Source organism: Chiloscyllium plagiosum, unplaced genomic scaffold, assembly GCF_037043375.1.
Source record: "Chiloscyllium plagiosum isolate Xiang-an unplaced genomic scaffold, Cpla_swu_hap1 HiC_scaffold_26, whole genome shotgun sequence".
Taxonomy (NCBI): domain Eukaryota; kingdom Metazoa; phylum Chordata; class Chondrichthyes; order Orectolobiformes; family Hemiscylliidae; genus Chiloscyllium; species Chiloscyllium plagiosum.
In genome coordinates, this window is record NW_028270164.1 from 24,496,198 (window position 1) to 25,072,913 (window position 576,716).

General features: G+C 40.4%; 5 protein-coding genes, 1 long non-coding RNA gene and 1 pseudogene across 10 annotated transcripts; 4 read left to right on the top strand and 3 right to left on the bottom strand.

The window, feature by feature from the left end:
* Positions 1–14,743: 14,743 nt before the first annotated feature.
* LOC122562976 (colipase-like) lies at positions 14,744–21,367 on the bottom strand. Its single transcript, XM_043716279.2, has 3 exons — positions 21,217–21,367; positions 20,490–20,612; positions 14,744–17,615 (listed from the first exon to the last, which is right to left on the bottom strand). The coding sequence occupies exons 1-3, from the start codon at positions 21,295–21,297 to the stop codon at positions 17,460–17,462; spliced, it is 360 nt and encodes a 119-aa protein (XP_043572214.1). The 5' UTR covers positions 21,298–21,367; the 3' UTR covers positions 14,744–17,459.
* Positions 21,368–22,635: 1,268 nt separating this feature from the next.
* LOC148145117 (uncharacterized) lies at positions 22,636–47,741 on the top strand. 2 transcript variants are annotated; one of them, XR_015750991.1, is made up of 4 exons: positions 22,636–22,703; positions 42,240–42,479; positions 42,595–42,784; positions 43,650–47,741. It is a non-coding gene; the product is annotated as an uncharacterized LOC148145117 (long non-coding RNA). The 2 variants fall into 2 exon arrangements; XR_015750990.1 differs by lacking the exon at positions 22,636–22,703 and adding an exon at positions 41,016–41,113.
* Positions 47,742–100,471: 52,730 nt separating this feature from the next.
* LOC122563188 (LHFPL tetraspan subfamily member 5 protein-like) lies at positions 100,472–280,134 on the top strand. The gene is made up of 4 exons (XM_043716711.2): positions 100,472–101,157; positions 244,801–245,037; positions 279,256–279,301; positions 279,546–280,134. Exons 1-3 carry the CDS (start codon positions 100,743–100,745, stop codon positions 279,270–279,272), a joined length of 669 nt encoding a protein of 222 aa, XP_043572646.1. The 5' UTR covers positions 100,472–100,742; the 3' UTR covers positions 279,273–279,301; positions 279,546–280,134.
* Positions 197,799–197,942, top strand: LOC148145118 (5.8S ribosomal RNA; annotated as a pseudogene).
* Positions 280,135–282,973: 2,839 nt separating the features above from the next.
* On the bottom strand, positions 282,974–372,402 carry srpk1b (SRSF protein kinase 1b). 2 transcript variants are annotated; one of them, XM_043716709.2, is made up of 16 exons: positions 372,352–372,402; positions 372,164–372,224; positions 328,083–328,201; positions 317,595–317,703; positions 316,758–316,845; positions 313,967–314,054; positions 309,481–309,587; positions 303,887–304,052; positions 302,940–302,965; positions 300,936–301,170; positions 299,274–299,708; positions 297,584–297,684; positions 297,276–297,383; positions 296,808–296,877; positions 292,170–292,262; positions 282,974–287,434 (listed from the first exon to the last, which is right to left on the bottom strand). In XM_043716709.2, exons 1-16 carry the CDS (start codon positions 372,365–372,367, stop codon positions 287,250–287,252), a joined length of 2,007 nt encoding a protein of 668 aa, XP_043572644.2. In that variant the 5' UTR covers positions 372,368–372,402; the 3' UTR covers positions 282,974–287,249. The 2 variants fall into 2 exon arrangements, with proteins under 2 accessions (XP_043572644.2, XP_043572645.2); XM_043716710.2 differs by lacking the exons at positions 372,164–372,224; positions 372,352–372,402 and adding an exon at positions 336,275–336,380.
* An 18,759-nt stretch (positions 372,403–391,161) lies between these two features.
* On the bottom strand, positions 391,162–410,249 carry cfap276 (cilia and flagella associated protein 276). 3 transcript variants are annotated; one of them, XM_087973805.1, is made up of 5 exons: positions 410,158–410,249; positions 403,591–403,707; positions 399,433–399,545; positions 392,903–393,105; positions 391,162–391,389 (listed from the first exon to the last, which is right to left on the bottom strand). In XM_087973805.1, the coding sequence occupies exons 1-5, from the start codon at positions 410,209–410,211 to the stop codon at positions 391,319–391,321; spliced, it is 558 nt and encodes a 185-aa protein (XP_087829931.1). In that variant the 5' UTR covers positions 410,212–410,249; the 3' UTR covers positions 391,162–391,318. The 3 variants fall into 3 exon arrangements, with proteins under 3 accessions (XP_087829931.1, XP_043572216.1, XP_043572215.1); XM_043716281.2 differs by lacking the exon at positions 410,158–410,249 and adding an exon at positions 407,788–407,910; XM_043716280.2 differs by lacking the exon at positions 410,158–410,249 and adding an exon at positions 407,232–407,778.
* An 18,840-nt stretch (positions 410,250–429,089) lies between these two features.
* elapor1 (endosome-lysosome associated apoptosis and autophagy regulator 1) lies at positions 429,090–561,845 on the top strand. Its single transcript, XM_043716712.2, has 22 exons — positions 429,090–429,420; positions 470,950–471,070; positions 479,602–479,788; positions 483,987–484,134; positions 489,743–489,826; positions 497,708–497,813; positions 501,914–502,063; positions 503,427–503,515; positions 507,710–507,893; positions 511,292–511,420; positions 512,267–512,357; positions 513,130–513,235; positions 517,839–517,976; positions 521,269–521,532; positions 530,573–530,746; positions 530,857–531,037; positions 531,978–532,077; positions 539,679–539,780; positions 542,744–542,870; positions 545,642–545,820; positions 547,989–548,154; positions 557,986–561,845. The coding sequence occupies exons 1-22, from the start codon at positions 429,289–429,291 to the stop codon at positions 558,052–558,054; spliced, it is 3,027 nt and encodes a 1,008-aa protein (XP_043572647.1). The 5' UTR covers positions 429,090–429,288; the 3' UTR covers positions 558,055–561,845.
* The last annotated feature ends 14,871 nt before the right edge of the window (positions 561,846–576,716 follow it).

Genomic DNA, 576,716 nt, shown 5'->3' on the forward strand with positions numbered 1-576,716 from the left:
CGATGATTAGAGTTTTAGAGTCATTCAGCACGGCAACAGACCCTTCAGTCGATACATCCTTGCCAACCAGGTTTCCCAAACTAAACTAGACAACCTGCCAGTGTTTTGCCCAAATCCCTCCAAATCTTTCCTATTCATGTGCCTGTGCAAATGTCTCTCAAATGTTGAAGCTGTATCTACCTCTACATTTTCTGTAGGCACCACCTTCCATGGGAAATATTTGCCCCTCAAATCACTTTTAAATCTTTCCCCTCTCATCTTAAAACTATGACATCTAGTTTTGAATTCCCCCCACCCTAGGGAAAAGACCTTTGGTATTCACTTTACCTATGTTCCTCATGATTTTATAAACCTCTATAAGATCACCCCTCAACCTCCTATGTTCCAGGGAGAAAGGTCCCAGCCTATCCAGCCTGCCCTTAAAACTCAAATCCTCCAGTCCTAGTAACATCCTTGCAAATCTTTTCAGCACCTTTTCCAATTTAATAATATCCTTGCTATAGCAGAGCGACCAGAACTGTACGCAAAAGTGGCCTCACCAATGTCCCTGTACAGCAACATGACATCCCAACTCCTACAGTCAAAGGTCTGACCGCTGAAGACAAGGGTGCCAAATACCATCTTCACCAGCCTGTCTACCTGTGATGACACATTCAGGGAACTAAGTACTTGAAACCCAAGAACTCTCTAATTAACAATACTCCTCAGGGCCCTGCCATTAACTATGTATGTCCTGCCCTGTTTGTCTTACCAAAATGCAATACCTCGCATTTATCTAAATTAAACTCTATCTGCCACTCCTCAGACCATTGGCCCAGTTGATTAAAATCCCATTGTATTCTTAGACAACCTTCTTCACTGTCCATGATACCAACAATTTTGGTGCCATCTGCAAACTTACTCACCATGTTTCTACATTCTCATCTAAATCATTTTTCTAAATGACAAATAACAGTGGACCCAGCATCGATCCCTGCAAAACACTGCTAGTCACAGGCCTCCACTCCACAGGCATCTACTACCACTCATTGTCGCCTACCTTCAAGCTAATTTTGTATTTAAGTGACTAGCTGTCCCTGGATCCCATGTGAGCAAACTTAAACTGGAATCAATGGGTAACGGGGGCAAACTTTCCACTGGTTGGAGTCATACCTGGCACATAAGAAGAGGATTGCGGTTGTAGGAGGTCAATCATCTCAGCTGCAGGACATCCCTGCAGCAATTCCCCAGGGTAGTGACCTAGAACCAACCATCTATAGCTGCTTCATCAATGACCATCCTTCCATCAAATGGTCAGAAGTGGGAATATTCACCGATTATTGCACAATACTCAGCATCATTCACGACTCCTCAAATACTCAAACAGTCCATGTTCAAATGCAACAAGATCTGAGCAATATACAGACTTGGGCTGACAAGTGGCAACCACCATTCACACCACAATAATGTCATTGAGAAGCATAATCTTGTTGTGGCATTGAAGGTGTCACCTGTCAGTTGGAAAGCTGTGCCATTTTTCAACAAGGCCACAAAACCACATGTGAATCAGGCATTGGTAGGTCTTCCTGTGGAATCAAGACACCAGGGAGGGAAGTTCCACCTAGTGAGAACTGCCAGTTACCCATAGCCCAGTAGCTTCCTCACTCAACAGCACCATTGAGGAAGCTGTGGGTGCGAGTAGAAGGACACCAGTAGAATTGCCAGGATTTTGCAGAACACAGCCACAGATAAGTGAGGGAGGGTGCATGGGACGGTAGCTGCAGGAAAGAGGGGAAGAGGAGATGGATGCTGAAGATCTGAAGCAAAACCAGAAATTGCTGGAGAAACTCAGCAGCGATGAAAGAAAAAAAGCAGAGCTAACATTCTGAATCTGGTAACTCTTCATCAGAACTAATCCCCATAAATGGTCAATTAATGACTGCTTATCTGCTTGATCCACCATCCACCTGAATACCTGCCTTCAAGGTAGTTACCTATCTAATTGGGAAAAAGAGGCTGCTGAGGTGAGAGTAATGAGGGGGGCTCCATTTTCCTCACTCTAGGGACAGTTGGGAATGCAGATGGATGATGGAGGAATGGCTATTGATAGCCTCCTCCCATCTTTGCTGCTGATCCTGATGACACCCATTTCCCTGTATCCCACACTCTGCAATACTCCCTCATAGAAACCAGTTATCTTTCTGCTGGTTCCGATCATCCTGATTGTTGATTATCTTGTAGCTTGGGCCTTCACCACTTTGATGATGCTCACAATGGCTGCCAGCTTCTGATTGGCCAACAGCACAACAACAGGGCATCCTGACTGCGGGATATGATTGGTCAAGAAGCCCAGTGGTCAGCACCTGAGTGCCCGATTGGCAGGATCTGTTGGGTTTTCTCACAGGTAAGGATGGGGGTGTTCCAACCATAAAGACATCTGCTCTCACATACAGACCAAACAAGGGATAAATCTGCCCACAAGGTTTGATTTGCTCTTTCTCCACAGGTGCTGCCAGATCTGCTGAGTATTTCAGGCATTTTCTGCTCTTTTATCAGATTTTTCCATCTGTAATATCTTGCTTTCATTTTTAGCATATTTTGTAATTTGGCACATGAAACTGAAGGGAATACTCCAAATTGAGAAGGGCTCAGTATGGGCAACGATCCTGGCTAAAAACAGTAATGATCACTCTTTGAAATTTAATTTTGAATAGACCCAAATGCAAGAGGGTAGATTGAACAATTGCTGAACTGGCAAGAAAATTATGAGCAGTGTGTTGAATGGTTTGTCTTATATGAACATATGATTTAAGAACAGGGGAAGACCATCTGGCTCCTCAAGCCTTCTCCACCATTCAGATTGTGACTGATCTAATTGTGGCCTCAACTCTACTTTTCCTGCACAACCTTCTCATCAAGGATTTTTAATGTTACCAGAAGATAATGTAATAGTGGACATATTCCCATGTCAGGGTTTGCCATTGTGTGGAATATCTTATGGAGACTGGTGTTTCTGATAGTGTGAGGACAGCTGTAATGGCAGTCGCATCCCTGATAACGATGACATTTTAATTGTATGGTGTTTAATTTGTCAGTGCTTAATTATGTGTCTAGTATCTGTTCTCTGCATGCAATTGTGTAGGTTTGAATGTGAAGACTGAGAAAGGGAAAGGAAACTGCTTGTGGGCTGACATATAAAGCATTGCATAAACACATTTTCAGTCTTCTTAAAAATTCTTCATGGACCTGAACATCACTGATTGAACCAACATTTATTGCCAATCACTAATATCCCCCAAAAAGATCATGGTGGAACTGCCTTGACATGCTGCAGTACATTTGGTACAAGTATACTCACAACGTTGTTTGGAAGAAAGTTACAAAATCTTGACCAAAACTGAAGGAATAGCAATATATTTCCAAGTCAAGGTGATGATTGGCTTGGAGGAGACCTGGCTCTTCCAGATGTAATGGTCATGGGTTTGGAAGGTGGTATCTAAGAAATGTTGGTGAGTTAATGCTGTGCACCTTGTAGATGGTACACACAGCTGCGACTGAGCATCAGTGGTGGAGGGAGTTAATGTTTGTGAATGAAGTACCAATCAAGTGGGCTGATTTGTCTCAGATGGTGTCAAGCTTCTTCAGTGTTGTTGAAGATGCACATCTTACACAATTTTACGAATGATCGAGTATGGACTATTCTGGCAGTAATTGATGTGCACATTGAAGGGTAGAACCAGTGTTGTCGCTGTACTGGAACAGCTTGGCTAGGGGTGTGGCAAGTCCTGGAGCACACATTGTCAATACTATTGCTAGTATGGTTTCAGATCTCCAGCCTTTGCAATAGCCAACATCTCCATATCACATGAAGTGAATGGAATTGGCTGATGAGTAGGATTTGTGAAGCTGGGGTCCTCTGCAACAGAGTTGGATCCTCAACTTGACACTTTCAGTTAAGATTGTTGCGAATGCTTCAGTATTGATGGCTAGTCTCCCTCATCATTGAGACTGGGGATATTTGTGGAGCCGCCTCCTCCAGTGAGTTGTTTAAATGTCCACCACCATTCACAAATGGATATGGCAGGACTGCAGAAGCTGAGATCTGATCTGTAAGTGTGGAATGACTTTGCTTTGTCTCGTACTTGACACTTCTGCTATTTAACAGGTAACAAGTCCTGTTTCGTAGCTTCACCAGGATGACACCTCATTGCTTGATATGACTTGTGCTGTTCCTGGCATGCCCTCTTGCTGTCTTCAGTGGGCTAGGGTTGATCCCCTGGCTTGGTGGCAATGGTAGAGTATGGGATGTGGCAAGTGATGAGGTTACAGATTGCAACTGATTGTAATTCTGCTGTTGTTGATAGCTTGCTGTCTTGAATTAATAGATCTTTTCAAAATCAACCTGTTAGCATGTTAATCAGTTTACACAACATGATGGAGGGTATTCATTAGGACTGTGCAGTGGTCACTTTTATCAATACAGTTGTGGGCAGAATCATCCACCTCCAACAGATTGATGAGGAAGAGGTTGAGTATGTTTTCCATCTTGTTTGTTCCCTCACAGAATGCTTGCAGCAAATATCATCCACGAGGGCTGTCCTTTTGGAGTCAACCAGTTTGGTCAGTAGTGGTGCTGCCAAGCTATTTTTAGTAATGAACGTTGAAGTCCCACATACAGAATATGTTCCATAGCCTTGCCACCTTCAGTGCTTCCTCCATGTGCTATTCAACATAATGGAGCACCAAATTATGAGGCACATGTGGAGGGTGATGGGATGGGGGGGGGGGGGGGGCGGGTTGTGGTGACGAGGAGGGTGGAGCAGTGGAGGTTTCCTTGTTCATGCTTGAACTGATGCCATGAAACTTGGATTCTGGAGTTGATGTGAAGGACTACGAAGGAAATTCTTTCCAACTGCCTCTTTGCACTGCCACTTGTGCTGTGTTGTCCTGTTGGTGAGACGGGACACATCCAGGAATGGTGATGATGCTGTCTGGAACATCATGTGTAAGGTATGATTCTATGACTATAACGAGGTCAGGCTGCTACTTGACTAGTCTGTGAGACAGCTCCCCCAATTACTAACCTTCAGATGTTGATAAAGAAGACTTTGCAAGATTGAGAGCATTCAGTCTGTCATGTTGTTTCCGGTCAATGCCAAGGGGTCCACCACGTTTCATTCCTTTTTTTGAGATTCTTTAATGGTTGATACATTTGAGTTTCTTGCAATGCCATTTCAGATGGCAGGCAAGTGTCAACCATGTTGCTATGGTTCTTGAGTCACATATAAACCAGACCGAGTAAGTACAGCAGCTTACCTTTATAAAGGACCTCAGTTAACCAGACAGCTGCAGGTAGACCTTGCAGAGGGTCTGATACATAGCCATCCATCATCCCTAATTGGATTATGAACATGGAGGTGAGTTGATAATTGGCTGATTGCAGCAAAATGGTGCTGATACATATGAAATCCACCCTTATGCTTCTTTGGTCACAAAGTGCCTTGGCACATCCTGACATTGTGAAACCTCAATACAAATGCAAGCTTTCCTTCCTTCTTTCCTCTCTCTCTCTTAAAGATTTTAGGAGACCTTATGTCCCATTGGAGTGATGGACTTCTGTCATGCTGCTCTGCACACTGGAAATTGCTTCACTTAAAAATTTATAAGAGTGAGCAGTCATGAAATAAATAAAATCTTTTTATTCATACCTTTGTATATTCAAACATTACATTTAAGCTATTTGTGGCACACGTAATTCAGCATTTTGGAGATGCAGGTCAAATCAATGGCAATACTTCTTCCATTTTTCACATTGACTTGGACATTGACTCTGTATTTTCTCTTTTCTTTTTATTCAAGTTTTAGAAGCTAAGGCGCTTTGTTACTGAAAAGAATGATTTTCTGCAAATATATTTCAAAGTAATATGATGTTGACTGTTCATTCAGAAGAATATCGCAACAGATTGTTTGTTTTGTGTGCAAACTGAAAATCCTAACATCAGTATAAAAAGTTATTACTCTTGATTCAGTGAGAGTGCTCATGCCTCAGAATCAGAAGTGTGTGCATTCATAGGAGAAAGTGAGGACTGCAGATGCTGGAGATCAGAGCTGAAAATGTGTTGCTGGAAAAGCGCTCATGCCCGAAACGTCGATTCTCCTGCTCCTTGGATGCTGCCTGACCTGCTGCGCTTTTCCAGCAACACATTTTCAGCTGTGTGCATTCATACCCTATTTCAGATATTTGAGCACCTAAGCTAGGTGAAATCTTCATTGAGGTACTGAGGGAGTGCTAAACTGTATTACAAACAGGTGAGGATGGGAATTAGTTCTGTTCTTTTTAATTCTTTCTCAGTCAGTCACAACAATACTTTCTTAGCACACAGCTATCACAATTCAGTTGCAATGTAGTAATCAGAGCAAAGTGAGGGAGTCAAATTACTAGTTTTTTCTTGTACATAAGAAAGAGGAATTATATTCCTCACTAGTCCCCATAGAAAGAAGCAAAACACATCAAACACACACATACAAAATAGTTTAAAATAGAGTGATTGTCTTATATGGACAGGATGAGTAAGTTAAGTTTTGTTAAAACATCCTGAGAGTCTAAAGAAGTAAATTAAACACTAGAAAACCTCCAGAAAAGGTACCATCTCCTGGTTCCCCAAGCTGTCCACCATCCACAAAGTGGTGACAAAGGTAGCCATGATGTGGAGGTGACAGCATTGGACGAAGGAGCAGAGTTCTGAAAGCTTATGATTTCCAGTATACATGTTCACTATAACCTGGTGTCATGTGACTTCTGACCTTCACCATCTACGAAGCAGAAGTTAGGAATGTGATGGAACATTTCCCACTTGCTTGGATTATTGCATCTTCAACAGCATTCAAGAAGGTTGACACCACCCCAGAAACACACTTGATTGGTACCACGTTCACATTCATTCCCTCCACCACTAATGCTCAGTAGCAACAGTGTTTACCATCAACAGGTTGTACTGCAGAAACCCACCAACACTGATTAGACAGCACATTCCAAATCCATGACCACTACCAACCAGGTTGTAGACACCTGGCAACACTACCATTTGTAAATACATCTCCAACCCAATCACCATCTTGACTTGGAAAATATTGCTGTTCCTTCTATGGTAGTGGGTCTAAATCCTGGAACACCCTCCCTACTGGCAAGGTGGGTGTACCTACGTCAAATAGTCTGCAACTGTTCAAGAAGGTAGCTCATCACCACCTTCTCTAGGGCAACTAGGAACTGGCAAAAATATTGGTCCAGCCAGCAACGTGCACATTCTATAAATGAAGAAACAATGGATATGTGGAAAGAAACTTCCAGCTTCTTCTTGTTATTAATTCATGTTTCTTGCTCTCTTTCTATGCCTTTTGCTCACAGCAGCTGTTGAAATATGTCTGTTTGTATATTCTTGAGTCTGCCAGATGTGTTTCATTTGTTCCATTTAGATTTCCTGCACAGGACCCAATCTGTGGTCAGGTATCAGTGGAAGTGTTTAGGTCAAATATTATCCTTTACGAAAGTCACTTTACTCTATGAAGATTTCAAATGTTAAAAAACAAATGACAGATGTTGATCATCGATAGTGCATGTTTAACATTATTGCAACAACAGTCAAGTGACATCTGTTAAATCATAGCAGACATAGGGGCAGAAGTAGGCCATTCAGTCCATCAAGTATGCTCTGCCATTCAATGAGATCATCGTTAATCCCTACTTCACATTCCTGACTTTACTATCAACCTTTCATTTCTTTACTCATTGAATCTGTCTCAGCTTTGAACAAACTAAATGAACTAGACTCTACAGTCCACTCCAGGAAAGAATGACACGGATTTACTACATCTGAGAGATAAGATATTAAACTAAGATCTTGTCTATCCTCTCCAGGCACAATTTAAAGAAAATGCTGAAGCATCTTTTATCCAACTGTGAGTAGTTCTTAAAGGCTGTCATGTCTCAGCTGTCAATGTCGGGGAGCATGTGGCTGGTGGCCTTGGAGCATGCCCTGAGATGTTGATGAATGGTGTCCAGCATGGAGATCATTTGGAGCAAGTGTGGGCTGAAGTTGCTAGCACCTGCTCTGCTTCCTATGCCATTTGGTTCATTTGGCAAGATAGACTAGGCTGAATACTAATGAGACAAGTTGACAAGGTGCTTAACAAGCAATAATCCCCTTTTAATTGGCATCTTGTTACTTCCTAGTGAGAAACTCAATACACTACTTGTAAAAACCAGAAGAGATGAAGTGAGGTGCTCCTGACATTGAGAACAAGCATTACTGGACTCTCATCCAATTCTCAACATCTTAATATTAGCCCATGTTGTTTGTACCCTTAAAGATACTGCCCATTACTTTATTTTATGTCATCATTACCCTGATGTTTACCCATGGTAGATAAAATGGTGGTAGGTAAGTGCTGTAATATTTTTGATGTGATTTTGTGGCGGTGTCAGGGATCTGATCTGCTGGGCAGGGAGCCAACAAAATTCTATGTCACTTCCAATGTGACAGCTCATCAGTATCATGACACTTGAACACTTAGACAGCTAGTGACAGGCCTTTCTCAGGATCAAGGACACTGGGGGCATACATCCCACCTACTGAATCACAGGCCAGCAGGCCTTTCAAATGGCAGCACCACTGGGGAAACCATGGTGGCTGTCAGATTGACAACTCTGGGAAGAGTCAAAAAATGCGCTGCTGGAAAAGCACAGACAGTCTGGCAGCATCTGAGGAGCAGGAGAGTCAACATTTCGAGTGTAAACTAAGAGCCTATGCTCGAAATGTAGACACATTCCTGATGAGAAACTTATGCGTGAAATGGCGACTCTCCTGCTCGTTGGACATTGCCTGACCTGCTGTGCTTTTCCAGCACCACACATTTTGACTCTGATCTCCAACATCTGCAGTCCTCACTTTCTCCTAGTTGATTATAACCTTTGGGAGGACCCAGAATTGAGGAGTGACACACAACACAGATAAACAATGGTCAGAGGAGTTTCACAGTTAGCAGGTGCCAGCAGTAAGGGCTGTAGGGAGACCAGCAGCAAGGACTAGGTGTCATCCTCAGCAGGACCTCTCCTTCCTAATTTCTCATGTCTTAATCAGGTACTGAATGCTTTAGACGGGGGACGGGCATTAATTCCGTCCACTCCTCCAGGACGTCATAAGGATGCCACGAAGTTTTATTTTTTTTTCAAAATTATTGATTTTAGTGATAGTGGTTGAGGAAAAGATATTACACAAGTTAGTCATTGGAAACAAAAAAAGATTTGCTGAAGTAAATTATAACCCAGTGATTGTCAGTTTCTGTGTTAGCATAAAAAGGATAATTTTCTGTTTCTTCTACCCTCCACTGTCTTTGCCATCCTGTTCCCCGAAATCTAAAAGGTTTACCATTTCTGAACTGTTTTATTGCTTACAAACTCTCCATGTGGAGCTTCTGCCCCTGCTGGGAGCAGAGCCATGAAGTTTTACCACATGCCATTGGGTGAATACCAATGAAGGAGGGATTAGGTCTTTAAATGGTTATTCAGGCTCACTTTAGAATCTCAACTGGTAGCAGGGTGGCAAATCTAACCATGGGTCTTCCTGCCCTGATTTAATATTGACAGAGGTGGGGAGAGGTCAAACATGCCATTATCCAATTTAGTTTAATGACTTTCCTGTCTCTAAACAAGCTCTGAGAGAGGCCAAAAATGTCACCCTTTACCTACTGAAAAGTAACTTCAAATTCAGAATTGATTTCATTAAGAATCTACAATAATCTCATTAATCCAGTTGCATTCCAGTTTAATAAACAGAGATGATGTGACATTACATCAGGCAGTCTCCTCTGCTAAGACGTTTAATGAGAAGTGAGATTGTGATTATTGCTGCTTGCTCTATGATTGTAACATAAAACAAAAGTAGCAAGTTTTTATCATATTGATTTTCTTAAGAAGCAAACTATTGATCAAATATATTTCAGGAAATTCAGTGCATGAAGAAACATTTTAAATGGAAATACTTGTCCTCAACATGACTACAGTGTTAGTTTTAAAATAGTGGTCATCAGCTGAAGGACTCCAATGTAAAGACTTGAACATAGTTATGGACCAGGCCAGAACCCCTCAAAACACTTCAAGAAGGTAGCCCAGACCCTAAATTTGCTAGTTGTGTCAAGCAGGTGAAGAGTGGATATTCCAGGAGAGAATCAGCTGGTCAAGCGACATAGTTTCAAACGAAACAGAATTTATTTACAAGATTACTGAATGAAACACAAACAACAGAAAACAGAATACAGAATAACTTAACCTCTCCGAAAATCCAACGGATCATCTCAACTTAACGATGCTGTTTCAAAGACTTGCAACAAGCTCCATAAACACTCTCTTTGGCAGAGGTTCTTAGGATAGAAGTCAGAGAAAGTGACCTGCTTCTTTGTGTCCAGCAGTTTTTTTCACACTATTTTAAAAAAGCAAACCAAACCAGAGTAAAATTTGAGCAGGGAGAACTGGCCACTCCCCTTTCATTGTACAAGTGCTCTTTTTAAAACTTAAAAGCTTTCTGCCTGAGGCAGAATCTATTAGCTATTATCGAATTGGTCCTAAAACCCTACACCCCTAGGCTTTTCAGAACCTGTGCTGTTCACGACTTCTCTGCAAAAATAGCCAAGGACTGCATAATCTTGTTAAAGGAGCAGCTTTGTCACAATAATCAAGTGAATAATATAGGTTTTAAGTGTTCAGGTTTTGTTGAAACCCATAAAAAGCCCACATGAAATATATTATGTGAGCTCATTAAAATTATTCTGCTGGGCAGGAAGTGCTAATCGTACAGTTCACAGAACTGTTTAGAGAACAGTAACTTCAGTGTTAATTAAAGGTAATTAAAGTCTTTTCAAAGGGTGTTGCTCTGTCTGCAGACAACAATTCCTGCTTGAAGTAATTGGCTGGAAGATATCCAGACAGAGAATTTAAGCTCTCTACCACCATGATAGAGGCCTTTATCAAGGTTGTGGACAGAGGAAAGTGATCCTCTGTGTCTATCAATGTGCGGAAAGCCCTTCACACAACAGTTCTATTGTCAGTGGGAAGCAATCGACAAAGTTCAAGTCAATTCAAACCTGAAATACCAAAAGGAAGCTCAATAATTTCACCACAGTTATCATAGTAAGAATTGTGCTCTCCTGCATTCAGTTCACTCTTCCAGCTTCACTATGGATAATACTTTGTCTGCAATTCTCTTTATTCTCCTATAGTCATTGCATCATCCTATAGTCCACCTTTATGCCTCATACTTACAGAGTAATCAAATTATAACCTCACATCTGATCTCTATACAATATTCCACTGAAACAAGACTTTTATTGTGCAGTCTGATTCCATACAATGAGTTTGGGTTCAAGATAGACTCGAAAAGTGCTACAAGTGCAAACATTTCTATTAGCCAAATTGAAATAGAAATCTGAGATACTTTAAGGAAAAATAAGCCTTGATTAGTTAGATACTGTACCTGACTATACCTCATGACTAATGTTTTGTTATGAAGACATGCATGATATGCAAGAAGCTAATTTATAATATCATCAGCTGTTTTATATCTAATTTAGAATCTTACAAAGTAATACTTTCAAAACAAAAGGCACTAGTTGAAATAGTTAACCAAATGTTAAGCAATAGTTAAACTGACAATAGGTAAAAATGAGGACTGCAGATGCTAGAAACCAGAGTCTAGATTAGCGTAGCACAGCAGGTCAGGTAGCATCCAAGGACAGGAAAATCGAGGTTTCAGGCAAAAGCCCTTCATCAGGAATAGAGGCAGGGTGCCTGCCAGGGTGGAGAGATAAATGAGAAGGGGGTGGGGGGTGGGGAGAAAGTAGCATAGAGTACAATAGGTGAATGGGGGTGGGGATGAAGCTGATAGGTCAGAGAGGAGGATGGAGTGGATAGATGGGAAGGAAGATAGGCAGATAGGACTGGTCATGGGGATGGTGCTGAGCTGGAAGGTTGGAACTGGTGTAAGGTGGGGGGACGGGAAATGAAGAAACTGGTGAAGCCCACATTGATACCCTGGGGTTGAAGTGTTCCGAGGTGGCAGATGAGGCGTTCTTCCTCCAGGCGTTGGGTGGTGAGGGTGCGGTGGTGGAGGAGGCCCTGGACCTGTATGTCCTCGGCAGAGTGGGACGGGGAGTTGAAATGTTGGGCCACAGGGCGGTGGGGTTGATTGGTGCGAGTGTCCTACCCACAGCTACCTGGATTACATCTCTTCCCACCCTACCTCCTGCAAAAATGCCATCCCATATTCCCAATTCCTCCGCCTCCGCCGTATCTGCTCCCAGGAAGAACAGTTCCACCAGAGAACACACCAGATGGCCTCCTTCTTTAGAGACTACAACTTCACTTCCCACATGGTTGAAGATGCCCTCCAACGCATCTTGTCCACATCCTGCACCTCCGCCCTTGAACCCCACCCCTCCAATGCTAACAAGGACAGAACCCCCCTGGTGCTCACCTTCCATCCTACCAACCTTCGCATAAATCGCATCATCTGCCGACATTTCCATCACCTCCAAACAGACCCCACCACCAGAGATATATTTCCCTCCCCACCCCTATCCGCTTTCCACAAAGACTGTTCCCTCCATGACTACCTGGTCAGGTCCACGCCCCCTAACAAACCACCCTCCCATCCCGTCACCTCCATCCAAGGCCCCAAAGGAGCCTTCCACATCCATCAAGGTTTTATCTGCACATTCACCAATGTTATTTATTGTATCCGTTGCTCCCGATACGGTCTCCTCTACATTGGGGAGACTGGACACCTCCTCGCAGAGCGCTTTAGGAAATATATCTCCGGGACACCCACACCAATCAACCCCACCGCCCTGTGGCCCAACATTTCAACTTCCCCTCCCACTCTGCCGAGGACATGCAGGTCGTGGGCCTCCTCCACCGCCGCACCCTCACCACCCAACGCCTGGAGGAAGGACACCTCAATTCCCGCCTCTGAACACTTCAACCCCAGGGTATCAATGTGGACTTCACCAGTTTCCTCATTTCCCCTCCGCCCACCTTATCCCAGTTCCAACCTTCCGGCTCAGCACCATCCCGTGACCTGTCCTATCTGCCTATCTTCCTTTCCACCTATCCACTCCACCCTCCTTTCTGACCTATCAGCTTCATCCCCAGCCCCATTCGCCCACTGTACTCTTTGCTACCTTCCCCCAGCCTCCTCTCTGACCTATCACCTCCATCCCCACCCCCACTCACCTATTGTACTCTATGCTACTTTCTCCCCACCCTCACACCCCTTTCATGTATCTCTCCACCCTGCATGCTCCCTGCCTCTATTCCTGATGAAATGCTTTTGCCCAAAACCTCAATTTTCCTGTTCCTTGGATGCTGCCTGACCTGCTATGCTTTTCCAGCACCACACTAATCCAGACCTTAAACTGACAATAGTTAAAATGTTGTATTTGTGAAGAACACAAACTGCTTTTTGAGAGACATGGAATCTACACCACTCTCAGAGAGAGGTTATGTGAAGCCAGCTCTTGGATATAAACGGTCAAAGAAAAAGACAGTCACAGAAGAAGAGGAAAGCAGCCTTATTCCCTCATTTATTTTCTTTGAAATCTTTTTCATCAAAGCTAAGCTGTTTATTTGATGGCTCAAAAGTATTCATAGTGCAATGCAAGCGTTCTTAAGACAGAACTCTGAATCTACTCCACTCTGTTGACTTAAAGAAACTTGCTGGCTTATTTCTTACATCAAGTTATACACAATACAGAATCAATGCTCATATAAGTCCATACTCTCATCAAGGGTGGCTCAGTGGCTAGCAATGTTGCCTCACAGCAACAAGGACCTGGGTTCAATTCCAGCCACAGGTGACTGTCTGTGTGGAGTTTGCATGTTCTCCCTGTATCAGTGTGGGTTTCCTCTGGGTGCTCTGGTTTCCTCCCATGGTCCAAAGATGTGCAAGGTAGGTGGATTGGCCATGCTAAATTGCCTATAGTGTTCAGGGATGTGTAGACTAGATGCATTAGTCAGGGGAAATGTAAAGTAATAGGGTAGGGGAATTAGTCTGGGTCGGTTACTCTTTGAAGGGTTGGTGTGGTCTTATTGGGCCAAATGGCCTGTTTCCACATTGTAGGGATTCTATTCTATGAATCACACACTTAAAAATGCAGTGAAGAGAGCAGGAAATCCACCCTTTTATTTTGTCTTAAGAATGTAAGAACGTAAGAACTACGAGTAGGAGTGTACCTGCTTTGCCATTCAATAAGATCATGGTTGATCTTTCGTGGACTCAGTCCACTTACCTATCTACTCACCATAACCCTTCATTCCTTTACAGTTTGAAAATTTAACTTTCTCCTAAAAACATTCAATGAGGTAGCCTTAACTGCTTCACTGGACAGGGAATTCCGCAGATTCACAATCCTTTGGGTGAAGAAATTCCTCCATAACTCAGTTCTAAATCTGCTTCTCCTTTATTTTGAGGCTATCCCCCTAGTTGTAGTTTCACCTACCAGTGGAAACAACCTCACTGCTTCTATCTTATCTATTCCCTTCATAATTTATTTTATAAGATACCCCCACCTTCTTCTAAATTCCAGTGTGTATTGTCTGAGTCTATTCAATCACTCCTCATAAGCCAGCTCTCTCTATTCTGGAATCAACCTGGTGAACTTCCTCTGCACCCCCTCTAGTGCCATACATCCTTTCTCAAGTAAGGAGAGCAAAACATGGCTTTAATAGTTTCATTTTTAATATCGTAGTACCATGGGGTCATTACAGCACAAAAGAAGGTCATCCAGTCCATTGAATTATTACTTTGGAAAAGACTTTTTAACTTACTTATATTTGTATCAAATCAGCACATATCCAAAACAATTTGCTATTGTCATAATGACAGGAATGAATCACTGTTTCATTGAAGAGAAGCAATTGAGATTGGCAACTTAAATTCTCCCAGAAAAGCATGTCAAAAAGACATAAATCCAGCAAATAAATTTGGAAACATTTTAACTGTTAATGAACATGTTTAACCTGGCTCATTTTGTGGAATAATTGTAATATGCTGTGGGTTCTGCACAATGTTGATGTTGGAAAGATCATGCACATTTTAAAATGAAAGCTTTCAACAAAGCAGTGTTTCAAATAGCTGTACAGTCCTGTGGTTAAGGGCAGCAGTGATGCTTGTTCTGTCAGAGCGAATGAACAACTATTTCCCTTGATATCTGCAAAACTTGTTCAACACTTCTTGGTGTTTGCTTCTATATATATGTTTAAAAAAATTATTCCAATGTTATATTTAAGTCAAAGGATGAGTTTTGATAGCGTAAAAATGTACAGTTTGCACTGGCAGGAATAAGCGTAACCAGTGGACAAGGTGTAAGGTGAATGGCAGAAGAGCCAGAGGTTTGAGGATAGGTGGGGAAAGTTGGAGAATGGCAGAAGGCTAAGAACGTTCTATTTGGGTGGCAAGTTCTGATCTGACACATACTGCCCAAAAGAGTGTTGGAAGCAAATTCAATTGTAACATTCAAATAGGAATTAAATACAGGCTGAAACATCAGATCAAAGTGCAACATCACTGCCAAGTGACAGAATAGCAACTGTCTGTCACACAGATGGCTCTGCCTGTATATTTACACTGATACAAAGAATAGGTAGCATTTACATTTAGAAAACAATTCAAAGAACAGATAACCTGTATTAATTTATTTCGAGTTAAAGTTCAAGAATAATGAATTCCCGAAGCACCTGTGGATAGTTTAGTTTTACTGCACGTGCATTATTTTGCACAATTCATGTCTTGATATCTAAAGCAAAATGTTGATTTCTGAACAGTTTGGGGAACCATTACTAGGAATAATCCTGAACATTTCAATAATCTTATTTTTAACTTGTATCTGATGCCATGAAAGTCATTTTTCTGCATTGTGTAGCTGTGAAACTGATGATCTGTTTTCACTTCTGCACTGTAGTGAGAAACTACAGAACCATACACCACAATAGGCATGTCCACAGTATGTTAACATCAGAAGGCAGTTATCATCACACAGCAGGTTTATGTCATATGCATGTGTGCAGATACATACTGACCATAGACACTCTGTCACAGCTGGCTGATTTCACAGGGACCATCTCTACAAGCACAAGCTCTGACCACTAACAGCAGTGCTGTGAACAAATACTTTGTTGAAAATGTAGTTGAAAAGAAACATCTTCCAGGGAAACAGAAGTGGCATCCGACTAAATGGAGAGGTACAAAGTGCTGAAGGCCTTCCTTCTGTGTTAAATGTTTCGATGAGACTTTGTCTATAATAATTTTACATGTAAAAGTGCTGATTTAAATCTTTATTGTGCAGAATGGTTACTTCAATGTAAGAGTGCATGAATACCTTAATATTCAATGTGATATGTGTTTGGTGTTCCTCTCTCTGTGAATGTTGGACTGCTACATTTTTCATTCTCAACTGAAGACCAATGAAAGAAATACATACAGAGGATTGCTGAAAAGTTTCCTAAAGAGCTATTTGATTCCTTGTTCCTTCAGACTCCGAGCCTAATTTGTGTGATTGTATCTTAAATGTAGGGCCTACATATCTTAATGTGCTCTCCTATCAATTATCTGGAGTTAGATGTTATCAAGAAACTAAAGTTGATCCTACAGCAAATCAGCTGTTGCTGTGTCTCTTCATATCCTTGAAATGAAGTTCGACTCCCTGGTTATCACCACTGATCACTGCAAATTACATTTGTAGGAATTGTCCAGAAAACTGTATTACTAACTGACTTATAATACCTAGTGATCAGATTAACTTAAATTTGCATATATGCAATGAAAATTCAATTAATCATTACCTAAAGTAACATTTCATATTTTTGAAATAATTCTCAATGAACTGAAGCAGTGAGAAAGGTCAATTGGGTGTGTTATTCATGTAATAGATATTGGGATGGTTAGATAAATGTTTTATCTTTTATAGTTTTCCGAGCAAGATACCAAATACACCTAAACATAAATTTTAACTGGAATCATTTACTTGAACAAAATCATCATTTTATAATTATTGAAAGTTAAATTTCAAAGGAGTAAATTTGCACTTCTAATATCCTGAACCTTGAGCAATATTGTGCTTTCTTTCATAAACAAGGATTCAACAGTGGATAGATATAAACTGTCACTGTAAAACATGTAAAAGATTGCGGAGAAATAAAATGCCATAATAGAATGAATAATTAGAGGTATTAGCATATTTGAACTGAAATATTGGAAGTTGTATTGGTTCCATAAATGGAATAGGATTTCATTTCACATCTCACTCATTGATCAGATGTCTGCAATCTAACTTGTCTTCATATCAGTGTTTTGATTACAACATTATATATTTAGGTATAGATATTGCAATTTTGTATTGATTGAAGCAAAGTTTATCAATAAGAGCAGATTGATTTATTGCACTCTGTTTGGTTTGAGGACTTTAGCTATACCATTCGGGTCCTTGCAGATTCCAAAGTTAGTGTTTGTTATTGAACCAATGATGGATTTATCGCCGTCACACTTCAGACCATTTTCACAGGGACATTTGTAATAAACATTATACAGGAGCTGAAAAGAAAGATAGCTTTAATGTTTCCTTAATTTCATAAATAGATTGAGCAAATTAGTGTTGCTACGATTGGAGTCTTTTTCGTACAGACATCAGTCAGACATTGTTACATATCAAGATTTTGTAGACATTAAACAAATTGTATTTATCATTACAGTCAGTACAATACTATAATAAGAGTTTTGATTTGTTTAAATACAGCAAACATTGACAGCAAACAAATGTATCTACCATGCCCCTCTCCTCTCTCAGTTACTAATTTGAGGAGCATTAATGACAATTGTAAAGGTGTCTTTGGCACTGGCCATCTGCCAGAATAAAGATACATAAGAAACAGTTGGCATAAAAATAGGCTCAAATACAATAGTTAATGGTATGTAAATGAACTTTGAATCCTTGAAGAATTCCCTCCAAAAACAGGAACTGAGTTATATGCTAAATTTTAGAGTGAACCACCAGTACTATTGTGGGTTGTTACCAATTTTTGTTGTTCATCACTTGGGGAATACTGTTAACTGGCATGTTTTACACTCACATGTATTTTTCCAAATGGCCAAATTAACTGTTTGATCCTTCGCACACGGTTATAAGGTACTGCTAAGTAAAACATCTAGTTGTGGAATGAACCATTAAGGCTGACTACAAATGTGGGAAAACATACCTTGACTGAAGGTGAGGCAGTGGACTTAAACCTATAAACTGAACTTATTTTTGGGAATGAAGAAAAGAAGAAAATGCAATTGTCGTTTATGCTGATTGACTTAAAAGTTGCCGTGTGAAATATATTTTCTTCGAAAGAACAAGAATAGTTTCCATGTGCTTTATAAAAAGGCTCTAAAGTTACTCCAGATGGAGTGGCACGATAGCTCAGTGGTTTGTACTGCTGTCTCCCAACACCAGGGAACAGGGTTCAATTCCACACTCAAGTGACTGTCTGTGTGGAATTTGTACATTCTAGGTGTCTGTGTGGGTTTCCTCCAGGTGCTCCAGTTTCCTCCCACAGTCCAAAGATATGCAGGTTAGGTGGATTGGCCGTGCTAAATTGCCCAAGTGTCCAGGGATGTGTAGGTTAAGTGGATTAGCCTTGGGGAATGCAGAGGTAGAGGGACAGGGTCAGAAATGTGTCTGGGTGGGATGCTCTTTAGAGGGTCGGTGTGGACTCACTGGCCAAATGGGTGGCTTCCAAACTTTTGGGACTCTTACAATTTTATAATAACACTCATGACTTGGTGGTAGCACTAAAACCTCCGAGTCAGAGAGTTGTGGTTCCAGTCTGACCCCAAATCTTTAAGTAGAAAATTGAGGTTGACATTCTACTTCAGGATGCTGCACTGTCAGAGAGGGAAATTTTCAGAGGAAATGTCAAGATGTCCCCTCTCCGTGCTCTCAGGTGGATATAAATAATTATATGGCATTATTAAGAACGCATTCTCCCTATTTATCCCTCTATCACTAAAACAGATTAAATAGTCATAACATAGTCATGGTATCATGCTATGTACAAATTGACAGCTACGCTGCATCCATTAGTTAAATCATTGTAAAGTACTTTGGAACACCAAGAAGTCAGCAAAGCTGCTCTATAAATGCAAACTTTTAAAAATTTGTAAATAAATTGATGAAGCAAGATTAATTCATGCAAAAAAATGGTGCAGAAGATCAGATTAGAAATATTTATTTATACCATGGGTCAAATTTTACCAGAATTCGATGATGTATCAATTTTGGCAAGTTTCATCAAGGGTTTCTCTCCATAAATCCCAGTGCCTTTTCCCACAAAATCGTCCTAAATGCACCTCATTACCAATGCACCAACTCTCACATGCCCCATTCCTTATATTCTCCAATTCACCCCAGTCAGAAGTTCTCAGCACTGCTATACTTAAAGTCCTTTGTGTATCCTGTCAAATGTTCAGTCTGCAGCTGCCTTGCAGAGATTCCTCAGATATGTTGGACAAAGGGAAATTGGATCCCACTTTGCTGACAACATCTTGGATGTCTTAATGGATAAGTGTGCATATGATTGCTGCCCATAGAGGCTGACCAGGGATGTTGTTGCCAGGATTAAAAGATAGAGATCTGGAGTCGCCAGGTTACCACTTTGACTTTTGTGTTGATAATTTCACTGTCTAGCTTCTATCTAGTGGATAGGTATAATGAGGATGTTACTACATGCAAATAGACCTTAATGGCTCTTTGCAAAACATTTGTCTTGCCATTGCACATTTGATTGGAAAATGAGAGTTTTTGCTTTTGACTTGGGATTCTCATTATTGCTAATCTCATAAGTTTCCCAACGCTCTTACCAATGACCAGATTGTTCAATGGCTGAGAAAATTCAATCCACTGTCTTAACATGCTGCACAAAAATTTCTTTGCAGAATGAATAACTTTTGGAGTATAATAATTGTTACGTAGGTGAATGGAGTTCCAAAGTAACAATGAACAGCATGGTGGTCTTTGTACCACAATCACACAGTGAAAGGAATAAGCTATACATATATGGTTCGATACCCCAGGTAATGGTGGGCAAAATCACTCAAACCTTTAGTAGATTAGATTACCTATAGTAAGGAAACAGGCCCTTCAGCCCAACCCCACCAAAGAGTAACCCACCCAGCCCATTCCGCTACCCTTGACTTACGCATCTAATACTATGGTCGATTTAGCATGGCGAATTTACCTGATTTGCACATCTTTGGATTGTGGGATGAAACCAGAGGAAACCCATGCAGACACGGGGAGAACATGCAAACTCCACACAGACAGTCACCCAAGGTGGGAATTGAACTCAGGTCCCTGGTGCTATGAGGTAGCAGTGCTAACCACTGAGCCATTGTACCACCCCAGTACTGGGGTACTTGAGTACTTACATGATTTGAGCATGCATCTCTTTCAGCACCTTTAGAAGCACACCTTGCAAGACTCAGTCCAGTGTCTCTCTGGCAACATCCACTCTTGCACTGAAAGCTTCCAACACAGAGCTCACCATTACTCTTTAGAAAAATAAGACAAATTTTGGGAATGTTAAAGTCCATCAGTGATACTAACTATGGGATTATGAAATGTACTTCCTAAAAATATACCCACCAGGTTCTTTCAGTCATGCATCCACATTCTTTGAAATTATGCCCAAATGAAGACTAGTATTACCTGCTTGGATTGCATGCAAAATAATTTCTGTACCACAAGCAATGATCCAGCTTTCTTCTGAGATATTTTACTAAACAGAAGTATTTTCATCAAGCTTTTCATTAAACACAACTTTTGCTAAAGCACAGAACTGTTTTAATTTTGGTCACACCAATTTATTCAATAAACAGACACAAGAAAAAGTTCTCTGAAAGTCTTTGGTGAATTTTGCTCAGTGTTCTCCAATTCCTGTTCCAACAAATTAGTGGAATACCTGTTGAAACCTCAGAAAAATTACATCACTTTTAGAATTTCCATCAAATTTCTGGCAGATAAAAGCAGTCCAAGGAAATTCACCTCTAAAAGCATGATAATAAGTCAGTTATTTCATGTGTAACCTCTTTCTTGATAACCTCACCACTGATCACTGATATTGCATTGTCTTGTATACATTCCATGTGATCTTACCAAATTCAGAAATAATCCTCTCTCTGGAGCAGCTATTCCCACTGCAATGCAGCACGTCAGGAAGACCAAAGTTACCCTCATGTTGCACAGTAGCGGACAACTATTAGTGCAATGAAGGAATTTCAATTCTTGCTTTTATAGCCATTCAATAAATTATATATGCAAGTTAATCATTAAGCTTTATCCTTTTATTCCCTGCAATTATTGCTTAATACTGTTCATTATGATTATCAGTGTGAGACTTTGACAGATGTCATGATTGTAAGCTGTTAGTTAATGTTGACTGTTCCCCTGCTATGTTTTTCCTACTTTTATTTCAAACAGATGTTCTGTAAAACTTTACTCACTTACTATGTTTAACATTCACACTACATTAGTTGCTGTTATCAGTCCTGAAGCACAGACGCTTATTTGTAATCTAACATGTTTAGACATTGAAAAGCAAACAACTTGACAGACTTGATAAATTACTCATGGTAGTGGATAATGTGGTTGCTCAAAGCACAATTTTGAGCCACTCAGTGGGTTAGACATTAAGTACACTCTGTTGGTGGTTATGTTGGCCCAAGAGGGGACGTGTTTGATTAGGCAAATTATCTATTTTTGTGCTTTTCATTATATAATCTTGGTTAGGCATGGTTACAATTCACAACAGTGTCCATGAGCCCAGAATATGGGAAAACAAATTAGCCAGGGTTCTAACTAACTCATTCTCAAAGCCACGCAATTTAATAGAAAGGCTTATATCAGCAACCTTGCCCTCTCCTTACTGCTTCCACCCTTCACCTTGAAAAAAATGTTTTTCTTTCAATAAATTCCAACAATCATCCCATGAATTTTAATTGCTTTACATTTATAAAATCATCAACAGAGTTGAATTACAATTCATAGCTGTATCTTTATCCTTATGCTTTGTTTCAACAGAATAAATTATTTTCCCTTCCTCGTTGAGATGCTACTTGTTTTATGTGAAAATATTGCACTCCAACTCACAAATTGTGCTCAAAACTATTTCTCAATTTTTAATATTGACAGTATTAGATTTGGCATTTCAGATGCAGTTCAGTTGGTAGCATTCATATTGCTGAAACACAAAGTTTCAAGCCCTACTCCAGGACTTGAGGGGAAAAAAATCCTACCTGACACTGCAGTGTAATACTGAGATGGTATGACACAATTGAAGATGATATCTTCAAGATGCGACATTAAACTGAGGCCCAACTTGCCTTTTTAGATGAATGTAAATGATTGTATGACACGGTTTTGAAGAAAGGCAGGACAGCTATTTCCCAGTATGTATCCCTCAAAAATAATCACTGAGAAAAGGATTATCTGATCATTATTACATCACTACTTTTGAATGTTTACTGAGCACATATAGGGTGCCACATTTCCTATGTTGCACCAGTGACTAAACTTCAAAAGTACATTAGCTGCTGCGAATATCAGTGATCAGTGGTGAGGTTATTAAGAAAGGGGTTACACAGGTAATAACTGACTTATTGTCATGCTTTTAGAGGCGAATTTCCTTGGAATGCTTTTATCTGTCTTAAATTTGATGGGAAGTCTAAAAGTGATGTAACCTTTCTGAGGTTTCAACAGGTATTTCGCTAATTTGATGGAACAGGAATTGGAGAACACTTAGCAAAATTCATCAAAGTGTTTCAGAGAACTTCTTCTTATGTCTGTTTATTGAATAAATCAGTGTGACCAAAATTAAAACAGTTCTGTGCTTTAGCAAAAGATGTGTTTAATGAAAAGCCTGATGAAAATATATTTGACAAATCTGGTGATTATGTAAATTGCTATATAGGTGCAGGTCTAATAGGATTTACAACAGCACAATAAAAAACTCGTATTACTCTCCCTTGTTTTTATAATGTCGCTGGAATCAGCCCTGCATCTTATCACAATGATTTCTGTTTAAAATATTTTCATTGAAGAATATGTTAATTTTGAATGCTTGATCAATAGAAACAGCTGTTAATCACCTTCCTTGACTGACTTTATATAAAATTCATCAAAGCACATAAAAGGTAAAATTAAAGATAATTTCAAATTTGTTTGACGTACATTAATGTTTTTTAATAATAACAGGCAAAATGTTAAAATAAAATCCATTTACTCAATGATATTCTTCCTAAGCCAGAAGTTAAATTATTCTATTCATTGTGTATCGATCCTTCAATTTCACCATATATTGGATAAACAATAATAGAGGTCTGGCTTCAATGTAAAAACTCATTCTATTTTATATGTTTCCAACTGCTACTGCTTTTGTTTTACTGATCCTCATATGTCCAGCCAGTTCAATGATATAGAACAGAGTTGGGAACTGCACACATTTTGTTGTTGATTTTATAGTTTAATGTCTGTACTGACACTCTCAGCTGTATCCCTTGCCACTTACACCTCTGCTGCTCTATTTACACATGATAAGCAGTTTCATTAAACTAGAATAAACACCCAATGGCTCAGTGGTCAGCACTGCTGCCTCACAGCAACAGGGAACCAGGTTCAATTCTTGCCTTGGGGGACTGTTTGTATGTTCTCCCTGTGTCTGTGTGAGTTTCTGCCTGGTGCTCTGATTTCCTCCTAAACTCTATGACTCTATGTGCAGGTTCAGTGGATTGGCCACACTAAATTACTTCCAAATCGACGTTTCGGGCAAAAGCCCTTCATCAGGAATAAAGGCAGTGAGCCTGGAACGTGGAGAGATAAGCTAGAGGAGGGTGGGGGTGGGGAGAAAGTAGCATAGAGTACAATGGGTGAGTGGGGGAGGGGATGAAGGTGATAGGTCAGGGAGGAGAGGGTGGAGTGGATAGGTGGAAAAGGAGATAGGCAGGTAGGACAAGTCCAGACAAGTCATGGGGACAGTGTGGAGCTGGAAGTTTGAAACTAGGATGAGGTGAGGGAAGGGGAAATGAGGAAGCTGTTGAAGTCCACATTGATGCCCTGGGGTTGAAGTGTTCCGAGGCGGAAGATGAGGCGTTCTTCCTCCAGGCGTCTGGTGGTGAGGGAGCGGTGGTGAAGGAGGCCCAGGACCTCCATGTCCTCAGCAGAGTGGGAGGGGGAGTTGAAATGTTGGGCCACAGGGCGGTGTGGTTGATTGGTGCGGGACACCCTCGGAACACTTCAACCCCAGGGCATCAATGTGGACTTCAACAGTTTCCTCATTTCCCCTTCCCCCACCTCACCAGAGTTCTAAACTTCCAGCTCAGCACTGTCCCCATGACTTGTCTGGACTTGTCCTACCTGCCTATCTCCTTTTTCACCTATCCACTCCACCCTCTCCTCCCTGACCTATCACCTTCATCTCCTCCCCCACTCACCCATTGTACTCTATGCTACTTTCTCCCCACCCCCACCCTCCTCTAGCTTATCTCTCCACGCTTCAGGCTCACTGCCTTTATTCCTGATGAAGGGCTTTTGCCCGAAACGTCGATTTCGAAACTCCTTGGATGCTGCCTGAACTGCTGTGCTCTTCCAGCACCACTAATCCAGAATCTGGTTTCCAGCATCTGCAGTCATTGTTTTTACCATACTAAATTACCCATAGTGTTCAGGGATGTGTAGGTTAGGTGTTTGTGGTAAACATAAATGATTTGGAGGAAGGTGTAGGATGCCTCATTAGCAAGCTTGCAGATGATACTAAGATTGGTGGTGATAGTGAAGGGGACTGTCAGAGAATACAGCAGAATACAGTTGGAGAGTTGGGCAGAGAAATGGGAGATGGAGTTCAATCTGAACAAATGTGAAGAGATGCATTTTGGAAGATTCAATTCCAGAATGAACTATACAGTAAATGCAAAAGTCCTGGGGAAGATTGATGTCCAGAGAGATCTGAGTGTTGAGGTCTATTGTACCCTAAAGGTGGCAACTCAGTTCAGTAGAGTGGTCAAGAAGGCATACAGCATGCTTTCCTTCATCGGATGGGGTATTGAGTACAAGCATTGACAGGTCATGTTTCAGTTGTATAAGACTTTGGTTCAGCCACATTTGGAATATTATGTAGAGTTCTGGTCGCCACATTATCAAAAGGATGTGGATACTTTGGACAGGGTGCAGAGGAGATTCACCAGGATGTTGCCTGGTATGGAGAGTGCTAGCTATAAGGAGAGGTTGAGTAGATTAGGATTATTTTCATTGGAAAGAAGGAGGTTGTGGGGTGACCTGATTGAGGCCAGAAAATCATGAGAAGTGTAGATAGGGTGGATAACAAGAAACTTTTTCCAAGAGTGGAGGACTCACTCAATTACGAGTGGTCACGAGTTTAAGGTGAGAGGGGAAAAGTTTAGGGGAGATATACATGGAAATTTCTTCATGCAGAGGGTGGTGGGTGCCTGGAACGCATTGTCAGCAGAGGTGGTATGGGTGGGAACGATAGTGTCATTTGAGATATATCTGGACAGATAGAAGAATGGCAGGGAGCAAAGGGATACAGATCCTTAGAAAATGGGTGGCAGATTTAGATAGAGGATGGAGATTGGTGCAGGCTTGGTGGGCTGGAAGGCCTGTTCCCATGCTGTAATGTTCTTGTTCTTTGTGTGTTGGCCATGGGAAATGCAGGGTTACAGGGATTAGTTCGGAGGAATGGGATGCTGTTCGGAGGGTTGGTGCGGACTTGTTGGGCTGAATGGCCTGTTTCCACACTGGGGATTCTATAAAAATTTGCTCAACTCTTGCAAATAATCATGAAAATGTGCTTCTGTGTTAACTATTAAATGAATAGCTGTTGTTATGTTAGACCTCCCATTAATAGCTTATAAAATCAGGTGAAACATTTCATAGTCTTCCAGTAAGGCAAGTTCAAACTGCTGCTTGCTTATCAAGGTGCTCTCACATAGCGGTAACACGGAGTGTATATGGTGACCTTGGGCATTCTATTGTTGCTCGCAAAGTACAAAGACAAATAAATGGCAGTGAGCTTAGCTTGAATTGGTGTCAGTACAAAATTGACGAGATAGTTGTTAGCTGATCCATCATAAGTGCTAACTAGGCACTTACGATTGACAAGTGAGCTGTTAATTCAGTGTGAAAATTGCTGTTGACTTGTTGAACTGTTGTTTGGTTCTGCTGTCATTTATTTTGAGTTTCCAATTCCTTTAAATATTTCAAGACAGAATGGCAGAAATCAGTGAATGTGGATTTTGAATAGTGTTGAACTTGCTGGAAACTAAGAGGTTGATTTCATCTTGCTGACATTCTCGTTACACTTAAATATGAAGGAGCAGAAGGTGAAGCAGCATGTGAAATTGAATTACCAATATACCAACAAAGATTGTCAAGTGGACCTTGATTTAAGGCAGCATTAGCTCCTGTTAGTAATAATGAGGATCAGATTCTTAAACAGGATTTCTCAATTACCCTCTAAGATCAAGACCCCATAATTTTGTACCAACAACACAAACAAACTATGGATGTGGTCTTGCATACAGAAATCTAAGACCTCAGCAAATACATAGAGTCATCAAGTCATAGAGATGTACAGCACGGAAACAGACCCATTGGTCCAACCCATCCATGCCGACCAGTTATCCCAACCCAATCTAGTCCCACCTGCCAGCACCCGGCCCATATCCCTCCAAACTCTTCCTATTCATATACCCATCCAAATGCCTTTTAACTGTTGCAATTGTACCAGCCTCCACCACTTCCTCTGGCAGCTCATTCTATGCACGTACCACCCTCAGTGTGAAAATGTTGCCCCTTAGGTCCCTTTTATATCTTTCCCCTCTCACCCTAAACCTATGCCCTCTAGTTCTGGACTCCCCCAACCCAGGTGAGATACTGCTCTTTAATTATGTAGTCACTCTGCCAATGAATTCTCTGTAGCTTTGCATGACTGACCATGTCACGATTCCAAGGCAGTATGTGGCAGTAATGTCCTTAAGGGCCGTGGCTTAATATGCCTTGCTGATCGTGGTCCCTTTGGCAGTATATTGTACGTGTGTTCCAAATTGCTAAAAGTTGAGTCATGCAATTGCAATTAAACATTGAGTTAGAGCAGAGCATTAGGAGTAAGAAATTCATGAGGGTGGGTTAAACTTCAGTCATCCACTTTATGATGAAGATGTAGGACAGATGATGTTAATTGCCACCCGAAGATGCTACAGACTCAAGGGAGAGACCACCTGCATCAAAACTGTTTAGGCTTTGTCTTTTTTTGGGAGAAGAGATGAAAAACAACAGAGATAAGTGGAAGTTGGAGCCAATATAATAAAGTAATCAAAGTAGGGTAAGGAAAGTAACATTAGCATAAGGGAAGTTGGTTTGTAATATTCTACTATAAGCATATTCTTTTTATAAACAAGGAGTAATTAAGGGGCTGAAGTGAAGTCATGGCAGCAGAGCTCACAACTGTCTATGTGACAAATCATGCAAGTTTCACTTGTTCTTGGTGGTCATGTGGGCAGGAACTGTGTCCATCTGTAGTTACTGGTAAACCACATTTCAGAGATGGAGTTGCAGACATACTCACTGTGGATCATTTGCGAAGCTGAGTGTACCATGTATAGTGCATTCGCTGAGATGATCACACTGCAGATGAAAATTGAAAAGCCAGAAAGGGCATGGGTAACCACCAGGCAGAGTAGAGCAAGGCAGGTATTGTAGGAGTCTGCTGTGGCCAGCCCCCTTTCTAACAGATATACCAGTTTGAATAATGTTGTGGAAGATGACTGTGCAGGGAAAGCAATGGTAGCCAAATCCATGGCACAATGGAACTGTCTGCTGGACAAGAGGGGAGGAAGAAGAAAGCTAAGGCTATAGTGATAGGAGATTCAACTGTAACAGAAACAGACAAATCAAAGTTCTAAACTGTGGGGAAGGCCAATTTTAATAAGGTCAGATATTGTCTGACCAGAGTGGACTGGGAGCAGATACATTTAGGCAAATCTGTGTCAGAGCAGTATGACAAATTCAAGAAGGAAATGGTGCGAGTACAGAGCCAACATGTTCCAATAAAGATAGAAATCAGACCAAACAAATCCAACAAACCCTAGATATTAAGGGGTATACAAATTTGAATAAAGAGAAAAAGGGGAAGCTTATGGCAGATACTGAGGCCCTAGAGGAATACAGAGTGTGTAATGGGAAATTTAAAATGGAAATTAGGAGAGCGAATAGGACACAATGAGGATATAGGATCACTGAGTGTCACAGCAAAAAGGAAGCTATTCCATACCTTTGCATTTTATTTAAATAGAAACAATCAACTATCCAATCCAATGTCCTCATGATTGCCTTTAACCTGCCTTTACCATACTTTCAGGCAGTACATTCCAGACACAAACCATTGTGTCCTCATTGTGTTAAAATGTAATTTCTCTTCACATTTACCTCCTTTGTTTTAAATCTGTGCCTTCTCCTTGATCCTTTCACAAGCTGGATCAATTTTGGATCTCTTCTTAACCTTCTTCTCTCCAAGGAGAATAGGCCCAACCTCTTAAATCTATCCTTCTAACTGAACTGGCTCCAGTCTCATCCTTGGTTTCATGGTCACCATGACTGAGACTAGCTTTCACTTCCGTAATTACTAATTAATTGATTTTAAAATGTTAAATGTGCTGCACTAGTGTGATTGAATCCATGTCACCAGAACATTATCTGGGCCATTGGATGACCAGCCCAGGCACATTAACGTGAGGTCACTATTTCCCTGCAGATCTATACAATGATCAGAGTTTTGAACAGATCTCGAAGGGTTTGGATATGGCCCCAGCTTCTGAGTAACCTATAAAAATCTCTACCATATCGGGATCTCCATTAGACATTGCAGATTTTACAGGATTAAAAAAGGAGGCAACTGTGTGGGAAATTCCAATATGTACCTGGTAGCTCTTTTACTATTCTTCCAATTAAATATACTCACAGGGCTCACGCATTTACATCAAATTTGTGTGGGCATACTGGATGGGAATGGCGCTGTTAATTTCAATCTCCTTCTAATGTTGCAAATTTGGATAAATGATAAAACAGAGAAAGAATATATTCAAAATCCTAAATGGAGAAACACGAATCTCAAGCAATGGCCTGAAGCTGGCAATCTTTGCTAGCAGTTCACAGAAAACATTTCAGTTTATAATTCAGTTTATGGATTTGGTTCTGGGTAACGAACCAGGCCAGGTGTTAGAATTGGAGGTAGGTGAGCACTTTGGGGACAGTGACCACAATTCGGTGACTTTTACTCCAGTGATGGAGAGGGATAAGTGTGCACTGCAGGGCAAGAGTTATAGCTTGGGGCAGGGAAATTATGATGCGGTGAGGCACGACTTAGGATGGGTGGCTTGGAAAAGTAGGCTTCAAGGCATGGGCACAATTGATATGTGGAGCTTGTTCAAGGAGCAACTATTGGATGTCATTGATAAGTATGTACCTGTCAGGCAGGGAGGAAAGGGTCGTGTGAGGGAGCCGTGGTTTAATAAGAAATTGGAATCCCTTGTTAAATGGAAGAGGGTGGCCTATGTAAAGATGAGGCGTGAAGGTTCAATTGGGGCGATTGAGAGTTATAAGGTAGCCAGGAAGGATCTGAAGAGAGAACTAAGAGCAGCAAGGAGGGGACATGAAAAATCCTTAGTTGGTAGGATTAGGGAAAACCCTAAGACTTTCTATAGGTATGTCAGGAATAAAAGAATGACTAGGGTAGGAATAGGTCCAGTCAAGGATAGTAGTGGGAAGTTGCGTGTGGAGGCTGAAGAGATTGGGGAGACACTGAATGAATACTTTTCGTCAGTATTCACTCAGGAATAGGACATTGTTGCCGATGTGAATATTGAGTCACAATTAATTAGAATGGATGGCTTTGAGGTATGTAGGGAAGAGGTGTTGGAAATTCTGGAAAGGGTGAAAATAGATAAGTCCCTGGGCCTGATAGCATTTATCCTAGGATTCTCTGGGAAGCAAGGGAGGAGATTGCAGAGCCATTGGCCTTGATTTTTATGTCCTCGTTGTCTAGAGGAATAGTGCCAATAGACTGGAGGATAGCAAATGTGGTTCCCTTGTTCAAGAAGGGGAGTAGGGATAACCTTAGTAACTATAGGCTGGTGAGTCTCACTTCTGTTGTGGGCAAAGTCTTAGAGAGAATTGTAAGAGATAGGATTTATGAACATCTGGATCGGAATAATGTGATCAAGGATAGTCAGCATGGTTTTGTGAAGGGCAGGTCGTGCCTCACAAACCTTATTGAATTCTTTGAGAAGGTGACTAAGGAGGTAGACAAGGGTAAAGCGGTAGATGTGGTGTATATGGATTTTAGTAAGGCGTTTGATAAGGTTCCCCATGGTAGGCTACTGCAAAAAATACGGAGGTATGGCATTGAGGGTGAGTTGGAGGTTTGGATTAGGAATTGGCTGGCTGGAAGAAGACAGAGGGTAGTAGTTGATGGTAAAGGTTCATCTTGGAGTGCAGTTACTAGCGGTGTTCCGCAAGGATCTGTTTTGGGACCATTACTGTTTGTCATTTTTATAAATGACCTGGAGGAGGGGCTAGAAAGTTGGGTGAGCAAGTTTGCGGATGATACGAAAGTCGGTGGAGTTGTTGACAGTGAGGAAGGATGTGTCAGCTTACCACGGGATATAGATAAGTTGCAGAGCTGGGCAGAAAGGTGGCAAATGGAGTTCAATGTAGGTAAGTGTGAGGTGATTCACTTTGGTAAGAGTAACAAAAAGATGGGGTACTGGTCGGATACTTGGTAGTGTGGATGAGCAGAGGGATCTTGGTGTCCATGTACACAGATCTCTGAAAGTTGCCACCCAGGTAAATAGTGCAGTAATGAAGGCATGTGGCGTACTGGCTTTTATTGGTAGAGGAATTGAGTTCCGGGGCCCTGAGGTCATGTTGCAATTGGATAAGACTCTGGTGCGGCCGCATCTGGAGTATTGTGTGCAGTTCTGGTCGCTGTACTATAGGAAGGATGTGGAGGCACTGGAACGGGTGCAGAGGGGGTTTACCAGGATGTTGCCTGGTATGGTAGGAAGATCGTATGAGGAAAGGCTGAGGCACCTGGGGCTGTTTTCATTGGAGAAAAGAAGGTTTAGGGGTGACCTGATAGAGGTGTACAAGATGATTAGGGGTTTAGATAGGGTTGACCATGAGAACCTTTTTCCACGTATGGAGTCAGCTATTACGAGGGGGCATAGCTTTAAATTAAGGGGTGGTAGGTATAGGACAGATGTTAGGGGTAGATTCTTTACTCAGCGAGTCGTGAGTTCATGGAATGCCCTGCCAGTAGCAGTGGTGGACTATCCCTCTTTATGGGCATTTAGATGGGCATTGGATAGGAATATGGAGGATAGTGGGCTAGTGTAGGTTAGGTGGGCTTGGATCGGCGCAACATCGAGGGCCAAAGGGCTTATACTGCGCTGTATTTTTCTATGTTCTATGTTCTATGTTCTATCTTTGCTGCCTTAACACTTATAAATAAAACCTGCACCTCAAACAGACTGCAACTGCTCAAAGACCAATTTTGCTCTCCATGTCAACTAATATTAAAGTTAGCATATTACTGTGGTAACATTCTCAGCAGTCAAGGACTTCAAAGGAATTCATGTCCAAGTCTACAGGTCTCAATAGACTTAGAGGTTTAAAGGATGTGGCTAATGAGGTAGTAGATGTGTTAGTGTTCACTTTCCAAAGTGAATTGATTCTCAAAAGCTTCCATCAGACAGGATAGAAGCAAATAAAACCCTTCTCTTCCAGAAGGGAGGGAGTTAATAAAGGGGAAAGTAGAGGCCAATTAGTTTGATGCGAGTCCTGGGGAACGTGTTAGAATTGCTCATTAAGGAGTTTAGAGCTGCACACAGAAAAAGCTCAAAGTAATGAAGAAGAGTCAACATGATCTTGTGAAGGAAAAATCACATTTAACCGTTCCTTTGAATCCTTTGAAGAAGTAACATGTGCTGTGTATAAAAGATATCATGTACAGTGCTTTGACTTTCATAAGGCAATATGACAAGGTGCGAGACAAAAGAATATTGCACAAATTAGGAGGTCATGGTGCAGGGGAGTTTTACTAGTACGGATAGTGTAGCTTTTGGAGTGCTGGTCTTTACTCAGGTGAAGTTCTCCCCTCAGAGGTAGGGTCACTTGACCCGAAACATTAACTCTGATTTCTCTCCACAGATGCTGCCAGACCTGCTAAGCTTTTCCAGCAATCTTTATTTTTATTTCTAATTTACAGCTTCTGCAGTTCTTTCGATTTTTGTATATTCATGTCATTTGTTTTGGGCAAACAATCCCTCCTAGTGAGCTACTAAGCAGGCAGAACATGACTCTAATTAGAAAGGCAAATCTCAAAATTGATGCGTATGGGATCATTACATCCTTTTTCTGCCTCGGTTGTGCTTCAAAGAGGAATTCACATTATTTCTTGTGTGCCGTGACCGTTGTAGCTGGTAAACCTCCTACATTCTAATCTTGGTGAATTAAAGGTCATTCAAAATGCTGCTGTTGGCTAGAATTCGTCTTTCATTTTAAAAGAGTCAATTACATCAAAACGTACCGCAGTATCCATATAATTCTTAGGAATGCTGGTTTTGCTCTGGTGGATCTGCACTGCACTTCCTCCAAGGTCAGTTTATCCTTCCTAATCAAAGTTTGACATCCTCAATTGGATGCAGTAGTCCAAATGAGATCTGAAAACAGAGAGTATTGCTACTAAATATGAAGAATTATCATGAATATTCTATTAAATTGCATGCCTCTACTCAAACACAACTCTTCAATTGCATTACTCATTGTATTCTGCTTAGCTGATTTCTAAAAAAAATTCAGATTACTCCTACACAGCTGGAGAGTAATTTGTTCAGGGAGTACAGTGTGTTGTAAGAAAGTGCTCCCTCCATAGAAAATCCTAAATGAGTAAGTATCAGGAATGCTACTAATTTTGGCTCTCATTTTTCTGTGGAAATAAGGAGGGGAATTTGAGAACAGATGAGTGTATGGATTCAAGTGTCGGTGGTGAAGTCCAAGAAAAATGTAAGCAGCTCTAAAAATGCAGCTAGCTCTAATCCCCAATTTAATTTTAGTTGGTTAGACAGTGTCAATGTCAACCCTTGGGAGAGACTGGTTGCCAATTTTAACATGTTCATTAGTCAATTTCAGTGATATTGATATGGGCTTTGCAGTTTAACATTGACTTCACAGGCATTCAAATGTTTTTGATCTTGCCAATAAAAATAAGGCAAGAACACAATGACAATTCAAGGATTGAAATCAAAGCAGGGAATTATGCCAGTCATCACTGTTACAACAAGAAAGAGAGGAGTGAGTTAGCTACCCTCCTTTTAACCCTCAGCTGTGTGCAACAAAGATTTTTAGCAGACAAATACCTCAAGTTCAATTAAAACCTAGTTCATTAGGTCAAATTATTGAGCCAAACACAAAGTTTCTTTGAGTGATAGAAGAATTTTGTTACCTTGAGAAAAATAAAATACAGATCTAACACACACACACACACACACTCCAGATTATTACTTGAGCCACATGGGAATTGGTATAAGCCTAAAGCTTGGTGTGAGAGAAATGTATTTCAATTCATAGGGCACTAGTGACACAGCTATAAACCTTGAAAATGAGAGAATAGTTAGTATGAAAAGGAATATCAAGAATAGACAGTTTAAAAAGTCCTTAAGGTCCTCAAGGAGTTAGATTAAACCTGGGGCCATGATTGATTAATTGATATGTTGTATCCTCAACTCAGGTGAAATGTGTTAAATGTGACTAAATGTTTTCTTTGAGTTCTCAGTGAATAGGTGTTTCTCCAATTCATTTTTTCAACAGGAGCTATATTTTGAAAAACTATGAGAAAGGAAAAAAATGTTAGAAAGAAAACAAGCCTCTACTTCTGCTCATATAAATCCAGTTACTTCATCTCTGCTCCCAAAGTTTTTTTTCCTTAAATGAAATACAGTTTCTTCATTTTACTCATATTCCCTGGTCTTACTTCATTGTTATTCTCAAGATGAATAATCTACAGGGTACTTTCATCCCAAGATGTGAAAATTCCAGAAACCTGGAGATTACAGAAATCTAACGAACTGTCCTACTGCTGGGATAAACCTGCTCACCTGAACTGAAAACCTCTTATTTCTGCTAGGATGAAATTCTAATCTGATCCTCTTGAATAAAACAGATACTCAACTACCAGTATCTCCTAATCATTTGTTTCCTTCGGTATATCATAAACTCAGCGGTGTAAACACTTCATCAATTGATACTACCAGAATCTATCTCGGTAATTACCAAGTCATATGCTTTCTTGGAAATTACGTATTGAAATTACTTTTACAAATTATTTTCCAACCTCAAAATTCTTTTTAAAGAACTGAAACCAAAACCCATCTGCCTCAATTTTTAAAAATTCAAATTCCCACAAGATATTATGTACTTAGAGACCTTTATCATACTTTAGCATGGAGTGTTCAGAAAAAAGATCTTAAGACCCTAGATTATTGTCAATTCATGTTTCAAATTTGTAAATATGAACAAAAGATGGACCTCGCAACATGTTTCAGTTAGTATGCTCAAAAAAGTTAAGAAACAGGAATATAATGCCACAGAAGATACGGAGGCCTATGCTAATATTTAACACTTATATAACATAATACAACACAGGAACAGGCACTTCAGCCCACCAATTCCTAATGCTTATTTAGAACCACTGCTTATTGCCCATTCACAGTTTATATTCCTCTATTCACCTCCCATTCATTTGTTTATCAAGATACATCTTAAACATTGCTAACATGCTCGCTTCCACTAGCTCCTCTGGCAATGCATTCCAGGCATCCATCACCTTCTGCATGAAAAATTTTCCCCTTACCTCTCCCCTAAATTTTCCCCCTCTCACCTTGAACTTGTGTCCTATTGTAGTTGACCTTTTCATCCTGGGAAAAAGTCTCTGACTATCCAGCCTCTATGTGTCTTTCATAATTTTGTAGACCTCTATCAGGTCTCTCCTCAACCTCCATCTTTGCAGTGAAAACAATCTGAGTTCGTCCAACCTCTCCTCATAACTAAGACCCCCCAGAGCAGTCAACGTCCTGGCAAATCTTCTCTGCACCGTCTCCAAAACATCCATGTCCTTCTGGTAGTGTGGCAACTATTGAATATTGAATATTCCAAATGTGACCTAACTAAAGTATCGTAAGATGTAAGATAACTTGCCAACTTTTATATTCAATGCCCTGGCCAATAAAGGCAAGCATGCCAAAAATTAATATTTTCTTGTATACAGGTGACCTATTTCCACTTCAGGTAAAAGGAATACATAATTCACTCCACTCTGTCATAACAACATGCTTCAACTTCAACATCAAACTAGTACCTTTAATGTACTGCTGTGAGAATTTTTCCATTGATATTCTTGGACAAGTTTGACTGAAATTACAAATTAATGCTATCTTAGGGTTACTTTGGTGCTTTAGGTCCACTTATAATGTTGATGCTTCCAAACCTCATTTCATGTAATAGTGTTAAAGCCGGCTGACAAAAAAATAACTTTCACCCCATTTGACTGGGTTAGATTTGAACACAGGTTATTAAGGTGAAAGGGAAACACCTAATCCAGCTAGTTACTCACCAGCAGTTTAGTTTCAAAGCAATCAGAACCTCAGGGCTGTCGAGAAATCTTTTCTAACATTAGCAAAGAAAAACCCTCAACTCATGGCATGTGTTCTACGACTAAAATTCTTTGAATTCTCCAAGTTTTCCCAACTTTTCTCAATAAATAAAACAAGATGCATGAGACTTCTCCATTCCCATTGAATATAAAGTTCTTCATGGCCTTTGAAGAACATATCAATCTTTTGTTAAAATGAGAATATCTATTACAATCACAGGACTTTCATTCGGGTTCTAGCAAAGTTGAGAGAATGAATGCATGAAATGTTTCCACAACACCACCCCATGTGTTTTTAGGAAAATGAAATAGCACAATGTGAGAGAATGCAATGTAGAATTTTCATACTGCATTGAAAACTTAATCCTTGCCACTTAAGCTGTGAAAAGCATTAGTTTAAGCTATTGATATGCCATGTGCTAGTCAGTCATTAAGCAAACAACTTGAAACTAGAATCATTTTTTTTAAATGAAACATGTAGTCCTTATTGCTTGTTGAATCTTGAAGCTAAAAGCATTTAAAGCAAGAGAAAAATATTTCTCCACGCTGGTGAAGAGGCTTCATTTCTGCTTCCTGTGCAATTTTTTTTTTGAAGAATCAATTAACAGTTCTGAGGGGTACAATTTTTCTCAATTTATGTGAAAGATAGGAAAACAGCTGAATTGGATATTTTGCTGAATCCTGTCATATGAGGTAATTGATGCTTGAAGATTATCAGTATTTAATCCAACTGAAGTCTACTTTTATGTTCGTGACTACCTTAGATGGTAAATGTTAATTCTTCAATTGAACTCAGGGATATGCATGCATTGTGGTTACATTATTAAATGAGTAATCCAGGAATAGGGACAGGAGTTCACTCCACCATAGGAGCTAGAAAATATAAATTCAATCAATGAAATACATCTAGCTAAAATGTTTTCAGTCATGGTGACAATAAACCACGAGATCATTCTGAAACAAACATCTGGTTCTCTAATCTTCCATAGCAAACAAAACCTGCTGTCCTTATTCTATTTGGCCTATGTGTGTTTCTGTATCTACAACAATATCAGTGGCTTCAAACAGCTCCTTGAAATGGACTGACAAGCCAATCAACTGGAATTATGCAGCTTACTCCTATCTTCTCAGGGACAACCAGAGAAAGGGCAATAAAGTATGACTTCAATGGAAATGTTGAATGAGTTTTTTTTAATGGACACTTGCAATTTGTTATTTGCCTGTTTAGGCAGCTCTATCAAAATCAGTTGAAATTAATGCTGGAAACACTTTTTTTTTGTTTTCGTTGTAAACTGTGGCTCAAAAACTGTTGAAGCAGAATTGCAGTTTGTAGCAATTAACAGGTTAGACAAGTAATATGGCACCAGTCCCTAACATCACTTGAAATGGTAAACCAAAATGTAATTTAGTCATGAGTCCCACAGCTCACTTGATTACATTATCGAAAATGTTCACATCATTCCTACATGTATTTGTCGAGATAACATCAGAAAACATTGAGAACTAAACTGTTTGATTTCTATTAACTGCATTCGTGGGAAATTGCTTTATGCAGCAGGTGAATAACAGATGGTAGTCAGCCAGGTATATGACCCTGCTAACCAAACAAATAATAAAGCCAACATCATTGACCATAAAGTTTTACTCTAAAAGATTTCTTACAATGAAATGTTGTAAAATAAAATCATCATTTGGTTGAACCAATACTTGACTGAAATATGACAATACACATCACTGAGGGTGTATTTTCTTTCATAGTTATGGCCCTCAAGAGAAAACAGTCACTGCAGACAAAGCACGCCTCTCTGGTACCGATACCCTGCAATGGACAATTGCAGTTTTATGGAACAAGTTATTTCTCAAATGACTTACTCTATCACCACTACAATAGCATACCTCTGAAAATGGGGAAATATAGCCCCATAATACTTTAGATTGTACAGAAAGGAAAATTCATAGTACCACATTTCAGAATAATTCAGTAGTTGATCCATGGACATTGATCATTTATCATGGAAAGTATGTGATTTCTTCCAGTGAATCATGGGTTTATGGTATCACAATGAGGAGGCATATCTTTGCTGGTCTTCAACTATTTAGAGGTCTGTTTTCTCTAACCTGGGGCATGAATGTAAGACAGATGAAATGCTACATTGCAGAGATTAAGCTCCAGCTCTTGGACACCTCCTCCTAACATCCCCCCCCCCCCCCCCCCCCCACCGGTCCAAAATGTCACAATAGAACATCAGGCCATCTTGTCCACAATTGCCATTAAACTCATGTCATCTGTGATCTTACCCCCACTGTATCCAAGCTCATAGACCCCAAGCATGCACAGTCCTCTTCTATTTCCTTCCCAAAATCCACAAACAGGATCCATTGTTTCTGGCTGCTCCTGCCTCACGGATTCCAGCTCTTCCACCTCAACTCATTTTTTTCTCCATTTTTCCAGTTCCTTCCCACTTACATCCACAATTCTGCTGAAGCTTCATATCAATTTCAGAATTTCCAGCTGCAGCTGTTTCCTTTTTACCCTGTGCATCCCCCTTCCCCATCAGGACAGTCTCAGGACTCTGCTTCTTCCTGGAAGATAAGCCGAAACTATCCCCATCCACCACCACCTTCCTCTAACTGGCTGAGCTCACCCTCACTCCAAACAACGTCTCCTTTAACTTCTCCCATTTTTGTCAGGTCAAAGATGTGGCCACGGGTACCCACATGGGCCCCAGTTCTGTCTGTCTCTTTGAGGGGTATATGGAACATTCCTTCTTCATGCCCCGACTCACAACTTTTTCTCTGGCACAGTGGTGACATAATCAGGGCTGCTTCCCTCTCTCGTCCAGAATTGGAAAAGTTTTTCAATTTCGATTCCAGTTTCCACCCCAATCTCACTTTTACTTGATCCATCTCTGACTCCTTCTTTTCACTCCTCGACATCTGTTTAAATTTCTGGGGATAGGCTGGCCATCATTAGTCAAAATAAATGCACCGACTCCGACAGATATCTCAACTATGCATTCTCATATTCTGCTTCCTGCAAAGACTCTTCTGTATTCTTCCAGTTCCTCCATCTCTGTTGCATCTATTTCAATTATACATGTTGTTCCAGAATGTCTGCTTTATTCCTCAACCAAGGATTCCCCAATACCATGGAGGACAGGGCTCTCAGCCATATCTGACCCATCTCCCAAGCGTAGGCTCTAACCACCCTCTTACCTCCCACAGCAGCAATTGGGTCTCCTTCGTCCTCATGTACTATCCCACCCTGCAGCCACACTCAAAGGATCACTGGCTACCATTTCCATCACCAGACGCATATTGCCTTAACCTCACTTGTCACCCTTTGACAGGAAATGTTCTCTCCGGGACAACTTGGTCGACTTCTTCTCTACTCTCAACAACCCTCACAGCATCATGTGACCTTCCCATGCCATTGCAGAAGGTGTAACACTTGCTCATTTATTTCCTTCTCCCTCACCATCCAAGGCTCCAGACACACCTTTTGAGTGAAGCAGTGATTTACCGATTTTTCACTCAATCTAGTCTATTGTATTCACTCCTCAAAATGTGGTCTCCTCTACATTGGGGAGATGAAGCGCAGACTGGATGACTGCTTTGCAAAATACCTACATTCAATCCGCAAACATGTTCTTGAACTTCTGGTTGCCTGCCATTTCAACACAGTACCATGTTCCCTGCCCAACATCTCTGTCTCAGGCTTTTGCAAGCTCCGACAAAGCTCAGCGCAAGCTGGAAGAACAAGATATCATTTTCCGTTTGGGAATGCTGCAGCCTTCTTCAATCAATATGGAGCATGTCCTTACCCCAACACCTACAGACCGGCTTTGACATCAAATGGACTGCTACAACCAACAACCCATTGTCAACTACTAAGGGTCCCAGTTGGCAGCTATTCATTCTTCTAGGCTGACCTTACCCATTCCTTATTTCTGACCAACAGTATTTTCTCTCTCTGGACTCCTCCCCCCTCCCCTTCTTCAGCAAACATACAAACCTTTTCTTCGTTACCATCAGTTCTGAAGAAGGGTCACCAGACCCAAAATGTTAACGTGCTTTCTTTCTACAGATGCTGTGATTTTTCAGCAATTTCTGTTTTTTAATTTCTATTTTCTCGATTTCATGTCAAAACATGCTCTACTAGATGCAACACTTCAATGAATGCAAAATACAATTTGCTAATTTATTTCCTATTACTTAGCAATTGCTTTAGATTAAAATGTTAACAGTTAATAGAAATCAATTTAACTGTAGAGATGGTGATCATTATTCATGACTTCAGCTGGTGTAGTAACTCAAGTTCTTAATACTTTCTAAATACCAATATGTTTTATGCCAATATGTTTCAGCATTTAAGATAGTTGATGCTTTAAGCAGATACAGGTCAGAAAACTGAATGGATCAAAGCTGGAGATGCCACAGAAGTGGCAAATAAATTGCAATTGTTACAGAAGGAACTTACAAAAAAGGTTTATTGTAATGAGGTTTACTGAGGTGCATAATTATCCTAACACGTAGTAACTGTATATTTTTAGCAGGTCTTTTAGACAATGCTGCCACTGTGCTTGTCAAAATAAGTTTGAGTTGAGATTTTTGGTAGTTATAGTTGTGCTAGAGTCAGATTTTACTGTCAGAACCTAGAATATTCAAACAGATTACATGATCCTGCTCAGCTTAATTTATCCTGTAAACCTTTCCAGCTTCTCTTTTGACTTCAGTTTGCTGAGTCTCCTTGATGCCATATTAAATGTTGCCTTTATGTCTCATCTCATCTGAAGAGTGCAACTCTTTCATCCATGTTTAGACCAGGGTTGTATTGAGATCAGCTGCTGAATGGGCCTGGCAGAACCCAGAAAGAAACAAACTCGTACTCTCTGTTTTGCCTCTGCAGGAGATTGTGAAGTTGTTAAAGGTACACAGCACTATGAACAGTTCAGGTGATTATTCTTTCCGATGATGAATCAATATAATTAACTAGTAAACAAGTAATGGGAATTCAGACTGACTCTTTGTTACACCATCCCAGTTTTTTTGAGGATTATCTTCTGTTCCCTGAGGCAAGAATAATGGTAAATGTGAAGACTTAAGTAGCCAGGCATCCAAAAATTAGAATCTCACTGTCAAGAAACACTCTTACAATTAAGTTCTCCTTTCTTAGATAGTGAGATTGAATTCTTTCCATTGAATGATGGTCACTTCAACTTTGATATGGACCAGAGGAGCCTTGAGAGCCAAGGCCTGCAGAGATAAAGATGTAAGGTAGGTTAACCAGAATGGGGACAGGGTCCAGTTTCACTGGGGCCATACAGAATGGTAACAGTAAATTGTGACGCACAGGTCAAGCCTGCATTTCAGTCATGCTTGTGCAAAGTTGGAATCTTATCATATTGATCCAAATATCAATTATGCAACTATGCATTAAAGTCTGAAGCTGGAACAAACTGCTTGAAAAGTTTGAGGTGGAAATATTGTTTTTGTTTTCAAAAGGGGGTGGAATGTAGCTTTGAACTATAAGTTTTTCTAAATGGCCATTTGCCTTCATCATTATTTCAGTAAATCGACAGTGCTAGTCATCCGCCTACAATTCACAGTTAGTCTGAAAGTGTACATTTTTAAATAATCTAATTCAGAGATGTATTTATGCCAATTCATTAAAATTACACTGTGACCACTATTTGCTACATTGTGGTCTATCAGTTCAACAATACTAAATTTAAGAAGATACTTGGCATCAGTCTTATCTCCTCATTTTGCCAAGCTATGCAGTTCCAAACTTGTGAAACCTCCATGTTATTGGGGCTACAGACTATCTAACATCAGTAAGCTTACTCTGCCTTCACTACTGAGCTAGTTGGAGCATTTGCAGCAGAGCCTCCAGGCAAATGCCTCATGTAAAATTCACTTCGCACACCATTTAATATATTCCAACAAATAATTTTTAAAGAAAACTATATTCACAATACAGTATAATTTCTTGATAGTGTCCTTGTCCCAATGTTCAAGGGGAGCTTATGGTAAATTGGACACTTTTGTGTGCCAAGATGTCTCTGTGTTTGTGTATTTTTGTTTTAAAGATTATTGTTTATCCCTGTGGTTGACAGAAATGATTTAATTGTTCACTAAGCTCAAAAGCCTGGTCTTATCACTTGTTTAAAAATGTTTCTGAGAATTCATGAATTACTATTCATTTGTCTCATTGTTTATCCTCCAGGTGTTTAGCTATTTTTCAACAATAGTGCCTCTGAGGTTGCAAAATATTCCACACTTTTCTACAATATTTTCTCACCAGCTTCTTGGCACTTATTCAAATGCTGCATTGAAAGAAATTTATTTTCATTAAATTTACATATTAAGTGCTTCTTTAAATTGTTTATTTCTTTTAAAGTTGGCCATTGGCCATTTCACTGACTTAACGCTATAAAGTTAATTGGAGAAGAGAAGATAAAGGATCAAACTTTCCCTTGGGAAATGCGTGGAGGCATCATACATAACACAATTTTTCTCAAAGTGAGTGGGAAAGGTCTCAGATCGCAACCTTTTCAGGACTGAAGATGCTGCACATCTTATTGATGTTAAAAACAAGTTGGCCTTATATGCTCAATGTAACTACAACAGACATAACAGAGTAAGTGAATAGATATTTATAAATATGCTCTATCTATAAATTGATTGAACACCCAGGTCAATGATATGTCCTCAGTATATTATATTCTTTCTCTTACTCCCACTATAATCGGCAGCATTGGCGAGATGGGCCCAGAGTGGACTCTTGATGGCAACAGTGGTATCGAGTTTGATTTGGTGCAGAACCTGGCGGCATCGATAGCAACTGCATTGGCGAGATCCAGCCAGGAAGCATGGTCGCAGCAGCATCAGTGGAGGCAAGATGGCACTGAAAAGTGACAACCCTTGTTCTGGCAACATAGTGAGGTGACTCATGGCTGGCTGCTCCCATAGCTGAGGACTTTATAAGAAGAACTGTAAAGTTGAAATTTGTTTCTTTATTTCATCATTTTTCTGCCTTTATATGTTTTGGTTATTTTTCTGTGTTTTAAGATGACCCCAGAGAGTAACAACACTGGTGACACAGACCTATTAAGTTAATTGTTACATGCATTCATGTCTAATTTTAACAATCCCAAAGGACATCTGTCTCTCATAAAGAGAGGCTGATCTCTCCAATTTACCCTGGTATTGTTCGATCTTTCTAAGAAATCTGAACCCGATGTATCATGTTTGAGACAACTTACCAACAACAAATGGAATGCTTGAAGACTGTTGCACATTTATGTGTGCAACTTCCTCAGTCAACCACAGATGTGCAAACTATAACCCGTCCCATTTCCCCTTCTCCACCAGTAAAAATCGTGGGTTTGGAAAACAGTTCAGAGATGGGGCTTCCGAAATTGGGGATCCAATATCACTTCAGCTAAACCAGAAACTACTTCAACCATTGTAAAAATCTAGCCCACTGTGTATAATGTTAACAAAAGGCATGGATTTTAATTAGATACAGCATGTGTCAGGACACAAAACAGAAAGGTTCCTGAAATACTGAAAAGGCAAGTTCATTTAGGTTTTAGTTAAAAAGTAAAACATATGATGACTATTTACATTAACATCCACATATCAACATGTCACTCTGTCTTTCAAGGACCAGTTTTCCCTGAAGGACATGAAAACTAAATGCTAACCAGAGGTCAATCAAAAAAAATCCATAAAATAAATTAAACCTCCCAGATATTGCTCAAATCATGTATGGTCAGTCTAAGGCTTCTTTTACTTTTTCTTACAGCTTCTCTCAAAACAATGTCCATCTATCATCATTCTCAAAAGGAAATAACATCAAAAGCAAGTAGCATCAAAAGAAATATTTCCGGCCATTTTTATCCCAATTTTCAAATTGCATTATTGCATTAATCTTGGATATCTCAAGCAAGCTATAAAGAAAAGATATGAATCACAGACCATGAATTTCTATATAGAGTTTGCTGAAAAAGGAAATACAACAAATAGTAATTTTGTTTACTCTTGATAGGAACTGTGATTATAGTGATTTTAATCTTTGAAAATTAATTTGAACTACCTGCATCAAGTGCAAGAAATATGATCAGCTATATGAAGTTTAATTAAAGTTTAAAACAGGATTATATATGTATATATAACAAATGTACATGTGATACAACAAACACAAATAAATCTAACAAATCATAAGCATTAATCCAGATCATACAGAATGGCTGATGTGTGCAAACAGTAGCTCTTTCGCTTCTAGTCTCCTAATTTCTTTCTTCTCAGTGCCTCACATTGTCACAATATTTGAAGTCACTCAAAAGTGTCAGCATTGGTCGACCCTCAGGAGTTTCTCTCCACCAGCTATTGCACTAAGCTCTTCCAAAGTCTTTTCATTTATACTATTTTTCTGGGATGGTCTTAAATGAATTTTTTATAGGTCTTTCATCCTATAAAGGTTTTTTTTCAAAATTTGCTATAAAACCTGACCACCTGATGAAGAAGCAGCGCTTCAGAAGCAAATGCTTCCAAATAAACCTGTTGGAAAATAAACTGGTGTTGTGTGATTTTTAACTTTGTCCACCCCAGTTCAACACCGGCACCTCGAAATTATAAAATATTCAGTTCTTTGTCTAAACTTTGGATTGAAAAACTAGCCTTCAATGTCATTCCTTCTTCATTAACTTCTTAATCCTTCCTCATACCTCTATCCTTGTTCAATCAGGCCCAAGCCTTACAATATCCTTTTCTTATCTAACCCATGCCATTGTCCCTGATTATTTGCACACTTCCCAGAACATTCTATCTCCAGCCTTCAAATCTAACTTACAGAAGTTTCAACAATGTGCACCTGTCCATTTATTTATGGGCAAAGTTTTACATAAGACTAATAAGTGAAGTATATGTAATGATTCTGTATTAATTCTTTATCAGAATGTTCAATCATAATGTTGTTCACTAAGTTAACATACTATACCTTCACACATTTTTCAGTTTAAATATTTCAGGAAACACCTTAATTAGGAAGTTTAAATGAAAAGCCTATTGCCATTTGTCTATTCTCATTGTTAGGTTCACTCTGCTGTGGACCTTGTCTGTGCTAGATACTGCTGTTGAAGATCTGGGGGGTCTCTCGGTTCCACGATTGGTCAATAAACACACCTGTAAACAACTCTTTGTCAATCACACAAGCAATCATTTATTCTTTGATACAGCCGGGTCAGTAGACTCTGATCAGCCCAGAAGTATGAGTTCTCCTAGACCACCAAAAGAATCCCACAACTTACAGAGTTTGCATAGGGTTTTTATACATTGTTCATAGTCAGACATGGAGCATGATCGCATTGTAACAATCAAGCGAATTCTCTGAAGTCCATGTGCACTTTTGCCTTAGCCCATCATGATTTCTTGTAAACAACCTATTCTTAGAATTGTATTTGTCCTGCATTGTGGTTAGGGTTAAACCATTACTTCTGCATTTAATCGGATCTACATCGGTCTGCGGTTTCTTGTTTCTGAAAATGTGTTGCTGGAAAAGCGCAGCAACACATTTTCAGCTCTGATCTCCAGCATCTGCAGCCCTCACTTTCTCCTCGGTTTCTTGTTTCTGTCTGGTTCAGTGCAATTTAGGAATGCAGAAGCCATTTTGTGCAGCTCCTTCAGCCATTTTGTCCTACCTCCCAGATGCCCATATCCTCACTATCATCACCAAAGAATGATCACTTAGAGAAGCAAAACCTTGACAGATTTCCAGTCAACCCAAATGTTACAGCAATAACCTCTTTTTAGAATAGAAGGTAGATTAGAAGGAGTAGGCTATTCAACCCCTCGAGTCTGCACTGCTTTTCAATATAATCATAGTTATCATTGAGCTCAATAAGTCTAATCCCACCCCCACCCACTTGACCCCTTTAGTCACAAGGGCTGTATCTACTTCCCTTTGAAAATACAATGTTTTGGCTACAACCACTTTCTGTGAGTTCCACTCTCTGAATGAAGAAAGATCATCACTCTCTGGATGAAGAAAGTTCTCCTCATCTCAGTCCTAAAAGGTTTACCTATTATCCTTGAACTATAATCCCTGGTTCTGGGTTCTAGTATAGTTTGTTAGACTTTTAAAAGTTTCTCTTAGATCCCCAGACCACCATTCTTCCAAATTCCACTGAATACAATCCTAACCGACTCAATCTCTCTCTATATATCAATCCTGCCATTCCAGAATTCTTTTATTTCTAACACAAATGCTCATAATAAGATCCAGAGAAAGAGCCTAAATAGTCATGACAATAGCGTATTAATCATATGCCTTTGTCTGAAAGAAAACAGTTGATTTATTCACTGGCAAGTCACATCAAATTGCACAGGACTGGCATAAGTATTAGTAATTGATATATCACCAAAATAGCTGCTCATCCACTTGGGAACAAAGAAATAGCAAATACATAAAGTGTTTCAGTTAAAGCGTAGAGTTGTGAAGTAATGTTTAAAAAGATGCAGAAATAGAAATCAGATTACCAACACTGAATGGGGTTGCTAGATTTGCCATTTTGTTCCTATCCACAATGGATGGATAAGAGTTGATCATTTCAGATAATGAATGAGATACTTGATTAACTGGTAAGATGTCATGACAAACTCTTTTACTGGCAATTGCTGCTGGCTAGATTGGGCACTGCACTTAATGATGACCCTTGGGGATCAGATTGCATCTCACTGCTTTTATCTGACTAAAGAATATCCTGAGAGCTCTTGTGATGTGATTATGGTTTCCCTACTTATGAATTAGGCAGATCAAGGATCAAGTCCTACCTGCTCCAGAAATGTATAATAATATCCCTGAACAGGCTGATTAGGAAAAATACGCTTTTTTTTAAGAAACCATATCTCTGATCAGTTTAATTCAGAGAATCTTTTGAATTAGATCAAAGTACTTCTCTGTATGCACATCCCATAAAATGGAATAGGTTATCTTACAGTGTCAAAGTAGATAATTGTTTAAAAACTGAATGAACTACTGATGCTAGAAATCAGAAACAAAAACAGAAATTGCTGGAAAAGCTCAGCAGGTCTGGCAGTACCTATGGAGAGAAATCAGAGATAATGTCTCAGGTCCATTGACGCTTCCTCAGAACCTTTGTTTTGTTTATTGTTCAAAATGTCTTAACATTTAATAACTTGTCTTGTTTGACACTATAAATTATTACTCTGCACCTGAGTCTTTAAAAGCAACTTCTATTTGGTGAAGTTGGTTATTAAATAAAAGAGAAATTCCTTTGAAAAACAAAACAGAAAGTGCTGAAGAAACTCAGCAGATCATGCAGCATCTGTGGAGAGAGAAATAAAGTTGATGTTTCAAGTCCAATATGTTTTTAAGAAGGATCATACCATGCTCGAAACATTAACTCTGTTTCTCTCTCCACAGATGCTGTCTCCTTTAAAGAAGGAGGCCATCTGTGTGTTCTGTGGTGGAACTGGTCCTCCTGGGATCAGATGCAGACATTTTTCCAGCACTTCCTAATTTTATATCAGATTTCCAGCATCGGCAGTAATTTTTTTTTATTTGAGAAGTTCCCTGGAATTGGTTGAAGGTCCTTTTGTCTAATTGCATCACCCAAGGATTATCAATTTCTTATTATTGGGAGAGTATTACAAGATACTTCAACTATTATCATAGTCAAACTCAACAACAGAGTGAGCAACTGAAAGCTTTTATAACATGGAGACCACAGAAAAGATAAACTTTTATGGGAATTGGTTACTCTTTGTCCATGCAGACAGATACTTTGTCATAGAGGGGTTACTAAGGGAACTGAAACTATGTTATGACTTCTGTAATAAAAATTAACATTGGCTTTTCACTGTTTATGAAAAATAATGTTTCTGTGATTATTTCTGTTACTTATGATTAAGCATTCTTGAAAGAAACTTATTTTTAACTGAATGTGGAATGTTCTTAGCAAGTGTCAAAGTACATAAACACATTTTCAAACATGTATAACATCTGCAAATGTTTTAAATAAATTACTGTAGAGCATTACGAAGTAAAATTACAGAACTGTGCAGCCATTTGGCATCCATTTTAGCTAGAAAGCTTGAACTCCCAGCTTCTGAATACTTGTGATTGTTTCCCTTAGATACTGCCCACTAAGGTAGCAAAATGGTAGCAGTCAGCAAGATTGAAGGCTGATATAAAGACAAGAGAGAGCTAGTCTGCACAAACAATAGAAAATTCAAAGTTATGATATAAATATGTCAATGTCACAATACAACGATAAACTGGAATAGAAGTATTACAGCTCAAATTGAGGCCCTTCAGCCCACCACATCAATTGAAACTGCATTGAAAACTAATCCATTTGTTAAGTCAATCCTGACAGACCTGTCCTATAACTTATTCATCTATTTTTCTTTTCCTAAACCCTCTCCTCAGTCTTTTGCAATTATTATTAAATTGATTATTGATTCATCACTGGCTGCCCACATATCATTTTAACAATCTCAATTAAATTGCTTCTTAGCCTTCTCAATGGACATAATGCCAGTATCTCCAATATTTTCCTACAATGATAGCTCTTATCCCTGGCATCTCTGCAATAGTTCTGAAGTTTGCCTTAACTTATATTTCAAGTAACGATAAACCTATTTATGTCTGTATTCCATTTTACATCTGCATTTTCCATTGAATACAAATTTCTATCCCTTGTCTTTCCTTCCAAAATAAATCACCTCTCACATATTCACACTAAGTCACAGCAAAAGTTCTGTCCACTCCACCAAGCAATTCATCTTCTTGAAGAATTTACAGCTGAGAGTGTCGTGCTGAAAAAGCACAACAGGTCAGGCAGCATCCGAGGAGCAGGAGAATCGACATTACGGGTTTAAGTCCTTCGTCAGGAATCGATGTCCAGCCTATCCCGGAAACGTCGATTCTCCTGTTCCTCGGATGCTGCTTGATCTGCTGTGCTTTTCCAGCACCACACTCTCGACTCTGACCTCCAGCATCTGCAGTCCTCACTTCCTCCCTGAAGAATTTACAGGCCTTCAGTGTTTTCTAAGCTTCTGACATTGTTTTAGTATTAAGTTTTGGCTTGTGCTCCCTCTCCCAAATGTTTAATATCCAGATAACAAAATTTATCCACAGTTGATCCTTGGAGACACCACTTTCAACATTCCATAAATGAGGAAAGTTGGACAGGCCAAATGTGATTATGCATTTGCAATCACATGCTTATATCTTATTATTTAAGCAAACGAGATGTTGCATGAGTTATTTAGTGAATCGTGTAGCAAGTGAGCCGAAGATTTTCTGCACGGGCTCTAGCCCTATAGTTAGTGGCCAGCTGGACACCACTTCTGATGTTTCAAGCTGGGAACTACTCATCAAACAGTGATAGCTGTCTGTAGCAATAGCTTCAACGTAGGCCAGAGGGGCTCTAGGTTCATGGACACTGCCCTGAAACTGCCACTGGATAAGGTCAGTTCTCAGATTCAAAATGTTAACTCTATTCCCCTCTCCACAGATGCTGCCAGACCTGCTGAGTTTCTCCAGCGTTCTCTGCGCAGGTTTCATACTTCCATCATCCACAGTATTTTGCCTTTATTTAGCCATAAGTGACATGGTCAACTTGCAGAGACAGGCACAGGACCATCAGTGATATAAGCCAGATAGCCTCAGTAGGCCTGAACATAAAACATGGGATTTATTCCATATTCTCACTACTGTGGTGGCTCTGGCATGTGAACCCACGACTCAAACCCTGTAGATCATGTGGAGTAGATCAAATTGGTTGAAGACTGGCAGTCATAATGTTGAGGGCCTCAGTTGAAGCCTGCATTAGATTATCTACCTGGCACTTCTTTCTGAAGATGCTTGAAAATACTTTGGCCTTACCTTCACTTAATGTTGGTTGCCGAATTGTGAACCATTATCCATAACTGGATGTGGCAGGACTGTAGTGCTGAGATTTGATCTGTGATTTGTGGGATCACTTAGTTCTGTCTTCCATGATGTTTCTATTGTTTTACAAGCAAATTGTCCTTTATTGTAACTTCATCAGGTTCACACCTCACTTTCAGGTATGCACTGATGCTATGCTACACCATTCATTAAACCAGAGTTAATATCCGAGCTTGATGGTTGTGGTAGAACAGTGGTTATGCTGGACAATGAGGTAGCAGATTGTGGTTCTGCTGCAGCTAATGGCACACAGTACCTCATGGATGCCTGATTTCAAGTTGCTAGATATGTACCGATACTGTCCTGTTGATCACAATGCTGGTGAAGTATGACATGAGAAAGGGTATCCTCAATGTGATTCTTCAGCTCCATGAGAATTGTGTGATGGTCACTCCTACCGATGTTGCCATGGATGGACTAATCTGCAACAGGTAGATTGTTGACAATGAGGTCAAGGAGAATTTTCCCTCTTGTTAATTCTCTCACTGATAGTTATGTCCTTTAGGATTTGGCCGCATCAGTCAGTAATGGTGCTACTGTGCCTATCTTGGTGACAGACATTGAAATTCCTCCAAACAATGTAAATTCTGTGCCTTTGCCATTCTCAGTGCATCCTCCAAATGGGTTCAATACTTTGACAGAGTGGAATAGTAGCTAATCATCAAGGAGATTGGTTAAGAAAAAGAAGGAAGCATATGTAAGTTATAGACAGGATAGATCGAGTGAATCCTTAGAAGAGTATAAAGGAAGTAGGAGTATACTTAAGAGGGAAATCAGGAGGGCAAAAAGGGAACATGAGATAGCTTTGACAAATAGAATTAAGGAGAATCCAAATAATTTTTACAAATACATTAAGGACAAAAGGATAACTAGGGAGAGAATAGGGCCCCTCAAAGATCAGCAAGGCCGCCTTTGTGTGGAGCCGCAGAAAATGGAGGAGACACTAATTGAGTATTTTTCTTCAATATTTACTGTGGAAAAGAATATGGAAGGTATAGAATGTCCATTTTACAGAGGACGATGTGCTGGATATCGTGAAATGCATAAAGGTGGATAAATCCCCAGGACCTGATCAGGTGTACCCTAGAATTCTGTGGGAAGCTAGAGAAGTTATTGCTGGGCCTCTTGCTGAGATATTTGTATCATCGATAGTCATAGGTGAGATGCCGGAAGGCTGGAGGTTGGCTGACGTGGTGCCACTGTTTAAGAAGGGTGGTAAGGACAAGCCAGGGAACTATAGACCAGTGAGCCTGACATTGGTGGTGGGCAAGATGTTGGAGGGAATCCTGAGGGACAGGATGTACATGCATTTGGAAAGGCAAGATCTGATTAGGGATAGTCAACATGGCTTTGTGCGTGGGAAATCATGTCTCACAAACTTGATTGAGTTTTTTGAAGAAGTATCAAAGAGGATTGATGAGGGCAGAGTGGTAGATGTGATCTATATGGACTTCAGTAAGGCATTCGACAAGCTTCCCCATGGGAGACTGATTAGCAAGGTTAGGTCTCATGGAATACAGGGAAAACTCACCATTTGGATACAGAACTGGCTCAAAGGTAGAAGGCAGAGAATGGTGGTGGGTTGTTTTTCAGACTGGAGGCCTGTGACCAGTGGAATGCCACAAGGATTGGTGCTGAGTCCTCTACTTTTTGTTATTTACATAAATGATTTGGATGCGAGCATAAGAGGTACAGTTAGTAAGATTGCAGATGACACCAAATTTGGAGGTGTAGTGGACAGCGAAGAGGGTTACCTCAGATTACAACAAGATCTTGACCAGATGGGCCAATGGGCTGAGAAGTGGTAGATTGAGTTTAATTCAGATAAATGTGAGGTGTTGCATTTTGGGAAAGCAAATCTTAGCAGGACGTATACACTTAAGGTCCGAAGGAGTGCTGCTGAACAAAGAGACCTTGGAGTGCAGGTTCATAGCTCCTTGAAAATGGAGTCGCAGGTAGATAGGATAGTGAAGAAGGCTTTTGGTATGCTTTTCTTTATTGGTCAGAGTATTGAGTACAGGAGTTGGGAGATCATGTTACAGCTGTACAGGACATTGGATAGGCCACTGTTGGAATATTGCACGTCATTCTGGTCTCCTTCCTATCAGAAAGATGTTGTGAAACTTGAAAGGGTTCAGAAAAGATTTATAAGAATGTTGCCAGGGTTGAAGGATTTGAGCTATAGGTAGAGGTGGAACACTCTAGGGCTGTTTTCCCTGGAGCATCGGAGGCTGAGGGGTGACCTTATAGAAGGTTACAAAATTATGAGGGGCATGGATAGGGTAAATAGGCAAAGTCTTTTCCCTGGGGTGGGGGATTCCAGAACTAGAGGGCATAGGTTTAGGGTGAGAGGGGAAAGATATAAAAGAGACCTAAGGGGCAACTTGTTCACGCAGAGGGTGGTATGTGTATGAAATGAGCTGCCAGAGGAAGTCGTGAAAGCTGGTACAATTGCAACATTCAAGAGACATTTGGATGTGTATATGAATGGGAAGGGTTTGGAGGGAATGGGCCGGGTGCTGGCAGGTGGGATTAGATTGGGTTGAGATACCTGGTCGGCATAGATGGGTTGAACCGAAGGGTCTGTTTCTGTGCTGTACATTTCTGTGACTGTATGACTCTATGAGTTGCCTTGTCCATGTTTGACCTGGCACATTGAGATTTTACAGGGTCCAGGGTGAATGCTGAGGACGCTTTCTCAATTGTATAATAATATCATATTGTATAGCACAACATCAGCCCATTTTGGTGTGTCAAATTTGCTGTTTAACAAAACATACCCAGGGAAGGTGATAATGGTCTCTGGAACATTGTCTTTCAGGTATGATTCCATTAGTATGACTCTGTCCATGTATTGCATGACTAATGTGGGGGACAGTTCTCCCAATTTTTGCACAAGTTCCTACCTGCTTGTATAGTGGACATTGCAGGGTAAACAGGCAGTGTTTGCAACTGTGATTTCCCTTGTGTTGTTCAATGCCAGGTGGTCTGTCCAGTTTCTTTCCTTCCTTTAGACTTTGTGGCAGTATAATACCACTGGGTGGCTTGCTGGGAGTATTTCAGAAGGCAGTTAAGAGTCAACTACATTATTATGGATCTGGAATCACATGTAGGGTAGACCAAATAAGGATGATGGATGTCTTTCAATGAAGGACATTAAAAGAGTTTGTTTGGAACTCTCTTCCTGAGGAGAAAGTGAGGACTGCAGATGCTGGAGACCAGAGTTGAAAAATGTGGTGCTGGAAAAACACAGCAGGCCAGGCAGTATCGACATTTCAGGCATAAGCCCTTCTTCAGCAATGAAGAAGGGCTTATGCCCGAAACGTCGATTCTCCTGCTCCTCGGATGCTGCCTGGCCTCCTGTGTTTTTCCAGCACCACATTTTTCAACTCTCTTCCTGAAACAATGTTGGAAGCAAACTCTCTAAATATCTTTTATGGCAGGGCTGAATAGAATCTCAATAAGAAAGGAGGTGAAAGAATTTCAGGGGTAGCTGGGAATGTGGATTTGAGGTTACAATCAGGTCAGCTATCCTTTAATTAAATGGGAGAGCAGCTTCAGGTGACCAAATGATCAACTCCTGATTCTTACTCATTTGGTTACATTTTTACAAAACACACAATAAGCCACGTCTCTTAATTATTTCCTTTCCTATAAGGTTAACTTCCATCATCTGTTGCATTTCCTCTGTCATTATATTTTTAATTGCTCTAACATTTCCTTTGGGAGACTCCTTAAGCTGGAGTTTAATCAGGGAGAAAATGAGAGTCATTGAAAGGCAATAACAATATGATTATCAACATTTTGCAGCATTCTTAGAAGCCGTTTTTAAAAATTGAAATTCACTTACACTGCACCTCTTCTATAGGTGTGTGTGAGATGCAAGGTATGTGATTTATATGTAACTCTTTCAAAATTATTTATTCAAGTTTGAAATTTGAACTTGTGACATGTGTTTCTATGATCTGTTTCTATGAAGGTTTTAATGATTAACTTGTAAATATTTGTGATGATACCGTTTGTTTTAAATATGAAATGGATGTTCTTTAAGGCAATGGGAGTCTGTTTACATTGGGAGAGTTTTAATGCAAAGTACATCAGGATTTAACTGGAAAAACTGGAATTGTATGATTTTCTTTGGCTTAGGGGAAATACCCAGCTCTTGGAAACCTCTTCTGGTCTCAATTTGCAGAAAGCCTGGTTGAAGCTAAAACAGTTTTCCCTGAAGAAAGGAGGTAGTTTAGGGCTGTTACAAAATAGGTGACCTCAGGCTAAAGAGTTAATTTTGTAATTTCCAAATGAGAACAATTTGGTTAGAACCAGAATGGCCAAAATCTAATTTCAGTTGTATGATATTCAGGGAAGAGGTTATCAGCTTTTCAAAACTGGGAATTAAACCATCAGTTAGGTTAAATGCTATAGGTGAGATAAAGGAGAGAATTCTCTTTGGTGTGAGGACTGTAAAGGGATTTTGTTGGGTTTAATGTTGGATTTTACAATCTGTTTTGAAATGTTTAAACTTATGCTTTTTTAAAAAAATTCACTTTTGGGATATGAGTGTTGTTAACTGGGCTAGCATGCATTGCCCAATCCTAGTTACCCTCGTAAAGCTGCCTTCTTGAATGGCTGAAATCAATTTGGTGTAGAGAGACACACAATGCCACTGGGAAGGGAGTTCCAAGATTTTGACCCAGTGACACTGAAGGAATGGTAACATATTTTCAAATCAAGATTATAATGGTTTGGTGAGAAACTTGCAGGTGGCGGTGTTTCCATGTATCTATTGCCCTTGGCTTTATAGATCATAATGATGTAGAAGGAGTCATTCTTGAATGTCTACTGTCTATCTTCGAGGTGGTACACAATGCTGCTACTGCATCAGTGGTGGAGGGGCTGAATGTTTGTAGATGTGGTGCCAATCAAGCAGCTGCTTTATCCTAAATTATGTCAAGCTTCTTGAGTGTTGTTGGATCTTCACTCATTTTGGCATATGGGGAGTATTCCATCACATTCGTGACTTTGTCTTGTAGATGGGCTCTAGGGAGTCAGGAGGATGAGTTACTTGCTGCAGAATTCTTAACCACTGACCTGCTCTTGTTACTTATGTAACAAGTCCAGTTCAGTTTCTGGTTAATAGTAACCCCAAAGTGTTGATAGTAGGTTGTGCAGTTATAGTGATTCTCCTGCTCCTTGGATGCTGCCTGACCTGCTGTGCTTTTCCAGCAACACATTTTTCAGCTCTGATCTCCAGCATCTGCAGTCCTCACTTTCTCCCAGTTATAGTGATACCATTGACTGCCAAAGGGTGATTAGTAAATTCTCTGTTGTTGCAGGAAGTCATTGGCTGGCAGATACGTGGCACAAATGTTACTTTTCATTTGTCAGCATAAACCTGGATATTGTCCATAGAACATAGAAGAAAAAAGCGCAGTACAGGCCCTTTGGCCCTCGATGTTGCGCCGATCCAAGCCCACCTAACCTACACTAGCCCACTATCCTCCATATGCCTATCCAATGCCCGCTTAAATGCCCATAAAGAGGGAGAGTCCACCACTGCTACTGGCAGGGCATTCCATGAACTCACGACTCGCTGAGTAAAGAACCTACCCCTAACATCTGTCCTATACCTACCACCCCTTAATTTAAAGCTATGCCCCCTAGCTTGCTAAATTTGGATGTGGACTATTCCTGTATCAGACTATTCTTGGTTAGTGGGCGGCACGGTGGCACAGTGGTTAGCACTGCTGCCTCGCAGCGCCAGAGACCCGGGTTCAATTCCCGCCTCAGGCGACTGACTGTGAGGAGTTTGCACATTCTCCCTGTGTCTGCGTGGGTTTCCTCCGGGTGCTCCGGTTTCCTCCCACACTCCAAAGATGTGCAAGTCAGGTGAATTGGCCATGCTAAATTGCCCGTAGTGTTAGGTAAAAGGGGTAAATGTAGGGGTATGGGTGGGTTACGCTTCGGCGGGTCGGTGTGGACTTGTTGGGCCGAAGGGCCTGTTTCCACACTGTAAGTAATCTAATCTAAAAAAAAAGTGGCGAATGTTGCCTAACAATGGGCGATCATCAGTGAACATCCTCTGTTCCGATCTTATAATGAAAGGATGGTATTTGATGGCAGTTGAAGATATTTGGCCTTGGACACTACCCCGAGAAATTCCTGCAGTGGTGTCCTGGAGTTAGGATGACTAATCTCCAACAAATACAACCACATTCCTACGTGCTAGGTATGACTCTAACTAGTGGAGAGATTCCATCTGATTCCCATTGACTCCAATTTTGCTGGGGTTCCTTGATCCTGATGAAGGGCTTATGCCCAAAATGTCGATTCTCCTACTCCTCAGATGCTGCCTGACCTACTGTGCTTTTCCAGCACTACACTCTCGACTCTGATCTCCGCATCTGCAATCCTCAATTTCTCTTGGGGCTCCTTGATGCCACACTCTGTCAAGTACTGGTTTGAAGCCAATGTTAATTATTCTCATCTCACTTCATGGATTAAATAGTTTTGTCCATCTTTGAATAAAGGCTGTAATGAGGTCAAGAGCTGAATGACCCTGGCAGAACACAAACTGAGGATAGGTGAGCAAGTTATTGCTGAGCAAATGCTGTTTGGTAGCACTGGTGATAACACTTCCCTTCATTTTACCAATAATCGAGAATAGACTGATGGGACTGTGAGCGGCCAGGTTTTGTTTGTACTGCTTTTTTATATACAGGATATACCTGAACAACCTTCCACATTGTAGATGTCATTGTACTGGCATAGCTTGGCTAGGGACATGGCAAGTTCTGGAACAATTAAGTTTTCAGTACTATTGCAGAATGTACTGCAGTAGTCAGGGTGATAGATTTTGCAGTATCTAGTGATGCCAACAATTGATACTTTTGATATTACATGGTGTGAATCAAATTGACTGAAGGCTGGTATCTGTTAGTCCAGGGACCTTTGGAGCAGGCATTCAAGACAAAGTATCAGAAGCATCCATTCTGTACTTTTTGCTGAAGATTATTGCAAATGCTTCAGCCTTCTCTTTTCAACTAATGTGCTGGGCTCCCCATGATTGTGGATTGGGATATTTGTGGAGCCACCTCCTCCTCCAGTGAATTGTTTAATTGTCTACCACCATTCACAACTAGGTGTGGCAGGACTGCAGAGCTTGTGCAATTACTTAGCTCTGCATATCACTTGCGGCTTGGCTGCCAAATAGTCCTGTTTTGTAGCTTTATCAGGTTGACTGCTCATTTTTAGATGTGTTTTCACATGTTCTTGAACCAGAGGTGAGCCCCTGGCTCGATGATAATGGCAGAGTGGCAGATTTGCTTCGCCATCACGTGGCCGATTATGCTGGAATACAACTCTGCTGGATGACCAGATGACCAGTCTTGAGTTGCTAGATCTGTTCAAAGTCCGATCTTTTTAGCATGGTGGCACAAAACATGATGGAGGGTATCCTCAATGTGAAGATAGTCCCTGTCTCTTCAAGGACTATGGGTGGTCATTCCGAAGTGGTAATGTCATGGACAGGTGCATCTGTGGTAGAAAGATGGTTGAAGATGGTTTTTACCTCTTGTTCACTCAAGTCCTGCCACAGTCTAGCAATAATTTCCTTTAGGATTCAACAAGCTCAACCAGTAGTGATTCTCCTGAGACACTGTTGGTGACTGGCTTTGGAGTCCCCCATCCAGACTACATTCTGTGCCCTTGCCATTCTCAATACGTTCTTCTAGTGACATTCCACATGAGTCATCAGCAGGGTGTTGATGGGGGATTGGGTATACATGGTAACCAGTAGGAGGTATCCTTGCCTATTTTTTGATGTTGTGAGCATAGGGTATAGATTCAGTTATGGGGACTTCTTCCACCTGACTGTATACCACTCTTCTCAAGTGTTCTCGACTGGATAGTGCACTTTCAAAGATGATGATGGTGCTGCCCGGGATATTGTCTGTAAGATATGATTCCATGAGTATGACTATGTCAGGTTGTTGCTTGACTGGTCCATGAGAAAGCTCTCCCAGTTTTGGTACTGATCCCTCGTCATTGGTAAGGAGGTATTTGCATGATTGATGGGGCTGAGCTTGCCATTGTTATTGCCAGTGCCTTAGCCAGCAGTCTGTCCAGCTTCATTCATTATTTTTGACACTTCTTAGCAGTTGATATAACTAAAAGGCTTGCTCAGTCATTTCAGAGTTCAGTTAATAATCAACCACATTGCTGCGGGTCTGGACTCACATGTAGGCCAGACCAGGTAAAGGTGGCTGCTTTCCTTCCCAAAGATTATCAGTGAACCAAATAAGTTTTTGTAACAATAGTTTCACGGTCGTCATAAGAACTTTAATTCTAGATTTCAATTACATTCAAGTTCAATCCTCTGGCATGGTGGGATTCAAATCCTTGTCCCCAGAATATTACATGAATTACCAGTCGAGTAGCAATAACACTCTATCATCACCTCCACATGTAAGTAATTTGCCTTATTCTACATTTTTCTTTGTTCCAATGGCATAAAAACCCATTGTTAAAACTGAATCTGCAGCATAAAATGCTTGTTTTTCAGTGAAAGACCACATCATTTAAACTAAAATAAAACAGAAAATGATTGATCAAGCCAGATTTCAGTCCAGGATCTGATGTTTACAGTGATAACATCAGCTGGGATCATAACAATTGTGAAAGAGGTATCATAGAGTTCAATTTAGTTGATAGATGTCACAGATTAGGCTCCTCTGCAGGCATTCAAGACAAAGTATCAGAAGCATTAAACACCCTCACTACAGTATCTCAATAAGAGTCCTATGTTTATATCAGGCCTTTTTTTACCCAGCATCTGATTTACCTTGGGGAAAAAAATTTGATCAGTAAAATAAGGCACCAGAGAGAAAAGGCCAAAATATGTGATTTTTAAAGTTTCACCTGAGGATTAGTTTGTGCTTTATCAATTTAAGTAGCTAGTTAAGGGCTGGATATGTTTTTAAATCTGTATTCTGCAATCTACAGTTGAATTGTGTCCTCAGCTAATAAGCCTTAACTGACACACTTGTTTACACCTCAGGAACTGTTTTCTTGCAGTCATTCAATTATCTGACTATCTTTGACATTGGAGGAAGAAAGGAAGCAACTGAGAGACGAAAGGGATTACACAGGCGGCCACACCCACAGCAGGTCTTCAAGGTGTATTTCTCTTACCTCAACTCAGGTATCTTTGCTTCAGTAAAGCAGCTAACCATCAAGCTTTATCAACTAGCGCTGCAGTAAACGGGAATCCTGAATTAGGGTTTGTATAATGATGTCTGTGGCTGACAGGGCCATCTGTAACCTTTACTTCTTGCCACTGCATGTCTCCAGTTCTGTACCGGAAAATGTTATTTTATTTCCCCACCAAACTATTTGCAGTGAGGAGAATCCAAAGTGTGACCAGGTTCTCAGACCTCTGTATTCTTCAGTGCTCAACTTTCTGCTCAGGCTTTCATGTGCCATTCAAATTGCTACTGCCCTCTACTGGTAACAGTGCAAGACAGAAAGGTTAACAAAAGTATCTAACTAGCTTTCTTGGGATATTTTCTGTGCAATAAAACTGATCTTTTGCATTGATCAGCATAACTCCAACAACAATGGTCGCATCACACCATCCAAGAGAAAGTAGGCCATTTGAATTCCCCCAACTGCCATGCCCCCCACCCCAAAACACAATTTTAAACATTCACTTCTTTCACCACCATTGCAGTGTGCAACAGAGATAGGAGGAATGCATAGTCTTTCTAGTGCCACCATTTCTTGTGCCACAATATAGTTTTAATTATCTTACCCAGTTTTCTATATGACTATTGCATGTTTTCTCTCTGAGATGTAGAACCAAGTCTCCAGGTACCACACTGGAGCAATAGTTCTTTTCTAGAAATGGGCGAACAGAGCTGAAAAGTTGCTTCTTTTAATCAGGCCTCTCCTCAACTACTCCAATATATATACAAAGCAGAAACTGGAACCTGACAATCATAAATCCAGGCAGTTTAGCTCCAGTAAACAAGATGTTGTGACTATGCAATTACCAAGAAATACCTTGTTGAAAAATGTTTTCCAGTGATCCTTTCATTGTTCTTTTACATCAATCCAGTTACCCAGAATCCTTCATACTCCAGTCCACAAAGACTATTTACAATGAATCCTTCAAAAGAACCCTCTGTCAGATGTATTGCAGCAACTCACCAAGGCTTCACCCAAAAAGCTTCCATCCCCCTGAAACTTACCACCTACAAGGACAGGGCAGTACATGAAAACACTATCAAGTACACAGTCCCCATTCAAACCATACTATCCTTTTGCGGGAACTACATCACCACTCCTTCACTGTCACTGGGTCAAACCCTTTCCTGTCAGCAGTCTGTGTGTACTTACACCAGATGGACTGCAATGGTTCAAGAAGAGAGCTCCCTTCTATGGGGCAATTTGTATTAGGCAACAAATATTTGTCTTGCCAGTGATGTTCACATCTCATCAAGGATTCTTCAAAAAGAGTGTTTCATTCTTCCTTTAAGGCTTGGTGCTGAAAATCAAAGACAGAGATATTGAAATATTTGCCTTCCCCCTGAAATTCTTTTACAGTTTTTAGTATCAGATTGATTTTAATTGCTCCTTCCCAGCATGATGCACTTTGATGGACAAGGAGTACATTTTATAATGCAGCTTACCTTTGTTGTTACAGTTTGGGGTTTTTTAAGATCCATATACATTTATTATTTAATTAAATAAATACTTTAAAACTCACTAATCACTTTGATACTTCTGTTGGAAACATTGAATGGAGCCCATTAATGTGGCAACATAATCACTACAAATAAATTTAGCTTATCTATTGATATAATGGAATAACAAAGATTTTGTCAATCTATACATTCACTCATAGATTTATAGTCATTCGCATCACACAAGTAGACCATTTGGCCCATTGTGTCCATGATTGTCAACAAGCATCTCATTGCATTAACCCTATTTTTGAAATTTTGGCCTATAGCACTGGAGCTATGGCATCACAAGTAAATATCAAAATATGACTTAAAAGTTATAAAAGGCCATATGCAATTTATGTATATTACATCTAATATATGCACATATAATTTTTAAACCTATTATAATGTATGCTACTGTAATTTAAACATTGCTAATGGGAAGCAATGTGACAAATATGACCACATCTACCTGTTGCATTTCTATGCACATATTTTGCTATACACTCTAATATGACTTAGATGTTTTGAATCCGCATTTGTGACATTTGTTCATTGGCAACAGCAGACATTCTCATAATTTGATCCTATATCTTGTAACAGCAGTTAACTTTTTTTTGCCAAATATCTCATTCTATAATGTTACCTATATGGCGCTCATGTGATACAATGGCAGTGTCCCTAAGTGTTGAAGTTCCATCTGCCACAGATGTGTGTAATACAGGTTGATCATTTAATTTAAAAAAAATAATGTTGTTCAGTGTTAATAATGGAATTCTCTGTTGTTCTGGTATTGTGGTATCCATTGTAGATTGTTTGGAGAAATGCAATTTCATTTGGTTTGGGATAGACATGGAATAAGCTATATTGCAGGATAGATCTCACTGAGGAGCAATAAATGCAAAGCACAATGATTTTGAAGACTTAAAAGACTTACTTTTAAGTGAACCTCATTAATGCTATTTGTGAATAGTGTATGTTCAAAATCAGAGTTCAGGTGGAAAGAAAAATGATTGATCTGTGTGTTACTGCAATGCTGCATCTTCCTGAATCCTGTGAGTATGAGCAACAGTAATATGAGCTCATCAAACATAGAATTGTCTTAGGCCTAATATATCCTGTCATGACAGCAGGTCTGCGAAGACAAGAGAAACTTATTCTGAAGAAAGCTGACAACATGTCTCAAAGCCCCCCAAGATTGTCAATAAGTAGTTAAACCATATAAATAGGACAAATATATTTCACTTTACATTATGCTGTAAGACATCCAGACCAAATGAGAACAATAAACTGAAAATAATAGCCAGGACACCAAACAACCAAGACACAGATCAAGAGCATACAGCAGGATGTAAATATTGTGGAGGACACCACATAAAATTAGAATGAAGCATGTCCAGTGTGGGGAAAGTATTAACTGCAAACCAAACTGAATCACCTTGCACACAAGTGTTTAGCTAGAAAGGACCAAAACAAGATGATAAACATGGCTGTAGGAGAGATACCAAATATCAGTTCTTGCAAATCACTCTAACAAATAACAAATCAGCATTGTCAAATCTAAAAATGAACAATGTTTGTTACTGTTAGAATAGTAACTGCAGAAGAAGAGCATCGAGTCCCAGTTAGACTGCAAACCTTCAGGTAACATCTTGAGCTCTACAGACTAATGTGGACTTGGTCAAAATGGTGACTTAAAAATGAAGACCTCAAAATTGATGTTGAAGCTGTACAATGCTTTGAAGATTTCTGATTTCACCATGCCATAAAGAAACTTTGCCACAGACGCCACTGATGCAAAGGATTATATACTGGAAAGTGAAGCTGGGTGTAATCACTCGTGTTCCAACTACATTCTGGACACCATTTGGGAATATAGATGGTTGCACATGCCATTTGTCATTTTCATTGCTTCAGTAGAGTATCAATACAGACAGAATGCAACAGTTGGTGATCTTTCTGAAATGGAAGCTATTCTGGATGGTCTGCTAGTCTACCGATGTGGAGACACAATGGAAGAAGTCATTGCAGGCCGTAGTTAGAATCTGGTGAACTGCTGGAGAGGGATCACGAGATAAACCTGAAGCTGATTAAGAAGATGCAACTGAAGATGTGTGAAGTTACATCATAGCTGACAGCAAAAAGAATTTGCCCAGATCATAGCCAGGAACGACCTGAAGAATAAACTTAGGAGAGCTCAAAGGGGGCATGAAAAAGCCTTTGGGGGTAGGATTAAGGAAAACCCCAAGATGTTCTACACTTGTGAGGAACAAGACGATGGCCAGAGTGAGGGTATGGCTGATCAGGGATAGTGGAGGGAAGTTATTAGATTAGATTAGATTACTTTACAGTGTGGAAACAGGCCCTTCGGCCCAACAAGTCCACACCGACCCGCCGAAGAGCAAACCACCCATATTCCTACATTTACCCCTTACCTAACACTACGGACAATTTAGCATGACCAATTCACCTGACCTGCACATCGTTGGACTGTGGGAGGAAATCGGAGCACCCGGAGGAAACCCACGCAGACACGGGGAGAATGTGCAAACTCCACACAGTCAGTCACCTGAGGTGGGAATTGAACCCGGGTCTCTGGCGCCGTGAGGCAGCAGTGCTAACCACTGTGCCACCGTGCCGCCCAAAGTTATGCCTGGAGTCAGAGGGGATGGGGAGATCCTTAATTAATACTTTGCTTCGTACTCACTACTGAGAGGTCATGATTTGGAGATGCCGGTGTTGGACTGGGGTGTACAAAGTTAAAAATCACACAACACCAGGTTATAGTCCAACAGGTTTAATTAGAAACACACTAGCTTTCGGGGCGACGCTCCTTCATCAAGTGATTGTGGAGGGCTCAATCGTAACACAGAATTTATAGCAAAAATTTGCAGTGTGATATAACTGAAATTATACATTGAAAAATTGATTGTCTGTTAAGCCTTTCATCTGTTAGAATACAGTGATAGTTTCACTTCTTTCATGTGTAAATCACAAAACCTTTTTTTTAAAGTTGCATTCTCGGGTTATCTGTTAACAATGGTGATAGCTAGACAATATGTTGAAGGTGTTAGCCCCCTGTGTTCTCTGTCAATAACCTGATGTTTAGATTGGTTCTAATCTAAAAAGTGAGATAACAGAGTTTTACATAAATTCATGCAGTTTTTGAGCTCAGAGTTCTACAATAATGCATGCAGTTTTTGAGCAAAGTGCAATGTAACTCTGCAAGTACAAATTCACCACACAAAATATATGTGTGCACGTGGGTCTTTGTCTGTGTGTGTGTCTGTCTGTCTGGGGTGGGAGTTGTGAGTGTGAGAAAGTGAGTGTGTGTGTGTGTGTGTGTGTTTAGTGAGTGCAGAGTGTCTTACGTCTGTGAGGGGGTGCATGTGTGGGAGTGTGTGTGTCTATAAGCAAACTGTCCGGCTCTCAGGACAACTCCATACAACCCTGTCATGGTGGACGCTGCAAGACGTGTCAGATTGTGGACATAGACACCACTATTACGCGTGGGAACACCTCCCACCTTGTACATGGCAGGTACTCATGTGACTCAGCCAACGTTGTCTATCTAATACGTTGCAGGCAAGGATGCCCGGAGGCATGGTACATTGGGGAAACCGAGCAAAGGCTACGACAACGGATGAATGGGCACCGCACAACAATCAACAGACAGGAGTGTTCCCTCCCAGTTGGGGAACACTTCAGTGGTCCAGGACATTCAGCCTCGGACCTTCAGGTGACCATCCTCCAAGGTGGACTTCGGGACAGGCAGCAGAGGAAAGTGGCCGAGCAGAGGCTGATAGCTAAGATCGGTACCCATAGGGAGGGTCTCAACCGGGGCCTCGGGTTCATGTCACATTACAGGTGATCACCATTGCACTACACATACACACACAGATATTCCTACACACACACACTCTCACATACACACGGACACAGGTACACACAGACGCGCACATAGACACCCACACACAGCCTTATAGACACACACACTCCCACACATGCACCCCCTCACAGACTTAAGACACTCTGCACTCACTACACACACATACACTTTCTCACAGTCACAACCCTCACCCCAGACAGACACACACACACACACACACACACAAAGACCCACGTGCACACATATATTTTGTGTGGTGAATTTGTACTTGCAGAGTTACATTGTACTTTGCTCAAAAACTGCATGAATTTATGTAAAACTCTGTTATCTCACGTTTTAGATTAGAATCAATCTAAACATCAGGTCATAGACAGAGAACACAGGGGGCTAACACCTTCAACATATTGTCTGGCTATCACCATTGTTAACAGATAACCTGAGAATGCAACTTTAAAAAAAAAGGGTTTTGTGATTTACACATGAAAGAAGTGAAACTATCACTGTATTCTAACAGATGAAAGGCTTAGCAGACAATCAATTTTTCAATGTATAATTTCAGTTACATCACACTGAAAATTTTTGCTATAAATTCTGTGTTACGATTGAGCCCTCCACAATCACCTGATGAAGGAGCGTCGCTCTGAAAGCTAGTGTGCTTCCAATTAAACCTGTTGGACTATAACCTGGTGTTGTGTGATTTTTAACTACTGAGAGGGACCTTGTCGTTTGTGAGGACAGTGTGAAACAGGTTGATATGCTCGAACGGGTTGATGTTAAGGAGGAAGAAATGTTGGAAATTTTGAAAAACATGATGATCAATGAGTCCCCTGGGCCAGATGAGATATACCCAAGGTTGCCAGGCGAAGCAAATGAAGAGATTGGTGCACCTTTGGCGATGATCTTTGCGTTCTCACTGTCCACTGGAGTAGTACCAAATGACTGGAAGGTGGCAAATGTTCAAGAAAGGGAATATGTATAATCCTTAGAATTACAGATCAGTCAGTCTTAAGTGAGTGGTGGGCAAATTCTGAGAACGAGGATTTATAACTATTTGGAAAAGCATAGTTTGATTAGAGATAGTCAGCATGGTTTTGAGAGGGGCAGGTCATGCCTCACAAGCCTTATTGAATTCTTTGAGGATGTGACAGTTGATGAAAGCAGAGCAGTGGATGTGGTGTATATAGATTTTAGCAAGGCGTTTGACAAAGTTCCCCATGGTAGGCTCATTCAGAAAGGAAGAAGATATAGGATACAGGCAAACTTAGCCATCTGGATGCAGAAATGGCTGGCCCATAGAAGACAGAGGGTGGTGGTAGATGGAAAGTATTCAGCTTAGAGCTTGATGACCAGTGGTGTTCCACAGAGATCTGTTCTGGGACCTCTACTCTGTGATTTTTATAAATGACTTGGATGAGGAGTTCATTTCTAAGTTTTCCAAAGACACAGAGGTTGGTGGAGTTGTGAGTAGTGTGGAGGGCTGTTGTATTTTGCAACAGGATAGTGACAGGATGCAGAGCTGGGCTGAGAAGCAGCAGATGGTGTTCAACCTGGAACAGTGTGAAATGATTCATTTTGGAAGGTTGAATTTGAATGCAGATTACAGGGTTAAAGGCAGGATTCTTGGCAGTGTGGAGGAACACAGGGATCTTGGGGTCCACATCCATAGATCCCTCAAAGTTGCCACCCAAGGTGATAGGATAGTTAAGAAGGTGTGTTGGCTTTCATTAGCAGCAGTATGAGTTTAAGAGCTGTGAGGTTATGTTGCCGCTCTATAAATCCCTGGTTTGCCCACACTTGGAATATTGTGTTCTGTTCTGGTCGCCTTATTGTAGGAAGAATGTGGAAGTCTTAGAGATGGTGCAGAGGAGATGGATAAGGATGCTGCCTGGACTGGAGGGCATGTTTTATGAAGAAAGGTTGAGGGAGCTAGGGCTTTTCTCGTTGGAGCAAAGAATGGGAGGTGGCTTGATAGAGGTGTACAACATGATGAGAGAAAGAGATAGAGTGGATAGCCAAAGACCTTTTCCCAAGGAGGAAATGGCATAATTTTAGGGTGATTGGAGGAAGGTTTAGGGGAGATATCAGAAGTAGGTTCTTTACACAGAGAATGGTGGGTGCATGGAATGCACTGCTTGCAGTGGTAGTAGAGTCAGAGACAATAGGAACATTTAAGCGACTATCGGATAGACACATGGATGATAGTAAAATGAAAGGTATGTAGATTAGTTGGTTCTTAGAGTAGGATAAAAGGCCGGCAAAACATTGAGGGCCAAAGGGTCATATTGTGCTGTACTATTCTATGTTCTTTGTTCTATGTGACAAGGTGACAGTTATAGCAGAGATGCAGTGACCAACAGTAAAACACTTGTATATGCATTTGAATTATTTCAGAAAGTTCTTATCTTATTTATCATTAGAGTGTGAACCTCTACACAAGCTCAGTGCTAAGGATGGGCAGTGGGGGGAATCCAAGATGGCAGGGACCCAAGAGGATCATGTTTGCTGGGCTCCACGGCACAACATCAGCAGGACAGAGCTAGAACCTGTGCCATCCATCTTACTGTGAGTAAGAAAAAGAGTAAAAGAGCACCAAACCCTGAAAATGTTACTTACCTTCGTTTTTGCTGCGGGAGAATGCCAAAGAAAGGAGGGAGTTCGGCCGGAGCCGGGGCCGTGGCTCAATCCACTGAGGCGGTGGGCTTGCTTACTCACCAGGCCTTGCTTGAGGAGCTTGCCAAATCTGTGAGATCACCGGGAAGCAGATTGACAAAAATAATTGAGGAAAAGCGGGCCCCAGTCTCTGCTATGCTGCAAAATCTGGGGCAAAGGACTGATACACTCAAGCGCTGGTCCACAGGGATGGAGGCAGAGGTTGATTCACCTAAGAGTCAGACTGAAGCTCTGGAAACACAGGCCCATTGTTTGCTGGATTTGTGGATGACCTTGAGAACAAGGGCAGAAGAAAGAACCTTAGTGTTGTTGGCATGCTGGAGGGAACGGAACATGAGCGGCCAGTGGAATTCTTTGAAAAGTGGTTCCCGGAATTCCTTAGTTTGGAGACTAAAAAGGGGAGGATCAAGATTGAGAGAGCCCACCTGGTCATGGCACGAAGGTCAGGAATGGACCAGCACCCTCGCCCTTTCCTGGTACGGTTTCATCATGACAAAGACAAACAGAGAGTCATGGAAGCTTCCAGAGCCCAAGGGAAAGATCCAAGGGCGTTGGTGTGTGAGAGCTCACGGGTCATGTTTTTCCAAGACTTTTAAACAGCAGCGATTCGGAAATGGAAGTCCTACAATGGCATCAGGGAGACGTTGAGAGAGTTTGGGATCTAGCACTTTCTAAGATATCCAGCAGTGCTTCAGATTAATTATAACAGACCTGTACATTTATTTGACTCACCAGAGAAAGTGAGGAACTTTGTGGACATGCTGACTTAAGCTGGACGATTGAACAGGCACAGATTTGTCCTTCTTTGAAGAGGACTTGGTGGAGTCTCCTTTTGTTGGTAATAAGTTGCATTAAATTATGCTCGGGATGGATAGAGTGTTTACCTTTTAATTTCTAAGTTATACCAAGGGATGGGTGACATATTTACTTTTAACTCACTTGTGTATATTACTACTCTGTTTTTTCATACCGGGTTGCCTGTGTTTGTTGTGCAACCCTCGGTAGTAGGCATTAAGAGGGTGGTGGAGATGATTAGTAAGGTTTTGGGATGTATAGGTGCCCCCTTTGAATGGGGGGGGGGGGTAAATTCCTCTCATCACTGCCTTTACCACTTTCTTGTTTTTTCATTTCTTGGTGTCCATAGTTTTTGCAAGTTTTGTAGGTTTGTTGGTTGTAGTTGTTTTAGTTTACATAGTTTTTGTGTCTTGTGGACTTTCTTGTACTGAAGCTCAGCAATTCATGGTTCAAGTCCTCCCTTTCTGGAGTCTAAATGGTGCTATAGAAGGTTATGGCTAAGGATGTGTTCAAGTGGTGTACCTGGAACATTAAGGGGAATCACTCACCAGTCAAAAGGAAGAAGGTACTTTCCAGTCTTAAAAGGGAGAGGGTGGATGTTGCCTTATTGCAAGAAACACACCTAGATGATGCAGAGTATTTGAAACTGCAACAGAATGGGTTTATTTCTCATCTTTCCATACTGGGAGTCAGGGGTTTGGCCATACTTATTAGAAATAATCTCCAATTTAAGTTGTTAGAGTGCAGTAAAGACACACACAGGAGATTTGTAATCCTTAAAGCTTTGATACATGGGGAAGAATATGCGATCTTAAATGTTTATTGACCCCTGGCCCATCCTGTCAAGTTCTTGATGGATGCACTTTCTAAACTGGTTAACCTTGCATCTCAGCATATCATCATGGGGGGGATTTTAATTGTCTAATAGATCCAAAGGTGGACAGATTGCCCAAAGGCCCACTGATGTCATCTTCACGATCTAAGCAATTAAGGGATTTGTGTGTTGAACTAGGATTGGTAGACATTTGGATGCATCTTCACCCTCCAGGCAAGGATTTTTCAATTTTCTCCAACCCCCACAAATGCCATACCAGGATTGATCTCTTTTGGAATTCTGCTGCACATTTGGGCTTGGTGGTGTCACATGCAATTGGTAATATCACTATTTCTGATAACGTTCCAGTGTGTCTAATACTCAAGAGTAGGGATACTATGGTAGGTTCAAGGCACTGGCAACTTGACCTCTTCATTCTTAAGGATATCAAGTTAACTGAATTCTTTTCTACTGAATTCAGGATTTTTTTAGACACTAATTCAGACTCAGCCAGTAATCAATCCATTCTCTGGAAAACTGCTAAAGCCTATGCTAGGGGTTACTTATTTCCTATTCTGCCAGTAAGAAATGACAGAAGGGTGAGCAGCAACGCTTGCTTGAGACATGTCTGGAAGTAGCTGAAAAGGCATACTTTGATAGGCCCTCATTGGCTAAACTGCAAAGGATCACAGCGCTTCGGTCGACACTGAATTCTATGCTCACACAGAAACAGCTAAGAAGGAGCTTACAGTTGTGAAACAAAGGCTGTTTGAGCATGGGGATTTGGCATATCTTGGTAGGAAAAGGAGTGCTCCCCAAGCCATTACCTTGATCAGGGAAGATACTAGAAATTTAACCCATGATTCTAAAAGGATTAACACACCATTTCAGAAATTTTACTCTGAACTATACCAGTCTGAAAGTTGTGAGGATGGGCACGTTAGGATGGAGTCTTTTTTTTCAGAATTTGGATCTCCCGGGACCCTTCAGCAAGAGTCTGTCCTTAATGCCCCATTATCAGTGCAAGAGGTGCAGGAGGCTGTGAGGCAGCTTCAGAATGAAAAGGTGCCTGGTCCTGATGGACTTCCCAGTACGTTTTATAAGGAATTTATAAGCATACTGTCAGGACTGATGCTTAGGATGTTTAACGATTCACATAGTCGTGGCCTCCTCCCGCCATCTTTGAGAGGGAAACATCTCTCTTATTCTTAAAGGAAGGCATCAGAACACTGTGCTCCCTATAGACCCATCTCACTCCTGAATGTCAATTTCAAAATCCCAACTAAGACTCTTGCACTAACACTAGAGACTGTGCTGCCTTCCAGTATTAAGGAGGATCAGACAGGTTTTATAAAAAGACACAGATCAACGAATAACGTCAGGAGGTTACTTAATATGATCCAAGTATTCTCATTCCTGAAGAAGGGCTCATGCCCGAAACGTCGATTCTCCTGTTCCTTGGATGCTGCCTGACCTGCTGCGCTTTTCCAGCAACACATTTTCAGCTATGATCCAAGTATGTCAACAATGATCAGTACAGGAATTAGTGATCTCTTTAGATGCAGAAAAGGCATTTGACCGGATCAAGTGGCCATATCTTTTTTGGGCGAGGTCTTTATCAGGTGGGTAAAGGTTTTGCATAGTGACCCTCTTGCCGTGGTCCTCAACAATGGTAAGCAGTCGAACAATTTCAATAATCTTAGGGGCAGTACACAGGGCTGTCCCATATCACCGTTGCTTCTCACAGTGGTGATGCTGGTATTGCTGGAGCAGGGCTTTTCAGGAATGAAGGGCTTTTGCCCAAAATGTTGATTTTCCTGCTCCTTGGATGCTGCCTGACCTTCTGTGATTTTCCAGCACCACTCTAATCCAACAGTTTTGGTGCCTCATCTGATACAGCGCATTAATTCGTTTGGTGGTTTTTCGGGTTACAAGATCAAAGTTGCGAAATCAGAGGCCATGCCTATGGGCAATCTCCCAAAAATACCTGGTCCTGAGGACAAATCTCAATTTCCCTTCAGGTGGTCACAGGAGGGCTTTCTCTACTTAGGTATATTCATTACTCCCACCTTTGATTGGCTACTTAAAACCAATTTTGCCCATTTATTTGACAGAATCAAACAAGACCTTTTGAAGATAGGAGATGTTTACGATATCTTGGTTAGGTTGGATAGCCCTCAGTAAAATGAACATTCTGCCCCATCTGCTGTATCCTATATGAATGCTTCATCTGCTTTTTACTAAGCAAACATTTAGAACACTGAATGGCTGGTTCAGTTCTTTTATCTGGTATCGCAAGCAGACCCTTACTAAATTGACTAAATTGCAGTTACCTTACAGACTGAGAGCAGTGGTCTCCCAGATATCAAAAACTATCAGTTAAGCTCTTTGCTATCTTACATGAATGACTGGGCCCAGGGGGACCCTCACTCGCTTTGGTTGGACATCGAAGCATCTCAGGCAAGATGCCCCCTTATTAACCTGCTGGTTCTTAGACAAAATGAGAACAGTTAAAATATATTGCCATAGCCCAATAGTTATTAATACTGTTAAAGCGTGGAGACCAATGCAACAGAGTGAGGGCAATATTGCCAAAACATCATTTTTTACACCCATAGTTGGTATGCCGGTTTCCAGTAGGGGGTGATGGACTTGGGGTTTAAACTATGGGCAGCTATTTGGGTGTGTCTTGCCTGAGTGACTTATTTGAGGGGGATACACTGATGTCTTTTGACCCTTACACAAAAAAGACAACTAGTTGCAGTTACATCCAGGATATTAATGCTGTGATATAAAAAGAGTACTTGTGCATTTTATTATTACTATGCACTAATGGTTTCAATATTAAAGCAGAAACAAATTCTTTAACTCCTTGATTGTTTCATTCAATGCCAAAGAATTCCTTCCTTACTCAATTGTATTTGCTCATGAAGGTTTTAATTAATAGCACTTTGGGGAAGTAAAAACAACAATGCAGTCTGATCATAAGCCACTTCAGCTCCTCTTCTGAAAACTGCTGTCTGTTTGCAAATAATTTCCCTTCCTTTGCAAAGATATCATCTGGACATGACAGACAAGCAAGGGAAAAAGATGCATACTGTCAACATGTTATCAAGAGCAACATGTTGAAGAAATTTTCAGGTGTTAAGACAGTGTAAAATCTTCCAGATTCAATGAGAGGTAACAGATAACAAATTCTGGAAGCCATTAACTCAACAGAGCTATACATCCAGAAATTCCAGTCAGGATCATAAGCACTATTTCCAACCCCTATTTTTAAAAATGCATACATACATTTATATTGCTTCCACTCTGGAAATTTCTGGACATGAGCCTTCTCTTATGAAGCAACACAGAACTGTTCAGGATTCTTAGCAATCAACAGTAGAGAAGATTATCAGTAAAACAATGCCCCATTTTCAAACAGTATGTATGCTATTCCAATTTTTAAATTCCAGCAGCACAGCTAGTCATTTGATAGTTATTGTGAAGTGGTAAGTACACAAGATAAAAATATTCCTTTCTTTTACAAATACAGTTTCACTCTAAGCAGAGAGATGTTTGAACCTACCTTCTTCCATTTACAAACAGTCACAGAGCTGCAAGAGTGTATTTAATGATAAAGTAAATCAACATTTCAAATACGTTTCTGGATAATGTAATGGAGGTAAAACTTCCAACTCACTGTAGGCCAATCAACTAGTTAATAACCAAAACTTTGAAGATAAAAACCATTTTACTATCAGAAAGAATTTTAACAGCCATTGCATGTCATAAGCTTATGGATGCATCTATGAAACATAAAGGCTTCGTATTGTTGTTATGAATTGAATAGCGTTGAATAACAAAAAGGTTATTGATTTATTCCACTTTATCTTGTAGTCCAAGATAATTATGTAATAATTAATTGTAGCAGATATGGGGAAAAATGTGAAAAGCGGGAAATATGTCATCATGTAATTATAGCTAATAGATGATTTGCCTCTGACTAATTGTACTTCCCTGCAAATTTTTATACTAGTAAAATAAGGAATACTAAAGTTAAAGAAAGTATCTGGAAATTCCATAGTGTAAGAAATGCCACTTGACATAACTTCACAGAAGCCTGTATCCTGTCACCAAGTCACCCTTTATTTACGTGTGGATAGTCCTTGACACTGGTTCAGCTCCCTCAGAGCCAGCTGTCAGATTGTCAGATTATCTGACATTCCTCTTCTATCTGTCAGCCAGGACTCCCTGATTGGATCAGATTAACAGTTCCAACCAGGGAACTCATATTCCAAAGTCTACTTGGCTGACCTCGCTATAATCACTACATCATTGAAAATCATGCAAAGAACTGCTTTGAAATCTGAATCTAATTCTCTGCCACCAAAAATATTTATTGGGTCAGATTATGCAAGATATATAATGGTATCTGAAAATACATACTGTTATCAATATATAAATTGACCAGCAAAATTATGGCAAACAAGAAATAACCTTTGTGAATTATCACAAGTCAGTGGACGATTTGTCTTATTCCTCTTTAAGATTTGTAAAACCTTAGGCTTGGCCTCCTCATACACACACCTGAATGGTTTTTCTCCCCATCAGCAAATCACCATGACATTTCTGTTTTTACCTATTATCTGTCACCAGTAATCAGCCATGTAGACAGTTAGCTATTTACATGCAAAGTCCATTAAAGGCAATGCAAACCATCAAACGTGAGGCAGCAGGAGGGAGTCTGGGAAGGGGCTGAGTCAAAATAGAGTTGGATGGGGAAATAAAATATCCCACAGTGACCAATGTTATTTTTTCATCTTATTTGTCCATTAAATCCGTTATTAATGGGTAAGCGAAGGACTACCTGCCCCAGCTACATGTCATAACATGTCTGAATATGAAGATGATACATATTTAAATAGCTAAACCAGGTAATTATCAGCATAAGGAACCTTTTAGCAATACTACAATTGTTAATGACTATCAATCACACTCCCTTGCCCAACACCTTTTTTGAGTGGAGTCTCATTCCTTCGCGTTGTGAATTGCTTTAGGAGATGTTCATGTATATGAACTTTCAGAATTCTTTCCTACTTTTCCTTTTTGTCCCTCTGTCTATCCAAATTTTGTTTTCTTTTATTTTTGTTTCTTTTTCAACACTGTTACGATATTGTGTTTAACAACTCTATTTCTGTTCGGTTGGCATACTGATAATTCCTTCTTTTATCTAGTTTGCAGATGCCCTGCCTCCCTCAATGCAGTGTGATTAGCCAACACTTTCAACAAAAGTAGACCTGGAAACTAAAAATACAAAGAACAAAACTAACCACCAAGACCCCATAGTTCTAAATAAGACTCATTGTGGACTTGAAGGATTGATTGTTTTTCTCTCTCCGTATGCTGCCAGACCTGCTGAGGTTCTCCAGCACTTTAAGTTTTAGTGTAGCCTGACCTTATAGTTGATGTCCCTTGCCAGCAAAATCTGGTCCTCTTTCTTGATGAATTATTAAACACCAAAAATATAACTGACTATTGTTTGGAGGTCATTTAAAAGGATTAAATTGTTTTCTGTTCAGTCATGGGAAATGTCCAAAATCACTGGATACACAAAAACATCATGGTTAACTTTGAATATTGTCATAGAACTTTCTCCTATTGTTGAGCTATCACATTTGATGTTCTTGCACAGAAGTAGAAGGCATTTTCACATTTTATATGACACAGATTATAACAAAGAATTGTAAGAAATAAGCACATTTTTTCAAGTGCATACATTAGAACAATTGATCAGCAAAAAACAGACACTTGCTTAGTAGCTGTTCTGAATAAAAATAATACACATAGAATTGTTCCTCAGAGATATAATACCTGTTCTTACCTTCTGCACAAGTTGTTCTGGAAATATACCAGCAGTCACACCCACACATTTTCATTTATTTAGCTGTCATTTAATAAAAACTCAAATTATTTACATCTTTCAGAGAGTGCTGTAGAATTTGAGTATTAAATGGAAAACATATAGCTAGACTTTACTCCAAAAAAGTGACTTAAGAAATATTCTGTGGTTTATTATAATAATTAATATTAGAAATGTACGGATACAATTTATAAAAGAATTGTAAGATAGAAAATATGTACAGATTTTGAAAGCTGTTTTATTACAAGGATTTAGAATGAGTTTTGTATGTTTGTTTTCAGCAGGTTAATTACATAGTAATAGTAAGTTTAAGGTCAAGGTGACAAGTTCTGTTCTCATAATATTTTGGGGTCATGTATTAACTGAAAATTGGCTGCCTACTGATCCCTGATGCTTAGTATTATTCAATGTTGATTCAAGCTGACACAGTGAGTATGGTCTCTTGTTGAGTTCAATGTAAAATTGCTCCACTGCACCTTTTACATTTTCCACTAATAGCAAACCCAATCAACTACATCAGCTCAACATCCCCACAATAAAGGCTTCTGAAAAGCATAATTCCAGGATTGAGGAGAAGGATCAATCCATCATTTATCCATGTTAATGAGACTTGTGCATTTTAATAGCACGGTCCCAAAGTTTCTGGTCAGAAAATTGGACACGCTATGAGTCTGATTTGGTGATTATGCATCCAGCAATCTAGCCCCAAGAATAGTTCAAAGTTCTGCACCAGAAGAGCCTCAAAAAATAATTTAAGATAAAAAGACAAAAAAAAATTCTCATTATGAAATGCTAATTCTGAGTCCACATTGTGCCAAACAAATGTAATTAAAGTTTTGATAGAAGTGTGATGTTGCTGATGTAATAATGAATGGACTTGCTAGGGAATTATTGGGCAGTCAGATATTGTTTCCAATTTACAATTGGAAATCATAGTCAGAATTTCAATGGCACTGGACAATTTTATAGATGAAACTAATAGTAGGGCTATAGAATTAATAGAATTTAAAGGCTGTATAGAAAATTAAATAAAATGTGCAAATGGCAGAATGGAGACAGTTAATACTGAAAATAGGTAAATGTAAAACATTTTACAGCAAGGAAGAAAAAAAATGGGCCATTTGTGTTTTTTTCAATGATGCTGAGTTAGTATTCAGTGAATTGAAATAAGTCTGGGCTATTGGTAGGCTTGTTTAAACAGCATGATTTTCTACTTCTCCACTCACCAGGTCCACAGTTTTCCCACCATTTATTTTAATTCAATGAGAAATGATGCAATGATGAGTGAAATTTCCTGCCCTATCTTGCTTGAACCTACACCTTTCAGTTGTCCAGCATCACCCCCATAAGATTCCACTCTCAATCTAGCAATCTAGAGGTAGGCGAGAAATTAAGCAGCATTTCCAGCATAATTTCTGACCCCACCAATACCTTCTTTAATTCACTCACATCCTGAGCCTCCCTATGCTCTCAATCATGACAACTTGCATGACAGGAAGCAAGAAAAAAAGGGAATAGGTTAAAAAGAACAAAGAAAAAACAATAATTACAGCTATACAGTACCTTTCACAATTTCAGGGCATCCCAAAGTGCTTACAAAGTAATATTGTCCCTTTTGTAAAATAGGAAACTTGGCAACCAATTTGTGAAAAGAAACATGATAATAATTACTTAAAGTTTAAATATTGTCGAGAAGAGTGAAATAAATTGCCCTTCTCTACAAAATATGTGACGTAATATTTTTATGCAGGCAAACATGGCTTTGGTTTAACTGTGCATCCACAACATAATACCTCTTGAACTGCCACTATGGGATTTGCCTTCAGCAAGGCATTTGTACCTGATGCAGCAAACCTCATGTTAACTCCTGTAATATAAGAACTGGACATATGGTATTGAAAGGTTCAATGGATTTTTTCAATCGCTCCTGAATTATAAATATATCACAATGATACACAATACGGTGTCTGGTCTAACATTAAGCTATTTGGTTACAAAGAGTAACATGCTTTCACCTACATGCCATGCTTCAAATGTCCTAGTTAAGATGAAATTTGAAATCTTTATATCCTCTGGTCAGATGCTAAAATACAGTGATTATATCATGAGCATGTTATTTAAAGGTATACTGCATTTTAACTATGGAGCATAGCACAATGGGCTGAATATTACTTTTTGGATAAGTGTCAGTTTTATCGAGTTTCACAGATGTTTCTCTCCACCGAGGTCTAACAAGTTATTTCACCGTGTCTTACTAAACTTGCCTCATTAACTACATATTCCATCCCCCTAGCAAATCTCCACCTGTTTCTAACCTCAACCTATCACTTGTCATTACCAGAAGGACATATACTTACTGGATAACCACCGAACGACTGGCATTTCAGACACCCATGCTGTTTAAAAGATGGGCACTGGCATTTTGAGGTTGCTCTGCTCTTCAAAGGATAGTTTTTCCAAAGATAGTCTGAGAGAGGGAAATGGTGTTGAAATTCTTCAACAGGGACCTAGAGGTCTTGATAGATGGGTGGTGCGGTGGAGGGATGCCCTTTTCTCAGAACAGGCAGAGGAGATCCTGCCACCAGACCCTGGCAGCCTGGGTCAGTGTCATTTCTATGGTCCAGAAGAATGGCCAGCAATGCCCCAAGAACATCAATGACCCTTTCCACTCTACCAGGGTTAGTATCTTATTCTTCTCTGCTACCTTACACTCACTGTATCCCTTCTATGGCACCCACCTCCCACCAAGACTCTTGCTGCATCACTCTCACGATTACATGCAACATCATTCCTCATCCACTCTTGTTACCACCCAACCCCTAATATCCTGTACCTCTAATACTCTATGATCTCTGCACTGCCCACTTCAGCACTAAAGCTGTGCCACCCACTTACATCTCACACAATCCCTCACTTTCTCTCACTCTAAGAATAAGCAGACCACAATAGAACTCTGTGGGAAGCTAGGGAAGTGATTACCAGGCCCCTTGCTGAGATATTTGTATCATCGACAGCCACAGGTGAGGTGCTCAAAGACTGTAGGTTGGCTAATATGGTGCCATTATTTAAGAAAGGTGGAAGGAAAAGCCAAGGAATTATGAAAAGATGAACCTTACATCAGTGGTGGGTAAGATATTGGAGGGGATTCTGAGGAGTAGGATTTACATGCATTTGGAAAAGCAAGGACTGATTACGGATAGCCAACATGGTTTTGTGCATGCGAAGTCATGTCTCACTAACTTGACTGAGGTTTTCAAAGAGATGACAAAAAGTTTGATGAAGGCAGAGTGGTAGATATCCATAAGGACTTCAGCAAAGTGTTCAATAAGGTTCCACATGGTTGACTGGATAATAAGGTTAAATCACATGGGATCCAGGGGGATTGAGCCAAATTGGATATGAAATTGTTTTGAAAGTAGGAGACAGAGGGTGGTGGTAGACCATTGTTTTTTGAACTGGAAGGCTGTGGCCAGCAGTGTGCCATAAGGATCGGTGCTGTATTCACCACTTTTCATCTTTTATATAAACAGTTTGGATGTGAGTATAAAAGGCATAGTTAGTAAGTTTGCAGATAACACCAAAATAGATGGTGTGGTGGACAGTCAATGAGATTATCACAGTGTACAATGGGACTTTGATCAAATGGGCCAATGGGCCAAGGGTAAGTTTAATTTAGATAAAAATGAAGTGTTTCATTTTGGTAAGGCAAACCAAAATAGAGTTAATTGTGGGGTCTGGGGAGTGTTGCCAAACAAAGAGGTTCAGGTGCATAGTTCCTTGAAAGAGGAACCAAAGGTAGACAGAGTGGTGAAGGCAGCTTTTGGCACACTTGCCTTCACTGGTCAGAACACTGAGTATAGGAGTTGGGAAATTATATTGCAGTTGTACAGGACATCGATGAGGCCATGTTTTGAATACTGCATACAATTCTGGTTTCCCTTCTATAGGAAGGATGTTGTTAAATTTGAAAGGATTTGCAAGGATGTTGCCAGGGTTGGGTAGTTTGAGATGTGAAAGATTAAAAAGGACCTGAGGGCTAACCTTTTCACGCAAAGGGTTTTGCATGTATGGAGCGAGCTGCCAGAGAAAGTGGTGGAGCTAGATACAATTACAACAATTACAATTTATAAGGCATCTAAATGGTATACGAATAGTAAGTGCTTAGAGGAATTATGGGCCAAATGCTGACAAATGGGATTAGATCAAATTGTGATCTTTGGTTATCACGCACGGGTTGGATTGATGGGTCTGTTTCCAAGCTGTACATCTCTACGACTCTATAAACAGGATGTTAAGAGCCAGTATAGGTATTCTGGTATATAACATTAGGATCGTCACCCACTATGGGGAGAGAATCCTGCCCCTCACAGGTAAAGGATAGTACCATTCCCCTCACCAATTGATTAAGTATCATCTTCCTTCCACTGCAATCTCACATTAACTCCACTGTCAGACTCATTCATTGCACACCACTTCTAACCATTTGTTGCAATGTCGTCTCTACCTTGTATCTTGCAGGTACCTGTGGGATGGTTATAGTCACTTTAGAGAAGTAAGCTGCTCAATAGGCAGGTTGGCAGCTGCCATGGATATCTGGGCACCCTCAGGATTTGCTGCATACATACACACATCCTACTTCGTCGCCCTAGCCTTTGGTCCTCATAACTAAAAGTATGTGATAGGGAGATAGAGGATCCTGGTGCCCTTTCCTCACAATGAGACAGGGTGTTGCCAGGAACTATCCAGCAGGAGAAGGATCCACACACATGCCCTTCAGAAGTCTATACTCAGGAAACTCCAGAAGAGACTGGACCCTCCACCTCTACCTTGCCTGACCCCTTCGGTGCAAGTTCAAGTTGAGGAGGGTCTGCATGCTACATACATGAAGACCCTCAGCAGGACAAGATCATCCAGACATTAATGTCCCTTGGGTTACTTGACCAAATCTCCAACGTCAATGTGCTGCACTATCAAACGGGGTCCTTGCACATTGCTTTGGGTGTCAAGATAAGCCTCTCTGGACGACTTCTGTAATTCTGACACATTTCTTGCAATAGCCTGTATCATTCAGTCCCCTACAAGATTCCATCATTGACAGTGCAGAACACCCTCCTTACTGGACTAGAGAATGTACTCGAGATAATGGAGTAGGTCCTGAATCCACAAGCTTCTGACTCAGAGGTATGAATTTTATCAAATGACCTAAAACCGACACACAGAAAGAAATAAGGAAAGTAAATAATAAAATCTAATTTTTTAACTAAAGGGTGAAGTGTAGTTCATGAAATAATTGCCCTCTGTTCTGTTGCTCATTTTGCATTTGCTCACTTGGTTTTGCATTGAATTATGTACAAATTTGACTCATTCATTTGCATCTGTGTGTAAATATCATGCACCCTACTGAGAATAACATTTTAAATTCAAACATCCTGGAACCCAGCTACATTTCAATCTTTTCTTAGAAATGAGAAAGGTCTAAATCAAGACATTATCAGGCAAGTTAAATTTCTGAAAAGTTAAAAATGGTCCATTCTGAAATTAAATGCAGATTTGTCGCCATTAATAATGACTTCCATCTAAGAGGAATGCATTATTTGTGGAATACAAACACTTTATCTCATACAGGTTTTATAATTATGATTCTAGTTTTATTAGAATATATCATTAATATTTACTATAACGCATGTCTTGTCAAGTGCAACGGGAATCTAACAAAAATGAAGGCATCGTTTTTTTGGATTGAACTTAAATATATTCTATCCTCTTCCAGTTGAGACTTGAACACCTTAATGTTTTGATTACAATTTATAAGTAAACAGAATATAGGTCCAATGTAACAAAAATATTTCCAAGTCATTTTTGTTAGTCATTATCGATGCATTTCTCTATATTTGAAAACAACATTAATACTTTTGCAGCTAAATGTGCAGAAGAAAAAGAAACAAAATTCACACTGTACTTGGATAGAAAATGATACATTATTGATAGTCACATTTTTCAATGCTTGCTTAACAAATGAAATACTTTTTAATTATCAAGCTATCTTAAATTGTGAACTATTACTGGCAGAATTTAGATATTCTACTCATAGGGCATAATCAGAACTAAGGATTGTATATCGTTCCCACCAGGATCTAGATACAAAGGTTGGTTAAAAGTAGAGTAAAATAAGATCTATTTATTGAGAAAGAAATGTCATGTGCCATTTCTAAGCACAACAGCATGATGTGAGAATTCTAAGAACAAAACATTCCTGAAAAAGGCAACCAAATTACAGGTGCTAGAGTGGGGCAATGCTTTTGAGTTTACAACCCATCATGGAGAGAAATCAGATTTAATGTTTCAGTCGAGTGACCCTTCCTCAGAACGTCCTGAGGAAGCATCACTTGACCCAAAATGTTAACTCTGATTTGTCTCCGCAGATGCTGCCAGACCTGCTGAGTGTTCTTGGCAATTCCTATTTCTGATTTACAGCATCTGAAGCTCTTTCGATTTTTATAACTTATCATGCCTTGGATAAGGTGGTGGTTTCCACATGTCAAGTCAAGACAAGTGGGCAGCACAGTGGCACAGTGGTTAGCACTGCTGCCTCACAGCGCCAGAGACCCTGTTCAATTCCCGCCTCAGGTGACTGACAGTGTGGAGTTTGCACGTTTTTCTCATGTCTGCGTGGGTTTCCTCCGGATGCTCCGGTTTCCTCCCACAGTCCAAAAATGTACAGGTTAGGTGAATTGGCCATGCGAAATTGCCTATAGTGTTAGGTGCAGGGGTAAATGTAGGGGAATGAGTCTGGATGAGTGCGCTTCGGTGGATCGGTGTGGACTTGTTGGGCCGAAGGGCCTGTTTCCACACTAAGTAATTTAATCTAAAAAAGTCACTATAGTCTTACTAAACTATAGAGTTCTCTCTCATTAGAGAGAGCTGACTGCTGGTGATTCAACTTGAGGGTTACCGTACCTCAGGTGAGGGGAGAGATTGAGAAAGAGAGTACTTCATGGTAACCTCAGCTGGTGCAGTGATTGAACCCACACTGTTGGCTTCACACCACTTCACAAACCAATCATTCAGCCAACTGAGGTCAACCAACCCCTTTTCCACAGATAATTCACTAAAGATAACTAGATGGGTGGACCATAAAAGGAAGCTGGACACAGCCCAAAGAGAGGGTGGAAAGAATGAAGGGAGTGTTCCAATAATGTTTTGCCTTGAACTTCTGCTAGCAAGATATCATTCAATTACAACTTCACAATCCATGGCATCTAACTAAACACTAGGCGTAATATAAATAAATAAAACTAACAAATTGCAGATTGGAGCCCTAACTTCTGCTGCACCATCTAGCCTTAGGAGGGGATATTGCTACATTCAGTCTCAGTAAACAAATGAACAGGTGAAGGTGAAAGACCTTATGGTGTTATTTAAAAAGAGAACAGTCCTCAGAATTGGACAATATTTATTTCCTAATTACCATAATGGAAGGGAATATGTGGTCCTGTCTCTTTGCCATGGGCCCTTACTAGATAGAAATCTGCTGCTGCATTTCTTTGCATCATAATATCAAAAGTATTTAATTGGTTTTAAAGTACTTTGGTATATTTTGAGATTATGAAAGGTATGATGGAAGAACAAGTTCTGTTTATGCAGATTCCTGAAATTACTCCTGGTTTCAGTGGTGTATTGATGGTGAACATTTGACTGTGATTTGCAAGTAGAAGATGGGTTCCCCAACTGCAGAAGGAATATCAACCAAAAGAACTGCTGATACTGTAAATCAGAAACAAAAGCAGAAGTTGCTGGAAAAGCTCAGCAGATCTGGCAGCATCTGTGCAGAGAAATCAGAGTTAATGTTTCAGGTCAGGTGACCTTCCTCAGAACAGTTTTGAGGTAGGGTCACTGGACCCAAAACGTTTAATTTGGTTTCTCTTCATAGATGCCTGTCAGACCTGCAGAGCTTTTCCAGCAACTTTTGTTTTTGTGTGCAGAAGAAATATCAGTGGCAAAATGACAACAAGCAAGCCCTGCCTGCACTTGTAAAGCACTGCAGATAAACTGCTGGGAAATCCCACGCTTATAAGTCCCGGCAGCAACACAGCTCTGAGGCTGTCTAATGGCAAATCCGTAAAGGAGGCCTCACAGGTTCTGAAGAAAGGCAAATCTAGTCAGAAAATCTTAATGGATCTACTGAAAAGGAATGTTAAGAAAACACAACAACATAATGTGAGCATTCTTAGGACAAGACTTTCCATAAAAGTGCAAACCAAATTACAACTGCTAGAGCATATCAATACATTTGAGCTATAAGCCATTGTGCCTTGGAATGGACACATGCCATTCACTAGAGACAAGTTCCATAATATCAAGTGCAAAAAGGTGCCTGGCTACAGCCCACAGAGAACAAAGAAAGAATAGTGAGTGTTACAATAATGGGACTTTGGACTGGGTTAACACCATACCATAAGAAGGTGTGGGTTTAGTACTATTCACACATAAGAAGGAAGGGGGCTGCTACTTTTTTTGAGATTGCCCCTGATGAGCACGGACACCCTCAAATGATTGCACCTCCCTCCCTTCCCAATATTTTAAATACAGCGAAGTGGAAACAGGCCATCACTTCTGCCCACTTGTTCACAGTATTATGGTGCTGACAGTTTAATTGATACTTATAATAAGTTCACATGACCTTTAATTATTAATCTACATAAGATAGTAGGGTGCTGATTTTGGTGCCCACCTAACCCCCAGTTTTTTTTGGGTGTGAGCTTGGTTGGATTGAGAAGGCAGTGGATTGGACTCCTGTCCTATAGAACATGTCTCCACACTGGAAACACACCGAGAGATAGCATGTAATATCCAGTCCCTTGATAATTTTGCTCTCATTACAAGCCCTAAACCTTGGTAGATTATTTTAAAGTTTGTGTACTGTGGTATTGTGAATAAATTGAACATACAAATATAGGTACATATAAACTTAGGAAATAGGTGCAGAAATAAATCATTCAGTCAGGCTCCACCATTCAGTAAAATCATAATTGATGCGTTTGTGTTTCAAATTCTACATTCCCATCCATCCTGTTAACTTTGATTCCTGTGCCTAACAAAAATGAATCTTTCCTTCCCAGAAAAATATTTGATAACACCCACCCTCAATATCTTCTGAAGCAGAATTCCAAAGTTGGGCAATCTCAAAGATGAAACAATTCTTCTCATCTCTGTCCAAAATGGGCAATCCTGAATTTTAAAATAGAGACCCCTAATTCTGGATATCCTTTTCACATTTAACTTTAAGACCATTTAGGATCTTACACGCTTTAAATCATCACCCATTAGAGTTCTAAACTCCAGTGGAAACGAGCCCAGCCAGTTGTCTCATCATGGGACAACTCATTCATTTCAGTTATTGATCTAGTAAATGCCCTTTGAACCTCACCCAGTACATATGCATCCTTCCAAAATGAAATTTGTAAATCTGAATATCTTACTCCCAGAAACATTATTCCTTCTTTAACCTTCTAGCGTGAACCACAGGTATATTTTCACAAATGTTGGAATCCTAAAACAGCTAGTTTTAAACTCATCATATATTTGATATAAATACTGAAATTTGCAAATAATTAAGCAAAATAGGATGCAGCTTTCCTCTAAATTATTATAGCATCTCTTGGTTACTCCAAAAGGTAAGAATCTGCAGTGCAGAAAGCGGTTATTTGATCCATCAAGTTTGCACTGACCCTCTGAACAGCTTCCCACCCAAATCCAGCCTCCCGATCCCTGTAAATTATTTTGAAGTTTGACACTTACCATTGGCTAATCCACCTAACCTGCACATCCCTGGATATTATGGGGCAATTTAGCATGGCCAATCCAACTAACCTGAACATCTTTGGACTGTGAGAGGAAACCGGAGCAAACCCACACAGACACAGGGAGAATGTGCAAACTCCACACACGCATGATTTGGAGATGTCGGTGTTGGACTGGGTTGTACAAAGTTAAAAATCACACAACACCAGGTTATAGTCCAACAGGTTTAATTGGAAGCCAATTAAACCTGTTGGACTATAACCCAGTGTTATGTGATTTTTAACTTTGTACACAGACAGTCACCTGAGGCTGGAATCAAACCCACCTCTCAGGTGCCATGAGGCAACAGTGCTAACCATTTTCAACACTGGCTTCAATTAATACTTCATGGTTTTGTTACCTTATATACCACTGAGGTGGTTACTTAATTTGGATTCAATCACTTTTCAAGTACAAACTTAACTGTCATGCAATTCTTTTGAGTTTAATATTAAAGAAATGCTCAGGTTCTGCTATTTTATACAAACAGCTTGTTTTTAACTATCTTTTAATAGCCTATTTTAAGAGTTAAAAATGCATTCACATTCACCTTAGTAATTAATTGCAAGTGGTTATGATATACAACTTTGCTTTTCATTATTAATAATATATAATTCTGCTTTGAAGACATAGGGATTATGTTACAGTAAATAAGGTCAGTGGTACAGTCATTGAGGTATTGACTGCATGGCACCCTGTGTAGCTTCCTTATGATGGGAAGAAATCAACCATCATTACACATCAGCAGAGACCCTGCCACCTTAAAGGTGCAAGACTCCCATCTTAAACAGCGGTAGTCACCTTGCACATGCAAATAAGAGGTTTGGTGTTATAATGAAGCTGCTATGCAAGATGAGTTTGCACTTGGGCAGCCGGCACCTGCTACTTTCAGGAAACCCATGTCACCAGCTGAACTTGGCATCCACAGGGGAAACTTACAGGACCCAGGTGGGCTTCATTAAGGTATAATGGCAGGGCTCGGGGCAGGAAGGACAGTTGAAAGCAAAGTTCGCTGTGGTCTCCACGTGGGGTGGTTATGGGTAAAAATGGGATATCATTGTCAGTAAAGGTAAAAAGGGACTTGGAGGCCTTGAAGGGGTACCTGGTGAACAGGTGAAGGCCAATGCTGATGGTGCCCACTGCAATTCGTATTCCATGCCATCACTTACTGTTCTGTAAATGCTAGGTGCAACTGGAAAATGACTGGGAGAATGCCCAGTTTGGGCTGAATCAGTGTCAGTTGATGGGAGAAATTACAGAATCCATGTCTGCTGGACACTTGAACATTAAAAGGGCAAAAATATGATGTCAGCACCTGCAAACTGCAGCTGCATTTCATTCCTAAGTATCTCTTCCCTCTCCCCCCCACCCCTCCCCCCCCCCCCCCACCCCCCCACCCCCCCCCCCCCACCCTTTGCAATGCATGTAGATTGAACGTGTTTAGGGTTCAAATCCTAGTCAAAGGCATTTTGCCATTGGTGCTTGCAAATTGCATTTCAACATAGCAGACGTTACTGGCAATGACCTAAACAGAGCTGAGTGCTGGCCAACAGTGTCCATCACTTTTGAAACTTCCAAGAGTGCTATGGGAGATGGAGAACAACGCTTCATCATCTGTCATGGAAACACTACAATGGACCATACCGAATGCAATAAAGTGTTGAATGACTGATATGGGTCTGGGGAAGGAAGGGGATAAAAGTTCAGTGCAAAAGCCCTTTTACACATAATTTGTTGGCCACTCAGCAGACACCAAATTGGTGCACATGCTGGGAGCAGGGCTGTGATGGAACAGATGGCAGGGCCGCTGAAGGTTCAGTTCCACTGCAAGTGGTCTGGGGGACCTTTCAGTAGAGTCTGAACAGGATGCACCACACCATCCTGGCATGTGGTGGTCTGCAGCAATGGAGAAGGCAATAAGGCAATGCAATAGGATGCTGAGGAACTGGGTGAGCGAGAGCAGTCTTCTAATGAGAAGGATTTCAGAGAGGAAGAAGCCCCATGTTTGACAGAGCTTAGCTGTTTTGAGCACTACAACCAAGACAGGACCTGATTGACAGTAGATGAGAGCTGGGTTCAGAACACTGTCATGGACTGTAGACTAGTAGTGTCTCATCACACCAGCATTTGGTTTGAACTGTGGAGGAGAACAGCAGCCTCTATTCATTTACTTTGCGTTCCCTTTTGCTGTCTGCAAATAAACTCATATTTGGATTTGTCCGATTACAAGTCTGAATATAGTGTTCCCCTGTGGGACATATCAGGATGCAGGTCTCCAATGAGTATTTGGGGCAGAGTAATCATGGAATCCCTACAGTGTGAAAACAGGTTATTGGGCCCATCGGGTCCACAGTGACACTCTGAAGACCATTACATCCACATCCAACCCACACCCTGTTCCTGCATCCCTGCATTTCTCATGGCTAACCCACATAGTCTGCACATCCTTGGACACTATAGGCAATTTAGCATGGCCAATCCACAATCCATCTAACCTGCACTGTGGGAGGAAACTGGAGCACCTGGAGGAACCCCATGCAGACACAGAGAATATGTGTAAACACCACACAGACCTAGGGAGGGTGGTTAGACGGGATGTAAACAGCAGGTAAACTGGTGGCTGTTGAGTAAACTGCAATTACGGTGAGAATTGGGGTTGTATGTATCATGGAGTGTCAGCCATGTGCCAAGAGTAGTGTGCATTCCTGGCTGCTGTACTATTCTGTTGTGGTGCAGAGCACAGGCACAGAAGCCAAGGATGTTGGTATTTAAGCAGAAATCTGGCACAAAGTGAGATGTTGTGGGAACTGCACATGATAAAGTGAAGCTAGAGTCAGGCCAAAGGGACACCATCGGAGTAGTTAATGAGGTGAGATTGGTAAGACACGGCAAGAGATCTCACTCAGCTTCACCGCAAAAACCCTTCGAAAAATTCAACAAAACTGACTTAGCCAAAAAAAAAGTCAGCCCCAACTGTCTGAGACAACAATATTAGTTGGAGTTTAGAAGAATGAATGGTGATCTTATTGAGATGTACAAGATGCTCAGGAGTTTTGATGGACCTGATGCTAAAAGGTTGTTTCCCTTGTGGAGGAGATTACAAGAGGAGACAGAGCTTAAACTTAAGTGATCTCGTACATAAGGTGGAGATGACAAAGGTGGCTCCCAAAGTCTGTGTCTCTTTGGAACTCCTTTTCCCAGGTAGTGATGCATTGTTGTACTATTAAAGCAGAGGCAGATAGGTTATTGATTAAAAGGAGTCATGGGGCCAGCAGGAATGTGAAATTAAGGTCACAATCAAATCAGCCATGATAGAGTAGCTTTGAGTGTTGAACATAAACTTCTTACAATTTCTTTTAATTCATTCTTGGACATCACTGGTTGGGACATCAATTGTTGTTCATTTTTAATTGTTCTTGGGAAGGTGGTGATCAGTTGCCACCTTGAACCATTGCAAGGTAGAACAATAATGCCATTGGTTTGGGTTTTCCAGGATTCTGACCCCATGACACTGAAGGAATAGTGATGAATTTCCATTGAGGATGGTCAGTGCCTTGGAGAGGAACCTCGAGGTGGTGGTGTTTCCATGTATCTACTGACCTTGTTCCTCTAAAAGATTGTGGTTGAGGATTTGAAAGATGCTTTCTACAGAGTGTTGATGACCTATTCCAATACATCTTGTAGATGGTACACACTGCTATTGGTATATGTCACTGCAGGAAGGAGTAAATGTTTGTGAATGTGGTGGCAATCAAGCCAGCTGCTTAGTCCTGGATGATGTCTAGTCTCTTGAGTGCTGTGGGAACTGCACTCATTCTGGCAAGTAAGGAATATTCCATCACAGTACCAAATTGTACTTTGCACATGGTGAAATGACTTTAGAGGTAAGTTAGTTGTTGCAAAATTCCGAGCTCTGACCTGCTCTTGTAGCCATTGTATTTGCTACTTAGTGCAGTTCAGCTTCTGAGCAACTGTTGGTAGTTGGGGATTTGGGGATGGTAATGCAATTCAATGTCAAGGGGCAGTGATTAGATTTCTTCTTGTTGGAGATGGTAATTGCCTGACATTTGCTTGGCAAGAATGTTACTTGCTATCTGACAGCTCAAGCCTGGAAATTGATTGTTTCAGTGTTCAAGGGGTTGTTAATGGTGCTGAATATTATACAATCTTCAACAAATATTCCACTCCTGATCTTATGGTAGAAGGAATATCATTGATGAAAGAACTCAAGATGCGAGACCTAGGATACCTCCCTGAGAAAATCTTTCAAAGGTGTCATGGAGCTGAGATGACTGACCTCCAATGTTCACAACTACCTTCCTTTGTGCAAGGTGTAACTCTAACCAGTGAAGAGCTTTCTCCCAAAATCCCATCGGCTCTAGATTTTCTAGGGCTCCGTTATGCTACACTCAGTCAAATGTGACCTTGATTTCATTCTCACCTCCCCTCTGAAGGTCAATATATTTGGACTATTGAGGTCAGAAGCAGAAGCAGAAGCAGAAGCAGAGGCAGAACCCAAACTAAGCATTAGTGAGTTGGTTATTGCTAAGCAAGTGTTGCTTAACAGTACTGTTGCTGATCCCTTCCATCACTTTATTGATGATGAAGAATAGACTGATGAGACAGTAATTGGTGGAGTTGGCAGCAAACCTGTGCTAGTACATACCCTGTTGTAACACACTCTAAATGAAAATAATTTAAGTAGATTTTGATGTGATGGATTCCTGATATGCAGAAGGTAAATGCAATGCTATGCATTCAGCAAGAACAATGGTAAATACACTAACACAACAAGATACACAATTTAAGTCTATCATGAAGAAAAGGGAACTTAGTAATATTGTAAAATATAACTCTCTTAAGATTCATGAGCAATGCTATGAATTGGCAGGCAACACAAATTGAATACCAAGCTACATTGTCAGAATAATTCAATATGAAACAAAATTGATCACATTTTACTCTAGTATTGGTTAGGAATCATTTGGAATGCTAGAAACTGAACTCATGATGGAGTAGTGGACATGTGAACTTAAGATACATATCAGTTTGGATCAAAAACATGTAATTCTCAAAGTTAAATATCACACAACACCAGGTTACAGTCCAATAGGTTTAATTGGAAGCACACTAGTTTTCAGAGCGCTGCTCCTTCATCAACCACCTGATGAAAGAGTGGCGCTCCGAAAGCTAGTGTGCTTCCAATTAAACCTGTTGTACTATAACCTGGTGTTGTGTGATTTTTAACTTTGTACACTCCAGTCCAACATTGGCGTCTCCAAATCGTAATTCTCAAAGTAATTCTCGGGCCTGGACACCTGACGCATGAGTGAAATTGGCCCTTGGCCTTTGTTGTAATAACCTATCATCCATTTGGGCCATTGCCTCACTGTTTCCTTTCTTGTCTTTCTCAGGGGGATCATGTTGCTGCTGGAGGATGACAGATTCATAAATTCTAATGGTCAGAGCATCACGTATATATGGGCAGGCACATAAAAATCAACTAATCTTATCCTATCTTTCAAGTTTCATCCTGTATGGTCCTCAAAACATCAGTATTTAATTTTATTGTGATAATAACAATCTCCAGAGATTTTTAAATGTAATTTGAATTCCAAGTTACTGACTCAAACGATCACAGAAGGTTTCACATTTTTCAACTTTTAATATCACAAGCAAACTAAAATCAACTTTGATTGAACATTAACAGCAAATATAGAAAGTACTGGAAAATCTCTGCAGTTCAGTGGCATCTATGAAGAAAGAAACAGAGTTAATTTATAATATTCTCCCAGCCCCTGCACAGCATGGGTAATGGTGAGTCAGTTGGGAAAATACAGAGAGATCAGAAATATGAAATTCATGACATTGAGAAAACAGTCTGATTTTTTCTCCAAGTTTTGAACAATGTAATGAAAATGCCTGTTCTGAGAGGCCTATTTGTATACATTTGCATCTTATTATTATCTATTTGTTCTTCATGTTTATGCAGTTCACTGTTCTCACATGCAGTGAAGAGAAGCTAGACAGTGACGACTAGCAAAGTCAAATAGTCAACTGCAGCTTATCACTCGCTCCTCTGCGCCCCCATCTTGGCCAGTAGTTCTCTGCTCCAGCAGACATACTACTGAGGTAATAACTGTTCACATACTCCAGCCAGGGGGGGTTGGCTTTAGACATGCGCCAGCCTCAACACATCATCATGGTACACCTCCAACTCATTTAGAATAGAGTTTTCCACTTCAGTGCTGAATTTTGGAGTGCACAGGCACTTTTCCTTGAAAAGCTACAGACAGGTCAGCTTGCAGGAAGGGACCAGCACACTTCCTATGCATCAGAGCAGAGTGTACTCAGTTCTCTTCACTTACTTCCTTAGCACTTACTCTCTTTGCACCTATTTAGATGCTCACAGCATCTCTACCTTGTTTTTTGCACTTTGTTGCTTCACTCTGAACTTGCAGGCTCACAATATTTCTGCCCTGCCTTGCTTTTCTTTGCACAGGCTGAAAGCCAGGAGCCTTGTCACAGTTGTCAGCAGTGAGCAGACAAGGGGTGGACATATTGCTGTTTGGCAACGTCAGTCCTACAGAATATGCCAGCAGCTTGTGTGACAAACAAACTGCATTTGCGTCAGCCAAATGGCCGTGTCTCTTTATGTAAGGGGAGTAGTCCTTAGTCAAGTCGAGAGGAAATGTTATCAGTCGGGGGTGTTTCCATGGTCAGTGAAGAGCAGCATCCAGTCTCAGTCCAGGCTTAGACTTGCTCAGTTTGCTGCTTATGGCAGTCAGTGCCAGGGGTTTTAGTCTTGGGAGTGCAGCATGGACAGCCCTTCAAATCAAGCACAGTATGTCAGGGGATTAGTGTTTATTCAGTTTGGGAGTCGAAAAGATAGCAGTCAGGAGGTCATTAATAGATTGAGCTATCCTTTCAAGCCGGTTTGGTTGGGGGAAGTTGGGGGTGGGAGGACAATAGGAAGTGATGTTGGTGGCAACCAGAGTTCTGGGATTCTGTCTACTGACAGTCCAAATGAGTTATCATGAGTCACCACTGTGGTGGAGGTGTTCGGGTAGTAAATTGCAGGGACTGGGGACAGCATAATAAAGGCTGAGAGGAAAATAATTATGATGGGTGTGTGTAACTCAACATATAAGAGTGAGAGAAAATAAGGCATTTGACAACAGGCATTACTTTGGGAGGAGGCAGGCATTATCAATGATCACCAACATTCTGACTTCAATGGAGTCAGTATATCCCAATGGTTGGCACGGCTAAGCCACAAGTCCAGGACTCAAGTGAAATGGTGGAAGATCAAGTTTTAAAGAGTTAGGTGGGAAGGGAGGCCAGAATCGAGAGGGTTGGCAGAGAGTGCAGGAAAGAAAGGAACATGCAAGTTTGGGTGGCACCCTAGATTATCAGGCTAAGCTTGTGGCTCACACTGCCTGTGTTATCGTCCATCTTCATCCAAATGGCAGATGTTCGACGAAAATGAAAAATGGCTGTCAACACAGCCATGTGCGCAGAATCAGTGCTTATGTCTATCTGAGCATGCAGGCTCTACTTGTGAGTGAAGTGAGGTCCTTTGAGGGACAACTGCATGAATTAGGTACTTATACAGTGCAGGTTAAAGACATCTGTAATCATAGATCCCCATTTATGAAACACAGTGAGAAAGTGATGACTACAAATCCTGGTCACAAGCAACATGATGAAGGGCTTATGTTTGAAATATTGACTCTCCTGCTCCACAGGTGCTGCCTGACTGACTGAGCTTTTCCAGTACCACATTCTTTGACTTGGATCTCCAGCATCTGCAGTCATCACCTTCTCATGGTTGATTATAATCTGACTGCAAAGTCTGTTCCAAGGAAGCCCACTAATCTTCTCCTCCTCCCTCTACACATTCCTGATGAAGGGCTTATGCTCAAAACGTCGACTCTCCTGCTGCTCAGATGCTCCCTGACCAGCTGTGCTTTTCCAGTGCCACACTTTTTGACAAGCAACTGTACCCATTGATCTTTATAGATTGACTATACTCATCTCTGTACATCGGAAATAATCACAAGTGACCTGAAAGAGTTACCTGCAGATCACAAGTCATAATGATAATCCAAGCTTTCATAGCCTGAATAAGGTCACAGCTGATTTCCTCTCGCCTTGAACTGTAAGAATTGTCTGACATTTCTGCCTTTCTTGGGTGACCAGAGGGGCTGAGATTGAGGTTGGAGGCAATATTTCCGGAAGCTTACTACACTTGAAGACTGGAGGTTGGCTAACTTGGTGCCACTGTTTAAGAAGGGTGGGAAGAACAAGCCAGGGAACTATTGACCAGTGAGCCTGACCTCGGTGGTGGGCAACTTGTTGGAGAGAATCCTGAGGGACAGGATGTACATGTGTTTGGAAAGGCAAGGACTGATTAGGGATAGTCAACATGGCTTTGTGCATGGGAAATCATGTCTCACAAACTTGATTGAGTTTTTTGAGGAAGTAACAAAGAGGATTGGTGAGGGCAGAGTGATAGATGTGATCTATATGGACTTCAGTAAGGCATTCAACAAGGTTCCCTATGATTAACAAGGTTAGATTTCATGGAATACATGGAGAACTCACTATTTGGATACAGAACTGGCTCAAAGGTAGAAGACAGAGAGTGGTGGTGGAAGGTTGTTTTTCAGACTAGAGGCCTGTGACCAGTGGAGTGCCACAAGGATTGGTGCTGAGTCCTCTACTTTTTGTCATTTACATAAATGATTTGGATGTGAGCATAAGAGGTACAGTTAGTAAGTTTGCAGCTGACACCAAAATTGGAGGTGTAGTGGACAGCGAAGAGGATTACCTCATATTACAACAGGATCTTGACCAAATGAGCCAATGGGCTGAGAAGTGGCAGATGGAGTTTAATTCAGATAAATGCGAGGTGCTGCATTTTGGGAAAGCAAATCCTAGCAAGACTTAATGGTAAGGTCCTAGGGAGTGTTGCTGAACAAAGAGACCTTGGAGTGCAGGTTCATAGCTCCTTGAAAGTGGAGTCACAGATAGATAGGATAGTGAAGAAGGCATTTGGTATGCTTTCCTTTATTGGTCAGAGTATTGAGTACAGGAGTTGGGAGGTCATGTTGTGGCTATACAGGACATTGGTTAGGCCACTGGTGGAATATTGCATGTCATTCTTGTCTCCTTCCTATCAGAAAGATGTTGTGAAACTTGAAAGGGTTCAGAAAAGATTTACAAGGATGTTGCCAGGGTTGAAGGATTTGAGCTATAGGGAGAGGCTGAACAGGCTGGGGCTGTTTTCCCTGGAGCATCGGAGGCTGAGGGGTGACCTTATAGAGGTTTACAAAATCATGAGGGGCATGAATAGGGTAAATAGACAAAGTCTTTTCCCGGGGGTGAGGGAGTCCAGAACTGGAGGGCATAGGTTTAGGGTGAGAGGGGAAAGATATAAAAGAGACCTCCGGGGCAGCTTTTTCACACAGAGGGTGGTATGTGTATGGAAAGAGCTGCCAGATGAAGTGGTGGAGGCTGGTACAATTGCAACCTTTAAGAGGCATTTGGACGGGTATATGACTAGGAAGGGTTTGGAGGGATATGGGTCTGGTGCTGGTAGGTGGGACTAGATTGGGTTGGGATATCTGGTCGGCATGGACAGGTTGGACGCAGAGTCTGTATCCATGCTGTACATCTCTATGAGTCTGTGACTCTAAACTGTATTTGCGTGGCATTGATTGGGCTGAATGCACAAGAATGAAGTCAATTATGTCAAAGAGCCATTAGAGGCATTCTATGGCCTTCTTTGTCAGAATCCTCTCAGTCCCTGAATGGAGGATAGTGCTAAACTGGCTTGAGTGTATTGGGAATCCTATCTGTTTTCCTAAGGACCTATTCCATTCATGATATTCCCCACACTGGTTAATTGGAAACGTGACGAATGTATCTGGCAACAGCAGGGAATATTATTACTCTGGCCACAATGCAACCTACGTATAGAAAAATTGAGGAGGAACAAATGCATCAGCAAAACCGAGACTAGCAGCAACTTCCAGTGTTGGATATGGTCTCCACGTAAGGAGGTCATAGGAGCAAATGCAGCTATTTCGATTTGTTTTCAGTTGCTCAATAAAAGTTAACATCTCGTTTCATGTTCCACATTGAACAATTACACGAGGTTATGTTACACGGGGTGTTAAGGAAAGAGTAGCATTTCTTTAGACAAGGTTTTAACATAATGAAAAAGATGGGTAAGCTGTACAGGTCGATTCTGCTGTTGCAGTTACAATGACATTCGTTCAAACAGGTTATCATGTAAAGCAGCAAAACAATTACAAATGTGAGCTTCTATTTCCAGTGAAGAGTCACCTGTGCTACCTATATGCCCTCCAGAGGTGTTCTTTTTCATTTCCTTCCCAACACATATACTGTGAAGGGCTATTCTTGACTGGCAGTGATTGGCCTGTTGCACAGTTGGCTCCAAGTATGACTCCAACAGCATAAATTCTGGAAGGGCCCAGTAGTGGCAAGCACTTCCGCATTGGTGAATGTAGCATAAAGCAAGTGCTCTGCCATAGAGGTCTGTTGCAGACATAATGTGGTGAGCAGCAGAGAATTGCATGAGATAACCTTTTTTAGGATTCATGGAGGGAAACCCTCCATAAGATGCCCTGAAATAGACACCTTGCCAGTTTTTGATAAAACCCAGCCAATTATTTTGTGTCAAATGACTCTTCTTTGATCGAAGATCCAGCTAAAATTTTGAGAATTTGAAGCACTTTCAGTTTAATGTTTCAGAATTTTAGCATCTACAAGATTTTGACAAAACATTGTTGTGTCGCTATAGTCTTATCAAACCATGGAGCTGCTCTGTTATTAGATAGAGACAACTAGAGGTGATTTAACCTGAGGGCCACCATACCACAGGGGGTAGGGGGGAGAGAAGGTTGAGAAGATGAGTTCAGCATGGTAACTTCAGCCAATGTGAAGAATTGAACCTATGCTTTTGGCATCACACTGCTTCACAAGCCAACTGCGCTAAACATTATTTATTAGGCTGAAAACACAAATAAGATACCATCCTGAATTATAATTATAGAAGTACTTGAAAACCCCACATGTATTTATGTTTTATTGCATCATGTCTGCAGAATTGTAGTCTTTATAGGAACCAGTCCAAAGTTACTCCTAACCGCTAAAGAGCTTGCTCTTCCCCACTTTGAGTATAATGTTCAATGTGTGGTGAAGAACCTTTCCTTTAGTCTTCCAAGAAATTCTGAAAGAGCCTCTAGCATCATGGTTAACATCAGTGGGTTCCTTATCCCAATCATGCCAGCATAAATCTTCCAAATTCCACAAAGTGTCCTTGGATTTCATCCCTTTAACCTGCATTTTATCAAGTAACCAGAAGAGAAACATTTTTTACCCTGTGATGACTGCAGTAGCCATGGTAAGTGTCCATCACTCTCTGAGGGATAGACTTTTCTTTCTTTCTGCCAAAATTCCCTAAGCCAGTAGCACAGCTGCTTCTGTTTTTGTGTTCGGGTATGAAGTTTGACACTTGGGTTTCAACAGAAATGACCGGGTTTTCTGCCTCCATGGTAACCAGATCACGTCACACCAAAATAAAGTAATATTAGGTAGAATTATCAGGAGGCCACATACAATTTTAATTCTGCCATTTTACCTCAAGTTAAAGAGAAGGACAAAACTTGAGCATTTAGCAAAACCTCACGTTCATAATATGATTTTTAAAAAGTGGATAAGCCTGATTTTAAGGTAAAGCTCATTAGAGCATTGTATTATTCAGAAAGATTTGCAATTAATACCAATACCAATTCATTCTCTCTTTTTCCTCTGAGTTTATTTGCTGTTTTACAGCTTCAATTGTGCGGCAGCAAATTATGCTTTGACAAATACAGGCTGCATTAAAAAGAGCATAGACGGATCTATTTGTTGATGTTATAATATGATCTTAGAAAGTAAGGATTCATGCATGTTACAATATTTTTAACAAAGCAATAGAAATTGTGCATCAGACTGTTACACGATATATATTCTCAAATCCATTGATCACAAGAAAGCAGAATTGGGACATTTAGATCACTGTAGAAACTGTCACATCACTTGTCAAATTCAGAATTTTTCTTCCTCATCATAGTGTTCTAGCTCCCAAGCACATTGAAATATTCGCAAAGTAATTGATTAATGGTAAATCCATAATGAAAGGAGGACCAGCAATCATAAAACGTAATTTAGTGACCTAAGTGACATAGTAATACATTCTGAAAATGTTGCAATGTAATAGTAGTGCCACATCATAGAGTATAGATGAAATATGGATATTCTAAGATATATGGCTAATATTTTACAGGCTGCACTGGAATTCAAATCCACAGCATTTAACAGTGCAGTGTAGCAGAGCAAATTATGTATTTTTTTTCCAAATATCCACATTGTCAAGAAATATTTAGACTTTGAGGTCAAATGAAATACATTTAGTAAACACATCTGCAACAAAACTAAACTAACATGCATTATTCTAAAACATTGTGTTGATTTAAGGATGAGGTTGGATGAGGTTGGATGAAAATTATTTCTATAAATAATAATCATGTATTTTGAATTCCATCTGTCTTTCGTCAGTTTTTAATTTGGAAATTAGGTATTGAATGCTTACTTTTACTAATATCTAAACTGTTTAGTTCCATAAAAATGAAAAAAAAATGTTTACTTTGAAATGGTATGTCTAACTGCAATGCTTTGTTAGATAGAGCAGGCTTTAATCTTGAACAGTATTCTGAATCTACAATTACATAAAATGAACATAAAAATCATAACTATCATTTAAACATCTTTCTCTGCATCTACTCTGATAGATTTACAATCTGGAGCTATCAATCACTGAAGGTAATAATAGCGACATAAAGAAACATGAGATAAATGTTTGGAATTCACCACTGCAAGACCTTGAAAACTTATATTGTGGTGACAACGATTGTGCCTTGAAATGCAATAAGCTTGAGACAGTGGCTGTTGGAGTGGCCTGATAATGTTATTGCATTAATAACTTATACATTTGAAGAACCATCTTTTGCTTGACGTATGTGTCCCTGTACGAGAAATTATGAAAAAATATTTCACTAAAATCTCATTATAAACTATACATCTTCCTTCTTTTGTAACTATTTCAATGTATGTTTATTATTTCTGCAGTTGAATGTTTGACTAAAAAATAGTACATTAAAAATAGCCAAGAACGTAAAAGGAAATTTACATGAAATTGTATTTCATAGTCTTGTCGGAACGCAGATATATAAATTAAGGAAATAACACAGCAATGGAATTAGAAGCAACTGTAGACCATTTGACCCTTCAACTCCGCTATGCCATTTGATAAGATCATGGTTGACCTGATTACGGTCTCAACACCACTTTTCTGTCTACCCCATAACCCTTGATACCTAACAGAAATCTATTCTAATTCTGTCTTGATATGTTCAATGACCTGGACTGCATTCTTTTCTGAGGAAAGAATTTTACAGACTAATGGCCCTCTGAGAGAAAACATTTTCTGCACCTTCATCTGAAAAGGGAGACCCACTTGTTCTTAACTTGTGTTCCCTATTTGTGGTGTCCCTACAAGAGGAAACATCCTATCATGTCCCCTCAGAATCTTAAACCTTTGAACAAGTTAGTCTCTTGTTCTTATAGGCTCAACCTGTTCAACGTTTCTTCATGATAAGCTCTCCATTCTAGAAATGAATTGAATGAGCTATTTCTGAACTGTTTCTAACAAAATTATGCCCACTTTAAAATATGGAGAACAAGCATTGACCAGTGATGTTACGTTTAGCCCTGGGAAAAGCAGTATTTCATTACTGAAACAGAGTTCTACTGGTTCCAGGTGCACTCCGGTAACTCAGCCAAACTAAGTCCCTAAGCTATCAGTGGCCTATTTGTTCATACCAAGCAATGGCCAGCCAAATTACAATGCAATCCACACATGTACATATCAACCAATGATTATTATGAAGCAATTCGTCTGTGAATCTTGTCTCCTGCTCCTAAACATGAAAAGTGATGAGGTTAATTCTAACACATCCGTTGTCTGTTCAGAAAGGATCAGCATTGTAAAGGTTTGGCTTTTGCGACACAGTAGTAGTGTCCCTATTTCTGAACTAAGTAGACCTGGGTTCAAGTCCCACCCAGTCCAGAGGTGTGTAACAACATTTCTGAAAGAAAGTGAGGACTGCAGATATTGGAGACCAGAGTTCCTAGCATTTGTTCACAGGATGACCAATTCCACCTTAGAAAATCCCCAATGGCCACCTTCTTCCAAGATCGCAATTTCCCATCCCACGTGGTTGACGATGCCCTCCAGTGCTTCTCCTCCACTTCCCGTACCACTGGCCTTGAACCTCACCCTCCCAATGCAACAAGGATAGAAACCCCCACTCCTTCCTGGTCCTCATCTTCCATCCCACCAACAACTGGATACATCGCAGCATCCTCTGCCACTTCCACCACCTCCAAACTGACCCCACCACCAGAGATATATTTCCCTCCCCACCCTATCAGTGGTCGAGAGAGACCATTCCCTCTGAATCCCTCGTCAGGTCCACGTCACACACCAGCCCACATTCCACTCCTGGCACCTTCCCCTGCCACTGCAGGAATTGCAGAACCTGTGCCCACACCACTACCCTCATCTCCGTCCAAGGCCCCAAAGCATCCTTCCACATTTGACAGAAATTTACCTGTACCTCTACCAACTAAGCCAATTACACCCAATGTGGTTTCCTCTACATCGGGGAGACAGGATACCTTCTTGGCGGATCATTTCAGAGAACATCTCTGGGACACCTGCACACAACAACCCCACTGCCCTGTGGCTTAACACTTCAACTCCCCCTCCCACTCCGTCAAGGAAATGCAGATCCTGGACTTCCTCGACCGCCAAACCGCTACCACCCAATGCCCAGAGGAAGGACACTTCATATTCCGCCTTGGGCCTCTGCAACCACATAGGATGAATGTGGATTTCAACGCATCACACAATAACATTTCTGAACATAATGATTAGAAAATATCCCATGGTAAAGGTTTTGAGACAGCCTAACGGCTCTAATTCTGTACAATTCCTTAAAGCAATTAGAGATCACATAACCGAGTGCAATCCCCTTTCCTATTTCTTTCATTATAAGATCTGAATGTATTAGGCTCCACTGCCATAATCCTCTGACTTCATGCTGCTGGTGGCAATTGAGCACAAATCTGAAATTCATCAGTGGAAAATGTTTGTGTTGTGCATACCCAAGTTTCCAATCTTTAATTTTGCCTGGTGATGTTCCTTTTCAAAAACAATAAATGAGAGAAATTATCTTTTATAAATTTTGTTCAGTTATGCGTAACATTCCCTTTTATCTCATATTAATATTGCAAAACTGTATGTTTTCCAACGTTTTACAAATGTTACATATATACATGATGCTTTATTCTAAAATATTAAGGCTTTCACCCAAATACTGAAAAATGATATTTATACTAACATGTAGTTAGCTTGGTGGCCCGACATTTGTGCCTTTCAGAAAAAAGGATCCTTTCAAACAGCAATTATATTATTAGGAGTCCCACGAAAGTGAACAAATTGCGTGCCAGAAAATATACTAATTTTTTTTAAAATAGTTTTTGCTCCTTTTCACTTTATTATTCTGGAAATAGTTCCTGCTCTCTTGGAATAACCATCCCATCAATGGGACCCACCATAAACAAGATTTGAAAATGTACTTTTCAAAAACGAAGAATACCTGCGTAGTCTACCAGTTTTACGAACTTCTTGTCCGACCTAACTGCTGCGTTGGGTAAAATATGATTAACCGATACTCTCTGAAATAGAGTTATTGCCTTTTTAATAAACCAGACTTCCCTAAGTCTGCTGTGGGAGCCGCGTTTGTACGTCAATTTCGCGTCACCCTCAAACTCTTGTTCATATGAAGCTGCTGTCCACGGTGCTGAAACTCTCAGCCTGTGGAAACCGCTCCCCACCCTAGAGAACAAATACCGGACCAAGGCGATTTGACCCAGAGCCGGGACAAACCACATTGGAGTCGGCAGAATTTATGTGTGTATTGTTCAGACCCAGCAGTTCGTTTCCTTAGCAACATGACTCAAGAAAAAGCCAGTGAGAAAGCATCTTAGGTGACGATTATCTGCATCAAAAAAGAACAAGAGCAAAACACGAACTGATTAGGACCTGATTTTTTTTCTCTTTTAAAAGCCTTTGAAATCTTTAAGAATGGGGGATAAAATGTTACCGGCCCAAGAAGCTGCTAAGATCTATCACACCAATTATGTGAGGAATTCCAGGGCAATAGGTGTTCTCTGGGCAATTTTCACTATTTGTTTTGCCATTATAACTGTGGTAATTTTTATCCAACCCTACTGGATTGGGGACAGTATCAATACGCCCCAGGCTGGCTATTTCGGATTGTTTCATTACTGTATCGGGAACGGACTGACGAGGGAGTTAATCTGCAAAGGAAGCGCCCTGGATTTCGGCTCCATTCCCTCGGGAGCATTCAAAACTGCCATGTTCTTCGTTGGTATCTCCATGCTTCTGATTATTGGTTGCCTTGTTTGCTTCAGCCTTTTTTTCTTTTGCAACTCTGCCACGGTCTATAAAGTCTGCGCCTGGATGCAACTTGCATCAGGTAAGTTCCAGTATTGCCAGCTACCTCCCAGCCAGACTGTAATTCTGTTACTTCAACATTACTCTCGGGTCCATGTATTAACTTTCCTTCTTGCAATCAGAGCAATAATTCTGCCTTCCCAATTTCCGAAGAAGATCTCGTTTTATTTTGGAGGAAGTGGGGGGATCGTGATGGTGATGTTCCTGTTTTGTCCAAAGTGAACCGTTTCTTTCCGATACCTTACCATTCTTTCGTTGCAAATTTTAATTAATATTTCAACAAACATTCATCTGCAATTGTAAGCATCTGTTTATTGAAAGTTTTTGTTTTATCTTTCAAAGTTGTGAGTTGTACGGTAATACGTTGACTTGGTAGTAATCTATTGACATAACATGGAAAGCCTTAGTTTGAACGTGTCACCTAAACCCTTAGGTCAGGTTACAGCTTTAAACTCAGTGAAACATATTGTTTTGCTCTCCATTAGTTAATCAGCTAATTCTGTTAACTGTGGGATTGACATTACCTGGGAAGTTTGATTTATCTAATATAACATTTGACAATTCTTCAAAACCACATATTTCTTACTCCAAGGATTTTCTATTCAGTAATAGTTAACCAACCCTATTACTGATTTTGCAATTAAATACTTATCCCAATAAAGTTGGTATTTAACAATGAGCATTAAGTGCTTTCTGACGTTTTGATAATTTTTGAAATTTTACACAACCAATGGGCTAATGTAAACTTTTGGAGAATTCACTGCGTTGTTCGAACTTACTGGATTCACATGTCTAAGAATAAATTTTCTCAAAAAAATGTTTTCAAAATATATTGTAAGTGATTGCACTATTGTTTGTCGTACAAACTAAACTTCCTTGACGGCTTTCTGTCACTCAAAGAAGCCCTTCTTTGATTTTTTTGAATTGCCTCCCCAACTCCAAGTAAGTTACAAGAATATTTGTTCATTGGAATAATTCTATTAATCTCTATACTCATTAATAAGAGCATATTAAACATGAGTCAACATGAGTGCATTGAAATAATACCTCCAGCATACCATAGCAGTGTTTAAAATAACATGTGGTGCACCTCAGGGATCAGTACTGGGTCCACTTTTGTTTGTCATCTATATGGATAGTTTGAATGAGAATATAAGAGGCATGGTTAGTAAATTTGCAGATGACTCCAAAATTGGTGGTATAGTGGACATGAAGAAGGTTACCTAAGATTACAAAGAGACCTTGATCAATTGGGCCAATGGGCTGATGGAGTTTAATTTGGATAAATGTGAAGTATTGCATTTTTGTCATTCAAACAAGGACACAACTTATACATTAACGGTAGCACTTTGAGGAGTGTTGTAGAACAGACTCAAGTCGACAATCCTTTGACATTTGCATCACAGGTAGACAGGGTGGTTAAGAAGCATGCTCACCTTCATTGCTCAGACCTTTGAGTATAGGAGTTGGGACTTCATGTTGAGGTTGTACAGGACGTTGGTGTGGCCTCTTCTGAAGTATTGTTTGTAATTCTGTTCGCTCAGTTATAAGAAGGATCTTATTAAACTGGAGAAGATTCAGAAAAGATTTATCAGAATGTTGCCTGGAATGGAAGATTTGAGATATAAAAATAGACTGGAAAAACTGTGAAATTTTTCACTGGAACATGGGAGGTTGAAGGGTGACCTTATTGAGGTTTATAAAATCATGAGGAGCATAGATAAGGTGAATGATGGGTATTCTCCCTAAGTTGGGGGAGTTCAAAACTAGGGGGCATATTTTAAGTGACAGGAGAAAGATTTAAAAAGAACATGCGAGGCAACTTTTTTTTAACACAGAGAGTGGGTCATATGTAGAATGAACTGCCAGAGGAAGTGGTGGACGCAGGTACAGTTACAAAGTTTAAAAGACATTTGGATAAATTCATGAATAGGAAAGATTTGGAGGGATATGGTCTAAGTGCAGGCAGGTGGAACTAGTTTAGTTTGGGATTATGGTCAGCGTGGACTGGTTGGACCAAAGAATCGGTTTCCATGTTGTATGACTATGTGACTCTATGACTCTAAGGTCTAAACACTTCTGTGTTATTTAATAATAGGTTGAGGAGAAAATATTATGTAGAATAGAAATAATTGTCTCATGTGTCATCATGTTGCCCCTTTTGAATTCTTTGAAACAGCACCAGAGAAAGAAAACATACTGTTGCAAGCTCGGAATCATTTAACTCTACAAGTACTTTTCTGCATCTACGCAGTCTCGAAAAACAATCAATTGGACTGCAGTCCTATATAACCTAACATAAAAAATAATTAAAGTTGGAATAATGGGAAGAAAAAAAATGAAGTTATTGTCTTCAACTATCCATGGTCTTACAGAAAATATATTGTACTGTTCCATTCCTCAGCAAATATAATTAATAATAATCAAAAGGTTCACTGTAATGATGAAGAGTTTATGTATAGCAGACCCTCGAGGATAAATCTAAAAACACACTATATCAGAGGATGGACATCAGACACTGTAAACACATAACTTTGCACATGTAACTTACCTGAATCCCTAGTCAAGCAATTAATAAGTCTGTACAACCAGAACACAAGACCTCATTTCTCACAATAATGTGTAGCTTCTATATTGAAAGGCAAAGCTCTGCCCACAAATGAGACTTTATCAATAAGGAAAAGAAAGGTATGCAGATGTATCTGCGGTTTTAGTTTCAACTGCTGCAACTTTCTTAAACAAAACACTGAATTTGTTGAGATAAATTCCATTTTCATGATAATGAATTATTTTTCTTGTCAATGTCGTTCTTCATTATTGTCTCACAATGCTGACTTTTGACACTGCCTCTTTAAAAGATGTGAGAAGTGGCATGCCTGAATTTTGAACATTCTGCCATAATTGAGATGGTAAAGATAATTTTTTTAAAAAAAGACAGAAAAGGTTGTGGAATGACCCTTGGCTATTATTAGCATGTACCTAGCCCTGCACCTGGAAATGCCAACATAGCTACTTGTTCCTTTGCTCCTCAAACCAGGATGCTCAGAGTTGTGTGATTTATTGCACAATAATCAATGTCATGCTAACATCCACATTAAAAAGATTGTTCATAGAACTGAATAGCTTTTCATACTACTGCATCCTTCTAAATGAACACAAAATGTGTGTATCATCTATTAGCCTCCAGTTTGCAAAAATTGAGGAAATTACAGCTATTGTTTACAGGCAACAGCTATCACAGTGGAAAGGAATCTTGAATTCTACAAGACTCAAAGCTTCCATCCGATAGCAGGTCTCACATCTATTTAAGAACCACAGGAGTACTCATGCAGTCAGTAGCACTCTTCACCTAACCCTCATGACCATCAAAAAAGAGAGAAGTGAATTCTATACTTGGTGATATCTGACCACAGAACACTATAACTTAAGTTATAACTTGAGCAGCCATGACAATCTCATTACATAACAGTCAACATTGCTCATATTTTCTGAAGGGGTAGTAATATGAGGAACTAGGCCTCAATCTACATCCATGGGTGCTGTCCACACTGAGTATTCCCACCCTAAAACAATGGAGAAACATTTTATCGTGGCTACTTCAGCATCATCTTTTCTGTCCTCAATGTAATCAAAGGTATACCTTGTAGCTTAGGCTTAAACAGATAGTGTTGGCAAAGGATAATATTGTGGTGAATGCTTAGAGTGGTACCTCCTGAATGTTGTGGAAATTTCCATTTCAGATTGTTGCATATTTTATGGTCTTCTTAAGATATTTGCAATAAAAGAGTTTCACTTTTATGTTGCTCATCAAAACACCAAATTTCTTCCCATTTCCATGCGGCAGAGAGAGCTCAATTGCTTGAGTGATTCTACAGGTGACTTCTGTCCATGCAGCAAGCACCCAGACTTCTACAAGACAGTGACCTTCAGCCTGAAGTAAGATGCAGCTCATGTGGTGCGCAGAACAGATGCTCCAAAAAAACAATATTGAAGCAATGAATGCTGCTTCCACTGTGCCATTGTTCAATCAAATATTCTTAAATAATGAGCTGTTTCTTTTCAAGCACTACTTTTACCAGATTTTGCATTGCTCCACAACATGGATTGCAGGCCAAATCTACTTAGCAAACCTTTCCTGACTCTGTGATAAAGTTCGCTGTACTTCAAATGTAAATTTCAACACAACGCATCGCACAATGTGTCCCCATCCCATGGTTTGTGAAGACCAAATTTGCCTGTGTTCCTTTTATGATTTTTCTGAACAAATACATCTTTAAATCCACTTTACACTATGGTGTAGTCTGCTCTACATGAGACTATGTAGTGAAACACACCATGTGCTAATAATTGCCTATACTCCAATTTCACTCTTCAATTACATATCTGGGTCAACATCAAATAATTATTGATTCTCAAATCAGTGGTGGTTAAATGAATATACTGCATGGTTAAGGAGTTTTATTTTAAATTCTCATTGTCTTCTCAGAAAGACGAATAATTCATTTGGCCTTTCTATGTTGCTGTCAACACAGTTATTGGACACAGGTTTTGTGGCTTAAGCCCATTCTTATTATGATAATTGGATACACTTTATCATAGATTTATAGAGTAAGTCACAATTATATTTTTAGTATGTGCTATGGCCATATAACTGTGTTCACCAACCAGCAAAGACCCTTCATCAAACAATGGGCAGCACAGTGGCACAGTGGTTAGCACTGCTGCCTCACAGCAGCAGAGAGCCGGGGTTCAATTCCTGCCTCGGGCAACTGTCTGTGTGGAGTTTGCACATTCTCCCTGAGTCTGTGTGGGTTTCCTTCAGGTGCTCTGGTTTCCTCCCACAGTCCAAAATTTGCAGGTCAAGTGAATTGGCCACGCTAAATTGCCTGTCGTGTTAGGTGGAGGGGAATAGGTCTGGGGGGGTTGCTCTTTGGAGGGTCGGTGTGGACTTGTTGGGCCGAAGGGCCTGTTTCCACATTGTAAGTAATCTAATCTAATCAATTTTAGACACTATCATATGAGTGAGGCACACACCAGCTGTAAACATATGTAACTCAATCCATAGATAACATAAGAAAGAAAATTGACTATAGTTAATGATAGTAATAGGATAAAAAAATTGATGGGCATCTTGGCTAGTTCAGTGCAATTCCAGAGAAGCATGTTTCTCCACACAATTGTTTGCAAAGTTTCTTTAAGCAGCATCAAGTTTGAACAATACAACACAGGGTAAAGTGCTTCAATACAGCGAAGAAAGAGGTAGCGCATGTTGGTAAAAAGAATAAAAAGACAGCATAGTTGTTGAATGATAGGAACGTAAATGTGGTCAGAGGAAAAAGATTTAGATGTACAGATGCAAAAATCCATAAAACTATCAATGTCAGTTCATCAAGCCATAACAAAAAGAAGACAGAGGACCAGGAATCATCTCTCAAGGGAGAGAACTGAAAGTCAGAGATGTTAGATTACATTTATAAGATCTTGGTAGATCATGCTTGAAGTACGATCACTAGTTTTATATGCATGAAAAGGGATTAGAAGAACTGGAAAAGGTGAAAGAAGGGTTTATTGAATAAAAGCAGAATTGAGATGTTATATTTATACACTCATGGAGTCATACAGCACGAAAACAGGCCCTTCTGCCGAACTCATCCTTGTCGACCTGGTTTTCTAAATTGAACTAGTCCCATTTGCATGCATTTGGCAAATATCCCTCTAAATCTTTCCTGTCCATGTACCTGTCAAAATGTCTTTTAAATGTTGGAACTGTACCCCCCTCTATCACTTCCTTTGTAGCTTGTTCCAAATCCACACCATCCTCTGTGTGAAAAAGTTGTCCCTCAGGTCCCTTTTAAATTTTTCCCATCTCACCTTAAACCTATACCCTCTAGTTTTAAACCTTTTCTGCACCTTTTCCAGGTTAATAACATCCTTCCTATAGAAGGAGACCAGAATTGTACGCATACTCCAACTGTGGTCTTACCAATGTCTTGTACAGCTTTGACATGATGTCCCAACTCCTGTACCCAATGCTCTGGCTGATAAAAGTAAGTGTGCCATGCGCTTTCTTCATCACCCTGTCTACCTAGGTCATCACTTTCAAGGAACTGTGTACTTGCACCCCCAGTCTCTCTGGTCAACAACACTTCGCAGGGCCCGCCCATTATCTGTGTAAATCCTGCCCTGGTTTGTCTTACCAAAATGCCACAATTTGTATTTATCTGCCATTCTTCAGCCCTCTGGCCCAGTTGTTCAAGATCCCTTTATACTCTTAGATGGCCTTCTTTACTATCCACTATATCACCAATTTTTGTGTCACTCTCAAACTTACTAATTACATCTCCTATACTCTCATCCAGCAGTGGAACCCAGGGCACCAATCCTTATAGCACACTACTGGTTATCGGCCTCCAGTCTGAACAACAACCCTTTACCCTCTGTCTCCTATCATCAAGCCAATTTTGTCTCCAATTGACTAGCTCTCCTTGGATCCCACGTGATCTAACCTTACTAGTCTACCTTATGAAACTTTGGCAAAGGTCTTGGTAAAAGTCCATGTAAAGAGCGTCTATCACTCTGCCTTCATCTATCTTCTTGGTCACCTCTTCAAAAAACTCACTCAAGTTAATGAGACATAATTTCCCATGCACAAAGCCATGCTGATGATCCCTAATCAGTTCATGCCTTTCAAAATGCATGTAGATCCTGTGTCTCAGAATCTCCTCCAACACTTATCCATCACTGACATCAGGCTCACCAGTCTGTAGTTTTCTGGCTTCTCCTTGCAGTCTTTCTTAAATAATGGCACAACTTTAGTGACACACCAGTCTTCCAGCGTGTCACCTGTGGCTATCAATGCTACAAATATCTCTACTAAAGGCCCTGCTTCCCTCAATGCTCTAGGATACATTTGATCAGGTCCCAGCAATCTATCTATCTTTATATGTTTTAAGACTTCCAGCACTTTCCTTTCTGTAATGTGCACTCTTTTCAAGACCTCATTATTTATTTTCCTGAGTACCATGTCTTTTTCTACAGTAAATACTGATGAGAAATATTTGTTTAGGATCTCAGCCCTATCCTGTGGCTCCACACATAGATGACCTTGTTGATCTTTAAGGGGCCATATTATTTCCCTAGTTACTGCTTTGCCCTTAAATCTCTTTGGATGCTCCTTTACCTTATCTGCCAAAGCTATCTCATGTCCCCTTATTGTCCTCCTGACTTCCCTCTTAAGTGTGCTCATACACCTCCTATACTCCTCAAGGGATTCACTTGATCCCAGCTGCCTTTACCTGACATATTTCCCCTTTTTCTTGACCAGAGACTCAATATCTCTAGTCATCTAGTTTTCCCTACACCTGCTAGCTTTGCGCTTCTTACTAACAGAAACATGTTGGCCCTGAACTCACATTATCTTGCTTTTGAAAGCCTCCCACTTGCCAGACACCCCTTTACCTGTGAACAACCTTCTTCAATCAATAACCAGGAAAGATTGAACAGGTCGTGACTTTTTTTTAAGAAAAGGGAAGACTAAGGCATTTAAAGGTTAGAGAACTTTAAAATGATGAATGGTTTTGATAAATTAGTATTAAGGTGTTTCTACATGAAAATGACATCAGAACTGGAGTCATAAATAAGCTAATCATTAATAAATAACTTAAAAATTCAGAAGAAACCTATTCATTGCAAGAATAGTTTGGATATGAAACCAGCGTGGTTGAGGCGAATAGCATTGATGCATTTAATGGGCAACTTAACAAGCTTATAAGGAAGAAAGGAACAGAAAGGTACTGTGATGTGATTAAATGGACATGAATAGAAACAAGTTGAACTCAGATTTTTCTGGCATGGGTGTGGCCTTGAAAATTGTTCACAGCTAAAAGGTAAGTACAAGACTATTTTTAAGGAATTTTAATATGAAGAGAAGGAACAAGAATAGCCTTAGTGTATTGTCCCTTACTCCAGTGAACTGTTCCACCTATACAGGCAGCATTATTTTATCTCCTTTATTTTTGACTGAGGACATTTTAAAATCAAGGAAAGAAATGCTGTACCTTTGAAAACGAGTCACTGAACCCATTATGAGTTGTGTTAACACTGTTACTTTGCAAGCACTGGGGATGAGAAATGCAATGACAAGGCACCATAGTGTGCAACTGAGTGAGGTTTGGCCAACAAAGTGCTTATTGGTTTGAACAATTGTGACCAGATGTGGATGCTCTGAATGTTATGACAAGTCCAAGTATATTTTAAAGATTGTGAGGTTATCTGTTTCAATTACCCTTCCAGCTAGTGCATTCAGAACCTCAACACCCTCGAAGTGAAAATTATTTTCCTCAAATTGCCTCTAACATTTTGCATTTCACCTTAAAATTATGACCCACAAATGACTATAAGATGGAGGCAAAATTAGTCAATAGTTCATATTATCATAAGTCAGATGCACTCCCAGTCTCAATAGTGCCAATATTTTCCATTTCTCTGAACAGATCAGGAATATTGAGGATCTGTGATATTATTTAAATGTAGCCTACTTGTCTTAAAGAGGAAATGCTCTTTGGTGACAGTCCAACAGAAGGCCTAGCCAAGCTGTTCCAGAGAGCTGCAGCACTAACATCACCAACCTAAAATGTGGAAAATAGCCCAGTTATGTCCTGTGCACAAAAAGCAGGACAAATCCACACCCAATGAATCACATCTTATCAGTACACTCTCGATCATCAGTAAAGTGATGGAAGGTGTCATCAACATTGCTAACAAGAAGCACTTATTTAGACGTAACCTGCTCACAGATTTGAATTTCACCTTGGTCACTCAGCTCCTGACCTCATTATGACTTTGGTTCAAATATGGACAAAAGAGATGAATTCCTGAGCTGAGAGAGAGTGACTCCCTCTGATATCGAGACTGCATTTGACTGTGCATGGCATAAAGGAGCCATGGTGTAATTGAAATCAACGATAATTGGGAAAAACATTCAACTGGCTGCAGACATTACCAGCACAAAGAAAGATAGTTATGACTGTTGGAGGTCAGTCATCTCAACTTCAGGACATCTCTGACTTCCTCAGAGGAGTGTACAGAAACCATTATCTTCAGCTGTTTCATCAAGGCTTCATCAACCTTCTCTCCATTATAAGGTCAAAAATGGGGATGTTCACTGAAAATACTAATTGCAGCTACACACACTGCCTTAAATCATAAAAGACCTCATATTTCCTGTCCTATTAAAAAGGTAGCTATGTTATCTAGAATAATTGAATCCCTTCATTGATTGCCAGGGATGCCTATTTATTAGTTAAGGAAATATGAGTTCTTTTATGGTTTCCAGGCAAGTTTTATGGACTTGCTGTCTCATTCTCAGTGGGATTGGAATGTAGGGTATATAGTAAAGCAACAGGGGGGTTAGCCAACTTGGTTGTAAACTTAAATCACCTTAGTCCGTTTTTGAAAATGTCAATTTATATTTCCAGCCACTAGATTACAAATCAATACTCGATATAACCATATGTTTGTGACAACATTTTCTTCCACTTCTACATATTGGCACTGTTCTTTATGTTTCTTGTTTATTTTTGGCTGGTAGACACAAAGCAATCTTTTGTCTAAGTTTGTATAGTTATGAAACACAGTTAGTAGTAAGATTATTTCATACAGTGCTGTATTTGCATACCATGTATTACCTTCAACTAGAATTCCTTCATAAAAGCACTCTAAATGCAAATGGTAGCTGTTGAGTTATGCTTTCCAGTAATGACTCCTTGGTTTCAATCTCAGATTGTATGCCAGTTTTAGACTCTGTTGCATCTATTTGATTTCCTAGTGGGTACATCCAGAATTGGCTAGTTAAAACCTGATTTAGTAGTGAAAATAACTTGCGTGCATATTTGAGTTTAATTGACAATTCCAGGAGTATTTCTTCTTTGAAGTAAGAATATGATGATTGTCAAAGATTTTCAGTGTAAGCTTGGCTCAGGGGCACAGCACATATCTCAGCTGGAAGATTGAAGATTTGAGCACCAGTCCAAGATTGGTAGACAAGATTAAGCTTCCTGTCAAGATTAGAGTGGTGCTGGAAAAGCACAGCAGGTCAGGCAGCATCCAAGGTGCAGGAAAATTGATGTTAAAGGCAAAAGCCTTCATCAGGTTCCATTGAAGCTATTAAGTTGTTAAGGGACCTATCAACTCATTGTATTTAAATCTTCTGATCTTCATATGTTTGGGGGAAACATCTGTAGTGAAAGAAATTTCAGTGCTTGCTATTTCACTAAGTGTACTGACATTTGCCCGATGGCTATTATTGTGGCATTTGTGCCGCATGATTTAATAAATAAGACCATAAGACCATAAGACATAGAAGTGGAAGTAAGGCCATTCGGCCCATCGAGTCCCCTCCGCCATTTAATCATGGCTGATAGGCATTTCAACTCCACTTACCTGCATTCTCCCCGTAGCCCTTAATTCCTTGTGACATCAAAAATTTATCAATCTGTGCCTTGAAGACATTTAGCGTCGCGGCCTCCACTGCACTCCGCGGCAATGAATTCCACAGGCCCACCACTGTCTGGCTGAAGAAATGTCTCCGCATTTCTGTGCTGAATTGATCCCCTCTAATTTTAAGGCTGTGCCTACGGGTCCTCGTCTCCCCGCCTAACGGAAACAATTTCTTAGCGTCCACCCTTTCCAAGCCATGTATTATCTTGTAAGCTTCTATTAGATCTCCCCTTAACCTTCTAAACTCCAATGAGTACAATCCCAGGATCCTCAGCCGTTCCTCATATGTTAGACCTACCATTCCAGGGATCCGTGTGAATCTCCACTGGACATGCTCCAGTGCCAGTATGTCCCTTCTGAGGTGTGGGGCCCAAAACTGGACACAGTACTCCAAATGGGGCCTAACCAGAACTTTATAATGTCTCAGTAGCACAACTGTGCTTTTATATTCCAACCCTCTTGAGATAAATAATCTATTAGTACTGCAATATGGGGGGAGAGGTGGGGTGGAGCTATTAGGTCATTGTTTGATTGACAGTTCCAAGTAGTTATAAAGTATTTTCAGTAGGCCTATGAATGCAAATACTTGTTTTTGTGATGAACTAAGTAGTGGGAGGCAGTTAAATGGAGTAAAGGGATTTTTAAAAAATTAACGAGAGTGTTTATTTAAATGGTGAATTCATCAATAAAACAAGAGGTTTATTTGATTTCATTGCAAACGGGGCCCTGGGGTCCAAATTGGAGTATTTTGCATGGTGAGTACACAAGCAACAGTTGCTAAGGTGCATGTGTTTGCATGAATTGACATGTAGAATGCTGAAAGATTTATGGGTTAGCATGAAGGATATGAGGGCCATGGAGATTTGATAGAGCAGTATAGGTTGATTTGCATGAAAAAAATATGAGGAGCCGTGAAGGGGTTTAAGTTGAGATAGACGTTGTGTGGGGCTATGGGGGGTGAGTGGGGGTTTTTAGGTGGCTTAGGCTGGCTGGATGTGGCTTGTGGTGTGTTTGCGGGGGGTGAAGGGTTGAGGACGTTGAGGGCATCTTTTTTGTGTGTGTGTTTTTTCTGTTACATTTTTCATCACTGCAAAATCCCAGATCACCACAACAAGCTTCTCACAGAACCCAGCCTCCAGAACCCAGCACCTGCTGTTGATGCCTCTGAAGGTTTTCACAGAGTAGGGGGCCTTACACCCATTCACTTCCACCATCCTCTCCCCACCTTGGAATGAAAATGAGATATCTGGAGGCTTTTCTCTCCATTTGGGTTTGTGGGACTTGATGTGGAAATCTGTTACCCCACTCCAGACTCCCAGCACACAAGTGAGAATTCTAGCTTAATTCATTAGGTATAAAATGTCTGGGGATTATCCTTAAATGTGAAAGTTTCTGAATATGTCTAATTTTTTTTCACTCAAACAGCATGAAAAATTCAAAAAGAGCCAATAGATTTATGTGCTGTTTTTAATATTAAGTGGAAAAAGAATAATGAATATGTATCTTTAAGCGACTACCAGAGATTACCCTTAATTATTTGTCCTGTAACAGACAACTCTTTAAATAACCAACTATGATTAATTATTTCTTTACCATTTTGTTGCTTATTTAATATTTTCCATAGCTTGGATATTTTTTATTTAAAGAAATGAACAGCTTATTCAGAAAGATTTTTGAAAAAAAATATCAGAACCTAGTCAAAGAAAGTAGGTTCTAGATAAACATCCATAGAGAGCCAGCATTGCCTTTAGATTTCTTTTAGCAAGTAATAGGTAATATTTCCATGCTATTGCTCTGGTAAACATTTAATAGTTTTGTTTTATTGAACAAGAACAATAGCAAGGGAATAGGGGAATGAAGAAATCCTAATTTACAGCGAAATTACAGCGAATGTTAAGCGAAAGTTCACATAACTGAAACCAAGCAGAGATAGGCATTTTATTCCTGATGAAGGGCTTTTGCCCGAAACGTCGATTTTGCCTGTCCTCAGATGCTGCCTGAATTGCTGTGCTCTTCCAGCACCACTGATCCATTATCCTATGCAGAGTCAGGGACAGAAATCACAGCCTTGGAACCACTCCTAACCCAGGCCCCATCCTCATCCAAAGCACAACACTTCATCCCCTGACCAAAGCATTGCAGCCTCAACCATGACCCTAACATGACAGGACCTCTGGAACACTGGGCTATTTTCTCCTGGAATAAGAGAAGGGAAGGGAATGAATAAGGTGAAAGAAGATGGCACAGCCATCATTGCCTGCACCGGGGTGACTCCCTCCCTACCAGCATGGTGCATATACCTGCACCAAATAGACTGCTACTGTTTAAGAAGGCAACTTGCCACCTTCTCTACGGTAACTAGAGATGGACAAAAATGTTAGCCCAGCCAGCAACACACACATCCCATAAATTAATAAAAAAATGGTTATGTGGAAAGAAACTGCCAGCTTCTTGTTATTAATTCATGGTTTTTGTTTTCTCTCTCTTTCTCTGCCTTGCTGCTCAAAGCAGCTGTTGAAATATGTCTATTTGTGCATTCCTGAGTCTGCCAGTAATGTTTAATTTGTTTCATTTAGGTTCCTTGGACATGACTCAATCTCAGGTGATCAGAGGAGGTTTATTTTAGGTCAGTAATTATGTGTCTGAAGAAGGCTTACTAGACCAGAAACGTTAACTCTGCTTTCTCTTCCCAAATGGTGCATACTCATTTGGTGGGACATCAAATGAGTGCTGATGGTCTAATGGTATTACCACCAAATTATTAATCCAGAAATTTAGCTTATGTTCTGGGGATCTGGGTTTGACTGCTGTCAAAGCAGATGGTGAAATTTGAATTCAATATTTTAAAATCTGAAATTAAGAGTCTATTGATAACCATAAAAGTATTGCCAAGAATTGAAAAAACCCATCTGATTCACTAATGTCCTTCAAAATGTGGGAGGCTGAGAGAGGAAAGTGAGTAATGGAAGACTCTGCAGGCATTAGTGAGAGTGATACAGCAAAAGTCTTGGTGGATGGTGACAGCAGTGGCAGAGATAGAAGGGCATGTAAGACTGCAAAGATGTGAGTGTGGCTCTAACCTTGGGAGAATGGAGAGACCTCCTTCTGGCACTGATGACCATTCTTTCAAAAGCTGGGGATGGCAGTGACCTGAGTGGTGACCTCAGACTAGGCTGTCAGGGTACAGTGGCATGACCTCCACAGCTGGTCCTCTGAGAAGAGGCTGCTGCTACCTTGAACCATCCCAATGACCAGGACTTCCAGGTCCCTGTCAGAAAATTGCAGTGCCATCTTCTTTTTCTCTGACGTCCTTCAACTCTGTGACTGAGCAGGGCAGCTGTAGACTGCCAATGCTCAATGCTCAATCAGGGTATTTTAGAGATGGCATGGACACAAGGGAACCTGATGTTTCAACAGATCCATGTTGTGTGGAGAGTTGTTCTAGGAACAGTGGTATGATGGACTAGAAATTGGATATGAGTGATGCCGTAGGGACAGATGTAAGTAATTAATGTGGTGGAAAAAAGTGAGGACTGCAGATGCTGAAGATCAGAGTCGAGAGCTGGAAAAGCACAGCAGGCAAGGCAGCATCCAAGGACCAGAAAAATCGAAATTTCAGAATAAGCCCTTCATCAGGAATTAATGTGGTGGGTTTGATAAGATATGACAATAGAACTTGATCAGTCTTGTGGTGATAAATCCTGCAAAAAACATGAAGCAACTCGGACTTAGCCAAAAGAAATTCAGTCTAACAAGAAGAAATATATTTGTTGCCAAGGTAGGAAAAGGATAAAATGCTTTGTTTTGAACCTAAATGAGACCATGTGATGGGAAAAGCCAAATAACATAAATGGGCCTTGCATCTTCCATGTGAATTATATTAACCTGCAATAATTTGACATTGGTAAATTGTAATTTCCTTGATCAACATTTAAGAGTTAAGAATAAAATATGATAATCAATAAAAACATGACTGCAAGCTTAAAAGAATTCTTTCTATCTTACACTCTTACTCAACACGAACATCCTGTTAACTTTAAATAACAGAGCTATGCAAAGATCCTATTGTTTAAATACAATTAAGGCAGCTAAAAAGTATTGTAAAAGTTTGGATAAAAGCAAATTACTGCAGATGCTGGAAGCTGAAAGCAAAAGAGAAAATGCTGAAAAATCTCAGCAGGTCTGGCAGCATCTGTAAGGAGAGAAAAGAGCTGATGTTTCGAGTCTAACTGACCCTTTGAAAAAGGGTCAATTAGACTCAAAACATCAGCTCTTTTCTCTCCTTACAGGTGCTGCCAGACCTGCTGAGATTTTTCAGCATTTTCTCTTTTGGTCTTGTAAAAGTTATTGCATATAAAGTCATGCTTCACCCATACTATTTATTTTCATTCTCTAATTGAAATGAATGAAGGCAAGGGTTCTTATACTGCACCTGAAGATGGAATATTCAATCTGAACATGTTTAATGCTGGAAATGATAGGGAAGGGATTGCCAAAATGGAAAATGATTTCTACTTCAGCTCTAATGTTCCTTACTACAGTAAATAGAAAATTGTAAACAAAATGAGGATTTCTGTCCTTGATAACATGACTGTACATATTATTTTATCATACTGTTTTAAAAACAAAATTAAGTAATTACAGCGGCATCCTCACTATCTGGGTCTAACAGGCAATTTTCTACTTATTGCAGGTCCCAATGTGTTTCACAGAATTGTTAGAGTGTAGAAGGAGGCCATTCACCCCGCAATTCCTAGTGTCCTGTCCTTTCCCCATATCCCTGCACTCCATTTCAATCCAAATAATCTTCCAATGCTCTGTTGAATGTTTCAGTTGAACCTGCCTCGACCACATTTCCAGACAGAACCTTTCATACCCTACCAATTCACTGTGTGTAAGAGCTTTTCCTTATATCACCCACGCCTTGTTTGGAAATCACTTTAAATCAGTTTCTCCCTATCCACGTTATCCAACCTGTCATAGTTTGAATACCTCTATCACTTCTCTCAGATTTCTTCTCCCTAAGGAGAACAGCCCCAACTTCTTCAATCTCTCCCAATAACTGAAGTTTTTCATTCCTGTGGACACTTACGATAGGGGTGTTTAAGGGACTTTTAGAGAATCTGCAAGTAATATAGGGATATGGACCAAGGCCGGGCAAAAGGGATTAGTTTAATTTGAGTCATGTTCAACACAACATCTTGGCAGAAGTGCTTGTTCCTGTGCTGTACTATATTCTATGTTCTAATAAGTTGCTTCTGTACTCTCTCCAATGCATTCATATTTTCCTATAATGAGACACCTACAACTGTACACAATACTCAACAGAAGTCTAACAAATGTCTTCGACAAGTTCCACATCACCTGCTTACTCTTGGACTCCAAGCCTTATTAATAAAGGGAAGGACATTATACTCTCTCCACCTATTCTACCACATTCAATTATCTATGCACATATACACCCAGGTCCCTCTGTTTTTGCATCCCTTCAGAACTGTTTCAGAGCATAACTTTTTTTTGTCTGGACACTTAATTTAACAACATTTCTACAGCATTTTCTATTTTGTTTTATAAAACTTCTTCAGAAATGTTATCAAATACCTCAAAAGCAGATGAGTCCTGAACCTAGGTCTCCTGGCTCTAAAGTAGAGACACTACCATTGCATCACAAGAGCCCCCATACTTATATGGCATAGCACAGCAGTCAATAAGAAACACAAGGGTACTCATCTACCAATATGGTAAATGCATGCCTTTAGAAAAACACAGTCATCATTGACCTGAGAAAATGTGCGTCTTCAAATATGCCATGCAAGCTAAAAGATCTTTATTTCAGTAAAAGTACTGCAGGACACACACTGATGAAAACCAAATGTGGAATTTTCCCTTCTTTTCTCATTGTGGGGTGAGGCAATTAGACACCTGCAGTTTCTGGGTCCTTATGTCTACCATTCAAGGCCTACACATCAGGAGATTCAGTGGTGTTAAGAAAAATACTTTTTACCCTTTGCATGGAGTTGGGGTTCACAGGGTGAGGGAAGTCAGCAGCAAGTGTATGGTCTCTGAAAGCCCAAACCCAGTCCTCACCTTAAAATCCTCTATTCAAACACCTTTCTCTGCAGCCAATCGTGCCTCAAAATTAGAGCAATTCAAAACAACCCTTCCCCATCTCCTCACACACACACACACACACACACACACACACACACACAATCCAGCAGAATCTCACCACTTTCTAGTCCACCAGGGTGACCAGTGAGGTGGTGAGTAAAGATCCTTAGTGGCTTTATTGATGATTTAAGAGCTCTACAACCTTCTCACCCAGAACTCAGCAGGTGAGGTACACTCTCATACAATTAAAAGCCTTATTGATGGAGGTCATGCCTCCAAGCTCCATAAGCAACATGTTTCGAGGCCTGGAGGTGGGCACACAGGAGCAGACTTGAGAACTAATGCTCCAGGCAGGCGAGTTCTCTCCCTGTCTGCCTGAGTAGGTACAGAAGCAGCTACAGGCGACCCTACAGAGAGATTCCAGCACCCCCAGTTGCACGCCCAGTAAACCCCTTTTGCTTTAAATTTTTAATTAAAGGCTTTTAAAAGGTTGAAAAGATGAAGCCCACATTTTAATGCATCCTCTCTCTTGCTAACCACCTGTTACATCCTGCTATTTTTTTCAAGCCGGAAGGCTACTGATTGGCCCTGCAACTTTGAGAGATTGCACGCTGTCCTTAATTAGATGAATCCACCCTTTGGCCATTAAAGGATCACCCAGGGAAACTCATAGGCGCATGACTGTTTCCACCTTTGGGTCTGGGTTTAAGTCTGGGAAGTTGTGAAAGGTGCTGAACTTTGTGCAATCATAGCTGAAAATGTGTTGCTGGAAAAGTGCAGCAGGTCAGGCAGCATCCAAGGAGCAGGAGAATCGATGTTTCGGGCGTGAGCCCTTCTTCAGGAATCTTCGGGCTCATGCCCGAAACGTCGATTCTCCTGCTCCTTGGATGCTGCCTGACCTGCTGCGCTTTTCCAGCAACACATTTTCAGCTCTGATCTCCAGCATCTGCGGTCCTCACTTTCTCCTTTGTGCAATCATAGGCAAACATCTCCACTTCTGGTCTTATGGTGGAGGGAAGGTCATTGATGAATCAGTTGAAGATGGTTGGGCCTAGGACTCTACCCTGGGGACCTCCTGCAGAGATGTCCTGGAGCTGGGATGACTGACGTCTAACAACCATTACCATCTTCCTATATGTAAGGTTTGACTCTATCCATTGGAGAGTTTGCCTCCTGATAACCCCTGAAAATGATCTTCATGAGATTTTTCTATCTTTCCTGTAACATCTGAAACCCAGAACACTGAGCTAACAGTCCTCCTCTTCATTAGCTCATAATCATGCTTTCTGACAGTCTCTGCTCAGATGCTCTATTGAGAAGGGGCAGGCAGCAATCTTTCAAGCCCATTACCATTTTCAGCTCGAAAGACAAGGGGATTTGATTCAAGGAAATGCCACTACCTGCAAGTTCCCATGTCACTCACTGTCCTGATTTGGGAATATATCACCATTCCCTCAGTGTTGCTGGGTCAAAATTCTGGGATTCCCCTCCTAAAGTTATTGTGGGTCTTTTTTAAATTTTATACACTTGTGGGATTTGGACATCGCTGGCTAACCACCATTTACTGCCTGTTCCTAATTTCCTTGAGAAAGTGGTGTTGACTTGCCATCTTGAACCGCTGAGTCCACCTCCTGTGGATTGACCTACAATGCCATTAGGGAGGGAATTCCAGGATTGTAAACCAGCGACAGTGAAGGAACATTGATATATTTCCAAGTCAGGATGGTGAGTAGCTTGGAGGGGAACTTGCAGGCGGTCATCTTCCTATATGTCTGCTGCCCTTGACCTTCTAGCCTTTGACCTGCTCTTGTAGCCACTGTATTTATGTACTAAGACGAGTTGAGTTTCTGGTCAATGATAACCCCCTGGATGTTGATAGTGGGTGATTCAGTAATGGTCACAGCATTGAATGTCAAGGGATAGTGGTTAGATTGCCTCTTATTGGTGATGATCATAGTCTGGCATTAGTGTGGCGCAAATGTTATTTGTCACTTGTCAACTCAACTCTGGATATTGTCAACACCTTGTTACATTTGGGCATGGACTGATTCAGTATCTGAGTAGTTTTGAATGGTGCTCAAGGTGGTTGGGCCTAGGACACTATCCTGAGAAACTCCTGCAGAGATGTCCTGCAGCTGAGATAACTCACCTCCAACAACCATGGCCATCTTCCTTGATGTCAAGTATGATTCTACCCACTGGAGAGTTGCCCCTGACACCCATTGATTCCAGTTTTGCTAGGACTTCTTGATGCCACACTCAGTAGATTGTAACCTTCATGTCAAGGGCTGTCACTCTCACCTCACCTTTGGAATTCAGCTGTTTTGTCCATGTTAGAACCAACGAGGTAAGGAGGTCTGGAGCTGAGTGGCCCTGGCAGAACCCAAACTGGAAGTCACTGAGTAGATTATTGCTGAGCAGGTGCTGCTTGATAGCACTGTTGATAACACCTTCCATCACTTTACTGATGATCGAGATGGGGCGGTAATTGGCCAGGTTGGATTTATCTTACTTTTTATGTAAAGGACATGCTTGGGCAAATTTCCACATTGTTGGGTAGATGCCAGTGTTGTAACTGTACTGAAAGAGCTTGGCTAGGGGAGCTGCAAATTCTGGAGCACAAACCTTCAGTACTGTTGCTGGAATGATAATGGATCTGTAGGCTTTGCAGAATCCAGTGTCACAGAGTCAGAGAATACTACAACATGGATCCATGCCAATCAAAATGTCCATCCACACTAACCCCATTTCCCAGCATTTGGCCCATACCTTCTAATCCTTTCCTTTCCATGTAATTGTCCAAATGCCTTCTAAGTGTTGTTAATGTACCTGTCTTAAACACTTCCACCGTCAACTCATTCCATATGCATACCATCCTCTATGTAAAATGTTACCTCTCAGGTTCCCTTTTATTCTTTCCCTCTTATCTTAAACTGATACCCTCTAGTCCTCGATTCCCCAACCCTGGGAAAAAGACTGAGTGCAATCATTCTATCAATGCCTTTCATAATCTTACATCTATAAGATCCCCCTCAGTCTCTTCTGCTCTAAAGAAAAAAGTCCAACTGGTCCAACCTCTCCTTATAACTCAGACCATTGAGTCCAGGCAATATCCTTGTGAATTTCTTCTGCACTCTTTCCAGTTTAATAACATCCAGTGTCTTCAATCATTTCTTGATACCACATGGAGTGAATCAAATTGACTGAAGACTGTGCTCAGGACCACAAGAGGAAGCCAAGATGGATCATTCACTTGGCACTTCTGGCTAAAGATTGCTGCTAAAGCTTCAGCCTTACCTTTAGTACTGATGTATTGGGCTCTTCCATCATTGAGGACCGGGATATTTGTGGAGCCTCCTCCTCCAGTGAGTCGGTTAATTGTCCATCACCTTTCACAGCTGGATGTTGCAGGACTGTGGAACTTAGATATGATCAGTTGGTTGTGAGACCACTTAGCACTTTCTATCACTTGCTGTTTACGCTGTTTGGCATGCAAGTGTTCCTGTTTGGTGGTTTCACCAGGTTGATATCTCATCTTCAGTATGACTGGTGTTGTTCCTGGCATGCCTTCCTGCAATCTCTATTGTACAGATTTGATCCCCGGGCTTGAAGATAGTGGTTCAGTAAGGGATATGAGAGGCCAAGCGGTTACAGATTGTGCCAAGTATAGTTCTGCTGCTGTTGATGGACCACAGTGCCTCATGGATGTCTAGTCTTGCATTGCTGGATCTGTTTGAAGTCTGTCCCATTTAGCACAGTGACAGTGCCACACAACACAATGAATGTTATTCTCAATGTGAAGGCAAGACTTTGTCTCCACAAGGACTATGCAGTAGTTGTTCTTACTGATACTGTCATAGACAGATCCATCTGCAGCTGGCAGATTTGTAAAGATGAGGTCAAGTATATTTTTCCCTCTTGTTGATTCCCTTAATACTTGCCGCACACCAAGTCTGGCAGTTATGTCCTTTAGGACCCAAAAACTTGATCAGTACTACTGCTGCTGAGCCACTTTTGATGGTGGACATTGAAATCCCCCACCCAGAGTACATTTTGTGCCCTTGCAATCCTCAGTGTTCCTCTAAGTGTTGTAGGTCTGCCTAAAATACGTGGACTGTAACAGTTCAAGAAGGCAGTTCACCACCAACCTCTCAAGGGCGGCTAGGGATGGATGGGCAGTAAATGCTGGCCGAGCCAGAGACACTCACATTATACAAGTAAATTGTAAAAAAAACGTACATTCTCTACATCAACTCTTTAGAAGACACCAATTGGGGAGAAACTTCAGATAATTAAGTGTGAAGCATTATGACATCGATTCTCAGTGATTAGTACTAACTCTAAAAATTCTGCCATCTGGATGTGGAAGCTTCTAATCATGAGTGCTTACAGTGAAGGTGTATTTCCAGTATAAAAGTACTATTGTACTCTACTCTCTGCCTTTTTCCACCCCATCTTATTCTGCAATCTTTCTGCCTGAGATCTCATATTTTATCTCCTTCTCATCACTGTCTGCCCCAACTCTTTTTTTTATTTAATTTCTTTCTTTTATTCTTCACTTTGTCTGTTTTGTCCTTTCACTTTGCCAACTCTTTTTTTTGTTGATTTTTGACTTCTGTCAGATTCACCTTTCACACCGTTTCTATTTTAATCCATCTCCTTACTCGCTTTCCTTAATCTGACTTCTTCCATTTGATTTTCTTCTATAGTAAATTTCCCCTGGAAAGTGAAGCTACCTTCCTGTGGAATGTCTCAGCAATTTACTTGCACATGCCAATAACCCCATACCCGCTACAAGCATGGGTCAATGAACTGAATGGCATCTTCCCGTTCCTATGTGAAAGAGGCCTCTTATTTATCCTCATCTAATGTGGCAGACTACAAATATGTCTTGCCCACTATTCTGGGACTGGGCTTAAGAGTCTGTAAAGTTTATGAAAAATCAAAGAGTTAAATAAGTCTCCCATTATCTTTCTCAGAACAGAAAAGAGAAGATCCTGACAAATAAAAGAATGCTTGTCCAATTTGAACATTCCACTTAAGAGGCAAGAGAGATAAATATAAGCATCATTCCAAACATTGTGCAAAATAATTATCAATGCTCCAGTACACTAGTAAGTCACGATCATTTAAGCATTTATATCTGTTGTTACTGTCATTGGAATCTTTTTAAAAAACTTAGAGATGCTGCCCTTTTCAAAATAAATCTGATTTCAGCCTATCTGTAGTCAGCAAATACAAATTTAGACATACACGATAAATGGAATAAAGCTATATAATATGTTAGTTATCTGATAATTATTTAAATAAAGATGTCAGGGGCTGATTCTATCTGAAACTCATAATATATTGTTGCAAATTGTTTAGTTTGTGTGTGTGGAGTGTTCAGCAGTGCATATGGTGGAGAGATACTGATATTTATAGTGGCTTGTCTGCAGCATCTTTTACAGTGTTGCAGATGGCATAAAGAACCATGACATCTGATGAAATTGGACATGACAAGACAGGAGTTTTAAAAGTCATCTATATTTCTGACAAGATTACAATACAACGAACAACTTATTACAGATCAAAAAACCAACAGTAAAACTATCATTGTGACAGTATTTCAGCAAAGTGTTTTAAATTCTTTTGATAAGCCATCAAGCTTCTTTTATCAAGCAGGTCATCTGGGGCCATTTAGTCTTCTCTAAAGTATTGCACTATTCCAACTTAGTTCAGTTTTTGTGATTTATTTTGTCCCTCCTATTATAACAAAGAAATTGTTTTTGTAACCCACTATGCAGTTCAGCTTTGTTATTTGTCATTTGAGAGTCAAAACCTATTCTTTTTTCTTACTTATGTGATGGTGTTGCCTTCACCATCTTAGATAGCGTGTAACAGAAAGGTAACATCAGGTGATTTCAGAGATGGAGTAAACCAATAACATACAGGCAATAAATCTCAAGCAAGAATAAAAATGCCACTAGTGAAAGAAATATTTGCATGTCCACAGGATCTTATCAGACCTCCCAGAAACTTGCACCAAAAGCTGCAAGCATACTTGATTTGTTTAAAGGGCAATGTGCATGGGCAAAAAACAGCAGCTGTTTTGTTCATGACTGCACCCTATCAGCAGCAATGAAAAATGAAGAACCGGTTAATCTTCATTTGGATGGAGAAACACACATACAAAGTTTCAATCCAAAAGAAAATTGCTGCTCAGTGATCAGATGCCTTTTTGCTTATGATTTTATTTAAGGTTTCAATATTTTTTGCCTTGTTTTCAAGACTTACAGAAAAGCCATGGTTAAACATTGATGACTGTGACCATTAAATTAATTGAGAGGTTGTGTGAAGCTTGTCACAGGCTAACAATGGCTGATAATTTGAAATGACAGCAGCTACAACAAAATGAATACTTGTGATGGCTGTTCCTCCTGACAGCTAGGCCATAAATATTAAATCATAATAATAGTAGCTTGCATAGCAGTTGAAATTTCAATATATTATATGGGATAAAAGGCCAAATGCATTTGTTTTGTCAGTTTTATCGTAAGATTTGCTCCTATTTCATTTTCAATGTTCAGCTAGAAACAAAGCTGTTACAACTTTTTTCAGTGAGTTACTGCAATATTCCACAAATTCTGTGCTTTCCTATAAAATTTAGTAATGCTTAGGTGACATGGAATTATATGGAATAACCCAAGCTTCATTAGATCATAATCAGTCTTTTTGACAGTGCACAGAAGTTTACAGAATAAATACAAAGCTGCGTCATCATATCATGACAACATTTTTCTTTCTTGAAAGAAAGAAAATCAACAACATCAAAAATTCAAAGGAACAAGGTTAGTTGATGGGAAGCACAAATTCCAATTAAGAATATATTTTAAAATCACTAAGATCTAACTTTATTTTTGTCTGTATCGAGTTCCACCCAGGAACAAAGACATTCATTTGAAAACTAAAACATGTTTGAATGTTGGGAAGCTATAACAGGGTTATTAATTGCACAATAGAGATATGCCACATTATGTAACTAACACATAAACTAAAATTACATTTTCGTCGATCCCATTTTGTGCTAGTTCATGCATCATAAATGAATTTGGCATTCTTATTGTTTGTATAGTGTAACTTTTACATTGTTCTTAGTTATAAATTATTTCTTGCTGTATTATTTCATGCATAGTGGAAGACCCTCTTATGCAATAGTGTTGATGTTATCTCTTGTGATTTAATTTTAGTTCATTTGGGGTTTAATAAATTTAACTAAATACATTATGCAAATATAATTTAAATGCCTTGAATACATTCTACTTGGTTAATTATAAAGTAGTTCTCTTCACATGTTGAACAATCTTTATGTGGTACCAGGAAAAAATGAAAATTCAAATAAATCACACGTAAATTACAGACAAAGATATGTATAATACAAGCTAATCAAAGGTAGTGAAGTACTTTTGGATTACCAACGACAAAGGAAGGGAAAAGGTTGAGACTCTGAAGGGAGATTACAGAGAGTTAGGCAGAAATTTAAAAAGGAGGTCCTCAAGAGTAGTAATATCTGGATTACTCCCAGTGCTACGAGCTAGTGAGGGCAAGAATAGGAGAATAGAGCAGATGAATGCATGGCTGAGGAGCTGGTGTATGGGAGATGGATTCACATTTTTGGATCATTGGAATCTCTTTTGGGGTAGAAGTGACCTGTACAAGAAGGACGGATTGCACCTAAATTGGAAGGGGACTAATATACTGGCAGGGAAATTTGCTAGAACTGCTTGGGAGGATTTAAACTAGTAAGGTGGGGGGGTGGAACCCAGGGAGATAGTGAGGAAAGAGATCGATCTGAGACAGGTACAGCTGAGAACAGAAGTGAGTCAAACAGCCAGGGCGGGCAGGGACAAAGTAGGACTAATAAATTAAACTGCATTTATTTCAATGCAAGCGGCCTAACAGGGAATGCAGATGAACTCAGGGCATGGTTAGGAACATAGGACTGGGATATCATAGCAATTACAGAAACATGGTTCAGGGATGAGCAGGATTGGCAGCTTAATGTTCCAGGATACAAATGCTATAGGAAAGATAGAAAGGGAGGCAAGAGAGGATGGGAAAATGGCATTTTTAATAAGGATAGCATTACAGCTGTGCTAAGGAAGGATATTCCCGGAAATACATCCATGGAAGTTATTTGGGTGGAACTGAGAAATAAGAAAGGGATGATCACCTTATTGGGATTGTATTATAGACCCCCTAATAGTTAGAGGGAAATTGAGAAACAAACTTGTAAGGAGATCTCAGCTATCTGTAAGAATAATAGGGTAGTTATGGTAGGGGATTTTAACTTTCCAAACATCAACTCGGACTGCCACAGTGCTAAAGGTTTAGATGGAGAGGAATTTCTTAAGTGTGTACAAGACAATTTTCTGATTCAGTATGTGGATGTACTGACTAAAGAAGGTGCAAAACCTGACCTACTCTTGGGAAATAAGGCAGGGCAGGTGACTGAGGTGTCAGTGAGGGAGCATTATGGGGCCAGTGACCATAATTCTATTTGTTTTAAATAGTGATGGAAAAGAATAGACCAGATCTAACAGTTGAAGTTCTAAATTGGAGAAATGCCAATTTTGACGGTATTAGGCAAGAACTTTCGAAAGCTGATTGGAGGCAGATGTTCGCAGGTAAAGGGACGGCTGGAAAATGGGAAGCCTTCAGAAATGAGATAACAAGAATCCAGAGAAAGTATATTCCTGTCAGGGTGAAAGGGAAGGCTGGTAGGTATAAGGAATGCTGGATAACTAAAGACATTGAGGGTTTGGTTAAGAAAAAGAAGGAAGCATATGTAAGGTATAGACAGGATAGATCGAGTGAATCCTTAGAAGAGTATAAAGAAAGTAGACGTATACTTAAGAGGGAAATCAGAAGGGCAAAACGGGGACAAGAGATAACTTTGGCAAATAGAATTAAGGAGAATCCAAACGGTTTTTACAAATATATTAAGGACAAAAGGGTAACTCGGGAGAGAATAAGGCCCCTCAAAGATCAGCAAGGCAGCCTTTGTGTGGAGCCACAGAAAATGGAGGAGATACTAAATGAATATTTTGCCTCAGTATATTACTGTGGAAAAGGATATGGAAGATATAGACTGTAGGAAAATAGATGGTGACATCTTGCAAAATGTCCAGATTACAGAGGAGGAAGTGCTGGATGTCTTGAAATGGTTAAAAGTGGATAAATCCCCAAGACCTGATCAGGTGTACCCGAGAACTCTGTGGGAAGCTAGAGAAGTGATTGCTGGGCCTCTTGCTGAGATATTTGTATCATCAATAGTCGCAGGTGAGGTGCCGGAAGACTGGAGGTGGGCAAACGTGGTGCCACTGTTTCAGAAGGGCAGTAAAGACAAGCCAGGAAACTATAGACCGGTGAGCCTGACCTCGATGGTGGGCAAGTTGTTGGAGGGAATCCTGAGGGACAGGATGTACATGTATTGGGAAAGGCAAGGACAGATGCAGGATAGTCAACATGGCTTTGTGTGTGGGAAATCATGTCTCACAAACTTGATTGAGTTTTTTGAAGAAGTAACAAAGAAGATTGATGAGGGCAGAGCAGTAGATGTGATCTATATGGACTTCAGTAAGGCATTCGACAAGGTTCCCCATGGGAGACTGATTAGTAAGGTTATATTTCATGAAATACTGGGAGAACTAGCCATTTGGATACAGAACTGGCTCAAAGGTAGAAGGCAGAGGGTGGTGGTGGAGGGTTGTTTTCAGACTGGAGGCCTGTGACCAGTGGAGTGCCACAAGGATCGGTGCTGATTCCTCTACTTTTTGTCATTTACATAAATGATTTGGATGCGAGCATAAGAGGTACAGTTAGTAAGTTTGCAGATGACACCAAAATTGGAGGTGTAGTGGACAGCGAAGAGGGTTACCTCAGATTACAACAGGATCTAGACCAGAAGGGCCAATGGGCTGAGAAGTGGCAGATGGAGTTTAATTCAGATAAATGCAAGATGCTGCATTTTGGGAAAGCAAATCTTAGCAGGACGTATACATTTATTGGTAAGGTCCTAGGGAGTGTTGCTGAACAAAGAGATCTTGGAGTGCAGATTCATAGCTCCTTGAAAGTGGAGTCCCAGGTAGATTGGATAGTGAAGAAGGTGTTTGGTATGCTTTCCTTTATTGGTCAGAGTATTGAGTACAGGAGTTGGGAGGTCATGTTGCGGCTGTACAGGACATTGGTTAGGCCACTGTTGGAATATTGCAATTCTGGTCTCCTTCCTATTGGAAAGATGTTGTGAAACTTGAAAGGGTTCAGAAAAGATTTACAAGGATGTTGCCAGGGTTGGAGGATCTGAGCTATAGGGAGAGGCTGAACAGGCTGGGGCTGTTTTCCCTGGAGCGTTGGAGGCTGAGGGGTGACATTATAGAGGTTTACAAAATTATGAGGGGCATGGATAGGATAAATAGACAAATTCTTTTGCCTGGGATTGGGGAGTCCAGAACTAGAGGGCATAGGTTTAGGGTGAGAGGGGAAAGATATAAAAGAGACCTAAGGGGCAACTTTTTCACGCAGAGGGTGGTACATGTATGGAATGAGCTGCCAGAGGATGTGGTGGAGGCTTGTACAATTGCAACATTTAAGAGGCATTTGGATGGGTATATGAATAGGAAGGGTTTGGAGGGATATAGGCCGGGCGTGGCAGGTGGGACTAGATTTGGTTGGGATATCTGGTCGGCATGGACGGGTTGGACCGAAGGGTCTGTTTCCATGCTGTACATCTCTATGACTCGATGACTTTGTACTATCTCCCAAATAATTCTTTCTGAAGTACAATCCTATGAGCCTGACTGTTCTCATTGCTTAGACTTCCTTGCCTTAGGTTGATAATCAGCAGACAAAGTAAAACACCAAGTGAATGTACATATTAACAAATTTAAATTGTTCCTATGAAGTGTGTTGTTATAAGAAAAATGATCTCAGTTTAAGTAACAGACTGTCTGAAACCTGAATGAAATGAAGCGAAATTGTAGTTTATTTGTATGAGCTCTATTCCTTTATCCATGGATTTCCTCCATTCTGTGACCTGCCACATTGAGAAATAATTCAACATGATTCAAATACGACCACCTTTTGTGTTACTTTCAACATCAGAGCTATCAGAGTCACCACCAATTCCTCCAGGACAGTGTGGGATTGGCAATAAATATTGGCCAAACTGGCAGAGTTCATATCCCTGAATGAATAAAAAAAACTGACTGTTGTTGCGTGTTCTGCAGTAACCCAGTTTACAGCGTCAATATATAAGTCATTGTGATCATTCCTCCAAGAGGTTTGATCGTAAATTCTCAGCCAAACAATTTTCAAGAAAACTGAAAGGAATAAAATTGCTTTTGAACTGATTTTTTTTAACAATTGTATCATATTTGTCTGCTGATTCACTTTTGTTTCTGTATAACTTTACTTCATTTAAGGTATTAGTTCAGTCAAAATTCTCAACAAGATAAGTCTTCAAGCCTGATTTCAGAACGTCAAGTTTATAATTTGGATTGAAATTTCAGTGTAGAACAGAGTAAATGTTGCATTGTCAGAGACATCAATTCCAGATCAGAAACTAAACTGTCTGCACTCTCGGGTAGACAAGAAAGATCTGAGGCATGATTTGAAAATGTGCCAAGCACGATCTCCTGAGTTTTGCGAGCTCATATTTCTCACCCAAATTAACACAGAGCACAGAAAAGTACAGCACAGAACAGGCCCTTAGACCCACAATGTTGTGCCGAGACTTAATCCTAATATAAAATAGAGTAACTTAAGCTCAACTCACTGCTATCCATGTGCATGTCCAGCAGTCGCTTAAATGTCCCCAATGACTTCGCTTCCACCACCTCAGCTGGCAACACATTCGCACCCCTCTGTGTAAAGAACCTACCTCTGATGTCTCCTTTATACCTTCCTCCTAATATCTTCAAACTATGACTTCTCGTACCAGTCAATACTGCCTGGGGAAAAGTCTCTGGCTATTGACTCTATCTATTCCTCTCATTATTTTGTACACCTCAATCAGGTCTCCTCTCTTCCTCCTTCTCTCCAGAGAGAAAGGTTCAAGCTTATTCAACCTTTCTTCATGAGGCAAACCCCCCCCCCCCCCCCCAAGTCCAGGCAGCATCCTGGTAACTAATTAATTAATAGATTCTCAAAACAATCAACAGACTACCTAGCCATTTATCTCATATACTTTGGAGGACCTTGCTGACCATAAGTTGGCTTTTGTCCATAAGATTTTTAGATCAGAAGCAGGCAATTCAGTCCATCAAGTCTGCTCTGCCATTCAGATGGCTGATCTGATAATCCTGAATTCCACTCTCCTGCCATTTCCCCATAATCCTTGATTCCACTACTGATTAAAATCTACCTTAGCCTTGAATTTACTAAGTGACCCAGTCTTAGCAGCCCTCTGTGGTAAAGAATTCCACAGTGTCATTACCCTCTGAGAGAAGAAATTTGTTCACTTTCAATCTTAAATGTGCAACCCTTTATTCCAACATTCTGCCTTCTGGTCCTAGATTCTACCACAAGAAGAAACAATTTTTTCATATTTACCCTGTCAAGTCACCAATGTATGTTTCAGTAAGGTTGCATTTCATTTTGTATACTTCAACAAGTACAGGCCTAATCTATTCAATCTCTCTTCATAAGATAGTCCCTCCACACCTGGTATCAGCCTCGTAAACCTTCCCTCAACTACCTCTACTGTCAGTATATCTTTCTTTTGATAAGAGGCCCAAAAGTGTTCGCAGTATTCCAGTCTGACTAGTACCTTATATTTTTACAGCAAAACATCCCGAATGTTATACTCTACCCTGTTTGAAATAAAGGCAAACATTCCATTTGGCTGCCCTTTACCCACTGAAGTCGGTTCTTAGCTCTTTGTAGTCATGGATGTGCACTCTCAAATCCCTCTGTTCCATAGCTTTCTACAGTCATTCTCCACATAACTAATATTCTTCTTGCTAAAGTGCATAATCTCAACTTTTTCAATATTATATTCCATCTGCCAAGTTTTCATGCAGTTGTATGAAAATATCTATGTAACTCCACGAACTCTGTATCACCCTCACCACTTGCCTTCCCATCTATTTTTGTGTCATCTGTAAAACTGGCTATAATACATTCACTTTTCTCATCGACATCATTTATGTATAGTACAAATAATTGTGACCTCAGTACTGAACCCTGTGACACACCATTAGTTTCAGATTGCCATCCGAAAATGTTCCATCCCAACTCTCTTTTATTGATTAGCCAATCCTTTGTTCATGCTACTATACTGCCTCCTTTCCTTAGTAAATAAACTAATGTGTAGCAACTTATTAAGTGCTCTCTGAAAATCCCAATATATTACATCCATTACTTTCTGTTTATCTTCCTACTTGTTACCTCCTCAAAGATTTGTAGCAAATTCAATGCACCATTTCCCCTTCATGAAGTCATGCTGACTCTGTTAAATCACATTTTGTATTTTAAAATGCTCTGTTATTACATCCTTGATAATAGACTCTAACACTTTCACAACAACACAGAGTAAACTAACTGGCCCATATTTTCTTGCCTACATTATAATAGCAATTGTACTCTAAGTAGTACTTCATTGGGCATGAAACATTTTGCAATATCCTAAGACTGCAGAAGGAAGTATAAATATGGAAATGCCTCCTTTTCTTCATCTGAGCTATCTTTTCTGTCAATAAGGTACTTACTGTTACTGTAGACCAATAACAATTTGTAGCAACTGGGAAGAACACAATTGTAAAATAAAATGCTAATTTTTAGGCTGAGAGGTGTGTTATTTTATTTGCTTCAAGTACATGGTCAATTTCGAATTTATAAGAGATGTAAATTTGCTGATTGACGCTAATCTGCCCTTCTGCTTAGGAGTTAAAAATATTGAGGAGAAACAAAAAATTATTTTTAGAATACCCACCATAAATATATACCCATAGATACTGCCTGTTGAACATTTCCTACAGTTTCTGTTTTTAGCCAACTAGAAAAAATGTTTAGCACCTAAAATAAAATTTGTCCATATGTGAAGTTGTCCATATGGTTAATCTTACATGAAACTTTGGAACTGGAAGCCTAAGTGGAAATCCCTGAGTGAGTCATTCCTGAGATAATTTTGGTTCATAGTACATTTATAACAAGGCCTGGTCTGCTCTCTCATGTGGATGCAAAATATCTCATGGCTCTGTATTAAAGAAGAACCAGAGTGTTTCTGACCTATATTTATCACTGAATCATCACTGAATCAAAAACAGATCATCTGGTCATTACTACATTACTGTTTGTGTAATCTTACTTTGAGCAATTTAGCTGCTGCATTTATACACTACTGTAACACATTTTGGAAAATCTTGAATTCAATGTGCTGCAATTTTTGTTTATAATACACATTTGTATAAATTCAACAAAGTTCAATTCAAAACATGTAACAATTTGATATTTTGAGAGCTATTTTGTTGTATGTCCCAAACACTATTTAGCATGCAGCAAGCTGGTTACCAAGACATATGTTCAACATAAATACAGAGTGGGCAATAATAAATTATTTAAAAAATAATAAAAGAGCAGAGACAATTTCAGTGCCCTGGAACTATCTGGAGTTAATTATGTGGTTAAACAATGCAGTGTCTGAAAATAGATCCACATTAATGCATTAAAATTACTGAAGCCTGCGTGGAGATAGCTAGGTAGTTATTTTCTTTTCAACATTTTCAATTGCATTTGAAGGCATCCTTCCAATTGTTTATCTGCAAATGTATAGTTTTAAGATCACCTATTTAGACACAGTTACTTTATTCAGGTTTGAGTAAGGGCACTTTGAGACTTGGGGATCAAGTTGTATGAGCAAGGAATCATTTGTTGTGATGACATTTGAACTGAGTAAATCCTGTGAAATGCTTATTTGAAATGCCTACACCTGTGGCAGTATTAATACTTCTTGTTTCAGATAATAGTTCTCCAAGAGTTAATGTTGAACTTGAATGTTGAATATAGTGTTGAAGTCCTCTACATTGGGGAAGCAAAGCATAGACTAGGTGACCATTCGCAGAACACCTACATCCTGTCCACAAAGAAGACCCTGAGCTTCCGGTTGCCTGCCATTTCAACACATTGCTTGTTCCCTGGTCTACATCTCAGGCTTGTCTCAGTGAAACTCAGCACAAGCTGAAAGAACAATACCTCATTTTCCACTTGGGAGCTCTACAGCTTTATGGACACAATATCAAGTTCAACAATTTGAGGATTTGAGGCACCTTCTCCCATTAACTTACCCCAGCCCTCATACGCCAGACCCTGTTATCACATGGTCTACTATTACACACTCATTATTAGCCACAAATAGTCCACATTAGCATCTACTCATTCTCTTAGGCTGACCATCATCCACTCCTTTGTCTGTTCAACTGTTCTTCTCTCTCTCTCTTTGGGCTCTATTTCCAACTATCATTTACTCCTTACTCCATCCCCCACCTTTCCTTCTGCATAAAAAAAACTTTCCAAGCTACCATCAATGCAGGGGAAGGGTCACTGGACCCAAAATGTTAACTCAGATTTCTCTGCACAGATGCTTCCAGACTTTTAGAGATTTTCCAGTAATTTCTGCATTTGTTTCTGATTTCTAGCATCCTCAGTTCTTTCATTATTTTTACCTTAATACTGAAAGTGAATTAGCTCCACCCAAACTAATAATATCCTTGCATGGAGAAAGAGCTAGTCTTGTAGTCTTGTATGAGATCCCAATGGAGACAGATGTGACATACCTAGCTCCTAAATGTTGTTATTATACTTAACCAGTTAATGTGAATTGTACCTGTTGCTAATCATTCAGTAGACAATTGGAAAGTGAGGACTGCAGATGGAGATCAGAGTCAAGATTGTGTAGCTGCGAAAGCGCTGCAGGTCAGGCAGCATCCGAGGAGCAGGAGAATCGACATTTCGGGCATTAGCCCTTCATCAGGAATGAGGCTAGTTGGTCAGGGCTGAGAGATAAAAGAGAAGGGTGGGGTAGGTAGCTGAGAAAGCGATAGGTGGATGAAGGTGAGGGAAAAGGTGATAGATCAGAGGAGGGACTGTTAGACCGGTCCAGAGGGTGGTGCCGAGTAGTGGGACTGGGATAATGTGGGGCAAGGGGAAATGAAGAAACTGTTGAAATCCACATTTATCCCGTGTGGTTGCAGGGTCCCAAGGCAGAATATGAGGCGTTTTTCCTCCAGGCGTCGGGTGGTAATGGTTTGGCAGTGGAGGAGGCCCAGGACCTGCATGTCCTTGACGGAGTGGGAGGGGGAGTTGAAATGTTCAGTCATGGGGAGTGGGGGTTGGTGGGTGCAGGTGTCCCAGAGATGTTCTCTGAAATGATCCACAAGAAGGCATCCTGTCTCCCCAATGTAGAGGAGATGTACATCATCAAGGACATGCAGGTCCTGGGCCTCCTCCACTGCCAAACCATTACCACCCGACACCTGGAGGAAGAACACTTCATATTCTGCCTTGGGACCCTGCATCCACACAGGATAATTGTGGATTTCAACAGCTTCTTCATTTCCCTCCCCCCCACATTATCCCAGTCCCAAACCTCCAACTTGGCACCACCCTCCGGACCTGTCTATCACTCCCCCCCGACCTATCACCTTCTCTCTCACCTTCATCCACCTTTCGCTTTCTCAACTACACACCCTGCCCCCTCCCATTTATCTCTCAGCCCCGGCCCACTAGCTTCATTCCTGATGAAGGGCTAATGCCTGAAACATCAAATCTCCTGCTCCTTGGATGCTGCCCGACCAGCTGTGCTTTCCCAGCAACCCACTTACGATTCAGTAAACTATACCTTGTTATGTAAAGTGAGTATCCTCTCATGATAAAACTCTGTGGTTTATCCTGCATCACTGATAACTAGACAGGTCAATAGAGTCAGCATAGAAAGGAGGATTGTTTAAGAGTTTGAAACTGCAGAAAGGACAATTAGTGAATGTGAACTATCTCATCCACAAGCTTCCAGCAGTTGGTACCCAGAGCCTAAAATGACAATACCCATTTACATTTAGAAACAACATGTAGCTAATCCCTAAAAAAATGTTCTGCAGCGTTACAGCAATAGTTGCTGTGACAGCCTTAGGTGCAGCAGTAAAGGGTAGAAGCATCCTGTAAGTGGCTTAGAAATGTGCCATGAGGATTCTTAGAGTTTTAGATATGCCAATTTCTGTGAATGTGTGGTCCATGGAGCAAGCCCTAGATGATTTTTCCCAGTATCCAACATGAATGACATTTGGAGCAATTAGCAAGTTGAATTTGCCATGAGGTGACAGTGGGGACTGCAGATGCTGGAGAGTCAGAGTTGATAAAGCATGGCACTGGAAAAGGCACAGCAAATCAGGTGTCTGAGGAACAAGAGAACCAACATTTCAGGCCATAAATCTGCCATGAGCTCACTTTGGTTTCCATGCTGAGTTTTCCCAACAGCAAGTTGGAATGGCAAGTTTCAAAACTTGTCGTGCATTGGCCCTAAACAAGGCATTTAACAAGCAATAATGAACCTCAATTGGATACTTGCCACTGCCTAGTGACAATCTCATCTTATCACATAAGAAAAGCATTTGAAATGCGACAAGATGATCTTGATGCTAAGATGGGCCTCGCTGAACATCTCACACAATTCTGCCTCACATCTCGCTATAGACCATTTCACTCAGATCTTGTCAAGTTTCTGCCCCATGTTTCAGATCTCTAACTTTTTATCAGAAGTGACCTGATGAAAGATGATGGACCTGAAACATTGACTGTTTCTTCAGATATTAGGAAACATTAAGTATTTCCAACACTTTCTGCTTGTATTTTTGATTTTCAGAGGCTGCTGTTAATGTTATTTTGTAGAGCCACTAGTGAGTTCCTTTCAGGTTCAGTCATCTCTTCCCCAAAACCTGCAAAACAGCCACAGCTGTTTCCTTTCAATATCTAATGCTTAATGATCAGTGTAAACTACAGGCCTGAAGCAAATTTTCACTTTAGGAAAGTTTCAGAAAATTCCATAATAATCAAACAAAACAACATCTACTAAAAAACAAAGAAAAAGATCAAAAGGCAATTTTCTTATTCAGCACCTAATGAAATTGTATAAAGGAAACAGAGATTACTTTTGCACTTAATCATGAATAGTTCAGAAATAAATGGATTATTTCTTTCAGCCCATTATTTGGAAATAAATACCAGAAGCAGTCAACTAATGGAGAAGATGCTCGTGGAACAAGGTCAACTTCCCACACCCTAGGTTTTCTTTCCCAGTCACTTCTTGCATTTTTCCTCCATTTACAACTCTTGTGTCGAATAAATAACCATTCAGTAGGAATAAACATCTGCCATCTTGAAGACAGAACTGCCATTGGTACACAAGATAATCATGTGTACCTTCCTTTCATCTACCAGATTCTGTTTAATAGTCTTAAGATATTTTATCTTCAGTAGAAGGTGTTTACCATGTCTGAATCATCCTTACAAAGTCAGAGGTTTAAACGAAAGAATTCCATGAAGATTAGGAGAGCTTTTGACAAGTAGGGACTTGGTGTACTGAATTGAATCAAGGGGGTAAAATCCAATCCGAGTAAAGGTGCAAAATTGGTGTCAGTGGATTGGCTGCTTATTTTATGATGCTTGATTTATTTTCTTTGTAGAAAAATATTGCAAACTGAGCTGATCTGCCACAGATTTGGTGCCCTTTCCAAAGGTGAATTTTGCTCCCATTGAGTGCACATGTTAATTTGGAAAGACTGATCTGTTCATCTTTACATATAAGTTCTGATATTCATGAATGCCTTAATTCATCTGTTTTGCTATTTCCTGGTGTGTCTAAGGTTTATAGTATAGTATTATTATTAATACATGGGAACTTGAGTTCTAAAGTGGAGGAAAAATGTATTTTAGTTTATCAGTTTTTAAAAAATCCAACTTGTCTTTTTATAAACAAAACATCAGAAATTCACCTGAATTGTGAATTCAAAACAGAATTTTCCAAACATTAATGCGATTTTCACTACTTGAAGAAATAACTACTCAGGCATTTGCTGATTTGAGTTTTATACACAGGCAGGAGTCTGGAAGAACACAGCAAGCCAAGCATCATCAGGCAGTGGAGAAGTCAATGTTTTGGGTGTAACCCTTCTTTATGACACCCATGGGGGGGAGAGAGAAAGATAGAGAGAGAGAGAGAAAGAGAGAGAAAGAGAAAGTCAGAGTCAGAGTGAAGGGGTCAGAAGCAAGTTCATACAAGAGCATAATAACAGAGATGTTACTATTGGCAGTCTCTAAGCAGTTAGGGTTGAGGAGAAGTCCTGAGATCTTTATGAAACAGTGAAAAGGAAGCTCCAGAAGTAGAAAGCTGTGGCGGTGTCAGACAGCTAGACATTCAGAAGGCAATTGATTAAATGAGTTTAGGGAACTCAGAATAAATAATAGGGAGCCGAGTTAGCAGTTTGTTTCAAGGGTCCCAGGGACAGTCATTAACAATAGAAAACCGTGTCTAGTGAATGCACACCAATTTGCCAAGAGGAGACCGATTACAGTCTGACCGCAGTTTTACCATGGAGATAGGGGTGACTCTTCACTGAGATTTGAGCATCTGTAAGGTTAGTGCTATGGTGAAAGGGATGACTCTTTCTTTCTGATATTTCTATGTAATATTGTTCCAATAGTTTTGTATAGTATGATATAGTTTGTGTCTTTTTTGGGTAACAGACTTTTATATCCTGTCAGAAGTACATTTGCAGTCTCCTTTGAATATGCAAGTAACTAGCATCCATGATAAACAGGAAGAACAACTTTTGGCCTGTCCATAGAATTAAGCCAATTTTCACTCTAGGATCTGATTTGTCCAATGTTATGATCAATTGAAATTATACTACTCATCAAGAATATAGCTCCCCTCTTACTGGATGCTTCTTCTTAAATGCAAAAACTCTCAGACTTCAGGCTTAATTTAAGGTTATTTCATACAAAGCAAACAAAAGCTGTTTTGCTTTTGGATGGAATGGTGGCTCAGTGATTGGCATTGCTGTTTCACAGTGCCAGGGATATGGGTTCAATTCCCGCTTCAGGCAATTGTCTGTGTGGAGTTTGCACATTCTCCCTCTCCCTGTGTCTGTGTCCTCTAGGTGCTCCAGTTTCCTCCCACAATCCAAAGATGTGCTGGCCAGGTGAATTGGCTATGATAAATTGACCATAGTGCTAGATGCATTAGTTAGGGGGTGGGTTACTCTTCGGAGGGTCAGTGTGGACTTGTTGGGCTGAAAGGCCTGTCTCCACACTCTACAGAATCTAACCTAAAAATAATGTAATCATTTCAGAATATTATTTGAAAAAGAAATAAGTAACCTAAAAAACATTTAAATTATTACATTTCTAAATGTAATGAAATAATGGCACTGCAGCAGAGTTTTGGTACATGTATGGGATAATCAAAATTTTGGGGCTAGGTGAATCTACTTAAGATTACTGGAAATAGTTTTAACTTTGGATAATATTAGATTAGCCACCAGTTTACATCTTTCCCAAATATTCCTATGTATTAAAACTGAGATGTTTCATGGGTGGCTGTTCCAATACCATTCACTTTATATTTAACGTGAAAAATCAATTTACTCCATTAGCTCCAAGACATGATGAGCACTTATCCAAATTTCCCAGTTTAAAACAAAAAATGTTTAGCATGATGTCATAAAAGGAAAATTGTCAGGTCCTTTGTACTTTCATGAGTAAAGCATATTACTTATTGACATGGTTATAATATTTATTCCACTCATGCATATTATTATATAATCTATTTTGGCATTTATAATTTAGCCTACAAAGCTGACAGAATACTTTCAGAAGTTTAAGTGGAATATATTAAAAAGGCTATGATTAATACCTGGAAGAATAAGTCTTAACATATTGGATCAATACTGCTTCAGAAAAATGATGTGTTGGTGCCAGTGTTGAATCAAGGTGAACAAAGTCAGACGTCACACAACACCAGGTTATAGAACAACAGGTTTATTGGAAATCACAAGCTCCAAACGTTGTGAATGCAATTCATGCTTACTTTCTTCATATAATGTGCTTTTTAGTGGTAAAAGTTACAGATTACAAATTCTCTTGCAGTCTCCAGGTTTTCTTTCCAACAAGAACTGGATTGACCTCAGTTTACATCTTAGTTACTAGTTGCATTGTTAACGTTTCTCATGTTAAAATCACACAACACCAGGTTATAGTCCAACAGGTTTAATTGGAAGCGCACTAGCTTTCGGAGCAACGCTCCTTCATCAGGCATCTCCGGCATCTCCGAATCATTTCTCATGTTTGTTCAGCTGCTTGATTCAACCTTCTTCTAACAGTGCTAGGAGTACAAAACACAATTGTGTTTATTCATAAAATTATCCCTGTTTCTCTTATTATAACCAAAGAGGTGTTTCATTCAGAAAACATGTTACAGTCAATTCATTTTGACACATTCATTTTTGATTTGTTTACATTGACACTTGAAGACTTGGGTTGTTTTCAAAACCAGTATAAAAGATTATTGCAACAGATCAGGTAGAAGTGAGATCGCTTGGGGTATTGACATATTGAAGAGATTATAGCAGATCTGTCTGATAATCTATTTGATTGAATCTCATTAATCTAGACAAGTGAAAAGCTATTTTGTTCTAAGTGTTCTTTAACCTTTGAATTAATAAAAGTTCAGTGCACTCTTTCCAGCATGTTTAGAGACATTCTTTTAGATAATGAAGTCTAGATTAGAGTGGTGCTGGAAAGGCATACCAGGTCAGGCAGCATCCAAGGTGCAGGAAAATCGACGTTTTGGGCAAAAGCCCTTTATCAGGAATGCAGGCAGGGAGCCTACAGGGTAGAGAGATAAATGGGGGGTGGGGAGCTGGGGAGAAGGTAGCAAAAAGTACAATAGGTGAATAGGGGTGGGGATGGAGGTGATAGGTCAGAAAGGAGGGTGGGGGAAGATAGCAAAGAGTACAACAGGGGATAGAGGTGAGGATGAAGGTGATAGGTCAGAGGTGAGGATGGAGGTGATAGCTGGAAAGGAAGATAGACAGGTAGGACAGGTCATGGGGATGGTGCTGAACTCGAAGGCTGGAGCTGGGGTAAGGTGGGGGGAGGGGAAATGAGGAAACTGGTGAAGTCCACACTGATGCCCTGGGGTTGAAGTGTTCCGAGGTGGAAGATAAGGCATTCTTCCTCCAGGCGTCGGGTGGTGAGGGAGTGGTGGTGGAGGAGGCCCAGGACCTCCATGTCCTCAGCAGAGTGAGAGGGGGAGTTGAAATGTTGGGCCACAGTGCGGTGGCGTTGATTGGTGCGGGTGTCCCGGAGATGTTCCCTAAAGCACTCTGCGAGAAGGCGTCCAGTCTCCTCAATAAAGTGGAGACCGCATCGAGAGCAACAGATACAATAAATGACATTGTTGGATGTGCAAGTGAAACTTTGATGGATGTGGAAGACTCCTTTGTGGCCTTGGATGGAGGTGAGGGAAGAGGTGTTGCAACTCCTGCGGTGGCAGGACAGGAGGGTGCCAGGACAGGAGGGTGGGCTGTTGGGAGGCATGGACCTGACCAGGTAGTCATGGAGAGAACAGTCTTTACGGAAAGCAGAAAGGGGTGGGGAGGGAAATATATCCCTGGTGGAGGGGTCTGTTTGGAAGTGGCAGAAATGTCGGCGGATGATGCGGTTTATGCGAAGGTTGGTAGGGTGGAAGGTGAGCACCAGGGGGGGTTCTGTCCTTGTTATGGATGGAGGGGTGGGGTTTGAGAGCGGAGGTGTGGGATGTGGATGAGATGCATTGGAGGGCATCTTCAACCACGTGGGAAGGGAAATTGCGGTCTCTAAAGAAGGAGGCCATCTGGTGTGTTCTGTGGTGGAACTGGTCCTCCTGGAAGCAGATACGGCAGTGGCGGAGGCATTGGGTATATGGGATGGCATTTTTGCAGAATGTAGGGTGGGAAGAGGTGTAATCCAGGGAGTCAGTGAGTTTGTAAAAAAATGTCAATGTCAAGTCGGTCTTTTGCCTTTTGGATAATGAAGCCTTATCTGGGCAGCCATACAGACATGAGATAATTTTCTATCCTCAGTTGGCTTCAGCTACCTTCAGTTTAATTAATATATTAGATATGGTAGAATATTATCATTAAATTTAAATTCATAAATATATTAAGAAAATTAGGTCATATTATCAAAGACATCAGCTCAGAGTAAAAGTCAGATTCTTAGCTTATATTAACCCCATCAAGATCAAACGAATTTATTTTGATAGACTTCCAAATGTTTCCTGCTGATTGAACTGAAACAATTTACATGTTGGAGAATTACTGGACAGCTTAAATATTCATAAACTAGTTTTGTGATCCTTGTTGAAGGTCACCTGCAACTCAGTTCATTTTAATCCCACCCCTGAATCAGTAGGTTGTGATTTCAAGAAGTACTCCTAGACTTGAGCACAAAAACTGAAGGCTGAAATTCCAGAGTCATACTTGGGTAACACAACTTTTTTGGATGTGCCATCTTTCAGACAAAATGTTAAACCAAGGACCTTCTTGGCCTCTCATATATTCAATGGCACGAACAGTAAGGAATTGTTCTCCAATTTACGAAACTAAATGTATTGTTGAAGCAACATCTCTAATCACATCATCTGGTCATTGTAACAGTGTTGTTTGATCTTATTGTGGGATCTTATTGTGTGCAAATTAGTAGCCACAATTCCTTCATTACAATAGTGAATACACTTTAAAAGTAATTAATTGATGATAAAGTGCTTTAGGATATTTTGCAGTTATTGAAGCTAATTTAAATGGATAGGAACTGAAGAAGAAAATGATAGAAAAGAAAGAACTGGGAAAGATGTTTGTGGCAAAGAGCAAATATTAAAAAATGATGGAATACGTAGCTTTTCATTTATGACATGTTATATGACCTGTCCATAGTGAATAGAATCTATTCAAAACAGAATGACAGCAGTGCTTCAGAATTCCAAACTTTTCACATTGACCTATTATCCTTATGCTTGTATTTCATTCCTCCATATGCAAAGAATATTTTAAAATGTTTAAATGCCTGTAAAGTAATCAAATAACCCAAAGCATTTTACAGGAGCAAGTATAAAGTGAAATATGATACTGAGGAGATTCAGGAATATATTGAGTCAAATAACTAAAAGCTTGGTTATAAAGGTAGGTGTTCAGGGGTGTGTTAGGCTTTTGCCCTCGCATCAATTTTCCTGCTCCTTGGATGCTGCCTGACCTGCTGTGCTTTTCCAGCACCACTCTAATCTAGACTCTGTTAAAGGAGTCATGCAAGGTAGACAGGTACAAAAAGAGTTTTCCAAACTTTTGTATTGAATGAACTGAAAGTGCAGTTACGAATGGTAGAGCCATCAAAATTGGGGTATGCAAAAGACCAGAATTACAGGAGTGCAGATTTCTTGGATGATGTTTAGGCTGAGAGAGGATCACAGCAGTAGGAAGTGGTATATATAGCTCAATCCATTCCCCTGTCAGTACGGTAAGTGTTGTAATTCTGTCCCACAGAACCATTTGGAATGCCTTGAGTAGATTCATTACCATACATTCTTATTGGCATTAATCTAAATTGTGGTTCCAAGGACTAAAAGAACAGACATTTTAAATACATTTCAAAATTCAATTTTTTGATGGTGAGGGGTGGAATGTGAGATGAGAAACTATTAGTTTCATACTGTTGCCTTCTCCATAAAGACAAGGTCAGGTTTGTATGTGGAATGAACCGCAAGAGGAAGTGTTAGATGCAGGTACAGTTACATAGAACATAGAAGAATACAGCGCAGTACAGGCCCTTTGGCCCTCGATGTTGCGCCGATCCAAGCCCACCTAACCTACACTAGCCCACTATCCTCCATATGCCTATCCAATGCCCGCTTAAATGCCCATAAAGAGGGAGAGTCCACCACTGCTACTGGCAGGGCATTCCATGAACTCACAACCCGCTGAGTAAAGAACCTTCCCCTAACATCTGTCCTATACCTACCACCCCTTAATTTAAAGCTATGCCCCCTCGTAATAGCTGACTCCATACGTGGAAAAAGGTTCTCACGGTCAACCCTATCTAAACCCCTAATCATCTTGTACACCTCTATCAAGTCACCCCTAAACTTTCTTTTCTCCAATGAAACAACCCCAAGTGCCTCAGCCTTTCCTCATACGATCTTCCTACCATACCAGGCAACATCCTGGTAAACCTCCTCTGCTCTCGTTCCAGTGCCTCCACATCCTTCCTATAGTATGGCGACCAAAACTGCACACAATACTCCAGAGTGCACACAATACTCCAGTTACAATATTTAAAATATTTTAATATACGAATAGAAAAGGTTTAGAGGAATATGGGTCAAATGCAGGCAAGTAAGACTAGTTTAGTTTGGGACTTTTGGTCGGCACGGACAAGTTGAACTAAAGAGTCTGTTTCTGTGCTGTATGAACTTATGGCTCTAAGTAGGGTCAAATGCACACATAAGATAGACTCAGTTTTAAAAAGGAGAATAAATCTATTACATTGTACATAGCATTTAGTTACGCAATGTCTGAGACAGGGGAGAGGCTCTTGGGAGACATCAGGCTCAGCCAGGGAGAAATTGCATACTCCTGTTAGTTACATGGAATTAAAATAGAACAATTCAGAGAGAAATGTTGCCTATTTGCTACATAATCTTGAGTTGAGGTTACAAACAAACCAATTATGATCTTATTAAATAGTGGACAATATCCAAATAACCTCCTCCTGATCTGAGCTTGAATATAGCTTCTACAAATCTGTATAGAAGTATTTTAAGTTTGGAACAGATTGCTGAAAGGAATAAACTTAAACTGTGCACTGAAACTTATTATGAAGCAATCAGATACAGCAATGATTGTTTCATAATGTGATGACTGATGATATCTGCAACTTTTCAACTCAAGTTGCAGATATGACTCAGGGTCTGAAGAAGTGTCAACACATGCAAATGCCTGTTACTTATGACGGAAGTTTAAACTTTTGATTCCTGGCTTTACCATGCTGATAATACTCCCAACAACAGTGGGAGAAGAACAGACAAAGGAAGCACATGGTGAGGTCATTGCAGGAGAGAGAGAGAGAGAGAGAAGCTGCACAGTTACTGCCTTTGCTGTTTGAATTCATGTATCGCTGAACATCAGAGTGCATCTGGTAAAATTAACAAACAGTGAAATTCACAACTGATCCTGGAGGAAATGTTGGGCAAAGTTCATAGCACAGAAACACATAAGTTAATTGTTGTTTTAAGTGTGGCCAACAGAGAATCTGCAGTAGTGAGGAGAGTGGGTTCTTTCTTGATTATATGTTTTTGGAGATATGTCTCTTGATTAAACCTAAAATATAAGCCATAACTATTAATTTAACCTGGGGGGAGAGTTTGTAGAGGAATAAGACGGCGTTACTTTCTGGGTGTGTAGACTGTGAAGGAGCAAAAATTGCCTTTAATACTGTGATATGTACTTCTTATCAGACATGGGATTTTAAAGAAAGTTTAAAGGTTACTGCAGATTATATCTACCATAAATGCTGTTGGCTGTGAATCTTATCAGATCAAATGGATCGGATTGAGAGACAGTTAGAAGCGATGAGGAATTTACAACAGCAACAGTATGTGATGGATGGCAGTTATAGGAAGTGGGGGGCAAGTCTCAGACACAGTCACATAGATGGTTAACTCCAGGAAAGGTAAGAGAGGTAGGCACCTAGTGCAGGAGTCTTTTGTGGATATACCCATTTCAAACAGGTATGCTGATTTGGGAGATGTAGGGGGTGATGGATTCTCAGGGGAGCGTAGCACGAACAGCCAAGTTTCTGGTATTGAGACTGGTTCTAATGCAATGAGGGGTATGTTGGGTTCCAAGAGATCAATTGTGTTAGGGGATTCTGTAGTCCGAGGTACAGATAGACGTTTCTGTGGCCAGCAGGGAAAAAGCAGAATGGTGTGTTGCTTCCCTGGTGCCAGGATCAAGGATGCCTCAGAGAAGGTGCAGAATGTTCTCACGGGAGAGAGGGACCAGCAAGAGGTCATTGTCCACATTGGAACCAATGACATAGGAAGGGAAAAGGTTGAAATTCTAAAGGGAGATTACAGGGAGTTAGGCAGAAATTTAAAAAAGAGGTCCGCGAGAGTAGTAATATCTGGATTACTCCCAGTGCTATGAGCTAGTGAGGGCAGGAATAGGAGGATAGAGCAGATGAATGCATGGCTGAGGAGTTGGTGTATGGGAGATGGATTCACATTTTTGGATCATTGGAATCTCTTTTGGGGTAGAAGTGACCTGTACAAGAAGGACGGATTTCACCTAAATTAGAAAGGGACTAATATACTGGCAGGGAAATTTGCTAGAGCTGCTCGGGAGGATTTAAACTAGTAAGGTGGGGGGTGGGACCCAGGGAGATAGTGAGGAAAGAGATCTATCTGAAACGGGTACAGCTGAGAACAGAAGCGAGTCAAACAGTCAGGGCAGACAGGGGCAAGGTAGGACTAATAAATTAAACTGCATTTATTTCAATGCAAGGGGCCTAACAGGGAAGGCAGATGAACTCAGGGCATGGTTAGGAACATGAGACTGGGATATCATAGCAATTACAGAAACATGGCTCAGGGATGGGCAGGACTGGCAGCTTAATATTCCAGGATACAAATGCTACAGGAAGGATAGAAAGGGAAGCAAGAAAGGAGGGAGATGGCATTTTTAATAAGGGATAGCATTACAGCTATGCTGAGGGAAGATATTCCTGAAAATCCATTCATGGAAGTTATTTGGGTGGAACTGAGAAATAAGAAAGGGATGATCACCTTATTGGGATTGTATTATAGACCCCTAATAGTCAGAGGGAAATTGAGAAACAAACTTGTAAGGAGATCTCAGCTATCTGTAAAAATAATAGGGTAGATATGGTAGGGGATTTTAACTTTCCAAACATAGAGTAATACTGCCATAGTGTTAAGGGTTTAGATGGAGAGGAATTTGTTAAGTGTATACACGGCAATTTTCTGATTCAGTATATGGATGTACCTACTAGAGAAGGTGCAAAACTTGACCTACACTTGGAAAATAAGGAAGGGCAGGTGACTGAGGTGTCAGTCGGGGAGCACTTTGGGGCCAGCGACCATAACTCTATGAGATTTAGAATAATGATGGAAAAGGATAGACCAGATCTAAAAGTTGAAGTTCTAAATTGGAGAAAGGCCAGGTTTGACGGTATTAGGCAAGGACATTCGAATGCTGATTGGGAGCAGATGTTCGCAGGTAAAGGGATGGCAGGAAAATGGGAAGCCTTCAGAAATGAGATAACGAGAATCCAGAGAAAGTATATTCCTGTTAGGGTGAAAGGAAAGGCTGGTAGGTATAGGGAATGCTGGATGACTAAAGAAACTGAGGATTTGGTTAAGAAAAAGAAGGAAGCATATGTAAGGTATAGACAGGATAGATCGAGTGAATCCTTAGAAGAGTATAAAGGAAGTAGGAGTATACTTAAGAGGGAAATCAGGAGGGCAAAAAGGAGACATGAGATAGCTTTGGCAAATAGAATTAAGGAGAATCCAAAGTGTTTTTACAAATACATTAAGGACAAAAGGGTAACTCGGGAGAGAATAGGGTCCCTCAAAGATCAGCAAGGCGGCCTTTGTGTGGAGCCAAGAAAATGGCAGAGATACTAAATGAATATTTTGCATCAGTATTTACTGTGGAAAAGGATATGGAAGATATAGACTGTAGGGAAATAGATGGTGACATCTTGCAAAATGTCCATATTACAGAGAAGGAAGTGCTGGATGTCTTGAAACGGGTAAAGGTGGATAAATCCCCAGGACCTGATCAGGTGTACCGAGAACTCTGTGGGAAGCTAGAGAAGTGATTGCTGGGCTTCTTGCTGAGATAATTGTATCATTGATAGCCACAGGTGAGGTGCTAGAAGACTGGAGGTTGGCTAACGTGGTGCCACTGTTTAAGAAAGGTGATAAGGACAAGCCAGTGAACTATAGACCAGTGAGCCTGGTGTCAGTGGTGGGCAGGTTGTTGGAGGGAATCCTGAGGGACAGAATGTACATGTATTTGGAAAGGCATAGACTGATTCGGGATAGTCAACATGGCTTTGTGCATGGGAAATCATGTCTCACAAACTTGATTCAGTTTTTTGAGGAAGTAACAAAGAGGTTTGATGAGGGCAGAGCGGCAGATGTGATCTATATGGACTTCAGTAAGGCGTTTGACAAGATTCTCCATGGGAGAATGATTAGCAAAGTTAGATCTCACAGAATACAGGGAGAACTCGCCATTTGGATACAGAACTGGCTCAAATGTAGAAGACAGAGGGTGATGGTGGAGGGTTGTTTTTCATACTGGAGGCCTGTGACCAGTGGAGTGCCACAAGGATCGGTGCTGATTCCTCTACTTTGTGTCATTTACATAAATGATTTGGATGCGAGCATGAGAGGTACAGTTAGTAAATTTGCAGATGACACCAAAATTGGAGGTGTAGTGGACCGAGAAAAAGCTACCTCAGATTACAACAGGATCTTGACCAAATGGGCCAATGGGTTGAGAAGTAGCAGATGGAGTTTAATTCAGATAAGTGCAAGGTGCTGCATTTTGGGAAAGCAACTCTTAGCAAGACTTATACACTTAATGGTAAGGTCCTAGGGAATGTTACTGAACAAAGAGACCTTGGAGTGCAGGTTCATAGTTCCTTGAAAGTTGAGTCACAGGTAGATAGGATAGTGAAGAAGGCATTTGGTATGCTTTCCTTTATTGGTCAGAGTATTGAGTACAGGAGTTGGGAGATCATGTTGTGGTTGTACAGGACATTGGTTAGGCCACTGTTGGAATATTGCATGCAATTCTGATCTCCTTCCTATTGGAAAGATGTTGTGAAACTTGGAAGTGTTCAGAAAAGATTTACAAGGATGTTGCCAGGGTTGAAGGATTTGAGCTATAGGGAGAGGCTGAACTGGCTGAGGCTGTGTTCCCTGGAGCGTCGGAGGCTGAGGGGTGACCTTACAGATATTTACAAAATTATGAGGGACTTGGATAGGATAAATGGACAAAGTATTTTCCCTGGGATTGGGGAGTCCAGAACTAGAGGGCATAGGTTTAGGGTGAGAGGGGAAAGATATAAAGGAGAGGGTGGTATGTGTATGGAATGAGCTGCCAGAGGAAGTGGTGGAGGCTGGTACATTTGCAACAAATTGCAACATTTAAGAGGCATTTGGATGGGTATATGAATAGGAAGGGTTTGGAGGGATATGAGCCGGGTCTTGGCAGGTGGGATTAGATTGGGTTGGGATATCTGGTCAGCATGGATGAGTTGGACTGAAGTGTCTGTTTCCATGCTGTACATCTCTATGACTCTATGACCCTATGAACAGTGAAACATTGAAGTATATTTCTCACACTGGGGTCAGATGGTTAGACCAACAGAAGAGATCGCCCTGTACCTACCCAACTTTTGACACAGAGTTACATCGAGATTTTTGTAACACATGTAAAGCCTGCTGAGGGGTACAATCAAAGTAAATCATGACAGCAAAGTAAAGCAAAGCATGACAGCAATCAAAGGATAGTGATAAACGGCTCCCTTTTGGAATAGCAGGCGGTGACCAGTGGTGTGCCGCAGGGATCAGTGCTGGGACTGCAGCTTTTTACAATGTACATTAATGATATAGATGAAGGTATTAAAAGTAATATTAGCCAATTTGCTGATGACACAAAGCTGGGTGGCAGGGTGAAATGTGAGGAGGATGTTATAAGAATACAGGGTGACTTGGACAGGCTAGGTGAGTGGACAGATGCATGGCAGATGCAGTTTAATGTGGATAAATGTGTGGTTATCCACTTTGGTGGCAAGAACAGGAAGGCAGATTATTACCTATATGGAGTCAAGTTAGGTAAAGACGCAGTACAATGAGATCTAGGTGTTCTTGTACATCAGTCAATGAAAGCAAGCATGCAGGTACAGCAGGCAGTGAAGAAAGCTAACAGCATGCTGGCATTCATAACAAGAGGACTTGAGAATAGAAGCAAAGAGGTCCTTCTCAGCTGTACAGGGCCCTGGTGAGACTGCACCTGGAATATTGTGCATAGTTTTGGTCTCAAAATTTGAGGAAAGCCATTCTGGCTATTGAGGGAGTGCAGTGTCGGTTCACGAGGTCAATTCCCGGAATGGCGGGACTATCTTACGCTGAAAGATTGGAGTGACTGGGCTTGTATAAGCTTGAGTTTAGAAGGCTAAGAGGGGATCTGATTGTGACGTATAAGATTATTAAAGGATTGGACACTCTGGAGGCAGGAAGCATGCTTCCGCTGATGGGTGAGTCCCGAACCAGAGGACACAGTTTAAAAATAAAAGGTAGGCCACTTAGAACAGAGTTGAGGAGAAACGTCTTCACCCAGAGAGTGATGGGTGTATGGAATGCTCTGCCCCAGAAGGCTGTGGAGGCCAAGTCTCTGGGTACGTTCAAGAAAGAGTTGGATAGAGCTCTTAAGGATATTGGAATCCAGAGTTATGGGGATAAGGCAGGAACAGGATAGTGCTTGAGGATGATCAGCCATGATCATAACGAATGGTGGTGCTGGCTCGAAGGGCAGAATGGCCTACTCCTGCACCTATTGTCTATTGTCTATAAAATGCAGCCAACCCTCATCTGCTAACAAGGTTCACACCCGTCCCTCACACACCTTCTGCCATCTCTGCCTCCTATGCCATTGACATCAGGAGAGTTAGCATTGTCAGGGCATATGTATGGAGGGGGAAAGTGCATTATTTGGTGTGAAGGAGGATTAAATTATGGGAGTGGGAGGTGATGGAAATTGTTGGAAGAGGTGAAGGGGAAAACATTTTCAGGGGCCAGCTGTGAAGTGTTGACCACTCCATCTAAAAACAATGCAACTTAGTGAACAGAAGGCAGATGTAAGTGGGTATCTTCAGTTTTAGGCAAAGAAAGTAGTTCCACTCACATTGTACTTGCCACATGGCTTCCAGCTCTGCTCCTTGTTGGACCTCTGCTAGAGACAGCACCAGAAAATGCAAAGGCTCCACATGTGGACAGCAGTGAATGCTCTACCATGCAGCAGATGAGCTCAGCAATGAAGCCTGATTTTAATGTACACATAACTGATTAACTTAAAGTTTGGCCATTGCAATATTGCTACAGAGTACAAGTGAACCTTAGAATTGTAAATGGATTGAAATCAGGACTTTAAACAGCAGAGAGGAAAATTACATTGTCAATACAGTTCCAGAATATTCAATACCCATTGGTTAATAATTTTGAAATAACAAAGGCAGATAAAGAGAATAAAATGTTTTACTGTGCAGTCCTGTTCATTGCACATTTCCTGAAAGTATTAAATATTTGCAGTTAAATCCAAGCATTTTCCCAATAGGTGTTAAGTTTTAAGGGACAATTGTGATAACAGCAGAAGGCATTTGATCATCTTTCTCTGTCAAAAATCAAATGCCCTTTTATTCTTTCTCACTTCTGTTTTTTTCCTCAAAGCAGCACTGCAGTCAAGATGTAAGAATTCATGAAGAATTGACAATCACAATTAAATGGTCACTGGCTATAAACTGAAGCCAGTAATTGCACCAAAGTAATTATTCTGTGTAACCAATTTAATTTGCATTTCTACAATGTTGCAAATCACTTGTTTGAGTGAAAAATTCCACACGATGAAGAATATAAGTAATGGAGGAACTTTCAATTGCCCCCACCCAGCTTTCCACCCGCTTTATAAGCAGGCTAATTGTTACTGACCAAGAGCTTGAACTGGTCCAAGGTTTTTGGCATTAGTCAAGTTGACTGCTAAGTGTTACCTATGTGATTTCAACCACTGCACTGAAGAGATAAAAACCCTGCTGCAGAGTTTTCCCAATATAAAACTCCCGAAGCACTACAGATCATTGTTTTGTTTTTGTTTATTTCAGGCAAATTAATAATAACAATAGATGCAACAAAGTACCTGGAATCACAATGGTACAGACACATTGGGCTGAATCTTATAAATATTTGATTGAGTATGAGTTTTTCGAGGGATTGTTGATGCAAGACCTAACAAGATCTCTCACCTCTTTTGTTTAGAAAAGCCAACTCAAATCATCAACTACCTATCACATCATCTCCCTTCCTCAACCCATAGTATTCCTTGGTCCAACTCTATCCATCTTAATACTCCCAGAATAATTTACTACGCACTGAATATACTTATCCTCCTTGCATCAGCCTTTGATTGCTCGTTGCCAGTGTGTCTTGCAATGTAGGGTTCTGCTTCCTGAGCATTTTGCAGTGAGATGGCAAGAGATTGTGCAGGTTTGGCAAATGTGAGTTGCCAATATCCGTGGACAAGGGCTGTATGTAGTTGGTGTACATGGATTGTGCCCTGGGATGCTGTATGGTGCTGAGCAGCATCGAAGCTCAATGTAGCCAGTGGTTAACTCAGCATCTAGCTTGTTTTAATACATTTAGTAAGATTGAAAGCTGATTATGGAATCAGGTATGTTGTGCATTAATAAGGCACTCAACAAGCTCTAGTCCTCTTTAATTGGCAAAACCAAAATAACTGGCAGCTGCTGGAAATAGAAGCAAAAACGGCATCTGCTTGACAAGAAAAAGATTGGAACGGAAATTCTGTCAGAGAGAGGAGCAGAACCTCTTTAAGGTGGGCAAATCTGGAAGAGGTGTGGCAGTGAGTTAAACATTAAATTTAAAAACCAAAAGAACTGAGGATGCTGGAAATAGAAACAAAAATAGAAATTGCTGGAAAAACTCAGCAAGTCTGGCAGCATCTGACCTGCTGAGTTTTTCCAGCAATTTCTGTTTTTGTCCTTTTAATTGGCAACTTGTCACTGCCTCGCATAATATCTACCTCAACATTTGGCATATGCATCAAAGATACAGCAACTTGTTCCCAACATCAAAATAAGCTTCGTAGGAAATCTAACACAATCCTGCCACAAAACTTCACTACAGCCCATGTTGTTGAGGTTCCTATGGGATTCCACCCATTATTTGTTCACAGTTATCATCAGAAAGAGCTTAGGGTGTATATTCTATCTTTGTTCAACTGAAACATCTGGTGCATTTGTTCATTTCAGCCTTACTTTATAAATATTAATTTCCACTGAAGTTATCCCAGTGCTTCCTCTATTATTGGGTTACGTTTACTGCAATTTGTTCACCTTCAACCAAGAAAGCTTAGTCAGGTTTGCAAGAATTCAGAAAATAAGTCAAGGTAGTCCAGCAATAAAGCAGATCAACACAAAACTCTAGTCCTGATGGTTCCTAGCCCATTCAACAGAAATCCCCAATTTACACTCCATCTGATTTTATTCAGCATTGAATTAATGGAAAACAAAACTGGTGGAAATCTAAACCAGATCATGCTAATTCTATGGGGTGATTCTATTAAAACTAGGACTGAAATCTTTTAACCAGCAAAGAAAACACAAAGATCATTCTACCCAATGCATTGCTCAGGAAAGTTTTAATCACCTCAAGTTTGACTGAGTCTGTTCATGTCAGTGGACAGCTTGATACATTAGAAGTGTTACTTACTACAGGTGAAGAACCAAAGAAGTTGCAGGTGAAACTACATGGTCCAGCTGTAGCTCTCAAGATTAAAAGGCATACCACAAGCAATGCCAAACCTATTAGAAAATGTAAGTGTAATTCATAATCAGTAAACCTCACTCTACATCCTACATATATCTTGATCTCAAAGTTATTTAAGCAGCAGAAGGAGTTCAATTACTAACAATGAACAGCAAACAGGCCATGAGGCAACAAGTTGTTTTAAATCTGTCCAAAGCCAAGAGAATTACTGTTCCAGGAACAAAATGTTTTTGAACAATCAGACAAGGAGCAATCAGTAGGACATTTCATCGGATGTTCAAGACTCCTGGAAGAACCCCAAGAAGAAGAAAATCCATTGAGGTGAGGCATGATGACAAGTAAAACCACTTTCATGTGGCTGAGAACTAGTGGCCAACAGCCAGAATAGGCTCAAGCACATTTGGTAGGAACATTCTCACATTCCGATTACTTAATCTGCGCTATCAACATAGTTTCTCTCGCAACACTTCATCCCTGCCTCCCCTCCACTATTGTATAAATTCTTCCCCCTCCACACTTCACGTCAGCTCTGATGAAGAGCCATCCAGACTTGAAATGTTAGCTTGCTGTATCTCTAAAGATGCTGCCTAATCCACTGTAATTTCCAGTATTTTGTGTTTTCTGGTAAGAACAAAATACTGACTGAAAATGTGTTACCATTCACCAGTATTGTATTGAAGGATGACAACAGAATTACAGAGTTATACAGCCAGAAACAGACCCTTCGGTTCATCTCGTCCATGCCAACCAAATGTTCACTGAGTTAGCCAAGAAAACGTAACCTTTTATAAACGCCGCCTCTCCTGGACCAGCAGTATATCATTCTTAGCTCAATGCAGGGCAGGCTACTTGGTATAGATTAGTGATGTGCTGTGGGGTTACAGAGAAAGAGTCCGCCATTCTGTTTAAGGTGGCATCTATGTTGGCATATACAGTCTGCATAGCCAATCATCTGGGCCTGCAGGAATTAGACTTCCACAATTGGAGTTCCCAACTTTCCATTGAAGATTAACTGACTACCTAGTTTTGCAGGAACAACCTTCTCAGCCAAGAACATCCAAAAGAAAACAGATTCTCTGGGGTAGAGAGTTTAGGCTTAATTGATCTCTCCATCCTCAAGAAAAGGAGTTACAATACAAATCAAGATCAACAGTCCTCCAGCTAAAGCTTCTAAATTTGAAGAGAAGGCAATCTAGTATAATTATGAACCCTCTAGAATGTCTGATTTTGTGAAGTCGTTGACTTTAACAGAGATGAGGTTGTTGTGAATAGAAATATGTACATGGAGGTATAAATGTTAACTATGAGAAAAGATTGTGGGAGATGTTGTATAAAGTAATGGTTCTGAAAGAGTGAGTGTTAAACACTGCATTAAAAACCATTGATCTCCTGATGTCATGAGGGCTTGGAAGGGAAATGGCAGAACATCTTAAGATCTTAAACAGTTCCAATAGTTTTAGTAGCAATGCCCAGATCTTCTGATCAGTTTCAGAGTCTCTATATCTGACCCTGATCAGACAAAGAAATGCATACTTATCTTTGGAGGAGTTTTCCTTGTGAACCTCTGGACAAGAAACTTTAGCTGAAGCAGTATAGTCCAAGCCAGGAATCCATGCAGCCAAGAACAGAAAGGATCAGCTTTGAAATCAACCCATTTTTCAATACTAGCTGCTGCATTCGAGCATTTAAAGTTCCTTAAGGCACTTTGAAAACTACTGAAAGAATATAAGAGTTTAAGGTAAGTGGGAGAATGAGTACAATGCCAGGTGGGTAGGGGAATTTTAGGGTAACAGATGAGTGAGGCAAAGTAAGGGAGTAGGGTGTCAGACTGAGGGAGGAGAGGGTGAGGGACAGGGTGGGATGCCAGGTGGATAAGGGCTTACAGGTGCCAGGTGGGTACAGGGTAGGGAATAGATAGGGCTGGTGTGCCTGGTAGGTAACCTCCCCTGATTAAACCGTAAAGAATTGTGTTTGCAGTAGACTAGCATTGAATTTTGTACTTGTGCAAATTTACATCCCACTTCGCCAATGGATGTCTTTTAAATGTCGCATACAGTATTTCCCACTTTGACAGTTGTTTCACAGTCCAGTCTGAAATTGATTTGCTCTCAATAGTATGTTATAATGCCTGTTCCTTTTTGTGGAAGTGACATTGCTGCTTAAAGCAGTGATCAGTGAGATGTAAACATATGAAGTATTTTTAAAATTAATTTGGCTTACAAATAACCATTGAATTTTGTAGAACAGACAATAATATAATGTAGCGATATAAAGCAAATCACAACATCTTCCATAACAAAGCTTTCAAAATCATAACTGTGGCCATAATTTGGGGAATTAATGAAGCTGCTTTCCACTTAAGTTATATTTCACATTTAACTTTTAATCAAGTCAGCCATCAGGCAATTTAAAGGTTATCTTAAGAATTGTTTCAAATCAAAATGTACCACTCACTGTCATATTGGTTTAGTCTAACAGGAAAGTATCAAGTTTGAACTTTGATTTCCATTTTAATTAAATGATCTTGTCCAGTACAATTTGAAACCTTAACTCCCTTTCTTAAGGATGGAAAAATCAATTAAGTCTCAATTATTGTGCAATGACATCTTCTGGAAATTTCAGTTCTGCACATACCGAATAGAAAAAGGACACAGCTTGGCACAAATGCCTCAGACAGCTCATCAAACTGTCAACACACATATCCAGACTTGGACAAAAGCACTACAGGTCATCAACGTTCACAGTGTATACAATCAACAGTCACTATGTTTATATGAAAGAAGAGAATTTTTTTAAAAATCACAGCTAAGGCACATCACATTACTGATAGTTCCCTTTGTTTCACTTTAATTCTATCCATACAAGAACTGTCACAAAGAATGAAATGAACAAAAAATTAAAAGCACATATGATGTACAGAAGAGGTGTGGGCAGTTCAAATTACTATAGACAAGATTTGTGTCATATTCAATAATACTCCACTCCACATACAGACATACTAAAAGCCAACAGTGCACGAATAATTCCAAAGAACCAATTATAATTCAATACCCTATTCTTTCCACCAGGAATATTTCCAGATCAATTTCTAGCAATAACATAATTTCACCTCAGTATCCTCCTAGCTTCAGACTTGCCTGCCTTTTTATATTGATATATGAGTGGGCGGCACGGTGGCACAGTAGTTAGCACTGCTGCCTCACAGCGCCAGAGACCTGGGTTCAATTCCCGCCTCAGGCGACTGACCATGTGGAGTTTGCACATTCTCCCCATGTCTGCGTGGGTTTCCTCCGGGTGCTCCGGTTTCCTCCCACAGTCCAAAGCTGTGCAGGCCAGGTAAATTGGCCATGTTAAATTGCCCGTAGTGATAGGTAAAGGGGTAAATGTAGGGGAATGGGTGGGTTACGCTTCGGCGGGTCGATGTGGACTTGTTGGGCCGAAGGGCCTGTTTCCACACTGTAAGTAATCTAATCTAATCTAATCTAATCTGCTCTCCCAAGGATTCTCCTATACATATGTGAATTATGCAAGCACATGCAAATTCTGATATATAACTTGTAACAAAGCAAGACAGAGTTACAGAGTCATACAGCATCGAAATAGCCCCTTCAGTCCAACTGACCAGACATCCCAATCTGGCCAAGTCCCATTTGCGAGCATTTGGATCATATCCCTTGAAACCCTTCCTATTTCTATATCATACCCATTCAGATGCTTTTTAAATGTTATAACTGTATCAGCCTCCACCATTTCCTCTGGAAGCTCATTCTATACACTCATCATCCTCTACGTGAGAAAGTTACCCCTCGGGTCCTTTATAAATCTTTCTCCTCTCACCTCAAGCCTATGTCTTGTAGTTTTGGACTCCCTCACCTTGGGAAAAAGACCTCAGCTGTTCACTCTATCCAAGCCCTCATGATTTTATAAACCTCTAGAAGATCACCTCTTAGCTTCCAACACTGCAGGTAAAAAAAGCACCAGCCTATTCAGCTTCTCCCTGTAGCTCAAGCCCTCAAATCCTGGCAACATCCTTGTTTATACCTGTTCAAGTTTAGCAACATCTTTCCAATAGCAGGGAGACGAGAATTGAATGCTATATTCTAGAAGTGACCTCGCCAATGTCCTCTACAGCCACAACATGACCTCCCAACACAGTGATGTGATCAATGAAGGCAAGCATGCCAAATGCCTTCTTCTCCGCCCTGTTTACCTGCAAGTGCCTGCATTCCTATGTCTCTTTGTTCAGCAACACTCAGGAACCTTATGACACAGGATTTTATCATTCCTAAGTTCTAATGGGGAAGTGACAACTGTATGATTGTCTGAAAAATGTCTGTTTATTTGGAATGAATCACTGAGTTACAAATTTTAATGATTTTCCTGTCAATTTGTTCGAGTATTATGGCGCAGAATCAATTAACTTGAAATTATTTAGCACCAATGAACAAATTGTACATGTTGTACAAAAGTCTTGTAAAGGCCCTCCACTTCCCTAATTATTATTTTAAAATTGATATCAAAAACAGAGGATTAAAGCATTGATTAGAACTTAACTTCCCTCTGTCCATCCATCTCCATTCCTGGACTGGATCACCTATGTCAAGACAAGGTTGACAGGAACTGCACATGTAACCATACACAACAAGCAATTGCAATTTAGCATGATGGAGGAATGGGTGCTAGCTATTTCCGAAACTGTTCAGAGAATGTTATAACACACACTAAATGGTACTTGAACCCAGGTCTCCTGTCCTAGAGTTAAGGACACCACAAGAGCCCTTAGAGAGTGGGTGCTATTGTTATGGACTAGGCCAGACCACTCAAAACATTCTTGAGCAGGCAACCCAAAACATAACTTTGCAATTTGTTTTGGTGAGTGTACAGTGAAAATTACCTAGAGTAGGTTATCTAGGTAAACTACCAGGCTTTAAAACAGTCAAAAATGTATTCACAAAATTATACAGTGAAATACAAAGAACCACATAAAGGTGTGGGAAATGCCCCAATTACTTTTGTTTTTGCATCCCAAGGGGCCATTTGACCATGTCCAATAACATGGCCCAGGAAGATGACTTAGGTTTTGGCAAATTCACTTTTAGCTAGGCCTGATGAAGGGCTCCTGCCTGTAACATCGAATTTCCTGCTCCTCGAGTGTAGCCTGACCTGCTGTGCAATTCCAGCAACACTCTAATCTTCACTACCACCAAGCCTGCCTTCCGAAGTCAATTGAACAAGTCCGATAAATGCTGTAAATGTTCCTTCCGTGAGTGACTGAAAATCACCAGGTCATGAATGTAAACAACACAATTGGATAACCCAGCAATGACCTTCTTAGTCAGTCTCTGAAATGTGGCTGGAGCATTTTTTCATACCAATGGCATGACTTTGAACTGATATAGGCAAAAGTGAGAACTGCAGATGCTGGAGATTACAGTCAAGATTAGAGTGGTGCTGGAAACTCACAGCAGGTCAGGCAGCATCCGAGGAACAGGAAAATCGATGTTTCAGGCAGAAGCCCTTCATCAGGAAGGGCTGAATTGATATAGTCCATTTGGCGTTACGAAAGCCGAAATTGCTTTAGCTCTCTTACTGACACAGGTACTTGCCAGTAGCCTCTGAGCAAGTCCAACTTAGAAATGTAAGTTGCTCATCCCACTTTTTCAACACAGTCCTCCAACCGTGGAATTGGATATACATCAGTCTTTGTAACGGTGTTGACTTTGCGATAGTCCACATATAACCGTTGGGTACCATCTGGCTTTGGCACCATGACTATAGGTGAGCTCCAGTCACTGTAACTCACTTTGATTATGCCATCTTGGAGCATGCCGTCCATCTCCTTCTGGACCTGTGACAACTTCAAAGGGTTATGCCTATAAGGATGTTGCTTAATCAGAACAGCATCTCCCATATCTACATTATGCACAATTACATTAGTACTTCCCAGATTATTTCCACATTTCTCTCCATGTGATAGTAGTAACTTTTTTATTTTTTCGATTCGATTTTCTTGTGGAAGGTAACTCAATGATTTGTCCCAATTTTTGACAACTTCCTCATTTTCCAATTTAATTTGAGGAATGTCTAATTCAGAATCTTTTGGACTTGGTTCTTCCTGCTGTGCTGTAATCATGAACACCTTCTCCTCTTGCTTTCCTTCCCTATCAAAATACCTTTCGAGTATATTCCCATGACACACAGTGAGATTTCTTACTTTCTGGAGTCCTTACCAAGTAGTTCACCTCACTCAATTTCCTCTCGATTTGAGAAGGTCCACTAAACCTCGCTTTTAAAGGCTCACCTGTACCTTATCCCAAATGGTAAAATTGCAAATTTGTAATTTCTTTTTCCGCTACCTGTTTCACTGTATGCTGCGATACTTTTAAAAGCTGTCTAGTCATCTTTCCAGCTCTACTTAATCATTCTCTAAAATTTGACATGTAGTCCAAATGAGTGGTCTATGAATTCTGACTTATTAGTTTCTCCTTAAATCAATTTTAATGTTCCTCTACCTTCATGCCCAAATGGACTGAATTTCATTGATTCATTTGGTGCATCTCTGATTGCAAAAAGTGCAAACAGAATTCCCTTATCCCAATCATCTGGATAATCCTGACCATAAGCCCTCAACATGGTCTTTAGTGTTTGGTGCCATCTCTATAGTGCTCCTTGCGATTAGGGATGGTATGCAGTAGATTTGAATTGCTTTATTCCCAAATTATCCATAACCTCCTTGAATAGTTTGGTTGTGAAGTTTGATCCTTCATCTGACTGGATCTGTATCGGTAGTCCGTATCTAGTAAAAAATTTAAGTAATTCTTCTACAACCCTTAGAGCACTGGAAATCTAGTCGACTCATCCATTATTGTTAATAAATACTTATTCCCACTTTTTGTTTGAGGTAGGGGACCTACACAATCAATCAAGACTCTTGAGAAAGGTTTCTCAAATGCAGGAATACGTATTAAAGGTGCAAGTGTTATTATTGCCTGTAGCTTTCCAATTAGCTGACATGTATGAGTGGGGGAGAGGATGAAGGTAATAGGTCAGGGAGGAGAGGGTGGAGTGGATAGGTAGAAAAGGAGTTAGACAGGTCGGACAAGTCCGGACAAGTCAAGGGGACAGTGCTGAGCTGGAAGTTTGAAACTAGGATGAGGTGGGGGAAGGGGAAATGAGGAAGCTGTTGAAGTCCACATTGATGCCCTGGGGTTGAAGTGTTCCGAGGCGGAAGATGAGGCGTTCTTCCTCCAGGCGTCTGGTGGTGAGGGAGCGGCGGTGAAGGAGGCCCAGGACCTCCATGTCCTCGGCAGAGTGGGAGGGGGAGTTGAAATGTTGGGCCACAGGGCGGTTTGGTTGATTGGTGCGGGTGTCTCGGAGATGTTCCCTAAAGCGCTCTGCTAGGAGGCGCCCAGTCTCCCCAGTGTAGAGGAGACCGCATCGGGAGCAACGGATACAATAAATGATATTAGTGGATGTGCCAGTAAAACTTTGATGGATGTGGAAGGCTCCTTTAGGGCCTTGGATAGAGGTGAGGGAGGAGGTGTGGGCACAGGTTTTACAGTTCCTGCGGTGGCAGGGGAAAGTGCCAGGATGGGAGGGTGGGTCGTAGAGGGGTGTGGACCTGACCAGGTAGTCACGGAGGGAACGGTCTTTGCGGAAGGCGGAAAAGGGTGGGGAGGGAAATATATCCCTGGTGGTGTGGTCTTTTTGGAGGTGGCGGAAATGTCGGTGGATGATTTGGTTTATGCGAAGGTTTGTAGGGTGGAAGGTGAGCACCAGGGGCGTTCTGTCCTTGTTACAGTTAGAGGGGTGGGGTCTGAGGGCGGAGGTGCGGGATGTGGACGAGATGCGTTGGAGGGCATCTTTAACCACGTGGGAAGGGAAATTGCCGTCTCTAAAGAAGGAGGCCATCTGGTGTGTTCCATGGTGGAACAACCTCCAATCCCTCTGCTCTAATCCCAACCTCACCATTCAGCTAGCGGATAAAGGGGGCGCAGTGGTAGTCTGGCGCACTGACTTCTACACCGCTGAAGCCAAATGCCAACTCGAGGACACCTCTTCCTACTGCCCCATCGACCATGACCCCACCCCCCATCACCAAACCATCATCTCCCAGACCATACAGAACCTCATCACCTCAGGAGATCTCCCACCCACAGCTTCCAACCTCATAGTCCGGGAACCCCGCACTGCCCGGTTCTACCTCGTTCCCAAAATCCACAAGCCCGACCACCCTGGCCGACCCATTGTCTCAGCATGCTCCTGCCCCACTGAAATCATCTCTACCTACCTCGACACTGTCCTAACCCCCCTAGTCCAGAAACTCCCCGCATACGTTCGGGACACCACCCACGCCCTCCACCTCCTCCAAGACTTCCGTTTCCCCGGCCCCCAACGCCTCATCTTCACCATGGATATCCAATCCCTCTACACCTCCATCCGCCATGACCAGGGTCTCCAAGTCCTCCGTTTTTTCCTCTCCCGACGTCCCCAACAGTACCCTTCCACCGACACTCTCATTCGTTTGGCCGAACTGGTCCTCACCCTTAACAATTTCTCCTTTGAATCCTCCCACTTCCTCCGGACCAAAGGGGTAGCCATGGGCACACGTATGGGCCCCAGCTATGCCTGTCTCTTTGTTGGCTACGTAGGGCAGTTGATGTTCCATAATTACACCGGCACCACTCCCCACCTCTTCCTCTGCTACATTGATGACTGCATTGGCGCCACCTCGTGCTCCCGCGAGGAGGTTGAGCAATTCATCAACTTCACCAACACATTCCACCCTGACCTTAAATTTACCTGGACCATCTCTGACACCTCCCTCCCCTTCCTGGACCACTCCATCTCCATCAGTGACGACCGACTTGACACTGACATTTTTTACAAACCCACCGACTCCCACAGCTACCTGGATTACACCTCTTCCCATCCTATCTCTTGCAAAAATGCCATCCCGTATTCCCAATTCCTCCACCTCCGCCGTATCTGTTCCCAGGAGGACCAGTTCCACCATAGAACACACCAGATGACCTCCTTCTTTAGAGACCGCAATTTCCCTTCCCACGTGGTTAAAGATGCCCTCCAATGCATCTCGTCCACATCCCGCACCTCCGCCCTCAGACCCCACCCCTCTAACCGTAACAAGGACAGAACGGCCCTGGTGCTCACCTTCCACCCTACAAACCTTCGCATAAACCAAATCATCCGCCGACATTTCCGCCACCTCCAAAAAGACCACACCACCAGGGATATATTTCCCTCCCCATCCCTTTCCGCCTTCCGCAAAGACCGTTCCCTCCGTGACTACCTGGTCAGGTCCACGCCCCTCTACGACCCACCCTCCCATCCTGGCACTTTCCCCTGCCACCGCAGGAACTGTAAAAGCTGTGCCTACACCTCCTCACTCACCCCTATCCAAGGCCCTAAAGAAGCCTTCCACATCCATCAAAGTTTTACTTGCACATCCACTAATATCATTTATTGTATCCATTGCTCCCGATGCGGTCTCCTCTACATTGGGGAGACTGGGCGCCTCCTAGCAGAGCGCTTTAGGGAACATCTCCGAGACACCCACACCAATCAACCAAACCGCCCTGTGGCCCAACATTTCAACTCCCCCTCCCACTCTGCCGAGGACATGGAGGTCCTGGGCCTCCTTCACCGCCGCTCCCTCACCACCAGACGCCTGGAGGAAGAACGCCTCATCTTCCGCCTTGGAATACTTCAACCCCAGGGCATCAATGTGGACTTCAACAGCTTCCTCATTTCCCCTTCCCCCACCTCATCCTAGTTTCAAACTTCCAGCTCAGCACTGTCCCCTTGACTTGTCCGGACTTGTCCGACCTGCCTAGCTCCTTTTCCACCTATCCACTCCACCCTCTCCTCCCTGATCTATCACCTTCATCTCCTCCCCCACTCACCCATTGTACTCTATGCTACTCTCTCCCCACACCCACCCTCCCCTAGCCTATCTCTCCACGCTTCAGGTTCTCTGCCTTTATTCCTGATGAAGGGCTTTTGCCCGAAACGTCGATTTTGCTGCTCGTCGGATGCTGCCTGAACTGCTGTGCTCTTCCAGCACCACTGATCCAGAATCTGGTTTCCAGCATCTGCAGTTATTGTTTTTACCTCCAAAATTTAAATACATCCTTGTGTAGTCCAGGCCAGTAAAAATGTTTTTGCATTTTAGCCTGTTTTCCTCAGTGCTAAATGACCTCCAAGTGGTTGCTCATGCCCCACTCACAGCACCTCCTTTCTATACCCTGCTGGCATAACAATGTGATGAATTGCTGCCTATTTCACATCTACTTGAATGTGATGGTCTGCATTTCCTCATGAAGACACCATTTGTTCAGTAATAACACATAGAGGTGCATTCACTCTCCTTCTCTGTAAAGCCTTTTGATACAACTGTTTTAAGTTCTCATCTTTCTGCTGTAATTTGATAAGCTCAGCAGAGCTAAAGGTACTTAGATGCTTACCTACTTGTTCCTGCTCAGTCCCATGTATCTGCTCAAAATTAATCTCGGATAAAGCTATGTCAACTTCCTTATCTGTGCCTTTTGATCTCTTCTGTTTCAATTTGTGCCTCTGTGACACAGTCAGGGAAAATTCCTGGATAAACATCCTTCATTTCTTCAGTTGCCTGTGTCTCCACTGGCTTTTCAACTAGAGTAGACAGCACATCTACTGGTGAATCAGCTATATCATTTACAAATTGTATTCCTGGAGCTGAGAGTTTGTTCATCACTCCTACCACAAATTCCCCACTCTTCTCTGGACTCTCTCACCTCATTCAACATAACTGAGTACTTTTTGTCTCACCATGAATTCATGATAACACTACCTTTTCTGGCAATAGTCCCTCAGGAATACATATCTCCTCATCCTTTACAAGATAATCAGAGGATTAGATAGGGTGGACACTGAGAGTCTTTTTCCTTGGATGATTATGTCAGCTTGTACTCAAAACATTCTTGAGCAGGCAACCCAGGCCATAACTTTGCAATTTGTTTTGATAAGTGTACAGTGAAAATTACCCAGCGAAAGTTAGCTAGGTTGATTGCCATGTTTTAAGACAAAACATTATTCACATAATTACACAATGAAGCACAAAGAACAGAATAAAGAACCCCTACAGAACTCAGTCTATCCAACTAGACTTAAGTGCTGTTCTGAATATACATTGCAGCCCCAATAAGCAATCCCCCTTAAAATACAGTTAAAAAAAGGAACAGATGCTTACAGGTTTAAGTTAAAAGGACAAAAGAGAGATAGTCTGTTCACACAGTCCACTGCTGAACTTCTAACTAGTTCTGGACTGAACTGCTCAGCAAGAGAACTGACCACTCCACTTTCATTATACAGGTCACTTTTAAAACATGACCACTTTGACCTGAAGTCTCATTTGTTTACACATAAATAAAAAGGCCTCTCCATACCCTTTAATCTCTATACTAAATTAGTTACCTGGAGCCAGGAGCTGGTTTATGAGCCCTCTGACAAAAGAACAAGGACATAGCATCCTTGAGAAAAGGAACAGCTTTTAGAAAAAAGGGACCAGCTTTGTGACACTATTGATTGGATAGCAGTCAGGGCCAGCGAGAGACAAATCTTCCCCTGATCATCTCAGCAAGGCTAGTTGTTCTCTTAAATTGTTTGTAATTGCATATCTAAGCAATGGCTAAGAAACAATTGTGGGAGCTCTCAGTTCTGTACAGCTCAGTGCCCTTGAACACACCTTGAGCAAAATCTTCTGCTCCTGAAGAAAGTCCAGTAGAAGGCAGGAAACCATTTAACCATTTGAGTGGAGGTGCACCCTGTCCTTAATATCCACTGGAATTAGGATCTGGGTCAGGAAGGGCCATGGTCAACTTCCTACCCCACTGTCAAATAAGACCCTTGCGCAGTCAATTAACAACACCTAAGGGCCTTGGTCTTCCACTGCTAGAATTAACCAAGATGCAAACAGCTTACCTGGTGCCAAAATGAGTGCTAATGCTAGCTGGGGTGGGATGGGGGCCTTGAAAAAAGGCATTAGCCTACTAAGTAGAACCCCTTGTTTCCCTCTGTTTTAGAGTCCTAGTACCTCTTCCTTCTTCCACAAATAACTGACTATAGTCTTAGATCCTTGAATAACGGTGATGCATTCCTAGCAGCAACCTTGACCATCTAATATGGGTCTGCAAAATGCAGGTGATGCTGGCCTTTGATGGCCTGTTGGGCAGTTCACTGTCAGTCATCATTAACCGGTGTGCACAGTCCTTGTGGTGATGAACGAAGTCCTATCTTCACATTGAGGATACCATCCATCATGTAGTTGGCAGTAAAACTGTGCTAAATGGAGCAGATTTTGGACAGTTCTAGCAACACCACACTTAGCATGGATGAAGCAACCTGAGCCATTGGCGGTTAAAGAACTGAACTCAAAACTAATCTGCAACCTCACAGCCATGTATAATTCCCACTCGGACATTGCCATCAAGTGAGGGAATCAACACTGGTTCAATGAAGAGTGAAGGAGAATATGCCAGGAGCAGCCCTAGACAGACCTAAAAATGAGGAGTCAAACTGATTGAGCCACAACATAGAAATACCTGTATGCCAAACAGTTCACTTGGCAAATGATAAGCAGAACTAAGCAATTCAACAGCCAATGGATCAGATTTCCACTCTCCAATCCTGTCATATTCTGTCATGAATACAAATAGACAACTCAAAACTCTCTGCAAGAATAGGCTCCACAAATTTCCCATCCTCAATGATGGGGGAACCCAGCACATCAGTTCTAAGGATAAAGCTGAAATATTTGTAACAACCTTTAATAAGAAGTGAAAGGTGGCATAATCCATGTCAGTCTCCTTCTCAGGTGCCCAACATCACATCTGCCAGTCTTCAACCAATCAATTCCTTCCATGTGCCAGCAGGAAATAGTTATTGGCTCTAGATACTTCAAACATTATGGATCCTGCCAATATTCTGGCAATAGTACTGAAGAACTTATTGTCCTGACCGAGCCACACACCAAGCCAAGCTGTTTCAATGCAATTACAACAAAAGCATTTATTCAATTTTGTAGAAAATTGTCTGGGCATTTCTTGCACATAAAAAGCAGGATAAATACCAAACCAACCAACTATCCACTCTGTCAGTGATATTTTCATTCATTGGAAGGGAGTTTTGCTTTTGGGGCCATTTATTGCACATCCCTAATTATCTTGAGAAGTTGTTGATGAGCTGCCTTCTGACTATAGTCCATTTGATGTGAGTAGGCAAACAGTGCTGATAGGAAAGCAGCTCAAGGGATTTGACTGAGTGGCACTGAAGGAGCAGAACACAGTTCCAAGTCAGGATTTTGGTGGTTTAGAGAGGAATTTGCCATTAGTCATGACCTCGATCATCAGTAACATGATGGAAGAGGTCATCAACAGTGCTATTAAGCTGCATTTCCTTCACAATAACCTGCTCATGGATTCTCAGTTTGGGTTTCACCAGGGCCACTCAGTTCCTAACATTATTGCAGCTTTGGTTGAAACATAGAGAGAAAAGCTGAAGTTCAGAGGTGAGGTGAGCATGACTGCCCTTGACATTAAGGTCACATTTGACCGAATATGGTATCAAGGAGTGTTAGCCAAGCTGGAAGCAATAGAAACCAAGAAGAAAATGCTCCATTCATAGGAGTCATACCTAGCAAAAAGGAAGATGGTTGTGTCTGTTGGGTGTTTACTAAAGTAAATTATGTCTCTCGCTTTGCCTGCATCAATTTTCTTGGTTACTTCGTTTGTAGGTTTACTGCAAAGTAGCAGCTGTGAGATGGCTAACTCCACCTCTTGTTCAAATTTTTGAGATGCATTCCATTGCCAGGGTAACCTAAGGTCAACAGGGAACCATTGTTCAAGTCCAAAAGGGCTACCTATGGAATAAGATGGTGCTAAATGCAGTGAGTGATAAATTAGGGGTGCTAGGCCTATACCTTCCAAGAGATCAAATTAAATCGACTTTTCAATCAATGGTTCAACATTTTTCAAAGCAGTGTTTTCCTTTTAAGCGGCTCCTTAAAGAGTAAGTTCAAATTCTCAACTCCCAAAATAATGGACATTATATTTTATGAAAAGTAGTCAATGTTTGACCCCCTAGGGATTAATTAAATCCCAATTTCTTTAGGAACATGCTGTGATGAAGCACTATACTTAATGCATACATGATTCCTGAGTAAACCAGATGGCAAGTGCGAAACAAAAGCATGTTATCACATCCTTGATTAGGTGCTGGAATCCAATTCATTAGTGTAATTGCTTAAGGGAGCAGCAGGCATGCAGAGTAACTCACTGCACATCATAAAATATTTATTCACATGTTTGTCAGTGCAGGAGAATTCAGAAGAATAACAAAATAAAATGAAAGAAATAGTTTACAGGAAAAATATTTACCAATATGATGCCTTTTTAATTGTCTACCTGGGCTTTATCATCAAATTGACATTGAATAGTCACCTAATGAACAGGTCTGAATTCGTTGACATTTTTGGATGATTCTGTAGATTAGAAGAGAATTGAATGATGTTATGATACAGCACAAAAGGATGTTGTTTTTCTTTACATACCAATGTTGATTCTGGTAGCTATCCAATATATCAGACCTCGGCCTCCTTCTTTCTTTATGGTCTGATCACCTCAAACCTCTGATCCAACGTCTCTCCTCTTTTCTTACCGTCCAGCAATTTCTCTCCCTTGAATTAAGAATCTGATTCTCCTTTGAAGATTTTCACTAGCTGTTCACTAGTCTTATTTAGACTGTTGTGTCCTTGCATTTATGTGAGACATCACTAATACACAATACCATCATTTCTGAAGAAATGTGGTTCATCATTTCTGAAACATTTACAGTTTCATTTGAAAAATAATCTACACAAATTAAGCTGAAATCTGATATACCTACAGATACCTTGACCTTTAAGTGTCTCGTACATGAAATAATCTGATGAACAGCTAATTGGTGAATTGTTGCACAATTATCTTGACAGACTCTGGTTAACAAGAAGATTGGTTACATGTATTAACTGAGTGTTGAAAGATGAGAACTTTGCAAAACAGATGATTTTGCAGGAAGAAGAAAACAGATTGTATGCTTAACCGAAAGAATATTCATTTTCCCAGAGTCAAATAATAAATGTGTGACTGAACTGTCAGTCCTCCCTAATTACACAAGATATCCACCACAGAAAACAATTCGCCAAATCTGAATTTAAACTTACTACCAATTTTTATATCAGAAACTTCAAGTATTCTGGATTTAAAACTTCTATTTCTAATGGCAATACCTTACATTTCATTCTCTGTTGCTTGCTTGTGGATGTGGTGCCAGTCAAGTGGGGCTGCTTTTCTGGATAACGCTGCTAGCTGGAGCACTGCTGAAATTGAAATGTTACTTCTTGGCTACCAGAGTAAGGATCAGACTATTAGAATGCAATGACAACCCAGTATAAATTCCCCAAGAGCTCTTTTTTTTCATATTCACTGGTTGAGCAGCATTTATTGCCCATCCCTAATTGCCCTCGAGAATGCGGTGGCAAGCTGCCCTTTTGAACTACTGCTGTCAACATGCTGTAAGTAGACCCACAATACCAGGATTCGTACCTAGTGACAGTAAAGGTGCTGTGTAAGGATCCTTGGAAAATTTCTGCTGTGCATCTTGTAAATAATACACACTAAGCATCAATAGTGGAGTGACTGAATGCTTGTGGATGTGGTGCCAGTCAAGTGAGGCTACTTTGTCTTGAATAGTGTCAAGCTTCTTGAGTGTTGTCGGAGCTGCACCCATCCAGGCAGGTTCAATCGGATCAATCATATATTTATGAATCGACTCTGGGAGAATAGACTCTAGGTTAAGCATGCAATCTGCTTCCATCTTTCTGCAAAATGTTCTCTCTTGTAATCAGACAATTCAGTTAATGCACATTACTAATTTTATATCTTCACACTCCTGACTCGTGCCTTAAGGTTGTAAACATCTTTGGAGAGTCAGGAGGTGATTTACTTGCCTAGGCTCTGACCTGCTCTTGTAGCCATTATTTACATACTTTTTTTCAAATCAGTCCTCAATAAAGAAGGAATACTAGTTAACAAACTGGCTAAATATTTCAGCCAGTTCAGGAATCAGGTTTACCCCAAATAAGAAGCAGAAACCAACAGCAGCAGTAACACACTGACTCTAGCACGAGCCAGTAGTCATTATTTATATGGAGATTTCACTTCAATTTCCAGTCAATAGTAACCCCCAGGTTGCTGAAAAGTGAGGGCTTCAGTGATGGTTACACCATTGAATATCAAGGGGTGATATTTGGACTGTCTCTTATTGAAGATGGTAATTGTCTGGTATTTCTGTAGAATGAATGTTACTTGCCACTTTTCAGCCCAAGCCTGGATACTGTCTAGATTTTGTTAGATTTGATAATGGGCTGATTCAATATCTAGGCAGTTGTAAATGATGCTGAAAATTGTGTAATCATTGGCAAACATTGGCAAGCATTTGAAGACGGTTGGGTCTAGGACACTACTCTAAGAAACTCCTGCAGCGATATCCTGGAGCTGAGATGACTGACTTCCACTGAACACAATTATCCCCCTGTATGCCAACTATGACTGTAACCAGTGGAGAGTTTTCCTCCGAATCTTATTGACTCCAGTTTTGCTGAGGCTCTTCGATGTCAGACTCAGTTAAGTGAGGCCTTGATGTCAAGGGCTGTCACTCTCACTTCATTTCTGGAATTCAGCTCTTTTGTCCATGTTTGAACCAAGGCTGTATTGAGGTCAAGAGCTGATTGGCCCTGGTGGAACCCAAATTGAATGTCAGTGAGAAGGATATTGCTGAACAGGTGCTATTTGAAAGCACTGTTGATGACATTTTCTGTTAATTTACTGATGTTCTGAGAGTGGATTGATGGGGTGGCAATTGCCTTACTTTTGTGTACATGACATTGTGGGCAGTTTTCCAGGCAAAGGCCCAAAGGGTTTTTGCTCGAAATATCAACTGTTCTGCTCCTCGGTTGCTGCCTGACCTGCTGTGCTTTTCCAGCGCCACACTCTCGACTCTAATCTCCAGCAGCTGCAGTCCTCACATTCGCCTAGTTTTCCACAATACCTGTGTTGTAGCTGTATCGGGATTGCTTGGTGAGGGATGTGACAAGTTCTGGAAAACACATTTTCAGTATTATAATAATGATCCTGTGTTATTTAAATGTAATAAAAATAAGGTATGTGAGTGAATTCTGTTTACTTGAAGACCTGGTAGGTTTATTTACGAATCAACTAATACATACAGTGCACTCTAGACAAAGACTGTGCATAGAATACTACAGTGTACAGAGCCTATGACCTGCGGTTATGTGATAACATTTAGGCGATTTAGCTCATATGCATGTTGAGCTCTGAAACAGATCGTTCCAAAGATGATAATACAACACTCTGCAAAACAATAGATGTTATTTTTGTGCTTAGTTACAGTTGCCTATGGCTGAATCATATTATTCCATCGAACATACAAAAAGAAAGTTTTATATAACTGTTTTTAATTATGTTTATAGAAATCTGAGTATCTTTTATGCAATTAGATAATTAGAAGTTGATTATGCACTAATGTTAAATTTATTTTCACAATTAAAACAATCTCTTCAGGCCAAATTCTTGTTATATATTTTATATTCCCTCCAGCACCTGAGAGCCGTTTAAAGAAAACTCCAATGTTTAATGAAATTGCATTTTCACATACTAACCCAGCATACCACTTAATATCAAAGAGATTACAATGGCAGACAAATCGTTGTGGGCGGCACGGTGGCACAGTGGTTAGCACTGCTGCCTCACAGCGTCAGAGATCCGGGTTCAATTCCCGCCTCAGGCGACTGACTGTGTGGAGTTTGCACATTCTCCCTGTGTCTGCGTGGGTTTCCTCCGGGTGCTCCAGTTTCCTCCCACAGTCCAAAAATGTGCAGGTCAGGTGAATTGGCCATGCTAAATTGCCCGTAGTGTTAAGTGTAGGGGAATGGGTCTGGGTGGGTTGCGCTTCGGCGGGTCGGTGTGGACTTGTTGAGCCGAAGGGCCTGTTTCCACACTGTAAGTAATCTAAAAAAAATTAATTACGATGCATTATGTACCACAGAGCTCCCACTTGAAAAAGCTAGCAAAAGCTGTCCCATCATTATCTGCTCCAATAATTTGGAAGGGTTATCACTCATCAGTGATTTAAATAGTTCATATCATTGATGTTCAAGCTTCATTCTGTTCATTTATTCAGTTTTCTTTAGAAATAGGCACATCCATCAATCCAAACTTTTGTACATACACACACACCTGTCCACCTACCCATTTAGTTAGCTAAGTTTTAGACTCAGCTATGGCAAATATTATTTTATTATTATTAGTGTGCTTCTGTTCAAAGACCATGCATCAATAGTTCTTGGCCCTGAATATAACCTGGGGCTATCAATAAAATTAAAATGTATTACTAGCTGTATGTACCATTCCCAATACTTGCAAACCAACTGACGAAAGTTGCCATCTTGCATGACAAGAATGACAGCCACTCAACAACAAAGCGATCACATGTGGCAGCGGAATAATTGCTTTTGAGTTCATAAATTCAACAAGTTTTGAACAAGCTGCCTGAGAAGACATAAAAGTTGTGGATGCTTCTAAAAGCCTTAAAGACACATTTAGCCGTGATCCGAACAAGAAGGTGACAGCACTTTTAATCTCCACCTGTTTAAAAAAAAGGACCAGAGGTTTGGCTGTATCAACCTTAAATATATTCAACAACTAAGGATCCATTACCATTTGGGATATAGAATGCCAAAAATTCACAATTCTTCAAGTGAAGAATTATTTGTCTTAGTCCTAATTGTTCAGTTCCTTATGTTGAGATTAAGCCCCAACATTCTAAATGCTCCAGGCATGGAAACAAACTTTCATCATCTTGCTTGTCAAGCCTCTTCAGAATGTTGAGTGTTTCAGTGAGATTTCCTCTTGTTCTTTGAAACAACAGAACACCTCATCTTCTGCCTCGGGACCCTTCAACTCATGGCATCAGTGTGGACTTCACCAGTTTCTTCACTTCCCCTCCCCCCACCTTACCTCAATTCCAACTTTCCAGCTCAGTACCATCCTCATGACCTGTCCCACCTGTCAATCTTCCTTCCCACCTTCCTCTCTAACCTATCACCTTCACCCCCACCTCCATCCACCTAATGCACTCTCAGCTACTTTCTCCCCAGCCCCACCCCCCTACTCCCCCTCGCATTTATCTCTCCAAACACAAGACTCCCAGCTTCATTCCTGATGAAGGGCTTTTGCCCGAAACGCTGATTTTCCTGTTCCTCGGATGCTGCCTGACCTGCTGTGCTTTTGCAGCACCACGCTCATCTTAACTCCACTCACTTCACCTGCCTACATTACAATAATATTGCATCAGTGAATAGTATTAAAATAATAAATGATTAGGTTATGTAATAGAAATTAAGCAACCTCCTACCTTGTAGGCAAAAATAAAAAACATTCAGCACCTACAGAAGATATTTGGTTAAAACATCACTTCTTTCCTCTTCATTGGGAATTCCCATTTGTACTGAATACCTAAATAGGACTCTATTCAGGAAGTACACCACTCTTGCCACACTGTGCTGTGGCAAACTGTCAAAGTGTTGAGAGATACTCAAGATTTTTTTAAAAGTATTACTCGCACAATCACTTCCATGGGATTGACAGTTAATTGTCACTGCTAGGCAGTTTCTATTAATTAAATCATTTAACTAGTTTGCAGTTTCTTGCAGTCTGAATGTTTCAAGTCATATTATTTATGTTAATTTATTGTGGTTTAAAAAGGTGTTACCAGAGAGAACTCACTTGCATGAAATTCCTGACTTAGCAATTGGTTCATGAAAAGCTTTGTGCTTTCTGATCTACAAAGGTGAGGAGAAATTCAGGACACTCACAAAGAAACATATGCCTTGATTTTAACTTCCTCCACTTCACAGAATCTGAGAGGAACAGTTAATTTGGAGAAATTGCAAATTTAAGTTGCTACATTTTAGAAACTTAGAATAGCTAGACTTGATGGTCAGCCACAAATAATGTGTATCATCATTCTTAACAACTCTTCAAAATTCTAAAAATGTTCTCTTCAAATGAAAGCCTATTTGCCAAAAAATATGAAACTAATATAATCTACTGATGTGTCTGAGATTTGCCGATGCTATAGTTTTATTACAGATGTTTGTTCTACAGCATTACTGAAGTGTGTCATGTTTTTAAAAAATGGAAATGGTAAGAATGATCGAGAATGTCTCTTTCTTTTGCTAAGTCACTTCTTCAAATCTTTCTTGTGCACCTTAAACCTGTATACAATGTCAGAAAAGAATATTAATGATGAAGTTCCATCGACACTATTAAATGCAAAAGCTGCAAGGTATGCAACCATTCACTTAAACTATTGTTTTTCATTTTTCAATGTTTAAAGCTCAGGGCAAAATAATTTATTTGAGTAAATAATGCAAAAAATGTTGATCCTATTTCTGGTGCTGTGGTAAATGTCGGCATGGCAATTGTGACAGAAATAACTTGAATGACGAGCAGAAATGGAAATCAAAATAGTTCATTTAAGGGTATTTGGATAATGGAAGCTAATAAAATAAGTACTGGAATTAATGTTGTTGTTCAGTTTCAAAACTCTGGATCATTACTCACCTGAAGATGCTTCTTTTATTCATTGAGTGAATGAATGGGGAGAGTGAAAGGAAAGGAAGACAAGCAATCCGAACTTCGGCTGAGAAATCCTTGTCCAAGTCAAAAGGAGACCTAGCTTTTCTTGAAAAACCAAGCAGGTCTGGCATCATCTGTGGAGAGATCAATAGAACTAAAGTTTCAGACATATGGTGTTTCTTCAGAAGTGAAAACAAAACTAGAGATGTACAGGCTTCAAGCAAGTGTAAGGAAGGGCACATCGGAAAAATCTAAAAGGAAGATCTGTGACAAGGTTAAAGGTGGACTATTAAGTGATGAGATGATGATGCAAGGAAAAAGGGAGTGGTTGTAGTAAAATTAAGGAAACAGTGTGTGGATAAGTTGAGAAATAAGAGAGGAAAGTACAACAGAAGACAAGGAAACAAAATTAGGAAAAGGTTATTTTCTAAAATTGTTGAACACAAAGATAATTCTGGAATACTGCAAAATACCAGGTTGAAAGATGCAGTGCTGTTCCTCTAGCTTTCATTGAGCTTCATAAGAATACTGTAGCAGTCCAAGGATAGACAGAGCAGCATAAGAGCATGGTAGAGAATTAAAATGACAGGGAATCAAAAACATGGGGTCATGCTTGTTGACTGAAAGGAGTTATTCTCCAACATTATATTCAATCAGTGTTTCCCACACATCCCCTCTACATAGTGTTGAACTGTTAACTAGGTCAGAAGTCAGATGACATCAGGTTATAGTCCAACAGGTTTATTTGAAATCTTTTCTTGAAAAACCAAGCAGGTCTGGCATCATCTGTGGAGAGATCAATAGAACAAGCTTTCTGAGCAGCCACAAGAGGTGCAAAACCTGTGCCAATACCTCCCCCCTCATCTCCGTCAAGGCCCTAAAGGGTAATTTCAAATCCAAAAGAGATTTTCCTGCACATCCTCCCACCTCACCTACTATATCCGTTGCTCTCGATGTGGTCTCCTGTACATCAGCAAGACCCAAATGCCAACTCGCAGAGCATTTCTGGGAACATCTCTGGTTGGCATGCACCAACCAATCCCACCGCCCAGTGGCCAACCACTTCAGCACCCTCTCCCACTCCTTCAGTGACATGCAAATCCTGAGCCTCCGCCACTGCCAAATCAAAGCCACCCGCCAACTGGAGGAAGAACACCTCATCTTCTGCCTTGGGATCCTACAAGCACATAGAATCAACATTGACATCACCAGTTTCCAAATCTCCCCTCTCCCCCACTTCATCCCTGATCCAACCCTCCAACTCAGTACCACTGTCTTGACCTGATCTACCTGTCCATCTTCCTTCCCAACTATCTGCTCCACCCTCCCCACCAAACTATCATGATTCCCACCTACCTTGCCCCTAGCCCCATTCCCCACTCCCCTTTTTATCTCTCAGAACCCTTCCCACTCCAGATAAAGGGCTCATACTGAAAACATTGACTCTCCTACTCCTTGGATATTGCCTGACCTACAGAGTTATAGAGTCATACAGCACAGAAACTGCTTCTTCAGTCCAACTCATCATAAATGGAAAGATTAAATATGCTTGTGGTGGCATCATACTCAAGGTGATAGAACTGATGTAGAACAATATCATAGAATCCCTACAGTGTGGAAACAGACCATTTGGCCCAACTAGTCCACACCGACCCTCCGAAGAGTAACCCACCCAGCCCTATTTACCCCTTACTAATGCACCTAACCTACACATCCCGGAACACTGGGAAATTTAGCATGGCCAATTCACCTAACCTGCCCATCTCTTAGACTGTGGGAGGAAACCCATGCAGAAACAGGGAGAATGTGCAAACTCCACACAGCCAGTCACCTGAGGCTGGAATCGAACCCAGAACCCTGGTGCCGTGAGGCAACAATGCTAACCACTAAGCCACCATGCTGCCCTGTTGTTGAATATGTTGAATATTGAGCTTGTTGGGTAGAAAGTGAGGACAAAGGGAACCTAATTCTGGTTCTGGGTGGAAGGGGATGGGGTTAGAGCAGAGGTAAACTAAATGAAAGCAACAGAGTTGACAACCTTGTCAAGTACAGTGTGTGAGAGGAGGCAGAAAGAGAAGATATCTTCATTTGAAGAAACCATTATATCGTAACTATTAGAATTGAAGGTTTGGAGTTTCAGAACAGGCATGATTGGGGCAGAGGAACTGGAAGAATGGATTCCAATCTATACAGAGACTGGAATATGAGGGCATATAACCACAGTAGCTATGAAAGACAGTGGCTACAGTGAATATTGACTGACAGCCTTAGCAAAATGTCAAGGATGGGAGAGTTAGGGATGGACAATGTGAAGGTGAGTGAAGAGAGAAAATAAAAAGCAAAACTAATGGTATTTCCTAATTCAGAATGAGAGCAAAAAAAGGCATCATCAATATACTGAAGAAAGAGATGAGAGAGTGGAGCTGCATCAGACTGGAGCAAAAAAAAGGAGATATTTCTATGACCCAGCAGGTCTCGTAGCATCTGTAGGAAAAGAATCAGAGTTAGTGTTTCGAGTCCAATATGACATCTTCAGAAGAAATGTCAACCTTGTCTTCCCTCTCTATAGATGCTGCCCGGCTTCCTGAGCTTCTCCAGCACTTTCAGTTTTTTTTAATTTCAGCTCCTGGCATCTACAATATTTTGGTTTTATTATAGTTGGATTCAATATGGGACCCCTTAGCAACAATGTTTTTCAGGGAGGTGAATCCCCACCCCCAAGAACCCTGAGGGTAACACTACCCCTGCTCATGACTCCACCCCCATTCCCCCCACCACCACGCCCACTCCAGTTACAGGCTCCACCCCCACTCCCAGCTCCACACCCACACCAGATCCCAGCTCCCAGCCCTGCCGAGTTGTCATCATCCCTCCAGACCTCCCCCTCACTGAGGACGAACGATCAGTCCTCAGCAAAGGACTCACCTTCATCCCCCTTCGCCCACGCATCAATGAATTTAACACACGCTGTAACGTCGAACACTTCTTCCGCTGCCTTACAGTTGTATTACAGTGGTGGAAAGGACGATGGATGAGGACTTGCCATCTGAGGTAGTTTGGGCTGAGGTTAGGAATAGGAAAGGTGAGGTCACCCTGTTAGGAGTCATTTACAGGCCTCCTAATAGTCCTAGAATCATTGAAGAAAGGATAGGGAAGGTGATTCAGGAGATGAGTGACAGTAATAGGGTGGTTGTTATGGGGGACTTTAACTTTCCTGATATTGATTGGGAAAGCTATAGCTCAAGTTCGTTAGATGGGTCAGTGTTTGTTCAATGTGTGCAGGAGAGTTTCCTGACACAATATGTAGACAGGCCAACAAGAGGTGAGGCCATACTGGATTTGGTTCTGGGTAACGAACCAGGCCAGGTGTTAGAATTAGAGGTAGGTGAGCACTTTGGGGATAGTGACCATAATTCGGTGATTTTTACTCTCGTGATGGAGAGGGATAAATGTGTACTACAGGGCAAGAGTTATAGCTGGGGTCAGGGAAATTATGATGCGGTGAGGCATGACTTAGGATGTGTGGCTTGGAAAAGTAGACTCCAAGGCAAGAGTGTAAATGATATGTGGAGCTTGTTCAAGGAGCAACTATTGAGTGTCCTTGATAATTATGTACCTGTCAGGCAGGGAGGAAAGGGTCGTGCGAGGGAGCCGTGGTTTAATAAGGAATTGGAATCCCTTGTTAAATGGAAGAGGGCGGCCTATCTCAAGATGAGACGTGAAGGTTCAATTGGGGCGATTGAGAGTTATAGGGTAGCCAGGAAGGACCTGAAGAGAGAGCTAAGAGCAGCAAGGAAGGGACATGAAAGGTCCTTAGTCGGTAGGATTAGGGAAAACCCTAAGGCTTTCTATAGGTATGTTAGGAATAAAAGAATGACTAGGGTAGGAATAGGTCCAGTCAAGGATAGTAGTGGGAAGTTGCGTGTGGAGGCGGAAGAGATTGGGGAGACACTGAATGAATACTTTTCTTCAGTATTTACTCAGGAACAGGGCATTGTCGTCGATGCGAATACTGAGTCACAAATAAGTAGAATGGATGGCTTTGAGGTATGTAGAGAAGAGGTGTTGGAAATCCTGGAAAAGGTGAAAATAGATAAGTCCCCTGGGCCTGATGGCATTTATCCTAGGATTCTCTGGGAAGCAAGGGAGGAGATTGCAGAGCCATTGGCCTTGATTTTTATGTCCTCTTTGTCTACAGGAGTAGTGCCAGAAGACTGGAGGATAGCAAATGTGGTTCCCTTGTTCAAAAAGGGGAGTAGGGATAACCCTAGTAACTATAGGCCGGTGAGTCTCACTTCTGTTGTGGGCAAAGTCTTAGAGAGAATTGTAAGGGATAGGATTTATGCACATCTGGATAGGAATAATGTGATCAAGGATAGTCAGCATGGTTTTGTGAAGGGCAGGTCGTGCCTCACAAACCTTATTGAATTCTTTGAAAAGGTGACGAAGGAGGTTGATGAGGGGAAAGCGGTAGATGTGGTATATATGGATTTTAGTAAGGCGTTTGATAAGGTTCCCCATGGTAGGCTACTGCAGAAAATACGGAGATATGGCATTGAGGGTGAGTTGGAGGTTTGGATTAGGAATTGGCTGGATGGAAGAAGACAGAGGGTAGTAGTTGATGGCAAAGTTTCTTCATGGAGTGCCGTCACTAGCGGTGTTCCGCAAGGATCTGTTTTGGGACCATTGCTGTTTATCATTTTTATAAATGACCTGGAAGAGGGGTTAGAAGGTTGAGTGAGCAAGTTTGCGGATGATACGAAAGTCGGAGGAGTTGTTGACAGTGAGGAAGGATGTGGCAGGTTACAGCAGGATATAGAGAAGCTGCAGAGCTGGGCAGAAAGGTGGCAAATGGAATTCAATGTAGCTAAGTGTGAGGTGATTCACTTTGGGAAGAATAACAAAAAGATGGGGCACTGGGCTAATGGTCGGATACTTGGTAGTGTGGATGAGCAGAAGGATCTTGGTGTCCATGTACACAGATCTCTGAAAGTTGCCACCCAGGTAAATAGTGCGGTGAGGAAGGCATATGGCGTACTGGCTTTTATTGGTAGAGGAATTGAGTTCCGGAGTCCTGAGGTCATGATGCAGTTGTATAAGACTCTGGTGCGGCCGCATCTGGAATATTGTGTGCAGTTTTGGTCGCCATACTATAGGAAGGACGTGGAGGCACTGGAAAGGGTGCAGAGGAGGTTTACCAGGATGTTGCCTGGTATGGAAGGAAGATCGTATGAGGAAAGACTGAGACACTTGGGGCTGTTTTCATTAGAGAAAAGAAGGTTTAGGGGTGACTTGATTGAGGTGTACAAGATGATTAGGGGGTTAGATAGGGTTGACAGTGTGAACCTTTTCCCGCGTATGGAGTCGGGTATTACAAGGGGGCATAGCTTTAAATTAAGGGGGGGTAGATATAGGACTGAAGTTAGGGGTAGGTTCTTCACTCAGCGAGTCGTAAGTTCATGGAATGCCCTGCCAGTAGCAGTGGTGGACTCTCCCTCTTTATGGGCATTTAAGCGGGCATTGGATAGGTATATGGAGGATAGTGGGTTAGTATAGGTTAGGTGGGCTTGGATCGGCGCAACATCGAGGGCCAAAGGGCCTGTACTGCGCTGTATTCTTCTATGTTCTATGTTCTATGCCTCTGCCTCCGAGCTTACTTTCACAATCAGGACTCCCGCCCACCTTCCGAGGACCCCTTTGCCCACATCCAACACACTGCATCCACCTGGACACCCCACGCTGGCCTATTACCCGCCCTCGACCTCATCATTTCCAACTGCCACCGGGACATTAACCGCCTCAACCTGTCTGCCTCCCTCCCCCACTCCAACCTCTCACCCTCACAACACACAGCCCTCCAATCCCTCTGCTCCAATCCTGACCTCATCATGAAGCCAGCAGATAAAGGGAGCGCAGTGGTAGTCTGGCGCACTGACCTCTACACCGCTGAAGCCAGACACCAACTCGAGGACACCTCTTCCTACCGTCCCCTCAACCGTGACCCCACCCCCCCATCACCAAACCATCATCTCCCAGACCATACAGAACCTCATCACCTCAGGAGATCTCCCATCCACAGCTTCCAACCTCATAGTCCGGGAACCCCGCACTGCCCGGTTCTACCTCCTTCCCAAGATCCACAAGCCTGATCACCCTGGCCATTGTCTCAGCATGCTCCTGCCCCACGAAACTCAATTCTACCAACCTCGAGACTGTCCTGTCCCCCCAGTCCAGGAACTCCCCATATACGTTCGAGACACCACCCACGCCATCCACCTCCTCCAAGACTTCCGTTTCCCCGGCCCCCAATGCCTCATCGTCACCATGGATACCCAGTCCCTCTACACCTCCATCCATCATGACCAGGGTCTCCAAGCCCTCCGATTCTTCCTCTCCCGACGTCCCCAACAGTACCCTTCCACCGACACTCTCATTCGTTTGACCGAACTGGTCCTCACCGTTAACAATTTCTCCTTCAAATCCTCCCACTTCCTCCAGACCAAAGGGGTAACCATGGGCACCCGTATGGGCCCCAGCAATGCCTGTCTCTTTGTTAGCTACATAGAACAGTCCATCTTCAGAAATTACACCGGTAGCACTCCACACCTCTTCCTCCGCTACATTGATGGCTGCATTGGCGCCACCTCGTGCTCCCGCGAGGAGGTTGAGCAATTCATCAACTTCACCAATACATTCCACCCTGACCTTAAATTTACCTGGACCATCTCTGACACCTCCCTCCCCTTCCTGGACCTCTCCATCTCCGTTAATGATGACCAACTTGACACCGACATTTTTTACAAACCCACCGACTCCCACAGCTACCTGGATTACACCTCTTCCCACCCTACCTCCCACAAAAATGCCATCCCCTATTCCCAATTTCTCCGCCTCCACCGTATCTGCTCCCAGGAGGACCAGTTCCACCACAGAACACACCAGATGGCCTCCTTCTTTAGAGACTGCAATTTCCCTTCCCACGTGGTTAATGATGCCGTCCAACACATCTTGTCCACCTCCCGTACCTCCGCCCTCAGACCCCACCCCTCCAACCGTAACAAGGACAGAACCGCCCCCACCCCCCTCCCCCGGTGCTCACCTTCCACCCTACCAACCTTCGCATAAACCAAATCATCCGCCGACATTTCCACCACCTCCAAACAGACCCCACCACCAGGGATATATTTCCCTCCCCACCCCTTTCCGCCTTCCGCAAAGACCGTTCCCTCCGTGATTACCTGGTCAGGTCGTTGCCCCCTTACAACCCACCCTCCCGTCCTGGCACCTCCCCCTGCCACCGCAGGAATTGCAAAACCTGCGCCCACACCTCCTCCCTCACCTCCTTCCAAGGCCCTAAAGGGGCCTTCCACATCCATCAACGTTTTACCTGCACATCCACCAATATCATTTATTGTATCCATTGCTCCCCATGCGGTCTCATCTACATTGGGGAGACTGGACGCCTCCTAGCAGAGCACTTTAGGGAACATCTCTGAGACACCCGCACCAATCAACCACACCGCCCTGTGGCCCAACATTTCAACTCCCCCTCCCACTCAGCCAAGGACATGGAGGTCCTGGGCCTCCTTCACCGCCGCTCCCTCACCACCGATGCCTGGAGGAAGAACGCCTCATCTTCCACCTCAGAACACTTCAACCCCAGGGCATCAATGTGGACTTCACCAGTTTCCTCATTTCCCCTTTCCCCACCTCACCCTAGCTCCAAACTTTCTGCCTATCTTCCTTTCCACCTATCCACTCCACCCTCCTATCTGACCTATCATCTTCATCCCCTCCCCCACTCACTTATTGTACTTTATGCTACTTTCTCCCCACCCCACCCAACTCTCATTTATCTCTCCACCTTTCAGGCACTCTGCTTGTATTCCTGATGAAGGGCTTTTGCCCGAAACGTCGATTTTACTGCACCTCGGATGCTGCCTGAACTGCTGTGCTTTTCCAGCACCACACTAATCTAAACTCTGGTTTCCAGCATCTGCAGTCATTGTTTTTACCTGAAGGGACTAGTTGTTCAATTAGAGAACAGGTCATTCTGCTATAACATGACAGTTGTGTTCCTCTGCAATGTCATGCTATAGAAAATCGGATTATGGAAAACTACTCTAGACAATCGTTAATAGAAAATGGCTATACCCATTCAACAGAGAGCTTGCGTTATCTGAACAACATCCAGAATTCCTCAATCACGTCATAGCCAACTTGCATTGACTAAATGCGCATTATATCAAAACGACCTGAATATGTTTAGCTAGGCAGAGGTGAAAGTTGGACGAATGAGACTTACTAAGTCTCTTAGAATTAGCAGATGCGTTAAAATTTTTGGGTCTCCATGGCAAAAATAAGAGAGTTAGGGCCAAGAAAGTGGAAACCATTAAAGTAATAGCAAGTGTCAGAAGAGTGGGGATTGAACAAAGGAAAAGACTAGTGCATTGGACAATGAGTTCAGTGAGCCAGAAATATACAGAAGTGATGCATTTACCAGGGCAGTCCTGTTTGTAGATCTTGGGAAAAGGTAGAAGCAGATTATACCATGTTGGGGAACCAAGAGTTTGGAGGCAGTGAAAGACAGATCACTGAAGGAGATGAGGTTAGTGACAGTCCCAGAAATGATGGTTTGATTTTCAGTGGTGGGGTCATGGTCTAGTGGAACATAGATGTGTCAGAGAGAAAGTATTATCAAGTGAAGTTCAATTTAACTTTCCTTCTCTAATAAATTTCTTGATTGAAAATAGAACAAAATCAAAACTAATGTAATATCAAATTGAATGCTAGCTCCAAGTTTCTTATACATTTACTAACTTTTAAAAGAACTCTATCAACATGTGACACATTCAAAGGATGTAAGCTTCATGTAAAATTATAGTACTTTCAAATCTGAATATTTTCTCGAATTAGTAACTGTTTTCCCAATTAGTAACTGTTTTACCAGTTAGCTAAGTATGTACTTCAAACCTACTAATGTAATATCAGCAAAATCTATCCAGCGATTCATTTGGAAATGTATGCTGCATAACTTTATTCCCTTCCTTAAGCATTTCAGCTAAGAGTTCTACTGATCACTACAACAAAATAAATGCATCATTAATTGATAAACAGAAGTGCAGATTTACGTGAGTTAAACTTCATGTTGGCCCTATTTTCTGCTCTACTTTCTTTCAATCTCCTACTATAATATTTATCCAATAAACCTCTCCAAACGAATCTGGTTTATATGTGATTCTAGTTCCATAACAACATAGTTGTTTCTTAATCACTCCTTGAAGTCAAACCATTACAAAGCACAACAGGTTGATTTGAAATTCTTTTGCCCTGATTCCTTTTGATAATGGCTGGTTGGTAACACTCAGAAAGAGAGATTTGTTTTCTCTTTTATCTGCAGTGCAGAGATGTTTAATAGCTGTTCTCAAACTGTGACCTCCACAGCACAATAATCCACTCACTAGCATATTGGCCACTAACACAGAGAGACCAGTCAGTTTTAAACACATACCATCAAAGGAAAACCAAAACTGGCTCATGCTAGCCATGCCTCAATCCCCAGAACCAGCTTTAAAAGTTGACATAAGAATATGCGTGTATCTGTGTTGTGTTACTATTTCGTCCAGCATTTAGTATTTAATGCACTCACTCTTTAACCAAATCAAGAACGCCTAATTAAATTGACTCTTTTTAAAAACTGAAATCTTTGGTCTGTGTGAAATCTTTGGTCTGCAAGGGAAGGGTTCTTTTAAAATTAACTGTGTTGCAACCAATCAAAGAGCGGGTAAATAAAGAAAGAGAGCCTGATCATCCCTCCTGTTATAATCCAAACAGACATTATTACTGGACAAGTCAAATTCCAGCCTGAATCTGGCTCTTGAGGGATCATGTTTTGTTTTGTTTCATTTTGGGCTAAATTAAGTGGCTCGTCACTGACACAGAAGCATGCCATGTTGTAGAAGAAAAAGAAGTGAAGATAAAATTGAATAAACCAATTTATTTACTAATAACACAAATTTAAAGAGCTTTAATACACAGTAAATGTATGATCCTAAAATAATCCTTTACAAGTTTGAAGAAAAAGAAACATCCCTTTTACAGTATCCACAAAATAGCCATCGGTAGCACTCACACCAGAAAGCCTTTCTCTATCACCTCAATATGTCTAAAACACTCTGATTTAAAAGGTGAAAGTGGGTACTACAGATGCTGGAGATTAAAGTCAAGATTAGAGTGGTGCTGGAAAAACACAGCAGGTCAGGCAGCATGCGACGAGCAGGAAAATCGACATTTCAGGCAAAAGCCCTTCATCAGGAATGGTGAAGGGCTTTTGCCTGCTCCTCGGATGCTGCCTGACCTGCTGTGCTTTTCCAGCACTACTCTAATCTTGACTCTAATCTCCAGCATCTGCAGTACCCACTTTCGCCTAGTTGATTTTAACCTTAATGTGAATCCTCTTCCAAGGATGCCTACCTTGAAAAAGTTCTCCTCCTCTCTCTACAAGGATCTCAGTGAGTCTTTCTCTCTCTGCACCCCCCAGGTCATCTCCTCTGCCCATTCCTGATGAAGGGCTTTTGCCCAAAATGTTTATTTTCCTGTTCCTCATATGCTGCCTGACCTACTGTGCTTTTCCAGCACCACTTTTATCTTGACTCACTGTGATTTAAACCCTAGTCTGGAACCTCTGACAGTTTTTTTTCTGGAGCTATTGCGCACCTGAGTTTAAACAAACTTAGTTTAAAATCTTCTTGTGGGTTTTATCTCTAAACCTCCTGCATGGAATTATCACTGACTCCTTACTCTTACGGTAATCTAGTTTAGGAACTTCTCCCCTCTTCAGGAGCGCTGCTTTATACATGCAACCCCATGCAAGGACTTCGCAGAACGTCTCAAAACAAAGTAAAATTGAAACAAAAGTCTCTATCTTTAGAATGGGTGTTTCTCTTAAGCTTTGAAGATTCCCAGTCCAGAAACTTCTAACTAAAACCTAATGATATATTCATCAAAATTTAATTTTTATATCAATCATACTGTTAATACAAATAATCTTATTATTATTAAACAAGAAGATATGAAATAAGAATTGTAATAAAACTGCACCGAATTATCTCACGCTGTTCTGCAATCTCTGAAAACAACCTTTATTTTAATGGTTGTTGGAAAATTGGAATTTTACCTCTTAGTTTCTTTAGCCTTTGCATTATTATCTATTCTAGTATATTATCTAAGCATACCATGTAAATGCAAAACATGAGGTTTGCTGCAAATTGCATAGATATAACCCTATACCTGGTGACAAAAGCTTCAACTGCAAAGAAACAGCACAGGTTTGGGGTAGATGGAAGAAGAGCTTATAAATGTTGCTTTGTACTCAATGTCACATATGCAGTAATTTCACACCTTACAATTGATTTGATCGCAGTTAATTATCTATGAGATGGTTTTGAGCATATTGCTCTTCTCCAGATATTGAGCTGAATTTCAGTGCAAGTAAATTAAGGATTTACAGTAAGAGATGAATGCATCATTGCTTGACAGTTTGTCACGTGTGAAGTAATGCAAAAAGACAACCTGTATTAATTGGAAGTGTACTTTTTCCAATGAATACAAGATTAAAACAGTTACATTTTAATAATATCCAGAAGAAGTAGCTTTTCCAGTTTATGATTAAAATTAAAACAATCATTTCATGAAATCCTAGCTAATCTGCAACATCAGTCCTTCATCTCCATGACCTGAAATCAAACTTAGGCTAAGTTGGTCCCAGACAACATTAAAATTAGCACTTTGAATGGTGTGAACAAATGTATATCATAAATCAGCATTTTCATTCATTGACAATGGAGAAGATCTTTTCATCAGCTTAACGGGGCACCTTTATGTGTAACAAAAATTTAAATTCTCCTGTTACTGGATATACAAAAAGGTTGGAAAACAATTTTGGGAATTAACAATAAAATTGTAAAGAACGTCTGTTGAACATTGAGCTAACCACCTGCTTCTCTGAAATTAGCAGATTCATATTGTTTGAGCAGGTAACAACCAGTAATCAAATCTTGCTACATCCATGCCAAATTTCAGAGATGGGGAGGAGTTATTCATCCAAAGGAGGGAACATTTCAGAAATAAATTATATACCTAGTCGCAAACCATGCTGAGAGCAACAATTAATGGTCCATGACTGACTCAGTGCAGAAAGAAATTAAAATAGCAAGGTGGATTTTCAACTTGCTATTTGGGCATAAGATTGGCATTGTAGGCCTTTGAGTACTTGTGTAGACCTTACCTGGACAGTAATGTTTGTGTTTGTTCTAACATTGTTACATCACATGTCAATGATGGCACAATATAGGTTTAATACAATCTCAATAGATACTCTATTAGTTGCCTGTGTTAGCATCCATGGTTAATTGACAACAAGATAGCAGAGTTGACAGGCTACAGATATCATTGCACAGAATTATTAGATCATAGTTGTCCCAACAAGATGAAAGAACAAATGTTGTTATTTCAAATTTATAAGGACAAATTTTAACAGAAAAATTCATCCAAAATTCATGCCATGAGGTTTATAGATGTAATAGAATGCTATGGTTAGACAGGTTCTGTCTAAGACAGCTTCCCTGAGATGTCAAAATGTTTATCCAATGTTTTTTTTAATCTATGAACTTTATATAAGTAAAATCCTTTCTTTTTTCAAACAGAACTTAGATACAATATGATTCATGTCAATATCCAACACACAATGTTTCCAATGAAATGAGGTAGGGTTTCATCACTTAGGATTAATAGGTATATAATGGAATATTAAATTGCATCGATATCTCCAGAACTTTAATTTTTTAAAAATTAATTGATTATTTAATTATTTAATGGAACTCACTTGTGGATTAATCAGTGAGACATACTAAGTATGTGCACAGGATCTAGAGTGCTATAGCGTTTGAATTGAATTTCAGATGCAAAGCATAATATAAGAGAGGAGACCACGCATAGCAAGTTAGTAAGAGTAAATGGCACCAGCAGAGACAAGTAACCCTTGGGACTAGTGCCAGTCCAGATTAACATGAATTTTTAATACCATTTGCAGACTATTCAATGTTCTGTATTTATAGGCTGTATCCATACTTTTCCCATGATTTTAATCATCGTTAGCTTTGTTCATGATGGACAGTTTCTCCTTTCATCCCAGAATTCAAGTCTCTCTCATTATAGTCCAGTACTGTTTCCAGCTGCAACACAAACAAAATGCTTTAGTTTTAGCCATGACCTTCAAATCCTTGATAGCTGTCACCTTGTATTTTTTGACACAATCTATCCATGACCATTAGGTCAGGCGTTTGAAGCTCATTAGTATCCAACTGTTGTTGACATCCTTCAATCAAAAGCATTTTAATTTAAATTGCCTTGCAAAATTGAACTTAACTCGAAATTATGCAAAATAAATTCTCACGTTGTTTTACTTAAATTGCTTGACTTGTGGTATTGAATAATTTCCTTTCAATCAAATAATGACTACAAAATAGTCAAGGGAGATGACAGATCAACACACCTGTGGGAGAACATGTGTCAGAATGTAACCCACTCCACAGCTAAATACATGCATACTAAATCACCAATATAATTGCATAAGCTGTCCCAAACAGTTTGATTGTCTGAAGTTCAGTGATTTGTCTGCCAAACTTCAACCATTATTTTTTGAGATGGGGTTGTTGCATCATTGCATTAAACTGTAGGATTCTGATATGCTGCAATCCTGTAAATTTTGTTTTGTAATTCCAAGCTGATTCTTTGAGACAATACTTATCTGCATTTCAGTATGGCTATCTATATCAATATGTTATTCCAGCAGAAAGGTTTTCAAATAGTTAGATGATTCACACTCAAATGCTATTTTTCCCTCTACTGGCGTCAAACATAACAATATGTTTGTGACTAATTCAAATGTTTAATCATTCTCCAGTGATAATTTACTTCAAAATGATTTGACCAGACAAGAAGCTCAGATTGTTTTTAATTATTCTGACTCTGAAATTATATCATAACCAACTTGAGTTTAATGCTAGGCAGTCAATTCTGAACATGCCTAATGGATCTTCTGACAGGACCATGAGCAATCCTTCTATCTCCGCAAAATGGTTAATAAAATGTTATTTAAACTTATCATTCTTAGTGGTCAAACTGAGCGCTGTTTTTAAGGACCATTGCAATGGCTGCTGAGAATCTGAATACAATGTGCACACTCCATCTGCATTCATTCAAAGTCCAATTTTGCAAAGGAGCCCAAACCAGTCACACTCTGTTTCAGGCATGCACCCTGGATGCCTAGAAGACCCTGACCAGCGCAATCAGGGTGCAATCCTGGCACAAGATGAATGTGCACATGCTGCTCCCGCATTGTGCCTTGTGATGTAAAATTGCCATAGTACAATCCAAAAGGGGTACGATTAATTGCCAGCACAATTTATTTCCAGCTCCATGGAAGCAACAACACTTCAGGAGTGAGAAGGGATTGGGAAAGAGAAGAGAGAGGCCAGGGTAATAGCGGGGGGCCTTGGTTTCTGGAGCTTCCATGCCCTGAAGAGGAGATCCTTAGGGGCAATTACTATCTAACCACATCCCCGATACCGTTCTTGATGAGGTTGACCTCTGATCACCTGTGTAGCCAACTTCAGCACAGAAGTACATTTTCAATTGCCCTGCGAGGGTGCCAGCATATCGAGATGCTCTTTCTTTCCACCTTCCAGCCTCAGTTATGGCCAGTTCTATTAGTGGCAATTCCGAGGCTTTAGATTAAAGCAGCAGGCCACCTCCTTAGTGTTACTGTCATGATCCTGCTGACTTATATTGGGTCCTGACTTTGTTACTCTGTTGTTCTAGTCTGGTCATGTCCAAGAGCGGGATTGATAAAAATTTCACGAGGTTAGTTATGAGCAAACATGACCTCTTAGCCAACCTCATAAATTCTAACTATGTACAAAACAAGACTTCACATGAGGCTTCTAGAGAAATGCAGCTCTTAATAGGCATGTGATCTTAGATTATTTTTCGTGGTGAAATTTTACATGTTCACATTAAACTTGTCCACTACACTTACATTGATACTTACTTCATTTTGGAAAATTCCCAAACAGAATCTTTCCTATGTTTTAGAGAACAAATGATCTGTTCTTTAATTTAGTGAAGAAATATATTGCATATATAGGTTAGTCTTCAGAACTCTAAGGGTACATAGAGGTACATAAAGTCCCTCAGCCATTTCCTCTTAAGACCTTCCCTCCATAACAGGCAACTCCCGGGCTTCATGTTCCCAATGAATTGCCTGAGTTTATACAGCAAAGGAAATCCAACCAGAATGAATTGTCAGGTCAGACTGCTCTTTTGGATTGTGGTACCCAGACGCCAACTGATTTGGTTGATTAGATAACACAGCAGGCTTGACCCTAACCTTTTCAGGAGGAGCGGACACATTTTGATTTTCATTTCCTCAGGGGTCTGAAATGAAACGAAAGCAATTCATCTATATTTGTGATCTGGACTGGTGCCTGTATTGCGCTTCTCTATAATATTCCTTTCCATGCATAATTCATGTGTCTCATTTCTCGTGTATCTGTTTATACATGTGTCGGAACTTTAAGAAAGGGAGAGAGTTTAAATTCACTGAGTTCAACTTTTCTACCTTTTGCCATTGATCAAATCAGTTTGATTACAATACATAGTTATGTTTTTATTACAGGGGGAATAAAAAGTGGTGGGCATGTTCCTTTAGGCAATTAGTTAGAATTAGACAAGTCAGGCACTAACAGTTATGATGATTTTGGGCACATCGGGGACTGTGCAATAAGACTATAAGACATAGGAGCAGAAGTTAGGCCATTCAGCGCATTGAGTCTGCACTGTCATTCAATCATGGCTAATAAGTTTCTCATTCCCATTCTCCCACCTTCTCCCCCTAACCCTTGATCACCATTGACAATCAAGAACTTATCTATCTCAGTCTTAAATACACTCAATGAGCTGACCGCCACAAGGTAAAAACAATGACTGCAGATGCTGGAAACCAGATTCTGGATTAGTGGTGCTGGAAGAGCACAGCAATTCAGGCAGCATCTCGGATTTTGCCTGTCCTCGGATGCTGCCTGAATTGCTGTGCTCTTCCAGCACCACTAATCCAGAGCTGACCACCACCGTCTTCTGTGGCAGTGAATTCCACATAATCACCACTCTCTGGCTGAAGACATTTCTCCTTATCTCTATTCTAAAAGGCCTCTTTACTCTAAGGCTGTGCCCTCAGCTCCTTGTTTCTCTTACCAATGGAAACATCTTCCCAACATCCATTCTTTTCAGGCCATTCAGTATTCTGTAAGTTTCAATTAGGTCATTCCTGATCCTTCTAACCTCCATTGAGTATAGGCCCAGTGTCCTCAAACATTCCTCATATGTTAAGTTTTTCATTCCTAAGACCATTCCAGTGAACTTCCTCTGAACATATTCCAGGCCCAGTATATCCTTCCTGAGATATGGGGTCCCAAACTGCAACATACTCCAAATGTGGTCTTACCAGAGTCTTATAGAGCCTCAGAAGTACATCTCTGTTTTTTTTATATTCAAGTCCTCTCAAAATAAATGCCATCATTGCATTTGCTTTCCTAACCTGCAAGTTTACCTTGAGAGAATTCTGGACTAGAACTCTCAAGTCTCTTTGCACTTCATAAACTTCAGAATTTTCTCCCCATTTAGAAAATAGTCCATGCCTCTATTCTTTCTATCAAAGGGCATGACCTCACACTTGCCCACATTGCACTACATCTTCCACTTCTGTGTCCACTCTCCTAACTTGTCCAAATCCTTCGGCTGCCTCCCTGCCTTCTCAATGCTACCTGTCCCTCTACTTATCTTTATATCATCTGCAAACCTAGCCAGATGCCCTCAGTTCCTTCATCCATATCATTAATGTATAAAGTGAAAAATTGTGGCCCCAATACTCAACCTTGTGGAACACCACTTGTCACCAGCTGCCATCATGAGAAGGACACTTCCATCACCACTGTCAGCTTCCTGCCAGACCGCCAGGCTTCTATCCATGCTAGCACCTTGCCTGTAACACTATGGGCCCTTATCTTACTCTGTCGTCTCCTGTGTGGCATCTTATCAAAGGTCTCTTTGAACTCCAGGTAGATAATATCCATTGGCTCTCCTTGGTCTAACCTGCTCATTACTTCCTCAAAGAATTCTAACAGGTTTATCAGGTATGACCTCTTCTTGATGAAACTTAGCTGACTTTTCCCTATTTTACTATGGTATTCAGAAATCTTGTCCTTCACAATGGATTCCAAGATTTTACCCACAACTGAGGTTAGGTTAATCGGTCCGTAATTTTCCATCTTTTGCCTTACTCCTTTTTTAAACAGGGGTGTCACGTGAGCAACTTTCCAGTCCTCTGGGTCACTCCCTGATTCTAACGATTCCTGAAAGATCATCACTATTACCTTCACTATCTCTTTGGCTATCTCCCTTAGATCTCTGGGGCGTAGTCCATCTGGTCCAGGTGATTTATCCACCTTCAGGCCATTCAGTTTTTCTAGCACCTTTTCCTTAGTGATGGCCACCATACTGAGCTCTACCCCTCACTTTCTTGATTTTTTGGAAAATTACTCATGTCCTCCTGTGAAGACTGATGCGAAGTAATTATTCAGTTCCTCAGTTATTTATTTATTCCTCACTACTATCTCTCCAGTGTTATTTTCCAGTGGCCCAATGTCAAATTTTGCTTCTCTTTTGCCCTTTATATATCTGAAGAAACTCTTTAAGTCTTCCTTTATATTACTGGCTAGCTCATCCTCATATTTAATTTTCTCCCTCCTTATTTCTTTTTTTGTTGCCCTCTGTTGGTCTTTGGAAGTTTCCCAATCCTCTGGTTTCCCACTGGCCTTCACTACATTATATATTTTTACTTTTGCTTTTATGCTATCACTGACTTCCCCAGTGAGTTATGACAAATGACAAGCAACAGAGCTAACTAATAAGCTCCCTTTTAGCTCTTTTGGTTAAGAAACAGAACTGAAAAGAAAGAAAATGTCTCCACCCAAAATTCTGATCACCAGGGAAATGGGTGAGAGCAGGTATGAACTGAGGAATTGAGTTTAACTAAACTGCCCTTTGTATATCTCTCAGTGTGATCCACTCTGAGCTATCCTCATCAGAATTCCTCTGAAGGTGGGGGTCAGATGTGGGTTGCATTTTGTTCTTCTCCAAGACTTCTTGGTGGATAAGATTTCATGGGGTGGGGAGGATTTTGGAGGGAGAAGGAGAAGGTGGGAAAGAGTAGGTGGGAAACCAAAACCCCACCCTGATTGTTCACTCATTAATCCAATAATCACTGCATTCACTACCTCACCTACCTGCCCATGCACATCTCCACTCACCTACCTTCACATCTACTTCTCTAGACACTCAATCTCCCATGTAGCCACCCACCTTCATTCGCTCACTGCGTAATCTGTGGATTAATATTGCTGAGGAGCAGTACAGGATGGCTGTGAATGTCCCAATTAACCGGTTACAACATCCTGATTGCCTATTGGACAAGACTGTGTGCCAGAAGTATGCTTAGAATAGAGTTTTGAATACAACCTCCAGCTCCTTTCAACAGCAGCTGCATACATAGACTCCAAATGAATACAAAAACCATCGTGTCAAGTCAGGAAGAAGCTGGGTCTGTTGACATGCTGCCAAATGCATCCATCTTCTGTGTCCAATCTCTTCCAGCTTAAAAGTTAGATTTAGATTTATTGACACATGTTTATAAAAATGCAGTGAAAGGTCTTTCTTCACATGCAAAACATGAAGTGTTGCCATGCTCCCACGCCATCTTGAAACACTGAACACAATGTAAGATTTTATTGCAATACAGTTCATCATTCCCTCTTCTTCTTGTTTCCCTCTGCTACGCCTCCACTCACTGTTTGACAATGGTTTGGGTCTCTGTAACGGGCTTCAGGGTGAGTCACAGGCTCCGCCTCCACCATTGTTGTCACTTCTGCAACCATTAGAGCCATGGGCCTGGTTTCATTGTTCCTGCTGTCCCTGTAATACTCCTCTGGACACTTACCACCACTCATCAGTTGCTGGGGTCCTGGCTCCAAGTTCCTCCACTGCCAACACTGAAACCTCTGACACCTCAGCACCAGAGCCGGAGCCAGCCACAGATCTGGGGTTGCGTGTGGCCAACCCCCAAACGACTCCCCTGTGGAAAACAAATTATCACCCAGTACTTATACTCTAGTTGGGAATAGATAAGGGGCTTTCCTAGATTATAGTGAATAATCAATGTTCTCATAGGACATGCATTATTGTTTGGATAATTTCATTTATTCATTTGTGGGACATGGGCATTACTAGCAGGCCAGCAGTCATTACCCAGGTAGTGGTGAGCTGTCTTCTTGAACCCCTGCAGTCCATGTGCTATCATTTGACCCACAATGCCCTTAGGGAGGGAATTCCATGATTTTGACCATTGACAGCGAAGGAACAGCGATGTATCTCCATGTCAGGATGGTGAGTGTCTTGGAGGGGAAACTGTAGCTGGTAGTGTCTAAAGTAATTTCTTTTGAAAGACATTGTAACCTCAATTATCTGAACAATATGGGCGGGCACTATTTCATTCAGATAATTGATTATTCAGTTAATTGATTTCCTCTTGGACTCGGCGTTTACTGGTAAGTCTACTCCCCATTCAGGAGACGAGGCAAAAGCATAATGCACGCGAGACCCCATCCATCAGCCCCCAACCTCGCCCACCGGCCCTCAACCCCGTCCACCCCCCAGCCCACCCCCAACCCCATCTGCGTCCACACTGCCTCCTATCCACCCCCAACCCCGTCCGTGCCCCACCCATCCCCTCTGCCTGCCCCAAACCCAGCCAATCAGATTGATCCAGCAGTTTGCTGAAGCAGGACGTTTTTGTGTGTGTGTGTGTATATGCAGGTTGAGACACAGTGAAAAACAACAGGTGTACAAATCTTTATTCAATTTCCACCACCAGGAAGAAAGGAAACACCAGGGTGACAAGCAATGCCCTTCTCATCAAAGGGCAATTTTGCGTAATCAAAAAAGGTGAAGAGGAGGGTAGGGATTAAATCAAAATAGAGTTGGAGGGGGAAATAAACACTCCACTTTCTGCAGTGCCTACCTCTTGAAGCAGAACATATTTGTGAGGGAGGGGCATAAGTCTCACCTCCAGTCAATTAACATTGTCAGAGCATTAAAGAGCCACAGGGCTGTGTGATCAGTGGGGGTGAATTCCTAATTAACTTTTCAGGTAACATGGCATGAAGCTCTGCCATCCAAAAGAAAATCCAGCCATTTCAGCACAGACAATGACAATTTCGCTCACTGATTGGTTTGGTTTGGTTTGTTTTGTCTTTGTCCCTGAAGAATATTTTTTAAACGCCTTGGCTCATGGGTTGAAGCCCATGCCAGAGCATTGAGGATATAGTATAGAGTGGCAATTCACACACTACAGAGAGGAATTGCTGCACTGCCAGAAGTGCCATTATTTAAGAGAAAAGTTAACCTGAGCCTAGTCTGCCCTCTCTTGGAAATGTAATAAGCTAATTTATGGATTGTCCCAATTGATGTTCTGATTCTAAATCATTCTGCACTCACAAGCTGTTGGCAGTGGGGTTTGATCCTGGCACAGTTGTAGCTGGCTGAATTCCCTTTGCTGCAGATAGTGGGATAAATCCCAAAGACTCCTCTCCATGATAATAAGGATCACTTCTGATGGGTTTTTAGTTCATATGTTTTGCTGACAGGAATTGCAAAGAGAGACATAACAACTGGCACTTGATTCTAAGGCTGGCCTCAAATACTCACACCTCCTGCTCTCACTCTGACACTCCTCCAGACTCTGCCGTTGGTCTTAGATCGCTGGGGTCCTGGATCTGGGCTCCTCCACTGCTGATGTTGAAGCCTCTGCAACCTCAGTGCCAGAGCCGAAGCCGGCCATGGATCTAGGATTGCAAGGGGGAAGGGGGTGAGAGGCTGGCCCCAACTGACTAGAGCAATTATCTGCTGGTTTTTATTTTCAGGTTGGAAATATTTGACAGGCTTTCCTGGATTATAGTGACTAATCAATGATCTAATAGGACATGCATTGTTGTTAAGTCATGGGACATGGGCACTACTGGCTGGTCAGCATTCATTACCCAATCATAATTGCCATTGAGAAGACAGTGGTGAGCTGATTTCTTGAACCACTGCAATCCATGAGCTGAAGATGAACCTGCAATGCTATTAGGGAGGGAATTCTATGATTGCTTTTATATTCATTGCCTTATCCTTAGCCAAGTGTCTTTTATTTAAAGGTTTTGGATAATCTTTTTATATTTGGATCACATCTCTTCATAGCACTATCATACATTACAATTATGATGTTACCCCTTTTTGGCTACAAAGCCATTTGTGATATCCTGAGGACATGAAAACCACCATGTAACTCAGTGTTCTTTATTTATATCAATATTTTTAATTTCCAGAATTATTATTTAGCATTGGTTGGTTTATGAGAGTTCATGAGCTGGTCAATGAGAGAAGGGCAGAGTATAGGGCTGCTTATCTAAATACACCTCAATAACCAACTAATTTTCCATAACAACTAACTACAAATTACCTTGTATCTTAATCAGGCTGCTACTTCCTTAGGGGTTTCCAAATCCTGCTGTATTTCATGGTTCATAATAGGCCAATATTGAATTATAAAGGAAAAAAAATCAGCAAGATTTATAATAATGTGAAAATATAATATTCTTGCAGCACATTCTCTAGTTATATGTTGCATTAGATAACAATTGAGCTCTTCACTTGTTAAATCTAGTTCCTGTTGCTTCGGAAAACATTTCTAAATCTGTGTGCTAGATCTAATAAGGTGATGAGAACAAAGCATAAGCAATATCATATATTGTGGTCCCTAAAATACTGAGGGTCATGACCTCAGTATTTTAGATAATCCAATCCATAGATAATCCAATTTCTGGGTAAATTTCATATTAAAAACTACATTTTTAACTCAAGATGCTGTCTTATTTACCTACTTTTACACTGAATAGCTCAAGACAGAAGACCCACAACAGTAGAATAAAGTAGAATAGAATAGAATCCCTACAGTGTGGAAACAGGCCCTTCAGCCCAACAAATCCACCACAACTCTCCAAATAGTAACCCGGCCAGAACCATTCCCCTACTATCCTATATTTATCCCTGACTATTGCACCTAACCTATATATCCCTGAACATTATGGGCAACTTAGCATGGCCAAATTACCTAACCTGCACATCTTTGGATTGTGGGAGGAAACCAGAGCTCCTGGAGGAAACCCGTACAGACATGGTGAGAATGTGCAAACTTCACACAGACAGTCACCCAAGGCTGGAATCAAACTCGGGTCCATGGTGCTGTGAGGCAGCAGTAGATAAGTCAGTAACACAGTGGAATAAAATAATAACACCTCCCTAGAAGCAGAAGCACCAAGGGACACAAATATCCATTGAAATAAGTTCTCTTTGTTATGTTTTCAATATATAATTTATAATTCAGTTCAATTCTTTTTAAGGTGTGCCACATTGGTGTCCAAGTTGAGCAAATTGGACCAAAGATGATATATTTTTTAAAATATGAACACACATCACTACAGCTTTTGTATCATTTACTGTTCTGATATTTGTTAGAACCTGTACTTTGGGTCAGCTGAGGATACCACAAAAGACTTGCCTTTTTAACCTCTCCCCTTGCCTGATGTGTGGTGATGCTCTGACTAAACCATCACTAGTCATCTCTCCCTCTCTCTCTCTCTCTCTCTTTCTCTCTCGGATGAGACAGAAACCCTATTATCTGCTAGGACCATGGTGACTTTACCTATGTAGGTATTATGAGTAATTTATACATGTCACAGTGAGACAATTCAAAGGTACAGCTAAAAGATCCCATATACAATTGCACAAAAACATGATTCATTGACAATTTACTAAATGCTAAAATGCATTGACAAGTACCATTAAAAATGTGAATGTATACTGACCACATTTCATCGTTTATTCATTTTAGCACAATTTAACGCGCTGATGAATTTTATGTTTTCAATGTTTAATAAATGTATGTTCAAGAGAGAAACCTGGGAGGAATGTCTCACCATCACTCTAACTCCCCCAGCTGCCTTGTCTTTAAAGGAGTTCATATAACATCATGATGGATAATAATGACTCTCAAGCATTTGTGAACCTTATCTGAATTCCAATCTACTGTTATAGCCTGTGAGTCCAACTTTTCACTTCTTTTAAAATGGAACAAATCTTTCAAGTGTGAGTTCAATTTATTTTCAGACAAGAACTTGGAAGATCAACATGATATATGGAGAGCTACAAATCCTTGATTCAGGATGCTGTTCGCAAGACAGATTAATAATTGGAGCATAATGCGAATAAGCTAATCAAGTAATAATTAACAGATGAATATAAAACAAGTAACATCTCAAATTCTCATGTTTTTGTTTGTATCATTGCAGTTTAATGGGAGTAGGTGCGAATATACATTTGAGGCTAAAAACAGAACAGCTATGTTTTTTTTTTGAATAACAATATTCATTCGAAAGGTCAAATGGGTTCCTCCTCCTCTTAATTATAGAGTTGTAAAGTCATACTGCACAGAAGCAGACCCTTCAGTCCATATTTTTGTATAAAGGACAATATTTTCATCTGGAGACTATTTGCTCCAGGTTTCCTTCCTGTTCCGACTCATTACTGAATTTCAGTGGGGAGAGTGGAGTGGAAATGTGTGATAGGTGATTATTTTCAACTTTCTTGTGTCTCTGTGTGTTTATGGGTTGTCGGCAGCGTTTAAAAGACTTGTGTGTTTCCACCCGTCGGTTCTCAAGCTCCATGCAGAGGGTTAATAAAGGATCCAGCTCTCACTCGAGGTGCCTGATGTCATCCATTGGTCATTGGTTGGTGACTGTGAGTAAGCTGCATGCGAGAAAGGTCAGGAGGGATGAACTGTTCCTGTCTCCATCCCCCACACAAGTCAGGCGGTCATCGCTTAGGCCTGTGTGGTCCCTGTCATGACTCCACATAGACATCCGTTTGTCACCCCTCTGCCACATGCACATGTCAGTGACGTTGCCGAACAGATTCCTGGTTCGTTTCTGCCTCCTATTTTCTCAGGCAAGCTACTGCAGCCCTCATTACACTTGGTGGGAGGTTTGGTGGCAGAGATTCTGCTTCTGTCAGCCGCGGTGCATGTCAGTACAGTTACAGGCAATTTGAGAGCCTGGCATGAAGCGCCTCATGAGCGCCCTGTCTTTTGTCAAACCATTTTTGTATTTCGATTGTCCTGAGGGGTGAGTCCACAGAGCCACCCACGGGCCGCACCAGGATGGAACTCTGCACTCCTTCACACTACAATGCATGGGTGCATGCCATTGCCAATGCTGGTCCTGGCGGATGGATAGGTGGGCATTGTGGAAGTGGGAGGTGTACATGCGGTCTGGATCATTTACCTCTGGCGAGGAACAGACAAAATCCTCAAACTACCCCTAACAGTGGATCACTTGGCTTGTGCATTGATGAAGAATGCAGCTAGCAATGAGAATTAGTGTGAATTGCAGAATACATTGATCATTGACACTTTGAATGCAGTTTGCAATCCCGGCTTCTTTGCCTGTCTGTGGGTCACTTGGCAATCAGTCACACTCGCTTTGGCTGGCAGGTGTGCAGCTGGGATGTCACAGAAGACCCGTCCTCTTTGTCCCCCTCAATGCTGAGTCTAGAGCCCTCCGGCATCAGAGGGCTTGACCTTACGGCACCCTGCATATTCCAATCGTCAGGCTCGAGCCCCCACCCACACCCCCAAACGAATGTGGCATGGTGTCAGCCTCTGTCATGGCAGTGGGCAAGCACGGCTCTCACTGAGTCCCAGCACGGTGTCACTGGTCCCAGCACGACTCTCACCGGTCCCAGCACAGTATCACCAGTCCTAGCACAATGTCACCAGTCCCAGCACAGTGTCACTGGTCCTAGCACAGTGTCACCGGTCCCAGCACAGTGTCACTGGTCCTAGCACAGTGTCACCGGTCCCAGCACAGTGTCACTGGTCCTAGCACAGTGTCACCGGTCCCAGCACGGTGTCACTGGTCCCAGCACAGTACCACTGGTCCCCGCACAGTGTCACTGATCCCAGCAGAGTGTCACCGGTCACAACACAGTGTCACTGGTCCCAGCACGGTGTCACCTGTCTCAGCACGGTGTTACCGGTCCCAGCACTGTCACCAGTCCCTACATGGCACTCACCGGTCCCAGCACGGCTCTCACCGGTCCCAGCACGGTGTCACGGGTCCCAGCACAGCTCTCACCCATCCCAGCACGTGTCACCAGTCCCAGCACAGTGTCATTGGTCCCAACACGGCTCTCACCAGTTCCAGCACGGTGTCACTGGTCCAAGCACAGTATCACTGGTCCCAACACGGCTCTCACCAGTCCCAGCTCGGTGTCACCGGTCCCAGCACAGCTCTCACCGGTCCCAGCATGTGTCACCAGTCCCAGCACGGTGTCACTGGTCCCAGCATGGCTCTCACCGGTCCCAGCTCGGTGTCACCGGTCCCAGCACAGCTCTCACCGGTCCCAGCATGTATCACCAGTCCCAGCACGGTGTCACTGGTCCCAGCATGGCTCTCACCGGTCCCAGCAGGGTGTCACTGGTCCCACCACAGCTCTCACCGGTTTCAACACGGTGTCACTGGTCCCAGCACAGTGTCACTGGTCCCAACACGGCTCTCACCGGTTCCAGCACAGTGTCACCTGACCCAGTACAATGTCACCGGTCCCAGCACAGTTCTAACCGGTCCCAGCATGGGTCTCACGAGTCCCAGCGCGGCTCTTACTGGTCCCAGCGCAGCTCTTACCAGTCCCAGCATCGCTCACCAGTCCCAACATGATGTCACCCAGTCCCAGCACAGTGTCACCAGTCGCAGTGCGGCTCTCACCGGTCCCAGCACGGTGTCACCGGTCCCAGCATAGCTCTCAATGGTCCCGGCACATGTTACCAGTCCCAGCACGGTGTCACTGGTCCCAGCATGGCTCTCACCCGGTCCCAGCACGGTGTTACGGGTCCCAGCATGTGTCACCAGTCCCAGCACGGTGTCACTGGTCCCAACACAGTGTCACTGGTCCCAACACAGCTCTCACTGGTTCCAGCACGGTGTCACTGGTCCCAGCACAGTGTCACTGGTCCCAACACAGCTCTCACCGGTTCTAGCATGGTGTCACCGGTCCCAGCACAGTGTCACTGGTCCCAACACGGCTCTCACCGGTCCCAGCACAGTGTCACCTGACCCAGTACAGTGTCACCGGTCCCAGCACAGTTCTAACCAGTCCCAGCCCGGCTCTCACCAGTCCCAGCGCAGCTCTTACTGGTCCCAGCACGGCTCTCACCGGTCCCAGCATGTATCACCAGTCCCAGCACGGTGTCACTGGTCCCAGCATGGCTCTCACCGGTCCCAGCAGGGTGTCACTGGTCCCAACACAGCTCTCACCGGTTTCAACACGGTGTCACTGGTCCCAGCACAGTGTCACTGGTCCCAACACGGCTCTCACCGGTTCCAGCACAGTGTCACCTGACCCAGTACAATGTCACCGGTCCCAGCACAGTTCTAACCGGTCCCAGCATGGGTCTCACGAGTCCCAGCGCGGCTCTTACTGGTCCCAGCGCAGCTCTTACCAGTCCCAGCATCGCTCACCAGTCCCAACATGATGTCACCCAGTCCCAGCACAGTGTCACCAGTCCAGTGCGGCTCTCACCGGTCCCAGCACGGTGTCACCGGTCCCAGCATAGCTCTCAATGGTCCCGGCACATGTTACCAGTCCCGGCACATGTTACCAATCCCAGCACGGTGTCACTGGTCCCAGCATGGCTCTCACCCGGTCCCAGCACGGTGTTACGGGTCCCAGTATGTGTCACCAGTCCCAGCACGGTGTCACTGGTCCCAACACAGTGTCACTGGTCCCAACACAGCTCTCACTGGTTCCAGCACGGTGTCACTGGTCCCAGCACAGTGTCACTGGTCCCAACACAGCTCTCACCGGTTCTAGCACGGTGTCACCGGTCCCAGCACAGTGTCACTGGTCCCAACACGGCTCTCACCGGTCCCAGCACAGTGTCACCTGACCCAGTACAGTGTCACCGGTCCCAGCACAGTTCTAACCAGTCCCAGCCCGGCTCTCACCAGTCCCAGCGCAGCTCTTACTGGTCCCAGCATGGCTCTCACCGGTCCCAGCACGGTGTCACTGGTCCCAAGTCAGTGTCACTGGTCCCAACACAGCTCTCATTGGTTTCAGCACGGTGTCACTGGTCCCAACACGGCTCTCACCGGTTCCAGCATGGTGTCCCTTACTCAGTACAGTGTCACCAGTCTCAGCACAGCTCTAACCGGTCCCAGCACGGCTCTCACCAGTCCCAGCGCGGCTCTTACTGGTCCCAGCACGGCTCTCACCGGTCCCAGCGTGGCTCTTACCAGTCCCAGCATGGCTTTTACCAGTCCCAGCGTGGCTCTTACCAGTCCCAGCATCGCTCTCACCAGTCCCAACACCGAGTCACCAGTCCCAGCACAGTGTCACCAGTCACAGCGCGGCTCTCACCAGTCCCAGCACGGTGTCACCGGTCCCAGCACAGTGTCACTGGTCCCAGCACGGCTCTCACCAGTCCCAGCACAGGGTCACCAGTCCCAACACAGCTCTCACCGGTCCCAGCACGGTGTCACGGGTCCCAGCATGTCTCTCACCAGTCCCAGCACAGTGTCACCCTTCCCAGCATAGCTCTCACTGGTCCCAGCACAGTCAAACCCCTCCCAGCACGGCTCTCACTGGTCCCAGCATGGCTCTCACTGGTCCCAGCACGGTGTCACCAGTCCCAGCACGGATCTCACTGGTTCCAGCACGATGTGACTGATCCCAACACGGCTCTCACCAGTCCCAGCATGGTGTCACCCTTCCCAGCACGGTGTCACCAGTCTCAGCACGGTGTCACCGGTCCCAGTATGGCTCTCAATGGTCCCAGCACGGTGTCGCCGGTCCCAGTACAGCTGTCAGTGGTTTGGACAGTGATGTTAACTGCTTTGTCATTGGGGCAGGGTGCTCCTTCACATGTCGAGCCCCCACAGGGTTCTTTCCACATTTAGTATCTTTGCATGGGTGTCTATGCCTCCCTGGAGAAAGCCCCGGCTCTGCTTATTGAATTAGGGCCAAAAAAAACTGATGATGCTGGAATCCATGGTGAATGAGCAGGAGGTTGGAAGAACACAGCAAACAAGGCAGCATCAGGAGGTGGAGAAGTAGATGTTTCGGGTTAATCCTTCTTCAGGACTGGGGGTGGGTGTTGGGGGAGCTGCAGATAAAGGGGATGGCAGGGGCAGGATGGTGAAGGGGGGATAGGTGAAGACAGGTAGAGGGTACAGCCTGGTTGGTCAATGGGAGTCACACTTTCTGTAAACACATCTTCAATGAATCATCTAATCAGTCCCAGCATGTTAGTTTATTGCTGCTACACCTGCACCAGAAGGGCAGAAATCAGTTCAAAATCATACCTGTGAGCCCATGAGCCTATGAGCCACTCTGTAGATGTACAGTATCTCTGTAATCCAGAAATATTGTTAATGGGTCAAGTTTCTGCCCTAATAATTAAATAACATCAATGAGATTTGGGACAGGGTCACAACAAGCGAATATCAAAGTTCCAGAATTTTGACCTTATTGATATATAATAGAACTGCAGACTCCAAACTATTTGCACGAGATAATTTTCCCAAAATGGCCTTCACTATCTCAGATTTGTGCTTTATTTTGTGTTCCCTAATCTCCCTATTTTTTTAAACCCCCCTCCCTTCAGGCTTTTTTTTGTTCCATTCATGTTTTGTCATGTTCGATTTGTAGCAATGAGAATTCAAACATACACATCCAACTGATTTTCAGTGCTGGCAGAAGTTTATACATGAATTGAGAGAAAAAGCACCAGCAAAAAAAAATTTTGTTGACATATGTAGCATGTATATCTTAACATTTTTGTATGTTAATGGTGCTTTACAAGTTTTTGCAGTTGCTGAAGTAATTACTTGGGTAAATGACACTGTCTACTGATAAATGGAAGTGGAGTTTTATTATTCACCAATACAGAGGTAGCTGTACTTTTCAAAATAAACTTGAATGGTTATAATAGAGAAGGAGGATTAAAAGTTGAGCCACATGAAATCCCCACTTAGTTACTCAAAATCTTAAGTAATTCATCGATCAGATCGATTGATGCTTCATTCCAGGTCATGTAAATCCTTGCCAAATTTTCCATTCTGGAAGTATGATTAACGATGAATTTTGGAACCTTATGGATATCTGAGCTACAGTTAAAGACTGTAAACTGTTCTGCAGTACTTACCTGGATAGTTACCCAGAAAAAGCTGGAAGGATTAAAAGCTAGTCCAACATAACTTCACAAGCGACTTCTCCATTGCCCCATCAACTCTGTCTATTGACCAGAATACCCTCTGACATGACCACCTCAAACTGTCCCAGTTAACTTACCTCCCTATCCAATTCACTCACCTACCTAACCTACCCAGCATAATAAGCAACAATACTTGAAAATGAATGCACTGGTTATACTGGACCTCCATTTTCAAGTATGTGGACAAGTCAGACCAATAAACCTCATTCACAAATTATGCTGGTTTCTTATTCAGCTTCAGGTTCATCTGAGAAGTTCCATCTATTAATCATGCCAACTTCTGAATGTGCTTAGCAATGGTTCTTCTTCAATTTTGTCTCCACATCCATAAACAAGTGGCTCACCCAAAATAACTTCTACTCCAGGAAGATCATTATCTCATGCTACCTGTGCTGCTACACATATGGAGCTGAGGCAGTGTCAAACTGCAGTCACAACCTTCTATTTCTCATGCACAGCATTCATAATGTAGCTAGAAAGGGATTACTGTCCTCTAGTTTTATTGGCCAGTAACCATTGAGGACAGTGAAGATTTTTGCTTTCGCAAGTAGTAGGCATGGATGGCGAGATCTCTTCAGAGCCATAATTAGATCATTTTGATCAATGCATATTTTCAGCTTGCCAGATTATTTTACCGCTGCCACGTGACTAATCCATTTTGTAGGAATTGTCACATTCTTGATTACTCTCTTCTTTCTCCAGTTCTTTTATCTTGTCTTTCACCTGGCTTTGGGGGAAGATGGAATCTTCCTTGGCAGATGCTAAATTGGTCTTACCCTCCCATCCAATTTGAGTGAAACATCCTCCAAGAAGACATTTTAAACCTGTGAACACGGTGATGTACTTCTCTAAGATCTGTCCCATGCTTAATAGTTTAGTGTGCTGTATCATGTTGCAAATCTGTTTTGGCACATTGAGGGTTACCAGTCCAAGATTTAGACTTGCTCTGACTGAAATGAATGGTTTCTGTTTGCAGTCTAAGTCTGTAAAAATCTTTGTTTTTGTCATTTCTTTGGGCTCTCAGAGTAACCTGTTCTCTCAGCATGTAAGTGCTATCATTTAATCTTAATCTTACTTTGAGGACTTCAGTTTTTGATTGCCATGTTGAGCCTCTTCACACAGGGCTGTGACATCACAATATTCTATGGCACAACACTGAATTTGAAGTTGATTTAATGTTCTCTTTTTGCAGTCATCTGTCCAACAGCAACAGACCATTTATCACCTATGAAGCTGACTGAACCAACGTCTTGTATGATACAACATAATTTGTCAGAATCATCAATTGACATGCTTCAATTGCTATCTATACCTGCTTGTTGTGTTTCTTTTTAGCCATATATTTGTGTACAAAATTATTCAATTTCTTCAGTGCAAATGCTGCTTAGGCCATGTTGGAATATATTCTTTTCCTTTGTGTGATTACCTCCTCAGGAATTGCATCCTGCACTTTCTGCTGGTAATATCTATCAACACAATGCAAGACCTGGTCTCTTTTGCAATGAATATACTCTTGCTGCTGATTTACAACCTTAGCACTTTGCATATGTCTGTCACTTTGCTTCTCTCTCAGTAAATGTGCTCTCACTGCAGGTTCACTTATACCCGATACAATCCTGATGTCAATTAGATTGTTATCTTGTTTGAAGGATTCTGTGTACTCTATAAATACAGATATGTTTTAATCAATGGATTCTTTTTCACCTTGAACCCTAATATTGAAAATGTTTCTTACATAGACTACACTTACTTAGGGCTCAAAGTGTGCCCTCAAAGCTTCCAAAGTTTCTGAAGTCTATTTTTATGTTTTCCTTGATGATTAAGCATGGAGTACAATTTGAAACAGTATCTACCCAGAGCAAGAAAAGGTTTGCTATTCATGGTTGCATGTTAATTAAATCCATTATACTTCCATACTTCTGCCACTGCAGATGGAAAACAGCCAATCCTGTTTCATATCACCTTTCATTTTGACCAATGCCAAGAGAGGAAATGCCGCATCCATTGTGTCTTAACCAGTGGATCAGCTGTAGCTTGTTTCATTCTTCTTTTCAAGTATCTTTCACTGGCTTTTAGCAGCTCTCAGAAGCTGAGTTCAGATGTAGGAATGTCTTGCCAAAGTTATACAGAGCCTTGGTGACACATAGAGTTGAAATAACTGCACAGAGGCCAGTATCCCATCACCAATTTACCCTTTATTTTCATGTGCACAGTATGCTGGTTGTGATCAGCCAGTTCAGAGTCAGTCCCTGTAGTGAGGAGATTCTGAATCCCCTGTTTATAGCTGTCAGCCAGGGCTCCCTGGTTGAACCAGGTGAACTACCCCAATCAAGGATCTCAGTCAATACAATCCACCTGGTTCCAATCACCACAAGAGAATTGTTATTTTTTATCTCCCTACCTAAGAAGAGTAAATGTCTGCCACAGAGAGAGTTCAGCAGAGGTTCACTGAGCTGATACCAGGGATAGCAGAATGGTCCGATGATGAGAGATTAGTTCAACTGGGCCTTCTTCAATAGAGTTTAGAGGATGAGTTGAGATCTGAGTGATGCATGTAAATTTCCAACAGGGCTGGACATACTAGACAGGACTAGATGCAGGGAAAATATTTCTTCCTGGGTGGGGAGATTAGGACTAGGGAACATAGTCTTAAGATTGAGGGTAAACCATTTACGATTAAGATAAGAAAATATTTCTGCACTCAAAAAGCTATAGAATTCTCTGTCACAGACTGCAGTGAGGCCAACGCACTGAATATATTCAAGAAAGATGCATATCATTTTAGATGTTAAAGGCGTCATGAGGAATGAGGAGAAAGTGGGAATATGGCATTGTCATAGAAGATCAACCAGGATCATATTGAATGGTGGAGCAGGTTTGAAGGGTCAATTTTCCTGCTCCTTCTCCTAGTTTCAATATTTCTATCAGCATTTGTGCACCTTTTGAATATCTATGCTTCAAGACAATTCTTCAACATTGAACCTCAGGCCTATTTCTGACAAAAGTACTGCTAAAAACAGTCTGGCTTCCACTGTGATTTTCTAAACCTGCTTGTAAGATAACTGCCTCCCATCAGTACCTCATTGTGGAGATCATATGTCTATGCCAAGTCAGGAGACACATTAATATGTTATTAAACACAAACTCTCAAGAGCCCCATCGGTTCTGTTCCCTTTCATTTGAAAATAACTGGGAAGCTTAAAAGTATCCTTCTTGGACTTTTGCACAAGCAGTTTCTTTCTTTTTTCTTCCCGACATTTTTTTCTCCATTCTGTGAGCTGTCTCTTTTCTCTGAGAGGATCTCGGAACTTTAATGCAACACATCAACTGGTTTCTATTCAACTTTCTATTCCAATGGCAGCCTAAGGTCATATGTTGTCTGCTGGTTAAAAGGATCTGAACGGTTTAACACTGACTCAGCGCTATTATCAGTAGCCAATGAATGGTGTCATCAGGTGTGATGGGGAAAGTAAAAATCTTGAAGGAGTAAGATATGACCGATGCTCCTAACAGTTTCTGTATAGATGCAGAGATAAAATAAAACTATATCATGTTTACTACAAGAAGCTCTTCTTTTAGACCAGAAGGTGTCTATCCTTATCTGCACTTGACCGTTGCAGAACCTAAAGAACATATATCGTTAAGCTTTGATGGCAGCGTGTACAATATGGTGATTAGTCTCAGTGTTCAACACTATGAGAAAGCTCTTGTGACACAATGGTAACATCCCTGCCTCTGAGCAAGGGGGCTTGGGTTCATGTCCCACCTTCTCCAAAATAGTTAATAACATTTCTGAACAAATACTCAAGATTATGGGTACTTCCCAGAACTGCCGTTTTTGTCAGGAATCTACACTATGACCCTTCTTATAACTTTCCAGTTAACTTTAGATTAAATGAACAGTTTAGAGCATAGTCATTTTTTAAGATTCAGCATCCAGACCATAGGTAGACCTTTTATTTTCATTTTTTTTCTTCCCACACACATATCCATAGAAATAAAGTGGCAACACATTCTTCTCAGAGCTATCTTCTGAGCTGTGCAGTCAACAAAACCTCCAACAGGTGACTCAGCTTAGAACTTGTAAAAGTTGAGTTGAATTGAATTTATTGTCACGTGTACCTAGGCACAGTGAAAAGCTTTGTCTTGCGAGCAATACAGGCAGATCACAGAGTTAAGTAGCATAGATAAGTAAATAATAGGTAAACAGCGGCAAAAACAAAAATACAGGTACGGCTGAATGTTCAGAGTTTGTGAGTCCATTCAGTATTCTAAAAACAGTGGGGTAGAAACTGTTGTGAAACCGGCTGGTTCATGTGCTCATGCTTCTGTACCTTCTCCCTGATGGTAGAGGTTGTAGAAAAATATTGCCAGGGTGGGATGGATCTTTGAGAATGCTGACAGCCTTGGTAGATGGATTCTTTAAATGGGAGGTTGGCCTTTGTGATTGTGAGGGCCGAGTTCACCACTCTCTGTAACCATCTCCAATCTTGAATGGTACAGTTGCCATACCAGGTAGTGATACATCCAGACAGAATGCTCTTGATGGCACACCTATAAAGGTTGGCAAGGGTATTCACCAACATGCCAAATTTCCTCAGCTGCCTGAGGAAGATGAGATGTTGTTGGGCCTTTGTAACCAGTGTGTCCACATGAAGAGTCCAAGAAAGCTTGTTGTGGATGACCACTCCCAGGAGCTTGACAATCTCCACTCATTCTACCTCTGTGCTATAAATGTGTTGGGGGGCATGAGTAACATCCAGCCGAAAGTCAATAATGAGTTCCTTGGTTTTGCTGGCATTGAGAGCTAGGTTGTTCTCAGTGCACCATTTTTCCAAGTCTTCCATGTCCCATCTATAGTCTGTTTCATCACCAACTGAGATTCGACCAACTACGGTGGTGTCATCAGCGAACTTGTAAATGGCGTTAGTCTGATATTTGGTGACACAGTCATGGGTATACAATAAGTACAGTAGGAGGCTGAGTACACACTCCTTGGGGGCTCCAGTGTTGAGTGTTAGTGAGGATGAAATATTGTCCTTAATTTTCATTGATTGTGGCCTGTGGGTCAGGAAACTGAGGATCCAGTTGCAGAGAATGTGGTTTAGTCCGAGATCACCAAGTTTAGTAATCAGTCTCGAGGGGATAATAGTGTTGAAGGCTGAACTGTAGTCAATGAGTAGGATTCTTATGTAGCTGTTCTTGGTGTCAAGATATTCTAGGGAGGAATGAAGGACAAGTGATATGGCATCTGGCGTGGATCTATTGGTCCGATAGGCAAATTGGAGTGGGTCAAGAGTAGTGGGGAGGCTGGAATTGATTAATGCCATAACCAGCATTTCAAAGCACTTCATGACCACCAAAGTTAGGGCCACTGGGTGGTAGTCATTGAGACATGCTGCCTGAGCCTTCTTAGGCACAGGGATGATGTTAGCAGCTCTCCATTTTTGTCAGTGAACAAATCTAGCAACTCAAAACTAGGCAGCCATGAAGCGCCTTAGGCCATTAGCAGCTGCAGAATTGTTTTCAACATAATCTGTGACCTCAGGGCCCAGCATATCCCCCATGGGGATCAATCCTTGATCAATGAAGCATGCAGGAAGACATGCTAGGACCTGCATCAGGCACAACTAAAGCTGAATCCAGAAGGCAGTGAAGCTTGTACAGTGCCAGAGTTCAGGACATCTGCTCAGGCCTGGAGATGAACTTACAGTGGGAGGGGTTGGATCCCATTGACATTATCTATGTAGGCACCAATGGTATAAGTGAGACTATGAAATAGGTTTGGCATAGGCAGAAAGGCATAAAATTAAAAAGCATAACCTCAAATGTAATCATTTCTGGATTAGTACCTGAACCAGATGCAAATTGGCACAGGGTAAAAGATAAAAGAGAGACAAATGCATGGCTCAAAGACTAGTATGGGAGAAGTGGGTTCCAATCCATAGGACACTGGCATCAGTACTAGGGAGAGTGGGGGCTGTACGTTTGGGATGGAATTTACCTGAACCTTGCTTTGGCTATGTTCTGGTGAGTTGTGTAACTATAGCATAGAGGGCTTGAAACTAAATAGAGGGATCATGTAAGGGGCACTTGAGTAAATTAGAGGGATTGGCAAGATAATAGATCAAGGTAAGAATAAAGGTCATGAAAATCAGAATATTGCAGGGCAAGACAGGTCAGTTCAGTGAATCCCAAATTGTTGATAGTGGGGATTCACTAATTCCATTAATTGTCAGTAATGATGGTTAAATTCTCCCTTGTTAGAGATGATCATTGCCCAGCACTTGTGTGAATGTTACTTGACACTCAGCAGCCAAAAATTGTCCAGGTCTTGCTGCTTTTGGACATGGACTAAATAACAGTATCTGAGGAGTCAAGAATAGAATTGAACATTGTGCAGTCATCGGCAAGCATCCCCACTTTGAAACTAATGAGAGAGGGAAGGTCACTGATGAAGCAGCTGCAGATGATCAGGCCTAGGATATTATCCTGAGGAACTCCAGCTGCAACGTTGCAATATGGGGGCAATTGTGTAGAGCCTTGGTGAGACCACACCATGAGTATTGTGCACAGATTTCGTATCCTTACCAATAAAAAGATAAACTTGACATGAAGGACGTGCAACAAAAGATCCCAAAACTAATTCCTGGGATAGAGGGGTTGCCCTATGAGGAAAGATTAAATAAACTGAGTCTTTTTTATCTGGAGTTTAGATGAATGGGAGATGATCTCATTCAAACATCCAACATTCTTACAAGGTTCAACCGGGTAGATACAGAAAGATGTTTTCTCTTGCTGTGGGTCCAGGAAAGTGGACACCATATCAGAATAAGAGGCAGGCTGTAGAGTCACCACTATTGAGTGTGTTTAAGCAGAAGATTGATTTAGATTTCTAAATATTTAAAACAATAAGGGAGGGGAAAACTGCAGGCAAATTGTGATAAAGTAAAGGATCATCCACAATCTCACTTAATGGCATAGTGGGCTTGCAGAGCTGAATGACCTACTCCAATTTTCTATGTTCTTATTTTTATTTTCAATTCAGTGGTAACCATGCTAAATTATGGCCAGCTTCAAATTAATTTTTCACCAGGAATTAGTTTTAAATTGCCTCAAGTCCTTTCACAAGGGTGTCCTTACAAGTGGAATAGAGAAGATTGTTACATTAAGGAAAGGAAAGGAAACAGATCATAGGCTTTTGTTATACAGCAAAATTAAAATTCACCAGAACTGTGAATAAACATGCAGTAAAGTCATGCCCATTTGTCTTCTTCTTCAGAATAGCCTCCTCATTCCATTTGGCTGTCTCTGCAGCTCACAAGCAACCTTTATCAGCATTAGGTCTCATTCGAAGTTCCATTTAGGTTAATGGAATAAAAGATGATGCCCATCTGCTCAAGATGTGTTCAATTTGCTGCAATGTAAATTTCCATTTACAGAGGCTATTTATAAAGGTGGAGGCTGAGAACAATTTCTGATTTGATACTTGAACAATTTATCTGGTCGCTGCAGCTTTCTAAAAAAAGAGAGAATAATTACATTTGTGTACCAGGTCAACGTAAAGTAAGCCAACTTTCATTAATAAGCATGATATCCTGAAATGTCCCTGCTCTGTGAAGGTCATAGGAAAGCTCAATTGTATGTAAGTATCGTAAAAACTGATTCCCTCAGCCTTATGTCACAATGGATAATACTCTTTATGACAGTCACTGTGAAAAGTCAGAATAAAACTGTATTAACCAAAATTGTCGCCAATTCCATATGCTAGAATATAACTCGTGATTTAATTCTCAAACATTGCTTTAAAAAAACCTTTTAATTCACATAAAACAGAGTTTTCTACAAGGTGGATTGCAACACCAGCTGGGGTTATGAGATAAAATTTGAGGGTCACAATGCTTGGAACCATCATGGCAGTCTTCAAGAGGAGACTCCATCATGTGTCCAGCTCCAAGGTCTCATGCTAAACTTTGTTCTACCTCACTATTCACTGGAGGGGAGTGACCAAATTTCCTAAATAGACAGGCAGGAGGCTAGAAGAACACAGCAAGTCAAGCAACATCAGGAGGTAGAGAAGTCAACATTTCAGATGTAACACTTCTTCAGGACTGGGGGTGGATGTAGGGAAAGCTGCAGATAAAGAGGGTGGCGAGGTCAGTGTGGTGAAGTAGGGATAGGTGAAGACAAATACAGGGTACAACCTGGTTGGTTAATGGGAGGAATGAATCCAGTTGGTGACAGGGGGCAGTGGAAGGTAGGGGGAACGGGCTGGGAAAAGAGTCGGGGGATGGAGAGGAACATTGTTTGAAATTGGAGAACTCAGTATTAAGTCCTCTGGGCTGTAGGCTGCCCAGGCGGAAGATGAAGTGTTGTTCCTCTAGTGGTTCATTTTGCCAATGGACCTGGGCAGCCAACAGCCCAGAGGACTCAACAAAGGCTGAGCTATCGAATAAATAGGAATGGAAAATAACCAAACCAACTTTTAATCATTTATTTTTTAATCTACTTTTAACTTCTAACTTTTAATCTACTTTTAAGAGGGACAGAAAATGTAAAAATAGCAAATGCATGTAATACTCAGAATGAATGTATACAAGAAAGGGAGAATCTGAATGGTTCAAGATCATAGTAAATATAATTGTTATATCTGTTATGATCCCAGCTGATGCTATTAACAGGCAAGTCTGATCTTACTACAAAATCTAGCCTATTAGATTATACTTTTCTTATTTTATTTAACATACTGGATATTCACAAACAAAATAAAACAAATCAGGTTGTCTAGATTTCAAAACAACTACAAAAAATATGAAAATACCCAACAAAACAGTTTCAAACTATTCTCAATACAGTGATTCAAATCCAGAGAAATTATCCCTTTGTATCAAATCTGTCCTTGACATTCCTGATTCTCCCCAATTTTTTTTTCCTGTGAACTGTGAATACTTCTTACTTAAATGCTCACAAAACTGAGATCTTAGATTTTATCAGCTTTTAGTATCCTGAGGATTTCTAAACAAACACTCTTGGTCTGGAAGTTGCAACACCTAAACTTAGGTAACTGTACATTCCATTAACTTTTCTACACTGCTTTTTGTGATTAAAAATATGTTTCTGAACCCTGTCAACAATTCCTTCAAACTGCCAAAAAACATTTGAGCACTGAATTTTCTCAGGAAAAAGTTCATTTCATTTTTCTGAATCAAAAACAAGCTGATTTCCCTCGGTGTTCACACCATCTCAATACAAACAATCTTCCAATCACACATTAAGGATTTCCTGCTCTCTAACATATACTGGACATGGTTTACAAGGACTGTCTGATCTAGATTTTTTTAAAAAGCCTTCAGTAAAGTAACCAGCCTCTTATGCCATTATTTTAAACTCTAAATATGTAAGTCAGGTATCTTTCATTACATGTTATTAAGTTGAATGGCAACTCCCTCAATAGTAAGGGAGAAATTAAAACAGGTATCTATGGACTAATCTGGGAAATAAATATAAATAACAAAATTATTGTGCTAGGAGATTTAAATTACTAATTAATCAGCACAGAGAAAAATGAATAGAATTACTAAAATATATGAAGGATTTGTTTGTAAAGGAGAGAGTTATTTCTGGAACTAGTTATGAATGAAATAAATTGAGAAAGCATTCATACAAAAGAAAGTGCTCTGCAATGGAATAAGGCAGAGTTAATAAATGAGAAGGTTGCCAAGCTGAGATGGAAACATCTTTTTTAGAAACAAAGATTACAATTGTAGATTAATATTTCAGAATGCTGTCATTAAATAAGGACTAAAGCTAAAGGAGAACATGTCCACTTTGTTTCTCATGGTTTTGGCAGCTTCTCTGCCAAAACCACAGTAAGCAAATGGGAAGGCACAAAGGTCAATCCCAAATTCTTTTCCACTGGCAGCGAAGGATGGGAGACAAATGAATAAGTTATAAAATACTAGTTGCTGGGTAGAACAAACTAGTGTCACATTAGTAGAATAAATAAATAGCTTCTCTAAGATACAAAGCTGATCAAATAGAAACCAGAGCACAGACACAACAAAACAATAGATGTGATACGAATGAAATAGTTGCCAGTGGATAAGTGAAGCCCAATTAATAAATCACCAGTTAGTTGCTCAACACAGCAGGGATGCAACATAAGTTTTCCTCAGCCAACTTACTCTTAGATTTAACATGAAATTGTTGGAAATCATGCATGACGTCAAAAGTTTTAGCTGACATTGAGGTCTTCGCACTTCATTCAGTAATGTTGCAGATTATCACTTGAGATCTCACTGTGAATCTATAGAATGCACCATTTCAAGGTAGAAAGGAAAGTACAATGCCAGTCAAGTCAGCCATTAAAGCAGAACAGAGTCACATTAATAATAAAGAGGAGTATAGACACCAAATTTCTACAAGCCAGCATTTATGTATTAAAATAAAGTACTACATATTTGAGAATTTGCTGAAAAAAACAAAATGTTTTCCTTTCCCCTGAGATGCCTCTTCCAAATGGTATGCATGCATGAGGATTGAAGCTGGAGTCAGCAGTATGGACTACATTAATCCAAAGGTGCAAAAAATGATTGAAGCACTTGACTGCCAGCACAGAATTGTGTTAATTGCTTAATTTGAAAATCTGTTATCAGTACTGGAGTCTGCCATTAAATACTAATGCATCATGAAACAAACATACATATACAGACACATGCTTCTTTTACACCCAACCAGGGTGTGACCCACACTTAGCACAATTTATTAATATTTACTTATTCTCCTTATGATTTGCATTTATTATCACCTTCATCGTTGTTGGTGTGCATTAGCAAGAGATAGAAAACAGTAAATGCTGAAAATTACATCATCTTACCCATGAGAATGGAAGGCACAAATAAGCTGAATGGACTTTAATTACTTTCTCTTGTGATTCTTTCTCATGCATGCCTTATGACTGAATTTGAAAAGAAGTCACATGAGACATGTTATGAAATATCTTCTGAAAATTCTTATTCACTGGATAAATAAATGGACTGTCATAAATTTAATCAATTAATTCTTCAAAATTTTGTATTTCAAACAAAGCCATTTTAACAAATTCATGCTGGCTGTCCCCAAATATTCCATGCATTACTAAATGTTCTTCAAGTGCATTTTGAATTAGAGGCCATGTCTAACACAAATCAGAGTATAGAATTGGACATGGTGATATTCAATCAGGAAATGTTTTATGTGACAAGAAGCTATCTTCAACATACCAACATTCATGTTTTACTCAGAAAGGACAATCCACTTCAAGGAGGCGGGTTGGCATTTTAGAATTATTTATTGGAGCTGGCACACTCTGAATTAATCTGCTTTGCCAGTTTTATGGGGAGCAGCTGAGCTTCCCAAGCTTCAGGTTATCAGCAGTTCAATGAAGCAGGGACATATTTGAGGAGAAGCCAAGTTCTCTCATCTCATCACTTGTGTGCTTTTCCCAAGTTTTCCAGCTATCAGGCCACTCAACGAACCCTGCAGTTCCACCCAAAATAAAGGGCTAACCCATCAATATGACTAACTTCTAGATATGGACACCTTGACATGGTATAGAAAGGAACCAGTTTCCCAATCAAAACTCTGCTTCCCCAATTTTGAGTCACACTCAGTAAATATTCAGTCCTAAACGTTTGTCTACAACTGATGTTAAATTATTTGAAATACCCTGCAGTCCCTACCTGAACAAAAGTCCCCAGGTCTTAATTTGCAAAACTAAAAGAATTTAAACATTGTGGTCAGCCTCTGTTATCTCTGTGTCAACAGTTTCATGTGATGAGTTTAATAGCTATTGCTTAAACTAAAACTTACTACATCGTAGGTCACATGACTATGTCAAGCCAGAATATATAGAATTTCTCCAAACATCCCCCTTTTCATAAATAGAACATTTTCATATACTATCATTTTTAAATACAAATTACTCATACATGATCAACAAAGGTAATTATTTTACATGAACAAAACCTATTTGTGCTCTCACACCTTTGTCTGTCCCTTCAGACATGCATTCTTTTAAGCATGCAAATCTTCTAATGATAAATGTGTATATTTTTGTTGGCGATATGTCGAATCCATTCAGTCCTGCAGTGATATTACTGCACTGGGAAATATTGTTCCTGTGATAAATGCTATTGCAAGGGTAACAGCAATTGCTGATCCAATTCCTCTATATGGTGGAGATCTGGAACTAATGGTTATTCTGTATTTGATGTAGTTGACAGCATTACATCTTCTTCATTAGCTGCCTGCAGTGAAGGAGCAATAATTTTTGACATATGTATATGTCTTCAGTTGCAATGGTACAGCTGGTTGTTCACCTTCACAATGTACAATCTAGGTAACAACTGCTCTGCATAGCGTCACGTTGCCACAAGGATGACTCTTATTCAGATATTGAATGTTTGTATTCTGACTGCTCTCCAATCCTCAGCTCTGATAACAAATTGAAAGTGAACTTTTGATCTCTGTCTTTTCACTTAAATTCGGTCTCAATCTGCCTCATTGGCATCTTGCTGCAAAGTGTCTTCATTGTTGATATTATGGTACCTCAGCACTGGTGTTGTCGTCATTATTTGGTTGTTTCTAGTGAAAGCTGCTTCGTGTTATGTGCCCTAATAGGACTGCATTACCTAAGCAGTGAACTTGCATAGAGGTTCCAGTCTGTTAACAAATTAGGGAAAAAAAATTAGTGAAGAAGGTCATAAACTCTATCCAGCATTGCCCTGCTGTTGCAGATGTTAGTTGGTACATCGCTAGTCCGGCTTTCATTTTGTCAGGATATGAACAAGGTCCTTTCACTGTTCTTGAATTCCTAGTCTTAATTCTTAAATTACATATTTTTCTTCTTCAGCTTCATAGTCACCTTGTGAGTTCTTTCTAGCAATCACACTAGATTCTAATCTTGGTCTACAAAGCCCTCTTCCAGCATATCTCCAAACCATCTTTGGACTTGACAATGCCAGTCTATTATGAAGGGTAGAGTGATTTATCAGAACCATTGTCTGGCACTTCTCCAACAGCCATCTTTATAAGTTTGTTTTGTCTTTCTTTCTAGCTAAACAAACGCATGCAAAGTGATTCAGCTTCTTACAGTTGGGGCATTGTTTTCCCCGATGCTAGACATGCTTTGTTTTCACTTGTATGAATTCCTGTGCAATATTTATATCGTGTATTCTGACTTTGATCTTTCTGCAATTATTCAGTTATTCCTCTTCCTTTCTATAATGTTGCTCATTAGGCTTCAAATGACTTGCAACATATAGTAAATCCCCATCTATTCTCCCATATATACATTCTAGTTGGTTGTGCACTATGTCAGATCTGGTCCCATACTGCTACTTTAGTTGAGGGTAACCTTCTTTCTCTGCAGACAAGCTGTCATGGCAGAACATCTGAGACCCAAGACATTCCTCTCTCTGATCACATCATCTCTTTGTCCAAATTCACAGGATTCAGCTCAATGCTTTTGTGCCGTCATATACTGATCAATGTTTTCAATTTCCCTCCGAGTTCTGATGTTGTAGGCATGCCACTCATATGTAACGCTTACTATAGGGTTAAAAATATATGTTCAAGGTGTTCACAATTTCTGAAGTTTGGAATTTCTGTTCCATATTAATGTATCAAAACCACAAGAACACAAAGACTTGATTTAATTCATAACACCACTGATCCCATAACTTTCCATTCAGATGCAAGTATTGCCATCAACTAAATCATGCAGAGACAAAGACCTGTGTTTTCCCAATGTAAATCTGGCAGGTTCTGTTTGGTTATTGCTGGGTCAGGAACTGGTGACATGGGTGCAGCACTAAATATGATATAAAAGCAGCTTGAAATTGTCAGATTAATGGTCAGTAATATTGCTCTTAATTGATTATTTCAAGTACATCTGTGCAGATTCAATGTGGCCTCTCATCCATCAATTAATGGATATGTGTACCAGCACAGATATTATATTCTGTATACTCATTTCTGACAGAAGCAAGCTTACTAACACTTTTGATGTTAATTCTAAGGATATAAATAAATACATGTAAAAGACTTAAGTCAGGAATAAGAAATAATAACAGCTAAGAAGAAAGTAACAGGAGGGCCAGAGAAGAAAAAGAAATAGAAAATAAAGGCAAATTATTAAACACCTATTCTTCCAACCTCTTCGCCCGAATGTGACATCATAATGCCTGGAAGAGGACAAAATCCAAGGATAAGGCTGAGTATTGGCTTGAAAAAACCTTATTTTAAATTCAAAATTTGGCTTAAATTTATATATTTTAATATGACAGATTAAAGCTATTGGCAAGTATAACGTCATTTTATTAAAGGGCAGTTTCAATCAATGTATCTGCATCCAAGCCAAAGTTAATTTATCGACTAAAGGTAACAAATGAAAATAAAGCATTTAAGCCAAATACAAAGGAAACTAGTGCCTTGCTGTTCCTATGTGCCTACAAATCAAGTCATCAGATTAATAGTTGGGTCACATGCTCATGCCCCATATTCTGATGGCTAGGTTAGGTCCTAAAGAGGGAAAGGAAACCGGCCACCAAAAAATATAAAATCATGATGGCTAATGCATTCCTTCATACAGGCAAAAGTGAGGACTGCAGATGATGGAAACCAGAGTTTAGATCAGAGTGGTGCTGGAAAACACAGCAGGTCAGGCAGCATCTGAGAAGCAGGAGAATCGACATTTCGGGTAAAAGCCCTTCATCAGGAATCCTTCACAGAAACCACTTCACAAGGAAATTAAGCCCAAAATTGATTCTCCTCAAAAATAAAGCTTTAATCCCTCAAGAATGAAATGATTCTGTTTAAATGTTCAACAGTGCTCAGTGACTATATACAATAATCAGGATTAGTTGACCATAACAGAAGGAATGATGGGGTTGATAAATGAAAGCTAGCATCTGCCAAAAAGTACAGAGCAAATGTGATCAAAATGTCAGTGCAGTCAGCAAAAATGAAAACACATAACCTTTCTGGCAAAGTCTGCAGCAGCTTGGAAGTTTGATGTTCCACATTGAATAAACCAATGGATTATTTTGTGCAATTAGCCTTTAAGTTGATGGATAATGTAACATTGCTTTTGAATTCTTAACCAGCATTAATCTTGATTAGGTTGATATACATGGAGATAATGTATATCTTTTATCAAGAGATTTATGGTTTCATTAGAAAGGAATCAAAAATACTGAAAGAACCATGGGTAGCAACTAGCTGTTCATTAATTCATGACATTTTGTAAAATGCTTATTAATAGCTAAAGACGACTATGTTGTCAAATGTCAAATGAAAGTAAATAAAACACTACCTTTAATCAATTGACTTTGGAGGAAAAATATGTGAATTTGTCAGTAGTTGCTGGAAAAGCTCAGCAGGTCTAGCAGCATCTGTGAAGAGAAATCAAAGTTAATGTTTCAGGTCCAGTGACCCTTCCTCGGACCTTTCCGAGGAAGGGTCACCGGACCCAAAATGTTAACTCTGATTTCTCTTCACAGATGCTGCCAGATCTATTGAGTTTTTCCAGCAATTTCTGTTTTTGTTTCTGATTTACAGGATCCACAGTTCTTTCAGTTTGAAATTGTCAGTAGTTTGGTTTGAAGATTCTTAAGCTTGACCGTAGAGTTTTCTGTATTATCAGATAGCCCAAGTTTAAACAACAAATTTGACTACATTATTTTCAAATTTGGTCAGAACTTTAACTTGGAGCCACTTTATTTACTGAGAGCCCAAATCAGCAGTTCATTAAATGCAGCCTCTCCAGAGTTTCAACAGTGATTGAAACTATTTTACCACAGAAATTGTCATAATGAATTTCAGTTTTGTCCTTATTAGAAGTTGACAGAAGTGCCTAACTAACACCTCATTTGATATCAAGAAATAAAACAATGACATTAATGTTAGCCAAAGATGCTAGAACCATTCATGACTACTTAAAGCGGCTCTGCCTGAGAGAAGGTAGTACAACACAGACCAGCATTTGGATCAGGTTTGCATTTGGTTTTTCTCCATTGCACCCTGGCACTGTACTTACCAAGTGAATGATGTGAACAGCATAATAAAGCTTTCTTTCTTGCCAGATACTATCTGGCGATGACATTTATCAAATCATATACAGTGCCAACCAGTGAAATCTTGCATAAGCAGTACAATTTATTAGTTTTAATCAAGAATTAGTACAGTGGAAGTAAGTTTGTGCGAAAATTTGTAGCTCGGGTGCTCGTTGTTGTGGTTCTGTTCGCCGAGCTGGAAGTTTTTGTTGCAAACGTTTCGTCCCCTGGCTAGGCGACATCATCAGTGCTTGGCAGCCTCCTGCAAAGCGCTTCTTTGATGTTTCCTTCGGTGTTTATAGTGGTCTGTCCCTGCCGCTTCCGGTTGTCAGTTTCAGCTGTCCGCTGTAGTGGTTGGTATATTGGGTCCAGGTCGATGTGTTTGTTGATGGAGTTTGTGGATGAATGCCATGCCTCTAGGAATTCCCTGGCTGTTCTCTGTCTGGCTTGCCCTATGAAAGTAACCACCCCAACACACACAAACAAAGCTGCATCAGGACACTATTCAAAAGGGCCACAACACACTGCAGTACACCAGAACTGCAAAAAGAAGAAGAGGAACACCTATACAAGGTATTCGCCAAAAACGGATACCCCCGCAACTTCATCAACAGATGCCTAAGAGAAAGACCACGGAACGAGGACATACCACAACCAAAAGGACTAGCCACACTACCATACATCAGGAGCATCTCGGAACTGACAGCCAGACTACTGCGACCCCTAGGACTCATAACGGCACACAAACCAACAGCCACGCTCAGACAACAACTCACCAGAACGAAGGACCCAATACCCAACATGAGCAAGACGAATGTAGTGTACAAAATACCATGCAAGGACTGCACTAAACACTATATAGGACAAACAGGAAGACAGCTAACAATCCGCATACATGAACATCAACTAGCCACGAAACGACACGACCAGCTATCCTTAGTAGCCACACACGCAGACAACAAGCAACATGAATTCAACTGGGACAACACTACTATCATAGGGCAAGCCAGACAGAGAACAGCCAGGGAATTCCTAGAGGCATGGCATTCATCCACAAACTCCATCAACAAACACATTGACGTGGACCCAATATACCAACCACTACAGCGGACAGCTGAAACTGACAACCGGAAGCGGCAGGGACAGACCACTATAAACACCGGAGGAAACATCAAAGAAGCGCTTCGCAGGAGGCTCCCAAGCACTGATGATGTCACCTAGCCAGGGGACGAAACGTTTGCAACAAAAACTTCCAGCTCGGCGAACAGAACCACAACAGTGGAAGTAAGTTGTATCTTCAGAAATTATTCTGTAGAACCTTTGTCTCATTTATTATTAAAATGGAAATAACACAACTGTTGAAAAGTATGTGAAGGCTATTAATCATCTCTGCTTATTTGTATTTCTGACTATCTTCTGAGAAAGCATTAGGGGGTATGCTAATGATGGTTACAAAATCTGATGAAATTTGCACAAAATTATAATGCTTGATGAAAGTTTCATGAATAAGCAAAGATGCTGATGTCAAGTTTATAGTTGACAAATTGTTTAGACAAATGCAAATGTAAAAAATAGGGTCCAATAACACTTTCTATACAATTGCTCAATTCAGGTGCAATAATGGAGCAAGTTCATCTATTACCAAATGGACCAAATGCTTCAATTTACCAAATACAGTTAATGAAAGCATCAACTGTGTACTTTTTCAAAACATATTTGCTTCTTTCATGCTTAAGAAGGAGTGATTGGCTTTCACTCAAACAATTTTTTTCACAACTGCTTGTTGACCCACCCATGTTGAAAAATGTGGTGCTGGAAAAACACAGCAGGCCAGGCAGCATCCAAGGAGCAGGTGTTGACCCACCCATCCCCATTTTCCTACTTTGCTGTCCCAACACAGTGGCTTAATGCAGTGAACAGAGCACTGCATTCCCCATCAGTCCAATTATTAAATGGATACTATCCACAAAACTTTCAAGTTCCAGTATTGGATAAAGATTAGTGGGTGAAAAGTCACAGACTCTATGTCCACACATTTCCCTGTAAGTATTGTCCTGTGAGCACCAGTCCACATCAGGAGAATAAAATAACTTTAGATACTTTTACAGTTATACTAGCATGCCCACCTGACTGATATCTTAATGATGTTAACACTTTTTAAATTTGTTAATGGGATATGGGCATCACTAATTGAGTCAGTATTTATCCTCCTTCAGAGCTACCTTGCTGCAGGTATGAGATCACATGCAGGCAAAGCCAGGAATAGCAGATCTCCTTCCCAAAAGGACATTAGTGAATGTGATGGATTTTAACAATAATTGACAGTGGTTACCTTGTCACCATTAGACTAGTTTAATCTGGATTGTTATTGAATTCAAATTTTAACTACCAGTCATAGTGGGTTTTGAACACCTAACTCAAACATTAGCCTGGGATTCTGGATTACCAGCCCCATTACCCATTATGCCACCACCTGTCCACAAATGAGATAGGTGCATGTTAAAGTTTCAACTGTGACAGTGCTCATTGTCCCTTTTAAAATTCAACCAATATTGATTGTAACCCATCCCATGTTTGAATTTTCCAACCAAACTGCTGGAAATTTGTACGTCAGTTTTAGTTTATCCAATAGAATGTGTGCCATCCACCATCCTCAACAGAGGATTGGCATTTCTGTTCAATTGCACTGTTTTATTTTCTGTACAATGCTTTCAATATTAGCACTAGAGGTAAAAGAGATTGTGGAATTTTAAATACAAATTGCATTCTGTACAAGTTTAATTTAATTGAAAAACATTGGGCTGGATTGTTGTAGGGAAACATTGCATAATGGATTAGTACTTCAGAACTCCGAACTAATATTTTGAGAATGTGGATTTGGGTCCCACCATAGCATATGGTGAGATTTGAACTTAATTTAAAAACATGGAGTTAAAAGCAGGCCTAATGATGATCATATAACAACTATCATAAAACCCATCTGATTCAGTAATGTCCTTAAGTAAGGGAAATCTGCCATCCTATATGTGACTCCAGACCCACAGCAATATTGTTGACTCTTAACTGTCCATGGAAATTGCTGATCAAGTCATTCAGTTCAAGGGCAGTTAGAGATGGCCAACAAATGCTGACCAAGCTGGCATGCCTGTATCCCATGTACCAATTTCAAAAACAAATTGCAGGGTCCCATTGACATATTTGAAGTGGGATGCTTGTAAAATATAATGAATGGCATTCCCACCACCTTCTTGCGCACTCCCAACTTGTCTGTCATTTTATGGTAGGCAAATTAGAAAACCCATGCTACATGAGCCTAAGAAGACCTTTAAGTGGCAAACGAGTTACCACTAACAGCATCTCTTCACCTTTGCCGCTATCTTACAAGTGGCAGGGGAAGGTCCAGACCAAGTGATAGCTTGCCAACTTTCACTGTGCAGACAGGTATCAAATAAGAGGCAATATGCTCACTGGACTTTAATAATATCCCTTTTCCTAAACTTTCCATCACTAGCTTCACAATCCCAGTCTTTCATTCTCCTTAATAGCCTCACTAGGTCTGGCCAGTCAGAACTACCAATACCCTGGATTTATCTATCAGTCTGAGCTCCACCACCTTTCACCTTTGGAGATTGCCTATCGTCCCAGCATTGACTTACACTCAAACTTGATACTGCTGAGACTAGAGCTGCCAGTCAATCAGACTGGTCAGTAGGTCTCTAAAGTGGGATTCTTCCTCACATGGAGTCAGAAGTCTCGACTTTAAAAACAACGAGTGTTCCTTTCTGAATAAATTGACAGCTCGGAAATGGATTTCGGATAGTCAGGTTCATTTATCAGTTGGTGGGTCAGGGAATGTGGCACCTTGTAAAATCCAGCCTATGATATTGGAATCAAACCCCAACACTCGGATGAACTCATCACCATTGGAAGTTTCTGATGATTGCACCCTTTTGAGGAACTCCAAAAATTAAACTGGACCATTTGATTGATTGATTGATTGATTGACTCATTGTTGTCATACATACCGAGATACAGTGCTGGAAATGTGTTGCTGGAAAAGCGCAGCAGGTCAGGCAGCATCCAGGGAACAGGAGAATCGACGTTTCGGGCATAAGAAGGGCTTATGCCCGAAACGTCGATTCTCCTGTTCCCTGGATGCTGCCTGACCTGCTGCGCTTTTCCAGCAACACATTTCCAGCTCTGATCTCCAGCATCTGCAGACCTCACTTTCTCCCCATACCGATATACAGTGAAAAGTGTTGTTTTGAGTGCTATATAGGGAGATTGTACCATACAATCTGAGTCAGGGTAGCAAAACAGAGTGCAGAATACAGTGTTCCAGCCACTGAGAAGGTGCAGAGAGAGAGAGAGAGAGATCAAAATAAACATTTAAGGGGTTCATTCAAAGTCCGTTAACAGCGGGGAAAGAAGCTGTCCTTGAATCTTTGGACATTTATTCAAATTTTTATATCTTCTGCCTGACAGAAAAGGGTGGAAGAGAGTATAACCAGGGTGGGAAGGGTCTTTTATTATGTTGGTTGCTTTCTTGATGTAGCAGGTAGTACAGATGGAATCAATGGATGAAAGATTGATTTGTGTGATGAATTGGGCTGTGTTTACAACTGTCTGTAGGTTCTTGTATTTTGGGAAGAGTAGAAGGACAACAATAGATACGTTTTAATAGGCTCTGAAAATAACTTTTGTTTTAATATAAGAATCAAATAAATGACTATTATACTCTGATCTAACTAAAAATAATTTTGTGTATGTTTGAAGGTGATTTTGAATCATTCAGAATCACATTACTTATATGCGGTAGATTGATGCCAGGATTTAATTTATTTTGTCAAACTCAATTTCAGTTACGTGAATCAAATTTACCAAGTTAACACACTCAAAGCAAATTATTTTTAAACATGCAACTGTTTTACAAATGGTACTCAATCACATTGATTAATGGCTGATTTTGTATTCAGTGAAATGCAAATAAACTTGAGTGAAACAGAGTGGCACGGTGGCTCAGTGGTTAGCACTGCTGCCTCATAGCACTCGGGACCCGGGTTCAATTCCCGCCTCAGCAACTGTCTGTGTGGAGTTTGCACATTCTCCCTGTGTCTGTGTGGGTTTCCTCTGGGTGTTCTGATTTCCTCCCACAGTCCAAAGATGTGCAGGTTAGGTGAATTGGCCATGCTAAATTGCCTGTAGTGTTAGGTGTAGGGAAATGAGTCTGGGTGGGCTGCTCTTCAGAGGATCGGTGTGAGCCGAAGGGCCTGTTTCCACACTGTAGGGAATCTAATCTAATTAGGGAAAGAAATTTCAAAACAGGTTTAAGTTAGAGCACAACCATTGCTAGAATCGCCAGTTGCATTCAAGGTGGGAAGGTTACACTTAGAACTTCAGCCCAAAAGTCGAAGTGCAAGAATACCATTATTAACCCATTAGGGAGGAGAAAGTGAGGTCTGCAGATGCTGGAGATCAGAGCTGAAAATGTGTTGCTGGAAAAGCGCAGCAGGTCAGGCAGCATCCAGGGAACAGGAGAATCGACGTTTCGGGCATAAGCCCTTCTTCAGGAGAGGGCTTATGCCCGAAACGTCGATTCTCCTGTTCCCTGGATGCTGCCTGACCTGCTGCGCTTTTCCAGCAACACATTTTCAGCAACACATGCAGCTAAGACTGCATAGCCTACCAATATCGAGCTAACTTTTTCTTTGACAGTCACTATTTGGTTATGGCTATCCAATAAAATATGCACTTTATCCTTCACCAAATTGAGGACTTTTATGACTTTAAAATAATTGCTAATGGGAATTTGATAAAGAACATTTGAACAAACTAAGGTATTGACATTTCACCTCCAAATCTCTCTGAACTAAATGTCTACAGTGACAGATCCTTATTCCACACTCCCCTGTCCTAAGATCTTTAACATGTTGGGGGCTCACAATTAATCTTGCAGCAGCAGCTATGTCTCATAAGTTTACAAATGACTTCTTAATTCTTCAGGTCCTATGTATGACAATAGACAGCAAGATTCTGTCATTGCCTTCAATCTATCACAATCTATTTGTCTCCAGCCCAAATGGCCTCCCACTCTATGCAATCTTCCTTAAATGTACCTCACTCGCCAGCCTATCCTTACTTCCCATCTGGTAGCATCTACAAAACTGCAACTTTTAAGGGTCTATGTCCTGGAGATAAAAGTCAAGAGTGTGGTGCAGGAAAAGCACAGCAGGTCAGGCAGCATCTGAGGAGCAGAAGAATCAACGTTTCGGGCAAAAGCCCTTCATCAGCACCACACTCTCGACCCTGATCTCCAGCATCTGCAGTCCCTACTTTCTCCTGGAGATGAAATAACAGTCCCAACCATCTCTCTGTCATAATAGTCCCATGGGTGCTTCTGACCAGTTCATTGGAGCACTTTTTCATTGGTAATGTTGTCTCTCCATATGATGCCCAAACAATTATGTAGAAAGCATTGGTGAAAGACATTCAGTTTATGTGACTCCTTTGCTGTTCTTTTCTATGTCTCAAAGAAAAGATTGTGGTTGTACTATCATGTTTTCTGGAGTCACAGCTTTGTGGCTGCATTAATAATATTGGATGTCCAGTCCATGTCAAACAGCTGGAAGACTGATACTGCTTCCATGGATATGGATCACTACATCACCCTCCCTTGAGATGTTACTTCCTAGGTAGGGGAAGTAATGGATATCATTGAAGTTCAGTTGCTCGGTAGTTATTGAGGGGGTGGGGAGTGCACATTGCTGCCTCGGTCTTCTCACAACAGATATGCAGACAAACCTTGATAATAACACTGTCAAGACTACTGGTCAGATCATGGAGCATGCACAAGTCTTTGACCAGTAAGACATTGAAGTGAGGTGAAAGTGACAACCCTTGACATTGAGGCCACCTTCGGTCGAGGGTGGCATCAAGGAGTCCCAGCAAAACCATGAGCATCCAAGGGAAAATTCGCCACAGTTTGGAATCATACATAGCAGATAGGAAAATGGCTGTGGTTGATTTTGTCGGATACTGAAGCAATCCATGTTCAAATACAACAGGCTCTGGACAATATCCAGAATTAAATTGACAACTGGCAAGTAACATTCATACCACACACATGCCAGGCAATGACCATCTCCATTAAGAGACAATCTAACCACCACCAACCGCTTGATATTCATTGTGTTACCATCAGTGAATCGCCCCACTATTAATAACCCAGGAGTTACCATTGACCAGAAACTCAACTGGACTCTTCACATAAAATATAGTGGCTACAAGAGCAGGCCAGAGATTAAGAATTTTGTCGTGAGTGACTCATCTCTTGACTCCCATTCCACTGTCTACTATTCTCAAATCACAACTGAGGAATGTGATGAAGTAACGCCCTCCTCCTCCCCCACACCCCCCCCCCCCCCCCCCCACACCCCACTTATCTGGATGTGTGCAGCTACAACAACACTCAATAAGTTTGATACTATCCAGGAAAACGCAGGGGTGCACAAACATCCACTCTCTCCACCACTGATGCTCAGTAGTAGCTGTGTATACTATCCAGAAAGTGCACTGCAAAAATTCACTAAAGATCCTTAGACAGCACATCACAAGGACACAATCACTTCCATCCAGAAGGATAAGGCCTGCAGGTACATGGTAGCACCACCACCTGCAAAGCCACACAACATCCTGACTTGGAAACATATCGCCATTCCTTCACTGTTGTTAGGCCATATCCTAGAATTTCCTCCCTAAGGTTATTGTGGGTCAACCTAAAATAAGAAAGCAGCTCATCATCAGCTTTACAAGGGCAACTACAGATGGATAATAAATGCTGGCCAGCCAACAATGTCCACACTCCATGAATGAATGTAAAAAAAATGCAAAATCCAGGTCAATCAACCAGTGTTACCACTGGATATCAAAGTCTGTGCCCAAAAATGTTGCCTTCATGATGAAATCAATAAGCAACAGGAAAAGAAACAGGGACAATTTTGCACTGTTTTGTATCTCTGGCTGCAGTATTAAAAACTACCATAAAATGAATTCAGCACAATTTATAAACTGGGACAGATTGCATATACAGGGTTTAAGCTTCAAGCTGAAGGATATTATTGCTCATCTTTCACTTCTCAGGGGTCCTCTGTCAAATTTATATTGTAGCCTTCAAACCAGTATGATATCTATCCCACATTTTATTATAACACATTTCTTAAAGTTCTTAGAGTAACATGGAGAGAGTAAATTGATCTAAAGCAAGAATGCAAACACAATATTATATTTAAATAAACTTTTATTATGATTCCACAGATTATTTTTCATTCATGATTCAGTTTTGTTTCCTACTGTCCAATATTGCCAATTCTAATTTAGATCACATTTTATACATGCATTCTTGCCTAAATGTAGGTAGTGCAAAAATGCTGCTCATTTTTGATGTCCCATAATTTCCAGTTAAAAATTAAAATAAAGATTAAAGTTTATGTAAACCATAATTGTGGTGCAACATTAAATGTTACCATATCAACAAACGTTACCATACCAAATGACAGAACAGGCTTGAGGTGCTGATTTGCCTTTTCCTGCTCCTACTTCTTTTGTCATTACTGGATGTGGTGAAGTGTATTGCTAGTATCAACGCTGGCACACACTGATTCAGAAGCTATAGAAAGATTTATAGAACGTCACGAGATAATGAGAGAAATTGATGGCTAAAGCAACAGTTAGCATAAATTAATCCTTTTGAAATATTTGTTTATATATTAATGTATGAGAAAGGCATATCCTGGACCAAGGTTGATTGAGGAACAAAATGAAACCAAGAAAATAGAAGATTGCACCCAACTTTTCAATATTTGTTAGGTATTTGGTGTAAACTATAAAGCTGCAGATAATCTGAGGTAACAAAAAGATATGATGGCCATTGGTTTGGTCTCACTGATACCACTGAAAATATGATCTTTGATTAATTTGTTTTTAACAGTTTATGTGTTAGATTCTAAATTACCTGAAAATCATAAAATAGCAAATTTTGTTAATAAGAATTTAATTTGATTTGGCAACTAAATGTATTCCACACTAGTGGAGCCCAATTAAATTGGGAATAGACATGGGTAAAGAAACATCTAGTTGCAAATAGTATGCCTTTCCATGGGGCTATATATTTGTTCTTTCACTTTCCCAGTCATTCTTCTGCTTCGACATTTTTTGCAATAGCACATGCAAGAAGTAACTCACAATACAAACACTGATGTCAACTCATATACTACCAATCTATGCTGATGTATACTGAAGTCTAATTCTAGAATCTTGTGTCAAAAGTTTATAAAACAAAAAATTACATTTCGATAAGTTAACAAAATATGTTGGAAATATCATTGGCAACTAATGTACATTTTTGAAAAAATAATGTTACTTAGAAACGTTACTTATAAATACATTTTTAAAGAAAGTTTCTAAGAAAATGTTGAATTATGAAGTTTGAATTAGAGTGCTTTATGATTTACTGGCAGAAAGTGAGAAGTATGGAATCAAAATTAACACATAAACTGTTAAAAAAAATCAAGGATCATACAGCCATCACATATTTTTGTTCCCTCAGATTATCTGCAGCTTTATGGTTTACACCAATTATCACTCAAATATTGAAAGTAATTGTGCCTTCAAATTTTTGTGAACATTAGCGTCTCATTTTTGTATGCTTTAAATTCCAGAATTCCATTAGTACTGCACATATCTTACAAGATCAAGAAATAAAATCATTCTTATTCTATTTCAAAAGTAAGAAAACAAAAATAATCTGAATGAATCATTCTCTGACTAGTGAAAAATATTGCCTGATCAAATATATTATTTAATTGATAAAGGCAGAATTGTACTTGCGCATTTCAACTAAAAATAGCTGGTTATCTATAGCTTTCAGATATCTTGAATATCTGAATATATACCATCATTATTTTTCACACATTCACATAAGCAATGAATCGTGTCTGAACCATAATATCACCAAATTTCACAGACATGGCACCTTTGATTTACAAGGAGAAAGTGAGAACTGTAGATACTGAAGATTGTAGGAGGTGGAAATGACGGAGGATGATGTGTTGTATCCAGAGGTTGGTGGGATGCAAGTTGAGGACCAGGGGAGTTCTGTCCTTGTTGAGATTGGAGGGGGCAGTTCAAGGGCAGAGGTGCAGGAAGTGGAGGAGATGCGCTGGAGGGCATTGTTGACCAAGTGGGAGGGGAAATCTCTGAAATATACACACTAATGAACCCTACAGCCTTGTGGCCAAACAATTCAACTCCCCCTCCCACTCTGCCAAGACATGCAAGTCCTGGGCCTCCTCCACCCCAAATCCAAGCCACCCGACGCCTGGAGGAACAATACCTCATCTTCCGTCTTAAGACCCTCCAATCTCACAGGATCAATGTCGATTCCACCAGTTTCCTGATCTCCCTTCCCCCTATCTTATCCCAGATCCAACCCTCCTACTAGGCACTGCCCTCTTGACTTGTCCTACCTGTCCATCTTCCTTCTCACCTGTCTGCTTCACGCTCCACTCCAACCTATCAGCATCACCCTCCACCTCCATCTACCTATCACATTTCCAGCTACCTTCCTCTCAGCCCTACCCCTCTCCCATTTATCACTCAGCTCCCTTGGCACCCCACCCCCACACCAACATTCTTAATGAAGAGCTTATGCTCGAAACGCCGACTCTCCCACTCCTTGGATGCTGCCTGACCGGCTCTGCTTTTCCAGCACCACACTTTTTGATCTCTGAATTACAAGTCTGTCACAGCTAACAGTTTGAGTAGCACAATTTTTGTCCTGCAATTTTTGCTTATCAGAGGTAAGGTAAACATAGAAACATAGAAGATAGGAGCAGGAGGAGGCCATTCAGTCCTTTGACCCTGATCCACCATTCACCACAATCATGGCTGATCAACCAACTAAACCCTGCTTTCTCCCCAAAACCTCTCATCCCATTCACCCCAAGTGCAATATCTAGCTGTCTCTTGAATATATTCAATGCTTTGGCATCAACTAATTCCTGTGGAAATGAATTCGACAAGCTCACCCCTCTTTGGATGAGATATTGTCTCCTCATCCCTGTCCTAAATGGTCCACCCCAAATCCTCAGACTGTGACCCGTGGTTCTGGACACACCCACCACTGGGAACATCCTCCCTGCATTTATCCTGTCCAGTCCTGTTGAATTTTATACGACTCTGAGATCCCCCCTCATTCATCTGAACTCCAGCAAAAACAATCCTAACTTAGTCAATCTTTCATCATACACCAGTCCCACCATCCCTGGAATCAGCCTGGTAAACCTCCATTGCCCCCTCGAGAGAGTAAGAGCATCTTTCCTCAGAAAAGGAGACCAAAGCTACATACAATATTCTAGGTATGGCCTCACCAAGGCCCTGTATAACTGAAACCACACATCCCTGCTCCTGTACTCAAGACCTCTCCCAATGAAAGCCAACATACCATTTGCCTTTTTTACTGCCTGCTGCACCTGCATGCTTACCTTCAGCAACTGGTGCGCAAGGACACCCAGGTCCCACTGCACTCTCCTCTCTCCCAATTTACAGCCATTCAGGTAGTAAGCTACCTTCTTGGTTTTGGTTCAGAGGTGAATAAACTCACATTTATTCAAATTATACGGCATCTGCCATTGATTTGACCACTCACCCAACTTGTCCTGATCATGCTGAAGTATCTTTGCATCCTCATCACAGTTCACCCTCCCACCCAACTTGATATCATCTGCAAACTTCGAGATGTTACATTTTGTTCCCTCATCTAAATCATTAATATATATTGTGAATTTTCGGGGTCCCAACAGCAATCTCTGTGGTACTCCACGAGTTAGTACTTGCCAATTCAAAAAGGACACATTAATTCCTACTCTTTATTTCCTTCCTGCCAACCAGTTTTCTATCCACCTCAATAAATGTCCCTCAATCCCATGCAATTTAATCTTGCACAAAAACCTCTTATGTGGGATTTTGTCAAATGCTTTCTGAAGTCCAAATACATCAATTTGACTGGCTCCCCCTTGTCAATTCTACTAGTTACATCTTCATAGAATCCAACAGATTTGTCAAGGATGATTTTCCCTTCATAAATCCATGATGACTCTATCTAATCCTGCCCATAACTTCAATGAGAATTATTATTAATAATAATTCAGCACAATTCTTTTTATTTTTTCCTCACTGTAGTGATTAGGACAGGGTCAACCAGGTAGACCTCACAGAGTATGAGCTCCCTGATTGGGGCTGTTGACCTGGTGCAATCAGGGAGTCCTGGCTGTCAGATATAAACAGGATACATCAGGGGTTCTGTTCACTCTAGTGCTGGTTCTGAGCTAATTGGGTCAGTGTCATGTGTACTATGCAGCTATAAATAAAGGGTGACTTGGTAATGGAATACCAGTCTCCACGGAGTTATTTCACTCACCATATTTGATATGTATGAAATACGAGCTGAATGAGGCCTTGTATCTCCTCAAGTCAGTTCTGCCCATTCAATAAAACCCTATCTCCATAAACATTGATCCCCTCCAAAAAACAAATTAAATATATGCCTTATAAATATTATATTGATATAGTTATACTTAAAACAAATATCTCACCGACCTTAGGATATAAAAAATGGTGTTAGTGTTTATAAAACTAAAAGGCCATAATAATTCACTGAATTCCAGATTTTTATCATGAAAAATCAATTAAACCTTTTTGAAAGAAAGTTAATATTCTGATTCATCTGTAAATCCAAAATAACATTAGTTTTAAAAGCTTTGGTGCTAAGGACGAACCTGAAATTGCAATGATGCCAGGGAAGTTAAGACATTGCAACATTTCTGAGGAGAAAGATATGAAAAATGACTTTCTTACCTCCCTCCACCCCCAAGAGCCATAACTTTCGCTCTCAACTAATCTAACATTGTGGTCATAAATGAGGGATCTGATAAGACAATGATATATTGTGAGTCTATCGAGGAACGTGATTTGTAACATTAAGTTTAAGGATCCTCAGCATTTCATAACAAAATGTAATTTTGCGTTGCCCACAGTCATTCGGGTTAATTAACCAGACATCCTTGAATGTCCTCAGTTTCTCATGCAGAATAATTATATTCTCCGTATCGAGCCAGTTTCAGAATAATATCAACATTTCTCAGCCCATGAAGGGTGTTAAATGCTCACCAATGTAACCATTCACAGTGCCACATATTACCTGAATTTTGTGTTCTGGTTCTTTAGCATTAATCAAAGCTAGCTGAAATCCTACCTTGCCTATAAATGTGTTTTAAACGGTAGCTGCAAAATTAATTTTTTTATAATTTGTATGAGACATATAACTAAAAACACGTCGATTTAGAATCTTATACTTAATCAGTCAAAACAGGATTCTAATACCTAAGGAAATTGGTAATAAATATTTTGAAGTGAGTGATGTATGATGGGTCAATTTGCAAGTATTAATGTAGTTTAATATTGAATACCATTCGGGAGACGCACACAGGCAAAACATAAAATGCTTAACTTTAGTGAGTGACTGCCAAATGAAATATTCTATTTTAAAATTGAACCTCCTCACTCTCACTATCTTTTAGAAGACTTTTATTTAATCTGATGTCAGAGTTTTTGAACAATTAAAAGTATCTGCATTAACTAAGACATAACCATCATCAAATTATCATCTTACTACAGAGGAGGTCATTCATATTTGTGTCAGCTCTAATTTCTCCATGTAACTGAAGTTCCTGTCTCTAACCCCTTTTTTTTACCCCAGGACCTCTGTGTTTTTCGTGTGTAATACTCAGAATTGGATACAATATTCAGCTGAAATCATAACAACTATTTGTAAAGTCTTTGTGTAATTTCATTGTTTTAATATTCTATTCTTATACAGCCTAGGATTGCAATTGCATTAGCAGCTTGTCCTTTCACCAACAAATATTTGTCTGTGTTAAAACTTAAGTATTTCTATTACTGCCCCTCTTTTAAAATTGTACCATTAAGTTCATATTTGCTTTCCACTATTCTCTTTTCAAAGTGTTAAATTTCATCACCACATATCTATTTATTTTTATTATATTTTATTTGTTATCTGTAAGCTCATGCTGACTAGAATACACTTATATTATTTATTTGAATAAAGAGCAAATTTAAAACCAATAGGAATACTTTAAAAGGTCATACTCATGTCATGAAACACATACTGCCTATTGTATTTTGTCTTTGTAGTATCTGCACAGTGTTATTGAGTTAGTAGAAGGAAAGACTCGATAACACTGAGAAATGTTCGGAGTTGGGGAGCAACATTGCCAGTGAAACCAAAAAAAAAGCATGTTAATAAATGTTAATTTTAGCAATACTATATTATTATAATATTAATTCTATATTTGATATCATTTACAATCTCAACTGTGACATTTAAAAGACCAATCCAAACCAGAAATTTAGAGGAGCTAAAGATTTCACTGAATTGAATGAGCAATGAATTAAAAATGGACATGGGCTTTGCCAAAGTTCAATGATGCATCCTTTGCATTGCTAGCTGCATTGATGAGTAGATTTTAGATATTCTGCCTCTTAGTGCAAGAAGATAACAATTGCTCCAATGAAGGAGCTATGAGTGGAGGTGGCTGAGGATGTCAATAACATTTTGCCATTCTCCCGTATTCAATACAAGAACAGCTTTAAAGACTTAACCAGGTCAGAAAAGGCAAGAATATTTGCACCTTCATCTACATCATGTACATAAACCCCTGCTCTCACGCTTGTTAACAAAGCCTGTTCTATATATCCAGTTATCGTAAATACATCTATAGTTCTGTGTACTGTTTTGATCTCCTTAGCCAATGAAAAATATACCTCCCTCAGAGGGAATGCAACAAATGGTTGCTAGACTTAGGATTGGAATTGAGGGGATGATTCTACACGGAGCAATTGAGTAAATTAAGAACATATTGTCTGAAACTTTGAAGAATGAGAGGTCATTTTACTTGAAACATAAAATAATTTAGACGTTTGAAAGGGTAAATTCTGAGAGGATGCTTTCCCTGGCTAAGCAGTGTAGAACTAACAGTTACAGTCTTAGAATAATTTCAGCCATCTTGTTTCTCCTTAAATAAAACTTTTAATAAGACTGCTGAGACTATGCTGGGATAGTTAGAAGGGAAAACATCATTACATTGAATTTAAAATGTATAATTCTGTGATCACATAAGCAAATCTAATCTCATGTGAGGATTTGTGGTGAATCATTGCTTAAATGCCCTGTAATTCGCAGGTCAAGCTAACTATAAGCCTGCCTTTTAAAAGACTTCAGAGGATGCGACTTTGTGGTCATTTATAACAAAAGCAACTTTCATTTATATAAGACCTTTAACATTGCAAAATGTGCCAATGTAAGAGTCTACATACTTCTTAAACAAAGAATCCTTATACTCACTTCTTTTTGTAGTGATTTTTTGTCCAGACTAAATTCCAAGAAGGCACGGATTCACTGAACTTTTCAAAGAGACTCATTTCAGACCATTTCAATATGAATGGACTTTTCTCCATTTCTTCATGAACTATAAGCCTTGGTCAGTGAGGTGTACAATTGGAGATAGAGACCATCTTACTATAAATAGCTTATGCATTATTGGAGCACAGTAGCTACTACAGATTAGTGAAATTATTCATAAATTACAGTAATTTTAGGAGTCCGGTCCTTTTTGAAACGATGAAGAAAATGAAAAGACATCAATGAATTTAAAGAACCCAGATGGAAGAAGCATTGAAGCTGAATTATTTGGAAAAGACAAGGTTCAAAAATATTTTTGCCCTCATTAGTGGTGTTGTGACCCATAATTGAAACTTGATTGGCAGTTGATGGATTTTTAATGAGCAAGTTTAAAATTACCATCCATTTTAAGGCAGAGGGTGTATTGAATGTCAATAATGTCAACCTTTTAAAATTGGGCAATAAAGTGACATTAGAAAGTATGGAGAAAATTGATATGCTATAGCAGTTATTAGTAATGCTGTGTTAAGGAAACACTATGGAAAATATGAGTTCTGAAAATTGAAGAGACAGCATTCTCCAGTGAGAATTACAAAACAGAAACTGAAGCAGAAAGAATTGATCACATGGAACAAAGATTAAGTAGCTCTGTATATGCTAGCTGAATGTCAAATCATATACCCTTGAAAGCTATCAGCTCAGGAATAAAGGGAATTAATAAGTTGGAGTTAAGGAAGTGGGAGACAGAATTAACAAACTAAAAAAAAGCAAGCGAGTTGTGATACAGTAGTGGTCTAGACAAGAGAATAAATGGCAAAAGTTTGTTCATCATCTAAGTCCTTTCTCTAACCATGAAGAAAATGAAGAGACAAAAATTTGAGTATGGAGTAATAGGTAAATACTTAGAGGGATTAGAGATGTTAACTTTAACCAATGCCAAAACGTTAAAGATCAATATACAAATTTAGTTATGGCAAAATATATTTTCTATGTTTCTCAACACAATGTCCTGTCAATAGTATAACAGTATAGGCAGAATAGATTATTGCAAATGTTAGAATATCTATTTGTTTTAAATATTGTATCCTGTTTTAATTTTAAAGTGTTTAGAAAATTTGTATCACCAATTATTGAACAATACGACAGCAGAAAAAGCAATATTTTGACTTATGGCACAGGATACCAGCATGTAAAATGTTAACATGATCATAGTAAATTCTTCTTCCATTATTTATTGAGGCACTAATACTAATTTGAAGAGATATTGTGCCACCTTTTGCAGTGTCCCTCCCTCTGAGGGGTACCTCCAGGTTGAACTCCCACTTGAGTACTTCTGACGAAGGAGACACTGACAAACAAGTTGCATATCAACATGTAAATCCTTCCAACATATGCCAAAGGCATGCTATTGCATAGAAAGCTCAAGAAGAGAAGTCCAAGCTTCTGGTTTAAATTATCACAGGGAAACAAAAGTTGGACAAGTGAATTGAACATTCATATAAAAGCATCGAGTCATAGAATTATACAACACAGAAACAGACTCTTTGATCCAACTCATCCATGCTGACCAGATAACCTGAACTGATCTAGTCCCATTTGCCAGATTTGACATATATCCTTCTAAACCCTTCCTATTCATGTACTGATCTAGAAGCCTTTTAAATGCCATAATTGTATCCATCTCCACCACTTTCTCTGGCAGCTCGTTCCATGCATACACCACCCTCTGCCTGAAAACGTTCCCCCTCTAGTTTTGGACTCCCCTACTCTGGGAAAAAGACTTTGGCTATTCACCCTATCCATGCTCCTCATGATTTTATGAATCTCAACCAGCAATACTCCCGGGAAAATAGCCACAGCCTATTCAGCCTCTCCTTATAGCTTAAACCCTCCAATCCCAGCAACATTCTTGCAAGTATTTTCTGAATTCTTTCAGGTTTAACAACATCTTTCCTATAGCAAGGAGAACAGAAGTGAATGCAGTATTCTAACAGTGGCCTCACTAATGTTCTTTACAGCCACAACAGGATATCCTTATTCCTATACTCAAAGCACTGACCAATGAAGGCAAGCCTGCCTTCTTCACCACACTATCTACCTGCGACTCCATGTTCAAGCACCTGCACCCCATGTCTCTTTGTTCACAACACTCCCGAAAGCCCTACCATTCAGTGTATATTGTAATTTCCTATAATTGCAAGGCTGAGATTAGAATCTTATGTCATTTGTGATTGTAGCTCCTGAACGCTATCAGGTTGATTTAGGCAAAGGTCGACAATATATCTTGTCTGATCTGATTTCCCAATTACATCAGTACAAAGTAAAACCAGGCATTTTTTTGTCTCTTTCCTAACAGTGCCAGGTTAAAATCAACTTAATGCTATTTTCAGCTCATCAATGAGTAAATAACTTTCTTATTATTCATACACGGGATTAGGGTGTGTCACTAACAAGGCCAGAATTTATTGCCCATTCCTAATTGCCCAGAGGGCAGTTAAGAGCCAGCTACATTGCTGTGGGTCTGGATTCATATGTAGACCAGACCAGGTAAGGTCAGCAGATTTCTTCACTAAGGAACATTAGTGAAACAGATGGATTTCTCGCCAACAATTAATTTATAGTCATCATTAGACTCTCAATTCCAATTTTAATTGAATCTAAGTTCCACCACTTGCTGCGACAGGATTCAAACCTGCGTCCCTCGGACATTACCTGGGTTTCTGAATTAACAGTCCAGCAATAATACCACTAGGCTTTTGCCTTACTTTTTAAACTAGTGCTTTTTTTTTACAACAAAATAGAAATAGAAACAAAATTAATTGCAGAAGATCTAATCAAGATTCTGGACAACATTCGACCACAGCACAAGTTTCCTCTACTAAGCAGCTATTTAAAGCTAAAGTGAATAGAATACAAGACTTAATATCACCTTTCATATCACCACAGCAATGGTGATTATTAGGATGCAAACTTTGCCTTATAGCCAGACCTAGCAATTCCAGCAATACTGTAGCTGCAAGTCTTGGCGACAACTGTAATCATTGTGTGAGATCAGCCTCCACTGAATTTTCATTTGAGAGAATTATTCCAAAGTGAAATTGGCCTCAGTTATAGAAATGCCTTGTTGAAATAAATTGGCTTGCACCAACTTAGTTAGAGAGCAAATTCAGTGAAGGTAGTTGCTCTTAATGTTTTGCAGCTTGCAATAAAAAAGGGTAAGTCATTGTGGGTTTGGATGAAAAATATAGTAATTGTTTACTGTGGTTTATAAGTGGCACATAAACACTAATGCTCACCTTTTCAGATGGTGATTTCGAAGCTCTGCTTAGAGAAGAACATTGAGTCAGTGTCAAGGTTCAGACACTTTGAACTGTTGTGTCACATTAGATTGAGTCTGTGTACTCTGTTGGCCCAAACCCATGTTCTGTAGTTTGTTTTACCCCACTCTCGCTCTGTGCTCAGCTCAAATCTCCATTGACTAAATTGAAAAAGATTAATTTGGGAAGTTAAGTATTTGTCAAAAATTAAATAAACTCCAATGAGGAGAAACTTCTTCACCCAGAGAGTGGTGGGTGTGTGGAATGCTCTGCCCCAGAAGACAGTGGAGGCCCAGTCTCTGGATTTGTTTAAGAAAGAGTTGGATAGAGCTCTCAAGGATAGTGGGATCAAGGGTTATGGAGATAAGAGCTGAAAATGTGTTGCTGGAACAGCGCAGCAGGTCAGGCAGCATCCAGGGAACAGGAGAATCGACGTTTTGGGCATAAGCCCTTCTTCATCTCCAGCATCTGCAGACCTCACTTTCTCCTCGAAGGTTATGGAGATAAGGCAGGAACAGGATACTAATTGAGAATGATCAGCCATGATCATAATGATTGGTGGTGCAGGCTCGAAGGGCAGAATGGCCTACTCCTGCATCCATTGTCTATTGAATAGCATGATAAAAATGCTCAAATAAATGATCCACTCATTTTATGTGTTACTGAAATGGAAATATTAGATAAGTGGGAATCAACTTTTTTTTATTCTTGTATCAAATAAATCACATATTACAGACTGTTATTTTCATTGAATTCCATGGATCACAATTTATAATTCTAATTATTGTCACTGAAAGAGTTAAACAGGAACACCTTGATGTTTTTGAAACAATGCCAGCAGCAAGCTCAGTGAAGTTTATCAAATGAAGAATATATTTCAAAGGGTCAATTAATAAGAACCTCTCAGTTTCATCAAACAACTCACACGACCATGAAGCATTCAAAATTAATCAGGTCTGGGAAAGCTTCTCTCATTACTACCTTATTGTTTCATAAAGGTGTCATATCATTAATTGGGAAATAGGATCAAACTATAGTACATAGATTTCTCTGGTGCTTAGAGCTAAGCAACTGTTGTCTGAAAAGGTTAATGAATGCTTTTTTACTCTTGTGGAGGGTTGATAATCATTCCTTATTACATGCTATTTGCCCTCATGTCTCTGAATATTTGAATGCCTTTTATTTCGCGAACATTGATTTCCTTCCCATCAATGGCAGATAAAAAAAGTAGGCTGGGAAAAGGAATGGCTTGTTTGACAAGCAGAACATTGGATCACTGATAAGTATGGAAAGGCTGAACATTATTCCAAATGACTGATGTAAAATAGTTACACCACTTGGACTTACAGTAATAAATAAATAAGTTGATCTGATTCCAATATTAATATGATGTGGACAACACTTGATAAATACTTTGATTTGTGGTATGGTTTAAGTCCCAATCTACAAATATGCTCTCTGCTACAATTTGCCTAAATACTTTCAATATTGATCGAAAATAAGGAACCATGGAGAGAGGAAGAACAAATAATCAAAATGTGGAATGTTTTACAGCTCTTTCATAGAATCCCTACAGTGTGGAAACCAGCCATCCAGCCCACACCGACTCGCTAAAGAACACCCACCCTATCCCTGCATTTCCCATAGCTGATACTTCCCTAGACACAGTGGGCAATTTAGCATGGCCAATCCACCCAGCCTGCACATCTTTGGACAGAAAACAGAGCTCCCAGAGGAAACACGCACAGATGTGGGGAGAATGTGCAAACTTCACACAGTAACCTGGGCCGGAATTGAACCCAGGTCCCTAAAGCTGTGAGGTAGTAATGCTAATGACTGAGCCACTGTGCCACCAGGTTAGGAGGCCTATGATGGTGTGTTCAGATCATGTTTGCTGTCCCAGTGAACTTGTCTATTCATTCTCTTGGGAATATAGCGCCTGTAACTTGCTTTCTGACCCGTGGTAACACTATTTCCCCCTTTTTTCAAATAAATCCATTTAATTTAAATTTCGAGGATTGCTGAAAAACATGCATTATGTTGAAGTTTTTTGTCTTGCATTGTTGTTGGTCTGGAGTCACTTATAGACCAGTCCTGGTAAGGACGACAGATTTCTTCACTAAGGGACATTAGTGAGCCAGATGGGTCTATCCCCAACAACAAGTTTATAGTCATCATTAGACTCTCAATTCCAATTTTTATTGAATCTCAATTCCACCACCTGCTGCGGCAGGATTCAAACTTGGGTCATAGAGTCATAGAGATGTAGAGCACAAAAACAGACCCTTCAGTCCAACTCGTCCATGCCGACCAGATATCCCAACCCAATCTAGTCCCACCTGCCAGCACCCAGCCCATATCCCTCCAAACCCTGAGAAAGGTGCCAAGAATCAGAAAGACCAGCACTCAGTGAGATGTAAAGATGTGGTGGGGGGGGGGGGGGTTGATGGAAGGCTAAATCACAGGTCAGGCACCTATAAGATTTCAGCTTATTGGAGTGGTAGAGAAGTTAGTAATTGGGGTTGGAGGTCACCAACCTCCCTACTGTTGTATTCAGCGGAAGGAAGTCTGAATGTTTGTTTGCAAACTTGGAAGGAGACAACCTTCCCCATTTGCCTAAAGAAGTGTTACTTATTCTTATAAATTTATAGCTTAGGGCTAATTGTCTATAGAAGGTTGAGGTAAAGTAATTATTTAAACTAGCTGGCCTTTTCAAATGTTGGCTTACACTCCTATGCATATTACATTTTAAGAGAGCTATTAAATTAATTTTCTGTGGTTGTACTATGACAGGGCTGCTTGGTAATATCAGACAAAGGTGAAAACAGGAATATTCAATTACTTGTGCAGCTGGATGAGAAGAACATGCAAGATCATTTCACAGTTCAGTGCTTTCAAAGCACAAGCATAAGGAATTTTAAATGTGGGATTGCAGTTACGTTATTAAGATCCAATTTTGACCGAGTCCAGCCAACATAAACAGCCCTGGATGGGCAGTTAAAAACTGCGGCAATGATTCAACCTCTCCAATCTTGTTGTTTTCTTGTGGGATGTAAATTTAACTTCCCATTCAGAGGCAGTAGATGATTAAGGTTTGAATACGTTAGTCTTAGGGTTTTAACCAAATTGTTTGATAAAGGGTTAACAGCTCATAATCTATGATCCCAACTCAAGCTACTTGTTTTTGGCTGCTGTTAGAACATGGTATTTTCCAACATCACCATCTCTGGTACCTTCGGGTAGTTGCTGTATCTATATGTTGGATGAGGGCTGTCTGAGATAGTTCACTGCAACCAATCCTGTTTTGTCTTCATTATGTCTTGGGTATATTTATTAGCTAATGGAAGAGGATACACCATTATCGAGGAGCTATGAAAGTGGCACTTTTCTCGGAGAGCAAGGAGGATTATTGCTTGATAGTAACAGTGAGGCCCCTTTCGGTCATGGCTGACCGTTGGTTGCACCCTCGTTGTTCCAGCTTTCTGCTTCCCTGTTGCTTGCAAATGAAGAGATTGATACTGGAGTGACAGTACTGGTCACAGAGGCCACATCTGTATGTGGTCGTTGATGTACTAGAACTGCTGCACTTCTTCCTGAATGCCCGCTTCCTATGCCCTGTTTTGAGATGTCCCAGGGCTCCATAATGATATCAAGCATCTTTATGTTCCTCATGCAGACATCCTTGCAGAGCAGCTGGGGACACCCAATGGTCTGTTCCTAAACGAACTCTCCATAGCGGATATCCTTTGGAATGCGGCCATCCTCCATGTGGTGGACGTGGCCCAGCCAGCGCAGTCTCTGCTGCCTGAGCACAGTGTATGTATTGGGAAGGCCAGCATGAGATAGGACTACTGTGTTGGACGCTCTGTCTTGCCAGGATATGCCAGGATACGGCAGATACTCCTTAAGTGGAAGGTGTTCAGTCTTCTCTCCTGTATAGCATATGTAGTCCATGTTTCACTGCCATACAGCAGTGTGCTTATTCACAGACTGACATTTTTATCTTCACTGTCAGCTTGGGATTTGTCCATACTCGAGTTGTGAGGTGAGCAAGAGTTGAGGCTGCTTTCTCGATCCTCTTGTCGATCTCTGTGTCCAGGGAGAGGTTGTCAGTGATGGTAGAACCAAGGTATATAAACTGATGGACAATATTGAGTTCGTAGTCATCGATGGTGATGATGGCAGTGTCTCTGTGTCATGTCCCAGGACGCTCGTCTTCTTCAGACTGATAGTCAGTCCGAAATCCTTGCAGGCATGGGAGAGGTGATCTGTCAGTGACTGGAGTTCCTGCTGAGTGTATGTTGCAGCTGCAGCGTCATCGGCAAACAGCATGTCCCTGATGAGTGCCGCATGTACTTTTGTCTTGGCTCTGAGGCGGACCACGTTGAAGACCCTACCATCTGTTCTAGTGCGCAGGTAAATCCCCTCTGTTGCAATGCCACAGGCATGTTTCAGGAGCACAACAAAACAAAATCCCAAAGCATGTGGGAGCGAGGATGCAGCCTTGTTTGACGCCGCTGCAGATGTCAAAGGGCTAGGAAGAGCTGCTGTTGAACTGCATTGTCCCCTGCATGTTACTGTGGAAGGGTTCTATCATGCTCAGCAGTTTCGCTGGGTAGCCAATCTTCAGAAGAACCTTGAAATATCAGGAAGATATCAAAAAAAACAAATGCACGCCTCCTTTCGCCATCCCGTCACAGCCTCTGGAGCCTGATCAAGCTGACAACATGCCTTTCTGGAGAAAGTTTCAAACAGTAGGAGGTGGTCGGTAGACCTGTATAGATTATTTCCAGCTTCCACATGCATGACTTAGATTAGATTAGATTAGATTACTTACAGTGTGGAAACAGGCCCTTCGGCCCAACAAGTCCACTCCGACCCGCCGAAGCGCAACCCACCCATACCCCTACAATTACCCATTTAACCTAACACTACGGGCAATTTAGCATGGCCAATTCACTTGACCCGCACATCTTTGGACTGTGGGAGGAAACCGGAGTACCCGGAGGAAACCCACGCAGACACGGGGAGAATGTGCAAACTCCACACAGTCAGTCACCTGAGTCGGGAATTGAACCCGGGTCTCTGGCGCTGTGAGGTAGCAGTGCTAACCACTGTGCCACCGTGCCGCCCACAATGGACTTGGGTTGGTGAAGTCCAATCTATGATTTAAACTGATCTCCTAACTTGTTATCAGCCAACTCAGCAAACGTTTTAAATTGAATTTGGGATTTTGGGGGTTTATGATGCCAAGTACTGTCTAACACTGGGTGGTTGTTTTACCCCCTCATATTATATTATACTATAATGCAGCAAGACTTCAATGTGACAAGTTTCGCTCAGGTCAAAAATTGAGATATATAGGTTAATGCTTATTCTTGACAGTTACTGCACCAAAGCACTGATATAGTGTTTATCATAGCCAGAGAATTGTATAGCAATAAATACAACTTAGCCATAATTATTTGGATCTTAGGGAGCTAATCCAGACGTATCTGCTCACTCCTAAAGCAGAACTCCAATCTCCACCCAGACATCAGTTGAAAGGGTTAGGAAACCAATGTAGCATGAATATTACCCTTCTTAGAATCATTACCTTCTGCAAACAGGTGAATGGAGCAGTGGCTCAGTGATTAGCTCTGCTACCTAACATTGCCGTGGACCCAGGTTCAATTCCACCCTGTCTGTGAGGAATTTGTAATTTTTTTTCCTGGAGCTGTGTGTATTCCCTCCAGGTGCTCCAGTTAATTCCCAAAATCCAAAGATGTGCCGGTTAGGTGGATTGGCCATGCTAAATTGCCCATAATGTCCAAGAATGTGTAGGTTAGGTGGATTAGCAATGGGAAATACAGGGACTGGGTGGGTCAGGATGTGATGCTCTTCAGGGGGCTGAATGGCCTGCTTCCAAACTGTAGGGATTCTACGAGGAGTAAATTACAAATTCTTGCTCTGCAACATTCTTTTTTTCCCAAAATGTACCATATAATTTTAAGGACAATCAGCTCCCTGAATGTGGCCTGGGATGCTGCTTTCCATTGAGTTCACCGTTGTACTTGGCAGGCAGGGCTGGGTTTACAAAATGTCATGGTGCTGTCATAAACCCAATTTTGCATTGCATTTTACATCTCAACCACTGAATAATGCGGTTTCTCCTGACTGGATTTCTTAATGACCAGAAAATATGGCTTCTAGTGTGCATGACCTCCAGTTTGAACTTCCTCAAAAGTGCAAATATTATCTACACTACTCAAATGTCTTCAGAATTTTAAAGACACCTATCAGGTCTTTTCTAAAGAAAATCACCCAAACTTATACATCCTTACCAGATTGTTATAACTTCCCAGTTTTGGTATTTTCCTTATAAATGTTTTTACATTTTCTCTGGCACTTCCATTTTATTTAATATTGACATCAGAAATATTCACAGTCCTCCAAATGTGGCTTAACTAAGGCTCCATAGAAATTTAGTGTAATTTTGCTCCCTTTCAATTTTATCTCCCTAAAAGTGAATACTATTGCTCTGCTAGCAGCTTTGTGAACATGTTATTAGTTTTAATGATTATCTCACTGAATGTATATGTAGGTTCTTTGGCAGACATGAAATCTGGTATAAGCAGCAGTATCAGCAATGGGATTTTGGGGAGATTTCTATAATCTTTCAGAACTTTGTTTCTGGATATAATGAGTAATATTACTAAGCTAGCATATTAAATAAACTAGTATACTGCTTAAAATTTAATAGAAATATTGAATTCTGTTTTTGGAAATATTACATTTTCTGTCCCTCACTCTTTTAATGTTTCTGTCCTTTATGATTTCCATATCACTTTCATAGATTCAAGAAAGTGAAAATTGCAAGAATGTTCCAATCATGTTATTAAAGGGTTAATTGTTTCAATGCTAACAGTAAATGGCTTCACAAGATGCCTTTCAGAAAAATCAAACATACTGAAATATATTGACGTCGGTGTTACAAATGACTTGGATTTCTGTAAAATGTCAACTATGTTAAATATTATGCTATCACTGTGTAAATTAGCATATTTTCCTATTGCATATTGCAAAAAAAAATGTGTAACGAAGGTTATTTTCCCTTTAGCTACTGGCCTGATAATGGGATGCATGATTTACCCCGATGGCTGGGATTCAGATGCTGTCAAACAAATGTGTGGGGACAAAACTGACAAGTACACTTTGGGAGCATGTTCTGTTCGCTGGGCTTACATCTTGGCAATAATTGGGATCCTGGATGCTCTCATTTTGTCCTTCTTGGCCTTTGTGCTTGGCAACAGGCAGGACAGCCTTCTTCCTGAGGACTTCAAAGTAGAAAACAAAGGTAAGTGATTCTGTGCATTTTGTACTCACAAATCCAATTGAAACTCAGCAAAATCCAACGTTCTCACAAAAGATTGTCTCTTCAAACAAATTAAGTTGCCAATAATTGTTTGAGGATTCTGTCATGAGACAAGTCATTAGCAACAGAAATATTCTGGATTATTTTAAATAAGATTCTCAAGTCTGATAGACTTTAATTTGTATTTGCATTTCTGTAGTTCAGTTCTGACATCAGTTGAGGTCAGGTTCCCTAGTGCAAATGCAATATTTATATTTCCCCTCCTCTGCTAAACAATAATTTCCAATGACTTACCGAAGATTTTGTCACAAATCACTGGCCATCCTAGATATCTAAATATCTGTATCTTAGAATGACCAACACACTTTTCACATTCCTTGTTCCTTGAAACAGCTCCCATTGATGTCCAAGAAATGGTTGGATACTTGTCGGCCCTTTTAGTCTGTGCATCTGGAATTGTTCAATTTGATCCATTTTACAAACCAAGAAGATTCATGAAGGAAAAAAGGGCCCTGGCTGAAAAATAAATGATAAGGACCAGGCCTGTCATTGGGCTGAATGTAATTGTTAGGGAAGTCAGTGAAATACCCCAATACATGTCTCACAGCCTGTATTCAGTAATGTAGCCTGTGAGGGAACTACTAAATATATGATTAGATTAGGCAGGAAAGCCAACGTATATAAGTTTCAATCCATATTAAATATACTTTTATAACTCAGTCAACTTGATTTGCTTGGACACTAAATCAAAACTTGGCTGTCATTCCACTCCTTTGACATTCAGAAAATGATTCCATGTCTAATGGCATCTAGATTAAATTTGGAACTCTGACATATAATATCCACTGTCATTGTACTGCTTATTAGAGCTATGCACTGGGGAAAAGTGAAGGGAGCTTTAACCAAGAACAGTACATTTGATTGAAGGATGGGAATTCAGTCAGTCATACTGCTTTCAAATTATACTATGATTGCAAGTTCTTTTTTTTTTCAAAAAATGCTTTAAAAGTTTGAGAATAAATGGTTGTCTTTTAATGTGTCAGTACTGTCATCATGTGGGCCAAAGACAGCAGAACCAAATGAAAGCTCTGACAATGCTTCTTGTAGCTGCTATTAATCTTTACATGTAATGAGGTAAAAGAATTGTAAAGTAAAAGCTACTGGTTATTAAAATCCTTATCTTACACATGCCTTAATACTGAACTACTTTATAATAGAGTTCTACTTCGGTTAACCAAAAATTGTGACAATGTCTGACCAAGAGGAAGTCAATGTGCACTTCCATTTGCACTTGAATGTTTCTTCAAATTGTTTTCCCAATCTGATGTCCAAAATTAATGATATCGCTACAGGTTAAGATCAAATCTGAAAGATATGTAACTGCTTATCCCTACAAAATTAGCATCCTAGAAGGTTATGTCATGCGAGATAACAATGCAATTGCAGCCAAATCGAATAATCTGTTGACCATCTCTCCTGTTAATGTTGTTGGTATACACTATCATTCAAAATGTTTTCAGCAGCTAGAAAAGTTTTATTGTGTACAGTCATGATATTGCATACAGTTCTAGTCACCACACTACCAGAATAACGTAAATGCTTTGGAGAGAGTACAGAAAAGGTTTATCAGGATGTTGCCTGGTATAGGGGATTTTAGCCATGAAGAAATGTTGGATAGACTGGGTTTGTTTTCACTGGAATGCAGGAGGTTGAGGGGCAACCTGATAGAAGTTTATAATATGGTGAATAGCATGGATAGAGTGGAAAGTATGGGGCTTTTTCCCAGGGTGAGGGGTCAATTACTAGGAAACAGGTTCAAGGTGCACGTGGTCAGGTAGGGGGGTTTAAAAGAGATGTGCAAAGCAGGTTTCTCACACAAAGGGCAGTGAGTGCCTGGTGAGTGCAATGCCAGAGGACATGGTGGAAGCAGACACAATAGCAGCTTTCAAGAAGCACCTGGATGAGTACATGAATAGGAAGGAAATAAATGGATATGGATCCTGTAAGTGAAGACAGTTTTAGAATGGTTGGGCAAAACATGTCGGCCCAGTCTTGGAGGGCCAAAGGGTCTGTTCTATTGCTGTATTGTTCTTTGTTCTTTGTTTTGTATTGTTGTTGAGACACAAACTGCTACATCAAAGCATGAGTATGATGCTCACTTTCCCTTCAAGACTCACAACCATCGGCTAACATATGTTGAGCTCAATTTTAACTACAGGACAGGAAACAATAAGGTAAGCAAATGCCGGTCCAGGAATGACAGCAAGCAGGTTGCTGGTATTAATAATCAGGAATCAATCAGAAGTTTGTGTCAATTGACCAGTATGATTGGCTCAGGAAAGAGCAAGAAAGGGAGGAGGAAATAATAAATCTCCTGCAATTTAATATTGCAGTTGGCCAGGTCAAACAGGTAATAAGTCGGTAAATCATACACTACATTCCCCAGACACTGACTGAAAGCTAGGAAAGTGGAGTTAAAATCAAGACCAATGGTAACCTTGCACATTCAGCAACATAAAAATCAGAAAGACCTCAAACTGAGAAAAAGTAAGTTATGTAAGCTTATGAAACTGCCTCCATTTTAAATATTGTTTCAAAGTATGAATAAATATATTACAATGGAGGTAAGAATATTTTGAAAATTTTGAAAATTTTATTTATTCTATCAATGCCAATAGTTGTCTGCTAAGCTCTAAAGAACTTTCCAAACTCCACATTAATTTGACCTTTCCAGTTGATTTTGCTACAAAGGGCAACTGTGATAGACAGACTAGAGGTTAACAAGTAACTCTCAAAGGACTGAGATTGCAATCTTGCTTTTATTGTTGTGGTTACATTTGATAGGTCAGAAATGGACTGTCAAATTATAAAATTTTCAGGGTGAGAACTTACTAATTGAAATATCTGTCCATTATTCATTCTATTGACAAACAACAGCTGGATTATCTCACACAGATGAAAGAGGAGACTGGTAAAGACTATATGACTTAAAAAATACTCCAACAGATTTATAATGGCTTATCATTTATTTAGTCAAGGGTGTGGTGATCCACTATATATTGGTAAAATGTTATTTTGCTTCTGTATAGTCTCAGCCAAGCAGAGCCAAACAACAACCATCCATTCCCTATCGACAAGGTATGAAAATCTCATTTTGCCTCCTGGCAGCTTGCATAGAGCACAGTCATCTGGAACTTAATGGAGGAAGTTAACGGAATGCTATGTGGCACAGGGAAAATGAATAAGGAGAAGGAAGAATTAAAATACTAATAATAGTAGGAAGTAGCAACGTGTACTTAAAAGTTAATTTTTGAAGCTTTATAGTGATCCTTTATTGTTCATGGATGAAAGCCTCAAGATGAAACTAACATGAACTGAATATTCAAAAGGGGATAGCTGTAATGTGGGAATGGTCAGGAATGCAAATAAGATGAAAATGGAAGAACAAATTGAAATGTATGCTTAGAATATTCAATGATTAGAGATAACAAGTAATTAGACATTGTACTGAGCTCTCAGTGAGTTGCCACAGAAGGTAGATTCTTATTATTCAGAAGATGCACGTTTTAACAATATACACATATAAATTTCATCATTTTGTTTAGCTGCTGACAGTTTTTTACACAGAACCTATTTCATGTGATGATACAAGCAATGTTGGAGAAATGCACTGACTGTCTCTAGTCCCATTACTGACGACATGTATCTTAACAACTCAGTTACCAATATGGATAATTATGCACTTTCTAAGTTCAGAATGAAATGATTCATTAACCAAGTTTCTTTAATACAGATCTATTAATTTATTATAAAACAAGAGTTACTCAGCAAAGATGCAAAGCTGGTTAACACAGTTAAAACTATGAACATAAATACATACACATGACCCACATACATGACACGTACACACACAACACACGTGCACATATGACAAAATGGCAAGTAATTAAGATAAAACAAAGAACTGCAGATGCTGGACATCTGAAAGAAATCCAGAAATTGCTGGAGAAATTCAGCTGAACTGGCAGCATCTGTGGTGAGAAAGCAGAGTTAATGTTTCGGGTCTTGAGAACTAGTAGTGGCTAGGAAAAGGTGTTATAAATGCTGAAGGTGGGGTGAGATGTAAAGGAGTCAGTGATATGGGGAGATGGAGTCCAGAGGGAATGAGAGACAGATAAAAGGATTGCATAATGATGAATCAGGGAGAAAGAAAAACTGCTAATGGGGTTCAAAAGTAGGTGAAAGTGGGTTGGCTGTGCTAAATAGCAGCCCCTGTGATGGTAGGACCTGGAATGTGGGAGTAGGTAAGAGCATGAAGAAGATGTTCAGGACCTAACATTATTGAACTCGATATTGAGGTCTGAAAGGGGCAGGCTCCCCAAGTGGAAAATGAGATGCTGTTCTTCCAGCTTGTATTGAGCTACACCCAGGACAGCTTGCCTGAGGCAGCAATGCTGGCCAAGGAATACGGTGGTGTGTTGAAATAGCAGGCAATTAGAAGCTATGGATAATATTTGCAGACAGCACATAGTTGTTCCGCAAAGTAGTCGGCCATTCTGTGATTCATTTCCCTAATGTAGAGGAGACCCTACTAAGAACAGTGAATACAGTAGAATGGGTTGAATGAATATAGGTAAATCACTACTTCACCTGGAAGGTATGTCTGGAACCTTGGATAGTGAGGAGGGAGGAACTAAATGGGCATGTGCTACAGCTGTGATTGTCTGGGAAGGTACTGTGGGAGTGTGAGGAGACTTTGGGAGTGAAGGATGCGTATATAAGGGTGTCCAGGAGGGAACGGTCCCTGAAGAATGCTAACAAGGAAAGGGAAGGAAATATGTGTCTGATGGTGGTATTCTGCTGCAGATGGTAGAAATAGCAACTTACGATCCTTTGGATGTGGATGCTGGTGGGGTGGAAAGTGAAGACTGGGGGTACCCCACAATGTTGTGGGAAGAAAGAGCAGAAATGGATTGAACATGGCTGTCAGCCACGGTGTTGGGATATCCTTGGTTAAGGGATAAGGTCGACATTTCTGAGGCCCCAGTTGCAGAAGTTAGCATCATCAGAACAGATAGTGATGGAGACAGAGTAGCTGGGAGAATGGAATGGAGTCTTTACAGGGAGCAGGGTATGAGGATATAGTCCAGGTAACTGTGAGAGTCAGTGAGTTTGATAGATCTCAAAGAGAAAATGATAAGAGTATGAAACGTTTAGGATGGCTTTCAGATGCCCCACATGGGAGTCAGGCAGTTCTGTCTGGGACCTTTGCAGATGCAGTTCAGTCAGGAATTGACAAGAACTCTTTCAGATGTTTTATTGGATATCCAGATCAGGATTTCAGTTCTCATATTGAACTAAAAAAAAAGCTTGCTCAGAAAGGTAGAGACTGAGCTGGCTAGCTTCTTTCTCTCAGTAGCTTGTGACCCAACTGAAATCCAAATATATAATCTCCAAATAACTTGATTCCTGACAGCCGCAAACTCTTTGTCAGGTGATTCCACTAAATGAGTCCAAGAAATTAGTTTTAAGAATTATGACTTTCAAAAAGTGCCTTTCTATAAAGAAAAGTTGCATTTTCATGACATGTTCAAAAAAAAAACAAGTTCAAGCATCTAAATGCACAACTGTGCACAAGTTGAGACAGTGTAGAAGTTTGATATAGTTCTTATGGCTAAAGCGTTCAAAAGGTATGGAGAGAAAACAGGAACAAGGTACAGAGTTGGATGATTAGCCATGATCATACTCAATGGCGGAACAGGCTCAAGGGGCTGTTGGCCTACTCCTGTTCCCATTTACGATGTTTCTATGAGGCATTTTTGTCAAATTTGCTGTGTTTATTTTTCTTATATTAAAGGATATAAACAACCAATCTTAAAATTAGGCCATATATACTAGAGTTTCAGTGTTTCTAAACTAATGTAAGAATTTCTAGAATTACACTTTACACTTTGTAAAAGAACACCGCAAGAAATAGATGCACCTTTGCTTTCTGTATTGCATTTGTAGAACAATAAATATGACAGTAGGTATCCATCTGATTTATATGAGAGCAAGGCAGCATTTCTTCCTTAGAATGTGATAAATTTTATTTCAAGTACCATTATAATATCTAATTTTTGCAATTTTTAGTTGTTGAATAAATATTAAAATGGATCTGGATGTTTTTCACAGATGTGGACTGGAAACCATATTAATGTAAAGTCATTGCATTTAACTATTTATAGATACATGACTCAGCAGGACTCCATTTATGATGCAGGGAGGTAGTGGTGTCACTAAGTTCTTAATCCATTACACCAGGTTACTGTTCTGGAATATGCAGCAGGTGGTGAAATTTGAATTCAAAAATAAAGAAATATGGAAGATAAAGCTAGTCAAATGGTAACCAATAATTAGTCATACTGACAAATATTTTTTCATATATTAATTATAGCTATATCAAATGTTATTCTAAGGCCTAGTTGGTTCTATTGGAGCACTGATGCACAGTATTATAAAAACACAAGTTTGATCCTTTAGCTCCTATTCCTATTAAATTTATGGAAGAAAACACTAACAAATGCATCTCATAGCTGGCTAGGAAAATTAGAAGTCTATTCATTACCATGTCTGCTTGCCATCTGCACTTGTTGTGAATGCTCAGCATTGAAGGAAGCCATTTGTTTACCCTTATATGGAAATCATGTCCATTCAAGGTTAGTGCCTGTTGGCATACTGCAAGCAGGAAAATGCTGATCATGCAAGAGTCATTAATTTCAAAATGTTGGCTGCAGGGCTGTTTCTGCAAAATGAAAACCTGGTTTTGAATGAAAAGTTTTAAAAATTGTTTTCTTTCATCTCATTTATTGAAGAACTACAAATCCAATGGAAAATCCTTATGCTGACTACAATTTTGCACGTAATATACTACCAGTAAAACTTTAATAAAACATCATTAATGATATATGAACACACCAACTCACAATACTGTAAGAGTTGCTGCCACCATTCTCTTTAATTGCATGGATCTACAAGCCCTACTTAGTCTAACTTGGTAAAAGAAAAATACTTTGCTCTAACTGGAAGAACCTCTTCTCATTGATATTTTATCATGATATACTCAAACAAATTACAGGTTTCATTGATATAATAGAAATTGTTATAGACCCATTGAGAAGGACCCAATGTTATATCTCACTCTTTCAAGATCTTTGCCCAGAAGGCCTCACATCATCACATTGTGGAGTTTATGACACCATTCAGTACTAACTCTTTCAGATCCATAAACAAAAATTAAGATATCCAAAACTGGAAGGGGAGTAAGGAATTGGCTAAGGGAGAATAAGCTGCAGGTATTGGAGACAAGTGTTGTGGAGCTATGAAAACACACTGAGTGAATTGTCTCAGGAAAAAATCCTCAGAACTTTTAAAAAAAATTACAAATTACCCAAATCTAAATCCTGTTGTACTGCAGTTATATGGTAAAAACTAGTCTTCTTGGTTGTCACATTGGGATCATCTAATGTGTATCTTGGAACACCCCACACAAAAATTGAAAATTTGAAAATTCTATCCAGGTGAACAACTTACTTTCTTTGATCATGTGACATGGAAAAACCTGAACGTGTGAAGAAAGTAATTGCTTTTAAAAGATGAAAGGAACAAGATGAGTGCATAATTGAAGTGTTAATAGTGAATTGATAACTACTTAGAGATTTAAAACAAAGCATTAAAACAATTTCCTGGGCTAAATAGGTGACCAAATGTTGGTTGGATTTTCCACTTTAAACATTCTTACCTACTATTTTACACCTATTCACTTCAAAAGATGGAAATCTTTCAAGTGCAAATCAATTTCCCGCCTTTTTTGCATTGAAAACATGAGGATCCAGTGAAATGACTGAATCAGATTCTGGTTTCAGAAATATGTTATGGTGTGCCATTCAAACAGTGCATTAGTTGTAGAGGATTATTCGGTAGTATATTTTTATAATTACTATTATTATCAGTTGTATTGGACTATTCTTCAAATTTTGTTATGATTCCTGAGACCAATAACTTCTAAAGAAAGAAATCTGCAGAAAAGTGCTGGGCAAGATCTTACTTCTTAAAGCTTTAACTGAAACAAAACCAACTAAAATCCACACAATTTGAACATTAATAAGTAAAGAATAATTCAAATAAAATTTAAAATAGAAACATAAGTTTCAATTAAATCATCATTACGTGGATATGCCTCATACTGTTGCAAGCACATACATTACATGTTGCACAAGCATGAGCCCATGTGCAATCTTAACGATCTTTTCAGCTTAGCCTCCACTACATAAAATTTCTAAATTCCCATTCGGTTATGCCTGCCCTTCAGTCACATTTACCAACAGCAGTTCCTGGATACGATTATCTGAATGGCGCCTATAATGAACACTAGTCACTCAGCAACTGATTAGGAAAGCAATTGGAATGTTGCTGTTTATTGCAAGGGGAAGGGAATATAAAAATAAGGAAGTTTTACAGTAACTGGACAAGGCCTTGGTGAGATTATATCTGAGGTACTGTCATTTTGGTCTCCTTGTTTGAAAGAAAGATATAATTGGGCAAGAAATAGTTCAGTAAAGGTTCGTTTGATTCACTCCTGGGTGAAGGGTTGACCTTATGAAGCAAAGATGAATAGGTTGCGTCTTTATAGAATTTTTAAAAAATTCATTCACGGGATAAGCATGTCATTGGCTGAGCCAGCATTTACTGCCCATCCCTAATTGCCCAAAGGGCAGTTGACAGTTAACTACATTGCTGAGGATCTGGAGTCACGTGTAAGCCAGACTATGTAAAGATGGAAGATTTCCTTCCCTAAACGACATCAATGAACAAGTTGGGATTATTTTTCCTGCTAATCAAAAATGGATTGTTGTCATTAGACTCTTAATTCCAGGTTTTTATTGAATTCAAATTCTACCGTCTGCCGCAATGAGATTTAAAACTGGGTCCTCAGACCATTAACTGGGTCTTTGGATTAATAGTCTAGCAATAATACCATTAAGCCATCACCTCACTGTTTAGTGGAGAATACAAAAATGAAGACGATCGTATTGAAACATAGAAGATCCAGCGAGGACTGGATGAGCTAGTAGATGGGATGATATTTCCTCTTGAGGGAGACTAGGATTGGGCAACACAGTTTAAGAGTAAGATATAACTCTTTTAAGATGGATAATGAGCAGAAGCTTTCTTTCTCTCTGTGTCATCTAGATGTGAAATTCTCTTCTACAGCAAATTTATTCAAGTTAGATTGATTCTTGATTGATAAGGGAGTCATAGCCAACAGGATGGCAGAGAGCAAAGTAGAGTTCAGATCACAACCAGAGCAGCTATGGTTCAACTGACCAGTAGAGTAGGCTCAAAGGGCCAAATGGCTTATTCCTGCTCCTATGTTTTAAAATAAATCAAAGGCTAACCATATTGTACTCCATATAATATATATATATATACATAATCCTTTCACTTTCTTGCTCTTTTCTGAAGGTAAAGGGAACTAACTTGAAATGAAGACCAAGACCCTACAATATTTTCATCCAGTTTTCAGGAAAGATTCCTACAATTTGAAAAAGATTCCCTTATATAGTGTATTTCATGACCCAGGACATTCCAAGGTGCTTGAAAGCCCACTAAGAATGTGAAGTGTAATCACTATTGTAAAGTAGAAAGTACCGCAGTCAATTTGATAATGGGAGATTTGATGGCATTGACCATTTAGAGGGAAACAAAATGCTTCTACGTGAGCTGTAAAGGTCTCCCACTGGAATAAATTACACAAAACCTGTGACAGAGATTTATGAAAAGTCACACTGTCTCAGTTCAATTGCATTATTTTAACTCTCCAATCTGTTTGTCTTTATTTTTCAGCTGTAAACTGTCTTTCTTCACATCACTCCCAGGACTCAAAACAATCAGTCAAAGGTCAATACTCAAGAGCCAGAATTAAAAGCTGAATTAACAAGTCCTATTTAAGTGGATTGTAAATCCCAAACACAATAGTTTGTTTTTAATCTGATGTGAAAGTTCGATTTTGGATGCAAATATTGTCACTTCAATTTCACACTTGATGATTTGACAAATGATGAAAGTGCAGTTGTGTAAATTAGGTAGTTATGTTGTTCTAGAAAGGTGTGTATATCACCAAATGGTATCTGTCATGATTGAAGTCAGCTAGGTGAACCTTGTAGAATATGAGTTCCCTGATTGGAGCTGTTAATCTGGTCCAATCAGGGAGCCCTGGCTAACAGATAAGAACATGAGTGTCAGATATCCTTCTCACTCTGGCTCTGAGGGAGCTGGATCAGTGTCAAGGATTCTCTGTGTGTGAATAAAGAGTGACAGGATATTAGTCTCTGTGGGGTTATTTCAATGGTGACAAGAGAAAAGCACACCCCTGAAGAAATTCACCCATTCTGAAATTCTGGCTTTGAGTTAGGGTAAGTATTTCTGACATCATGCCATTATTTGGGAAGTTTAACTTGTTCGATCCTGCCATCGAAGACTGGGCTCAGTTTGAGGAAATAATTTTTTTTCTGAGCACATGATATTTGGGTGGATGAAAAGCAGTGAGTAAATCAGCTCCATATTTGTGGAGCTGCAATTTCTTTTCAGTTCTTAAGAGTGTAAATTTCCCTGAGGCACCAGATACTAAAACCTTTCAAAGGTTAAAGGATTTGGTTAAGGAATATTAGAACCCAAAGTCTCCTCTAATTCTGAGTTGCTATCAGTTTTTCTTGGCAAGTTGAGATCCAAGGGATTCTGTCTTGGGACCTTTGACAGAGGCATGTGACTATGGTTTAACACTTAATGAAATTCTGAAACTGTTTGGTAAGTGGGATTAATGATGTAACCATGCAAAAGGGCCTACTCGCTGAAACTCCACTGGACTTCATGCAGGCACTACAATTGGCTTTATCATTGGAAAATGCAGCAAGTGGAGCATACGAGTTGCAGGGTATTCTCATGGAAGCAGACACCCTCATCAATTTGAATGAGCTTAGGGAACACCACTTGAGTGAAAGTAATTGCATAGCCTCACTCAAGCCATTTCCTAAACAGGGACCCTAGGTAAGCCCACAGGAAAACCCCAAAACAAAACCAAGGCTCGGCCAAACAGTTAAAATTTTCTTCAGAATCTGGGCCGGCATCCTCCGGTCACATTTGTCTAGATGACATGCTAATAACAGAAAAGACCAATAAGGAACACTTAGAGAACTTGGACATAGTTCTAAGACATTTCTCCAAGGCAGGCTGTACACCTTAGAAGGGAAGACTGTGTGTTCCAGGCAGCCCCAGTGACCTACTTGAGCTAGAGTTGACCAGACTGGGTTACACCGATTAGAAGGTAAGGGAAGGGTGATAAGAAGGTGCCCTAGCTTCCACACCTGAGGTCTGAAGCTTAGGTCTTCCCTTAAGCTGGTGAATTATTATGGAGAGTTCATACTTAACCTGACCTCCATCCTGTTACCTTTGCATCAACTTGTAAAGGGTCAGCTTAGGAAATGGTCATGTAGCCATGCCATAGCTTACCATAGCCTTCAGGGAAATGAAGAAACAGCTATCATCCTCTAAGGTATTGGCATACTCTGATCCCCAGCAAGATCTGATATTGACATGCAATACCTCCCCTGTATGGTATCAGGGTAGTATTAGCTCATATGTGGCCCAATGGAGAGGCATAGCAACCTAATAGTGTATGCATCCAGGACTTTGGCTAATACAGAGCATAAATAGACCCAGATAGAGAAGGAAGGTTTGGCAGCCATGTTTGGAATCATGAAGTTCACAATATATTTATGGATGTAAATTTGTAATAACTGATAGCAAACCACTGCTAGGTCTACTCTTCCAATTCTGGCCTCTTGTGCATCTCCAGTTGTCTTCACTCCACCATTGGAGCACAATAGCTTGTGACATTTTAGTAAGTTGAATGTATATACAATACAGAATTATGGTAATGCCCTTTTCAATGGACTATCTTCAGAAGAACTTGAAATGCTACCATGACCAATATTGCACAAAAACCTCAGTTACTCCAAAGATAAGAGACACCTCGTCAGAGGATGTCCAAACACACAATTTTTTTAAAAATGTATTTCTTAATTGCTTGAGGCAGACTGAAAGATTGCATACGTTCAGTGGAGAGAAGAACAAAGTGATTACATTAAGGGAATCTTGCAATAAAAAACAATGACAATGATTTTCTGCTTAACCCTTTGGCAACATTGCATTCACCTAAATATTAACTGTTTGTAGGACTCTGGTCACCAGGAACATGAACCTTATTTGTAAAAATGACTTGTTATGGAGTGTGTCATGGAAAAACATAATACTTGTTGATTTGCCCAAATTAGGGAGTGGGAGAGGCTAACAAACAACTTCTGGGTGTCTTCTATCTCCAATGATACATTTATGAGAAGTTACATGGAAGCATAGAAAATAATGTCACAGAGCTAGTCCTTTTTTTTCCCCTTGAAAGCTGTTCCTTGGCTTAAGGATATTCTTCCTTGATTTTTTTTTCAAAGGGGTAAGAAACTAGATGGGGCTCTGATCAGTCTGGTTTGGTACAGAGATGAAAATGATTTTGAGAGGCCTTTTGTTTATATGTAAACAGATGAGACTTCAGGCCAAAGTGGTCATGTTTTAGAAGTGACCTGTATAAAGAAAGGCGAATGGTCAGCTCTCTAGCTGAGCTGAGCAGTTTTAGTACAGTTTTGAACTGGTGAGGAGTTCAACAGGGAGCTGTGTGAAAACTCTCTCTCTCTCTTTCTGCCTTTAAACTTCAACCTGTAAGCATGTGTTCTATTTATACTGGTTTTTAAAAGGAGTTTGCTTATTAGGACTTTTGTGTACATTCAGAACAGCATAATTAAGTCTAGTTGGATAGGTGGGGTTCTGTAGGGTTCTTTATTCTGTGCTTTGTGTTTCTCTGTGTAATTTTGTGAATAATTTTTGTCAGTTTTAAAATCTAGTAGTCAAGCTAGCTAACATAATCTGGGTAATTTTCACTGTATACTTACTGAAACAAATTGCAAAGTTATGGTCTGAGCTGCCTGCTTAAGAAGGTTTTGAGTGGTCTGGCTTAGTCCATAACAAATTGGGCCTCTTCGTGGGTGGGATTTTAAACAGCAAGTGGTAGGTGCTGATGTCTTTATTTCAGGTGTTGGAATGGTTGGGCAGACAAAGCTTGAGATAGTAATGGTTCTTTCAGTTGCCAACAGTTTTCTGGAAGTGGATGCAGTGACTTTGGAAGTTTTGCAAAAAATGAATAAGACCAAGTTGCAAGAATTAGCAGAGAAGCTGGAATTGGAACTGCCGTCTTCTGTGGGGAAAGGAGAGATAGTTACAGCAGTAACTCAGCATTTAAACTTGCTGGATAAACATCAGAATCTATAGAGGTGGCAAGAATTCAATTGCAAATGAAGCAGCTTGAGTTAGAGATGAGAGATAAGGAAAGGGCAGCAGAAATTAAACAGGATTTGAAGTAGAAGAGAGAGAAAAAGAGAGAACTTTTGAACTTCAAAAACTGGCACTCAAAAAAGAAAGTCAGCTTAAAAGGCTGGTAATAAAGGCTGAGAGTAGACTTAGTGAGGATGAGGTTGTCAGAAGCCCAGTGAGAAACTATTCAAATATGTTCAAGCATTGCCTAAATTTGATGAAGAGGATGTGGAAGCCTTCTTCATCCCATTTGAAAAGGTGGCTAAACAAATGCAATGGCCAGTGGCAATGTACGTTTTGTTGATCCAAAGAAAATTTGTAGGTGGGGTAGTGAGGTATTCACATCCCTATCAGAGGACGTATCCAGGGAGTATGAGGATGAAGTGCCATTTTAAGTGCATATGATCTTGTACCAGAAACCAAGAGACAATGTTTCAGGAATCTAAGGAGGGATCCTGGTCAAACCTATTTTGAGTAACCTATACAGAGTAATTTCGATAGATGGATAAGAGCTTTAATAATCGAACAAACCTATGACGCCCTTAGAGAGGTAATTATTTTGGAAAAATTCAAAAATTCACTGCCTGAAGTAGGGCAAACTTGTGTGGAAGAGCAGAGAGTTAACACAGCAAGATTGGCAGCTGAAGTGGCTGATGATTATGAGCTGGTCCGCAAAACTCGGTTGGGCTTCCAGAATCAATTTCAGTCCATGAGGGTTAGAAATTGGGGTAAAGATAAATCTTCACGTGGAAAGGGAAAGGTAGATCTCAGTGAAGATCTTAAGGTTAATTTACCACAGGGTAAAAAAAGAAACCCTTGAAGGGGAAAGGGAGGTGAAAAAGCTCTTTTCATTGTATTAAAATGGGCAACACAAAATCACAGTGTTGGTAGGCTAGGAGAAAGCCAAATGTAGGAAAACCAGACAAGCCTGGAAGTTTTGTTGGACTGTAACAAAAAGTATAAGGGAAGTTAGACAATTGACTCAGAGTGTACAAGATGATCAGATGTTGATTAATGAGGATTAAACATACAAGGCTAAAGCTTATTCACATAGGCCACGAGTAGTCAATAAGGAGGTTACAACATTAATGGACACAGGATCCTCTCAGTCTGTAATGCTGAAGGAGAAGGAGGTATGTACTCCTGAGGGTCTATTGCCAGAGAAGTTACTAGTAACAAGAATTCGTGGTGAGACAAAAAGTGCTCAACTATGTAAAGTGAGGCTAGAGAGTCCAGAGAAAAGTGGAGAATTTGTGGTAAGAGTACTGGACAAACTCTCAGCTTCAGAAATACAATTTGTCCTTGCAAATGATATAGCTGATTCACCGGTAGCCGTGCTGCTCACTCTAGTTGAAAAGCCAGTGGAGACGCAAACAACTGAAGACATGGAGAATGTTTATCCATTGTGTGATCACAAGATCACAGAGGCACAAGCTGAAGCAGTAGAGATCAAAAGGCACAGATAAGGAAGCTGACATAGTGTGATCCAAAATTTGCTTTGATCAGATAAGTGGAACAAAGAAGGAGCAAATAGATAAACATGCAAGTATCTTTAGCTCTGCTAAGCTGATTGAATTACAGTGAAAGATGAGGAATTAAAACAGTTACATCAAAAGAGAAAGAAAGTGAATGCATTCCTGTGTGTTATTAGTTAATAAATGATATCTTAATGAGGATATGGAGACCATCACACATTCAAGCAGATGTGAAATGGGCAGAGATTATTCAAATTGCTTTGCTAGAACGGTATAGAAAGAAGGTGCTGAGAGTGGTGAATGAGCTACCATTTGGAGGTCATTTAGGGTGAGGAAAACACAGGCTAAAATACAAAGATATTTTTACTGGCCTGGACTACACAGAGATGTAGTTGAATTTTGCCCGACTTGTCATACATGTCAGCGAATCAGAAGACCACAAGCAGTAATAAAACCTGCACCTTTCATACCTATTCCAGCATTTGAGGAACCTTTCACAAGAGCCTTGATTGATTGCGTAGGTGCCTACCTCAAACAAAAAGTGGGAATAAGCATTTATTAACAATAATGGACGTGTCGACTAGATTTCCAGAGGCAATCCCATTACGCAACATCACATCTAAAAAGGTTGTAAAAGAATTACTTAATTTTTTTTAACTAGATATGGACTGTCAATAGAGATTCAGTCTGATCGAGGATCAAACGTCAAGGAGGTTATGGATAACTTGGGAATAAAGCAATTCAAATCTACCGCAGGGCGGCATGGTGGCTCAGTGGTTAGCACTGCTGCCTCACACCACCAGGGTCCTAGGTTTGATGCCAGCCTCGGACGACGGTCTGTGTGGAGTTTGCACATTCTCCCAGTGCCTGCGTAGGTTTCCTCCGGGTGCTCCAGATTCCTCCCACAGTCCAAAGATGTGCAAGCCAGGTGAATTGGCCATGCTAAATTGCCCATAGTGTTAGGTGCATTAGTCAGAGGGGAAATGAGTCTGGGTGGGTTACTCTTCAGAGGGTCAGTGTGGACTGGTTGGGCTGAAGGGCCTGTTTCCACACTGTAGGGAATCTAATTTAAAAATACTGTGTACCATCCGGAATTGCAAGGAGTGCTAGAGAGATGGCATCCAACACAAAAGACCATGTTGAGGGCTTATTGTCAGGATTACCCAGATGATTGGGATAAGGGAATTCTGTTTGTACTTTTTGCTATCAGAGGTGCACCAAATAAATCGACCAAATTCAGTCCATTTGAATTAATTTTTGGGCATGAAGTAAGAGGACCACTAAAATTAATTAAGGAGAAATTAATAAGTCATAATTAAGAGACCACCCATTTGGACTATGTGTCAAATTTTAGAGAACAAATAAATAGAGCTGAAGAGTTGGCTTGACAGCATTTAAAAGTATCACAGGATACAATGAAATAGGGCAGATAAGAAATCACAAATTCACAATTGGTGTTGGTGTTACTTCCAGTGACAGGTGAACCTTTAAAAGCAAGGTTTAGTGGGCCATATCAAATTGAGAAGAAATTGAGTAAGGTGAACAACTTGATAAGGACTCCAGACAGAAAGAAATCTCACAGAGTGTGTCATGGGAATATGCTCAAAAGGTATTTTGAAACAGAAGGAAAGCAAGAGGAGAAGGTGTTCATGGTTGCAGCACAGCAGGAAGAACCAAGTTCAGAGGATTCTGAATTGGACATTCTTCAAATCAACTATGAGGAAGTTGTCAAAAATTGGAATAAATTATTGAATTACCTTCCACAAGAAAATCGGAATGACCTGAAAAAGTTATTACTATCACTTGGGGAGATATGCGGAAATAAACTGGGAAGTACTAACCTAATTGTGCATTATATTTCTTTTTTTCTGTCCCTTTTTTTTCTTTAACGCCCACTTTACTGCATTACTGTGGTAGTGCTTATTTTTTTCCCCAGCACCCATGGTGTGTGTGTGCAGGTGTGAGACACAGTGAGAGACACAAGGTGCACGAATCTTTATTCAAATTCCCATCACCAGGAAGAGAGGAAACAGCCGAGTGGCCTGTGACAAGCAGTGCCCTTCACAAAGGGCAGTGCTGTATGATCAAATAGTGAAGGGGAGGGCAGGGATTTAAATCAAAATAGAGTTGGATGGGGAACTAATGCACTCCACCCCCTGCAGGGCCCACCTCTCCCTGAACAACTCCAGGGTGTCGGTGGACAACGCGTGCTCCTTTTCCAGAGACACCCGAGCTCTAACGTAAGCACGGAAGAGGGGCAGACAGTCGGCCCTAACGACCCCCTCCACAGCCTGGACCTATTTATGGCCAGTTGGGCCAGACCCAGGAGCAGACCCACGAGGAGGTCTTCGGACCTGCCCTCCCTCCTCCGTACTGGGTGCCCAAAGATCAGGAGCGTGGGACTGAAGTGCAACCAAAAGCACAGGAGGTTTTTGTGGAAATCAAAAGGGAGTGCAAACGCCCACACCCAATATATACATGATCCATGGACTCCACAGCGCCACAGGACAAGCAGTTGGGCTGGGAGTCCGTGAACCACCGCAATCTGCGGTTGCAGGGGACCGTTGCGTGCAGCACCCTCCACCCCAGATCCCCGAGAGAAAGAGGGAGGACTCCCGTGTAGAGAGCCCTCCACTGGGGATCTTCACCATCCGGTGGCAAATGGGCACGCCAAGGCGTTTCCGGACGGTGGATGAGGGAGAAGAGGTGGACGGTGTGCTGCAGGTGTGCTTTTTACGTCCTTAAAAGGGACAAAACTAAAATTCCAGAGGCGGCTCAGGTTGCGTGGCACAGGCTCCCGCGGGAAGTAAGGGACCTTGGGGCCAATGTGAAATGCCGTCCAAACAGGGTTGAGCGCGGACGGGATTTCACCGCACACCTGAGCGTCCTCCAATTGGTGCACTACGTCGGGTCCGAGCACCGCCATTTTAAGGCATCGGATGGTAGTGGCCACATATCGGATGTCAACCGCTGCCCTGCTCGCTATGTCCTGCGGCAGCGTCCAGCCCAGGCCCCCACACCGAGCACGTCCCCGACCCTGGTCACCCTCGCCGCCACGGCCATCCCCTCCGACAGCCACTCGAACCCGCAAGTGCAGAGGTGCGGATTCCTGAGCAACAGCTCCCTGACGACAGCTGCCACTCCTGCTGGAGGGTAGGCGCGACGCGATTCGACCATGTTCCAGACAGTGATCAGGTCCTGGTAAAAGACAGGCAGCATCTTGAGGGTGACCTCCAAAGCGTCACGGTAGACGAACAGGAGCTGTGTGTCGTAGTTGAGGTTACGCACCTGGCGGAAAAAATACGTCGCCAGGGCGCACCACCTAGCAGGAGGCTCGACGTTAAGATATTGCTGCAAGCTCTGAAGGCAGAACGTCGCGATCTGGGTACGGACTTAATTGTGCATTATATAGATATAGGAGATGCTGTCCCAATTAAGCAACATCCTTAGAGGCAAAACCCTCTAAAGTTAGCACAGGTTCAGGAGAGAGAGCTCATATTCTAAGTTGGCAGAATCGAAGTGAGTTAGTGACTGGAGCTCACCCATAGTCATGGTGCTAAAGCCAAATGCCATGCTGTCCCAATTAAGCAACATCCTTACAGGCAAAACCCTCTCAAGTTAGCACAGGTTCAGGAGAGAGAGCTCATATTCCAAGATGGCAGAATCGAAGTGAGTTAGTGACTGGAGCTTACCCATAGTCATGGTGCCAAAGCCAGATGGTACCTAATGGTTGTGTGTAGACTATTGCAAAGTCAATGTCATTACAAAGACTGATATATATCCAATTCCACAGTTGGAAGACTGTGTTGAAAAAATAGGACAAGCAACTTACATTTCTAAGTTGGACTTGCTCAGAAGCTACTGGCAAGTTCCTCTGTCAGAGAGAGCAAAGGCAATTTCAGCTTGCGTAACGCCAAATGGGCTATATCAGTTCAAAATCATGCCATTTGGATGAAAAACACTCCAGCCACTTTTCAGAGACTGACTAATAAGGTCATTGCTGGAATACCCAACTGTGTGGTGTACATTGATGACCTGGTGATTTTTAGTCACTCATGGAAGGAACATTTACAGCATTTATTGGACTTGTTCAATCGACTTCAGAAGGCAGGCTTAGTGGTAAACCTCGCTAAAAGTGAATTTGCCAAAGCCCAAGTCACCTTCCTGGTCCATGTTATTGGACATGGATAAATAACCCCATGAAATGCAAAAACAAAAGTAATTGCGGAATTACCCACAGCATTGACAAAAATAAGCAGCAAAATAAGAGTGGATTTTACCGAAAGTTTGTGCCAAACTCTAAAGGTGTGGCTGCTCCCACTCACCAAATTTTTAAAAAAGGGCAATAAGTTTCAGTGGACAGCGGACTGTCAAAAGGCATTTGACAGCCTTAAAACTGTGTGAACCACTGCCCTAGTATTAGCCACCCGGATTACACAAAGCCTTTCAAGGTGGCTAGCGATGGCAGTGATGTAGGTGTCAGTGTGGTGCTCCTGCAGGAGGATGATGAGGGAATAGAAAGACCCATCCGGTATTTTTCCAGAAAGTTGAACGTTCATCAACAGAAATATTCAGCGGTGGAGAAAGAGACTCAAGCTTGGTGTCAGCATTGCAACATTTCAGTGTTTATATTACCAGCATCTGAGACAATCGTATACACTGATCAGAACCCATCGACATTTGTGGAAATATTTAAGGATGAAAATGCCAGACTGTTGAGATGGAGCCTGTTGTTGCAGCCGTTCAATTTGACAATTGTGCACGTGGCAGGTTGTGAAAACGTGATTGCTGATGCATTATCGAGACTCGAATGAGACAGGAAAGCTTTCAGTGGTGGGTGTACCACAGCCTGAAATTGCATGCGCATAGTTAGTATAGTGTACGTGTGTGTTGAGAATACTAACCGGGTTTTGAAGGGTTAAAAATGAAGCTACCTTTTGGTATTGATGGTTCTTTTTTTAAAAGGGGGTGGAAGGTATCACAAAGCTAGTCGCTTTTTTTTCTAAAAGCTGTTCCTTGGCTGAAGGATACTTGGCACTTGATTTTTTTTTCAGAGGGGCAATAAACCGGGCTGGGGTCGGATCAATCTGGCTCCGAGCTGAGCAGTTTTAGTTCAGTCGTGCAGTGGTTGGAAGTTCAACAGGGAGCTGTGTGGAAACTCTCTCTTTTTCTGCCCTTCAACTTCAACCTGTAAGCATGTGTTCCATTTATACTGGTTTTTAAAAGGGAGTTTGCTTATTGGGACTGTTGTGTACATTCAGAAAAGCATAATTAAGACTAGTTGGATGGGTTGAGTTCTCTATTGGTTCTTTATTCTGTTCTTTGTGTTTCATTGTGGAATTTTGTGAATCATTTTTTTGTCAGTTTTAAAATCGAGTAGTCAACCTAGCTAATTTAATCTGGGAATTTTCACTGTACACTTACCGAAACAAATTGCAAAGTTATGGTCTGAGCTGCCTGCTTAAGAATGTTTTGAGTGGTCAGGCTTACTCCATAAGACTAGGAGCAGGAATACACTCTTGAGACCTTTGATCCTACTCCACCATTCATTATAATCATGGCTGCTTATTCAATTTAAATGCCTGTTCCTGCTTTATCCCCCAACATCCTTTGATTCCTTTAGCCCAAATGTGAATTCTAACGCCTCTTTGAAATCATACAATGTTTCGGCCTTGACTGCTTTCTATAGCAACAAATTTCAAAAACACACCACTGTTCTGGTGAAAAAATTTCTCCTCACCTCAATCCTATGATCAGTAGAGTTATGGACAGTGTAGAGGATTGTCAAAGGGTACTGTGAGATATAGATCAGTTGCAGATATGGGCAGAGAAACGGCACATGGAGTTTAATCCGGATAAGTGCGAGGTGCTGCACTTTGAGATGGTAGGGTAGAATAGAGTAGATTTGTAATTTTTACCATATACAACTGACACAGTAACAAACGAGACAGCATTCCTCCAGGACCAAGGTGCTACATGGACAGCAGAAACTACACGATCATAGGAAGGGCGGCATAAAGTGTATAAGTAGTGCAAAACACGCAAATTTAGTGCAGTAAATGAATAATAATAGACATTGCATGACTTAGAATTGCTTCTAAAACAGAATTTCAGATGGAAGAGAGTCTGATCATACAGTGTGAAGAAGCCTGATGGCTTGGGTGACGAAACTATTGCACAGTCTGGCTATGATAGACTGAATGCTCTGGTATCGTCTGTCAGAGGGCAGGAGGGAGAAGAGATTGAGTGAGGGGTGTTTATCAGCGTGTGGTGTAAACGTCTGTAATGGAGGGTAGAGAGACTACGATGCTCTTCTCGGCTGTCCTCACTATCCATTGTAGGGTCTCACATTGTGAGGCGGTGTAATTCCCGGACCAGGCAGTGATGCAGCAGTTCAAGGTACACTCAATGAACCGTCTGTAGAACGTGATGAGGATGGAGGGCTGGGTACATGGGCTTTCCTCAGCATGCACAGAAATAGAGATGCTGCTGGGTTTTCTTGGCAATGGAACTGGTAATGAGGGCCCAGGTAAGATTCTCAGCCAGGTGAATGCCAAAAAAGTTTGGTGCTCTTCACGATCTCCACGGGGGAGCAGTCGATATCCAGTGGAGAGTGGTCGCTTAGTGCTCTCCTGAGGTCAATAACCCTCTTTCATTTTGTCCACTTTCAGAGACAGGGTCTGCACCAGTCCATTAGCCGCTGCACCTCCTCTCTGTATGCTGACTTGTCCTTCTTGCTGATGAGACCCACGACAGTCATATCATCAGCAAACGTGATGATATAATTCCACTTATGCTTCGCTGCACAGTCATGTGTCAGCAGGGTGAACAGCAGTGGACTGAGCACATAGCCCTGGGGGGCTCCCGTGCTCAGTATGATGGCATTGCAGATGTTTTCTCAATCCAGACAGATTGACGTCTCAGGAAGTCCAGGATCCAGAATCCAGTTACAAAGGGAGATATGTAGGCCCAGCAGACTCAGCTTTCCAATCAGGTGCTGAGGAATGATAGTGTTGAATGCAGAACTGAAGTTGATGAACGGTAATCTGATGTAGGTGTTTTACTTCTCCAGGTGGGTCAGGGCCAGATGGAGGGTGGTGGAAATGGCATCATCCATTGAGCAGTTTGGACGATACGGGAGCTGCAGGGTGTCCAGTGAGGGGGGCAGCAGGGCCTTAATATGATGATGGGTGTTAGCGCAATGAGGCAGTATTCATTGAGACAACATACTGAAGACTTCTTCGGCACAGTGACAATGGTAGCGACCTTGAAGCACATTGGAACTATGTCACAGCTCAGGGAAATGTTGAAGATGTTAGTGAGAACATCTACCAATACTTCAGAGTATCCTCTGAGCACTCTGCTAAGCATGTTATCTAGTCCAGCAGCCTTATGTAAGTTGACTCTACGTAGGGATTTCCTCATGTCTGCTGTAGTAATACCCAGTCATTGCGGGTGGGTGCTGTCAAAGTGGCGGTCGTGTGTGTGTGTGTGTGTGTGTGTGTGTGCGCGCACACTTTACCTCTTTGATGACTCGGGTCAGGTTGGCCCTCGCTGTTGTTGGGGCTGCCTTGTCATCTGCTCTGAAGGTGGTATCATGGGGCCTCAGCAGTGCACACATCCTTGTGGTCATCGACTGCATCTATTTGGGGCAAGAGGTGATGTGGTCTTGGACACAGTGACATTGTCAATACATAGCAAATCACCGACGCTGTGTACTCCTCTCAGTTGATCGAATCGCCATCAGTTGCAGCCTCTCCGAACACACACACACACACCTCAAAACAGTCTTGAAGAGCAGAAATGGCTCCTGCTGATCAGGTTTTCACCTGTTTCCAAACCAGTTTGACATGTTTAACGAGCAGTCTGTATACTGAGATTAGCGTAACTGAAATGTGGTCTGCAGAGCAGAGGTGGGGCCAGGACTCTGCCCTGTACGTGTCGGGGATGTGTGTATAAACAAGATCCAGTGTGTTCTCCTGCCTCATCGGAAATTCCACATGCTGATGGAATTTAGGGAGCACAGACTTGAGATTTACACAGTTGAAATCTCCAGCAACAATAAACGGTGCATCAGGGTAAGTATTCTGCAGCCTCCCAATAGCCCCATCCTGCACGCTTATCCCGCTTCCGCCTCCTCACACACTATTTCCGAAGACTAAATGCCCAACTACTGGCATCAGATAAGGCTGAGGACTGGAGGCCTGGTCTCTGCAGCAAGCCAAGAACTCCTCCATGCTTACTGCACTTTTGCCTCCACGCACATCGCTTGGGACGTCTCAACACCCAGCCACCAGCATCAGGCGAGGTTGAGGACTGGAGGCCTGGTCTCTATAGCTAGCCGAGATCACCTAACTCCTTCAGCAGCTCTCGATCCAGGTACATTTTCAGCTGGTTCCTGTACTGTAGCAGTGTCTGCAAACACCGGGTTTTCTGTTCCTCCGGGAATTAAGTAGCTCTTGGTCCAACAGGCCGCTGTGAGCTGCTGCCGTGCTGCCATTTTGAAAAATGAATGTATACAGAACCTGAACAGCATTGATGGACAGAGTGATCTTGGGGTTCAAGTCCATAGCTCCCTGACAGTGGTCATGCAAGTAGTTAAGGTGGTAAAGAAGGTTTATGGCATGCCTGCCTTTACTGACAACCACTTAATAAAGAAGCAGTGCTTTGAAAGCTAGTGATTCCAAATAAACCTGTTGAACTAAAGCCTGGTGTTGTGTGCGATTTTTAACTTTGTCCACCCCAGTCCAACACTAGCACCTCCAAATCTAATACTGGCAGCATGCATTTAAGGTGAGAAAGGGCAAGTGTAAATAAAAATCTTGCCCCCTCACATCTGTTTTGAAGTGTGGCGGCAGATACTAGAAGTCCCTTAAACTCCCCTATTGTAAGTACATGAATATGCAAGGAATGGAGGGATATGGACCAAGAGCAGACAGAAGGGATTAGTTTAATTTGGTGTCACATTCAGCATAACATTGTGGGCTCAAGGGCCCGTTAGTGTGCACTGTTCTATATTCAGAAGTAGTTTATCCCCATATCCTTAGACTGTGACAACTGGTTCTGGGCTTTCCTATTAGCAGGAATATCTTTCTTGCATCCACCCTGCCTAGTCCTGTTAGAATTTGAAAGTTTCTAGGAGACTCTTCCCCCTTATGCTTCTGAATTCCAGTTTGCATAATCCTAATCAATTCAACCTCTCCTCACACATCAGTCCTGGTGTCCCGGAAATCGGACTGGTAAGACTTACATAAAACAGTGAAAGGAAAAAAGTCAGTACTTTTCTCCAAACACAACTTAAAATGAGACAGAAATCTAATATTGAAAATGCAAAATCTTGTTTGAGGAAGATTAAGGAATGTCACTAATCTATAGTCATAATGTTATATATTTTGTAAAGAAAGTTATTGTCTCTAAAGTTAAAAAAAACTTGCAAAATTGCTCTCAAAAGTCAGATGGCTATCCTTATGGAGTCAGCTCAGATTAGGACCAGATTACATTTTCCTCAAAAATTCACAAGAGACCTTTTGAAATTTAATAAACCATTCCTCAGAGTAAACAGACAATGGTTTACTGGAGATGTGAATAGTGCTTCCTATCTTAACAAAATCCGAGTGAGACCCATCCAAGTTAATGACTGAGAAAGTTTAAAAAGTGAATTACTATGCCTAAACATTTGTGCCCCAGATCTAAACTAAACAAACACCTAATTTGAAAGCATGTAAGAGCCATTTTAAGTGTTGAGTTGTAGAAACAAGTCTGACTGTGATCAATCATTTAAGTGCATAGACCCTGGCAAAAACATCCTAAACCTGTCACTGAATGTCAACAGGGAGATAAAGAATGGTATCCAGGCCTGTTGCTCTGCAGCTGCTAAAAGCCCCAGCTACAGTGCCATACAAGATAAACAAAGGAGACTTCAGTCACTCAAGACCTTTTCTGCTCGGTCCACCTGAGGGTGCAATCTTCAACTCTTCAAGTATGGAAGCAGAATCGGACTTTAGGTTTTCAACATCTCCATTTTGGAAACAGAATCTTTAAGCAAGCTCGGCCCACAACAATAATAGAGGCTCAACTCAGTTTTTTACCATCATATACAACTCTAAATCTTTGTATCTACATTTTAGCTGATGATGTTTTTACTTCTTAATTAACTTTTAACAGTTCAGTAATATACCAATATTTTCTCATTTTAAACCATAAATCTCTGTTGCTGGTTATATTTAAATTTAAATACCAGAAAATTAAACAACTTTCCAAATTCATAGTTCATAGTTCTGAGGACACCCCTGGGCCCTGGTCATGACAAATAGATTTACAGCAGAAAATATTGGAAATAGTTATTTTGGGATACTTCTGGCAGAAATTAAATAACATTAAATCTATAAAAGTGTACTGTATTCAGGCCAGGAATGCAAACACAGAAAATTAGATTTGCTGTTAAACTTAAGCTTCTAGTTTAGACTCATCAGTTGATGAATAGACAATACATGATGGAAGATAGCTTTCATTAAGATTAAAAATGTTTGCTCCTAAAAGAAATACTTTAGAAATTATTACCATAACCATTCACACAATCCCAGAACTGCTGATGGCTCGAGCCTTTTATTACGATACTGGGTAAACCCCTCTACTAATTTAAACCAGTAACACAAAAGATTCACCCCGTGCTGTAATCGAGAGGCAAAGAACCTTCCCAAAAGTCACTATTTAAAGTAAAAATTAACAATTTTATTCTTTAAGTCTAACAGAGAATATTAACTAACAACTATTTATAACTCCTTTCTCTTAAAACTATCTTTACCTCCCCCTCTACAATACTAGCCCAATAAGAAAAATCCCGATTAAGATTTTTAAAAAATCTTATTTCAAAACAAGGCAGCTTTCAGTTCTTTTCTTCTTCTAAGGGATTCTGCTTCCCAGGTCTTTGATAAAGGTACCTTTCAGAGAGCAGATCTTTCTATAAGCAATCTTGTTGTCTCTGGCTGTTCTTTGCCGCTCTGGCTAACTGTTCAAAATGTTTAATATTTATATCCCAAAACATCAGATCATTTCATTGGTTTGACGTCATCCAAAATAGTAAGATTCAAATTCAATTGGACTTTTGGATCTGGGGGAGAATTTAAACTGATTGGTTAAATTTTGAATTTGTTTTTGTGTCCTGGAAACACAGCACCAAATACATGTTTCAACCCAAATGTTACATTTTTGAATGCTCAGCATACTTTGTGCTAGCCAGAAATTTCAGCTCCCTTAAAAGTACAGTACACCCACAACTTCATAATATTTTGCATTACCTTTGGATCAACCTCAATGGTTTATTAAAGGTAGTCAAATACATGAGTCATTATCAACACCAACGTATGTCCCAAGGTAATAATACAACTGTCAAGGAATATATTGTCATCACCATTATTTCATGTATTACCAAAAGTGAAAGCTCTGTCAGGGTTTGAGGCTACAGTTGGTTCCATTCCAATCTATTCTCAACTAATATTAGATGGAGTGAGCTGGTCCTGACACCAACAGCCCTGGATGTCTCTAGATTTCAAAGTTTCAAAACAGAAAAAGATAGAAATAACTGGTGCGTCTGGCAGCATTTACAGAGAGACAAACAATAGCTAACATGTCAAGTCATGATCTGTCACCAGAACAACATAGCATAATGTGGCTTCAAAGGTTTTTGAGTACTGTATTGGAGACTTCAATGTTGGAAGTGGAAACAAGGAGAAGTGTCCTGCATCAACAGAAAGGCCTCCAGAGTGGTAATGGGAGCAGGTTCCTGAGGAGGTCAATGTCAGAAATCCAAGTCCTGAAGACCTGGGTGCAATGCTGCAAGAAGTCCCCATGGCCTACAAGTAGCCAAGGCCAATGAATGCATTGTCAACTGTATCAAGCCCACTAGCAGAGTGAGGCACTGCTCAATTCACCACTAACCACTCTGTCAGTCATAACTTATACTTCACATCCATGTTTCACCTCATATTACAAACTGTAGGCAGCCTCACAGTCACATCTCACAGCTTTCTCGCTATAACTAGTCAAGCATGACAGACAACATCCAAACAGCGCACTGCACATTCACAAGCAAAGTTCCTTCTCACTTGTAAAACAAGTTGGGACACAACCAAAGGCAACAGGAGCAAACTGGAGTGAAACAAGCACATTTGCTTATCCTAACTCTATGGTGGAGACGGAGCTCCCCATTATTGAAATATCTATTAATGAGCCATGGTCAGTGCTCGGGTTGAAACCACTGAAGATCTCATATTCTCTAATCTTGCATTCTGCTCAGACTTAGAAGCTGCAGGTGAGTTTACACCATTTAAAATTTCCTCTCCGCCACACACCATAAACATACCATTGAATTTCTCCTTAGAGGGGCCAGGCAGTAGAGAAGCAATAAGGTGGTGATGATGAAGCTGCACATTCATTTGATTTCGTACTCCCCCTCCATCTCGGACCCAGTACGATCTGAGAGGATAGCAGAGGTGAGAACTGCACTTAGTGCAACTCTGCATATGGACAGTCTGCAACTTGGTTGGAGGTGGGGACATGGGTGGTTGAGAACAGTACAGATGCCAGGTCATCAGAAGGGAGGTCAAGTTCTGCTGGGTGGAAAACTACAAAAGATGTGCTTCAAGCATTGGGGAACATTTGCTTAATGTTAAGAAGTGTTCCAGCACTAATTTAAGAGTGCTTTGCATAGAGTTTGGAACCCACCCTTCTCAGCATGAATTAGTGACCAAGCGCATCCACACTTTTAGACATAACCATGATGCAGTGTCTAATGGCTGATGTTGCAACTCAATCTTAATACAAGCCTGGTCCTACTGAGGTTACAGCAGGGGGCAGATTTCAATGATAATGGACAGAATTTTTCCATTTTCCATTAGTGTTTTACTGACTGAGAAAGTCATGGCATCTCGTGAGCTTTAGTTCATAGTGACTTCTCTGATGCAAATTTCTGAAAATCACCTCAGTAATTATGCTGAACTCTGGGGCAGACTTCTCCAGGAAATCGAATGCTCCATCTGGGACCCAACATTTTATATATGTAACCGAGCTGCACAATTTCAGATGCTGCAAGCCAGAAAAAGTCCCTGACGTTATGGTGCTCCAGCCTCTACATTCAGAGGAACACTTCCTCCCTGCTTTCCAAACAGCAATGCAGATGTCTTGTGAGATGGGTGGGGGAAGAGTGCCATCCTTCCTCCTGTGGACCGCCAGAGGCGGCCATACCATCAGGTTATACTAGTCTGGACCAATCCTAAGTCCACATTAAGCAAGATGTCCGGCAGTGTAAGAAAAAAGTCAACAATCTTTTGGGTTCAGTGCTCTCCACCAAGACAAGCTGCCAGTCTCTCCCCTTGCACCAATGTGGGCGGCACGGTGGCACAGTGGTTAGCACTGCAGCCTCACAGCGCCATGAGACCCGGGTTCAATTCCCGACTCAGGCGACTGACTGTGTGGAGTTTGCACATTCTCCCCGTGTCTGCGTGGGTTTCCTCCGGGTGCTCCGGTTTCCTCCCACAGTCACAAAGATGTGCAGGGTCAGGTGAATTCGCCATGCTAAATTGCCCGTAGTGTTAGGTAAGGGGTAAATGTAGGGGTATGGGTGGGTTTCGCTTCGGCGGGTCGGTGTGGACTTGTTGGGCCGAAGGGCCTGTTTCCACACTGTAAGTAATCTAATCTAATCTAATCTAATCTAAAACATAACACAAGCCACCGTACAGTATTCAGCAACCTGTAACTAAGTACTGAAGAGCTAGTGAAGTAAGAAAGCATTGCAAGACACTGAGCTGTCTGACTGAAATCAGCAAACGTACACAAAAGAAAGCAATAATGCAGACAGGGACGAGCAGTCTACAACTATGTGCAAAGTGAATGAGTGTTATGAAAACAAGTCAAGAACTGTCAGAGAACTCCTGCGCAGGTGCATAAGTTGCATCTGTGCCTCTGCATGCAAACTAATCAGGCAAAATTATGCAATGCCTGGGCGTCTTAGCTTCAACAATCGAAGAGCTGAGAGAGTTGGTCTGAGAACAACAGTCTTGAGCTCCTTATCTAAGGAAAATATACTAGCATTGGAGACAGTCCAAAGACGGTTCCTCAGTTGAATCAGGGTATGAAGGGGCAATTTTAAGACGACAGGTTAAATAGTCTATGCCTAATGCATTAGAATTAAGAATGAGAGGTGGCCTTATTGTAATATACAAGATTTGTAAAGGACTTAACAAGATGGATGCTGAAAGGTAGTTGCCTCTTGTGGGAGAGTCTATGACAAGCAGGCATAATCTTAGATTGAGGAGTTACCCTTTTAAGGCAAAGATAAGGAGTAATTTCTTTTCTCAATGAATGACTGGAGTTCTTTACCACAGAGATGCTGAGGTTGAATCGTTAAGTAATTCGAAGCTGAAAAGGATAGACTTTTAATCAAGTGGGGGCCACAGGGTGGCATGGTAGCACAGTGGTTAGCATTGTTTCCTCTCAGCACCAGGCACCCAGGTCCAATTCCAACTTTGGCTAACCGTCTGTGTGGAGTTTACACATTTGCCCAATGCCAGAGAGTTACCACCAGGCACTCTAAATTCCTCCCATGGTCTAAAGATGTGCAGGTTACGTGGACTGAGCATAGTAAATGTGAGGTTATGGGGATGGCGGGAGGATCGGTGCAGATAATGGGCTGAATGGCCTCTTCTGCACTGTAGGAATTCTATGATTAATCAATAATGAAATCAAGAATTACAGGGAAAAGGCAGGGCTGCTGAATGCGTTCTTGGTTCAGAGAGTAGAAAATTGAATTATTGGGCTCAAATCAATCTTGAATGCCGTTTTAAGCATCAATCTACTATTGTTCACTATGGACACCGGTTGGACTTGACAGCACACACAGCATGCAGGGGAAAAAACAAATCTCAATTTCACACCCGACTGGGTGTTTAATTCTACTATTCAGGCAGCCCTGGCAGCTAAGTTGCAGTGCTTTAACTCCATCTACTGAGTGCAGAAGGTTTCACATCTTTAGAAAATATGAACTTTGTGAACAAGAATGTTAAATAGACTAACATCATACATAAAGCACCAAGTTAACAGGCGGATATAGCAAATAGGTATGAAGGCAAATAAAATATTGATCTTCAGTGTGAGGGATATTAACTATAAAAGTAAAGACTTGTTATAATTGCATAAAGTATTGGCGAGACCTCACTTAAATGATATATGATTGGTCTCAAGGAAGGATAACTTGTATTGGTTTGCTAAGTTGATTAATGGGATGATGGGGTTGGCCTGAGATGGTAAAGAGATGGTCATTGGAGTTACACAAATGCCAGATAATGTTACTTGCCACTTTTCAGCCTGTGGAAATGCAAGAATATTTTCCCACAAAGGTGAAGAATTGAACTAAAAATTCTCAGAGAACCCTGAATAATAGGGAATCTGCAGGGATCAGGTAAGCAAAAAGGGAAACTAGATCCTGACAGCTTAGAACACCAGAAGCTCTATGGACTATTGAAAGTGCAGAGGGTTAAGTTAAAACAAAATAAATTAGATAAGCAAAGAGCAGGAACAAAAAAAAGAGGTAAAATAAAGGAAATATCAAAGCATTTTATGAATATTAGTACAAGATAGACAAGGAAAGAGTGGGGCTCATCAGGCAAATATCAAATTGTGGATGGAGATTGTAGGGTATATGACACTCATTTTCAAATTGTCTTTAGATGCAAGAGAGGTGCCAGAGGACTGTAAGACTGCTGCGATGCCAGTAGGAGTGTGGTAGGGTTAAACCAAGGAATCATAAGCTGGTGAGTTGGAAAACACCTGCAGGACAGAATTAATCTCCGTTTTAAGAAGGAAGGGTTAATCAAGCATAGTCAACATAGCTTTGTCAGGGAAAATCATGTCTGAAATGTTTGAGTTTCTAAGGTGGTGACACAATGTGGATGAGTATTGTGCTGTGGATGCAGTATATACAGATGTTTGGTAAGGATTTTCACAAGGTCTTGCATAGGAAGCTTTTAAGGTGGTAAGAATCGATGGGATCCAGGGCAATTTGACAAATTGGATCTAATTGGTTTTGTGACAAGAGACTGAGGGTAATGGTTGAAGGTTTGATAAAATGTTCTCAGGTGACAAAACTTGGTAGTATAAGTAGGGAAGAAAGCCTTAGATCAATGGTTCCCAACGTTTTCAGTAACACGACACACTTTTATGAGGCAAACAATTCCAGAGCACATCCACTTTTATCAGCTGAATTGACCACTCATAAATGTCACATTTACTATGGTTACAGTTTCACTGGACAGGGTTGCAATGTCATGCATGCAATAAGCTAAAGGAGGATCAAATGGATGAATGCTTCACATTTCATAGAGACATTTCCAAAATCTGCTCAGCCAAACTATTTCTAATTGTTCACAACTCTAAAATCTGTTCCACATGTATTCAACCATTACACAATTGGAATTAAAAGGATTAGATCAAAACAAAGTAGATTGCAATTTACCGAGTGGGAAACCTGGATCTGCTGACGTGTGCAGCTTTATTGATCTGGGGAGGTATTGTTGAGAGGGCCACCATAAAGGTTGCTCCATTAATGAATACTCCCATCAGTTGTTAGCTTGTTTGCTTCATTTTGACTTTTAAAAAAAGTACTGTTGCTTTGTCATTAGTTTAAAGTATCACAAGATCTTTGTGTCTTTTTGCATTTAGAATGTTGCTTCATTTTAGAATCACAAGACCAATATCTCACTCTTAATTTCATCATTAAATTTCTTAAATTATAGCATAATTTTGGTTTATATTATTTCAGAGCATAGAATCCCTAGTGTGGGAGCAGGTCATTTGGCCCATCAAGTCTGCACTGACCCTCTAAAGAGCATCTTCCGACCTCATCCCTGTATCCCTACATTTCTCACGGCTAATCCACCTAACCAGCCCATCTTTGGACTGTGGCAGGAAACCAGAACACATAAAAAACGCACACAGACATGGGGAGAATATATAAACTCCACACCATCACCCCAGGCTGGAATCAAACCCTGGCGCTTTGAGGCACTGAGCCACTGTGCCACCCAATCAAACAACTTCCTTACCTTTGCACAAAATGTCATGGCATATCTGAACAGTTTACACAGTACACTGGTACATTGGTTCAAAATCACTGTCTTAGGTTACAGAACAATATAATGGGCTGAACAATGGCAAATGCAAATGAATTGAATTGAATGGAAAAGCCTTAACTTTCCTATTCATAACATTTTCCAAAGTCAAAGGAATGACTGAAATTCAGACCTTACGAACACAGGTATAGTTCACATTCTTTCAGCCAGCACGTACAGGTAAATTTAAGAGGAATGTGCTTTAAATAAAAACAGAAAATACTTGCAACAGTTGTGAAATGCCATGTTAGTGCTGGGATGGGGAATTACCATTACTGTCAGACCAACAATCAGATCTGGATATGTGGCGGGGTTGGTGGGGGGGGGGGGGGGTGGGGAATCTAAAACATTAGCACTTTCTTTGCTTTCCTCTGTCAATATGATTCATGTGGCGGGGTTGGTGGGGGGGGGGGGGGGGGGGAATCTAAAACATTAGCACTTTCTTTGCTTTCCTCTGTCAAATGATTCATGTGGCGGGGTTGGGGGGGGGAATCTAAAACATTAGCACTTTCTTTGCTTTCCTCTGTCAATATGATTCGAGTCATAGGTTATCCTTCAGCCTCCAACGCTCCACGGAAAACAGCCCCAGCCTATTCAGCCTCTCCCTATAGCTCAAATTCTCCATCCCTGGCAACATCCTGGTAAATCTTTTCTGAACCCTTTCAAGTTTCACAACATTCTTCCGATGGGAAGACAAGAATTGCATGCAATATTCCAGAAGTGGCCTAACCAACAACCTGTACAGTCACAACGTAACCTCCCAACTCCTATATTCAATGCTTTGAGCAATAAAGGAAAACATACCAAATGCCTCCTTCACTATCCTGTCTACCTGCGGCTCCACTTTCAAGGTACTATGAACCTGCACTCCAAGGTCTCTTTGTTCAGCAGCACTTCATAAGTACCGCTAAGTTATAGGTCCTGCTAAGATTTGCTTTTCCAAAATGCAGCACCTCACATTTATCTAAATTAAACTCCATCTGCCACCTCCAAGTCCACTGGCATATCTGATCAAAATTCCATTATAATCTGAGGTAACCTTCTCCACTAACCACTACACTTCCAATTTTGGTGTCATCTGCAAATTTATTAACGATACCTCCTATGTTCATATCCAAACCATTTATGTAAATGACGAAAAGTAGTGGAGCCAGCACTGAACCTTGTGGCACTCCACTGGTCACAGGCCTCCAGTCTGACAAACAACCCTCCACCAACACAGTCTTCTACCTTCAAGCCAGTTCTGTATCCAAATAGCTAGTTCTCCCTGTATTCCATGAGTATTTCCAGTATTTTGTTTTCAACTTTATTATAAAGTAGCATAGCAGTAAATGTGGCTAACTTCATTCCTTTGCCTGTGAAAGCTTTTAGAAGCTATTCCATTTTAGTCTTGACTCCCAGCTTAAAGTCCTGCAATTTCTCCTTTTCAAGTATACATACAATTCACATTTTGAAAGTGCTTATTAAATCAATTTCACTGCCTATACAAGCAGTGTACTTAAATCACAACGCTCTGGATTTTAATAAACTCCCTGCATCCTCATGCCTTTCGTAGTAAACCTTAAATCTTTCTCTTCTGCTTAACATAACTTTTGCATTCATCTTCAGTTATTGGCTTCCCAAAACTCCAACAGCGCCAACTAAGTAAGGTTGCAATTCGATGGCCAGATTTTCCCTTGTATTTTAGTACTGTACCAAGAATTACTCTGCATTATACAGAAAGTGTGTTCAACATACAATGACAACACCAAACTTCCATTACATTTTGCATAACACATCTCCATATTGGATTAATGTTGCACATGCACAATGACCTTGATTCCCCGAAAGACCAAGCGTGCCAGTAGAATGCAATTGTGCAAGAGTGATCCTCTTTGTAATAAAGTAGTTATTATATTAAAAGTCTTAATTATATTCATGCTCCAACAAAATTTAAGCTGCAATAGGGTAAAAGAGGGATTTTTAAAAAAAGACTAAAGTGAAGTTATATTATATTTTGCATGCTAATTTTAGAATTACTATTAGACATGTCAGCTCTCAAAGCCAATTACTCAGTTATATGGTAATCAATTCTAAGCACCTTATTGCACTTATTTCCTGTATTTCAGATGCAGACAATGCCTAAAGACAACAACAACATTCATTTCAATTACAGTAAGTCATTTGTAAAACCATCCACAATTTAGTCATAGAATTTGGCATTTGTTGTGGATTAGAAGTTTGAACAGGATCAAATATTTTAGAAATGAAGTTTCAATGCTAAGCTATATTCTGATTTAAAAACGTTATGCATTTTTCATTTCAGTTCAGTAGTAGACATTTTAGTGGTAAAGATATTGCATTAGCTTTAAATGGGTCATTAAAATATATTTCACACCTTGTATTCTTCTATTTTCAGAGTTGTTCAGCATGTTCACAACACTGGATCAAAGAATCTTCATATTCTCCTCAGTAGGTGAATTATGTTGCAGATTCCCAAAAGGCTAAGCTAATACAACACAGTTTGTACATCTGTGGAACTGCATCCAAGTTGTAATTTGAAAGTATGAAATGTGATTTATTTTGATTCATCCTATTGATGACCAGGCTACATGGTATCAAGGTCAGAGGATTAATGTGTTAAAAGGTTTTAATTCCTGCCACTGAGTTGATACAAATAAACCTCATTAGGAAGAGTACTAGCATTGTTATCTTGGGTCCAAGCTCAGTGAAATATTATCATTCTGTACTGTACATATACTGTATTGAATGTATATCCCTTACACTTCAACAAAAAGTTCTTATTCATCTATAGTGTCTTAATTCTTGTGATGAACTAGTTAAAATCTGAATGTTTCTATGTATATGCCATGTTTTAATTAGATGTAAAGACTTGATGCTGCTTTGAATTGTCACAAATGAAAAATCTCACCAACACCATTTTTGAACAAAGATTTATAGGCTGCTTTCATAGGAAAGAGAGATTTCTTTGCTAATCTATTCAGTGGGTGGCCCACACTTATTTTAATTAGAATAAACTACATTTCTCCTCTGCTCAGCACTTCTCAAAAGCATATCTTAATGACAGCTGCTGCTGAGCTCAAATACGGTGATTTGTTGAAGCAACAAGTCAAATAACCTAATGCCAATTTGCATTGTAAATCTGAAAGCTAACATTCATATGGGTGGCAGACATCAACTCTTCAAAGCAAGCTCTAGCATTTGGAAACATTTCAAAATATCCTAACTAGATTTTAGGCTTGAAAAAGTTGCGAGTAAGATCAGTATTATTGCAGAGTTCTTTGCCACACAGCACAACAGAAATTGTTGGGTATGGAAATGGGTAGCCGCAACTTCACAGAAATGCTCCTAATCCAAAATTAGTGTTTTATACACACATGAACATTCCTTTCTAGCTTGCAATTAAATATCTTGTTCTACTTGCCCAAATAAAAGAACACTATTCCTCATTCACGTCAAATTATTTTACTGTACTAGTCATATTTATAATTGAATGACAATCCACCAGCAAAAGAAATTGAGTCAATTTGTAATTTATTGTACTGAACAATTTTATTGCTTGGTAATTCCTTAGAGTGGTAAAACTAATCCTTTCATGGTTTGACATTTTGATCAGCTCAGATGACCATTCCTCTAAATATGCCAGTTATCCTAGAGTTTTAAGCATACAGGTGTGTTTGCACTTCAGTGATTAAAACATTACCACAAAATAATAGGTGCATCAACCAAGCTATTTTACCCTCATAGATATTTATTTCTCGAAAGACAATTGTTTCTTTATTGAAAAGGCTCTCCTACCAGCAGTTGAGGGGGAATGCCATAGACCTTAAACAAAATGTGGATTAGTAACTGCATTTTTCTAGTATATATTCTGTCTTATGCAGTCAGTGACCTACAATAAGCACAGTAGTATTCCTAAATGCTTTGGAATTTAAAACAGATCTTATTCTCTTTTACATTGGTCCCTAGCAACTCAACAATAACAATTAGAGAAAACCAAAACTTGTATGTAACTCTATTGACCATTTAAGATAACCTCTTTTGATCAGCTGCCTTGTATTTTGGGCGCACAATCTAAATAACGTTATATAAAATAGAACTGGGAAAACATGAATATTTTAGTATTTATGTTTTTAATTAAGTCATTTGTTTTTGTAAAAAAGAATTTACAAAAAGCAGTGGTTTGGATAACAAATCAAAAATAAAAACAACTTTCAGGAGCCCAGAAAATACAGAAGACTAGTTCAAACAGTGAAGTCCATCTTGAAATCCTTACACCAAAATGGAAAATATTAAAGTCTCAGTAGTAACACAAATGCTGAATCAAGCCTTCGCTATTAAAATATAGCACAAGATTCAGTTAAAGAAATTGTCCTGTAACTTCTTAAAAGTTGCAAAGTTTTAGAAATAAAGTGTACAAGCCTTGCAACAACTTGAAATTATGTTGATAATGTAATTGGTATTCATTAGAACAGTGTTGCATTATTCCACAAACTGACAAATCTTATTTAAAACAGCAGAAATTTAATGGGCAGACTCTTCTCTGGACATGGCAAGGAGAAATAATTGGGGAACTTAGCCTTGGAGACACACTCCCTTCTTGTCCTCTTACCAATTAAGCTAGAGTCAGAAGAGGGGACTTCTGACACATCACTAATTAAAGCCCTTTAGTCTATTAGCAGCCAAGTAAAGTTGTCAACCTCTAATTCCCTAACTGATAACTAGGGCAATCTGCCGGTCTGGTTTAGGGAGGATTCCAAGTGTCAGGGCACAAGCACAAATGCATGGCAAGCTCTTATCTCCAGCCTTGCCACAAGAAAAACAGCTTGTTGCATGTCAAACTAGAGTAAACGTTGTAAGCTATCAGCCTCCAACTGGATAGCAGCTTTCGGCAATACAGGATACTGGTGGTTAAGGCCGACAAGAGTGAAAAATGTAACTTACCAGTTAACAAGCTGATTGGCACCCAATTGATAGAGATTTGTCCATTTTGGAGGTAACTGATTAGTCAATAACAACTGCATTTACTCCCAAAAAGGGGAAGTCAGAGACAATATCAATTAAGGCTCAGTCATCACACCAACAGCAGCATGAAGTTTCTCTCTAAAATGGTATACATTTCTACATAAATGGAAGTAATTAATCCTGAACCATATCCTGTGCAATATAAAATAAAGCCACATTGTACATAATGTTAGCTTCTGATTTCAGAGATGAATATTTATTTTACGTGGGGGGTTAAAGAAAATAATTTGTACACAAAAAATTAATCACACTGAATATTTGCGAAGAATTACAGTATCAAATGTTGACTTGAGCATCTTTCATCATTCTTACAAACAAAGTACTGAAGGAACAGCATAACAGCACCAGCCAGATGAACAAAAGGTGTGTTCCGTTTGCTTCCTCCTGGGCCACTTCCATGATAACGTGAAATTCAACTCCACGGCGATGCACAGAGTGAAAGGATCATCCTGGGTAGAAACAGCTTATTAAATAAACTTAAATCTGTTTACATAGTGCTCCTAACTCCCAGTTCAAACTCCCAATGCAGATTTAAAAACCCCTCAGTCTACCAGTAGTACATCACGCAAAGCACAAGTCAGGAGAGAGAGTTTTCACTTAAATAAGAGAAACATAGAATGAAAGCAGCAAAAACACAGTATTGATGCTGGGGCTGTTGCTTTGTAGGAATTGGTCCTGGAGGAAAGAAAATATATGCTGCAGATATAGAGCAATTCTCCTCCCCACCCCTGTCCAAAATTGCCATAAGGAGACAAATTCCTGACCTTGCATGCACAAATATAAAGCTGAGTCTTGGGAAAGTGAATTTAATGATTTTATTAATTGCTTGTTTGCTAAAGTTTTAATGAACTGAGGAATATTAGAATTATGGCAACTTTGATATTTAGAGAAAACATTATGCAAAATATGCGAATATGGAATAGTGAATACTACATTTCAGGGCTACATAAAACATCATTCAATCAATTTTAACTAAACACCTAAGATGCTTCAATGGCTTCTAAAAACAACAGAAAATGCTGGAAATACTCGTCAGGTCTGGCAGAATCTGTGTAAAGTTTTTACTAGGGTTTAGACACCACCCAAATGTTCTGTAATGCTGTAACACCAACACCCAACCACAGACTTAGTGTTGAAGAGAATACCTTCCTTGTTGGAAAAGGGCACATGGAAATAGTCAAACCTAAACGAGTATCAAAACACATCCAAATCGCTGAATACTTCAATAAAGAATTGTGTGTGTCACCTTTGTGATTATAGTCCAGAGGTTACAAAGGCAAATTGTTGCAGCAGTACTGATTGAAGTTGCAGGTTAGAATAATGTGGAAATTCTAACCTAGCTGACTTTGGCAGAAAACCCAGAAAATTGGATGCCTTAGAGTTGGGAGATTTCAGACAGTTATTACTCAAGTTTAGAGCTTAAAACTAGCTCTAGCTACTAAACTGAAACCTGACTCACCACAGAAAAAAAGCAACCCTGGCAGAATCTGATAGCAGTAACAGCACCCTCCCATATCTCCACTTAAGCCTTTGATCAAATTCAAGCTCGCATCCACTTACCTGACACCCTGCCCACCAGTCTAACCATACACTTGCCATCTTTCAGTAGCTTTCAAACGTGGGGGCAGGACCTTTACATTTCAGAATACAACACAGTGAAACAAAGGCATCTTGGTTCCATACTAATCCAGTCCACTCCTGTTGTGAATTTCTCTCTGCTGCTTCAGAAGAGAAGGCTCCCAAGGCCAGGAAACTCCAATGAATAATTCATTTAAAGGCGTGTCTATTTTTCAATGTCCCATAGGAATCAAAAATAAGGTTTCAAATCACAGTTGGAAAATCTAGGCCTATGTATTAACTACTAGTTCACTTTGTCCTCATAAGGGCATGGAGAAGAGAAAGAGTGAACTGACATTGCACTAGCATGCAATTTAATTGCTATTAGTTTTTTTGCAGGCAAATGTGTGTATTTTGTATGGCAAGATTTTATTAGTAACCACAAAATGTACGACACATTTATCTTTGGATAGAAGTCGGTTGTGGAAGCAAAGATGAACAAAAACACCAAGAAAACTTCCTATTTACTTTTTGAACAGTGACAAGTCCAGCAGAATGATTAAAATCAAGGCTATGATCCTTTTCAACAACTGATACAAGAGACAGAACTTCCAACAAAGCAGCACTTCCCCAAAATTGCACTAAACCACCAATTGAGAATTGTGCTTAAGAAAAATTGTAGACTCTGAACAAACATCAGACTCAGGCAAGAATATTCCTGTCAGGTGGAGTTCTGTACAATGGTCTTGGTGACAAAAATTAGATTTATGTCCATTAGGATCTCTCAAATCTATACACTCAGACATGGACTCAAACATGAAGATTATCTCTTCCTTCTGTTCTTGCCAGCACTTCCAGGGAAGATTACAAAATTACAGTTTATTGATGTTTATCATCTAACAGGAACAAAGGTCTTACATTCAGTTTTAAAACTTTGAGTGCAAGACCAAATAAATCTTCAATTCAAATCCTGAATGCCCAAATCAACAAAGATGTGTAACAGGAATGAAACAGCCATGAGCTATTAAAGCTATTGAAACCATTAGTGCAGTATTACTGTTGAATTAAATGCAAGTGTAAATAGCCATGTTAAAATGCATGCTTTTGGCACTGTAATCAAAGTCACGAGTTACTGAACAAGAAGCACGTAAAGCAAATCCATTTATTTCTACACTTTAATATCTTCTTGCACCCATGGTTTAGGCAAACCAATGTTGCTGCATATGAAAAATAATGCAAAATCACAGCTTTATTCCAATTTTTACTCCTTGTGAGTTCACATTATTTTGCAATTTTAACATATGGAATTCTGCAGCTAAAGTATGCTTTGTTACATTTCAACTCCACAACCAACTCCACTGTTCTTTATCTACAAGATAAAGACTCAAAAAGTAAAAATTTTTCCAAGTTTTGGAATTCCATACATGACAATGGTAATTTGAAATAAAAAAGACTTGTTTGATCCAGGCTGCATTGAGCATTGTATACGCTACCAGTAGACATGCTTGTGACTGTCAATTCATCTCCAACTCTAAGATGATTGGAAAATTGGGCAGGGGTGGAATTGTAACAGCACAGTCCTCCTGTCTTAAAGGTGTAGAATATTACTTAAACTACTTGGAACCATTGCCATTGGTGGGATTCTTTGGTCATACTTGTGCCATTGTTAAATCTTGTATAAGATCTATGGCAAACTCTATTCTACAACAATTTACAGGCACAACTGTTGTTTTGGGGGAAAATTGTGCAAGAAAAACTTGAATTGCACCTGACCTATTTTATATTAAAACCTACACAGTTGGATTCTTACTGTAAGCAGGAATTTGCCTTCCTGCAGGAGTCTATAAAATACCATTGCTATTCAACTTAAATGTCAGATGCTTTATATTAGAATTGCTGTTCCAAAATAAGAGGCAAAAGGTTACTGTGCTTTATACAAATTATACTGGGACAATATATAAAACATCTTTAGCAGAATATTTGAGAAAATTAATAAACTATCCTAAACGAAGTAAAGATCAGAGCTGTAAAAGTTTGACTTTTGATATACCATTTTAAGGCTCACTTGGTAGTAAAGCCATACGTAATACTGCCCTGCTATATAAGGATACATGTCACAAAAGAGTAGGACTTATTCCTAGACTTTAGATATACTACATATTCATTAAACTCAAATCTCATCAAAAACAAGTCAAGGTTATCTAACTGCTTTGGTCAAATATGACTAATTCACATGTTCCAAAGCACATTCTCCAAGAAGAGAGAAAAAGAAAATCACTTTTCCTGCAGACTTTGGATATAGCACTAACTGAAACCAGACTGTAGTGAACTCTTAACAGTCCAAAGTATTTTAATTTCTTTCGAAAGGTAGAACTTTACTGGAGTGTTGGTATGTCCTTCCTTCTGGCACTGGTTGAGAATCACTTCCTTCAAAAATAGAGAAAATACAATTTCTTTCCATGTACAATATTCACATAAATCATATGCAAAAAGATCACTTTATTTTTTGAAATATAGTCTGTTTAGGTAAACAAGCCACATTGCAATGCAGTAGAACACGACCAAATTAATGATTAATTCCAGTTGGTTTTTCTGGACTATGCAGTGAAGCAAATTTTAAAAACATTTTCTGGACAGATACTACACGAAACACAAAATGGAGAAACCTTCATTAGAAAACAGTAATATTTAAATACAATGTTATCATTTCTAAGATCTGCAGTAAATATAAACACAGACGGGACAAATGGAAAGGATCAATTTCCTACTATATAACTTATAGTTTTTCCAATAATAAACTCGAGATTTCAAGTACTTATAAGTACTTTGGAACTTCAACAGTCACTGACAGAATGTTTCTTCTAAAGTGCTGTTCTAGGAATGGCAGTTGGGAAGCTGGTACATATGGATATATCTTAAACACTCAACTGCATGAGTTACTCAGCCATCAATCTACCAGAAAAAACATGGTCGAAAGGCCACTGCTCAGCCTGGATCTTAAAACAGGCTGACTTGAAAGCATGCAGACTGGCCACAAGTCATTCCAAAGCAAAAGCAGTTAATTTACTAAGATACCTTAATCTCCAATTCAATGGTCAATGTCCTATGTGTAAAACATAGCTAGCTATCTCTTTGGTACGAGTATAAGATTTCAACTGGCCTCTAGTTCCATATATGCGGATATTTGTAGATTTTACAGTTCCTTGGCAAAAGACTTGGGAGTAAATTTTGAACTACTCATTTATACTCGCACTCATCATACGTGTTATGAACAGCACAACTGGTGAAGGTAGACTAAATTACTGTTCATTAGCAGCTAACAATCTGCAACTATTAATGACGATACATATTTCTTTGTAATCCAAACCCCTGCATAATCCCTTTTCCTGTATATTTTTTCAACTAAATGTGTAAAATTTGACTAAAGATTGGAGGAGTCTATACAGATATATTTGTATCTGTAAGACAATGAACCAGGTGCCACACTAAGTTATGGACAGAACAAATATGGATTTGGTTGCTATGAATTAAGCCAAGGGTGTCGGAGACATTCTGCCGCAGTAGCACGTTTCTCTGGTATTAGTTCCAGCATAGGTAACAGGAACTCTGTGAATGTTGCAGCTTCTTCCTGTGGCCATTCATACTTTTCCAGCAGCACTTCATACAGTCCCCAAGGTTTCAGTTTAGTGATGTGCCTCAGCTCACCTAAAGATATAAACATTTTGATTAGCGTCTTAATCACTTGAGGACGACGAGCTGAACTACAAAATATTATTAATTGGTTCTTCCCAATTTTTTAAACTTTCATTTCCATACTTGCCCATATCTCAAATTGTACAAGTACAGCCTAGAGGAGGGTCCATTTGGTCTGGGCTACAGAGCTCTTTGAAGCAGTCAGCATAACTATGACACACAACTTCAAGAACAGTGTAAAACACTCAACAAAAGGACGGTCCATTGAAACAGTCAAAACCTCAGCAAGAAATTCCCACCTGTCCCTCACTCAGGACAAAATGTACCAAATTAGATTATCAGGCTAAGAAGATCACCAAAAAGAACTAACAATTCTAAAGCGAGAGAGTGTTTATGCAGTAAATATTAGAGGACTGCGTACTGTCTGCTAGCAGGAGGGCGGCAGTGGGAAGGGGAATCATTGTAAGGGTTTAATGACACGATAGGAACAGGGAGAGGTGAAGGTGCTGGAGGTGGTGAGTGTGTTACAGAGAGTGGTCAGGTCCTGAATGGTGTTGCAAAGCCAGTACGAATGCTGCATCTCGAGGGGTTTGCAGAGGAAGGGAGGGTTGAATGAGGGAGGTTGAATTCAACGAGGGAGGTTGAATGTCTTGTGAGGAGGAGGAAGGAGGCTTACATAAGGTTGAGGAAACAAGGTTCAGACAGAGCGTTGGAGGGATACAGGATAGCCAGGAGGGAGCTGAAGAAAGGGATTAGGAGAGCTAAGAGAGGGCATGAAAAATCTTTGGCGGGTAGGATCAAGGATAACCCCAAGGCCTTTTATGCGTATGTGAGAAACATGAGAATGACGAGAACGAGGGTAGGTCCGATCAAGGACAGTAGTGGGAGACTGTGTATTGAGTTGGAAAAGATAGGAGAGGTCTTGAATGAGTACTTTTCTTCAGTATTTACAAATGAGAGGGACCGTATTGTTGAGAAGAATATAAAACAGACTGGTAAGCCAGAGGAGATACTTGTTAGGAAGGAAGATGTGTTGGGCATTTTGAAAAACTTGAGGATAGACAAGTCGCCCGGGCCTGACAGGATATATCCTAGGATTATATGGGAAGCAAGAGAGGAAATTGCAGAACCGTTGGCAATGATCTTTTCATTTTCACTGTCAATGGGGGTGGTGCCAGGGGACTGGAGAGTGGCGAATGTTGTGCCCCTGTTCAAAAAAGGGAATAGGGATAACCCCGGGAATTACAGGCCAGTTAGTCTTACTTCGGTGGTAGGCAAAGTAATGGAAAGGGTACTGAGGGATAGGATTTATGAGTATCTGGAAAGACACTGCTTGATTAGGGACAGCCAGCACGGATTTGTGAGGGGTAGGTCTTGCCTTACAAGTCTTATTGAATTCTTTGAGGAGGTGACCAAGCATGTGGATGAGGGCACAGCAGTGGATGTAGTATATATGGATTTTAGTAAGGCATTTGATAAGGCTCCCCATCGTAGACTTATGCGGAAAGTCAGGAGGCATGGGATAGAGGGAACTTTGACCAGTTGGATAGAGAACTGGCTAACCGGTCGAAGTCAGAGAGTGGTGGTAGATGGTAAATATTCAGCCTGGAGCCCAGTTACAAGTGGAGTTCTGTAAGGATCAGTTCTGGGTCCTCTACTGTTTGTAATCTTTATTAATGACTTGGAAGAGGGAGTCGAAGGGTGGGTCAGTAAGTTTGCAGACGATACGAAGATTGGTGGAGTTGTGAATAGTGAGGAGGGCTGTTGTCTGCTGCAAAGGGACTTAGATCTGATGCAGAGCTTGGCTGAGGAGTGGCAGATGGAGTTCAACTCTGTCAAGTGTGAGGTTGTCCATTTTGGAAGGACAAATAAGAATGCAGAATACAGGGTTAACGGTAGGGTTCTTTTAGTAAGGTGGAGGAGCAGAGGGATCTTGGGGTCTATGTTCATAGATCTTTGAAAGTTGCCACTCAGGTGGATAGAGCTTGTAAGAAGGGCTATGGTGTATTAGCGTTCATTAGCAGAGGGATTGAATTCAAGAGTCGTGAGGTGATGTTGCAGCTGTATAGGACCTTGGTAAGGCCACATTTGGAGTACTGTGTGCAGTTCTGGTCGCCTCATTTTAGGAAAGATGTGGAAGCTTTGGAGGGGGTGCAGAGGAGATTTACCAGGATGTTGCCTGGAATGAAGAATAGGTCGTACGAGGATAGGTTGAGAGTGCTAGGCCTTTTCTCATTGGAACGGCGAAGGATGAATGATAACTTGATAGAGGTTTATAAGATGATCAGGGGAACAGATAGAGTAGACAGTCAGAGACTTTTTCCCCCGGGTACAACAGAGTGTTACAAGGGGACATAAATTTAAGGTGAAGGGTGGAAGGTATGGGGGGATGTCAGGGGTAGGTTCTTTACCCAGAGAGTGGTGGGGGCATGGAATGTGCTGCCTGTGGGAGTGGCAGAGTCAGAATCATTGGTGACCTTTAAGCGGCAATTGGATAGGTACATGGATAGGTGCTTAAGCTAGGACAAATGTTCAGCACAACATCGTGGGCCGAAGGGCCTGTTCTGTGCTGTATTGTTCTATGTTCTAAGATTGAGCTATCCATTCTCTTAGTTGCCTCACTCGCTATGTCAATAGATAAAGCCTTTGCAATTGAAAGTTCATATTTCTCCAGTTACTTCAACCTTTAATATTAGGAGTTAGCTTTATTGTTCTTCTCTGCACTACCCCAGTACATAATCATCCTTGCACCCTCTCAACCAACGAAAACTATTTACTGTATAGCTCAACCAGTACAGTGTAGTTAATATTATAACCAATGTAAGTTTACTTAAACAATTTGCACTCAATTTGTGGGTAGTGAATTGGGAGTTATTCATTATTGAGGAAGAATGTGAGAAAACAAGTTTTTACGTGTAGGGCTGAATGAAAGGGGGTGGCTGAAGGCTGATGCAGAACAACAAGGACCAGTCTGGGCGTAATGGTCTGTTTTATACTACAAATTCTGTATAATATCCAGCCTAATATTTTGAAGTTGGGTCAGCTCCTTATGCCCTTCTATATTGGAATTATCTGAAAATGTAATCAATTTACATGGGTCTTGTGTCTCACATTACACATTTAATGTAATAGCTCTAGTTAAACCTATGTTTTGCAGCATACTGTTCAACTTGCAACAAACTTTCCACTCTTCAACCAATTCCTTATCCCTATCTGATATTCCCCGAAGTTTCAAGCTTTGAAATTTAAAATAGTTTGTCTGCAAATTCCTTAAGTTTTTACAGTCAGACATACATCGCATTCAGTCCAACTCATCCATGCTGACCAGATATCCTAATCTGATCTAGTCTCATTGCCAACATTTGGCCCATATCCCTCTAAGCCTTTCCTATTCATATAACAATCCAGATGCCTTTAAAATGTTGAAATTGTACCAGCCTCCACCACCTCCTCTGGCAGCTCATTCCACACACTCACCACCCACAGTGTCAAACAATTGCCCCTTAGGTCCCTTTTAAATCTTACCTCTCTCACCATAAACCTATACCCTCTAGTTTTGGACTCCTCCATCCTGGGGTCAAGACCTTGGTTTCCATGCCCCTCATGATTTTATAAACTCCTATAAGGTCACCCCTCAGGCTCTGATACTCCAGGGAAAATAGCCCCAGCCTATTCAGCCTCTCCCTATATTTGGAGGTACAGTTAGGATTTCTTAGAGATTCTTTTTTTTTATTTGGACATTTAGCATATTTCTGTATGTATCTATATTCATCCCACGTTGTACCGTTTTCTCCCGTGTAGCTGCAAACAAGAGTAAGCAATCTTTACGATGGAGAAGACAATGTTATAGAATCTAAAAGTCCTCTGCACAACTTACAGATCAAGGGATGGATTGTAAAAATTAAAACATACTTTGGATTATTCAAGTTCACTTAGTTTCCTATACTAATAGATCAACAATCCTTAGCACAACTGTTAGAATGTAAATTCTGCAAAGTTGGTGGTAGTAGAGAAGTGTGAGAAATCCACAGTATGTAGCATTATGGTTTTATTTAATTCTAGAAATACAACAGCAGCACTATCTTAACTGAAAGCAAGCAAAATTATAAAGTTTTGTTATTTATTTGTGTGACATGACAGTTGCTGGCTGGCTAGCATTTATTGCCCTTCCCTGGTTTCCCTAGAATATGTTGTGGTAAACTGCCTACATGAATCTCTGCAGCGCACAACTCAATCTTCAAACTGTTTACTTCAAGTTAATATTAAATTTTAATATGAATTGAATAATTTTAAAAGCTATTTGTGACAATTAATAAAATGTAAACTTGGATGATAATATTAATAATGATGAGCTGTGAGGTTAGATATGAAGCACCACTTCATAAGTGTTAGCTACACACAATTCAACTGAAAACAGCTCAGTCTTAATTGCTTCCATTAATATTTAACTGGTCATAACCTACACGAGTCCTAAACCACATTATGCAGTTCAGGTATTGATAGCCTATTTGAATTACAAGATCTACAACATATTGAAACTTTGCTAAAAAGCATAGTGACTATAAGTTAGCAGTACTTAATAGCTTATTATTACAAAGCAAAACAGATTCTGTCATCATGGCTTGGGTGGAGGCAAAGAATTGCTTGCCACTTTTATATAACATGCATACAAACATTAATCTGACAAATTCAGAACAAGTTAAAAGCATGCTTACAAATCTTACCATTATATTCTTGAATACATTACCTTTTTTGGTGAAAAATTCCTTGGAATATTTCCCCGCGAGAATAAGCTTCCGAGGCATTTTCCCCAGCAATTCAATAATCAAAGCAATGTGATCTTCATACAGGATCAAAAAGCAAAGCAACAGGATGAGCAATACAATGAATTCAATATGTTACATACAGACTGCTGAGAAAATCTGGGGTAAATTCATTTACAATTTGTTTTGAACAAAATTAAAATGTTAAATGCTTAAATAAAAAACTCACAATTTAAGAATTCAGAAGAAAAATTAAGCCTTTCTGGCTATACTGGAATTGAGAAAGTTTTATGAGATTTTCCTCATCATTCATGCACTTTGAATCAAGTCTATGTCATAATATAATAAAAGAGTGCATGGAAACAGATTTTTTAACAAATCAGGTGATAGAATTTATCTTAGAGGGCAAATTTAATTAATTTTTATCAGAAGTAAAATTATTGGTTTCAGAATGAGCACCATCTTATTGATAAAAGTTACCTCGATTACTGGATGGAAAAGATGCAAACCTTTTCCATAGCAGAGGACTCATGCTGAATCAAGTCTGATTTTGGCACCAAAATTGCTAATTTTATCGTGGGATCAGAAGACTGCAAATCCTTACCTCAGAATTTCCCCCAAAGGAGACAGAACACAGCTGACTCCATGTTTAAAAAAAAGGAAACTAAACAGGCTGAGAGAGGAACAATTTACATGAAGTGATTGAATATGTAGTGCAGGCAAGTGATCGGGTGAATATTAAAGTTCCTTAGCAAATAAAACAAAACTTGCAAAACATCAATATTGCAGACATTCCCAATGTTTCCCGGTGTTAGTGTCATTAAATGTTAATCTGTGTATGCATAAGATAAAGCACTGCAAAGAATTGGTGTTGCTTCACAGAATGAAGTATTCTTAAGTGATCCCAAAACACAGATTATCTGGGCCATTTAGTTTATTAATGGGGAGCTTGCAGGGTACAAATTCACTACCACATTTCCTACGCTGCAAGAGTGACTGCACTTTAGAAGTCTCTTCTTGACTCCAAAGTGCTTTGTTTCTTGGGTAATCAAAGGATATGGGGAACATGGAGAAAAGTAGAATTGAAGTCAAAGATCAAATGTGATCACAGCAAATGGTGAAGGGTCAGACCACATAGTCTAGTCCTGTTCCTATTTCTTTCATTCTTATGCTTCAGGATGCCCCAGGACACTAAAGTCAAGTGCTTCTTTCCAGGTGCATGATATGGTGCGAGAAAGAAGGGAGAAAGGAAATACCTTTTGGAATCACAGGAAGGAGAACAGTAATTTGTACATGACAACTGGAAAACAAAATCATAAAAGAGTCAAACTAACTTAGATGTTTGCCTGCTGTTATTAAAGCAAGAAGATAAGGAAATACTCAAAAGGTTGATTGGAATTGAATGCAATGTCCTGTGCAGAAACAGGTTTATACTGTACAAACACTTAGCAATTGACTGGAACTAGCATTCCAACAATCGTGTGGCAAAGAGCAAGGCTCTGAGGTGACAGTAAAATTCTGAAAAGGGTAATTTATCAAGTTGCAGAATAAAATAGGTAGCATCAATCTAGTACTGACCATGGAGTCAATTACAGCAATTGTTTATTGTTAAGTTTTAATTTGGATAGCTCTTAATAGGAAAACCAGCAAATCCAATAAGTTATGCATGTTACTAAACCAGAAGGATGCAAACGTAAGGAGACAACTCAGATTGGTTAAAAGCAAGTGAGATTTTGTTCAGAAAAAAAAAGTTGTTGAGATGCAAAAGAAAAGCAAATGATGGAATTACAAAAAAAATGAAGCCTTATGAAACCTTGCCTCGGAAACATGGGATCTGGAATTTTACTGGGCAAGTTAGACAGTGTGGTTTTGGAAAAGCACAGCAAGTCAGGCAGCAGCCAAGGAGCAGGAGAATTTACGTTTTAGGCATAAGCCATTCATCAGGATCAGAATTCCTGATCTCCAGCATCTGCAGTCCTCACTTTCTCCAAGACAAGACAGCCTGGTGAGTTATGATAATAGTTATCATAATTTCCTGCATCTTGGAACAGCAGGTGTCTCAATTTAAACAGAATAGCATTTTGATCATCATCTAGAAAAAACGCATTACTTAACAGAACTCCACAAAAAATTAGGACCTAGTTAGATCAAGAAAGCTCATGTGAATTGCAATTTTGATGTAGACAAAATAGCTATATAAAAGAATATGGCCTTCCAGTATACTTGGAGGGCTCAAAAGAAGAAATCAGGTCAATCTCTAACCAGGTCAATTACCTGAACTGTCTGTTTATAAATATAGTTGTGTCTTCATTCTTTACCCTTAAGTGTTTTTTTTTGTCTAACTATTAGAGACACCCCCTTTCAGTTCATAGCTCATTCTTATTAGGGGAAGCACCATTAAAATCATTAGCACACCATGCAGTGGTTGTGAAAGAGGGAAAAAGGATTGACACTGTTTATCTCACAGTACAGAATAAGACACAAAGTTATAAATAGTTTGTACTACATACTGCTCTGCCTCACCATGAATACTCAGGTGTACAGTCCTGGAAAACAGAGAGAACACCAGATTTGAAGGGAACACCAAGATTTAACGTTGGTATGTGGATTGGGCACTTAAGATTCAGAGGTACTAAGGAGGTCTACACTGAACAAATGGAGTAGTTGAGGAACCTTACTGAGGCATTTAAAACCTATTAGATTTCCAAACCTTTGGTGGCTTGGATGAAGAATGAAGAAAGACCATTTCCTTTTGGTATCTATGACAAATGATTTAAAAATGACCAAAATAAATTACATTGACATCATGAGCCATCCATCACAAACAATTTTGCTGAAACTGGACAGAAGAAAGCTTCAAAATATTTATTGAGAAAATATACTGACACAATGTGAACAATATGAGAGACAGGAAAGGACACAAGAACTTGCATAATAAGGATGGGCTAAATTGCTTTTGTAGCATGTTCTGCCATTCAGTAAAAATATTTCAACTCCACATTCCCACCAGAAGCTCATATTCTTCAAATCCCTAGCTCCCAAAAACCAGAGTCTTGAATGCACTCATTGATGGAGTTAATATAAGTATGTAAGTACACAGTTAAATCATATGCAGACTTCCAGCAAGATGCATATAGTATTCAATCTGTGATAAAGGTATCATTCAGTGTAAAAACACATCCAAATTATGAGAAATAAGGATGCATAGCTTTCCTGGTGAAGAAATTTCTCATCTCAGCTTCAAATGATCATGCCTTCACCCTGAGAATAATCCCCTTCATTGAGAGTCTGGAGACAAAGAAATCAGTCTCTGAACAACTTCCCTGCCAAGCCCTTAACATACCAAAACAGAAGAACTTGATCTTTCACACAAATCATTATTTTCTGTAAAGGTGACATGGCTTTTCTGAATTTATTATTAACCACCTCTAATAGTGTAATCTTCAGAATTTTAATAGCGGTTCATAGACTGAAAGCAATAGCAATAATTCTGTCTGGAATATAACTATTAAAGGGACAAGAACAAACTTATACAAATTGAAAGCAATCAGCTATATCTGGGAGAAAAAAAGAGTCATCGAAATTACATAAACTGTTTCAACATCTGCTTGACAAATAGCTGCCTTATGCCACAAGGACAAACGATTACCCAACAGAAGGATTTAAGGAGTTAATCACAGAAAAGCTGTCTTCAAACAGACAGTTAAAGTCAAAGGTAACGAGGAAGCGGGAAGGGACTTCTGATAAGACAGCAAGCTGCAGACGTGCAATATATGGGGGAAAGAATCTAAAGAATAATCCATAGTGTCACACTACAAACTTGAAGGACAAAAATTATAAGAATTCAAGTCCAGGATTCCTCAGGAACAGATTCCAGGGAACAATACTACACAAGGACCAAACCCTGGATATCCAGAGACAGACACTTTAGGTTGGAATGGTAGCTAAATTTCATCATGAATCAGCTAATAGCAAAGTTGAGTTGTGAGGCTTAACTTGCTTAAAGGGTGTTTTTTGGTTTCTATATGCAACAAACTTCAAACATCTGTTTCAATATTTGATTGGCTGAGAGATTTCTTAAAAAGTAGCCAAATTAAAAGTATCTTATGGTAATTTGCCAACAATGTAAATTTTTAAAGTTTACAAAGTTTAATGAACAGAAAATAACCTAAGTTTACTAGGTGCAAACTCTAATATTGTGTGACATGCACATTTTTAGTATAATTATAACATCTTAATAAATATGATTATGATTGGATGCAAATAATCTTGAGAGATAAGATGAACTTAAGCAAAACATTTCAGGGAAACGCCAAACCTAAAACAGAATATCCAAAATGTGTTGCATAATTAATAAAAATGAAATCTGAAATGGCAATGGCAAGGGAAATGCCAGTGTCAGTAATTGATTTATTTGTTCAAGTATCAAAGGATGAACTTCATTAGTATACCTAAAAGGTTCACAAGAAAAAGCAAATGTACTTGGCCAAACTACAATCCCAACTATCCTCAGCGGTAACTATCTACTCTCGAATTATCTTGAAGACTTTTGTAGTTCTTCTCTACTTATGTTCATTATCTTTGAAATTTGGAAGGAAAAGTATGATTTAAACAATAATCACCTTCATCTCTGGAATAATCTTCTCCAGAATGTGGTTCAAACAAATAATCTCCAGTAGCAAGTTCAAAAGCCTTTGGAAAGAAGAAATGGAAAGGTATGCTTTAATCATGCCAAGGGAATAATAAATGCAAAGCAATTAAAATAATCCTGGATCAAACAGACGAGAAATGGATCGATAAAAAATATATTTTCTGATTAGATACTTAATGGCACATGTTGAATGTATTTATTTAAACAAAAATTTGAGACAAATAGATTTAAAAACTTCTAGCTAGTGATTTTAGATTATTACGATATGATAAATCCTGAAAATTAAAACAATTAATATTTACCACCATTTTAGTGGGAAATTTCTTTTGACAGAAGACAGTTTTCCATTCACAAATGCAATACACACAAAAAAGTTTATAATTAAATGCAAACAAGCAGCTTTATTTGTACTGAATTTCCAATATTCCATTTAACATACCATGCAAGCTGTGCTCCAGATGTCTGCAGGTGTACTGTATCCAGCACCAATCAGAACCTCCAATGACCGATACTGTCTCGTCTGAATATCTTCTGTAAAGTGTTTATGCTAAACAAGTACATTAACATTCACCATAAGCAAGGTCTCAGGTGTTTCAATGGGTTTCCAATTCAACTGCCCCAAAGTTCAGAAAACAATTCAGAAGTTTCATATTATTAGATAATTACTTTAATGATCTAAAGAAAAATATCTGAAACAAATGTAAAGTGATTTTGATTCTTAAAAAATGAAGTAAATTACACACTTACAACCCAGCAAGCATTTCCAAGATCTGCAATCTTAACTTGGATACCATCTGCATTCAGCGGGTCAAGAGGATTGATAAGCAGACTGGCAGCATCCAGCTTTCCTGTGAAGTAAGCAACCATCAATTAAATTCTTGGAAACATATTCACACAAAATATTTTAACTGAAAGGTTGGGCTTCAGTACGGCTTTTGGAAAATACTGTACAGAAACAGATGCAAATTCTCATTTATGTTGGCAGATACTCGTCCACTCTCAACTTCACATGTAACTGTTTTTGAGTTCAATACTTAATATCTTGAAGAGAGTCAACACATTTGTGTGAAAAACATGAAACAAAATATTCTGACTATGTTGAACCAATGTTATGTCAAGTTTGCCAGGTGTTCCACTTAACTTGCTAGACATTTTATAAATCAAAGCAGAGATTATTTACGAAGTATACATCTCTTACCTGTACTCAAAGTTCAAAATTTACCACTGAAGAGCCAAACCTAGCTGTGCACGCATCAGTAGCTGAATTAAGTTATAGCCAAGCAGAAATCACATACATACACAAAAAAGCAACTTACAAGCTAGAATCAGCCTGCAAGAGAAAACTCACTTCAGCTAAATAAATTCAGATCCTATTTTCTCCCTTCTCAGAAAGCATACATGTCTACCGATTTCAAAGGGATGATAATGTATGTTAATTAACATTTATTCAAAACTAACTAAAAAGCAAGCAGTAACAGAAACTGTTGGCCAGAAACCTTTGCAAATGCAAGACCAACCTTTCATCACATGACTTAGGTTCATCTTGAAAATTACAAGCCTTGAAAAATGGGTGTGGCATCTTGCTTCTTTCAATTAGTCCCCAGTCATTTGTACAGAGGTTTTTTTTCCATACATAAAAGTAATGACTGAGAACGATGTACAAGCAGTAATAAAATTTATTGACAAAGTTAGGAAAAACAACAAATTCCAGGAATGTAACAGGACAGACAAGTTTAGTAGAATGACTGATACCATTCAATAAAGAGAAACATGAAGCAATTTTGGGAAGTATGGCAATATAACTTTTAATAGTAAATGCTTAATGTGTGAATGAACAGAGAGAGTAAAAAAATAATTAACAGAAAATAAATCCAAGGAAAAATGAGTAAAATAATAAAAGCAAACCTGCACTTCTGAATGTTCAGTGAAGTCAAATTGGACTGTTAGAAGGTTTTTTTTTAATGCAGTTCCAAACACACAAAGAAGGGTTTTAGAAAACATTCCAACACTACTGCTGGTAACAAGTTTGAAAAATTGTGTTTTTTCCTCACTAAAGCAGAAGACATGGTCAAGAACGATGGAAATTGATATTTTGAAAATTTGAAATATTTGAACAGTGGAAGAGAATTGTCAAATGGCAGGCGGATCAGTAAAGAAAAATAAATTTTGTTGCTTATACTTTATTAGCATATAATCATCAGTGTATAATTTATCAGTATGTAGGTACTGCAGTAATTAAAGAAGTCAATAGAATGCTATGGTGTATTGTGAAGAAACTGGAATATAAAAATAGGGACACATGACATTGAGAAACCGTATCTTATTTACAGAAGGAGGTAAATGTTTTGAGAACAGTTTGAGGGTTTGTAAGACTAACTCCCAAAGGCTGCACATATCAATTATTACATGCATTTTACAGATATGAAATAGAACCAACCGTTGTCTCCAGAGCTGCAAACAGAATCCTCCCTGCTTCGGTTCTGCTTGGTCTCATTCTCATCCAACGTGTTTCCATCGGAGTTCAAATTATTGGTCATAGATTCCAACATTCCAGTTATTAAAGGTCCACGTGTTTCTGAAAAGTTATTCTGGTTATTTTGGTTCTTGCCTGTCCCATTTTGCAGAAGTCCATTTAACATGTCATAAGCACAAGGGAAGGAGAAGTCTCCAGCTCTGTAGAGTTCCTTAGCTTTACAATCATCTGTGTTTTGATTAATATCTTCCTTATTTTCTTCTGCTCCATTATTAACTTGATCAGAAAGAGGACCAACCTCTACATGTCCATTGCAGTTTATTGACTCTGTCCTTATTTTTTCAGCAGTAGTAGTATCTTCTAAATGTTCTTGCTCTTTTACTTGTGGCTCATTTTCATCTTGAAATATAGCACAAAATAAAGCAAAGTGCAAGTGAATATTCAATAAAATACTACCATTTACCTAAAAATGTAGTTTCACCAAATGGATGCAAATATTATTGTGCCAGTTTTATTGTGGCCATTCATTTTGCTCCTCCAATCACAGGCTGGTTCTCTCCAACATTTGCTGCTAACGATAAACCTATCAGCAAACACATTAGAGGACCAGCCTGTGAGTGAAGGAGCAACCCCTCAAATTTTTTTCCAATCTACTTACAGGGACAACTTCTCCAAGATTGGTCTCTCCTACCCAGCGTACCACCCGTACATACATTGACACTACATTTTTCACCCTGAACAAAGTTCAGTCTACTTGAAACTGTCCTGAAAGGGGAACAGGTCTCCAAGATGTGAGCAATGGGTGAAGCCAGCTGTTCAAAGCTGCTACTTTTCAGTGACCACCACAATTGTTTTTCCACACTAACAGAACATTGTCATAAAATCAAAAAGACACTGCTTACCAACAAATGAGTCTTGTGATCTGAGTTTCAGTACTGGTATATTCCAGGTATGTAAGCCAGGGCACTGAAGACTGGTGTCCCATTCCAAACTACACATCACTGACAGTTCAGTAGACAGCTTAACAATCGTGCTCAACAGCCCCTGTTTGCAGAGCTCAGAAGGTAATTTCCAACATTTGATCTGATTCTGTAAGCTGGACAAAATACTCCTGACTCTACTAACAATCTACACCACAATCAATTTAAGATTATCAGTCAGGCTTGTACTGTGATACATTTGAAGCTACATCTAATATATAGGATCCTATTCTATGTAGGCAAAAGGAACCTGTCCATGCATTGCATGGGTATGCATCAAGAAAAGGGTTATGGAGACTGTCGATGCCTGCTGCAGAGTTTACCTGCTAGCCGAGCTTGTTCAACTAAGATCAATAGTTATCAATTTCTGCCTGCTGCATCTCCACCCCAACCACAGTTCAAATAATCAACACCCTCTTCACATGCTGTGTAAATTAGTGTTCCCTTTCCGAGCCTAGTTTCCTGTGACAGTCTGGATGGGTGCAAGACAAAAAGCTTTCATTTTAGACATCATGTTTAGAAACATTTACATTCTGTACCACCAATTATAACTTTCTGGGAATTGTGATAATTTGGGGAGAGAGAGAATCATTCATTTCTAATCTTCTAATGCATCAGTAATTAGTCTGGTAATACTACAAGCTACCTTTTTCTTCATTGGCCATATTATCGACTGTTTTTTCCATCTGCTCTATAATGTGTTGAGTCTCTTCATTTTCTGGTGCTCCATCCTCACAATCTTCCAGTCCTTGCTCTTTATGCATATTGCTCGCTCCTCGTTCCAACTCTTCAATTTCTTGCATTCTTTTCTCTAATAATTCTGCTTGTCGTTTTTGCTTTTTCTTCAGCTTCTTTTTTTTATTTCTAGACATTTTTCCAACCTAGACAAAATGCAAAAATTATATTAACATGAAATAAATACCTTTTAAAAATAGCTTTAATAGTTTATTATTCCATAATTCTCAGTTTCTCTTAACCAGAGAACCTTACACATCCATAATTAAGTGGACATTCCTTTGATAACCAAGCACTGCAGTTTTGTGGTTGCATGTCATCTTCCACTTCTATTCATGTCCTTCATAATTATACTATTAGTGTTTCAATCAGAATGATATCAACTGACACCAATTTCCCAGCATTCATTTATTTGCAGCTTGCATACTTAAAAACTAGTTAGTTGCACTGTCAATCACAAAATCTAGTTTATCATCTTCTGTCAACTGGATTTGTAGAAAGTGTTATGTTCAAAGTACTGTGCTGGAAAACTGTGTTTCCTCATTTGGTAACCATCGCACAGCTCTGGAACCTTTAAAAGTAAGAAATTAATCTCCTAATGTTTAATACATTTTTGAGCTGATCGCATGTTGAGCATATCTGTTGACTATTGAGTCTTGTATCTAGTTAAACAGTTGCAGGATTTAGCAGTATTAAACTTTCAGTAGATTTTGAAGTGAACTCAACTCGAACAGTTGTTTTATAATGATGAGGCTCTACACACTCCTCTACAAGACAGTTTGCTGAAAAACCAGATCTTCTAAACAAAAAACCTTAAATTTAGCTGATGGAGATTTCTGACCTGGAGGCAACTAAGTATGAAATGGCATCATAGCGGTCAGCAGAACAAGCTCTTTTGCTAGATTTTCTTTAAAAATGTCATGCTGCAAAATGCATTAAGAAGCCATTCAAACTTTGAACAGAATTGTACCTATACTGTGCAATTCTAAGCTGCAGAAATTGACTGAGTTTGCTATAAAATCAGCCCAAGTTGCCATGGAATTCAAAAGGCCTGGATTATTTTTAAATGTCATGTCACATTACATAAATAAAAAGTTGTAATCAAACCAGAATTAGTGAAATCATTGGTTTGGTTTTCTTTTTATATTCATTCACACAATGTAGGAGATGACAACTAAGCCAACATTCATTGACCATACTCAAATGCCTTGGTGAAGGTGGTGATGAGCTACTTTCCTAAACTACTGAAATCTTTGTTGGATAGGTAAACGCACAATCCTATTAGGGAGGGACTTCCAAACCTCTGACCCATGGACTGTGAAGGAACAGCAATATAGTTTCAAGGCAGGATGGTGTGCAACTTTGGACAGGAATTTGCAGGTGGTGATTTTCTCATGCATCTGCTAGTCTTATTATTCTAGTTGGCAGACTTTGATGTTTGGAAGTGTAGTGAAAGAAGCCTTGATGAGCTACTGCAGTGCATTTTATAGATGGCACAGTCTGCCGAGGTACAATGGTGAAGGGACTAAACATTGAAGGTATTAGATTTTGTTCATTTTTAATGCCATTACAATTTTCCACAAAGTTATGCCAGGATTGTAACTCATTTATGCGGAGGAACAAAAAACAAATAAGTATGCCCAGCTAATTTTGAACAAAACAGATGATTATAATCAAAATAAAACAAAAATGTCATTGTTTACATTTGGTTTCCATTATTGTGTTTTTGAAAAGTTCAAGAGTTCCTATTCAATACTCTATCAGCATTTAAAGAAAATCATTGAACTTAAACATTCATAATCATAGACCAACAGAATGACAAGTCTTTCATATTGTTTTCTAAGGAAACTTTATGTTTATTTAAGGAATAAGAAAATTAAGATACTGCAACAGAATTTACAAGTTAAACACTTACAGGTTTTGGCTGTGGCGCAGTACTCACTACAAGGAAAAGAACAGAAAAATAATGAATCCAAAACATTGGCAAATCAGGTATCAACTTCTCTGGGAAGGATGCATTCTATACAAAACTTAGGAGGAAACTGAGTTGATACAGCAAAGTCAGACTGTTTTCCCGGAAGATATTTTAACATCATAGCTTGATCTACTAAAAAGCATAGTCCTCTTTGCTAATGTGGAAATGCTTAACAGAAATAAATTAAACAATTACTATTAAGTCTTGCATCTTATGATATTTTCCAAGCAGAGGCAGAAAAAGGCAAAGGGTTGGGATTTTCAAAGTTTCTTGATGTAAAGGCTTTCTTCCCTCTTCCAGATAGCACAATGTTAAAACTTCCAGACTAATGAGCAGCCAATTATGGTGTCTGCCTTTTCTACAAGGATAGAAAAGTGAAATAGCACTGTCTGAAGTGGAGGGACTGTTAGCAATAGAGATGGAATATCAAGTACAGCTTCATGCAACCAGATTGCAGAATCAGAATAATTCAGATACTCTAAAATAATCCCAATGATTGAAGAAGACCATTGTGAGCTTTTAAAAATTCTGGTTAGCCACAAGGTAAAAAAAAATTAACAGAATTGTACGTAGAAGTATTTCTAACTGAAGTGTTGAAAGAAAGAAATGGAAGACAATTGACACAAGTCAGTGATCTGAGACAGGCATGAAATCGAAGACTAACATTAGATGCATGAAGGAAGAGGTCAAGTTTTCTTTTCTCTTTGACTACTGAAGCAAAGTTATTCATGAAATTTAAGAGGGAATTGTATAAACAGCTCAATAGAAACATAAAATAGATTAGTAAAAGGCCAGAGAAATTAAAGAAAAACTGAAAATTTGGATAACTGCCACAAGGAGAATTGTCTTCTCCTAAATTAAACTTGTATCATTGCATAAAAACTTACCTGCAGAACCAGATGGTGGAGGAGCACCAGCCTTTTGCCATTCGGTCGCCTCTGCAGCCAGACGGCGCACATAAGCTTCATTCACACATAACAGAATGTTTTCTGGTTTAATGTCTGTGTGGATAATCTTGCATTTGGAATGTAAATAATCCAGTCCCTGAAGGACCTAGCAGAGATTTATTTTTAAAAGTTTTAAAAGGGCTAAAAAAAAAACTCTATCAAAACATGCTCAGAAGTAAACCTTAATCAGCTGAATGGAAAAAGCATGCAGAGAATTTTTGTTATGGTTACACCCTGGTAATCACCAGTTGAATATCAAGCAAAACCTGAAACTGGAAGGTATCCTTGGGTGAATTTGTTGACACCTATTTTTAAATTTTCAAATATTTAGCTTATTGTAGGGTTTCTCAATTTATGTTTCAATTTATCACATCACATACATGAACATTTACTAACAGAATGAAGTTTTATACTGAAAAATTGACTAGAAACTGTTTACCCAGCGCAATCAAATACTGACAAAAGAAATACTTACCACCAGAAGTCTCAAAGCACTCAAAACACAAATAATTAATTCTTGAAATATGGTCATTGTTATAATGCCAAAAACATAGCTGCCTATTTACACACCAGAAAATGGTCACAGATGAGAATTATCAGATAATTAGAGTCTGAGCCCAAGAGATAAATTTTGGCAAGGACACGAAGGATAATTTAGAGAATCAGAGTTGTACAATGCAGAAGAAGCCCTTCAGCCCATTGAGTTCGTATCCACCAAAAATATACTACCACCTACACTGGTCCCATTCTCCAGCATGAAGTCCATAGCCTTGAATATTATGACATTTCAAATGCTCAACCATATACTTTGAAGGTTGTGAGATTTCCTGTCGCAAATACTCTCCCAGGCAGTGCATTCCAAACCCCCATCAAACTCTGGATGAAGTTTTTTCTCATATCCCCTGTAAACCCTCCCGTCTTTCACTTTAAAATTATACCCTGTTATTGACCATTCAAATAAGGGGAACAGCTGTTTGTATTGACTCTGTCCATGCCCCTCAATCTAATACACCTTTATCAGATCCTCCCCCTCAAGCTTCTCCGCTCCAAAGAAAACCACCTAAGCTTAACCAGCCTCTCTTCATAGTTGAAATGCCCCATCCCAGGCAACATCCTGGCAAATCTCCTGTGCAGCTCTCCATACTATCGTATCCTTCCCATAGTGTAGGGACCAGAACCCCACACAGTAATCTAGAAGGGGGCTAACCAAAGTTCTATCGGGCTCCAGCATAAACTCCCTGCTCTTACAATCCCGCATGACTGATTATTCCACTGTTGTCCTTAAAAATTAGTGTCTTGAGATCTTTTATCTTTATCCAAACAATTAGATATGGCCTCTGTTTAACAGTGCATCTGAAAGATGTCATTCCAAAAGTATAGCACTTGTTCAGTACTGCCCTAGAGAATTAGCCTTAATTTCTGCAATCAGGTCAAAGACTAGGGCTCACACGCATAACTTTCAGCTATAACCTAAGCCAGAGCTAACAGACACATCTACACCTGTGAAATAACCTCAAATTTAAAAGATTTAATAATGTAACAAACCACAAAATGCCAAAAATAAGGAGATGCTTCATTTTTGTGCAAGTCCTGACATTTCATCCATATTGCAATTTTAAGATCAACGATAAAATAAGGATTTATTTAGATTAACCTCACCAGCACTACAAACTATTCACATCTTTCACATTTCACTCATCTGTGCAAAAACCAACAAATGAAAAAAGACTTCATTAAAAAAACAGGAACACTTTAGGCTGGAAACAGCAATAAGCAAACATTCAAAGTACTCAATGCATACATTAAACAGTTGATTATATCCTTTACATTCTATAAGATACAGAAACCTAAAATCATTATATTAACTGAACAAAACCCATAGCCACTTCAAGAGCTAAAAAAAAGTACAAATTGCTTACTGTGAAGGAAAACACTGACCAAAATTACCACAAGATGGAGCATTATTACAGCAGAATCAACTACTTGCAGTTTGTTTAATTCCATTAGCTTCCAATGAGACCCTTCCATCAATTTAGTCATAGAGATGTACAGCACGTAAACAGACCTTTCGGTCCAACCCATCCATGCCGACCAGATATCCCAACCCAATCTAGACCACCTACCAGCACCCGGCCCACATCCCTCCAAACCCTTCCTATTCATATACCCATCCAGATGCCTTTTAAATGTTGCAATTGTACTAGCCTCCACCACTTCCTCTGGCAGCTCATTCCATACACATACCACCCTCTGCATGAAAAAGTTGCCCATTACGTCTCTTTGATATCTTTCTCCTCTCACCCTCAACTAATCCCTCTAGTTCTGGACTCCCTCACCCAGGGAAAAGACCATGTCTATTTACACTATCTATGTGCCTCATGATTTTATAAACCTCTATAAGGTAACCCCTCAGCCTCCGGCGCTCCAGGGAAAACAGCCTGTTCAACCTCTCGTTATAGCTCAGATCCTCCAACCCTGGCAACATTCTTGTAAATCTTTTCTGAACCCTTTCAAGTCTCTCAACATCTTTTCAATAGGAAGGAGACCAGAATTGCATGCAATATTCCAACAGTGGCCTAACTAATGACCTGTACAGCTGCAATATGACCTCCCAACTCCTGTACTCAATACCCTGACCAATAAAGGAAAGCATTCCAAACACCTTCTTTCACTATCCTATCTACTTGCGACTCCACTTTCAAGGAGCTATGAACCTACACTCCAAGGTCTCTTTGTCCAGCAACACTCCCTAGGACCTTACCATTAAGTGTATAAGTTCTGCTAAGATTTGCTTTCCCAAAATGCAGCACCACGCATTTATTGGAATTAAACTCCACCTGCCTCTTCTCAGCCCACTGGCCCATTTGATCAAGATTCTGTTGTAATCAGAGGTAACCTTCTTCACTGTCCACTACACCTCCAGTTTTGGAGTCATCTGCAAACTATATCTCTCATGCTCACATCCAAATCATTTATATAAATGACGAAAAGTAGAGGACCCAGCACCGATCCTTGTGGCACTCCAGTGGTCACAGGCCTCGATTCTGAAAAACAACCCTCCACCACCACCCTCTGTCTTCTCCCATTCAGCCAGTTCTGTATCCAAATGGCTAGTTCTCCCTGTATTCCGTGAGATCTAACCTTGCTAAACAGTATCCCATGGAGAACCTTCTCGAATGCCTTACTGAAGTCTATATAGATCACATCCAGCACTGTGCCCTCATCAATCCTCTTTGTTACATCTTCAAAACAAAACTCAATCAAGTTTGTGATTTCCCACGCATAAAGCCACGATGACTATCCCTGATCAGTCCTTGCCTTTCCCAATACATGAACATTGTCCCTCAGGATTCCCTCCAACAACTTGCCCACCACTGATATCGGGCTCACTGGTCAAAAGTTCCCTGGCTTGTCCTTACCACCCTTCTTAAACAGTGGCACCACGTTAGCCAACATCCAGTCATCCGGCACCCCACCTGTGACTATCGATTATACAAATATCTCAGTAAGAGGCCTAGCAATCAGTTCCCTGGCTTCCCACAGTGTTCTAGGGTACACCTGATCAGGCCCTGGGGATTTATCCATTTTTATGCGTTTCAAGACAACTAGCACTTCCTCCTCTGTAATTTGAACATTTTGCAAGGTCTCACCATCTGTTTTCCTAGTCTATATCTTCCATATCCTTTTCCACAGTAAATACTGACGCAAAATACTCGTTTAGTATCTCCCCCATCTCCTGCGGCTCCACACAGGCCGCCTTGCTGATCTTTGTGAGGCCTTATTCTCTCCCTAGTTACCCTTTTGTCCTTAATATATTTGTAAAAACCCTTTGGATTCTCTTTAACTAAATTTGCCAAAGCAATCTCATGTCCTCCTTTTTGCCCTCCTGATTTCCCTCTTAAGTATACTCCTACTGCCTTTATACTCTAAGGATTCACTCGATCCATCCTGTGTATACCTGACATATGCTTCCTTCTTTTTCTTAACCAAACCTTTAACTTCTTTAGTCATTGAGCATTCCCTATACCTACCAGCCTTTCCTTTCACCCTGACAGGAATATACTTTCGCTAGGACTCTCGTTATCTCATTTTTGAAGGCTTCCCATTTTCGAGCTGTCCCTTTTTCTGCAAACATCTGCGCCCAATCTGCTTTTAAAAGTTCTTGCTCAATACAGTCAAAATTGGCCTTTCTCCAATTTAGAACTCCAACTTTTACATCTGGTCTATCCTTTTCCAGCACTATTTTAAATCTAACAGAATGATGGTCGCTGGCCCCAAAGTGCTCCCCCACTGACACCTCAATCACCTGCCCGGTCTTATTTTCCAAGAATAGGTCAAGTTTTGTAACTTCTCTAGTCGGTATATCCACATACTGAATCAGAAAATTTTGTACACACTTAAATTCCTCTCCATCTCACCCCTTAACACGATGGCAGTCCCAGTCTATGTTTGCAAAGTTAAAATCCCCTACCATAACCACCCTATTATTCTTACAGATAACGGATCTCCTTACAAATTTGTTTCTCAATTTCCCTCTAACTATTATGGGGTCTGTAATACAATCCCAATAAGGTGATCATCCCTTTCTTATTTCTCAGTTCCACACAAATAACATCCCTGGATGTATTTCCGGGAATATCCTCCCTCAGTACAGCTGTAATGCTATCACTTATCAAAAACACTACCCACCCTCCTCTCTTACTTCCCTTTCTATCCTTCTATCCCTGTAGCATTTGTATCCTGGAACATTAAGCTGCCAGTCCTGTCCATCCCTAAGCCATGTTTCTATAATTGCTATGATATCCCAGTCCCATGCTCCTAACCATGCCTTGAGTTCACCTGCCTTCCCAGTTAGGCCTCTTGTATTGAAATAAATGCAGTTTAATTTACCAATCCTATCTTGTTCTCTGCTTTGTTCCTTCCTGCCCTGACTGTTTGACTCACCTTTGCTCTCAACTGTACCAGTCTCAGATTGAAATCTTTCCTCACTATCTCCCTGGGTTCCCGGTTACGGGTCCCACATCCTCCCATTTAGACCTCCTCCTCCCCCCACCTTACTAGTTTAAATCCTCCCAAGCAGCCCTAGCAAATTGCCCTGCCAGTCCCCTTCCAATTTAGGTGCAATCTGTCGTTCTTGTCCAGGTCACTTCTACCCCAAAAGAGATTCCAATGATCCAAACATGTGAATCCTTCTCCCATACATCAGGTCCTTAGCCGTGCATTCATCTGCTCCATCCTCCTATTCCTGCCCTCACTAGTTCGTAGCATCGGGAGTAATCCAGATACTACTACTCTCAAGGACCTCCTTTTTAAATTCCTTTCTAACTCTCTCTAATCTCCCTTCAGAATTTCAACCTTTGCCCTTCCTATGTCATTGGTTCCAATGTGTACAATGAACTCTTGCTGGCCCCTCTCCCCCTTGAGAACATTCTGCACCCTCGGAGACATCCTTGATCCTAGCACCAGGGAAGCAACACACCATTCTGATTTTTCACAATTTCATTTACTTTAAGGATTATAAAGCTCATACTTACTTGTCGAATGATACTTTTGACAGAATTGATAGGAAGTCCCTGGTAGTTTGATTTGATGATCCACTTTAACAGATGATGCCCTAATACCTCAAACACCATACAGACATCTTAAACTAGGTCAAGGATATCTTCGCTAGTCTTAGTACTTTGATTGCAATGATATACATTGAGCTCACACTTACTCAAAGAATTAGATTGTCCCAAAATAACCTTAAGAATATGATTTGTCTAAGGAGGCATATTCGTCATCACCTGCAAAACATTATCATTACTCCTTCATGGAAAATCAAAATAATGGGAGGAATGTTACTGGAACAGAAAACTATATATTAATCGGTAGTCTGAAATATCAGATGAGTTTGTGCAACACATATCCAGATCTTAATGTACATGCCTACAGATTAGAGGCTAAAAGGTGATTATTGTTTTCAGATATGATGTCGGAGAAGTATAAGTGGGATCTGGCTGTGTTATTAAGTGATCTAAGAGTGTTTAACATTGAATTTCTGATATAAAATGGTGCTCCAATCTTGGTCAGCACACAGTTTATAAAAAAATAAATCCAATCATTTTTCTGCTTTGACAGAATAAACAAGACTGTCAGTCAGTAGAGCCAGGGCTAACTCCTGCTAGTAGTTCTGGGATACAGCCATTTTGTTCAAAGGTGCTGGAGAAACTCAGCAGGTCTGGCAACAGTTGGAGAAAAGCAGAATTAACATTTTGAGTCTGGTGACCCTTGAAGGGGGAGGGGAGAGTAGGAAGGATAATTGAAAATTGATCGAGTACATTTGCAGCAACGCATATAAAACAGGACCTGAGCGTATGGGGTTGGGTAAAGGGTTAGAATACAAGAGCAGGGATGTACTTCCGAGGCTATACAAGGCTCTGGTTAGACCACATTTGGAATACTGTGAACAGTTTTGGGTCCCATAACTGAAGGCCTTGGAAGGAGTCAGGGGAAGTTCATAAGAATAATCCCAGGGATGAAGGGCTTGTCATATGATGAACAGACAAGGACACAGGATCTATGCTCACTGGAATTCAGAAGGATGAGGGGGGGTATCTCATTGAAATGTACAGAATACTGAGGGGCCTGGATACAGTGGACATGGAGAAGATGTTTCCACGTAGAAAAGACTAGGACCCGATAGCACAGCCTCAGAGGAATGGCATGACTCTCTCAGAACTGAGATGAGGAGGAATATTTTCTGCCAGAGTGTAGTAAATTTGTGGAACTCACTGCTGCAGAAGACCTTGGTCAGTGTATTTAAGAGACTTAGATAGGTTCTTGATTAGTAAGGGGATCAAAGGTTATGGGGAGAAGGCAGGAGAAAACGGTTGAGAAACATATCAGCCATGATTGAATGGTGGAGCAGACTCCATGGGCCAAATGACCTAATTTTGCTTCTACATCTTATCAGAAAAGGGAGGTGTTCACGCTCTGAAATTGCTGAATTCAATGAGTTCAGAGAGCTGTAACATATCTTAGCAGAAGGTGAGGTGGTGTTCCTCCAGCTTGTGCCCAGTTTCATAAGAGTGCTGCAGCAGACCCGAGAAAGAAACGCTGGCATCATAATACAATGGTGTGTTAAAGTGGCAAGCAATTGGAGCACAAGGTAATCTTTACAGGTAAACGATCGAGTGCATTTCATCGCCCCATTGTCAAGGAGGCCACATTATGAGTAGCAGATACAGTACACCAGATTGAATGAAACAGAAGTAAATCACTACTACATTGGACGAAGTATCTAGAGCCTTGGCTATCATGAGAGGAGGAGATAAGTGTTCGGTGTACGCAGGGGTAGGAGGTTCAGTACAGGAGTGACCAAGTTATCCCAGTGGGAATGGTCCCTGCAGAATGCTGACAAGGAAGGGAAGGGAACATATGTCTGGTGGTGGCATCCGACTGGAGGTGACGCAAATAGACGTGGATTAAGATTCTTTGGATGCCAAGGCTATCGGAAGAGAAAATGGACTCATGATGTACCCTATCATTCTTGTGCAAGGTAAGGGATGAAAGCAGAAATGCAGGAAATGTGGAGAATTCTTGGTTGAAGAGAAAGGTCGACATGTCTGAGACACCTTACAGGAAGTTGTGTTAGCAGAATGGATACAATGGACATGCACGTTTAAATAAGGTTAACAAGGACAAACTCTTTCCATGAGCTGATGATACAACGCTCGGGACACATATAAAGGGGAAAATTAGTAAAATAACTTTTTATCTTTTTAAACATAGCAAGTTGTTGGAAGGAATCCTGAGGGACAGGACGTACATGTATTTGGAAAGACAAGGACTGATCAGGGTTAGTCAACATGGCTTTGTGCGTGGGAAATCATGTCTCACAAACTCGATTGAGTTTTTTTGAGGAAGTAACAAAGAGGATTGATGAGGGCAGAGCGGTGGATGTGATCTGTATGGAATTCAGTAAGGCATTCAACAAGGTTCCCCATGGGAGACTGATTAGCAAGATTAGATCTCACAGAATAAAGGGAGAACGAGCCATATGGATACAGAACTGGCTGAAAGGGAGAAGAGAGAGGGTGGTGGTGGAGGGTTGTTTTTCAGACTGGAGGCCTGTGACCAGTGGAGTGCCACAAAAATTGGTGCTGGATCCTCTACTTTTTGCCATTTACATAAATGATTTGGAAGCGAACGTAAGAGGTACAGTTATTAAGTTTGCAGATGACTCCAAAATTGGAGGTAACAGCAAAGAGGGTTACCTCAGATTACAACAGGATCTTGACCAGATGGGCCAATGGGCTGAGAAGTGGCAGATGGAGTTTAATTCAGATAAATGCGAGGTGCTGCATTTTGGGAAAATAAATCTTAGCAGGACTTAATGGTAAGGTCCTAGGGAGTGTTGCTGGACAAAGAGACCTTGGAGTGCAGGTTCATAGCTCCTTGAAAGTGGAGTCGCAGGTAGATAGGATAGTGAAGGTAGCATTTGGTATGTTTTCTTTTATAGGTCAGAGTATTGAGTACAGGAGTTGGGAGGTCATGTTGCTGCTGTACAGGACATTGGTTAGGCCACTGTTGGAATATTGTGTGCAATTCTGGTCTCCTTCCTATTGGAAAGATGTTGTGAATCTTGAAAGCGTTCAGAAAAAGATTTAGAAGGATAGGGTTGGAGGATTTGAGCTATAGGGGGAGCTGAACAGGCTGGGGCTGTTTTCCCTGCATCGCCAGATGCTGAGCGGTGATCATATAGAGGTTTACAAAATTATGAGTGGCATGGATAGGGTAAATAGGCAAAGTCTTTTCCCTGGGGTCGGGAAGCCCAGAACTAGAGGGCATAGGTTTAGGGTGAGAGGTGAAAGATATGAGACACCTAAGGGCAACTTTTTCACGCAGAGGGTGGTACGGGTATGGAATGAGATGCCAGAGGATGTGGAGGAAGCTAGTACAATTGCAACATTTAAGAGGCATTTGGATGGGTATATGAATAGGAAGGGTTTTGAGGGATATGGGCCAGGTGCTGGAAGGTAGGACTAGATTGGGTTGGGAAATCATGGACAGGTTGGACCGAAGGGTCTATTTCCATGCTGTACATCTCTATGATACTAAGTAATAACAACCTGTGTAATGCACAGAGGATGGCGCATGCAGTTGCAATCTGTCACAAAGTTGGTCCCTTTTTCAAGGATACTGTGTTCTTGTTTTTTTTTCTCCCCCCCGCCCCCCCCAACAGGGTCCTAAAACACTCCGGACTCCGAAATAGCTGGGTTTGGTACAGAGATAAAAGGGTATTAGAGACCTTTTGTTTATACGTAAAGGGAGGAGACTTTAAGCCAAAGCTTTTGTGTTTTTTAGAAGTAACCTGTATAAGGGGACGTGGCCAGCTCTTCAGCCGAGCAGTTCAGTTCAGAACTTGAGTTCGGAGTTCAGCTGTGGAGCTGTGCGGAAACAGGCTGCTGAACTCTCTCTCTCTCTCTCCTTCTGCCCTTCTAACTTCAACCTGTAAACCTTTGTTTCATGCTTTGCTCTGTTTAAGAGGTTTGTTTATTGGGACTGTTGTGTATATTCAGAACAGCATAATTAAGTCTTGTTTGGGTAGTCTTGAGTTCTGTGGGTATTCTATATTCTGTTGTGTGCCATTATGTAATTTTGTGAATAATTTTTTTGTCTGTTTTAAAACTGGAATTCAACCTAGCTAACTTACTCTGGGTAATTTTCACTGTACACTTACCGAGACAAATTGCAAAGTTACGATCTGGGCTGCCTGCTTAAGAATGTTTTGAGTGGTGTAGTCTAGTCCATAACAGATTTCAATGGAAAATTGGATGGGTAGAAGAGGAACTGAGTGAGTGGATGGAATTGACTGAATCGTTGCACAGGAAATGGCATGAACTTGATGGCTCAAAATGGCCCTGTTCTGTGCAGTAATTGATTAATATCTATGGTGGATACACCACATAGGTTTAATCAACAATACACCCATTATTCCAGTGAAATTGCTAAAAATGAAGAAAAAGCAAAGGATACGAGATCCATTCACTCCTGAAGTCTTGAAGTCATCCAATAACTGAACCACCTTCTCTTTATTTGGGTCATTGGGGTCACTATTGCGAACCTGGAAAAGGTGATGCATATCGTATTTTCTCACCAAATTATCAATGTCCATATAAGCATAGGTTTAATACAATGATCAAATACAATTAAATTTTCTAGCAAACAATACAATAAAGGAACAGAAGTAGAAGTTTAAACCACAACTGAGAAAAATGCTTAGTGTTCACCCAACTGCCTGTTACTTGAGATTATTTTATACATAATGTCACTTCAGTTCATCGGAGCCTATGCTCATCAGTGCATGCAGATTCCCACATGGCCAGATGACAAAATGTGGAACAAGCATAAAAATTAAATACTAATAGAGCCTTTTGGACCCATTGCATCTTTGATTCAATATCTATTAATGCAGTGAAAAGTTCAAGTCATTTTTAAGAAATGATTTTCAGCACAGGGAACTTCTACTGGATCAGATAGAGTTTCATTGCTGAGTTTGCTATTACTTCCTAATAGCCAGTTCAAGAGGAATGGTTTCAGCCAACAGAAGTGAAAAATCCTTTTAAGACACCGCATTATCGTTGGCAAAAATGATTGGGAACATGTTTCTTAAACTTCTTCTGAAAACTCATTTTTTGTGAAAGTTTAATATAGATACTTGAAATAAAAGTATTAACTATCAGAAAATAAAAGTTAAATGCCCAAATCTAGAAATTACCTTGATTACCTTGCAATGTTCATAGTAGTAGTCAATTCTAAACTTGAACTACATTAAATTTAATTTATACCTCAAGTCCTTCAATCCATTTCTTGGCAGTCTTCGGAAACTAAGGAACATAAGCTAATAGCTTTTACAAAAGAAAAGCATCCATTTCTATACTGCGGCTCAGTAGTTTGCACTGCTGGCTCACAGCGCCAGGGAATCGGGTTCCTGTCTGTCTGTGCGGAGTTTGCACATTCTCCCAGTGTCTGTGTAGGTTTCCTCCGAATGTTCCAGTTTCCTCCCACAGTCTTAAGATGTGCAGCTACGTGTGATGGCCCTGCTCAATTGCCCATATACTGTCCAGCGATGTGCAGGCTCAGGGGGTTAGCCAATGGAAATGCAAGGTTACAGGGATAGGGTTAAGAGTGGGATATTCTTCAGAGGCTGCATGCCCTGCTTCCATACTGTAGGAATTCAATGATACTACACTAGCAGCCTTTTGTGATGGACAAGTTTCAGGGATAAAGACGTGTTAGGTGATTTTGTTCCTAACTACCTAGTCCCAAGTTTACAAATAAACACTCTTGCTTTTGATCCCTTCAGAGAAGCATTTTCTTTTCCTACTCTACCTTGCCTATTTTAAAAAGGTAATTAAAAACCCTTTACTTTTCTAGCAAAAGAGCTCCATACTCGAAGCTCAAAATATCCTTCAAATTTCAGTGCTCAAAATGCACTAAATACAGAATTCAAGTGTCCGATGACAACTGTAAAAACATTACACTTTCAGCAATAATACTTTATACATCATTTACCTGTAATGCTACGCTATGTTAGTGAACTTCACAAGCAAGATCCAAGAGTGAGGCAAAGTTTTTTTTGTATAAAGTGTTTACAGAGGAGTAATGAGTTTACATCGGTTGCAAACAGTTGGGACTACTTTTAGTTAAATCAGCCCTGCAAAGATATAACAACTAGCTGGTAAAGTGGCAAAAACAAATCCTGCCCCAGTTTTGTTTACATTCAAACTCCAAGATCAATATCAGATGAAACTCCAGTTCTTGAGGCAATGGTTATATGGATTTAAGAATCACTACAAAAAAGAGAGAATTTTTGCGCCCTTAGATGTTCTTTTGACCTTTGCACAACTGTCATGATTTCAAGATGTACGAGTTCTCTGGTTATGGTTGTTTCCACTTGTACCTGAACAGAGCACGTCTGATGACTCAGACAGATTTACAGCATGGAAACAGACCCTTCAGTCAAACTCCTCCACGCTGAACAGCTATCTCAAATTAATCTAGTTCAATGTGGCCCAGATCCCTCTAACCCTTCCTATTCATACACCGATCCAGATGCCTTTTAAACATTGTAATTGTACCATCCTCCATCACCTCCTCTGGCAGCTCACTTCAAACATGCACTACCATCTGCATGGAATGGCTGCCCCTTAGGTTTCTTTTAAATCTTACCCCTCTCACCTTAAACCTATGCACTCTAGTTTTGGACACCCGTACCCCAGGAATAGACCTTGACTATTCACCCTACCCATACCCTTTATGGTTTTACACACCTCATAAGGTCACACCTCAGCCTCTGACACTCCAGGGAAAACAGCCCCAGCCTACTCAGCCTCTCCCATAGCTCAAATCCTCCAACCCTGGCAACATCATTGTAAATCTTCTCTGAACCCTTTCAAGTTTCACAACATCCTTTCTCTAACAGGGAGACCAGAAATGAATCCAAAAGTGGTCAAACCAATATCCTGCAGAATTGCAACACGGTCCCCTAACTTCAATAGTCCATGCACTGACCAATAAAGGTAAGCGCACTAACCACCTTCACTATCCTGTCTACAGGACTTATTTAAAGTAACATAGTCAGGCATATTATAAGTGGCGCATTATAAGATTCACTGTAAAACCAGAAGTGCAGTCATCACAACAATGCAACCAGCCTGAATATCAAACCACAACGACAGAAAGATAGTTTGTGATAAGATTTTGAAACCTTTATTATTATGTTGCTGCCAGTAGATATATGTACAAAATGAAAACACAGACTTACTGCTTTCAGTAGTTTTATTTCATCCAGAGCAGTTTCTGTATAATGTTCTGCACTTTTGACAACCTTCATGGCAACAAACCTTTTGCCTCTAAATCAAGAAGAATAGTTTAATACCCATTTTCACATAAGCACACAGTGTAAACAATCTTGCATCTTTGGATGCACAAACATCACTTGCGTACAAACACAATTAGCAGTTTGCTAATCAAGAATATCTTGAAGCAAAGTTTTCTTTAAATTAAAACAGAAACATAAGACACATTTTTCAATTTCAAATACAAACGCAACTCCAGAAACCAGAACTTTCCTTTTGACTAAATTTCAACTGACTCCATCAGTGTAAACTTGATTTATTTCAACTGATCGAGCACCAATTACTTTAGTGGTAGTACAGGTGGGGGAATAATGGGCAAGACTCTCTTCATCAACTTACACAAGATATGTTTACATAACTCTAGATTCAATGGTTCAGCAAGACAAAGCCAGAGACAAATGTAAAGAATACAATATACTAGGCCTTCAAACAAGAATTTGCAAATTACCTGCAAATCATACATCAGCTTGATCCAGGCCAAGCTCTGTAAAAGGCATAATTGTAGCACTGTATTTGCAATAAACCAACAGTGAATTGAAGCCATGCAGTTGTACAGACCTGCCACAGTTAAATATAGCTTCAATCCAAGTTAGTTTTTAAAAGAAACCTTTCATACATTGGTCTAATGCCAGTTGAGCTCCAATCCATAAACTTTGCCAGTAGTCGTGCTTAAAATTGCGATCATGGAAGCCATTACAGAAAATTCACCAGAGATTTAAATCATTGAGTTCAAGGTGACTTACTGAATATCCCAACATAGCCAAACTGTGGAAAAATGGCCCCATCCCAGCTTTCGAATCACATGGTATCGTCCATTAAAAAGATCACCAATCTTTACATGATGATATCCACCTGAAACATCCAAAAAAGGAACATTATATATTTGCTAGTTGAGAGCAAAAGAAAATTAGTACTTCAGGATTATTTTTTGCTAGTGGTTTATAAAATGCAAGAATAGAGGAATTTCTCCAAAATAAACCAAGTTACAGTTCAGGAAAGGCAGACTTGACTAACTCAGCAGGCCAGCACCATTTACCAAGTTAAATAAATTTTCACATACCCGAGATGTGAAACCTTATTTCATAGATTAGATCATACAGCCCTTCAAATTCAACTAAATCTGTGACTTAACTACAATTATCCAATTTTACTTTATATTCCTTAATGCCCTAATAATACTGTGGAAATGTTAGGGATTGCCCAGTGCTTCTGGAGGAACAAAGGAAAATCACCTATTAACACAGAAAGATGTACTGCTTTCATGTCTGTTATTTTCACCCAAATTTCATAACACCCATGAATTGGAGCCATTATGTTAATACTGGCCTAAGGACAAACTGAAATAATTGGGTAGAAAGTGAGGTCTGCAGATGCTGGAGATCAGAGCTGAAAATGTGTTGCTGGAAAAGCGCAGCAGGTCAGGCAGCATCCAGGGAACAGGAGAATCGACGTTTCGGGCATAAGCCCTTCTTCAGGAATGAGGAAAATTTGTCCAGCAGGCTAAGATAAAAGGTAGGGAGGAGGGACTTGGGGGAGGGGCGTCGGAAATGTGATAGGTGGAACCCAGCTATGCCTGCCTCTTTGTAGGATATGTGGAACAATCCATCTTCCGCAACTACACTGGCCCCACCCACCACCTTTTCCTCTGCTACATCGATGACTGTATCGGCGCCGCCTCGTGCTCCCACGAGGAGGTTGAACAGTTCATCCACTTCACCAACACCTTCCACCCCGACCTCAAATTCACCTGGACAGTCTCAGATTCCTCCCTCCCCTTCCTCGACCTTTCTATTTCTATCTCAGTCGACCGAATCAACACGGACATCTACTACAAACCAACCGACTCCCACAGCTACCTGGACTACACCTCCTCCCATCCTGCCCCCTGTAAAAACGCCATCCCATTCTCCCAATTCCTTCGACTCCGCCGCATCTGCTCCCAGGAGGACCAGTTCCAAAAACGCACAACCCAGATGGCCTCCTTCTTCAAGGACCGCAATTTCCCCCCCAACGTGGTTGACGATGCCCTCCACCGCATCTCTTCCACTTCCCGCTCCTCCGCCCTTGAGCCCCGCCCCTCCAACCGCCACCAGGACAGAACCCCACTGGTCCTCACCTATCACCCCACCAATCTCCATGTTCAGCGCATCATCCGCCGTCATTTCCGCCACCTCCAAACGGACCCCCCCCCTCCCCTATCAGCATTCCGTAAAGACCACTCCCTCCGTGACTCCCTCGTCAGGTCCACACCCCCCACCAACCCAACCTCCACTCCCGGCACCTTCCCCTGCAACCGCAGGAGGTGCAAGACTTGCGCCCACACCTCCCCCCTCACCTCCCTCCAAGGCCCCAAAGGAAACTTCCATATCCGCCACAGATTCACCTGCACCTCCACACACATCATCTATTGCATCCTCTGCACCCGATGTGGCCTCCTCTATATTGGGGAGACAGGCCGGCTACTTGCGGAGCGTTTCAGAGAACACCTCTGGGACACCCGGACCAACCAACCCAACCACCCTGTGGCTCAACATTTCAATTCCCCCTCCCACTCCACCAAGAATATGCAGGTCTTTGGACTCCTCCATCGCCAGACCACAACAAAACGACAGTTGGAGGAGGAGCGCCTCATCTTCCGCCTAGGAACCCTCCAACCACAAGGGATGAACTCGGATTTCACCAGTTTCCTCATTTCCCCTCCCCCCACCTTGTCTCAGTCTAATCCATCGAATTCAGCACCGCCTTCCTAACCTGCAATCTTCTTCCCGACCTCTCCGCCCCCACCCCAGTCTGACCTATCACCCTCACCTTGACCTCTTTCCACCTATCACATTTCCGACGCCCTCCCCCAAGTCCCTCCTCCCTACCTTTTATCTTAGCCTGCTGGACAAACTGTCCTCATTCCTGAAGAAAGGCTTATGCCCGAAACGTCGATTCTCCTGTTCCCTGGATGCTGCCTGACCTGCTGCGCTTTTCCAGCAACACATTTTCAGCTCTGAAATAATTGGGTGTCTATTATTTATTATTCTGACACAGCAGTAATCCTAACATAGTCCTGGTTTAGAGATTTTTTTTCCCCCAAAGTTTCTTTGAATATCACTGATCGCAAAATGAAACAAGATATTTTGTTGGCTAGTTTGGAAAAGTATGCCCATACATTTAAGAGTGATAAGTTTGCACAGTTAAACAGCTGAAAATTGATTTTATCACAAACATTAGGATTTGTAATTACTGCATTGATCCACCAAGTATCAGAAGGGACACAAGCCTGCCCCAAACCAGAACACAGCCAGCCTGTTAAAGCCAGCCTGAAACCCAGTTATTGGGCCATGGCATAGTATGCATTGCCCTGGAGTATCCAGACATTTTTATTGGCATAGCAATTAAGATAAGGCGGCCATTTGGTCCTTCGAGCCTGCTTTGTTATACAATAGCACCATGGCTAACTTGATATAGTGCCAACTCCACATTCCTACTTATTCCCAACATTCAACTCTCGTTGGTCAAGAATCAATCCATCACACTTCCTCTCTTACAAATGTTAAGTTAACTGGCCTGGAGTTTCCGGTTTTTGTCACCAGACTTCCGGTAACAAAGGACTCACATTCATTATATTTTAATCAAATGTTATCTTCTTCGAATCAAGAGAATTTCAGGAAAATAAAATCAATGCTTCATTAGCTCAGGATGAAGTAGATCAAGGTCTGGGAACTGTCAGCTTTTACTGTCAAATACTTCCCTCAGTATCCTTTCCCTGATGATAAAATGGAGTCTTACTAACGTGATTGAATTTTTTGAAGAGATGACAAAGATTAATGAAGGCAGAGCAGTAGATGCTGGCTACAAAGCACTCAAAGTTCCGCTTGGTAGGATGATTAATCAAGTTAGATCACATGGGACCTAGCCAACTGGATGTGAGATTTGCTTGAAAGGAGAAGACAAAGGGTGGTGGTAATGGGCTGCTTTTCAGACTAGAGGCCTGAGATCAGCAGAATGCCACACAGATCAGTGCCGAGTCCACCGGTTTTCATATTTTATATAAATGATTTGGATATGAATATAGGATGTATATGGTTCACATGTTTGCAGATGACACCAAAATAGGTAGTGGGGCGGACTGTGAAGAAGATTATCACAGAGTACAATGGGACCTTGACCAGATGGGCTAATGGGCCAAAGAGTGGTGGATGATGTTTAATTTAGATAAATGTGAGGTGTTGCACTTTAGTAAGGCAAACCAGGGCAGGTATTGTACAGTTAATGGTAGGGGCCTGGAAAGTGGCATCGAATAAAGAGCCCAAGGGGTGCAGATGCATAGTTCTGAAAAGTGGAGTCACAAGTAGACAGGATGATGGAAGTGGCGTTTGGCATGCTTGCCTTCATTAGTCAGTGCATGGAGTAGAGGAGTTGGGATGTCATGTTGCGACTGTACAGGATACTGGTGAGGCCAGTTTTAAGAATACTGCAGACATTTTGGGTCACCCTTCCATAGTAAAGATGTTGTTAAACTTGAGAGGGTGCAGAAAAGATTTACAAGGATGTTGAGTGACTGGAGGGCTTATGTTGCAGGGAGAGGCTGAATGGGCTGTGGCTTTTTTTCTCCTGGAGTGTCAGAGGCTCAGTGGTGACCTTACAGATATTTATGAAATCACGAGGGGCATGGATAGGGTGAATTGCCACTATCTTTGGGGAGTCCAAAATTAAAGGGTGTAGTTTTAAGGTGAGAGGGGAAAGATTAAAAAAAAAGGACCTGATGGGTAACTATGTCATGCAGAAGGTGTGCATGCATGGAACAAGCTGCCAGAGGAAGTGGTGGAGGTGGGTACAATTACAAGGCATCTGGATAGGTATACAAGTAAGAAGGGTTTAGAGCAATGTGGGCCAAATACTGGCAAATGGGTCTAGATCAGATTGGGATGTCTGGTTGGCGCAGACAGGTCTGTTCCTGTGCTGCATGACTATGATGAATGTTGTTGTTTTAATTTAATCCTTCTTGTTCATCTCAATTATTTTTGGGATGTTATCTGTATCATGATAGTAAGGATGCAATTTTCTTGATTTCCAATTTAAATTTCTGCTACTCTCACTTGATGACCTATATTGATTTGACCCAAATACTGGAAGATACTCTTTCTGAAGTTCTAGCCAGCATTCTCTCAAATTCTAATTTTTCCCCTTATTCTTTTTGCCATTATTTAATGATTCTCATGTTCTGTACAATTTTCTGACCTGTCACTTAACTTCAGAATTGTAAGCATTTTCAATTTGATAGCATCTGTAACTTACTTAGTTAGCCAGTGGTGCATCCTTCCTTTGGAATTTCTCTCATTGGAATGCATCTTTTGAGTATTCTGAAATACCTCCTCAAATATTTGCCACTGCATCTCTACTGATGTCACCCATGATCTAATTTCCCAGTTTACATCCTCATAAATCCCCTTGTTTAAGCTTCGAATCCTCGATTCTACCTCTCTGAAACTGAACATGATGAAATTCTATTAAATTAAGGTTGCTGCTACTCAAGGACACCTTCATAGGATTCATATCGCTCTCTATCTCATTGCACATTACCAGATTTGGTATAGCCTGATTTTTACTTGGCTCTGGAACATGCCTTCCCTCGAAACGGTCTTAAAAACATGAACTCTTCACCCAGGTTATCTTTACTATTCTGATTTCTCCAATCTCCATGTAGATTAAAATCACCCATGATTATCACCATATTTTTCTCATGTCAGAATAATTTCTTCCTGTAAACCCTTGCATATGAGGTTACTGTTATGAGACTTACAAATCAATGATTTTTTTTTTGCTTTTGCTATTTCCCATCTCTACTCAAACCAATTCTGCACCACGACTTCCAAAATGAAGATCTCCTGTCTCATACCAATTTCACAATTAATTGTTACTATTCTGTCTTTTCCTAACTTCCTATCCTTTGCAAATGACATATATCCTTGAACATTCAGGTTGCAGCTTTGGCCATTTAGTAGTCAAGGGACTGATATTATTTGTAAAGACCCAAATTAATTTGAAAAAAGTCATGGATTAACTGAATAATTTACAAAAAGCTTACAGTCAAACAGGACACCAACAGGAAACTTCCTAACAATCTAAATATGAAATCAAATTTCAAATAGCTTGGATTTTATCTCCTACACAGCAGCGTTCTGGTACAGGAAAGAACAAAATGTTGAATTTCCTACAATACAAATGGTCCAGTGAATCTGTGTATTAAGCCTAAGTAGGTTTAACTTACATGCAAATCTTCAGTCAAATATATGGACTAAGTTAGAATATCACTGAGGATCAGAGCAAAGTCAAAACGCCTACTTGAATAGAGTATATGATTTGGCTAATGAAGTATTTTCTTCCAAAGTAACCTAACATTGTAAAATGGTCAATTTTAAAGTCATGAGATGAGAAACAAGTGACAAGTGGGAAGGTGCATTTTCTTGAAATCTAAAAGCAAGTTTTACTTAAAATTGAAAAAAGAACTGCAAAAACAAACTTATGCAATATGTACTGGAAGTTGTCAATTAGAAGTCGTCTGGATACCTCTGAAGTTATTCCCTAAGAATCAAATTTCCGTGCTTTCAACATTCAACCCTTTTCCGAGAATCAATCATTTGTTTCTCGGAAAAGGGTAGGCCATTCAGCGCTTTGAGCTTGCTCATTCAATAAGATCATGGCTGATCTGTGGTCGACCTCTATATGCCTGCATTGGATCCATATCCCTTGATAACTTCCTTAATAAAAATTTGTCTACCTCAGATTTAGGTTTAACACATGAATTAGTATCAACTGTCACTTGAAGAAGAGTTCCAAACCTCCATCACTCTCAGTGTAGAAGTCCATTTAATATCACTTTTGAGTTGGTTGGCCCTAATTCCTAGAATGTGCCCCAGTTCTAGAATCTTCAACCAATGGCAATAGTTTAATTGTTATTTATCCTGCCTTTCCCTGTTGATATCCCAAAGGCCTCAATTAGATCACCCCTTATCCTTTAACATTCTAGAGACGAAAGGCCTAATTTGTCTCATAACTTAACCCCTGAAGTCCAGTTATCAACCTTGCAAACCTGTGTTGAACTCTCTCCAGGTCCAATATCCTTCCTAACAGGTGGCCAGATCTGCTCTCAGAATTCAAGTGCGGGCTAACTGGGGTTTTGTGTAATCGTAGTACAACATCTGCATCCCTATGCTCCACACCTTTAAAAGGCCAGCATTCTATTAGCCTTCTTAACTATTTTCTGCGCCCTATCCCTGATCGTCTATTGTTAAGTTATTTTGGACTTTCGGCAAGCTATCCTCCTTTTCTGGTGGAAATACTCAAGCAATGTAAACAGTTCGTCAAGTCCGCCATTTTCACTGACAATATTTCCACTCTCAGAGTGAATAGTATTCGGAAGCAGCTGCTTTCTCTTTACATAACTAAAATCTCTTCTTGTGGTCTTTTATCTCTCTTGAAAGTTTCCTTTCATAATCTTTTTTTTAGCCATTCTTAAGTCGCTTGTGGTCCTTTGTCGCTCTTTGTATTTGTCTCATTTGGTGGGATCAATGCATTTTTATAAGCCCTTTCTTTTAATTTTATGCTAACTTCTTTTAGATGTCCATGGCTGCATTTTTTGGAAGGTGATCTTTCTCTTCCTCATTAGGTTCAAACTACTTCGGAGTAGCATCAATTGTTCCTTTTCAACACCCTCTACTGCTCCTCAGTTGTTTACCTAGTCGTAGAGCCTCCCAGATGCTGTGGACAGTCTCTGCCTCATCCCATTAAAGACTGTCTTACTTAAAACTCTAGTATCCAATCTTAGTTTATCAATGTTAGTATCGCTGTTTGACAAATGCTCACTAGCAACTAGGTCACTAATTAAATCAGGCTCATTGCTCATTATTAAATCCAATATTTCTTGTCCTCTTCTCACATCTAAGGCCCACTGCCACAGGTAACTTTCCCAGACAGACTTTAGACATTTTTAGCCTTTCTGGACAGGTGCTTGTCTGTCTCTGCGAGTCCATGTTCGGATTAAAATCTCCCCTTAATACTACTCTGCTTTTGCTACACAGGTGCCTAAATTCAGCACTTATGGATCTCAGTTTACTCACTGAAGCGGGAAGGTTTGTTTTCAGACATTTCGATACCATATCAGGTAATATCACCAGTGAGCCTCCAATGGAATTGCTGGTGCTTTGTCCCACTTTCACATAAATAGAGAGCGGGGCATAACGCCAGCGCTTCACCAGATGCTCACTGATGTTATTACCTAGTATGGAGACAAAACGTCCGAAAACGAACCTTCTAGCTCAGTGAGCAAATCTATATCCAGAACCTCAACCCCAGCTACAAATCTTCTCAAAATTCAGCATATAACCCAGCATTTCTCAGCTGCTACCAGTGGTCTATACGTGCCACCTATTGTGGTTTTAGTTCCTTAATGATTCCTCAGTTCCACCCAAACTTCTCCACTGGTGCTTTCCCCTTATTACATTCTCCCTCACCATAGAGATGATTATATTTCTGATCAGCAATGCTTTCCATCCCTTCTGCCATTTTCTCTATCCCTCTATTTTATAATCTTATATGTTTAGTTCCCAGTCCTGTCCATCTGCAGCCATGACTCTGTAATAGCTATGACATCATAGTTTCCAACTTGAATGAAATGGAATACCTTAAGCCCATTTAAATTTGTTCCTTACACTCTCTGCATCTGTATTAAAAACTCTAATTTTGGCTGTGCACTCTATCCTGTCCTTTAGCACCTTTTCATTATTTCTCCCTCCTGTCTTGCTCAGTACACTTCTGCCCCGTTTTGTTCATTCAGTTGGCCCTGTTTGTTCATCCTATTAACCTGTACCTTCTCCTGACACGCTGACCTACTGCTCCTATTCCTACACTCTGCCATACTAGGTTAAACCCTCCTCACTGGCACTAGCAAACAAGATAACAGACTTGATTGTGTGGATTGGTTATTTGACCTATGATCAAACAGTCCAGCAGAATGGGACAAAATTAATTTCTTCAGGTAGCTTAATTGCAACAGCCATTTATTTGAAAAGCTGATACAGTCGAGCACAAAGCAGTTCTATTACTACATTATGCTGCAACATTATGAGTCACTTAACAGTTGGATCTCCAGCACCTGAATTGACCATAGGTGGTTCATTTACAGTGATGAAGAACTCTGCACATCGATGCAATGAGGATACCATTAAAGTAAAAGTACACATCAGCTATGAGAGTGGATGCAACGGACCCATAGTCAATAAACAGGAACATAGATTTCAAGTAATTAGCAGACAGATTTGAGGAATATTGATGAGTGTCTGAAAAGACAGTAAATGCAGAAATCCTCAAAACAATTGCAACACATATAACATGCAATGACATGCTCTAACTTTCAGGGATAGCATTTCTTGCTGTGAAAGACATACTGACCACCATTTGTACCATAAATTATCCAAGTTTTGATGGAATCTTATTTTTAAAGATTTGTGCATCCTAATCATTATATTTCCCAGTTCTTCCTCTCCGCTTTTGTTTTGTTGTTTTTAATTTTTATACATCACCTCCGTTTCTTTAAATTAAATATTTTATAACATTTTCCACATGTAAACAAACTATCCATCATCATCCTAAAGGTACTCAAGAGGTCGTTTGCAAACTCAGATATTGCGCTACCAATACCAGTGTCCATACCATATGTGTTAAATGCATATGGGTTCACCAATAGAGTGGTTAATTTTGATTACTCCAAAGCATTCATTAATAAATGATGTCTCTGTCACTTTAGTTAATGCCAAGCTGAATAATCTGCAATTAAGCCAGAAGCTCCACTCTTTTGAATAAGATTATAACGGAAACCCTCCAATTCTCTGGTACACTTTTCTTATTCTCCTAATTGCTTCACTCAGAATTCTAGATCAGAGATAATAAATAATTGTTTATTTATTGAAAAAACCCAGCCATTCCTTTTGAATGGAAATATTTATGGGACACTTTAGAGATTCACAAAACATCACGTGGAATGGAAGTGCTTAATTAGGTATACTATTCGGAGATGAAGGACTCCTTCAAGCAAAGAGGAATACGGTAAACATTTTATTATCTGGCATCTATGGAACCAGAGTGGGTCAATTGATCAAATATTCAAAATAATCAAGAGGTCCACATAATCAATGGAAAAAACATACACTAAGTAATAGAAATACATTGCAAGTGCATAGATACTGTTATACTTTATTTACAGTATAAATCACTTAATTAGTATAGAACTTTGCCTTAAATAAGACATAGCAGCAGAGAGCCTTCTCAATCACACCTTCTAATGACTACTGGGACATCGTAGTAGATCGCAGTACTTGAGGAGAAATTTACTCAAAATCGAATAAATTGTTGATATTTCATGTGGCCATTTGATTGAACAAATATATTCCCATTGAGTTAAATATATTAAAAAGAACTTTAATAATTAGAACAATTAGAATAAAGTCAACTTTGCAGTATTGGAGGTATACAACCTTTGCCAATCTACCAAGAATGCCATTTCATGAGGTGACAGTTAAAACAAAGCTTATTGTAAGCAAAAACTGGGAAATGACACCAAGAAGAACCTTTTCGCACATATAATAGAAGCCAATGATCTAACATTCAAGATGGAAACACATGATAGATAAAGAGCAGAGATAAATTAAAGATTTTGTCACCATGACTTGAGGGGCTGCTTTCACCAGCCCACTGGTGATACTAATAGACCTTATAATCTGACAGAATTATATACCAACTGACTGTCAAAACTCTTTTGGTTGAATAATGCTCTTTAGATATTTTTAAAAATTCATACATAGAATGTAGGAGTCACTAGGTAGGCCAGCAATTATTGCCCATTTCTAATTGCCAAGAGTAAAGAATGAACTACATGGCTATGGATCTGGAGTCACATGTAGGCCGGACAGGCAAGTACATTCAAGAAACAGATGAGCTTTTACAATCAACAATAATTTAATGTGCATTATTTGACTTTTAATTTCAGATTTTTGAAGTTAATTTCCACCAATCTGTGGGTCATCACTTTCCCTACAAACCCACATTGTGGTTCACTCTTGGCTGCCTCTGAAACGATTCGGCGAGCTACTCAGTTCAAAGGCAACAAATGCTAGCTTTGTCAGTGACGTGCTCATATCAAAAACAGAAAATATAAAAAAGAACAATTCGGATTGAAACAAACTCACCTTTACAATAGTCACTTGGGTCTTCTTGTTCTTCATCATCAGATCCCAAAATTTCATCCTCTGGCTCTTGCACCTCAGATTCTGTTGTAGCAGGATGGGCTCTTCGTTGAGGTTCAGGTCTGAAAATATTAGCCAAGAGTTTATTTTCAAATTACTCGTGAAAAACTATTTCCACAGCTAAAACTGTTTTAAATTACCAAAGTGCCCTTCACTGTCCAAATATTATATTTCTAACTTTGCATTTGCTTCCCCTAAAATAATTTCTTCCTTGAATAGCACCACCATTTTAAAAAGGGAGCATCTGGAACATGATGGCAGTTATATGCATTTGAAGACGCTTAGAAATTACATAAAGCCTACATGCAGGTACAGCCAGTAAATAGGCAGGCAAATGTTAAGTTAATCTTTACTGCAGGGCACTGCAATGCAACAGGAAAGCTTGGTGAGATCAAGCCTAATGTTTAGCATACAGTTTTATTCAACTTACCTGAGTGTACATGATATGAGAGGTGGTGCACAAATGTTCTCGAGATTGATTCCTGGGATGAAATGTAATTCTTACAAAAGGAGAGAGTGTAGAATTGGCCTATACCCCCTGCAGTCAACTGACTGGGCAAAACAAAATTGACAGATGGCATATCATGTAGAAAAATGTGAGTTTATCTGCTTTTGTGTGAAGATTGAAAAGTAGAGTGTTACTTAATAGAGACATACTGCAGAGAGCTGTGATAGAGGATTCTGAGCACCTTCTTACATGAAACACAAAACCTGAAATGCAAGTACATCAAATAAAATGTTGCCTTTCATTTTAAGGGGAAAAAAAATGCAGAAAGAGAAAGGAGTCTTGCAACAACTGTGCAGAGTTGGCAAAACCATGGCCAGATCACGAGAAAGTCTGTGTTTCCTTATCCAGGGATTTGCACTCAGACAATGCATACAAAGTTTTCTGATTTGATACCTGGGATGAAGGGATTATCTTAGATCAAAAGTTAAAAAGCTGGGAATTATACCGGTAGAGGTTTAAAAGAATGAGTGTTAATCTTGCTCAAACAAATTTCTAAGGGGCCTTAATAGGATAGATGCTGTCAGATGTTTCTTTTCAAGGGAATCAGGAACTAGAGGTAAAGCTTATGCATGTGGCACCTCATACTTAAGATGGATATGAAGGAGAATTTCTTCTCAATATTGTGAATCTTTGGAATTCTCCAAGGGTTGCGGAGACTGAAATTTTGAAAATGCTTCAGGCAGAGATGGAATCAAAAAAGTTATGGCCACAGACAGGAAAACAGAGTTGAGATCAGGGTCAGATCAGTTTATGATCTTTATGAATGGCACAACAGGCTCAAGGGGGTTGTTGGCAAACATCTGCTTCTATTTGAGTTCTTATTTCAGAGTATATTTACATCATCCAGCGTAGCAAAATTGATGTATATACACATCTTCTGCAAGGTAGGCCAAATAAATTATTTATAGATGAATTAGCAAATAAAGAAGAAAACTGACAGGGAAAAAAAAAATACGAGAAGTCAAACAATATTAGAGGTGAAATGTCTCAAATTGTATTCACAGCAGTTTCGCAAAGTAGAACCAGATCCACAATTTAATTCACAAGAAAATGTTCAATCCTTGTGTCATCAAAAGGAATGAGAGAAAGAAAAGGCAAAACTGCATGAAATTACTAAGAAAATGCCTTCCATTGAAATGTCATTTCAGTCGAGGTAAAAAGCACCATTTTGCAAGAATGTTACAGCTACTGCAGAGCCATCCATTAGAGAAATGCACAAGGACTGCAAAATTAATGACTTGCAGGCATGGCCCACATTTAGGTAAACCAGAAGCAATCCACAATAGTTAAAAGAGAACAAAAGGTTACAAAATTTCACAAATTATCTTCTTCTACAGATTGTTCTTCGTGCTCTGTATAGATTGCACAAGATAGAATAAAAATATTCAGACCATAAAGTATCATATCATGAGTTAGTAATGTTTGCAGCAGCAATTTAAATAATGAAATTTTCCAAGCAATTGTATGTTTAAAATATTTAAAAAAACACTAGTAATCTGAATTTAGATTTTAACTCAAGCTTTAATTGTCACTTAATGCTTCAAGTTGTGTTTGTCATTATAAAAAGGCAATGCATTTGGTTATGAATGCCATACTAGCTTTGATACATTTTTCATCCACCCATTCAGACACATAATGACAGACCTATGGAGCAGGTGGGACCCGAAACCCGAACATTTGGCTCACACCAAGGGAAATAACCACGGCACCACAACAGCTCTGTATTACTGGCTTTGCATCATTTTTATTTCCGAAAGGACATAATGTAAAACCACTGAGGGGGAAAACAAGCTATTTGACATTATTGCATCTCATCAAGACCTGCTGCTGAAAAGTTATTTTTAGTTGAAATGGTATATGATCCAACTCCTTCAAGCAAGACGTATGAGGTAACTTTTGTTTGGAATAGAGACAGAAATCATGAGGATCAACCAAACTAGTTACATTGCCATCCAAAGCACACTACATCTTCGTGAAAGTTGACTGTCTTTGACGTATGCACAAAAAGTACTGGAAATCAGGCTTGGCAACTGCTTTCTAAACCAGTTGAAGTATGTGTTCTTAGTTTCTTTTCCCTCAGATGTTCAAGTTTTTAATTCTGCAGCATTCAACAAACCTGGATATTGTAAAAACAGAATTATCACTGCATTTAGGAACACAGGAGGAGCAGGCCATTCAGCTCACTGAAGCTAAGTAGTAAGAGTGTTCATCGCTGTTGCCTGTAGACAGTACCTCTCAAAATTAATACCTAGATAGGGCATAGCCCATGGAAAAACTGATCAGATTTTAGCATTCAGAATACGGGACTTTTTTTTTAAAAAAGGATCTGTCAACATTTAGAGATGGGGATAAATTTACCTTATTGACCTTATGAGAGTTGTGTTTGTGATATGACTGACTAATGTCTCCTCAAGGTTTCTTTTATCCTCACCACCCCCTCACACGCATCCCACCCTAACCAGGTAGGGAAAAACCTGAAGAGCTGCCAGATTTGTAAAAATATTAACAGTGTTACAGGTGCGCATTCTACTAAACCTCTCAAATGCTTCGAGTATGCTTTTTCATTTCCTGAAGATAGCTACTCGAGCTAGAACATATTGCTGGATTCAAATTACATTATAGTGCCAATAGGCTATTCAAAACTGTGGAAAATGAATCACGACCATAAGACATAGCAGCAGAAGCAGACCATTCAGCCCAGCCGAATGGAGATCATGGCTGACCCGAATTCTGTGTCGTCCTGGCTTTTCCTCCCACCTCATTGATTATCTTACCTGATTAAATATATTCAGGACTGACAAATATTTAATGACCCAACCTCTGCTACCCTCAGAAGAACTTCCTCCGAATTGGGTGAACCCTAACTCAGATTATACCCTCTGGTCCTAGGCTCTCCCATAAAAGGAAAAACAACCTCTTCACATTTACCCTGTCAAGTCCCCCAAGAATCCTGAATATGGGCCCAAATCTACTTAACCTCCCTCGTAAGAAAATCCCTTTATAACCATAATCAACCTAGAGAACCATCTCTAGACTTCCTTCAATGCCAAAGTTTTCTTTAGATTAGCGAACCAAAACAGTTCGCTATTCTCAATGTGACCTAACAGCCTCTTGTAAACTTTTCATAAGACTTGTATTTTAATAGTCCATTCCCTTTGAAAATTTGTCTTCTCGATCACCTGAACTTGTTTGCTAGCTTTTAATGACTTGTGCATCCCAAATCTCTGCACTACACTTTTCTGCAGGCTTTCACTATTTAAAAAAAATTCAATTCCTGTATTCTTCTTACTGAAGTGCTGAACCTCATTTTTTTTTCACATTATATTCCAACCAACTATGAGTTTGCCCACTTATAGCTATATCCCTCTACAAACTCCTTGCTGCCTCTCCCTTCCAACCTATTTTACTTCGTGGTCACTTTTTTTTAAAAAAATATTCATCATGGGATGTGGGCGTCACTAGTTGAACCAGCATTTCTTGCCCACCCCTATTTGCCCAGAGGGCAGTGAAGAGTCAACCACATTGCCATGGGTCCAAGTCACATACAGGCCAGACCAGGGAAGGATGGCAGATTGCTTTCCTTAACAGCACTTTTTCTGACTGAAGCTTTATGGTCATCATTAGATTTTTAATTCCAGATTATTTAATTCAAATTCAACCATCTGCCATGGTGGGATTTGAATCCATGCCTGCAAAGGTTACCTAGTTCTCTGAATTAATAATCTAGCAATAATACCAATAGGCCACTGCCTCCCCACTAACCTCACCCAAGTCATTAATATATATTGTAATGAATTGTGGTCTCAGCCCTGAACCCCATGGAACTCCACCAATTACAGCCCACTTTATCCCAATCTTGTCTTCTTTAATTTAACCAATCCTCTGTCCATATATGACAGCCTCCCTTCCTCACACCTCCAACACCATGAGTGTTAAGAGTTTTACGTACATCTATTTGAAAATCCAAAAATAACATCTATCCTGCTTGTTAGCTTCTTAGAAAAAAAAATCTAATTAATTTGTCAGCATGCTTTCCCCATCATGAGGCCATGCTGATTCGATTTGATTAAACCATGTATTTCTAAATGCTCTTTATAATCAATTCCAAACTTTCCCTAGGACCGGGGGGGGTATCTAGCATGTAGTTATTTCATTTGTGGCCTTTCCTTTTTTAATAAGGAGTGATACATTGGAAGATTTTCAACTAGAAAGCAAGATTTGCTTCACGATTACTATCAGCAAATCCACAATTTCTGTAACTACTACCTTTAATACCCTAGTGTACAACCTCTAAGGTCCAGGGAACTCAATAGCCTTTAGCCCCATTTTTTTCCCCAGAGTATCTTTTCACTTGTGAGTTATTGTATTTATTTTTTTAAGATTAGATTAGATTCCCTAAGGTATGGAAACAGGCCCTTGGTCCCAACAAGTCCTCACCGGTCCTCCGAAGAGTAACCCACCCAGAGCCATTCCCCTACCCTATATTTACCTCTGACTATGGGCAATTTAACACGGCCATTTCACCTAACTTGCACATCTTTGGATTGTGGGAGGAAACCCCCACAGACATGGGGAGAATGTGCAAACTCCACACAAGTAATTGCCCGAGGCAGGAATTGAACCCTGGTCCCTCGTGCTGTGAGGCAGCAGTGCTAACCACTGAGCCAATTTCTTTTCCCCCTTTTGCCCTTTGATCATTTTGTATTTTTGAAATTGTGTGTTTTATACTGTGAACTCTGATGCAATGTATTTATTAAACTTGCTCTGACTTTACACTGCTTCCCAGCCTCAATCTCTAACTGTGCTATGTTGACGATAGCTTCTCTTTCCCTTTTAATATGTACGACAAAAAACTCCCACTGTCCATCTTGATATTACATGCTAGCTTAGCTTCAAAATTTATATTCTCCCACTATTTCTTTTTTGGTCATCTTTCCTTGGTTTTGAAAATGTTCCAAATCCTCTAGCAGTACAATTTTCTCTTTTAAATTGATTTGATTTTAATATATTAATATAATTTAATTTCAATTCCCATGGTTAATCATGGTTACTTTATCTCCTTTCAAAAGTCCTTGTTCCGCACTTTATATTTATTTATATGTGCAATGGTTGCCATTGTTCATCAACTGTCTTTTCTGCTAAACTCCAGCTAATTCTGGCCTCATTCCTTAGTGACTACCCTTATTTAAGTTTAGCAGTTGTTTTTGATCAAAATTTCTCTGTCAAACTGAATACCAGATTCTACCATGTTATGATTACTGTTTCCGACAGGATTGTTTACTCAGGTCTTTTTATTAAAATTGTCTTAGTACATATTATCAGATCCAAAATAGCCTTATCTTTTGTTGGGTCCACAAGGTAACGTACCAGAAAACTGCCCGAAATGCATTATGAATGCATCCCCTTGCCTACCTCTGCCAATTTGATTTTGCCTATTAACAAGATTAAAGTCATCCATGATCAATATACTTCTTTTTAAACTAACATGCCCTCATTTCCTCCAGATTCATTCTGTTTGACAACATAGCTAATGTTAGGAGTCTATGAACTACTCCCCTCAATGTCTTCATCAATTTGTTATTTCTTACCTTTACCCTTATGGATTCTACATTTTCCGATCCAAGATAATTTTTTGCTATTACATTTATTTCATGTCATCCTAAGAAAGCTACCGCTCCACCTTTGCCTTCCTGTATGTTCTTTTAAAATTAATACACACAAATACTTAATTTGCAGCTTTGACCTCCTTGCAACAATACCTCCCTGATGTCTATAAGATTATACCAAACATTTATTTGCACGATTAAATCATTGTTTGCTTTGAAAGAAAGAAATAACAACCTAACACCATCTTACCTTCTGTTTGTCAATACATTTACCATCATAGCAACAGCTGGGGTCATGAGAGGAAAATGGCAAAATATCCCTTCTCTAACCTAGCACAATCCTATCACTACCACCATGACAGAAGACCTAAGCAAAATTTGGGTCTTTCATGATTACAGTTGATCCAGAAAGTCATCTTACAGTGGATGGTGTAGCCAAGTTATGATCTGAATTAATGAGTGAATGTAGAACAAATCCCATGTCCAATGCAAGAGTGTGAAATACAAATTGCTTAGTTGCACAGGTGACACATTTGAGTCCCAGACAATAAAATCATTTTGACATCCACTTGAGCAAGTCAATAAGTGGTCCAAGAAACTTTCCATTTTGCAAGATTTGGGAGTTCAAGAATCTACTGTTGAAGAAATTCTGGGGTCATATTTGACCCTGAAGTAAATAATTTGCCATCATTTCACAGTCACTGATCTGGTCATAACCACTATATCAAGTGAGACTTTTAACCTAATTTTACGAAGAACAATTACAACAAATACAAACATTAAATAGAACTGCAATGCAACTAAGAAAAATGCAAAATCCATTTAAAAAGTAAATGTCCGGAAACACTAAACTAAAAATGTCAGTGATTAATTTGTTACCTCTTCCATTACAAATTATCTGATAATCAGATAGCCTATCAAAAGAGCTTTTAAAATTTTTGCAACTTACTTCATTACCTAGAAAAACCACCATTGCAAATCAAGAACTAATATTTCTAGACTGAAGTTATAACTGCAAACAAAAAATAACACTCATCAAGGTTTTTAAACTTTATCATCTTTACCATCATCTAAATTCCTGTTCAACTGTCTAATTAGCTATTCAGTCTCATGGTCTTGAGCTCCAAATGATCAAAGTCCAATATTTTCAATTAAACACAGGTCCACCTTAACCCCCAAAATAAACACCTTTAAAATGTTGGTGTTAATTGTGTTAACCACACTGTTGCCACTTCAAATACAATTTACGCTTTCAGCATCACAAATATTTTATGTTTAGTCCGATGCTGCATGTAACTAATGTCAAAGCACATTAAACAAATGCTCAATAATGTGCATTATAATCCACTTAGAATTAGTATTCCCTTTTGTGGCACAGAAAAGAAAACAAGACACACGGCATGCATCTCTACATTGACAATCCACACAAACGCCCATGCATATCCACCCATACAGGAACAAATTGAAAAGCCTGCAACACAGCTAAAAATAAATGCAATACTTAAAAACCAACAAAATACCAATAATCAGGGAGCCAGAATAAATTAATACATTTCAAGAGAATTAACTGACAAAAAAAGCAAGCATGCATATCAAGGCTGCATTCTTCCTTTCCAGAAACAAACACAATAAAGCAAGCTCAGTCATTTTCCAACAAGTATACACAGGTTTAAGAGCCTGGCTTACCTGCTTGTGAGCACCAAGGCTGATACTTACATAAAATATAAATATTTTGTCAAGACATTGGTTTCACTAAAGTATACCTGATCTGAATATCAATTACCTGGTGACTGCTTTTAAAAAAGCCACCATTAAAAAAGAGCTACATGATCAGATGCACCTGCATTCCCATCTTACTTCATATTGCCTAGGAAATCACAAAATCAATTTGTACTATTTGAAAAAAAAAATGAATGCTAGCAATCAGAAAGTCCTGCCCAATTTCATACCATTTTAAAGTAACTGTAGGTTGGAAAGCCCTTGGCTTTATGGCATTTTAAAATACATACAATTTACAGTACCTGCATGAAGCTCTGATACCCATTGACGGTGGCAGCCCAGAAGACAGTTCACAGATTTTCTGTAAAGCCATCGACAAAAATTTCAGCTGCCTTTGCACGGGTGCACTGCAGGCAGTGATCAGCTTCTGAGCTAACAGTCCTCTAAAAGCACAAGCAACAAATACTCCTCCACCTAGCTGCAGAAAGACTATACTGCATTGCAGGTGAACACCCTCAAACTTTAATAACCATTTCCTTGTTATTTATTTCGGATGCAAACGTTACATGATTGAAAAAACATCCTGTCACTGAGATGCAACAAACCAATATAATATAGATAAAGCATTGATAGGTTGGCTAGTTAAAGCTGGCAAGTCACCAAGAAAATTAAAATGCTGAGAATTCTGAGGAAGTGAAGAGTGGAAATTGTTGACACGCTTGCCACAATCTCTGAACCCCAGAATGCAGCCAGAGAACTGAAAGAATGCATGCATTACACCTTTGCAGTAAATGCAGATGGAAAGATAAGTCCAACAGATCTTGGTCAGGTAAATCTCAGTGGTGGGAAAGCTTTTAGAAGTAATAATTCATGATAAAGCTAACTGTTACATGGATAAAAGTGGATTAATTAAGTAAACCCAGCACAAATACAAGACCAAATCATGTTTAACGGACACTGTAGTTTTCGGACAAGGCACCAGTGGTTGAGGAGGATAATGTGGTTGACATGTCATACGTGGACTTCCAAAAGACATCTGATAGACAAGTGCCAGCAAAGTTAGAGCTCAGTGAATAAAAGGTTTAGCTGCAGATGGACATGAATTTGGCTGAATGATAACAGATGAACAACAGTTTTTCAGACTGGAAGTTACACAGGGGTTCCACTGAGGTCTGAAGCTAGGACTCTGACCTTTTCTGAATATAGATTAAGAACTTTCACTTGGGTATGCAGGGTACAATTTCAAAATTTGCAGATGACAAAACTTGTAAATATTATAAACTGAAGAGTTTAGTGATAACCTCGAACTGGACACGTAATGGTGGAATGAGTGGACCAGTAGCAGTTAAGTTTAATGCAGTCAGTACAAATGATTCATTTTGATAGGAAGAATGAGTAGAGGTTAAAAAAACAGATAATTCCAAAGGGGATACAGGAACAGAAGTATACATACAAAAAACTTAAAAGGTGGCAGGGCAAGAAGACAACTAATAAAGCACTGCTATCCTGGGCTTCGTTAAGAGAGGTCTACAGCACAAAGGCATAGCAATAAATATGTATAAAACACTAGTTTGACTTCAACTGAAATGTTTTGTGCTCACTTCATGCAACCACATTGTCAACAAGAATATGAAGGCATTACAGATATTTGAAAATGGAAAAATGAATTAGAACCTTCAGTAATGTGGATATAGTAAGTGGGACGGTTCTCTTGTAGAACAGAAATCCGAAGAAATGACAGAGGAGCATAAAATAAGGGATTTGGCCAGAGTAGATGGAGAGAAACCGTTGGTTGGGATATCTGGTCGGCATGGATGGGTTGGTCCGATGGGTCTGTTTCCATGCTGTGTCTATGACTCTAATCAAGAACCAGATGATATTGATTTAATGCAATAGGCAAAAGGAGCAATTGTGTTGCGAATCACAATCAGTAGGAGGCCATTCTACAGTGTTCACACTGGCAATCTGAAGGAGTAATTCACATCCTCCGCGTCCCTTGACCCACATCCCATCCATTCAGATACTGATAGCGTATTTAGAAAATTTTGCAGCACCAGAGGTCACTGCCCATTGCTTCTGTGCCAGCTGAAAAAAAAGGCTTCCATCTCGAAGCCATTTTTCCAGCAGCTAGTCTGTACCATTGGAATTACAGGACGCTGATAACTTTGCTGAACAGCCTGTGAGATAACACTTAATCAAATTTTTTTTGGAAGTCTATTTGCACATCAATCACATTACCCTCATCAATCTCTTTGTCACCTTAACAAAAAAATTGAGTGTTAGTTTAACATGATTTGGTCTTAAATGCGAGCTGAATTTCCTTAATTAAACCAATTTTTCCTGAGCAATGCTTACTTTATCTTCAGGATGCGTAGCCAGACACCCTTTTAATGAAGTTGAGGAAGTCTGTCTCTACCAACCTTTTAGCTTGCAAGTTCCAGATATGTATCACCCGCTGGTAGAAACCTCAGACAAGAGGAGGAGGAAAGATTTTTCACCCAACCACTTTCAATCCATGCCTCCTAATCACTGATCCCTCTGCACAGGGAAATAGGTCATTCCCAGCTACTCTATACAGCTCCTTGCGATTTTATACATTGCAATCAAATTTCCTCTCAGTCTGTCCAATCTTTCCCCATGGCGCCAATGTTCCAGTACTGCAAACATCCTAAACAAAATAATCATGCGCGCAGAGTCATAGATTCCAGAGTGCGGAAGCAGCCATTGGCCCATAGAGTCCTCACTGACTCTCCGAAGAGCATCCTACCTAGACCCAGTCTCCCTACCCATGTAACCCTGCATTTCCTATGGTAAATCCACCTAGACTGCACACCCCCAGATACTATGGGCAATTTAGTATGGCCAACCCACCTAACTTCCACATGTTTGAACTGAGGGGGGCAACCGGAGCACCCAGATTCCTACCACAGACCAAAGATGTGCAAGTTGGGTTGTAACTTAACTCTTTTGTACAGCTCCAGCACCATACCACAACTCCTATTCAAACTTGAGCTAATAAAGTTTCCATTTTGTCCTTAAGAATCCTGGAATACCCACATGCCACAAGATAAGCACTGAAGATTGGAGCCACATTATCATTTTGTTATTTAATTAAAAACCTTATTACTGCTAATAAACATTACTAACACCAATCAACTTTACCAATACCAGAAAACTTTAACTACTACTTAAATCTTGCTATCAACAAACCCCTTTTATTAAAATTCTAACTCATAGAATGCAGGCTTCTCTGACCATTCCAGTATAGCATATCTTGCCAATCCCCAATTGCCCAGAGGGCAGTTAAGAGGCAACCACATTGTTCTGGGTCTGAGTCACATGTCGGCCAGACCAGATAAGGACGACAGATTTCCTTCCCTAAAAGGAATTTAGTGAGGCAAGTGGGTTTTTCTGACAAATGATGATGGTTTCACGGCCATCATGAGACCCTTAAATCCCGATTCTTCATTAAATTCAAATTCTACCATCTGCCATGGCAGAATTTGAACCTGGTTCCCCAGCATATTAACAGAGTTTCTGGATTAACAGTCTAGCAATAATACCACTACGCCATTGCGAATACTAAAAAATCTTACCAGTACTTAACAGAGCCCTCTTACTTATGATATTAGAACATGTAAGAATTACAAGATAGACTAATAGCTATGTTACTATTTCTTACATTTTTAAACGGCTGGCTGCTTACAATGTCCCTAAGCAGGATTCTAAACGTATGATTTTGGCTTACACATGTCCCTTTCTGCCTCTTGAATTTCTTACACCATTCATCAAGACCCATGACACACATCAAGCCTACAATCATGTGTACTGCCTAAAACCTTCACTTCTCAATTAACAAGTCAATCTCCCTCTGCCTTAAAAATAATCAATGGCTCAGCATCCAATGTTTTCTAGGGAGAAAAAAAACACTCCACAGTGACATCCCTCAGGAAAAAAATCTCTTCATTTCCATCCTAAATCAGACACTCAATTTTTCTTAAAAGCTGTGTACCCTAGTTCTAGTCTCTTCCAGAAAAGGAAGCATCCAACTATCATTCACGTCATAAACTGTCAAATTTCCTGCATGCCACAGTTAGATTTCTCTTGAATCTGGTGTCCTCCTGAAGCTGCAGTTGGATCAGTCCCAACTCCCATTTTGCCACAACCTGGCATCTGCTCCCTCCTCTGAAGGCAACCTCCCCTTTTAAATATAGTGAGCGGTTAGGATGTAGAATTTGTAGCCATAAGGCTGGTGGAGGAAAATTCAATAAAGGCTTTCAAAAGATAATTGGATAATTATCAGAATTTAAAATACAAACTTGTAGGGTTATAAGTAAAAGGAAAGGGTGTGCAACTCCATGGGCTCAATGATCACTTTCCATGCTGTCATCATTCTATAATATGAAAGATGGACATTGCAGTGTATTGTACTTCTGAAATTGGACTGGAAGCTACTTTGAATGAAGGTGCCTGTGCATATACACATCTGTAAGGCAGTGAGCTACCTCCATCATTAAAATAATCAAAACCATGCAGTACTGGAGGGTCATACATGTCTCCAAGTAAGTGGTAACAAGCACTATTGAAGACCAGCACTTCTTTGAGACAAAGCATGGTTCTGCTACCAAACCGGTGTCTCACAGTAAAATTTCTAAGCACAAGACCTGCACACCTGCATTATATCCAACAATTTATTTAATGATGAGAATAACTATAGTGAGATGCAAAACAAGGGAAAATAATCTGTAGATTCAAAAACATACAGTTCCGAAACAAAAACCAAAAAACATGATAAAACCAGTTCCTCAACCAATGAGGTATTAACTAAAGAAAAACTTAATGTCTTTTTGCTGTGACTGATCACTATTCTTGAACAATTATTTGTTTAAAACAAAACTATCGTATTTTCTAGGGTGTAGGTTTGCTCACTGAGCTGTAGGTTTGATATCCAGACATTTCATTACCTGGTTAGGTAACATCATCAGTGGCAACCTCCAAGTGAAGCGCTGTTGTCTCCTGCTTTCTATTTATATCCTTCTCCTGGATGGGATTCCTGGGGTTTGTGGTGATGTAATTTCCTGTTTGTTTTCTGAGGGGCTGATAGATGGCATCTAGATCTATGTGCTTGTTTATGGCGTTGTGGTTGGAGTGCCAGGCCTCTAGAAATTCTCTGGCATTTCTTTGCTTCGTCTGTCCCAGGATAGATGTGTTGTCCCAGTCGAAATGGTGGTTTTTTTTCATCTGTGTGTAGGGCTATGAGGGAGAGGGGGGTCATGTCTTTTTGTGGCTAGCTGGTGTTCATGCATCCTGGTGGCTAACTTTCTTCCCGTTTGTCCTACGTAGTGTTTGTGGCAGCCCTTGCATGGAATTTTATAGATGACGTTGGTTTTGTCCATGGGTTGTACTGGGTCTTTTAAGTTTGTTAGTTTTTGTTTGAGAACTAGGATTCCGAGGGGTCTCAGCAGTCTGGCTGTCATTTCTGAAACAACTTTGATATATGGTAAGGTGGTTCGGGTTTCTAGCTGTGTTTTGTCTGCTTGTCGTGGTTTGCTCTTGAGGAATCTGCGCACTATGTTTTTTGAGTATCCGTTCTTCTTGAATACGTCGTATAGGTGGTTCTCCTCTGTTTTTTGAAGTTCGTCTGTGCTGCAGTGTGTGGTGGCTCATTGGAATAGTGTTCTGTTACAGCTTCGTATTTTCTGCCTGTTTAATTGGATGCCTTCATGCTCATACTGAGCTTCAGATTATCTGTGTTAGCAGCATTCGTGCCTTGGGTTTATGGGTTCAGGACAGTGAAAGAGGGTTAGAAAAACTCATCTCTAGCCTTCCTAATGTACAGCAAAGCATCTGCCCATTGGACAGGGTAAAGGGGAAAAAAAAGAACATGAGGGTATATTTTAGAATTGAACAAACATTTTTGTTGTATGTTTCTGAAAGTGGGTGGTAACTTATTTTTCGAAAGGAAGAGCCACCAAAGCGCAGGACAAAGGAATTCCCTTAGTTCCAACACCCCTCCTGACCTTGCAAGAGTGTGTGTGTCAATTAGTCATAGATTCATAGACACATACAGCACACAAACAGACTCTTTGGTCCAATTAATCCATGACAACCAGATATCCAAAACTAATCTAGTCTCACTTGCCAGCACCCAGCTCATATCCCTCCAAACCTTTCGTATTCATATACCCATCCAGACGCCTTTTAAATGTTGCAATTGTACCAGCCTTCACCACTTCCTCTGGCAGCTCATTCCATACACATACCATCCTCTGCATGAAAAAGTTGACCCGTAGGCCTCTTTTATATATTCCCCTTTCGCCCTAAACCTATGCCCTCTAGTTCTGGACTCCCCCACCACATGGAAAAGGCCATGTCTATTTATCCTATCCATGCCTCATGATTTTATAAACCTCTATAAGATCACCTCTCAGCCTCAGACGCTCCAGGGAAAAAAGCCCCAGTCTTTTCAACCTCTCCCTACAGCTCAAATCCTCCAACCCTGGCAACATCCTTGTAAATCTTTTCTGAACTCTTTCAAGTCTCACAATATCCTTCTGATATAAAGAGACTAGAATTGCGCACAATATTCCAACAGTGGCCTAACCAATGTCCTGTACAGCCGGAACATGACCTCCCAACTCCTGTACTCAATATCTTAACCAATAAAAGAAAGCAAATCAAACGCCTTCTTCACTATCCTATCTACCTGCGATTCTCTCTACTTGCAAGGAACTGTGAACCTGCACCCCAAGGTCTCGTTGTTCAGCGACACACTCCAGAACGTTACCATTAAGTGTATAAGATGTGCTTTCCCAAAATGCACACCTCACATTTATCTAAATTAAACTCCATCTGCCACTTCTCAGCAACATTGGCCCAACTAATCATGATCACATTGTAATCCGAGGTAACCTTCTTCGCTGTCCACTACATCTCCAATTTTGGTGTCATCTGCAAACTTACTAACTATTCCTCTTCTGCTCACATCCAAATCATTTATATAACTGACAAAAAGTAGTGGACCCAGCACCGATTCTTGTGGCACTCCACTGGTCACAGGCCTCCAGTCTGAAAAACAACCCTCCACCACCACCACTCTCTGTCTTCTACCTTTGAGCCAGTTCTGTATCAAAATGGCTAGTTCTCCCTGTAATCCATGAGATCTAACCTTGCTAACCAGTCTCCCATGGGGAACCTTGTCAAATGCCTTAATGAATTCCATATAGATCACATCTCCCACTCTGCCCTCATCAATCCCCTTTGATTTTTTTTTGAAGTAACAAGTTTGTGAGACATGATTTCCCATGCACAAAGCCATGTTGACTATCCTTAACCAGTCCTTGCCTTTCCAAATACATGTACATAGTATCCCTCAGGATGCCTTCCAACAACTTGTCCAGTCTATAGGTCCTGGCTTGTCCTTACCACCTTTTTTTCTTTAAATGTAAGACAGATCAAAAAGAAATTGTAGGCTATTGACTTTGAAAAGGAAGTATAGAGGATTATTTTTCTTAAAAAGCAGCTTAGAGTAACTGAACAAAATATTCAAAAAACCTGATCAAATTTTCCTCCTTTAAAAAAACAGTAATCACAGAAGGCAAGTGTACTGCTCCACCTACCTTGAACTAACCACGACAAATTGAGATGAGCCACTTTCCTCAAAGTAATTCCCTAAGCCATTGCATATAAACAGTTAATCGATTCCAGCATTTAACTCAAGAACATTTTTGCAGAAACCTAAAAGTCTACTGTGTACTTGACGAAGGAATAGTGCATTCTGAAGAGGATAATTCTGAAGAGGATAAGAAATCATTCAAAAATAACTTAAGGTTTTAGATATGGAGATTAAGCTTCAATACATAAATGAAGAACCAAGTTTCTTTGAGAAACCCATATCTCAAAATAAAGGTTTCAGATTCTTGTCATGAAGCTAAATATATAACCTGACCTAGTTTTTAAGGAATTCAGTTAGAGTATTAAACAGTTTTCGCTGTTTTAAAGTAATAATTGGAAGGAATTCTTGCTCAAATGTAATGGCAAATTTGCAATAACTGCAACATATTTTACTTCAACACTGCGCAATGTTCATTTATAATTCCTGTGTATTGTGATCCTATCAAATACAATTGACCTTACAAAATTACAAAAATCTATGGCAGTGATCACAAATATTCAGGTCATTGGCAATCAAAATTCCAATGTTCTAATTTTAATGAACATTTAATTAGCAAGTACTCTTCCGAGGGTCGGTGCGGACTTGCAGGGCCGAATGGCCTGTTTCCACACTGTCGGGATTCTATGATTCAATAAATTCAAATTTAAAAATAACTACGCTTCTCAAAGAAATTCTGGGTACACATTTGCTGTGCTTATATTCAATGTTGCCCTTGCAACATAGATATTTGTGTTCACTGATCTCAGAGGCCCAAGTAAAAATTAAGTGTATATTGTAGTACAAGTTATGACAAGGCATAATTTGAAGAAATTCTTAAAACATATGTAAATTTTTGTTCATTTTGATGTTGGCTCAGATAGTGAATGCAAGCAACAATTTTAAACACAACAGAAGCATGAACATAGCAAAAACTATTTATAGTAACAGAAGAACCCAAGGGTGTATAACAAGCAATCCTATGTCAGTATATGCCTCCTTTTTCCAGATCCTGCAAACATTAAAACATTTTTTGGAGCATGACCATCTATCAACTAATCATCACCTTAAAGTTAAGTTAAACAGCCAACCATGACAAGCAGGTGCCAAACCATAGAAATGTACTTGAAAAGTACTCCTTTCTGGCAGGACTCCCCTGCCGATATCAAACACTGCAGAATAAGAATGATGTGTATTCAAGCACCATTTCAAACACTTCACACAATTCAAACTGACATTCTAGTGCAGTACTGATGGACTGCTACATTTTGGAAGTGCAATCTTTTGGAGGTGACAAAAAAAACGAAATCCTGTCACATGCGACTAACAAACCCGACTGCTGTGATGAAAGATGTACATATCATTTGGGAATTTGATTTTTTCCAAAAACAGGCGGAAAGATTTTGGCCTCCATCCTGCAAAAGTTAACTTTGGAGGTCAGAAAGAAATTTGGAAAAAAAGACCTAAATACATCATATCCAAAAAAAACATACAATTTATTAATTGCCTAGTCAGCTACCTTTGGTATTAACAAATGAACTGCCCATACTACTGAGCTTATGACAGAGAAAAAAACAACAAAAATCAGAGGAGTCTAGTAGTTAAGTTTGAACACAGTTTAGAAAAATTGGGTTTCAATTTCACACAAGCAGAAAAATACATTTCTCAGTTCAGAAGAGCAGTTTTCATCCTTAGGTAGTTTGTTGTAGAAATTCCATGTTGAGTATGTTTCTGGAGAAGTTTCAAGCTGTTCAAACCAAAGAGATTTAGGTCATCAGAACTGAAAGGACACTCAGGCTATCAAAACTGTAAGGTCCTATAACTGTTTCACCAATCCAAGAAGGTAAACTAAAATGATTCCATTAAAATAAGTGGCATTTCTCTGGGAATGACTGTTAAAGCACATTGCTGAGAAAAAGGCTGAACGTGTTTGGTGTTAAGATACTTTCAAATTTACTTATATACATATGTAGTTATGTTTGTTTCCCGCCTCCCATGAAATAAACTTCTGTTCCAGAGTTTAAAGAAAACATTGGTAGTCTCTTGTAAACATGTCCAGTATCTGATTACCACTGAAATCAACTGCATAGATAAAATATTTACTACATCAAGCAAGCTAGGTTTCATTCTGGGAGTAAAGTGTTACTATCCAATTTTATCAGCTGGGATCATCACACTGCACTTTGAAGATCAGCAAGATGACTTCCTCCAGCGTTCTCCCCTCAAAAAGCACTTTACACAGATCATTTAGTGTTGTCTGAGACACCAAAATTGTCTCCATTGTTTCTCTGCATTATAACATTTTGACTATACTTCAAAAACATATCAATGCTTTGGGACATTCTGAAAGAAATGAAAGATGCTACTGAATTGCAAGCAATTTATTTCTCTTTCTCAACCTCAACTAAGATAGCTAACCTAATATGTGCAGGCTAAATTCAATGCCAGTTATGTACCGGCCTCAGTCAGACAAAAATAACTCTAGTTAATTGCAACCGAAAATCTGAATCGCAATTTTATATTCTGACGAAAAGTAATTGATTGCTGTGCCAATGATATTTATTCAATTGCTTCCAGGTAAACTTTCAAAAAATGAAACTGGGGCCAAACTTTTATTACCTCTAATGATTTGCCTTTGTTCTTCTATAATATAAGCAAGATACAATTCATGGAAGTCACATTATGAAGTAGAATCTCACACCTATTATATCGAAACAAGTGTAAGGATATTACACAGCATACAAAAACTGTAGATAACCCACTGGTTTGCAGTAGAAACAAAAATTAATGCAACATCCAAATCGCTGCTTTTATTGCTTTACACAAAATATTGGGTTTACTATGGTAGAAACTGAAATATTCTAGTCACTTCCTTAACTGCCAAAATAGCAGAGAACAGACCTACAATATTAAAAATCTTGAATACAGTAGACAATTTTAAAAAGTGAATATCTGGATCACAGCAGTAATCTCTTGTAAAACAACATCTAACAGCCAGCAGTCTATAGAATCTTTCAAAAGGCTTGCAAATAACAAAAGGCTTGCCTACGCAGTTTTTTAAAAAATTTGGAATACAAGTGACAGAAACTTAAAATTATACAATGCAAAAAGGTGTTATTCTGCTCTATATTCAAGTTATTTCATCTCCCCCCGCCCCCGATCTCTTCACATGTAGTCCTACATTTTTCCTTCAAATATTTATTCAGTTCCCCTGCTCCTATGTCTTATAGCCTTCTAGTCTTTTGCATGTTACTGTTTGAATCTACTTCCACCACACTACCAAACAATGCAGTACAGATCACAACTCACTCAGTTCAGAAAAAGGTTCTCATGTCATGTCAGCTTCTTACACCAATCATCTTAAATCTGCATCTTCTTGTTAGAGACTCTTCAGTAACTGTAAATTATTTCTCTTTCAGCATAGGAAGTTTTGATTTTTCACAACCCATCAAATATCCACTTCTCCTTAAATCACAAAAAAAACTGTGGATGCTGGAGATCTGAAATTAAAAAAATAGTGGTCATGAAATTCAACAGGTCGAGCAGATCCACGGAGAGGGAAACAGTTAAAATGGAGTTCAATGGGACTGTGCAGAACTGCTCTGGTCATATAGACCTTGAAATATTTCTCTCCACAGATGCTGCTAGACCTTCAATACTGTTCTCCTAACCTTGTCTGTTCAAAGAATAAAGGACATTGGCTTCTTCTGTGATTCCATATAACCGACCTTCTAAGGCCTCAACATCCTTCTAATGCCTCAGAGTAAGTGTTGGAATGTAATACTTCACCTGAGGTCTACTTGATGATTTATATAGTTGACGTAATTTACTTCCGTTTTACTCTTCACATCTACCAATAAAGCAAAGATTCCAAAAGGCTATATCAACTTATGTCACATTCAAATATTTGTGTTGATACAGTATGTTTCTACTTTGCAGAAGATTTAAAATCGAAACAGTTTGTGTGTTTTACCTCATTCTTCTCATCAAAATATAAGATTTCATAGTTAATTTTACTTGTGTCTGTCCAAATCTATGGCACCTATTAACGAACCAATAGAGTGATGGTTCAGTGAGTATCATCCTTGTCTCCAAGTCACAGGGTTGAGTGTTCAAGTACAACTCCAGAGCTTGAACATAAATCAAGATGGACATTCTGGTGCAAAACTCCAAGTGGGCTTCATTGCTGAAGGCGAAAGTGAGGACTGCAGATGCTGGAGATCAGAGTCAAGATTAGAGTGGTGCTGGAAAAACACAGCAGGTCAGGCAGTACATGAAGGGCTTTTGCCCGAAACGTCAATTTTCCTGCTCCTCGGATGCTGCCTGACCTGCTGTGCTTTTCCAGCACCACTCTAGTCTTGACTTCATTGCTGAAGATACTGTTATTCAGATGAGATGTTAAAATGAAGTTCTGCCTGCTCACGTAGATGAAAAAAGATTCCACATCCTATTTCTAGGAAGATCAGGTTCGCTGTCAATTGCATCTTGGACAGTACTCATCGTCAAAATCAATTCCACAAAAGTCAGACTATCCAGTCAATTAATCACACTGCTGTTTGAAAGTCTGCTGTGTGCAAATTGACTGTCACACTTCCTATGTCCCAGCAGTGATTATATTTCAAAAAGAACTACAGAATTCAGAAAATGATTTGAGACATCTCAACTGTCATGGAAAAGTGCTGTGTGAATGCAAGTCTTCTTTAAGAGTTTTCAATCATTCCAGTCGCTGGTATTTCATGCCAAATTGGTTCAAAAGTTTAAAGAGATCCAATGAATACATACTAACCAATAAAATTGGCATTGCTGTAGAGTCCTGGTCATTGCTCCCAATAAACACACTGCATAGAATTATTTTGCTGCATTCAAAGAAATAGACATGCAGAAGCCCTTCAAAACCCCTTTCTAAAATGTACTGACAATAGCTTCACTTCAGAAAGAAATTCTGCATATATGAAGGAAATTCCAGCCCAACATGTATTTCACTGCAATTTACATAAAAAAGCACTTGACTGCAGAGAAATAACCTAAGAAGGACAGAGACAAGTTAATTAGGTAGAGAAACAAAAGATGATAATTGATTTATAAATGAAGGATGGATTGGGCGGGAAGTGGAGTTGGAGAGAGAGAGAGTCGGGAAGGTATGGGAAAGGGGAAAGAGATAGAGAGACAGGGAAAGAGGAAGAATGAGAAATAAAAATGTTATAGTTTAGAAAGCAGTAATGGATGGATGCTGAACTTTACATACATAGAGGGGAGTGTAAATAACAAACTGAATAAATTTGAATTCAATAAAAATCCAGAATAAAAATCTAGCCGAATACAACCCTCAACTACTGTCAATTGGTATAAAAACCTACCTGGTTTGCTAATGCCCTTTAGGGAAGGAAATGCATCCTTACCTGGCCTGGCGTACCTGTGAATCAAGACCCAAGCAATGTGGTCAGTTCTTAACTGCCCTCTGGGCAATTTGGAATGCACACAAAATGATCTAGCCAGTAACACCAACATCCCTTGAACAATATTTTGAAAAGATGCAAAATAAAAACAAGGCCTCTACGATATTATAAATAGGGGCTCAGTATACAAAAACCAAAGTAAACTGTTTTAGGATACAGTGTAGTATGCCCAATGATGATCAAGCTGTTCAGACTGCAGATGTTTAATCAGTAACATTCAAAGGGCACAAATTTAAAATCATCAACTGGAACAAAGGTTAAAAGTTGCTTTATAAAACATGCAGCAGTTTGTTTGGATCTGGAATAGTACACTCAAATTGATGGCAAGGGAAACGTGAATGGAATAAACTGGATAGCAATCTCAAGGTGGTAGCATATGTGCCAAGGATCTCCTTTGATTTTATAATACCATGAGTGTGCACATTCTAATTTTAAACCTAAACGACAGTCAGTCAGTGAGGTAGGATTTTCACACAACAACGAATGTCTCAATCTGACTAGCAATGCTGCCATTTCCTTTGAAGCAATTTAGTTTCAGCATCAGGACACACCTCTATTTTGTCACCAAACATTTCCTTGTTGCTTGAATGCAAGCTTGTTCGTTTATTCACTTGCACTATCTTTGACCAGCTTGCAGATACTACATTTAAGGAAAGCAGTGAACCAAAAAGTGATTTAAATTCACACAGAAATCAAGAAAAATAATTTAAAATTTTGCAAAACAGTGATGTTAATAAATTAGCGCATTAGAATTTGTGCCCAAAGTAGGTTTTTTTTAAAATTGCAGAAATTTAAAATGTTCAATGAAATGAAAAATATTTTAGTCCCTCACTTCTCTTCAACCAGAAATTCTCAGCATTTAGCCAACCTTGTTTTCACTGAAAATTATACAAACAAATATAAACATGAAGAGTTTTTGGTGCATATTTCTTCGAGAGGTCTATTTAACTTAGCCAATTTCATATAACTGTCACAAACAGAAACCATCTGAATTATCTAACCACTTTACTAAACGTTAAACTGAACCTTACAAGAAATATAGACAGTAATACCATAAACAAAAAATTTAAGCCTTCAAAATCAAAATGGTGGTGGTGACAAGTAGGTTCGTGAATGACAAAGATTGGCTAGATGGTTGACAGTGAAGAGGGTGGTATTAGGTTACATGATATAAACAGATTGGTCAGATCAGTGGAATTTAACCCTAATAAATGCAGGGCGATTAACTTTGCAGAAGGAACAAGATAAGGGAGCACTTAATGAGCAGCAAGACACTAAGAAGCTCAGTGAAACAGATCTTGGGGTACTTAGAGTCATAGGGATGTACAGCATTGAAATAGACCCTTCAGTCCAACCTGTCCATGCCGACCAGAGATCCAAACCCAACCTAGTCCCACCTGCCAGCACCAGGCCCATATCCCTCCAAACCCTTCCTATTCATATACCCATCCAAATGCCTCTTAAATGTCACAACTGTACCACATCCTCTGGCAGCTCATTCCATACACGTACCACCCCCGGCGTGAAAATGTTGCCCCTGAGCTCTCTTTTTATACCTTTCCCCTCTCACCCTAAACCTATGCCCTCTAGTTCTGGACTCCCCGACCCCAGGAAAAAGACTTTATTTATCCTATCCATGACCCTCATAATTTTGTAAACCTCTATAAGGTCCCCCCTCAGCCTCCAACGCTCCAGGGAAAACAGCCCCAGCCTGTTCAGCCTCTCCCTGTAGTTAAGGTCCCCCAACCCTGGCAACATCCTTGTAAATCTTTTCTGAACCCTTTCAGATTTCACAACATCTTTCCGATAGGAAAGAAACCAGAATTGCACACAGTATTCCAACAGTGGCCTAACCAATATCTTGACAGCCACAACATGACCTTCCAACTCCTGTACTCAATACTCTGACCAATAAAAGAAAAGCATACCAAATGCCTTCTTCACTATCCCATTTTTCTGCAACTCCACTTTCAAGGAGCTATGAACCTACACTCCAAGGTCTCTTTGTTCAGCAACACTCCCTAGGACCTTACCATTAAGTGTATAAGTTATGCTAAGATTAGCTTTCCCAAAATGCAGCACCTCGTATTTATCTGAATTAAACTCCATCTGCCACTTCTCAGCCTATTGGCCCATCTGGTCCAGATCCTGTTGTAATCTGAGGTAACCCTCTTTGCTTAAAAATGTGTTGCTGGAAAAGCGCAGCAGGTCAGGCAGCATCAAAGGAGCAAGAGAATCGAAGTTTCGGGCATAAGCCCTTCTTCAGGAAATGGTTAGTTCTCCCTGTATTCCATGAGATCTAACCTTGCTAATCAGTCTCCCATGGGGAACCTTGTCGAAAGCCTTACTGAAGTCCATATAGATAACATCTACTGCTCTGCCCTCATCAATCTTCTATGTTTCTTCTTCAAAAAACTCAATCAAGTCTGTGAGACATGATTTCCCATGCACAAAGCCGTGTTGACTATCCCCAATCAGTCCTTGCCTTTCCAAATACATGTACATCCTGTCCCTCAGGATTCCCTCCAACAACTTGCCCACCACGGACACCAGGCTCACTGGTCTATAGTTCCCTGGCTTGTCTTTACCGCCCTTCTTAAACACAGTGGCACCACATTTGCCAACCTCCAGTCTTCTGGCATGTCACCTGTGACTATCGATGAGACAAATACCTCAGCAAGAGGCCCAGCAATCACTTCTCTACCCTCCTACAGAGTTCTCGAGTACACCTGATCAGGTCCTGGGGATTTATCCACCTTTAACCGTTTCAAGACATCCAGCACTTCCTCCTCTGTAATATGGACATTTTGCAAGATGTCACCATCTATTTCCCTACAGTCTACATCTTCCATATCCTTTTCAACAGTAAATACTGATGCAAAATATTCATTTAGTATCACCCCCATTTTCTATGGCTCCACACAAAGGCCACCTTGCTGATTTTTGAGGGGCCCTATTCTCTCCCTAGTTACCCTTTTGTCCTTAATATATTTGTAAAAACCCTTTGGATTCTCCTTAATTCTGTTTGCCAAAGCTATTTCATGACCCCTTTTTGCCCTCCTGATTTCCCTCTTAAGTATACTCCTACTTTCTTTATACTCTTCGAAGGATTCACTCGATCTATCCTGTATGTACCTTACATATGCTTCCTTCTTTTTCTTAACCAAACCCTCAATTTCTTTAGTCATCCAGCATTCCCTATGCCTACCAGCCTTCCCTTTCACCCTGACAGGAATATACTTTCTCTGGATTCTTGATCTCTCATTTCTGAAGGCTTCCCATTTTCCACCTGTCCCTTTCCCTGCAAACATCTGCCTCCAATCAGCTTTTGAAAGTTCTTGCCTAATACCATCAAAATTGGCCTTTCTCCAATTTAAATTTCAACTTTTAGATCTGGTCTATCCTTTTCCATCATTATTTTAAAACGAATAGAATTATGGTCGCTGGCCCCAAAGTGCTCCCCCACTGGCACCTCAGTAACCTGCCCTGCCTTATTTCCCAAGAGTAGGTCAAGTTTTGCACCTTCTCTAATAGGTTCATCCACATACTAAATCAGAAAATGGTCTTGTACACACTTAAGAAATTCCTCTCCATCTAAACCTTTAACATTATGGCAGTCCCAGTCGATATCTGGAAAGTTAAAATCCCCTACCATAACTACCTTATTACTCTTACAGATAGCTGAGATCGCCTTACAAGTTTGTTTCTCAATTTCCCTCGGACTATTGGGGGGTCTATAATACAATCCCAATAAGGTGATCATCCCTTTCTTATTTCTCAGTTCCACCCAAATAACTTCCATGTATGTATTTCCGGGAATATCCTCTCTCAGCACAACTGTAATGCTATTCCTGTACAAAAGATGCAATTGCAGTGGAGGGAGTACGAAGCAGATTCACCAGGATGTTGCCTGGGATAGAGCATTTCAGCTATGAAAAGAGATTGAATAAACTTGAGTTGCCTTCTTTGGAGCAGAGAAGATTTGGGAGCAGGGGGTACCTAACAGAGGTGTATAATATTATGAGTGGCATGGGCAGGATGAATAGAAAGCAGCTACGCCTATTAGTTGAAAGAGGAATAACAAGACAGCCATCATTTTAAAGTGAAAGACAGGAGTTAAGTGAGTTTTAAAAGACAAACCTTCGCATCCAGAGGATAGTAGGGGTCTGGAATGCACTGCCTGGGACAGCAGTTGAGGCAGGAGACCTCACAACATTTACAAAGTACTTGGATGCTCACTTGAAACGACATATCCCCTTGTGTGGGGAAGTGGGACTAGTATAGGTCTTGGTGTATTTCCAATCGTACAGACTCAAAGGGCTAAGGGGCCTTATCTGTACTGTATGATTCTATGATTCCTTAAGTACTAAGTGAATGTCCCATCTTGCCCTCTTTCTGAGATCAGTAGCACCACAGATGGTACTTTTCATTCAAATCAATTCACTTCATTTGATATTGACAAACAGTATGAATCCTGACAATATTTTATGTACGGAACCAGCTGTAGCCCAAGCCAAGCTGGTCAAGTACAGCTCCAACACTGATACTACTTGGCAAAATTATTCAACAATTTGAAAAATTGCCCACGTTTGCCCTCTCCACAAAAAATAACAGGATGAATTCATTTGGTCAATTACTGCTTCCTCAGACCAATTTCAACATCATCCACTAGTTGCTGATGATGACAGTGCTACAGTGTGGTACTTACACAGCAGACACTTCCTCATTGATGCTCTGCCAGGGCTCTTGATTCCTGACATTCTTATAACCTTGGTTCAAACATGGACAAAAAATACTGAATTCCATACTTGAAAAATAAGACTACCTTTGAATCAGGCAGCATTTGGCTTACAGGGAATAAGGGAGTTCTGGCAAAACTGAAGCTAATGGGAGAACAGGAACAAATTTTTCCACAGATTACTGTAGCGCCTGGCATAAACGATGACAATTATAGCGCTGGAGACCAATCATCTCAGTCCCAGTATATCACTGCAGATGTTCAGCAGGATCTTACTTGAAACTTAATCATCTTCAGCTGCGTCCTCAATAGTCTTTACTCCATAAAGTCAGATATGAAGTGTTCACTGCCAACTGCGCTATGCTTACTGTTAATCATAGACTATTTCAGTACCCAAGAAGTTATGTCTATATGCAACAAATGTAGACAACATTCAAGGTTGGGCTAATTAGTCACAAGTAACATTCATGCCACTCAATGACCAGACAATGCTCACATCCAGCAAGAGAATCTAACCATCTTTTCATGGCATTTAAAAGGCATTTTCCTCACAATCACCATTTGCAACATTCGGAACGTTACCACTGAACCAAAAACTAGACTAGTCATAAAAAAAGTCAATCAGCACAAGAGTGAGGCAGAGGGCTAGAACTTGGTGGCACAATGGTTAGCACTGCTGCCTCACAGCGCCAGAGACCCGGGTTCAATTCCCGCCTCAGGCGACTGACTGTGTGGAGTTTGCACATTCTCCCCGTGTCTGCGTGGGTTTCCTCCGGGTGCTCCGGTTTCCTCCCACAGTCCAAAGATGTGCAGGGTCAGGTGAATTGGCCATGCTAAATTGTCCGTAGTGTTAGATAAGGGGTAAATGTAGGGGTATGGGTGGGTTGCGCTTCGGCGGGTCGGTGTGGACTTGTTGGGCCGAAGGGCCTGTTTCCACACTGTAAAGTAATCTAATCTAATCTAAAAAACTTCTTTGGTGAATAACTCACCTGGTCTCTCCAAAGCCTGTCACTATATGCAATGTGCAAGCCAGGAATATGATGGAATCGTTTCCAGTTGTTTGGATGGGTATGACACCAACAATATTCAAGTGCATATGATCTAAAACAATGGAGTCCGTTTGATCAATAGGCTTATTGACCACTGACACAGTGGTTAGTAGTGGATACCAAATTCAAGACGTACTGCAGGAACTTGCCAAATTTCCTGCAACAGCACCTTCAAAACCCTCTTCCTCTAACATAGAGAAAGACAAAGATAACAGACACATCCGTACACCACCACCAGCAAGCTGCTCTCTAAGCGACACATGATCCTGATTTGGAACTATTATAATTTTCATTTACTGTCCCATGACTTTGATCCTGGGACTTTTTTCCTTACAGCATCTCAGCTCTACTGCACCAGGTGGTTTAAGGAGGAAGCTCACCACCAGCTTCTCAAGCACAGAGATGGATGACAAATGCTGCTGTTACTTGCCGCACTGACATCACACAAGTATTAAAAATTCTCAACAATATGTCATTCAATCCTCCCTTGGCCTTCCAACCTACCACAACTTATTTCACATGCAGCCATTCAACCCAGAAACGAAGGTTATGAACAGACCTTGCTGCTATCGCTTCAGGTTTTGACACAATTTGGTATTTCTATGTTTAAAACATGTGTCAAGTCTGGACTAATTTTCCATCCAAAGCTGTTGTTTTGCTGGTTACTATTTTAGATGTCTAAACTGTTTCTCGACCAAACTTGCTGCAAGATTGCCCTGATCCATGTTTTATCCAACTCTGGCTATGCTAAAAGCCATTCAGCTAATACTTGGATGGGTTTCTATAAAATTCCACAACTTAAATTAGCCAGAAAATGTAAATGGAAAATGCCACTTCAAAAGGAAAAGACAGACATTCACTGCTGCTAATAAACGTTTATTTTATATAATCTGAACAGCAAACATCATTCATGAACCTAAGAAACATTTTATCAAAATTGTACCCATCATAATGTGTCCCAAGCATCATTAGTCTAATGAGATTAAAGCAGACTACTCCATACTTCCAAAACATTACAGAATGGATAAAAAGTTAAAAACCACACAACACCAGGTTATAGTCCAACAGGTTTACTTGGAAGCACTAGCTTTCGGAGTGCTGCGACCGGATGAAGGAGCAACGTTCCGAAAGCTAGTGTTTCCAAGTAAACCCGTTAGACTGTAACCTGGTGTTGAGATTTTTAACTTTGTCTACTTCATTCCAATTCCGGCATCTCCACATCATTACAGAATGGGACATCCAAATTGATTTCATCGTGTGTTTTACAATATTGAAATCTACCATATTTCTTTTCTTCCAAATTAAATATGCCCGCTCCAAGTTACATTGCCTCAGCTTCTTCTAATCTTATTCACATTCCAATGTGGTATAAACAGAATCAGATCTGAACTTTACCAGACTTCAAATAAAACTCGAGAAAAAGCCATCAGGAGTAATACTTTTCTTTTCCAAAGAAAGACTATTTTTAGAAATAATATCAATATGAATTGGTACAAGGAGTGATCCAAGAAGCTCAATGCAGAGTTAAGCTGAAAACACCTCCACAAAACAATTCACACTCAGCTGTGAAAAAAACTAAACTAATTGCAATTTGCATTGATCCAAGTAAGCATTCTCATTCTGGATAAGGATTTTTTTTATTTCAAGCATACTATTCAACATTGTAGAGTCTTATGATGCAGTTACAGATGCAAACACAAGGCTCCCCCATCTGAAAACATTCTAAATGATATATGTCTAACTAAAATCAATTCCCAACCAAACTCTTGAATACTCTCAAAAACACATTTTAATTGGCCATCAGTTTTTAAAACACTGCCAAGCAGTGTTCATTTGAATTAGAGCAAAGCATGAACTGTTCTAGATTCCATCAATAGGACAATCAATCTCCTGAGGTTGCTATTTACAGAATTTTACAGATTAGCACGTTTACACTGATAAATGCACAAACGTAAGATCAAAATTAAATTTTATGATTGTTGCAGCAAAATTCAGGCCATATTTTGATGGATCAATACGGGTCAATCTCCTATGTCAATGTACATTTGAAGGTCATATTTTTTCAAGTATACATGGTCCTCATTTTATATTCCAGCTATAAATTCTCTTGTCCATATTTACCAACTTATCACAACTTGCAATTGTATCATGTCAGTGAGGCTACAGGATGGCTTAATCAAAGGTTCAGGACAGAAAACAGGTTTACGAGGCCGACCATGAAAGGAGTTGAAAAGTGCAATTCTGGAAAAGAGGAAGTGCTGGATGTCTTGAAACGGGTAAAGGTGCATAAATCCCCAGGACCTGATCAGGTGTACCCCAGAACTCTGTGGGAAGCGAGATAAGTGATTGCTGGGCCTCTTGCTGAGATATTTGTATCATCAATAGTCACAGGTGAGGTGGTGGAAGACTGGAGGTTGGCTAACGTGGTGCCACTGTTAAAGAAGGGTGGCAAGGACAAGCCAGGGAACTATAGACCAGTGAGCCCGACGTCGCTGGTGGGCAAGTTGCTGGAGGGAATCCTGAGGGACACGATGTACATGTATTTGGAAAGGCAAGGACTGGCTTTGTGCATGGGAAATCATGTCTCACAATCTTGATTGAGTTTTTTGAGGAAGTAACAAAGAGAATTGAGGAGGGCAGAGAGGTAGATGTGATCTGTATGGAATTCAGTAAGGCGTGCAGCAAGGTTCTCCATGGGGAGACTGATTAGTAAGGTTAGATAACACAGAATAAAGGGAGAACTAGCCATTTGGATACAGAACTGGCTCAAAGGTAGAAGACAGAAGGTGGTGGAGGGTTGTTTTACAGACTGGAGGCCTGTGACCAGTGGAGTGCCACAAGGATAGGTGCTGGGTCCTCTACTTTTTGTCATTTACATAAATGATTTGGATGCGAGCATAAGAGGTATAGTTAGTAAGTTTGCAGATGACAACCAAAATTGGAGGTGGAGTGGACAGTGAAGAGGGTTACCTCAGATTACAACAGGATCTTGACCAGATGGGCCAATGGGCTGAGAACTGGCAGATGGAGTTTAACTCAGATCAATGCAAGGTGCTGCATTTTAGGAAAGCAAATCTTAGCAGGACTTATACCTTATTGGTAAGGTCCTAGGGAGTGATGCTGAACAAAGAGACCTTGGAGTGCAGGTTCATAGCTCCTTGAAAGTGGAGTCGCAGGTAGATAGGATAGTGAAGGCGGCGTTTGGTATGCTTTCCTTTATTGGTCAGAGTACTGAGTACAGGAGTTAGGAGGTCATGTTGCAGCTGTACAGGACTTTGTTAAGCCACTGTTGGAATTTTGCGTGCAATTCTGGTCTCCATCCTATTGGAAAGATGTTGTGAAACTTGAAAGGGTTCAGAAAAGATTTACAAAGATGTTGCCAGGGTTGGAGGATTTGAGCTAGAAGGAGAAGCTTAACAGGCCAGGGCTGTTTTTCCTGGAGCATCGGAGGTTGAGGGGTGACCTTATAGAGGTTTATAAAATTATGAGGGGCATGGATAGGGTAAATAGGGAAACTCTTTTCCCTGGGTTCAGGGAGGCCAGAACTAGAGGGCATAGGTTTAGGGTGAGAGGGGAAAGATATAAAAGAGACCTCCGGGGCAACTTTTTCCACAAAGAGGGTGGTACGTGTATGGAATGAACTATCAGAGGAAGTGGTGGAGGCTGGTACAATTGCAACATTTAAAAGGCATTTGGATGGGTATTTGAATAGGAAGGGTTTGGAGGGATATGAGCCGGGTGCTGGCAGGTGGGACTAGATTGGGTTGGGATATTTGGTCGGCATGGACGGGTTGGACCAAAGGGTCTGTTTCCGTGCTGTAGATGTTTATGACTCTATGACTCATAGCAGGTCAGGCAGCAGGAGAATCAACGTTTTGAGCATAAACCCTTCACTAGGAATTGGGCAGGGAGGCGTTGTTGGCAGCGCTGTGGTGTAGGTAGATTGGATAGGTATATGCAGGTGAAGGGTGATGGTGAAAGGTTGGAGTGGATAGGTGGGAAGGAAATTGGACAGATGGGGCAATTCAAGAGGGCAGTACAGTTTGAGCGTTGGATCTGGGATTGAGGGGGGAGGCAGGGGAGGGGTACAAGGAAACTGGTGAAATCAACGTTGATGCCGTGTGGTTGGAAGGACCCAAGGCGGAAGATGAAACGTTCTTCCTCCAGTCGTCGGGTGGCTAGGATTTAGCGGTGGAGGCGGCCCAGGACTTGTATGCCCTTGTCAGAATGGGAGAGCGAGTTGAGGTGGTCAGCCATTGGGCAGTGCAGTTGTTTGGTATGTGTCCCAAGATGTTCTCGGAAATGTTCTGCGAGTTGGTATCCTGTCTCACTGTAGAGGGGGCAACATTGAGAGCAACGGACACAGTAGATGAGGTGTTTGGATGTACAGGAAAATCTCTGCTGGATGTGGAAGGATCCTTTCGGGCATTGGATAGAGGTGAGGTGGAAGGTGTGGGCGAAGGTTTTCACCTCTTGCGGCAGCAAGGGAAGGTGCTGAGAGTGAAGGGTGGATTGGTGGGGAGCATGGACCGAACAAGGGAGTCACAAAGAGAATGGTGTCTGCGGAATGTTGATAGGGGTGGGGAGGGAAATATATCTCTGGTGGTGGGGTCTGACTGTGGGTCCTCCACCACCAAATCCTAGCCACCTGACATCTGGAGAAAGAAAGCCTCATCGTCCACCTTAGGACCTTCCAACCACACAGCATCACAGCTTAATCAGTTTGCTCATCACCCACCCCAACTTAATCCCAGATCCAACCCTCCAACTCAGGACCACCCTTTTGAACTGTTCCACATGTCCATCTTCCTTCTCACCTATCCACTCCACCCTGAGCTATCACCATTACCCCCTCACCTGCATCTACCTATCACCTTCCAAACTACCTCCCCCACCCAGGCCCACCCCACATTTATCTCTCAGCCTCCATCTCCCCCCACCACATTCCTGATGAAGGGCTTATGCCCGAAACATCAATTTTCCTGCTCCTCGGATGCTGCCTGACCTGCTGTGCTTTTCCAGTGCCACACTTTTCAACTCTGATGTCCAGCATCTGCAGTCCTCATTTTCTCCTACAACGAGGGGAGCATGGTAAACTGAAAACTCGAATGAGAATTGCCATGTTCTAATTGAAAAGTAGAGGGTAGAATGAGTGGGCATTTCTGGAGAGGGTAATGCTAATAAAAACTTGTCTTAGGGCAAGCAATGGTTGCAATTTGAGGAAGGTTAGCATCAAAATAACTGAAGGATGCGAATGGTGACACAGAAATCTGGATATGAACTGCAACAGGCTGTCCTTAACAATGAAATAGACAACTGCCATCATCAATACTAATCATTAAATCCTGATTGTGTTATTCAAAAATAAGCTTTGGAGACAAAAGGATTTTTAATATCTAAGTATTTTGATTAATAAAGCAAAAAAAAATTACAAGTAGAATAATGGTCTTGTATATTTCAGTGTGTTCTCACAAAACTCTTTGATCTTCTTGAGGTATCAAACATTTGGAAATGTTGAAACAAAACATTCATGCAGGCTCTTTTACCCTAGGTACGGTTCAACTGGGCTTCTTGCAAATTACATGGCTGCAACATAACTATTAGTCAGATTTAACAGATCAGCTAATCCTTTTCTGTCTAATAACTCATCACGTTCTCCACATGAATAAAACTCAAGATTGAAGAGGTAACAACGCTGTCATCTTACACCAGTCTTTCAATGCAGTATCAAGACTTTTTTTTGCCATGAGCTTTCTAAATGGTTCAGTTGGCAGTGAATTCTTCAATATGATAGTTTACCACATTATTTCCTCAATCTAAGTTGTTACTTGCATGCTTGGCAAAATCTTTACAAAGCTCAGAGTTTATATTCTTCCTCATTATTATATTTACCCTTAAGTTCACTCAACTAATCTCGTTTCTTAATTTCTGTATCACACACATTCCAGGCATTTGATTTAACATGTCCTTCTTGCCTTGGTAGCAGTTTATAAATCTGGCACAGTATTCAAATTAGCAACCCATTGTTCAAACAGTACAGACTATATATACAGAAGTTTCATCAAGTGAACTATCCAATGCAGCTGGAGTTGTGTACTTCATAATCCACACAGATCAATTCCAGCAAAGTCTCAGACAATTAATTTATACAATCCACCAAGCACTAAATGTGTCACAAATGAACCATGAATTAATCATATTCACATCTTCCAGTTTTACTCACTAAAGCAGGATGGACAAGAGGGGTGGATTGCAGGATGCTCAGTTGCCAGAAGTTGAATAACTAATGAATAATCACAATTTAAAGGTTTGTGCAGTTGCCGGACTGACTTAATGGAGGTTAGGCAGTGCCATTAAAATCAATAACAATGGTATTGGTGAAATGTGATAGCACCACTCACCAGAAACAAACTACGCCTGCCCCACATTTATCTCCACAAACCTTAATACTACCCTATCCCACCCCCCAGTCCAGGAACTTCCCACATATGTTCAGGACACCACCCACACTCCCCACTTCCTCCAAAACTTTTGTTTCCCTGGCCCCCAATGCCTCATCTTCACTATGAACATCCAGTCCCTATATATCTCCATCCGCCATGACCAGGGCCTCCAAGCCCTCCATTTCTTCCTCTCCCGACATCCCCACCACTACCCTTCCACTGACACTTATTCATTTGGCTGAACTGGTCCTCATCCTCACTTTCTCCTTCGAATCCTCCCAGTTCCTCCAGACAAAAAGAGGTAGCCGTGGACCCCCACACGGGCCCCAGCTATGTGGAACAGTCTATCTTCCGCAGTTACACCAGCAACACTCCCCATATTTTCCTCCACTACATTGATGACTGCATCGACACCACCTCGTGCACCCACGAGGAGGTTGAGCAGTTCAACAACTTCAACACATTCCACCCCAACCTTAAATTCACCTGGACCATCTCTGACACCTCCATCCCCATCAACAGTGACCAACTCAACACTGACATTTTCTACAAATCCACAGACTCCCACAGCTACCTGGATTAGACGTCCTCCCACCATGCCTCCTGTAAAAATGCTATCCCTTATTTCCAATTCCTCCGCCGCATCTGCTCCCAGGAGGACCAGTTCCACCACAGAACACTCCAGATGGCCTCCTTCTTTAAAGACCACAATTTCCCTTCACACACGGTTGATGATGCCCTCCAGTGCATCTCATCCCCATCCCGCACCTCTGCTCTCCAACCGCAAGAACAGAACTCCCGGTCCTCACCTTCCACCCCACCAACCTCCGTACACATCGCATCATCCTCTGCCATTCCCGCCACCTACAAACAGACCCCACCACTAGAAATATATTTCCCTCGCCACCCCCTCCACTTGCCATAAAGACTGTTCCCTCCGCCACTACCTCATCAGGTCCATGTCCCCCAACAACTCATCCTCCCCTCCCAGTACTTTCCCCTGCCATTGCAGGGATCGCAAAACCTGCGCCCACACCTCCGTCCAAGGCCCCAAAGGAGCCTTCCATATCCAAAGTTTCACCGGCACTTCCACGTCATTTACTGTATCCATCACTCCCGATGTGGTCTCCTCTACACTGGGGAGACAGGACGCCTACTCGCAGAGCGCTTCAGAGAACACCTCCGGGTCACCTGCAACAACCAACCCCACCGCCCCGTGGCCGAACACTTCAATCCCCCCTCCGCCAAAGGACATGCAGGTCCTGGGCCTCCTCCATCGCCACTCCCTTACCACCCAACACATCAGGTGTCGATTTTATGTGAACAGTTAGTGCTGTGAAATAGTTTCTTAACCAGAGTTCCATGACAGTTTCAAAGCGTTGAAAGTTATGATATGGTAACAGCAAAGAAGGGAGTCCATTAGGTGATTATACCAGTGCCATCTCTCCAAAGGAACTGATCAGTTAGTCCACTCCCCTCCCTTTTTCCCTGAAACTGTTCTGTTATCCTTCAAATAATAATCTATTTCCCTTTTGGAAGCTGCAAAAAAGGATCTGAGCTTGGTGATCTGCAAGCTAATTGCAGCTCCAACAATTAGACTTTGCCAATTTATTGCAGGCAGTAGTCTGTTTCTAGGCGGAAGTGAGGACTGCAGGCGCTGGAGATCAGAGTTGAGAGTGTGGTGCTGGAAAAGCACAGCAGGTCAGGCAGCATCCGAGGCACAGTAAAATCAATGTTTCAGGCAAAGACCCTTCATCAGGAGTGAGGCTGGGAGCCTTGGGGGTGAAGGGATGAGTGGGATGAGGCTGGGGGAAAGTAGTTGAGAGTGCAATATGTGGTTGGAAGTGGGAGGGGTAATGGTGATAGGTCGGAGGAGCGGGTGGAGCAATTAGGTGGGATGGAAGGTGGGCAGGTGGGACAGGTCATGTGGGTGCTGAGTTGGAAGGTTAAGGTGGGGAGGGGAAATTAAGAAACTGGTGAAATCTACGTTGATGCCATGGGGTTGGAGGATCCTGAGGCAGAAGTGGCAGCTTGGGATGAGCTCAGTTGGCTAGACTGAGATTTGGATCAAATTAACAAAAACAGCACTGGGTTTGATCCCAGCTGTAGCTGAGATTCACTCATAAGACTGTCTCTTCATCCTATTTTGCATTACAAACAAATGATGGCACTTAGCCATGTTTTGGCCTGCCTTCAGGCAGTGAACTGAAGAATTACTGCCTTCATAAGAATGTTCCAATATAAAATGACAGTATAAAAACATTCAAAATACAAAGCTTTGTGGACTGAAATGCTGTGCATACTGTAGAACTTGCTGTTGTTTGTGCTTCTGCCTCACAGAACTACTTCACAAAAGAGACAGTTGCCCAATATCCAGGCTGTGCTGCTACCAAAGAAAGCCGGCCACCCCAGCAAGGTTTATGCCCAAAAACCGAGTGAGATCTGAGAAACGAAAATCAATCCAACAAATCAAAGTGCAAGTACTGCATTAACAATATCACATCAATCTTTCACATATGCAGATCCATGTTTATAAAATACCAGTTTGAAATTTATGGCCAGGTTTCAATGTAATTGTGCATATTGTGGCACCTCAACCTGAACACTTCATCCTGAAGTATGGGGCATGGTGGTATTTTGTTCTTTCCTGGAATGCAGGTGACATGGTGAAAGCCATGTTAAGTATGTCTTGTCTATCCCTAACTTTTCACATTCACTCAGAAGCTTTTCCCAGAGTTCTACCCGTGTCATTGGTACTGACATGGACCACAATCACAAGATCATCTTCCCAACGCAAGCTCTTCTCTAGCCTGGAACAGACGTAACAAACCCTGGTATCAGGCAAATAAAATCATCAGACTTGCACTTTTTGCTGCACAGAACAATGTTAATCCCCTCATTATACTACCCTCTACTATAACTGTTTCTTTCCTACCCCTCACCTGATCCCTCTTGAAAATTATTTCTTGTACAATACAGTCTTGGTCAGTTAATCTACCTCACTATCATTCAAACAAACTGGAAGAAAATTCAAATCTGGACAACTGGAAAATCTGAGGCTCATGCTCTAAGGACCAAGGAGGACTCTGCATTTCTCAAATGTCATCCTTTTGCGCAATTCCCATTACCTATCCATGCTTCTACCCACTTAGGACTCAAACAGCAATTGAGATGGTGCAATTTGGCACTAGCGCACAATTTTCCTGGCAAGGGCAAGGAATTACCAGTGGCAGCAAATTAAGAGGCATCAAGCAGAACTGCTAGCCAATTAAAGACGGCAACCAAATTTCTAGATTTGCCAACTCCCTTGTGGTGGCCATCAAGATAGGTAGTACTGAGGTTGCAGACACAATAAAATGTTCAACTCCAACTAATGAGAAGAAATAATGCAGTATCACATGATTATGTGCTCACTCTTGCAACTTCACAGCAAAATGGAGCCATGCAAAGAAGATTGATCACAGAATCCCTACAGTGTGGAAGCAGGTCATTCTGTACATCAAGTCCACACTGACCTTCCAAGGAGCATCTCATCTAGACCCACCCCATATCCTATCCTTACAACCCTGCATTTCCCATGGTCAACCCACAGAACCTGCACATCTTTGGACTTTGGGGGGGAAACCTGAGCACCTGGAGCAAACCCACGCAGACACAGGAAGAATGTGCAAACTCCACACAGACAGTTACCAGAGGCTGGAATCCCACCTGGGTCACCGGCGCGGAGGTAACAGTGCTAACTGCTAAGCCACCATGTTTTCTTTATCCTTAGAACAGTTAGGTGATTATAGAGGAGAAAGTGAGGTCTGCAGATGCTGGAGATCAGAGATGGAAATGTGTTGCTGGAAAAGCGCAGCAGGTCAGGCAGCATCGAGGGAACAGGAGAATCGACATTTTGGGCATTAGCCCTTCTTCAGGAATTCCTGAAGAAGGGCTAATGCCCGAAACGTCGATTCTCCTGTTCCCTAGATGCTGCCTGACCTGCTGCGCTTTTCCAGCAACACATTTCCATCATAGGTGATTATAGAGTCATACAGCATTGAAACAGACCCTTCAGTCTAACCAGTCCATGCCGACCACAATCCCAAACTAAACTCATCCCACCTGCCTGCACTTGACACATATTCCTCCAAACATTTCTTATTCATGCACTTATCTAAATGTCTTTTAAACACTAACAGTAGCCACATCCACTACTTCTTCTCATAGCCACAGCACTTTACGTCTTGCTCAGTTCAGTTTTTGGGCAATGGAACTCCTACAATATTAATAACGGGGGATTCAATTATGGTAATGCCATTGAATTTCAACAGGAAATCAGTAGATTCTTCCTTCTTGGTGATGGTCATTGTCCAATACCTATGTTATGCGAATCCTACATGCCTTGTCAACCCAAGTCTGACTGTTGTCTAGCTCTTACTGTATATGGTCCTGGTGCCTGAGGAGTCGTGAATGCACAATCAGCAATCATTTAGAAAGCATTTCCCTTTTTGACCTAAGGATGGAGGGAAAGTCACTGACCAACCATGTCAAGATCTAGAACACCATCCTAAAGAATATTTGCAGTGATGTCCTCGAGCGGAGATGATTAGTCTCCAACAAATATCACAACGTTCCTTTGCAGTACGTATGACTCCAACAGTGGAGAGTAATTCATGAGTCCCATCAACTCCAATTCTCAGTCAAATGTTGCCTTGACATCAAGGACAGTTACCCTCACCTCCTTTCAAACTCAGCTCTTTTGACCCAAGTTTGTAATGAGATCTAGAACCAGCAGAAATTCAGACTGAGCATCAGTGAAGTGCTGCACGGTGGCACTGCTGTTAATACTGTTCATCAATTTGCTAATAATAAGGATGCTGAAGTGGCAGTATTTGGCAAATTGGATTCACTAGGTGCCACTAACATAGCTGTACTCTAACAGCGTGACTCTGAGCACAGCTAGTTCTGGCACATAAGGCAAACGCATTTCTGGAATGCTGTCAGGTCCAGTAGCTTTTATAGTATCAAGTGCTTTTGGTTGTTGCTTGATATTACATAGTGAGTCAAATTGGTTGAAACATAGTATTTGTAGTGCTGGAAAATCCAGGGAAAAGACAGATCATCACTTAGCACTTCTAGCTGAAGAGGATTGCAAATGCTTCAATCTTGTCTTTTACATTTATGGTGATGGCCTTCTCGGAGGAGGATATTTGTGGAGCAACCATTGTCTCCCGTTAATTGTTTGATCGCCCAGAAACATTTACAAATGGGTTTGGTAGGACATCAGAATCTTGATCTGGTCAGTTGACAGTGGGCTCATTTAACTCTGTCACATTCTATAGGTCATGCAAGTAATCCTGAGTTGTCACTTTAAGAGGTTATCAGCTCATATAATTATGCCCAGTTGCTTCCCCAGCTGGCACTCCATGAACCAGGGTTAATCATCTGACTTAATGAAAACATACAGCAAAGGGAAATGCTAGGCCATTGCAAGTGCAGGGTGGGGGAGCAAACAAGAGTGTGCGAGTGTGCAAGAAAGGAGAGCGAGCTGGGAGAGGGCGTGATTTGGGAGGACCAGCGGATTTGTGACCTTATGTTTGGGCGGGGGGGGGGGGGGGGGGGGTTGAAGCTAGAATGAGACCAGAACGGAGTCAGTGGTAGAGCAGAACTAGGTACTGGACCCTCCTTGTTGTGCCCACTGCCTGACTTCTGGACCTTCTTCCCTTCCCACTCCATGGGTACCCCCGTTCCTCATTAATCTCTCCAATCTTAAGCCCGGTTCAAAATTGCGCCCAGTTCCCTGCCCATGTGCAGTAACGCATTTGTGCTTGACATCACATGTGACGTCTACAACACTTCAGCATATCAGCACTTAGAACAATGCATTCTCCAATGAGTACACATGTGTAGGTGCCCACAGTTGCCACTGTCAACTACCTTTGAATTTATATAATTTTGCAAGGTAACAGTACCACACAACTTGAAGGCTTTTTCAGTACCAAGATAGGAAATCTTTCTCACAAGTAGTGTGTGACAGTCACTCCTACCTATACAGTCATAGACAGATGCATCTGCAACAAATAGACAGGCAAGGAGAAACTGTAGTCAGTTCTTCCTTCTTGTTGGTTACCTCACCACTTGCCATTGAGCCAATCTGGTGGACATCATCTTCAAATCACAGGCAATTCTGTCAGTGGTAGTACCAAGATAGTGAGAGAGGGGATATCAATGGATGGTGATGGCGTGCCAAGGATATTAGCTGTAAGGTACGATTGAGTATGACAGTCAAAGGCTGTTGCTTGACAACTTTCTCAAATTTGGTGCAAGCCCCAAGATACTTAGTCTGCAAGCCTGGGTGCAGTATTATTCCAAGTGGCCACCCATGTGTAGTCATGGAGATACTGATGCCTTCCATCACCTTCTTACAATGTCTCTCACCTTTCAGCCCGTCTCTCATGGACTAAACGTCCAGGGCTAGATTTTCTTTTCCACTGAAAGCCAACCAAGATGCAATGTAATGTGAAACAAAGTTGTAAGTGTCTGCCTAGTCCTCAGACAGGATCAGCCTACAGCACAAAATGATCCCTAATTTAGAACTAATACACATTGTCACTAAGGAGTCACAGGGTGGCTGGTGTAAAATGTAAGTGTTGCATTGCTGCAGAAAAGAACACTACTCTTAAACAAGGGCAGAACACAAAGTTGTCGGCCGGTTATCAAACAATAACAATACAGAATACAGGAGAGTGTGCTTGGTAGCATGGTGTAAAGATAACAAACTCTCCGTCAAAATCAGCAAAACTATTAAGAGCCGATAATCAACTCCAAGAAGCCAGGAGGACAACACTCTATCTACATCAGTGTAGCCGAGGTGGAGCTGGGTGAAAGCATCAGGTTCTTAGGAATGAGAATCACCAACAATCTGCCCTGGACTACCTAAATTTGTGTGTCAGTCAACAATGCCTTTTCTTCCTCAGGAGGCCAAGGAAATCGGCATGTCCATAAGGACTCTCACTTAAGCATTCTATCTGGATGCATCGTTGCACGATAAAGCAACTGCTCTGCCTTGGACTGCAAGAAAATACAGGAAGCTGTGAACACAGCCCATCACATAAGCCAACCTTCCATCCACACTTCTCGATACCTTGGAAAGGCAGCCAACATCAAAGACTCCGCCCACTCTAGTTATAATCTCTTCCAACCTCTTCAGTCAGGCAAAGGATACAAAAAGTTTAAATATATGTATTAACAGGTTCAAAAAGAGTTCTTCCCCACTGTTATTTGACTTCTAAATGGACCTCTCAAGTTTCAAATCTAATGCTGATCTTGCTTATGCACGTTGTTTGCAGCCATAACTTTGCATTCCTCATTCTGTTCAAACATCCTATGAGCTTTGTACGTTATGATCTATTTGTAGTGCAGGCAAAACATAAGTTTTCACTGTTCTTCAGTACATGCAACAATAATAAGTCAAATCAAGTTTTGTTCTGCTCTGAACTGTGCTATAACTAAATTGGCAAAGTACTGGGCATTTGTTGTCTGATTAATTATAATCTGCCAGCTAACTCAATTTTCTAACCGCACCTGAAGATTAGTTATTTTAAAACAATTCATAAACATTACATACAATTAGTAATAATTCAAAATCAACAGAACCCTTTCCTGCTCTAAATATTCAACAAGTAGAAGTTAATCCACATCCATTTGGGACAAAAGAAATTAAGTTTTTCAGAGTTTTTCCATGGTTCAAACATCCTTTCTATGAGCATAGTAACTTGGCACAGAAATGGAAAGCATGTATTTTATAGATTTCCTGCTCGCATTTTTTTTCCCACATGAATTTCATATACCCATGTTCAAATTAAACAATCATCGAAAGCACTGGTTTTACCCTGCCCAGCAGGTATAACCAGAAAGTAATACAATTTCCTGAAATCCACTTAGTCTCTAATATAGTCATAAAGCAACTGATTTAAAATGGCAGATTAAAATACAGCAGTTACTGGTACCATTTAAATCTTTAGTTGTAAGTGAAACCATTCCACTGCGTTTTCCAACATCACAAAAGTAGTGAGACCCTTTCATTTCCATGAGTAATTCCTACAGTGTCTCAGTTCAAGCTGAAAACTGGACTTTTTTTAAACTATCACTCAACTTAATCTCCTCACAGACATCTTTGGTCTAACTATTTGGTTGGGAATGTCCTTGGAGCTGTTTCCATTCCACCACTTCAATAAAGTGCAGCAGGAACCTTTTTCACATGTACAAGCTGACTTTCTGCTCCACTTCCAATAAAGTTATTCCAATGGATTTGGAGCAACTCCAAAGAAATTCCTGGGTTATCTTGCAATCTTTCTATTTCCTACAAAACTACCCTTTGCATTCTTTAGTACAAAAAGATATTCACAGTCTGCGTCCAATACGAACAATCCAAAAATAGCCAAGATCCAAAAGCCAATATGGATTCTGCCTGAGGTTGAGAGATTTGAGGTCTTCTACCCGTTTTGGACAAACATGGAGGGAATCACATGTATAGAGTATTTCGAACCATGCTTCAAAGAATTCAAGCTATTGTATCTCTACTAGCTCCTTGTCAGACCAATCCAATCAGTTTATCTAATTTTCTTTGAAGAGGCAAATACCTCAACCATTCGTGACAAAGGATTCCACACTGATAACAGTTAGAAATATCCTAACAAAAAGATTTTTACCACAAAAAGAGAACTTTTTTATTCCTTAAAAAGAAAATATTGGGATGCTTTATTTCATATTTTAATTCTTTGCATCTAAAATCATATTTGTTCCTTGTTTCACTGTTCCCCAAAATATACTGATATTGCCTTCAGATCACCATACAAATGTAATGAAGCAAAAATCCTAACACGAGCACATAGTCTGAATTTTAGTTTTAATTTTTTTTATATTTAATTTTTTTTTATAAACACCAAATGAGGAATAAAAATTTATGTAGCCCTATAAATTGCACATACCTACCATTTCAGCAGTTCAAAATTTGTACTCAAGGAGGCCAGATACAGCTTGAGTAACATAATAAGGTGAAATCAAAAGGCCAAACCCACTGGCATTATTTTGGTTGAAGTGGGGCAGAAGGTCTGTTAGCACACGTAAATAAATATCCTGCAGCACTTTATTGGAATAGAGTAGAAATGGTTTAAGTTCCAGTAGTTGCTAAGTGCTCAAAACCACCCAAAGTCTAAATAATTTGAGATAATGAATTGACAAGAGTGGCAAGTTGCCTTTCAATATTAGATGCTGGTATGTACATATTAAAGAACCAAAACTAGCATATCTCATTCTGAAAGATGAAAGATTTAATCTACATGTTTAATGTATCATTACAGCTCCATTATACTGTAACCCTTTTGCCATAAGTTCTGTGTCTTATGATCCTGTTCCACCTGATGAAGAGGCAGCACTTCAAAAGCTAATGCTTCCAAATAAACCTACTGGACTTATGACCTGGTGTTGCAATTTTTTTAACTTCAATAATATGTCAAGACATATTTAGAAATATCACTAATTATTTATACAATCTAACAGTATTCCAAGAAAGAACAAATATTTTAGAGCCCAGTTTAAAAAACCCTTTAAGAAAATGATTCAGTTGAAAATGTCAGTTACATCACAAAGCAATCCCACATCATAGAAGCAAATTGTTTTCATGGTTACCAGACTGCAAAAAATGATCATAAACAGATTTCAAAAGCAATTCCCTAAAAGATGACAGCACAGTTACTTAAGTGATTAGACGATCATGACCTACAAAGCTAACTTGCTGAAAAGACATTTGCTTCAGCTAACACTATATAACCAAAAGCAGCATGCCAAAATTCTAATATACTAATAATTTTGAGCTCCATACCATTAACCTCTGCTCTACCTTACCCTATCCGCTATAGAAAATTGGGTCTAAATCTGGATCAACTCCAGACTTATTTTTTTCAATGTTCTCTTTGCCAACATCAGAACTAACACCCTTCACTAAATTCCATTCCCATAAAAAGATTGTTCAGGCTCATCTAACTGCAAAGACAATCAAATTTAAAATACTTGGTACAGTCAACCATCATTCTATGGCATCACCTCATCATACTTCAAGATATCACTGGCACCTTAGAATTTTCCTCTGAACTGGTTCATGAGTTTCCTACAAATCTCCATCCCCAACCTCTTCACTTCAGCCATTTCAACCATACACTCTGGAACTTTCAAAACCCCAAACATTTGTGATAGCTCATTGACAAACAAACACAAGGTCTTCAAACGACAGAAGCTTGGGACTCAATTGTAAAAACATAACTAAACTGAAGAGGTTTATTCAAATTACAGCCTTGACCAGCTCACATCTCGAAAAGCTCATGTCCTCCAAGTGGATTCAGCTGAAATTAAAGTATTAAACAACTCAACTACAGGAAAAAGAACAAGAATTAGTCTCAAAGTGTATACAGATTGGAGCAACTCAATCCACGTTCAAGTATCACTAACGCTTTTTGTAAATGGAATGTAATAAAACTTTCAAAATGAAAACAAAAGTCAATCGCTTTGCGTGGATGAAAAGGCTCTTTGTGGGCTAAACACGTTTTTTAAAAAAAGCACGCCCTGTCTAGGCAGCTACCCCATTCCCAACCCCATTCCCCAAAATTCCCAACAACACACTAGATCCCAAACCAGAAGCTGCAACAGCAAACAAAATCAAGGACCGACCAGATGGTCTCAATGGGGGGATCAGAAGGGGGTCTAGAATCAGCTCACAAGGCCTGGGCCGCAGCCTAAGCCTCGGCCTGGCGCTGCCTGTAGGCCGGCGAGAGGGAGGGAGCGTGCGGCCCCGGCTCCAAAACCATCCCCACTCACTTCTTCAGAATCTTCTCCTTTTTGATTCGGCTTCGTTTCTTGCGCGCCTGCAGAGCCAGAACTGGGAAACAAAACAACAGGGGAGAGAGAGAGAAGGAAGAAAGTTAGAGCGGAGACTGAGGAGCCTACAAAGCGGATATTTCTACCACTCCAGCGGCCAGGCCGAGCCGGTTGAAAACCTCCCTAACCTTTTCGGGAGCTCATGTTGGAAGCGGTCCCCACACAACCAACACCGCGCAAGCGCACATCCACGGCGTTTTCTAACCACCGTTCTCTCAACCCCCCTCCCTCCTGCAGAACCACCCATAACTGCTATTCCGACCTCCAGCCGCCAGGTGGGGGCCGCTCACGCCCCGGCTTCTGTTCCGACCTCCAACCGCCAGGTGGTGGCAAACCTCCTAGCGACACTGTCGCCCATTGACGTCACTGGAGCTATGTGACTTTTTGTTCTTTGTGTCCATGCTTTTGCTCATATTAAGTCTCCAAATGTTTTGACCATTTTGGGAAATATTCAGCGGTTCTGGTAGTATTAGACTTTATGGAATAATAGGTACAGTAATAATACGGTTCCAAAATTGGCTGAGTGGCAGGAAACATAAAGTAATGGTTAATGGAGTTTTTTTCCACATCAGGGTAAGACTTGTTATGTTGGGACCTTGGCTTGTCATGGTATGTGTTAATGAGAAAGACTGTGCTGTGAAGAGCATAATTTCAATATTTGCAAATCATACAATGCTTGGAAACATTGTAATTGAAGGAGAGTGGTGGAATGCTTTGGAGGGGAAATAGACAAAAAGTGAGTACTGCAGATGCTGGAGATCAGAGTCAAGATAAGTGTGGTGCTGGAAAAGCACAGCAGGTCAGGCAGCATCCGAGGAGCAGGAAAATCGACATTCATCAGGAATGGTGAAGGGTTCCTGCCTGAAACGTCGGTTTTCCTACTCCTCAGATGCTGCTTGACCTGCTGTGCTTTTCAGCACCGCTAACCTTGGAGGGGATACAGGCAAATTTAAAATGGAGGAGTCTAGGTAATGCATATTTGAAGGAAGATCCTGAAGGCACCTTGAAATGAAGGATACAATTATAAAAGGAGTGCAGAAGTGGATGTACCTGAGTGTGTATGTACATAAGTAATAAAAAGTGACCAGTTATTAAAATACACCTTTATTAATAGGGGTAATAGAGTATAAGAACAGGTAGGATATGTTGAACTTGAATTCAATTTAAGCTGAAGTACTGGGTCAGTTTTGGGCACACATCACAAAAAATGTGAAGGCATTGGAGGAATCACAGATGCTATTTATGAGAATTGTTCCTAAGATGAGGAATTTCAGTTATGAAGATAGATGGGAGACTATTGGACTGCTTCCCTTCAAAAAGAGAAGGCTGAGAGGAGGTCAAATTGAAGTACTCAAGATTGTGAGAGCAATGGACAGTGTAAATAGGGAGAAAATGTTTCCATTCATGAAAGTATTGGGAACGAGAAGGCATAGATTTAAAGTAACGAGTAAAAAAAACAAAAATGATATGAGTCAAGCAATGAGTGGTTAAGATTAAGAGTACACCAGATAATAGTAGAGATGGGTTCAATGTAGATGTTGAAAAATGAATTAGGCATAATATTGAAAAGGAACAATGTGTAGGATTTTGGTGAGAATGCATGGAAGAGGCTCTAAATTAAATGCTGTCTTGGAGACCCACTGTAGGAATGAATGATTTCATTCTGCACAGTAACAATTCTGTAATTCTGTGAAGCAAACACAGAGTTAATGTTTCAGGTAAATGGTTTTTCACCTGAGCTGGGAAAAGACACAACCATCTTTACCTTCTTCATCAATGGCTTTCCCTTCATCATAATACAGGGCAACTTCGATTAGCTGAATGACACGGGCAAGGAGTATTTTGTGTGGATAATCGAATGTTCGGATAACACAGTTTACCCAAGCATTGGGACCTTGCGATCTTGTTTGAATAATCCAGAATTTGGATAATTGATGTTTGGATAATCAAGGTTGTACTGTATTAGAATTGAGGATGATCACTGCTAATTGCACAATGTTCAGTATCGTTTGTGGCTCCTCACATCCTGAAACAGAACGTGTCCAAATGCAGCAAGACATGGAAGATATTCAGGCATAGGCAGACAAGTGGCAAGTAATATTTGCACCACACAAGTTACAGGCTATAAGACACGGAGCAGAAGTAGGCCAGTTAGCACATTAAGCCTGCTCCACCATTCAATGCGATCATGGCTGATCCCTTGATTCCCTTGCTGATTAAAATTATATCTGTCTTCGTTTTGAATATACCAAACAACCCAGCCTCGACAGCCCTCTGAAATAAATAATTGCACAGATTCACAAACCTCAGAAAGAAGAAATTCCTCGTTATGTCTTTTATATATTTGACCCTCATTCTGAGATTATGCGCTTTGTTCCAAGACTCTCATACAAGGAGAAACAACCTTTTTGTATCTACCCTGCAACTTGTGATGGCTCTCAGCCTGGCTTCTCGCCAGTTCAGAGAGGTGTCTCGGCTCAGTGTGTAACTGGATCCTGCACATGCATGTTTCCGAGAGAAAGGAGAGACTACAGTTTCAGCAACATTGATGGTATCTGCTGTAGCGGTGTCAACAACAGAGCGAGATTAATGGAGAATCCATCAAAGACTGTTAAACTTTTAACTGATTCCTTTATTTTCCCAGTTTAAACTATGAAAGACTTAATGTAAACTATCTATTTCTTTATTTTTCTACCATTCTATGAAGTAATGCTTAACGTTTTAACTCTTGTTTCTCTTATTATTTTGTGCCTAAGCTTTTTTTGTACAGAGGTACTTTGGTACCTAAGATGGTGCTATCCGTGGCGACAATGTACACTTTTCAATGTGCTCCTGTACTTGAGTACAGAGTCATAGAGATGTACAGCACAGAAATATCCTTTGGTTCAACTTGTCCATGATGACCAGATATCCTAAATTAATCAAGTCCCATTTGCCAGCAATTGGCCCATATCCCTCTAAACACTTAATCATCTACCCATCCAAACGCCTTTTAAATGCTGTAATTGTACCAGCCTCCACCACTTCCTCTGGCAGCTCAGTCCATACGCGGACCACCCTTTGCATGAACAAGTTGGTCCTTACGTACCTTTTAAATCTTTTCTTTCTCACCCTAAACCTTTGCTCTCTGCTTCTGGATTCCCGGAACCCAGGGAAAAGACCTTGTCTACTTATCCCATCCATGCCCTCATGATTTTATAAACCTCTGTAAGTCACCCCTCAGCCTCTGACGCTCCAGGGAAAACAACTCCACCTTATTCTGCCTCTCTCAATCACTCAAACCATTCAATCCTGGCAACATTGTTGTAAATCATTTTTGAACCTTTTCAAGTTTCACAGCATCCTTTAGGAAGGAGACCAGAATTGTACACAATACTACAAAAGTCACCTAACCAATGTCCTAGACAGCCACAACATGACCTCCAAACTCCTATACTCAATACTCTGACTAGTAAAGGAAAGCATACCAAATGCCTTCTTCACTACCCTATCTATCTGAGACTCCACTTTCAAGGAGCTATGAATCTGCATTCCAAGGCCTCTTTGTTCAGCAACATTCCCCAGTTACCACTAAGTATATAAATCTTGCCCTGATTTACCTTTCCAAAGTGCATATTTATCTAAATTAAACTTCATCTGCCACTCCTTGGTCAATTGGCCCATCTGATCAAGATCCTGTTGTACTCTGAGGTAACATTCGCTGTCCACTACACCTCCAATTATGGTGTCATCTGCAAACTTACCAACTATAACACCTATGTTCACATCCAAATCATTTATATAAATGGTGAAAAGCAGTGGTCCCAGCACCAATTCTTGTGGCACACCACTGGTCACAGGCCTCCAGTCTGAAAGGCAACCCTTCACCAGAACCCTCTGCCTTTGAGCCAGTTCTGTATCCAAATGGCTAGTTCTCCCTGTATTCCATGCAATCCTACCTTGCTAACCAGTGTACCATGAGGAATCTTGTCAAATATCTTACTGATGTCCATATAGATCATGTCAACTACTCTGCCCTCATAAATCCTCTTCTTCAAAAAGCTCAATCAAGTTTGTGAGATATGATTTCCCATTCACAAAGCCATGTTGACTATCCCTAATCAGTCCTTGCCTTTCAAATGTAAATCCTATCTCTCAGGATTCCCTCCAATGAGTTGTCCACCACTGATACCAGGCTCACCGGTCTATAGTTCCCTGGCTTTTCCTTCCCACCTCTGTGAAATAGTGGCACCACATTAGCCAACCAGTCTTCAATCTCGAGCACCTCACCAGTGATTATCAATGATCCAAAGATTTCAACAAGGGACCCAGCAATCACTTCCCAAGCTACCCACTGAGTTCTAGGGTTCACCTAATCTGGTCCAGGGGACCTATCCACCCTTATGCATTTTAAGACATCCAGCGCCACCACTTCTATATTATGCACATTTTTCAAGACATCACCATCTATTTCCTCATATTCTATACCTTTCATATCCTTCACAGTAAACACTGATGCAAGATACTCATTTAGTATCTCCCCCATCTTCTGAAGTTCCACATATAGGCTGTCTTGCATTTTCCTTCAAGTACGAGCTGAAAAATGTGTTGCTGGAAAAGCGCAGCAGGTCAGACAGCATCCAAGGAGCACGAGAATCGATGTTTCGGGCATAAGTCCTTCTTCAGGAATGATCCTTCAGGTAACCTATTCTCTCCCTAGTTAGCCTTTTGTCCTAATGTATTTATAAAATGAATCCTTATCCATATTTGCCAAAGCTCGCTCATGTCCTTTTTTTTGCCCTCCTGATTTCCCTCTTCAGTATACTCCTACTGCCTTTATACTCTTCTAAGGATTCATTCAATCTCTGCTATTTATTCCTGACATCTGCTTACTTTTCTTAACCAAAACCTCAATTTCTCTAGTCATTCAGTCATTCAGTGGGCGGCGCGGTCGTACAGTGGTTAGCACTGCTGCCTCACAGCGCCTGAGACCCGGGTTCAGTTCCCGCCTCAGGCGACTGACTGTGTGGAGTTTGCACGTTCTCCCCGTGTCTGCGTGGGTTTCCTCCGGGTGCTCCGGTTTCCTCCCACTGTCCAAAGATGTGCAGGTCAGGTGAATTGGCCATGGGAAATTGCCCGTAGTGTTAGGTAAGGAGCAAATGTAGTGGTATGGGTGGGTTGCGCTTCGGCGGGTCGGTGTGGACTTGTTGGGCTGAAGGGCCTGTTTCCACACTGTAATGTAATCTAATCTAATCTAATTCCCTACACCTACCAGCCTTGCCTTTCACCCTAACAGGGATATACTGTCCGTAGACTCGTTTAGTATCTCCTCCATCACCACGTTGCTCAGAAGGAAAGGGGGAAGAGGAGCAGAGCATTAGTCATTGTGGACTCCATAGTTAGGGGGACAGGTAGGAGGTTCTGTGGGAACAAGAGAGACTCACGGTTGGTGTCTTGCCTCGCAGGTACCAAGGTTCATGATGTCTCTGATTGTGTTTTCAGGATCCTTGACGGGGAGGGGGAGCAGCCCCAAGTCATAGAACATAGAGAACATAGAAAAGTACAGCACAGAACAGGCCCTTTGGCCCATGATGTTATGCCGAGATTTGATTTTAATGTCATATAGTAGCTTAACCTACGCACCCCTCAACTCACTGCTATCCATGTGCATGTCCAGCAGTCGCTTAAATGTCCCCAATGACTCTGCTTACACCTCCACAGCTGGCAATGCATTCCATGCATTCACAACTCTCTGCGTAACAAACCTACCTCTGATGTCTCCTATATACCTTCCTCCTAATATCTTCAAACTATGACTTCTCATACCAGTCAATCCTCCCTGGGGAAAAGTCTCTGGCTATTGATTCTATCTATTTCTCTCATTATTTTGTATACCTCGATCAGGTCTCCTCTCTTCCTCCTCCTCTCCAGAGAGAAAAGTCCGAGCTTATTCAACCTTTCTTCATAAGGCAAGACCCCAGCCCAGGCAGCATCCTAGTAAACCTTCTTTGCACCCTCTCCAAAGCCTCTGTATCTTTCCTTAAGTAGGGCAACCAGAACTGGACACAACATTCCAAGTGTGGTCTCACCAGGGACTTGTAGAGCTGCAGCAAAACCTCACGGCTCTTAAACTCGACCCCCCCCCCCTTAATGAAAGCCAAAGCACTATATGGTTTCTTAACAACCCTATCCGCTTGGGTGGCAACTTTGAGGAATCTATGTACTTGCACACTCAGATCCCTCTGTTCCTCCACACTGTCAAGAATCCTGTCTTTAATCCTATGTTCAGCATTCGAGGTCGACCTTCCAAAATGCTCACTTCGCATTTATCCAGGTTGAACTCCATCTGCCATTAATCAGCCCAGCTCTGCAGCCTGCAGTAGCCCTCTATACTATCAACGACACCTCTAACCTTAGTGTCATCTGCAAATTTACTAACCCACCCCTCAACCACCTCAACCAAGTCATTTATAAAAACTACAAAAAGCAGAGGCCCAAGAACAGAGCCCTGCGTGACCCCACTCAACACTGACCTCCAGACAGAATACTTCCCATCTATAACCACTCTCTGCCTTCTGTCAGCCAGCCAATTCTGAATCCAGAGGCATGGTCTGCAGAAGCACCAACAACATAGGTATGAAAAGAGATGGAAATTTAAGGCAGAAATTCAGGGAGCTCGGGTGGAAGCTCAGAGCTGGAACAAACAGAGTTGTTGTCTCTGTTGTCTGTCCCATGTGCTAGTGAGGCAAAGAATAGAGAGAGAGAAGAGTTGAATACATGGCTACAGGGATGGTGCAGAAGGGAGGGTTTTGGATTCCTGGATAATTGGGACTCTTTCTGGGTAGATGAGACCTCTACAAACAGAATGGTCTTCACCTGAACCAAAGGGCTACCAATATCTTGGGGAGGAAATTTGCTAATGCTCTTCTGGTAGGTTTAAACTAATTCAGCAGTGGGATGGGAACCGAAATTGTAGTTCAAGTATACAGGGGGTTGAGAGTAGTGAAGTCAGAACTAAGATTTCAAGATTGCAAGAAGGCACTAACAAGCAAGAAGTTGGTTTGAACTGAGTCTACTTCAATGCCAGCAGCATCCAGAATAAGGTGGGTGAACTTGCAGCATGGGTTGGTACCTGGGATTTCGATGTTGTGGCCATTTCACAGACATGGGTAGGGCAGGAACAGGAATGGTTATTGCAGATTCCAGGATTTAAATGTTTCAGTAAGAACAGAGAAATGGTAAAAGAGGGGGTGGTGTGGCACTGTTAGTCAAGGACGGTATTACAGTTGCAGAAAGGACCTTTGAGGACTCATCTACTGAGGTAGTATGGGCTGAGATTAGAAACAGAAAAGGAGAGGTTACCCTGTTGGAAATTTTCTATAGGCCTGCAAATAGTTCCAGAGATGTAGAAGTAAGGTTAGCAAAGATGATCCTCATAGGCACGAGAGTGACAGGGTAGTTGTTATGGGGACTTTAAGTTTCCAAATATTGACTGGGAATACTATAGTTCAAGTACTTTAGATGAGTCAATTTTCATCCAAAGTGTGCAGGAGGGTTCACTGACACAGTGTATAGACAGGCCAACAAGGGGCGAGATCACATTAGATTTGGTACTGGGTTATGAACCTAGCCAGGTGTTAGATTTGGAGGTAAATAAGCACTTTGGTGATAGTGACCACAATTTGGTTATGTTTAGTGATGGAAAGGGATAGGCATATACCACAGGGCAAAAGTTATTGCTGGGGGAAAGGCAATTACAATGTGTTTAGGCAAGGGAAGGAAACTGCAGGGGATAGGTACAGTTGAAATGTGGAGCTTATTCAAGGACCATCTATTGTGGTTCCTTGATAAGTGTGTACGGGTCAGGCAGGGGGGAAGTTGTCGAGCGCAGGAGCCATGGTTTACTCAGGGAGTTGAATCTCTTGTCAAGAGGAAGAAGGCGGCTTACATTAGGATGAGATGTGATGGCTCAGGGTGCTTGAGAGTTACAAGTTAGCCAGGAAAGGCCTAAAGTGAGAGCTAGGAAGAGCCAGGAGGGGACGTGAAAAGTCATTCAAGGATAGTACCAAGGAAAACCCTATATCAGGAATAAAAGAATGACAAGATTAGGGCCAATCAAGTGTGGTAGTGGGAAGTTGTGCATGAAGTCAGAGGAGATAGGGAAAGTGCTAAATGAATAGTTTTCATCAGTATTCACACTAGAAAAAGACAACGCGGTAAGGAGAATACTGAGATACAGGCAACTAGACAAGACGAGATCAATCTCAAGGAGTAGGCTTTAGCAACCGTGGAAAGTATAAAAATAGACAAGTTTCCTGGGATTTATCTTAAGATTCTCTAGGAAGCCAAGGAGGAGATTGCTGAGCCTTTCACTTTGATCTTATGTCGTTATTATCTACAGGAATAGTGCCAGAAGACTGGAGGATAGCAAATGTTGTTCCCTTGTTCAAGAAGGGGAGTAGAGACAACCCTAGAAATTATGGACCTTGAAGCCTTTGGTTGTGGATAAAGTAGTGGAAAGGTTCATAAGAGATAGGATTTATAATCATCTAGAAAGCAATAAGTTGATTAGGGATAGTCAACATGGTTGTGTGAAGGGTAGATAGTGCCTCACAAAACTTATTGAGCTCTTTGAGAAAGTGGCTAAACAGGTGGATGAGGGTAAAGCAGTTGATGTATTGTATATGGATTTCAGTAAGACATTTGATATGGTTCCCCACGATAGGCTATTGCACAAAATACAGAGGCATGGGATTAAGGGTGATTTAGCAGTTTGGATCAGAAATTGGGTAGCTGAAAGAAGACAGAGGGTGGTTGTTGATGGGAAATATTTCTTCCTGGAGTTCAGTTACTCGTGGGGTACCGCTAGGATCTGTTTTGGGTCCACTGTTGTTTGTCATTTTTATAAATGACCTGAATGAGGGCATAGAAGGAGAGGTTAGTAAATTTGGTGATGACACTAAGGTTGGTAGAGTTGTGGATAGTGAGGGAGGATGTTGTAGTTTACAGAGAGACATAGATAAGCTGCAGGCGCTGGGCTGAGAGGTGGCAAATGGAGTTTAATGCAGAAAAGTGTGAGGTGATTCACTTTGGAAGGAGTAAAAGGAATGCAGGGTACTGACCTAATGGTAAGATTCTTGGTTGTATAGATGAGCAGAGAGATCTCAATGTCCAGGTACATAGATCCTTAAAAGTTGCCACCCAGGTCGATAGGGTTATTAAGAAGGCATATGGTGTGTTAGGTTTTATTGGTAGAGGGATTGAGTTTCGGAACCATGTGATCATGCTGCAGCTGTACAAAATTCTGATGTAGCCACATTTGGAGTATGGCATACAGTTCTGGTCACCGCATTATAGGAAGGATGTGGAAGTTTTGGAAAGGGTTCAGAGGAGATTTACTAAGATGTTGCCTGTTATGGAGGGAAGGTCTTACAAGGAAAGGCTGAGGGACTTGACGCTGTTTTCATTAGAAGAAGGTTGAAAGGTGACTTAATTGAGACATACAAGATAATCAGAGGATTAGATCGGTTGGACAATGAGAGCCTTTTTCCTCGGATGGCAATGGCTAGCACGAGGGGGCATTGCTTTAAATTGGGGGGTGATAGATATAAGACAGATATCACAGGTAGTTTCTTTACTCAGAGTAGTAGGGGTATGGAACACATTGCCTGCAACAGTAGTAGACTCACCAACTTTAAGGACATTTAAATGGTCATTGGATAGGCATATGGTCGAGAACGGGATAGTGTAGGTTCGATGGGCTTCAGATTGTTTCCACAGGTCAGCGCAATGTCAAGGGTAGAAGGGCCTTGTATTGCGCTGTAATGTTCTATGTTCTAGACCCTCATTTTCTCATTTTTGAAAGCTTCCCATTTTGCAGCCATTCCTATACCTGTGAATATCTGCCCCAATCAACTTTTGAAATTTCTTGACTAATACCGTCAAATTTGGTCTTCCTCCAATTTAGAACTTTAACTTTTGGATCCTGTCTATCCTTTTCCATCACTGTTTTAAAACTAATAGGATTTGGTCACTGACCCCAAAATGCTCACCCTCAGGTAGTCAGTAGGAAATTGAGAAGCAAACTTGTAAGGAGATCTCAGTTATCTGTAAGAACAATAGGGTGGCAGTGGTAGGGGATTTTCACTTTCCAAACATAGACTGAGACTGCCATAGTGTTAAGGTTTAGATGGAGAGGAATTTATTAAGTGTGTACAAGAAAATTTTCTTATTCATTATGTGGATGTATTGACTAGAAAAAGTGCAAAACTTGACCTACTCTTGGGAAATAAGGTAGGGCAAGTGACTGAGTTATGGGTATACATGACAATAAAATCTAAATGCCTTAAGACCTGTGGATGTACAGATTTCTACCCTCCTGCAGGAATGAAACTACCCCAACAGCACAAATTCATTAATTAATCCATGCATGTTGCATAATCTGTTAACTAGCCCGACTTCTGCAATATACGACATGGGGGATTTCTCCAGTGACATCTCAGTTGTACTGCCTTCATGCAATTTGAAGACTGTAGAAAGCTGTACCTTACAACTACTTTTATTTCCCAACCTATATTAGATACAGAACCAACCCCAACCTTCTTTGTAAGTTTTTGTTAGTGTATTTGTTATCACTTGTTGTTATTTTTTGGCACACTAAACACCACTCTCCTTCACTCAAGAAACCACTCGGAATTGCTCTCCTTTGTTTTACATCTGATTAACTAAGTTCAATTAAACTGTCATGGCGAGATGCTAAAAGGGAAACCAAACAAAAATATATTTGTTGTGTATATATTTGTTGTGACTGATTGAATGGGGACCAATAAAGGCCCCTTGTCTTGAGCAATGATGTCTCTTACCATTCCTATAACATCTCTACGGAATCATCTCAGGGCCATCAACTTTAGTTCTGACTTCTTCATCTTGCCCTCATCTACATGTCTCCATTCCTCATTTTCTGTGCTATCAGTTTGCTTGTCTGGGAAAACATCAAGCTGTCAAATTTGTCCTGCCAAAAAAAGTCCATATCCATGACACCTACTTCGTTCTCCTCTCTGACTACCTGTATAGGTTTAAGTTGAAACAAACTGTTCATGACCTTGGCATCCTGTCCAATCCCTTTAGCTTTTCCAATCATATATCTTCTCCTTCTGATTATCTCTGTCCTATTTGGCACGTTTGCTTATATAGTTTTTGTCACTTCACTCAACTCTTCTGGATAATTGTGTCATTCAAACTCTACAAAAGCTATGCCGCCTGTATCCTAACCCTGAAACTACTCAATCCCCATTCTACCTTGCTGACAGATTCCACCAGTGCTTCAAATTTAAAATTACGATGTTAATGTTTAAGACCAGCTGTCATTTTGCCCCTTCCTTGCTGTATAACCATTTTTTTTGTCAACAATCTATCCCCAGACTTTCCAAAGTACTCAGTCCAGCCCTTTGTGCATCAACTAGCTTTGCACACTACTATTGACAGTCAGGTCTGCAGTTGCTCAATTCCAACACTGCAGAATTCTTTCCCTCAACCCCTTTGCCTTTCCACATTTCTCTCCTTCAAACCCCTCTTTAAATGTTACTCTTTGGCCAAGTTTTTCTTCACACTTCCTAACATTTGCTTAATTTCATTTTTCACAACACTTTTATAAAAATGTCTTTGGACATATTTGTTCATTTAAAAGTGTTACAAAAATCTGAATGTTTTTGCTGTTGCCATTCATTGTTCTTATCTTGTCCTTGAAAAAGAAAGCAAAAATGAACAAATTATCTTTTGTTACCCTGACAAGCAGTAATACATTGTTTTCAGAATGCAGTCCAAAACAGTTGTGTTGGGCAATGCACTGCAGCTACATACCATATAATTTTTTTTATTGAATTGAAAGAACATATGGATGTATCTGAAGTATTGGTCATTTTAGAAGTGCAGAGAATATAGTACAATCTTATTGACAATGATGTTCTGCAATGAAAGCAATTTAATTCTGCTTGAGCAGATAATTGAAAACATACTTAGTGCAATGCAATCTTAAATTGTGTGGCTAATTACTCCATCATTGTCTTATGTGGAAAAGTGATTACACTTTTTTCGGTTAGCTGTGAGTTAGAGTTGGAATTGAAACTCACTATCAACAAGCCTTAACTAAATTTAACATATTTTCTTATCAACCTGTTCAGGTATGTTATTAAAAAACATTTTTGGAGCAGGTGAGAAGTGAACCTGGGCTGCCTGGCTCAGAGGTAGTGTTACAACATGGAGACAAACAGCCAAAGCAAATTAGCCTCCCTATCCCTGTATTCACATCACAGACTTAAAATAATCAATGACCCTTAAAATTGACCCCAGTGGCTCTTAACCAGACTTTTGATTAACTAATGCCAAACTTTGTAAATAGCTGATACCAGACACCGGGTTTAAAACCCAAAAAAAGTAACAAAATTTGCAGAGCAAAGTTAAACAGCAAGGTAATCTATAACGCCACTGATTTAAACCCAATCCTGTTTAATGTCAGCTCCTTTTCTTAAAGATAGGCAGATAAACATGCACAGTTAAGGGATAAATCAATATGAAAAAAATAAATGAGATGTAACCTAGAGTCTCGAGTTGAAACATCTCTAGAATACTTTTTAACAAGGAACTGTCTGCAATTTACTTTCAGGCCCGGCTTAATAAAAAAGTTTGTTCTTTTTTTTTGAAACAATCCAAAGTCCAAAGGTCCTCTTCAGCTCTCAACTCACAGTGCAAAGCTTCAAATAAAAAATGATAAATGAAAAATCAGTGAGGTTTCTAATAGTGGGAACACAACCACTGTGTCATAAGAGCCATCCTGACTAAGTTTAATAATGACCCTGATGTACTCAATTCTGAACAGGGTCTCCTTTATTTGCATGATCATATTAGTAGCATTTTCACCACTGTTGGAGTTGGATTTCTCTTATCTGCAGCTTGCATTACACAATGCAGTAATGAGGAACTTGCTCAGACACAAAAATACCACACCTGATTCTTTAAACTGCTGAAGCCTTTAAGTTCTGTGTTCTCTACCCAATAGGTGAACACCCAAGCAGAGTCATTTCTGAAGCAATTGTTTTAAAACAATATTTCATTAAAAGGCTGATTTCAGAATTAGTGTAGAATCAAAGCTCAAAGTGTTTTCTCTGTACTTCTAGATAGGCTTACACCTAATTAGAAAAATGTAATCTTCAAATTATGATTTCCATAGGTTATGGACAAGAAATTGTGCAAGTTTTCCTTTCTGAACACAAGACCCTGAAAGGTATGTGGTGTGGAGTGTAGCCAGGGGTGGGGCACAGATTGGACACAATCATTTGGCAGCATAATGACCCAAGTCATCTAAATCTACCAATATACTTAAGGAGACTTATTCCTGTATTTGACTGTGGGAATTACATTGTAAGGCATCAGCAACATGTTTGAAGAAGATAATATTGACCTACTAGGGCATAGAAATGTTTAGGGAATATCAACAGTTTTGTAGCAGAGACAAAGTGAAGCATAGAAATATTGATTAACAAGCCAAACATTATGACTTAATAATAAAGAGAGAATGAATAGTAGTTTACCTAATCGTGATAGCAGTTCTGGAAGTGTTATCAATTCATATAGTGCTCTTCAGGAATAAAAACAGAAAGTTCATGAAATACTCAGCAGATTTTGCCAGTATCAATGGAAAGAGAAATAGAGTTAATGCTAGGATTTGAGTATGTTTATTCTTCAGAAAACATATACCTTTGTGTCTATATTTCATGTATATTTCCAGTTCAGAAAAGTAACAGTGGACTTGAAACATTAACTCAGTTTTGCTTCCTCCATAGATGCTGCCAGACCAGCTGAGTTTCTCCAACACTTTCAGTTTTCATTTCAGATTTCCAACGTTCACAGTATTTTGCTTTTATTCTATTGATCCACAGGAATTGATTGCCTCTCAGAATATTATTAGCACGTCTAACAAGTGAAACAATTTTCATATATCTTTGATCCAAGATGTTATAATACCATATCCAAGATGACCCGATTTGTGAAAATGGGACAGGTCTATTAATGGAAACATAACTTAAACAGCAGTAGATCTGTCACAAGCTGTCCCAAAACAGCTGGTCCAGATACTGGAACAAGTATATTAAAATTAGGACTGTCATGGTCAACCGTGATCATCATAATCACATCCAATATCTTCTGACCCAAAACAGAATTTGAAAAAGGAACAGAGTTTAGAATGGCTTTATGTGAATGATCAACCTCTTCCAACAGTAAATTATCCTATTTTGAGTTGTTCAAGCAGTGAATATAGAAAATGGTAAAGGACACAAACCATATACCAATATTCCAGCAATAAATACATATTGTGCATAAATACATACTTTCTTGTGGCAATCGCATAACGATGGTCTTCTTTTAGCACTGCTGTAGCAGTTTGATACAACTGACTGGCTTTCTACAACTATTGCCAAGTGAGACTCCCAAAACAAGAGCCTTCATTTGCAGCAATATCAATGAAGTGTTGCCCTCCTACAGCCAACTATGAAGCATGTGGCAGCTTCATGGGTGTCTCCAGCAGATCCAAATTCAAGAAGCAGCCAGATCTTTTTGAACCAAAGGTGACATTTGTGAAAAGAACTTTTTAAAAAGTCTGCATCGTGTCTTCATCTCTCAGCAATTTTAGGATGGATCAGCTATCGGCTGATCATTTGGGACACATGGCTCAACAGAATGCTGATTGGTGGAACCAACCTGCCTGATACTGCTATTTTTCAGCACATCAGCACAAGCCGAGATTCTGATCATAGCTTTTCGGAGTACTATAACAGTGGAATATGGATAATAGATAACAATTTGTCCAGGATGATACTGAGATACAGCCAAGAATTGTTCTTGTTCAAGGTTAATCTACCATGTTTGAAAAGGGAATCTTAATCCTGTGATTTTATTATTAAGCAAAAGCAGCCAACTGTTTCTTCAAGTACGTGTCATCAATGTGCATCTAGAAGTATTTACAGGAGATAGTGGAACAGTGATAATGTCACTGCACTCGTTATACAAACTCCTAGGATACTGTCTGGGGGAGTTCAGCTCCCACTGGGGTGATTATTGGAAATTGAATTGAAAAATAAAATTTGGAAAATAAAGCTAGCCTTATTGATTGTTTTCAAACTCCATTTGGTTCACTTATGTCCTGGGTGGCACAGTGGCTCAGTGGTTAGCACTGTTGCCTCACAGCATGTTCGATTCCGGCCTCAAGCAACTGTCTGTGTGGAGTTTGCAGATTCACCCTGTGTCTGTGTGTTTCCTCCGAGTGCTCCAGTTTTTCCCACAATCCAAAGATGTGCAGGTCAGGTGAATTGGCCATGCTAAATTGCCCATAGTGTTAGGTGCATTAGTCAGGGGTAAAGTAGGGGAATGTGTCTGGGTGGATTGCTTTTCGGAGGGTCAGTGTGGACTTGTTGAGCGAAAGGGCCGATTTCCACACTAGGGATTCTATGGAAATCTGCAATCTTTACCTGGACTGGTCTGTCTGTGACTCCAAGCAATGTGGTTGACTCTTCACTGTGCTTTGAAATTGCCCAGCTAGTGATACTCAGATCCCATGAATGACAGAAGAAAAATATACTAGAATAAATATAGGAAATGTAATCATAGGGTTTAGCATTGTATTGGGTTAAGTAAATAACTTGTGTTCCATTTGGACATTGTCCCAACAAAAATGACATACAACAGCTATATAACTTGTTAGTCTTAGATGTTAAAGCGATACGAGAAAACATATGTTTATTTGGTAAGTAGTGATGCATTCATTCAGATACTGATTGTTGTCGGCGTTATGTTAGATAAAATGTTGACATTATGCTAATTTATAGAATGGGCAATCGATTGAGGAAATATTGCCTTATTGAAAGCGTCATTTGAAGGCTCTGGCGTTAGAGCCTTATTATAAAGATAGATTACTTAACACAGATAAAGGACTTCAGTGGCAAAATTTTGTTTGCAACAGGTACTGAAGAGTCCTGTGAATGCAAGATTTTTAGTTATTGTTGCAATGCAGCAATAGCAAGAAACCAGCTCTTTTTCAGTGTTGGAATTGTGAAGAACATAGTGAACTACAAATATACATGCACAGGGGCAGAATATAATCCCTCCCATGGAATGTTTGGTAGTAGGGGCATTTAATTGGGTGGGTACTTGTCACCTTTCTGCCTCTGCCCTGTTTATGGTTGTACCCCATGTTCATTATGTTCTGAAGCCAATTACAGTGGATGATTTATTGGCCTCGTCTAACTGCTGCTGTCGTTCACATAGTGGCAGGTAGGGACTCACTGAGCAGGAAACCCAAACAACAAACCGATTCAAGAATGTACAAAGCTCCAGGGGTGAGTGTACTTCATTCAAAGACAGTTATTGCCTGATCAAGAAACCCAATATCAGGAAGATCGGTTGGGGTGTTGAGTGTAGCACACTATAATTGCTGCAGATCTTCCAAGATCACTATCCCATCTTTCACCTCCTGTCACCTGTGGCCTTGTCTAGCAATATTCTTTGGTCTTGTGTGGGTGCATTACCACCAACACCACTACCGGCCCAGTGGTGATACTGAGCAATGAAGGTCTTATCTTGCAAAATGTTCAGTTTCAACCCCACGAGGTCTGTGACCTGAATATAGGGTACTGCCAGATCTCTCACCAGTGGGAAAACCCATGTCTTTTACATCCAGTTTCACACACAACTTTGGTCACATGCTGGATTTTATGGTCACATCCAGCTGTGTTAGTGAATGAGTGAGCAGTAGCAAATGTGTGTGAATCCTGAGATTGGGAGTGAGCCAGACACATGCACATAACCTCCCCACCTTCCTTCATTCCCAAAAACCTATCCACATACTTCATCAGGAGGGCAAACCCCTGGCTGAAAGGGCACCTCCTTCAAAACCCCAGTTTTGGGTATATTCTGCCAAAGGCCAGCTTGTAATATTCATCACCAGAGATAATTAGAATATTAAACCAAACTCCGTAATTCAACTTTGTTCCCTTTTCATAGAATCCCTACAGAATGGAAACAGGCCCTTTGGCCTAATAAGTCCACACCGATCCTCCAAAGAGCAACCCACCCAGACCCATTCCCTTACATTTAACTCCTGACTAATGCACCCAACCTACACATCCCTGAACACTGTGGATTTAGCACAGCCAATTCGCCTGGCCTGCACATCTTTGAATTGTGGGAGGAGATGGGAGCACCCAGAGGAAACCCATGCAGACACGGGGAGAATGTGCAAACTCCGCACAGTAACCCGAGGTTGGAATTGAATGCACGTTCCTGGTGCTATGAGGCAGCAGTGCCAACCACTGAGCCATCGTGCCGTCCAGGATTTATGGCTTCGTCGTCTGTCTTTTTCCAGTTCTTCTTAAGCAAAAAGCCAAAAATAAATACTTAAATAACTTTGTTGCTTATTGTTTTTAATTGTCATCTTTTATCAATTTTTTAAAAATTGTCAATTAATTGCCTTGACATTTGGTTTTGCTCAATAAGTTTGTTTTCTTCATACCTTTTCTTTGAATTTTATTGTTAATATTATGCCAAACATTATATTTCTGAAATTTGCTCTGACTGCTTGAGTGAAAAAGAATTGAAATATGAAGTCTTACACAAAACGTTTGGACATCCTGCCTTGAGAAGTTAACATTACGCTGAGTGTCAAAATGCTCTGAGGTGGTCATCATGGTGGTTTACCAGTCTTCACCCACTTATGACAAGTGGTGTGCTGGGATCAGCAGTCCATAAAATCCAGATCCATAATACAGAGTGCATCTGATTTGTACAGGTCTGAAAATGTGCCTCTGATAATCAGATTTTTTTAAATGAGTGTTGCTATTCTGCAGTTTTGACCTTTTGACCTTGCATTACATCATCAATAAACTTTATCTTTACCTGATGTTCTTCCTTTATATGATCAGAAAGGAATAAATCTCCAAAAATAAAATTATTTTTATAGCTTTCATCACATTAGATGCTGACATACTGAATCTTCTATAATTGCATATTAAGGAACTGAAATATTTTTCTGCTGAGATAAAGATTTTCTGTGGACCAATGCAAATTAAACTTAGCTTCATAATTTGCAATTTGGGTCTTAGAAAGCAACCACTTCATGAAACTGAATGCCCTGTCTTGCTGTGATGCTGAAGATGATGAATTCCCCATCTGTCCTTTCAGATTTGGCCAGGTGATGAAAGCATATCTCTTCTATAACCCTAGCTGATATTCCAAAGATCACCACTGTTGCTTTTCTGCAAAAGATGATGGTGTCAATAACCACAAAGAGTGCATAGCAAACAAATGAGCAAAGCTGCAGATCCGCTTGCAGTAGGTCAAAGGCAGCCCTGTAGCTTCTTTGGTGAAGCATACTATTCTTCTAGGCATTATATCACTAACATTCCTATGAGCTGTGCTGCTTGAATACGTTGTTGGGATGGAGCTAATTTGTGGATGGCTAAGTTTCCCCTTAAATATTACCTGACTTTAGCCTAAATCATTTTCTCCTTTTCCAGTGCCATTACGACATCACACACACACAGAGATTGTCATAACTACCTCTGTGAAGTGCTGACTCTGAATATGGATTGGGAACTCTTAAAGTTCAAAACTTCTTCAATTATATAGCCATAGATTTTAATTTCTCTATAACCAAAAACAATGAAACACAGAATGGCCTGTTAGTAACATATGTAAATAGGTGCACTCTGCAGTTGATGTGTGTTGTATGAAGAATTAAAGAGCATGGGGAAATGCAACAGGAGTGATGTCATGGTTGAAACCTGTGAAGATAGTTATGTCCGATATTACATCTGTACTAAGTTATTTGTCCCCATTGTGAACCAAAACAATGCTTTGAATTGCATCCTCAAACACATTAAGGTAAAGATTATACAAAACAACAGTTTGAGCTTTCTTATTGCAATTATTTAATTCTCTTTTCTTGAAAAGACCTTATTTCAGGTGCAACTTCACAATATCAGTGCTGCGCCTTCCTTATCTCTCAGGGTCTTGTTGAAGATGGAAAACAGAGTCAATCAGAATCTTAATGGAGAAATGTCGACCAATTCAGTTCATATAGAAGCCACCATCAAATTTTCTAGAATATCCTCGGTTGGTAGCAGCTGTGTGTTGGCTTCCTGTGAAGAGAAGTAAACAAAATTTGTTACATTCAGTGTAAAGAACACAGTATCTTTCCCAAACCATTTTTTTTCTGTTCTCTTTTGAAGGTCATGACTCTAAAGGCTCAGTAGTGTTCATCTCTAGGACATAAGTGTGAGTCTCAGCAGTGAATGGCAGAATCATATTCCATTCTGGCTTTAGTTTTGAGCAGCAATGAAAGTCAGAGCTTCCTAGCATATGTTATTCAGTAATACAATAAGGAAAGCTTTTGTATTCTTTGGATCCCTTGTTGCTGCATTGCCATAACTTCACTGGAAATGAAACAAAAATGAGGCATCCAACAAGTTTTTGGTGAACATAGGAGCAGGAGTAGGCCATTTGCTCTAACATTGAAGAAGATCATGGTTAATCTTCTATCCTTTGGTACATTAACTTGCTAGACATCTTTACTAGCTGGTGCAGTAAAGAAGTTTGTTGGAAGAGTAGAGTAGAAATGAGTCAAGGCAAAACTGAGGCAAGGTACTAAGTCATCCAGATCTCAGCAGTGAGACTGGATCTGTATCTAAATTAGGAGAAGCAACAAGAGGCTAGTGGACAGGATTCGAATGCATAAATCCTATGAAGCTCCTAGTAAGGGAATAATCCCAGCATTGAGATAGGTTCCCAGAACAAGATAGTGACAAAACTTCACAGTTAATACTAAAATTCCACAACATGGTGAGGGGGAGTGTCTTATCCTCACCTGTTAGCCTCAATGCCCAATCCACATCTTTAAATAAAAGACCCACCAGATACAACTTGGGTGTCCTTTCGCTCCCCTTAGAAGAACACAGTGAAATGAAGAGTTGTGAAAAGGAAGTGTGACATTTGGAGGTAATGTCTAATTGGTGAATATACCTGTGCATCTGGTTTCCACCAAATGGTCAGGGTTAAATCCACAGCTTCCATTTTGAGTTCAGTCCAAATTTTCTTGCACTAATGCCAGTGGCTATAAATTAAAGTCTCTAATAATCCCATGATTTGATGTGGGATGGCATAAAATAATATTGGATTATCTTAGGTTGACTTAATAAAATTAAATGTTAAAATTTAGAGTTATTGTCACTTCCTCTTGCTTAAGGTACTTAGAAATGCTTCTTACTAGGCAATATTAAAAAAGCTTTACATAAAAGGCCCAAAACAACGAAGCATCACATAGAAGTGTACCATTTCTGATATTTGTTAATATCACTTTATATATGCAGAGTACATGACAACGCTCATTTGATTTGTTTCACCCCACCCCCCCACCAATCAAAATGAAATCAACCTTTGCATACTGAAATTCGATATGCATCCAATTTCTAGTTCCATTTCAAATAACTAAGTATTAAAGGTTGGGGAGAAGGTGTGGGGTTTGTTGGAAATTCCAGGCACAATGAAGTCCAACACTAGCAGTTAAACTTGCAGGTGGTACACATTGCAGCAAAAAGTGCATGCATATTTATTTTAATTAAAGTCTGATCGTGCATTGCAGAACTGATTTCTTACTTATTGTTCCATGAATGCTATGAATGGGTAATTTTTCCGGTGACATCCATTGTTTCGGTGGAGGTCTTTCACATAAATAGTTAGCTCTGGTGTCTGGCTCTTCAGGTGCACAGCCGCAAATATCTTTCTGCACTGAATCCATTGCCATTTTCCGACGAAAAATATCTTCTGGAAGTTGGTCATCCATCCCCAGCCAACAGCCCCTGTAAATAATTTAGAAAATGCAGCAAGTAATTAAGTTATATGTTCACATAGCTTATTTATCAACACCTTAAATATTTTTGATTAGTTGGAGCATTTCTCGTGTCAGCAACACCACTCCAGCCAATAGTGTATTCCAAAGACTCCTGACTCCCTGGAAACAGATTGCATAATATCCACTCTTGCTTTGTTTAAATTTATATCCCCCTCTTCTCACCAATATCTTAAACCACAAGAGTGTATTCATTGTCACCCTAACCAACTCTTTAATTATTTGATAGATCTTTATCAAGTCACATCTGTCCAAGAAGTTAGGACAACCAGCTCCTTAAGCATTTCTAAGTAGGCAAGAGTATTAAGGATTGCTGTAGATCTCTTCTAGGCATTTTTCCAAGGCTAGAGCATCATTAACCATATAAGGGAAACAAAGCTGTACAGGACTTCAGTGCAGTCAAACCTGCAACCTATAAAATAACAGAATATTATAGTATAATTTATTCTGAATGCTTCTATTAATACAACCTAAAATTGCCATATTCTCCGCAGTTTTCCAGTTAACACAACAGGAAAGGCTATTACAATGGTGTGGAATAGATCTACCGGATTGTTACCAGGAATTAAACATTTCTGTTATAAGCAGGGATTGTAAAAATTGGACTGTTCTCTCCAGAATTTGCAAGGTTATAAAATGGATTGAAAAGTGTGGCACTGGAAAAGCCCAGCAGGTCAGGCAGCATCCAAGGAGCAGGAGAGTTGACGTTTTTGGCATAAGCCCTTAATCAGGAATGCACAAAGTGTCAACACATCTGCTCCTCGGATACTGCCTGACCTGCTGTGCTCTTCCAACACCACACTTTCCGACTGTGACTCTGCAACATCTGCGGTCCTCACTTTAACCAAGGTTATAGAATGGCCAATTAATGTTTTCAAGATCATGAGAGGCTTTGGTATAGATGGAGAAATATTATTGGTGAGCAGGTCAATGTCAAGGATTTTGTTTCAAAATCATTAGTAAAAAACATCTGTGGGGAGATGAAGATTGGATTCCCTACAGTATGGAAACAGGCCCTTTGGCCCAACAAGTCCACACCAAGTCTCCGATGAGTAACCCACCCAGACCCATTTCCCTCTGACTAACGCACCTGACATACGGACAATTTGACATGGCCAATTCACCTGACCAACACATCTTTGGATTGAGGGAGGAAACCGGAGCACCCATAGGAAACCCACACAGACATGGAGAGAATATGCAAACTCCACACAGACCGTCACCCTAGGCTAGAATCGAACCTGGGTCCCTGGTGCTGTGAAGCAGCAGTGCTAACCACTAAGCCACCATACCACCCCAAAAAAAACTTTTTTGTTTGCTTAGAGTTGCTGGGATCTAAAATTATCAACATAAAAGATGGTGAAAGCTGACTGCACAGGTAATTTTAGAAGGGTACTGGACAGAGAAACAAAAAGTGTGTATATGGTACTAAGCGTGATTGCTCTTTTCTAAGGGTCAACATGGGAATAGTGGGCCAAGTGATGTCCCCCTGCATTGAAAATGTTTAAAGTTCGATATTTCAATTGTATCCATTTGGAGTACTGTGTCCAGTTTTGGTCCCCACACCTCAGGAAGGACATACTGGCACTGGAACGTGTCCAGCGGAGATTCACACGGATGATCCCTGGAATGACAGGTCTAACATATGATGAATGGCTGAGGATACTGGGATTGTATTCGTTGGAGTTTAGAAGATTAAGGGGAGACTTAATATAGACGTACAAAATAATACATGGCTTGGAAAAAGTGGATGCTAGGAAATTGTTTCAGTTAGACGAGGAGACTAGGACCCGTGGACACAGCCTTAGAATTAGAGGGGGTCATTTCAGAACAGAAATGCGGAGACATTTCTTCAGCCAGAGAGTGGTGGGCCTGTGGAATTCATTGCCACGGAGTGCAGTGGAAGCCGGCACGCTAAATGTCTTCAAGGCCGAGATTGATAGATTCTTGTTGTCTAGAGGAATTAAGGGCTACGGGGAGAACGCTGGTAAGTGGAGCTGAAATGCGCATCAGCCATGATTGAATGGCGGAGTGGACTCGATGGGCCGAATGGCCTTACTTCCATTCCTATGTCTTATGGTCTTATGGTCTTATCCTTTAGTAATAGGTGCACAATGATACTTGTCTTCTTTTTATTTGCAAACGTCTATGTGAATATTTTTGGTATAGGTACAAACTAAAACAAAGTGAGAAAAAGGAAAATGTGGTAAACATAGATTGAGGAAGTTAAAACATAGAAAGAAGAAAAGTGCAGGCTGCTCTGTGTGGTAAAACTTTAAAAATGGATTTAAAATGACCTTGCAAAACATATTTGAGTTCTGTTTCGATAATAATATGGTGCTGAAGATATTTTTGTCCATATTGCTATCAATATTTACATCAGAATCACAATGTGTGTGTGGTTCTACTGTCTTGGGATGAAATCTCCTTCAAACAAATTGACACTGAGCCAAAATATAATTTACATTTTGGACAATTTGTTGTTGATATCGATCTTGAAGATTGGTTTATTGTGCAATAATTGCAATGAATTATTGCAATGAAAAGTTAGCTTTGTTCATTTGGGTAACCTTTCTCACAGGGTCTGGCGAATCTGGTCTGAATCTTACCAGAAATTTATTTATCCACTATTTTTGTTGAGTTTCATTGAGTGTGTCTCTCACTAACGTTTAGCAAGTTTTCCCAGTATTTTATGTGCTTCATTAACTATGTATCACACCCCTCTGATGCTAGCCCCACTCTCCCATTCACCATTTGTCAGAGCTAAAAGCAGGTACTTCAGGAGTGTCCAGGGTTCCTGCTTATTAAACCGTTTTTTTTCCTTTTAGATGCTGGGGATAGCAACAGTTCCTGGCAAGAGTGGAACACGAGCAAAGCCCATGATGTTGCGGATGCCCCAACAGTACAAGAGGGAAGAAAGAAGTGTTGAAGTGAAACACTAATTAGGGATTCTTTAGTTAGCAGAATAGCCAGGCCTTACATGGACCATCAATGTGACTCCATAATGGCATGTTGCCCTGGTCTTAAGAGTTAAAAACATCACAAAATGGCTGTCCAATATTCTTTTTGGGGAGGGCAAACAGCCAGAGGATGTGTTCTGTATTGATTGTGATGAAGTCACCTAAGTGCACTTCATAGAATATGAGATCCCTGATTGGGGCTGTTAATCTGATCCAGTCAGGGAGCCCTGGCTGATAGATATTAACAGGAGTGTTGGACATTCTGTTCATTCTGACAGCTGGCTCTAAAGGAGCTGGATCAGTGCCAATGACTCTCCACATGTAAATAAAGGTGACGGGATACCAGTCTCTGTGGAGTTATTTCATGGTCCACATTGTGGTTGGAAAGAAGGTGCAAAAGAAAGGTCTTCAGATTTCTGTCACACTGGGACTGGCTCTGAGGGATATAGTACTAGTGTAAGCCAAATAGCTTGTGCATGAACAGAACTGAGACTTGGTTCCTTGTAGGGTTTTTACTAGTGCTTTGAATAGGTTCAATCATGTGCTTTCACAGTATGCATTGAATCTCTAATTCCATTTCCACTTGTTTCTCTGGGCTCATCCAATAAGAATGCTGCTTTATTGGTTCTGACTGTCCTATACCCATATCGTGCCTTGCTAATGTAATATATCCAGGTGCATCTCTACAGGTTACCTTTTACTTTCTAAGTAGTTCTACTAGATCCTCTCATTGTCCTATATTTTTGCAAATTTGCCAACCAAATTTTGTCCGTCAACAGTAATACATAGTAAAGATCACAAAATAATTATGAAAGGGGGGAGAAACAGTGCACAGTGACCAGATTTAGACCAGCAGCCAAATTCTCACTGATAATGGGAGTGCAATTAGGAAGATAATAGTTATGACAGTGGCAGCAGATAGCCCTTTTAGCATTGAGTATGTGAAAGGAACCATGCAGTAATAGAGAAAATGATGCACAAAATTTTGGAAGATTAGTAAAGCTATAAATTCTCATCTGCTTGAGTGTTGACTGTCCATACTAAGAATTAGCTGCAGGTGTCTGGAGGATACAATGCATATTTTTAGTTTGTGATAGAATGCTAAAGCTCCATTGGTAATAAGTGACCAGCCCTGGACTGGGACAGAGCTTCAGTTAGCTCCAATTTACCAGAGCATTTGAGTGCATTTGCAGGCAAACAGAAAGGCTTTCACTGAAGTTTAAGTCTCAGAAAGAACTCATTGTGTCTTGAGATTATAGGGCAAGGTCATTGAAAATTCATTTCAGTCTGGAAGATATGCTTTATTCTGAGAGAGTGAGGTTAAAGGATATTAAGGCTTGAAGAAGATTATTAGTACAAATAGAAAAATGTAACAGTTATATTGCATGGGACCAGACTGGTTACACTCTTCAAGTCTGGTTGGTATGAACTACAAATGTTCAGTTTCTGAAGGAGTTTTGGAAAATATTGAGGAGCCAGGTACCTCTCATACCGAAATGTTGCACAGCTATGAGGACCAAGCTGCCACAATTGGCAACCATCTGAAGATGGACTGATCAGTTCCAATAATGAGAATGAGGCCATTAGTCCCAAAAGGCAATTGCCAAAAGTGGGTACCAGAGTCAAATGTTTACCAGAAGGGGCTAGCCAAAGGATAAATGTGACTGTTATAAGTAGAGCAAGGAAGACCACTGGAAAATATAAAAACTGGATGAATACAGAGCATGAAGGGTAGGAGGTTTGGTCCATTGTTTGGTAGCGTGGAGATTAAAGACAAGAAAATGCAAGATAGGCTCAAACAGTGGGCCTGGGAGTAAATATAGCCCTTGAAAAAGATCGCAAACCATTGAAAGGCAAGATAGAGGATGTGGATGTGGCCTATAAGATGCAGCAGGAGTTTAGTACTTCTCAGTAAAGTCTATCATATTAATGTTAGGCTACCCTTAGTTAAAAGTAGACTATGCCAAATTGTACTAACACCATGAGAGGCATCTTTCAGGCATTCATATGATGTACATGGATGTTTTTTTCTGGAGTGGAAGCAGTGAGTTTGAAAATGTTGTCATAAATGAATGTAAAACAGAATTCAAAATTGGAAGTCAGGCTTTTAAATTCATTGGATTGAAATCAGGCCAAATGAATAAAATATCACTTTGCATCAGCAATCTTATTTGGAAAATATTAGTCCCATGGCTATTCATCAAAGTAGGGCCTCAAAAAAAAATTCAATTTCTTCCAAACCTGAAATAGAGGAATGATGATACCAGTTTTAAAATATGAGAGTTAAGTACAACTGTGAAAAATCCGAAAGTGAAAGATATTGTTCAGGTGAACAAAGGTTTGAAAACAATTTTTAAAAGCACACAGTGTTTTGAAATTCCCACCATTGGTAGATCCAGGAACATGAAATTTATTGGTTTTGTAAATGTTTCTTGAGCAAGTCTCTGTGTTGGGTTATTATGCACAGGAGGGATTATAAATTTTCTTGTGGGGAAAGGAGTTATATGTTGGCATTTAGCTTGGGAAGCTAAAAGATCATATAAGCAGTAAAACGTAGTTAAAAAAAACTTTCAGTTAGGCAGTTGATATGGCACTTTTGTGAATAGATAGTGATCAGTAGAGTGTGGTTAATTGAAGTACAGCTTTCATTAAAAGTATGGCCTTGGACTCTGTTCAAAAACATTCATCTTCTAGTGTATAACAGCCTGGACGGAGCAGACAGGGAGAAACTGTTCCTGCCCTTCAGAGAATTGAGAACCCGGGGACATAGATTTAAGGTGATTTGCAAAAGAAGTAAGTGTAAGGTGCAAGAAAACATTTTCACATGGTGAGTTCTTCGGAGATAGAATACATTGCCTGGAAGCATGGTTAGGAGAGTTCAATTGAGGAATTTGAAACAAAATTTGATATTTGGGAATGACAGGAGAATGGCAATAAATCAAAATCAGAGAACCAGTATAGACATGACAAGCCAAATGAACTCTCTTTGCACCATAACGGTGATTCTGAGGTTAATCTATGTATTTCTTTTGGTTAGTTTGCAGTGCAAATTAACCAGATTTAATCTTTACATTCATTATTGTGAAGAACAGTTTTGTTTATGCAGCAACTTGGCAAAGTGGCACTGACTTTCAAGATTTATATAAGGACCTTCATAAAGTGTTGCAAATTCTATTTTTCCTGGAATAATAGATACAAAAGTGTAAGAATTAATCTAATGCCATTGTTAACCTGATTACAAATCCCTGTGTTGCAATTAAAATTTTTGTTTCTTTTGGTTAATGTTTGAATTATAAACTAATGTAAATTGTACTCACCTCTGAGGATCACAGGTTACTTTTTGCAGAAGTACCTCATTCTTATGTTTCAAGAAATCCCCTGAATGATTATAAACAGAACTAAGATGGAGATCCAGACTGTCTTTCGGTGCCTTTTAGAACAATAAACACACAAATTAAATCAGTAGCTTGACTACAAACTTTAGAAGTGTTGAGTTTTTTTTAAAAAAAAGCTTTTACTTCAATTTTGTTTAAGAAGGCATTTTCTGCCTCATTAGTCTAATTACCCTATTACTCTGCTTCATAATTATTTGGAGATATTCAGGGGGTTATCTTAACTGACTGCAAGTATCATTTATCCTCTTCAAACAAAGCAGAGAATAAAATGATTAAAATCTTATTGTGTCAAGACCCTGTCCTCATACATTATCTCAAGACTTGTGTTGCTTCCAGCATGCCAGATTGCAACTATATCATGCAAGCATTAAGCTAATTTGAAAAGGATGTGGGAGTAATATGATTTCAGCTCTGGCATGCCTTTTCTTTCTTTATACTGGGTAGTCATCCATTAAACAGTAAACAGCAGAGAGCTAATCTATTATAATTGTTGCCACTACTGCAGCCATCAGACTTCTATCTCTGTACCAGGTACAAGGCCTTAAGCTGCCAGCCTCTCAGATACAGGAGCTGATTTAAATGGTTTAAATTTATAAATACAGGAGAGTTTTCAGTTTTGGTCAAGCAGACTTCGTTTTGTTTATATATTCAGAGGATCTGGCAGCATTCATTGCTCATCCCTAGTTGCCCTTGAGCAGATGGTGGCAAGCAGCCTTCCTGAACTGCTGCAGTCCATTTACAGTAGGTATATGCATAGTACTGTTACAGAGTTCCAGGATTTTGACCAACAAATTGTGAAGGAATAGCGATAGATAAGTGACTTAGAGGGGAACTTGCAGATGGCGGTGTTACCATTATTTGCTACCCATGTCCTTCCAATTAGTGATCATGAATTTGGAAGATGCTGTCTTGCAGGCTTGTTGAATTTTTAGAGCACATCTTGTAGATGGTACACATTGCTGCTGCTGTGTATCAGTGCTGTATAGAATACATGTTTGGGTGTTCAAGGTTTGTGTAGAGATTTGTAGCCCGGGTGTCAGTTGCCGTGGTTATGGGTATGCTCGCTGAGCTGGGAAGTTGATTTGCAGATGTTTGTCCCCTGTCTAGGTAACATTTTCAGTGTTTTGCAGCTCCAACAATAGTCAAGCAACTTGACTTCATCCGTGACAAAGACGTCTGTTTGATTAGTATCATATCCCCAAATATGTGGCTGTGGGCATGTTTGCCAAGCTGGGAAGTTGATTTGCAGATGTTTCATCCCCTGAGTAGGTGACATCTTCAGTGTTTTGGAGCCTCTTGTGATGTGCTGCTATACTGTGTTTTCTGGAATTTATTTGGTTCCATTCCTGCTGATTCCAGTTGCCGGTTCCATTAGTTTGTTGTGGTAGGTCACATTGACCTAGACCCAATATTCCGGCTGCTACAATGAGCTACCAGAACCGGCAACTGGAAGCAGCAGCAACAGAACCAAATAGATTCCAGAAGACACAGTACAACAGTGTTTCACAGGAGGCTACAAAGCATTGAAGATGTCACCTAGACAGGGGACGAAACATCTGCAAATCAACTTCCCAGCTCAGCGAACATACCCACAGGCACATATTTGGGGATATGATACTAATCAGACAGATGTCTTTGTCCTGGATGAAGTCAAGTTGCTTGACTATTGTTGGAGCTGCATTCATCCATCAAGTAGGGAGTATTCAAGCACACTCCTGACTTGTGTCTTGTAGATGGTGAATAAGCTTTGGGGAGTCAGGAGGTGAGTTACTTGCTCCTGATGCCTAACCTTTGACCTCCTCTTGCTCGGTTAAGTTTCTGGGCAATGGTAATCTCTAGGACATTCATAGTCAGGGATTCAAAAATGGTAATACCACTGAATGTTAAGTGACAATGGTTAGATTACTTCTTGTTGTAGAAGGTCATTTCCTGGAACTTGTGTAGCACAAATGTTACTTGACAGTCATGAATCTAGCCTAGCTATCGTCCAGATATTTCTGAATTTGACCATAAACTGCTTCAATATCTGAGGAGTCATCAATGGTACTGAACATTGTACATCATTACCAAACATCTCCACTTCTAAACTTAGGACTGGTGGAAGGTCACTGATGAAGTAGCTGAAGATGATTAGACATAGGGCACTACCCTGACAAACTCCTGCAAGGGTGACCTGGAGTTCTGATGACTGATCTCCAACAAATGCAGCCTTTACACTAGGTATGACTTGAAACAGTGGAAAGATTTCTCTCTGATTCTAATTCTGACAGGGCCCCTTGATGGCACACCCGGTCACATGCGGCCTTATGTCAATGATAGTCGCTCTCACCTCACCTCGACTGTCCTCTGCTCACTTGTGTGCATGTGAATGGGCAATTGGAAGATATTTCTCCCTGATATTCAATCAGAAACCCAATAACAGAAGAATGTTCAGTTCTCTGAAGTGTTAACATGATTTTCTACTTGGCAGGCATTAAGATCTTTTAAAGGTAAGATATTCAACCAAAAAGACATTTCATGATTGCCAATATGGTAAAGCTGCATTTTCTCATAATAGTGATACAGATAAGAAGGATCCACAGAAATTGGTTTCATTTGATTCAAAATTATAAGCCCAAAAATATAAAACAATAGTAATATATCTACAAATTTAATGGGTAACCAGGAATACACCTGGGCACTTGGCAATCCCTGAGGCTCGTCTAAACTATTTGTAGAAGTGCTGACCTTGACTGTTAATTTCATCCATCATATAAATCCCATGCCTTATGAACCCTCACAAAATGAAAATCTAAACCTCCAGCAGAATAATTCCCAAGTCCAATTTGTTGAGCTGGGATCTATTCTGGCACTGCATTCCTGACTTAGGATTCAAAACTCTCACCTCTCAGTTTTAAGGTTCTACAGAAGTCTGAGTTAGAGGAGGCAACAGCGCAGTACACTGTCTGCCTAAGCTTTTGGAGTTCTCACCATATGAGATACAGCATTATTCTGGAAATCCATATCTGGTATCAAGTAGCAACTTTGCAAGGTTGCTGATTTTCAGGAAAACAAATGATATTCAAGTGACTGTCAAAACCCAGAGAGATGTCTATCTCTTGGCCACAGTGGCTTGGATAGACAGCTAGCACCACCATGGCACTCAAAGATATATACTTTAATTTGTTCATGGGATGTGTGTGGCATTGGCTAGTCCAGTGTTTATTACTTATTCTTATTTGTAGTTTGGTCACCAAAATATTCAAGATGTGGAGGTGTTTTATTAAATAGGACAAGACTGTTCCCTTACATACAGGATACTGAGTGGATGACTTTCAATGGACTGAATTCAAATTGGTGTTTTGAGCAATCTTCCAGATGAGATTAACTTTACAGATGGCAGCAAGTCACTGACAAATAGAGAATCTATTTGTCTTTTTTTTATTCTCGTATGGGATGTTGGTATTGTTGGCAAGACAAACATTTGTTGCTCATCCCTCGTTGCTCTTCAATTAATAATCTCAGTTGGTCATTTCAAGGATAGTTAAGAGTCACATACATTATTGTGAGTCTGGAGTCACACATAGGCCAGATCAGAGAAGGATGGCAGTTTTCTTTACCGAAAGGATGAATATGTGCTAATGACACTAATAAACCAGATTGGTTTTTACAACAATGATTACAAGGTTTCCGTAGATCAGCTTTTAATTTCAGACTTTGTTGAATTCAAATTTCAACCTCTGCCATCTGAACCCAGCCACCCAGAACATTACTGAAAATGTGTTGCTGGAAAAGTGCAGCAGGTCAGGCAGCATCCAAGGAGCAGGAAAATCGACGTTTCGGGCATGAGCCCTTCTTCAGGAACCTGAAGAAGGGCTCACGCCTGAAACGTCGATTCTCCTGCTCCTTGGATGCTGCCTGACCTGCTGCGCTTTTCCAGCAACACATTTTCAGCTCTGATCTCCAGCATCTGCAGTCCTCACTTTCTCTCCAGAACATTAGTCTGGAACTCTGGATTATTAATGCATGTTCTCACAATATCATGCTACATGGCTGTTATGTTGTATTACTGTATAGTTAATGTATTCTATAATCTTATACCTTGGGATTATAGAGGAAAATTCCTTTGTTTGCACTTGCCACGGTCACTGCTGCGTTGAGTCGATTCCATGGATCTTGCTGTTGTGCTAAATGAGTTGGTTTAAGATACTGAGGGACCTGCATTAAAATGAGAATGCAAAACCAAAAGAAGATCAGAATATTACCCTTTAATATGTTTGCTGATTTAAGAACCATAGGGTTTTTTTGAGGTGGTTGGATGCACTTTCCTTTCAGAATCAGAAATGGGTTTGAAACCAGCTCAGTTTGCTGGATTAAATGCCCCCTGTCAAGTAAAATGCCTCCAGCAAAATCTAAATTTTATAAGTAAAACGACTTTTGGCAATTTAACCAATTCTTAGCCAGAGGTCTTTTAATTAACCTAAATTATGAGAAAAATTGAAATGAATTAAGATGATTGTATTTTCATCAGTAAATCTAATTATACATTTATACTTGTCCAGCACGATGGACTATAGCTGGCAGAATACTGATCCTTTCACACTAAACAAACTGCATGCAAATTTTAAAATACATACCAAAGTCATCCATGAACACTTCAAACTGAATTGGTTAGATAGGGCAGGTCATAGAGTCATAGAGATGTACAGCACAGAAACAGACCCTTTGGTCCAACCCCTCCATGCCAACCAGATTTCCCAATCTAATCTAGTCCCACCTGCCAGAACCCGGCCCATATCCCTCCAAACCCTTCCTATTCATATAGCCATCCAAATGCCTTTTAAATGTTGCAATTGTACCAGCCTCCACCACTTCCTCTGGCAGCTCATTCCATACACGTACCACCCTCTGTGTGAAAAAGTTGCCGCTTAGGTCTCTTTTATATGTTTCCCCTCTCACCCTAAACCTATGTCCTCCAGTTCTGGACTCCCTGACCTCAGGGAAAAGAGTTTGCCTATTTACCCTATCCATGCCCCTCTAATTTTGTAATTCTATAAGGTCACCCCTCATCCTCCGACGCTCCAGGGAAAATAGCCCCAGCCTGTTCAGCCTCCCCCTATAGCTCAAATCCTCCAACCCTGGCAACATCCTTGTAAATCTTTTCTGAACGCTTTCAAGTTTCACAACATCTTTCCGATAGGAAGGAGACCAGAATTGCATGCAATATTCCAACAGTGGCCTAACCAATATCCTATACAGCCGCATCATGACCTCCCAACCCCTGTACTCAATACTCTGACCTATAAATGAAAGCATACCAAACGCCGCCTTCACTATCCTATCTACCTGTGACTCCACTTTCAAGGAGCTATGAACCTGCACTCCAAGGTCTCTTTGTTCAGTAACACACCCTAGGACCTTACCAATAAGTGTATAAGTCCTGCTAAGATTTGTTTTCCCAAAATGCAGCACCTCGCATTTATCTCAATTAAACTCCATCTGTCACTTCTCAGCCCATTGGCACATCTGATCAAGATCCTGTTGTAATCTGAGGTAACCCTCTTCGCTGTCCACTACACCTCAAATTTTGGTGTCATCTGCAAACTTACTAACTACCTCTTATGCTCGCATACAAATCATTTACGTAAATAACAAAAAGTAGAGGACCCAATACCAATCCTTGTGGCACTCCACTGGTCACAGGCCTCCATTTTGAAAAATAACCCTCCATCACCAAACTATGTCTTCTACCTTTGAGCCAGGTCTGTATCCAAAATGGCTAGTTCTCCCTGTATTCCGTGAGATCTCACCTTGCTAATCAGTCTCCCATGGGGAACCTTGTCAAACGCCATACTGAAGTCCATATAGATCACATCCACCACTCTGCCCTCATCAATCCTCTTTGTTACTTCCTCAAAAAACTCAATCAAGTTTGTGAGACATGATTTCCCATGCACAAAGCCATGTTGACTATCCCTAATCAATCTTTGCCTTTCCAAATATATGTACATCCTGTCCCTCAGGATTCCCTCCAACAACTTGCCCACCACAGACGTCAGGCTCACTGGTCTATAGGTCCCTGGCTTGTCCTTACCACCCTTCTTAAACAGTGGCACCACATTAGCCAACCTCCAGTCTTCCGGCACCTCACCTATGACTACCGATGGTACAAATATCTCAGCAAGAGACCCAGCAATCACTTTTCTAGCTTCCCACAGAGTTCTAGGGTACACCTGATCAGGTCCTGGGGATTTATCCACCTGTATTGTATTCATTCTGACTAAATACGTAAAATTACTGCAATAAGATTTTAAATACATTCCTTGAATACATTGAGACAGAGGTAGATTGATACTTGTTCAGAAACGGGTGGATTGGTAATCAGGAAGAGGTAGGAATGAAGATTTGAGATTAAAATCAGATCAACCAAGGTCTTCTTGAATGGCAAAGCAGGCTTGAGGGGCTGAATGGCCTGACCCTGATTCAAGTGTTTGTTTGTATTTATTTATAAGAGGTTTAAAATAATGGCAGGACTTTATTTGTATGATTTTTAATATTATGTTTCATTCTTTTCCTGAAATGTCTCCTATCTCTTCAAAGAACTCCAGTAAATTTAGACAAGGTCTAAAATTGGTATATTATTTAAATAGTGAAAGACTGCAAAATTCAATGGTACAGAGGGAGCTGGCTGCCTTTCTACTTGAATCCCAAAAAGATTAGAATGGAGCTACAATAAGTGATCAGGAAGGGAAATGGAAATGCTGTTTATCGCAAGGAGAATGTAACATAAAGGTGAGGAAGTTTTGTGACAATTGCATTGAGTATTGGTGAGACCACATCTGGCGAATTGTGTACAATTAGGTCCGCTTAATTGAGCAAGTATGTACTGGTATTTAAAGCAGAAAGTTCACTTGACTGATTACTGTAGTGTAGCAGTTATGGGAAAAGTTCAAGCAAGTTGGGCGTGTATTCATCGGAGTTTAGAAGAAGAGGCAGTTACAACTAGATGTGGAGTGGCTCCCCTTTATTCAACTAGTTGGCGCAACAAAAAACTTTGACTTTTTCTGACATGACTCTATCATGGCTCAATTTAAATGTAATTCCCCAGAACAAAATGAAGGAGCCATTGCCAATCTCTGCCCTTAAATGAAAGGCAAGATTTTTTTAATAAAACCAAGAAAAATAATAGAATGTGATGTCAAACAAACATATGAATATAGTTTAAAAGGAGACATGAAGTTGAAGATTTTTGTCTTGCATCTTCAGGATTGGTACACAAGAAAACAAATTTTGAAAGGAAACACCAATTCATTCTTGGTATGGAAACGAAGCAGAAACTGTTGTCATCAAACTGAACTAAAATGGCTGAAACTGTTGGAAATAAAAAGGAAAGATTCACATTTATATAACATGTTTTGCAGACATCAGACATCTCAACGCATCTATTCGTGAATGACGCACTTTCTAAGTGCAATTGCTGTTGTAAGGTAGGAAATGAAGTAGCCAAATAACTCCCTCTACAGTCGGCTGATCATGACGAGGTAATTAGTTTTGGATTGAGGAATAAATATTAGCAATAACACCCAGATAAATCCCCTGCTCTTCTTCAAAAAAGTGCCATGCAATCTTTTGCATCCAGCTAAGCAGTCAGATGGGACTACCATTAATTGTCTCGCCCAAGAGGCAACACTACCTCAGTACGACCACGGAATGCTGTACGGTACTAACATCGACATGCGTACACAAATCCTGGAGCAGGCCTTGCATCCAGAACGTCTTGATTCATAAGCAAGAATGCCACCCACTAAATATTTGCTGAAATCCTGGAATAGCTCCGGAAGCATTTGCTTAAAATGTAAATCCTGAGTTCAACTTTGATGCTCGGGAACTGTTCGATAAACTGTTGTTTATCAGTTTTCCAGCCCGTAAACTGATTAAAATGTCAGGCCTCTGCATGCATTTTTCCGCGTGAAGTCATGTTCTTTTATTCGGTACACTGCTGCACATTACAGAAGTTAATAAACAGGCAAGTATCAATGGACTGCAACCATGTAGGAATCTCCAGAGAAAATAAAACGAAATGTGGCGCAAATTTTACAGATATCTGTAGTGCAGCAACCACGTATATTTCGTGCTATAATCAAAAACACAAGAAGTTGATAAAATGTTGAAGATATTTTAACGGAATTAGTAAAATGCTCCAATTATGTCAGAAAACTGAGAAATCCGAAATAAGGTGTGAGGAGCAAAATTGCAAAGTGCGAGTCAATGATGTCAACGCCAATGTTGTTGCAATACCTGCGTGTCCTTTTTCTGACCTCTGAAATCATCATCATTTTCAAATCTGGGAAAAGGGAATGGGTCTCGCGTTTCTGGCATTTTTTTGTTCAGCGAGGTAGCGGCTGCGTTCTGAGGGCAACAAATCTCCCTGACTTCGTGCAGTTGCGATGAGATTTGTATATAGTGGTACAATCGTTGCTAGGTTATCATGTTTCAGAATCTCTATGGTTACCACGCTGGTATTGTCTTTGCTGCCTTCTAGTGAACGCTGCGAGGAATTTCTGACCGTAATTTTGGACAATAAAGGACCAGAAAATACCACTGTAAATCTATAGAATCTTGTATCTTATCAACCACACAGTAAACCAAACCAAAAATACTGTTCTGTCCCCGTATCCTCCTCCGTTTACAGTATTTATCCGTTATTTCCTTCAGCGATATAATGGCTTTTTGTCCCCTCTTATTTCGTGTGGCGAAACATCTAATGCTTTTAAACATCTGTCTGACGATAATGCCCAAGAGCTTTTTCTTATTTTCTCGATGAATGATCCCAAGGAGATCATACAGTCGAGTAACTAGAATTATCAAGATAAATGCATGGCTGAAAGATTGGGATGGGGCAAATAGGTTCCAATTCATAGGGCACTGGCACCAGTAAAGTGGGAGACATGATTGCTCATTGGAATAGGCTTCACTTGGTTCAGGCTGGGACCACTGTCCTGGCGGGGAATTGTACAGGGGGGGTTTTAAACCAATTGGTGGTGGTTGGGGGTGGGGCATGGCAGCGGGGCGGGGCAGTGTGCTGGGTTCAATTGAAGAAAATGTAAAAAAAAATCAAAATAGCAACAGGAAAGCAGAGGGGCGAGGTAGTGAAGAGATGAGTGATCAAGTGTGACAGGAAAGAGTATAAAATATACAGAGAAGAATGCAGTGGAAATTAGAACCAGATAGATTAACAATGGTAAAATGTCAAAGCTTAAGACTCTTTATCTGAATGCACATAGTATTTGTAGTAAGATAGATGATTGGACAGCTTTAAAATTTGATAACTATTATGGAGACATAGTTACAGAGTAACCAAGACTGGAAAACTCAATTTTCAAAAGGTGTTCAACTTCACAGAAAAATTAGCAAACTGCAAAAAGAGGTGGGATTGTCAAGGGAAAAAGTCAAAGGGAGGAGTTATCTATAAGCCCCTGAAAAGTTGCCTCTCTGTAAGCACAATGTATATATTGGGAAATCATTGAGGTATATAAGAAGGGCACTACAGTTGTCATGGATGATTTCAATATGCATATTGATTAGACAAATCAGATAGATAAGGATGATATGAAAGACCATTTTCTAGAGTTTGTCAGGAATTGCTTCTTAGAGCAGTAACTATCCTAGAACATTTTATATCTAGTAGTGCATAATAAGTGATTAATAATAGGATTAACAAGACATCTTGTGCCATGAGGGTAGCAATGACAACAAGGTTGTCCATCACATCTCGGTGTCCATGTACATAGATCCTTGAAAGTTGCCACCCAGGTTGATAGGGTTGTTAGGTAGGCATACGGTGTGTTAGCTTTTATTGGCAGAGGGTTGAGTTTGGGAGCCATAAGGTCATGTTGCAGCTGTACAAAACACTAGTGCGGCCGCACTTGGAGTATTGCGTACAGTTCAGGTCACCAGAGTATAGGAAGGATGTGGAAGTTTTGGAAAGAGTTCAGAGGAGATTTACTAGGATGTTGACTGTTATGGAGGGAAGATCTTATGAGGAAGGCTAAGGGACTTGAGGCAGTTTTCGTTGGAGAGAAGAAGGTTGTGAGATGACATAATTGAGATATATAAGATAATCAGAGGGTTAGATAGGGTGGACAATGAGAGCCTTTTTCCTCGGATGGTGATGGTTAGCATGAGGGGACATAGCTTTAAATTGAGGGGTGATAGATATAGGACAGATGTCAGAGATAGTTTATTTACTCAGAGAGTAGTAGGGGCATGGAACACACTGCTTGCAACAGTAGTAGGCTCACGAGCTTTAAAAGCAATTAATGGTCATTGAATAAACATATGGATGAAAATGGAATAGTGTAGGTTCGATGGGTTTCAAATTGGTTCCACAGGTCGGCGCAACATTGAGGGCCAAAGAGCCTGCATTGCGCTGTAATGTTCTATGTTCTAAGGTTGAACTTCAAGTTCAGTTTTGGGGTAATCAACTTGGGTCTTAGACCAGTATCCTCAACATAAATTAGGGCAATTTCAAAAGGAAGAAGAAAGAGTTATTTAAATTAGGATGGAAAAATAGATTAATGGGAGAGTCGATGGATGAGCAACGGCGGATATTCAAATAGGTATTTTATACTGCTCAGCAAACATTTATTCCAATTGAAGAGGACTCACTGAGAAAGATGTAGAGAGTGCGGTGCTGGAAAACCACAGCAGGTCAGGCAGCATCCAAGGAGCAGGAAAATCAACATTTCGGGCATAAGCCCTTCATCAGCACCACAGTCTTGACTCTGATCTCCCGCATCTGCAGTCCTCACTTTCTCCTCACTGAGAAAGATGATCCGTCTGTGGTTAATAAAAGAGGTCAAGGAGAGTATCCAGTCAAAAGTTATGACATATTAAGAGCCAAAAAAAACTATTGTTCGGTTGCAGGATTGCAAGTTTTTTTTAGGGATGAACAGTCGATGACTAAAACGCTAATAAAGAGGAAGACAACTTATGATGAAAATAAATTGTAAAACAAGAAACAAACAGCAAGAGGTTTTGTTGGTATATAAAAAGCAAGTGAGTAGCTGAACTAAGTGTGGGACCTTGGAGGTATTTGGAGTTTTGGAAGGCATCCAATATGGTGCCACATGAAAGGTTATTGCACAAAATAGGAGCTTACAGTATTGGGGTTAATGTATTAACATAGATTGAAGTTTCGTTAACACAGAAGGCAGAGAGTTGGGAATAACGGATTTTCTCAGGCCTAGGGCCTCAATTATTTCCAAATTTTATTAATGATTTGGAGGCGGGATCAGAAAATAACATATCCAAGTTTGCTGATGATACACAAAAATAGGTGTAAGGGCACATTGTGATAAGGACATAAGGAATCTGCAAGGGGATTTGGATCAGTTGAGTGGGCAAAAAAATTAGCAGATGGAGTTTATTGTAGGGAAGGCAGAGTATTATCTAAGTGGAGAGAAACAGCAAAAGATGCAGCAGAGAGCTCTGGATGTTCATGCGCATGAAACTCGAAATGTTAGCATGTAGTTGCAGCAAGTAAAGGAAGGCAAATGGAATTTTCATCTTTATTGCTAAGGGATTGGAGGTTAAAATGAGGAAGTCTTGTTGCAATTATACAGGCATTGGTGAGGCTGTACCTAAAATACTGTGTACAGTTTAAGGCCCTGTAATTTACAAACTATGTACTGGTGTTGAAGTCTGTTCAAAAGAGTTTCAATAGGATGATACAAAAACAGAAAGTGCTGGAGAAGGATTGGCAGCAATTGTAAAACGAATTCCATAGTTAATATTTCAGGTCCAGTGAGCCTTCGTCAGTTCTGAAATGTTAAATCTATATTTTTTTCACCACAGATGATGCCAGATCAGTTGAGTTTCTGTTTTCATTTCAGTCTCGAGCATCTGCAGTTCTCTGTTTTAATTCACTAGGCTGACTCCTGGGATGAAGAGATTGACGTATCAAGAATGGCAAAACAGGTTAGACTTTTATTCATTACCATTTAGAAGAAGGAGGGGTAATCTAAACATACAAGATGCTGAGGAGGCTTGAAAGGCTGGATCTGAGAAGATGTTTCCAATAGTGGAGAATATCAAATTAAGGGACCTGGTTAAAGAATAAGGGGAGATGCATTTCTTCTCCCATAGGGCAGTGAATGTCTGGAATTCCCTACCCTGTAGAGTTGTGGTGACTATATCACAGCAAATACACTGCATGTGCTTCAAGCAATTGACCATGTGTGCAAATTTAAAGGGTAAAATCTTCACTGGGGTGGAGAGGCTATACTCAATCAGGGTTTCTAACACATTCAGTGAAAGGGCTCATATAACCACACAAAAGGCTATTGACCATGACTGGGTGGGCAGCACAGTGGCACAGTAGTTAGCACTGTTGCCTCACAGCGCCAGAGACCCGGGTTCAATTCCCGCCTCAGGCAACTGACTGTGTGGAGTTTACACGTTCTCCCTGTGTCTGCATGGGTTTCCTCCGAGTGCTCCGGTTTCCTCCCATAGTCCAAAGATGTGCAGGTAAGGTGAATTGGCCATGCTAAATTGCCCCTAGTGTTAGGTAAGGGGTAAATGTAGGGGTATGGGTGGGTTGCGCTTCGGCGGGTCGGTGTGGACTTGTTGGGCCGAAGGGCCTGTTTCCACACTGTAATGTAATCTAATCTAATCTAAAGTCAAGTACAAGTCCAGATATTACAAATAGGTCAGTCAGGGTATTATTGAGACATCAGCCTGGTGAGTTAGCCAGTTCAACCTGCAATGAGACAACAGAATGGAATGAGTATGATGGATTTAGACAAGACCAATTTAGTGGAGAGGTAGTGTGATGTCCAATTGAAAGAGTAAGAAGTGTAGAGTGCAGGAAAGGTTAGTAGTTTGGATGGATAAGGTGACTGTGAGCCCTTAATAGGACAAGATTCTTGCAGTATGGAGGGGTTTTAGTCTACCAGCCATAATGAGGCTAAAAATCACACAACACCAGGTTATAATCCAACAGGTTTATTTGGAAGCATTAGCTTTTAAAGCGCTGCTCCTTCATCAGGTGGCTGTGGAACAGGACCAGAACATACAGACTTTATAGCAACAGATTATAGTATCTTGCAAATGGAATGATGTATTGAATAAACTTTGATTGCTGTTAAGTCTTTCATCTTTTAGAATGGGTTGCAGGTTTTGGTTCATGAACTTGCAAATCCCAGAACTTCTTTTAAGTTCCATTCTCGAGATAACTTAAGGTTTTATTTAAAAAGGTGACATCTCAGTTCAAACAATGTATTAAAGGTGTGAGATTAGAGTCTCTCTGCATCCTATTTCCAAAGCAGGAATTTATAAAACATGGATTGACTGCCTGCAGATTGTGCGCTTTTTGAGCAAAATAGAAGGTACCTGCAAATATAATTCTGCAAATGCAAAGTTACTCCATAGACCTATGTGTGTGTGCAATATATCATTTGATCAATATATCCTTTCAGTTGCATGACACTGAAATCTGTTGCTTTAAAGTCTACATCTTATGATCCTGTTCCACAGCTACTTGATGAAGGAGCAGTGCTCCAAAAGCTAGTGCTTCCAAATAAACCTGTTGGACTATAACCTAGTGTTCTGTAATTTTTAACTTTCCAGTCCCAGTCCAACACCAGCACCTCTGCATCATAGCCTTAATGAGGTGCATGTGCAGTGGCAGGGTTCAACTGAGTGCTGGCTCTGTGCCTGTGAGTTAACAAAGAGATGGTGACACTAACCCTTGCAGACTGTCAAAGATCATTAAAAGATTATTAAACTTCTTACAGCATTGCTGGGCATCCCATTTGGCATGGGACACACCACTCACCCATCTTATACAGCTCTTGCCATATTTGAACTGCAAATTTAAAAATTTACAATTTTATACTACTGCTTGTTGAATCGAATAGTTTCAATTTACAATTAAGACATTGTTACTTTGAAGTATAGTCAGTACCCCATACCCATCCTTTTGATTGTTGTAAATAATACGAACAGGAACTAAGTGGACAAGATCTTGTCCAAAAGGTTTCCTGATGTTCTTTTCAATTTTCATTTCTAATTGGTAACTGAAGTCTAAAATTACTAAAATAAGAGTAAAATAAGGAATTGTCTCTTCCCCCACCACTTTGAACCAAAGTTAGTAAGTTGTATGGGAATAGTATTGACAAATAAATAATTATCTTGGCATTAATTAGTTCATTGTGTGTGAATGCCTGCTTCTGGGAATTCTATCAATCCCTTCATCAAAACATACCTGAGAGGCAGCTCCAGTGTTGCAAATTGCTGAAAACAGACATCCCCAATCAAATGAGCTGCCCATTGAGGCCTATGTCAATTATTCAGATGAGGCCCAAAATTCAATTCCCATCAATTCTCAGACCTCTTGCTTCAGTGGGCGGCACGGTGGCACAGTGGTTAGCACTGCTGCCTCACAGCACCAGAGACCCGGGTTCAATTGCCGCCTCAGGCGACTGACTGTGTGGAGTTTGCGCATTCTCTCCGTGTCTGCGTGGGTTTCCTCTGGGTGCTCCGGTTTCCTCCCACAGTCCAAAGATGTGCAGGTAAGGTGAATTGGCCATGCTAAATTGCCCATAGTGTTAGGCAAGGGGTAAATGTAGGCGTATGGGTGGGTTGCGCTTCGGCGGGTCGGTGTGGACTTGTTGGGCCGAAGGGCCTGTTTCCACACTGTAATGTAATCTAATCTAATATAGTCTAATCTAATATAATCTAAAAATCTAAAGTGCTTGCGAGATCCTTAGTGCCTGGATCCAAAATACTTCCTCCTTCATTATGTCAGTTCTGGTGCTGTTTCATATTAAACAACCCAATTCATTTTCTGTTGTGAAGATGTTCTCTTTAACTTCATACATTCAAAGACCGAAAACTACTACAGTGATATGTTATTAATAAAATGCTTCAGTTTTGTCACCATAGTTTTCATAGAAATAAAAGAAGGGTATGACTCTTTATTTTAAACCTATTTGAATGGAGTTTCAAATAAAATAGTTTGATTCAAAATACTGGCATTCTTATTTCGAGGAAACATGACAAATATTTCATGGAACATATGTGCTGTATCATGTTAATATATACACTGACATGAACGACAACTCTAGGCACACAACCTAAAGAATGCAGAAGTATCTCCAGCTGGGAAGTGGCAGTAATAATTCCTTTATGCAAACGAATTATTAATTCATTTTAAAGAATGCTTCTTTGATTTTGATGTTGGAATGCTTTGTTTTTGAATTGGGTTCCCTGACACGAAGACAGAAGCTTCCTGGATGTAGTGAGTATACTTTTAAACTGAAATAACTAATTTTAAACAAGTGTAAGTTCAATATATGAATATAATGTCAAGAAGTTAAGGAGTGCCATGGTGTAATTGGAAAGACTGTTATACTGCTGAAGAAAACTTGTGAGGAAACAAAATGTTCCACAGATTCACAGCAGTTCTGGCAGTATCTGAAACAATAGCTGTATTAGTATTTCAGTGCAACATAAAACAACTTAACAAATGGCTCTCAGCTGTAAACATTAATCTGTCTTGCCCTTTTAGCTAAAAGTTTGACATGCTGCATTCTGGAACATGAAAACCTTTTGGGATCCATAATGGGACTCAGAAGTTTTGTGGGGTCTAATTTTTGTCCATTTTACACTGCTGTGTCTTCATACACAATGTTTCAAGAATTCTGAATTAGATATTTTCTATAATTTATTTCTTTATTTGTTCTCATCTGTTAAAAAAAAGCAACTCTAGTGCAGCTTATTTTGGTGGCTGATTTTAGGATCCAGACTTTACAACAGAGGGTTACTGACAGCCAATGTTGCAGTCAGTACTCTACACAGAAACATTTCAAAATGACTGACTTAATATCATCAATTTTATCGATTCACAGTTGTTAAATGTACCTATATTTTAGTAGTAGTGCCATTGAAAGTTAACTGAAATTTAGTACTCAACGGGTTAATACCTACTGGTTTAACTTTATGTTGATACATACCACCTAAAATGTCAGCATTACCTAATTTGTTGAATGTGCAAATATCCAAGTGGATCGATGGAGGTGGGAATCTCTTGCTATTCCATACACCATGGTTAATATCAATAACGTGAATACAGAATATAGATCAACCTTTCAAAAAGTAGAGCTTGCAAAACTTAACTATTTTATGTGATTACTCATTAATATGTAGCATGTATCAAAATGATAAAGTATTGGGTGCAGGTAGAAATGCTTTGAACGTGGGTTTGATTCATTTAATAAAATAGTTATTTATGTTAAATTAAGTGCAATTGTGTAGAATTTATAGGTTTGATTTTATAATTTTGCCATGTATAAATCCTAATACATATGTTTTTACTATGTAATGACTCAGTGGATAAATGCATCTCAATGTGTTACTAAACTATGCGCAGCACAGAAACAGACACTTCAACCTAACTGGTATATATTGCTGTTTATGCTCCAAATGCCTCCTCCCACATTATACTACTTAATACTATCTACATATTGGTGTCGCCCATTCTCCCTCACATACTTACTCAGCTTCCCTTGAAAGTCATCTGTTCTATTCACCTTAGCACTCTAATGCTCCGAATGGATGTTTTGCATTCTTAACACTTGTTTGTTAAAGCGGTTTTCTTCTGAATTCTTTGCTGAATTTATTTATGACTATCTTAAAATTACTGTCCATCTTTTTGGAATAAAATGACAGACTGATTATTTATAAAAACATTTTTTGTTGTTATATAGCTGATATTAGAGTAATTGGTTTACATGGAATTTGAGGAACATTGAAAGTAATTTTTGAAAATTAAATTTCATCACAAAGGACTGGATTGGAATGCATTAACGCTGGATTTTCTTGATATTGTTCTTCATTTCAGTTCAGATTTTTGGTACTCAATGATTTTGCAATCTTTCAACTATCAACCTAACTAGTTCACTGGAGTGTTGAAAATGCATACACATCTAAAACATCAATTTACTTGAACTTTGATGGTCTAATTAATAACAGCTTACTTTTAAATATTTAAAAATTCTGTTTTGCTTCAATGATATTGCATTGTTTAAATCCTGATATCCATGTTTTTACCATGCTGTGCTCCTTGTGATAATGCAATGGAGAAATGTACAACACAGTATGGTAATAAACTAGACAGAACACATAAGTATTCGGCTTGATTTGTGGACTGTGTCGATATGGTTGAGCTGAGCTAACATCACAGATATTAGTTTTCACCTCAGTACCTTCTGAGTTGAGAACAGGAAATCTTTTCCCAACTTTCTTTCTCTTTGTTTCACTTTTTTTGCATGATTCATGATGAATTAAATATTCAAATTTATACTTCCTGGTGTAGACCCTGAATGATCTCTCATCATGCAGATTGATGCTATATTACAAGTTTGGCTACTTTACAGATTGGTCAAGGAGAAGGACTAGCTTAGTATTAATGCTAGATACAATTGGTAGTTTCCTTAGAAGTAATGAAGTAATCCATTCATGCATTGTAGCTCTTCATGTGAAGCTTGTTCCTTTTTGTTACTGACTTGTTCTTTACGGTTCAATTCCAAAGCATAAATTAGATTAGATTTCCTACAGTGTGGAAACAGTCGGCCCAACAAGTCCACACCGACCCTCCGAAGAGCAACCCACCCAGATCCATTCCACTACATTTACCCCTGACTAATGCACCTAACACTACGGGCAATTTAGCACGGCCAATTCACCTAATCTGCACGTCTTTGGACTGTGGAAGGAAACCGGAGCACCCAGAGGAAACCCACACAGACATGGGGAGAATGTGCAAACTCCACACAGACAGTTGCCCGAGATGAGAATTGAACCCGGGTCCCTGGTGCTGTGAGGCAGCAGTGCTAACCACTGAGCTACCGTGCCGCCCCAAATGTGCGTGTTGCATTCGGAACATTTTAATTTGTCACTTGGTATGTTGTTCAGATTGCAGCACATCTTCAAAAACTGATATATTTTGCTGTAATGAGAATGCTGTTGGCAGAGGCTGGAAGGATTTTTTTTATTGATATGGGGTTTTGGAATCACATCTGTGACAAGATACTTAGCATTAGATTCTTTTAGGATTTGGCACTTACATGCAGTATCTTGTTCAGATGAGACTCTGTTTCTTCAGACCAGGACATTTATTGTACCTTAGGAAGTCCACACACCCTGAGGATATTTGCACTCAATTCAACTTTTGAGGTATAGTGTTCCTTGAACAGTTGTCCTGACTACGAATCTGCTACTGTTTGGATTGCTCATTCTAGATCCTCTTTTGATTGAAAAGATTTAATGCCTGATTTTTCTGAGAAGCTAATAACATCTCTGTCACAAGTTAGCTTTTGTTGTAATTTTCCATAGCTACATGGTTCAGGTAGTGCATACAGGTTATTAATGAAGACATCTAAACATGCTTCTCAAAACTGGTATTGCCAAATGAAGCATGATCTCACCAGTACCTTATTTGTTCTTGAAGTGAAATATTGATCAAAAGCTGTTTGGAGGTTATCAAATGCAATGAACTTCTCAGTGATCTGTTATTTGTGTAGCATTGATCTGATGATATTCCATGTAGTGGAGAAGTGTGTTAACTTATTGTTCATTTGATTTATTATCAAATATTGAAGTTGCTCAAATCTTTGGAATTCTGCTTTCTATGTCTGCCAATTTACTGATTAATCAGAAGGATCTAAAAGTTTAAATTTTTCTGGTGGAAAGATTGGTAAAGACAAACTAAATTACGTAGTTTAATTTTGATAGGCACTCAAAGTTGTTTATTATCGTTTTGGTTGGCATAATAATTATTTTGCTGTCTTGTGATATTCTTAGTTGATTAATGTTGTGGTTAAATAAGACCATAAGACTATAAGACATAGGAATGGAAGGAAGGCCATTCGGCCTATCGAGTCCACTCTGCCATTCAATCATGACTGATGGGCATTTCAACTTGCCCGCACTCTCCCCGTAGCCCTTAATTCCTTGCGAGATCAAAAATTTATCAATCTCTGCCTTGAAGACATTTAACGTCCCGGCTTCCATTGCACTCCATGGCAATGAATTCCACAGGCCCACCATCCTCTGGCTGAAGAAATGTCTCCTCATTTCCATTCTAAATTGACCCCCTCTAATTCTAAGGCTGTGCCCATGGGTTCTAATCTCCCCACCTAACGGAAACAAATTCCCAGCATCCACCCTTTCTAAGCCATGCATTATCTTGTAAGTTTCTATTAGATCTCCCTTCAACCTTCTAAACTCAATACTGTATTTGTTATTGTTATTGAATCATAAGGGTTTTGAAAGATTTTAAGTTTCCATTGTTTTAAATGTTATTTGTAATGTAATATTCATTAATAAAGCTAATTCATTCATTAAAATTCATTTTCCTTTGCCAATGTGACATCTTCATAAGGATGAATTGAAGATTCCTTTTCCAAGATGGCTGAATCCAATTTTACAGATACAGATTACAGATTACATTACAGTGTGGAAACAAGCCCTTCGGCCCAACAAGTCCACACCGACCCGCCGAAGCGAACCCACCCATACCCCTACATTTACCCCTTACCTAACACTACGGGCAATTTAGTATGGCCAATTCACCTGACCCTGCACATCTTTGGACTGTGGGAGGAAACCGGAGCACCCGGAGGAAACCCACGCAGACACGAGGAGAACGTGCAAACTCCACACAGTCAATCGCCTGAGTCGGGAATTGAACCCGGGTCTCTGGCGCTGTGAGGCAACAGTGCTAACCACTGTGCCATCGTGCCGCCCACTTTGTTTTCTACATGTGAGATATTTTCACACTGAACTCCTCAGCCCATAAACAGCTTTGTGCTCTTTCTGAGTTTTATAGAGATGTACAGCACAGAAACAGAACCATTGGTTCAACTCGTCCATGCCAACAAAATATCATAAATTAATCTAGCCCCATTTGCCAGCACTTGGCCCATATCCCTCTAAATCCTTCCTATTCATATACCCATCCAGATGCCTTTTAAATGTTGTAACTGTACTGGCCTCCACCACTTCATCAGGCAGCTCATTGCATACCGTACCACCGTTTGCATGAAAAAGTTGCCCCTTAGTTCCCTTTTAAATCTTTCCCCTCGAACTCAAACCCATGCCCTCTAGTTTTGGACTCCCCCACCCCAGGGAAAATACATTGCCTATTTACCTTATCCATGGCCCTCACGATTTTATAAACCTCTATTTTGTCATTCCTCAGCCTCCAACGCTCCAGGGAAAACTGCCCCAGCCTATTCAGCCTCTCTCAATAGCTCAAACCCTCCAACCTGAGCAAAATCCTTATAAACCTTTCTGAACCTTTTCAAGTTTAACAACATCCTTTTGAGAGGAAGGAGACCAGATTTGCACACAATTCAATTTGCACACCAAAAGTGGTCTAACCAATGTCCAGTACAGCCGTATCATGACCTCCCAACTCTTACACTCAGTACTCTGACCAATAAAGGAAAGCACACCAAACGCCTTTCTCACTATCTTATTTACATGCGACTCCATTTTCAAGGAACTATGAACCTGCACTCCAAGGCCTCTTTGTTCAGCAACACTCCCCAGGACCTTACCATTAAGTGTATAAGTCCTGCCCTGATTTGCCTTTTCATAATGCATCACATCATATTTATCTAAATTAAATTCCATCTGCTACTCCTCGGCCCATTGGCCCATCTGATCAAGATCCCACTGTACTTTGAAGTAATCTTCTTCACTGTCCACTATACCTCTAATTTTGGTAATAATCTGCAAGCTTACTAACTAGGCCTCCTATGTCCACATCCAAATCACTTATATAAATGATGAAAAGCTGTGGACCCAGCACCAATCCTTGTGACACACCAATGGTCACAGGACTCCAGTCTGAAAAACAACCCTCCACCACCATCCTCTGTCTTCTACCTTTGAGCCAGTTCTGTAACCAAACGTCTAGTTCCCCCTGTAATCCATACAATCTAACCTTGCTAACCAATCTCTCTTGAGGAACCTTGTCGAACGCCTTACTGAAGATTTTAATATCTTTTTTTGTATATTAAAGCTCCTTATTTGTCCAATGTTTGAATTTTTCATTCAAAAAATGGAAATCATAGTATTTCAGAAATTTCATAGTTAAGATTCTGATCATTCAAATTACAATAATGACTTTTATTCCTTTTTTTTCATTTTTTCAATCGATTTACTTTCAGCTTGTGAATGGAGGATTTTCTTAACTGGCTGTTGTTAACTATTTTGTTGAGTAAATAATTCAGAATTTTTATTAATTGCATTTAGAAGTCTTAACTTTAGAAGTGTTCCTTGGCCTACTGTTTCAAGCAAAAATTGACTTTTATGGCCTTTTCCTCAAATAGATTGAAAGTCCTTTGGGTGTCTGATTATCAGCATCTTTTCTCAGGTACATAATTCAGATTTCTCTTAGCAGCTCATGAGCTTTTACTGATCTCACCCCTATTACTGGCTGTAAAAGGCATTTTTTTAAACTTAAGTTGTTCTAGTGGTTCACTTTGAGGAGTTTCTACTCAAAGATATTTCCTTCATAGAGCTAATCAGCATTGTGGCTTTTTTTTTAAGCTGTTGTTAGTCTTAAAGTTGTATTGCTATTTTTTTGAAATATTTTCTTCTCCAGCTGGTCTTTTGATTAGTCTAGTTTCTTGACCTTTGCTACCATTGCAATTTTCTAAGTGGTAAATTCCTAGCTGCCATCATGGTTTATCATGTGCTTTGATGCCAGACTATAAGCTTGGGTTCTTTACAAACTAATTGCGGAGAATGCAAAGTCAAGGACTATTTTCAGGCCTAGACTTCAGAGTATTATACATATTTACTAAATTTTGTGACACATGGTAATATTTAAGTTATAGCAACATTAGGTACAGATTAATCTATTTATTTGTGTGTTCAAGTTCATGTGATCTCTGTTTCTTCCAGAGTGTTTCACTAAAGTGTGTCCACCAGAGTGGTCCTTCTGGTTCTGTTTTTTCCAGCGTATTCTAACTCTGTCCACACTGTGGTACTTATACTCAGTGATGTACAACTCCATGACATCATCACAATGTTACCACATGATCCTAACCCATTGTACATACACTTGCCTGAATCTGATTGGTTAAAGAAGCATGTTGTTACAGCTACTGCTCATACATGTCCTAGAATTCCTGTAGAGGGTGCTGAACTGAAAGGAATCTCTAATAAGGGTAAGCTGTTGCTCAAAAACTCATTGCAAATTTGCAGGAAACTGTAAACTTAAGGAATGTTGCATACTATGTTTTCATTTCTGCTTGCACAATTCAGGCCAATAAAGTTTGACAAAACGCCTTTCAATACATTTGATTTGTTCCTGCAAATAATCTGTGTGTATTTTATATTATCCGAAATTCTATTTAACTTATTTAGTGGTTTGAGAAGGGTGACTAATTAAAGGTCAAATTCCAAAATCCAACAAAAACTTTTGTGAAAGACTTCAAGATATCAAATTTCACTTTAGAATCTCTGGAATAGTTGCTTGTACAACATGTACCCATTGTCCCATCAGGGCCAGAATCATAATGTTCCAATCAGTGTAATCATCTTTATGTTAAAACAATACTCTTCATGATCTATTAATCATAGATATTTACTCACATTTTCAATCATTAATTTGTTTATTTTTGGACAAATATTTACCCAGCCATCAATTTATATTCTTAAATTATATTGAAACCGACATAATTACATAATAAGTGATTTATATCGTAAGCATGAGGCTTCATATAAATGAATTCTGATGGCAAAACAACAAATATTTGTTGTGAGGCCATACTTACAGTTATCAACACTGCCTGTCAAACTGGAAAAACAGTATTTTTTTTGTAAAAGTATTTATTAGCAAATTTTTTTAACTTTACAAACATATAAAGTTATTGAAAAATACAATCAATAACAAATATCAGTATAATAAAAAGAAAAAAACACAAATTACAATACAACTACTATCTATTAACTACTAACCTACCCTATAATACAAAATTAGATTAGATTAGATTACTTACAGTGTGGAAACAGGCCCTTCGGCCCAACAAGTCCACACCGACCTGCCGAAGCGCAACCCACCCATACCCCTACATTTACCCCTTACCTAACACTACGGGCAATTTAGCATGGCCAATTCACCTGACCCACACATCTTTGGACTGTGGGAGGAAACCGGAGCACCCGGAGGAAACCCATACAGACACGGGGAGAACATGCAAACTTGACACAGTCAGTCGCCTGAGGCGGGAATATGAACCCGGGTCTCTGGCGCTGTGAGGCAGCAGTGCTAACCACTGTGCCACCGTGCCGCCCACAGTATTTCCCTAACCCTAAACCCTAACACTGTGCAAAGCGACACCAATAAATAAGTAAATAACGAATAGATCAAAAAGCGAAAGAAAAGCAAAACAAACCCCCAAAAAACAGAATACAGAACAGCTATGCTCGGCGCAAAGCTCCCAAACAAAGGAATCATATTAACTCAGGAGACCCCCCATCCAGGGCCCAGGGCTCGACAAACCTAACCATCTTGGTTAAACAAATGCCCTTGTTAAGATAACTGACAAATCTATATCCAATTAACTAAAGTAGGGCTGCCATGTCTTATTAAAACTATCTGTTGTGTGGTGCATCATGTTTGTAAAAATGTCCAAGGGAATGTGCTCCATAATTAATTTCTGCCATCCCAACAAGCCCAGCGGGTTCTCAGACACCCAGTTCACCAGAATATTCTTCCGTGCACAGTATGCAAGAATATTAAATAGTTTCTTCCCATGCCCGTCTAAAGATGGTAAATTCGGTAGACCGAAGAGGAGAGAAATCGGGTCTACTTTGACTTCAGTCTTCAATACCCTCCCTATCTCTCCCGCCACAGCACCCCAATAAACACAGAGCCTGTGGCATGTCCAGAAGCAATGGGTAAGAGTACCTGCACTTATTTTACATTTGGGGCACACTGAAGATGCCCCTTTTTTAAACTTCGCCAGGCAGTCTGGTGCCAGATGAACCCTTAACTGTGAACTTTTAACTGTGTAGCGCATGTCCTATTACAGATTGAGATCTTTCGAGCATTCTCCTATATGTTCTCCCATGTTCCAGAAGAGACCTCCACTCCTAGCTCTTGCTCCCAGACCTCACATAACCCGTTAATATCCTGCCAGGCCCTGCCACCCAGCAGGCGATAGAGGGCACTAACCGAAAGGGTGCTTGTGGAACGTAGCAACAACCTCTCTGTATTGGGCTTAGTGAGAAGTATAGTCTTCTTCTGGGTGAAATCCCTAACCTGAAAAAAACAGAAAAGATCTCTGCTGGGCAACCCGTATTTGCGGCTCAGTTGCTCAAAAGACATCATAACCTCCCCCTCAAACAAGTCTCCCAAACTAGAAACTCCTATCGCTGCCCATAGTTTGAACCCTGAGTCCATCATCCCTGGGTGCCAAGTATAGGCGTAAGTGGCGAAGTCTTGGATAAACAACCCTTACTCTGACGCATCACCCTAATAACAATGGGGTTCCGACAGTGGTCCATAACTGTCCTCATCTTATCCAGGAACAACAGGTTAATAAGAGAACACTTTGACTAATCACAGACAAAGGACAGATACTTTCTGATGTCTGGGAAATCCTCCCCTCCTTGAGACAACTGCAATTTAGTAAGTTTGATGTGGGGCCGCCCACGATGCCAGACAAAGGAATCAAACCATCCCATAAGCTTCTGCAGCATTGACCTGGGAAACATTATAGGGAGCATACGCATGGGATAAAGCAAACGAGGAAGAACATTCATCTTAATGCGAGATATTCGGCCCAGCCATGAAATTGGAAGAGCCTCCCATCTCTGGAGATCTTGCCTAATATTGTCGAGCAAGTAAGCAAAGTTAGTCCGAAATAACAGATCAAAATTGGGGGTAATAAAAATGCCTAGGTATTGGAACCCTGCCCGTGACCACTTAAAAGGGAACTTAGGGCCACCTTCAACTTCTGGCACATCCTTAAGGTTCCCGAAAGTTAATCTTATATCCTGAAATAGTCCCAAATGAATTGATACATTGTATCAAATGGGGTACGGAGGTCATCGGGTTCGATAAAAACAGAAGGACATCATCCGCATACAGTGTAATCTTGTGTGCCCTCGATCCCACTTCCGGAGGGATTATGTGGATGTTCCGATGAATGGCCTCTGCTAGCGGCTCTATCACCAACGTAAACAACAATGGTGAGAGGGGCAGCCTTGCCGACTACCCCTGCAATCCTAAAATTCCCAGAGCTCAGCCCGTTGGTGATGACCGTGGCCAGAGGGTGGTGATATAAAACCTCCACCCACTTAGCAAAGACCCCACTCAATCCAAACTGGTCGAAGACATAAAAAAGATACGGCCATTCCACCCGGTCAAATGTTTTCTCTGCATCTAAGGAAATCACTAACCCCTGAATTGATTGTTGCTGACAAACTTAGACCATATTCAGCAACCTTCTAACATTATTAGAGGACTACGGCCCCTTATAAAGCCTGTCTGGTCCTTTTTAACAATATGAGGCAACACCTTTTCAAATCTCAGCGCCAGAAACTTGGACAGAATCTTGAAATCTGAATTTAATAGAGAGATGGCCTGTATGAGGCACAATCCTCAGGAACCTTCCCCTTCTTAAGAATTAAGGAAATATTAGCTTCTCTCAAAGATGGTGGTCGACATTCATGCACATAGGAGTGATTGTACATCTCCAACATCGGGCCTGACAGAATCCCTATAAACTCCTTATAAAACTCACCCAGGAGACCATCAGGGCCAGGTGCTTTCCCACTCTGACGTTGCTTCGTTGCCTCCTGTATTTCCTGAACTGTCAAGGGGCCATTAAGGAGAGAGGCCGTGTTCCAAGGTTACCCCTGGGAGGTCCACGTTCTTAAAAAAGGTCTCCATTTTAGCCCTCATGTCCTCGCAACCTTCAGACCAATACAATTCAGAGTAAAAGCTCCAAAAAGCCTCTTTAATCTTTTTAGTATTGTATGTAAGGACCCCAGTGCTATCTCTGATTGCAGTAATGGATTGAGGAGCACGGTCTTTCCTAGTCAGGTACGCTAAATACTTCCCTGGCCTATCCCTGTATTCGAGCAGCCTTTGAGGAGAAAGTGAGGACTGCAGATGCTGGAGATCAGAGCTGAAAATGTGTGGCTGGAAAAGTGCAGCAGGTCAGGCAGCATCCAGGGAACAGGAGAATCGACGTTTCGGGCATAAGCCCTGAAGAAGGGCTTATGCCCGAAACGTCGATTCTCCTGTTCCCTGGATGCTGCCTGACCTGCTGTGCTTTTCCAGCCACACATTTTCAGCTTCGAGCAGCCTTTGTCTTGCAAAAGCAAGTTCTTTCTTTGCTTTTTGTGTCAGTATTGAAATCAAGGCAGCCCGGAGGGCCATGATCCGCTGTAGCTTAGTCACCGAAGGCCATGCAAAATGTGCCACCTCGGCGGCTTTCAACCGCGTCTCAAGTAGACGCTGCTGTTCCTCCTATTGTTTCTGGCAAGCCGAATAGGAAATAGCTAATCCCCTAGCAAAGGCCTTAGCAGTCTCCCATAGCAGAGATGGACTACTAGCCATGCCTGAGTTGACAGTCAAGAATTCCTGAAACTCCTTCAAAACGTATTCCACAAATTTGGAATCCTTAAGGAGAAAAGGATCCAAACACCAGTGCCGCAAACCCCTCACTCTTGGCCTTAACCTCCAAATATACCGCCGTGTGATCAGAGACAGCTATATTCCCAATTTTACAACGCATAATCAAATCCAGAAGGGCCAAGGGAGCCAGAAAAAGATCGATCCTCATGTGACGTTTGTGTGGGTTTGAAAAAAAGGTGAAGTCCCTGCAGAAGTCTCCAAATATCCACCAACACCAACTCCCTGCATAATTCAACCACCTGCTTGGCCTGTGAAGAAATAGTTGGAGGCCCACAAGGCATCGTGTCCACTGTCGGATACAAAAGACAATAAAAATCCCCCCCTATGTGCCATGTTGCAAAAGCACTCAGCTTAGAGAAAGCACTAATCAAAGATTTGAAGGGATGCGCTGGAGGACAGTAGATGTTTAAAATGCCATATTCCTCCCCATGTATCAGGGCTTAAGTGTCATAAACCCAGAGCATGTTGATATTTCAAACTAAATTGAGCAATCTATCAAAACTTGTCACCAAAAATGTAAATATCTGTCTTTCTGCCATTAAGATTTTCTGGTATGGAGGGAAGGTCTCTGGTATGGAGGGAAGGTCTTACGAGGAAAGGCTGAGGGACTTGAGGCTGTTTTCGTTGGAGAGAAGAAGGTTGAGAGGTGACTTAATAGAGACATATAAGGTAATCAGAGGGTTAGATAGAGTGGACAGGGAGAGTCTTTTTCCAAGTATGGTGACGGCGAGCACGAGGGGGCATAGCTTTAAATTGAGAGGTGATAGATATAGGACAGATGTCAGAGGTAGTTTCTTTATTCAGAGAGTAGTAAGAGTATGGAATGCTTTGCCTGCAATGGTAGTAGATTCGCCAACTTTACGTACATTAAAATCGTCATTGGACACGCATATGGCCGTACATGGAATAGTATAGATTAGATGGGATTGGTATGACAGGTCGGCGCAACATCTAGTGCTGAAGGGCATGTACTGCGCTGTAATGTTCTATGTGTCCACATTCCTGATGAAGGGTTTTTGCCCGAAACGTTAATTTTCCCGCTCCTCAGATGCTGCCTGACCTGCTGTGCTTTTCTAGCACCACTCTGATCTATTTCAAGTGCAGTCATTATTGAAACATGGGAAAACACAGTAACTAATTTGTTGATACAATAAGATATTAAATTGGGCAGATGATGTGTGTGGCTAGGATAGCAAAATGACAAAAATGAATGTAATCATTACATCCACATGAAAAGCAGATGAAGCTAATATAAAGTCAATTCAGCCTGAACACAGAAATTTGAAAAAAAAATAAACTTACCTCTCCAGTGTGTGACAGCAGAGGTGATTCCATATATGTTACAGATGTGAGGTAGGTCACTTAGACTGTTGAGCTCATATTTTTATAGAAATTTCCTCCACTGACAATATTTAACTTTATCTTGCATGTCTCCAGAGACTTTGGTGCCATCACTTACCGGGAACACTATTCCAAATATTACAACCAACGTGCAAAATATAAGCAGAAGTAGACCATTCATCCCCTTGATACTGCTGTGCCATTCAGTAAGATTATAGGTGATCTGTTTGTACTCCTAATTCCAAGCCACAGCCCAGATGGTTTGTGTGAAGGAGGATGGTGAATTTTCACCACTCTCCACTCCAGATGAATGTGGCTCTGTCACTGAGTGTATTCAAGTCAGACGTGGATAGTTTTCTACTTAGACAATATTTCAGGGGCATGGGATTAGTTCAGGAAAATAATTGAGGCAGAAAGTTATAATCCAGTTGAGTACGGCCTGCTCCTACTCTAATTTTGTGTCTGCCCCTGAAAATTAGATTGATTTGAAAGAAGCATTTTTACAGCTGAAAGGTGTCCAATCAACATGCTGCTAAAAAACAAACCAAGCCAAGCTTGGAGCATACTGATTTACAAGGCTGTTGCCAGGGTTGGAGGATTTGAGCTATAGGGAGAGGCTGAACAGGCAGGGGCTGTTTTCCCTGGAGCATCGGAGGCTGAGGGGTGACCTTATAGAGGTTTACAAAATTATGAGGGGTATGGATAGAGTAAATAGGCAAAGTCTTTTCCCTGGGGTCAGGGAGTCCAGAAGTAGAGGGCATAGGTTTAGGGTGAAAGGGGAAAGATATAAAAGAGACCTACGGGGCAACTTTTTCACACAGAGGGTGGTACATGTATGGAATGAGCTGCCAGAGGATGTGGTGGAGGCTGATACAATTGCAACCTTTAAGAGGCATTTGGATGGGTATATGAATAGGAAGGGTTTGGAGGGATATGGGCCGGGTGCTGGCAGGTGGACCTAGATTGGGTTGGGAAATCTGGTCAGTATGGATGGGTTGGACCAAAGGGTCTGTTTCTGTGCTGTACATCTCTATGACTCTATACTATTAGCCACTGAATCCCACCGGTGATGCACGTGCTTAGCTCAAAATTATCATTTTTGGACAATGAGGACATGTATTTTAGGGGCAGTTTAACCAGATTATAGAACATTCTATTTTATCATTCTATCAGTTGTTTAGTTTTACATTCTGCTTGTTTGGAATCGAAATAGAATTTTAAAGGTGACCCGTTTAGATTCAGTGCTCAGAATGTGAATTATTTAAAGGACAGAATGTCGAATTCCTATTTTCAAGACTCCAAGCATTCACTTGTCATTTCCCCCTTGTCCGCCACTACAGCACAATATTGGAATGATGTAGTGTAACAATGTTGTACGCCGAACTCAGGCGTTGCATGGTCATTTCGAAAATGAAACCGAACTTTGCTGCATTTGTTGCCTGGTGTGGCGAGCCCATGGGAAAGACAGACCGCCTCGACTGCTCTTTTTGTCCGCCTTGAGAAGGCGGCGCAGCTGCCACTTGTCTTGTGGGTCTCGGCAATTTCCGCGAATTTCCGCCAGCTGACGAACAGACGCGACCCAGCGACACTAGTTCAGTTCCATCGTGCCCGCACTTTGACAAGCTAGAAGCACGGCGTGGCAACCAAGAGGAGAAGAGAGAGAGTCTGCCATCCACCAGACCCTCTGCAATTTCATTGTCCACAACATTTATCTCTCAAGCTGACTCGACATGAAAGGGAACACCTCGTTTTCTCGTTTGTTCTTTTGTGTTTTGTTTTTCTCAACAGGTTTTCTATTATTCCCTCAGCAAATAACAAGCCTGCGGGACCAGTCAGGAGAAAACCTTCCAATTTGCAAAGAGGTAAGGTGCACTCTTACTGTTTTCTACCTATTTGTAATAATGCATCATTGATTGAAAGTAAGTTGTAGAATTTCTTCGCGATATTTACTATTTTTGACCAAAACGTAGACAAGTGTGCATAAGTATTAAGTTATAAAGATTGTCGTGCACAAGTCGTTTAAATGAGGCATTTTACTTGTTTATTACATTGTGTCCATATGGAATATTTAATTTTGATTTAGTAGCTGTCGCACGGCACATTAAGGATATTTAATTATTAGAGTTGTTGCTGTAAACTGCCGATTGTGTTCACCACAGATCCTGAAGTTGACAAGTGTTTGTTTAATGAAGGTGTGAAGTGTTTGTTATTATTGCCTCTTAATTGAAAGCCACGAAATGTTATTGACACAAAACTTCTTTTGACTCCTTTGAGTTACATCTCATTCTGTCAGCGTGACCTGAAAATATTCGCGGCAAAACCGACCGTTTGGTGATCAATCTGTTGGTGTGCAGGTAGATGTTAGCCTCTGAAGGATTCAGTAAAGGTTCCTGTTGGCACCTGTTAAAAAGTCCGTGTCAGTGGCAAAGTGCGGGCGCTGGACAGTGTGTACCACTAGGTGGTGTGTGAAATACTGTGGGAAATTGACAGTCCAAGTGCAGGTTTTGTACCATCAGCAAGACAATACTGTATTACAAACCTGCACAAAACTACTCTTCGAAGTTTTTTTTCCGAGAAAAAAAAATCTTACTGTATTTTTTACTTAGCAGAGAGTATGGTGAGGAGTTTGAGATCGTGAACTCGTCCATCTCAATGATGAAACAATAATAGCCTTTTCTTCAGATGGTCACTAATAATAGTTGTTGATATTTTCAGACTATATGCATCTGGATGCAAATTATTCATGACATATAAATGTGATTTATGATCAAATATTTAATCCATATTTTTAACGTTGAATATTAAAATGTCAGCAGCAGAAACGCATTTCCTTACCTGTTCTGAAAATTCAGAAGTATGCCTTTAATTTGTAAAAAATGTGAAACCTCTGAACAAGATCACAAACTTTGCTATAACTCTACCAGACCAGAGTGGTGCTCTCTCAGTAGAGGGAGAGATTACTGGTGGTGGTTTAACCTGAGGGTCACCATACCTCAGGCAAAGGGAGAGGTTGAGAAGGAGGGTCTTTATGGTAATCTTAGCCTGTGGGGGATTTGAACTCACAGCCATCCGGCCACCTCACCCAACTGAGTCCCAATTATAAACCGCAATAATTCCATGAACAAAGGCAAAAGACATGACATGTAAAATCCTTGAAGTGTTTGACAATCTTTCTCAGTCTGCTTTGCATAATAACTAAAGGAGCATCAGTCAGTTTTGTTGTTAAGGCAATGATGTAGTAGCCTTGATTGTTAAATTTATTTAATATAATTTTTAAACTTGAACTCAGCTTATGGGAAAATTGATGTATGTTAAAATGGTAACAGGGAGAGAAACATTTGAATGTTTGACTCAAGATTACAGTGACATTTGTTTGACTGAAAAGGTCATTGGAGTAACAGTTTTTGGCAAATTCTCCCACTGTCCTTCGTTTTATGTCATGGGGGAGAGAGGCAACCTTTGATGTGAAATGATTTAAACAATGGTGAGAATCTATCCAGTTGGCATCCTGCGGCCTATACTCACATAAGAGGTGTTTTGCACAAGGACATAATTTTCAAGTTAGAGCCTAGGCAACCAGCTAAGTGCACATCCACCGATGGCAGAACAAAGGAGCACATTCGGTCAGAATTGGAGGAGTGCAGGGACCTCAGGATGTTGTAGTGGAGGATAAGGTGATAGAAATAAGGAGGCACATGACCACAGATAGATTGGAACACAAAGATGAGAATTGTAAAATTGATTTGAGGCAATGGGGCAGGCCATACATGGTAAAGAATTGGGTCAGTTCCCTCACCACTGTTTTGCTGGATCATGGTTCTCAGGGGAATAGCCACATCTGTGATGGTAAGGATATTCTGGTAGCCCCCCTTTTGTGCTGGAGTACCATACAGTCCCTTAACACCTTGTTCAATACATCCCCAAAAACTGACATGGGAATTAGATGCAGGTTTCCCTACAAACTGAAATTGCGGTAGATTCTGAAAACCATTATACATCCCTATGAAGGTGTGACCAGTAGAAATGATACCTGATATGGGCTTGAGTTTTGCATATACTGACATGCCTTTGGAATGTCATGAGTTAGCCACAGTATTGCCTACAGTACCTTGCTGGCCCCACTACCTGATGAACCACTGTCCACTCTTCTTTTCCAGATCTGTGAAGAGGTCTCCATTTTCTCACTAGCATTTCATTTTTAATATAAGAGCATCCGGGGACTGCTTTTACTGGGGCCTCAGTGTAAGCAGCCTAAGCTACTGATTTTGAGAGTGGCTCAGCTTTTTAGGCTGCTACCAAGAAAGTTCTATTTATTGCCTGCTTGGAGTGCTCTAAACTCCAAAAGAAAAGGTTCTGATAATTAAACAGGAGATTTGCAATGCCACCTTAGCTTCCACTGGCTGAACATGTCTGATATTAGACTGTGTGACCATTCAGTCAGGGAAAACAACAGGCATTTTCACTTGCAGCTGATTGGTCTCCCTCCTCAGTAGTTTACTTGGAAGCCAGCGAGAATGCTAATATGTGAGTCATTGATGAGGAGCAGGTTGATCCTATCAACAGATGCAGGCTAGGTGGATTAGCCATGGGAAATGCAGAGTTACAGGGATAGGGTGGGATGCTCTTCAGAGAAGTGGTGTGGACTCAATGGGCTGAGTAGCCTGCTCCCATACTGTAGGGATTCTATGATTGTCTGACAGTCAGAGTCAGCTTTCATGGTCACTAGTCCCAATGACAAGATTACAATCCAGATGCACCTGGTAATGGGGAATAGGTGTATACAAAGGAACCTTGATTATCTGAAGGACACGGGCAGGGAGTATTTCATTCAGTTAATCGAATTCCGGGTAATCGAATGTCAGATAACATAGTTTAGCCAAGCATCAGGACCTTGCAATCTTGGGTATTCCAGTATTCGGATAATATAAGACCAGATATTTGAGGTTCCTCTGTACTTTCTTTTAATCCTTTTTACCAGCACCTTGGCACTTGCTGTGCTCTCAAGTAGGAAGGTCATGCTTTTTCTCAGCAGTAGCATTTGACTGGCCCTGGAATCCCTAAGTATTATTCCAGGATTTCTTGCTTCACACTAGGGAAATGTGGCCACACTTCCTGTGAACATAAAATTCCATTAACTCTCAGGGATTTGTTTAACCTCATTTGTTTAACCTCATTTATGCTCTCAGGAGTGCTTTTACATGGATTCACAGCTGAAGTTAGAGTCATAGTTTGGTTTGCAAAACTTTCTGACTGACTCTCATTCTCTGAATGGGTGGTTGTGCTCCAGTGCATCCCATTGGTTTCTCCTGTAATGTCTAACAGTTGGCCCAGACATGCCCCAACTCTCAGCAGTTAAAATACACGTTTCTTGGCCTACCCTTTCACCACAGCACTACCCTTTCAGTCCTGCTCTTTCTGCTCTCCCATGGATGCTCAATCTTCCCATCACTCTTCCCATCCTTTCCATTTGGTTGAGGTGCCAAGAGAAAGGTTTCTTCTGGAACAGGAGTTTTCGGATCAGCTCGTAACTATTAGCCAATGTGGCTGCCTCCCTGGACCCAGTCACTGCCTGTTCCTCATGGTGAATTCTTATTGGGAGGGAAATGAAGTTCATAAATTCTTCAAGGAGTGTGTCTCATTGACCCTTTTGTAGATGTCTCCTGTTTTAAATGCCCATATCCACTTTTCAAAATCAAGTCGCTCAATGTTTCAAGGCCTGGGTCAGGTGTTTTCCTGAGCGTACAGAATTTCTGATGGTATGCCTCTGACACCAGCTAATACACACTTAAGAAAGCCTTTAATACTGCCTCATAATCAGCAGCACTTTCCTCAGACAAAATGGTATAATCTTCCCTCAAGGTTTACCCTGCACTACTAAGGAGTAATATTGGTTTGGCCACTTTAACTGCCATTCCATCCACTCAGAAGCAATAAAAGAAAGCTTCTACATTTGCCTCCACAAACTTAGGAGGTCAATGAGCAAGCCGAGTTGCCTCCAGTCCCAATTCTGATCAAGGAGTATTTTCAAAGGCTGTAGCATTCCTGTTCCTCAGCTCAAGCTGGCTTAGTTTGAAATCCTTTTCTGCAGTTTTTCCTGGAAACTTTCTCTCTTGTCTCCTTGCTCTTTTCCTCTGACTCTGTATTTCCCAATCCTTCTCTTGTGCTTGACATTCTGAGTTCCTGCTCCAATTTAACTGCTGACTACCCCTTTCAAAAGTGTGGGCTTTCTGGCTTTCTGCTGAAATTCTACTCCTAAAAGCTCTACAAACAATTTAAATCTTTAAGATCCTCAAATGTAATTTTCCTTAATTCTGCTAGAGCATGCTTGTGTCAAAGTTAAAAATCACACAACACCAGGTGAAAGTCCAACAGGTTCATTTGGAAGTACTAACTTTCAGAGTGCTGCTCCTTCATCAGGTGGTTGTGGAATATAAGATCCTCAGACACAGAATTTATAGCAAAAGTTTACATTGTGATGTAACTGAAATTATATATTGAAAAAGACCTAGATATTTTGTTAAGTCAATGTAAGGTTGTATAGTGTTGTCCTGAAAGCCAGTCACAGCAGATGCTGCAAGACATGTCAGTGTCGACACCGCTACCACCATTACACATGGGGACACCACCCACCATGTACATGGCAGTACTCATGTGACTTGGCCAACATTGTCCATCTCATACGCTGTAGGCAAGGATGCCCTGAGGCATGGTACATTGGTGAGACTGAGCAGAGGCAATGGCAACAGAAGAATGGACACTGCACAACAATCAACAGACAGGAGTGTTCCCTCCCAGTCGGAGATCACCTCAGCAGTCTGGAACATTTGACCTCAGAACTTAGGGTGACCAACCTCCAAAGTGGATTGTGAGACAGGCAACAATGAAAAGTAGCTGAGCAGAAGCTGATAGTCAAGTTCGGTTCCCACTGGGATAGTTCCAACCGGGATCTTCTTGGGTTCATGTCACACTATAGATGACGCCAGTGCACTATACACACACACAGACACTCTCTCATACACAAGCTGTCTCTCATACACTCACACAGACATCCTCTCACTGACTAATACCCCTTTACACTCACGCTCACACACATACACTCACAGACACTCATACCCCCTCACATACACAAACACCCACATGCACACATGTATAAGTTTGTGGGGTGAATTTGTACTTGTAGAATTACATTTTATTTTACTCAAAAACTGCATGAATCCATCTAAGATTCTGTAAATCCCTTTTTTAGATTAGAATCAGTCTGCACGTTGGGGCGCAGACAACCTCACACAGGGTACCTCACACCTTCAATGCATTATCTGGGCCAATATGGCACCTATTGTTAAAGTCCACTTGAGAATGTAACTTTAAGAAAGTTCTGGAATTTATATATTAAAGAACTGATATCAACATGCCCATTCTAAAAGATGAGACACTTAACAAACAATTCAGGTCTTTCTTAATATATAATTTCAGTTACATCACACTGTAAACCTTTGCTATAAATTCTGTGTCCTACGATCTTATATTCCACAACCACCTGATGAAGGAGCAGCACTCTGAAAGTTAGTACTTCCAAATAAACCTGTTGGACTTTCACCTGGTGTTGTGTGATTTTTAACTTTGTACTCTCCAATTCAATACTAGCACCTCCAAACCATGGCTGGTATCAAATACATACATTTCTATACTGGAGAAACTCAAGAAAATATGTTGCAGGTTTTCTTTGGCTTTAAAAATACTGGTATCAGTGTGACACTTTACTCACTGTATTTTTTTTTCTTTCGTCCATGGGTTCACATCTTGGCACAAACTTCTACATTGTTATGACCAGACACTGATTTTTTTTCACTCAGTCATGGGCTGTGATGTTACTGACAAGACCAGCAATGTATTGGCCACCCCTAATTGCCTAGATGGCAGTTCAGAGTCAACCACGTTGCTGTGGATCTGGAGTCACATGTTGGCCAGACCAGGTAAAAATAGCAGAGTTTCCTTCTCTGAAGGACATTAGTGAACCAGATGGTTTTTGGAACAATCAACAGTGATTAGGTGGTTGCAATTAAATCAACATTCACCAATCTGGTATGGTGGCATTCAAACCTATATCCGCAGAACATTCGCCTTAGGTTCTGGATTACAAGTCCAGCAACATCATGACTTTTTAACCCCTTTGCTTGTGTATTGCTCAAAGAGAAAAATACAAAGGGTGGAATCTTATAGAAATTTGAGCAATATGGACCATGGTGAGATATGTGATAGAGTTGGAAGAGAAGTGCAGAGAGGCCCATCTTGATGTCAAGAACAATTTGTGAAACCTGTTATGTTTTCATAAGCAGCGTAGTGAGATTCCTGATAGACAGTGCTCATCCAGGTGCACAGTGCCCTTTTAAAGGTGGTGCAGATGGTCTTTTGGTTAATATCGTGGAGAGTGGAGAGTTGTTATCGAAATGGCACTTAGTAAAATGTGGTGGAAATCAGACAGAAGTGACACCGTAGGGGTGTGGTTGGTCATTACTGAAGCGAGTTTGCTGAGATACAGTGAGAGAACTTGTTAGTTCAAATGCAAATAACCTTCCAAAAAACATGATCCAACTTAGACTTAGCCAAACAAAATAAGATTCAGTCTGAAATGTGTCTGCTATTTGGTAAATAATCCATGGGGGTGGCTTACTTTAGAGCAGGGGTTTGTCAGTCTCTCATTATCTTTGTATTCACAAAAGAACATAGTCCAGTCTAATTGAAGTTGCTTTGAAATATCAGTGTCATACAGAAATGTTGCCTGCCAATCAGAGTCACAGTTATTCTATCTCTGCAGCAATTCCCTTTTAAACAACACACTTTGGAATGAAAGGTTAATAAATGTCTGTAATAGTTTTGCTTCAAGTCCATCGTCCTAGAACAGTCTATAAAGATGAAAACCTCAGTGTCTCTGTTGCACAGCACAGCCTGTACTTTTCCAAAACAGCTTTTGTTACTCAACAAACTAGATCAGTGTTCTTGCATGACTAGGTCCACTCAGTAGTTTTTAATATTGAGAATACAAGGCATGTCATGAAAGATACCATTACAATCGAAATGTAGAAGTTGGTAATTTTCTAATGCATTCATATTTCACTTCCATGGGTGCTTGTGAGTTAGAGGTATTTTGTATGTGAAGCAAACTCCACGTTCCAGCTCCTGTGTTGAATAACTTTCCAATATATGAGCATATAAAAGGGAGTGTATTGTTTGCCTTAACAAAATACTAAGAACAAATATTTTTCTTTGTTGAACCAAATTATGTTGCAGTAAGGAAAGATAATGAGACTGATGGAATAAAAAAATTCCAACTACAAGATTTAGATAAAAGATGTGCTGCAATCAACAAATTACAGGGAATGCATGATACAATTATCTGTTGTGTTACAATGTTCATGTCACATCTATGTGTATAACTTGGAATGCAATGTGGAGCCATGCACTAACGACATAAACAAGGAGATATGAACTGAATCCTCACAGTCAGAAATATGCAATCTTTAGCAACACCAACCATTTTACATCACAAAATATAATACTCCATTAAAGTCAATATAGAGTGAAAGCGCACAGGCATATAATACAGGTCAACAAATCATAGCAGTTTCTTGCCCAAAGGTTTCTTAGATTAAAGGGCCATAGTCATGTCACAGAGTGGAAGGTTGGAGTTTCAGAATGTGCAGATTATCTTTCTGTAATGTTATACTTCTGCCAAATCATACCACGTTTCATGTCCTCCATACTGACATCTCCCTAACTTTTCTAGTCAGTTCAGTCTGTCACTGTTAGTCATTGTTGGAAATAAGAACAAGGGGAGAATTTCTTGTAGACATTAAACAAAAGAGCAGACAGTCAGGATTTAACTGGGAACTAGCAACCTATTTGTGCCATTGTTAAGGTCATGAAGCTCTGAAAAATATCTTGAGATTTGAAATGCTATGGTATTGATCTCTGACTCCACATTAGCCACGCCAGAAAAATGGCACATTGCCACCTGTTTCAGGTACTTGTTAGTGAAGGCCAGCTAGTGAGATTAAACCTGACAGGTGCAGCAGTATGCCAATAGCAGCTGGAATAAGGAACACAAATCCATTGTGGGAAGTCAGAAAAAAAAGGTTATATCTTGCTATCATGCAAATACAGAAAAAGAGGAGGGAAATTTTGGAAAAGGCTAGAGGTGAATAAACAATTAAAACACTCGGATCTTAAGGAACTGAATGACCTTCACTTGCTTTATTCTTATTGGGTGGCTGTGATAAAGATCAGTTGCAACTGGTTTCAGTTGACAGTTTTACAAGAATTAAGCCATGACTTTGAAATCTGTCCACATTAAGGATTGAGCATGTTAAGTGCAATTAATATATAAACAGGATGAAAGGTGTTCTGAGTGTAAATTGAATTGGAATATGGCTGGACAATAACAATTGACTCAATCTTACCAGCTTAATTTGTAAATTTCATAGAAAACTTTTCCCCATGAGCCCTAGTAGGTTTTCTCACTATTCTCTGAAACTGGCCTCATTGCCTATGCACCATGTCTCGCTAGCACCCCACTCTTGTAGTTTGTCTCACACCAGAGGCGAAGTACTCAGCACTGTTGGGACCTTTCAGGTTCTGGCACAGTGCCATTCTTTAGACCCAGCTGTGCACTCAGTCAAGCACTGCCAGCCAGGAGTTCCCCTTTATTATGCACATAGTGGGAAGGGAACCAAAGAGAAATGCTTCTCAGGGCATGTTAGTGGCATGGATGACACGACAATGCAAACACAAGTACAAATTGGAAATGTATTTCTGTTTAAGAAATAAAATACACAGGTTGCAGGTACTTAGCGTCATCTCATCTTAGAACCCTGTCTAAGGGAGTGTTACTTTTATTTTGATGCCCCAATCACCTAACATCATCTCATTGTTCAATGTGGGGCCATCGCATGCTGGACAGCCTTCAAATGGTTTAAGATATTCACTTTTTGAAACAGTAACGGATTCATATTTGCCCCTCATCTTTTTAAAATCTCTGTCCTCTCACCTCAAACATCTGCGCCCAGTCTTGAAATCCACCATTCAAGGGTAAAAACACCTCCCATTAATCCTCTCTATTATAACTGGATGTTAATTAGGTCATATCTGGATTGATATGCCTGATGCTGCTGTGCTGTAACATGCAGAGTATGATGTTGTGCCTGCTCAATATCCTCAGCTTCTTCCTCAGAAGTCTGCTGTTTAGGTATTTACCATAACAGATGACTTCAACTTATATGGTGAAAATGGCTGATTAATGCAATTGCCCATTGAAGGGTTTCCCATCACTCCAAGATCAGAAAGAAAAAAAACACTCTGCCCACACCAGGTAAGATTGCAGCCATTTTCCTTTTCCAGTGCACAGGGACAATTCGCAGGTCAAGCTTGGCACAGTGAGTCACAGCCTCACCCGATAATCAAGAATCCTGCCTCCCCAACTCTGAAACTCCTTGTTCCTTTCTCCCTTGCACTCTATCTCAAGCTCAACAGTAATGAGCTTCCCCATGTTCCCACACACCTCTGAATCACAACTTCATGACTTCATCTCCCAACATTTTCCTCCCCAGCTCAGCATTACAATTTAGTCATGCAGCTGCTTGGAGGTTTTGTACACGTGATCAGCCTGTCAACAAATTGACTTCCTGAAGTTACTGCAACCTGAGGTCTGTGCAGCAGGAGATTAAAAAAATGAGGGAAACATAGCCAACTACCATCCTTCTCGTAATAACTGCACCCAATCAATGTTGAAGTTGCTGATCCTCAGGCACATCTTTCGCTGCTTGGCTGATACTCCGACATCACCTTTTCACTTCTGCCTGTATTAGACCAAGAGTCACGTCTCTTGCTTCCACTCCCCCCACCTCACCCCCAACCTTGCCGATGCCGCTATGATGCCTTTCCACCAGTGCCAGACCCAATCAATGACACAGTCGTCGATCCTCTAGTGCTATCTTTCTCTGCTGGGTATACCTCACTGATGTCACCTTTGCTGAAGTAGCAGTGCCTATTCTGATGCCAGGTTCTGTGCTCACCCCAGAAAGGTAATTCGAAGTCCATGCTGGGCCAATGCTCATTCAAGCTGGGCTTGCTCGAGGTCTGTGCTGGGCTCTCACCATCTCTGAGCTCAGGACAAAAGCTAAATAAAAGGTAGAGAGACAAAAAAAAACACAAGAAAAGAGAGGGAAAATGAGAAAAGTGGTCTGAGTGGATGAGCTTCAGCTCAGGAACCCTACTTTGCGGCCATCTTATTTATCAACGTTTGACCCATATCCCTCTGAATCATTCCCTTTCATATACCCATCCAGATGTTTTTTACATGTTATAATTGTACCAGCTTCCAGCACTTCCTCTGGCAACTTATTCCATATGTGCCCCAGCCTCTGTGTGAAATATTTACCCTTCAGGACCTTTTTAAATCTTTCCCCTCTCATTTTAAACCTATGTTTCCTAGTTATAGGCTTGCCCCAGTTTTGTTAAAGACCTTGGTTATTCACCGTATCTGTGCCCCTCATAATTTTATAAACCTCTAAAATGTCACCCCTCAGCCTCTGACACTCCAAGGAAAGAAGTTCCAGCCTATTCAGCCTATCCCTGTAACTCAAATGATCCAGTTCCAGTAACATCCTTGTAAATCATTTCTGCAGCCTCTCAAGTTTAACAACGTCCTTCTTATAGAAAGGCGACCAGAAGTTGTAGTTTTGAAGCTGTGAAGTTGGAGAGTAAACCATAACGAGAATGTATAATCCTCTCCAGGTCCTGAAATATTGAGCATATTCTTTGGAGCATATTTTTTTGGAGCAACTAATTCTAAAATTTTGCGAAAATAAACAAATTTCAAATTTACAGCATATATATTTTTTGAGAAAAAATTAAGATATCATTGGTGGAGTTTGAGTAAGTAGCGATAATTTGTCAACTAACTTATTAACATATTTTATCAATTGAAGACCAAAAGAACTACATATGCTGTAAATCAGAAACACAAACAGAAGTTGCTGGAAAAGCTCAGCAGGTCTGGCAGCATCTGTGAAGAGAAATCAAAGTTAACCTTTCAGGTCCGGTGACCCTTCCTCAGTTCTGAGGGTCACCATTCCAGAAACATTAACTCTGATTTCTCTGCACAGATGTTTCCAGACCTGCTGAGCTTTCCAGAACTTCTGTTTTTGTCTCTATATTTTAACAATTGCTTCTGTTAGTATCTCACCGTGAAACCCCTCTCCAGGAGATGTAACATTCTTCATTTCAGATTAACCCCAGCACATTTGTGAGCTGATTTTCATTTCTGTGCCTCTGAGCCAGATTGTGAAGCTGCTGCCAGGAATGACGTGTCATTAAGTGCTCTCATTTTGAGGAATGCCGAAAGTTATATAGTTCTGCATAAATTTCCCTTGATTGCTTTACAAGTAGGTTTCCACCTTACTACTAATATTTGTTCATCCATTTTTGGAATGTCAGCAGTCATTCCAAAAGCATTAAATACTGACAAATTAAATCTTTTTTGTAGCTGCCAACTTTTCATTTCAACAAATATTTCTCTTTTCAGTGAATTCAGCAAAGTAAGGAATTTTGTACTCATTTCTCCCAATATCAGTTACAAAACAATGTACACTTCAAAAGTACTTTATTGACCATAACGTGCATACTTTGCATCATATCTAATTTTGGAGACCTGGAGATGCCATCAAAATTCTAGTTTTGTGTGGATGTGTTGGTATATAAATGTAATAAGAACCTTTTGGTGAGAGTTCTTTCTTTTTTGCTCAAAATAGGGTTAAACAAAATGAAGTTGGTTTGAATGTTTAATCATTTGCACACGTACTTTATAATATTCATAAAGTCAGTTAATAATGTGAACTTTAAATATGGGTTGTTACAATGAGTGATTGAGGACAATTGGGCTATATGTAATGAGCTGCAGACCAAGTAAGCTGGACAATTTATTTCAGTTCCTGACACACCCAGGTTTTGCCGTACTGCTCCTTATCCAATACACCTGTGTGTAAACTTATTTCCCCTATACTTTTCAACTGTGCCCTTGGGTGTATCTCTCTTTGGAGAACAGGATATGCTCTCAATGAAAATGCTTTCAACTTATTGAATTAATTGACAATCTTCTTTAAGTTAAGAAGGTCACAGCTGTCAAATTCAAATTAACAAAAGTTCTCCCTCTTTAAAGGGATACAGCCATTTACTTCCAAATTCAAAATAAAACCTGATGTGGTTTCTGCAGTTTCTGTCAAGTGCCACTAATTGCAGAATATCTCTAAGTTTTCAGTGGAAATTGTTCATACCCTCTTAATTGAAACTTGGGCACAGATAAAGCTACCAAAGCAATTCAGGACCGTAAAGCTTTGACTGCACACTTCCTGAAATGGTGGGTGTGTACCTTAACCAGGCCTAGTGCCAATCCACTGAAGAGATCCTCCACCTTGCCTTCCACAACGAGCAGCCAAGAATCAGCAATGTGTTTACTCGCTTGTGGAACCCCAATCTGACCAGATGGCAGGTCAGAATGCCGCCTGTCCAGACTGAGGACAAGAGTGATAGAGTGGAGAATTTACAGAAGCAACTCACAAAATTCACAGAAGTAGTTTAAGGCAGACTGTTTTAATAGTGAGAATTTATGTCCTCACACCAATGAGAAATTCTCCATTAATTGGTTCTGAAAGGATTGTACATGTGCTTGAGGCTCATTTGATAGTAGTAATATCTGGATTACTCCTGGTGCTATGAGCTAGTAAGGGGAGGAAAAGGAGGATAGAATAAATGAATGCATGGCTGAGGAGCTGGTGTATGGGAGAAGGATTCACATTTTTGGATCATTGGGATCTCCTTTGGGGTAGAAGTGACCTGTACAAGAAGGACGGATTGCACCTAAATTGGAAGGGGACTAATATACTGGCAGGGAAATTTGCTAGAACTGCTCGGGAGGATTTAAACTAGTGAGTTGGGGGAGATAGTGAGGAAAGAGATTAATCTGAGACTGGTACAGTTGAGAACAGAAGCAAGTCAACCAGTCATGGCAGACAAGGTAGGACTAATAAATTAAACTGCATTAATTTCAATGCAAGGGGCCTAACAGGGAAGGCAGATGAACTCAGGGCATGGTTAAGAACATGGGACTGGAATGTAATAGCAATTACAGAAACATGGCTCAGGGATGGGCAGGACTGGCAGCTTAATGTTCCAGGATACAAATGCTACAGGAAGGATAGAAAGGGAGGCAAGAGAGGGGGGGGGAGTGGCATATTTAATAAGGGATAGCATTACAGCTATGCTGAGGGAGGATATTCCCGGAAACACATCCAGGGAAGTTATTTGGGTGGAGGCATGGAGGGGTTGGACCGAAGGGTCTGTTTCCATGCTGTACATCTCTATGACTCTATGATAGGATTGGAGCCAAGTGTAACTTTAAACACCTTCAACTTTAACTGGATCTCCAACCAGATAAGCTTTCTCAACCTTTAACCTCCGTTATTGTTACCTTTAGGTCACGATAACTGATCTCCATTGGACCAATTAACTAAAATCTGTAAGATCTGAAAGCAAAATGTTATCCCTCTTCCGTTAAAAATCACACAACAGCAGGTTATAATCCAACAGGTTTATTTGGAAGCACTAACCTTCGGAGCTCTGCTCCTTCATCAGGTGGTTGTGGAGTATAAGATTATAAGACACAGAATTTATAGCAAAGGTTTACAGTGTGATGTAACTGAAATTATATATTGAAAAAGATCTGATTGAAAAAGATAATATATAATTTCAGTTACATCACATTGTAAACTTTTACTTTGAATTCTGTGTCTTATGATCTTCAATTCCACAATCACCTGATGAAGGAGCTGCGCTCCGAAAGCTAGTGCTTCCAAATAAACCTGTTGGAATAACTTGGTGTTGTGTGACTTTCAACTGTGTCCACCCCAGTCCAACCCCAGTATCAAGTTAATTAGTGACTTTCATTTGATATAGCAGAAGTGGTACTTCAACTACACATGGTAAACATGCGGCATTGAGGGGTTTACTATATTTAACAAAGAGTCATTTAACAGTAGAATCTTTGATTTCCACATGCAAGGATTATCTTTTTTAAACAGCTGAAGTTGACAAGTCTCCCCAGCGGAAGGGGAGCAATGTCTTTATTCATTAGATTTGTTGCATTGCCTTGAGGGAGAGTTCATGTTCCTCAAATTGTGCTGTGAGTAGTTTTGTTTCATTGTTTGTTTTGGATAGTTAAAATAAAACTTTGATGGATTAAATTTTAATAGAATAGACTTTCGTTTCCAAGGAGAAACTGCTCATTGACATAACGACAGATGTTATTCTAAAATATGAGGAAAAATTATTTTTGATTAAAATTTCTTCGAGGTCTTCAGCTATAACTCAAGAGGGAGATTGTATTCTTCCAGAAGATTTTGCCAGAAGTCTAGTTGTAACTGCTTCGGCCCTTTATTTGTGCATCTCCAGAACAGGGACTGGGGATGAGGATAGAAACATTCACTGTTGAAGTACCCAACATCTTCTCAGCCTGTAAGGAACTCATCATAACAACAACAGAAAGAGCCATGCATACTTACAAATCTGTCATGTATTAGTCAGGGTTCAGTGTTTTGACTGTTAAGTTAGAAAGTTGTGGATTCAAGATTCATTGAAGAGACTGAAGAGGATGGATTGCTGAGAGGATAATGAAAGGAAGAAGATATTTGATGGGGTGATATGTCCAAATAGTAGTACCAGTTCATCTTGATGGCAATGCTAAATCTATCTATCTGTTAGTTATCTAGGGGAAATGCCATGGAGTAATGATAACCTCACTAGACTAGCAATCCAGACTAATGTTCTAGGACACGGTTTTGTATACCACCATGGCAGATGGTGGAATTTGTATTTAATAATAATCTGGAATAAAATGTTTGCCTAATAATTAATTGTTAAATTCACCCATTTGGTTCACTAATGTCCTTTGTAGATGGAAATCTGCCATCCTTTCCTGGTCCAGCCAACGTATGACGCCAGGCCCAGAGCAATGTGGGTAACCTTTAGTTTTCCTCTGGGCAGTTAAAGATGGACATTAAATGTTGATCTGGTCAGTAGTGCCCACATTCATTAAAGGAACTTTTAAAAGGTCATGAATATGCTTCTTGTTTGCTTTGGCTAGATCTTCAACGAAAACAGTGTTAACATTAAGCTCCTCTGGCATCATCTGGAACATGTGCAAAGTTGTGAGCACACAGCATGCTACCGCAGCTCATGATGTGCTCAGGGCACAGAAATGGGAAGAAGGATACAGAAAACAGAGAGCTATTGAATGGTATAGTAAGTGGGTGAACGTTTGGCAAATGGAGTATAATGTGGGAAAATGTGAAATTGTTCATTTTAGAAGTGGGAACAAAAGAACAGAGCATTATTTAAATGAAAAAAAAAACTGCAAAAAAACTACAACACAAGGGGACTTGGGTTTACTTGTATATGAAACACAGAAAGCTATCTGATGATGCTGTGGCTTTAAGAGGTGTGTTTTGTTCTGGTTTGTTTAGACAGAGATTGGGGGACAGGTACCAACCAGTCTGAGAGACTTATGAGGCCTTTTTTTTTAAGTTGGAACAATAGAAGCAGCCTGAATAGGTGTAGTCAAACTCTCACAGATCCAGGATTTTAGTTAGCTCTTGGTTGTTGAGGCTGAGGTCTCAGCAGGGTTGTAAGGCAGTGAATTTCTCCCTGCTGCTATGCCCTCTCTCTCAGTCTTTGATGTTCTTTCCTCCTGGATTAGAGAGACAATCTGTTTTCTGAATTTGCCTTTTTGTCAAGGGTGTGTTTATGGAATATAACTATATTGGAACAGTTAGTTTGTAATAGTTACTGTATCTATTATTGTGTTAAGTTTTCCACTGGAGTTAGGTTATTCAAAGTTCTTGTTTCTTTTATTGCATTTTAACTATAGTGTATCAATAAATTGTATTTTGCTTAACATTGAGTAGTTTGACCAGTCGAGTTGCATCTGGAACACAGCATCTCACATTTACCTTTTAAAATAAGGATAATTTGAGGGGGTTTGATCTGGTACATAACAGCTAGCATACAGGTGAATAGGTAATCTTTAGTTATTCATTATCCTTTAATATATTTAGAAGGAGAATAGGAGCCCTCAAGAACCATAGTGGACACGTATGTGTGGAACCATAGGGAATGGGCAAGATCCTCAATGAATATTTCTCCTATGTGTTTACCATGGAGAAAGAAATGAAGACTTGGGAACTTGGGGAAGTAAGTGGTGATATCTTGGGGTCAGTCCATATCACAATCAAGGAGGTATTGGACATATTAGAATCTATGAAGGTGGATAAATCTCCTGGCCCTGACCAGGTATATCCAAGAACACAGCAAGAGGCTAGAAATAATACTGCGGGGACCCTGGCTGATATTTTTGCAACATCATTAGCCATGCATGAGGTCCTGGAAGACTAAAGGGTAACAAATGTTGTGTTCTTATTCATGAAGGGATACAAAGAAAAACCTGGGAACTATAGACCGGTAAGCCTAACATCTGTAATAGGTTAGTTACTTGAGAAGATTCTGAGGGATAAGGTATATAGACATTTGGAAAGACAGGATTTGATTAGGAGTAGTCAGTATGCTTTGTGCGTGGGAGATTATGCCTCACAAATTTGTTAGAATTCTTTGATGAAGTGACCAGGAAGGTTGATGAGGGCAGGGTGGTAGATGCAGTCTATATGGATTTCAGTAAGATCTTTGATAAGGTTCTACATGGTAGGCTGCTCTAGAGGGTTAGATGCCATGGAATCTAAGACGAGCTGACAAATTGGAAACTCAGTTGGCTTGATAGTAGGAAGCAAAGAGTAATAGTGAATGATGCTTGTTGGATTGGAGGCCTGTGACTAGTGGAGTGCCTCAGGAGTCGGTGCTGGGTCCATTGCTGTTTGTTATTAATATCAATGATTTGGATGAGAATGTACAAGGCATGATTAGTAACTTTGCAGATGACACTAAAAATAGGAATGGATAATGAGGAAGGTTATCAGAAATTGCAGCAGGACCTTGATCAGCTGGGGAAGTGGGCCGAGAAATGGCAAATGGAATTTGATATAGATAACTGTGAGATCTTGCATTTTGGAAAGTCAAATCAGGGTAGAAGTTTCATGGTGGGGAAAGTGAGGACTGCAGATGCTGTAGATCAGGGTCGAAGAGTGTGGTGCTGGAAAAGCATAGCCAGTTAGGTCCAAGAAACAGGAGACTTGATGTTTTGAGCAATAAGCTCTCCATCAGGAGTTTCATGGTGAATGGTAGGGCCTTAAGGAGTGTAGTGGAACAGAGGGACCTTGGAGTTCAGGTGCACGGTTCTCTGAAAGTGGAGTCACAGGTTGATGTGGCAGTGAAGAAGGTTTTTGGCACATTGGCCTTCATCAGTCAGGATATTGAGTACAGAAGTTGAGATGTTATATTACAGGATGTTGGTGAGGCCGCACTTGGAGTATTGTGTTCAGATTTGGTCACCTTGCTATAGGAATTATGTTATTAAACTGGAAAGATTGCAAAAGAAATTTACAGGGGTGTTGCCTGGACCCGCGGGTCTGAGTTACAGAGAGAGGTTGGATGAGCTAAGACTTTTTTCTGTGGTGTGTAGGAGACTGAGGGGGGTGGATCTTATAGAAGTGTATAAGTTCATGAGAGGCATGGATAGAGTGAATGTACTCAGTCTTTTTCCCAGGGTTGGAGAATCGAAAACTAGAAGGCATCAGTTTAAGGTTAGAGGGGAAAGAATAAAAGGGAAGCTGAGAGGCAACATTTTACAAAGAGGGTGGAACGCATATGGAATGAGTTGCTGGCAGAAGTGGTTGAGGCGAGTACATTAACAACATGTAAAAGGCATTTGAACAAAAATTTGGATCGGAAAGGATTAGCAGAATATGGGCCAAGTGCAGGGAAATGGGGTTAATATTGATGGACATTTTGGTTGGCTTGGAACACTTTGGGCTGAAGGGTCTATATCCATGCTGTAGAAATCTATGACTCTATGACTGTATCAGGAAGGCTAATGGAATGTTGACTATTATTTGAAGGAGGTTGGAATATAAGAATGGGGAGGTCTCACTGTAACTGTAGTAAGTGCTGGTGAGACCAGGTCTGGAGTACAGTTAACAGTTTCGATTTGGTCCCCTTATCTCAGGATGGAGGCATGTCAAAGAAGGATAATCCAAAGTTTGGAGGGTTTATCTTATGAGCAAAGGCTAAGCAAGTTGACAGTCTACTCATTGGAGTTTACAAAAATGAGAAGTGATCTGATTGAAACATGAAAGATTCCTAAGGGGCAAAACAGGACCAATGTTAAGTGGTCCCTTCATGGGAGATCTCGGACCAGAAGGCAGGGATGCCAACTTAAGACTGAGATGAGTAGCACTGCCTTCTCTCAGAAGGATGTGAACTGTTGGAACTCTATATCACTCTACAGCAATGGTGGCAGAATCCAAGTCTATATTTCAGGCTATGATAGTTAGATTCATGATCAGTAGAGGAAACAAGGATTATGGAGAAAACACAAGAATGTGAATGTGAGGAGCATCAAATCAGCCATGATCCCATTGAGTAGCGTATCAGGCTCGAGGGCCCAAATGGCCTACTCAACTATTTCTTATTGGTTTATGGTCTTAATGTAAGGCATCCATTGATTTACATTGGAGGTGCAATGTTGCATAAATGTCAGCAATTTTCTTGACAACTCAAGAGAGTTCTGAACACTGAAAGAAGATTGAAAGAACAATGTGACAACACTGGCAAGTTTTATAGGTTCAGCTGACCTGGCAAAAGAAACACTGGAGACCTCTCTTTTAGGTAAGTGCACATTAAATAAGTTAATCACTGAAATGATGTGAAGATTGAGGGTTATAGCCACTTTCTATGTATGTTGGTAACCCTGGTTACAGCTGGAGCTACTGCAATGAAGAGGAGCTTATTCCTCCAAGCCTTTATTATAGAAACACAAACTCCTGCAAAAGTCTCAGAGTGTGCCCCAGGGTGACTCGTGCTAGGATGTGCTGGCTCTCCTTTGATGCTCTTTGATTAATCTTAATTTGTTTAGAACTCTCTGTTACTGCAATTTCAGCACATAGATCATGTAAAGTGGAAATCCACATGGAGGTCTGTTGTGTCACCATCTGATCCTAATACAATAGTTGTATTGAAATAGAATGTAGAATCAAGTTGTCAGTTTCCTCCCTGAGCTAGTGGGTTTGTTTTCAGATGTTTCATTATCATGCTCAATAACATTATCAATGAGCCTCCTGTGCAGTGTTGGTGTTCTGGCCTGCTTGCTATTTATGTGTCTTGGTCTATTGTGGTGGGTGGTATGATTTCCAGTTCTATTTCTGAGAGATTGGTAAATGGGGTCCAGACCTATATGTTTGTTAATGGAGTTCCGGTTTGAATGCCAGGCCACTAGGAATTCCCACGCATGTCTTTGTTTGGCTTGTCCCAGGATGGATGTATTGTCCCATTCGAACTGGTGTCCCTCTTCGTCTGATTTTATGGATACTGGTGATACTGGGTCATGTGTGTTGGTGGCTAGTTAGAGCTCATGTATCCTCATGGCTGTTTCCTGCCAGCTTGTCCAATATAATGTTTGTTGTAGTCCTTGCAGGGTATTTTGTATATTGCATTCGTTCTGCTGGCTGTGGGTATGGGGTCCTTTAAATTCGTCAGTAGTTGTTTTAGTGTGGTAGTAGGTTTATGAGCTCCCATGATGCCTAGGAAAACTGGAGGTTCTTGGACTTCATGGTAGAACACAAAGCCAATGGAGAACTGCAGACCAGCATTTACAGGAGAGCCACACACTGACCAGATGCTCAACGACAGAAGCAACTATCCCAATACCACAAACAGAGCTGCATCAGGACAGTATTTAAACCACAACACACTGCAGCACCTTGGAACTATGAGGACCCCGAGGAGAAACACCTACAGAACGCATTTAGGGACAATGGTTACCTGATAATCGCAGTCTGCCAATTCCTGCATGATGGACCTAACCAGGAAGACACAACACGCCCACAAACTCCAGACATCAAAGAGATTTCAGAGATGACCACCAGACTACTCCGGCCCCTAGGTATCATGGTAGTTCACAAACATTACATTGGACAAACTGGCAGGAAAATAGCTACCAGGATACATGAGCACCAACTAGCCACCAAAACACATGACCAACTATCACTAGTATCCATAAACTCAGACGAAGAGGGACACCTGTTAGACTGGGACAATACATTCATCCTGGGACAAGCCAAACAAAGACATGCATGGGAATTCCTAGAGGCCTGGCATTCAAACCAAAACTACATTAACAAACATGCACGCTTGGACCTCATTTACCAACCTTTTAGAAACAGAACTGGAAATGATATCACCCACCACAACAGACCAAGGCACATAAATAGCAAGCAGGACAGAACATCAGCACTTCACAGAAGGCTCACTGATGATGTTACTTAGCACAGTGCTGAAACTTCTGAAAACAAACCCACCAGTTCAGCGAGGAAACCAACAATCTGATTCACAACCTGAGCTACAAATCTTATTCTTGATCTGATTCCTGAAGAAGGGCTTATACCCGAAACGTCGATTCTCCTGTTCCTTGGATGCTGCCTGACCTGCTGCGCTTTTCCAGCAACACATGTTCAGCTACAAATCTTATCCAAATTTCAGAATGCAGAATGTAGAAAAAGCTTTCTGAATTGTCCTTTCTCAGTAACTATAATGATACCATCAAAGGTCTCCACAATTAATCTCAGTTAAACATTGTCACTTTAACAAAATAATTTCACCATGATGAATAGGTAACGGTAAACTACACCTTTTAATAATGAATTGCAGCTGATTTCTGATACCAGATAGGCTGGGAAAAAATTGGATGATTTACCACTACCCTTTCTCTGTTCTGAACAATCCAGAAGAAAATTTATTGCATCTCATTTTTAATTGCAAACATGATACTCAAAGAGACAGATATGTCTGGTCTAGTATCAAGCTATTCAGTTACATGCTTCAACCAGTATTTCCTGCTTCAAGGCCCAAGTTAAGATGGAGTCCAAGACCTTTATATGTACAAGTCACTTGCTGCGTTACAGTGATAATATCATGTACATGTTAAAAGGTATGAAGATAGACAACACAACAAATATTACCATCAACATGTATCCCTGAGTCAAAGAGGAATCTGGGATAGTAGATTTTGATGCAGTTGGGGAGGTGCAATGTTGAGTAGAATAGGCAACCAATTAATTCCAGCCTATCTAATGACCTTGCTAAAACCTTTTTTAAAGATAACTGCTATTTTAGATGTGAATGTTGCAGTCCTTATTGCTGTTATGTCATGGACTGCAAATAACATGCAATTTGGTAGCTTGCTGCTATATTCAATAATACAATGCTGGTTGCCAACTGAACAGGCATCAGCGATAGTTGCGCATTCCCATGCAGCTCACACTGGATCCTCTGACATATCCATTATAGTATCATTGTTCTGCCACTGCGATTATTGTCACCTCCATCATGATGTGACATTACAACCACTCACATGCAGAAACACAGGTTTGCAATACTATATCACAGCAAAAGTGACAGAAGAGCAGCTGTCAAGAACAAAAATGGTGCTGCCCATAGAATCATACTGCAGGGTAGAGTCAGTCTCTTCAGCTTCAGCTCACTGCAATCAATTTTCGAACACATCATTACAGAGTGCTGCTGCAAGAGTAAATTAGCCAGGAATATAAAAATGGAATGTTAACCAAAAAAAGCAAATATCTTATTGGAGTCAAATAAGCAATATTTATTATACAGTGAAAATAGTGATAATTTTAGAATTCTGTGGTAATGTACATTTTTTTTGTGAACATTTTAAATCATGTGAATGCCAGTAGTTTGCTTTCTGTTGATAATAAAAATCAAACTACCAAGCTGGAACATAGAAAAACCTTCAACTAAAACTCTGGAAGAGCTCTTTGCTACTTTGTTATGCTGTGTATTTCTAGTTAAAAATAAGGACTGCAGATGTTGGAAACCAGAGTCTAGATTAGAGTGGTGCTGGAAAAGCACAGCAGGTCAGGCAGCAACCGGATGCAGGAATATCGACGTTTTGGGCAAAAGCCCTTCATCAGGAATGAGGCCTTAATTTTCCTGCTCCTCGGATGCTGCCTGACCTGCTGTGCTTTTCCAGCACCACTCTAATATAGACTGTGTATTTCTGTTGCCTACTGTAATTTTTCATCTTTCCTGAACAAATTGAACTTCCATAATATTCCAGTCTTTAAATGATGGGCATAATCACACTTACTAATTTTAGGCACTTATCTTTTCTACACCTTATGGTTCCAACTTGTTCAGTCAATTCATCTGAAAGTGATATCTCAGTGGTCATACTTGACTTAATTTTAAGTGATGAAATCTTCAAATCTGTCTCAACCCAACTGCTGACTTTTGAGTGTAACTGGAGTAGGCAATATATATCTGAAGTAGAGAATAATTTCTGATGTATTTTGCACATGTGTGAATGTATTCTGGTGAAGAAGGCTTGGTTGCAGTTGTGTGGCTAACAAGTGGTCATCTTTGCCCTCATCAAGAAGTTGGCAACGCGCACACAGTTGCTGCCAGTGGTGGTTTGTGACTGTGCAAGTTGTAACACTGCTCACTCAGCTGTTCTCTCCAGTGTAGCTCCTCCAAGACTGGCTTGATCCCTGAAACAATAACAAAGGCTGAGCAGGTTCTACAAAACATCAAATCACTATTGATATTCCACCAAATGCTGAAACAAGCAGTCTTCTTCAATGTTGCAAACAAGCATGCCTCTATAGTTATAGAGTCATAGAGATGTACAGCATGGAAACAGACCCTTCGGTCCAACCCCTCCATGCCGACCAGATATCCCAATCCAATCTAGTCCCACCTGCTAGCACCCGGCCCATATCCCTCCAAACCCTTCCTATTCATATACCTATCCAAATTCCTTTTAAATGTTGCAATTGTACGAGCCTCCACCACTTCCTCTGGCAGCTCATTCCATACACATACCACCCACTGTGTGAAAACGTTGCCCCTTCGGTCCCTTTTTCTTTTTCCCTCTCACCCTAAACCTATGCCTTCTAATTCTGGACTCCCCGACCCGAGGGAAAAGACTTTGTCTATTTATCCTATCCATGCCCCTCATAATTTTGTAAACCTCTATAAGGTCACCCCTCAGCCTCCGACACTGTTCAGCCTCTCCCCAGAGCTCAAATCCTCCAACCCTGGCAACACCGTTGTAAATCCTTTCTGAACACTTTCAAGTTTCACAACATCTTTCCGATAGAAAGACCAGGATTGCACGCAATATTCCAACAGTGGCCTAACCAATGTCCTGTAGAGCCGCAATATGACCTCCCAACTCCTGTACTCAATACTCTGACCAATAAAAAAAACATTCCAAACACCTTCTTCACTATCCTATCTACTTGTGACTCCACTTTCAAGGAGCTATGAACCTGCGCTCCAAGGTCTCTTTATTCAGCAACACTCCCTAGGACCTTACCATTAAGTCCTGCTAAGATTTGCTTTCCCAAAATGCAGCACTTATCTAAATTAAACTCCATCTGCCACTTCTCGGCCCATTGGCCCATCTGATCGAGATCCTGTTGTAATCTGAGGTAACCATCTTTGCTGACCACCACATCTCCAATTTTGGTGTCAGCTGCAAACTTACTAACTATACCTTTTATGCTTGCATCCAAATCATTTATGTAAATGACAAAAAGTAGAGGACCCATCACCAATCCTTGTGGCACTCCACTGGTCACAGGCCTCCATTCTGAAAAACAACCTCCAGCACCACTCTCTCTCTTCTTCCTTTGAGCCAGTTCTGTATCCAAATTGCTAGTTCTCCCTGGATTCCATGAGATCTAACCTTGCTAACCAGTCTCCCATGGGGAACCTTGTTGAACGCTTTACTGAAGTCCATACAGATCACATCTACCACTCTGCCCTTATCAATCCTTTTTGTTACTTATTCAAAAAACTCAATCAAGTTTGTGAGACATGATTTCCCATGCACAAAGCCATGTTGACTATCCCTAATTAGTCCTTGCCTTTCCAAATACATGCACATCCTGTCCCTCAGTATTCCCTCCAACAATTTGCCCACCACAGATGTCAGGCTCACTGGTCTATAGTTCCCTGGCTTGTCTTTACCGCCCTTAAACAGTGGCACCACGTTTGCCAACCTCCAGTCTTCCAGCACCCCACCTGTGACTATTGATGATACAAATATCTCCGCAAAAGGCCCTGCAATCTCTTCTCTAACTTCCCACAGAGTTCTCGGGTACACCTGATCAGGTCCTGGGGATTTATCCACCTTTTGTGTTTCAAGATATCCAGCACTTCCTCCTCTATAATATGGACATTTTGCAAGGCGTCACCATCTATTTTGCTACATTCTATATAGAGTCATAGAGATGTACAGCATGGAAACAGACCCTTCGGTCCAACTCTTCCAGGCCGACCAGATATCCCAACACAATCTAGTCCCACCTGCCAGCACCCGGCCCATATCTCTCCAAACCCTTCCTATTCATATACCCATCCAAATGCCTCTTAAATGTTGCAATTGTACGAGCCTCCACCACATCCTCTGGCAGCTCATTCCATACATAAGTATCACCCTCCGCGTGAAAAAGTTGCCCCTTAGGTCTCTCTTATATCTTTCCCCTCTCAACCTAAACCTATGCCCTCTAGTTCTGAACTCCCCAACCCCAGCGAAAAGAGTTTGCCTATTTATCCTATCCATGCTCCTCATGATTTTGTAAACCTCTATAAGGTCACCCCTCAGCCTCCGATGCTCCAAGGAAAACAGCCCCAGCCTGTTCAGTCTCTCCCTGAAGCTCAGATCCTCCAATCCAGGCAACATCCTTGTAAATCTTTTCTGAACCCTTTCAAGTTTCAAAACATCTTTCCGATAGGAAAGAGATCAGAATTGCACGCAATATTCCAATAGTGGCCTAACCAGTGTCCTGTACAGCCGCAACATGACCTCCCAACTCCTGTACTCAGTACTCTGACCAATAAAGGAAAGCATACCAAACACCTTCTTCACTATCCTATCTACCTGTGACTCCACTTTCAAGGAGCTATGAACCTGCACTCCAAGGTCTCTTTGTTCAGCAACACTCTCTAGGACCTGACCATTAAGTGTATAAGTCCTGCTAAGATTTGCTTTCCCAAAATGCAGCACCTCGCATTTATCTGAATTAAACTCCATCTGTCAGTTCTCAGCCCATTGGCCCATCCCGTCAAGATCCTGTTGTAATCTGAGGTAACCCTCTTCGCTGACCACTACACCTCCAATTTTGGTGTCATCTGCAAACTTACTAACTATACCTTTTTTGCTTGCATCCAAATCATTTATGTAAATGACAAAAAGTAGAGGGCCCAGCACCGATCCTTGTGGCACTCCACTGGTCACAGGCCTCCATTCTGAAAAACAACCCTCCATCACCAAACTATGTCTTCTATCTTTGAGCTAGTTCTGTATCCAAATGGCTCGTTCTCCCTGTATTCCATGAGATCTAACCTTGCTAATCGGTCTTCCATGGGGAATCTTGTCGAACGCCTTACTGAAGTCCATATAGATCACATCTACTGCTCTGCCCTCATCAATCTTCTTTGTTACTTCATCAAAACACTCAATCAAGTTTGTGAGACATGATTTCCCACGCACAAAGCCATGTTGACTATCCCGAATCAGTCCTTGCCTTTCCAAATACATGTACATTCTGTCCCTCAGGATTCCCTCCAACAACTTGCCCACCACCAAGGTCAGGCTCACTGGTCTATAGTTCCCTGGCTTGTCCTTACCGCCCTTCTTAAACAGTGGCACCACGTTTGCCAACCTCAAGTCTTCCGGCACCTCGTCTGTGACTATCGATGATACAAATATCTCAGCAAGAGGCCCAGCAATCACTTTCCTAGCTTCCCACAGAGTTCTCGGGTACACCTGATCAGGGGATTTATCCACCTTTAACCGTCTCAAGACATCCAGCACTTCCTCCTCTGTAATCTGGACATTTTGCAAGATGTCACCATCTATTTCCCTACAGTCTATATCTTCCATATCCTTTTCCACAGTAAATAATGATGCAAAATATTCATTTAGTATTTCCCCCATTTTCTGTGGCTCCACACAAAGGCCGCCTTCCTGGTCTTTGGAGAGCCCTATTCTCTCCCTAGTTATACTTTTGTCCTTAATATATTTGTAAAACCCCTTTGGATTCTCCTTAATTCTATTTGCCAAAGCTATCTCATGTCCCCGTTTTGCCCTCCTGATTTCCCTCTTAATTATACTCCTACTTTCTTTATACTCTAAGGATTCACTCGATCTATCTTGTCTATACCTGACATATGCTTCCTTCTTTTTCTTAACCAAACCCTTAATTTCTTTAGTCATCCTGCATTCCCTCTAGTTACCAGCCTTCCCTTTCACCCTGACAGGAATATACTTTCTCTGGATTCTTGTTATCTCATTTCTTAAGGCTTCCCATTTTCCAGTCGTCCCTTTACTTGGTAACATCTGCCCCCAATCAGCTTTCGAAAGTTTTTGCCTAATACCATCAAAATTGGCCTTTCTCCAATTTAGAACTTTAACTTTTAGATCTGGTCTATCCTTTTCCATCACTATTTTAAAACGAATAGAATTATGGTCGCTGGCCCCAAAGCGCTCCCCGACTAATACCTCAGTCACCTGCCCTGCCTTATTTCCCAAGAGTAGGTCAAGTTTAGCACCTTCTCTCGTCGGTACATCCATATACTGAATCAGAAAATTGTCCTGTATACACTTAAGAAATTCCTCTCCATCTAAACCTTTAACACTATGGCAGTTCCAGTTGATGTTTGGAAAGTAAAAATCCCCTACCATAACCACCCTATTATTCTTACAGATAGCTGAGATCTCCTTACAAGTTTGTTTTCAATTTCCCTCTGACTATTGGGGGGTCTATAATACAATCCCAATAAGGTGTTCATCCCTTTCTTATTTCTCAATTCCACCCAAATAACTTCTCTGGATGTATTTCCGGGAATATCCTCCCTTAGCACAGCTGTAATGCTATCCCTTATCAAAAATGCCACTCCCCCTTCTCTTTTGCCTCCCTTTCTATCCTTCCTGTAGCATTTGTATCCTGGAACATTCAGCTGCCAGTCCTGCCCATCCCTGAGCCATGTTTCCGTAATTGCTATGATATCCCAGTCCCATGTTCCTAACCATGCCCTGAGTTCATCTGCCTTCCCCTTGCATTGAAATAAATGCAGTTTAATTTATTAATCCTACCTTGTCCCTGCCTGCCCTGACTGTTTGACTCACTTCTGTTCTCAGCTGTACCCGTCTAGATCAATCTCTTTCCTCACTATCTCCCTGGGTCCCACCTCCCCCACCTTGCTAGTTTAAATGCTCCCAAGCAGTTCTAGCAAATTTCCCTGCCAGTATATTAGTCCCCTTCCAATTTAGGTGCAATCCGTCCTTCTTGTACAGGTCACTTCTACCCCAAAAGAGATTCCAATGATCCAAAAATGTGAATCTTTCTCCCATACACCAGCTTCTCAGCCATGCATTAATCTGCTCTATCCTCCTATTCCTGCCCCCACTAGCTCATAGCACTGGGAGTAATCCAGATATTACTACCCTTGAGGACCTCCTTTTTAAAATTCTACCTAACTCTCTGTAATCTCCCTTCAGAGTCTCAGCCTTTTCCCTTCCAATGCCGTTGAATCCAATGTGGACAATGACCTCCTGCTGGCCCCTCTCCCCCGTGAGAACATTCTGCACCCTCTCTGAGACATCCTTGATCCTGGCACCAGGGAAACAACACACTATTCTGCTTTTTCTCCGCTGGCCACAGAAACGTCTGTCTGTACCTCAGACTACAGAATCCCCTAACACAATTGATCTCTTGGAAGCCGACGTATCCCTCGTTGCATTAGAGCCAGTCTCAATACCAGAAACTTGGCTGTTTGTGCTACGTACCCCTGAGAATCCATTGCCCCCTACATTTTCCAAAACAGCATTCTTATTTGAAATAGGTATAGCCACAGAAGTCTCCTGCTCTAGCTGCCTACCTCTCTTACCTTTCTTGGAGTTAACCCGTCTATGTGACTGTGTCTGAGACTTCCCCCCCTTCCTATAACTGCCATCCATCACACACTGTTGCTGTTGTAAATTCCTCATTGCTTCTAACTGTCTCTCCAACTGATCCATTCATCTGATAAGATTCGCAACCAACAGCATTTATTGCAGATATAATCCACAGTAACCCTTAAACTCTCTTTAAACTCCCACATCTGACAAGAAGCGCATATCACTCTACTAAAGGCCATTTTTGCTCCTTCACAATCTACAGACCCAGAAAATAACACTGTTTTATTCCTCTCCAAAACACTGCCCCAGGTTAAATTAGTAGTTATGGCTTATATTTTAAGTTTAATCAAGAGACATATCTCAAAAACATATAATCAAGAAAGAACACACTCTACTCACTACTGCAGACTTTCTGTAGGTCACCCTTAAAACCAATATACTTTTCTTTCTGTGCTGTGAACTTTGTCCAAACAGTTCCTCCAAGATCAGTTGTGAATTTCACTGTTTGTTAATTTTCCCAGATGCACTCCGATGTTCAGCGATACATGAGTTCAAACAGCAAAGGCAGTAACTGCAGGTTCACTGCTGTGTCAGTTTCTTTCTCTCTCTCTCCTGCACTGACCTCATCATGCGCTTCCTTTGTCTGTCCTTCTTCCTTTAAAAACTGCTGTTGTTTTGACTTTTTTTTCCAAAGCTCCAAAACAATGCAACAGCATGTAAAACAGTAATTGCTTGTCTTGGAATTCAAGGAAACCACCTCCAACACCTAAAATACCTCAAAAAAAGGAGCAGCTGTTACAGCCAGAAATTTTTCCCGTCCTCCATTTTGATGCACATTATATGCCTAAAAAGGCTGGAATAACATCCCTTCGCAAATAACAAAACAGTTTTATAGACATTTAAATTCTACTTAGAAAAGGGGAAACAAGAACAGATTGGATCAGGCATTTGTGCGGCATAATGTTATGATCCTAGTACATGTTACTACTGGGAAAGTCAGACTTCTGAATGAAACCTGGCTTGACAGATTGTACTTGTTTTCATTACAAGGTGGTGGTCAGTTTCTGAAGCATAAGCACACAAGGCTGCAGATTTTCATTGACAATAAAACAGAGGCTTATGTCATAATAGAAAAGAAGAAAATATGACAAACCAAGCTACCTGTATATAGAATGTAGAATATGTATCTTACAACACACAACAATGCAAAGGTTTTAATCCATTCTCCAACACCATTACTTTACAGTGTCAAATCCAGTGAGATTACTCCTTTAACTCAAATCTTTAAGTTCGACTCAAATAGCTCAACTGCACGGTGGCACAGTGGTTAGCACTGCTGTCTCACAGTGCCAGAGACCCGGGTTCAATTCCCACCTCAAGTGACTGACTGTGTGGAGTTTGCACATTCTCCCCGGGTTTGCTCTGGTTTCCTCCCACAGTCCAAAAAGGTGCAGATTAGGTGAATTGGCCACGCTAAATTGCCCGTAGTGTTACATGTAGGGGAATGGGTCTGGGTGGGTGGCGGGTTGGTGTGGACTTGTTGGGCCAAAGGGCCTGTTTCCATAGTAATCTAATCTAAAAACTCTTCCCAGATCTTTCACGTGAACTGTGAAGTCCTCTTGCATAACCACTCACAAATTGAAAGGATTTTCTCAAACTTTTAGCAATCTGCTGATATCTAACCAAATATCCAGGCTTGGAAGTTACTCAAACTAGCTTTTTATTGAGCTAGCTTATTTACTGAACTGTATTATATCCTTTTTAGTGGAGAAACTATATCTTACTTTTCACTTGAGTCAGGTATCCTCTACAAGTGTTCAAAAACTTCCGTTCCCTCGATTTCTCTGTCAAAATGAATACTTGATTATCCCAAACCAAAACACGTTAATGGCCCTTAATGTTTACACTTTTAGATGTAGACCCAGTACAGTACTAACAATCTTGAAACACTTCAGGGTTCCCTACTGTCTGACATATACTGGAATTAGCTATGGTTCTAGAAATACTGACTGACCTAGTTAATTTTTAAACCCTTCACAGAAGTGACCAACACCCACATGGAGCTGAAAATGTGTTGTTGGAAAAGCGCAGCAGGTCAGGCAGCATCCAAGGAGCAGGAAAATCGACGTTTCGGGCATGAGCCCTTCTCCTGCTCCTTGGATGCTGCCTGATCTGCTGCGCTTTTCCAGCAACACATTTTCAGCTCTGATCTCCAGCATCTGCAGTCCTCACTAACACCCCTATGGAGCCCATTTGAAATCAAAGTTCTGAAAATATTTATATATGAGGATACTTATCGGACACCTTTCATCACACCGGCCCCCATCTCTGGATGATGATATGGTCTAGTAATGTCCAGATACTATTCTGAGAATCAAACATTGCTGCACCACTCTGCTCACCTATTGTCTACCTATAGCCCTCTAACTCTCATTGCCCCTTGCTGGTCCTTTCCTGAGCACTTGCCAGCCCTCTCCACAAACATTTGTCTGTAGTTTTGTTTGTGACATAGTTCCACAGATGTCCAACTTTGAATGGACTATTTTTGCACCTCACAGAAAGACACTTTGCCCTGAAGCACTGTGCACCAGGCTGAATATGGAAATACACTGAAGAGCTTGGATCACTGCCCAATCAAAATACAGTCAGTAGTGTTACTTTCCAGGCTTGATCCAGTTAGATAGATGGCTGTTTTAAGCTCAGAGAAACCTAAAATTGTTTATCTTTGAAATAAGCAGGAATAAATAAAAATGTTTACTAGCAAAATAAAAGTTAATTATGATTATCACCAGATATATGGGAGACACCATCTCTCCATTGCAATAGATCATCCTGCTGATCTTCCCAACTTCCTCCTGCAGAGCTCTCTCAGTTCTCTGCTTCTCATTTCAGTTGTGCACTCACTTCTCCTGTGGGAGAGAAGGCATAGGATAGCTGTGTGAAGAGGAGGGGGTCGAGAGTGTCGTGCTGGAAAAGTACTGCAAGTCAGGTAGCATCTGAAGAGCAGGAGAATCGACGTTCGGGCATAAGCCCTTTATCAGGATTGAGGCTTGTGGGTCAGGGCTGAGAGATAAATGGGAGGGGGGTTGGGTTCGGGGGCAGGTAGCTAGGAAAGCAATAGGTGCATGAAGGTGAGGGAGAAGGAGATAGGCCAGAGGGGGGAGTGATGGATAAGTCCAGAGGGCGGTACCGAGTTGGAGGCTTGAGACTGAGAGAATGTGGGGGGAGGGGAAATGAGGAAGCTGTTGAAATCCATATTTATTCTGTGTGGTTGCAGGGTCCCAAGGAGGAATATGAGGCATTCCTCCTCCAGGCGTCTGGCAGTAACGGTTTAGTGGTGGAGGAGGCCATGGACCTACACGTCCTTGACGGAGTGAGAGGGGGAGTTGAAGTGTTCAGCCATGGGGTGGTGAGGTTAGTGGGTGTGGGTGTCCCAGAGATGCTCTCTGAGATGATCTGCAAGAGGAGATCACACCGGGTGCAATGGATGCAGTCGATGACACTGATAGAGGTACAGGTAAATTTCTGATGGTTGTGGAAGGGTCCCTTGGGGCCTTGGACAGAGATGAGAGGAGTGGTGTGGGCGCAGGATTTGCACTTCCTGCAGTGGCAGGGAATGGTGCCAGAAGTCGGGTGTGGGCTGGTGGCGGGTATGGACCTGACGAGGGAGTCTCGGAGGGAGTGGTCTTTTTGGAACACTGATAGGGGTGGGGAGAGAAATATATCTGGTGGTGGGGTCCATTTGGAGATGGCAGAAGTGGTGGAAGATGATGCCTTGTGTGCAGAGATTGGTGGGATGAAGGTGAGGACTGGGGGTTTCTGTCCTTGTTCCGTTTGGAGGGGTGGGGTTCAAGGGCATTTGTGTGTGAAGTGGAGGAGATGTGCTAGAGGGCATCATCAACCATGTGGGAAGGGAAGTCGTGATTGTGGAAGAAGGAGGCCAACTGGGACTTTCTGATGTGGAATTGGTCATGCTGGGAATAGATGCAGCAGAGGTGGAAGTATTGGGAATAAAAGATGGCATTTTGACAGGAGGAAGGATACAACATTTGTGGAGGGTCAGTGTGAAGTGCATGTGGGATAGCAACAAGATGAGAGCAAAGTCATTGTTGGCTATCCACATATGGATGCGAGGGAATGCCTTGAGAGAGTGGATGAGTGGAGGTGTTGCACTGAAGTGTAATGTGTGAAAAAATGATGAGCAATTCATAGTTTGGAGGCTGGCATCCGATTGTAGTTTGCCACTTCACTCTCCTGGCCCCATGAGGTCAATGACCCTCAATGTAGTTGTGAGGGCCAACAATACTGCTGCTCATTCCATTGGCATCTTCCAAGAGTGCTTGTTGGTTTCATTGAGTTCACTCATGGGGTGAACTCAATGGCTTGGCCAGCATTTATTGCCCATCCCTAATTGTCAGGTGATGTGTTAAGAATCAATCAATTGGTGTGGGTCTGGAGTCACATGTAGGCCAGATCAGATAAGATTCTCACTGCCCTTATTTTTTAAATAAAGTCCCTTTTTATTCAAAGGTGCTGGTCATCATCTCACTCATCCAAACTCTGTGATCAGCAGAAAGACCTGCAGCATGATAGCAATGCAGTGGTGAGGTTAATAGTCATAGTGATGTCTGCTTTGTTGAGAAGGGAATGCCTGGCCTGCTCCTGTCCCAAATTGATCCTTTCCCTGACATCAAAGCAGCCTCCCTGCCAAAATCAGCATGTTATGAGAAATTTGATTTCACTAAATTTTGCCTGAAGAGTTTTATTTGGATCAATATTGTGTGGGTTTCCTCCGGGTGCTCCGGTTTCCTCCCACAGTCCAAAGATGTGCAGGTCAGGTGAATTGGCCATGCTAAATTGCCCATAGTGTTAGGTGCATTAGTCAGAGGGAAGTGGGACTGGGTGGGTTACTCTTTGGAGGGTCGGTGTTCTAGCAATATTGTGAATTAAAGCATCAATGTACGTATCGTAGAAGTATTAATATTGTATAAAATGTTTGCTTCTCAATAAGAATAACCATAATTTCTTACAGGTCCAATGTATCATCTTTGGATAGTTTTATAATACTGTTTGAGAAGGTTCAGAGAATTAATGAGGGTTCAACAGTGTACTTTCAGAGTGCATTTTCATGACATTAATGATGATAAGAGGAGAGATATCAAGTCAAATTAACTAAAAGTTTGAAGATATCCTTTTGATTTATTATCAGTTATAGCATTATGCAAAGCAGAACTTTCTGAATATGTATGCCATTAAATAAAGATAATCACAATTTTTATCCTCATATACATGATGGGTAAATGTTTAGTCATTCAAAGGTCATAGCTATGTGTATCAAGGTAACATTCACTGGCTGATATAGAACTTTGAATTAAATTATTAAATAACATATTGCATTTCTCAGATAATGTCCAGATTCCTGAATATTTCATTTGTTGCTTTTATGCACTTATCAGTAAATCTTGCAGATGAGAATGATGAGTAAAATCTTCTATTTTACCAGCTGCTAGTGCATTTTCCCTAATGTGAAATGAAGACATTATCTGAAATGATAGCAGATATTCAAAAGGGTGGCCCAGTGTAGATAATTGACTATCTCTGAGGAAGTAAACACATACTGCTGGGTTTTAAAAGGCTTTATGTGTTGTAACATTAGCATCTGGCTGAGTTCACATCACAATGTAAAGATCATAAATATTCCTTTGTGTAGAATTTTCATTTGTAGTTGTTCAGCTCCACGATTTGAGATTATGCATGTTTTTCTTCAAGACATAATAGAGTAGAATTAAATATATGATTCGCTTAGGTTAAAATGATTAGCTGAAGATCTGGCAGGTTTGATAAAATGGATTTTTTTCCCTAATAACTATGCTAATAGACTTCAAAAACTGTGCCCAATGTAAGGTAGATGGGCTGCAGTTTTGCTGCAGAATCTACTTTGTAGCTAGTAACGGTGGCTCAGTGGTTATCACTGCTGCCTCACAGCACCAGGGTCCCAGGTTTGATTCCAACCTTGGGCAACTGTCTGTGTGGAGTTTGCACGTTCTCCCAGTGTCTGCGTGGGTTTCCTCCGGGTGCTCCGGTTTCCTCCCACAGTCCAAAGATGTGCAGGTCAGGTGAATTGGCCATGCTAAATTGCCCATAGTGTTAGGTGCATTAGTCAGAGGGAAGTGGGACTGGGTGGGTTACTCTTTGGAGGGTCGGTGTGGACTTGTTGGGCTGAAGGGCCTGTAGTTAATCTAAAAACATCTGATTTATACTGTCTGGCTAGAAGGATAAACTTTCTCAAACCACTAAAAAAAACTGTGTTGAAATTTCTGAAGTGCTCAAGATGGTTCAATGGACAAATAATAAAATGTCAAACCCAGTCTGAACAGTCCTTCTCTATGTTTTACCCTAGCATTTCCTGGATTCCAATATGGACTTGGCATTGTCATTTGAATTTGGACCAGTTCTACAAATTTGCACCACTCCTACAACTTTCTTATTAATAATTTTCATGGAAAGTATGTTGTGGGAGTGATCTCCCTTAATTCCTGAAATGCTTCCTGGCAGGAGATGCTTTGCATTAGGAGCAAAAAATTAGTAAAATATCCATTTGTGATCATTGTTCTGTCAGGGTAAAATTGAATTGTTGTGTGGTGAAGTTAATTCTATATTGACACTTCTAACCTCTTGTATATCATACAAGCCATTTTCTATAACAGATTTAGAAATTCATTTCATTCCTACCACCATTCATAATGACAATAAGGAAATGCTATCATTTAATATTGAAATTTGTACAGAATACAGTTTTACAGTTAGTATGTTATAAACCGTCATTTTGATACTTGTAAAGAAAAGGACTTAAAACTACGATATAGCATTGTTGTGAACAGATTATTAACCCAATTTGCTTTGCATAGTTAAACCTATTGCATTTCATGCTTACAAAACATTAAAGGAATATTAAAAAAAGGAACTGATAATAGTTAAGGGGAAAACAGTACTCAATTGTTGAACAAATAGACTATACTCATATTCCAAGCATGATGCATTTCTCCATTTCCGGAAAATTACTTCATAATTTGCAACCTCAATATAGATGCAAGCTTTACTTGACAAAACTAGTACATATATATGTGAGTTAATAAAGCAGGTGTTGTTCAATTACTCCACCTCTTGATAGATATTTGACAAATGACTTCTTTTGCAAAGAGGTTAATTTGTCCAGAGTATGTAACCTAAATTACATTTCCAGGCTAGCAAACAACAATAAGCTACACTTTTGTTCAGGGTGCACTGAGCATAAATGAAACAAAGTCTTGTCCAATTTATGGAGTTGATCTTCGCATATCGGATACAATTTGTACGTTGCAATTCTTATTCCTTCTCAGGATTTTATTTATGTAGGAATAAAGTAGGATTTTTTTCCCTCATGGGAGAGTCTAGGACCAGAAGGCATAGTCTCAGAATAAAGGGTACCAATTTAAGACTGAGATGAGGAGAAATTGCTTTTTCGGTTATAGTTTTTGGAACTCCTTGCCACAGACAGCTGTGGGGGCAGGGTCTTGTGTATATTTTAAGGCTGAGATAGATTCTTGATTAGTAGGGCGATCAAGGGTAATGGGGAAACTGCAGGAAAGTAGATGTGAGGAACATCAGAATAGTCAGTTGAATGGTGGAGCATGCCCAAGGGGCTGAAAAGTCTACTCATTCCTATTTTTATGGACTTACTGAATAGTTTATTCAGTTATAGAATATAATAAAAATGATTTTTAAAGGAAGTTATCACATTTTACCTTCAAAGTAAATGTTAATGTGGCAAATGTTGGAGTGGACTATTGCGAAGGTGCATTTCACCTAAAATCAGCCAAACAATAGAATTGACCAAGGAATTTCAAGCACAACTTCATTCCAACAAAGATCATTTTCTGCTAGTTTTAAAAGCAATGTAATCAAACGTGCTCCATCTCACAAAATTGGTATGCCCCTGAACTGAATTTTTTTTCTGCACTGAGTTTCCCTTCTTGTGCCTGTTTGGAGAAAGCTTAGTTCCAGCACAGTTGCACAAATAGAGGCCTTAACTGCACTCCCATATATAGCAGGTCATATCATTGTAAATGCAAAATTGAATATTCTGTGCAGATCTCCTTAAAGATTCTACGTAAATTTCCTTAATATAAAGCTAGATATTGAAGTTCAAATTCTTAAAATTGTTTTGGAAGCATGTTCTATGAACTTGCTTAAAGATGAAATTTAGGTGGGCTGGACCTCTCTGCTTAGTTATGTCTGGGTGTGCACATTTGAGGAAATCATAACAAGTTGCACTCCATGTTTTAACTACAGTCCTATCCATAAGCTTTAAAGATAGTTGAATCCACTACAAGGCAGCTATAGTTACGGTCCAGAAACAGCTATGTAATTGTCACATTTACCTGTGTTCAGTTACTGCTTAACAAGTAAGATGCTGCCTGAAGAATTATATGGATAGATTTGGATCTATCAAGTGGACTGCTTGATACTGGTGTAAAGCTTCTTGAGTCTTGTTAAAGATGCATACATTCAGGTGAGTGGAGTATGTTTTGCACTTTATTTTTATCCTTAAAATGGTGGAAAGGTTTTAGGAGGTGAGATATACCCTCAGAATTCCCAGCATCTGACCTGCTCTTGTAGTCTCATATAATATTTATATGGCTGGTCCAATTCAGTTTCTGGTTAATGGTAATCCTGCCCACCCTGGAACTTTATAGTTATAGATTCCACAATGGTACTGCCATTGAATGTCAAGAGATGATGGTTTGACTCTCCCTGATTGGAATTGGTTTTTGGGAGAAAGTGAAGACTGCAGATGCTGGAGATCAAAGTCGAAAATGCGGTGCTAGAAAAGCACAGCAACTCAGGCAGCATCCGAGGAGCAGGAGAGTCACATTTTTGGGCATAATTTCTTCGTCAGGAATGTTGTTGCCTGGCTCTTGTGTGTAACATGAAATTTATTTGTCACTCTTCAGCTCAAGCCTTAATGTCTTCCTGCATATGGACAGTGACTGCTTGACAATCTGAGGAATGGCAATTGATGCTACACTTGGTCAAATAATGCCTTGATGTCAGTGACCTCTTAGGTGACCTCTTGAGTGTACTTCTTTTCTAACTGTTTGGAAGAAGATTGAAATAATGTGAGTGACCCTTGCAAAATCCAAACTGAGGTGAATAGATTATATTTCTATAAATGTTGCTTGATTGCGATGATGATGACACTTTCCATCACTATGTTGATGACTGACAGGGCAGGAATATTTGTCCAGTTTTTTTTGCAGATAGGACATACCTAGTCAATTTTCCACATTATATGTAATGGTTGTAGCTGCATTACCACAGTTTGATTGGGGGAAGCGGTGCTAGCAGGGGGAGGTGGTGGTGTTGGTTGTGGGGGTGGGGGGGTGCGGGGGATGGTGTTGGTGTGGTGGTATGGTGGCATTGGTGGGGAGGGTATTCCGGGGATCATGTGTCATTCCTGTGAAAATTTCTTGGAGCAAGAATTACACTTGGTTGTGGCAAGTGGAGGTAGTGTTGACACTTTTAACATGGGGAGACTGGTGCACTGTAACTACTACCGTGGTTCTGACTGACCAGGAAACTCTCCTGCTCTTATCACCTGTCATAAGCATAGCAGAAGGATTTAAAAATTGCTAACAAATTGATTTGGCAACATAATGACGCACTGTCTGTGGACATCATAGAAGGACTTGAAACCTGAGCTGTACCCTGGAGTTGGAATGCTGCCAAATGTGGCACAAGACCTCCTCAGTACTGTTGCTGGAATATTGTCAAGGTTTATGACATTTGCTGTATCCAACACCTTAAGTTGTTTCTCAATGTTATGTGGACTGAATCAAATTCATTGAAGATCGGCATCTTTGATGCTGGGGACTTAAGGAGGAGGCACACTGGATCACACCTTTGGCATTTCTGGCTGAAGATAATAACAAATGCTTCAATCTTATCTTGGTGTCCCCGTCATGGAAGAGCTGCTAGGATATGTAAAGAATAGAAATCCATGATGTCAGATCAGCACCCAGACCATGAATCTATGTATCTCCAGCATAACTTATAAAGTACGGAATTAATAACATCAGGATATCTTTGATAAATTATTACAAATGTTGAATAAATTTCTTGTTTGTTTGAAGATAGATTGATAACACTGGTAGCAGCTGTCATTTCATTTGAATGGAAATTAGCTGAGGGTGAATGTAAGTTCAAAAATAAATATTTGAAACAGGAGTTGTTGAAGCGCAGGAGCATGATCTCTGTCCACATTTGACTATGTCTAAAAACTGGCAGATTTACGCCAGATGACAAAATAAATTTAGACACAACTAAATTTGCTGACCAATTGGTAAAACAATGCCACATAATTACAATACAACCTGAATATGTGGTACTATGTGTTGAACTTTTTGGAATATTGTGAGCAGTACTTGTAATATTGTGAGCAGTTTTGGGTCCCCTATCTAATTGAGGATGTGAGTGTTGGAGAGGGTCCAGAGTAGGTTTATAAGAATGATGCCAGGATGAAGAGCTCGTCATCACGAGGAGCAGTTGAGGACTCTGCGTCAATACTCAATGGAATTTAGAAGGATGAGGGGAGATCTTACTGAAGCTGACAGAGTAATGAGAGGCCTGGATAGAATGGATGTGGAGAAGATGTAGGAGAGACAAAGATCCAAGGACACAACCTCAGAGTGAAGGGTTGACCCTTTATAACTGAGATGAAAAGGAATTTCTTTAACCAGAAGGTGGTGAGTCTGTGGAATGCATTGCTGTAGAAGGCTGTGGAGGCCAAGTGCGTCATTATGTGCCAAATCAATTTAAGACAGAAATAGGTTCTTACAAACTATTGCATTGTAACTACTAACAGAAGTGACAAATCAAACAGTAAGGGTTCTAGGGCTTCTGGTCCCCATGCTTAGCCATTTCTGCAGTGGGCCTCATGCAGTCCCCAATTTTGTAAAGGATTTGAATACTGCTGAAAAATGTGTTGCTGGAAAAGCGCAGCAGGTCAGGCAGCATCCAAGGAACAGGAGAATCGACGTTTCGGGCATAAGCCCTTCTTCAGGAATCTAAATTCCTGATTCCTGAAGAAGGGCTTATGCCCAAAACGTCGATTCTCCTGCTCCTTGGATGCTGCCTGACCTGCTGCGCTTTTCCAGCAACACATTTTTCAGCTCTGATCGCCAGCATCTGCAGTCCTCACTTTCTCCTAAGGATTTGAATACTAAAAGTTCAATTTGTGCAAACTAAAAGAAATAAAGACAGAAGCTAATTTGCAGACAACACTGCCAACAGCATTGCTGAAATCTGACTGACCAAATAAGCAGCTTTTATTTGTTGATTCAAGGATAAATACTGGCCAATGATCCGTGGGATCATTTATATTTACCTAAAATGTGGCTCCCAGTATAATGTCTCCTTTGAGAGACAGTATCTTTGATAATGTAGAACCTTATCATTGGGAGGTCGATCTTGATTTTTATGGTGTAGTTGTGGAAAGGGCTTAAACCCATTATCTTGTGCTTCAAACCCATGGTTGACAGCTATTGTGAACAGCAGTTAGAATCCCAAATGGCAAATATGATCGAAGACCAGCTAATCCATGGCTTGTGACAGTTGAGAAACCACTGCTTACCTTCAAATACTGAAACCAAGTTTTATACCCACAGGAACAGGTACATGAAAGGACAGTAGGATGATTCTTTCTTCCTTTCTGTCAAAGTGTGAGTTGTGTGAGAGTTTTTTGGAGGGAATCTTGCTGCGAGGCCTAGTGAAATTTCTCACAGTATCTTACCAAACTTGCCTCACTCACTGCCTACCCCACCCATGGCTTCCTACACTTTTGATTCTATCCCGATCTTACCATGCACCATCCCAGAACAACTCAGCACTCAGCAGATTTCCACTATAAGACTGGTGTCTGTTGTGTACCCACACAAGCACTGTCAGTCTAGAGCTTCCCTGAAGGAATAAAAAAAAAGGAGCCCAAGATGCAACATTGGAATATAGACAGGCACTGTAAGTGAACAGTGATGTGCCATGAGGGTTCTTAAAGACTGGCATATTTTGGATGCTAACATTCATCAATGTGATTTGTGCGCACTTAGTGCCTATTGAATGTGCCCTGAGATGTTGGTACCCAGTGTCCAACATGGAGGTCATTTGGACCAAATGGCGAGCTGAATTCATCAGGTATCTGCATTTATTTTCCACACTGAGATTTCTTGATATCGATCATGCTTGGTGCATTTGTTAAGATAGAAAGACGGAAGTTACTGAAGTGAAATGGATCACTAACAAGGCATTTAACCACCAATAATCAGCTTTAATTGGCAGCTCACTTCTGCCTCACAAGGAATTCACTGCGCTGCTCAGCAGATGCATAAAAGGTGCAGTGAGATAAGCTTCACCGTATCTCTCATCGATTCTGCCACAAATCCTGCCATAACTCATGTCTCTCAGTCCCCGATAAGATGTTGCCCAGTACTTTCTCATGATGTAGCGCTCCATCAGTCCTGCATGGAAGAGTATCATAGATTTTTTGCATAAGTCTTGTACTGGATTTTGAAGCCAGTGCATTGCCAATGGCTAGACTTCATAAAACAGAAACAGGAGAAGTGCAGTGCACACCTTAAACATCTAACCCAACTTTTCCACTCTTGTAATGGTTGTAAATCAGCTACTGATTACCTCAACTGGTCAACAATACACTCTGACAAGCAGTACTTCTTAACAATTTGTATTCCTATTTTTCAAAACTTATTGATAAATTGGGCAATCTTTCTCAGTTGAATGGTTAAGTATGTTTAAACATTCCAACTTCGAGACATAATCTAACATTGAATTAAGAAGAGAATTGATACATTGTGAAATTGGTGGTGAACCAAAGTAATTGCCTTATGTTTACAAAATGAAAAATTGTTTTTTTTGCTACTTCAGAATTACTTCACCTCATATTCTTAATGCGTTTCATATAACTTTGCATTCGATTTGCTTATCATATTTCTAGCATTTAGACATTTTTGATTTGAATGCCACCCACAAAGTCATTGTTTAAGTGTTTATTGCATATTAATCTGTATGTGGCTTGAGCATTTTTACCTGTATAGGTATTTTTATGGACTGTGTTTTAATGTGGAATGTTTCTCATGTTTTTCAGTCAGATTACTACTATGAATACACAGAGTGTGACAGTGTCGGCTCCAGGTGGAGAGTAGCTGTGCCTCACACTCCAGGGACCTGCACAGGACTGCCAGACCCAGTCAAAGGCACAGAATGCTGTAAGCTACTTGCTAAAATTCAAATTGTAGTTTGATTATTTGTGTATTTAAGAAAAATACCCAGAGGCATATGTGGTATTTTCCATAATTTAGTTCTAATCCAGAGTTTGGTGTTTTGCATACAAAAAAAACTAATATGATGGAACAATTTTGCATTTTGTTATTTGTTGCATCAAATATGTTGGTATGTCTAATACTCAAATAGAAGATTGTATAAATTGCCAAATATGTGAGAAATATTACTAACATTTGATAAATATAATTAATGAGGTTGATTAGGATGCTAGCTGAACCAATGCTATGTTCCTTTTTACTCATCTCCATTTGGATATTGCAATTTTCACATGAGGAAGATGTCCACATATCTGAGTTTTAAGGTATTGGACAGTGATGTAATGGAAGCTTTAGAATAATAATCAAATCATGATCAAAAAGTATATTTCAACTTCCAGCAGCTTGATGGAGACCTGGATTGTGGTACATTCGAATTACTCACACAAAGAAGATCTCTGCAAGCTTTAGGATAATTAACATAGGATTTCACTTTCGAAGTACAGAAACCTTTCACATTTTTACCGTAGCCTCGCAGTGGCATGACTGGATTTGAAAAGTGTTAAAGTGGCAATACTTCTATTCATTGGTATTTTATTATTTGCATTCGGGGCTGAAAGGGGCATTGTAGTAATATGACTGGGTTTATTATCTAGAGGTCCAAGATAACAGCCCAAGGACAAGGGTTCAAATCTGACCACAGCAGCTGAAATGAAAAGCTGTCAATCAGGAATGGTGGCAATAAAACCATCATTGATTGTGGTGAAAAAAGACCCATCTAATTCACTATTGTCCTTTACAGTAGGAAACCTGACCTCCTTACATGTGAGTTCAGATCCGCAACAATTTATTTGTTATTTAATTGTTCTCTAAAATGACCTAGCAAGACACTTAGTACAAGGTCATTTCATGATTGGCAACAAATTCTGGCTTGGTAATTTGTACGTAAGTTTAAAGTATCTGAACTAACAAATGACAAAGTTTTGAGTTTGATCTCTTTAATGGAGTAAAAAAAAAGACAAATATAATCGTCTATAATTTAAAGTATTTGATATCTATCTGGTCTTATTAAATCCAACTTTATTTTGAATATATATATTTTAATAACAGACTGGAAAAAACCTTACAATGGACTGCCCTGTCATCTTAACATTCAAAAATATAAGTCAGCACATTCAGATGAATTCTGAATTAAAACAAACTGGCATTCCAATGTAGTAACATTTCTAAAATAAGACAGTATTCACTGAAACAAGTTTTAAAAGTCAGTTTTCAACTGTGCAACTTTATAAAATGTCATACGAGAGGAGATGGTACCTAATAGTCATATCACTGAACAAGAAATCCAAAGTCCTGAAATAATTTTCTGGGGATATGATTTCCAATCTCATCAGTGCAGCTATTAGTAACTAATTCTAGAATTGGAAGCTAGTCTCAGAACAGTGACCATGAAAATATCATCAATTGCTGTAAAAAGCCTGTCTGGTTCACTAACATCCTTTGGTGAAGAACTTCTGCCATGCTTACCAGGTATGACCTATGTTTGACTCCAGATTCTCAACAATATGGTTGCCCTCTGGATAAGCCTGGTAATCCACTCAGTTTGAGGGCAATCAAGGATGGGAAACAAATGCAAACCAACCACATTTAACTCTGTCTCATTCTGCGAGTCTGGTTGATACTGTATTGGCAGCAGTCATGGCCTCCTCTATGGCATTGCTGAGCAAAGGCTAAAATATCTTATCCTGAGGTCCTTAGTAACGAGAATGGACCACTGTTGTCTACTTAGTTGCTTGATGGGCACACAAGCCAGTGACAAAGACTGTGATTCTGGAAAAGCACAGCCACTCAGGCAGCATCCGAGGAGCAGGAGAATCGATGTTTCAACCATAGTCAGTTCAGGTGTTTCAGTGCTTTGCAGCTGGTGTGTATAATATCTGCCTAACTCAAAAGACTCCAACTTATGTTTGCGATTCTGGTGACCTGATATAATTGTGAAATTACTTGGCAAAATGAATTGACAGTTTATTTCACTAGACAGATGATTTTAGAAAGTTGTTACCATCTCAGGCCAGACCTCCAAATTTGAATACAGTCCTGAAGGAGACCTTCAAATTATTTATGCTCAACAGGAACCACTAACACTTTTCTTAACATAAATAACATTCAAAATCTCAGCTATTTACTAGGAGAATCAAATCACAAGATGTTTCAATTTTTGAACAACTGAAGAAGTTTTTACTATGCAAATGTCAGCAAAGGGAACAATCAGTAATATAGTTTATACATTGAGAATGAACTTTTTGATTCTCTCATGGGATAAAGGTGTCACTGGCTTGGCCAGCAGTTAAGAGTCAACCACATTGTTGTGGATCTGGAATTACACATAGGCCAGATCAGGTATATATGGTAGTTTCCTTCTCTAAAGGACATTAGGAAATCCGTTTTTCTGATTCTTAATTTTTCTGGATTCTTAATTTCAGATTTTCATTGAATTAAAATTTCACCATCTACTGTGGTGGGATTTGAGCCTGGCTCCCCAGAACATTATCTGTGTCTCTAGATAATACCACTGGACCATTGCTTCTCCCTAGGCAACAAATGTGATAAATATGAGCAGGAAAAGTATAGTAGAACATATGACAAGCTGGATGGAAAATGATAGATACAACAAAGACAAACTCTACAAGTTTTTCTGTAACCCATACAGACATGAATGATCACGCATGAAAATTCTATCTTCCTTGCGAGGCTATCATTTCTCTTTTGACAATCCAATTCTGATTTCTCTCAAATGCTGCTCAAACTCGGACAGACTCAATGACTAATCACTTCCCAGTTCCTCAGTCCCATCTCCTGAGTCTGTGTTCTACTAGATCAGGCTGCCCTCCAGCATGTCATCCCCAACACAATTCCAGCTCTCTATTCATTCTGAAGAGAGCCCCACCACTCATAGGCAATCCCTGTGGTAACTACTAGCTTTATGAACAGATAATCATTGCTTGCAGGTTTTCCTTCTGTTGCAGAGTGTTTCCTTACAGCTCCCTTGGGTGGATAAGTGCCTCAGGGCTTCCCAAAGCTCCAAATGCATGAAATATCAAACCACTCCGAGGTTCCCTTCATGAGCCCCAAACCCCTCAGAGCTAACAACAGCATTTCAGCTGTATGGAATTAGCCAACTCGTTTTCCTTTGCTCCGTACTAAATCTCTGACTAATTGCTGTTCACTGACCCTTGAACTGATCTGAGTAATCTATTGAAGTCTCATAACAGGGCCCCACCCTTGTTCTCATGCAAAGTTGAATGTGTCAACCTTGAAATATTTGGTGATTTAAATGTGACAACCTCCAGGCAACAAAATGGTTACTTTCCATAGCTGTTAGCATTAGTATAATTGGAATGCATACATTCATGATAGGATGGTGTAACTCTGGTACCAACATATCACATGTTATCGAGATGCGAAGAGAAGAATGGAAAAATTGCACCAGGGTGCTGTGCAGATCCTTATTTTGTGCATTAATACCTAAATTAGAGTTTGTTGGGACTCCTCAAAGTCAGACCAGATGAGGCAGAAATGGAGATGCAGCAGACTTAGAGTAGGGACAGTCTAAGGGCTAAGGATTTGCAGAGTGAATATAAGAGGCTAGATAGAAGATTAAAACGCTTCATTTAACATGATAGATACAACAAAGACAAACTCTACAAGTTTTTCTGTAACCGACACCAAGAGAGAAAGCGTTTGAGATAAAGCAGAATCGGATTGTCAAAAGAGAAATGATAGCCTCACAAAGAAGATAGAATTTTCATGAGTGATCATTCATGTCGGTGTGGGTTACAGAAAAATTTGTAGAGTTTGTCTTTGTTATATCTATCATTTAAAAGGACTTCATTCCCAATGAAAGTAGGAATAAAAAAAATAGGGTGGGTAAATCAGTGGCTGAGGCAATGGTGCATTATGCAAGGATTCAGATTTTTGGATCATTGGGATTTCTTCTGAGGCAAAAAAAGACCTGTTCAAAAGGGATAGTTTTCACCTGAACTGGAAAAGGACCAATATCTTGGCAGGGAGATTTGCTAGTTCTATTTTGGAACCAATGTTGGGAGTTGTAGGATTCCTTAGTAGCAGTAAAAATAGAAAGACAGATAAGGTGTTTCTGAATCAGAAAAGAGGCAAGTTAATTAGAAAAGACTGACAAGAGCAAGTTAGAGAATAAGGTAAATCTGAAGAATTAAACTACATTTATTTCACTGCTACGGATCTCACAGGTAAGGCTGATGAATTCAGCATGTTTTGGAACATGGGACTGGGATGTCATAACTATGACAGAAACTTAGCTGAAAGAGGGACTGACAGCTCAATGTTCTGGGTTTTAGATGCTATAGAAAGGATAGAAAAAATGGTGGGGAGATGGCATTTTTGATTAAGGAAAGCATTATTGCTGTAATTAGAGAGGATATTTCTGAGGGATTGTCTAGTGAAACTATATGGCTAAAAATTAGAAATAAGAATGGATGATCATCTTGATGGGATTGTACTATAGGCCGTCCAATAGTCAGAACGAATTTGAGAAACAAATATGTAGAGAGATCTCAGAATTTTGTAACAATAGTAGGATTATAATAGTAAATGATTTTAATATTCTAAACGTTAACTGGGATTGCCAGAGTGTATAAAGTTTGGATGGTAAGGTATTTGTTAAATGTGTTCAAGAAAACTTCCCTTATCAATATGTAAAGGTATCTACTAGAGAAGGAGCAAAACTTGTCCTTCTCTTGGGAAATAGGGAGTGCAAGTGACTGAAGTGTTAGTAGGGAGACATTTTGGGATTAGTGATCATAATTCTATTAATTTTAAAATAGCTATGGAAAAGGATAAGCCTTCCATAAAAGTTAATGTTCTTAATTGGAGGACAGCAAATTTTAATAGTATGAGACAAAAACTTTCAAAAGTTAATTGGAGCGGACTGTTTGCAGGTAAATGGTTGGCTGACAAGTGAGAGGCTTTCATAAGGGTGAGAATATGAAAGAATCATACATTGGATTTAAGACAACTAGGATCAAATGGATCAGTTGATGGGTATTCTTAAGAGGGAAATCAATTGGTGCAAAAAGGAGATATGAGATAGCAGATAAGGTTACAGATAATCCAAAGAAATTCGACAAGTACATTAGGGGAAAAAAGAGCAAATAGAGAGAGAATAGGACCCTTTAAAGATCAATGAGATCATGTATGTGTTGAACCTCAGGAGATGGGAGTGATCTTAATTGAATATTTTGTGTCATTTTTTACAGTGGAGGAAGAAATAGGGTCTAGAGAACTCTGGGAAATAAATATTTATGTTTTGAAAACAGTGGACATTACAGAAGAGGAAATGCTGGAGTTACATAAAGATTTTTAAATCTCTGGGTCCTGATCAAGTCTACCTAGGATATTGTGGGAAGTCAGGGAAGAAATTGTGGATCCCTAGCAGAAATATTTGTATCATCTATAACCCTGGTGGGGTGCCAGAGGATTGGAGGGTGGCAAATGTTTTGCCTTTACTTAAGAAAGGCTGTAAAAAGAAGCCTGGGAACTATAGGCCTATGAACCTGATATCGCTGATGGGTAAGTTGTTGGGGGTGATTCTGAAAGATCGGATTTACATGCATTTGGAGAGCCCAGGACTGATTAAGCATAGTCAGCATGGTTTTGTGTGAGGGAACTCGTGCCTCACAAAATTGATTGAGTTTATTTGAGAAAGTAACCGAGAAGACTGGTGAGAGCAGAGCAGTAGATATTGTTACATGGACTTGAGTAAAGCATTTGACAGGGTTCTGCATGGTAAGCTAATTAGTAAAGTTAGATCACATGGGAGTCAGCATGAGCTTGCTAATTGGATACAAATTTGGCTTGACTGTGGGAGACAGAGTGCTGGTGGGGGTCTAGAAGCCTGTGACCAGTGGTGTTCCACAGGAGTCGGTATTGGATCCACTTTTAGTTGTCATTTATATAAACAATTTAGATGAGAATATAGGGGACATGGACAATAAACCTGCGGATGACACCATAATTGGTGGTATAGTGGACAGTGAAAAAGGTTATCTAAGATTACAAAATGATCTTGATCAATTGGGTCAATGGGCTGAGGAGTAGCAGATGGAGTTAATTTGATTAAATGCTAGGTATTGTATTTTGGTAAAACAAACAAGGGCAGGATATACAAGTAATATAGGACCCTGGGTAGTATTGTAGAACAGAGAGACCTAGTGGTTCAGAGACATAATTCTTTGAAAACAGGTAATCAGGGTGATTAAGAGGGCATTTAACTTATTGCTCAGACCTTTCAGTACAGGAGTTGGATTGTCATGTTGAGGTGGGTGAGGCCTCCTCTGGAGTAATGTGCAGTTCTGGTCACCCTGAAGTACGAAGGATATTATTAAATTGGAGAGGATTCAGAAAAGATTTACCAGAATGTTGCCAGGAATGGTGGGTTTGAGTTATTGGGGAAGGCTGGGTAGGCTTGGACTTTTTTCACAGGAGCATAGGAAGTTGAGGGTGATCTTGTAGAGGTTTATCAAATCATGAGGGGCACAGTTAAGATGAATAGCATGGGTCTTTTCCCGAGGGTGGGGAGTTCAAACTAGGGGACATATTTTTAAGGTGAGAGGAGGAAGTTTTGAAAAGGATGTGAAGGCAACCTTTTTCCACAGAGAGTGGTTGGTGTCTGCAATGAACTGCCAGAGGAAGTGGTGGATGCAAGTATAGTTACAACATTTACAAGGCATTTGGATAAGTACATGCATAGGAAAGGTTTGGAGGGATATGGGCCAAAAGTAGGCAAATGGGATTAGTTTAGTTTTGGAACATGGTTGGTGTGGATTAGTCGGACTGAAGGGTCTGTTTCCATGCTGTATAATTCAATGACTATAGAATGAACAATTTCACGTTTTCCCAATTTTTACTCATTTTCCAAATCTTTGAAATTTTTGCACAGTAACTGAATCTATCTATGTTGTCTTCTAGGTCCCTGAGATCCTCTTCACAACTTAGTTTTCTACCTGTGTTGCCAGAATACTTAGCAACCATACATTCAATGCTTTCTTCCAAGTCCTTGACGTAAATTGTAAAAATTTGAGACTCCAGCAATGATCCCTGTAACACACGAGTCATTATAAGTTGCGAACCAGAAAATGATCAATTTGTGCCTGGTCTCTATTTCCTATTAGTTAACCAATCTCTGTCTATGTCAATGTGTAAGCCCCTATGCCATTGGCTTTCATTTTCCACAGCAATCTTTGAGGTTGGACTTTGTCAAGTGCCTTCTGGAAATGTAAGGACAGTATATATCCACCACTTTCCCATTTCATACAGCACAAGTTGCTCTCCCAAAGAACTCCAATAAGTTGATTAAACATGATTTTCATATATCACTACAGTGTGGAAACAGGCCCAACAAGTCCACACCGACCCTCTGAAGGGTAACCCACCCAGACCCTATTACTTTACATTTACCCCTGACTAATGAACCTAACTTGCATATCCCTGAACACTATGGGCAATTTAGCATGGTCAGTTCACCTCACCTGCACATCATTAGAATGTGGGAGGAAACTGGAGCACCCGGACATGGGGAGAATGTGTAAACTCCACACAGACTGTGGCCTGAGGCTGGTATTGAACCCGGGTCCCTGGTGCTATTAGGCAGCAGTGTTAACCACCAGGCTCCTATGCCTTTCACTAAAATTCTGCCTGATTATCTCAAATTATTTGTAGTACCCCACTTTAATATCTTCAATAACAGCTTTTACATCTTCCCTGCGACAGATATTAACCTGACCTGCCTGCTTTTTGTCCCCCTCCCTTGTCTCTATTTTCTCTTTTCACAACTTTTGGAACAATTCCAGAATCTAGAGAATTTTGGAAAATTAGAATCAATGCATCAACTAGGTAAAAACAATGACTGCAGATGCTGGAAACCAGATTCTGGATTAGTGGTGCTGGAAGAGCACAACAGTTCAGGCAGCATCCGAGGAGCAGTAAAATCGACGTTTTGGGCAAAAGCCCTTCCTGATGAAGGGCTTTTGCCCGAAACGTCGATTTTACTGCTCCTTGGATGCTGCCTGAACTGCTGTGCTCTTCCAGCACCACTAATCCAGAATCAATGCATCAACTGTCTCACGAACCATTTCTTTTAAGCTTCAAGGATGAAGTCCATCAAGACCTGGAAATCCATCAGAGCCTGCAGCTTTGACAACCTACTCAGTGGCATTTCCCTGGTTATTGTAATTATCTTGAGTTCCTCCACCTTTCTTGATTCACAGTTGGATCTGGAATGATCCAAGTATCCTCCAGTAGCGATCACTAAATGGGAAATGCCTGCTGAAACTCTTACAAATAAACTCAAGTTATTTGAGAATACATGATAGATTTGCACAAGTTTTGACGACTTTCACACATCTTGTCAAGGTTTCTGATACTGACTTTCTACATTTATGTAGCGTTTTCCTGTGAAGCTGGTCAGTTCTTAGACATGAAGAACCAATCATGCAAAGTATGTGCTGCTGGTACTTACTCTCTCGGCACTGGCATTGAATTCAATGAGTGGGATGAGCTACCATCAGGATTTGTCAACACAGGAACAGCTCTAGAGTCTTCAGACAACGAGTCAACTGAGAATTGCACCATGTAGGTACATTAATGTATAGACAAACAACAGTCTTTAGCAAATTACTGGGAGAACTGGTAACTCCCATTGGTGCTGTTACGATTTATTATCATCACTGCATTCTTACAGTTTATTGTGCAGTAGGCAAGGTGCGCTATGCTTTTACCATGTGACAGCAACAGTGCAATGCATGAAACAAACAAAACCCATTATTCTAAGTTCCTGTGGGATAGATATTCGATCACTTTTAACACTTGACAGCAGCAGTTTATGTGAATGCAGGCTCCCAGAATGTAGCTTCAACTACTCAGGACATATATTGGAAAATCTCAGACATGAGCCTCAATATTTTCTATTGGTTGAATGTTTCAGCTAGTTTTTGCTATGTTTTTACCATTGTGAGAACCTCAGGAAATATGGAAAATCTGTAGAGAAAATTGGGAAAAAGTTAGAAAGCTATAGACCTCATTATAGCCAGCGACAAAAGGGCTGAATTCTGGACGGGAGGCAAGAGTGACTGTCTTTGACTTCAAGGCTGTCCCTCAGGGTAGTGTTCTAAGCCCAACCACCTTCAGTTGCTTCGTCAGTGGCCTTCCGTCCATCATAAGGTCAGAAGTGGAAATGTTTAGCATTATTCATGGCTCCTCAGGTACCCAAATGTAGCAAAACCTGGACAATATCCAGGTTTGAGCTGGCAAGTGGCAAGTAACGTTCGCATCACATATGTACCAGTCAATGATGATCTCCAACTAAATTCCATTGACATTCAATGGCATTGCCATTGCTGATTCTGCCACCATCAACATATTGGGGGGGGAGGGGGTTACCATTGGCCAGAAACAGAGCTACAAGAGCAGGAATACCACAACAAGTATCTCAGCTTCTGACTTTTCAAAGCCTATCTACCAGCATAAGTTAGGAATCTGATGAAATACTTCCCACTTGTCTGGATGAGTACAGCTCCAAGAATCTTGACACAATCCAGTCCACTGGATTGGTACCACATCCATAAGCATTCACACACTCCACCACTGATGGTCAATAGCTGCAGCGTGTGACATTTACAAGATGGACTGCAGAAATTCATCAAGGCTCCTTAGAATCAGAGTCAGAGAGATGTACAGCACGGAAACAGACCCTTCGGTCCAACTTGCCCATGCCGAGCAGATATCCTAAATTAATCTTGTCCCATTTGCCAGCTTTTGACCCATATCCCTTAGACAGCATCTTTCAAACCCATGACCACTATTATCTAGAAGAACAAAGGTGGCAGATACATGGGAATACCACAACCAGCAATTACCATTCCTTGCCCTTTTGCGTTCCTGACTCAGAAATGCATTGCCAGTCTTTCTTTGGGTCAAAATCCTGGAACTGCCTCCGAAACAGTATTGTGGGGTTTCCCCTACTAAATGGATTGCAGCAGTTCAAGAGGACAGCTCACCACCACTTTTCAACCCTTGTCTCAGGAGTAAATAATAAAAAGAACAACTAAGGATAGGTGATAGATATTGACCTAGCCAGTGAAACCCAGAACCCGTCCCTTTCATGTACTGAGTGATAAATATACAGAAACAGACACAAAATTGCTGTAAAAAGGTACTCCACAGCCATAGAAACAAACGTTATTGGTTACATACATTATGTACATCTGATGGTAAGAGAAGGCATCTCTGGAAACCCTACATACTCAGGTCTGAGTTCCATGTGATCTGAAAACATCATGACATGGTTCCCTATGCATATGCTCCATGGTGATAATTGAAGATACTTTAACCCCTTACTCCACAAAAACGGTGAAGAAAATCAAAAAGGCAATAGCTAAGACTAAATTTTTCACTTTATCTGCCCCATTGAAAAAAATTCCTGATCAACTATAAAATCAAGGTCTTTTGTGGCCTGTTGCATGTAATTAGAGCAAAGTTTATTATGCAAAAATGCAGCCTATTCTTGAAATTCAGCCTTTTCCCAAGTGAATGCTCAGGTTAAGGGTGTTGAGTAAAGCTGTTCTGTAAGTATTTTGGTTGTGTAGTTCATAGTTGCACATAAATTAGAAAGGAAAAGCATCTCAAAAATCACAGTTAATGCAAAATTGTTTTAAGTTACCTGATTAAATTGGTTTTGTAAATCGGGATGTGTTGAATCAGATGAGGACTACATGACTGTAACTTTAGCTTGTGCAAGAGTAGTCAAAACAAGACAACTGGAATTATTAATCCTTTAAGAGGCAGAAACAAATTCTGCATTTTAGTATCCTATGTATATCCAATATATTCCAAGGAAGCAGGGTAATGCTTTGCTCCTTTATTCAGCTGAGTTCCCAATCTCAGCAAATGTAGTATTTCAAGAAAGCCAAGGAGAAGTAAACTGTCTCCACTGGGTAATTCTTATAGCTTCCTCGATTGTTGGCTATGAGTGATTGAGAAACACACTGTCATTAAAACCCAGCAGTATTTACAGTCATAGAGTTGTACAGCACCGAAACAGACACTCCGGTCCAAATTGTCCATGCTGACCAGATATCCTAACCTAATCTAGTCTATTTACCAGCACTTGGCCCATATCCCTCTTAACCCTTCCTATTCATGTACCCATCCAGATGCCTTTTAAGTGTTGTAATTGTCGAGCCTCCACTACTTCCTCTGGCAATTCATTCCATATACACACACCCTTTGTGTGAAAAAGTTGCCCCTCAGGTCTCTTTTACAATTTTCCCCTCTCACCCTAAGCCTATGATTTCTAGTTATTGACTGCCCCCAACCCAGGAAAAAGATATTGTCTATTACCCTATCCTGCCCCTCATGATTTTATAAACCTCTATAAGTCGCCCCTCAGCCTCTGATGCTCTAGGGAAACCCGTTCCAGCCTTTTCAGCCTCTCCCTGTAGCTCAAATCCTCCAACCCTGGAAACATCCTTGTAAATATTTTCTGAACCCTTTCAAATTTCACAATACCCTTCCGACAGGAGGGAGACCAGAATTGCACACAATTTTCCAAAAGCGGACTAACTATTGTCCTGTACAGCCGCAACATAATCTCCGAACTCCTACACTCAATGCTTGGCCCAATAAAGGTAAGCATACCAAACATCATCTTCACTATCCTATCTACCTGAAACTCCACTTTTAAGGAACTATGAATCTGCACTCCAAGATCTTTTTATTCAGCAACACTCTCCAGGACCTTACCATTAAGTGTATAAGTCCTGCTGATTTGCCTTTCCAAAATACAGCACCTTACATTTATCTAAATTAAACTCCATTTGCCACTCCTCAGCCCATTGGCTTATCTTATCAACATCCCACTATAGTCTGACGTAACCTTCTTCATTGTCCACTGTACCTCCAACTTTGGTGTCATCTGCAATTTTAATAGCTATATTTCCTGAGCTCCCATCCAAATCATTTATATAAATGATGAAAAGCAGTGGACCCAGCACCAATCCTTGTGGCACACCACTGGTCACAGGCCTCCAGTCTGAAAAGCAACCCTCCAGCACCACCCTCTGTACCTTCAAGCCAGCTCTGTATCCAAATAGCTAGTTCTCCCTAGATTTGGGAATCAATTTTAAGCTTGGGTGAATGGATTTAGATTGCATGAAAAACTCACCATGATCTTTAATTCTTTAGCTAATCTGATCAAAATAGAGGACAAATTGAAACTGATAGCTCTGGGCTTGAAATGTGAAGAGCAGCTCAGGAAGTCACAGTCCTGACGTTTGCTGAAATCCAAGATTTCAGTGTGATGACATGTGTAACTGAGGAACTCACTCATTGAAGCTCGCCCATGACTAATGCTTTAGAAAGATACTAATGTGTAACTAACACTGGTGCAATAATACAACAGCAATAGTCAACTGTATCTTGGCGGCAGAGAGGAGGGAAAAATGTCCGGTGAAAGGAACAAAAAATCAACCTGATACAACACAAAGTCCGCTATATTTCAAAACAGACATGTGTAGAAAATAAAGTTACACCTGCCTTAGGAATAAATAGACTTGTTACTTTTCTTATGTACTCTTGCATCTTCAGCTATAGTTGTCATTTATGCAATCATGTCAATACTAACAGCCCCACACATCAGTATACTTGTCAATACCGGTTGTTTGATGCATAGTTATTGCAGCTCAAAGATTTGTCAGTTATTATTTTTAGTGTACTAACACATGCCTGTGTTAATGTATTGTGTACTTTGTATTATTCTCTGCATTTTTGCTAGGTCAAAATGGACCCTTAAAGGTGATTTCGTGGCATCCAACAGTGATGAATGCACAGCCACTCTGATGTATGCAGTGAACCTGAAACGATCAGGCAGCATCTCGTTTGAATATCAATATCCAGACACCAGCATTTACTTTGAATTTTTTGTAAGTGATGACAGGCTTTTTATTTGAAGAGCGCTGACTTATTTGAGAATAAGTTGTTACGTCTGGAATAGAAAATGAGAGTCAGTGGTGTCAGAACCTCTTTCGCTATTTTCATTGCCCTTCAGAAGAAAATAAAAGGAAATATGCAAGAAAATAGTAAAGAAAAAGTTTTGGTTAGCTAGTGTGAGTTCCATAAAGTGTTACTTAATTGTAGCATTTAAAAGGATGTTGTTACCCTAATAAAGTAATGGTGCCATTAATTATATAAGAACAATTAAAGTTGAGTAAAGCTTATTTGTCCCATCAAAGTTTGTCCCAATATTGTTTTAAATCTCCTGGCTAAGCAGTTAATGCTGACTTTAAACAAATTGATGCAGGAAGTCAGACATATTCTATTTAAGACACATCTTTCTGGACAGCATATTTATGTGGCACGAAGAAATCTTGATAAAACTGTGGCTAGTGAAGATCCAAGGTAAAATTCGGCGGGGCTGGAATTGTACTTAACATGGTTGTTGGAGGCCAAACATCTCAGCCACTAGACATCACTGCCAGAGTGCATGCAGTATGCTTCTGGGACCACAGTGAATAATAAGAAGCTTTCAACATCACAGTCCATAATGAATGAAAACACACTACAAAAAAATCAAACAAGTTAATCATTCATTCCCCTATTCTGTGTCACAACACTTACTCCATTTGAGTTCTGCCTGTTTTGGATGATATTTTTTAGCTTTATATGGTCTATTTTGATCTGTAGGGTAATATTTATCCCACTTCACTTCCCATCAGTTATTACAATATGAGCTTGTTCCCAATGCTCATTATGCTCTGGAAAAAATTATAATCCATAGATGAACCTGCTCTTCCAGTCTGACTGAAGTCTGTGCTCAGTATCTGCAGCAGTTTTGCTGCAGGGTAAACACTGAAATGTTTCTGGTGTTGTGCAGGCATGTAGTGATTGGCTTGGGCTGTGCATCATAGTTCACATACTGTGTACAGGAAAGGCTCTGCATTACCAGTTACTATGATATAAGCAACAAACAATCAAATTTAATTTATTACAAATTAAGACTTTATAGAATAAAGAATGAAGAAACTTCTAAACGTAGCAAATGCTGCACTAAAACAAAATCATTGGTTCCCAAACAACCTAACTGGCAACATTTAGTACATTTTTTTTTAACATAAACCCACAATGTGCGACCAGTTTGTATAACAGCACAACGAGGTAGGAAATGGAAGGACTTACGATATGACACTGGTTGAAATTCTTTATGACAAGACTCGAACAAAGACATTTTTAAAACTGCATCATTAATCAAAGCTGTCAGTTGAAATAGATCTCAATGGCACAAGTTATCCTAAAACATTGCAAATTGCCCACTCCCAAAAAATGATTTAAATCATTCTAATCAACTCAACAAATAATGTGCAGTTTTATTTTCCCATTAAATTGTCCCTTGGCATGCTAAATCATTCAAGAATGATCATCACTGATTGGTAGGGCAGGACAGTGGCAAAAGCACAGGACTAGTAAACTAAAGGCCTGCAAAGATAATCTGGAGTAATGAGTTCAAAAGCACTATTGTGACTGAGGAATTTAAACTCAGGTTAATTGGGGTCATAAACATACTAGGTGTTCATAACATTGGATTCAGAAATGTCTTTTAGGGAAGGAAATCTGCTAACCTTACCTGGTTTGCTACAGGTGTGACTCCAAAATCTAAGAAGCAATGAGTTGCCTTCAATTAGGTGGCTCACTACCACTTCCTCAAAGATCAGTTAGGGGTGAGCAATAAATTTTGGCATGATAATGATTCCCACATCCTTTCTATGACTTCTGAAAAAAAGTTAATAATTTTACTGAGTTATAACATTCTGACTTAAATGAATGTTTCTCAGTCTTTGGGATCAAAGTAGTTAAACAGGGAACATTGTGCTGAGATGTGATTTACCCCTGAATGAATGATAAGGTTTTCAGCAATGTCACTGTCATTTATATCTCTAGCAAACCCATCCTTCCGTAGTTCATATTTTTCAGCGTTGTTTACTGTATATGCCTGGTGATATGTACTTTGCTGCACAGTTTCTGGTATTTACAAGAAGTAAGTTTCTGATACAAAAAAGTGCAGTATTATTTAAATGTTTGCATAACTGGAGTTCTCCAATTGAAGATCAACTCTGGGATCTGCTCATCAGTTGCAAGCATCACCAAACTTGGTAAATGAGCTGGTTCAGGTGAGCAACCAGTAATTAATTACCACTAAGAATGATGTTGTGATTCTGTTCGCCGAGCTGGGAATTTGTGTTGCAGACATTTCGTACCCTGTCTAGGTGACATCCTCAGTGCTTGGGAGCCTCCTGTGAAGCGCTTCTGTGATGTTTCCTCCGGCATTTATAGTGGTTTGTCTCTGCCGCTTCCAGTTGTCAGTTCCAGCTGACTGCTGCAGTGGTCAGTATGTTGGGTCCAGGTCGATGTGCTTATTGATTGAATCTGTGGATGAGTGCCATGTCTCCAGGAATTCCCTGGCTGTTCTCTGTTTGGCTTGTCCTACAATAGCTGAAAATGTGTTGCTAGAAAAGCACAGCAGGTCAGGCAGGATCCAAGGAGCAGGAGAATCGACGTTTCGGGCATGAGCCCTTCTTCAGGAATGAGGAAAGTGTGCCAAGCAGGCTAAGATAAAAGGTAGGGAGGAGGGACTTGGGGGAGGGGCGTTGGTAATGCGATAGATGAAAGGAGGTTAAGGTGAGGGTGATAAGATGAGGGTGATAGGCTGAAGTGGGGGTGGGAGCGGAGAGGTCAGGAAGAAGATTGCAGGTTAGGAAGCTGGTGCTGAGTTCGAGGATTGGGACTGAGACAAGGTGGGGGGAGGGGAAATGAGAAACTGGAGAAATCTGAGTTCATCCCTTGTGGTTGGAGGGTTCCTAGGCGGAAGATGAGGTGCTCTTCCTCCAGCCATCGTGTTGCTATGGTCTAGCGATGGTGGAGTCCATCCGCCTAAATGCGGAACGCTTCAGAGAACACCTCTGGGACATCCAGACCAACCAACCCAACCCCCCCCCCAATGGTTTAACACTTCAACTCCCCCTCCCACTCCACCAAGGACATGCAGGTCCTTGGATTCCTCCATCATCGCCAGACCATAGCAACATGACGGCTGGAGGAAGAGCACCTCATCTTCCGCCTAGGAACCCTCCAACCACAAGGGATGAACTCAGATTTCTCCAGTTTCCTCATTTCCCCTCCCCCCACCCTGTCTCAGTCCCAACCCTTGAACTCAGCACCACCTTCCTAACCTGCAATCTTCTTCCTGATCTCTCCGCCCCCATTCCCACTCCGGCCTATCACCCTCACCTTATCACCCTCACCTTAACCTCCTTTCTCCTATCGCATTTCCAACACCCCTCCCCCAAGTCCCTCCTCCCTACCTTTTATCTTAGCCTGCTTGGCACACTTTCCTCATTCCTGAAGAAGGGCTCATGCCCGAAACGTCGATTCTCCTGCTCCTTGGATGCTGCCTGACCTGCTGCGCTTTTCCAGCAACACATTTTCAGCTCTGATCTCCAGCATCTGCCGTCCTCACTTTGTCCTATAATAGTAGTGTTGTCCCAGTCGAACTCATGTTTCTTGTCATCTGCGTGTCTGGCCATTAAGGATAGCTGGTCGTGTCGTTTCATGGCTAGTTGGTGTTCATGGATGCGGATCATTAGCTGTCTTCCTGTTTGACCTATGTAGTGTTTTGTGCAGTCCTTGCATGGGATTTTGTAAGAACGATATTCTCCAAAAGTAAAGAGATTTTGAATAAAAGGCTGGTATTCTTGTAAACAAGCTCTTTTAGTTAACAACTTATTCCATTCTACATCATTCTCAGAGAAACTTATTAATTTCCTACATATTTGCACTTGGAGAAGTGTGAAAAACGGAAACAAAAAATGTTAGTAATATTCAGAGGATCAGTCAGCACCTGCGGAGGTAACTGATAGATTGAAGTTTCAGGTGTGGGCCACAGATTTCAACTGACAAGCTGAATGTTTCCAGCATTTTTCTGCTTTTCTTTACATTACAGTGTGGAAACAGGCCCTTCGGCCCAACAAGTCCACACCGACCCGCCGAAGCGCAACCCACCCATACCCCTACATTTACCCCTATAACTAACTCTACGGGCAATTTAGCATGGCCAATTCACCTGACCTGCACATCTTTGGACTGTGGAAGCAAACCGGAGCACCGGGAGGAAACCCACGCAGACACGGGGAGAACGTGCAAACTCCACACAGTCAGTCGCCTGAGGCGGGAATTGAACCCGGGTCTCTGGCGCTGTGAGGCAACAGTGCTAACCACTGTGCCACCGTGCCGCCGTAATTTTGTTTCAAGGTCTGCAGCAGCTCCTTGCACCTGCAGTGTTTGATATATTTTATGTTGATACCATCCAGACGCAAGGATGGCATGCTCCAGAAATTAGGTAAGTCAACAAAATCGATGAATTTCAGCACTCTGCTGCCTGATATTGCTCCACAAAACAGTATTCAGCTAAATATACTGCTTAAAAAATTATTAGAAATAATATGCCATCTGTAAAGAAATGAAAATATCTAATTGCAGATAAATAAATATTTGGCCCACTTATGAGCACCAGTTTGTAAATTTATGAATACATTTCAAGTGCAAATTGATAACTAAGGCTGCCTGAATATTCACATACACAATATATGCATAATAGTGCAACCAAAATGATTTAAAATTAATGTAGTGTCAAAACAATCAGTTGAAAAATCCCCAAAACAGTGTGATTCCTCAGGGTAGAGCCCTAGGCCCAACTACCTTCAGCTGTTTCATCAACGATCTTCTCTTCATCAGAATGTCAGAAGTGGGGATGTTCGCTGATGATGCACAATGTTAAACACCATTCGCGACGACTCAGATACTGAAGAAGTCCACGTTCAAATGCAAAACGATTTGGATAAGATCCAGGCTTTGGCTGACAAGTGGCAAGTAACTTTGGTGCCACACAAATGCCAGGCTATGACCATCACCAATAAGAAATAATCTAATCACCATCCCTTGACATTCAATGGTGTTACCATCAGTGAATCCCCCATTATCAACATCTTTGGACTTACCATTGACCAGAAACTTAACTGGATCCATCTCATAAACATAGTGGCTACAACAGCAGGTCAGAAGTCAGCTAGGAATACTGTGACAAATAACACACCTCCTCACTCCTGAAATTCTGCACATCATATCCAATCCTCTTGAACAGCATTGTGGGTCAACCCATAGCAGGTGAATTGCAGTGGTTCAAGAAGGCAGGTCATTCCCCACCTTCTCAAGGGCATTTTGGGATGGGCAATAAATGCTGGCCAGGCAGCAACCCTTACAAATAAATTTTTTAAAATTCATCAAAATGGAATGGAAATTATATTTGTCAATACCAATGGAGGATATTGCTAGCAGAATGCCACTGTAGTTAGTATCTTATCCCTTCAGCAATTCCGGTATTTTAAAAATGAAAGAATTTGTTTTTAAATTGACTAACTGTAGTTTGAGTTCATTCTGTACTATGTGGCTTTAGTTAGATACAGTTTTCCCTTTCTTCCCCAGGTTCAGAATGACCAATGTCAAGCAATGGATGGTGAATCAAAATGGATAAGAAAAACAGAAAGAAATGAATGGGATCATCATTCAGTAGGTGTCGAAATCTGGTGTTTTGAAGTATTTTCAATACTTTTTTTTGACTTCCCTGTAGATTTTACATTGTTATAAAAAACACTTTTTGAGTATTGAATCTTGATACAATGCTCTAATGCAAACAAGCTGACCATCAGCAATGAGAGCAGTACAGGGGTTCCCCAATTTACAAACATCCAACTTAGGAATGTTCGTAACGCATTATATTCTGACTTGCATAGAAATCAACTTCCCAATGGACCCCAGAACATTTGTAACCTGGGAAATTACCTGTATTATTATCAAATTATAATTGAGTTGGATGGTGACATTTCTATACCTGCGGCAGATTGTATTTATACATCTGCTTGTTAGTTATTGTGTTGCTGCTCTACGTCTCTGACTGTTAATTAATACTGGAAGATTTTCTGCTACAACGAAAAGGGAATATCTGTTAATACAATGGAATATTAACCCTTGCACTAAACTTATGAGAACTCTGTGTTCTTTCAACTCTGGCTTGTTCCACATTTCCCACCTCTTCATGTCACCATTGGCAAACATGTCTTCAGTCATCCAAACTTTGAATTGCTTGTTATAGTCTTTTAGTCTTTCCACCACACTTTACTTTCAGATGCTACAAAAAAAAACTATTTCTTTGGTTAATAGTTGGCCAACTGTCCTAATAGTCTTAGGATTGGTTCCAGTTCCTGCTAGATTAAACCGCTGAAAAAACATCTTTGGACAATTTAAGACTGACAGTGGTACTATACAATACAAGATTTTGTTGTAGTGTGCATGAAAAAATACACAGTATTGAGCACAAAATATTCACTGTGAGGACAGAGCAACTATTATTGTAATTGTTGGGCTCAGTGATTTAGTGGAATTTTGGATATTTTCTGATAACTCAGCAGTTCATGTCAGACATCTTGTTGAAGTGTCATAATTGCAGAATATCAAGGTATTGAGAGAAAACACAGTTGCTTATTCAGAGAAAAAATTGCTATCAGATATGGATGTTTAATAAGATATGTGTTTGGTGGGACAGCATTGTCTAAACCTCCAAAAAAAAAATGAAGAAGATTAGAAAGAGATCAAACAGATCAAAACAATCACATACAAAATCAGCAAATCCAATTTCAGTGAGATATGGATGGGTTGAATTGGTGTTTGAATATATGGAGACTGGCATTAATGTCAGCTTACTCTATTTTCTCTGATCAGGGTTTGCAAAGGATCCAGATTAATTCTTGCTGAAAACTAAGGATGTTTAATTGCATTTAACAGGGCACAAATCAGCATTACAATAAATACTCTCAAATTGCTTCAATTAGTATAGGTCTGACAACGCTCAAGAAGCTTAACATCATCCAAGGCTAGGCAAGCTGCTTGATGGATGCTAGATCCACAAGTGTTCAGTTCTTCCACTATTGATGCACAACAGCAGCAAGATGTACCAACTAAAGGCTGCTTTGCTGAAATTTAGCAAGGCTCCTTAGACAGCATCTTCCAATTCATGGTCATTATCATCTAGAAGGACAGGAACATAGGAACACCACCACCTGCAAGTTCCCCTCGCCAAGCCACTCACCATCCCAACTTGGAAACATATTACCGTTCCTTCAATTTCCATGCCCCCTGGATTTAATTTCCCTGCCCCCTGGATCAAAATCCTGGAACTTCCTCCCTAATTGCATTGTGAGTGTTCCTATACTAAATGGACTGCAGCCAGAAGACAGCTCACTACTACCTTCACACCTCACTACAGATGGACAGTAAATTCTGGTCCAGTCAAGCTCTCATCCTCTGAAAGAAGAAAAACAGTGTCTCATGTAGCTTAATTTGTAAGAATGGAATGTAGATTGTGAATGAAGCAACTTTGTAGCTGCTGAGGATGTCAAAAGTGGTCAAATGAATGTACGTATTTATTACAGGAGATTGATATAATAAAACATGAAAGGATTTAAAGGGAATGTTGCAGAATGTACAGCTAAAATGAACAATGGTTCTTTCTTAACCCCTATAAGAGACATGAGGAATCATAAATTAATCTCCCTATGGAGTTCATTGGGTATAATTTCCGTTGGTAACAGGCAATGGCCTACCAGCTGGAACAGAATGCCAGAGCTCTTTGTAAAGCAGACCCAGGCCACGTAGTCATGGCCGAGTGATTAAGGCGATGGATTTGATATCGATTGAGGCCCCCACGCTGATTCAAACCCTATCAACTACATTTTCCATCTTTCTTGATCCTGCACCTTTGAGATGTCCTCTTGTCGTGCAGAGTTAATTTCCCTGCCCCCTCGACTGAGAGACCTGGGTTCAAGTTCCACGTGCTACAGAGGTGTGTAATAATATCTCTGAACTGGTTGATTAGAAAAACAAGTTAAATAAAACAAAACAGTAAAGCAGACCTAGGGATGCCCTCTTGTGGCACAGTGGTAGTGTCTGTACTCCTGGATTGAGCGACTTGGAACTAAGTCACTCCTGTTCCAGAGCTTTGTAATAGCATTGCTGAACAGGTTGATTAGAAAAATAGCTTAATTTTAAAAAGACTTTTTTGAAAAGGAAGCCCATAGGCACCACTGTAACTTAATGTTTGGCACTGCGGTCAAGTTTGATTCCAGCTTAAAGAGCTCAGACTGTATAGCTCAGTGGTTCAAATACTGCCTTTGTAAACCACTGTGTGTTCACATCTCATATGAAGTGTTTCATGTTTCTACTCCCTTCAACAACAAAAAGAGTGATTGATATTTCTGGGCCTTTTTGTAGCTCAGTGGTAGTGTCCCTTCCCCTGGACCAAGATGTTCAAGTTCCATCTGCTCCAGAGGTGTGTAATAGCATCTCTGAGCAGGTTGATCCAAAAAACAGTTTAAATAAAAAAGAAGTAGACCCAAGGGTGGGTCTGGAGAGCTCAATTTTGGGTTCAACAATAAATGATGTTCCTTTCCAGTCAGGCTTCCTGAGTTATTATATGTTCCAAAGGAACAGTGAAAAGAGACGGAATGGCAAACAGGTTGGAATCATAACATATAATTGTGCAGCTGATGGCTGTGATGGGGATGTGTATAGACTGGATCAGTGTAGGCATTAAGGATGTATTCATTCTACTGCAGGTCACACCACAGCATGGAAACAGATTCAGGGACATCTGCATTGGGACCCCTTGAACAGAGGCCTGAGGCTTTGCATGAATCTGCTTTAGAATGAGCACTTCCCTGATGTTTAGATTTCTAGGTAATCCATAGAATGGCACAGTTGTTCCAAGGCTCTAAATGCTGTTGTTAGATCCACTGTCACACAGATCATGGATATTGACATCTAAGACCTCCCAACAGAGGCATCACTACAATGTGCTGGATAAGTGTGTTGGTGCTCTGGGCAGATACATAAAGCATTTGCTAATACTTTCTGGGCAGCTGAGGTGCTAAATCAAGCAATCCCCTCAGGTTTGGACTTGATTTTTATGATGACTAAATTATGGTCACATTCATGCCAGATTTCTCACTTATATCTCCACTGAAGGGTTACTGGATCTGAAATGTTAACTCTGCTTTCACTTCACAGATGCTGCCAGACCTGCTGAGTTTTTCCAGAGATTTTTAGCATCCGCAGTTCTTTCAGTTTTTCTGAGCTTATATGTTCTGCTGCCAGAACGGACTGTTAAATTTGGTGAGTTTGCTGCCCTGCATGTGAAGGCGATATAATTTCAATAAGAAACTCTGAATGGTCCTACCATAGCAGATTTTCACAAGTCTTGAAAATACTTTGTTATTTGCTCCCATATTTTTTAAATATGGGGGACATTGTTCATCAACTCTGCCACCTTCACAGTCATTGTTTCTTCACTTTTTCCTGCTGGGAAACTGACCCTGAGCTCCCTTCCTTCTCAACATCCAGCAGCAGCACCCCAAATGTGTTCTCCTGAAATAGTCGCACCTGTTTACTGCGCAGCAAGCAATTTTGCATTGTAACATCAATTAAACCGTTGTCAGAGTCATAGAGATATACAGCACAGAAACAGACCCTTCATTCCAACTTGTCCATGCCAACCAGATATCCCAAATGAATCTAGTCCTGTGTTCCAGCACTTGTTGTGCAAGGACTTACTTGCAGATCTCCAGAAAGAGCTGTTTTGTCAAATTTCCCTTTCCTGGAATCAGTGAGTTTCCCGCACCAAAGTCAATTTGCATAGATGGAATATGTTAACATAACTCTGAGAAATTGCAGCAATCAATCTGTATGCAAAAATGCAGCAGCATAGGTGAAAATGATGTCATGCTGCCTACACACTGCATCAAGACCAGAGCATGCACCCTCCTGTTACCATGGTTCCTGATCAACATTATGCTTATGCCACTGGTTCAAACAGTTGTGGTCTCCATTTTTCATGACAGGATTCTGTTGTGAGGGTAATTTTGTGAAGAAGCAGAGTACAGTTCACAATTGTCATGCTGCAAAGGTACAGTGTTTTTTTAAATTGATGGGGAATTTGCAGAATGTATGTTGTTGCCAATTCTCTTCCATTTGCTTTAAAAATAAAGATGTTAACATTGTACATTATGTTTCTTATCTCACTGGACATGGAAGTTAAACTAAATAGGTATCTTCACACTAGTCTGGGTAAATAGATTTTCAACATAAAAGGAAGTTTCAGAGCTTTTACTCCTGCACGTGTTGATTCTGCTTTTCGTTTTGAGCTTAGTACAAAATAAGTAGTGTTGTTTTGAAAGCTCATTACCGAAGAGTTATTTTAATCTGTGTTCATTGAGAATGCTTAGTATTCAATGGCAAAGGTTATTAACATTAATGAGTGTAAAATGGAGAAGTTGAATAGCAGTCAATATTTACAGTGCTATATTGTAATAAATTTTTTTATTGATTTTTGGAAAACAGCCCAAGATAGAGAATTTATATATGTTGCACATGACCTCACTTTATTTCCAGTTCATTTATTAGAATTTATTTTCCCTTTTTTTGAAGTAATGAGCCATTTTCTAATTTATAAATCCTAGGGGGAGACTGACCTCTGAGAATATGGCTTGTTTAGTCCCTCACAAGGAAGGGAATGAGTGTAGTTCAGGATGGCAGCTTTTTTGGTTTTACTTTACCTACTGATTTCAATGATCGAGCTCAAGTCAGAATCTGTAATGGGAATGAGGGACAAAGTTTGGATGAAGCCAGTGAAACGTTAGGTGAATTGGCCATGCTAAATTGCCTATAGTGTTAGGTGCATTAGTCAGGGATAAATGTAGGGGCTTATCTGGGTGGATTGCTCTTCGGAGGGTTAGTGTGGACTTGTTGGGCCAAAGGGCTTGTTTCCCTACTGTAGGGAATCTAATCTAATCTAATCAAGCATTGATCTTTTAATCGGCATTGTTAATACACTTTGAGTTCAGAGAAACCAAAAGAATTACTCTGAACATCGAAATGGCTGATTTAGCAGTGCCAGTTACATCTTTTCACTGTGATGCAGCCTTCTTTGCTTGGATGCATTTGCATAAATATGTGTGCACAGGTTGTTGACCTATCTGTTGCAGTGATGAGTTTTCCTTCTATTAAAAAGAGAGTCTCCCACACCCAGTGACTCAGACAGCCCATTATATTCCTCACGGTGTTTTTATTTTGTTGGTCTATTGGGGTTTATGGTGATTTTCCATGCATTATGAAGGTTTTTTTTCCTTTTGGAGGTTCCTTTTGCATATTGAATTTGATCAGGGACATTTTGGACAGGAAATATTTTATTCAACACGCAGACCTTGGAAACCCATCTGACAAGAGATCACTCACATGAGCAGCCAGTGGTGTGAAAACAGATTCTTTCCACTCTGTATCTCCAGATGGGGACACCTGAAAAAACCTCAATCAAATCAGGAGATGTTTTTGGCACAAACTACATTGAAAGAACCTTTTTCAAAGTTTTAAACTTTATATCAAGCGTTTTCAATGGTCATCGAAGCAGGAGGAGAAACCTCCATTGATTGCTGTGAACTGGTACTCAGGACTTTGATCCCACAGTGCACCAGGCTTACGTAGCCAGCCTCCATCTTTGATCCAGGCAGCTGCCATTCCACTGCCAAGCTGTGCTTGTGATAATTATTGTATTACTGCTGCATCATTAAGTGATAGTGTGCAAAGTAATGCAGCAAAAAAGGAATGACTGAACGATTGCGCTTGTCATGATTTTTGTTTATATACCTGGAAACCCAACACATTTCAGCATCTTAAGGCCTGATATTGTCAACTCCTGGCCCCATCTCATCCATGAACAACAAGAGAGGTACTATAAGACTGCCCTCCAACAACCATTTCCCTATTTACAGTTAGTTTTAACCTTGAAAAAGATATGTCTTTGTCAGAACACATTTGCACAAAAGCACAAATTCCTTTTTTATAATCATTCATGGGGATTTGATGGTTATCTCTAATTGACCTTGAACAGAATGGCCTGTTTGTCCATTTCAGAGGCAAGCCAAACCAGATCTGGACAATAGATTTATTTCCCAAATCAGGCAATAATGAACCGGATAGGTTTTTGAACAGCAATTGATTACAGCTATCATTTCATGATTAGCTAGCTTTCAAAACCAGATTCATTAGCTGAATTTATGTTATGACATGGTGGGATTTTAAATGGAAGTATTATCTTGGGCTCTGCATTATTAATCAGATAACATTACTGCTACATCAACATCTCCTTTTGAATGATTAACTTCAGAATCTGTTGTTTTTTGCACTTTCTCCTTTTGTTAATTTAAATTTTTTGTTGACTGAACAACAAATGGGAAATGGGTTTAGAGTAAGCAGTTGAAGGTGAAACACCTTCCCAAGTGTGATTGACTGAATTGCTATATCTGCTGTCATTTCTTTCGGGACTGGAGCTTAATTTGTCCTGTTTCTAAGTGAGTTTTGTGTTTGTCAGGATATCTGCATGTGCAGAAAATGACTTCATCATGTAATACTTTTCACAACCATCAGATATCTTAAAACATTTTACAGCCAATTAACACTGTAGGACTAGGGGCAACGCAGCAGCTAATTTGCACACAGCCAGTAGGAATATAGTAAATCCAGTTGATGAATAATTACGAGTCAGTTCACTGAGGATTGTTCCCCAATAATTCTTCAAAGTAGTACCACAAGATAATTTACATACATCTGAGCAGGCATAGCAGCTCATCCCCAAAAACAGCAACTTCAACAATGCAGCACTCTCTTTGTGCTGCACTGGACTGTCAGCCTTGATGCTTTTGTGCTCAAGTTCATATGGGATATGAATTCAGAACCTTGTGACCCAGATGCAAGAGTGCCACTATTTAATACAAGGATGATACATATTAGAGACTAGGAAGGGAAGGATTTTTCTGCGAACTTTTGAATCATATAGGTCAGAAAGAGCCCAGGTGTCAAAAGAATTTAAGCATATTGCAAAGTAATTTTGCCATCTCAGTGGATTTGCACTCCATGTAATGCCATACTGAATTATTGTGCATTTACTGCCTTCAGGGAATATCACTTCACTCTGCTCCTACATCAGGTTAGCCTTCACATCACAAACTTTCACTGTAAATTTAACATTGTTACAAAGCCACAACAAATTTACAGCATGCCTATAGACTAAATGCATCCTTTTAATCTACATGATTAACTTTCATTTTACTTGTAAGAGTAGAAGTGGCATTGGAACAAAATTTGTATTTTTCATAACCGAAGGCTGATCCAAACTGAGGTTGAAAGTTTGCCAATATATTGATAAATCTGCACCTGTGCAGAGTTCTTAAATTGCAATATCCATCCTGTTAACATCTGACCTGCATAAATCTTGTGCTTTTACTTCCTCAGAGTTGTGCTGCTATTCTTTCCAAGTGTTGTAATGGTAATTTCTTTTCTCCACAGGTACAGTTGAATCATGGAAATAATGTTTTGTATTGGCGAACAACAGGCTTTTCAATGGGTACAAAAATGCTAAAGCCTGTTCTCATCAGGAACATTTTCATCACAGGTATGTTGGAAGCTAGACTGAACCAATGAAATAGTCTACTTAAAAATAAGTATTTTATGATGAAAAATTCCTTGATAATGATGATGTAAGGTATTTCCTGAATTATTGTCCTCTGAGAAGAAAGTAATTGTAAGTAATACAGCAAAATGCTATCTGACTTGCTTTAAGTCATTTGCCCTGGTTATCCAGATTGCACTTAACTGACTATCTTTTGAGAATCTATTAAGATTTATTTTCATATAAATTGGATACAACAAGGTAGTGCTTATGAGTGACAAACCCCCAGGCTAGTAAATTGAATAGAATCAATTTAAGGGTTGGCAGCAGCAAAATAAAATGACTATGAAATCAGACAAATTGTTTTGATTAAAAACTTCACTGGTTCACCAATGCCTTTCAGGAAAGTGAACCTGCTTCTACCATCTGGTCCTGGCCTACATCCCAAGCTGTGGGATTGAATTCAACTTTGACTTGTGGTGCAGAATGGGTGGTACATTTCACTCCACGTGCTCTGCTTGAAATCTGTGGGAAAAAAAGGTTAATTGGCTGTTAAAGGACAGCTGTTCATTCTCACGAAGGCAATTTATTTATCTCCTGTCCAGTTAATTCTAACAAATAGATATTCTGAGGTATGCTGATCACATGGTTGAAGCAAATATTGAACATGTCGGCATTCTGGACTGTATGTCTGGAAGAAAATCCTGATTATCCGGTATTCCAGTGTTTCCCACCTTGAAAGAGTAAATTATTTTAATAGGAGGCAAAGCAGGCTTTCAATAAGGTCCCACATAAGGGATTAGAATGCAAACTTGAAGTGCATAGGATGTGGATAGAAAACTGTTTGGTAGATAGGAAACAAACAGTAGGAATAAATGGGTCTTTTTCTGAGTGACAGCCATGATAGCGGGGTACTGCAGGGATCTGTGCTTGGACTCCAACTGTTCATGTGATATCTCCAAGTTTGCAAATTACACAAAGTTGGGGGGAGGGTATGCTATGAAGAGGATGCAGAGAAACTTCATTGTGATTTGAACAAGTTAAATATACATGGCAGATGCAATATAATGTGAATAAGTGTGAGATTGTCCATTTTGGTAGCAAAAACAAGGAGGCAGATTGGGAAAAGGGGCAGGTGCAATGAGACTTGGGTATCCTTGTACATTATTTGCTGAAATTAAGCATGTAAGTGCAGTAGCCAGTAAGGAAGGCAATGGTATGTTGGCCTTCATAGCAAGGAAATTTGAGTACTGGAACAGGGATGTCTTGCTGTAATTGTACAGGGCATTGATAACACCACACCTGGAGTATTGTGTGCAGTTTTGGATCCTTATTTGAGGAAGTATATTCTGGCTACTGAGGCAGTACAAAGAAGGTTTACTAGCCTGATTCCTTGGATGTCAGAACTAACACATGAGGAAAGACTTGCTTGGCTAGCAATATAATTTAAAGTTTAGAAGAATGAGGGGGTGCTTATAGAAACCTGTAAAAGTCTATCAGGATTAGACAAGGTAGATTCAGGAGGATGGTCTCAATGAATTGATTTAAATTTAATTTACTGTCACGTGTACTGAGGCACAGTGAAAAGCTTTGTTTTGCGACCGTGAAGTCCATGAACCAGGGATCACAGTCTAAGGATAAAGGGTAGGCCTTTAACGACTGAGATGAGGAGAAATTTCTTACCACTGAGAGTATAGTGAGTGTAATGAGGTCAATTCATAGAGTATGAGTTACCTGACTGGACCAGATTAATAACCCCAATCAGGGAGCCCTGTCTGACAGATAAGAATGTCAAACATCCTGTTCACTCTAAAGGGTAGGCCTTTAACGACTGAGATGAGGAGAAATTTCTTACCACTGAGAGTTGTAAGTATAGTGAGTGTAATGAGGTCAATTCATAGAGTATGAGTTACCTGACTGGACCAGATTAATAACCCCAATCAGGGAGCCCTGTCTGACAGATAAGAATGTCAAACATCCTGTCACCCTGTTCATAACAGAGAATACAGGATTACTGACATGTACTGATTTTGTGATGTGTCAGAGAATGGTGATATGGGGAGGTGAGGATTAAATAATTATGATGGAAAATGTCTTTTGAAGCTGACTCTGGAAAAGCTAGGTCAGTGTCAAGGACTCTCCACGTATAAATAAATGATGACTTGGTGATGGAATACTGGTTTCTGTAGAGTTATTTCAGTAAGCGTGTGGAATTCTCAGCATAGGAAATGTTTGAAGCCAAAATAATCAAGACTTCCAAGAAAGATGTTAATATACTTCTTCGGACTAAAAGACTATCTGGAGAGAAAGTACTGAGTTTGGATGGTCAGCCATGATGATATTGACTGGCAGAGCAGGCTTGGAAGGCTGAATGGGCTTCTACCACTCCTATACTCTGTGTTTCTATGATAAAAAAAAGGTGTGAAAATACATCTGTGAATGGAGTTCATTGACTTGTGTGTGCATCTTCTGTTCATGAGTGTAATCATGATCTTTGGCTAATCTGCATGTTACATGGTTGTGCTGTGTGCCGGTTTCCTGGTGTGCGGCCATATCTTTTAGTCAAGTAATGATCTGCTCAAGAAGCTTTTTAAAAGGACAGTTATTGTGTGCTAATCCCTCGTACCATATTTCCGTAGTTTAGGACCTTAATCCCCGGACACTGGAGCTTTATTCTGTTTGAATCCAAACCAGGATGCCCATTTTTCACAACCAGCACAGTCATCAGCAGCACAACATGGGTTCTCCCCAAAAACTTTTCACCACAGGTGTTTATGACACATGTAACTCTATGATTAGCAGAAAGGCACTATATATGGGAATCTTTGCAGTGTTACTATGTCACCCTGTTCATAACAGAGAATACAGGATTACTGACATGTACTGATTTTGTGATGTGTCAGAAAATGGTGATATGGGGAGGTGAGGATTAAATAATTATGATGGAAAATGTCTTTTGAAACAAAATCCTCCATGTTTGAAAGGTTTTTAAAGCATTTTTATTAAGCCTCTTAACAGATGGATTCTATATTTCATGCTGTGATTGTTAAATCTGGCATTTGCTTGTAGCAACTTTCTGAATGATTAAATAGAATTTTGCTTGAAAGACATTGTGTTACTTTCAATCAGTACTTTATTGATCGTCACTATTTTTGTAGGTTGCCTGGGGATTTCCATGCATAGCATCTTGTTTTCATATGGGAAAATTGCATTGAGTCAGTTCAGCCTAATAGAACCCTTTTTAAACCAGAAATGCTGTTTTGTGGCGGCACAATTATTCTTGATACAATTTTGTAATGATCATAATAATATGAATCCTTCTGCAGTCTACCCTTTTCAATCATGATGGACTGACAGGAAATATACAGATATATAACCAAAAGATCCTCACAGTTAAAGTTTTCCCATAATGGAATATTTGTCTGTACAAAATTATCATGAATTTATAACCAAATGCAGCATAAAGTGTTACAATCTAGAGAGAGTACATTTTAATTTTACGTACATGAAACATGCTTTTCTGCTCCAGTTTGCTAGATCTTTTGGAGCATTATGATTTACACCCTTCAAACTATGGGCCTTACCTGGCCACTTGGATAGCTCAGTTATGTTAAATATCATGCAACATGGGTTAAGAAGATCAACAACCTGTTCTGATGTGCTCACAACAATACCTTCTAACTGACTCCATGTTATTCATCACTTTGCCGTGTGCCTAATGTTGTAACAGTGGAACATTTGCCATGTTTGACCATGTTTGGATTTTCAAACTAATTGTGCAAAGCACTTTGAAACAGGTTGATGAGAAAAACACAATGTAAGTCCAAGTATATTATTGTGGCACCCAATGTCGAGATTGGGAACATGAACTGATTGCAGGCAGCATTGATTATATTTGATAATTGTTCATAGGAGAAAGTAAATTGGCGTAAGGATATAGTCATTGTGTTTTGTGTCCAGTTTCATTTCTGGACTGAAGTGAAAATTGGTCAATGAAATTGATGCAACTAAGCTGCAAGTTACAAAAGAGATAAATATCTGGTTTAATTAATTTGCCTTTGTCTTTCTTTGTCAATAATTATCTGGGTTTGTTTATTTTTAAGGAGTAGCCTATACATCAGAATGTTTTCCATGTAAACCAGGCACGTTTAATGCAAAACCTGGATCCTCTCATTGTCATTTATGTCCAAGAAACACCTATTCTCCAAGAGCAGCAACTTCATGTCAAGCATGTGAAAAAGATAAATACTCAGGTAACAGATGACTGAAATAATAAGTGAATTGATTGTGAATTTTATCATACCCTAGTTACATTCATATTATTTAGGCAGTTAAGCACTCATGCCACAATTAGCAAAGAAACACTTTTTTTTCTGTAAAGATACTAATGTACAGAAAGATAAAGCTATCATCTAAAATTGTTCTCTCTACAAGAGGTGTCAGTCTGTTTGTTTTACATATGTCAAAATGGTAAAGAGAGAAATTTCACACAACCATATTAAAGTCAAACTAATATCACACGACCGAGTATCAGGGCTTCAGTCTTCTGACTTTCTGATGTACAAAGAGGTAGAAGAAGGATGTTACGTCATTTGTGTAAGGAAGCTTACCCATTTAATGCCTGCTATTCCTTCTGACATATACCATTTTGGGTTTGCAAATGAGAAGCCTCCTTAATATTTCCATTTGCCTCCTTTTTCATATGTTCTCTGCTTATGGATGTGTGTGGTTTAACTGGAGCACAGTTTAGTCAGAGCCATATGCTTCTATAGGACTTCGTCCAAGCAGAATCTTTTTACTTATTGGCCAGATAGGGAAAGCTGGTGGTTACTTCATAATAGAACCCATTCTGCTCTTCGCTTCTCTGGCATTCTCACAATCCTCAAGTAATCGCTGTCAAAAGTGCTTACTTCCCCCAACTAGATGGTCAATAATCCAATCGCTCAACACCCTGAGCCATCGTTGCTTGAAATAATTTGTCTGTGCACCTGATCCCTTTAATACTGTAAGGCAGTCATATCAACCTAGAGAACAGAAAAGAAGTGCTTGCTTTTGATGTGGCTCCTTATGGTTGTATTATTCCCATGTGGTACATCAGCTAATGCCCCCTTGTGTTATAGATTAGATTACTTACAGTGTGGAAACAGGCCCTTCGGCCCAACAAGTCCACACCGCCCCGCCGAAGCGCAACCCACCCATACCCCCTACATTTACCCTTTACCTAACACTATGGGCAATTTAGCATGGCCAATTCACCTGACCTGCACATCTTTGGACTGTGGGAGGAAACCGGAGCACCCGGAGGAAACCCACGCAGACACGGGGAGAATGTGCAAACTCCACACAGTCAGTCGCCTGAGGCGGGAATTGAACCCAGGTCTCTGGAGCTGTGAGGCAGCAGTGCTAACCACTGTGCCACCGTGCCGCCCAAAGACATGAGCAATAAAATTAATGAAGATTATCTGTACTTTGACTTGCTCATTTCTTGAGTATATTTGTATCAAAAATATTTTGCTTCTTTGTATTCATCACGATTGGATCTCATTCATTGTGTGTGCTTAGATTCCATGACATTTATCTATTTGTGTTTGATTCTTTTTGACCTTTTTGATTCAGAGCCTGGTTCAGGAACATGCAAACCACGATCTCCATGCTCAGGGAAGGATTATTTCTCTACACACACACCATGTGATGTCGAAGGAAAGGTAATACTCTTAGAGAGAACTTTTGGGATTTTAACTGATTTGCTAAACATTTTGCATAAAGATGGCCATCTGCTGTTTGGATATGGGCCTAAAAGGATTAATGCTCAGCAGTATCATTAGTACCCGCTCCTCGGATGCTGCCTGACCTGCTGTGCTTTTCCAGCACCATACTCTCGGCTCTAATCTCCAGCATCTGCAGTCCTCACTTTCACCTGGTATCATTAGTACCACCCACTATAATGGATGTTATATGTACTCGTGAACAGAATAGCTTAGGACCTCAGACGAGCAAAACCTAACGCTGGGGTTCTCCTCAGTCTCCATGTGCAAGTTTCTCCTTCCTGATATGGTGAGAGTAATAGCACATAAGGTAATAAATAAGGTGAGAATGAAACAATCATTCTTAACATTGAGAAAACATTTCCCAATATTTCCCTGAAGCCTTAAATGGTGACTTCACAATCTCACCGATGAATGGCAACAACCTTATTTCTATGTATCTGCACTTCCTTAAGCCTCCAACCTGCCTGCTTTCCCACTACTAATTCTTCTCTTCTCCACCAAAAAGTTGAATGGCACAAATTCCAGGCAGTTGAAACAGAGCATGTACCTGGTGACTACAGCTCATCAAATGCCTGTCCTAGTCATCTGAGAGCTGCTTCCTCTGCACAATTTCTCTACAGAGTCCACGGCTAGTCTCCTCCTCTCACTTTCAGGCAACTCTGCATCGGCAAATCGCCAGCTTGATCGCATCAACATGCCTGCTGTCGGAACAACTCAGACACCATTTCTGTCCTTCAAGAATTTTATTTTGGACCTGGTGGACACTCATGACCCATATTCTTTGACCAGATCACTCAGCACACTAAGAATGCCAAATGTTTTACGTGTCTACATGTCTGTTGGTGGCAAGGTGGCTCATTGGTTAGCACTGCTGCCTCACAGCACCGGGGTTCGATTCCAGCCTCAGGCATCTGTCTGTGTGGAGTTTATATGTTCTCCCCATGTCTGTGTGGGTTTCCTCCTGATGCTCTTGTTTCCTCTCATAATCCAAAGATGTGCAGGTTAGGTGAATTGGCTATGCTAAATTGCCCATAGTGTCCAGGGATGTGTAGATTAGGTGCATTTGTAAATATAGAATGGGAGAATGGGTCTGAATGGGTTACTCTTCGTAGCGTCGGTGCGGACTTGTTGGGCTGAAGGGCCTATTTCCACACTGTATGAATTCTATGATAGTCTATGCAGGCTAACTTTGTGCTAACATGGACACATACAACTTATAGATCTTAGTTGCCAACCTCTGCAATTTAATTTGCTTTTTAATGTGGAGGAGAACCAGGTAGCTTATAACAGTGGGAAGCACTGAAATGTCAATGTATCAGTCAGTCGGGGGTGAACATACCACTATATGGCACTGTGCCAAATCAACATCAGAGCTGCAACATGTACAAGCAGCTCATGCAGCAAACACAAGTATGTGTTTCAAGTGAATGGGCATGTCAAAGGGGAAAACTCCTTCGTGGGGTGAAGAGGGACTACGGACATTCAAAGGGTTTATCAAACTACATCGCATGAGGCTCGCCATGGATAGTTCTGCAGGTGTAAGCAGTACAGGTATTCCAATTTGGACAGTCAAGGTGCTTTTGAGGCATCAGTCTGCAATGGGTCAGTGTCTCAGCAATGAGACAAAGGTGAATAGTGAGTATGATGGAAATGGATACAAAAGCAATTAATGGTCATGCGTGGGCAAGAGAGGTCAAGTGAGTAAAGAGTAAAAATGGCACAAAAGATTAATGATCTTGGAAGATGAAATAGCGTGAACCCTTGACAGAGCATGATGTGTGCAATACTGAGAGTTGCAGGGCATGAATGTTGATGAAATGTGTGTGCTGTGGCAAAGTTAGCATGATTGGTGGTCCTGTGAGTGTGATGTAGCAGAGAAAAAATGGTGGTACTTCCCTTTGGAGAGCACTGAAGATCATTGAACTTCTCGCGATTTTGCTGGGAATCTCTCTTAATTCAGGACTAATGCTGCCAGGCTATCTGTATCTGGCATTGACTCTTTGGCACCTTCCTCTCCACTAGCACTTCCACATCCCTGTCCTGGAAGCAGGGAGTGATCGTGCCTTTTCACCTAGACATTTTCAGGGTCATACTCTGCAGTTTGAAAGACCATTCCTGCCCTGTAGCGTTCTGGTGCCAGAGGTTTGTAAACTCAGAGGTCACTTCCATCTCACTCCACATAACTCCATGGGAAATGCTACAAACAGCTCAGTTGCATTCATAATGAATTAAAAGCACAAGATTGAATTAAAACTTTACTCTGGTTTATGGCAGTGTATCAAAGAGATTTTCCTTTGTGTACGAAGTTAGTCAAATTCCGGTTTTGGAATATACTTTATAATTGTGATGTGCACAAAATTTAGTGAGAAGTTGTAACATTGAGAGTCAAAATTCAACATTGAAAAGAATTGGGACAAATTAAGAGGACCCACTGGAGAGTTTATGGATCCAGAATCAATATTGAAAGTTCTCAAGGAAACCCCCTCCCAAGTGTATATCATTATGCCATGGGCCTTGGTGGGTCTGTCCTGTCAGTGGGACAGAACCTACTAGGGATAGTGAATGAAGTGTCTGGACATCATCTGTTAGGTGTGATTCTTATCAGGTTGTTGCTGGTTCTGCTATCCAAGTTTTGGCACAGTCCTCCAGATGTCAGAACTTTGCAAGGATTGACTGGGTCCCATCATCATTGTCAATGGCTTTGTTGACACCAGGTGATCCAACCAATCTTTTTTTTTGAGATTTTGCATCAATTCATTACAACTGATTAGCTTGCTAGATCATTTCAGAGGCTATTTTGCTGCAGTCTGGAGTCACATGTGGCCAGAGCAGGTAAAGGAGGCATATTTACCTTTTCTTCTGGGACATTAGTGAACCAGATAGGCTTTTACAACAATCAACAATGGTTTCATGGTCACCATTAAACTACATTCAAGGTTCGATAACTGAATTCAAATTTCACCATCAGCTATGGTGGGATTTGAACCCGTGTTTACAGAACATTAGTTTTGGTCTCAGGATTACTCTTTAAGTGACAACAGCTACACCTCTGCCTCTCATATAGGATACCCCACTCTGCCTTTAAAGGCCTTGACCTTGGTGATCACTTAATGGCCTCACTATTCGATGTTTCACTCCTCATGGCTTCTTCACCCTCCCACACCACTTCCTGACTGTGACCTCATACAGCTTGCTTTCCTAACCACAAGGGATCCTGCTGAGGCCACTCTCTCATGTTACTATTTATCCTTCTCAATCAGTAACCTAACTCTCTTTCCAGCTCTCCATAAAGAGTAGAGCTCATATCCTTGGTACCATGGCTCAGAAATGGCCAGTAGGCCCTCTTTCATGGAACTGATTAGAACCTGTACAGTGGAGGCCAGCCAGTTCCAAGCTAAAATAACAAGTGGAGCTTTATTTACACTGTTGGACTCCAGTTTGCTTGTTTTAAAGGGATGTATTGACTGAAAGAGTGAGCTACTTTGGACATCTGGTAGTAGACATTCTTCAGCATCACGATTAATGAGGCAATATTGTGCTTTTGACTTCCATTTTAACAATACTTGCTGAACAAGTTTAAAACTGTTTCTAGCATTTCAGGTTTTTCCCCAAGTTTGTTCACCGTGTTCCTGCTTTTTCAGGCCTATCTCCATGGCAATCCCACACAAAATTAACATTCAGCCTGAACTAAAAGGGTGGAAATCTATTTCTTCTTTCTTCTGTAAATATCTTAAATAGATTAAACTCGCTAGTGGGTCCACCTAACTTCAGAAATGCTAGAAAAACCACAACAGAAAAGCACCTACTATTTAAGTCTCAAAAAGTTCTTCATAGTCAGATTATCACATCAAGCAGAGGACAGGATGCTTTACGGTAATCTTGATTGCAGGTAACTGGCAATCTGGGGTGTGCTCCATGCAGGACATTGATGCCCTTGAATTTGGAAAGAAAATCTCATTGTCAAAATCAAAATTGCTGAACATTAACAAAACCTGATGAGCAAGTATTTGATTGAAAGGAATGAAACAATATTATCGCTTTAATTTCCTTGACTTTTTTTTCTAGGTTGGTTGTTTCAAGCCTGCAGCACTGAGGTAACTTTTTTCCTTGTTCTCTTCCTTGATCTTCCAGACACAGGTAATGTATAAATGGATTGAACCCAAACTCTGCAGTGAAGATGCAAAGGGAGCAGTGAAACTTCCTGCGTCGGGAGCCAAGAAGTCATGTCAGCCATGTAACCCAGGCTTTGTCCAAATTAATGGTACTCATAACTGTGAGCCATGTCAGTATGGATTTTACTCAGATGGATCTCAAGGTAAAATGATTGTGTTTGTTTGGGGCATTTTTGGCAAGGATACATGAAATGTACTTTGTGAAAAAATAAACTTGTAAACTTTCTAAAGAGAGTAATGCATTTAGTATGTTTTTACTGGTTAAAATTAAAGGCCTTGAGTGAGTTAAACATCCTTGTAAGCTGCCTATTATGATATAGGAAATGCAGTTTAATAACATTAATTGGATCTATGCATAATGGCGGTAGTATTGACCCAGTAGTGAGTAGAGGACCCCATAGCAGGGACCAAAACATGCAAACTCCTGTGGGGTTGTTTTGTAGGCTTCTGGGGTAGTTGGGGATAGGCTGAATATTTCATTCAAAGGGACATTGTATCTCATTGAAGGACCTGACATTAGGGAGAGGGGACACGGTGAAAACCATCCTCCTATCCATGCTCCCAATTCCCCTCTGTTCACTGCACACAAGAGCCTCACCCTACAACCACCCCCACCTTCCCTTCACCAGTGATCACTCACAGTCTGGGATCTGACCACAATACTTGGCCTGTAGTGAGTGTCATGCCTGTTGTGTCCATGTTATGTGTCACTCTCATACTATTGTAGTAAGTGAGACCAGTTCAATTGACTTGAAAAATCTTGGAAAGATTTAATTAATGGAGAAACTGATCATTTGCAAGTTGCAGAGTGACTCACCTACACATCCTTAATCCAGACAGCTATTTCTTGGATTCCCCATGGTTGTTGATTATGTGGTGTTAACCTAATCTTTGGCTTATTAGTAGCTTTTAAACCACTAACACAATACCCTCTTACTTCCAAGAAACATTTACATGCACCAAAAGTGAAAAGACAGACATATACATTAGATAGTTTCAAAACAATTTTCACAGAAACAAGAATTGAAACATTTTAAGAGTTTAAAGGTCTATGAGTCTACATGACGTGCAGTGGAGTAGCAGGGCTGCGTGCAGGACCTTGCTTGGGCTCACCCACTCCTGTCTGCTTTCTTTCTTTTTTTCTTTTTACTTCTCCTTTTCTTTCATTTTCCCTTTCTTGGAGCCTTTTGTGGTGGGTTAGTTAGCGAGGCAGCTACAAGCAGGCCGTGCACAAAATGGCAGCTTCTCCTCGCAGTTGGAGGCAGAAGCGGATACAGATCCTTATAACAACAGGAGGTGGATGTGGCAGCGGCAGTGGGGGTGTCCTCTTTGTGTTTGAGGCCAGTGGTTGCAGCAGACTTTTCGTGGTGGCAGTGCCAGCAAGGAGACATCTCGAAGGAGGGTGCCGAAGTGGGACTCTTGGTGAGATGGTGCCATCTGCTCTGGCAACAGAGCTAGGGACCTCTGGTTGCAGTAGGGCTGGAGTAGAAACTCCTTACGTGGGCAGGGTGGCAGTTGCAGAGGCGGCAGCGTGGTATGCCCAGAGCTAGAGACGCCTGGTTGTGAGGCAAGTGTGGGCTCAGCACAGGACCTGGCATCGGCAGTGGCATTGGCAATCTAGGCCCAGCAGCAAAGAGCTGGCACCTAAAGAGTGCTGACTTCTATGTTGGTGGGTCCAGCTCAGGTGGCAGAAAGGTGGTGGAGGAGAGGTGATGGCGCAGGCGTGGCTGGTGAGCCGGCTCAGGGCTCTCTTTCAATTATACCTTTTATCCTTTTTATTCTTAGACTATTCAAAATGGTGCCAGATTGTAGCAACTATAGAAGCATCTCACTGAATATTACTGTATTATTCACTGTAAAATGCAAGTGACAATAAATGAATAAATTGTAAATCAGGTGATTTGACAATCCTTCCAGATCTTTTGATGGTGTGGCCTTCCTAAAATCTATACTTCACACTTGGGTTTTTCTCAACTAGCTCTGTGTGCTGGTTTCTTGCATGTTGTTACATTGTTTGATACTTTCATGATGGTTGGAGTCAAATAAATGGGCAGATTCATCCTGAGTGATATCAAGCTTCTTGAATTTTGTTGGAGCTACACTCATCCAGGCAAGTAGGAACTATTCCGTCACACTCCCCACTTGTGCTTTGTAGATGGAGGACAGGCTTTGGGGAAATAGGTGGTGAAATACCTGCCATAGAATTTGCAACTCTGATCTGCACATGTCGCCATTGTACAGTTATGACCTCTCTTTAGGTGCCTAAATAGTCTGAGTATTACACTCAACACCTCTGCCACAGATGACAATTGGAAATTTGGAAAAGTGTTTGATGACCAGAAGAAAAGTTTTCACATGCATGTTGAAAAATGTGTTATGTTTTGAATTAAGGGACTGATGGAATTTCATGAGGGTGTTGTGGTTCTTTGTGTTGATATGATTTGTTACGTCAGCACATCCCAACCTTGTTTCCTTGATTGTTGACCTATGACCAGTATATAGTATCCCATTGTTTTCATTCTATACCCATATCTCTCTGATGCAGTTGTATCAATAAGTCTAGCAAAACGTTTTGAGTATAATCACTTGGGTGAAATGTCATGATATTTGATACATGCAGATAATGATAGTAGTTCCTTCACCTGTTGCTGTGAATGTCACTTTGTAAAGTGCATCTTGTTTTTCATTCCATGTAATTTGTGGTTTGAAGGTATAGCTTTGAATGACAATATATTTAAAATTAATAATACCAACTCCACAATCACTTGCTGCGGAAGTCTCCGGAAACACAACAACAGTTTGTAACTCAAAACAAATAGGAGTGACATGAGTTTGTGTGGCTCCCAATGGTGATAATTAGCATTTTTAAATGCTAATTTGTGACTAGCTTTGTTTAATCTATACATTATCTGTTCCAAATGAATGTTGATGAATTCTGTCAAAAATAAGATACACAAAGATAAGATACAATTTTCTCATGATCAAACTACAGTTCTTTAAGTTATCCTCATGCTGGGACAGCATGGTGTCCTTGTACTGCTTCATGTAGGCAAACGTTAACAAGCAACAATGCTCACTGGCTTTTAAATAATAGTTTATGGGACCGTGTTGCTGCTGAGTTGCAACATTTAACAGCAGTGTACATCAGTGGTTCAAGAGTATTATTCATGATGGTCCAATTATTAATAGACAAAACCCCATGATCAAAATGCACTATGGTTTATAATCTGGATCTGTGGCTCATTCAGTGAAGACTTATAAAATCATATCACTAATATTGTCGGAAAAAGATACATTCTTGAAGATTCTACTCCTCAGATGGAGAAATGGGCAGAGTCACCAGTATTTCCTGATTTTGCCAACAAAGGTCCTGGAAATGTGTATAAGCTGATTCTTTCTGAAGTGCTATCCTAAAAGAAGTGGAATGTGAGGAGACATTTGTAGGTAACTCTATGGAGCACAGTTGGATGCATTACTAAAACAAACTGTAACAGATACAACCGGTTGATTAAATAACTTCCTCATATTTGTTTTTCTGCAGAATGTACTAAGTGTCCTGTTGGCACTGAACCAGTATTGGGATTTGAATACAAATGGTGGAATACTTTGCCAAAAAATATGTTTAGTTCATGTTTCAGTGGAATGAATCAAGACTGTGGAGAAACGCCAGGTAAATAATAAAAATTGTACATCAAATAATATATCATTTACATAATAAATAGTTAAACAAATATTCTGTCTAAACCATTTATGTACCAGTTCCTTCTATGATATATTTTGCTTTTCCATTCAATATGCACAATTAGTACACTTCCAATTATTATTGATCATAACTTGGTCTGTCACATACATTTAAACTTTTAAAAAGTCCTTACTATTTCGTGTGTCACTCCACTAGTTGCCAATAAGATTTATTTGCAGCTTGTCAGCCTTTCCTTTGCATACCTAACTGTGTGATCCTTTTCCTTGATTCCTTCATTACATGTGTGATTTCTTAATTCTGATCCCAGCCTTTGTCAGATAAGATGCTGAAATTTAAGTAAGTGAAAGGTACTAAGCATTTTAAGCCCCCATGACCTTGCTCCTTACCATTTTGTATCTTCTGATCTGAGGGTGCCATCAAAAAGCCCAACCATCAACTTATTCTGGCAGCTCTGCTTTGGTACTTGCTTAGGAACCAACAACAAAATGATATGGAAAGACATTAACTCATAATCATGGCTTCCTTGTCACTGCTTTCGGCAGAAAACTTTTCCACTGCCCCAACCAATCACCACTTTATGCCTCGGCTAAAGCCTTGCAAAGTGGTTGGGAGCTTGGCATTATGAATGTCCTTTGTTCTTTGTTATATATTGGAGCTGTAGAGGGGGTATTGGTACCTATTAGCGTGAATGTACTTTTCTGAGAGTTCAACTGAACATCATGTTTGAGGGAGAAGCTAGTATTTGTCGGATGCTAGATACTTATCCTGTGGAGAAATAGCTGCAATTCTTTTAAAGAAATTTCATTGTTTCAGGATGGGAGGTAGCTGGAGATCACATACATAGTTCGATTGCAAGTGCTGGCAATAATTACTTGTTGCTAATGATGCATGTTCCTGGATTTAGGTAAGAAAAAGTCCTCAAAGCATATTACTTTTATGGCATAAGCAAGGACTTCATGAAGCTATCGGATATCTTTCATGATGATTTTTAATAATCATTTGGTAGATTCTTAAAATCTATGTATTCTTACAATCTTCACTTTCTCCCTTGTATTTTCCTTGACCAAATGACATACTTACTTAATGCTAGCATGCTACTGCAATATGGTTCAGTGCAGTTATCTCCAGGTAGTGTCTCTAATGCTGCTTCTTCGTCCACAAACCAGAAAGTCAGCAGTGTTGGAGAATCTAGTTGTTTTTTTTTGCTCACTCCTGTGCAGACATTTTGTTCAGATCTGATGAAATAACCTAATTTCTAATTATAAATGTAAGGTGAGAGTAGAGGCCGACTTAGGTTTTCTCAGATGACCTTGTTAAGGTATAGGTACAAAAGTAGTGCATTAGCTACATGAATTTAAACAAGTCTCCTTAAATAAAACTTCACTTATTGCAGCAGACGTTTTGATGACAGGGCCCAAATACTAGAAATTTAATTTATTTTGACATAATTATATTTTGATAAGAAAATTTGTGAAAGGGATCTGCATTAATATGACTTCTTTAAGTGTGACAGCATAAAACAGAGAAAATCATCTATTTAAAAAATATATTTATGCATCCCTTCGTCAGACAAGATCAGTGATATCATATTGAATGGTGTGGCAAACTCGACGAGCTATATGCTCTTCTCCTGTTCCTCTTTCTTACCTTCTGATCACATCTGATTAATTTCACAGACCCCCGCAGTCAACAGTAGAGAATCTAGACAATCCAGAAGTTGCTCGGATCACTTTTATCTTTGAGACAATGTGCACTGCAGACTGCGAGTTATATTTCTTGGTGGTAAGTCATGCTGTATTTATTTTTGCCGTGAGATTGAATGGATTTGATATGTGCAGCTTTATGTAAGGTATGGAGGGGGATAAGCTTAATTTATTGAGGACCTTTGAATGAATTTAAATTTCTTACATTGTGCAAGATCTTGAGGATACTTTTTAGCATAATATGTTGAAAGTTAATATTTAAGAACTCAGGCAATTGACCTTCAAATAATCTTTGTAGGATGCCATAATACAAGATACAAATACTTATTTCATATCATAAATGTTTTAACACATCTCAGATGACTTTGAATACATGGGGAGACATGATTGAGTGGAAGTATGTGAAGACCTGTGTTAAAACCAATTAACCCTTAGATTAGATTCCCTACAGTGTGGAAACAGGCCCTTTGGCCCAACTAATCCACACAGACTCTCCAAAGAGAAACCCACCCAGATCCATTTCCCTCTGACTAATGTACCTAACGCTATGGACAATTTAGCATGGCCAATTCACCTGACCTGCACGTCTTTGGACTGTGGGGGGAAACCCATGCAGACACGGGGAGAATGTGCAAACTCCACACAGACAATCGCCTGAGGCTGGAATTGAACCTGGGACCCTGGTGCTATGAGGCAGCAGAGCTAACCACTGTGCCACCTAAGTTAAAGTGTTTATATTAGCTAATTTAACAAAAGGCAAGAAGGACACCATGAATAAATCTGTATGTGAAGATTAGAAACTGGAGGGAAGAAAATTGAGAGAATCTTATGATGAGGTGAGGAGATGGAATTGCTTCCCCTCTTTTTGACACTCGCTTGGTCAGATGCAACAAATACTTTGAATTTGATAATGGCATACAACTTTCATACTTAAATTAAAATGTAATTAACTAGATCAAAATTAAGCAGCCAATTTCTTGAGTGAAAGAAAAATGAATTTTATTACCTTAGAACACAAAAACAGAAAGGCAACATCTCCGAACTGGCTGGTTAGGAAAATAAAAAGTAAATAAAATATATATAAGCACAAGCTGCATCTGCATGGAATTGTGGATAGTGAGTGAATTTCTCTATTCATATTTTTTAAGAAGGTCAGAGCCTCATTCTGTCACAGGTTAGGGCATTCAACATACAATGTAAAAAAATTAAATATGGACAATTATGAGAGCATGTAAACAAAGCTAGTCAAAGTGAATTGGCAAGTTAAGTTTAAGGATAAATGAATAGATACGTAGTGGTAAAAATTTAATGGAACATTTCAGAACACAGAGACTAGATACATTCCAACAAGTACAAGAAATTCCAAGGAACGGACCCATCGTCTATGTTTGACTAGAAAGATTAAGAATGGTACCAAAAAGCACATTAGTGGAAAGGGTGGTCTGAAGATAGGATCAAATATCAAAACCAGCAAAGGTAACAAAAAATTAGTATGATGTGGTGATGCTGGGGTTAGGCTGGAGTAGACAAGGTCAGAAGTCACAGGACACCAGGTGATAGTCCATCAATTTTATTTGAAATCACAGGCTTTCAGACTACTGCCCCTTCAGGTGAAGTGAAGAAGGGCATACAGGCACAGAATTTATAGGCAGAGAGATTAATGGGCAGAGAGATCAAAAGGTCATACAAATGTTGCGAGTGGAGTATCGAATAATAAGTCTCTGCAGGTGATCAAAAGTGTTAGACGGTTAAGTAAAGTGTCAGTTGCTGAATAGTAAATGTAGGAGATTATCTATAGTCCAGGTAATTGAAGCAGAGAGATAATTACAAAAAATTAAAAATAAGATGTTGCTGGAGACAAATAGCTGGAATAACATGACAGATATAAGAGTCTCATGACAAGGGTCTAACCAAGTAACAAGTAAATTAATAAGAAAGGAAAAATAGAGCACAAGAGAAAATTAGCCTGAAATATAAAAACAGATAGTAAGAGTTTCTATAATTTTATTTTAAGAAAAGTTAATAAAGTGAGCATTAGTCCTATAGAAAGCGAGTCTGGAAAATTAATCCTTGAAAATAAGGAGGTAGCAGATCAATTGAACAGGTATTTTGCATTGGTCTTTAATATCGAGGATACAAATAACATCCCAGAAGCAGCAATAATTCAGGAAATAGAAAGGAGGGAGGAATTTAGGAAAATCAGAATCACCAGAGAAGTGATATTGAATAAATTTTTGGATCTGCGGGCACACAAGTGCCTGGACTTCATCCTAAAGTCTTAAAAAAGAAAGATAGTTGATGTATTTGTTTTAATTTTCCAAACCTCTCTTGATCTACGGATAGTCCCATTAGATTGGAAGATAACAAAATGTAGCTCCTTCATTCAAAAGAGGAGGGAGACAGAGGGCAAGAATCTTCAGGCTGCCAAAGGGAAAATAGAAGAAGCTATTATTAAAGAAATTAGAGCTGGACATTTACATAAGTTCAGGGTAATCAGGCAGAGTCCATATTGTTTTATGTAAGGGAAATCATGTTGCCCAATCTGTTGGAATTATTTCAAGTGATAACATATGCTGTGGAAAAGAGAAACAGGTGGATGCACTGTATTTAGATTTCCAAAAGGTATTTAAGAAAATGCCACATTAAGGCTTGTTGCTCAAAAAGCTTATGGTGTATGATAGAATGACATGGATAGAAGATTCATCGGCTAAAAGAAAGCAGAAAGTTGGCATAAATGGGTTTTTAATGTTTGCAAAATGTGTAGTTGGAAAAATGAGTAGTCTGCCACTGGATCAGTCAACTGGGACGTCAACTGTTTATAATTTAAATAAATTACTTGAATGAAGGGACATAAGGATTGGTTGGCAAATGCTCTGTTGACACAAAATCAGTAGGAAAGTAACTTGTAAAGAGGATGTAAAAAAGCTACAAAGAGTTAGATTGGTTAAATGAATGTGCATAAGTGTGAAATTGTCCATTTTGGCAGGAATTATTCAACAAATATTTCCTAATGGCAAGAGATTGAGGAGCTCTGAGATGCAGAGAGATCTTGATGTCCTTATGTTAGTATGGAAGAATAACAAGTAATTGGGAAAGCTATAGAATGTTATAATTTATCATTTCTCCATTATGAGGAACTGAACACAAATGTAGGGAGGTTGACTTAAGGGCAGCATGGTGTCTCAGTGGTTAGCACTGCTGTCTCAGCACCAGGGATCTGGATTTGATGCCACCTTCGGGTGACTGTTTGTGTGGAGTTTGTGTCTGCTTGAGTTTCCTCCATGTGCTGCAGTTTCCTCCCATAGTCCAAAGATGTGCCGGTTAGATGGACTGGCCATGCTGAATTGCCCAGGGTGTCGAGGGATGCACAGGCTAGGTGGATTAACCCCATGGAAATGCAGCGTTACAGGGATTGGGTTTGTCTGGGTGGAATGCTCATTTGGAGGGTCAGTATGAACTCAATGGGCCAAATGGCCTGCTTGCACTCTGTAGGGATTCTATGACTTAAGTTATATAATATTGCTGAGACCATATGTGGAGTATTGTATATGGTATTTATGGAAAGATATATTGTTTTGGAAGCAGTTCAAAGAAGGTTTACTAATATTGGCAATGAGTGGATTGTCTTATGAGTAAGGGTGGTCAGGCTAGGCTTGTATCTACTGGAGTTTAGAAGAGTAAGACGTAACTTGTTTGAACCATATAAGATCCTGACAGGTCTTGATATGGGAGATATTGAAGCATGTTTTCTCTGATGGAAAAATGAAGAACTAAGGGGTCATTGGTCAAAAATCAGGGATTGCCATTTAAAAAAGATACAAGATTACTTTTTTACTCTTAGTAGGTCGGGAATCTTTTGAAATCTTTCCCCAAGATGATTGTGGAATATTTTTATTGAATATTTTTAAGGCAGATAGATAGATTTTTGTTAAACAAGAGAATAAAAGGTAATCAGGTATATGCAAGAATATAGATTTGAGGTAAAAATCAGATCAGCCATGATCTTATTGGTTCATTTCAACCCACCTCACAACTCTGCACCCCCCACCCCATTTATCTGCAGCTCTCCTTACATCCACCCCCAGTCCCGAAGAAGAGTTACACCCAAAACGTTGACTTCTCTACCCCCTGATGCTGGCTGGCTTGCTGTGTTCTTCCAGCCTCCTGCTTGTCTACCATGACGTTATTGTGTGGCAAAGCAAGCTTGAGGAGTTGATTGAACCACTCTGAATCTGTATTTGTAATTTTATACACTCCAGTCTTACCTTAGATCTAATCCAATCTAATCTTTAACTGTAACATCTATTGAGGTGTCCACGCCGCCAGTGCAAATATATTCCTTTGTGTGGAGGCATGGCAAGTTACTTTTCTTTGAGACAGACCGATGGTACTTAGTAGTCAAGAGTGTGGTGCTGGAAAAGCACCAGCAGGTCAGGCAGCATCCAAGGAGCAGGAAAATTGATGTTTTGAGTACGCAGACATGAGCTTAGACATGCTTTTACTCCCTAAAACAAAATGTGAACAAGTAGTGCTATAAGACAAAGCAGGACAAAGGGAGACCATGTACCACGACAATAAATATTTATTACACTTTGTATCATGGGACAATTCAGCCAAATGGAACAGCTTTTTTGGAGCTTTTCTTCGTGTTGCAATCCTAAAATAATCTGCAAATATTTCAGGGACCTACTAGAGAAAATACAAGATCAGTGGAAGTCTGGAATGGCTCCAGGGAAAAGCAGTCCTACACATATGTGATTGAAAGAAATACATCACTTGTTTTTATGTGGGCATTCCAGCGCACTGCTTCATTTGAACAGGTATACCTTTACAGAGCAATGACTACTCCATTTTCTACACAATTTCATTTTTATGATATATTAATAATTAATATTATGTTGGATCTGATATATTAATAATTGCATTTTCTTATACATGCTGCATCTAATGTGTAGAAATTAAGTTGTGAGGTTTTTAGTAGATCAGTTTTCAGTACATCACTAAGGACATAAAGAAGGGAACTAGCCTATGTTCCAGTTTCCTCAGGCTTTGGTTGATTATCCTGCATTCTAATTATCTTTTGCCAGATCAACTGACATATGCTAATAAGATTCTCAGAAATTTCAGCATAAATTGGTATCAGTAGACATTGGTGTAAATTTTGACCTAAGTTATCTCAAGCAAATTCCAGCCCGTAGATTCTACCTGTTTTAGGACTCTTGTCATCTTCTCGGGAACTTACTTTCAAGCATGAGAAATAAGCCATGCTACTGATTTTTTCGATGAAACCATGAGCTGAATTTTATGTCGAATGAGTGGATGCCCTGGATAGATGCCAATACAGGTAACTTCACAGTGATGTAATAACTGTGGTGATGTTAATTATGGCAAGACAACATTTGCACCCTCATCTAGGAAGACGTCCTTACGAGAAAACCAGCTACTTAGATTAGATTACATTACATTACAGTGTGGAAACAGGCCCTTCGGCCCAACAAGTCCACACCGACCCGCCGAAGCGTAACCCACCTATTCCCCTACATTTACCCCTTACCTAACACTATGGGCAATTTAGCACGGCCAATTCACCTGACCTGCACATCTTTTGGACTGTGGGAGGAAACCGCAGCACCCGGAGGAAACCCACGCAGACACGGGGAGAACGTGCAAACTCCACACAGTCAGTCGCCTGAGGCAGGAATTGAACCCGGGTCTCTGGTGCTGTGAGGCAGCAGTGCTAACCACTGTGCCACCATGCCGTCCACAGATGTTGGCAGCTATTTGGTCTCAGGAGTACCAATGGCCATAATGACCATTGTTAGAACTGCAGCCAGTTCCCCAAGAATGTTCAATGCTAGAGCCAGAGACAAGGTAAGTGGGAGAAGTAATGCCTGGCCCAGGCTGACAGGTCAAGAAAGGGCAGTTCAATGGTAGCGATACGCACAGGGCAGTGGGAAGGGGAAATGTGGGATTGTCTAGACCTCCAGGGAGCCCATATCAAAGGCACATCACTATCCCCTGAATCAGCTACAGCAGTACCTCCCCCTCCCTGCCCAACCCTTTGAAAAATTGCGATGAGATAGGTACTAGAAAATGCTCCCCATCATATTTGCATGCTCTGCCCTCTGGACTCAGAGGGCAGTGTGTAATTCCAAAGACATGGATGTGGATTCGTGTTTATGAACATAATTGCTTTCCGTAAGATTTATGGTCATGTTCCACCCTTGAGAGTGGCTGATTAGTTTTCAAAGCCAAATGCAGGGTGTCTGTGACCATTTGAACAGCTGTGCTCTTCTACTGCAAAGTTTTATTCTAAACACTAATGTCATATTAAAAAAAAGTAAGGATATCTTATGAAAAACTTTCACAGAGCATCTTGACTTTGAGTATGGAATTCAACTCTGCATGTGTTGCTCTGTATATATAGAAATCTTTTGCATTTGGGCTAGCATGCTACATCAGGAACATTGGTTCTCTCTATCTATATATGTGGTATCATTATTTGTCATTCCAGCATCCAACATATATGTCAAAGTTAGGACTGTCTCCAACTTCTACAAGATCCAAGAAGGTGGTAATGGTCAGGCCTATTTGTTTCCAGTTGCATTCCTGTCTGGCAAGCTTATAATATCAGCATGATCTCTTTTAAAAACTGACATTGTTCAATATCAGATTTTTATTTTGAGGATTAGATTTTTATTTAGAATGAATAAGATTTACATTTATTTTTAATAAACGTTTTTTGGACATGGGTCCTTACTAACTCTACAAGTGATTCTGGCAGAAAATATAGGATAACAAACTATTCAATTTATTAATGTTTCCACTGATCTCAGCAGCTGAAATCTACATGGGATGAAAGAAGGGACATTTTGTGAATCTTCTAGGGTCAAAAAGTAGGGACAAATTTTCTTGATTTTCTTTTTGTTCTCACATTTTTACTAAACCATTTCAAAATCAGTACCTCAGATACAGATATATGCAGGGCAATTTAACCTTGCCTGTTGATTAAAATAGCCAGGGATATTTAAGCACTGATGAATAACAGGATTGGCTAAATAGTGGAAGTCAGAGAGTTGGGTAAAGGGCGCATGTTCAGGATTGCAACCTGTAATTAGTGGAGTGGCACATGGATCGGTGCTGGGGTGGCAATTACTTACAATACATATTAATAACTTGGATGACAGAAGTAGATATACTGTAACCAAGTTTGCGGATAGCAGAAAAATAAATGGGAAAAAGTTGATACAAGGAGTCTAATGAGGGAGAAAGATAGAAATCATAGAAATTTTAACACGATGAAATACATTTTGGATATACAGTTGGTTATCAAATATCTGGAGCAAGAGGAAATAACTAATTTCAGCTGCTGTATCATTTACTGCCCATCTCACATCACAATGAATGGTACCTCAATATATGTGAAATATTACATCAAATAAATTCAGATTTTGTAAGTGACCAGATGCACGGCAGCATAAATGTGAGTGTATTAATTTTAATTCCCTCATGTGCTAAGCTGAGAGGTGGGAGCTGCTGTTTAATCAGGTGGAAGGTGGTACAGTTTGGAAACGATGCCAATTTTCCGGCTCCCCCAGATTAAGCCTGGGCTCAAGAACAGTGTTACCCTCTGGAAGTGGCCTTATCTCAATGCTGCTCTTTGAATATATGGCCATGCCATGGTCAACACACCAAGTAAACATTAGTGAGTTTCCCTCCAGTTAGCTGAGGGATGCAGGATGCTTCTGTTTGTTCAGTCCATGCCCAGTGGAGATACCCACCAGAAGCATAGAAAAGGCTTGTATTTTCCCTACATACTGTGGCCCTGCTCCCCTCTTTACCTCACTCCCGAACCTGTTGCCCTTATCTTCACTTCAAACTCTGCTGTCAGACCTTCAGCTTGGGACTATAGTCGTACCAGCTGAGGCCACGACTCCCAGGGCACTTCCCCCTTGCAAGAAAGAAAATTCATCCTGAGCATTGTGAAGGGTAAAATGAGACTTTTATGTATCTTTTTGAACAGATGTCATGAAGTTTCTACACAGCAACAAATTGTCCATTTTTTAAAATGTATCATTACTACATATTTAAGTTATAGCCTCTATGTTTCAGAGTCGAGCGTATTCCTCTGATGTTGCCAAAATTTACTCCATCAACGTGACCAATGTAATAGGAGGCGTATCATCGTATTGTGGACCATGTGCACTGGAATCAACCTCCTCAGGATCTTCTTGTGTGTCATGTTCACCAGGCCAGTACATAGACAAGGAGTCCAGTAAATGCCAAGCATGTCCACCAAGTACACACCTCAAAGCTCATCATCATTACGGAAAAGAATCTTGTATCCCATGTGGACCCGGCACCCAAAATAATTTGGTAATCATTATTACTTACATTCCTGGATTAAAATAAGTGGGGCATCATTGCTATGAGTATGATTATACTCATGGACATTTTGGTGTAGCACTGTGTAAGACAGCGCTTGACTGCCGTAACCCAAATGACAGAAAACATCTCCGCTGTTAACATCAGAATGCACAGTTTTGTGCTGCAGAGTCATGTCCTTTTGGAAATGTGTTTTCAGTTCTGACACAGCACTCACACAGAAATTACAGAAGGGGATAAGTAATGTGTTTTATCCAGTGAGATACTGGCACCGATCAGATTTAGAGATTGAGGTTTACCCTCCGCTCACACATTTAGTGTTCAATTATGAGGTCAGATAACCTAAACATTAGTAATCTTTTTACAAATTGTGTCAGATGTATACAAGTACTTGAATGAAATAACTTAAAGGAACTCAATTTCATTTGGCCTTAGTACTTATGCTGAAAAATTACATTGAAACCTGTGGGTCCTTCTATAGGAGCACCTTAATTTTATTGCTCACTTCTTACTGTTTTTCCATAGTCTGCAGTGGCTAATTTTCAAAGAGGAATCCCAAATAATTCTCTTTCCTAGTTACATTCCTCTGTAATAGTTGTTCCAGGCGTAAGTACACTCCCAGTGGACAGTATGTTGGTGTATTGAGTTCTGTAACTTGGAGTGCTGGAACATCTTCTACCCGCCAGATTGAGAGTGAAGTGATACACATTCCGGAGGTGAGAGGCAGAGCAGCATTTAGATATTTATTCATGTCTCAAAGTGGCGTGAATAGGTGCCAAAAGATTAGTTGGTTACATGTTTTCACCATTGGAGAAAGCATCAGGGAACCTGTTGGGAACATGAGGTGACTTTGGAATTCAGAGCAAGACAAAAGTAAATATGCTTTTAAATGTGATCATTTAATATTTTTATCCAATGTATTATGTGTACAATAATTCTTGAAGATCAATAGTTATTCAATAGTTGATTATATAAGGACCAACATATGAAGTAATAATTGCTGAAGTAATGTAGTTATATGCCGGGTACTTACAAATTCAATATGTAAACCATTTGTTCAAAGGTGAATCTCTTTGGCTGAAGTGACTAACTGAGAAAATGAAGTGAATTAAGAGAGAATGACTAGATAATACCTGCTGAGTGTTTGAACAGCCTGAAGATTTCAAGAGATCAGAAAGACTGAGCAAAATAGGGCATGCTTTGAAGTTTGGGATAAGAGGAGATGGGGGTCTGCAATGAGTCAGGATAAATCTGTGGAGATTTTAGCAGAAGGAAAAAGACGTGTTATTATGCGTTTGGAGCTTAGAAGAAAAATGATAGGAAAGCTCAGAGAGGAAAAATGGAATTTGCAGTATAATACCGTTTCACATCCTAAAGGATGTATTCAAGTGTTTCTAATTGAAAGAATAACATTTGAACTGTAGTTAGTCTTGCCTGTGTTAATTGATATTGTTAAAGATTCCCCCTCTTCAGGCATTTTGCACCTTCCCTTCAAACCTGTCATTGTCATTTCCCTCCGTAAAAACTCATATCTGGCTCTTCTCTTCTTAGAGCAAAGGCCTATTTTCATCCTCCTTTTCGTCTCCAAAATCCTTGCATTTATTGGTGCCTCCAAAATCTGTCTAGTTTTCCTGCAAATCCATGTTTGTACTTTGTATGCAGAGAAAGTTGTACAGTATTTTTATATCTCTAGTGACTAGAAGTACGGAGGAAGTAGTACGAGTGGTGACTACAGCTATTGCGTATCAAACTGCAACATCCCTTTTATCATACATAGTTCCAACAATAAAATATGTTTTGCTTAAACTTCTGTAAATATCAAAATCTAATGATATGAAATGAATAGGCTGGGGCTGTTTTCCCTGGAGCATCAGAGAGACATGGATAGGATAAATAGATAAGGTGTTTTCTCTAGGGTGAGGGAGTCCAGAACTAGAGAGCATAGGTTCAGGGTGAGAGGGGAAAGATATAAAATGGACCTAAGGGGCAACTTTTTCACAGAGGGTGGTGCATGTATGGAATGATCTACCAGTGGAAGTGGTGGAGGCTGGTACAATTACAGCATTTAAAAGGCATCTGGATAGGTATATGAATAGGAAGGGTTTAGAGGGGTATGGGTCAAGTGCTGGCAAATGGGACTAGATTAGGTTAGGATATCTGGTCAACATGGACAAGTTGGACTGAAGGGTCTGTTTCTGCTATACAACTGAGACAGCGTGGAGTTACAAAGGGGAAATCGTGCTTCACTAACCTTCTGGAATTCTTTGAGCATATAACTATGAAGATGGACAAGGGAGAGTCAGTGGATATAGTGTACTCCCTGGACTTTAAGAAAGCCTTTGATCAGGTCCCACATAGGAAGTTAGTGAGCAAAGTAGGGTGCATGGTATTAGGGGCAAGGTACTGACTTGGATTGAAAATTGGCTAGCTGACAGGAAGCAAAGAGTAGTGATCAACGGGTCCCTTTCGGAATGGCAGGTGGTGACCAGTGGGGCACCACAAGGTTTGGTGCTGGGACCGCAGCTGCTTACAATATACATAAATGATGCAGATGAAGGCATTAACAGTAATATTATCAAATTTGCTGATGACACAAAGCTGGGTGGCAGAGTGAAATGTGAGGAGGATGGTATGAGAATACAGGGTGACTTGGACAGGTTAGGTGAGTGGACAGATGCATGGCAGATGCAGTTTAATGTGGATAAATATGTGATTATCAACTTTGGTGGCAAGAACAGGAAGGCAGATTACTATCTAAATGGAGTTAAGTTAGGTAAAGGGAAAGCATAACGAGGTCTAGGTGTTCTTATACATCAGTCAATGAAGGCAAGCATGAAAGAATGAAAGCAATGAAAGTACAGGAGGCAGTGAAGAAAGCTAATGGCATGCTGGCCTTTATAACAAGAGGAATTCAGTATAGGAGCAAAGAGGTCCTTCTGCAGCTGTACAGGGCCCTGGTGAGACTGCACCTGGAGTATTGAGTCCAGTTTTGGTCTCCAAATTTGAGGAAGGACATTCTGGCTATTGAGGGAGTGCAATGTAGGTTCATGAGGTCAGTTCCCGGAATGGCGGGACTATCATATGTTCAAAGATTGGAGTGACTGGGCCTGTATACTCTTGAGTTTAGAACGATGAGAGGGGATCTGGTTGAGATGTATAAAATTATTAAAGGATTGGACACTTTGGAGGCAGGAAGCATGTTTCCACTGATGAGTGAGTCCAGAACCAGAGGACACAGTTTAAAAATAAGGGGTAAGCCATTTAGAAGAGGAGAAACTTCTTCACCCAGAGAGTAGTGGATATATGGAATGCTCTGCCCCAAAAGGCAGTGGAGGCCAAGTCTCTGGATACTTTCAAGAAAGAGATGGACAGAGTTCTTAGAGATAGTGGAATCAAGGGTTATGAGGATAAGGCAGGAACAGGATACTGATTGTGGATGATCAGCCATGATCATAGTGAATGGCGGTGCTAATTCAAAGGGCCAAATGGCCTACTTCTGCACCTATTATCTACTGTCTATGACTCTATGACTATCTTACATCTGGGAACTACTCGTGTTGTTAAATTATTTTCTCCAACTCAGGAATTTGTGGCTTCAAGCTCCTCCTAATGATTTGAAAAATATTCATTGGCCATTACCCTGTTTCCTGTAACTCAGCTAATTTTGTATCCATGTTGCTATTGATTCTTTTGCTCCATGATAGATAACTTGGGTCGTAGGTCTGTGTGGCACTGCATCATAAAAGTCCATCTACACCATATCGACAGCATTACCCTCATCAAATCTTTCTGTTGCCTCTTCAAAATATTCCAGCAAGTTAGTTAAACATAACGTCTGTTTTGAAATTCATGCCCTCTCTTCCTAATAAAACCCACCTTTTCCATGTAACTACTAAATAATCCCAAAGAATTGTGTCCAGAAAGATCCCCACCACTGAAGCTAAACTGACTGGTTTGCAATTGCTGAACTTATTATTATAAAATTTGTTGAACAAAGCTGTAATCTTGGCACTTTTCTCTTACTTCCTTCAAATCCTTAGATGCATCACATCTGGTCTGGATAACTTTAGGTGCAACAGTCTATCCAAAACTTGTGCCCAATCAGTTTTGAACCCTTCTAGTGACTGAGAACTGTCCTTTGTCACCATGGCCTGTGGCTCCATTTTCTCTTTTGGTGAAGACAGATGCAAATTATTCATTCAGAACTATAGCAAAGCCTCTTGTCTCCATGTGAAAATCCCATTTTGTTTGCTCCTAATCAGTCCTACCCCTTTTGCCACCTTTTTACTACTTACATAGCTTTTTGTTGGCTGCAGACTTTACTCATAATTCCTTTTTGTGTCACTTATTTGTTTTTACACCTCCCATCATAGTCCACAATATGCCTCCTGGTTCTCAGTTTTGTTTTCTATCAGATTTGTGTCATAATCACACTTTTTTTATCTTAGTAACAGGTACATATTCCTTTTTTTGTCTCATGTGATCTCCAGCAACAGGTGGAGGCAATGAGATTGAATACTGAGCAAGGGAACAATAGACAATAGACAATAGGTGCAGGAGTAGGCCATTCTGCCCTTCAAGCCTGCACCACCATTCATTATGATCATGGCTGATCTTCCTCAATCAGTATCCTGTTCCTACCTTATCTCTATAACCCTTGATTCCACTATCCTTTAGAGCTCTATCCAACTCTTTTTTAAATGAATCCAGAGACTGGTCCTCCACTGCCTTCTGGGGCAGAGCATTCCACACACCCACCACTCTCTGGGCGAAGAAGTTTCTCCTCATCTCTGTCCTAAATGGCCTACCCCTTATTTTTAAGCTGTGTCCTCTGGTTCGGGACTCACCCATCAGCGGAAACATGTTTCCTGCCTCCAGAGTGTCCAATCCTTTAATAATCTTATATGTCTCAATCAAATCCCCTCTCAGTCTTCTAAACTCAAGGGTATAAAAACTCAGTCGCTCCAATCTTTCAACATAAAATTAGATTAGATTAGATTAGATTAGATTAGATTAGATTACTTACAGTGTGGAAACAGGCCCTTCGGCCCAACAAGTCCACACCGACCCGCCGAAGCGCAACCCACCCATACCCCCACATTTACCCCTTTTAACCTAACACTATGGGCAATTTAGCATGGCCAATTCACCTGACCTGCACATCTTTGGACTGTGGGAGGAAACCGGAGCACCCGGAGGAAACCCACGCAGACACGGGGAGAATGTGCAAACTCCCTAGTCCCGCCATTCCAGGAATTGACCTCGTGAACCTACGCTGCACTCCCTCAATAGCCAGAATGTCTTTCCTCAGATTTGGAGACCAGAACTGCACACAATATTCCAGGTGCGGTCTCACCAGGGCCCTGTACAGCTGCAGAAGAACCTCTTTGCTTCTATACTCAATTCTTCTTGTTATGAAGGCCAGCATGCTATTAGCTTTCTTCACTACCTGCTGTACCTGCATGCTTGCCTTCATTAACTGGTCTCTTTGTACTGCCCCTTTTCCTAATTTGACTCCATTTAGGTAGTAATCTGCCTTCCTGTTCTTGCCACCAAAGTGGATAACCATACATTTATCCACATTAAACTGCATCTGCCATGCCTCTGTCCACTCACCTAACCCGTCCAGGTCACCCTGTAATCTCCTAACATCCTCCTCACATTTCACCCTGCCACCCAGCTTTGTATTATCAGCAAATTTGCTCTATGTTACTATTAATACCATCTTCTATATCATTAATATATATTGTAAAAAGCTGCGGTCCCAGCACTGATCCCTGCGGTACCCCACTGGTCACCGCCTGCCATTCCGAAAGGGAGCCATTTATCACTACTCATTGTTTCCTGTCAGCCAACCAATTTTCAATCCAAGTCAGTACTTTGCCCCCAATACCATGCACCCTAATTTTGCTCACTAACCTCCTATGTGGGACTTTATCAAAGGCTTTCTGAAAGTCCAGGTGCACTACATCCACTGGATCTCCCTTGTCCATCTTCAGAGTTACATCCTCAAAAAATTCCAGAAGATTAGTCAAGCATGATTTCCCCTTCATAAATCCATGCTGACTCTGACCTATCCTGTTACTGCTATCCAGATGTGTCGTAATTTCATCCTTTATAATTGACTCCAGCATTTTTCCCACCACTGAGGTCAAAATGTGTTGCTGGAAAAGCGCAGCAGGTCAGGCAGCATCCATGGAGCAGGAGAATCGATGTTTCGGGCATGAGCCCTTCTTCAGGAAGTTTCCTGAAGAAGAGCTCATGCCCGAAACGTCGATTCTCCTGCTCCTTGGATGCTGCCTGACCTGCTGCGCTTTTCCAGCAACACATTTTCAGCTCTGATCTTCAGCATCTGCAGTCCTCACTTTCACCACTGAGGTCAGACTAACTGGTCTATAATTTCCTGCTTTCTCTCTCGCTCCTTTCTTAAAAGGTGGTACAACATTAGCCACCCTACAATCCGCAGGAACTGGTCCTGAATCTATCAAACTCTGGAAAATAATCACCAACACATCCACGATTTCTAGAGCCACCTCCTTCAGTACCCTGGGATGTAGACCATCAGGACCCGTAGACTTATCAACCTTCAGACCTAGCAGTCTCTCCAACACCAATTCCTGGCAAATATAAATTCCCTTCAGTTCAGGTCCTTCAGCCACTGTTACCTCTGGGTGTTTGCTTGTGTCTTCCCCAGTGAACACAGATCTGAAGTACCAATTCAACTCTTCTGCCATTTCTTTGTGGTACCTCTTAACTGTCTCTGGGGGGAAGGTGTCTTTGTCTGATGGAGACCACATAGAAAGCAAAAGGGACAGACAAAGAATTCCTCCATCAAGATGAGTTTTCTGAAGAAGTAACAAAGAGAATTGATGAGGGCAGAGCGGTAGACGTGATCTATATGGACTTCAGTAAGGCTTTTGACAAGGTTCCCCATAAGAGACTGGTTAGCAAGATTAGATCTCACGGAATACAGGGAGAACTAGCCACTTGGCTACAGAACTGGCTGAAAGATAGAAGACAGAGGGTTGTGGTGGAGGGTTGTTTTTCAGATTGGAGGTCTGTGACCAGTGGAGTGCCACAAGGATTGATGCTGGGTCCACTACTTTTCATTATTTATATAAATGATTTGGATGTGAACATAAGAGGTATAGTTAGTAAGTTTGTAGATGGCACCAAAATTGGAGGTATAGCGGAAGCAAAGAAGGTTACCTCGGATTACAACGGGATCTTGATCAGATGAGCCAATGGGCTGAGAAATGGCAGATGGAGTTTAATTCAGATAAATGTGAGGTGCTGCATTTTGGGAAAGCATATCTTAGCAGGACTTATACACTTAATGGTAAGGTCCTAGGGAGTGTTGCTGAACAAAGAGACCTTGGAGTGGAGGTTCATAATTCCTTGAAAGTAGAGCCACAGATGGATAGGAGAGTGAAGAAGGCATTTGGTATGCTTTTCTTTATTGGTCAGAGTATTGAGTACAGGAGTTGGGAGATCATAGTGCAGCTGTATAGGACACTGGTTAGGCCACTTTTGGAATATTGTGTGCAACTCTGGTCTCATTCCTCTCGGACCGATGTTGTGAAACTTGTAAGGGTTCAGAAAAGATTTACAAGAATGTTGCCAGGGTTGGAGGATTTGAGCTACAGGGAGAGGTTGAATAGGCTGGGGCTGTTTTTCGTGGAGCATCGGAGGCTGAGGGGTGACCTTATAGAGGTTTACAAAATCATGAGGGACATGGATAGGATAAATAGACAAGGTCTTTTTCCTGAGGTGGGGGAGTCCAGAACTCGCGGGCATAGGTTTAGGGAGAGAAGGGAAAGATAAAAAAGAGACCTAAGGGGCAACCTTTTCATGCAGAGGGTGGTACGTGTATGGAATGAGCTGCCAGAGCAAGTGGTGGAGGCTAGTACGATTGCAACATTTAAAAGGTATCTGGATGGGTATATGAATAGGAAGAGTTTGGAGAGATATGGGCCTTGTGCTGTCAGGTGGGACTAGATTGGGTTGAGATATCTGGTCGGCATGGACGGGTTGTTTCTGTGCTGTACATCTCTATGACTCTATGACTCCCTGTGACCTGCAGGGTTAATCCAATATAAATACTCAATTTTCTGGGTTTTAGCTTTAATTGCTCTTAATGTTTGTAAAGACTTGATGGCAATAAAATAAAGAATCCTTGCTTTATAATCTTTAGGCTTACCATGTGCTTAAACCTTGCAAGTTACATTTGCAACCTATTACTTGATTTAGTTTTAAAACAGCTCTCTCCCAACTACACTCTTGACTCCCTGCCCACTCCCTCCCACCAGCTTCTGTACACCCTGGCTCCCTCATCCCACCAACATTGGAAACAGCATTTGATTGACATAGAGTCATAGAGATATACAACATGGAAACAGACCCTTCGGTCCAACTCGTCCATGCCGACCAGATATCCCAACCCAACCTGCCAGCACCCAGCCCATATCCCTCCAACCCCTTCCTATTCATATACCCATCCAATGCCTCTTAAATGTTACAATTATACCAGCTCAGTTAATATAGTTACTGGAAGAAGAGCATGGGAATTCTCTTCTGATTCTTGTCAAATATGCTTCAATCCATAGCTCAAAAGCAGATTACTTTGTTAATTGATTAGATTAATTTATGGGAAACTTGTCTCCTTTTGCACTGACTGCTCTATTTGTCTATATAACAACTTGATTACAATTTAGAAGTAATCCATTGATTGTGAAGATTTATTGAAGAAACTCTTTCAAGACATCTTTGGTAAAATTGTAGGAACAAATTACTGCAGATGCTGGAATTTGAACTGAAAACAAAAAATGCTGGTGATCACAGCAGGCCAGGCAGCATTCATGGAGAGTCTTCAGCTCTGATGAAGAGTCATCTGGACTGAAAATGTTCACTTGTTTTCTCTCCATGGATGCTGCCTGACCTGCTGTGATTTCCAGCACTTTTTATTTTAAATAAAATTGATTTGTTTGAAATCTCTCCATGTTGATAGTTTGTGTGTGCATTTCTTTTTCAGAACCACACACTCTGTTACAACAATTGCACATTTATAATTCACAAAGAGCATTGGACATGGCACTATGACTTCAGTCTTCTCAATGAATCCACGTCGATTACAAGTGGCCCTCGTTTCACTCCAAAAGGAGTGCGATACTTTCACCATTTCAACATGGGCCTCTGTGGAAATCAGGTAGAGATGAAGACTTCTTGATACTAATAAGGATTCAATACCTTCATGTACACAAAACGATTAACCACACACTTCTGGAATTAAATGTTTACGCTTTTTATTTCCATAAGGGAAGGAAATTGGCCTCTTGTGTGGATAATGTAACAGGTGAAGGTGTAATTGATAATGATGAAGGCTTTGCCAGAGCTGTCACATCCTATATCTGCCAATCTACACTTGTTCCATCAGATGTGACAGGATTTAGGACAATTATGTCAGCCCATCCCATCAATTTAGCAGATCACTTGATTGGTGAGTTTTTTTTTAAAACAGAATGCATGGATATAAGACATGTACATGTAAACGTCATGCTGGAATGGATGTGAATAGAAATCTTTGCCAATTATTATAGTGAGCTATTGTCTCAAACTATAGGTGAAACAAAAGTTAACAATGAGCTGTAACTATGTTGAGACATCAAGGAGAAGAGTAAAGATGTTGCTGGTTAAAGTGAATGGGCTTGGCTTTCATCTGTTATATTATTATATACTGGAGAAGCATCATATTTTTATAAATTCTAACCTGTAAATTACAATCTGCAGGTACTACCATATGAAAAATCAACACATATTACTGCTAGATAATGAAATGCTGTTTACCAAGAAGTGAATACCTTTTTAAATCTCAATTCAACTACTATAAAAATTGAAATAATTGGTTAAGTCTGCATCAGATATTTTTGATGCTGAAATTTTTATTCCAGTTCTTTCTTGAACTAACATTCATACAGCTGATTATCAGAGTTTAAATAACCAAAATATTAAACTGCAAATATTATCTACCTCTCAGAACACCCAAATGCTGAACATTAGCCAACTACTGTGTGAAGTGCAAATGAAGAACATTTCTGATTCTATTTCCGTTCTCGTAAATAATATATCATAAAACAAATATAAAAATTGTCTTTTGAGCAGCCATTTCTTGTCAAATAATCATATGTTTAGTGGTTTTAATCATATTAAAGAAAATTTCAATGTGATAAAGATCATAGGGCACTTTGCAGGAGTGGAGGACTATGAAATAAACATCTTTGAGAATTTGTCTGAGATACCACTGTGTTAGATTTATTTTGAAGAATACAAACCTTTTTCATCCATTGATAAATGCTGTGGCTGACAAATTAATCCCATTAAGACAACAATATCTGGTTCTAAACTGAACAATTTCTTAAAAGTTTTCTTTTTCTTTCCAGGAGTGACCACTCAAACCACACTGGATAATATCACTGCTGACCCTGATCTGTTTCCTATTGAGAAAGACAGAACACTACCCGATATAATCTTTATTTATAGGTACGTGACTTGCTGAAAAGAATTGTTAAATTCCTGAATTTCATGGAAATACTGGGAATGAAATTGGATTTCATTGCACCCATTTCTGGTGAGTGCAATGTAGTTCCATTTTAGTGCCAATCTCCCATGTTTGAAAGTGTCTGATTACCCCTATTTGTTCAGGCACTGCTGCGTTATCCCTCCTTCACAATGATCTAAATTGTTCAAGTCCCTTGAATTTGAGAGAAAATGGCCCGTTGCCCAATTTAGGTCCCAAGCCAGAGATTACTTTTGCCTGAAAGCAATAGGCCTTGAGCTAATTTGTTCAACATTACCTGATTTATATACATGCTGACTGGTAGACTTTAAAATGTCAGTTGGAGGTTATCACCATAAAGAGATTTACTTCCATAAATAGACATCTTAGTGTGGAGCCAAGAGGAACCATAGTACTGGCCATGACTCATGCAGTTGAGCAAGACTTACCTTGTTTTGCGGATGTACAAAGTCAGGCACAATCACTTTGGTTGTTTAATGTGCTTCCAGATGAAAAAGAACAAACAGTTTAATTAGAATTCTTGGAACAGGTGCCAACAAGTATGTGAGATGAGTTAGGGACAGTCACTTTGCCTTCACCTGGGAGAAAAAAGTGAACATTGGTCAGTTGTTACCATTTGGAAACAGTCAACACTTGGTTGTGATCGGTGAGCTATTAATGGTTGGAAGGCATCAAAACTGACTGGCTGTCCGTGGCCAAAAATCCATTTTCACTTTTTGTAATCATCCTGGTTGAATAACAAATTGCCTGAAAGGTATTCAGCGAACTCACTTCAAAAGAATGATTGCCTTGTATGCAGTCATGAAAAGCTGGTTAAGAAGCTGAAAGAAGCATTAACAGAAGCTGTTTTAAAAAGTCAAGCCTTTACTGGGAAAACGCAACTAAATAAAACATTAAGTAATTATAAAAAAAACCCATTTGCTTCACAAAATTTACAAACAATACAACTCATCTCCAGTAAAGTTGTATTTTGTTTATTTCATGCTGCAATTTTGTATTTTGTTGGTCATAAAGATTTTTCTGTACTTTTTCTGCTACATTCTCTGCATTTAGATTCTGGGTGCTGCAGAGGAGGGAAACAGGTCATTAACCAAGGTTGCACTGAATTTGTCCATACAAAGCAAAAAAGATGTTCCAATAAATTTACAGAACAATCTCAATTGAGCATTAGCAAACCAGCTAAATAGAAATAGATCTTTTTCCTAAGTTAAAAATTCAAGTTTCAAAGAAAATATGAGGAAATAAAAATTTGTTCCTTAACATACACAACACACCTATGGATATTGATTTCAGGCTGAAATATTTCTTTCTTCTCCCTCTCAATGTTTGGATGGAAATGCACATGTAGTAATGTAGTTCCTGGCATTCTGCAGTCACGGAACTCTGTCCTTAATATTAAAATGGCAACACCGGAAAAGGCAGCACCAGGGCTCCTGTAGCTGGGCTTGTCCTCTTCATCTGCCTTTTCTTTTCTTTCTTTCTCTTTCTTCTTTTCTCAGTTTTGTTTTAGTTTTAGCTTAAGTGTGCCTTCTAAAGAGAGCTGTTTGGTAGGAAGGCAGTTTCGATGGTGATTGGAGCAGCAGCGTCTTCAGAGCCATTGTGGCTACAGAGTTGGCTGGCTTATGAAGCCCGGAGCGGGAACTCTGGCAGCAACATGGTATGGATTGGTGAAGCCTGGAGTGGGGACTGAGCATGGCATGGTATGGCGTGGGCAGGTGAAGTCTGGAGTGGCACTCTGGGGGTGACATAGCATGGGCTGGTGAAGCCTGAAATGGGGACTCTGGGGCCAGAGAAGGAAAAGTTGGTCTCTCTTTGAGTTCTCTTTCTTTATTTTCTGTTTTATTTTAAATTAATGAGCTTGGTGCTGTTACATGGCGATAGTATAAAATTGTCACTGTTTTTTATATTGAATATATGTGACAGTAAATCATTCAATTTAATTCAATCAATTTATGTGACCTGTGCTGTTAGGCACACTCACTGCAGGCTGTTATTATACAAGTATTTGTAGGATAGACAGAGTGCAACCAGAATTGGTAAAAGGGTAATGTCGCCATAGTCCTAATGGACCACAGAGCTGTTTTCCCATTAGAGAGAGAAGACCGGTAGTGGTTTAACCTGAGCATCAACATGCCTCAGACGAGGGGTGAGTTGTGAAGGAGATTACATCAAAGTGACCTCAGCTGGTGCAGGAATTGAGCCCATGCTGTTGGCATCCCTTTTACATCACAAACCAGCTGTCCAGCCAACTGAGCCGCCCATTCTCATCCCACTTTCCAGCAATGGTCCATCAGCTTATAGCTTCAGGAATTTGGGTGTAGCTCCAGTTCCTTTTAAAGAAGTTTTTCCGCCTCAACAGGACAGTGAATTCCAGTCACCCACCATCCTCTGGGTGAAAAAGATTTTCCTCATATCTGTTCTAATTCTTCTAGTAAATCTGTGCCCCAATGTGTCTTCAATACTAGGGGAAATAGGTCTTCCCTGCCCACGTGATCCAAGCCCCTCGTAATTTTGGACTTGTCAATAAAATTGCTCCTCAGTCTCCTTTGTCTAAGAGAAACAGCCCTAGCTTATTCAGTCTTTCCTCATGGTTACAATTTTCAAAACCTGGAAACAATTTTGTAAATCTCCTTTCACTCTTTCTCTAAACAATTACTGTATTGTGATGACCAGAATTGTATGAAAAACTCAACCCATGGCTTAACCAGTATCTTAGGTGGTTCCAGTATTAGATTTCTGCCCTGATATTCAGTACCTCTGTCAATGAGGGAAAACATCCCTTTGTATTCTTTATCACCATATCGGCCAGTCCTGTTGCCTTCACGGACCAGTGGGCATGCACTCCAAAGTTTCTTACTTTCTTTTCACCTCTCAATAACCTTTTGTTTATTAGGTATTCTCTTGCATTGTTTGCCATCCCCAACTGCAAAGCTTCTGGTTTGAATTCAGTTTTCTGTCTACTCAATCAAATCTTTGATATCTTCCTCAAGTAGACAGTCAACCTCTTCATTATCAACTACCTAATCAATTTTGTGTCATCTGCAAATGTCCTAACCACGCCAGCCACAACTTAGGCCTTAGGAACACCACTGGAAACCATTATTCGTTCACAAAACTTCTGTTGGCCATTACTCTCTGCCTGTATAAAAATATGGACTTTATTGAATTCAAATTCCACAAGCTGCCATGGATTTGTACCAATGTCCCCAGTGCATTAGAGCTGTGGATATTTAGGATCTGAAACAAAAACAGAAATTTATGGAGAAACTCAGCAGGTCTAGCAGCACCTGTACAGAGAGAAACAGAGTTAACATTTCAAGTCCAGCGATCCTTCATAACAATTCTGAAGAAAGATCACTGGACCCAAAATGTTAACTCTGCTTTCCTGTCATAGATCATGCCAGTTCTGCTGAGTTTGTTCAAAAATGTCTGTTTTTTGTTCCCCAGAACATTAACCTGAGATTCTGGATTACCACTGCCACTGCAACACCACTTCCCCATGAAATATATCATAAAGCATTATGCTCATCTTACCATCACTGCATAATAGCATGTGGCTCAAAGGTGTAAAAGTCCCAGACTCCATCATAACTTGGGTAAGACATAATGATGGATGCAGGCTACATTTTGTTGCTGAATAGCTTAATTTCAGCACAGACACAGAACTGCCTGTGAATGTAATATTTGTATATATTCAAGATGTAACAAATGTTGGGTCTTTCAATATTATATTGCCTACATCTAGATTATTCTATTATGAAGAATAACACAAGCATTGCCACATCAGGTACAAGTACACTTCTGCAAGAAAGTCACACAGTCACACTGCATTGAAAAACAGCCAGATATATCAAGTAGAGAAAAGCAACAAGTATCCACAAAAGAGCCCACAGAAAGATCAAGGCTGAAAGATAATTTGCAAATATTCCAGTGTTCATCAAATAAAAAGGAAAAAGACTGTGCTGACCATGGAAAAACCAGTGTTTTAGCTGCAGTAAGTTAAACCACTTTCCATGCAAATGTTTAGCCAGGAGGAAGACAAATAGTCAATAAAGCTTATTATCATGATTGCTGCAAAGGTGCCAGACAACATTTCTGAAGCATGCTACTGCAGAACTGTTGGTTGAAGATTTGGATGATTCACTCTACATCTTACCAAAGGTTATCAATTGGGAATTCCGACAAGATAGTGAGCTTCACAGATCTGAGTAAGGTCGGACCAACGATGATCCAGAAATGAAATCCTGGAAGGTGAAGTTGAGGCTCTGTGATGGAATGATGCTCACCGGAAGAGGCAACTTAATCTGAATGCCCAATCCAATGGCAACGATGAAGATTTGGAATTTTAGAATATAAACACAAATTGGAAGTTATTCAATATAGCAGAAGCAAAATCAAACGCTTGGACTGATTTTCCTAAAATCACAAGTCACATTGACTGATGAACAGACCAAGAAGCAAAATGAGACTGAAGTTAAAGCAAAGTGGTGTCCAAGACAACCATATAAATCAGCTCAAAACATTTCAAAGCTGGGCCAGAACTCAGTTCCACCACATCCCCAGGCTTCCCAGGGGCTATCCCCACCTGTTGGTTCCCTAGGGTCTTGTTGGTCCTGCTCCCCTCACTCCTTCTGGTGTGTGCTCTTCTTGCCCTTGCCTTTGCCTCCTCTGGCCATGCTCACCCCCTCTGGCCATGTCTGCCTCACCCCTTCAGCCCCTGCTCCCCTCACCCCCCTCTGGCCCTTGCTCTCCTCACCCCTGAGTCAGCCCACTCAGCTGATTTTAGCACTGCTCCTGCAGCTGAATGAATGGCTGTGTGAGTGAGAATGAGTGACTGTGAGTGAGGGGAAAGTGACTGATTGATGTGACTGATCAGTGACTGTGACTGAGTGAAGGGCAAATGACTGACTGACCAGTGAGACTGAGAAACTGAGGAGGAGTATCTGACAAATGGAGTGAGATTGATGTGCCATGCAGCAGGCTAAAGGCAACGTTAATGTAATGCAGGTGAGTTTTTCCACTGCCAACGCTGATCCTGTCGGCTCAGCCAATTCCACCTCCTCTTCTCCATCACTTTTGTCCTAATGCTCCATTTTCATCAGCTTTCAGTAACACTGGCTGTTGTCAGTTTGTTGCCAGCTTCTGTCTTGATTATGCTCATGCAGACTATTTTACTTTGGAAGTAGACTGCAAGCTGGAGGCTATTGCAGCGCAGGCATCAAGTGTGCATCAGGACCAGGCAATCCTCTGTGTTTATTGTGCAATTTTGTCTTTATAACTTTTTTGCACATTAATGAACATTTGCACCTTGATTGGATTTTCATTAATAAGTGGGTAATGTCCAGCTTTAAACATCATAGTAAATATTTAGCAAGCTCTAGTGTCACATCCACAAGCAAGCTGTCATCCAAGTATGTTTTGGAAAATCTAATTGATATTCAACACCAGTACTAAAAAACTACAGCAGAGCAGCCACAACAATCCTCTTGCAATGCACAAAGGTTACAGTGGGGCACTTCAGGCAATCAGTCCCCAGTCCACGGGTTGACTCTTCCTGGTGAATCACAACCAAAATTGACTGTTGCAAAATGATTTCTGTTTGGATTTTGCACATGTTGAGACAGGTTACATAATGTCATGGGTTTCAGTTTCATATGATTTTTTTGCTTAAAGAATGTGGATCCTTTCAATTTGGGTGATATGCTCTTCAACAAGTTGTGGTGTGGAACTAGGCAGTTAGCTCACAGGTCCCAGGAAAACCACCTTATTGGCTAATTTTCAGAGGAAATAGAATAAAAAGAACAGAAGCAAAACATTCAAGCTGCCATGCCATTGTTTGAAAGAGCTCTCCACTTTGCTGTGCCCCCTTCCCCAAACTTATTAAAAACATTTTTTTCAAATACTTATTCATTTTTCTTTTGGATGCCTTTATTGATGCTGGTTTCATCAATTTTTTTGAAGGGGAAGGTGAGATAATGGTATTGTAACAAAGGCCATTAAAATTAGGAAAGGGATGACAGGATAAACATAGAAAAAAATTACGAAGCAATCCAACTAGGGGCTCATGGTATATAATAGTAATTAAGAAAATCAACAGGGAATTTGGCATAAAGTTTTTTTTATCCATAGAATGGTTAGAATGTGGAGCATGCTTCCACAAGGAGTAGTTAAGGCAAATAACATCAATGAGTTTAACAGGTGGTTAAATAAGTATGAGAGAGAAAGGAAAAGAGGGGGTTATGCTGACAGGGTTAGACATGGGTGGAGCATAAGCACTAGCACAGACCCGTTGGATTTTCGGCTGGCTGCTAATCATTAAGCTGTACATTCCATATAAAAATTGCTGTCTCATTTAACACATGCACACATTTTTGTATGTAAATATCTTTATTGAAGCAACTGCACAGAGGCTGGTATCCTGTCACTAAGTCACCCTTTATCTACATGTGCACAATTCATGGACTCTGAGCAGACTACTCAGAGCCAGTCCCCATAATGAGGAGACTCTCAAAATCCCCTGTTTATTTTTTTCTCTTTTTTTTTTCTTTTTAACCCCCACACTACTGCCTAACTGCGGTAGTGCCTATTTTGTTCCCAGCACCCATGGTGTGTGTGTGCAGGTGAATCCCCTGTTTTTTTTTAGGGCAATGACACTCCTGATTTTTTTTTTTTCTTTTTTCTATTAACCCCCACACTACCACCTAAGTGCAGTAGTGCCTATTTTTTCCCCAGCACCCATGGTGTGTGTGTGCAGGTGAATCCCCTGTTTATATCTATCAGCCAGGGGTCCCTGATTGGCCCAGGTTAGCAACCCTAATCAAGGATCTGAGTCAGTAAGATCCAGCTGGCCCTCCATCCTGTCACTATATTAATTTTCATGCTCTCAATTGTCTGCTCATGATCTTAATTATAAGCTCTCTAATTACTACCTCAACAACTACCTGGGGTGGCACGGTGGCTCAGTGGTTAGCACTGCTGCCTCACAGCACCAGGGTCCCAGGGTGACAGTTTGTATGGAATTTGCACCTTCTCTCTGTGTCTGTGTGGGTTTCCTCTGGGTGCTCTGGTTTCCTCCCACAATTCAAAGATGTACAGGTCAGGTGAATTGGCCATGTTAAATTGTCCATAGTGTTAGGTGCATTAGTCAGAGGGGGGTGGGTTACTCTTCAGAGGGTCGGTGTGGACTTGTTGGGCCGAAGGGCCTGTTTCCACACTGGAGGGAATCTACTCTAATCAAACTAGTACTACCTTGCATTCCACATAATTAATAATTCTGCTATTAATTTATGGACTCTGAACAATATGTTTATATACCAATCACTCTTCTTTCCCTTTTCATTTCCCATCCACATCCATACTTTCCACCAAGACTATGCAGCGACATATTAATTTATTGGGAGCACTGCATTTATTGCCTTTTTAAAGCTCCTGCCAACCCCCTATCCATTCACTTCGTACTGCCACTGGTTCACTTCACATTTTCAAATGGTTGCTCAATTTAAGCGCATCATTAGCATGTTGCAGAACAGATTAAGTCAGAAGAGACTTTGTTTATATTATACAGGTCGACTGAGTCAACACAGACTTGCAAAAATGGAAGAGCATCCACAGTAAGATTGAGATGCAGTCCTGCAAATGTCGGCTCAGGAGTCATTTCAGTGCCAAGGTAATGCCTCCCATTCTATCACAATATTTGTACAGTTGTTGCCTGCATTCTCACACCAAAAATTAGAACATTTGTTGTAATACTGGGTACTTATAAATATACCTCTCAATCAAATCAGCTGTTAAATCAGAAAACAAAAAAAATGAAATAAACCAGCAGTTCTCAGCTGAACAGGTACCGATATGTGAAAAGTGAATGTTGCTCAGGAGGATTCACTCAAATGTAACAATGATATACCATTTACTGCTCTGTATCATAGCAACTGAAAGCGCCTGCTTCAAATCACAATGAAACAGGATTTGTATCCAGATGGTCGATGATAATCATTCAACCAACAGCATGAATGATGAATCTGTAAATGCTCAGTTAGATAAGATGTTTTGCCTTCAGAAAACCCGGTGCTTTCCATTGTCACTTTCATAATCAGCAGCAGAAGCAGAACATTGAACAGGGAATACAAAAAGTACAAAAAGAAATGTAGAGCATCATTTTCAGTCGTTGTGAATTGAATGCTCAGTGATGCCACATTTGTATAATTGATGAACTGTAATAGCTAACGAGACAAACTTCAAATAAAAACAGCACCAAACATGCAGCAGCTTGAGACTGTTGCTGGCTTCTGGTTTTTTTAATAGATATTTTTATTGAAAATTTAACATTTTTACAAGTTTACAAAAATAAAAAAAATCCCAAGTATAAACATTGATATACAATTAAATCTTAAATAAATAATAACCAAAATTTAACAAAAGAAAAATACCAAACGAACAAAAAACTCAACTAACTACTAATCTAACCTACAACTAACCAGAGTGTATAATTAAGTCTCTTACATTATTCAAATAAGAGAAAGAAAAAAAAATGATGGATAACACAGAAATTGGATAGTGAGATACATACTCGGAATGTGTTAACATCAAATGTAACAAAACTTGTATTCGTGCGGGATTCCTCTCCCAAGAGGCCCCGGACCAGCCAGGTTCGCCATCCCAATAAAATAAAAGCCCTTGTTAGGATGGCCGAAATATCTGTATTTATATAATTCAAGAAGGGCTGCCATATTTTATGGAATAATTCGGTCTTTTGGTGCACCATATTTGTAAGGAAGTCAAGGGGAATACATTCCATGATTAATCGGTGCCAATTTGAAAGTCCAGGGGGGCCCTCAGCCACCCAGTTTACCAAAATATTTTTCCTTGCACAGAAAGAGAGAGAGTAGAAAATAATCTCTTCATGTGCATATCCAGGGAGGGTAAGTTCGAAAAGCCCAAAAGGAGAGATACAGGGTCCACTCTAATTTCCGTTCCTAAGATTTCTGTCAGAGCACTTGCTACTTTAGTCCAATATGTACGGATCTCATGACAGATACATAGGCAATGTACAACAGTGCCCACCTCTATTTTACATTTGGGACACATTGGAGATGCTCCTGCCTTAAATTTTGCCAATCGATCCGGTGCTATATGGGCCCTATGAAGTATCTTCAACTGAATGGCCTGAGTTCTGTTGCAGATGGTGATTCTTCTGTCGTTTTCCCAAATTTCATTCCACATTTCTATAGAGATTTCTAGTCCCAAATCCTGATCCCATGTTTTAAGCAGATTGTCCATATTTCCCGATACTTCATCATGTAGTAAATGATAAATAGTACTGACGGAAGATACCCCCATTGGCCGTAGCGCTCTACGTTTTCTATCTGATTTATAAAGACTATCGAGTAACGTAATTTTCTTCTGTATGTAATCTCGAATTTGGAAGTATCGAAAGAGGACTCCATTAGGTAATCCGAATTTCTGACGCAGCTGTTCAAAAGACATCAGGACCCCTTCTTTAAATAGATCCCCTAAACAAGAGATACCCCTGAATCTCCAGAGTTTGAAAGTGGCATCTGTAAAACCCAGTTGAAATCCCCATGCTCCCACTATCGGAGCATAGGGGAATGTTTTACGTGAGTTACCCTCATTTTGCCGCATTATATTCCAAACTTTAATTGTGCTAAGTATTATAGGGTTTTTACAGTGATCCGTAATGATTTTCCTCTTGTCTGAAAATAAAAGGTTAATAAGTGGGCATTTTTCTTGAGAAGCCTCGATGTCCAGCCAGATTGATTGCGGGTCAGACAAGACCCAACCAGCTATGTAACTTAATAGGGAACTTAACTGATATTTCCTGCTGGCTTCTGTTAAAGTGACCTCTAGTGGTAATCTCAGAATGCAACAGGACTTAAAAGAATTCCGAAAATAAAAACAAAGGATTCTGGAAATCTGAAGTGAAAACAAAAACAAAATGCTGGAGAAACTATGTTCTGCTGAAGAGTCACTGGACTCGAAATATTAACTTAGTTTTACCCTCAACTGATGCTGAGCTTCTGCAGAGCTTTCTGCTTTTTTTGCAATAATTCCTGTTCAGATACCCCAAAAATTGCTGAATTCTCGGGATCGAAGTTCTTCAACTGTGTCAACTTCAAGGAAATTTTAACAATAAGAATTATGAAAAAAGTGACAGAATATTTTCTTAAATATATGGAGCTTTATTGATTTATTTTAAGAGTAATATTGTATACGCTCATTTAACAGATATGAGTAGGTTCCAATAGCAGTGGAAACAAGGTGCATCAAACACTTGCAGAAAAGTGAAAGATCCATTCCAGTCATTCCAGTGTGTATTGATTCAGACAGCAGTGAAGGACAGAACTAGAGTTTGTAGAATCACACAATACATATCCTATACCTCCAATACAACAACATAACTTCAGCTTGCGTCTTATATGCATGTGAATCTCTAGTTAAATGTGCCTCACCTTAAAGCAATTAAACTCCCAATAAACTTATAATTAATAGTATGTTGTCTGCTCTGGTGGTGTCAACAGAAGTTAGCTTCTTGTTGGTGAAACATTTTGCAATTCACTTGTAGTATAATTATTTTCTTTCTTGTTTACAGTAATGATATTATTCTGTTGACAGAAAATGCCAAGAAGGAACGTGTGATGGGTGTACATTCCACTTCCTGTGGGAAACAGCAGAGGCCTGTCCTCTTTGTTCAAAAAGTGATTACCATGAGATAATCGGAGCATGCATTAATGGAATTCAGGTATGAAGATGACAATGCTGCAGTTATTATAGATGAGTTGAAACCAGCATACAGTATATTCTCTCACAAACACATATCAGGGTAGATTTTCTGATTAGTGATAATTAATTGGTATCAGCCATAGAAAAATGGATAGAGATCAATTTTGTCAAGTTTCCATCCATTAATCTCCAATAGAAGACTCCATTTGAGATTTATACAGTAGAAGGACGTATTGGCATCTGGAGTTTTAACTGAATTGACGGGAAGCCTTTGTACCAATTGTTTGACAATGCCATGTTTCTGCCCGATAAATAGGATAGTGAAACTAGCAAAAGGGATCCTTCACGCTAGTTTGCTGAAATTAATTTTGGCTAAATTAATATTCTTTTAAAGTGCTGTAATATTTAATTTGCAATGGGACAGAATTGTTTTGTTGTTGAGAAATAAACTAAAAGGACAAAGTTTAAAATGAAGAGATACTTCATTTCGGACAGTGATAAGGAGAAATTCCTTCTCCTATTGGGTCATTTATCATTGGAATTCACTTACCTCTGAGAGCAGCGGGGGCTGACTGATTGTATATATTCAAGGCTGATTTAAACAGTTTTGATCTATCATCACATCCGGGATTCTGGAGGTCAGACAGGAAAGTGGAGTCAAGGCCACAGTCAGATTAGCCATTATCTCATTGAATAGTGAAACAAGTTCAAGCAACCAAATGGCCTACTCCTGCTCCTAATTCTTCTGACCTTGTACAGAAGGGTCTGGAGCACAAAAAGACAACTCTGAACAAAAAAAACAAAGAACTGCGAAAGCTGGAAATCTGAAATAAAAGCAGAAATATCTGGAGAAACTTAGTAAGTCTGTGGGGAGAAAGCGGAGTCAATGCTTTAGATCCAGTCCCCTTCTTCAGGACTGATTAGGGCTCGGAAAAGGTTGGTATATATCCTGATGATTGGGGTGGGGGTGGGAAGGAGAAAACAATAGGTGAAGGTGGAACTCTGAAAAAGAGAACGACAGTTGGAATGGATAATAGTGAGCTGAGGATAAAGGAAAGCTGCTAATGAGGACCACTAATTGTTGTAAGTGGGTTGGTTATGATGAAAGCTCACCACGCCCCCCTCCCCCCCCCCCCCCCCCCCCCCTCCCCATGTTATACCAGGGCCTGCTGTGTGGCGCTGGGGGAAGGACACATAAAAGAACAAAGAAAATTTACAGCAGAACAAGCCCTTTGGCCCTCCAAGCCTGAGCCGATCCAAAGCCAAGCCTGCTCCCCACCTACTCATGCATCTGTCCAGACCCATCTTACATGAATCTACCGTGCCTGCCTCTACCACCTCTGCTGGCAATGTGTTCCAAAAGCCCACCACCCTCTGTGTGAAGTACTTACCGCATGTATTCCCCTTCAGCTTTCGACCTCTCGCCTTGAAAGAATGACCTCTCGTTACTGAATCCTTCACCCTGAGAAAACACTTGTCTCTAGCCACCCTGTCTATACCCTTCATGATTTTGTAAACCTCAATAAGGTCCCCCCTCAATCACCTTTCTTCTAATGAAAACAATCCTAACCTACTCAACCTCTCTTCATAGCTAGCACCTGCCCTACCAGGCAACATCCTCATAAACCTTCTCTGCACCCTCTCCAAAGCGTCCACATCCTTTTGGTAATGTGGCAACCAGAACTGTACACAGTATTCTAAATGCGGCCGAACCAATGTCTTGTACAATTTTAACATGACTTGCCAGCTCTTATACTCAATACCCCGTCCAATGAAGGCAAGTGTACTATATGCCTTCTTGACCACTCTATCCACCTGTGCAGCCAGCTTCAGGGTAAAATGGACCTGCACTCCCAGATCTCTATGCCCATCAACTTATCCCAATGCTCTTCTGTTCATTGTATATTTCGCTCTCAAATTAGTCTTGCCTAAATGCATCACCTCACATTTTTCTGGATTGAAAACCATCTGCCACTTTTCCACCCAACTCTCCAGTTCATCTATATCCTCCTGTATTCTCTGACAGTCCCTTTTGTTTTCTGCTACTCCACCAATCTTTGTGTCATCTGCAAACTTGCTGATCATATCAACAGTGCCCTCTTCCAGATCATTTATGTATATTACAAACAACAGTGGCCCCAACACTGACCCCTGTGGAACATCACTGGTCACCTTTCTCCATTTTGAGAAACTCCCTTCAACTGCTACTCTCTCTCTGTTGCTCAACCAGTTCTTCATCCACCTAGCTAGAACACCCTGCACAGCATGTGACTTCACTTTCTCCATTAGTCTACCAGTGGGGAACCTGAGATAAGAGGGGAAAAGGGACCTAAGGGGCAACTTTTTCACACAGGGGGTGGTGCGTGTATAGAATGAGCTGCCAGAAGAAGTGGTGGAGGCTGGTACAATTACAGCATTTAAAAGGCAGCTGGATGGGTATATGAATAGGAAGGGTTTAGAGGGATATGGGCCAAGTGCTGGCAAATAGGACTAGATTAGGTTAGGATATCTGGGCAACATGGACGAGTTGGACTAAAGGGTCTGTTTCTGTGTTGTACACCTCTATGATTCTATGACTCCATCTCCTCAGTGCTTTTCAGAGTTAACAAGCTCAAAAAGGTCCTTGTTAAGATATTTTTGAAAAAATGCCATGCTGATGCAATGGAGAATCTGCTCCTGAAGTGAGGAACATTATTGGATCCAATCTAACATAAACTTAAATTGATAATGTGTTGGGGTTCAATTTAAACAGTATTTATGATATCTGCCGCTTGCTATTTCTGCTTCCAGAAAACTACTTATGTATGGTCAGAGCCAAAACTATGTAAAGAAGGTGTTGCATTGCCAAATGAAAAAGTAGTAACTTGCAAGACAATGGACTTCTTCTTGAAGATTGGAATAATCGCAGGGACAATTACAGCCTGCTTATTAATCACCACAACATGCTACTTTTATAAGAAAAATCAGAAGTGAGTGAATAATATTTAATATGTCAGGAGCTTTGGCCCAGTGTTTTTGGAATGGAAAGAGAAAGGGACAATTTAGTGTAAAATGGTAGCAAACTGTGGAAATGAAATGAAAGAGGAGATTTGTTTAAGGTGCTAGGCAAAAGTAGGGGATAAAGTAACATTGGATGGTTTTAACTATCTCAAGGTATTTAGAAAAAGAATTGCACATGCTCAAAATGTAAATTACTTAGTTCACATGAAAAGCTTCTTCCCAGATTAATATATTTTTAGTCTAGCAGGTGCCTATCATATGATAAGAGATAAATAATGATAAATAATATTGGTCAAAGAACAATTAGGTTTAATATGAACATAATTAATTAGGGTTAATGCTAATCAAAAGTAAATGATAAGGTGGCTGGTCTGGAAAAGGGCAAAGTTCAGTGAGATAAAAATTAGCTGGTCCAGATTAACTGAGGTGAAATGTTACCAAAGATGTTAACATTTATATTGAGATACATTACAGTTTGAGAAAATTAAGTATAAGATACTAGCCTTAATCGAGCAAAGAATGGAAACGCATTAATGGTACAAGTTGGAAGGAAAAATGAGGAATAGTACTTTTTACATTTAATGAACAGTGACAAGCGTTGTGAAGGAATGTCTGAACTGAGCAATGAAAATGCATGTCTTTGAAAATGTGAGTGCCGACAGATTAAGCCATAATAATCCAATGTGTTTTGGTAAAATGGGCATAAATTAAAGAACAATAATGTAATAGTTAATGTGTACAGTTATAACATTGTGGGCAGTTTTCAATGTCCCATTAAAGCCCAAGAAATTGTCCCAGTAAGTTCACCATGATAATACAATTTTGAAGTCTCAATGTTGTCATTAATACAATTGGAGCAAAGAGATGAGAGGTTATTCAATTGAAGCTTTTAAAATTATTCAACATCTTGATTTAAATCAAATCCAGAATACTTTAAAAGGGGTTGATCCTGTAATCAGAGGCTGATGCTCACTCATGTTTGCTTCTGTTAGGATTGCCTAATCCAGTCTACTATCACCATCAGTGTGGCCAAACAGTAGCAGCAGAAGTGTTGTGATGGGATGAGGTGGAGAGCCCTCACATCAAGGACAGAGTCTCATGTAAGGAAACTCCCAAAGACCTCCCTCTGATGAGTGCTGACTGCCTCTGTCCTTACTGAGTGTCAACCCCATTATTAGCGCTCAGTGAAGTAATCATTGGCGCTTGGGTTAGTAGGTCATCTTGACTGCACAAAAAATCCAGATACATCATGGGTTCAGGAGAATTGTTGAATTTCCTACAGTTTTTCCATCCATCCTCTGTTCCTTTCATCAGGATTTTTATTTTTGAACTTTGGGTTTCATTTGTCTGCAATCCCGCTTTCTTTCCTTTGGGTTTGATGGGGTTTTTTTCCGGTTAGAAACATCTACTTTTTGTCATTTTGTTATTTAGATAAATGATTTGGATGTGAGCATATAGTTAGTAAGTTTGCAGATCTGATGAAGTGCTTTTGTCCGAACCATCTATTTTCCTGCTCCTTGGGTGCTTCCTGACTTGCTGTGCTTTTCCAGCACCACTCTAATCTTGAGACTAGATTAGACAATGGTCAATCGAGCTCCTAATACAGGTAGAAGCAAATGTGAGAGAAGACCAGCTCTGGGTGGAGGAACAGCTCCTTTCAAAGTCTTCCAGTTACACTTCCCTGCATTTAGAACAGCAACTTAGCATGTCTCATATGATCTCATTGATAGGCCATGTTGTGACCCATGGGCTGCTGTTGGACAACCTTGGTATAGACGATTGAACCAAGTGCCTGTTCGTAATATCAAATGATAAATATATTATTTGAACACATTTAGGTTAGTTAGTTAGTCTGTCTCATGTACCTAAAATCCGTAATCTACTGCTGTAACAGTTCAAACTTCAATAAATAAATATTATTGAATAAAGAAACTCTAAGAGTACAAGAAAGATAGCATGGTGCTGGAAGTTTCCTTATGTAAAAAATAGCCCTCAAATATTATTAGAATTCAAAATACTGAGAAATGTCTAATTTCCAAAATGACTCTGTTAAACATTCTGGGTAGCAAATGTTTTAAAAGCCATACAAAGTATAATTCTTAGAAACAATTCACATTTATACCTGAATTATGTTTAGGTTAGAGTACAAGTACTCCAAACTGGTGGTGAATGCCAATGCAAAGGATGGTGAACTGCCAGCAGTTGATAGCTGTGCTATAATGGAAGGTGAAGATCTGGAAGATGATTTGATTTTTATGAGCAAGAAATCATTGTTCGGAAAGATAAAGTCGATTACTACTAAGGTATGATGGTATTTGGTGACTTAATTGTACTGAATACTGTTTTGTTACGTACTAACTATTACACTTTTAAGTTTTTATACTTAACTACTGTTCAATATTTAAGATGTATTTCAACTCGGTATAATCAAAAAGCATTTTTTAACATTTGTCATTGGAATTTCCAATCATTTGGACAGAATAGAATTAAGCCAGGTTTTGTATGCACTCTGAAACAGTCAAAATTTCAATTTATAACTGTGACATAGAAAATCATGGAACTGTTATAGTTCAAGATGAAAACAACCAGAAATTTACAAGATGAGATGTCACTTTAAATTTGAACCCTGAAACTAAGTTAATGAACTTAAATATGGCTGTACATATTTGTTGTGTTGCAGAATGTGCACAAAACATTTAATTTTCACTGTTTTTATTCTTACATTTTCTTTCTCTTCTGTCTTGAAGTTCCTAACTCATATTAGGAAACAGCTTCACAGAAACTAACCAATTCTCCATTATCATGTCCAACGGACTATTCCTCATGTGTGGTCTAGGTGCCAGCGGCTGTTTCGTTGTGCAATGAGTGATAACTAAGCCCAATCACAATCCAATCTGATGTCCATAGTTTAAGCCCTTTGCAAAAGAAGGAATTGGATAGCAATCATGAGCAGGCATCTTGTTTGATTGTGTCCCCTAAAACAGCATTTAGGGCATTGGTAATATTCATATTGCCATGCTGTTTGAGGTCAACTGACACAACAAGCGACTTGAAAATGGCATCTTTCTGATTGTTTGGATCATGTGTAACTTAAGCAAAAACTGTTCCAACTTGAACCAAATTGTGGGTAACTTCATAATTACAGAACAATTGACAAACCTTTAGAAGCGTGCCTGAGAGTGTACTAAACCATGTGATGGCATTTACGTTATTCCAATTTATTTTGGCACTATAATCATTGACCCAGATTATCATAAAGATATTTCAGAATTACTTACAGTGTGGAAACAGGCCCTTCGGCCCAACAAGTCCACACTGAAGTGCAATCCACCCAGACCCATTCCCCTACATTTACCCCTTCGCCTAACACTACGGGCAATGTAGCATGGCTAATTCACCTAACCTGCACATTTTTGGGGGAAAACCAGAGCAAACCCACGCAGACACAGGGAGAATGTGCAAACTCCACACAGTCAGTCACTTGAGGTGGGAATTGAACCCAGTTCTCTGGCTCTGTAAGGTAGCAGTGCTAACCACTGTGCTACCGTGCCGCATGTACTAATGAAACTAAATTTCGGCAGGCACTTGGATAGGAGGAATAGTGATCTTTTCCTTGCGTTGACTGTCTAACAATTAGCTCAGGACTGTGAAATTAATTAACATTGCTAACCTTTAATGCTATGTTAGCTGATATATTTCTATTTGTTCCTCTCTCACATTTGAATGCATATTTTTACATTTGAACTGTCTATTTTTTTTTAGCCTTCATATATACATGATCTTGGTATAGAAGAATGTTTTGACCTAGGAAACACAATGTTAGACTGAAGTTCAGTGTCCTCCACTTAGATAGCAATGGTGAGCAATAGATGAGGAAAGAAGCAAAACACCTGACGGTAAAATCGAGCTAATACTTTATAGAAATTAATAATGAACAAGAACAATGGGGAGGTGTAAATCAATAGATTCTCTTTAATTGATATTGTAATACTTTAATGTTTAGAACAATAATAAATTTCAATAGAATCCAAGTTCTTAGGATTAGAAAACTGTGTTTAAATTCATTTTTCACAATTAAATGCATAATCTACATTGTTGAGGTAGAAATAGAAAGTCTTGGTAAAATGTTTGATTAAGGAGAAAAGGTTTTTATGCTGATGAAGTCTTTCCGGGGATAGTCAGAGCACTCATGACCAACATTTTGACTAAAGAGTTATATTTTGAGAAACCTTTTAAAAGTGGTGAAGGAGGTGATGAGGCATGTTTTGCATGTTTCAAAGAGTAATGCCTTGGCCGTCTGCACACTTTGCTGCGAAGAGAAAGAGCACTGGGGGTGAGAGGTGCTCAGGAGGCCAGAGTCAGAGGATCACAAGATCTATGGAGAAGCATGGGCTGAAGCCACGAAGGAATTCATAAATGAGAACTAGGAGTTTAAGTAAGATTCAATAGGAGATATGCAGACAATAAGAGACCACGCGTACATTCCAATGACCTTATATAAACAACTGAAGCCAAAGATTTTTCATCACCTCTATGGATGGTTTATTTTGCTTAAAAAGTCTATATAGTATATGGACACCTGTGTTCCACTGTGTAATGAATGCCCATTGTTAACGCTTCATCATTTTTTTATTTCTAACATGATGCTTCCACTGTTCATGTTCAAGTATTTTTATCAAGAGCATTTTATCTGTAGCTTATACTTAGATTTAAGAAGTTGTACTTGAATGTATGCCTGTGACAATAAAATAAGTAGTCTACTGACAGAATGAAATTATTAGTTATTGTCAGTTGGCTGAAACTTTACACCTATTTTCTCTTATTAGGACAGACAAGCAATCAACCCTAGTGAAGTGCAGGCACAGGTTCTTCTTTTCCAAACGCTATAATTTCTCGTAGCAATGGAGGTGAAATGCAATCATAGAGTCATAGATTCATAGAGATGTACAGCATAGAAACAGACCCTTCAGTCCAACCCGTCCATGTAGACCAGATATCCCAACCCAATCTAGTCCCTCCTGCCAGCACCCGGCCCATATCCCTCCAAACCCTCCCTGTCAAGTGAGCTGGTAATCTAGTTTTCACAAAGAATGTTGTTCATGCTATTGGCAATCTACACATCTTTGCAGTGAATTAGGGAAAACATAAATCCTAATTTTTATATCGTAACACCAGACCTAACTCCCCAAATTCTGTATTACCACTTAAATATCAGTTGTTATCTTTCAGACACCTACCATCTGTTTTAAGGTTGCATGTATTGTCTTTTCCCAGGTGCCTGGTAACCATTAGAAGCCCCTTCACATATTGTTGTCCAACTACATTTATCCTGCTCTCCCCATTGTTGTTCATATTTTCTCCACCTGTGCTTACTGGTCTCTGTTAGTCTGGTCCCAACAAGACCCCAAGCATACCTCAAAGACCAGATCCATTGCTGAAGGCATGTCCCCAGCCATTGCTCCTACTGGTGCTGCCAGTCTGCAGAGCAGCTGAATCTTCAATTGGTCAGTGGATCTGTGAGATAGGAATTCCACCTACAGAGAGACAGGAGGTTCACCTCTTGGGAATTGAAGGCTGTCACTCAAGACATTAAAATGAGTCAAGCTAACGAAGACGAGGGGTGGGATCTCACCAAAAAATCTTTGAGGAGCCACCGTCTGTGTTTAATCCAGCCCACAGTATCCAAGCCATTTGATCCATCAACTCTATGCTGACTCTCTGTAGGCCACGTCTATCAGATCAATTCCCCAGTCTATCGCCATAGTCCTGAATGTTTCCCTCAAGTGTCAATCCAATTTCCTCTTGCAAGTATTGGTCATCTCTGCTCCAACCCTTGAAAAAGGCAACAAGCCGCAGGTAATTATCATTCACTCTGTGTAAAAAAAAAATGTCTTCCCATTCCCCAGTGTCTCTTGCCTAATCTTTTCCTCATATCAACATGATGTGGAGGCGCCATTGTTAGACTGAGGTGGACAAAGTTAAAAATCATGCAACACTAGGTTATAGTCCAACAGGTTTATTTGGAAGTACTAACTTTCGGAGCTCTGCTCCTTCATCAGGAGTGCTATAAATTCTGTGTCTTATGATCCTGCCCCACTGGCTACCTGACGAAGAAGCAGCACTCCGAAAACTAGTACTTCCAAATAAACTCATATCAACAATTAGTGCAAACACTTTGGCCGCCTTATCTTAACCTGCCATAATCTTGTACACTTGTGTTAAATCTTCCCTTCATCTCTTTTGCTCCAAGGAGAACAACCTCAGCTTTTCCAACCCAATCTTGGAGCAAAAGTCCTTCATCCTGAAGCCATTTATTATTTTTCATACCTGATAATTCAATATCTGTTATTCATGCTCCACCTTTCCATAGCTTCTGTCATGTTAGATAACAATTTCTAAGTTAATTGATCATTTTGGGCTCTGCCTCCTTTTGTATTCTTGTATTGCATCTGCCTCGCTCTCAAAGATCAGCCCAACAAACATGAGAGATGACATTTTTGATCTTCCATTGCAGATAAAGCTATATAAATTCACACTGCCACCACAGCATTTTGGTGGTTGGATTTCATTTCTTGTTGATCAAAAACTGGCAAAATATAGACTTTATGAATATCAGTGGGTTTTTTTTAGCTGTAGCAGAAATAAGAAAATAACTGCGAAAGAAAACCTAACTGCACATATAAATAGACAAAAAGCATAACATGACTGTTTCACTCAAGAGGCTAGTATAGCTACAAGAAACCAGAAGGTGTTTAAACAACTATTAGAGTCAGACATTTCCAAATTAGTCTAAGCCTTCTCTGAAGAAGAATGTGAACTAATTCTGAATAAATGCAAATATGCAATGTTTGCATTATATAATATTAGACAAAACAGTGTGACTAGTATTCCAGGTTATAACTTTATTGCTTCCTGCTCACATGGAACACTTAAACAATAAATCATGTCAACTTGCCTTTGCAAATCTCCCATGAGAAATTGGTTTCTTATCCAATGAATGTGAAAATGATTTTTTCGTTTATGCAATTCTGCCTTGGAAACAATCATATTTTAGCAATCAAAATGTTTAATAACTGCAGTAATATACATAATATACAGAAGTATCCCAGACACCATCATCACCATCCCTGGATGTGTCCTATCCCAATAACAGAACAGACCCAGCAGTGGTGGCAGCACAGTGGTATAGAGTCAGGAGAGAGTTGCCCAAGGAGCCCATGGTTTTGACACTTCAGGTTAAACATGGTCAAGGAAACCTCCTGTCAAGTGCAATGTACTTCCTCCCAGTGCTGATGAATTGGTACACCTTCATGTTGAACAACACTTGAAGGAAATACTGAAGGTGAAATGGGTGCAAAATGTACTCTGCATGGGGGATTTCAATGTCCATCACTAAGAGTGGTTCAGGAGCAGTACTACTGATCAAGCTGGCCCTAAAGGACATAGCTGCTGGACAGGGTCTGGAGCAAGTGGTGAAGGAACCAACAAGAGGGAAAACAACTTGACCTCAACCTTAACAATCTTCCAACTGCAGATGCATCTGTCCATGACAGTATGATTATGAGGGACCACTGCACAGTCCCTGTGGAGACAAAATCTTGCCTTCATGTTGAGAATATGTGTTGTGTGGCACTATCACTGTGCTAAATACGACAGACTTTGAACAGATCTAGCAACTCACTTCTGGGCATCCATGAGGGCTATGTGGGCCATCAATAACAGCAGAATTGTACTCCAGCACAATCTGTAACCTCATGGCCCAGCATATCTCCCACTCAACCATTATCTCTTTTATCTCTCCACCCTTCAGGCACTCTGCCTGTATTCCTGATGAAGGGCTTTTGCCCAAAATGTCGATTTTCCTGCTCGTCAGATGCTGCCTGAACTGCTGTGCTTTTCTAGCACCACTCTAATCCACTCAACCATTACCATCAAGCCAGGGGATCAATCCTAGTTCAATGGAGACTGTTGGAGGGTATGCCAGGAGCAGCACCAGGCACATCTAAAAATAGGTGGCAACCTGGTGAAGCTATCAAACCGGAATACTTGCATGCCAGATAGCATTTGCAGCAAGTGATGAAAGAGCTAAGTGAGCCCACAACCAATGGATTAAATCTAAGATCTGCAGTCCTGCCACATCCAGCCGCGAATGGTGGTGGGCAATTAAACAATTCATCTATGGAGGTGGCTTCACAAATATTTCCATCCTCAATGATGGAAGAGCCCAACACATCAGTGCAAAAGTTAAGCTGAAGCACTCACAGCAGACTTCAGCCAGAAGTGCAGAGTGGATGATCCATCTCAACCTCCTCCAATGGTCTCCAACATTACAAATACCAGTCTTCAGCCAACTCAATTCACTCTACATGATGTCAAAAAACACTTGGAGACACAGGATACTGCAAAGGCTGTGGGCCTTGACCACATTCCAGTAATAGAACTGAAGATGTGTGCTCCAGAACTTGCCGCTCCCTTAGCCAAGCTCTTCCAGTACAGCTAAAACATTGACGTCTACCCAACAATGTGGAAAATTGCCCAGGTATGTCCTGCACATAAAAAGCAGGACAAATCCATCACAGCCAATTACCACTCCATCAGTCTACTCTCATTCATTCATTCATTAGTAATGTGATGGAAGATGTCAGCAATACTGCTATCAAGCAGCTCCCACTCAGCAATAACCTGTTCAGTGACGCCAATTTGGGTTCTGCCAGGACCACTCAGCTCCTGACCTCATTACAACCTTGGTTCAAACACGGACCAAAGAGCTGCATTCCAGAAGTGAGGTGAAGCTGATAGTCCTTGACATCAGGGCTGTGTTTGAACGAGTGTGGCACCAAGGAGGCGTGGCAAAACTGGAATCAGTGGGTATCAGGAGCAAACTTTCCACAAGTTGAAGTTATACCTGGTACATAGGAAGATTGTCGTATTTGTTGGAGGTCAATCATCTCATCTCCAGACAACTCTGCAGGAAACCCTCAGGATAGTATCCATCTTTGACAGCCTCATCAATGACTTTCCCTCCATGATAAGGTCTGCAGTGGGGATGTTCACTGATGATTGTACAATGTTCAGCACCATTTGTGACTCCTCAGATACTGCAGCAGTCAATGTTCAAATGCAACAAGATCTGGACAATATCTAAGCTTGGGCTGACAAGTGGTAAGTAAAATATGTACCACACAAATGCCAGGCTATGACCATCACCAATAAGACAGAATCTAACCACCACCCCTTGACATTCAATGGTTTTTACTGTTTCTGAATCCCCTACTAACAATGTCCTGGAGGTTACCATTGACCAGAAATTCTCTGGACTCACCACATAAACACAGTGGATATAAGAGCAGATCAGAGGCTAGGAAAACTGTGACGAGTAACTCACCTCCTATCTTCCCAAAGCCTGTCCATCATCTACACATTACAAATCAGAAGTGTGATGGAATGCTCCCCACTTGCCTGGATGGGTGCAGCTTCAACAACACTCAAGAAGCGAGACACTATCTAGAACAAAGCAGGCCACTTGATTGGCACCACGTCCACAAATATCCACTCCCTCCTCCACCAATGCTTAAAAGCAACAGTGTGTACTATTTACAAGAAGCACTACAGAAATTCACCAAAGATCCTCAGACAGCACATTCCACACCCACGACCATTTCCATCGAGAAGGAAAAGCGCGGCAAATACATAGGAACACCCCACATTCAAGTTCCCCTCAAAGCCACTCACCATCCTGACTTGGAAGTATATTGCTGTTTCTTCACTGTCTCTAGGTCAAAAGCCTGGAATTGGCTCCATCATGGCAATGTGGATGAACCTACAGCACATGGACAGCAGGGATTCAAGAAGGCCTCACACCACCACCTTCTCAAGGGGCAGCTAGGTACCAGCATTAATGCTGGCTCACATCCCACAAATTAATACAAAAAAACCTAAATTATCTCAAAATTATCCTGCAGTTTTACAGCAATTAATGTTTTATGAGATAATATTTACAGATAGAGATTTTATGCATTGTTCACTCAAATTGAGTGTGGCTAATTAAATTTTGCCTGCAGTATGATTGAGGCTTTATCAAACATTAGTTTAGATTAACAGCAATCTTGGCTCAGTTGAAGCACTCTCACCTCTGAATTGGAAGTTTGTTGCTTTAAGATGACACAAAGATAAGTTGATGGACATGTAGTGTTGAGCTAGCAGGAAGGTTGCAGAAGGACTTGGAAAGGCTAGGAGAGTGGGCAATGAAGTGGCAGTTGGAATACAGTGTGGAGAAGTGTAAAGTTATGCACTATGGTAGGAAAGCCTTTGGAAATATGAAGCACAAAGGGATTTGGGAATCCTAGTTCAGGATTCTCTTCAGTTTAAATGTAGGTTCAGTTGGCTTTAGGAAGGCAAATGTAATGTTAGCATGCATTTCAAGAGAACTAGAAGACAAGAGCAGAGATGTGCTGCTGAGCCTGTCTAAGGCTCTGGTGAGACTGCATTTAGAATACTAAGAGCTGTTTTGGGCTCTGCATCTAAGAAAGGATGTACTAACAGTGGCAGGGGTACAGAGGGGTTTATAAAAATGATCCCAGGAATGAAAGTGTTGTCATACGAGAAATGGAGGATGATACTGAGTCTGTACTCCCTGGAGTCTAGAAGGGTGAGGGAGATTCCCATTGAAGCTTACAGAATGCTGAGAGGCTTGGATAGAGTGGACGTGAAGAAGATGTTTCCACTAGTAGGAGAGACTAGGACCATGAGGGCACAGCCTCAGAGTGAAGGGATGACCCCTTAGAACAGAGATAAGGAGGAATTTCTTCAGATAGAGGCTCGGTAATCTGTGGAACTCATTGTCACAGAGGGCTGTCAGTGTGTTTAAGCTTTTGAGTGTATTTAAGGCGGAGGTAGATATGTTCTTGATTTTTTAAAACATGACCTCCTCAGCCCTCAAGTGAATTTAAAAGTTCCCATGACACTGTTTGAAGAGAGAGTAATTTTCTCTAGTATTGCAGCCAATATTTATTTCTTGCCATTCCTTCAGGGTCACTTTGTCAAAATCTTGGAATTCCCTCTCTAATGGCATTTTGGGTATACCTACACCAAATGAATTATAATGTTCACCACCACCACCTTCTCAAGGGTATCTAGGGCTGGGCAATAAATGTTGAACAGCCAGTGACATCTACATCCCATGAATGAGTGAATGAAAAATTGAGAACTTATTTGGTCATTAACTGTTTGTGGAATACTTATCTTTCTTTCATTAAACTTTAGTTTTCTTTGACTTTGCAATTTGCATTTCCTCTACTATAAGTTCTTTCCTCCACATAATTTTCTTCATTCCATTTGTTTTATCTATCATTTATAGTGTTGGAGTAGAGAATATACAAAAGGTGAAGAATCTGAACAATGTCAGAAGTAAAAGAGAAATGTAAATTAGGGAGGCAAAGAACTAAACATCAGGACAGCAAAAGCAAGTCAAATCACGATGGTTTTAGTTTTTAGCATAAGTGTTCAGATCATTGCATACGATCACTCATCAGGATAATTATAATAAACTTATATTTTGCAAATTGCTGTGTATACAGTGTTATTTTGGTGATTTGGTTGAAGTACTCATATGCTCGTTCTCAAAAAGCTATTTTTAAAACAATATTCAGGTGAGTAACCTGGGCTTATTTCTTTTCGTAGCACAGTTTTGTAAGAGTTTTGTGATTGTTGCTTAAGTGAAACATTTACAATTTTAAGAGTTGAGGGTAGGGTTTACATGCCTTCACCCTAATTATGTCAATTGGAAAAATAATGGACAAATAGCCATTATTTTATTTTCGACTGGTGAATCTCTTGAGTTTGAGGATTGCAAAAATCTATTGTGTGGTGTTTTTGAATGGGCTTGTATGGAGAATTTGTTCAGTGTGAGGCACATCTACACTTCAATATAGCTACAGTTCATGAAATTTATGTTTATCTGTAACCATTTACTGAAACATCTAGAAAGTTTCATTTTAAGAGATAAATTTGTTTATGAATGGGCATGGATGGTTAAATACTGATCAAGTTTATCATTTTTTTGTAGTCATATTCAGGATTACAGTGGAGGAATTTGTGTCAATATCAAATTTTGCAATTTTTTTTTCTAATTTCAGAGAACCCCAGATGGTTTTGACTGTGTCCCATTGAAATCTTCCTCTGGATCAGCAGATATGGACATGTAACATGGTCTTTTGTGTGCACTACTTTGTAAACTAGCTCACTGAAGTGGCCTTTTTGAGACCTGTTTGATCTAAAAACAGTTTATTAAACAAAAGTTATCATTAGAATGTAAAATATAAATGAGGATCATTTTGTATAAATGGTACAAACATTGCCTCATGATAGCTTTGCAACTGTATTATTTTATGTATGACAGTTTAATTAAAAGGATTAATTTATGTTTAAATCTTTAAAGGGACAAAGGGATTGATGACAATCAAAAATACATATTATGGAACCACTAAAATGGATTCTTGTTTGCCTCAAAATCAGAAATTAGGAAGTAGTTGATTTTAATACAGCTTCCAGTTATTTGTAGAGTAATGAAACTTAAAAGATACATCAGCTTCAAGACATCATCACTACATCCTGAAAATACTGCACCTTCAAGTAATGTTATTTTGTTACAAATATGTGGAAGCCACCAATGAGTCAAATAGTATCTGGCTTCCAGTCTGATCACAGTCAGAATAGGTTTTAATTACAAGTGCTGTTAATTATCTTCCTTCGCCTTCAGAAGATCTTTTAACACAAACCACCTTGCCTCTGCATTCCAGTGTACCAGTTCTGTGTTTTCCATGCTGTGCATCAATGCTTGTACAACACTGCTCATCTTTCTTGTGAAACAAACCCAAATGGCACAGTGTTAGCAGTGCAGCTGACTTAATGTCAAACATTTCCAGTGGGAGTAAATCCTAATGCCCCATTTTTCAAGATGTTAAACTACTTCATAAAACAAAATGTCAGAATTTAACCAATTTTGAACATCAGTAGCAATGTAACAGAGAAGCAGTCAGTTTGTTTCTGATGGTAAGATTTTCAGAAAGTTATTATTAGACATTGAATTTTTAAAATCTTTAAAAATGGGGCTTATTTATTCTCAGAGTTTTTTCTCAGAGCTATCCCTAATGAATTATCCCATTAAGGCCCTTATATTATCATTTATTTTTCATCCATATTTCAAAGCAAGTTGACTTTGTATTTCCTGTTTTTTTGGACACAATAAAGGGAAAAATGAGTGTGGTACAATAAAAATCTTGAAATGCAGTCATGAAGATCCTATTCTGACAGTGATTCAATTAAAACTTATTTTATCTTAAATGGACTTTGGGTTCATAACTGTGCTATTTCATTGCATGGAAATGTTTTGCATGTAGAATTCTTTTTTTACTTTTTAAAATTAATAATGATGTTAGATGGTCCAGTGAATTCAGCAATGCCCAAGATTACTGCAGGGAAATTCTTTTTAAATAAGTGGATTGCTTCTAGCCTGATGTGTTGCAGACTTTGAGTGCAAACCCATTTTAATGTGCATCAGCAATTGCGTACTTTTCCTGAAGGCATTTTAAAATTCATCAGGGTGAAGCAATGATGATTATATGGCCAGTATATTATTTTCTAAAATTGTCAGAGTTGTGTTGAGCGCAATTCAAATCTGCCTTTAGCGTTATTCAAACAGCTAATTCATTTTTAAATTACTTCATCGCAAAAAGTCTGGAACTGAGATGGATTCCAGTTGTGTTGGCTTTTCACAGCCAGTGATAAGATCTGATTTTGGGGGGCTTGGATAGTATATCCAACCTATAAGGATCTTACATGTTGGGTCAGATGTGTGTTCTTGCCAGCAACACGTCAATTCAGCTGTTGATATTATTAGCAATGAAAAGTATTGTAAACAGTGAATAGATAAATCCAGATCTCAGTCCATACAGTAGCTACTTGCATTTCTGCCATTATCTGACTAAGGCACACTAATTTTGAACTGGGAAACCTTGCCTCCCAAATATAGGATTATATGCTCCCGGTCACATTTTCTAATTTTTAATCAATTAAAAATTTGTCAGACATCATTGGTTTACATTACCAACTGTCTGCGAATCTATCAATTTAATCTGCAATTCTTTGTAGCATAAAAACCAGCAACTTATTGATCTGCTGAATTGACCTGCCAGTTAACCATTGAAAGATGGGGGAATATCCCTGCAGGGAAGAAGAAGAACCATTGACTGAATAAACCAACAAAACATTCACACTCATGATTGCACATACCTTCTGTAACCAGCACATCAATCTCCTCTTGATTTAAACTCTTCACGTTTCCGGCTGTTGAAAAGATCACAGGACCAAAACCTTTTCCTATTATGGATGCCAACATGTTTGTGGAGTCTAGATTAGAGTGGTGCTGGAAAAGCACAGCAGGTCAGGCAGCATCCAAGGAGCAGGAAAATCGAGGCCTCATTCCTGATGAAGAGATTTTGCCTGAAACGTCGATTTTCCTGCTCCTCGGATGCTGCCTGACCTGCTGTGCTTTTCCAGCACCACTCTAATCAAGACTCTGATTTCCAGCATCTGCAGTCCTCACTTTTGCCTAACATGTTGAGTCAGGTGTTTGTGTTCTCCAAAACTAAACTGAGAGCAAAATCAATTCTGTTGTAAACAATTGTACTTGCTTAACATTTCAGTATGTGCCTTACACATCCTCATACCCTCCTGTTCAGACAATGTTTATCTTGTTTCAGTTCTTCTCCAACATCATGTCCCCATCATGAGAACAGGCAAGTGACTTTATGACAACCTGTTTGGATATGCCTAAAAGTTTAAAGTTGTGCTGAGATATTCGTTCCATTCTGTGACACAATCTTTCACTCATAATAACCAACAGAAATTGGGAAGCCACTTTGTGTCATACCAATCTGGAGCAGCATTGCTGTCAGAAGTTGGTCATTGGAGTACCTGAAAGTAGGAGATGGACCCAACAAAAGGGGAAATGCAATAGAAAGAAAATGGAATTTCTACACAGTTCCAGTGTAACTTTGCCAACAAAACTGCACAATGTTATGATTGGATCTCAAATTGTACTATGTGAAAATGCCAAAGCTAAAATTTAGCTTTGAAGGTTTTTAATGATGTAATTTTATTGTGGGATTAGTTACATTTCACAGGTACCTACATAGATTTGCTACTGTGTTTTGTAGATCTATTTTGCAAATTATTGACATTTTCAATCAGTTAGCATATCTATTGCCTGGTAGAAATACAAATTAACCCCAAAGTAATTGTTAGTAATCTTCAGAAAGGAGCACTCAGTTTATATGATATTTATCTTATCATCATTTTCATGCTGAATATTTTTATAATAAATGTGTTGGAGGCGATATTGAAATAGGCAACTAGTAAATGGTACATGAACATTCAAGCATTTATCTGTTAGCAATGCAACAAGCAATTCCCAGTATCATAGATCATTTTAAAAAGTCTGCATTTTAATCCACATTATGACCTTCACAAATTGAGCCAGTTATGAAGGACTTCATATGAGTCATTTAAAATAAAGCTATTTTAAGCTCAAGCTTTAAAATTTGATTTCTGATTCGCAAGTGCAGAAAATTATGCTTTTGGCTTCAGCCGGTTTCAATATTAAGTCAGCTTGCTTCGTAATTTTCTACCTTGAGTGCGAAAGGGAGTTTTGCACGGAATACAGGATACTGTACAAAACAATCAGCATTTGTTTAACCCAAACTTGTTTTAATAAAAGAAATGCACTGTGATTTAGTATCTCTTCTGATGTTTTAGTGGGAAAGGGGAGCTGGAATTGTGAAGTTCATTTGAAATTTCTATCTCAAGTATTAGTGTTGGCCAGAAGTGGTTTGAGGTTTTAAAATATTGTGATTTATAAATGTATTTACTTCAAAGGTAAACAAATATTTGTTCTTTAAATACAGTCTGTATCTTTTTAAATCATTAGAAAAGTTTCTTGTTATCAGTTTGTTTTGTTCTCATTTGAGTATCAGTAAGCTCCATCTACTTATAATGGCTTGCAAGTTTCATTTGGATGGAGTTACAGTTGGAGAAAAAGAGCAGCAGAATTTATCAATGCATCATCTGACAAGGTGTTGGCCTTGATAGATTTAACAAATTTCATGGATTATATAGACAGATGAAATAGAAGCAGGAGCAGGCCTCCAACCTACCATTCAAAGATATTACGATTAAACTGTCCCAGGCCGCAAATCATCTTTCGTACCAGTTCATCATAGCTCTCAACATCCCAATGTTTAAAAAATCTATCCACCTTCTCTTTAAATATTTTATGATCTCGCATGCACAACTGTGGGATAGAGAATTTGCCACACACGAGAAGAAGCAATTCCTCTGGTTCTCAGTTTTAAATAAGTGACCCTTATTCTGTAACTATCTCCCCCAGTTTGAGGTTCCTCAAGTGGAGGCAGATTCTCTTGTATGCTTCAATAATATCACTTCTCCTTCACTGGTCCTTTGGCATTGCTGAGTCAAAATCCAGGAACTCTCTTCCTAACAGCACTGTAAGTATACTAACAGCCCCATGGATAGAAATGTTTCAAGAAGTCGACTCACCATCACCTTCTCCAGGGTGATGAGAGGTGGTCAGTAAATATTAGCAAGCTTGTAAAATACTAGCCAGTAATGCCTAGATCCTGTGAATAAATATAAAGAAAATTGCTTGTGACTAGTGATTCCTGGACATCAAGCCTATACTGGTTTTAAAAAAGTTAATGGATACTTTTCTTTAAAGAAAAGCATTATAAGGTTGTTCACTTGAATGGAAAAATGACTGAAAAGTTTAATTTATAGGTAAAGGATGGAAGAAGGACTGCTTTTTCAGGAACCTCTGAATCACAGATGTATTACGGCACAAGGAGACCATTTGGCTCATTGTGTCTGCCCCAGCTCGACAAATGAACATCATGACTTGCTCCCATTATCCTGCTTTTCTTATACCGTTGCTTATTAATTAAATAGAAACAGTCAGAAACTCATAGAGTCATAGAGATGTACAGCATGGAAACAGACCCTTCAGTCCAACCTGTCCAAGCCGACCAGATATCCCAACCAAATCTGGTCCCACCTGCCAGCACCCAGCCCATATGCCTCCAAACCCTTCCTATTCATATACCCATCCAAATGCCTCTTAAATGTTATAATTGTACCAGCCTCCACCACTTCCTCTGACAGCTCATTCCAAACATGTACCACCCTCTATGGGAAAAAGTTACCCCTTAGGTCTCTTTTACATCTTTCCCTTCTCACCCTGAATTATGCCCTCTAGTTCTGAACTCCCCAGCCCCAGGGAAAAGACTTTGTCTATTTACCCTATCCATGCCCCTCATAATTTTGTAAACTTCTATAAGGTTACCCCTCAGCCTCTGACGCTCCAGGGAAAACAGCTTCAGCCTGTTCAGCCTCTCCCTATAGCTCAAATCCTCCAACCTTGGCAACATCCTTGTAAATATTTTCTGAATCCTTTCAAGTTTCACAACATCTTTCCGATAGGAAGGAGAACAGAATAGCATACAATATAAAACAGTGGCCTAACAATGTCCTGTACAGCCACAACATGACCTCCTAACACCTATACTCAAAACTCTGACCAATAAAGGAAAGCATACTAAATGCCTTCTTCACTATCCTATTTATCTGTGACTCCACTTTCAAGGAGCTATGAACCTGCACTCCAAGGTCTCTTTGTTCAGCAACACTCCCTAGGACTTTACCATTAAGTGTAAAAGTCCTGATAAGATTTGCTTTCCCAAAATTCAGGACCTCACATTTATCTGAATTAAACTCAATCTGCCCCTTCTCAGCCCATTGGGCCATCCGGTCAAGATCTTGTTGTAATCTGAGGTAACCCTCTTCAGGGGTGGAGTGTAAGTTTGCTTGCTGAGCTGTAGGTTTGATATCCAGACGTTTCATTACCTGGCTAGGTAACATCATCAGTGGCGACCTCCAAGTGAAGCTCAACTGTTGTCTCCTGCTTTTCTCTTCGCTGTCCACTACACCTCCAATATTGGTGTCATCTGTGCTCACATGCAAATCTTTTATGTAAATGACGAAAAGTAGAGGACCCAGCACAATCCATTTCGGAAGGGCAGGCAGTGACCAGTGGTGTACCGCAGGGATCAGTGCTGGGACCGCAGCTTTTTACAATATATATTAATGATATAGAAGATGGTATTAGTAATAACATTAGCAAATTTGCTGATGATACTAAGCTGGGTGGCAGGGTGAAATGTGAGGAGGATGTTAGGAGATTACAGGGTGACCTGGACAGGTTAGGTGAGTGGTCAGATGCATGGCAGATGCAGTTTAATGTGGATAAATGTATGGTTATCCACTTTGGTGGCAAGAACAGGAAGGCAGATTACTACCTAAATGGAGTCAAGTTAGGTAAAGGGGCAGTACAGAGAGATCTGGGTGTTCTTTTACACCAGTCAATGAAGGTAAGCATGCAGGTACAGCAGGTAGTGAAGAAGGCTAATAACATGCTGGCCTTCATAACAAGAGGGATTGAGTATAGAAGCAAAGAGATTCTTCTGCAGCTGCACAGGGCCGTGGTGAGACCACACCTGGAATACTGTGTGCAGTTCTGGTCTCCAAATTTGAGGAAAGACATTCTGGCTATTGAGGGAGTGCAGCATATGGAATGGCAGGATTACCTTACAATGAAAGACTGGAGCGACTGAGCTTGTATACCCTTGAGTTTAGAAGACTGAGAGGGGATCTGATTGAGACATATAAGATTATTAAAGGATTGGACACTCTGGAGGCAGGAAACATGTTTCCGCTGATGGGTGAGTGCCGAACCAGAGGACACAGCTTAAAAATACAGGGTAGACCGTTTAGGACAGAGATGAGGAGAAACTTCTTCACCCAGAGAGTGGTGGGTGTGTGGAATGCTCTGCCCCAGAGGGAAGTGGAGGCCCAGTCTCGGATTCATTTAAGAAAGAGTTGGATAGAGCTCTCAAGGGTAGTGGAATCAAGGGTTATGGAGATAAGGCAGGAACAGGATACTGATTAAGGATGATCAGCCATGATCATATTGAATGGTGATGCAGGCTCGAAGGCAGAATGGCCTACTCCTGCACCAATTGTCTATCGTCTATTGATCCTTGTGGCACTCTACTGGTCACAGGCCTCCAGTCTGAAAAACAACCCTTCACCACCACCTTCTGTCTACCTTGGAGCCAGTTCTGTATCCAAATGGCTAGTTCTCCCTGTATTCCGTGAGATCTGCTAATTAGTCTCCCATGGGGAACCTTGTCAAATGCCTTACTGAAATCCATTTAGATCACGACAACCGCTCTGCCCTCATCAATCCTCTTTGTTACTTCTTCAAAAAACTCAATCAAGTTTGTGAGACATTATTTCCCACGCACAAAGCTGTGTTGACTATCCCTAATCAGTCCTTGCCTTTCCAAATACATGTACATCCTGTCCCTCAGGATTCCCTCCAACAACTTGCCCACCACCGACGTCAGGCTCACTGGTCTATAGTTCCCTGGCTTATCTTTACCACCCTTCTTGAACAGTGGCCCCATGTTAGCCAACTTCCAGACTTCTGGCACCTCATCTGCGACTACTGATGGTGCAAATATCTCAGCAAGAGGCCCAGCAATCACTTCTCTAGCTTCCCACAGAGTTCTAGGGTACACCTGATCAGGTCCTGGGGATTTATCCATCTTTATGCGTTTCAAGACATCCCGCACTTCCTCCTCTGTAATTTGAACATTTTGCAAGGTCTCACCATCTATTTTCCTACAGTCTATGTCTTCCATATCCTTTTCCACAGTAAATACTGATGCAAAATACCCAGTTAGTATCTCACCCATTTTCTGCGGTTCCACACAAAGGCCGTGTTACTGATCTTTGAGGGGTCCTATTTTCTCCCTCGTTACACTTTTGTCCTTAACGTATTTGTAAAAACCCCTTGGATTCTCCTTAATTCTATTTGCCAAAGCTATCTCATGTCCCCGTTTTGCCCTCCTGATTTCCCTCTTAAGTATACTCCTACTGCCTTTATACTCTTCTAAGGATTCACTCGACCTATCCTGTTTATACCTTACATATGCTTCCTTCTTTTTCTTACCAAACCCTCAATTTCTTCAGTCATCCAGCATTCCCTATACCTACCAGCATTTCCTGTCACCCTAACAGAAATATACTTTCTCTGGATTCTCATTATCTCATTTCTGAAGGCTTCCCACTTTCCAGCCGTACCTTTACCTGCGAACATCTGCCCCCGATCAGCTTTCGAAAGTTCTTGCCTAATACCGTCAAAATTGGCCTTTCTCCAATTTAGAACTTCAACTTTTAGATCTGGTCTATCCTTTTCCATCACTACTTTAAAACGAATAGAATTATGGTCGCTGGCCCCAAAGTGCTCCCCCACTGCCACCTCAGTCACCTGCCCTGCCTTAATTCCCAAGAGTAGGTCAAGTTTTGCACCTTCTCAAGTAGGTACATGCACATACTGACTCAGAAAATTTTCTTGTACACGCTTGATAAATTCCTCTCCATCTAAACCCTTAAAACTATGACGGTCCCAGTCTATATTTGGCAAGTTAAAATCCCCTACCATAACTACCCTATTATTCTTACAGATAGCTGAGATCTCCTTACAAATGTGTTTTTCAATTTCCCTCTGACTATTAGGAGGTCTATAATACAATCCCAATAAGGTGATCATCCCTTTCTTATTTCTCAGTTCCACCCAAATAACTGATATGGATATATTTCTGGGATTATCCTCCCTCAGCACAGCTGTAATGCTATCCCTTATCAAAAACGCCACTCCCCCTCCTCTCTTGCCTCCCTTTCTCTCCTTCTTGTAGAATTTATATACTGGAACTTTAAGCTGCCAGTCCTGTCCATCCCTGAGCCATGTTTCTGTAATTGCTATGATATCCCAGTCCCATGTTCCTAACCATGCCCTGAGTTCATCTACCTTCCCTGTTCGGCCCCTTGCATTGAAATAAATGGAATTTAATTTATTAGTCCTACCTTGTCCCTGTCTGCCCTGACTGTTTGACTCGCTTCTGTTCTCAACTGTACCAGTCTCAGATTGATCCCTTTCCTCACTATCTCCCTGGGTGCCACCGCACCTCCACCTCACCTTATTAGTCTAAATCCTCCTGAGCAGCTGTAGCAAATTTCCCTGCCAGTATATTAGTCCCCTTCCAATTTAGGTGCAATTAGTGCAATTTAGTCCTCCAGTGTATTCTTGGCAGGGTCTCCTGCTCACGTCCAGGCAATGCATTCCAAACTCAAACAACTCAATGCATGAAAAGATTTTTCCTCATCTCACAGTTGATTCTTTTGCAAATCGCTTTAAATCTGTGCTCTCTGGTTCTTGGTCCTTATACAACTGGTAACAGTTTCTCACTATCTGCCCTATTCAACCACCTCATGATTTTGAAAACTTCTGTGATATCTCCTCTTTGCCCCTACTTTGCCATATGGCCTTACAATTGAAATTTCTCATCCCTGGGCTATTTTAAATCTCTTTGCACTCTCTCATCGTGTTCATATTCTTGCGTAATGTGGCGCTCAAAACTGTTCACAATATTCCAGCTGAGGTCTGATGTGTATCTTTGACAAGTTTAGCTTCACCACCTTGCTCTTGTATTCTATGCGTGTACTAATAAAGCTAAACACCGTATGGATTAAGAACTGTTCTTGCAAATGGCCCTATCACCCTCGATGTTCTGTGCACATATACTTGCAGATCCTTCTATGCCTGCACCGCCTTTTGAATTGTATTCAATATATTATATCCTCTATCCATATTCTTCCAACATGCATTATCTCATATCTGTCTACATTGAACTTAACTTGCCACCTATCCACTCACTCCACCAACTTATTTATTTCATTTTGTCCACATCACAGCTTACAATGTTTTCAATGTTCGTATCATCCACAAATTTTGAAATTGTCCCCTGCATGCCAAGATCTAGATGGTTAATAAAGATCAGGAAAATCAACGGTCCCAATACTGACACCTGGGGAACTGCACTACTGATTTGTTTCCAAACCAAAAACTTTTCACTGACCATTACTCGAGGTTTCCTATAGCTCAGCTAATTTTGTTTCCAGATTGCTGCTGTCCATTTTATCCCATGAGCTATGTCCTCATACAAAGTTCCATCCTGTGGAATTATATCAAATGTCTTATGGAAGCCCATGTACAGCACATCAACATCATAACCCTCATCGACCCTTTGCTGTTATCTCTTCATACAAATATCAGCAAGTTAATTAAACATGAGTTCCCCTTTAGAAATCTATGCAAGCTATTCCTAGCATCCCACTATTTTCCTTGTGACTACTAATTTTATCCCAAAAATATGTTTCTAGAAGCTTTCCATCACTGACATAAAACAGATCGGTCTTTAATTTCTGGTCTTATCCTTACAACCAACTTTGAACAAAGACATAAAGTTTGCATTTCTTCAGTCTTGCCACATCTAGTTTTCAATGGAGGTGGACAATTAGGTAACTAAATAGTGGAGGAGACTCCACAAATATGTGTATCTTGAAAAATAGGGAGCTCAGGACATCATAGAGTCATAGAGATGTACAGCATGGAAACAGACCCTTCAGTCCAACCTGTCCATGCCAACCAGATATCCCAACCCAATCTAGTCCCACCTGCCAGCACCTGGCCCATATCCCCCCAAACCCTTCCTATTCATACACCCATCCAAATGCCTATTCAATGTTGCAATTGTACCAGCCTCCACCACTTTCTCTGACAGCTCATTCCACACACGTAACACCTTCTGTGTGAAAAAGTTGCCCTTTAGGTCTCTTTTATATCTTTCTCCTCTCACCTTTAAACCTATGCCCTCTAGTTCTAGACTCCCTGACCCCAGGGAAAAGACTTTGCCTATTTACCCTATCCATGCCCCTCATACTTTTATAAACCTCTATAAGGTCACCCCTCAGCCTCCGACGCTCCAGGGAAAACAGCCCCAGCCTGTTCAGCCTCTCCCTATAGCTCAAGTGCAAAAATAAAAAGGCTGAAGCATTTGCAACCATCTTCAGCCAGAAGTAGCATGTGGATGAACCATCTCTGCATCTTCCTGAGGTGTCCAGAATCATATGTGTCAGTCCTTAACCAATTTGTTTCGCTTCACATGATATGAAGAAATTGCTGAAGGTTCTGGATAGAGCAAAGACAATGAGCTCTGACAACAGTACAGAAGACCTTTGTGCCAGAAGTAACTGAAAGCCCCAAACTAAATTGTTCTTGTACAACTACAACCTCACATTTCTCTGCATGTGAGGTGTGTGCTGTTTAAAAACATTGTTATTAAGCAGCACATACACCACAACAACCTGCACACTGATGCTTATATTGAGTTCTTCAAGGTTTTGACCTCATTACTTCCTTTGAAAATGGATAAAAGAACTGAATTCTGGAGATAAGATGAAAATGATTACTATTGATATCAAGATACCATTTGATCAAGTGTGTCATAAAGTGACTTGGCAAAATTAAAGCCAATAGGAGATGGGATAAAATTGTCTACTGTTTTCAGCCATGTCACCGAGATAGAGGCACCCCATCCACTACTTTAAACAGTCATGCATTCCACCAGTAGGGAACATGTATGTGATGCATTGCAACAAATTATTAAGCCTGTTTAACAGTACCTACCAAACTTGCAACCTTTACCACCTGGAAGGACAAAGCCAGCAAACACATGGGAACTTAACTTGCCACCTATCCACTCACTCAACCAACTTATGTATTTCATTTTGTGCACATCATAGTTTACAATGTTTTGCAAGTTGACCACCACTTGCAAGTTGACCTCCAAACCATGCATTGGTTGCCATTCCTTGACTGGATCAGATCCTGGAACTTCTTTCCTAACTTTAGAGGAAAGCATTAATACTCATAAGTAAATGGTAAACTATGTGAGTACTGATGCAAGAGATCAAATAATGGAAAGATGCTGAAGAGACCTTAGGCCAAGATTAAAGGTTCAAATAGTTCATAACATTTTGAATGAATAATAACCTTAAACAGACCATAGTCACTAATACCTCATTTGCAGACCACACAATCTCTCCCAAGACTATCAAAATGATAACAAACTAATAGCACTGGGAGAATAGCTGCAATAGATGGATTGTAGTGTTTTAAGGTGGCAGCTCATCAAATTGTCCCAGAGGCAATTAGGATGGACAATAAATCTAAGCTTTGCTAGTGATACCCACAACCCATGAATGGATAAATGAAATAGAAGCAGGTCAAATCATTAACATTCACACTTCACACCTGTCACCATTTTATCTTTTAACCCTTCAAAATATAGTCTGTTACTACTTTGAAGCCATGTTCCCTGCATTTCTTCTGTAGTGTGGATTGAGCAGGGAGTATGAGCTAGGGTTCCTGAGAAGAGGCAATTCCAGCAGATTGCTTTAATGCAAAGCCATGTTTCCATTCTCACAGTGCCATCATGGTGCAGAAATGTCACAGGAAGGTAAACAATGCCCCTTGTCTCACAGTAGTTAGCTATGGTATTCTGAAACTTAAAGATCCAGAATCACAGACAGACACTTTGCTGTGAAATATTAAGTATACAAGATATGTGTGAAGCTAGGGTTTCAGGTGTGCAGGGTGTGTCAAGTACATAGTCTGCTAGGTCATCAAGTGGGTAGGGTACAAGATGATCAGGTAAGTAGAGTGTTGGTCAGGGTGGACGGGAGTTATCAGGTCCAGTGGGGGGTGGGTAGGTCCACAAGGGTGGCTGTAGGGTCTGGTAGGGTTGCTGTGTCAGCTCAGCAGTGATACAAAGTTGTCATGTCTGGATTGTGGTGTGTATCACTTTTGGGTAGGGGGCAATGGCAGTGGTGGTCAGTCCAGTGGGTGAGAGTGTTTTGGGACCCATGAGTATCATGTCAGGTTCTAGAGTGTGGGAGAGCTTTGGTTAGAGATGTTAGATAATATGGGGTTAATTTAATAGTTACTCAGCAGTTAGACCAAGTATTTAATTGTCTAACTTTTCCAGAGTAACAATTAAGCAGAACCCTCCAAATTATCCACTTTCGATGGAAACTTTGAGAAGATGCTAGACATAGGGGAAATGGCCAGTAAAATCTTAAATTCCCCAGGCAATTTCTTTGTAGTCTGCTACAATGGGATTTCATAGGGTTTCCATGCACAACTTCCATCTATGCTGAAATAATGACTGTCCGGCCATCAGAAAATCCAGGCCTTATAGGGAGAGATTTATTTTAGAAGCTTATTCTTAAAGGTTGATGGGGTGTAGGCTTCTACTTTGAATACCTTCAGAAAATCATCTTCTAATGTTCAAAATGGCAGCAATATATCTTATTTTGACATTTATGTCTGCTTTTTACACACACGAAAGTGCTGACATAGTGGCAGTATCACTGAACTCAAGCTAATGTTCTGGAGACCTGGGTTTGAATTCCACTAGGGCAGATGGTGGTACTTGAATTCAATAAAAACCTAGAATAAAAAGCTGGCATAATAGAGACCAGGTAATGTTTGAAAAACATCATCTGGTTCACTATTATCCATCCTTACCTGGCATGTAACTACAGAGCCACAGCATCGAGGTTGCTTCTTCACTGCCTGCTGTGTAAGTTGAGATGGGCAATTAATGCTGGCCCCAAAGCCCACATCCCATGTGGAGTATTGTTTAAAATCTGTGCTGAATAAGTTGCACTGAATCTCACAATGAGTTCACAGGTGGTTCCAGAGAATTTTATCTGTGGTCATTCTCTAGGTTCAATCAAAGCACATAAGATTATGAGTCCCTCACAACTTTTTTTCAAGTCATTGAATTCCTCCCATGGAGTAACTGTGTAAACTTTTCTTGTCTTTCTTTGTTTAAATTGGCTTGATTTCCCAGTCAAACAAAGGTCCTCCAGAGGTGTTTTACTTCATTACATTTTCTCTTCTCTTTTTTATCTTCCACGCCCAGTCATTCCCCCTGTAGTCTTCAACGGCTCGGAGGTAGGATTGATTGGCTGTAGGATAGACAACTGAGCTGTGACCTGTGTACATAGTAAAGATCAGCTGTACATGTTGCTGATATTGATGCTGCATCTTTCTGGGTCCTTTATGTAGAGACCTAGCTATCATATTAAACAGACTCTGGATATGTAAATGACCACATAAACCTTGAACCCAGATGCATGACAAGATGTAATATAATGCAAGGATGCTCTGAACCTGCAGATCTTCCTCAGTTTTTAAAGGAGATCACATTAAGAACAATCCTATTGTTTGCTTGAGCAACATTCCATGGTATTATTTACAGAACAACTGCTCAATGCATTGAAGTTGTACAATAGCTCTTATTGGAAAACTAGGCTGCAATACAGAAGATATGAGCTAAGGTTTCTTGCTAGTGAGCTGATTCTGTGGTTGGAATGGAATCTGGATCAGGAATTTGGAAGAACATCTGGCAGGACATTGGGAGTGAATTCTCCAGAGGCATCCAATTTAGAAGCTGCCTTAGGGAGTCCTGCCCATTTTGAGATGTCAGATAGGCACCAGAAAGGAGGGAGGAGGTAGATGCGTGAGCCACTCAAGGGAAGAATGGCCAGCAGCCAGCCCCCTAGGAAAGAGCATGCACTGCTCAGGTAAATGGAGAAGGAGAGAGTGTTAATAAATACATGCAAGCTACTGCTGCTGGAATTGGGAACAGACAATTACCACTGCCTACAATGATCAGGTGCACCTTTCTGCATGAGAAAAGCATTCACTTGAAAGCAATTGCTTATGAATATGCTGAATGAAACCCATTTTCATTTGATGGTCACTGTGCATTCATTTCTTGGTGTTCCAATCTGCCACTATGTTCATTGCCTCTTGCTAGATGAGCTGCAGGCAAAACCGAATTTAGTGTTCCTCCATTAAACCACCATTGCCTCTGGAAAATGCCAATCAAATGGTACTGTTTCTTGCCTCCTGCTGCTGCCAGGCAGATTGTCCTCTTGGCATGCAGTCTCCCCAGTGACAAGAAGTGAAGTACCTTCACGGAACTGGCCAGATCACTTTTTAAGTTTTTTTCTCAACATTATCCCCATCCCACCTCCAAACAAACCAGATCTGGTAAAGACATCCCCTTCTCCGATGGTCTTGTTTGTTTTACTGTATGGGCCTCTTCCTCCATTTAAATCACTCAAAATAATCATAGTTCTTTCTTCTCCCAGATCTGTCACGGAATAGTATGGACAAAGAAACAAGTGATTGACATTCCTGTCAAACAAAATTGCACAATGTCGCAGATCCTGAAGATGTCAGATCAGCACAAAAACATAGTTGTTGTAGCTTTTAATTGTTTTAATAAAATGTTGCAGCAAACATTACAATTTAGTATTATTAATTACAAAGTAGTAAATATTTCCTGAATGAGTTGCATTCAAAGTGGCAAGGTGCCATATTTAACAGGGTAGAATTGTAATTGAAGTTCACTGCTCATCTTCAAATTAAGAGGCAACAGATGAGTGACTTAATTGCATCAACTGGTCATACACCTATTAGACAACTACAAAAGACAAATATTACATTTTTGGTATCTTCTGATCTGCACACTTTTATACCTTCTAAAATGTTGGCTTTTCACGCTGCATTTGGTTAGCTGCGATGGAGTTTGTGAGAAGTGGTGACGTGAAGGTAGGGCAACCCAGCTTGCTTCTCCAACACAGCAACACAGCTCTGGCCATCAAATTAAGGCCTTCTCCAAACCTCCTGACACCACTACTCAACCCACATTCCAACCAATGTCCACTCAGATTATCCATGCATCCTCAATGCCACCCCATACTCTCTCAGGTCACCCAAACCAAACCATGTCCCCCATGTTCAACCATGCCATCCACACTCCTCACCTCCCCACCCATTCATTATATCATCCCTTCTCCCTTTAGATACTCCATGCTTGCAAAAGTAATCACCCAGAAAGCACAATTTATAGTCTTAAGAAACTATATCAATAGGAATTATTTTAAAATTGTTGAAAAAAACTTAAACCTCCAACAATCTATTAAAATACTGAATTCAAACATGTTATCACTGATACTGGGAAAAATACTGCTAATAAAAATTGTCATCTGTTAGTTTTGTTCGCAAAGAATAAAAGCAAAGGCATATTCTGTTATTACAGCCTAAATTAAAATATTCAATTCGTTTTAGATCAGTAGATCATCTGATGAGTTAAAGCCATTAGCAACTGAAACACTCAAAGCATTCATAATGGCTACAGCTACCATAATTAAATCTTCTAGTTACATTGTTTAAACTGACAGAATATAAGCTATCCCGTCTCAAAGCAAAGTAACTATCAATAACAGAGAGAGACTGGCACTGAGATTTATTCCAATTTTCCAAAGCAGGGATTTATTTTTAAAACCAGACAAAGCAGTCAGTCAATTCAAATCACATCACAAAACATGCCAGGCTGGTTGATAGGACTTTTTTTTTCACATTTTTAATGCATTAGCCGCTTTCATGGAAATAATGCTGTAATGCATGACTATGCTAACACAATTGTGGTCAATGTCAGGCTCAACTTACCTTTTTGTCCTTTAAAGGACAAATCCCCAGAATGAATCTTTGCCATAAAATGCATCTAAGTAACAAATCAGTATTAAACAGTAAGATTCAAACTATGAAAACATTTTACAGTTATGTTTCAAAATGCTCTCCACTACTCAGCAGGTTCCCCAATATGGTCAGAAATTTCCCAGCACAAAGCTGTGTGCGAGGGAAATGAAATCTTTCAGTGATCCTCATAATAGAGACAAAGACCTCAAAAGAGGTATGCATATGTTTTTTATCCAAATCCATCTAAAAGCATGTGAAAGCTACACAAATGTAGCTTGGGATTAGGAGAGTGGAGCAAGATTGTTTTTCTGGCCAACAAAACTAAATTCAATATTTCCTGACCAGATTTGCAACTTCATTGAGTGATGAAAATCTGGTCCAAGCTATAGTTTGCAATTTTAATAAGGGCTGTTTCAGTATATGGGGCTGGGGCAGAAACCTGATCAGAGGGTCTTAAACATGGAGCTGCAGAGAAGATGGGTGCAGATTTGAAAGGTGACGACACTTTTTGAATTTGAAAAGGAAGTGCAGCTTCTAAATGGGGCAGTAGTTTGCAAGCACTGTGGGATCAAAGGTGAGTTTTTTTGGCAAGATGGATAATGATGGCAGATTTGACAGTGAGGTGGCTAGTACTTGAGCAGAGGGAACTCGTATAAGTATCATCTAACTGAGGTAGGGAGGTAAAGTTGGGTGGTCTGCTAACAATAGAGAGCTGGAAATACAAAACGTTAAGTTATTCGAAACTCTGTTTGACCACTTATGATGCTCTGTATAGCCTCCCATTACACCATCACCAGACTGTAAGGAAATTGGACCATATATCTACTCAGATTGTCACTGATTTACTGTGGACTGATGGAGGTTTGTTCGCTCACACAAACATTGACTCAATTTCCAATGTTTTCCTTACTCATGTCAAAACTACAACCAAAATCTTAGTATTTATCAGATAAAAAATCCAAATGGGAAAATGATTTGACCCTAAAAGTCAGATTTCATGCAGAGTTTTATACTGAAGTTCTTCTTGAACTATAAGAAAACAAAATATATTTTACATGTAACCATGCTGGCCTCTTTAGGCCTTCGCTTCTGTTCCCCAGAGATTCAAGCTGGTCGGAAGGATAGGCTTTTACCACATTTAGGAAATGATGTCATTGGGAATCCAAATACCAGATTGGCCCCTGATAATGTAATTGGGGGCCAAAAGAGTGAACTGCAGCATGTTGTGTACGCCCCAGTGATAATCGTAGATATCTGTTTGAGTTAAAGCAAACCTTTTGTGTAATTGTCTAAAACGTGATAGCTAGCCTCCAGTGTTTAATCAGAGGGAAGGAAGGAGCTTGTGAGCTGTCACTTCAGGTCTTTGAGGAGAAAGTGAGGTCTGTAGATGCTGGAGATCAGAGCTGAAAATGTATTGCTGGAAAAGCGCAGCAGGTCAGGCAGCATCCAGGGAACAGGAGAATCGACGTTTCGGGCATAAGGGCTGTCCTGAAGAATTGAAACGTCGATTCTCCTGTTCCCTGGATGCTGCCTGACCTGCTGCACTTTTCCAGCAATACATTTTCAGGTCAGTTCAGGTCTGGTTGTTTGACCTGTTTTTGCCCTCACTTCTCAACCAAAGCCTACCGGATTGAGAGGTTGCATGGTGGACAGCAAGGCCTGCAATAGCAGGTGCCACCTAAATGCAAGGAGCAAGGATGGAGAAGTCATGGCTTTGGTGACATGGATTATTCATAGGCAGGATGTGGTATCATGTAGGTTCTTCAGACCTTCATAAGAGCTTGGGTCAGACATCTAGTTTACTGGTAAACAGCATTTATTAGTAGACTGTACACAATGGTAAGGCTACAGAGCAGCATACTCTGCTGCTCAGACTCCAACCTTCGCCAAGTACTGGCACATAACTATGGAGGTCATAGCTGCATGACAGTTTGCCTCAGAGATTCACCTACACCTTCAGTAAACTCCACCCCAATTAGTAGGATAAGGGTGGATCAGTTGGGAACATTGAGGGGTGTATCCAAAAGAGATAGAGATGCTGGAACAGCCAAAGGAGTCATGGGTATCAGGGGAGATCAGGAGGATCATGTTGATAGGAAATCATGCCTCAAAGTGAGTGTTCAGTCCTATGGGTTGGAATGAATAAAATAAGTAAACTAGATTGAGCTGGTAAGTGAAAAGGTATTTACCAAGTGGATCCAGAAAGGTCTCTCA

Excerpts from the sequence above, each read along its gene's own strand:
- LOC122562976 (XM_043716279.2), bottom strand. The coding sequence starts at position 21,297 with ATGAGGGTAACTTTGGTCTTCCTGACGTGCTGCATTGCAGTGGGAATA. Across the intron at positions 20,613-21,216 it reads GAGGATTATTTCTGAATTTG|AGTAATGGTGAGCTCTGTGT; the intron begins GTAAGATCACAT and ends ATTTTTCTAAAG. Across the intron at positions 17,616-20,489 it reads GAGATGCATGCTCAAATCAT|CTCCTGTATAATGTTTATTA; the intron begins GTAAGTACTCAA and ends CTTTCTTTTCAG.
- LOC122563188 (XM_043716711.2), top strand. The coding sequence starts at position 100,743 with ATGGGGGATAAAATGTTACCGGCCCAAGAAGCTGCTAAGATCTATCAC. Across the intron at positions 101,158-244,800 it reads CTGGATGCAACTTGCATCAG|CTACTGGCCTGATAATGGGA; the intron begins GTAAGTTCCAGT and ends TTTTCCCTTTAG.
- srpk1b (XM_043716709.2), bottom strand. Across the intron at positions 299,709-300,935 it reads TATGGCCAATGAAGAAAAAG|ATGAAAATGAGCCACAAGTA; the intron begins GTAGCTTGTAGT and ends CTATATTTCAAG. Across the intron at positions 287,435-292,169 it reads GGAATTTTTCACCAAAAAAG|GTGAGCTGAGGCACATCACT; the intron begins GTAATGTATTCA and ends TTATATCTTTAG.
- cfap276 (XM_043716280.2), bottom strand. The coding sequence starts at position 407,333 with ATGCTTCCGGAGCTATTCCAGGATTTCAGCAAATATTTAGTGGGTGGC. Across the intron at positions 399,546-403,590 it reads TTTTCCTCTATAATCCCAAG|GCACCGAAAGACAGTCTGGA; the intron begins GTATAAGATTAT and ends TTGTTCTAAAAG. Across the intron at positions 391,390-392,902 it reads TAGCATTCATGGAACAATAA|GAAGCCAACACACAGCTGCT; the intron begins GTAAGAAATCAG and ends TTCTCTTCACAG.
- elapor1 (XM_043716712.2), top strand. The coding sequence starts at position 429,289 with ATGAAAGGGAACACCTCGTTTTCTCGTTTGTTCTTTTGTGTTTTGTTT. Across the intron at positions 471,071-479,601 it reads AGTCAAAGGCACAGAATGCT|CGTTTTCCTGTGAAGCTGGT; the intron begins GTAAGCTACTTG and ends ACATTTATGTAG. Across the intron at positions 532,078-539,678 it reads GATATAATCTTTATTTATAG|GTCGACTGAGTCAACACAGA; the intron begins GTACGTGACTTG and ends TATATTATACAG.